This window comes from Haliotis cracherodii, unplaced genomic scaffold (genome assembly GCF_022045235.1).
Source record: "Haliotis cracherodii isolate W230 unplaced genomic scaffold, xgHalCrac1.p SCAF_10, whole genome shotgun sequence".
Taxonomy (NCBI): domain Eukaryota; kingdom Metazoa; phylum Mollusca; class Gastropoda; order Lepetellida; family Haliotidae; genus Haliotis; species Haliotis cracherodii.
Window position 1 is genome coordinate 9012501 of NW_027266265.1, and position 472500 is coordinate 9485000.

The 472500-nt window shown below is 41.1% G+C and overlaps 6 protein-coding genes and 1 pseudogene across 7 annotated transcripts in view; 4 read left to right on the forward strand and 3 right to left on the reverse strand.

The window, feature by feature from the left end:
• LOC139446180 (adenylate cyclase type 2-like) overlaps positions 1-16049 on the reverse strand; it is a 102423-nt gene extending 86374 nt beyond the window's left edge. Inside the window, exon 1 of the mRNA XM_071227490.1 lies at positions 15781-16049. The gene's annotated coding sequence lies outside the window, so the exon portion shown is untranslated. The remainder of the gene's footprint in view (positions 1-15780) is intronic.
• Positions 16050-55895: 39846 nt separating this feature from the next.
• Positions 55896-56699, forward strand: LOC139447610 (uncharacterized). Its single transcript, XM_071229020.1, has one exon. It carries the CDS (start codon positions 55896-55898, stop codon positions 56697-56699), a length of 804 nt encoding a protein of 267 aa, XP_071085121.1.
• A 2109-nt stretch (positions 56700-58808) lies between these two features.
• On the forward strand, positions 58809-59603 carry LOC139447644 (protein TsetseEP-like). Its single transcript, XM_071229065.1, has one exon. It carries the CDS (start codon positions 58809-58811, stop codon positions 59601-59603), a length of 795 nt encoding a protein of 264 aa, XP_071085166.1.
• An 883-nt stretch (positions 59604-60486) lies between these two features.
• LOC139447712 (putative per-hexamer repeat protein 5) lies at positions 60487-61239 on the reverse strand. Its single transcript, XM_071229166.1, has one exon. The coding sequence runs from the start codon at positions 61237-61239 to the stop codon at positions 60487-60489; it is 753 nt and encodes a 250-aa protein (XP_071085267.1).
• Positions 61240-87473: 26234 nt separating this feature from the next.
• Positions 87474-97001, forward strand: LOC139446195 (U6 snRNA phosphodiesterase 1-like). The gene is made up of 7 exons (XM_071227516.1): positions 87474-87688; positions 89271-89428; positions 90919-91096; positions 92652-92705; positions 94174-94279; positions 95951-96034; positions 96879-97001. Exons 1-7 carry the CDS (start codon positions 87528-87530, stop codon positions 96993-96995), a joined length of 858 nt encoding a protein of 285 aa, XP_071083617.1. The 5' UTR covers positions 87474-87527; the 3' UTR covers positions 96996-97001.
• A 29605-nt stretch (positions 97002-126606) lies between these two features.
• LOC139446204 (probable G-protein coupled receptor CG31760) lies at positions 126607-393602 on the reverse strand. Of its 2 annotated transcripts, none has more exons than XM_071227532.1 (14): positions 393469-393602; positions 318633-319704; positions 245386-245569; positions 217478-217601; positions 204809-204952; positions 203833-204024; positions 176532-176600; positions 174317-174426; positions 167248-167393; positions 138305-138373; positions 137821-137959; positions 134307-134418; positions 132995-133192; positions 126607-127533 (listed from the first exon to the last, which is right to left on the reverse strand). In XM_071227532.1, the coding sequence occupies exons 2-14, from the start codon at positions 319306-319308 to the stop codon at positions 127324-127326; spliced, it is 2373 nt and encodes a 790-aa protein (XP_071083633.1). In that variant the 5' UTR covers positions 319309-319704; positions 393469-393602; the 3' UTR covers positions 126607-127323. The 2 variants fall into 2 exon arrangements, with proteins under 2 accessions (XP_071083633.1, XP_071083624.1); XM_071227523.1 differs by having other exon boundaries at positions 132968-133192.
• On the forward strand, positions 143582-145159 carry LOC139444185 (uncharacterized; annotated as a pseudogene).
• Positions 393603-472500: the final 78898 nt, after the last annotated feature.

Sequence of the window (472500 nt, forward strand, 5' to 3'; positions counted from 1 at the left end):
TATAATATGTATAATGTTATGTAAAATTATTTTGCTTATGATAATGTCTGTGTTAAGTGGGCGGTCGGGTAGCCTAGTGGTTAAAGCGTTCGCTCGTCACGCCGAAAACCCGGGTTCGATTCCCGACATGGGTACAATGTGTGAAGCCCATTTCTGGTGTCCCCCGCCTTGATATTGCTGGAATATTGCGGCGTAAAACCATACTCACTCACTCACTGTGTTAAGTAATTAGATAATCCGTTGATGAGAAAAACTCAAATGCAACACTTGGCAATTCTTATTCACAAATCGACAGTTTCTAGCATGGTTTTCGCACTGGAATCAATAAAATTCCAGTTTTTATGACCAGAAAATAGGCTTGACATGGTCAAATGCTGTAAAAGATCTTGGGCTTGTGGCAAGTTTGCATTTGTTACACTTTCATTTTGAAAATGTGTAACAAGTATTGGCTTTGTGAAATTGTACGAAAACCGATTATAAAATATATTTTTTGAAGGTATAATTATGGCCTCACCAGGGTTTATAAGTGAAGAATAAAACACGTTCCGGGGTTTTGGTTGAAAATGTAAACCCGCCTGGGAGGGAAGATCCTAAGGGACGAAGGTCCGCAGGCCAAAGGCCCGCAGGATCTTTCCGACCAGGCGGGTTTACATTTTCAACCAAAACCTTGGATAAGTGTTTTATCTGACTTATAAACCGAAAAAAAGAAACTTAAATCAACATTTATCAACATTTTTATGTTTCGAAGATATTTTCCATGAACCTTAGGAAACGCTCGTAAAATTTCTTTTGCTAGCGTACGGATCTTGAAAAGGACATTCTAAAATCCAGTTAGGCTTATCAACACCTCTGTAGCCTCGTGGTACACTCACTGGGCTACAGATATGAAGGTTGTGAGTTCGATCCTCGGGAATATAAAAAAAATATTTGTCATTTGATTTTATATTTCATTACATGTTACAATCTGAACGGAAGTTATATTAATAAAATACCCAGGACTTTTACTTAATAGCGATCCCAATGAATAGGTTTATAAATAACGATGAAAATCAAGTCCCCAGGTCTTCCACAGTAAGTCCTGGGTTTTCTATGCAAGTAAAACCTCATGTGGGTCTTTCTCAAGTTTGAAGAAACCTAACGATCAATACAAATGAACACTCTGAGGTTTATTAATAACAATGAAAATCAAGTCCCCGGGTCTTCCACAATAAGTCCCGGGTTTTCTACGCAAGTAAAACCTCATGTGGGTCTTTCTCAAGTTTGAAGAAACCTAACGATCAATACAAATGAACACTCTGAGGTTTTTTAATAACGATGAAAATCAAGTCCCCGGGTCTTCCACAGTAAGTCCCGGGTTTTCTACGCAAGTAAAACCTCATGTGGGTCTTTCTCAAGTTTGAAGAAACCTAACGATCAATACAAATGAACACTCTGAGGTTTATAAAAGGTGTTAAGTGCTCTGTATCTGCACTGCAGGGGTAAAAACAATGGGTTGTTATAAAGAAGACACAGTTTGAGTGTCCAGTTCTTGGTGTCACAGCTGTTGTATGGCTGGACTAGTCTTAAAAGTGACATAAAACAATCTCACTAGAATTCACCTGCTAAGTTTTCAAATTTTAATTCAATGAAGAACCCTATCAAATATGAATTTCTTTAGCAGCACAAGTGGATGTACTGCTGCATGAGTGATATCATCTTCCCGAGGCAAGAGTTAACTGACTATAAAAGTCCAGTTTCCACACTTGCCGAACTAGGCTGGTATTATGGAGTTGCCGCCATTTTGTTTGAAGCAAATGTAAGTGATACAAGAGGCATACTTAAGCTGGAATGCCTGCTTACCCGGGCATACTTAAGCTGGAATGCCAGCTTACCCGGGCACACTTAAGCTGGAATGCCCGCTTACCCGGGCATACTTAAGCTGGAATACCAGCTTACCCGGGCATACTTAAGCTGGAATGCCAGCTTACCCGGGCATACTTAAGCTGGAATACCAGCTTACCCGGGCACACTTAAGCTGGAATGCCCGCTTACCCGGGCATACTTAAGCTGGAATACCAGCTTACCTGGGCATACTTAAGCTGGAATGCCCGCTTACCCGGGCATACTTAAGCTGGAATACCAGCTTACCTGGGCATACTTAAGCTGGAATGCCCGCTTACCCGGGCATACTTAAGCTGGAATGCTAGCTTACCTGAGAAAAGTCGAACCTATATTGTTAACAGTGACATCATTAGAGGTTTTTAAGTGTGAGGAAAGTCTGAAGTGAAGCAGGTTTCAGATGATTACCCCTTTCTTGAGTACCATGAACCATGGTGTTAGCAAACCTACAGAAGCATAATGAAGGCATTCTGGGATTCAAACTCACGATCATAGATAACTGGTTTGCCTAAGGGATGTAACTCTACACAGTGACACGTGATGTATTACACACACAGCCCCCCCTCCATCCCCCGCCTATATACAGAAAGCTGTATTGAGCTGACATCTGATACAACCCTAGGGACTCCTTAACAGAAACAATCCCACAATCCCTTCTTCCCTGCGTTTAAAAAAAAATATACCCACTCCCAGACTCAACGACAGTTGCTGAGTAAACAACATAATGGACTGTATTTCTGCATTAATACCTAGGTGTTGTCTGAAAAACAACCTCTTCAAGAGGTTTGAGATAAACGGTTTTTGAAGTCCACGTTTGGACAAAGTTTTCCACCAGAGTGGCCATTGATCCCCAGTGTTTGACATCTACAGTCAGCAGTTCACACACAGGCTGGAGGGATGGGTTTTGTTTGTTTGTATGTCTGTTGTTTAACGCTGCACTCAGCAATATTCCAGCTATATGACGGCGGTCTGTAAATAATCGAGTCTGGACCAGACAATCCAGTGATTGACATCATGAGCATCGATCCACGCAATTGGGATCGATGACGTGTATCAACCAAGTCAGCGAGCCTGACCACCCAATCCCATTAGTCGCCTTTTACGACAAGCACAGTCGGCTTTTACGGCAAGAATAGGTTGCTAAAGACCTATTCTACCCCAGAATCTTCACAGGTCTAGAGGAATGGGTAGCTGTTAAGCTGGGTTAGGTCTGCTGTGCATGTCAAAATGCTTCTAAACATATATTTTGGCAGGATGACCAACTGCTTGGAGAGACAGAAAGATGCATTGTTGTAGCAGATGTATAGAGAATGGTTGTAGAATGGATGGATGGAAGGAAATATGGCAGGATGGATAAATGGTAGGATGGAAGTGAAGATGGATGTCAAACGGATGAATGGACAGATGGAAGGATGAAAAGATGGTTTTATCATGGAAGTAAGGATGAAATTATGGATGAAAGCACTGGGGATGGAGTAAAAAGGATGAATGACAGATGGAAGTAAGCATGAGTGGATGGATAGATGGAAGTGAGGATCGATGATGGAAGAAGTAATGGACGGATGGTTGAAAGGATGAATGGACACATGAATGGATGGAAGAATGGTTGGGCGATGGAAGAAAGCATGAATTAATGGGTGAACGAAATAAGGAGGATTTGTTTATCTGTTATTTAACGCCGCACTCAGCTATATGACGGGGGTCTGTAAATAATCGAGTCTGGACCAGACAATCCAGTGATTGATATCATGAGCATCGATCCATGCAATTGGGATTGATGACATGCATCAACCAAGTCAGCGAGCCTGGCAATAAGGATGGAAAGTGGTTGAAAGAATGAATGACAAATGGGTGGATAGATGTAAGAATGGGTGGAAGTGTCATAGCGACTGATTTATGACTACCATTGTCTGCAGTACATTTGACTTCAAGGGCAATTTACCCTGTAGCCATGTCTCCATAACTTAATTGTCATTACGTTTTAGGCGCTAATCCCCGTTGTTAATCCTCACCAACATTTCATTGTATTTTGACTGTCAGTCAGCCTGGACTACCATATCACTTCCCTTTAACTACTGCTTTTTATAGTATGGCATTTATTGCCCTAATTGATCATCCCATGAACTGTGTTTGTTAATCACGCCCATATGTCCAAAGCAACGTTGTTGTCTCTTTGTCTGTCCATTGTTGTTCATTACTATATATGTGCTACCATTACACAGTTACTAGGGGTGTTAGTCAGGCTTGGTATTCCGAGTGCTGGCATAGGGACGACCTCGAGCAGGATATGCTGCTCGTAGGAAACGCCCTGAGGTGAGCTGGAGCTCCGTTCACCTCTTGTACGCCTGAGCTGGAAAGTCTGCTCATTGCTGTGTTTGACTATGTGTTGTCAGAGCAGGTATTCCGCTCATTGTGCAATTGTTGTTTATTGTTTACATGTTGTGCATAAAGCGTTCCGGGACAGTGATGTCGATTTTGTCCTTTATTCCCCCAAGAGCTAATTCCCCGTCAACACATGCACGTTGACAGAAGGGAAGATGGATGGATGAAGGAAAGAAGGATGATGGTGAGATTGGAAAGATGAAGAATTCAGAATGAACTGATGAAATAAGGATGAAATGGTTGCAGTAAGGACAGAAGAAGAATGGAAGATGGATGAATGGAAGTATAAATGAAATAAGAATAGATAAAGTTAAGAATGGATGGATTTGGAATCTATATGGAAGGATGGATGGCAGTATCAGCATATGGATGGATGGATGAAAGTAAGGATGTACAAATAGGAAGATGGATGTTACATGGATGCAAATATTTTCTTCAATCTGAGTGGAGCATCCATGTTGAGTTGATGCTACGTATACAATAGGACATTCGTGACCAGTCACCCCTTTCCGTGACTTGCAAGAAGACTCGTCCCCCTATCGATGAATGTTATCTGCGAAAATATGATTTCGAGTTCTTTGTCAAATAATCCCTCAGAAATAATTTTTGATTTTACATATGTCTAGCATCTAAAATTATACCCAGGACACATTTAAATGTGTTCAATCATACTGTTTAATTCCGCATGTCCCGATGTGCTTTCAATTGCATCTGAAATATATATAATATATAGAGAAATACAAGTGAACCATTACGCAACGTGTTGACAATTGTTTTAGGTATGCCCGTTTGCGCTAAGATGGAACCCGGTCGCGAAAATGGCCACGGGAGGGGCACGAGTCGCTATTCGGCTTGTCCCGGAATAACACGAGTTGGTCACGAATGCACAAGGGACAGACACTGACCACTCAGGCCAATGGTCACATGTCCATGGGTGAAGAAATTGAAAGTCAAACAAGGCATAATACCTACATTCATATCAATGGTCATCAAGCCTCATATTGATAACTTTTTGCACAAAGTTATTTCTAGCCAATCTGTAGTTCAGGCAACTCCAAGTTGTTCAAACAATCATCTGTTTGTCATCAGGGATGAAGCTATCCACACAGTATTTGCCAGCTTGTTCTGTTAGCGCCAGACATGTCCATAAGACTCAAAATGATCGTAGCCAATCGAGAGTAAGGGGTGTAAAAACTAACCATAGTTTGATAATGTTTGTTGCAAAGATATCATTGTCCACAATGGCTCAAATCTGTCACAAGATCCCATTTATTAATATTTGTTCTAAAAAATACAGTGTTGGTTGACCTATCACTGTGGAAATCAATTGGTGTAATCACCATTACAGATATTAATAAAAATTCATGATCACAAACCTTGATGTTCAAACAATGATTTCTATATCATAATGAATGTTTGTTTGACCTGAAAAGCTGTGGATAAAAATATAAGGTAGAATAACAATAGGTTATAAGTCTTGACTAATGCTTACAAACATGAACAGCCCACCTGACACATTTGTTTAAGATAAACATCTAGAAGGAAATATTTGTAATGTTTTTGGGGGCCAATTTCTTTTTCATTGCAATATGGAAAAAATAAGAAATCCATAAAAAGTAGGAATTCATTTTGTCTGGCCATAATCCATATTTTTTAGGTGCAGAACACAACAAAATAAGATAATTCTTAGTTGATACACCTGCTCCGTCATCTTCCCAAGGCAAGGGGCGGTCGGGTAGCCTAGTGGTTAAAGTGTTTGTTCCTCACGCCAAAGACCCGGGTTCGATTCCTGACATGGGTACAATGTGTGAAGCCCATTTCTGGTGTCCCCCGCCATGTATATTGCTGAAATATTGCAAAAAGCGGCGTAAAACAAAACTCACTCACTCTTCCCAAGGCAGTTAACCACCAGGGTACCCGACCGCCCCTGTCTCAGGAAGATGCAGCTCACTATGAACACTATTAATGATAATAAAAATAACAATAAATTAGTGATAAGATAATGACTATTCCTCATTTGTTTGTTTGATGTTTAACGCCGCACTCAGCAATATTCCAGCTCTATGATGGCGGTCTGTAAATAATCGAGTCTGGACCAGACAATCCAGTGATTGACATCATGAGCACCTATCCATGCAATTGGGATCGATGACATGCATGAACCAGGTCAGCGAATCTGACCAGCCGATCCTGTTAGTCACCTATTCCTCATTCATCACTTATGGGTACATGTAACAGATGTGACAGTGTGGTCCCATAACCCTGACAGGGGCATACAAATCCATTTGATTTATATTTTTGTCGTTCAGATATCAGGCAGAAATTTGTTGTTTTATTACGCATAATGAAGTCTCAAAGTGTCCCTCTTCCAAATTGGTTTAATATTTGCCGTTACATTTACACTACACCATCAGACAGGAAAGTAAACATTTTACATCTCCTCGTAATTTTATGGTCTGAGATTGACACAGCGAAGCGCAAGCGCAATTCTCAAACAAAGTTCACTTTTCAGATCTTATGAAAAGGACGTAAAACATTGTGCAGTTATCATATCACAGCGGAACAAGCTGATTACAAGCTGATTACAAATTGCAGCGCCATCTGGCATTCTAAAGTTATTATCAATGTTGTAATTTAGCAGTTAAGTGTCCTTTCGTGTGCTTTGACGTTCTTTAGTACACATTGTTCTTTCTTTTCATATGATGTCTTTTCATAACATTTGACTATTCAGTTGCCTACCTTTGACCTTATTTCGACTTTGTATTTTTAATCATCGTCTGTTTGTTTTGTATTTTGGCCTTTATTACTAACATATAATACTTTATCAACTGCATTTAAGGCTATTAGATGGATGGTATTTTCTCTAATATCCTAACTTTGATGCAACGAATGGAGTGATTTTCAGAAATGAAATGTTGCTAGACTCATTTGGAAACATTTCTGTTAATGCCCGATCTAAGCTGGCTGACTCGTGTTGATAATTTCTGTTGTGTCTCCAACATCAATCAATCCACGAAGGGTACATTCAATGCCTTATATGCCAGAATATATAATAAAATAATTCTCCATAATTCCCATATGAAGTATATACCATGATGTTTATGTCAGGTAAGATGCAATAGCAAAGGCCAAACTGACTCTATTTTTGAGAGATGTTCAGCTACTCAAACATACATAGACAGATCAGTAAAAATTCTATAAATTTCTAAAAATGAAAAATGAAATGGTATCAATACAAAAATATAAATCTTATCAATACATAAACAAGAAAGTTTATCAATACTGAAACTCAAGAGATGTGTGTACCCTACTCATCGGCATCAGTTCGGACTAGTACAAGCAGCCACACACACACACACACTTACATGCACATCGCTATGTAAGTGCAATAATCTTGGACGTGACGTTAAACCCTATTTCACCTCACCTCACCCACTCGCGTCCCAAAGAGGGACAGATCAACCGACATTGCTGATGCAGAAAGCGACCTCTTATGCCTCAGTCACATTTGCTGCGGCGGCCATGGCGTCTAAAATATCTATGGCCAATAGCAATTATAGGGTTGTCGCAGCATTCCCAGTCACACACTGTAGCAGTCACATGTTAGGGAAGCCGCACAGCGTATTTTGAATTTGTGGAGACAGAAAACCTGCAGCTGCCGTACGCCTTTTGAAGTGATGAAGATCGGTCGGTCGACTTAGGGCATCCCTGCGGCAGCCGTAGGTTTTGGACAAATGCAAGGTAGCCGCAAGGCACCCGCAGGGGCAGCATGCGGCGACCATGATGCCAGATTGACGCTACCGCTACACAAGGCAGCTTCATGGCGAACACAAGGCCACCGTACGTATGGTCGGAGTGGAACTGCTCTATAGCATGGCTACGGCATGTCTAATTGCTACGGAGAACCTAGAAATTAAAAAAGTTATATCTCCGCGCTATAATCCCACGTCGACCCCTTCGGTCTGTAAAAGATAGTGATATGCCCTAGGGCGACCGGGACCTAGGATCCTCTGCGGTCGCAGCAGGTATCTCTCGATTTCGGGGGCTACGGCGGCCGTATCCTAGGCAATGTGACAGGCATTAAAATCTTAAAGCAAGCAACAATAACAAAAACAGGTAAGGCATCACCATGGCTGGGACACAAGAGTTGAGTTCACAGAGTCTCAGAGAGGAACTCAACACCTTGGCCTCGTGCAATACAAGGCAGATCCAAGAGGTGGATATTATTTGTTATGTACTGTATTTCAATACAGTGATACCATGTGGATAATGATATGCTATAATATCACAATTCTGTCACATTAATGACAAATATTCTATATGATGTTTAAATTTGTTATTAAAATAAATATTTAATAAACATATCCTCCAAATACTTCACATCTTGGTTCTCTTGTCATTTATGTAGGGTCAACTTTCCACTAAACAGGTAACGATTATTAGCATAATCAACCTGACACTAATCCCGGTATAAGTGTCTGACAATCTGGATATTACCTTCAACATGGCATGAGATCCAACATACTCACTCCTGTGTGATTTTAATTATAAAGCTGATATTATGTTCATATAACCCTTTTTGACCTACAATAAACATATTCATAAGATAGCATGTGTCTCACTTTTATCAGAGACCATCTCAGTATTTGGTCTCTGTTTTTATGAAAAAAATCAATATTCTATTTCAGGAAATTAGGCACACATGAAGGAATTCAAAAGAATCACAACAACAAAATTCACATCCTTGTTTACAATAGCACCCTAAAATGTTGATAAATATTGACAGAAATTACCTCTATTAGTTCACACAACTCCAGGCTGTTCCTTGATGAGTTTATCAAACCTCATCACCACATCTATTACCATACATATGACATAATTATCACATAATTGCCTGTAGCAAAGTGTCACATTGGTATGAGATACCATAAATATTATTTGGAGTAATTTATTGTTTAATGCAGCACTCACCAATATTCCAGCTATATGGCTGGTCTGTAAATAATAGAGTCAGACAATCCAGTGACTGACATCATGAACATCAATCTACACAATAGGGATACGATGACATGCATCAACCAAGTCAGTGAGCCTGACCACCCGATCTCGCTTATGATAACCATAGTCACCTTTTACGTGAAGCATGGGTTTGCTGAAGATCTATTCTACCCCTGATCTTCACGGGTCATAATAAACAGGGAAATGTCCCTGGGCCGTGACCCAAACTGTCATGACCATTGTTATCTTCTTTTATGATCATTGTCATGATGTTATAAAACAAACATGTTGTCGACAGCTGTCACCGAGACGTCATTTAGCTGAATAGGAAATGTACAACCTGAAATACAAGCCCCAATCATTTCAGTCATTTAAACCTCCAAGGTTTAACACCAGCCAAATCAATTATAATCAAGGACATTCAAACAATCAAATCTGATTGAATGACATCATCAATCAAGAAATTATGCAGTCAGTATTGATGGAGTAATGACAGGTGACTTAAGGGGGTCAATCAAAGTGTCCCCCATTCAACTTATGTCATCGTCATCTGGAGGTGTCAGGCATTAGCCGGACCATTAGTCTGTGTGCCCAACTGACCTGGACACTGCACCAGTTGGTCATCCTAACAGTAATCAGCTTCCTCCACAGATGTCAGGCTGCCTCGAAGGGACACATCCTTCCTGCTACATCTCCCACACACAAGTCTGCACAGACACTTTTGTTCGTTGGGCCTTAGGCCTTATGGTTTGTTTTAGTTGGTTTGAGACCAACTGACCAAAAAATATACTTTTGATCAAAATATTTTTGGACGATTGTTTTGCAATTAGCTGTAAGAAAAACAGGAGATTTTATCACCACTGTTTGTAAGAAATGCTGAATAAAATGTTGAAAAATATTTATTCTAACAACAAAAAACAACAAATTATCTTTCGGCATCATTTTGCAATCATACTTCCCTGATGGTGTGACCTATAGCTAGGAGACTTTTTACATTCATTACTAGCCATACTAATCTGATGTTGAAATTTCAAAATAAAAATAATTTGACCACCTACATTTAAATCAAGATCAACCAACTAAAAGAAATTAGAAGGCCTAGTGTTAAATCCAAATATGATGGGCATGTCATTCAAGAAACAAATACCGTATTCACTGTTATAAGCACCCTGCTCCTATGAGCACCCACTGTTCAACTGCTAGACCAATCTGTAATCTATAAATGATAAAGTGCCCCCTGCTAAGACTGATAATTTACTTGCCAGTCCATATCCTTTTAAAATTATTTTGAATCAGTCATACAGTCTGTAACAGTTATTTTGTGCTAAGCTTTAAAGGTTGCATGATTAGAAAACATATTCCGCTAACAATGTAATAAAACAATATGAATATTTCATTTCTCATTTTTTATTACTTGTTTGTATCATTCCCTATCGTGATCACGAACGTTGATACTACTTAATGTCGTTTATCCGACATTCTCGTTAATCCGACATAATCATATGCAACCAACGATGTCGGATCAACGGGACTTGACTGTACTTATTACAACTGCTGCTCAATAAACTGTGTTTGTGTACATATTCAAGTTGGTATTTCCGCTATCCTAAGTGTCTTATTGTTGGTTGTCATTTTGAAGACATAAATGCAAAGTTTCCTTAATGCAAACAAAGACCACTCGCATTTTTGCATTTAATTCATGCTCGCGTTATTTTCAAGATTTACAGTAATTGCCTTGTAACTTACAAACAAATTTCAAAAACAATTTCATTTCACTAAAGTTTGAAGTAAGTTTGTTCACTAACCCTTGAGCTCTGAAATTATTTTTTTGTTGTGTATGGCTTTACGAAGAACCCATTTGCTGTATATGTCCTGTATATATGCTTATCACATATTAGGATTATAACAAACTAATATTAGTAGTCCCTTTGAGTTCATTATAACTGTTGCCTCTAATTTCAATTACTGCATAAAATTTGGATGCTCAATCAATATTATGAGGTACTATAGGCCAGAAGTTGTGCTGGACCAGGAAAAATGGCTCAAAGAGTTTACCGTCAATAACCAAAAGGAGTTGCTAGTTTTCTATATTTCCTACATTTTTAATCTTCTAAACTTGATATTTTCTACTATATCATCACTGGGTCCATAGAATATAACAATACCATACATACTGAATCAAGTTACAAATATTGTGGAGTTTTCCAGATGTAAATATGATTATATTATTATGGATATTTGGGCTGGGACGGTTAACTCAGGTATCCAGGTCAGGTGGGTACTGAGTAAGACCCGGGTACCCACGGGACTACCCGGACCCGTGGTTAGTCATGTGATATATTGTATAATGGCAAAAATTATCTAGAACCCTATGGTTACACTACAAGTCACTAATGTTCGCATTTTTTAGATGGTTGAATAAAGATATAAATTAATTCAACTTCAGTGCATGAATGACCGGGAGTGTTTAATACATGTATCTAAATACGTTTTGCCAGGTCTATGTTCCCAATCGGACATTTAGAGACATCTCCTGAGACCTACAGTGGGTACCTGGGTAGTGTCTGGTAATAGGGGGGTGGGTACCCGGGTAGGGTCGGGTAATAGGGGGGTGGGTACCCGGGTAGTAAATTTGGACTCGTCCCAGCCCTAGTATGAACAATATAAGATTTTGTACATGATCATATTCATTCACATTCAGTTGTACGGTTGTACAGTTGTACAGTTGTACGGTTGCACGGTTGTACAGTTGTACGGTTGTACGGTAGTACGGTTGTACAGTTGTACAGTTGTCGGTTGTATGGTTGTACAGTTGTACAGTTGTAAGGTTGTATGGTTGTAAGGTTGTACAGTTGTACGGTTGTACAGTTGTATGGTTGTACAGTTGTATGGTTGTACGGTTGTACAGTTGTACAGTTGTCGGTTGTATGGTTGTACAGTTGTACAGTTGTAAGGTTGTACGGTTGTATGGTTGTACGGTTGTAGAGTTGTACGGTTGTACAGTTGCACAGTTGTACGGTTGTATGGTTGTACAGTTGCACAGTTGTACGGTTGTACAGTTGTACAGACAAGCAGCAGCACAAACGCCCTCTGAAATACTTGTTATGTGCCTTTAGGGAGAATGGGTGGCCAAGTCATCTGAGGTGATGCAATTCGCAATTACAGAGTTGCTCCCCTTAGGTATGCAGAATCCTATGATCATGGGTTCGAATCCCAGATTCAGCCTGATTATGTTAAAAGGTTTGTCAGAACCAACCCTTGCTTGTGGGTTTCATGTATGCATCACAGGCTTTTCTCACACATTAAAATGACACACAGTGATATATATACTGTAAATCGTGAATTAAATGCGAAAAATGCGAGTGGTCTTTGCTCGCATTATTAAACATCACATTTATATCAACAATAAGACATTTTGTATAGGAGAAATACCAACTTAGACATATGCTGAAAACATACAGCTATGTATTCCACAACACTGATTTCTTTAGCAGCACTTGTAGTAAGTATATAAACATTGTCATTCAAACACTAATTACATCCTGTGAATTGTCACTGCTGGGGTCAAGAAAAGCGTTCTACTCACTTATGTCATCACTGATCACACCTGCAAGTCCAGACAGACGCCACCCAACACGGCGTCTTTGCTCTTTGCGACTGCATCAAAGGCTGACACGAGCCAGCGCGCACGTATTGTTTTAGCTGAAGTACTCTACTCAGCGCTAATAAGCGGTGCTATTTGGTGTGTGATTGGATTAATGTAAGGTTGGATTAAGGTGTAAACCTGACAGAAGACATTTTGTTTAGATATAAATCCACTGATGCTTGAGAGGAGGGGGTGTCGCATTCATATTGAGTCACTCAATACAATGAAACAGTAATGAACTATACAGTGACACCGACTCCCGTTTTCCGATCACATCAAGCACCTACACCTTGGCGTCAGTTCTCACACCAAACTATTTGCATACACTCACTCACTCACTCCAACACCCAAATCACTCACTCACTCACTCACATAATGGTGTGATACCAACACGTTTTTCAATCAATCTGGTCCATTCTTGGTGACCCCGCCTTCACATCTCCTGATGACGGTACTACTAAAAGCATCCCCATCTCGAAATGATCCAAGATACAGACGGAATAGTACTGTACGTAATTGTTGGGAAGAAACTTGTCTAGCTGGCTGATCTACAAGTCCTGGGCTATTATCAAACAATAATTAAAGGCAATAGCTGTGGGAGGAACGTGGCCATCTCCTTACTTTCATTAATGGTGTGTCTCTGCTGTCCTCAATAACGTTCCATTGCGGAACAATTTGTATCCAGACTAGTCCTAACACTGGATGGACAGCAGATGGGTTTGAAGTGGGTTAATCCGTCAACCCTTATTCATGATTTGACGATCATGTCCATGTCTCCGTCATGGCTATCATTGTTCAGTAGGACGAGCTACTTTATCACAGGCAAATAAAAAATGAAATACTACGGAAAAACATAAAATGCCTTTCATCTTTAAAAAAATCATTTTTGGATTCTATTTGATCGTATCGAAAAACATGCAAATTATGTTTTGATAGTGTTCAGTATTTAAAGGGAATAATTTTTATTTTCGGCAGGAATCGAACCACCGATCTTCTGCCTTCCGGATAGGAACTCAGTTAAAAAAAATCATGGATGTGGAAGGTTGGTTAAATACTGGAAATACGGTACATTGACAACAGCATCGGAAATTACAATGACATGCATGCTTTGTATAGATTATATTTACTGGCTTGTCTTAGAAGCATTATATGATAGATAATAAATGGCAACATATTATTCCATTTCCTATATCATATTGTCTTACTGATGAAATATGACTTTTTCTCCTTACAAGTATTTAAATATTGTAATACCCACTAGGGCTGGGACGAGTCTGAGTTTACTACCCACGTACCCACCCCCCTATTACCCGACCCTACCCGGGTCGCATTCTTTTGGAGACGCATTAGTTTCACGATTTACAGTATTGTTTAAAGAGGCATTACATCTCACTCACTCACTCACTCACTCACTCACTCACCCACCCATTCACTCTCTTAAAGGATTAATGTAACAATTTTCCCACTTTTCAAATGTTTATTTTTGACTATTTTTTTTAAACACAAATTTCAGTGTATGGCCCCCAAAAAATCAATTATGTCCCTTAGATATGGCAGGATCCTATAATCCTGATTTGAATCCAAATTTCGCTTTTATTAAAATCCTGCTTGCTCTTTTCACTAAAATGGTAAATGTCAGTATCAGCATCACTTTGGGCTTATCCCATATTAACCTGACACATTGTTATAGGATATGATTAAATCATTGTACGAAGCAGCATTAAATAAAGTCACCACTCACATTACCTATCAATAACAAGGTACCGTATTCGACGTAATAATAACGATATAACGATTATGGGAAATTAAATTCTGGAAAAAATATATCTGTCGTATATAAACATTTCAGGCTGTCAGCATAAACCACGAAATTTACGATCTTTCAACTCTGTTGTTTTTCACCAAAATAATATTCTAATAAGAGCCCCCTATTTCTAATTTTGAGAGCGGCCTGGGCGCTTATTATGTCAAATACGGTAATCGTGGTCTTAGATACATATCAGGCACATTTAACTACCACGTGGGTTCAACATAATAAATATGAGGTATTCTGAACTATCAACACAAGATCAGAGGAAGTAGGGCTATTTCAAGTACTGCCACAAATCATGGCATCAAGCACTTGACCATTGTGTCGGGCAATATATTTCTCATTTATTTCACAAGGAAGTCGTAATCACTACGCATGTCTTGAATGTTACCGAAATAAACCAGATTGCAAACACAGCAGGAAATGGATTTTAGTTGAAAATAACCACAGTGAAATTGTTTAAAATATAATCCCCAGCTTAAAAAATTAACTGAATCAAGAAGACAACTCTGAATGTAACTGTGAAAACATAAAATGGTATAAAAATAGCATGATTTGGTTAGCATTATAACAGAACGATATTTCAGTACTATTTATTCCCTTGACACAAAAGTAGTTATTGAAGCTCTTATCCAGTGACAGTTATGGTGATATTATGATAAGAGAATTACAAATGTACACTTATATTTGAATGATATTAAAGTCATATTTTTCAAAATATAATTTGATGAGCTAAGTTTAGCATTATAATGTTATTAATTACTTATCATTTTATCAAACACAGTATTACTTTCTATATCATTATTTCAATACATGACATATGAGATATGATTTTGAAATACATTGATCATACAGATGCAGAACAAATGGTCATTAGGACACATATTTTTCAGCTAAAACTCACACAAATCAATGTATTAATTTTCCATTTCATTAAAAAATTAAAAACATTGGACCCACATTTCACTTTTCAGCTAAAACACACAAATCATTCTTAACTTTCCATTTCATCAAAAATGAAAATATTAGATATAGGATTATAAACCTAAATAGAAAACTCACATACCTGTGACCATCTGGCAATAGACGCACGGAATGTCGGAATTACTACAAACAGGATCGTCAGGTACTTAAGTCCCAGCTATTGATTCGGGTAGCTTTCCCCGACCAAGGCTTGATCACAAACTTCACACAATGTCAGTCCTTCTGGTACAACCGTTCATTAAACAGCCAAGCTAAATCCGCATTTTGTATATTCCTTTGTCACTGAGAACTGTAGTGATGCATCTATTCCCAACAACCTATTACGGCATAATGTCTGTAGAACTGTCCACACGTGACAGACAAAGTCTGACTATCAACAACGCATGGTTCCACCTGAAGCTAAGTCACAACTACTGACAGTGGGCTACGTGGTGTTGATGATAGCTGTGCATGCTGTCAGAGTGATGAGCGTGGATGTCGACTCCCTCTCATTGATAGCATGCATTAAGGAAGGACACACTTGCTAAGGCCAGGGGAGAGTGTCTATCAGCCTCATAAATTGTCAATCCGTTGGACTGAGTCATAAGTTTAGATATCGGGGCAAATTAATTGTTGTTAATCCCCTTGTTGGGCAAACTACCTCCTAATCTTTTAAACTACCTGGGGGTGGTCACTCTGGAAACAGCTCACAGTCTGGTTAAGTTTTCATGCTGCCAAATACTTACATGATTTTTTTCATAAATATATTTAATAAAATAAATTAATACCTTTATGATAGGTTTTATAATTTATTTGTTGCTAAAAATTATATTTGGTAAACATTTCTTGAAATATGTAATAGGTGATGATATATATAGTTAAAGCGGTGTATGCTTCATGTACATCAACTCTTAATTTTTTAAATCTATTTGTGATGTTTAAGCATCCCGAACAGGTATTTTTTTATATATTGGATATTTATTTTGACATTGTGTTTTTTGCTTGTAGTTCAATCTATTGGTATGAGACATATTGAGCTGTATAAAATACTTATCTTTGACCAAACAGGTTCATCGGCCATATTGTATTCTGGTAATTAATTAGTTAATTAATTAATCAATTAATAAATTTCTTTCATTCTATTAATGGTTTTCTTGGTGATAATGGAAGGATAATCTACTGTATTCCTTTATCTTGGACACTAGCTCCACCTTACAGCTACAGATATAATAGTACATATTAACAGGAATATGTTTATATAAATTCACCAACTGAAATCTGTTTTTCCGGGTACAGTATTTATATTTACCAATCATATTTTTATTTACCAATCCAGATTTCATTCATAAAATAAAAATACATTTAAAACAAACAAAAATATAAAACATGTAAAATCTTATCAGGATTAATTTTTGACAAACCTATTAAAACATATTTTTTTAAAAATACAGTATTTTTGTATTTTACTTTTCAAAACTTTAATGTAGACATCTGGCCTTAAAGTTTTGTGATAACCACTCTTGGCTTTGCAGGCTAAAATTTCAGCCCCCAAAATGACAAATTGTAAAGTTTATCTCAACTCATTATTATATATTAAGTAGGATATTTAAGACATGTTACACTATTCAGATATTTTGTCAGGTGAGGTGAGGTGAGGTGAGGTGAGTTGAGGTGAAATAGGGTTTAACGTCGCGTCCAAGATTATTGCACTTATATAGCAACATGCATGCACGTGTGTGTGTGTGTATGTGGCTGCTTGTACTAGTCCGGACTGATGCCGATTTATAGTGCTAGCTCACTGAGATACCATGCCGCAGTTTAACATGAATACCCCACTTAGACACATTATACTGACTCCGAGCCGACCAGTCCTTGTTTTAGCCCCTCAATGCCGAGCGCCAGACAGGATAACAACAAGTACCATCTTTTAACGTCTTTTGGTATGACGCGGTCGGGGATCGAACCCTGGACCTTCTGCTCTCAGGGCGGACGCTCTACCATAACGCATAACCTGGACATTTCTCAGTTCTCATGTGGCTAATTATGTTTGTAATGGTCTATAAGCGACTATATATTATATAACTCACTCATAATACAGTAATGACTATGTTACATAAGTGACAATATATACATATAAATATATCAATATGTTTATGTAAGTTAAAGGGCTGACAGGTGACTCCGGTACCACAGGACTACCCGCACCCGTGGTTAGTCATGTGATATTTTGTTTAATGGCAGAAATTATCTAAAAACCTATCGTTACACTAGTCTCATATTTGCATTTCTTTCTAACCATGCACCCATTCTTTCTGACTGTACTCAGTGTATGTCTGAATAAAGATAAAACTTTAGTCAGCGTAAGTGTATGCATGACCAGATCGTTTTATATGAGTATGCCAGGGGTATGGTCAAACTAGTCCCAATCGGACATTTTGTACCTATATCTTGAGACCTACAGCGGGTACCTGGGTAGGGTCGGTAAAAGGGGGTGGGTAAATTTGGACTCGTCCCAACCCTAGCAAGTTAGTCCCAGAGGAATTCTGCAGTCAAATTCTTAAAGTTCTGATGTAAATTCTGCGGTATCATGCAGATCATGTTCAAGAAATGTTGCCCTGGCATACCTCTAGTCTCTACTTTGCCAACAACGTTTTCTGCCATTTTGAATTGGAGGTAGTCTGTCTTACAGACCCTGATACAAATATACCAACCAGCCCATGCAAGTCTATAATGTTTGGCAAGTCTAGATTACTGCAGTGTCTGAAAATGAAGATAGTCTCTGGGCTCCTTTTTACTATATTTAGATTAAGACAATTGAACAACTGTTTTTTGTCTGTACGATATATTCATTTCAGAAACTAGATGTTATTCTAAATCGGAGGCAAAACCTTGATTTGTCTGTTAACATGGAGTAACACCATTGGCGCACATCCCCTCCCTGGTGTTGCCTACTCCACCCCAATCTTTGCCGCCTCTGGTCAACTGGTAGGGTCATATCCTTTACAGGACTCCTTACTTTCAGACGGGCTACAGAGAGCCGTTTTTTAACAGTAGATGTTGAGATTCGCCTTCCTGTTATTGTACAGAATTCTTTATTGATGACTGTGAGGAGCAGATTTGAATCTATTGCAGCGTGTCATGAGGCGATCGTTTTTTAGGCCTGCCACGCCCAGGTCTCATTAAAACCCCTTCCGTTAGATGGTACCTATCCCACAGTCCAGAAATTACACTTTTTTATTTCCCAAACATTTGGGCCACTTCACCCCCCCTCACCCCCATCCCCCCGCCCAATCCTCCCTACCCACTATTGTACAATTTAGTCGGCGATTGAGATACTGTCTCGGAGACATTATTAAGCATGTGCTTAGCTCAATTGCATCAGTGATTGTGAGTCCCCTATAGGTGCACACACTTTGGCTTCTGTGTGCATGTGCATCACGCTGCATGACGTAAATATATTTTGTTCAGATGAAATTACTGCATTTTAAGTGTCCACTTCAATGGTAGCCAAATTTGAATCATTAGGTACTTTATATTTTGTTGATAGTATAAAAGTGACTGTAGATCATCACTTTGTTATAGGAATGTTATAAATATGGCAATCACTACATTATACAAATAACTATACAGTCATCACTATGTTATATATGTGACTGTACAGTCATCACTGTTATATAAGTGACTATACAGTCATCACTATGTTGTATAAGTGATCATACAGTCATCACTGTTATAAAAGTGACTATACAGTCATCACTATGTTATATAAGTGACTATACATGTAGTCATCACTATGTTACATAAGTGACTATACAGTCATCACTATGTTATATAAGTGACTACAGTCATCACTATGTTATATAAGTGAACATACATTCATCACTATGTTATATAAGTGACTATACATGTAGTCATCACTATGCTATAAAAGTGGTGATACAGTCATCACTATGTTATATAAGTGATTATACATTCATCATTATGTTATATAAGTGATTATACAGTCATCACTATGTTGTATAAAGGACTATACAGTAATCAATATGTTGTAAAAGTGATTATACAGTCATCTCTGTTATATAAGTGACTATACAGTCATCACTGTTATATAAGTGACTATACAGTCATCACTATGTTATGAAAGTGACTATACAGTTTTCACTTTGTTATATAAGTGATTATACATTCATCAGTATGTTATATAAGTGATTATACAGTCATTTCTATGTTGTATAAATGACTATACAGTCATCACTATGTTATATAAGTGACTACATTCATCACTATGTTATATAAGTGACTATACATGTAGTCATCACTATGTTATAAAAGTGACTATACAGTCATCACTATGCTATATAAGTGACTATACATGAAGTCATCACTATGTTATAAAAATGACTATACAGTCATCACTATGTTATATAAGTGATTATAAGTCATTTCTATGTTGTATAAATGACTATACAGTCATCAATATGTTGTAAAGTGATTATACACTCATCACTATGTTATATAAGTGACTACATTCATCACTATGTTATATAAGTGACTATACATGTAGTCATCACTATGTTATAAAAGTGACTATACAGTCATCACTATGTTATATAAGTAACTATACATGTAGTCATCACTATGAAATAAAAGTGACTTAACAGTCATCAATATGTTATATAAGTGACTACACAGTCATCACTATGTTATATAAGTGATTATACAGTCATCACTATGTTGTATTAGTGATTATACAGTCATCACTATGTTATATAAGTGACCATACAGTCATCACTCACAATGTTGTATAAATGACTACAGATATAGTAATAAGTAAGTTATATATCCTGGTAAGTGACCATTGTGACAGACATCACTGTTATATATTTGACCAAGGTATAAAATATTATTTGATGCTCAATAACATTTTGACCTCTGTTCAATTATTGATAAACACTTTTACCTTCAATATCTTTTCCATGACAGATAAATGCTGGCATAAATTTATTTACATTTTACAACTGTAACTCGTTATCAGGTAGACATATTTCATCCTTGTTTGTTCCATGTGAAATACTTTCCTTGATCTGTTTTGATAAAATCATAAAGCTAAATTCTTTAAGAACACACATGTGTCCCAGTCGTCTAAGGCCCGGTTCGCCTTGATTATGTTTCTAGGTTTGTCAGCACTATACCCGTGCTCGGGGGGTTCACCGAAGTGGTAAATGTCTCAGACCTGCATTACTTCAGGCTTTCCCCCAACATAAAGCTAACAGCCGTGACATAACTGGAATACTGTTCAAAGCGGCTTTAAACCCAACTCACTCACTCTAAGAACATACAGATCGTATCTCATGCAACATAAACATGCAATCTAAACAGGTGGAAATGGCTGAGGTAGTAATAAGGCCTGTGCATAGTGATAACACTGCCGTGTATAGTGATAACACTGCCGTGCATTGTGATAACACTGCCGTGCATAGTGATAACACTGCCGTGCATTGTGATAACACTGCCGTGCAAAGTGATAACACTGCCGTGCATTGTGATAACACTGCCGTGCATAGTGATAACACTGCCGTGTAATAATACTGCACTGCCTGTGGATGCCATTTGCCAAAACTACCTGTAGATGACAAAATGCATGTGGCTGACAATATTGCCTGTGGATGACAATACTGCCTGGGGATGACAATAGTGCCTGTGGATGACAATAGTTCCTGTGGATGACAATCTTGCCTGTGGGTGACAATATTGCCAGTGTATGACAATACTGCCTGTGGATGACATTCTGCCTGTGGATGACAATATTGCCAGTGTATGACAAAAGTGCATGTGGATTACAATACTGCCCATGGATGACAATACTGCCTGTGGATGGCAATAGTTCCGGTGGATGACAATATTACCAGTGTATGACAATAGTGCATGTGGATTACAATACTGCCCATGGATGACAATACTGCCTGTGGATGGCAATAGTTCCTGTGGATGACAATATTGCCAATGTATGACAATACTCCCTGTGGATGACAATAGTGCCTGTGTTTGACAATACTGCCTGTGAATGACAATACTGCCTGTGGTTTAGTGCCTGTTGATTAGGGCTGGGACGGGTAACTCGAGTACTCGGGTCGAGTGGGTTCCGAGTAGGACGCGGGTACCCACAGGACTACCCGGGCCCGTGGTTAGTCACATGATATATTGTTTGATGAGAAAAACTCACTATAGCTCAGTGGTTACACCACAAGTCGCTAATGTTTGCATTTCTTTCTGACGATGCACACAATCCCTTTGACTTGTAAATGTCTGAGTAAAGATATAGCTTCAGTCAACTTTGGTGTACTGATTGTTTGATACATGTATCTAAATAGTTTTGGCCAGGGCTGCGATAAAACAATTCCCAATCAGAAATTTTATTCCCAGCTCTTGAGACCTGCAGTGGGTACCCGGATAGGGCCGGGTAATAGGGGACTCGTCCCAGCCCTACTGTGGATGAAAATAGTTCCAGTGGATGACAATATTGCCTGTGGATTACAATATTGCCAGTGTATGACAATATTGCCAGTGTATGACAAGACTGCCTGTGGATGACAATACTGCCTGTGGATGGCAATACTGCCTGTGGATGGCAATACTGCCTGTGGTAATGATTCACTCTGTTGGGTCACTAAAGCACTGCTAACAACAACTGACAATCTTCTCAGTCCTGAAACAATATCAATTCACAGATAATCAGCTTGACTAGAGACTTACGTCCCACCTGGATGATCCAGTCCCCACAGCAGGTGTATTAGCACCTGGATTCCATCGTCACACCAGCTGAATCACACACTCCCCTCCGAATCTTCCAGCTGTGAGAAGAAAAAAACTAATGAATTCTTTACCTGATGGAGTAGTAGTGACATTATCATATTATCATCCTGAATTATGGAGCTATATTCCTGGCTGGAGTCTATGCACAATCAAATCAAAATTGCATAACGATATCAACATCCAGTTTGTAAACTGCCGTGATGATTTCGGTCGATTTGCAGGATTTGCAAAGCATGTGTACCGTCAACAGATATTTTCCAAAAAAGTAAGAAACATTTTATTACAATGTAGATCTTGACTGTCAAACTCATCGTCTTCACTGGGTGCCCTCATTTTGTTGGAAGCAAATGCAAGTTATATCAGAGGTGGAATCTGATTGGTCAATAGAAAGGACATAGGATGGACATAACTCATTATAAACGCTACGATCGAACCTAGACATTCCAGCCTAGTTCAGCAAGGGTGGAAACTGGACTTTTACAGCCCTTGCCTCGGGAAGATGTGATATTATCTGTCAGGATGATTAACATGCCCCCATATTGTAGAACTGTCCTTCAAATAATTCGAACTGAACTTTTTTTCTTGTACAGTATAACATATTGTTTTAGGCAGTTAATTACATTACATAAATATTAAAAGTTACATTTTCTCTATTAAGGATGACATACTGTTATAAAAATAACACAGATTTGAAAGTGTTAGTTGATATTTACGTTTCTCATCACACTGTCAACCATATTATCACAGATACATATTTTTATCACAATGAACTCACCTCCATTGGGTGGGAGGAATTTGCCCCCCCCCCTCCCCCAAAAGAGTTCTATGGACATAAATTCGATTTAAATAATTTAACATGAATGACATAGCATTTGGCTTTCTTAAGATATTACAATAACGTTACTTTCGTGTTCCTGTCTGTGATGCTACAGTGGGCGAGAAGGTCTACTAACCCAATATCTTGCTCTTGTGTATCTTAAAAACTTCAAACCCAATTACATATGATGAATCATCAGAGGAAATGAATAAAAACTTGAAATTGATATTTCTTTTTTAAATTTCTGACCTATCAAAACCCATAAACCCTAAAAAATGTCTGTTCTAAATTATTATATAAGATAGCTCTGTGATAAATTATCATGAAATAAACCACACCTCATTCTTCAGTGTGATTTTCTTATTGTGAAGCTATCGTATATATTTCTGTAGATGCACTTCACTGTAAACCAAGCACTTATGATAAGCCCTGCTGTTTGGGTTGAAATTCTGACAGTGATTAATGATCCTCTCATCCTGTTGAATGATGTCCCATGACATCGGTCTTGTGTCAACACTCAGGTCAGCTGCTCTATGTACATGATGTCTTATTGTTGTTGACATAATCTTGACCATGGTCACCCCATAAAATGCCTTTTCACTGACCCTCCACACGTAGACTGTATATCTGGCAAGATTTATGATGATGTTGAGATATTGGTGCGTGACTTTCCATTCACAAGTGACAGTTCAACAGCTAGAAGATTCTATTTTGGTTTAGACAATAACTGTTGATATTTATATATCAATAATGTATGGATATGTCAGAGTTGTGTATGTGTATGTGTGTGGCCCAAAATGTCCAAAATATTATTAAAATGAATTTTTGTCTGGGATTACGAAATGTGTGTCCACCATGTTCACTCTTTCTTGGTCTGTCTGTGCTGATTGTCAAAAATTGTCTCCTAAAAGGATGAAAAATAACAAATTGTCCTTGAAAGAAGCCATTTTATCCTCATTGGGAAATATTTATGTAATGCTAATGCCTTCTCTTTTGTGTCTGAAGCTTCATCACTATGTGTGAGTGTGTGTGTGTGTGTGTCTGTGTGTGTGTGTGCATGTGTGTCTCTGTGTGCTTGTGTCTGTCTCTGTGCTTGTTTCTGTGTGTGTATGTATATGTATGTGCTTGTGTGTGTGCATGTGTATGTGCTTGTGTATGTGCGTGTGTGTATGTTTGAGTGTGTGTGTACGTGTATGTCTGCGTGTGTGCATGCGTGTGACAGGCACAGACAGACAGACAGACAGACAGACAAGTGTACATGCTGAATAGACGGCTGGAGGAAAGTACAATTTATGTTACAGGAAAAAGTGATTTGCTTCTAATCCTCAGTACTTGACAATAGGATTTTAATCAAACATTTACTAATATAAATATTGTCAGTTGACATACGTCTTACAAAGGTTTCAGTTATTGGGCGATTTATGAGATGGTTAGCGACACATTCCCTTCTCGGTTGGGAATAGTTGTCACATGTCGATAACACATGTAATTCATCCTCACATAATCAAGGCCTCTAGCATAGCAAAATCAACAGAAGCGTTCAGTATGGAGTCTTTGTATGGGTTCTTTTCAAGTAATAATCAGTAGATGTGGGTGCATGAGTGCGCACATGTCAAGTTTTAGGGACTGGTCATTTATTATAGAGGAGGGTGGGCAGTGTGGGGTGATTTACCTTAGGTGGTGAGGTGCGGTGAAATGGGGTTTAACGTCGCGTCCAAGATTATTGCACTTATATAGCGACGTGCATGCATGTGTATGTGGCTGCTTGTACTAATCCGGACTGATGCCGATTTATAGTGTTAGCACACTGAGATACCATGCTGCAGTTTAACATGAATACCCCACTCAGACATAGTGTACTGACTCTGAGCTGACCTGTCGTTGTAGCCCCTTAATCCCGAGCACCAGACAGGGTAACAACAAGTACCATCTTTTAACGTCTTTTGGTATGACGTGGCTGGGGATCGAACCCCGGACCTTCCGCTTTCCAGGCGAACGCTCTACCATTAGGCCACGGAGGTGGTACGATTTACCTTAGGACATGTACTGTATTATATTTTGCCGACCACCCCACCAAATACTTGTAACATTTAATCATGACCCCACCTCATTATAATAAATTACTTGTCCCTCAAATAATGTTCATATTTATCGAAAAAAATATTTGAAAAAATAGAAGTTATTTTTTCAGCATATCCCTATCAAATAATGAGAAGTATATTTTAATTTTGTTCTCCTAAAAATGTAATGGTTCACTCACCTTGCTTCATTCATATACTACTCAAAACAGTTAAGGTCCACCTGATTCTTTCATATTACATGACAGATTAAACTGCAGTAACATGACAGAACTGGGTGGTCCTTAACTTTGTTTGAGTGGTATTATGTTAGTCATACCAGCCTCTGTTCATTGCCATCATCATAGAGTTGCCATAGCATCCAGAGCGAGCAATGAGTCTGGTTTTACAACACCTTTATCAATATTGCAGCAATGTCACAGCTGGAGACACCAGAAAGGATCTTTATTGTACCCAATTGCAAATGGGGCGTCAAACCTCAACCGGTGGCTGACAAGCACTTCTACAAGGGTCTTGATGGGGGGTGTTACAAGTCAGTAGTCAGTAAATTTTCCTTCCTTTAGTCAGTAGTCATTTTTTTTCTTCAGCTTAGTCAATAAAAAGAAATTAGAAAAGAGAACAATATTCAAGTTTAATCTAAAATGCGAAATCATGTCTATGCGAACGTCGGATTGTCAGTCTGTGTGTAGTGAGTGAGTGAGAGTGAGAGTGAGAGTGAGAGTGAGAGTGAGAGTGAGAGTGAGTGAGTGAGAGTGAGAGTGAGAGTGAGAGTGAGTGAGTGAGTGAGAGTGAGAGTGAGAGTGAGTGAGTGAGTGTGTGTGAGAGTGAATGAGTGAGTGAGTTAGTGAGTGAGTGTGGTTTTACGCCGTTTTTAAGCAATATTCCAGCAATATCACGGCAAGGGACACTCAGGTCTTCGGCGTGATGCTGTGTGTAGGGAAACATGGAGACAATTGGATAGACTTTCACTTCAATACCGCAATTCGTGTTTTGCAAATACCAAACACTGGTTTTGTTGTGTTGTTATATCTAGTCATACACAACCTTTATGAGATTTTAGCACGATTACGATAAAACAGAAAAGTTTTAATTAGTGCTTAGCAGTTTTGTATAGGCATAATTAATCTTTTTCAATGAAAATTTGATTCATATATTTACATTAATGTTTTTTAGCTGTTTTACAATAAACCGCATACCCCATGAGGACCCTCTTTACTAACCCACTGCTGTCAATCAGAGCTTTATGTTAAAATTAGTGAGTGAGTGAGTGAGTGAATATGGTTTTACGCCGCTTTTAGGAATATTCCAGCAATATCACGCCAGGGGACACCAGAAATGGTCTTCACACATTCTACCCATGTCAGGAATCAAACCCGGGTCTTCGGCGTGACGAGGGAACGCCTTAACCACAAGGCTACCCGACCGCCCCTTGTTAAAATTAGAATTCAGGCCCCAACCATTAATTATCAAGGGTTTTTCTAAATGTTTTTGACTGTTTTTACTGTTACAGCTGTTTTACTAGCATGGTGTAAAATACTTTTGGTGACATCTAACCATCTTCCTGAGGCAAGGGAGTTAACTGACTATAAAAGTTCACTTTCCACCCTTGTCGAACTAGGCTGGAATTATGGAGTTATATTTTCGCTGGACTAACAAGTCTTTGTTTAGTCCAATTAAAATCACATACGAAATCGACATCCGGTTAGTAAAAAACAGTGCAGATTTCGGCCGATTGCAGGACTTCCAAAACATGTGTACTGAGGAAATAGAGTGTGATTGGAAAAACATCAACAGATACAGATTGTTATACATTATACAGTTTAATTTTACACACTAAGTAGTGTCTTGATAACTTTAAACATTGCAGGGTTGAATGTTTTGTTCAGGAGTCCATGGGTACCTTGAAATACTTCACCTTTTTAATAATTGGCTTAACAGTGTTTGAAATTAAGCATGAAATCAAAGGGTCCTTGTCATAGACGTAATGTTGAAAGGTAAAATTTAAGGGGTCCCTAGGTTCCACTACTATTGGAGCAAACCATGGGGACCATACACTCTCCCATCTTCCCGAGGCAAGAGAGTTAACTGACTATAAAAGTCCAGTGTCCACCCTTGCCGAACTATGCTGGTATTATGGAGTTACATTTGGACTGGACTAACGAGTCTATACTTAGTCCAAACAAATTCGCGCACCGAAATCGAAATCCGGTTCGTAAACTGTCATGCAGATTTCGGTCGACTGCAGGATTTGCAAAGCATGTGCACCGCTAACTCGTAGTCAACTGATATTTTCCTAATCTTTTCATGTTTTAATCAAGGTGCTCACGTGATTTGATGCACTTCGCTAAGTAAGACCCATTATCGATCAGATCACTGGGTGACACCATTTCACTTGAAGCAAATGTAAGTGAGAGGTGGAATCTGATTGGTCCATAGGAGGGACATAGAAGGGACATAACCCAGAAATTCCAGCTTTTACAGTCAGTTAACTCCCTTGCCTCGGGAAGATAACATCTAACATGCATAAAGACTGCTTTCATCCAGGAATCAGTAGTTCTGTTTCTTTGCATTCCTAATCTGTGGTTTCATCTGTGGACCTAATGTATTTTTAGACTTAGAACTCTGACATACTTAATCATACTCAACATACTACAACAAGTCAAACAAGTTCTTTTTCTCTGAACTGACCGATGATGGACCATCATGAACACCTGGCTGTGCTAGCGAGCTCATACCACTTGACCTCTTAGCTTGAAAGAAGCACCATCTTCTTGTTTACACCATTAAGTAATATGATGTTTTCAATGACCTGTAAACTTAACACATTGAACATGATCCTGAGACAATCTGACTCCAATATTCAGACAAGTCTGACTCCAATATTCAGACATATGTGACTCCAATTTTCAAACAAATCTGACTCAAATATTCAGACAAATCTGACCCTAATATTCAGACATATCTGACTCCTATATTCAGACACATCTGATTCCAATATTCAGACATATCTGACTCCAATATTCAAACAAATCTGACTCAAATATTCAGACAAATCTGACCCTAATATTCAGACATATCTGACTCCTATATTCAGACACATCTGATTCCAATATTCAGACATATCTGACTCCAATATTCAGACATATTTGACTCCAATATTCAGACATATCTGACTCCAATACTCAGCTGTATCCGACTCCAATACTCAGACATATATAACTGAATCCCATATCCAGACATATATTATCAAAAGCGACAAAAGTGATTCCATTATCATAAGAAATCTCCCCTAAAAGCAGAGTCCATTGGACAATTCTGACTATATCATAAGCGTGTATTTATGAATTACTAACAAGTAGTGACCATACCAAGTGTTCACAGAAAGATGACCATATCCTGCCCCACCGGTGGCACCAGTCACAAGACCGCCTCCGTGGTCTAATGGTAGAGCGTGCGCCTGGAGAGCGGAAGGTCCAGCGTTTGATCCCCGGCCGCGTCATGCCAAAAGACGTTTAAAGATGGTACTTGTTGTTACCCTGGCTGGCTCTCGGGATTAAGGGGCTAAAACAAGGACTGATCGGCTCTGAGTCAGTATACTGTGTCTGAGTGGGATATTCATGTTAAACTGCGGCATGGTATCTCAGTGAGCTAGCACTATAAATCGGCATCAGTCCGGACTAGTACAAGCAGCCACACAAACACACACACGTACATGCACGTCGCTATATAAGTGCGATAATCTTGGACGCGATGTTTAAACCCCATTTCAGCTCACTTCACCACTAGTCACAAACACATGCAACTGATTCCAATAGTATGTGACTCGAATAATGAAACTCTCTGAATCAGAACTGACAGAAGTATATTTTGCATAAGAAATGAACTTTTGTATGGGTTCGCCAGTTTCCAGGGGCACATTGGTGGCAGCTGGTCAGTTGTCTGCGCGGGGTTGTGTCCCTTAGCTGTGCCAGGATGTGGGTAGTGTCAGCACCATACCCATGCTTGTGGGTTTCCGTAAATGGTAAGGACAGTCTCAGTGGTCTGGCTGATAAAGTGTCTGCCCGGATAGTCGAAGGTTGGTGGTTCGATCCCTGACCACTTCATAACAAGAGACAACAGGAAATGGTACTTGTTATTACCCTGCCTTGTGTTTGGAATCAAGGGATAAAAACAAAGACTGGTCAGCTCGGTGTCAGTGTACTGTGTCTGAATGGGGTGTTCATGTTAAACTATGTCTTGCTGTTTCAGTGGACTAGCACTATAAACTGGCATTAGTCCAGACTACAAGCAGCCACACATACACTCGCACCCAAGTTGCCACACAAATGCAATAATGTTAAACAAGACAGTTAACTCTGTTTCACCTCACCTCACCTTACTCACTCATATTTCTACTCCTGGTTAGAATTTCAGAAATGTTTTCATCCTAAAACTGTCATCAGACTCACCCATGTTGTATCAGGAAGAATCTTGACATAAAAGGCCAAGAAAACGCTATAATTACCCACAGAACTAGAAAATCAAGCCCTACAAAACTTGTTGCCAAGCTTCTGACCATGAAAAGAGCCATTTTCCTTCCCTGTTTTACCAGTTTGTCCTATCAAGAAGTACTAGAAGTCGAGTGGCTGGAGTCACCTTAAACATCCAGCTTGGTAGACTACTTGGTATATTACCTATAATGGCAGACATGGGGGAATTTCTTTCTGTAATTTTCACTTAGCTTTCCAACAATTGCTCTGTTGTTTTCAAAGAGGCCTATAGTGGATAGAATATCTGCCTGGAGAGGGTGGTGGTTTGATCCCAAACCATATCATACCAAAAGACATATAAAGGATAGAACTTCTTGTTGCCATCCCTGTCGATCGACATTAAGGGGATAAAACAAGGACTGGTCGGCTCAGGGTGAGTTTGCTGTGTCTAAGAGGGGTATTCAGCGGTATGGTATCTCAGTGCGCTAGCACTAACAAACCAAAGCATTAGTAACTATTTAAGTAAATAATCTTGAACGCAACATTAAGCTCTCACCTCACACAACTGCTGCCAGAAGTACAGGACTGTCATTATTACCATCAGTTAATAGGAGGCTGGGGATTAATATCAATTATTTCACCTCTGCCAACAAAGTATTCACTTTGCCCCCCGCCTCCCAACCATCACCACATAGAAGCCAGTGGTATTTGATGTAACAGTTCTTGACACTTAACCATGCTCCAGTGCCTAAGGACAGTTGGGCATTATTACTCAGAGAATAATACAGGTGTGATATTTCCCATAAGATACAGTAATCAAGCAAACCTTTACTGTTATTATTGTCCGCCTGTAAGCCGATGTCCATATATGGTGTCTCTGACTAACAAGAAGTCGACATCAGCCAATTAGAAAGCAGCTTTCTCGAGCTTTACGGCACTCGTTTCAACCTGGCTACTTCTATTTCAGACTACGCTTGAAAAATATGTTGAGTTCTCGATTAAAATTTGAAAACGGAACAAACAAACATTCCGGAATGTCTCGCGATTGTATGGCAATGCTTCCCACGTACTGTGCAATGCCTCCTCCGTTCAAATGTTTATCCCACGCAAACGAGAGATAGACCATAATGTTGACGGAATCAGTTGTAGTATTAAACTGTCGTTCGGAATACCCCGTGTAACCGATTTCGAGGTTGCATGATTATAAAACTCGTTCCGAATGTCACGTTCATGATCTGGTAAGCGACGCTTTGATTGGCCGGATGAAAGGTCGTTCTGACGTGACCCATGATGGGATGTCCTCCGATCTTTGTTTAGCGATAGCGAGAACTAAGATCTGATTTTAATGAGTTTGCAGCTGGAGTAATACTGATTGCAGCATAAAACAGCATTTATTAATGATAGGTGCAGATATAAAGCCACATTCATGTTGTAAGTAGGGGGACGGAACTTTATATAACACTACATTCATGAAGCAAACAGCCTTTCGGGCTGACTGACCACTTGATATTCAGTGGGAGGGTACTGAAATATTTATTTTAAAAATGATATGTTCCTGATAATCCTGGGTAAAGTTAATTGGCATTATATTTTCCCTCAAAAGAAATGTTCATTGGACATGCTGGGTGCTCTGAAAAATATGTTGTTCAAATTATTATTATTTGTTCCTTTAAGAGAAAAAACATGGTATGTCGAAAAAAATTACCATAAAAAACTGGCTCCCACAGGAGATATCGCTTGGATGAGATCAAGCGATATCTACACTGTAGATATCGCTGCATTGAAATAACATCACAATGCTTTGCAGACCATTGTGACGTCACTGGTTACCATGACGTCACAATCAAATGACATCACTAATGGCTCTGCTACTGAAGCTGTTTGCAGTACCTTGTACACTGAAGACACTGCTAATTACTGTCTAAAAATTGAAAAAGTTGAAAGAATGATGTTATATGATAAATAAAATCTCACCCTCGTGTCTTTTGATATCCAATATCGGGAAGCCTCGGAATTTGTCAACTTTTATCAACGAGTGTTGATATATTTGATATCCAAAGACACTCGGACGAGATTCTCTATATATTGTCTCAAACAAAAATACCGGCCCTGGTAACCTGGGGCCCCCAAATATTAAATGATTGATCCCATAGGGGTATATTCATACTAGTAGCTCTGGGTCTCCGGGGAAGAGTCTAAACAACATGGGGCAACATGTGCTCACAACTCATGAAGCCTTGTCACATGATCGTCATCACACATCAGTCAGTGATCTGAATGCAGCCTGACTGTCATTGTTGTGAGAAAAATGTCTCCATGCAATCATAGCGCTGTCGTTACTGCTGTCTGCTGTCTGCTGATGAAATGTAGATATGATCCTTTGCTGGTGAATTTATTGTTTTCATGTCACATTCATGAGAAATGTTTCAGAAGAATGTCACATTGTTGTTGACAAGGATTTATTTGTTGTCTGAACTATGTCCATTCCTCAAGGTGAACTGTGAGCAATGTGATTACTCTGACATCCTTCTTGAAATCAGGTGACCGCCTCCTTGGTCTAGTGGTAGAGCGTCCGCCCGGGGAGCGGAAGGTCCGGGGTTCGATCCCCGGCCGCGTCATACAAAAAGACGTTAAAAGATGGTACTTGTTGTTACCCTGTCTGACGCTCGGCATTAATGTCTGTACTAGACTGGACTGATGCCGATTTATAGTGCTAGCTCACTGGGGTACCATGCCGCAGTTTAACATGAATACCTCACTCAGACACAGTATACTGACTCCGAGCCGACCAGTCCTTGTTTTAGCCACTTAATGCCGAGCGCCAGACAGGGGAACAACAAGTACCATCTTTTAACGTCTTTTGGTATGACGCGGTCGGGGATCGTCCCCGGACCTTCCGCTCTCCGGGCAGGGATCTACCATTAGATCACGGAGGCGGTCGAGTGAGTGAGTGAGTGAGTGAGTGTCAAACTAAACTCTGCTGTTGCAACTGTACAGCATAGCCTGCATATCATGTATGCTTTGTTTCCCATGTATGTTGTCATGCTGCAAAACATGAAGTGTTATTTCATTGGTATGAAGGGGGCACGGGTGGCCAAGTCGTCTAAGGCGCCGCGATTCGCTGTGCAGAGTTGCGTCCCTTGGGCACGCCAGAAACCTATGATTGTGGGTTCGAATCCCGGTTCTCCCAGATTATGTTTCTAGGTTTGTCAGCACGCCGACACGCCGTGATATAACTGGAATACTGTTAAAACCCAACTCACTCACTCAATCACTCATTAGTGTGAAATGTTGATCTTAAATTTTGAGATAAATACAGTATGTCATTAATAAATATGAAACAGACTTCCCCCTAACTGGACAACTTGATTGGTCACACCAGACAATACAAGGATGTACAGATCATCTGTGTGAAGTCTACACTGGGCTTTAGGGAACATTCAACAATTTCGGAAATTGTTCATCTTGTTTATGTTTCGAACACATGTACATTTCAAAACACTTATGCTCCACAATGGAATATGAAATTGAATCAATTTCACACGTCAATCTGGGGAACTATCCCATTCACTGCACAAGCAAGCTCAAATGAATTATTGATTAGAAAGTCGTATCTTAGCACTTTGTAACTACGTTATCAAAGAGATTTTTTGTACACGTTGCTCAGGGAATTGAAATATTACTTAATAAGAACGTGACTTGAGTTTATAACTTACCTGTTCGTTTTTGTCCCATTTGCCACATCATTCATTCATTCATTCATTCATTCATTCATTCATTCATTCATTTTCCTAATTTGATTGTTTCTCTGGTCACATAACAAAAGAATCAATGTTTTTTTTAAAATAACACACACATCAATGAAGGTATTTATGGCACAAGTACATTATTTCATGCCTGGCAGCCTTAAACGGCTGTAGTGTGTACATGTCACACAACCTGCCATGCTGTCAGCAACATCGAGGCTGAAATCTACAACACATATATATCTGATATCTACATCACATATAGTCCTCATTACACAACAATCAAAGTAGAGATAATCCTATTGTACTGAGTGGCCATTGTCACTGCATTCTGCTTCAGTACCACAATTAATGAGCTGTTGGCTATCAATAATTAACACCCCCAGACCCACCTGAAGAATATTTGTTGACCGCTCAAGCCGGGATAATTAGAGGAATTATATAATGGTCAACCAGATCAGAGTCCAGTGACCATATGCCAATTTGCTGCAATAGTCAATATGTTTGCACCCGTGAAGATCCGGGGTAACATAGGTCTTCAGCAACCATGCTTGTCGTAAGAGGCGACTAAAGGGATCGGGTTCGCTGAGTGCGGCGTTAAACAACAAACAAACAATAAGTTTGTATTGTCAATTTGTCGAAATAGTTTATAAGGTATCTATTATTTGGAATTGTCAACTTGTTGGAATAGTTTATTATTTGGAATAGTCTATTAGTGGGACTTGTCAATTTGTTGAAAAAGTCATTTTTTGGGGAATAGTCTATTTGTTGGAAAAGTCAATTTGTTGGAAAAGTTAAAAAGTTGGAACAGTCTATTGGTTGGGATAGACGATGAGTTGGAATAGTCAATTTGCTAGAATAGTAAATTTGTTGGAATAGCCTATTTGTTGGAATAGACAACGTGTTGGAATAGTCTCTTTGTAAGAATAGTTTATTTGTTGGAATAGACAATGTGTTGGAATAGTCAATTTGTTAGAATACAGTAAACTACGGTTATAACGAACACGCTTATAACGAACTGACGGATATAACGAACTTACTTTTTGGGTCCCGACTATATGCTTTCAGTTATGCTGTATATATGCTTATAACGAACTACGGTTATAACGTACTAAAATTAGTAGTCCATTTGAGTTCGTTATAACCGTACTTTACTGTAGTAAATTTGTTGGAAATGTCAATTAGTTGGGACAGTCTATTTGTTGGAACAGTCAGTTTGTTGGAAAAATCTATTTATTGGAATAGCCTATTTGTTGGGACAGTCTATTTGTTGGAACAGTCAGTTTGTTGGAAAAGTCTATTTATTGGAATAGTCTATTTGTTGGAATATTGTTGGAATGGTCAAAAGGAATAGGACTAATGTTTGAATCTGGCGGTAACTGACCATGTCATTTGAAACAGCTGCCCTCTCCTGGATATATATTTGTTCCGGTTCGTTACCACCTGACTGTTGCAGTCCCCTCTTGCTTTGATTGACAGGTCCTATGAACTATGTTTTTGATCCTACAGATTGGCTACTGACTTTGTGGGCGTGTCAAGTTATGTGCATAAATTAAGCAATCACCTGATTCATGTCACGCCACAGTATGAATTCCTACACCTGAAATGTTTATCACTCTCGTCATTTTTGTCTGCTTTGATATATACAAATATTTTTGGTTAAACTATTGTAGATATTAACACGTTTTCATTGTCGAATTTAATTATAAGGATTGACAAGGATTGTTTTCGATTCATTGAAGTAGCAGATTATTACGAACGTTTTATCTGGCTGAAATAATGTGAAATTAAAATCATAAAAACTCCCTCACTCATACACCTTTTCTAAAAAAATTAGATTAACTGAAAATATAATATATTTACATCTTTATGTTGTGTATATTAATAGATGTCTTGTGCCAGGCAAGAAGAGGCCCTGACACTGACTGGCTGCAGAGAAAGTTCACCTGACGCTGCCACCCGACAAGACATTATCAGATCTCCATGAAGAGAGGTATAATTTTAGAGTAACGGATCTGATTTCAATGATATTATTTGCTGAAGTCACTTTCGTTCAGCAATGCAACATAAAGATGCCAAAACAGCCTGAAGAATATTTCCAATCAAACGTATCATTTTGTTTATTTTAATGTTTAGGGAAGTTTAATGTTTTATGGGAAATAATTTAGGGAAAGCTTAGAGTAAATTAAGAAAATATTGTGGTCATGTTTTACTTTCATAATTTCAAATGGAGCTTATTTCTGTACACTCCAAATGGTAATACTCTTGCTTCTGATGATGGCTTTTCCTAAAAAAGAAAATCCGTTCCAAAACAATTAGGAAAATATAACTGGTCCTCAGGGTGTGCATTAATGAAGGTATTTATGGTACAAGTACATTATTTCATGCCTGGCAGCCTTAAACGGCTGTAGTGTGTACATATCACACAACCTGCCATGCTGTCAGCAACATCGAGGCTGAAATCTACAACACATATATATCTGATATCTACATCACATATAGTCCTCATTACACAACAATCAAAGTAGAGATAATCCTATTGTACTGAGTGGCCATTGTCACTGCATTCTGCTTCAGTACCACAATTAATGAGCTGTTGGCTATCAATAATTAACACCCCCAGACCCACCTGAAGAATATTTGTTGACCGCTCAAGCCAGGATAATTAGAGGAATTATATAATGGTCAACCAGATCAGAGTCCAGTGACCATATGTCAATTTGCTGCAATAGTCAATATGAAAATATAACTGGTCCTCAAATTACCCCAAAAAAATGAAATCATTCACTCAACATTCTGGATGTCCTGAAAGATGATTTGTTGTGGTTCCTGAAGATATTGATTGGTCCTTCCTTTTAAAGAAAAACAAGGTATGTCTTGGAGTACTGATTGAAAAAAACATTCTTCCTCAAACCTCCCTCTCACCTCCATTATTGAGATTATAACAAAGTCAACCGTCAGAACTCAACGCTACTGTTGCAGGTAGAGGTACTCAATATTAATCTAGCCGAACACCATGTGACAGACATAGATTTGCTGTGGGGGAATTGGGATATTATCAAATATTAGGTTTTCAGTGCGATTTCATGTCTTCCTTGTCATTTATGACTGCCTATTTCCTTTGGAAATGACAAGAAAAACAATAATAACCCTATCCTCATTGTAATTTTACCCTTAATAGAATTAATCTGCAACAGGAAACAATCTTGTATCAGGAATATCTAAAAACAAAAATATAACTGGAACATAATGAACCACCCCTTATTACCTATTCCATATCAAATGGCATTTTCAAAGAAATCATATCATATTTTGTAACCAACCCATGACAGTAGTCAAAATGGTAATATTAGCCATCTCCTGACTCCTGACAGTGTGCTTGCAAAATCATTGATCCTTAGACTAACATTTAGTCTATGAAATATTACACAATCTCGACTCTAGAATTAAACAAATAATTTTCCCTATGCTGATTTCATGTGGAATAGAGCTAGCTAGAGCTTGCTAGACTTGCTTTTGTAAACATATGTAGACTGTTTTTTTTCCATAAAATAAATATATGCCACACTCATGGTGCAGGACTAACTGATCCACCCGTGCCCCATGGCCGAGTAGATACCATGTGTAAACATCATGGACATGCTGTTCTGTGTCTACTTAATTACTATGCGGAATTAAACCCAATTGAGTTGATTTGGGCTAATGTGAAGAGTTTTGTTGCCAACAAAACTAGCAGATCACAAAAGCATTGTTTCGAGCTGCATATGAAGAACAAATGTCGGCAATCGGCGCCAAGGAATGGTCAGAATGTAGTAAGCATGTCAGATTTGTTGAAGATGGCTACAGGCAACGGAAATATATGTTGAAAGGGAAATGGATAGCATCATTGTCGAACTTGTCTGACAAGTGGATCAGATACCGAAACTGCATCAGAATGTGAAGACTAATATGTGTGCTAATATTATCCAGTTATCTTAATATACACCCAGCTAGCAATATTACATTTACAGAATGCCGAAAGCCAATAAACACATGGGAATAATTAAGGAGTTTGTCATTGAGCTATCACTATGTTAAGGTCTCAACCTTCACAATCATTTGATGAATGACATGGCACTATTCATTAATGCTCTCTGGGGGTATACAAAGTATTCCATTTTTACAGCAAATGAATTTCCTTCATTGTCACCATACTTCTCAATTATTGTTATCGACACAAATTTGCTGTCACCGTTTTCACAGTCATCAAGTATCTCATATCAGCAAGTACTATTATGTGTTATTGAACTCGCCACGAGATCTCGTTATTAGCCAAGACAGGACACGCACACATCCATTGTACTGCTGGCCACGGACCACCCGCTACCCCTTTCTTCAAAATGGTACATGCCATAATAAGACAATATATAAAATAAACATTCCATTGGGCGGAATTCATATACTCTGCAAAATATAAAGAAACGCAAAAGAGATTTTTGATGTATATTTTGTACATAATCATAAGATGGTTATCGATCGTTCAAATTTGGCACACATGATTGTCATTGACCAAGGTTCCATATGGCACTCACGGGGCAGTCAGGTAGCCTAGTGTTTAAAGCGTTCGCTCGTCACGCCGAAAACCCAGGTTTGTATGGCTCACATGGAACAGTAGATTTCCAAGATGAAGGTAATCTGTGTTCAATAACTTGTTTGGCCACCTTTAGAGTACAAAACTGACTGGCATCGTCGTCCCATGGAAGCAGTCAGATCCTGAATTGTGGCCGGGGAATGTTCACTCACTCTGCCTGCAGTGCTTGTGCCAATTATTGGACCATAAATGTTTGATTGGGTTTAAATCTGGAGACCTCGAGGGCCATGGCAGGACCTGGATGTTACGATTTCTGAAAGACGCTTTTTTAGCTGTGTGTGGTGGGGTGTTGTCTTGTTGGAAAATGATGTTTGCTTGTTGCATAATGGGAATGAGGTGTGGCCGAAGAATCTCATCCGTGTAACATTGTGCCAGAACGTGCACAAAGTCTGTTCTACATGTCTGTGTAGGACATTGTCACCCACATCATCACACTACCACCACCAAATCTGTCCACTACCTGTAAGCAGTTTCAGGCATATCTTTCCCTGCGACACCCGTAAACACGATGTCTACCATCCGCATGGCGATGTACAAAACACGACCCATCACTCACTAAACCAAACTTATCTCCATCACAGTTTTGGCCATACTCTGTGATTGACGTCACAGGCGACGATGCAGGTCCATCAAAATGACATCTCAAAATGGTCGTCTAGCACGATTACCTTCAGCAGGTCAACAGTTCCTCACTATCTGGGCTGATATCTTACGAAATCCTAGTTGTGTCATAGTTTTTTAGGTGGCCGTGCAGTGGTTCTTTCATATAAGTGACGTAGCCGTATGAATCTGTCCTGTGCTCTAGTAGTCATATGTGATCGACCAGATCTGGGAAGGTCACGCATTGTCTTGTAATAGTGCATGGTGCTACGTGTCTACAGCAGATGATGATTCTCCAGTCTGCAGTCGGCCGATGGAGTTGTTGCGTTGGGCTACCGTCAGTCATGGGATGTTTTTGCTGCTCACTTGCTGTGATATTGTGATGGCATGAAAATGAAAACCAACGTTTTTATAGCCCCAAAAGTGATGTTGCACATACATGTCATGTTGGTGTGTTTCAGTGCCAGGCTCTCACATGGTTATAGATTTGTAATTTTTCCATCCTATGACCAAATTACTACCGTACCTCATTCTGTCCACACAAATCAATCCCAATACATGTAGAAATGAAAATTCATTTTTTTTGTATTAATTTTGTATGGATGTCGGCAACATTCAGATATTTACAATTTTACTACTTTTTACATTTCTTTTTTTTTTTGTAGAGTATACATTGTCATACAGTACTAGTGTTAACTGTCTGGTCACAACTCAACTTATCCTGGCTTACCAGTATATTGTGAGATGAAGCCGGAGGAGGATGAGAAAATGTGATGTAAATATATCACGACTTTCCTTAACCACACCCTTATACATCCATTGTTTGTTTCATTACATATATATTGAGTCACAACTCAACTTATCCTGGCTTACCAGTATATTGTGAGATGAAGCCGGAGGAGGATGAGAAAATGTGATGTAAATCACGACTTTCTTTAACCACATCCTTTTACATCCATTTTTTGTTTCATTACACACACAAACACACACACACACACACACACACACACACACACACACACACACACACACACACACACACACACACACACACACACACACACACACACACACACACACACACACACACACACACACTCACACACATATATATATATAGTTGTGTATAAAGATACATATTTTAAATACATATTTTAAAGTAGATATTTAATTATGACCACCAACAGTATATTGTCTTTTATGAAAAGTCATATTTTATGTTTATATACTAGTTTTAAACTCATATCTGTGATAATCCAGTTCTTTTACTGTCTTTTGTCGACAGGTATTTTATTCTAAATTTATGTATTGTATAATTTGATCTAGTCACAATATGGCTGAAATATTGCTGATGTAACTTTAGATATTAACTAACTCACTCACTCACTCATTATTGTGTCAATCTTATAATAATAATGATAATGATAATGATAATAATAATAATAATAATAATAATAATAATAATAATAATGTAACCAAAATCCCTCTGTGAATCATCAGAATTAATCTCCATTTTGCAATGTGATATTTTTTTCATGCCATGCGATTCATAATACTGTGTAGATGTCTAGGAATGCTTGTGGAAGTGAGTTCATGTTTCAGTGTTGATTTAACAATTATATAAATTGAGGATTATTTGTCTGTATTTGCTTGTTAACAGAACAATTATGGTAGATCTTCCCACACAAAAATACAGATATCATGCTGCAATGAAAACGCTGAACAAAATATTTGCCTGTCTTTTGAATGCGGCAAATGGGAAACAAATTTGATTAATTATACATTCCTTTCGTTCCATCAGTATCACATACTTATAAAATTCAATTGGGATTTAGACCAATCCGTAAATCATATCAGAAAAAAACCTAGACTGACTTTCATTTGAAAATCTATGAATTTGATATATTCCACTCAACCACCACTCATTAAGTGAAAACCTCTTATGCAATCCTCACAAAGTATTTTGACTGCTCTTTACAAACTCTGTGGGTGATATTGACATTCTCTATTGCTTCTGGATCTAATCCTATCTTAGGGGATTGGAATTCTATTGAACTCTACTAGAAAGTGATTAATCTGATATGGACTTTCAAGCTTTTCATTTTCCTTTAAGTATTTGGTATTACTTTTGGGATGAGTTATTCAATATTTACGAAAGTTGTTCCTGGTATAGACGTCTCACCAGTATTTGTAAGTAATTACACTGCTGACTAGGGACCTGTTGGAGAGTTGATTTTTATGGGATAAAAAGTTTATCAATAAATCAAGCCAGTTTTAGAATAATGTTTCCTGGTGCTGTGTTGAACAATCTCATTTCTTGTAACGGAAAAAAGTAGTGCTATGGCACTGTAGTTCACCTGGATATGTTGTCAACCTACATAACATAAGTTGCTGTCAGCATTGATTTTCAAATATTTTTTGTATAAATGCCGAGGTGAAACTTATGATATGAACAAATTATATCATCATACTGAAAATATACACGCCAAAATTCAGCTCCTTCAGCCTATCCTACCCAATATGCATATTTGGTATTTAGTACTCTGGTCAATGCAGTGTCAAAATTTTCAAAAAAACAACATTTGTGTTGAATTTCATGACAATTGAAAAATACCAAGTTTTGTTACATTTTGTACAAAACTGAGTAATTGCAATTAGTAGCCATTTAATATGGCTGCTTGGGTGGCCATATTTAAAATCGGATTCAAACCTCTTGAACAAAAGCAGGTGTCATCACTGGATGGAACAAGCTTGTGAAGTTGGTGTTCATAGGTCCGGCGGTTTCTGGAGAAAAGATGTTTGCAAATACCACAACTGCCAATGCTGCCACTGTCAAAAATGACGGACCAAGGACAAGCAAGCCATGATAAAAATTAACTTGACTTTCAGTCAGGTGAGCTAAAAATAGTTCCCGTTCCAAGGTTATTGTGGACCCAGTCCCTTATCTTCTAGACTCACATCTAGTCTCTGAAATGAACTATTTTACAGACAGAAAACAATTGTTAAATTATAATAATAAAATATAATAAAAAGGAGCCCAAAGATTTTATTCATTTATACTGCAGTAATCTAGACTTGCCAAATATCATAGACTTGCATGTGCTGTATTGGATATATCCAGGGTCCTTATGACAGACTATGAATCTTCTTCGAGAGCATTATCCTTCAGACCAACTTGTGAAGCAGTCATGCCCCCATAAATCACTGTCAGATTGAAAAACACAAACAATTTTCTCCTGCATGAATTGTTTATACAATTGCATCTCCCAACTGCAGACCAGGAGCATGGAGTGAGTGAGTAAATTTTGTGTTACGCCACAGCTATATCACATCTTCCCGAGGCAAGGGAGTTAACTGACTATAAAAGTCCAGTTTCCACCCTTGCCGAACTAGGCTGGTATTATGGAGTTAGCTTTTGGCTGGACTAACGAGTCTATGCATAGTCCAATCACAATCGCGATACGAAATCGAAATCCGGTTCGTAAACTGTCATGCAGATTTCGACCGACTGCAGGATTTGCAAAGGCATGTACACCGCTAACTCGTTGTCAACAGATATTTTCCAAATCTTTTCATGTTTTTAATCAAGGTGCTCGTGTGATTTGATGCACTTGGTGATGTGAGACCCGTTTTATCACAATATAGATCTTGATTATCGATCAGATCGTCTTGACTGGGCGCCGCCATTTTGTTTGAAGCAAATGCAAGTGATACGAGAGATGGAATCTGATTGGTCCATAGGAGAAGCATAGAAGGGACATAACTCGTAATAGCCACTGGCGGCGCCACGATCGAGCCCAGGAATTCCAGCCTAGTTCGGCAAGGCAACGATCCATGCCAATTTTGGCATGATGACATGCAAGTCAAAGAGCCTCACAACCCAATCCAATATGTTTATCTCTTTTGATCAGTGCATCATTGTGCAGACATTGTGACCTGGCGCTCCATGTGATTCAGGCCAGATTAGGCCAATACTTTTCATACTGTTGGAGAAATGACTAGTTTGCCGAAATGTTGATTGTCTGGAGACAATGATGATTTGGTGGACACAGTGATGATTGGATGGACACAAAAGTGACTTATTGTACTCAATGATGATTTGGTGGATACAATGATAGGGTGATTGGATGAACACAACAGTGATTTATTGGAAACAATGATGATTTGGTGGACAAAATCATTTTGGTGATTGTTGGGAACAATGATGATTTGGTGGACACAATCATTTTGGTGATTGGTTGGAACAATGATGATTTGGTGGGCACAATCACTGTGGTGATTGGTTGGACCAAAATGATTTGGTGGACACAATCACTTTGGTGAGAGGTTGGAACAATACTGATTTGGTGGACACAATCACTTTGGTGATTGGTTGGAACAATAATGATTTGGTGGACAGAATGACTGTGGTGATTGGTTGGAACAATAATGATTTGGTGGACACAATCACTGTGGTGATTGGTTGGAACAATAATGATTTGGTGGACACAATCATCGTGGTGATTGGCTGGAACAATAATGATTTGGTGGACACAATCACTGTGGTGATTGGTTGGAACAATAATGATTTGGTGGACACAATCACTGTGGTGATTGGTTGGAACAATAATGATTTAGTGGACACAAACACTGTGGTGATTGGTTGGAACAATAATGATTTGGTGGACACAATTACATTGGTGATTGGTTGGAACAATAATGATTTGGTGGACACAAACACTGTGGTGATTTCTTTCAGTGGCATTTAGAAGTTGGAGTGATGAAGTAAGACGAGTTCCATGGATTAACAACTTCATCTATTGCTTGATAAAGGTGTTAGGATCTACACCGAAACGTCGCACTAATTGTAATAAAGAAGTTGTTCATCCATAGAACTCGTCTTACTATTGTTCGGATACAATGATGATTCGATAGACACAATGGTGATTGGTTGGAGCAGTAACCAATTAGATGGACACAATGGTGATTTGTTGGACAGAATAGTGATTGGTTGGATACCATTGTCTTGATATAGCTGAATTCTGTCCATTCAAAGTTGTGGATAGGTCTGTGTATTGGCTAAACACATGTATTGCAATATATTGCGATATGCATTGTGATATATTGGGAGGTGAAGTGTAGTTGCAGAAAAAGGAGAAATCGCGTATTTTTCTGCCATATTGTCAATCAATTTCAATGGGAATAATCACTTGTGAATGAATTTCTGGGTAAATTAGATTTTAAGTTAAACGATACAAATAATAAAACACTTTTTTAGTGTTTTTTCACCCACAGAAAAAACAATAATATTGCAATACATATTATATGAAAAGCATATTCCAGTATACCGGTGTAAAGTATAAAAGTATACACCCACCTCCCCACCATCCCCCACCCCCCACCCCCACCCTTCCACGTATATCTTTATATCGGTAATACCATACATTCCTAGTCCTGGATTCCAGCAGCAAGCAGCTTGTCAATAACCAAGACTGATTGACTGCTATTGATTAGTGTACCTAAAGACTGAATGTAGGAACCTCAATGCAATGCCCCATCCGTGCCTGATATTGATTAGTGGCCAGATACAATCACATGTACAATAGTTGTTCCCAGAATACAAAGGTTTGGCATCAATTAAGACAAATAGTGCTAATAAGGCACTTGATAGTCTAGGGGTTGATTGGGAGACAGTAAGCGAGTGAGTTCTGTTTCATTATATCACGGCGTGTCAGCTTGATGCAGGAGGGAAAAGGTTGTGATGCGGGGGTTGTCCCTTTACCAATTTTGTGAAACCTACGAACTAGGGTATGGCACAGGGAAACCTAAATCATGATCAGTGTGAACTGGGATTCAAACTCATGACAGATTTCTGGTACGAGTACGAGACACAGGTCAACACAGTGAATTAGACACAGACAAACTCGCTATCGTCCTCGCGATCGTTAAACAAAGATCTGAGGTACATCCCATTTCGGGTCATGTCAGAAAGACCTTTCACCCGACCAATCAAAGCGTCGCTTACCAGATCATGAAAGTGACAGTCGGAATGTGCTTTTTAGTCATGCAACCTCGAAAACGGTAACACTGGGTATTCCGAACGACAGTTACGACTGATTCCATCAAAATTATGGTCTATCTCTCGCTTCCATGGGATAAACATTTGAACGGAGGAGGCGTTGCACAGTACGTGGGAAGCAATGCCATACAATCTCAACCATATACCAGTAATAGACATTCCGGAATGTTTGTTTGTTCCGTTTTCAAAATTGTAATCGAGAAATGAGTCAACATATTTTTGAAGCGTAGTCTGAAATAGAAGTCGCCAGGTTGAAACGAGTGCCGTAAAGCTCGAGAAAGTTTCTTTATAACTGGCTGATGTCGACTTCTTGTTTGTCATTTCAGTGGTCGGTCAAAGTCCGCGAAAAGTCGTTCTGACGTGACCCGTAATTGGAGGTCCTCAGCGGCAGCGAGAACTGAGATCTGATTTTAATGAGATCGGTGTTTCAACAATATGGCTAATGAACTTATAACAGCAGAGTTGTTGGATTTTATAAGACTGATAATAATTGTTTTTGCATATTGTTAAACATCGGAATATATTTTTGTCTAAGATGTTCATATTTATAAATACTAATAAAACATGAAATTCATCCTTTTCTCTCCTAATTGGCAGTTTTTACAGGTACCCATTGCAACTTCCCTTTTTCACCTCTACGTCTAAAAATGACATTGAAATTGTGTAATGACATTCTGAATTTACATTATGCCCTAAAAAGCAATTTATCATCTAACATACTTATATACTTCCCTGGTTCTATAGCACACTTGATATCCTGGTAATAGTTGAGGTAACGTGAAGAAGATATATCATGCCAGTTCTGACTATACATGTCCTGTAACCTTTGTTTAAAAGAGTAGATTATAAGAACAAATTTGTAAATTACTGCACCAACAACAGATGTGCCACCGACGCCACTGTTGACCGAGTTAGTTGAGTTTGGTTTTACCAGTTGTTTGCAATAATAGCTGGGGAACACCAGAAATCGGTTTTATATATTGAATCAATGTGGAGAATTGAACCTGGCCTTCAGTGTGATGAGCGACTGCCTTAACCACAAGGCTACCTTACCATCCCCTTTGACTGAAAAAGATATGCATAGAATGTTCTTGCTTTGCTATTGTTTTGTCAAAACGTGATTGCATCTGAAATATTTGTGATTTACTTTCCTGTACAAAACTAGCTGTATAAGTTACAGACCCGTGAAGATCCGGGGTAGAATAGGCCTTCAGCAACCCATGCTTGCCGTAAAAGGCGACTATGCTCATCGTATGAGGCGACTAACGGAATCGTTTGGTCAGGCTTGCTGACTTGGTTGATGCATGTCATCGTATCCCAGTTGCGTGGATCAATGCTCATGATGTCAATCAGTGGATTGTCTGGTACAACCTTCATTATTTACAGACCGCCGTACCATAATGGGAATATTGCTGAGTGCGGCGTTAAACAACATTTTAACCAAAACATGCATAAGTTACACCATCAAACTGTTTGATAATGATCCTGGTATTGTCATACGTCGGTTGTGTTGCAGCTGGGGGGCTCAAGGAAATAATTTGTTTTTGCATCCTTTATATTTTGTTGTTTTATATGATTTATATGAATTGTTTATGATATCACCCTGATCCTGTTTTATGTTTATAATTATGTGAGGTTGATCTTCTAATGGAAAATATTGACCGATGAAGTCGACCACTCCTCACTTAAAGTATCCCTTAAGGCCAAGCCTCCAATATTAATAGCCACTGCAAGGAAACAAATACCCGCTGTAGTTGGAAATCTGACCACACAACGCAACAGAGATGAGATAACAGCCCCATAAAATATGGTACAATTTATGAGGACTATAAGGATTGCTTTTGAGGTGCCTCGGTGCTCTGGTGGATAATCATGCCGACATTGTGGAGACTTGGTCAAAGCGGCAACAAGTCATATGCCTGGAGTGGCTGCTTGCTCTCTTATCGAACATCTCTGGGAGGATCTTGGGTAGGCTGGTTAAAGATACAACATTGCCTTTCTTACAGACCCCTGGAGCCGTCGGGTAGCCTAGTGGTTAAAGCGTCGGCTCGTAATGTCGAAGACCCGGGTTCGATTCCCCACATGGGTACAATGTGTGAGGCCTATTTTCCGGTGTCCCCCACCATGATATTGCAGGAATATTGCTTAAAGCGGCGTAAAACGTTACTCACTCACTCACTCACTCTTACAGACCCAAATACATACATGTTCAGTCATTATTTCTTAATTATTTTTGTTAAATTGTTTTACGGTCTCATATTATGTGACCCTTCACTAGTTCACTGACTCCGCAATGAAACGGGCGGTGGGGGAGCCTAGTGGGTAAAGCGTTCGCTTGTCACGCCGAAGACCCGGGTTTGATCCCCACATATGGTACAATGTGTGAAGTCCATTTCTGGTGTGCTCCGCCGTGATATTGCTGGAATATTGCTAAAAGCGGCGTAAAACCATAATCACTCACTCACTCACTCAATGACACATACAACAGTTCAACTAAACTTAAGAAAATTCTGAATTTATTTTACAAAACCTTTATGACTCCAAGAGTATTTATTTCAAATCCTCTTTGACACATGCATGCATCATCACAATGATGGTATAGAGTTTTCATATTTTAGAGATGCATCGGAATATTTCTATATGACAACTGTAGACTTAGACATGATATAATGACGATTATTATTGAAGATATCATTTCAAAATGACCGAGCATGTTGACAATGAAGGTATTGTCATTTTCAGATATACAAATCTAGTATTGTAACAATTGTTATATTTGGGATAACACTTTCTTAGTAAAGTACAGATTCTCGTACTTTCTCAAGGACCACACTGCCAGAATGAGGCACCCTAATCGCCAGCACACAAAGTCAGTGATCTAACCCACCCGAGGCTTCCACAAAAATGAAAGTTCGACAAATTAGTAGTCTAGATCACATACTTTGTGTACCCCTCTGACAAGTGTAAATTGGCACGGCACCCATGGCCGAAAGCTATGAACACACAATCCCATTTAGAAAGTGGTCAAATGTAACTAATGTCGTTACTTGTTGGGATTCCAACCCAGGCTGCCAGAGAGAGGCACCTAATCCCCAGCACACACACACACACACACACACACACGCACACACACACGCACACGCACACGCACACACACACACACACACACAAAAGTACTAAACATTTGTTACATCTGACCACTTTCTAAATGGCATTGTGAGTTCAAATCTAGTATTGACCCTACACAAATTTAGTACAGACCCAACACAATTTAAGTACAGAACCAACACAAATTAAGTACAGACTCAATACACATCTAGTACAGACCCAATACACATCAAGTACAGACCCAATACACATCTAGTACAGACCCAATACAAATCAAGTACAGACGCAATACAGACGCAATACAAACTATAACTAGCCTGCATCAGAGACAGCATTTAATTATATCTCCTTTCTGTCAAAACATGACATGTGTTCAAGACACTCATGATACAGACCGTAATTAACTGATTGGCATGTTCAGAGTGGAAAATAATCAGCATTAACCAAAGACTGGCACCAATGTCCCCAGTTGACCAAGAGTTCATCACCAGGTTGTTACATCCCACACTGACCGCCACTGACCAATGCTAGACTGACAATGGTCAATATTGATGCACATGATAACCGGTCAAGCACAAGTTTCCAATGAGTTGACTTGATTTGGAAATCGTTACTTCATCAGCCAACTGGCAAATGAGGTTTCGGGAAAAACATCAGTGCAAGATTACAGTCTTTGAGAGCTATTTATCTTACTTAGGACAGCGATGGGGTCATATTTTGCTTACTTTTCAACATGTTGACAGGGGAACTAAGGGTTACTGAGTCTAGCAGGTCTGATTGGTGAAGAGAGTAGCTTCATTTGTACATGAACAGAAGCCAGTGAGTGCGAAGAAATCAGTGAGGTGTTTATGAGATATATTGATTTCTCACATGTTGACCTTCCTGAATATGTGACTAAAAACAATATTTTTTCTTTCTTTTCAGAAACAGTTTTCTTAAGGCACTGTCAGAGTGAGTGAGTGAGTGGGTTGTTGTGTGGGTGGGTTGTGTGAGTGGTTGGACGGACAAACATGTGAGTGAGTGAGATATTTTGATTCCTCGCATGTAGACCTTCCTTGAATATGTGACTAAAAACAATATTTTGTATTTTTCTTTTCAGAAACAGTTTTCTTAAGGCACTGTCAGAGTGAGTGAGTGAGTGAGTGAGTGAAAGTGTTTTTGTTTTTTTAATGGTTGTTTGCTGTTTAATGCCGCACTCAGCAATATTCCAGCTATATGACAGTGGTCTGTAAATAATCGAGTCTGGACCAGACAATCCAGTGATGACATCATAAGCATCGATCCATGTAAACGGGACACTATGACATGCATCAACCAAGTTAGTGATCCCGCTAGTCACAAGTATGGGTTGCTGAAGACCTTTTCTACCCCGGATCTTCATGGGTCGAGTGAGTGAGAGAGTGAGTGATGTTCTACACAGTACATTATCTATGCTATATCACAGTGTCGCAGCTTCATTAGGGGGAGGAAGGCCTGAAGTGATGCAAGTAGGACCTGTGCCGGATGTAATGACTTGTATGAAACTTGTACTCTTACGTAACACTAGGCGCTTTCTTGCTGATGGTGATAATGGCGCTACTATCAGGAATCTATGTTTGAGTATGAGAGTTACAATGTGTATGCACTAAGATCACTATCAAGTGATTATACTGAATTTTGGAAAAGGAGGTTGTGATCCACACAAGACCATCCTATCTCCAGATCCACACAAGACTATCCTATCTCCAGATCCTGACAAGACTATCCTATCTACAGATCGAGACAGGACTATCCTATCTCCAGATCCACACAAGACTATCCTATCTCCAGATCCATACGGGACTATCCTATCTCCAGATCCACACAAGACTATCCTATCTCCAAATCCACACAATACAATCCTATCTACAGATTCACACAAGACTATCCTATCTCCAGATCCTGCCAAGACTATCCTATCTCCAGATCCACACAAGACTATCCTATCTCCATATCCATACGGGACTATCCTATCTCCAGATCCACACAAGACTATCCTATCTCAAGATCAACACAGGACTATCCTATCTCCAGATCCACACAAGACTATCGTATCTCCAGATTCACACAGGACTATCCTACCTGTAGATCAAGACAGGACTGTCGTATCTTCAGATTCACACAGGACTATCCTTTCCCATAAAAATGATATGCAAAGGACTAACGTATCCCTTGATCCAAACAGGACCATCCTATTGCCAGATCCACACAGGACTTTCCTATCCCAATATCCACACAAGATTATCCTATCCCAAGATCAACACATGTCTTTATTGAATTGTCCATGTTTTATTAAGGAGGAGGCTTGCATTCTACACACACCATGTCAGATGTAATATAGTTTATGAAACAGATTGTGTTTGGGAGCGGGGCCATTTTTGTAAAAACCATAAACATATATCACCAAAAGATTTAGTGCTTTTTTTTCATGTTTACACTTTGGATACAATCTGTATGCAAGTTAATAGTGTGTTTCAAAAGAGGATGCTTTTGTGCTGCTCGGCTTTTCCAGAATGGAAAAGACATTTACCAGTGGCCTCCACTCTACAATTCAACTGACAATGGAGAGACCGCTTCCATGTTCTAGTCGTAGAGTGTCCGCCCGGAGAATGGAAGGTCCGGGGTTTCATTCCGGGGACGCGTCATACCAAAAGACGTTAAAATATGGTACTTGTTGTTAAAACAAAGACTGGTCGGCTCGGAGGCAATATACTGTGTCTGAGTGGGGTATTCATGTTAAACTGGGCCATGGTATCTCAGTGGGCTAGCACTATTAAATCGACATTTGTCCGGACTAGTACAAGCAGCCACACACACACATACAGACACACTTGAATGTCTGGAGCAAAATCTTGGACGTGACATTAAACCCCATTTCACCTCACCTAACTGACAATAGTTCCATTATACGAGATATATATCATCACACCAGCTTTATAACGTGAATAAAGTATGTCAATATGAAACACAATTTTCAAGCACCTCTTCCTTAACATTGCTGGCAACAAGAAATATATGTCGTAGAGTTTTCTCTTCATTTTAAATCTTCTCAAACCTCAAGTATCATTTAGACTGAGTGAGTGCAAGCAGTAAACCTTGGACTATCAGAAACATCTAATTAGTGATGTTACATGCCACGACCCCCTCCTCCAGTGAGTGCTTGTTACTTGTGTGTGCGTCATACAGCTGTGTTAAACACCTGAGACGCCTACTTGAAAAGGGTGGCGTGTCTTCTGTGTTTATGTTTACCCGGTCTAGCCTTCCTGTTAGGAGAATTAGGTCATCAGTGATAGTCAATTCACATCATTTTGAAGGTTCTGTCAATGTGTTTTTGCAAGTGAAATTGAAACGTGGGCCAATTGTTGAAGTGAGTGAGAGTCACTTTGAACAACATTTCAGTTATATCACTGTGTGGGATGAATGATAAAGGATGAATGATGAAAAATGGAGCATTAAGAATGAAGCATGAAGGATAAAGGATGGAGCATTAAGGATGAAGGATGGAGCATGAAGGATGAAGGATAAAGTATGAAGGATGAAGGATTAAGGATGAAGCATGAAAGATGGAGGATGAAACATGAAGCATGAAGGATGGAGCATGAAAGATGAAATATGAAGGATGAAACATGAAGGATGAAGGATGGAGGATGAAAGATGAAACATGAAGGATGGAACATGAAGGATGAAACATGAAGGATGAAGCATGAATGATGAAGGATGAATGATGAAGGATGAAACATGAAGGATGAAGCATGAATGATGAAGGATGAAGCATGAAGGATGTAGCATGAAGGATACAGTATGAAGGATAGAGCATGAAGCATGAAGCATGAAGGATGGAGCATGAAAGATGAAACATGAAGGATGGAACATGAAAGATGAAACATGAAGCATGAAGGATGGAGCATGAAAGATGAAACATGAAGGATGGAACATGAAGGATGAAACATGAAGGATGACGCATGAAGCATGAAGGATGAAAGATGAAGGGTGAAACATGAAGGATGAAAAATGAAGGATGAAGGATGAAGCATGAAGGATGAAACATGAAGGATGAAGCATGAAAGATGAAACATGAAGGAAGAAACATGAAGGATGAAGCATGAATGATGAAGGATGAAGCATGAAGGAAGAAACATGAAGGATGAAGGATGATGGATGAAGCATGAAGGATTGAGCATGAAGCATGAAGGATAGAGTATGAAGAATCAATGATGGAGCACGAAGGATGGAGCACGAAGGATGGAGCATGAAGGATGAAACATGAAGGATGAATGATGAAGGATGAAACATGAAGGATGAAGGATGAAGGATGGAGCATGAAGGATGAAACATGAGGATGAAGCATGAAGGATGAAGCATGAAGGATGAAGGATGGAGCATGAAGGATGGAGCATGAAGGATAAAGGATGAAGGATGGAGCATGAAGCATGAAGGATGAAGGATGAAGCATGAAGGATGAAGGATGAAGGATGGAGCATGAAGGATGAAGGATGGAACATGAAACATGAAGGATGCAGCATGAAGGATGAAGCATGATGTATGGAGCATGAAGCATGAAGGATGCAGCATGAAGGATGAAGCATGATGGATGGAGCATGAAGCATGAAGGATGCAGCATGAAGGATGAAGCATGATGGATGGAGCATGAAGCATGAAGGATGAAACATGAAGCACGAAGGATAGAGTATGAAGGATGAGGGATGAAATATGAAGGATGAAGGATGGAGCATTAAGGATGAAGGATGGAGCATGAAGCACGAAGTATGAAACATGAAGCATGAAGAATGGAGCATGAAGGATGAAGGATGAAGGATGGAGCATGACAGATGAAGAATGAGGATGGAGCATGAAGCATGAAGGATGAAACATGAAGCATGAAGGATAGAGCATGAAGGATGAAAGATGGAGCATGAAGGATGGAGCATGAAGGATAAAGGATGGAGCATGAAGGATGAAGGATTAAGGATGATGAATGAAACATGAAGGATGAAGGATGAAGGATGAAGCATAAGGATGAAGCATGAAGGATGAAATATGAAGCATAAAGGACAGAGCATGAAGGATGAAGGATGGAGCATGAAACATGAAGCATGAAAGATAAAGGATGAAACATGAAGGATGAAATATGAAGGATGAAAGATTGAGCATGAAGGATGAAGGATGGAGCATGAACGATGAAGGATGGAGCATGAGTGATGAAACATGAAGGATGAAGGATGGAGCATGAAACATGAAGCATGAAAGATAAAGGATGAAACATGAAGGATGAAATATGAAGGATGAAAGATTGAGCATGAAGGATGAAGGATGGAGCATGAACGATGAAGGATGGAGCATGAGTGATGAAACATGAAGGATGAAACATGAAGGATGAAGGATGGAGCATGAAGGATGGAGCATGAAGGATGAAACATGAAGGATGAAGCATGAAGGATGAAACATCAAATATGAAAGATGGAGCATGAAGGATGAAACATGAAGGATGAAACATGAAGGATGAAACATGAAGGATGAAACATGAAGCATGAAGGATGGAGCATGAAGAATGAAGGACGAAGTATGAAGGATGAAGCATAAAGCATAAAGGATGAAACATGAAGGATGAATCATGAAGAATGAAGGACGAAGTATGAAGGATGAAACATAAAGGATGAAACATGAAGGATGAAGCATGAAGGATGAAGGATGAAAGGTATTTACCATTGTGTTTAAGCCATAAGTACGGATGTGGTGCTGGCAGATAATGATCATGGTAGATGTGGGATTCAAACATGGGATCAGCAGATCCCAGCACTATTAGGGGATGTAACTTATTACGTCGAATACGGTACTATAGTTAATCTGTCAGGGCACACTAAAGACAGAAAGAACACCAGATACTTTCATATTACTTTCGTTAAGCTGTCATGGCACTCAAAAGAAGTTAAGGAACATCCGTTTCTTTCATGATACTATAGTTATATTCTGTCAGGACACTCAAAAGAAGTTTAAGAACACCTGATTCTTTCATATTACTTTCATAAATAAACAAAATGTAGGGTTTTCTTTAACTATTGAACAGTATATATAATCATGTCTAGTAATATTTCATCACAAAATATATACTGACATTTTAACATTAATTATTGTAATCCACTTTTGGCGCACGACCACGACCCTTCTCATCTGAAGCGTAAAGATCTTGTATTTGATATTTATTCCCATTAACCTGTTCTTGGAAAGTGTCTGGGTGTGTTATTATTCTCAAAACCTGTTCTTGGAAAGTGTCTGGGTGTGTTATTATTCTCAAATGAGTATTACACAAGAAAACACAACAATTGCAGGTAGGTGAATAAACAGCTCTTACACATGGCAACATTGTAATTTCACCTTTTGAAATACACAATCTCATTAAAATCAGATCTGTGTTCGCGCTGCCGCTAAACAAAGATCTGAGGACATCCCATTACGGGTCACGTCAGGACGACCTTTTGCGAACTTTGACCGATCACTGAAATGACATCAGCCAAGTCGACATCAGCCAATTAGAAAGCAGCTTTCTCGAGCTTTACGGCACTCGTTTCAACCTAGCGAATTCCATTTCTGTCTACGCTTCAAAAATATGTTGACACAGTTCTCGATTAATATTTTGAAAACTGAAAAACCAACATTCCGGAATGTCTAATATATGGTTGAGATTGTAAGCCAGTGCTTCCCACGGAATCAGTCGTACGGGTCGTAACTGTCGTTCGGAATACCCCGTGTTAACGTCTTCGAGGTTGCATGATTAGAAAATACATTCCGACTGTCACTTTCATGATCTGGTATGCAACGCTTTGATTGGTCGGATAAAAGGTCTTTCTCACGTGACCCGTAATGGGATGTCCTCAGATCTTTGTTTAGCGATAGCGAGAACTAAGATCTGATTTTAATGAGATTGGAAATACAAGATAGATCGGACAATGGTTTTCTATACGAGCTGGCAGGGTTCGGCTAAAAAACCGATTCCATACAGTCTTTTGTAAGAATTAACTTTGGGCTACATGAATTATTTTTTAATAATCCTGTTTTAAATCACAGTGATTTAAGATTATGTTTTACTTTTGTAAACTCTTAGCGCAGGCTTATTGCTTGAAAGAGAAAACAAATTACTGTTGTATCTAGGTCGCAAAATGACAGCTGTGTGGATCAGTATTTGGATGGCCAAGTTGATGGTGTCTAAACACTTGATCTAATTTTCTGTTGTTATTGTTGTTTGTTGTTTAACGCTGCACTCCAGACAATCCAGTGATTGATATCATGAGCATCCATCCTTGCAGTTGGGATACAATTACATGCATCAGCCAAGTCAGCGAACCTGACCACCCGATCCGTTAGACGCCTCTTACGACAAGCAAATCGCCTTTTGCGGCAAGCATTGGTTGCTGAAGTCCTATTCTACCCTGGATCTTCACAGGTCTCTAATTTTCTAGAATGCAACTCAGGTTAAGTGTCCTATTGACAGTGTTGATTACATTATAATGTGGTAGTTAGGACTTAGTTTAAGGTACATAGTTGAACGTTGAGGGGTGGTGAAAAAACAACAAGTGTAAGATAACGGATGGCTGACATGGTATACATATACACTCACGTGCAAAAGAAACGTCCCCAAAGTTAGAATTATATTATAATTGTTGAATATAGTCAAAAACATGAAAAACAGTTCGGAACACATTGCCCAAACACACCAATGCATGGTATCTCAAGGAAATTCACGTGCTGCATGTCAGAAGCGGGTAAAAATGACGTTATTCAGTGAAATTCCCTGCACGTGCAGGAAATCACCCGTATGAAGATCGCTTGTAAAATCCGTTGGAAACTGTTCTTTGCAATCACCAGCGTCTGAAAAACCCGCAGAACATGCTTAGATTAACTGTGGAACAGAGACAAAGAGCGATTGGAATGTTGGAGATGGGGGCAACTCACGACCATGTTGCAAGAATCATGGGCTGCGCAAAAAGAACGATTGGCAGACTAGTCACACGTTACAGACAAACTGGCAGGACAGCAGACAGGCCAAGGAGCGGTCGACCAAAAGTCACTGCGCCACAAGAAAACCGATATCTACGTACGCTTCATTTAAGGAACATATTCCTCACTGTGACGTCATCATCAGCGCATAGCCTTGGTCATCGTGTCAGCAGGTGGACAGTCTCGAGACGACTCCGTGAGCGAGGAATCAGAGCCTACAGACCGTTCAAGGGCATGACGTTAACGCTGGAATATCGACGTCGAAGATTGGCATGGGCAAGACGTGTTCGTCAGTGGCAGCAACGAAACTGGCAAAGAGTCCTTTTCAGCGACGAGAGTGGGTTCCAGTTGAACAGAGCTGACGGCCGAAGACGTGTCTACCGCCGGCGTGGGGAACGGACGGCACGTTGTTGCGTTCAGGAAACGGAACCATATGGTGGAGGGAGTGTGATGGTTTGGGGAGGCATTTGTGGGAACACCAAGACCGACCTCATTATCATCGTTGGCAACCTGACAGCCCGTCGGTATATTGATGAAGTTCTGCAGCCCCATGCCCTGCCTTTCTTCCAGGAACCTTGTTTCAGCAAGACAATGCCACACCACACACCGCAGCTGTCACAACGGCCTTTCTCAACGCCAACAACGTGCCCGTCCTGCCTTGGCCACCAAGATCCCCAGACATGTCTCCGATAGAACACTTGTGGGACCATCTTGGACGTCGGATTCGACAACTGCCACACCCTCCGTTGACGAGAAATGCACTGGCTCAGGCACTGCAGAGAGAATGGCGTCAGATCCCCAATCACGTGATCAGAAGACTTGCACACTCGGCCCGGCGACGTGTTCTGGCATGTATCGACGCTAGGGGTGGACATACGCGGTATTGACAGTCTGCATTCCAATTTCAACCTCTGTGTTTTTGTGATTTGCCGCTTTGGCTTGTGCTCGAATACTGGACAATCGACCCCTTTGTGATAACATTGACTCTACAGCTGTTCCATTTAACATGTTCTTTGTACTTCTGTCACACATGCTTTACGTACCTTTTTTGTTATTCATATAAAACGTCATTATCTATTCATGTTTGTGTTTGTGTTGTTTGTTAGTTGAAAAATGTTTGGAGACGTTTCTTTTGCACGTGAGTTTATAACCAGTGTTGACTATCCAGCCAGACAGACAGGCTGGCACCTTACAAAATTTACCTGTCCAGTGAGAAAGCTGCCCGTCCAGATTTTGTAAATTGAAAGGACCAACTCTTCATGCATTTTACTCAACGCTACAGTAATATTTGTGCAGTCGTAAATGAGTCGATTAGTTGTATTCATAGATCATCATGTCAGCTAATTTGAGTTTCAAATGTATATTCATATAATTTACACACATTTAAAAAACCAACACTACCATCAGGCATACATTTCCAAAAGTTAATTGCCTGAGAGGAAAAAATTTGTCAAGTGGCAATTATCTGCACAAAACCAAAAATAAACAAAATTTGTTGTATTATCTACCTAAAAATATATCATTGCCAACTAATATAAAACACCAAATGACAAACGTTTGGGAATATGTGTGTGTTCCTACACTGAGGCGGTATATGTGTATGTTCTTGCACCGAGGCGGTATATGTGTGTTTTCATGCACCGAGGCGGTATATGTGTGTGTTCTTGCACCGAGGCGGTATATGTGTGTGTTCCTACACCGAGGTGGTATATGTGTGTGTTCCTGCACCGAGGTGGTATATGTGTGTGTTCCTGCACCGAGGTGGTATATGTGTATGTTCTTGCACCGAGGTGGTATATGTGTGTTTTCCTGCACCGAGGTGGTATATGTGTGTGTTCCTGCACCGAGGTGGTATATGTGTATGTTCTTGCACCGAGGTGGTATATGTGTGTGTTCCTGCACCGAGATGGTATATTGTGTGTGTTCCTACACCGAGGTGGTATATGTGTGTGTTCTTACACCGAGGTGGTATATGTGTGTGTTCCTGCACCGAGGTGGTATATGTGTGTGTTCTTACACCGAGGCGGTATATGTGTGTTTTCATGCACCGAGGTGGTATATGTGTGTGTTCTTGCACCGAGGTGGTATATGTGTATGTTCCTACACCGAGGTGGTATATGTGTGTGTTCCTGCACCGAGGTGGTATATGTGTGTGTTCCTGCACCGAGGTGGTATATGTGTGTGTTCCTGCACCGAGGTGGTATATGTGTGTGTTCCTACACCGAGGTGGTATATGTGTGTGTTCTTGCACCGAGGCGGTATATGTGTGTGTTCCTACACCGAGGTGGTATATGTGTGTGTTCCTACACTGTGGCAGTATATGCGTGTGTTCCTACGCCGAGGCGGCATATGTGTGAGTTCGTACATTGTGGCAATGTGTCTTTGTTCCAGGTAACACAGGTATTAAACCCAATTACACAGGCTGTGAAACTTATTAACACAGGTATGAAACCCATTAATACAGGTGGTGAAACCTGTTAACACGGGTGGTGAAACCTGATAACAAGGTGGTGAAACCCGTTAACATAGGTCGAGAACCCCAATAACACAGGTGTGAAACCCATGAACACAGGTGGTGAAACCCAATAACATAGGTGTGAAACCCATTAACAGAGATGGTGAATCCCATTAAAACAGGTGGTGAAACTAAATAACACAGGTGGTGAAAACCATTAATCTAGGTGGTGAAACCAATTAACACAGATTATGATTTTGATTGGACTATGCATAGGACCTCTTGTTTGTCCAGTCTAGTTTGGCAAGGGTGGAAACTGGACTTTTTAAGTTAGTTAACTCGGGAAGATGCTTTTCACTGACTCACACAACCACAAAACTGCCTCCCCTTCCACTCATCCAGACCCAGTCCCAGAATCTGACCCAGACCCTGACCCATCAGACCCGGACCGATCAGACCCAGACCCAGACCCAGACCCAGACCCAGACCCGGACCCATCAGACCCTGACCCAGACCCTGACCCAGACCCTGACATAGCCCCTGACCCTGACCCTGACCCAGAACCAAACCCAGACCTAGAATCAAACCCAGACCCAGAAACTGACCCAGACCCAGTCCCAGAATCTGACCCAGACTCAGACCTAGAGTCACACCCTGACCCTGACCCTGACCCTGACCCTGACCCAGACCCAGACCCTGACCCTGACCCAGACCCTGACCCTGACCCTGATCCTGATCCTGACCCTGATCCTGACCCTGATCCTGACCCAGACCCACACCATGACCCTGACCCTGACCAAGAACCAGACCCAGACCTAGAATCAGACCCAGACCCAGAATCTGACCCAGACCCAGACCCCGGCCCAGTTCCAGACCCTGACCCAGACCCAGACCCAGACCCAGAAACTGACCCAGACTCAGACCCAGACCCAGAAACTGACCCACACCCACACCCACACCCACACCCACACCCACACCCACACCCACACCCACACCCACATCCACATCCACACCCACACCCACACCCACACCCACACCCACATCCACATCCACACCACAAAATCTCCACACCACATTTCAATCAGAACTCTACATTTCAGGAGCTTCAAATCAATATTCCCTACAAATTTCAAAGAAAGTGAAACTGCAATCTTACAAACCCATATAGTTTTCCCCTATAAACCTGAGATTCTAAACCTAAAGAGGAGATTGTCCCTGCATTTTTAATGAAATTATGGTACATGCAATTATACAGAGGTGGGGATTTCACAGCCTCGCACTAAGCTAGACAACTTACAAGAAGTTGGAGTCTTAATATGGTGTTTTTATGTCACCGGGTTCATGCCTGTATTGCCATAATTACTTTGCCTCGAGCCATGACTGTCATTCTCACATTGTCATTTTTTTCTTGGTCTTTTTAATGTAAAAATCTTGAAGCGTTCATCTGCACAGACATTATGGCGCAAGAAGTTCATATTTCCAACTGAATGTGTTTCATATGCACTAGCGGAAAAGTTAGGGAACAGAAAAGAGAACACGATTTTGCATAGGATTCTCACATACCTTGAAATCATCCACATATTGTTTGTCCGTGTAGCAAAGCTACCATTGTGTTCACTTGGGAATATTTATTCTACAAAATGTACTGTGGTATTTAATGGTCAAATATGTCTAGAAAGTTGTGTCTAATTTTCAAAACTGTTTAGAATGAGATAAGACCCTGCAGACATGTCAATGCTCTAAACACAATTCTTTTGTGTATTAAATACCCCCGGCTATCCCCCTTCAACCAGGAACTGACTAATACCCATTCTATTGTATGAACTTGATCAATGTCAGACACTTGTGATTGTGTGTCATTTATCATCATTGAATGTTTATTAGTCGCTTGTATGTTTTCTATGCATCATCATCATCATCGTCATCATCCTATAATGAGAGGTGTGACATCATCAAAGCTGCTGCCTAGAGGGTGCATGCATTCGGCCTGTCAACACTGGGTTCATGTGAAGTACTGTACACCTGTCAGAACATTCCGTCGTCAGTCAGAATATCGGTGCCCCTGTCATGATGATAAGAAGAGTACAATAGTGTGCCCCCACATGTGTCCCTGCCTTTTCCCATCTGTGCCACTGCCTGTGCCCCAACCTGTGCCCCACCTGTGTCCCTGCCTTTCCCCATCTGTGCCACTGCCTGTGCCCCCACCTCTGCCCCACCTGTGTCCCTGCCTTTCCCCATCTGTGCCACTGCCTGCCCCCACCTGTGCCACTGCCTGTGCCAACCTGTGTCCCTGCCTTTCCCCATCTGTGCCACTACCTGTGCCCCCACATGTGCCACTGCCTGTGCCAACCTGTGCCACTGCCTGTGTCCCTGCCTTTCCCCATCTGTGCCACTGCCTGCCCCCACCTGTGCCAACCTGTGTCCCTGCCTTTCCCCATCTGTGCCACTGCCTGTGCCCCCACATGTGCCACTGCCTGTGCCAACCTGTGCCACTGCCTGTGTCCCTGCCTTTCCCCATCTGTGCCACTGCCTGTGCCCCCACCTGTGCCACTGCCTGCCCCCACCTGTGTCCCTGCCTTGCCCCATATGTGCCACTGCTTGTGCCCCCACCTGTGCCACTGCCTGTGCCAACCTGTGCCACTGCCTTTCCCCATCTGTGCCACTGCCTGTGCCCCCACCTGTGCCACTGCCTGCCCCCACATGTGTCCCTGCCTTTCCCCATCTGTGCCACTGCCTGTGCCCCACCTGTGCCCCACCTGTATCCCTGCCTTTCCCCATTTGTGCCACTGCCTGTGCCCCAACCTATGCCCCACCTGTGCCCCTGCCTTTCCCCATCTGTGCCACTGCCTGTGCCCCCACCTGTGCCCCACCTATGTCCCTGCCTTTCCCCATCTGTGCCACTGCCTGTGCCCCACCTGTGCCCCTGCCTTTCCCCATCTGTGCCACTGCCTGTGCCCCACCTGTGTCCCTGCCTTTCCCCATCTGTGCCACTGCCTGTGCCCCACCTTGTTCGCCCCTTAAAGCACTCACGTGTCACGCCGAAGGCCCGTGTTCAATTCCCCACATGGGTACAATGTATGAAGCATATTTCTGGTGTGATATTGATGGAATAGATTGCTTTTAAGCTGTAACCAAAAACATTTGGCATAGAATCGGTGGGGCTTGTGTTGCATTACTGAACAATGTCCCTGATATCATATAGCACGTTGTCTACAGTTTTGTGTATGTTAATCAATAAATAAGCAGTCTGAGAAGTTAGTATTATTGACGTACAGTCATTATTTATATGTATTCAAAATATATTTGTGATTCAGAAGCTAAAAAGAAGAAACTGGGGTGCACACTTGGCGTGAATCTGCCGGGTTTTTTTTACGCTGATACCTTCATAAACGCAAAGAAAAACTGACGTCGATTCAATGTAATAAAATATAGCGCAATAAAATCAATAAAATATTCTTCTTTGAAGTTTGATTAATTTACTTATTGATTGTTCATAAAAGGAGCTTTTGTAATTTACCATACATTCGCGTTCCCGATACTATATTTAGACATTACTGTATCAAATGTCGCAAGTGATGAGGTCACAGGGTCTGAGAATAAATAAGTTTGACTTTTCGGCACAAATTTACATTTCAAATATAGTGGGGTTCATGTGCGCGTAAATTCATTTCTTACTCCAGTCTTCATTGAACCAACTTAATTTTACCCAGATACATATTTTTTTACAAACGGTTGCAGGATAAGCATTGTTAAATGGACAAAATCAACTTAACAACAGTTGGCTGTTCTATTAATTTTCACACCACAAAGCAGCTGTATGCATTCTTGTGTGTGGAGAAGCACTGTGTAGACAGTCCCATGAATTACTCGATGATAAACACATTTATTACCATATTTTCTCGAGTGTAGTGCGTACCCAAGTACAATGCGCATGCCCCTCTTGGGGATTCAGGAATTATATAAAATATGAAGATGTGAATATCATGCGTACACCGTACCCCTTCAGCGAATTCAGGTAAACGAACGGGTTATAAGGGACATGGTCAGTACAAGTTTGAAATTCAATATAAAAAATCACCAGACATGTTATTTGCCATTTAAATTGTATTTTTTGTTCTGCCAGGCATTGTTTTACATGGGAGATTAAGATTACCTTGTGTATTTTCTCATAAACTAATCCAGAAACAGCAATCAGCTGTACACACGTTTTCTTTGAATCTACCGGTGATTTGGTTAAAACTTACCCAATAATCTAACTTTAAAGGAATTTGATGCAAGGATCAGGAAAAATTGTATCTGAAACTATTTTATAAGGGATAATATATAGAGGTTATCACGCGAGTGTGTTTGCGGGTGGTAAACATCCTGCATTAGGGATAAACATTGTATGTAGCGAGCCTCTTTATCCACATATGACCCCAACAGATATAGTTTTTATCCGTTGGCATTATCCTGCCGAGAAACCTACCCATTATATGATAAATTCCAATATCAGGTTATTTTAGTTGCAGTTGTAAATAGGCCATGTATTGAGATGTGTTTGACACATATGAAATACTGACCCAGATGGAAAAGATTTCTGATTCTAAAACTTTGAAATAATTACAGTATTAACAATATTATTCTAAATTGTGCGGATGAATCCCAAATCAATGATTACCACACTAAGCAGACATATTAATTAACATTTTTTTTAATTTGGACAAGAAATGCATTAACTACACAAGATGTGATTATGAGTTGCGCGAATGATTGTTTTAAAGATTTTTTCAATAATCATTAGTATTGCGTCACTGCTTTTCTAATCATGCTTTGGATATCAAATGTCAATAGGAAAACACGATAAAAATGAGCACATGAAACAATATGAACACGCCTAGTACAAAGCAATCAACGTCATTAATGTAGCACTGATGGGACAATGTTGCCTGAAGGTCAAGGCTTATCAGAGATTCATCCTGCAATAATGCCTGGTTTCCTGGTTTCGAGTTTAAACACTAGATCGTGATGTTTAGTCTGTGTGCACCATAACAGTACCATCTTCCTGAGGCAAGGGAGTTGACTGACTATAAAAGTCCAGTTTCCACCCTTGCCGAACTAGGTTGGAATTATGGAGTAAGATTTTGGCTGGGCTAACGAGTCTATGCATAGTCCAATCAAAATCGCGTAACGAAATCGACATCTGGTTTGTAAACTGCGGAGCAAGTTTGGTTGATCGCAAAATTTGCAAAGCATGTGTTCCGTCAACTCTACGTCAACAGATATTTTCCTAATCTTTTCATGTTTTTAATCAAGGTGCCCACGTGATTTGATGCACCTCGTGAAGTAATATTGACCTGTTTTATCACAATATGGATTTTGTTTATCAAGCATATCGTTTTGACTGGGCGCCGCCATTTTATTTGAAGCAAATGCAAGTGATATGTGAGATGGAATCTGATTGGCCAATAACTCGTAATAGCTACTTGTGGCTCTACGGTCGCGCCCAGAATTTCCAGCCTAGGCTGGCAAGGGTGGAAACTGGACTTTTAGAGTCAGTTAACTCCCCTGCCTCATGAAGATGGGGTTTGCACCAAAGGGATAGATGTCTGGATGTGTCATTTTTGGAAAGCACTGATATAACTGTAATACTGTATAAAGTGGTGTTAAACCAGATCACTCAATCATGTTATAGGTATGTACTAAATATATTTGTAGTAGTATTTTCGGTGGCAGCAAATGATTGAAATCTTAGTATAAACTATTGAGTGCTGTCATGTCCGGATTTGAACCACAGTCAACAGCGAGTGGAACATTCCAGAAGGGCTTTGTACTCCAATTAGAGTTATCTGCCCATTACAGGCTAGATGGTTTCAGAAGTTTCAGGATGGGACAGTTTCTAGATGGATGGATGTACCTGTATAAGAGCATCAAGAGGGCGACTCGGGACTTTTTTCAACCTCTTGTTTTAATCTTCTTGCCTGCCTGGAAACATTGATGTTTGTCAGCTTCCAACACTGGGCCCTAATGAGGATTCGAGCAAAGAGACCATCCTCTTTGAAGAAACAGTGACCATATTCTAAACATTTGTGAGTGCATTTATTCTAGGGCCTTTTATGTATTGCTGCTGCCACAGATTTGATCCACTGTAATGCCTTTTTTATTGTAAACCTGAAACTATGTGTTTTAAAATAATGTATTGATTATTCATTGATCAGATTTTACAATAAAGGTCTGTATGTACTGATTTCTGGGATGACCTTTGCGTTCTAGTATGGAAACCATGTAATACTTTACCTAATTAAAAGTTGGCTCTAAATAACTTTTTTATGCCTTTTTATCCAAATAAAATCATAAATAATGGAAGTTGGACCCAGATAAAGGTTCTCAAAAAATGGCTGATTCAAGGGCATGGTAGACTAATGCTTAGTCTCTGAAATTATATGTAATTTTGATAAAAACAAATTATTAGATTTTTTTATGCACTATTGCAATGAAAATATTGACCCTCCCTGTCCTTGTAGATTTTATTATGAAACGTCCATGTTGTCATGACCCACCTTCAATATGTGTATTATTTTTAATGACCATCTCCTTGAGATCTTCATATTCTTTGGCGACCCTCCACTGATTAGTTCTGAGAACCATCCGCCTCTAATGAATACCCGTCCCTCAAGTGAAAAGGAGACCCAGTGAGATTGCTGAACCTGTGAAAAATCTAGACTTGCTTTATTTAGAGCTTCGCATTACAATAAGGTCTGGGAAGGAACAATAATATGGTTCAGGGACCATGAGACAGACAAAGGTATGGCTAAAACAGGCTTCTATTAGAGAATTCGCTGTACTTCAAAACAGTGATCCTATGCTACAAAAAACATGGCGATTCATGTGCATGACATCAAACAAACACATGGTACATACGCTGACTAAATGCACGCATTAGCAGCGGTATTAATTCAACAAACACATTAACAGCCTCAGTTTATTGGGGATGTTTTCTAAATGACTTGGTAAACGCCCTACCTGCTTGCTGTAGCAGATGGTTTCAATGCCTGACGTATTAACTATAGGCGAGCAGAGTGTTCTGTCAATACGAAGACATTGGCTAAATACTGAATGAAGACCACAGTCAACAGATCCAACTGATAGGATAATAGCTTTTTGACATTTGTTAATCAAAGGATGAAATGTACGTCAATTTTTTATCAAAGCCATATACCTTTTATACTTTTGAACTCCTGGATACCAGAGAAATAGTTTGATGGGGTTTGGCACAAAGGATTAAATACAGTAAACTACGTTTATAACGAACACGCTTATAACGAAGTGACGGATATAACGAACTTACTTTTTTGTCCCGACTGTTTGCTGTAGTTATGCTGCATATATGCTTATAACGAACTACGGTTATAACGAACTAAAATTAGAGGTCCCTTTGAGTTCGTTATAACCGTAGTTTGCTGTATTACCATCTGAACGAACCATCACCAAAGTTAATGTACCACATTTTGCATCTTAGGTTAATAACATACCGGTATATATGATAATAATAAAATCAATTGACTCTTCCACCGTTATCAAGCTCTTTTTTTATTTGGTAATTACTAGTTTCCTTTTAATTTGTAATGAATATGGAATGTTTAATTATGGTAAAACATAACAGATTAACTATAGTAATATGACAGAATAGGGTGTTCTTTAAGTTCTTTTTGAGTAGCATATATGACTAATAACAGTGTCTTTCTGTTACGAAATATGAGGCACAAGCATAATCCCGATCTCATAAATTTGGCTTGATATTTCGACCCGTGAAGATCCGGGGTAGAATAGGTCTTCAGCAACCCAAACTTGCCGTGAAAGGCTACTATGCTTGTCGTAAGAGGCGACTAACGGGATCGGATGATATAAGATCACTTGCCTCAACCAAGTCAACGAGTCTGACAATCCGATCCCACTAGTCGCCTATTATGACAAGTTTGTTTGTTTGTTTGTTGTTTAACGCCGCACTCAGCAATATTCAAGCTATATGACGGCGGTCTGTAAAATAATCGAGTCTAGACCCGACAATCCAGTGATTGACATCATGAGCATCGATCCATGCAATTGGGATACGATGACATGCATCGAGCCTGACCACCCGATCCCGTTAGTCCCCTTTTACGAAAAGCATAGTCGCCTTTTACGGCAAGTGTGGGTTGCTGAAGACATATTCTACCCCGGAATCTTCGCGTGTCTACTGTAGAGACAAATATCATAAGAGTTTGATGGAACAGGACAGTGAGTTTGATACAACCTTGGATTTAACACATCATAGTTTGAGACAACAGGGTTTGACTGTCGTTTTATCATCGTTGATTATCCTGTGAATCTGGACCAGACAATCCAGTCATTGACATCATGAGCATCAATCCATGCAATTGGGATACGATGACATGAATCAACCAAGTCAGCGAGCCTGACAACCCGATCCCATTAGTCACCTCTTCTGACCATGTTCCTCGGGCCTGGAAATTACAGCCGAGTTTGGCAAGGGTGGAAAGTGGACTTTCATAGTCAGTTAACGCACTTCCCTCGGGAAGATGCTTACGACAACCATAGTCGCTTTTCATGGCTAGCATGGATTGCTGCTGAAGACCTGTTCTACCCTGGATCTTCACGGATCGTGATTTTAGATAAAAGTTTGAGATACGAGTTTGAGAAAGGTGTTTGAGGTGGAGTTTGAGTTGGGAGCTCGGGGTTGTAGTTTGAGATAGGAGTTTGAGGTAGGAGTTTGAGGTAGGTGTTCGATGTAGGTGTTTGAGATGGGAGTTTGTGGTGGGAGGTTGAGGAAGGTGTTTGAAAAAGGGCTTTTGAAGTAGGTGTTTGAGGTAGGTGTTAGCGATGGGAGTTTGAGGTTGGAGCTTGAGGTTAGAGTTGAAGTAGGTGTTTGAGGTAGGTGTTTGAGGTAGGTGTTTGAGGTTGGAGTTTGAGGTAGGTGTTTGTGATAGGTGCTTGAGGTAGGTGTTTGCGATGGGAGTTTGAGGTGGGAGCTTGAGGTTGGAGTTTGAGGTAGGAGTTTGAGGTAGGTGTTTGTGATAGGTGTTTGAGGTAGGTGTTTGAGGTAGGTGTTTGAGATAGGTGTTTGAGGTAGGTGTTTGTGATAGGTGTTTGAGATAGTGTTTGAGGTAGGTGTTTGAGATGAGAGTTTGAGGTGGGAGTTTGAGGTGGGAGCTTGAGATAGGTGTTTGAGGTAGGTGTTTGAGGTGGGAGTTTGAGGTGGTTGTTTAAGATGAGAGTTTGGGTTGGGAGTTTGAGATAGGAGTTTTAGGTAGGAGTTTGAGATTCTAGATTGATCCAGGATATGTATCATAAAAGAATGGACATATTATACACTGGCTAATCAGGGATGAAGCTTTACTTTACTAAGTGCAAATCAATAGATAAGATATGAAAATCATCATGTTCCATGACTCAACTGATGGTAACCGCAGTTACTTCTGATGGTGATTGGGTGCCGTCTGTCAATGATGTAATTTGTGAAAGTTTGACTTTGTCATTTCCATGGAAACATGTGGACTGATAGTAAATCAGATAAAGCCATTTCCGGACCTTATCTCAAACCCACTGAACATTTCTATAAAAACATTGCAATAAGTGAGGGTGGTAATTGTCCTAACTCTTGAAAGTACCTGCACAGTTTGCGCGAAAGATCAACAGTTTATATTTTAATGGATGTTACATCTGAGTTGATGATGGGTAAAAAAAGTAAAAATAAAATAGGACAATAAATGCATTGTGTGAACGTGAACATCTACCGGATGGTAAGCAAAAGGGCCTTTAACATGTCTTGGTACAGTGTATGGAATGACATGACCCTGTTATGAGCTGTAGCTGGTCTTGGTACAGTGTATGGAATGACACGACCCTGTTATGAGCTGTAGCTGGTCTTGGTACAGTGTATGGAATGACACGACCCTGTTATGAGCTGTAGCTGGTCTTGGTACAGTGTATGGAATGACATGACCCGGTTATGAGCTGTATGTGGTCTTGGTACAGTGTATGGAATGACATGACCCTGTTATGAGCTGTATGTGGTCTTGGTACAGTGTATGGAATGACATGACCCTGTTATGAGCTGAAGCTGGTCTTGGTACAGTGTATGGAATGACACGACCCTGTTATGAGCTGTAGCTGGTCTTGGTACAGTGTATGGAATGACACGACCCTGTTATGAGCTGTAGCTGGTCTTGGTACAGTGTATGGAATGACATGACCCGGTTATGAGCTGTATGTGGTCTTGGTACAGTGTATGGAATGACATGACCCTGTTATGAGCTGTAGGTGGTCTTAGTGCAGTGTATGGAATGACATGACCCTGTTATGAGCTGTAGCTGGTCTTGGTACAGTGTATGGAATGACATGACCCTGTTATGAGCTGTAGCTGGTCTCGGTACAGTGTATGGAATGACATGACCCTGTCATGAGCTGTAGGTGGTCTTGGTACAGTGTATGGAATGACATGACCCGGTTATAAGTGAGTGAGTGAGTTGGGTTTAACGCTGCTTTTAACAGTATTCCAGTTATATCGCGACGTGTCAGCTTAATGTGGGAGGAAAGCCCGAAGTGATGCAGGTCTCATACGTTTACCACTTCGGTGAAACCCACGAGCACGGGTATGGTGCTGACAAACCTAGAAACATAATCGGGGCGAACAGGGATTCGAGCCCACAATCATAGGTTTCTTGCGCGCCCAGAAGGCGCAACTCTGCACAGCAAATCGCGTGGGCCTTAGACGACTGGGCCACTGTTATGAACTGTAGATGGTCTTGGTACAGTGTATCGAATGCCATGACCCTGTTATAAGCTGTAGCTGGTCTTGGTACAGTGTATGGAATGACATGACCCTGTTATGAGCTGTAGGTGGTCTTAGTGCAGTGTATGGAATGACATGACCCTGTTATGAGCCGTAGGTGGTCTTGGTACAGTGTATGGAATGGCATGACCCTGTCATGAGCTGTAGCTGGTCTTTGTGCAATGTTGAGAATGAACTGAACCTGTCATGAGTGAATGAGTTGGGTTTATCGCTGCTTTTGAACAGTTCTCCAGTTACATCACAGCGTGTCAGCTTAATGCCAGAAGGACCCAACACTGCATAGCCAAGACGGCTGGGCCAAGTGTGCCATCACACATGGTGATGTCACATCCTTTTTTTAAATTTTCATGAAATCAAAAAGGCATTAAATTACCTGAGTGTATCAAAGGTGAAAGTGAAGATGTAATTTGTTTGTATATATGTGTTTTTTAACAAAGCTCTTTTGTATTAAGAATAAACAGAAGCATTTATGTGAACAATACTGATGTGTCTTATACAACAATGGAGCCTATTGCATTGTGGGAACTGGTGCCTACAGACAGGTTAGTACCTGGTGATATGGAAAATTAACGCTCGCGGCGTCAGTTGGGGGCTGAAGACAAGGGGAGAGGGGAGGGCAGATGCTTGCTGTGAAAGACGACTATGCTTGTCGTTAGATACAGGATCGGGTGGTCACTCTCGCTGACTTGGTTGATGCATGTCATCGTATCCCAATTGCGTGGATCGACGCTCATGACATCAATCACTTGATTGTCTGGTCAAGACTCGATTATTTACAGACCTCCATCATATAGCTGGAATACTGTCGAGTGCGGCGTTAAACAACAAACAAACAAAACAAAGCTTGCTGAGCACAAAAATGCAAAATAGTGCACCAAATCTCATTCCGGTCTCGTCTGAATTGAATTACGAATGCGGGGTTGTTACGAAGAATAACTACCCGCCGAAACGACGACGTAACCTAATGTAGTCGCGTAACTTCTAATAAAAGGACATGATCTGGCTAAACTCATTAAAACTCATTCAGATATATTTTTTTCTCTCATACAATACCTCTCTGTGTGAAAATCTGATGACGCCTCCAAAGAAGACCCCTTTCGGTGAATAAAGTGAGTGAGTGAGTTGGGTTTAACGCCTCTTTTAACAGTATTCCAGTTATATCACGGCGTGTCAGCTTAATGTGGGAGGAAAGCCCCAAGTGATGCAGGTATCAGGCGTTTACCACTTCGGTGAAACCCACGAGCACAGGTATGGTGCTGACAAACCTAGAAACATAATCTGGGCGAACCGGGATTCGAACCCACAATCATAGGTTTCTGGCGTGCCCAAGGGACGCAACTCTGCACAGCGAATCGCGGCGCCTTAGACAACTGGGCCACGGTGAATAATGAGTAAACTTGGACCAATCAGTCACAATGAACAAAGCGTTGATTCTCGAGCGAATCAGATGTCGAAAACAATTCAGTTTAATTTCTTTACCATCTCAATTCGGACATTTAAATTTTAACAACAGAAAACCCACACAGAACACAAATGTTCTTTCCGATGGGGCATCCTTTTTTATGTAGATGTCATGCTGCGCAGATGCGAAAGATACATTCGGAACAAGGGGACTGACATGCAGGTCTGAATGACTTGCTCATTTGTACTGAGAATAAAGGAGTTTTGACACTGACTGGCTAATCACTAGGATGGAAAAGATATGCCATAGTCGGATATAGACAAGCACCAAATTTTAAGCTCTCTGTTGTCCCTAGAACTTGAAATACACTTTCTTTGTCAAAGTTTATTTTGTTTGTTTGTTGTTTAACGCCACACCCAGTAATATTTCTAGCTATATGACGGCGGTCTGTAAATAATCGAGTCTGGACGGGCAATCCAGTGATTGATATCATGAGCATCGATCTTTGCAATTGGGATACGATGACAAGCATCTACCAAGTCAGCGAGCCTGACCACCCGATCCTGTTAGTCGCCGCTTACGACAAGCATAGTTGCCATTTACGGAAGACCTATTCTACCCCGGATCTTCAGGATTTGGGCCATAAATGTATTGCCACACATACTTTGAAACTACAACCTATCATTGTACATATCATTATTTCAAAAAGCATACCAACAATGACTGAGAAAGTACATTTCTGTAAAACTTATATTCCTCGGCGATGTAGCCGTTAAATCATCTGTTGCAATTTGTGGTGGTTATTGTGATTTGAAACCTCTAATTGAGCAATCAGAAGCAAGTAATGTCTAAGGTCATTGATTCTTTCATATTTATCACCAATCTTTAAACAGGAGTGCATGAGGGACTGATCATTATAACTGGGGGCTGGGGGTTGGGGTCTTTGAAAAGTAATTCATGTCCCTGTAAATTTGTTCACTTGTCATGCTGGGTGTAAAAATAAATTACAGTTTTCTAAAAAAATTAAATTGTTCGCCTCTTTCATAGAAAACTATTGTAATTAAGTTTTGAAGCAGTGACTTAAAAATAACCCATTCCCCCTCCAGACTCGTAAATGTTAGCTTCCTTAGGGTTAAGAAAATGCTTTCAGGAAACAGTGATGTCATAAAAAACACAGATGAGCTCAGTCTGGAAACATTATGTTCTGTCAGAAGATATTACATGCTACAAACTGTCACATCAACACGGAACATTGTAATAATCTAAAACCAAGGAAAAAAACTCTGACAATGATAGATACTCATAATAAAAGTTGCTTTCTAACTTTGTCATACTTTAACCATAAGATGAATTCACAGTCATAATGATTCCCATTTATGTCCATATTGCCCACCTGGTAAAATGAAAAAAAACACACCAGGGAATTATGCTCAGGTCATCAAATTTTGTATATGTACTTAGAGCTTCTTGGTCCAAATCCCATTTGTCAGGAGGAAAATATATATCATGCTTTTTCATATCATATGAGTCCAAATGTTTTCTTATTTTTCGGTTTATGGATTTTGGCCCAAAAATTCAAGTTTGTAGGCTGAAAAAACGACAGTAAAAACAAGACAATTGTTGTGTTTTGAAGTTTTTAAGACTAAATTTCAACAGCATTTTGTTTAAATTGATAGTGACAGTAACTGTTTTTTTTGTTTTTTTAAAAGTTATACTTATTTCTGCTCGGTGGAATAACATGATAAAATAATTCACATTTCAATTTTGGGCCTAGTCAAATTTGTAAAGTAAAGTAAATTTAAAAAAAAAAAAAAAAAAAAGTCCTGTCAGGCAACTTTAAATTGACAGAAAATCAAACGTGAAAAATATTTCATTTTTGAGTAGGTTAACCTTAAAATAATCATAAAATAATATGTCTGTTGTATGTAGAAAGTTGCATGCGATGAAGTATAACATGTAACAAAGTTTACCCTGCCCTGCCGCATCCCTGATAACAGCTACATTTTATTGCACGTTTTTTTTTATTATGAAAAAATAACACAGCTCTAATCTATGTAACTTCAGGGATTGATACAGTATGCGCAACGTATTTTATGTTTATATATCCATAAACGCCAAAAAATATTAAAGCTAATTCCTAAAACAATTTGTGACAAAAATGCGAAGATATACTGTCACCGGAGTGACCGAACGTCAGATATACTGGCTGATCAAGGTAAATATTATGATGGATGAGAGATCATGGTCTTTTGCTGTTTGACATCTCCCAAAGTCTTGTCATCAATGATTGATGAAGAAGAAATCCAGCATGATTCTGCTCTTTATCAAACAGTTCTTTTACAACTATTATTTAAAATGTTCCACAGATGGGTGTCCATTGACAGTCTTGGTCCAGACACTGAAACTCATGTCTACATTTTGTGTATAATTGAGGTCACGATTAATTGATAGACAGATATACACTGAAAGGCAAAAACAAGTTGCCACCAGATTGGGAAGTTATAACTTTCACCCTGTTTAACATCATGCAGAGTAAATCTGAGATAATTTATTACCATTAGAGGTGAGGTGAAATCGAGTTTAGCGCGCATTCAAGATGATTACACTTATATAGCAACGTGCATTCATGTTTGTGTGTATGTGTGTGGCTGCTTGTACCGGTACTAGTCCAGACTTATGCTGATATTATAGCGTTTGCCTATTGAGATATGATACCGCAGTTTAACATGAATAGCCGACTCAGACACATTGAACTGACTCCGAGCCGACCAGTCCTTGTTTTAACCCCTTAATGCCGAGTGTAAGGCAGGGTAACAACAAGTACCTTCTTTTAATGTCTTTTGGTATGACGCGTCCAGGGATTGAACGCTCGACTGTCTGCTCTCTATTACCATCAGAAATCAGAGCTTTGCGAGCACATTTCATTTGTTGAGTACGGTCAGGAAAATCGGACAGTTTGTACCTATCTCTGAATATCTGCAGCGGGTACCCGGGTAGGGTCGGGTAATAGGGTGGTGGGTACCCGGGTAGTAAATTTGGACTCGTCCCAGCCCTAGTTAGATGGCTGACTTTGTGTTCGGGCGATTAGGTAACTCTGAGAATGTGGGTTCTAATCCTGGAAGGGTTGCAAATCTTTACAAAGAAAGTGTTATCCCAAATATTACATTTGATACATTTGACCACTTTCTAAAAGGCATTATAATTAATTAACTGTGACATTGTACAGCTCGTTGTACAGCTTGTTGAGTCAATGTACAGTACAATGTTGATGAGAATTAACAATCGGGATTAGCATCTTAGTAACGGCAATTAAGTGATTAGACCTTCACCATCTTCCCGAGGCAAGCGTGTCCACTTGCCTATATCAAAGCCTAGTTTCTACCCTTGCCACATCAAGGCCACTTTTCTTGGCTCGGCCCCAGCGTCACCTCACGTGGATAACGAGTTGTGCCCCTTGTAATGAAAACAAGATATCCAAATCAGATTCCTGTTCTTATCTCGTATAGCTTCACAAAGATGGCGACTACCGCAGGCGAGAACCTAGCCGATCAGTTAACAAAAACATTCGCAATTTCACCCCAGACACAAAATTATAGGCATCTTTGGAGGGGGGGGGGGGGGGGGGGGGGGGGGGTTAAAAGATGAAAAAGACGTGTTAACAAAGACAGGCAGCGGTAAATCACTTTCATACGAAGATGTACCAGTCGTGGATGTTGATTTTGTGAAATGTTCCCTGATTTGACAATCGATATGTCCAATCATCTTTAACACAGGGAAGTGGGCTTGGTGTGGCAAAGGTGGAAACAAGACTTTGATAAAAAGGCTAGTAGACGCTCTTGCCTCAGGAAGATGATCTTCACAAGTCATGGCTACATGGTAATTAGACATTGGAATAAAATATTCATTCATTATATGGATGTCCTGACTGGTCGTAATGACAGTACGCAGATATTGCCAACATCTCCGGCAACAATCCACCCCTTCTTAAACAGACAAGCCTTGCGACTGCAAACTTTAATGTGCAAGATATGATTGTGATTCACCAGGCCATCTTCCCGAGGCAAGGGCGTTAACTGACTGTAAAAGTCCGGTTTCCACCCTTGCAAAACAAGACAGGAACTTCTGGGTTCGATTGTAGCGCCATCAGTTGCTATTACGAGTTATGTCCCAATCAGATTCCACCTCTCATATCGCTAACATTTGCAGTGCCAAGTCAAGATGATCTCTTACTTTGCGAAGTGCATTAAATGTGCATGTGAGCACCTTCATTAAAAACATGAAAAGATATGGAAAATATCTGTTGACGCCGAGTTGCCGTTACAATGCTTTGCAAATCCTACAAGCGACCAAAATATGTATGGCAGTTCATGAACCGGATGTCGATTTCGTTATGCGATTTCTGTTGGACTACATAAGTTCAGAAAGGGTATAAATTTGACTTTTAAATACTCATTAGACTTTTATAGTCAGTAAACTCTCTTGCCTTGGGAAGAAGTCATCAGACACAGAATATGTAAGAAAACATAACCATTCAACAAACATCCCAGTGCAAATCAGATATTGCTCGACCCGTGAAGATCAGGGGTAAAATAGGTCTTCAGCAACCCATGCTTGCCGTATAAGGCGACTGTATGTGTCGTAAGAGGCGACTAACGGGTGGTCAGGCTTGCTGACTAGGTTGATGCATGTCATCGTATCCCAATTGCGTGGATCGATGCTCATCATGTCAGTCACTGTATTGTGATTATTTACAGAACCCCATCATATGGCTGGAATATTTCTGAGTACGGTGTTAAACAACAAACAAACAAACATCAGATATTGCACCTGAATTATGTTAAGGTTTGAGACTGTCGTCCTTACTTGCTTAGAGGGACAAAAATGTCTTGAGGCAGGTTTGGATTAATTTGAAGCTACTGATATCCTTTAATCTATTTCAGTACTCTGATAAGATACCTCTATCACCATAACATACCTCTCACTCTACAAGACTACAAATGATACCTCCTTAGAAGGGTGTGTCAGGTTAACCCTGCGTGGACTTTGGCCGCTCAGTCTGAACGGAGAATGTGGATTCTTTACCACCTCGATCTACGAATTTCTATTTTAACAAAAGAAAACCCACACAGAACACAAAGATTCTTTCAGTGGTACTCCTTTTCGGTGTAGATGCCATGATGATTGTTTGTTTGTTTGTTGTTTAACGCCGCACTCGGCAATATTCCAGCTATATGACGGCGGTCTGTAAAATAATCGAGTCTGGACCAGCCAATCCAGTGATTGACATCATGAGCATCGATCCACGCAATTGGGATCGATGACATGTATCAGCCAAGTCAGCGAGCCTGACTACCCTTTAGTCGCCTTTTACGACAAGCATAGTCACCTTTTACGGCAAGTATGGGTTGCTGAAGACCTATTCTACCCCGGAATCTTCACGGGTCAAATATTGTGTTGTACCAGCATCTTGCTTTGTTTCATGTATGAACTTCAATTGATGCTATATAGATACATGTATCTTACTGCAACAGAGAGGAGCATGACATTATATCTTCATACATCAAAGTGGCTTCGATGACTGCCCATGGAGCATTCGTGACCAACTCGTGTTATTCCGGGCCAAGCCGCAGGTTACGGAAAGGGGCGAGTGGTGACGAATGCCCATGGAGTCGTACAACCAAGTGTCCCAGATGTTGTTGACGGAAGTGTACGAAATGATGCGAATGCACATTATTGAGGGATTGGTAACTGAGAATTGATCTCTGTCTCCACGAACTTTCATTTTGGAATTGCGGAAAAACATGATAAAAAAGCTATTTGAAATCACCCGATATACTATAAGTTATGGCAGGATCACTTGGGGTTCATGGGGTGTTATGCGTCCCTCGTTAGGTTTTGCATAAAACCCAATGTACCCCGGGTGGTCTTGCTACAACGAAGTTACCTTAAGGACATGTTTCAATAAGACGTTGGAAAACAATTCGAACCAATTCAAAATTGATAGAAAACAGCTTTTCGATTGAGCTGAGGTTAATTTGAGCTATGTCACGTGACTTCAATTGACCCGGGAAAAGCGTGCGGCTTTTTGCTTTGAAGCGGAGTACAAAGGATTTATTTTGTCTTTCAGAAATGCACGTGCAGCCAGAATTGCTCGTGTCGGGGTATAAGGGATTTATTCTCCCGCTGAGAAATTTATTACCCTCCAAGGCGGGATACATCGTATTTTATCAAGATCACATGGACCAATCAGTTCTCTCGTTCTGACACGGAGGTTAATAAAGAGAATAATGATATTGTGATATGTATCATGGAAAGAATGAACTCAATTTACCGATATACACCGCACCCTTTATGACTCAAACCTCTTTCTAAGAGGGACCGTCTAGTGGTAGAGCGTCCGCCCGGAGAGCGGAAGGTCCGGGGTTCGAATCCCGACCGCGTCATACCAAAAGACGTTAAAAGATGGTACTTGTTGTTAACCTGTCTGGCGCTCGGCATTAAGGGGCTAAAACAAGGACTGGTCGGCTTGGAGTCAGTATACTGTGTCTGAGTAGGGTATTCATGTTAAACTGCGGCATGGTATCTCAGTGTGCTAGCACTATAAATCGGCACCAGTCCGGCCTAGTACAGGCAGCTACACACACGTGCATGCACGTCGCTATATAAGTGCAATAATCTTGGACGCGACGTTAAACCCAATTTCACCTCACCTTTCGGAGAGGTATCAAATTGGTGTAAAATATCTGAAATGTCAATTTCCATCGTCAATACGTCACAGGTTTGTATACACTCATAAATCAGCATGAATATTTATGGCCACTTTGCAGTGTGGGAGGGATGGTACCAGAGTGCCCAGAACAATGAGCGCCCACACAACGGTAATATTTCTCATGCAACATGCCACAGCCTTTCAAACCATCTACTCTGGCCATGCTTCAATATCAGACAATGGTAATGTTCATACAAAATTTATACACCGAGTTAGGCTCATTTGACTTCAGTGACCTAAAATGGACACAAATTTGGTTGAATGTATTCACCAGTGATAGAGGAATGTAGTGTATACAAAGCCGACTTTGCATCCTGACAGACGTTAGTGCTCTATGACTGACGTGAATGACACATGAATTACATTTGCAGGAGAATACTGTGATAGATTTATTGAACATAAAGACGGGGATTACCATTAAAGGTATTTATACGAGACAGTCTGGGAACCCTGGCAGCTGCCTCATATAAACATAGGGGCAATGTTGTATTTAGTACAGTGGTGTGATGGGTAATTGTTGGCAATTCCAGGTAGAGATCATATAAACTATTTATACCACCATTTTGACCAGATGTACCTCAAGGTCAACCAGATCACAAAATCAGAATTGTTGCAAAGCGATATTTTCCAAAGATGACCATTAGCATTTGTTATTTTATTTTTGTTATTGCTTTGTTTTTATGTTTAGAAGACCGCCTCCGTGGTCTAGTGGTAGAGCGTCCGCCCGGAGAGCGGAAGGTCCGGGGTTCGATCCCCGACCGCGTCATACCAAAAGACGTTAAAAGATGGTACTTGTTGTTACCCTGTCTGGCGCTCGGCATTAAGGGGCTAAAACAAGGACTGGTCGGCTCGGAGTCAGTATACTGTGTCTGAGTGGGGTACTCATGTTAAACTGCGGCATGGTATCTCAGTGAGCTAGCACTATAAATCGGCATCAGTCCGGACTAGTACAAGCAGCCACACAAACACACACACGTACATGCACGTCGCTATATAAGTGCAATAATCTTGGACGCGACGTTAAACACCATTTCACCTCACCTTACCTTATGTTTCGAAAGGTTTTACATAGAATGAGTGAGTGTGGTTTAATGCTGTTGTACAGTATTTTAGTTTCATCATTTCTAGTGAGTGAGTCCAGTCATATAACATCATTTCCAGCTTAATGTGGGAGGAAAGCCTGAAGTAATGCAGGTCTCAGACGTTTACCACTTCGGTGAAACCAACGAGCACGGGTATGGTGCTGGCAAACCTAGAAACATAAGTGGGGCAAACCTGAATTCGAACCCACAATCATAGGTTTCTGGCGTGCCCAAAGGACACAACTCTGCACAGCGAATCGTGGCGCCTTAGACAACTGGGACACAGGTGCCCCAACTTCTTAGATCTTAACAACTTCAGTGAAACCAATGGCTCAGGTATCATGCTGAGTTTGGTAGAAACATAATCAGGGTGAACCAAGATTCCTGGCATGCATAAGAGGTGCAACTGAACTCAAGGACTGGTCGGCCTGGAGTCAGTATACTGTGTCTCATTTGGGTCTCCATGTTAAACTGTGGAATGGTATCTAGCTCTATAAAACCATAGGGCGGTCGGGTAACCTAGTGGTAAAAGCGTTCGCTTGTCTCGCCGAAGACCGGGTTCGATTCCCGACATGGGTACAATGTGTGAAGCCCATTTCTGGTGTCCCCCGCCCTGATATTGCTGGAATATTGCTAAAAGCGGCGTAAAGCCATACTCAATCACTCACTATAAAACCATAAGTCCATACTAAACTGTCCAAAGAAATATACCCCAGGTTTATTGTAGCAAATAAGAAATGGTTATTCGATTGTGATGTGTTTGATACAGGTATCAGAGTTGTGTCATAGACCTTACGATTGCAGTGTTTAGGCAACTGTTTTCACCCTGGTAATGTTGTCATAACGTTGGCAATTGTTTGGTCAAATCCAATTTTCAAATATATGTGCAGTGAATTCTCGCGAAGTAGAAACCTTATAAGTCGAAAACCTCATATGTCAATACATTCCTTTGGTCCCGACATTTTGACAATATCATTGTCATTATTTTATATCTGATAGTTAAAGGAGAACCCTTTAAGTAGAAATAAAGTGGCATATCGATATATTTCATTGGTCCCTAGAGGCATGTTACGCAGTTAATTGACTTGATAAGTAGAAAATCAGTCATTACTGACTAAGCTGTAACCACTCAAATGAGTAATTGCCAGACAATTGCAGGTGCTAATCCCCACCTGACACTTTTTGCCCTGTTAATCCCTAATCCACAATGAGTTGACATTGAGTTCATTGAGCTAAAGAGCTGTTTTTAGCGTAGTAAGGTAATAAACATCAAAGGTGTGTTCTGGAGAAAAGATACTAAAACTTGTTTAATGTTAATTGAGGATTCGTTTTAAGCATTTAATACAGATTGTAAACAACATGACTATGATTTAAGAGATTAGCTGTGTGATGTCAATGTTTGTTGTTTGTTTGTTGTTTAACGCTGCATTCAGCAATATTCTGGCTATTTGACGGCGGTCTGTAAATAATCGAGTCTGGACCAGATAATCCAGTGATTGACATCATGAGCATCGATTCAGGGTCGATGACATGCATCAACCAAGTCAGTGAGCCTGACCACCCGATCCCGTTAGTCGCCTTTTACGACAAGCATGGTTGCCTTTTATGGCAAGCATGGGTTGCTGAAGACATATTCTACCCGGGATCTTCACGGGTATCATATCAATGTACATCTTTAACACTGCATAAAGAACGCGAGGTAGATGACTAGAGATCTTTTCCTGTTCCCTTCATTTTCTACTTTAATATCAGGGTTTCACTGTATTTTCTTTTGCCCAGCAGTTTAAATACAAGCAGCCACACACATACATGCACACATACATACACTGAGGATGCACTTCATTTCTTTCTTACATGTCCCTTAAACAGTACATAAGGCACAATGTGTATTATTACTTAAAAGGCTACGATTTATTTTCAATTTTAAACGGTAATCCACATTTAAAGACTGTAACAAATCTTGAAATTTTGAAATCAGAGCTGAGTTTTATCCTATCATCTTGCCGATTTAGAGATTTTGTCTGAGTCTTTTTTTTAATGTTGGCTTTTTTATATGATACTGCGATGTTGTTGTGCTGGATGTAAATAATACCGTAGCTGTAGTTATGAAAGTTTTCGAGTAAAATAAAACACTTACAGAACAAGAATTATCTTCAATGTCAATTATATAATGTATACTATTTCTCGTGTCACTTTTACATTGTAATTTGCATATGTGTATCATGTTTGGGAGAGGCAAAATTTGCTTGTTTGCCAATCCCTCCACTTTATGGAAATAAATATGTTTATATAACATGCATGTAGGCTGCTATATTAGTGCAATAATCTTGAGTGCGATGTTAAACATAATTTCACCTTATCTCTTATCTGGGGGTATGGGTGTCCCTGTCATCAAAGACGACACAATTTGATGTGCAGTTTTGTCTCCCTTAGGCATGCCAAAAATCTATGATTGTGGGTTCAAATCCTGGTTCTCCCCTAGTTTGTTTTAGGTTGGTCAGCACCATACCAAGGCTCTTGGGTTGAGTGAGCGAGTTCGGTTTAACGCCGCTTTTAACAGTATTCTAGGAATACTGTTAAAGTCCGAAGCGATGCGGGTCTCAGATGTTTACCACTTCGGTGAAACCCACGATCAAGGCATGGTGCTTACAAACCTAGAAACACAATCGAGGCGAACCAGGATTCGAACCCACAGTCATAGATTTCTGGCGTGCCCAAGGGGACGCCACTCTGCACAGCGAATCGCGGCGCCTTAGACGACTGGGCCACGGTGAATAATGAGTAAACTTGGACCAATCAGTCACAATGAACAAAACGTTGATGTCGTTGATGAACGTCGTGGGTTCGACCAAAGTAGTTAACCCCTGGGGACAACATCACTTCGGGCTTTCCTCCCACATTAAGCTGATATCCTGTGATACTGTTCAAAGTGGTGCTAAGCCAAACTCACTCACTCACCTCCTAAAAACATAGGATGCTCACAATCTATATCATTGCATTGATCTATGAGGAACGACTAGTGCAAGGTTACAGCGCTCGGTGATTATGTCAATGACATTCAGTGTAATTCATCAATCACAAATGAAAGTTATTAGATGTTGGATTTTGGTTATAAAAAATAATACTGAAATTGCAGATCTACATTTATTCGATCCAAAATCTTTGACCAAAGAAGCCGATCAATGAACAATCAAACATAAAACCCTGTCATTTTGAGATCAATATACAAGAAAAACATATTTCTATAATTGTTCAAAATAATAAGTATTTTTAATCACAAATTATATCGTAATGTGGAAACAAGATTCATCTAGTGTGTGTGGACATAAATCACGCAACAGTGTCGTGTTTCTCTCACGCAACAGTGTCGTGTTTCTCTTCAGAAAATAGAAGGACTTGCACATTGTTTACAACAAACGACCTGTGCTTTGACTCGCGGGTCATCGGCTGGGCCTAGTTTTGTGGACCACACCCTGATTATGTTACTAGAATCAATCAATAATGATCACGATCATGAATAAAGGAGCGAATCGCGACATAATTACACAACAAATGCTGCTACTTTATCAGCTTAGCGAAAACCATTGGCAATAATCCAAATAGGATGACCACTAAACCCTCAAAAGTGAAGGTTTCTCAGACTCACCGCATTATTTCTTTTCGTTCGTAAACACATGCGCATAATGCCTTATATGAACATTGATTTGACTGCAGGTACAATATATATTAATATACATTAAAATAAGAAAGAAATTAAATAAAATATATGTTACTTACCAACTCCAAACCGAAATACCAAATACCTTCATGCAACGATGGCGACAATTCAAAACAATGTCCGTCATTCCAAAGTAATTCCTCTCGTCCGCACTGCCTAATTTTACTGTTATAATTCTTTCTGCATGCTTGACGCATTTAGGTTGAATTTAATATAACTAAGGATCCATAAACGGTCCACGCTCACGTCGGCCGCCGTGGTTGGGCGATTATCCAAGCAATAAAACCGCAGGTGAAATTCCCAAGCGACGTCAGACGAATATGTCGCTAATTGTTCATTCGTACCAAGACAACCCGGGAATTAATCTCACTCGTCTCATCTAAATATTTTTGTATTGTAAATGCTACCTTCCCGGTCATTTATGTTATAGTTTATGAGTCTATTTATATTCGGAAAAGCAGGGGCCTTTTATTTTAGCGTGTGATAAACACACAACTCCATTGTATTTCTTGGTACGAGGTTTAGTGCTTATTCGTAAGAAGTCTTTACGAGTCTTTACCGGGATTGTAAACTATTTACGCTACTGTGTGAGATTTTTTAGAACCTTGGGTGTATAAAACCCATGCTGTTTCCTCCACTGAAAGCTCTGCGTTGCCTGGTCGTCATTAAATCGACATATGAAAGACTTGGGTTCTTTAGAAGCAGTACCTTCATCAGAAAAACTCCCTGGTCTTGCAAACATCTTCGTTCAAATGGTGTCGATTTTGTCGTCGCATTAACAGTGCGGATCTTTAGAAATAGTTTGGTCTTTTATGTGTTCTCTCAGAACAGGTATGGCATGTCTAGATCTCTCGTTGTTATAATACTCACAATAACCGAAAAAATCATTTATCTCCGTGGTGTAAAGAAATCGTTAGTTTTTTTGTCGTTGGGGAAGTATCCTTAATTCACAACTGCCTGTCGTGCTTGGGAACAGAGGAATATGTATGTTTTTTTAATGAAAATAATTGTCAGGTATTGATTGTTAAGGATCAAGGCCCACTACATAATATTTGAGATTGTGCTTGGCATGTTATGCTGATAAACCTCGGTCTGTGACTGCTCAGCCCGCAGGGCGTGTCTTTCTATGTCATGTGATATGCGGCGCACGTTGGCCGTGGGGTTTTATTTGTCAAGTCGTAGTCTGGTAGTTGGTTCGAAACTCGAGAAGTGTCCTTGATGGGTCATATACCATCATCGATTACCCCATTCGCCACTGATAAATTGTGAGCCACGCATTGACAGAGTTGCGTAATGGTGAAATCTTTTCTTGTGAACATTACTCTATGTCATAAAGTTATATCCACAAAAGAATGAGTCAGTTGACAAACTTGAGGAAAGTGCATTGATGAAGTACTTGCAGGAAAATGGTTTAACACATCCTTGGAGGTGCGAGTGTAAGACTAAGGCGGGTTAGAATTGGTTTCTAACCCGTGCTTTTCGTAAGCGGCGACCTACGGGATCGGGTGGTCAGGCTTGCTGACTTGATTGATGCATGTCATCGTATCCATATTGTGTTGGTCGATGCTCATGATGTCAGTCACTGGATTGTCTAGTTCAGACTTGATTATTTACAGACCGCCGTCGTATAGCTTGAATATTGAGGGCACAGCGTCAAACAAACAAACAAACAAACAACACTAAGAAAGGGTGCCCCTTCCTATGCAACGGTCAGAGGTGGGCAGCAGCATCATCATCACCACCGTCGTCGTCGTCATCATCATCACTGGCGTATGACTGTGAGCGACGTTTTCTAGTTCAGTAGACATTTCCCAGGAGAGAGTACATACCATTATCACAGAAACTTGAGAAATGAAGAAAGTATCACACATCTGATCAAAACCGCACCTGATACATCACGTCTCGTGATAATCTAGCTGCTTGAAGCTCATTCAGAAAGGTTCTTGCAACGATTTGTGACTATGGACTAAACCTGGGTACACCACTTCCAGACTTCCAGAGTCGAAACAACTATCAAATTAGTGTAAGCACTGGACATCAAAACAACCAAATCCGTTGTTCGTTATCTACGTTTTCGCTCGGAAACGTCCGCCATCTTGGATAAAACAAAACACAATTCACGTAATTGCAGCATTGACTTGTATTAGCAGTGATCACTTCATAGCATTCAATTGATAACATTTCATAACATTCATTTAAGTTGAACATGGTTGATGCGTCACCGCTGATTGTGTTGATTCGCCGCTGATTGCATACAGCCCAATTGCCAGTGACACTTGACACTGAGTGAGATTTCTTAGTTCGCTATACACGACACAAATTAGTGGTAGATGGGCCTTGTCAGTGATCAGATATCAGTTCGCTGTAGAGAGTTCGTAAGTTGCAAACAATTAGAAACCCCAGAACACGCACTCATCCACTGCACACACTACCTCATACATCGAACCGCATTACAAACCACCCTCAATCTAAACAAGGCTCTCACTCTAGAAGCAATACTAAACCCACAAAATAAACTAGAAAACTTCAAGGCCTTAGGCGTATTCTTAATCAAAACGGAACTAATAAAACGCATCTAAAACCATAATAACCTACCAAATCAAAATCACATAAACAAACAATCATCTACCATACCCAGCTCCCTTAGTTCTCCTCCCCAACCCCATCGGCATCTATTCCAAATCTCAAAATTCCCAAATTCCATATAAGCAACCCCTAAAGCCCCCTCTTGGGTTGCACAGACCACCCTCGCCCCTTTCGGAAACACATTAAATGGCCTGGCCGGGCCCGTGTGCGAAATACGCATCAGTCGGAAAGCGCACGTTAAATCTCCAAAGTAAGTAAGTAAGTAAGTAAGTAAGTAAGTAAGTAAGTAAGTAAGTAAGTAAGTAAGTAAGTAAGTAAGTAAGTAAGTAAGTAAGTAAGTAAGTAAGTAAGTAAGTAAGTAAGTAAGTAAGTAAGTAAGTAAGTAAGTAATATACGTAAATTTCATATGATATTATATGGGAGATAAATCGGGGATTGTTTAACAGTTCGTTATATCCGTGTTCACTATATCCGTGTTCACTATATCCGTGTTCTACTGTAATTGGATTGGATGGCTATGTGTAGTGTCGTCCTTAGAATATAACAATTCCGGAAAACCTGGGGCCACGACATTTATATGTCAGAACATCCAGAATGTCGATTGAACAGTTTGTTTAATAAACGATTTTGGTCTGGAACATATTGGTTTTCTTTTGGGCCAGACACACCAGTTTCACACTTGTTTCAAACTGTTCAGTGTAAGTTTCATTAATTTCATTCAAATTTTTATTCAAATAATGTTCACATTAATTTCTCCAGCTTATGAGTTGTGATTGTAGAGTACCTTATCTTAAACACAACAACAGAATACTATGAAAATACGCTTATGGGGTTGACGGTCACGTTATAGGTTAATGCGCTTATATAGCAATGTGCATGTGTGTGGTGTGGTGTGGTGTGGTGTGGTGTGGTGTGGTGTCGATGCTCATGATACCAATCACTGGATTGTCTTGTCCAGATTCGATTATTTACAGACCTCCATCATGTATCTGGAATATTGCTGAGTGCGGCGTAAAACAACAAACCAACTCACCTTCAAGTTTAATGTTCATCATCCGTCTGTTCATAAATTCAATCTACTAATGTAAACCAAAAATGAATCACTGTGAAAACTGGTCTTTGATAGTGTGTGTGGCTGCTTGTAACTAGTCCGGACTGATGCCGATTTATAGTGCTAGCCCACTGAGATACCATGACGCAGTTTAACATGAATACCCCACTCAGACACAGTATACTGACTCCGTGCCGACCAATCCTTCTTTTAGCCCCTTAATGCCGAGTGCCAGACAGGGTAACAACAAGTACCATCTTTTAACGTCTTTTGGTATGACGCGGCCGGGAATCGAACCACGAAAGCGGTTCTCCTCAGGAAGGACTTGGATTATCACTGATTGGTACAGCTTTCTATTTGTTACACAAAACGCACATCTGTCTCAAAATTGATTTTTGTAATTTATTGTACGTGGGCTAATAGCCTTTCTTCTGAAATAAAGTTTGATTGATTTGATTGGTACATGGCCTCCCGTTTGCCCATTGTCCATTGCCAATTACCAGTCAGTGATAATTTGAGTCCTGGCTTCCAGGTGTCCATTATATCAGCACTAATTACTGTAAAGTGTTGGCTTTCATTGTCTAATCACCTATCAGCGCCAATTATCTGTTGGCTTCCCTTGTTACGTTTCAACCTTTTGTTATCTTATTGCTTTTGTTGTTCTTACATGTACATATACATGTATATGCTTTCTGCCTCATAGCGGGGCGGTCGGGTGGCCTAGTGGTTAAAGCGTTCGCTCGTCACGCCGAAGACCTGGGTTCAATTCCCGATGTGGTTACAAAGTGTGAAGCCCATTGGAATATTGCTAAAAGCGGCGTAAAACCAAACTCACTCACTCTACCTCATAGCATTCATTCACCTGTTGAAGGATTAAGTATATACTCCGAAACGTTGTTTTCCTCATAATAAAGCAGTTGCTATCCATCAATTTTCTTCCTTGGTTTTAAAACTTGCTTGTTATGTATGTTTGTAACGTATTATCACTCAGAAATGTTTTAACTGAATAGAAAATATTACCTCTCTGTAATTTTCTGTGATATGGTCCGATAACCTACACGCTCTCTTCTGAATACAGACATAAATAAATGGAATAAATCAAGCGAATTACAATGTAAATTAATTAGTAGTTGAATATACATACTGCCGAATAATATTACCTTAGTTAAAGTCAAACGAGCAGCAAACTTATACTCTAAGACTGCACAATTACCAGCAATGCTCAATTAACATCACATTCTTGTACAGAAATCGCGTGATGATTTTAAACAACAAGTCGACGTCAAACATTTATGGTCCGCTTCAAAAAGTCTTTCTCTCATGCTAATTTTCCAACATGACACTCTTTCGCGCCACTAGGGAGAAATAAGTTAACAATTTACAAAATTAATTGTTTGGGGGTATTTTCACTCTATAAATAATCATATTGGTCCAAAATATTTTTTTTTACAAATAATAACATAATTATCATATTTAACTGATATTTTATAACCCCCAAAATGAAATAATTATATTTTATTTTTACGAATTAATAACTAGTCCCTAAGACGGAAGTGATGAGAACGTTTGTTGATATCTCCGTGTTCTGTCGTGTTTTCCGTGGGCTTGTGCATCAGTTATTATTGTGATGATAAGTGTTGTTGAATACTCTAGTAGCTCTGGTGAAAATGACAGCCATGATTCCACGGAAGCTAATCTACCACCCACCTTCCCTGACAAGCGACCAGCCTCACCGTTAAATGACACCAGCGAGTGCAAACGTTTCAAAACAAGTGAGCCAGAAATACGGTGAGTGAAAAGCGCCGTCCGCGTGTCTAAGTGCACAACAATTATTTGCAGCAGACTTACCAAAGTAGCTCAGTGTCAGCTACATTAGCAACAGCGGATGTCATGTTCAAGGGCGTAATTTTTGCTTTTTTTCTCTGTGAGAATAAAGAACTTTAATATGTTGAATTTTAGTTCGATGAGGCACCTTGCAAAGATGCATGAGTCAGCTGGACATCTAGAGGCGTAAAAAGGACTGGGAGGGCTTGATTGAGGGAAATTGCCTAATCCCATGGAATAAAGGGATCCTGGTAAAACGTCACGTTAATGACCCCCATTATGTGCCCGGCGAAAAAAGAGGCAAAGTGGCTAAAAGTAAAACCAGGGACAATATACATGATATAGGCCTAACGTATCGTCTCTGTCGAAAAAGAATCGTGTAAAATTAATTTTAGTCCGCTATGGACTATTTTTTGCTACTTTTTTCATTCAAATATCCAAGCACTAAGGATAACCCGAACAGGATCAAAGAGGCACGCATATAATATATATAGATCTATATGTATCTTCCGATACTAAATAATTTTTCTAGATAATTATATCTAGTTTTTATGATGATTTTGGATTGTAAACAGATTTTATTATCACGCCTAAATTATTTCATAATTCTCCTGACATTCTCACATGCAAAATAAACAGATGGTAATTCACACAATGCATTTCAGCATCATCAACATTATTTGCTTTTACACTTCAGTTCATCACATTTATCCATACAACGGCGGTAGAAACTAACAGTTTTAGTCCACTAGTCTATTGATAACATATACCGGTAGCTGAACCCTTAAAAATGGCAAATTTCTACTAGTCCTTATAATAACTTAACTATTGGGCAGTTTGGCAAGGACTACATGACTAGTGCCAATTTCTAATGCTGCATTCAGTCATATTTATATTATCTACTTACAGCAAAATAAACAAACATTATAAATGAATGTAGGGATATACCTGGTCCATTTGTTTTTGAATCAAAGGATCTCTCAGTAAAATATTTCCAGGGCCCAAAGCACGAATGTGGGATAGTTTGTTTTTTATCAGAAAAGAAATGTCAGTATTTTTGTGACCCACAAACTACATTCAATTTGAAAAGTTAATGATTATCTTGAAATTCCAACATAACATCTAGAAATTTCAAGTTAGTATCTTGAAATGTTTACCCTCGTATCTTGAAATTTTGACCTTGTTGCTTGAAATTTCAAGAAAAAAACAAATGGCCCTGAAAGGGCCTCCATACTTGTTGTAATCATAGATTGTAAATTAACTGTAAATGATTTTTGAATGCTCAGTTACGTTTTTTTATTTTCGTTTTGGCCTGTCTCTGAGGTACATTTTTTATAAAAAATTAATAGACCAATGAAATGTTGAAGATTACTGAAGTTGATCATTTGAAATTTGGCTTTGGAGAGAATTGAAAAAGGTTCAAGAGCATGTCAAAACATCTGACCTCATGGAACAATACTGCTTCTAGATCAGTAAGTCATGTGGATAGCTTGTACATTTGTAATCCAAGTATATTTATTTATCAATTAATGTGGTATCTCATCAGAAGAGACGTCCGACTTCTACCTCTGCCCTCAGCAATACAGGCGTTGTATGATGACGGAACTGAAAAGAAACGCCGGGAGGATAACAGTAAACATGGTGGACGGATACGGTCCTTTGCTCACGTGGAAGGCAACTGGGCCACGTTTGTGTATGTCCCAGGTTAGTAATAGTAAGAATAAGTCTGTGGGTTAATAATAATAATAAGTGTATTTATAAATTATAATGTGCCAGATTCCATTCACCAAGTGGATGCTCATGGCGCTACACTATTATTACCCCGGTCAATGGATCAGTGAGCACTCGATTTTCATTCTCAGCTCCTTGGGGAGTATACAACCCAAGGTGCCTGTGAGGCGCAAGAAGGTTAACAGCCAAATTACCATCTCATCCTACCGGGTACCCACCCACTGCTGGGTGAACAGAGGCACATTTCGAACAAAGTCACTTGCCTAAGGAGACACCACATGTGGTACATGTGTTTCAGTGTGGGGCAGGACCGAAGCCCTAGAAAATCTCAGGATTCTGAGTTGCTTAACTTGGTCACCCATCCAACTACTCTCCGAGACCGACATTGCTTAACTTCACCTGATTTGTGACCTTTGCGCTGTGCACAGGACCACATGCCATCACCTTTTGGTTGGGTGGATGCAGGGGTGAGGATGGTTGGAGACAGGGGTGAGGACGGTTGGAGACAGGGATGGGTGGTGACAGGAGTATGGGTGGAAGTTGGGCGGAGAGAGAGACAGCAGTGGGGCCAGTGGACTCGGAGACATGAACGAGTGGGGACAGGAATGGGATTGGGGGTTGGGTAGAGACGGAGACAGGGGTAGGGAGAGCAATAGAAACGGATGGGGGTTTGGTGACAACAAGGGTGGGGACGGGTGGAGACAGATGGGCATTAGGTGGATACAGCTCTCTTTCATGGGTGGAGACGGGATGTCTGGGTCAGGAACTTGTATGTTGAAGACAGATCGGGATGGGTCAGGGAGTGTGAGACGATGGAGTTGGGTGGATGCTGGTGTGTGTTACATCTTCACTGTAAGAGTACTTCTACTTCTTCTGCTCAGTGCAAGGGGGCGGTCGGGTAGCCTAGTGTTTAAAGCGTTTGCTCGTCACGCTGAACACCTGGGTTCGATTCCTGACATGGGTACAATGTGTGAAGCCCGTTCTGGTGTCCCACGCCATGATATTGCTGGAATATTGCTAAAAGCGGTGTAAAACTATATTCACACTCACTCACTCACTCACTCACTAACCCACTCACTCACTCACTCACTCACTCACTCACTCACCCACCCACCCTACCACCCACTCACTCACTTACTCACCCACCCGGCCACCCACCCACCCACCCACCCACTCACCCACTCACCCTACCACCCACTCACTCACTTACACACCCACCCAGCCACCAACCCACCCACCCACTCACTCACTCACCCATCCGGCCACCCAACCGGCCACTCACTCACTCACTCACCCACTCACCCACTAACTCACTCTCAGTGCATGTTTTTAGAAACAAAATTCTTTAGATTCCTTTGTATATGTCAAGTATGTTGGCATGTGAACCAAATTCTCACATTAAACATTTGGTTGTGGATGTACAAAGATATGATTGGTCACATGCTTGTGTTTCTGTGTTCCAGTCACCCCCGATGACAGACTCCTGGAGCTCTTCACGTCCCTGCTCTCCTGTCTCAGACCCCTCCAGTTCCAGCTGATGTCAGATCACCATGTGACACTCTCGCGGACAGTAGTGATTCGGCACCACTGGATAGAGTCACTCAGAGACACCTTGAAAGAAAACCTCACAACTTGTGATGGGTAAGAAATTGTGTGTATAAATATTTGAAGTTAGTGATTTAGGTTTACTGCCTCTGTGTTTATTATTTCGGAGCATGCCCGTTTGTATTGTGACAGGAAGTACCTAACGTAGATCGTAGAAGTTTACCACAGCCCACAAGTATGGGCGTTGTGCTGAAGGAACAAGGTTCTAATCAGGGACCCATGAACAGCAGATCCTGGCACAGTATAAGGAGGCAACTCTACATTCCCCCGAATGTCTAAAAATCCAGTTCTGGAATTCAGAACCTGACAAACCAAATTAGTACTCAACATTTGTAGTCTGTCTCACAGTCCCTGAACCATATTATTTTCCCTTCCATCCAGTCCTCTCTGTAATGCATCAACTCTTAAGTGGAGCAAGTCTAGATTTTCCTCAGGTTCTGGATCACCCATCTCACTGGGGCTCCTTTTCAATTTAAATGGAGTTGTTTGTTTCTTTCAAAATTATATATTTTCAGAGACTAAGTGTCAGTCTACAACGTTTGCTACCGCCCAAAGCTGTCATCTTTTGACCAAAGTTTGATTCTTTGCAAATGTTGAGTAGTATATTTCAAGTGTTTTACATTAATGATACATTTAAGGTCAGTCATTTCCTATTTCTTGGCTTAGTGTTGTGTTTTTGAAAAAAAAATGGTTGAAGAGGAAAAAATGTTAAAGATTGTTCAGATTTGTTTTTTGTTTTTTTCCAAAAGAAGCTGATCTTTTCTGTCTGGTATTTTATACATTATAGTTTTAGGTAAACATGTATGTTTGTAGTTAGTGCAGATAAAAAAACCGCTTGTTGTGTTTTATTTTTTTCCACTTTCATTTTTTGTGTGTTGGCAGATCTGTTTTACAGCATGCCGGCGCCTTGGCCTCATCTCTCAGTAATGGAATAATCCCTGGAGAAATCTGGAGGTCGCTCTTGTTGCAGAACACTGTACATTCCCTTTGCTAATCTAGATGTCTTCCATCTTCCTGAGACAAGGGAGTTAACTGATTATAAAAGTCCAGTTTCCACCCTTGCCAAACTAGGCTGGTATTATGGAGTTATATTTTGGCTGGACTAACGAGTCTATGCATAGTCAAATCAAAATCGCATTTGGAATCAACATCCGGTTCGTAAACTGACATGCAAATCTCAATCAGTTGTAGGATTTGCAAACCATGTGTACTGTCAACCTAGCGTCAACAGATATTTTTCAATTTTTTTCATTTCTTTAATCAAGGTTCCAACATGATTTACACTTTGCGAAGAAAGACCCTATTTATTACAACATAGATCTTGATTATCAATCAGAAGTTCTTGCCGGGGTGCGCCATTTTGTTGAAGCAAATGCTAGTGATATGAGAGGTGGAATCTGATTGGTCAATAGGAGGGACATAGAAGGGACATAGCTTGTTATAGCCACTGGTGCCGCTATGATTGAATCCAGACATTCCTGCCTAGTTCGGCAAGGGTGGAAACGGGACTTTTACAGTCAGCCACCTCCCTTGCCTCGGGAAGATGGATGTCTAAATGTTAATTGGTTAAGTGCATCATTTGTGTTTGCAGCTGTATCTGTGATATCGTGCAACCACGACTCTACACCAACGATGAGAAGACCAGGTGAGTGGTCAACCATGACTGAGAGATCTTATTCCGGGTTTTATCTCGGATTTGAACTAAGTACCAGTGACAGTCAACCTGGAAAAAAATATTAATTTTGTGAAACTTTGGAATTCTTTTTATACTTGTCCTTACTCACACCATGCTTTTCTTTCTTCTACTGTCGGGGGCACGTCTAAGGCGCCGCGATTCGCTGTGCAGAGTTGCGTCCCTTGGGCACGCCAGAAACCTATGATTGTGGGTTCGAATCCTGGTTCGCCCCGATTATGTTTCTAGGTTTGTCAGAACCATAACATGCTCGTGGGTTTCACCGAAGTGGTAAACGTCTGAGACCTGCATCACTTCGGGCTTTCCTCCCATATTAAGCTGACACGCCGTGATATAACTGGAATACTGTTAAGAGCGGCGTTAAACCCAACTCACTCACTCACTTTAATGTAACGTTTAGTATTAAAGCCCTCTCTCTATTGGTTCTTTTCTCAGTAAAATCCAAGTCATCTAAAACACTGATGAAAGGTAGCGACAAACACGAAATTTCTCCCATCATGATCGGTGCACATTTCTAACAAACTCTGTTTCCTTAGGTTTAAAAAATAATAGAATTGGTTCTCAGGCAATGATTTTTGAAAATATAGAGCAAGCGGGCTGTGTTTTTTTGTTGTTGGCTTGTTCAAACTAGTATATAACCAAATAAACAGTTGTGTGTACCAGCAACCTGGGAAAACAAGCATACTAACTTCTATTGCTGCCATAACCATAACACGAGATGCACAGTAGAGCAGTGTGCATGTAAAGGGAAGTAACTGCATGCTATATTGTATCGCATTGTTTTTAAGTATTTGCATACTGTTCAAATGGGGAGGGGCTGGAAATAAAAACGAAACATGTGGCAGACTTTATGATGATGCGGGCTGTGCCTGAGGACCAAGAATATTATTTTTTTTTAGCTTTGGCATCTAAAAGCAAGCCCCACAAAGCCATGTATCTGTAGTGTGTTGGTTAGAACTCTATAGTCACACATTTTTTATTTTTTCGTTTCACGGGCCACTGCCTCTACTGAAAAGCAGCTGGAAAAGAAATAAATGAAACATAAAAATATTCATTTTAATACTGTGCCTGCTTGTAATAAAGACCATCGTATAAAATATGAAATGCTGTGTATCAATTCCATGTCTACATTACTATCAGTGATTCAAAGCCATCTGCAGTTTTAAAACCACGACAGAATCACTTCCATATGAATGAATGAATGAATGAATGAATGAATGAATGAATGAATGAATAAAATTTCAATCAATCAATCATATTAAGCGACCTTGAGTGGAAGAGCTGGAATAAATCTGGGAACATAAAATTAAAAAAGCGTGGCTTAAGAAGCTGAGAAGGAAGTGATACCCTTCTTACAAGGATGGGGGAAGGATCTCGCGAATGCATTCTGGGCTGATCATTGAGGAATCTCTGTCCCCAGGACGTTCCTGTGTCTGGAAGTCCAGGAAGACGGAACTCACTTACGTCACTACGTGGATGTGGTCAACAAGTGTTTCAAGGAGTTCAGACTACAGGCGTACTACGAGGTAGGTTTCTCTGGAAGCTTGGCTTGCATGTACTTAACAGATATTGCTTACCGAGGCTCTTGTAGCGCTTTACAATAGGCAGTAGTTTGTAGTTAAACGCCACACTCAGCAATATTCCAGCTATATGACGGCAGTCTGTAAATAATCAAGTTTGGACCAGACAATCCAGTGTGTGACATCATGTGCAATCCACACAATTGGAATCGATGACATGCATCAACCAAGTCAGCGAGCCTGACCACATGATCCCGTTAGTCGCCTCTTAAGACAAGCATAGTCGTCTTTTATGGCAAGCATGGGTTGCTGAAGACCTATTCTACCGCGGATCTTCACGGGTGTCCAAATTGTGAGTGAGTTCGGTTAAGCGCCACTTTGAACAGTATTTCAGTTATATCACAGTGTGTCAGTTGGTGTGGGAGGAAAGCATGAAGTGATTCAGATGTTTACCACTTCGGTGAAACCCCGAGCATGGCATTCGTCAATCCAAAGAGGATGGGGAGCAGGGGTAGAAACATATAACCCCAATGTTGAACAGTTAGCGAATCCCACATTTCCAATACAATCATGACTATAAGAGCAAACATCAAGGAACACTGGACCCCCCATCTTCCTGAGACAAGGGATATTTCATGCTCGATCGTAGCGCCACTGGTGGCAATTACAATTTAGGTCCCTTCTATGCCCCTCTTATGGACCAATTAGATTTCTACCTTTCATATCACTTGCATTTGCTTCAAACAAAATGGCGATGCCCAGTCAAGACAGTCTGATCGATAATCAAGGTCTTTTTTGTAATAAAATGGGTCTTACCTCACGAATTGCATTAAATCACTTGATTTAAGACATGAACAAATTTGGGAAATATCAGCCAAAACCCTGTTGACAATACACATGCTTTGAAAATCTTGCCATTGACCGTAATCTTCACGGCAGTCGCAAAGTTGTTTACGAACCAAACATTAAGTTTGTCACACGATTTTGATTGGACTGTGCATAGACTCGTTAGTCCAGCCAAAATATAACTCCATAATTCCTGCCTAGTTCGTCAAAGGTGGAAACTGGACTTTTACAGTCAGTTAACTCCCTTGCCTTGGGAAGATGTGGTCTCCCTTAATTTCAAACACTATATCAGGATTTGGTGGTTATAGTGTGTGGCCTTGCCAATAGTGTGTCATTTTTGCTCAAGCAGTAGAATGTTGTGTAGTCTTCATAAGATCATCTCCGTGGTCAAGTGGTAGAGCGTCCCCCTGGAGAGATTAAACGATTGTACTAGTTGTGACCCTGTCTGGCATTGGCATTAAGGGGCTAAAACAAGGACTGGTTGGCTCGGAGTCAGTATAATGTGTCTGAGTGGGGTATTCTTGTTAAACTGCGGCATGGTATCTTAGTGAGCTAGCAATATAAATCGGCATCAGTCCGGACTAGTACAAGCAGCCACATACACACACACACACGTGCATGCATGTTGCTATATAAGTGCAATAATCTTGGACGCAACATTAAACCCCATTTCACCTCACCTCACCTCACCTCACCTCACCTCACCTCACCGTATAGTCATCAGGTTGTCATCAGGCATTCAAGGGACACAGACAGACGTTGTCCGGATGCTACTGGCTGCTATCTTCTTCCAACATATGTTGATATACTGTGACGAATATTCCTTTTCAGAATCCATCATTTCACATCAGCATTGCCTGGTGCTTGGGAGATGTTACAGCCAATGTAACAGACCAGAAGCTGAGCCAGATGAAGGTAATACTGGTACACCGGTATGTTGTTGTGCAAATCTTCAGCAATACATATTGTGATACGTTTGTAAATGTTTCAATATATTGGGGCAAATATATATAAGTATTAGGGCTGGGACGGGTAACTCGGGTACCCGGGTCGGGTGGGTACTGAGTAGGACCCGGGTACCCAGAGAACTACCCAGACCCTTGGTGAGTCACGTGATACATTGTTTAATGACAAAATCTAGAACTCTATGGTTACACTTCAAGTCACAAATATTCATTATTGGCTGAGAGTAGGTGTGGCTTGTTTTGCATAATTACGCAGAAAACTGTCACTGATTTCGGGTCATTGTTTACATTTTTGTGTGTAAAGATTATTATGCAATCTGTGAAGTTTTATTTTTGACATATTTATTAATAAGAATTGACTTCAATATATTTATGGGTTTAAGTTATTGTCTTAAAAATTGGTGTACACCTTTACAAAGTTTTGGTAAACACTTTTACAAGTGAGCACACCGAGTTTTACGTGTATTACCTCAATAATCGCAAACAAATATTTTAGTAAATTCTTAAATAAAAATGTGTTACAGATAAGCAGTACTTCTATTGTAGCTTGGTGGTCATTCTTTCAATGAGTTTTGGTCCATTGAAGTTGTTTTGAAGTTAAACTGTAACTTCTTTCAGTGGCATTTAGAAGTTGGAGTGATGAATAAAGACAAGTTCTATGGATGAACAACCTCTTTATTACAATTAGTGCAACGTTTTGGTGTAGATCCTAACACCTTTATCAAGCAAGTGATGACTTGCGCACTAATAAAGAAGTTGTTCATCCATAGTTAAACTGTAATATTGTGTTTCAGAAAATGGTGCATGTGTTTGGCCAGGAGAATCCAGATCTCAGTGTCCTCGAGGTTCGGGAGATCGAGTGTAAGTCAGGGAATAAGGTGTTCCGATTTCCTCTACAGCAGGACAGCTGACCCCAGACTTGAAACAAATAAAATCTTTAAACTAATATCGTTGTGTGTTGTTTTGGTTTGTATTTGGTTTGGGGGTTTAACAATTTTGATTTGAAATCATTCCTGTCTGATTAAAATCTGAAACAAAGATCTGTGGTCTTGTCAGAACAAAGATCATAAAATAGATGGTTTCTGGTTAGAATGACCTTTCATTCGACCAATCAGGCATCGCGTACCAGATCAGGAAAGTGACACTCAAAACGTGTTTTCTAATCATGCAACCTAGAAAAATCAACACGGTATTCCAAATGACAATCTCTCACTTCAATGGCAAAAACATCTGAACGGAAGAGACGTTGCGTAGCCGGTGGGAAATACTGCCAAACAATCTAGACCATACTTTACACATTCTAGAGTCTCCTTTTCTTCAATTTTCAATTTCTGAATCGAGAACTTTGCCAACATATTTTTCAAGCGTAGTCTGGAATGTAAATCGTCAGTTTGAAACTTGTGCCGTGTAGCCCGAGAAAGCTGCATTCTGATTTGCATTATGTCGACTTCTTGTGAATCAGTTCATTGGTTGGTCAAAGTGCGTGAAAGGTCATCCTGTAATGGGATGTCCTGAGATCTTTGTTTAGCGGTAGTGAGAACTAAGATCTGATTTTAATAAGATTGAAATCATGCATTCACAAGAGACAGATCTAGGAGAGGAAGTTAATGTGGAAGCCAGTGGGATTCTGTGATTCAGGTCGTAACCTTGCCGACACTGATCTGGTTAATCGTTGCCCTATGTCAAATTTGAGTGTTGATGGACCCGTATCGCAGTCAACTCCAAATATGTTTGTTTTGTTTGTTTGTTTGTAGTTTAACGCCTTACTCAGCAATATTCCTGTTATATGCAGGTGGTCTGTCAATAATTGAGTCTTGACCAGACAATCCAGTGATTGACATCATGAGCATCGAACCACACAATTGGGATGGATGACATGCATCAACCAAGTCAGCGAGTCTGACCACCCGATCCCGTTAGTCGGCTCTTACGACAAGCATAGTTGTCTTTTACGGCAAGCATGGGTTGCTGAAGACCTATTCTACCCCGGGTCTTCAGACCGATCTTACGCAAACTTTGACCGACCAATGGAATGACAATAAGTCGACATTAGCCAATCTTAAGGCAGCTTTCTCGTGCTTTATGGCACTAATTTGAAATTGGCGACTAATTTTCGAAACTTATTTTGACAAATTCTCGGTTAAAAATTTGAAACCTGAACAAAAGAAGGTGGCCTAGATTGTATGGATTCAGACATTAAGACCGTAACTATCGTTCGGAATACCCCGTGTTAAAGTTTTCGAGGTTGCATGATCAGAAGTGACAGTCTGATTGGTCGGATGAAAGGTCGTTCTGACGTGACCCCTAATGGGATGTCCTCAGATCTTTGTTTAGCGGTAGTGAGAAGTAAGATCTGATTCGAATGAGATTGGTCTGATGGTATAATTAGCTGACGTACGTATATTCGGGTAGGAGTGGCAAAGTGGCAAAAACATACCGTCAAATATCCGTAGAAACGGTCATAAAATCGTCCAGCTGTCATTGAGTTTGCAACTGAAACCATTACGTGGTATAAGCTTACTTGACCGTTCATCATATAAATTCCAACGGGAGAGTACTTCCCGTAGATTACATTTGAGACCTATTTATGTTGGCCAAAAGCATTCCGTTCCAGATACAGAAACCCTGGCCACAATTTTCAGCCTGAGCCACGTAGACGAGGGATATTCTTAGGGGAGACAGAATCAGTTTAGATCTTTGTTTTAGGAATTTAATGGGGTGAAGGATAAAACGACACCTCAGCAAAACGCTACGAATTTCATCTGGCGAAAACGACTACTAAAGGCCAAGCGAAAACGGCACCTTATATTTAAAATAAATGTTAAAATGACCCAATCAATGAGATTGAAATAAAATATACTTGTTGTTTGTTTCAGCAATATTCCAGCTATATGACGGCGGTCTGTAAATAATCGAGTCTTGACCAGACAATCCAGTGATTGATATCATGAGCATCGACCAACGCAGTTGGAATCGATGGCAAAATATACATGTACCATTTCTATATCCGTGTATATCCAAGAAGCCCGAACTGGGTAATCCTTTATTAATGTAACCATTTTTATGCTCTTAAAACGTTAAATGCTCTTGTATCATCGATGGTGGTTAATCGTGAAGAAATGAATCGGGATCGAATAACTGCTCGATAAATAAACACTGCTGTCCGCATTGCCATATTCACTGTCAGATTTCTGACACACCTGGGTGAGAAACACATTTGAGACAACTGATATCAACCGTCGAATTCCAGACAATCGAATTTGATTGGCTGCTCCACGGTGATGACCTGACGTCAGATTATGGCGGGCTACAGTACTGTCTGATTGTAATTACTTGGTGAAATCCTGAACTGGTACTCGTATGCCAGGCCCCTTTATTTTCTCGTCTAGGGCGTCCTTACTTGTTTTTGTGTTTCTCATCTCCAAGGTTTTCCCAGAGAGTGAGTGAGTGTGATTTCACGCCGCTTTTAGCAATATTCCAGCAATATCACGGCGGGGGACACCGGAAAATGGGCTTAACACATTGTACCCATGTGGGGAATCGAACCCGGGTCTTTGACGTGACGAGCGAACGCTTTAACCACTAGGCTACCCGACCGCCCCTTTCCCAGAGAGTGAGTTGGGTTTAACGCCGCTTTTAACAGTATTCCAGTTATATCACGGCGTGTCAGCTTAATGTGGGGGGAAAGCCCGAAGTGATGCAGGTCTCAGACGTTTACCACTTCGGTGAAACCTACGAGCACGGGTATGGTACCTAGAAACATAATCATAATTGATTAAATTAGAATGACAGATGGATCTGATATCCGAATGCAATCTGCGATGTTACAAATTTTTTGTCATGGTCAAAGGGAGACAATCAAATCGATTTTTATTTCATTGGGTAAAGTTTGTGGTCAAAGGGAGGTAATTCAGCTTGATAATTGGACTGTGTGCCTGTCTGGCTAAATTGCGGCGCGTACCAACAGCGGAACCAGTTTAATTTGTACATGTAATTTGAAACGGGATTACGTCCTAAGCGGGACCTCGTCTCTCATGTCACAATATTTGTTTGGTGCAAGGTAACGACGCGAATATGGACCTGGGAACAAGCTTAAGTTAGATCCCGCTTCAAGCTCCCTACGTAGGAGATAGTGACTGATTCTAGGCCATACTAGGTCCTACGTAAGAGATAGTAAGTCCTACGTAGGAGATACTAAGTCCTACGTAGGAGATAGTGATTCTAGGCCATACTAAGTCCTACGTAGAAGATAGTAAGTCCTACGTAGAAGATAGTAAGTCCTACGTAGGAGATAGTAAGTAGGAGATACTTAGACAAATTCACCGTGGCCCTACTACGCTTCCGTAGAAAAGTCCGGTCACGTGTGGCAGTGGTGTTATGTGTATCAATGCAATGAAAGCATTTTCGGATTTCGGATTGCGTCGATTATACGATTACTACTCCCTTGTTGTCATCCACGTTTTCTCGTATAACCCTACACTTGTGTATTTGTCGTCATTCACTTGATGCTCAGTTAATGAATTTATTACAGGTACAATTAGTGGTAGCACCACTTACATTACCTGACAAAGGTTCCCATTTGGCATTTATTGTGTCTGGGGTAATTATTCAGTCTAAATCCAGGTTTGAAGAGAGGTGAAATGTGTGTTATGTAATATGCACGTTGCAGCCCAGCAAGAGATGAATGATCAGTTGATTTACTTTTTTTGTAAATCAACGGATCGTTCCTAGTCATCAAAGGATTAACAGAAAATACGTTGATTGATTAATCACTGTTATCTTGCACAGTGGATATGTCAAGAGTGAGTGTTTACATGTCTAGGTTTACTAAACCAAAGGGAATACACTCATATCATGGCGTGAAGTGCCGATGTAAAAACATCATACTTTGTTCAAAGGGTTAACTGATAATACGTTGATTGATTGATAATTGTTATCTATCACTCAATGGATTTTTTAGGAACCGTGGACGTTATGAAAATAGTTGTCCCGTGGGCTTTCTCAGCCGACCATTGAGACTTGACACCTATGTAAAACACCTGAAACAATCCAAGTGATCAGTTGAGAAACGAACACGGGTTATAATATCCCGAAACGATATATATCTTTTAAAATATTTGATTGTTACTGAGACACGTGACATCGAATAAAATTCTTTGTACAGCTGCAGACGAATGGGATATTGTTCCTTTGTGTGGATATTCACGGATACATTCCTCGAACAAGGAAGCTGCCTACAATTTATACACATAAATTTGGTAGGTTGTAATTATGATATTTGCATTTTGTTTTCCTTCATTTGAACCGATTCGTTCTTGTTTCTCAACGTCTTGGTTGGGAAATTCTTCAATGCGCGATAGACGTTGTTTTCACAAGACTTTTCCTTTGTAAGCGTGTATATATTACCGACAATTTGTAAAATGTGATTCTCTCAGGCAATTTATAAAATGTGTAAATACTTCAGTCATTTTGAATAAAAAATCTGTCCAGATTGATTAAGACGATCAAAAGGGCCTACAAACATCACAACAGATTATTATGTAGGATTAGAAGCCAAACAACATAGAAATGCACTTTTCAACGTAACATTTTCAGTCTCTTGGTGATGCCATTGAACATCAAAATGTTTGGAATTCGTTATCATAATAATACAGATGGAAATGTTTTTCAGTCACTTTGTAAAATAACTGAATATTTAGACGTTGAATAAATTTGTTACACATTTGACTGTAAAAAAATATACACACTATAAAAAAAGCAATGCTCAGGTGAAATATTTACTTGGTGTTGCAAGTCAAAATAGTGTAAACGAAAATCGCAAAATTACCAAGCAAGTGACTTTTCAAAACTTCGTCACCATTACCGATGCTACCCACAAAGATACCTACAATACCTTATTATCTCGAAAACTGTATTTCATTTTGTTGATCAATGTGACCATACGCCCTTATTACTACCCATAAAAGTGACTAATGCGCTTACGAATGGCGCAGCAGAGGTCGCGAACTAGTCTAGATTTCTGCTATACATCCGGGTACTCACTGGGAAAAAACAATAACAAAGGCAACAACCAGTCCCGGGGAATTGCGTTAGATCAGTGCCCCTTTAAGTCACCACTGCGCCGGAGTGTGCATAGAACTCGGAAAATTCCGCACGATGTGGGGAGTTTAACTCAACACTGTATGGAGCTAATACAAGGGGCGGGGTACTCTTTCAACGACGTATTTGTGTACGTCTACTGGGATCATGAGACGACATTACATGTCACACAAAAGGACCTACCGAAAATATCCTAAGCGTCTGATGCCTTTTTGCAAATATCACTGTGGCACTGTGAACATAGATTACCAACTACCTGAAGCATCTGTTCAAGAAAATATCAAAATTTGATGTCACAATATATTTTGCAGACAACATGACGTATAAAACGGAATCCGATGAGTGGTCAATTTCGTCAGCACACGTCTCTCCCCGAGGGGGCGGTGAGATGTTTGCTGATTTGTGTGGGAACCGTTTTGCCGAACATTGCCAGTTTCCGGAGTTTTCCCTGGATACTATTCAGTGGAGCGAATTCTGTATTTTCGACAGAGTCACCCTCAGAATTTAAGTTTGCCTGGGTTGCACACACTGTTAAGGGACAGCAGGCAAATATCGGGGCCGCTTGTAAGGTGATTATTATGTCAAAACTTGTCCCTAACAGTTTATAGTTCCTATTGGTCATCGATCGGCAGCCATTTTGTAAGTAGCGATAAGTAAGCTATCGATGTATTCATACGGACGTTTGTTGTGTGAAAAGGCTTAATATATTTAAAAGAGGTTTCAGTAGCGAAAAGGAAACCTTTTTAACTAATCGTAATCAAGCATTCTTCAATGTCATGGTAGAATATTAAAATTATTGTGGGTTTTAAAAACGGAACCAACGTCACTCACTTCTCTTGGCACAATAATGTGACTTTACGGTGACTCTGGTGTATTCCTGTGAAAGTGAAAAGACTCACAACAGAGTGTCTATATTCGTATCATGATATGCTGCACGAGATTTCCAAACTTTACACGCTAATCCTCGCACACATGGTACATACAGAGACATGGATCTATGACGTCACTTGTGATGCGTTCATGATGCGGTTCACATACCATAACAGTATGTTTGTTTGTGCATGGAACCAGTCTCAAATCTCTTGAAAATGAGAAATTCTTCATACCACAGTGGAGGCGAATCCTATAGCACAATACAGAAATACAGGTAGCGAGGAGTTGCTTCAATTCCATGTTTCAACAGTTCACTTTAAGAACGTGACCCGTAACGGGATGTCCATCTTAGTGTACCGGTAGCGAGAACTAAGATCTGATTTTAATGAGATTGCTTTTTGCCTCCTTGTTGTCTGCTATGGCATCGTAAGTGTGAGTATTTATGCAATAAAATAAACTATGAATAAATTAAAACTTTTTTACTTTTGTTTTGTTTTACGTTTATCGCCTGATACTGTTGCTGCATTGAAGTCACGGCTTCAACAATCCGTTATATCCGTGCAAATAATGAATATGCTTACGCTTTGAAAGTACAGTGCAATTTGAACCAATATTTGTGCTGTTTTGTTGTTTATATTACTGGCTTCACCCTTTTGTGTATTTACAGGCTTCACCGGCCAATATGTCTTACCCGTCTGTGTACATGACAGGCTTCTCCACTCCAGTGTAACCTCATCTTAAAACTACTCTCCTGTATAAACACTGCCTCCTATCCTGTATATAGACTTGTCAACCATACTCAGTACATCATAAATTAAATTAAACTCAAACTCCAGGCCAAACACGGTCAACAATACTCTATACGAATATACAAAACTATCGGACCAAGGCCAACAGGTGGAGCTGTGCTGGATCCCCTCTCACATAGATATTCATGGAAATGAAAAAGCGGACTCACTGGCGAAGCTAGCTCTAGACAAAGCGGATATACAGCCTATTCCCTTGGTAAACTAGAGATAAAAAGAAAAATCAAAGCCTCTATAGCAGAAAGATGTCAAGCTCAATGGGACGCAAGTAAGATCGGCAGATGGCTATACAAAATTCAACCCAAGGTCCCAAAAAAGCCTAACTCATACTCAAAATTGAGTAAGGAAAATTGAAATTGCCATCTCACGCCTCAGTGTCGGTCACAAAAAGAACTATGACAAGGTTTGTTCATCTTGCAATCAGGCTGAAACCATTGCTCACGTGTTACTAGAATGTCCAAACTATGCCCCAGCCCGGGCTAGGTTAAAACAAGAATTGCAGTTAGATCCGCTATCTGTCATACATCTCCTAAAGCCAAGAGATGCAATAGCGAAAGCCAAACTAACTCTATTTCTGAGAGATGGACAGCAACTCGAACGTGTATAAACAGAGCAGCCAAGGATAAAAATGAAATCATATCGATATAAGAAAATAGAAATCACATCAATACAAAACCAGAAATTATGTAAATACCAAACTCACAATAGATATGTGTACTATACTCACACACAGGAGTCTCAAAGAGTGGCAGGTCTGCCGAAATTGCTTAGGCAGAAGGCGACCTCTTAAACACTTAATGCAACAACAACATCTGTACATCACTTGCTTGATAAGGGTGTAAGAACCTACACCAAAAAGTCGCTCCTAATTGTAATAAAGAAGTTGTTCTTCCATATATCCTTACTTAGTACTCCAACTTCTAAATGCCTCTCAAAGAAGTTATGTTAATGTACTAAAATGTAAAAGTTGTTATGACCTGGATGTGCTTCACTTACAAACCTTTTTTTGGATTTGAACCATTAAAAAGTTCGAAGAGAAAAGCAATCAACTAAATATTGCATGTTGTTTTTGCAAGAAATAGCAAATGTTCTGGAGAAACCTGTAAAGGTCAGATATTCAATGCCATATCATTGTCAGTCAAAGCTATATTCGGAAAGGGCAGAGTTCAGAAAAAAATGATAGTTTGATGTGACTTTCACTATAGCCCTAAGTGAAAATGACAGATGGCGAGCCTTAGGAATGCTGGCATCCGGTACCTGCCAGCGTGACCTTCTACAGGAAGACATGGCGCTCATGGCGACCTTATCAACAGGACAACCACGTCCCAGCCGCCCTCCCTCCGCGACAGCCTCTCAACAAGACACAGGGATTCATGTGATATGACAAAGCCCAGGGCAGCATAATCTTTTGACGGATTCTCTTTGTATGTCACAGTAACTTTTGTCCTTGAGTATAGTTCATACGGAAGCCCATTTGTGTCATGATTTTTTGTATTATCTTTTTTTTTGTATTTTCTTGATGCTTAGTTAAAAAATGTGAACAATTCCAGATAATCGGTTGAACATTCAAGACACTATTCAGTTTTAAAGATTTAAGAAATTAAGTTCTAAATGCAAATTATTCAACTGAAAATTCAAAATATTGTGGTAAAAATTCAAGATATACTGAATTCAATAAGGCTACACTTTTTGTTTTGAGTTGATGCTGTTGCCAGATAAGAACTTGAATTTCAAGATAAAAATAATATTGTGGCCCTAGTGGGCTTCCGTAGTTTCAACAACCTACCTAATAGTTGAAAATATCCATAAACAAGCAATGTAAAGAGTGAGTGAGTCAGTTGTGTTTAACGCCGCTTTTAACAGTATTTCAGTTATATCATGGCGTGTCAGCTAAATGTGGGAGGAAAGCCCGAAGTGATGCAGGTCTCAGACGTTTACCACTTCGGTGAAACCAACGAGCACGCAATGTAAAGAGGGTTTGGTGAAATACTAAATAAAAACACATGGGGTGAAGTTCTCATCGTCATCATATGGTGACTGCCTCCGTGGTCTAGTGGTAGAACGTCCGCCCGGGGAGCGCAAGGTCCGGGGTTCGATCCCCGTCGGCGTCATATCAAAAGACGTTAAAAGATGGTACTTGTTGTTACCCTGTCTGGTGCTCGGCATTAAGGGGCTAAAAAAGGACTGGACGGCTCGGAGTCAGTATACCGTGTCTGAGTCGGGTATCAATGTAAACTGCGGAATGGTATCTCAGTGAGCTAGCACTTTAAATCGGCATCAGTCCTGACTAGTACGAGCAGCCACACACACGTGCATGCACGTCGCTATATAAATGCAATAATCTTGGACGCGACGTTAAACCCCATTTCTCCCCACCTCATGATATGGTGTATCTCCGAAAACGGTCGTAAAATCCCCCTGCGCTCATTGATCAGGCTTCTGTCACACACATGAAACTTGTGACTTGATTGTAATATTAATAAATCACAAGTAGATTATATGTCTTTCAAATTGTACATATTTAACCATTTACATGTCATTGGGTAACAACACACGATTGTATCTATAACTAGATTTATTACACACGTGGTGAAGATACAGGCGGTAAGATACTAAATCCGTACATTACCCGTGTGTTGTACAAAGCTGACCTCGTTGTTTGTTTGTTTATTGTTTAACGCCACACTCAGCAATTTTCCAGCTATATGACGGCGGTCTGTAAATAATCGAGTCTGGACCAGACAATCCAGTGATTGGCATCATGAGCATCGATCCACGCAATTGAGATACAATGACATTCATCAACCAAGTCAGCAAGACTGACCACCCGATCCCGTTAGTCGCCTCTTACAACAAGCACACTCACCTTTTACAGCAAGCATGGGTTGCTGAAGACTCATTCTACCCCGGATCTTCACGGGTAAGGCCTGTATCCGACTGCCATGTACGACTACCGATAGAGCGGGGTCTCTATGAACATAATGCACCCGACCACTAGCGTGACTATTCATGAAATTGATTTAATGTGAAAGGTTAAGCGTGGTTAAATGAAGTCAATTAAAACCACCTGGACAGATATCTAGAATGACCTTGGATGCTCCAGTTGTACCATTAGTGTTCCCTTGGAACGTATTTTGTGTCACTGTTTCCGAAGGTGGATGCTCTTGAATGAATGACACGCCTGAACAATTCTCGTAAGATGCCATTTTTACAAAGCTTTCGCTCTTTCAGACACCATAGAAAGTCCACTCGTTTCGTAAAAATGGTATCTAACGAGATATTCTCTGTTTTATACCCATATGGGCTAAATGTGCAGTGTAATATCTCTTTGATATTTGCACAGTTTGCAATTAGTGATTCTCAAACCTGAATGGTCAGTGAAACAATGATCAGTTTGCATTGGACGACGGGACCATTTCTTTCTCCTTGAGTTCATTCACTAATCCACGGCATTCATTCACTTGTTTTATCAGCTACAGTCTTACTAATTCGAGATAGTTAAGACAAGAAACATAGTTTCATATCAACGACATAATTTCACATTATAGGGGGCACGGGTGGCCCAGTCGTCTAAGGCGCCGCAATTCGCTGTGCAGAGTTGCGTTCCTTGGACACGCCAGAAACCTATGATTGTGGGTTCGAATCACGGTTCGCCCAAATTATGTTTCTAGTTTTGTCAGTACCATTCCTGTGCTCGCGGGTTTCACCGAAGTGGTAAACGTCTAAGACCTGCATCACTTCGGGCCTTCCTCCCACATTAAGCTGACACGCCGTGATATACCTGTAATACTGTTAAAAGCGGCGTTAAACCCAACTCACTCACTCATTCACATTATAATCAACAAAGCATTCACACGATTTTCAGTTTACAATAAACGTAATTATTACAAAATCCAAAACCCAAACCTACGTAAGTGTTGTTTATAAACATGGCTGACCATTTGACACCACCCAATGTAAATGACCTCGTTAAAGTGGACGGAGATCTGACAGGAAGAGTTATTCAGTTAATTCAACCTCTCAGAACATTTAATGTCTTTGTTGTTAAAACTGCTTATGGCCAGATTGAAGTTCCAAGATTCAGATTACGAGCGTTGCCGTTTCAACGCCTAGTGTGCCAAGATCAGCACCACCAAGTCCGGGTTGTCATCGTCTGTTGGTCTTTCAACAGCTATTCGACCATTAATAAATCTCAACATCAAAATAACAACAAAATCCCGTCAGCTACTATTGTCCGCTCCACAAGCATGTTTGACAAGTCCTCATAAACACCAAAATACACACGTTCCCCATCAATGTACACAGTGCCATGTTCCCATCAGTTACAGTTGTCTTAAACCGGACACGATGTCCATACAACTTCTTGTCCGGGATAAACTGTAACGCCATTTCTGTTGATGTATCTGGTTTTAGTCTCATATCTGGGTCAAGTCGGTCCATTCTTCCCGACACTGATAGCAATCGTACTTTTCAAAGTTTACCTACTTTTCGTAACTTTTCTCAAACAAATATGACTTCTGTACATTCCGTCCATGTTGTCGTTACAGGTTTTGGCATTTCTTTCGAAAGACCATCTTCCCGAGGCAAGGGAGTTAACTGACTTTAAAAGTCCAGTTTCCACCCTTGCCGAACTACATGTAGGCTGGAATTCCTGGGCTCGATGGTAGCGCCACTAGGGGCTATTACGAGTTATGTCCCTTCGATGCCTCTCCTATGGACCTATCAGATTCCACCTCTCGTATCACTTGCATTTGCTTCAAACAAAATGCCGGCGCCTATGACGGCTGGAATATTGCTGAGTGCGGCGTTAAACAACAAACAAACTAACAAACAAACAAACAAACGAACAAACACTTCGCGATGTAAGACCCGTTTTATCCCAAAATAGATCTTGATTATCGATCAGATCGTCTTGACCGGGCGCCGCCATTTTGTTTGAAGCAAATGCAAGTAAAATGTGTCAAATCACATGAGCACCTTGATTAAGAACATGAAAAGATTAGGAAAATATCGGTGCATATCGAGTTGGCGATGCACATGTTTTGCAATTCCTGCAATCGACCGAAATGACAGTTTACGAACCGGATTTCGATTTCGTTGCGCGATTGTGATTGGACTATGCATAGACTCGTTAGTCCAGCCAAAATGTAACTCCATAATACCAGCCTAGTTTGGCAAGGGTGGAGACTGGACTTTTATAGTCAGTTAACTCACTTGTCATGGGACATGAACAAAATGACAGGTGTCTATGCACAACGGGGGCTGTCTGTCAATGACGAGAAAAAGAGAGAAAAGAAACCTGTTGAACCTTTTTTGAAATTTGTCTTCTTTCATAAATGTAAGATTGTGTTTGCTGTGTAAATCAGAAAGATAACCGCAATGTGACTTCTATCGTTTTTTAACAGAACAATATTTTTCACGCCTAACAACATGTTAATTTAGTATGCGGTTGGAGTGAGTGGACAGTGTTTTCACACGCGGATTGATACAAAACAACTGATTCTTGATCGCCGACAGTTTTTTTCATGTCTTTAATATGATTATGGGTAATAAATAGAATAACCCACTCGGTACGAGTGACTACGGAAAACAGGTGACAAGCTCGGAACGTAAAACATAAATTTCACTCGTCAAATATCCCAAACATTAATTTCACTCGTGACATGTTTTTCGTAACCTTGTAGGTTATTCTCCAATTATTTAGCGGAATCGAGCAACTGCCTTCGATATGTGAAACAATGTTAGGTTAAGTATTTGCTCTTGAACACAATGTAAATTCATTGCAATCTATAGTTTCTTCATTTTATTACCCATTGTTCTCCGGAATTTAGAAGACAAAAACAGTCAAAAGTCTGCCAAAATGCACCTGAGGAGTTCAAGCCTACATCGTTGAAATTCAATGGCTACAAATCATCAAATATTTTTATAATCTACATTCTAGTGTCTTCTTTATCACTTACTTGCCAAAACTTATACTTTCATTCGTGAAGATCCAGGGTAGAATAGGTCTTCAGGAACCCATGCTTGTCGTAAGAGGCGACTAACGGGATCGGGTGGTCAGGCTCGCTGACTTGGTTGTAGATGTCATCATATCCCAATTGCGTGGAACGATGCTCATGGTGTCGATCACGGGATTGTCTGGTCCAGAGTCGATTATATACAGATCGCCGTCATATATGCTGTAATATTGCTGAGTGCGGCGTTAAACAACAACCAGCCACCAAACTTTCATTTGTTGAAAGTTGACTTTGAATAAGGTTTCTAGATCGAAAGCCAAAACTTGTGTTGGTTTTGGCAAGCAACATGGTTTCCTCGAAAACCTCACCATTTTTTGTTTTCATCCTGGAATCCTTATTCAAGGTTCACTTACGATTAAAGTAAAACAGTTTACGCAGCTACGCGATACCATCTTCCCGATTATGTTTCTTGGATTGTCGACCGCCTCCGTGGTCTAGTGGTAGAGCGTCCACCCGGAGAGCGGCAGGTCCGGGGTTCGATCCGCGGCCGCGTCATACCAAAAGACGTTAAAAGATGGTACTTGTTGTTACCCTGTCTAGCGCTCGGCATTAAGGGGCTAAATTTACAAGGACTGGTCGGCTCGGAGTCAGTATACGGTATTCATTAAACTGCGGCATGGTATCTCAGTGAGCTAGCACTATAAATCGGCATCAGTCCGGACTAGTACAAGAAGCCACACAAACACATACAAGTACATGCACGTCGCTATATGAGTGCAATAATCTTGGACTCGATTTCACCTCACCTCTTGGATTGTCAGCACATACCATCTGTATACCAGTATTACCCGTACTGGCTGGTTTCACCAAAGTGGAAACGTCTGAGACCTGCACCACTTTTAGCTGACACGCCGTGACATAACTGGAATACTGTTAAAAGCGGCGTTAAACCCAACTCACTCCTTCCACCCATGCCACATCAAGCCCACTTTCCTGTGCTAAATATGATTTGACTACAGCACATATCGATAGTCCAATCAGAGAACGTTTTACAAAACCAACATGCACGATTGGTACACATTCGTATGAAAGTGATTTGCTGCTGCCTGTCTTTGTTGACACCTCTTTTTCATCCCCAACGATTGCCTAATGTCAGGGATGAAACCGCGAATGTTTTCGTTATCTGATCGACTAGGTTGTCGCCTATGGTAGTCGTCATCTTTGTGAAGCAATACGCGATACGAACAGCGATATGATTGGATAGCGCGTTTTCATTACAAGGGGCACAACTCTTGATCTACGCGAGGTGGCGCCAGGGTCAAGCCAAACAAAGTGGCCTTGATGTGGCAAGGGTAGAAACAAGGCTTTCATATAGGTTAGTGGACACGCTTGCCTTCGGGAAGATGCACAATACCCGTACTCGTGTGTTTGTCCTGTTGTGTTTGGGGTCAAGAGGTTTCAGCACCACATTTTAGTCACAGGAGCCTACTAATGAAGGGGTGGCACGGTTGCATAGTGCCTAGCTCGTCATTCCGGAGACCTGGGTTCGATTCCCCATGAGGGTACAACGCGTGAAGCCCATATCCATCTTCTCACGGCAAGGGCGTCAATGGACTGTAAAAGTTCAGTTATCACTGGCCCTTTTTTTTAAATCAGTTAACGCCCTTGCCTCGGGAGGATGCCCATATCTGTTCCCCCCGAAACTTTACCATACTCACTCATTCACGCATAAGGACTTGGTATTCACTGGACAGAACTGGATATTGCTGTGACGTTAAACCAAGGAAGTCAACCATCTGCGTCTCTTTGACTTTCTCTCTCTTTCATACACCGCGATATAGCCAAACTGCCCCACATTCACTCATAGTCTACAGGGGCCCTGTCTTTTAAAGAGTAGAGTTGCGTCCCTTTGGCGTGTCAGAACCCTATGAACATGGGTTCGAATCCTAGTTCGCCCTGATTATATTTGTAGGGTGGTCAGTCTCATGCGATGCTTGTTGGTTTCGTCAATGTGGTTAGCGCCTAAGACCTGCCTCACTTCGGACTGTCCCCTGCCCCGTGAAGACTCCGGGGTAGAATAGATCTTCAGCAACCCATGCTCGCCGTAATAGCTGACTATGCTTGTCGTAAGAGGCGACTAACGGGATCGGGTGGTCAGGCTCGCTGACTTGGTTGCTACTTGTCATCGATCCCAATTGCGTGGATCGAAGCTCATGATATCAATAACTGGATTGTCTGGTCCAGCCTCGATTATTTACAGACCGCCGTCATATAGGTGGAATATTGCTGAGTGTGGCGTTAAACAACAAACCAACCAACCATCTGACTGTCCCTCAAAATTCAACAGTGATACAGCTGAATATTGTTCAAGGCGGTGTCGAACCAAAACCGCTCATTAACTAATATCCTGGACATTTCTCTTCAAAGAGTACTCATTTGTTCCATGAGTAAATTCGTAAAGTGTAAGTACATGCGCACCCAGATCATGACATGTTAAACTAACAATTGTTTTGGTAAACTGTTTAGTTGAAACAAGTATGCCCAGGCTGCCTCCGTGATCTAGAGAGCGGAAGATCGCTGGTTCGATCCCCGGCCGCGTCATACGTTAAAAGATGGTACTTGTTGTTACCCTGCCTCAAGGAGCAAAAACAAGGACTGGTCGACTCGGATCAGTATAGTGTGCATGGTATCACAGAGGGCTATCGCTATAAGACCTGCAATTATCCGGAACAGTACAAACAGCGACACGCACGCACGCACGCACGCACACACATGTGTGCATGCACGTCGCTATATAATTGCAATACTCTTGAAGGCGACGTTCAACCTCTTTGCAACTCACCTCAGTCCCAGTGGGCAATCATTTGATACCGCAAAACATATCTTAAATTCGGATACTGTGCAAAAGAGGTTTTATTGGCCTCCTTTGATATTTACACTTTTTTGTCCTTTTCATTTATTTTGTTGAAGCCATTAAACATCTTAATCAGAATATAGAAATATTAGATATCAGACCAAAGGCCCATTAATGGCTTCTTCTTGTGTCTGTTCAATCAGCTTAATGAAAGTGTTCCACGACCGTATCTTTCTTTAGCACGCGTCGAGTAATGACTTTACCCTGTAGTGTGGTAAAGCTTTTTCCTAACCTATCTATATGTTCTGATTTCTAAGGGGAGACTTTGGCTCTGATGTTTGTTTGGTTGTTTGTTGTTAAACGCAGCATTCAACAACATTCCAGCGACCTGTAAATAATCACGCGAAACTGGTCATTGATATTATGAGCAACGATGGTTGGTTGGTTGATGGTTTGTTGTTTAACACCGCACTCAGCAATATTCCAGCTATATGGCGGCAGTCTGTAAATAATCGAGTCTGGACCAGACAATCCAGTGATTAATGTCATGAGCATCGACCCACGCAATTGGGATCGATGACATGCATCAACCAAGTCAGCGAGCCTGACCACCCGATCCCGTTGGTCGCCTTTTACGACAAGCATAGTCACCTTTTACGGCAAGCATGGGTTGTTGAAGACATATTCTACCCCGGAATCTTCACGGGTCGAGCAACGATGTAATATGTCCCCAGTTGTCGATTACTTGTCAGAAGAGCAGATTAAATTTGTTCAGATGGCCAGGGTCTGTGACGTGGTTGATGATGCCCCGACAGCGTGAGACGATGCTTATGTATATTTTATCAATCACCGGATTGTCGGGCTCATACTCGAATTTGCACACCCCGCCGCGTTAGACGCGTTACTCAACAGACGCTCATATACTCCAGCGGGTGCACTTTCGGAAGTTAGAGGTGAGGTGGAATTGGGTTTAACGTCGCGTCCAAGAGTATTATGTTTCTCGGTTTGTCAGCACCATACCCGTGCTCGAGGGTTTCACCGAAGTGGAAAAAATCTTAGACCTGTACCACTCCGGGCTTTCCTCCCGCATTAAGCTGACACGCCGTGATATAACTGGAATAATGTTAAAAGCGGCGTTAAACCCAACTCAGTCACTCACTCACTCACCATTTATAGTGCTAGCTCACTGAGATACCATGACGCAGTTTAACATGAATACCCCACTCGGACACAGAATTCTGACTCCGATCCGACCAGTCCTTGGTTTACCCCCTTAATGCCGAGTGCCAGACAGAGTAACAATCTTTTAACGTCTTTTGGTACCACGCGGCCGGGGATCGAACCCTTGACCTTCCGCTCTCCGGGCGGACGCTCTACCACATGACCACGGAGGCGGTGTTCGGAAGTCAGTTACATAACTGAGTTTCATTAGGTCGCGATGACTCGCTCCCATTATCGCTTTCATCAAACGGAAATACGGAAGTTAAGCAGTATAAACAGAGTAGTCACGGATAAGTTTTAACGACCGTTTTATGAGATTGGAAATTGAGCCTTCCGTCTAAAAATCGACGAACCGTTTCTGGGGCCTGTCATTCGTGTGTGACTTTTACCGTATTTTCTATAAAAAACAATTACGTCTGTAATTAAATTTGCTAATAAAACAAGATTTGGTCTTCCGAAACACGACCTACTTGGAACCCATCTGAAATCAGCACCACGCCACTTGAATCTGTATCTGACTCTCCGTTTATCGGAAGCAATTTTCAGCTGAAATATCAACTTAACAGTTACATCCGCGAGGCCTGTGCTTGGTCTTGCAACCTTAAAGACGAACATCTTGAAGGGTATTGGCTCCTTGCCACTTTTCCCCCTTACAGCTTGTAGTTTTGTTGTTTCTTGATCAAACTCAATCATTAGCTTTTGTGGTTGTCATAGGCTATTCTTGACTTGAATTTGCGCAAAACATCGTGAAACATTTACCCACTTTAACATCACTCCCGAGTTTCACTTTGAACAAACTCGATGAATATTTCTGGACAAAATAGTTACCCAGCGCCAGTTCTTTCAAAAGACCCGACCAGCATGGGAATCGGGAGTTTACAATATGTGATGCTGGCTATATTATTGTTTGTCGCCTTAGCCGTTGTTCATGATATCAACCACCGGTTAACCTGGTCCAGGTATGACATAGGTACATATTGGAATATTGCGTCCTGCGGCGGGAAATTACATTCACTCATTGACCAACTTTTGGAATTAAGTCGCTTTCGGTTTCTATGGCGACAAGACCAACGTATTAGTATTGTCGTCAATATTTGTTTTTTGAGAAGGTCATATCTTTGTGCCGAGAAGAGATGGCATGGCTGATTGTGTTTTATCGTACCATACAGCGTGGGTCTTTGCTCGCACTGTCAACCACTAGTTTGTCCGGTCCAGTTGTAATTACGTCAAACCACGCACTTCTGGATCGAATCCTTGTTCGTCCCGGGGGGTACGGGTGGCCCAGTCGTCTAAGGAGCCGCAATGCGCTGTGCAGAGTTGCGTCCCTTGGCCACGCTAGAAACCTATGATCATTGGTTCGAATCCTTGTTCGTCCCGGGGGGTACGGGTGGCCCAGTCGTCTAAGGCGCCGCGATTCGCTGTGCAGAGTTGCGTCCCTTGGCCACGCTAGAAACCTATGATCATTGGTTCGAATCCTTGTTCGCCTCTATTATGTTTCTCGGTTTGTCAGCGCCATACCCGTGCTCGTGGGTTTCCCCGAAGTGGTAAACGTCTGAGACCTGCACCACTTCGGGCTTTCCTCCAACATTAACCTGACACGCCGCGATATCACTGGAATACTGTTAAAAGCGGCGTTAAACCAAACTCACCCACTTGTTCGCCCCGATTATGTTTCTACGTTTGTCACCACCATACCCGTGCTCGTGGGTTTCGCCAAAGTGGTAAACGTCTGAGACCTGCATCACTTGAGGATTTCCTCCAATGTTAAGATAACATTAGTGATATTGTTTAAGGGGGCGTTTCACCACACTCACTCACACACTTTTTCCTGCATATCATACATCATCACGTCTAGGGCCTATTCAGAAAACAAACCCATCGTTTCTCCATGCAGCCTTTACGCATCCAATTCATCACGTTCAAATGTAGCTTTTTAACAGAAAAACTCCATCTTTCAGTACACCCAAATCGAAACCAACAACCCTAATCCGGGTTCTCCCGAAGCGTGAAATCGTAGCGTTTATGTTTTACATGTTTGTTGTCCCATATGACGGTAGTGTTTTACAGTCTTTGCTAGACGATCAAAAAATCCGCTTTCGCTTCTGTGCACCGCGAGTTGAAATGGCACACTAACCATACTTTATGGCGTCTTGCACTCTCCAGAGAGCTTTCTGATGGAGGTTAAGACAAGTGGGTATTGTTGGTTAAACGTTAGACTAAAACCACCGCCGCTTCCTACGTAGGGTTACTGGACCGAAAAGCCCTACGTACCCAGTGTGCATTGTAAAAATGGAGTCAGCGTGTGGAATGTATCGGGCGATGAATTTTGGAACCTGGCTAAAACCAGGAGGACCGTTTTTTAAGCACCACTGGCGGAATTTCCTATTATGCCAGGATCCCGAGTATTTGGGGTGATCTGACACGTAATGGCTCGAGAAATTAACCCCCAGAGTCAAAACTACTGAAACTAAACTTTGTTTTGAAGTGCCATTGCGTTTAGTTTGCTGAAGTTTAAAAGTCGCTAATCTTATAGAATATCTGTTTTGGTTGTTTCTTTGTTTGTTTGTTGTTTAACGCCGCACTCAGCAATTTTCCAGCTTTATGGCGGCGGTCTGTATATAATCAAGTCTGTACCAGACAGTCCAGTGGTTGACATCATGAGCATCGATCCACGCAATTTTGGATGCGGTGACATGCATCAACCAAGTCAGCGAGCCTGACCACCCGATCCCGTTGGTCGCCTTTTACGACAAGCATAGTCGCCTTTTACGGCAAGCATGGGTTGCTGAAGACGTATAAGATGTGTTTATTTGAGGGCTAACAGGTAGTCTGTTAATAATCGAGTCCATGAGCATAAATCTATGCAATTTGGATACGATGACATGCATCAAACAGTCAGTGAGTTTGACCAACCGATTCCATAGTCTCCTCTTATGACAATCATGGGTTGCTGAAGACCGATTCTAATCCGGATCTTCATAGGGGAAAGTAGTGCCGTTGGGCTCACTGTGACAAACCATAGAGCCTCGTTTATCGGGACGGTACCGTCCTCAGTGTAATCGCCCAGGTTAACCAAGATCCAGATTTATTGAAAACATTTTACTGTGTAATTTTCTTTGTAATTATACAGACGTTCCTTGTAGTTCATATCGGTCTTCAGCAACCCATGCTTGCCGTAAAAGGCGGGTATGCTTGTCGTAAACGGCGACTAACGGGATCGGGTGGTCAGGTGGTCGGGTGATCGCGACTCGCTGACTTGGCTGATGCATGTCGTCGTTTCCCAATTGCGTGGATCGATGCTTATGATGTCAATCACTGGATTGTCTGCTTCAGACTCGATTATTTACAGACCGCAGTCAAATAGGTGGAATATTGCTGAGTGCGGCGTTAACATTGTAAGCATCGATCCACATGAATGAACCAAGTTCCAATTTTATTGAAAACATTTTACTGTGTAATTTTCTTTGTAATTATAGAGACGTTCCTTGTAGTTCATATCGGTCTTCAGCAACCCATGCTTGCCGTAAAAGGCGACTATGCTTGTCGTAAGAGGCGACCAACGGAATCGGGTGGTCAGATTCGCTGATTTGGCTGATGCATGTCGTCGTTTCCCAATTGCGTGGATCGATGCTTATGATGTCAATCACTGGATTGTCTGCTTCAGACTCGATTATTTACAGACCGCCGTCATATAGCTGGAATATTGCTGAGTGCGGCGTTAACATTGTAAGCATCCATCCACGCAGTTTGACATGAATGAACCAAGTCAGCAAAACTGACCACCCGATCCCGTTAGTCGCCTCTTACGACAAGCACAGTCGCCTTTTACGGGAAGCATGGGTTGCTGAAGTATGTATGGTTGATTCACTAATTAGAATTTTTTTTTCTATACGAAAGCATTTCTTACACAATTTTCTCATTTTAATGAATTGGTAGAAGAGTCATTCAAACTGAGAGAGGGAATCCCTCAAATTCTCGACTCTGTCATTCAACGAATCATTCGTGACCAACTCGTGTCATTCCGGACTGCAGGTTACGGAAAGGGGCGAGTGGTGACGAATGTGAACGAATCTTATGCTCGGAAATTGAGTACAAAACAAAGTCAACACAATTCGCCATGAAGAAAAGCACGCACGTTTTAAATAACCTGCACGGCGATGAAAACCATAAAATAAGTGTTCATGCCTTATATCACTGATAAAAACGTAGATATGGGACATGTGCCACCATCTTGGTTCACCCGCCGAACAAATTACTTCCGGTGTACTGACGGAGTAGGGACCGGTCTCAAAACGAGACTCACGCATGTTATCTGTCATAAATCAATGTAGATTTCTTCCATAAGCCGGTGTTATATATCACTACCTCCAGGACCATCGGAAAAAGAGGTGATGTGTTTTGGCACCCACGTGGGCCCTGACAGGAAGTACGGGATATCAGAAAGCCTTGTCAGAGTCAAAAGGGCACTTCTATGAGAAGGTTACGGTTAAGAATATTTCATTATTATTATTTTTTTTGGTATTACATCGACTATAATAGCGGCATTATCCCTTATAAGCAAATCCCGTTTGCAGGGGCAAGAAATATGACTGTTAAGTTCAGATTGAAGGAGAAGCATTTTGCTTCATAAATAAATATAGCGTGCATGATCAGTTTAGACACTTTCGTCTTTCACAGCTATTCATAACTGTTTTTTTTTCTACAAAACACTCTCAATCGATTGGTCGGTGTCGTCATCTGCTCAACACCGCTGCTTCGGAATATTGGAATTTCGATTTTGAAACCGTAAAAAAACGGTATTATCATTTTCTTTTAGTCCAAAAGGAAATAGTTATGTCAACTTTTCGATGGGGATTGATAGACACGTTTTTTTATAAACTACATAATATCCCCTTAAATCTTGAAGATTAATATCGAGGGAAAATGTGTCGTGTTTGAATTATCAAATCTTGAAGGGAAGGAAATAATATTGTCAGTTATAGATCGTAACCGATTTTGCCAAGCGTGTGCTTCTAATGGAAATGGTCATGAAATTTACGACAGACTTAGTACTGTGTCTTGACTGAAATGACATTAATCTTATGCATGGCTTCCGCCGTTCTCGTACATCACGGTCTTTGACTGTTGGCACGTCTTGCGTGGTATTGCAGGTGGTATTAATTTCAGTAGTTTTTGTGTCCGCGGGGAGTCGAAGGAATGGGGTGTTAATCTGATGACGTGATCGCTGATTGATGTCGTGACGTGATTATACGGGACAGTGACGTCAATGTTCAGGTAACGTGACGGATGAGACATGTGACGGTGACGTTGGTAGCGATGCCGTTCATGATGGCGATGATTAATTGTGAAAATTAGGATGATTACTTGAAGAGCTATATTGTAGATCATTCTAACCGTCTTGAATTGAGTCAGTTTCTGAATGTTGTTAAACGCCGCAGTCAGCGGCCATGTTAAGTGAGTGAGTGAGTATGGTTTTACGCCGCTTTTAGCAATATTCCAGCAATATCACGGCGGGGGACACCAGAAATGGGCTTCACACATTGTACCCATGTCGGGAATCGAACCCGGGTCTTCGGCGTGACGAGCGAACGCTTTAACCACTAGGCTACCCGACCGCCCGGCCATGTTAAGAGGGCGGTGGGGTAGCCTAGTGGTTAAAGCGTTCGCTCGTCACGCCGTAGGCCGGAGATTCATGATCAACATGGGTGCAGTGTGAAACCCATTTCTGCTGTCCTCCGCCGTGATATTGCTGGGATATTGCTATAGAAACCTGGAGTAAGACCAGACTAATTATGTGAGGCGGTCTGTTGGTCTGAATCATATTAACCCTGATTATGATCCGTTTAGCACTATATGTTTTCGAATATATATTACATAATACATATAGTCTTAAAACGTTGGAGGCAGTGGGGTAGCCTCGTGGTTAAAGCGTTCGCTCCTCACACCGAAGACCAGGGTTCGATTCCCCACATGGGTACAATGTGTGAAGTCCATTTCTAGTTTCCCCCGCCATGATATTGCTGGAATATTGCACTGGAATATCGCACTGGGCCCCATGTACTCCATTGATCCCACAACTTTCTGCCAGCGCACGTTCTCGTTGGCGTGAGACGTGTCCCGTGTAAATGAAATTTGTAAATGCAAGAGAATAACCGGCCTAGATTTTCTGGCGAAACAGATTCCACTTGGCGTAAAGGGCAAACAGCTGTTGAAATTATATGAATGGACCACTGAAAATCAGTGATCACACCAGGTGTTCGCGAAAAGGGTAAGCACCTGCCATACAGTTTGCATAAACATGCGTGTCTTAATGACTTTACTCCAATAATAAGCTAACACGCTGACCACGCTGAACAGACTCACTAATGCATCCCCCCACCCCACCCCTACCCCTCCCCCTCCCCCGGATTGATTCCGGATTATAATGGGTCTCCAGTAACCTATTGTCGGGTGTCATCATACCTCGACGACGTTTGTTGTTGCTTATTATATCAATCACTCGATTGTCTGGTCCAGACTCGATTATTTACAGGCTTATAACCTGTACCATTGACGCGGCGTTAAACAACATTAAACATAAAATAACGATACGTTTGTAAAATATATCCAGCTTCTGAAACTTGATTAATCCTAATTTGAATTCTTCCGCCGATATTCTCGGGAAATAAGAACACGATGTATTTAATGTTATCCGTCAGCTTGTCATGTAAATAGTCCTGTAAATGTGTTCATGAATCGAATCGAATTAAATCTTCTCCTTACCACTGAGTTATTTCGGCCTCCGACTCTCATACATTGAACAGATATATTAGATTTCTGACAAGGTAGACACCGAGGCCTACTGCGTCAGCATGTAATGTTACGCGCATATATATAGTGTACAAACGCAGGGTTTCAATCAGGAGTGAATACTTATAAATTCTTTTGTTTCAAATTGATTCATTGACCACCTCTGTCTAGGATACAAACAGTTTGTATTTGTGAGTATTTGAGTCGTGTTCAGATGAGATGACGAAAGGGTCCGTGCAATAAGACGTATTCATCTCATCTCTCGGGTATCAGTCTACATTCACTATGGTCTATGCCATTTGGGGTGAGGCGAGGTGGGTTGAAAAGCTTTTGGCTGCTTGTAATACTAGTTGTCAGGACTCATGCCGCTTTGTAGTGCCAGCCCACTGAGATACCAAGCCGTAGTTTAACATGAATACCCCACACAGACATATGATACTAACCCAGAGCCGACCAGTCCTTGTTTTAGCCCCTTAATGCAGAGCGCCAGGCAGGGTAACAACAAGTACCATCCTTTACCGTCTTTTGGTATAACACGGATGGGGACTGAGCAACCGACACTCTGGGCAGATGCTGTATCCTCTTTACAACGGAAGCGGGGTCTGGGAAATCTAGGACACGATTAGACCATGGTAACTCATTGGATGACTACAGGTAAAGCCGATTCACTTCTGTGTCCAAATGCGTCTTAAAAAGATGTACAATGCATACGTTTTACATACTCAATTTGCTGAAGCCATATGCCCGCAGGCTTCCAAGTCGTCAAAGACGCCGCAATTCGCTATGTGGTGTTGCGTTCCTTAGACGTGCCAGAAACCCATGGTCGTGGGTTCGAATCCCGGATTCCGTCTGATTACGTTTCTTGGTTTGTCAGAGCATTGTACCCGTTCTCATGGGTTTCAAATCTTCCCGAGGCAAGAGAGTTAACTGGCTATAAAAGTCCAGTTTCCACCCTTGCCGAACTAGGCTGGTATTATGGAGTTCATTTTGGCTGGACTATCGAGTCTATGTATAGTCCAATCAAAGTCGCGCAATGAAATCGAAATCCGGTTCGTTAACTGTCATGCAGATTTTGGTCGATTGCAAGATTTGCAAAGCATGTACACCGCTAAATCGCTGTCAACAAATACTTTTCAAATCTTTTGATGTTTGTAATCAGAGTGCTCACGTGATTTGATGCATTTGGCGTTGTAAGGCCCGTTTTATCACAATATAGATCTTGACTATCGATCAGATCGTCTTGACTAGGCGCCACCATTTTGTTTGAAGAAAATGCAAGTGATACGAAAGGTGGAATCTGATTGGTCCATAGGAGAGACATAGAAGGGGCATAACTCCTAATCGCCACTGGTGGCGCTACGATCAAATCTGGGAATTCCAGCCTAGTTCGGCAAGGATGGAAACTGGACTTTAAAGTCAGTTAACTCACTTGCCTCGGGAAAATGGGGTTTCACCCAAGTATAAACCGGCATCACTTGGGCGGGTGACTCAACGCCCTGCTCCGTACTCCTCATACAGGGAGCACGGGTGGCCCAGTCGTCTAAGGCGCCGCGATTCGCTGTGCAGAGCTGCTTCCCTTGGGCACGCCAGAAACCTATAACTGTGGGTTCGAATCCCGGTTCGCCCCGATTATGTTTCTAGTTTTGTCAGCACCATACCCGTGCTCGTTGGTTTCACCGAAGTGGTGAACGTTTTAGACCTGCATCACTTCGGGATTTCCTCCCATATTAAGATAACAGCAGTGATATAACTGGAATACTGTCAAAAGCAGCGTTACACCCAACTCACTCACTCACTACTCCCCATACAGGCCCCTCCCGGGTTGCATAGTAGGGTACTGAGACTTATTGTGCTTACATTTAACATGAACGTGCTCGGTTTGTTTATTTTGTGAATAAGTTGCAATAGGAATGTATTAATTTGCAATCGCGAGATTTAAAATGCCCTCAAACTATCGGTGTGTCAGCAAATTTACGCCGCTTTTAGCAGTATTCCAGCAATATCACTGCGGGGGACACAAAAAGGGGCTTCACTCATTGTACCCATGTCTGGAATCGAACCCGGGCCTTCGGTGTGAGGAGCGAACGCTTTAACTACTTGGCTACACATTCATTGGATGCAAAATACCTCGAGCCCTATTTTAATGCTTAAAGAATATGTCCAAGCAGATTTGTGTCGTAAGAGGTGGCTAAAATAGATGGGTACCAAGCTTGACTGGGTGTCATCGTTCCCCGACGGTGTGGGACTTTGCTCATACTATCAACCATCGGGGAAGAGAATTTATGGATGTCAACATCTTTATTATGAGGAACACTGTGCCACTTTTAAATGCCTTTCAAAGACTTGATATCAACCATTAGTTTTGTCGGGCCGAGACTCGGTTGTTTACAAGCCGTCATGGCAGTACGATGTTTTACCCTGGCGTAAAACAACAAACAAATAAAGGAAAGGTGTTTCATTGGTAGGATACTACATATGCGGATTCTGGTCTGTTTGTTTGTTATTTTACGCCGCACTCAGCAATATTCCAGCTATATGGCGGTGATTGTAGGCAAAACATAGATATATCTGTATGTCATGTTTTCAGTCTTCACTGACTGAAACCTTGTCTGGTTTGGGTCTAAGCTTAAATTATTACCTGATTCAGATCAACTTAAAAGGAGCCCACGGGTGGCCTAGTCGCAAAAAGCGCAGCATTCGTCTGTTCTTATGGGTGTCTCTTGAGTCTCTTGGGCGTCTCTTGAGTCTCTTGGGTGTCTCGTGAGTCTCTTGGGCGTCTCTTGAGTCTCTTGGGTGTCTCTTGAGTCTATTGGGCGTCTCTTGAGTCTCTTGGGTGTCTCTTGAGTCTCTTGGGTGTCTCTTGAGTCTCTTGGGTGTCTCGTGAGTCTCTTGGGTGTCTCTTGAGTCTCTTGGGTGTCTCTTGAATCTCTGGGGTGTCTCATGAGTCTCGTGGGCGTCTCTTGAGTCTCTTGAGTCTCTTGGGTGTCTCGGGGTTCTCCTGAGTCTCTTGGGTGTCTCTTGAGTCTCTTGGGTGTCTCATGAGTCTCTGGGGCGTCTCCTGAGTCTCTTGGGGTTCTCCTGGGTCTCTTGGGCGTCTCCTAAGTCTCTTGAGCGTCTCATGAGTTTCTTGGGCGTCTCATGAGTCTCTTGGACGTCTCATGAGTCTCTTACTCGTCACTTCGGGGTTCTGTTACATGACGTGAATATTGCTAATACACTCACTCCTCATATACTTTATTGATCACTGGGGTAGCCTAGTTTTATAAACGTTCGTTTGTCACGCCGAAGACCCGGGTTCGATTTCCAACATGGGTACAATGTGAAGCCTCTGGTGTTCCCCGCCGTGATATTGTAGGAATATTGCAAAAGGCGGTGACAAACCATGCTCACACACTCACCTTTGTTCACTGATAACAAAACTAACGCTCTGAAAAACAAAATCCTTTATTTGAGAATGCGTTATTATATACAGTGGTGAGAATTGCATACAATGATGTGTCGCCATGATGACATGATGAGTATAGTACAGGGAAAGGATGATGGCAAACAACACAGGCAACAAACAATGGTTACTTTCAGGTGACAAAACGTAAATAAATTTCTTCTCAACCAACAACGTTATTTAATAACAGATAATAACGGCGAACCATCCTTAGTTCACGGGTACTTTCATAACGGCTTCCTGTCGTGCCTCGGAGATCTTACTTGTTTGTTTAAACCAGACATCATTAGACGGCGAGCTGGCTGTGGCACTAAAGTAATGTACGATTTCAAGAATGAAGCATAAAGCTCGAAGGGAATCCGTGAGATACATCAAAATAGCACCTTTTCAGACAGTTATTGTGTAACAGTTAAAGCATATATTACGACTTCAGCTGTCAACGTTTTTTTTTATTTAGTCACAGTCACCAGGATGTAATTTATTCGTCTTTTGCTAAGGATACATAACTTGGTATTGAAGTCCAGCTTCACGCTGACCGACTTGACGCCATGGTAGGTTGACCTTCACCTTTCTCCATGTGTATGGAGAACTCACTGAGGATTGAGGAGTGATGACAGTTGTCATCTTTTTGAAAAGGGGTCGTTGGGGAAGACAGAACTCAGTGTTGGCGTGTCACACGCGTGGTGTCATCTCGAGTTCCCGGATGAGCCCACGGTGTGAAGGTCATTCATGACGTCAATCAGAAGAACACCGCTGTCGCAACGTTACACGCTTGCGCTTCATTGTATCCCTAACTTAAGACGAGTAGTGTAGTTCTCAAAAGTAACACTGCCATTCGGAAGAGCGGACTACTTGAGCTAATATACGACCAACTTATTTTCTTTGAGGTCTTGCTTGTTGGTGTTTTTTTTTCAACAGACGTTTGAATATATAAGCAAAACAGTGTCATACAGACGGTGGACATGGAAAAATCAATACTGACTAGCGGTGCTCAATTGACATGGGTATCAAAATTAATGCATGTATGCATATCAAAGTGCATTTATTGACTAAAACAATATTACAAACTTGTACTGTCATTGCTAAGGTCAACGCTATATGTACACATGCAATTCCTTAATAATACAGAGTATTCACAGATATTAAGGTATTATTTCTCTCGTTCATTCATAACACACACGGATCTACTGACGTATATTCAGGGTTGAGTATTTGCAGTGAAGGAGCATGAACTTCCTGAAGAGTCAATAGGTCATATATTTGACTTGAAAGTGATAGATATGTTCAGCACCAGTTCAACAACTGACGTTTAAGGACACAGATGGAACTTCGTTACAGTTCCATCGGCAATACTCCATAGCCTTGTACACACAACGTTCCTCCATAACCTGTGAATACATACTGACGCTATGGGTCTCGTTCCATGCAGCAACGGCCGGCGTCCAGCGGGTGTTCTGACCAATGAGCGCTCAGATTACAACGGCCATATTTCTCGTGCACCCAGTGCCAGCCTTGCGCTCATGTACTCTTCAGGGTAGGGTTCGCACAAAGTTGATGCACGGAGTTCGTCTGACTTCCGTGATTTCTCCACGGCCTCTTTTCATTGGTTGATCGGTCGTATGTATGCATATACGTGATGGAAGAACGTAGTGTACATACATATCTCCGTGAAGTATTGATGATGTTACATCTGGTACAATGAAACTACACGATAGGAACACAATAGCCTCAGCCCAGACTTGAACTTCGAGGAAAGACCCAAAGGTCTTTTTTTCAAACGATTAATATAGTGATTGGTCCAAAACGTTACATATTTGGTATTAAAACATATCAAAGTTGTTTGAGGAATGTTCTTGAATCCTTGCTACGATCTATGTGGAAAAGACAATCTACTTTCTTCTGACAGCAATTTATAAAATATCTGGACTTATATTCGCTGTATACAGCGGTGGATAATTCATGCAGTTTTCAAGTCTGAGAATGTATACATTGTGCTTTATTAGTCATACTCCTAACGACACATGGTGTAATCTTGGAGTCACCTGTTCAATCAAATGTGTAGTTATACATTGCAAGAAATCAAGTAAACCAACCTTCTAGCGTTACAATGTATGTGCTAATATTGGTTGTATCCATTCGTCACCACTCGCCCCCTTTCGTAACCTGCAAGAAGACTCGTCCCCCTATCGATGAAAGTTGTGTGCGAAAATATGATAAACCAATCAGAATTGAAGTTCTTCGTCAAAGAATCCCTCAGAAATACTTTTTGAATTTTACATATGTCTTGCATCTAAAAACAAATCCAAGACACAGTTATATGTGTTCAATCATACTCTATAATTCCGCGTGTCCAGAAGTGCTTTAAATTGCATCTGAAATATATATACTTTATTTGGAAATATATGTGAACCATTACGCAACGAGTTGACAATTGTTTTAGGTATGCCCGTTTGCGCTAAGACGGGACCCACGAGTCGCTATTCGGCTTGTTCCGGAATAACACGAGTTGGTCACGAATGGGTTGTATCGTGTTCAAGCAAGACGTTGATTTTCACGCATTCAGCTTAGGGGTCGAAGCTGGAGCTGCGTGAAGTTGGTATCTTAGAGTCTACATCATGTTGAGCAATTAGTGGCACGGGCTGGTACCCGTTAATACCATGGAAGCAAAGATGCACAGAAATCACAAATATCTGACTCCCCACTGGCGTTATTCGTTGGGACAACGCGTTTCGTGGGAAGTCACACGCATTAACATACTGGCGTTCTTCGTTGGGACAACGCGTTTGGGGTGAGCTCGCAAACAATCTCACAGTGGCGTTTTTCGTTGAGACAACGCGTTTGATGTGAGATCGCAAACAATCCCACACTCGGGACAACACATTCCGTGTGCGGTAATAAGCATTCACACACAAACACCGTGGGGAAATTACAAAGAAATAATTCTTGGTAATATAACAATACTGTAGTCGTCTGTCGATCGTACCCGCCATCAAAATGGCGAAGAACAAGGCAAACGTCATTCACACGTCCATTCAAACAGAATGAAGCGTTTCAACATGTGTGCAAAAACGCTCCAGTCTTCGTAATTCTAAATACAAAACTTCCGCTTCTCCAGGCATGCTCGAAGACATCATTGCAGATATTGTCTGTACACACAGGAACACTATTGCATCGAATACGTGTGACACACAACATTCGCTATACGTTGGTCGATTCATGATAGTCGTCTAGATTGATTATAATCCTCTTGCCGTTAAGGTTAGGCGTAGAGGGCGTGGAGTCAGGGAGGTCATCCTTCTGAGCAGCCTCGGTCATGGCGGACAGTTTGTACTGAAGGTGACGGTTGCCTATCTTCATATTCCGCTGTTTCAGTGTCTCAAGCTGCATGTACAGTCTCTTGAACTCCTCCTGGAACAGGAAACCCCCACAGTGTTAATACCTAGGCTGGACGAGTCACATGCAGACAGTGTTAATACCTAGGCTGGACGAGTCACATGTAGACAGTGTTAATACCTAGGCTTGACGAGTCACATGTGGACAGAGTTTATACCTACGGAGGTGGCAGAGTTACATGTAGACAGTGTTAATACCGACAGAGGGGGTAGAGTTATACGTTGGCAGTGTTAATACCTTGGGAGGTTGTAGAGTTACATGTAGTTAGTGTTAACAACGACAGAGGTGGTAGAGTTACATGTAGACATTGTTGATACCGACAGAGGTGGTAGAGTTACATGTGGACAGTGTTAATATCGACAGAGGTGGTAGAGTTACATGTAGACATTGTTAATACCGACAGAGGTGGTAGGGTTACATGTAGACATTGTTGATACCGACAGAGGTGGTAGAGTTATATGTTGGCAGTGTTAATACCTTGGGAGGTTGTAGAGTTACATGTAGTTAGTGTTAACAACGACAGAGGTGGTAGAGTTACATGTAGACATTGTTGATACCGACAGAGGTGGTAGAGTTACATGTGGACAGTGTTAATATCGACAGAGGTGGTAGAGTTACATGTAGACATTGTTAATACCGACAGAGGTGGTAGGGTTACATGTAGACATTGTTGATACCGACAGAGGTGGTAGAGTTATATGTTGGCAGTGTTAATACCTTGGGAGGTTGTAGAGTTACATGTAGTTAGTGTTAACAACGACAGAGGTGGTAGAGTTACATGTAGACATTGTTGATACCGACAGAGGTGGTAGAGTTACATGTGGACAATGTTAATATCGACAGAGGTGGTAGAGTTACATGTAGACATTGTTAATACCGACAGAGGTGGTAGGGTTACATGTAGACATTGTTAATACCTAGGGAGGTGGTAGAGTTACATGTAGACAGTGTTAACACTAACAGAGGTGATAGAGTTACATCTAGATAGTGTTGATACCGACAGAGGTGGTAGAGTTACACCTAGACATTGTTAATACCTACGTAGGTGCTAGAATTACATGTAGACAGTGTTAATACCTACGTAGGTGGTAGAGTTACATCTAGATAGTGTTGATACCGACAGAGGTGGTAGAGTTACATGTAGACATTGTTGATACCGACAGAGGTGGTAGAGTTACATCTAGACATTGTTGATACCTACGTAGGTGCTAGAATTACATGTAGGCAGTGTTAATACCTAGGGAGGTGGTAGAGTTACATGTAGACATTGTTGATACCTACGTAGGTGCTAGAATTACATGTAGGCAGTGTTAATACCTACGTAGGTGCTAGAATTACATGTAGGCAGTGTTAATACCTAGGGAGGTGGTTGAATTACATGTAGGCAGTGTTAATACCTAGGGAGGTGGTTGAATTACATGTAGGCAGTGTTAATACCTAGGGAGGTGGTAGAGTTACATGTAGGCAGTGTTAACACCTAGGGAGGTGGTAGTGAGTGGTTTATTGGATGAAGGTTCGTGTCAGTGACGTCAGTTGTCATAATGTGCAGCAATAAACAAATTTAAATATTCATACACCTTGAACAAATTCGAGTGTGTGAATGAAAACACATATGAGAAATGGGACGGTGTTGATTTCATTTTACGTAGCTGCTTTTGTGTCTTGTGATGTCGACTGCAGTAGTACCTCAGTGCCGACATAGGCCTGTTTTCATCACTGCTATCTCTTCTTTACCATGGCTGGGGAACTCCGAGAATGGGATCCACAGATTGTACCCATGCATGGAACCAGTCCCGGGTACTGGTCTTGAAGAAAATCTAGTAACACCCCTACATCGATCTAGCGCCTATCTCCTCGCTACAATGAAACTTGCAATGCCCGTAATAACGTTTGTTTGTTTGTAGTTTAACGCAATCTCATTAAAATGAGATCTAAGTTCTCGCTGCCGCTAAACAAAGATCTGAGGACAACCCATTACGGGTCACGTCAGAAAGACCTTTCGCGAAATTTGACCGACCACTGAAACGAATAACAAGAAGTCGATATCAGCCAATGAGAAAGCAGCTTTCTCGAGCTTTACGGCACTCGTTTCAACCTGGCGACTTCCATTTCAGACTACGCTTGAAAAATATGTTGACACAGTTCTCGATTAAAATTTTGAAAACTGAACAGAAGAACAATCCGGAATATCTAATATATCGTTGCGATCGTATGGCAGTGCTTCCCACGTACTGTGCAGCGCCTCCTCCGTTCAAATGTTTATCCTACGGAAGCGAGAGACAGACGATGATTTTGACGGAATCAGTCGTACGGGCCGTAACTGTCGTTCGGAATACCCCGTTTTAACGTTTACGAGGTGGCATGTTTAGAAAACACATTCCGACTGTCACTTTCATGATCTGGTAAGTGACGCTTTGATTGGTCGGATGAAAGGTCGTTCTGATAGCGATAGCGAGAACTAAGATCTGGTTTTAATGAGATTGTAGTTTAACGCTGCACAAATTATCGAGTGTAGACCAGACAATCAAGTGATTGGCATCATGCGCATCGGTCCGCGTAATTGAGATACGATGATATGTGTCAATCAAGTTAGCGAGCCTGACCCCTCGATCCCGTTAGTCTTACGAAAAGCATGGGTTGCTGAAGACCAAATATAACGCGGATCTTCACGGGTCACTTAATTGCTTAAGAACGACAGACAGTATATTATCGGGGTTTTGCTTGTATGAATTCTCGATAAATAGATAGAATAGTTTGTTTGCTTGTTTTTAACGCCGCACTCAGCAATATTCCAGCTACATGACGGCGGTCTTTAAGTCAAGTCTGGACCAGACAATCCAGTGATTGACATCATGAGCATCGATCTTTTCAACTGGGACACGAAGATAAAATAGTAAGACAGTGGTTCTCTTCACGAGGGCTCTACAATCCCAATGTGAATTAAGGTAAGAGTGAGTGAGTGAGTTGGGTTTAACGCCGCTTTTAACAGTATTGCAGTTAGATCACGGCGTGTCAACTTACTGGGTAGGAAAGCCCGAAATGATGCAGGTCTTAGACGTTTACCACTTCCGTGAAGCCCACAAGCACGGGTATGGTGCTGACAAACATAGAAACATGATGGGGGCGAACCGGGATTCGAACCCACAATCATAGGTTTCTGGCGTGCCCAAGGGACGCAGCTCTGCACAGCATCGCGGCGCCTTAGACGACTGGGCCACCCGTGCCCCTAATTCGGGTCAGAGCTTGGTCTTAAGTTAGAAACCAACACGAAAATGAGAAAACATGTCATAGAAGACGTCAACTACTAACTAAGCCAAAATAGTTTACTTTTTTGTCCACCCTCCCGACAACATGATTTTGTGTCAGGGACTGACCTTTCTCATCTTCCCGAGGCAAGAGAGTTAACTGACCATAAAAGTCCAGTTTCCACCCTTGCCGAACTAGGCTGGTATCATGGAGTTACATTTTGGCTGGATTAACGAGTCTATGCATAGTCCAATCAAAATCGCGCACCGAAATCGAAATCCGGTTCGTAAACTGTCGTGCAGATTTCGATCGACTGCAGGATTTGCAAAACGTGTGCACCGCCAACTCGTTGTCAGCAGATATTTTCCAAATCTTTTCATGTTTTTAATCAAGGTGCTCACGTGATTTGATGCATTTCGCGATGTAAGACCCCTTTTATCACAATATAGATCTTGATTATCGATCAGATCGTCCTGACTGGGCGCCACCATTTTGTGTGAAGCAAACGCAAGTGATACGAGAGGTGGAATCTGATTGGTCCATAGAAGAGGCTTAGAAGGGACATAACTGGTAATAGCCACTGGTGGCGCCACGATCGAGCCCAGTAATTCAAGCCGAGTTCGGCAAGGGTGGAAACTTGACTTTTAAAGTCAGTTAACACTCTTGCCTTGGGGAAGATGGATCTTACTTAGAAATCAAAACGAAAATGAGAAACTATGTCAAAGAATTCGAGAGAACATCAACTACGAACCAAACTCAAATAGTTTAATTTCTGTTTGAAAATGTTCGAAACGTTAAGGCAACATTCAAAAACATTCTCGAATTGGGCTTCACACATTGTACCCATGTCGTGAATCGAACCCGGGTCTTGGGCGTGACGAGCGAACGCTTTAACCACTAGGCTACCCCACCGCCCCTCGAATTGAAAGGGGGTACTGACTGACAATTGGTGGACAACTTAGTTCAGCGCCGTCAAAACTACAGGTAACATAGCCCTGCATTGAAAACACAGTTATCTCCTAATTAAACGTCTGAGTGAGTGAGTTGGTTTAACGCTGCTTTGAACAGTATTCCAGTTATATCGCGGCGTGTCAGCTTAATGTGGGAGGAAAGCCCGAAGTGATGCATGTCTCAGGCGTTTAACACTTTGGTGAAATCATGAGCACGGGTATGGTGCTGACAAACCTAGAAACAATATCGGAGCGAACCGGGATTCGAACCCATGACCATATGTTTCTGGCGTACCCAAAAGGATAGGTGATACACGGTGGAATCCGATGAGCAAGTGCGTACCCCGCGTCCGACTAACTTCAATAGGGTATATACAAAATTTATTACTGGGGCACTAGCCGAAATTATCCTCTAATGGAACAGATGGCTAATTAAATTTCTTCTGATGATATGCAAGAGGTGAGTTGAGGTGAAATTGGGTTTAACGTAGCGTCCAAGATTATTGCACTTATATAGCAACGTGTGTGTGTGTGTGTGTGTGTGTGTGTGTGTGTGTGTGTGTGTCTGTGTGCGTGTGCGTGTGTGTGTGTGTGTGTGTGTGTGCTTGTACTAGTCCGGACTGATGCCGATTTATAGTGCTAGCCCACTGGGATACCATGCCGCAGTTTAACATGAATACCCCACCCAGACACAGTATACTGACTCCGAGCCGACGCGTCCTTGTTTTAGCCCCTTAATGCCGAGCGCCAGACAGGGTAACAACAAGTACCATCTTTAAGCGTCTTTTGATATGACGCGGCCGGGGATCGAACCCCGGACGCTCTACCACTAGACCACGGAGGCGGTCTGATATGCAAGAAACAAGACGAGGGACAATTGACCACGAATGTCAGAATGAAAAACAAGAACACCTGTTCAATGTATACGAGAAAAAATAATGGTATCTTACTTCAAACGGATGAAAATTCCACACCGACGACTGTATGTATCACGTGATTTTTACAAAATGCCGATAATATACTGTCACGAGCTCTCCATCTTACAGCACAACAGAAACCCGTAATTAACATGGAATACACGTGAATCACGTGCTCGGATATGTAAATGCACTGCACGTGATCACATAACGATGTTCATTGGACAAGAGCCTTTAGCTGTGCTTTAAGCAGTGAGATCACAATCACATTACGCAAGCAGATGCATTAACGATGCGGACACGATAAATGTGTACCTTGATATCCAATCTAAGTACCTTTAAGTCCTTATCCAAGACAACTACCTGTATATCCTTCTCCAGAAAGCTCTCGCACTCCGCCTCGTCAACACGGTCTCCGTAGCCGTTTGAAGACGCAGTGTTGGTCATGGCAGTTGCTGGCTTGGCCCCGAGGGTGTATTTTGAGCCCCTACTCAGCATTGTTGATTGTTGCTGGTTTTGTTGTTCTTTTGGGCCAGAACTGGACTTCAGCACAAGGTAGCACTGGTGAAAAAAAGAGAAGAAATGTAAATATTGTAAACTAATATCTGCCAAGACCTCAGTAAATCTTTCAAAGACTTTTACGGTAGACACTTGGAGGACATTTGGAAATTCCAAATTTTACGACTCTGTGACAAAAATGTTGTCCGATGCATTTCCCTATTTTGACTTGGTTTTTTTTTCAAGTGAAAAATTGACATGCCTCTTCGTGTGTTTGTGACACATGGTATAACCATTATTTGATAGTGATTCAAAAAAACATTCTCCTATTGTAGGAATCGTAGAATGGACTCTGCTTTTAGCAGAGATCGCTTATAATTATGGAAAGAATTTTTTGTCAAATTTATTTAAGCGTCTTTTTCAAATACTTTTCATTGTATTAACAGCGACTGACTCAGTTTGTTTCAGTGCCGCTTTCACCAGTATTCCAGTTATATCACGGCGTGTCAGCTTAATGTGGGAGGAAAGTCCGAAGTGATGCAGGTCTTACACCTTTACGACTTTGGTGAAATGGACACGGTATGGTGCCGACAAACCAAGAAACTAAATCAGAGAGAAGCGGGATTCGAACCCACGATCATAGGTTTATGACGTGCCCAAGTGATTAAACGTTCAAAGACGATAGATAATACACAGTGGAATGCGATGAGCAAGTGTGTACCTCACGTGTGCAACTTTAAAAAAGTAAAATTTAATAAAATTAATGTTAATTAAGTTTCTGATATGGCTCAGGACGGTGCTCTGCTCAATGAAGCGTCGCCTTAGACGACTGAGCTACCTGCGCCAGGGGTTGACGTTTCAATTGAGTGAGTGAGTGAGTTGGGTTTAATGCCGCTTTTAACTGTATTCCAGTTATATCACAGTGTGTCAGCTTAATGTGGGAGGAAAGCCTGATGTGATGCAGGCCTCAGACGTTTACCACTTCGGTGAAACCCACGAGTACGGGTATGGTGCTGCCAAACCTAGAAACATAATCGGGGCGAACCGGGATTCGAACCCACAATCATAGGTTTCTGGCGTGCCCAAGGGACGCAACTCTGCACAGCGAATTGCGGCGCCTTAGACAACTGGGCTACCTGTGCCGGCGGTTGACGTTTTAAACATGGCGTGGACTTACCTTGCTACCAAAGAGGAACGCCAAGGTGACTGTTGTCGTTAGCTGGGTGTGAATAAATACCACTAAGTATAACAAGTCAGGGTTGGTGGGGAAGGGATCTTTCAAAAATATCCTGAAAAAGATAATACGTATTAGTAATCATATAAATAATCAATTTTCATAATCACAAGTCGTTTGTTTGTTAATTTGTTGTTTAACGCCTCACTCAGCAATGTTCCAGCTATATGACGGCGGTCTGTAAATAATCGAGTCTGGACCAGACAATCCAGTGATTGAGCATCGATCCAGGCAAATGGGATACGATGACATGCATGAACCATGTCATCGAGCCTGACCACCCGATCCCGTTAGTCGCATCTTACGACAAGCATAGTCGCCTTTTACGGCAAGAATGGGTTGCTAAAGATCTATTCTACCCCGGATCTTCACGGGTCTAATCACAAGTTGATAAAGAAACATGATCACGATAACTTTATTACCAAGTACTTGACATGACAAATCCTACACAAGATGAGGTGAAGAATATGCTGAACAATATCTGGCTATGATAACGCTGATGTCGTGATGAAGACGACCTTCAACAACTGCATAGCCAACATTTCCGAGGTGCTAACAGTTGTAACAATAAAATGACAGGCCATATTGTTCGGGGTGCCAAGTTGCCATAGTGATCGGTTCCTTGGCTTTCAAATGGCCAGGGGTTCGTTTCACAAAGCCATCACAGCGCCACGATTACAGAGTAACAATACTAGCGCTGCAATCGCTTTGTGAACGGCCCCAAGAACAGCGGAATCTCGTCTATTGTAATACCAAAGGATCAGCAGATGTTCGGTGAACCCCAAAGGATCAGCAGATATTCAGCGAATCCCAAAGGATCAGCAGATCTTCAGCGAACCCCAAAGGATCAGCAAATATTCAGTGAATCCCAAAGAATCAGCAGATGTTCAGTGAACCCCAAAGGATCAGCAAATATTCAGCGAACCCCAAAGGATCAGCAGATATTCAGCGAACCCCAAAGGATCAGGAGATATTCAGCGGACCCCAAAGGATCAGCATATATTTAGCGAACCCCAAAGGATCAGCAGATCTTCAGCGAACCCCAAAGGATCAGCAAATATTCAGTGAATCCCAAAGAATCAGCAGATGTTCAGTGAACCCCAAAGGATCAGCAAATATTCAGCGAACCCCAAAGGATCAGCAGATATTCAGCGAACCCCAAAGGATCAGGAGATATTCAGCGGACCCCAAAGGATCAGCATATATTTAGCGAACCCCAAAGGATCAGCAGATCTTCAGCGAACCCCAAAGAATCAGCAGATGTTCAGTGAACCCCAAAGGATCAGCAGATATTCAGCGAACCCCAAAGGATCAGCATATATTTAGCGAACCCCAAAGGATCAGCAGACATTCAGCGAACCCCAAAGGATCAGCAGATATTCAGCGAACCCCAAGGGATCAGCAGATATTCAGCGAACCCCAAAGGATCAGCAGATATTCAGCGAACCCCAAAGGATCAGTAGATATTCAGCGAACCCCAAAGGATCAGCAGATATTCAGCGAATCCCAAAGGATCAGCAGATGTTCAGTGAACCCAAAAGGATCAGCAGATATTTAGCGAACCCCGAGGGATCAGCAATTGCTAAGTGAGTTACAATGTCCTTGATGGTACACGGGAAACACTTAACGAGGTTTCGTATGGTGAGTGTTTCAACGTCCTTGAGGGTGACATATTACGTAGTGTTTGTTTGTTGTTTAACGCCGCACGCAGCAATATTCCAGCTATATGACGGCGGTCTGTAAATAATCGAGTCTGGACCAGACAATCCAGTGACTGACATCATGAGCATCGATCCACGCAATTGGGATACGATGACATGCATCAACCAAGTCAGCGAGCCTGACTGCCCGATCCCGACAGTCGTCCGTTACGACAAGCAGTGTCGCCTTTTACCGTTGCTGAAGATCTACCTGTATTTTACCCCGGATCTTCAGGGGTCTATTACGTACTGTGTCTCATGAAACACTACTATCCTCTGTCCGTCTACAGATAATTACTATATGTTTAAACAAGTGTGCACCTGGAGCTGAAAATTGATACTACAAAAAGAGACACGCATGCAATGGATAATCGATAGGATTGCCATATTAGAGGTATTACTTTCGCCCTAATTTAGTGAAAAACTGCTAGCAGATTATGTTTAAATTATCTCAGATTTCAGTTTTATTTTCACATTTCCGCCACGTTTCCTGTCCCTGAAGTACGTCACGCCACAAGGGGAACTACATTGGCGACGATGTTTTGCATCTCTTCTGGGGATGGATGCTTAACTTTTGGTGGCCGGGGAAAACCTAATCCACAAGATGGCTGAAGTTATTTTTCTTCAGAAATAATAACGACCTGACAATACGAGTATATTAAATACTAAGATGTCATGTACTCCATTCTGCTGTCAATCAATGTCAACTCGTGTCTTTAATACATATGGAAACAAAATAAACGCCGAAAAATTTCAGAATTAAAAAAGAATTGAATTCATTGAAAAGGAAATTACCATCGCAACTTTGGAGAACATTTCGCGAGTAAAAGATTGGAAGATTGAATACCCTCCAATCATTTCCATTAATAATACCTCATATGCAACCTCAATTATTTTTAATTTCTAAAGAAGTTCGATTAATGTTTCTTTCCAAAAGTACAACATTATTTCAAAACAACATGGTGTGTCCGAGTGTGTGTCCGAGGGGGGAGTTTTTGTTTGTGTGTTTGTTGTTTAACGCAGCACTCAGCAATATTACAGCTATTTGACGGCGGTCTGTAAATATTCGAGTCTGGACCAGACAATCCAGTGATTGGCGTCATAAGCATCAATCCACACACTTGGGATCGATGACATGCATCAACCAAGTCAGCGAGCCTGGCCACCCGATCCCGTTAGTCGCCTCTTACGACAAGCACAGTCGCCTTTTACGGCAAGCACAGTCGCCTTTTACGACAAGTACAGTCGCCTTTTACGGCAAGCATGAGTTGTGGAAGACCTATTCTACCCCGGAATCTTCACGGGTGTGGAGGGGGAGTCCAAGGTGACGCTTAGTCGTATTCAGATCACCGTCTGGGTGGATCTGGGATTCGAACTTACCACAAGTATATCCCAACACAAGGGACACAACTCGTGATGCGGCGCCGTACAACACTGAACATACCTAAATGTTCTTATTACTCTTGCAGTGGGACTAAATCGTATATAACTCTATCGCCTACAGTAAACTACGGTTATAACGAACTCACAGGGATCACTAATTTTAGTTTGTTATAACCATAGTTCGTTGTAAGCATATATACAGCAACTATACAGATAATGGACGGGATCAAAACACATTTCGTTTTATCCGTCAGTTCGTTATAAGCGTGTTCGTTATAAACGTAGTTTACTGTCGTATAGTTACTGCAACAGAAATACAATAATTGCTTCAAATTTACTAAAAATGGTAAACATGTATTCAAACGTGAACTTACATTGACACATTGAGAAATAAAGAAAGTAGAAATTCGTTGTATATTGCCCAGCTTATAAAACGACTTTCGTTGAACTCTGACGGCGCTTTTCGTACTACTATACACAGTCTCACGCCCCACAGTAAAAACAACAGCTCCGCTGAAACAAAAGAGGAATAAATATAGACTTACATTCATACATACCGGTATCTACATTGTAAGCATATAACAGTATCTGAATCAATCCACAAGTCATTCTGTCCATCGTGTTGATTTTTAACATTACCTCTCGCTCGCCGGACACAATATAATCAGTTGAATGTCCTATTCACTGAGGATTATGCTTATTTCCCCTTTTGTCAGACTTGACATTTACGTGTTTGTAATCATGTTATTTGTAAAACAGATTCTTAATGATCCATATACTAGATCTTCCAAGGGACTCGTTTCCGTGTCGGATTTAATTGCGCGCGTCTTGGAAGCAAAGCGCCCTTTTGACACTCACCTATTACGGCGGAGTGATCCCACCAGTCGGAAGAACACTGGTATGCCTTGAGGCCGCTTACATCTTTACCTAAAACGTAAAAAGCGAATCCAAATTAAATTATTATCAAATCACTTGTTCATGGGGGACTAATTCCTAATTTCACTAATGACAGCTGTGTTGTGCTGGCTCTGCGATAGAACAAAGAAAACCGACGCTGTGTGTACTTCATTCCCTCGGTTTGTCATCAAACACGATAGTGACGTCATGACGCAAGTACTGTCCCGCAGATGTCAATTTTCTGCGCAGAGATTGGTTGTCGATTTACGTGATGATCAACTAAAAGATACGATTTCTTAGCGATCAGAGAGAAATTGATGTAATTAATGAAATGAAGTAGAGTGAATCTTAACAGCAAATTATCACAGTGGGACATCACCTGAAACGGAAATTATTCGAGAAGCGAAAAACGACATTGGCTGCCTTGTACCATTTAGAAGAGCTGCATGACTTTGCATTTGACTGATCGCTCTAGTGAGAATTTGTTTTGACTTTCAACAAGCATTCGTTCATACGCCGCTTCAAGAAAGGTTATGCTCTTTGAGATAATTGTCAAGCTGTATTCAAGACAAAAACGTAATGCATTCAAATGAAGATTTCTAATCAGCCTCAATCCACTGATCTTGATCAAATCTGCAAAGTATTCTCGCATTTTCTGCCACTTCTGGAACTGATCTTGTGCCAACGGTTGTGCACAAATGAAAAAACCCCGATCTTCTCATCCTCCAATATTAGTACATAATACAAAACTGCACATCAATTACAAAGTGTTTTCTTTATCTCTACCCGGGAAAGATGTTTTTATTCTTAAAACGGGTTACATCTGGCATTGGAGTTAAATGAGACAAGATTCCGTCCATTTGTTTTCTCAGCAATGCGTCAATGCAATAAACACAAATTTAATCTCTATAATGATCTTTAACATTTGAAGGACAAACAAATGTTGATAAATATATCTCGGAATTATTGATAAGTCAGCAAGAAATGCTGTAAGACCATATTAAGGTTCTGTTTGTTTGTTAGTTGCTTAATGTCGCACTCTGCAATGTTACAGCTATACGATGACAGTCCGTAAAAAACAGATATTTGAGTCTGGACCATACAATCTAGTGATTGACATCATAAACACCAATCTACGCAATAAGGATACGATTTCATCCATCTCATGGTGTCACCAATGTGTTTGATATATTTTGTAAAGATATCTTAAGACTAAATAGGTCGATACCTTCTTCGATGCTTGTGACGAATTGGGTCGGCTTGATCTGGGGGCCACTCTGTATGTCAGTATTATTAAGTATAGTCAACTACGTTTATAACGAACACGCTTATAACGAACTGACAGATATACAAACTTATTTTTTAGTTCCGGCCATTTGTTGTATATATGTTGTATATGTGCTTATAACGAACTACGGTTATTACGAACTAAAATCAGTGGTCCCTTTGAGTTCGTTATAACCGTAGTTTATTGTATTGGATATACTTGATACAGCAGCAGGATAATATTATTCTAAGCCAGGTCTTTTCCTCCCAGTATAATATTGTGGAAAAGGGCATAAAGTGTTGGGCATTAAATGTAAATAAAATGTGATTTGTTCGTTGTGTAATGGGCCGGTGGCCCTGTTATGGAATAAATTCATTATTCATCTATCGTTCCATCACCTAGTTTACGGTTACAGATTATTTTTATGCACTGCACATATACTACGTTTATTACGATCACGCTTATAACGAACTGTTTCTTTTTGTCTCAGCTATTTGCTGTGTATATGCTTATAACGAACAACGGTTATAACGAACTAAAATGAGTGGTCCCTTTGAGTTCGTTATAACCGTAGTTTACTGTATATTCAACAAGAACATGTTCATATTAAGTTACCAACTGCAATCTTTTTTTTTTACCTGGAGCGGTATATGTTAGCAATGCTTTGCTTGTTTACCAATCCGGATTTCATTTTTTGAAATGTTTTAACCATTCATCCTTTGGTATACGATGACAGGCATCAACCGAATTTGGCTGAAATTTCGTGGCTTGATCGTAGCGTCACCTACGGAAGCCTTTTAGGGCCATTTGTTTTTTTCGATACTTTCTTGAAATTTCAAGATACTAAGTTGAAATTTCAAGATACAGAAGTTGAAATTTCAAGATATTAAGTTGATATTTCAAGATTATTCACTTCAAACGTATTTTTACATCTTAGGATGATAACTTATTTTCTTGAAATTTCAACTTCTGTATCTTGAAATTTCAAGATAGTATCTTGAAATTTCATCTTAGTATCTTGAAATTTCAAGATAGTATCGGAAAAAAACCCAAACAAATGGCCCTAAAAGGCTCCCATACTCCCTAAAAGGCTCCCGTAGTCACCAGTGGCCCAACGAGTTTTGTCGCTTCAATGTCCCTCCCACTGACCAATCGGATTCCACCTCTCATGCTACTTGCATTTGGTTCAAACCAAATGGCGGCGTCCTAACAAGACGATCTGATCAACTTAATTGAAGAAACACTTCACATTCTCCGTCTCGGACACCCAGTGCATGTAGATGGTAGCACAACACTTGAGCGTCTTGATTGAAAACATGATTTGGAAAATATCTGTCGACGCCCAGTTGACGGAACACATGCTTTACAAATCCTGCAGTCGACCGAACACTGCACGGCAATCGTTATGTTGTTTACGAAGCGGATGTCGATTTCGTTACGCGATTTTGATTTGACTTAGACTCGGTTATCCAGCCGAAATTCCAGCCTTGTTCGGCAAGGGTGGAAAGTGGAATGTTATACTCTCTTGTCACATAAGCTACGGGTACAAAAAACATAAGCTACATGTAACAACACAGAAGCTACAAAAAGGAAACACTGCTCTCTTGGGTCCATGTAATGTGAATAACTCCAAGGGCGGATCCATCCTTTTTAGTTTGTTTGTTTGTTTTTTGTTGTTTAACGTCGAACTCAGCAATATTCCACCTATATGACGACGGTCCGTAAATAATCAAGTCTGGACCAGACAACCCAGTGATTAATTTCATGAGCATCGATCCACGCAATTGGGATCGATGACATGCATCAACCATGTCAGCAAGCCTGACCACCCGATCCCATTAGTCGCCTCTTACGACAAGCATAGTCACCTTTTTACGGCAAGCATGGGTTGCTGAAGACCTGTTCTACCCCGAAACCTTCACGGGTCAGCTGCATGTAAAAACACAGAAGCTACATAAAAGCAACACTGCTCTCTTGGGTCCATGTTATGTGAATAACTTCAAGGGCGGATCCATCCTTTTTAGTTTGTTTGTTTGTTGTTTCAACGCCGAACTCAGACATATTCCACCTATATGACGGCGGTCTGTAAATAGTCTGTACCTGACAATCCAGTCATTGATATCATGAGCATCAATCCATGCAATTGAGATCGATGACATGCATCAACCAAGTCAGCAAGCCTGACCACCCGATCCCGTTAGTCGCCTCTTACGACAAGCATAGTCGCCTGTTACGGAAATCAAGGGTTGCTGAAGACCTATTCTAACCCGTATTTTCACGACAAGCAATTTTTAAAAGGGAAGGGTCCAAACATCAAAATCGTCTCTCTTAGATAATTTTACTTCCTACAACATACTCCATTTGTTTTGCAAAGAGGGGTTGCGGACCACCTGGACCCCACCTCTGGATCCGCCTCTGAACTGGCCCCTGACAATGAGACAGTACTTAACCGTTGATCACAAACCAAAAAACACATATAATGTCTATATTACTTTGAACAAACCTGTAGAAATGCGCTCCAGCCCCAGGCTCCGTTTATGTCAGACATTGAAGCTACATAACCATTTAAGGCTCCAAGAAGTGAAATATCAACCACTCACAGAGAATTATTGTTAAAGTTGTCGCACGAAAATGCAATCCCATAACTGTTTAGGCCCATATTAAGCTAGATAAAGCTTCATCAATAACATGTAAACTAGAATATTTATCATTAGTTTCCAAATCCGGCAAATATACTGCTAATTCCTGATTGAAATGTTGTTTGTTGATGAAGATATTACACATATTCAACAAACATTGTACCAGGATGCTAACACAATATTATGGGCTCTTGATGTTAATTTGCCGTCTACTATGTGAAGCGGTAGTAAAATGCCTTCACGTGAGGGTCACGGTCACTGCTGCAGCTTCAGGCTGTAACACCTTCACGTGCATCGTGCATGCTTTACACAACTACATCGCGATGTACCGGAATGCCAAAACTACAGTGCCGGACAAAAGAAAGTATACACTTGAAAATTGGATTAGACGAAAACGTTACAAGATTTATATAAAAACATTATTAGGCTGAAAACAGTCACTTAAACACTGAAACTTAAGGGACATCCAAAACTATGACACGCGTGTGAAATACATCGCCATCGAATAATCATTTCTTGATTGTTTCATTTTCAAACACCATCAAACATGGGTGTATACTTACTTGTGCAAGTTTATTTATGCAAATCAGAAATCAAATATCATCTGACGTCTGGTTACCACAGTGATCACTTACCAAGGCTTACGTGGCAGAGTTGCGTCCCTTAGACCTGCCAGAATCCTCATTAACTTGCCGTATGCTTGCCGTAAAAGGCGATTATGCTTATCGTAAGAGTCAAGTAAAGAGATCGGATGGTCAGGCTCGCTGACTTGGTTGATGCATGTCATCGCATCCCAATTGCTCAGATTGATGCTCATGATTTCAATCACTGGATTGTCTGGCCCAGAGTGCGGCGTTTAACAACAGACAAACAAACAATCATTTACTTACGTTACAAATCACATCTATTGCAAGTATTTATACAACTTCGATCTGTCATTTTGAATGATAATTCTCGCGATATGTAACGAGAAATTACAGTACCTGCAGCTTTAATCTTCTAGCAACACCGCTTTCGTTCGCTGGGATCGGAAAATGCTCCGTGTCAAGTTACCAAACGTAAGTTATAGCTCTAATTCAGCAAACAACTACTTTTTAACCCGAGATCACTAATGTAACTTCATCAGTTTAAATAAAATGTCAAGTGTAATAAATCGACTGTACACCTATCGTCTGCTTGTCACGTGAATGTAAATGGTGTAAATGGTGTAAATGTCACGTGATCAGACGTGATGTCCTCGCCAAATTTTAAAACTATGGAAACAAGAAAGGATCATTTCTTATTGAAAACTGTACGCTTTTTGAGAACCTCTGTCTCTGTAGGTTTGATGATATGTTAAATAAAGCTTTATTTTTACTGGTTTTGACCAATGGTGAACCAACCAGAAAAGGCCAATATAGGCGGTACTTGTCTGCAGCCAGCACTAGGCAAGGCATATAATGCTGTTTTGAATGGAAAGGCAATTAGGAGAACTGCCACTACCTCTGCTGTTCCACTTCATGACAGGATTAGTGGAAAATTTTCTATTGAATGTAGTACCACTGGTAGAGAACCACTATTGTCCATAGGAGAAGAACAGGGAATTGTTTCACATATTGACGCCATGGCAAATTTGCAAGGGCTGAGGTTACTACTATTGTCACAGACCTAGCAATATTTGTTGGGAAGAAGTCAAAGGATGAACAACCCCTATCACTTCAGTGGTTCTATGGGTTTATGAAGCGATGGCCTGATCTATCAGTGAAGAAGCCACGATCCCTTGAGATACAGAGAGCGAAAGCTACCTCAAAGGAGACGTTCACTCATTATTTTAACGAGCTTGGACACATTCGGATAAGTACAACCTGAAGACATGCCCTCATCGAATGTATAATATTGATGAAGAGTGACTTGTTGAGAATCACACCCCAACATCAGTTATCACATCAAGTCAAAGTACTCCAGCTGCAGTGACAACATCAAGATCAAGTACTACAACTGTTATAGGATGCGGCAGTTCTATACCACCGTATTTTGTATTTAAGGACAAGAGGATGCGGGAAGAACTCTTTTCAGGAAGTACCCCTGGAGCAGCAGGCACTGAAAGCAACTCTGGTTGGTCAAACACGGAGATGTTTCAACGCTATCTGACCGAGCATTTCCTGAAGCATGCTGTCGCCGCGTCTGCAGATAGTCCACTTCTTATTGTGTACGATGGTCATAAATCCCACGTGTCTATTCCACTGATCGAATGGGCACGTCAGCATCACATTACTTTGTTTGAACTGCCTGCACACACGTCCCAAGTTTTACAGCCAATGGATGTTGGTTGCATTGGACCTTTTGCTAACATTTACAACAACCCCCGGCATATACATGCGAGAAAATGCCTCAAGTTCAGTTGATAAACATTCTGTTTTTGAGCCTGGCTGTAGAGCTTATAACCTGTCGCTGACACCAACAAATTTGCAATCCTCTTTCAGGAAATGTGGAGTCTACCCATTTGACAAGTCTACCACCGCCAATATCAACTTTGCGCCATCAACAGTTTTTTTAAGTCGTCTGAACGTTTGCTGCATCCTGATACTGGTGTTATTGATTCAAGTGTGCCAGCTGGAGACAAGGATGTCACTTCACCTACTGGGGGCAATGATGTAGCAGGATTATTTAAAGACAAGACGACTGTACTTTTCAAGAAAGCTGTGCCTACTAAAAAGAGAAACGTTCTGAGCGTTGTTGTCTGGGGCAAGGCCACCGCCGAAGACGTCATTCTGAATAAAATTATTTCCCACCAGACTGTGAAATCGGCATCCCCAAAAAGCAAGCAAGCAACTTAACAAAGTAAATCTTCAAAAAGAAAAAAAATACTGTTACTGCGACGAATGCAAGTACTTCTGGAACTTCACGGTCAAACGCGCATCAGGACGATAGTTTGGATTCGTACGAGAGTGATGTGACAAGTGATGATGAACTCTGCTGCAAATGTAACCAATTTGTACCTGATGAGGTTCAAGCTAGTGCCTCACTGATCATTACAACCTGGGCATAATGTACCCACCCTGCCAGCACTAGACACATCTACGTTTCTGCACGCCAGTTCGCGTTGTGCGACGACATTCCGAGTTTTGGTGCCCCTGTCATGATGAGCCTGAAGAATAACTCCCTGCATCAACCTTGTAAATAAGCTGGATATGTGTGACTTTTCATAGTTTTGTTCAGTATTAAAACATAAAATGAACATATGATGGACAAAGATATCATAAGACAACTGTGGACTGTTCTAATTAGGATTTTGACACAAGAGATCGTCCATACATGTCATCCCGGTTATGCGACAAGCCAGCCAATCAAATGATCGACCTTATGTGACGTAGTTTTCAGGGTCACTTACATGAATATTACTATGGATATTCGGTGACATTTCATAAGTGATCTAACTTCCATGACACGAGGATACATCATGGCGTGAAGCTGTGTGTTGGACGAAGGCAAAAATATATGATACCCAAGAACACAGGTGGTAGACAATAAAAACATTGGTGAAACATGCGTAGGACTATGTGCTGGCAAACCAAGGATCATAATCTGGAAGTATTTGGGATTCGAACCCACGAGTAGCGGATCCTGGCACGGCCAAGAGGTATCAGACGAATGGTCCACCCGTGGCCCAGGCTTCGAAATAGAGCTGTATTTGACATGAGTTTACCAGGGAGAATGTTAAATCTCCATTCAGGCACGGATGAAAAACGAGAAATAGTTCCTAGTTTCCTTCCGCACATGCCTGTGCTACGTATTTATTGTAACACATCGCAAATTGAACCAGGACGTGTTTCTGTCTGCATATTCAGCTGTAAGGACCTGCATGTGTGAACCTTTGTTTCTGTTAATCTCTTGACTTCGCTCACCGATACTTGCGGACGCTGAGTGTATCGCTACTCGGGCCTCAGACGGCGTCTGTGCTTTGATTGTACAATTTCCTTGTGAGGAAATTAAAAATGTGCAGAAACTGATTCCTCCCAAGTTCAGGATCCCCTTCTATAGGACTTTGTGAATTTGCCAAGTACTTACAGGCATGGACGTGTTGCAACCACAAAACATACCATCAAGAAAGCAGGACATCAAACTTTGCAAAAAACTCCCTTATCATTTGAGCTCTGTGATAATTTAGTTTGGTCTTACACCATTATTAGGAATATTGCAGCAGCAGCAACAATAATAAATTTAATAAAACTTCTACTTCTTCTCAGTAATAATACTAAATATCTGATATTTCGTCATAATATTAAATGTCTCATTTTCCCGCTCACAGCTAAGATGCATGTTAAACAAATATCAGGTCTGGGTCATTTAGGGTCAGGGAACATCCACTCGACAACAAAGTCCACTATCTGTTCGACAAACGTGGGTTGCCATTTCTCGGGTGCTGACACTGACACCGTACCTTTAACAGCTGCTGATGAAATCAGAAATGACAAACCATCTCAAAGTGCACTGTCTACCCTAGGGAAATCAGAGAAACCGCATACATTTATCCTCCACAACAAACCCACGTTTGAAAGTTGATATTGAATTGTTAAACGTGCAATTTAATTCTTGCCATGCCGAAAGGCAATGCATTATATTTAATGAAAAGTACACGTTATAGCAAAGGCTTGGAGCGAGAACACTTGGCGCCTGGAGACATTCCAACGCTTGTCCTATAATGAATGGTGACTTAAAGCGTGGGGAGAATAACTGATGTATAAACGAGACTGGGTTACAGTGAGTGAAGCTATGCAGGTCTACCACGCACTCAACAAGAGCGCAGGGACAAGGGGGACCCAGTCGTCTTAGGTGCCACAAGTGCTGCGCAGAGTTCCTTCCCTCAGTGCCAGGAGCCTATGAACCATGCTCGTGGTTAAGTGGTAAACGTCTAAGACCTGCATCAATTCGAACTTTCACCCGCATCAAGTTGTCACGCTGTGGTTGGTTGGTTGGTTTGTTGTTTTACGCCGCACTCAGCAATATTCCACCTATATGGCGGCGGTCTGTAAATAATCGAGTCTGGACCAGACAATCCAGTGATTATCATGAGCATCGATCCACGCAATTGGGATCGATGACATGCATCAACCAAGTCAGCGAGCCTGACCACCCGATCCCGTTAGTTGCCTTTTACGACAAGCATAGTCGCCTTTCACGGCAAGCATGGGTTGCTGAAGACCTATTCTACCCCGGAATCTTCACGGGTCTGATATAACTTCAATAATACCAAAGCGGCGTTTAACCAAGAGGCACTAAGCTGATCACCGTGTACTTGGGGTGAAGGGGGGAGTTATTGAGTGAGTAAGTGAGTGAGTGCACTTTTACACCAAGGGAAACTACAGGGTAATTATATAAGATCGCCCAGGCCGGCGGTGTTGGAGTGAAACGGGATCAGACAAACCTGGGATCGCGAGTGCGAGGGATGATCCGCCGAACTTTGATTCGAACCGCGGCCATCGGATCTTATTAACCCTGAATATCGATATACGGCTCTTCGACCACAATTATTTGAAGAGTGAGTGTTGTTTTACGCCGCTTTTAGCAATATTTCAGCAATATCCAGCGGGGGACACCAGATATGGGCGTCACACATTGTACTCATGTTGAGAGTCGAACCTTGGTCTTCGGCGTGACGAGCGAACGCTTTAACCACTAGGCTACCCGACTGCCCCCTAAGTATGGGAAGAGCGATCGACGAAGCTGAATACCCACCATTTCTTGGAAATACGAGCCAGATGTACGATTTGGGAAACGCCAAATGTTAATCACTTTGTACAAGGGACTACCAGCCAAAGCCAACACGATCGTCGGCATCATGAACCGCATCAATTACCCGGAGACCTACCACGCAGGCATCAACAGAAACGGCGGACGACGTAATTGAATAATTCGGTTTGTTGACAACTGTTTGCGTCTTGTGACCCTGTAGGTCATTAACAAAGCGACATTCCTTCCGTCAGACTGAAATCGCAGGGGAAAAAGAGGAATACAGGATAGGACAAATGAGGTTGATCATCGCCATTACTGTCTAGACCGTGGTATAGAGTACGCAGTTTGATCTACACGTACGTTTAAAGCTGTCAAATGCGAGGGGCACAATTAAAGGTTTTTAGAAATAAAGCAGACCCATGAAGATTCCGGGATAGAATAGGTCTTCAGCAAGCCATACTTGCCGTAAAAGGTGACTATGCTTGTCGTAAAAGGCGACTAACGGGATCGGGTGGTCAGGCTCGCTTTCTTGGTTGATACATGTCATCGCATTCCATGATGTCAATCAGTGGATTGTCTGGTCCAGACTCGATTGTTTTACAGACCGCCGTCATATAGGTGGAATATTGCTGAGTGTGGCGTTTAACAAAAAAAAAAAAAAAAAAAAAAAAGGAATAGAGCAACGGCTGTGAGTGAGTATGGTATTACGCCGCCTCTAGGAATATTCGAGTTATGACACGGCGGGGGTCCCCTGGAATTGTTATACACATTGAACCAATGAAGGCAATCGAACCTTGGACTTAGGCGAGTCGAGTGACCGCTTTATCCACTGGGCCACTTAACACCTACGGCCGTATTAAATAGGTAATTCAACGCAACGCGATTGAATATTGTTTAACACCACAGTCAACAATGTTACAGTTATGCAACCAATCGACTCTTCACTAAACAAGCGAATCGGCGATAGCAGGACCAACGATCTATGCATTCGGTTCACGGTCAGTCACGGCTTGTAATATCTCAGACACCGTTCACCTTAGAGAGGACCGCCTCCGTGGTCTAGTGGTATAGCGTCCGCCCGGAGAGCGGAAGGTCAAGGGTTCGATCCCCGGGCGCGTCATACCAAAAGACATTAAAAGATGGTACTTGTTGTTAACCTGTCTGGCTGTCGACAGGTCGGCTCGGAGTCAGTATACCGTGTCCGAGTGGTGTATTCATGTTAAACTGCGGCATTGTATCTCATTGGGCTAGCACTATAAATCGGCATCAGTCCGAACTAGTACAAGCAGCCACACACACACACACACACACACGTGCATGCACGTCGCTATATAAGTGCAATAATCTTGGACGCGAAGTTAAACCCAATTTCACCTCACTTAACCTTAAAGAGTGAGTGGGTGTGGTTTTTCGCCGCTTTAAGCAATATTCCAGCAACATCACGACGGGGGACACCAGAAATGGGCTCATGTGGGGAATCGAACCCGGGCCTTCGATTTGACGAGAAAACGCTTTAACCAGGAGGCTACCCCACCGTCCCTCCAACCATAAAGGAGGTAAACAAGTGATGCTAAATGTTCCCACTTAAATATGTTTCAAGTTTTCATATTCCAATTCGAAAACCTTAAATTGAAGTATTTTAAAGTATTTTTCAACTTTTCCAGACATTTCAGGACGATGTGGTAGCCCGGTCGTTAAATTGTTGGCTCGTCAGGCCACAGGCTCCATATAGGCATAATGTGTGAAGACCATTCCTGGTGTCCTCTGTCGTGATACTGATGAAATATTCCCGAAGGCGGTGTAAAACAACACCCACTCCAGTCCTGTTAGACTTATCACAATGATGGCTACTTTGGAAAGATGCCAAATTGATTGAGAATCTAACACGGTATTTCTGTTAATCGAACTGACCATCGGCTGACCCTCCGCCATAGATGAAGCCCCAGAGGATGAAACACCTTCAGCAACATGTCACGTGACCCTCTTCTGAGATCGGCGTTACATAGTCCGAAATCACTTTTAAGTGAAATAGTCCGGTCTGGTCAAGTCCGGTCTAGACAAGTCAGGCGAAAGTCTCCGACCAGTCTGCTTTGTCAATACCACGTGGAATTACCTAAAGTAAAGGTCACTTTGTCCCATATTGATAGAATATCTTGGAGGATTAAGTAAAGAATCTTAAAGCTTTATGCATTGATTATAGGCAATCAATAGGCGTCTCAGACCCTTGCTGGTATTTCGGTAAGTCATCTTTGGCCGATGTCTGGAATGTGTTTAGTTTTGTAGTGGGAGGTGAACGAAACAGCTAATGACAAAGTCATGTGTGTGCAACGAGAAAGGCTATTGTTGGGGAGGAACCGCAAAGCCGGGAAGAGCTAACATGAAACGTGGCAATTGCTTCTAATGTAGGGGCAGTGGTCAGTGTTGACCAAACATACTGTGATAGCCTCCTTCACTCGCTGAGTGATTTGGAATCATTACTCTTGGGTGAGAACCATGTCCCATAGCTTGTGACTGAGTGTTTACAGTCAGACACTTGGACTCAGAAGACAAGAAATGATCAGGAATGGTAAATTAAGAGTTTCTGTGAGTTTTGTCATTTCTTCATCTGATATCGTGGGTGAGTGAGTTAGTGGGCGGAGTGAGTGAGTAAGTTGACTTTGACGCTGCTTTTAACAGTATTCTACTATATTACGGCGTGTCAGCTTAATGTGGGAGAAAAGTCCGAATTGATGCAGGTGTCTGACGTTTACCACTTTGGTGAAACCCACGCGCACGGGTATAGTGCTGACAAAGCTCGACACATAAACGGGGCGAACCGGGATTCGGACCCACAATCATAGGTTTCTGGCGTGCCAAAGGGATGCAACTCTGCGTAGCAAGTTTCTGGGTCTTGGAGGGTGCGTCTTGAGTGTGTGAGTGAATGAATCGGTGAGTGAATGAGTTCATAAGCGGACTTATATCTGAACAAGAACCAGTGCTTAATGGCTATCTTCCCGAGGCAAGGGAGGTAACTGACTATAAACGTCCGGTTTCCACCCTTGCCGAACGAGGCTGGAATTCCGGAGTTATGTAAACGCAAGTATACACTCATATTTGATCGTGGCTATTAATGAAACAAACAAAAAATGGTTATTCGATGGTGATGGATTTTATACGGGTATCGTGGTTGTGTTTTGGACCTTAAGTGTGCAGTGTTTCTGCGAGCGTTTTCAGCCTAGTAACGTTTTGATTATTTGTGGTCAATTCCAATTTTCAAGTGTACACGCACGCTTTCTTTTGCCCAGTATTTTAGACGACATTATTGGAAATTTAGTTGAATTCAGGACTAAATGTGTTTTTTATCTCCAATGATAAAAATATAATGAATTAAATTCGATTTTTTTTAAAAATGTACCTCAGTCCTTAAAAGATAAAAAAAAAAACACATGATACCCGACTTTCTTATCCAAGCAATTTAAATTTACACATCAAAGGTGACCCTAAAAATGTAAAAACATCGAAAAGAATATCCATTACAAAATATGGCATCACTTTTCAGATAAAGGCTATACTGACACCGACAGGTGACAGACCCCAGATCAAATAACCCTCCATGTTGACAGCCGAGCGTGCTGAATCTATCATTATGCCGTGTCGACCTCTCCAGGGAGACGGTTGATGATGTGGGGGCGAGATGGTGAGAGAGTTCTGTCACAATATAAAGCACTGTGTACAATGAAACCCCGTTACTCCGCCAACCTCATTATCTGGACGCTTAATGCAGGATTGTCTGCGAATGATTTTGTTTTGCATTGAATGGACCAGACAATCCAGTGATTAACATTATGAAGATCGATCTACACAGTTGGGTGAGTGAGTGAGTTGGGTTTAACGCCGCTTTTAACATTATTCCAGTTATATCACGGCGTGACTGCTTAATATGGGAGGAAAGTCCGAAGTGACGCAGGTCTCAGACGTTTACCACTTCGGTGAAAGCCACGAGCACGGGTATGGTGCTGGCAAACCTAGAAACATAATCGGGGCTAACCGGGATTTGAACCCACAATCATAGGTTTCTGGCGAGCCAAAGGGACCCAACTCTGCACAGCGAATCGCGGCGCTTTAGACAACTTGGCCACCCGTGCCCCCCTATACAGTTGGGATACGATGACATGTATCAACCATGTCAGAGAGCCTGACCATCCCATCCTATCCCGTTAGTCGCCTCTTACAACAAACATGCTTAAAAGGGAACGACTATTTGAAGTGCGGTAAAAAAATATACTCCACGGCTCCTAGGGATCCCTTCCCGTTTCGCAGAAGTAATAAAAAAATCCTGTCATATTTCACAAAACCTCATTTCGTTTGAAATATTTAAATATATAATATTCTTCCCAAGATCATCAATGTCTATATACCCACGTTTAAAACTGTGTAACCGCATAGGCGGTGATCGGAGCTGTACTACCTTTTTAAGTGCCCTTTATCATTATATACATTACAGATATACAGATAAGCTGCGTATTTGCGTAAAACTCGTAACATAAATCACCATCTACCAATTAATTTAGAGTTGCTTAGGTACATATACGCATGAGGAATTTAAAAAATACGATAGTGTAACACTATTCCGAGTTACGGGTAATTACCCAATAATCCCATTCAACTTGTGTACAAGTATTTCGTTACGGATAATTTTTTTCTGATCGAGTGCAGGCATCACACTTACATGAACTCCAGTTTATTGCGGTCACTTATGCGTAAACAAGACACGACGTCTCGCCTGTTGTCAATTAGATATATACATGTATAATGACTCAAGTCTTTGAAAGGCATTTAAAAGGGATACACATAAGGAAGAGAATTTATGGATGTCGACTTCTTCATTATGAGGAACACAACGTTTCGGAGTATATGCTTACTCCTTCATCAGTGAATGAATGATATTAGGCAGAGAGCATATATATGTACATGTAAGAACAACAAAACTAATAAGATAACAAAAGGTAGGACCCGTGAAGATTCCGGGCTAGAATTGGTCTTCAGCAACCCATGCTTGCTGTAAAAGGCGACTATGCTTGTCGTAAAAGGCGACTAACGGGTTCGGGTGGTCAGGCTCGCTGACTATTGTGTGGATCGATGCTCATGATATCAATCACTGGATTGTCTGGTCCAGACTTGATTATTTACAGACCGCCGTCATATAGCTGGAATATTGCTGAGTGCGGCGTAAAACAAAAAAAACAACCAACCATATCATTCATTCACCTGATGGAGGAGTAAGCATATACTCCATAACGTTGTGTTTCTCATATTAATTGAGTGAGTTTGATTTTACGCCCCTGACAACAATATTCCAGCAAAATCCAGCGGGATTCACACATTGTACCCATGTCGGGAATCGAACCCGGGTCTTCGGTGTGACGAGGGAATGCTTCAACCACTATGCTACCCGGCCGACCTCATAATAAATACTTAAATCCATAAATACCTTTCCTTATAAATAATGATTGTTGTGACTTTATGTGACATTTGACACTCATGAGACAGAAACAGGAACAGAAACGAATTAGAAGTCACCTGAAACAGCATGTCAGAAGAAATATTAAAACCCGTCTACTCATTTGTATGAAAATACCGAATAGACTGGATCCAAGAGAGTGAAAATAGATCGAATACCCAAAGAAAACTATCCATACCAAAAGTAAACGGTAATGTGTCAGTAAATACTCCATAGCTAAAAATATATCTGGAGCCCTGTAATACCCCTTTAAATGCCTGTTAATGGTAATAACGGTAAACAACTACGGCCCAAATTTATTGCACTTGTACATTGCACATTATTTTGTATCTACCAAAGCGATCCTGTAATGTAATACGAGTCAGATCTGGTCTTGTACCGCCGTAAGTGGATTCGCGATTAAAGTAATTGGAATCTAGATGTTTGGAATTAAATGCACTGGGGTCAGGGAGATGACGTTACAGCGAATGGCCACCATGATGCTATTACATATGGTTATTACAGAATAAATGAGGAACGTTATCACAATTGTGCTCTTTTCAAAACACATGTAGTTGATGAAAACATTATTCCGCAATAAATATTTCATAGGCGACGATGCTTGTCGTAAGAGGCGACTAACGGGATTGGGTGGTCAGGTTCGTTGACTTGGTTGATGCACGTCATCGTATCCCAATTGCGTGGATCGATGCTGATTATGTCATTCATTGGATTGCCCGGTTCAGACTCGATTATTTACAGACCGCCGTCATATAGTTGGAATATTGCGGAGTGCGGCGTTAAACGACAAACAAACATACGAGAAATAACAGAACTGCATACGCGTGACATAATTTCCTTCAGTGGGAGTAACTGTGTTACGGAATTGTCATTTCTTTTAACGTGGTCCTTGTGCCAATACGATGAGTGAGTGAGTTTTGAATGGTAGTTCAGGTTTATCACGGCGTATCAGCTTAATGTGGGAGGAAAGCCCAAAATGATGCAGGTCTCAGACGTTTACCACTTCGGTGAAACCGACGAGCACGGGTATGGTGCTGACAAACCAAAAAACATGATCAGGGCTTGACGGGATTTGAACCCACGATGATAGGGCTCTGGTCCGCCTCAGAAACGCAACTCTGCGCTACGAATTGCGGTGCGTTAGACGATTGGGCACCCGCTGTATCTCCAGGGGTCGCGTTTCGGTGAACCTTCACCAACCCTTGGATCAATTCCCGTAGTTCTCGCGATCTCAAATTACCTGCCCTTGATTTTCATTAACATTTTACCGACCAATCAAATGTCGAGAAAGGGAAATGGGTAAGGGAGGTAACCTGTCTTGCCTAGACACCAAAGCCATCGGAAGTTTTAATGGACATGAAGACTTCCTTTCCATCAAGAAGATTTTCATTTGGGTTTTCTTTTGCGCGTCAATTTTGTAATGTTAAATTTCTCTGATTTAGCTCACATTCTGATTGGTCGGTAAGACTGAGTTGTGGACCAAATGAAATAGGTAATGAAAATCAAGGGCAGATAATCTGAGATCGCGAGAACCACGGGAATGGTTTCAGGGGTGAGTGTTGGTTTACCGAAATGCGATCCCTGCGGCGTGTCAGCTTAAAATAGGAGGAAAGCCCGGAGTGATGCAGGTCTCAGACGTTTACCACTTCAGTGAAACCCATGAGTACGGGTATGGTGCTGAAAAAATTAGAAACATAATCGGGGCGAACCGGGATTCGAACCCACAATCATAGGTTTCTGGCGTGCCTAAGGGCCGCAACTCTGCACAGCGAATCGCGGCGCCTTAGAGGACTGGGCCACCCGTGCCCCCTTGAGAAATAAAGTATCTAAGACAGGGACGCTGCATTAAGTTGAATAGCTCATATTCCATCAATGGTCTGCTCTTTATCAAGTTCACACGGGCAAGATTAGTTTGCAAACTCCAAAAGGTTTTCCACACGACAAATGTAGCCGTTTTCCAGTTGCTCTTCACTTCTCTCAAATGTCGACGCCATTTTGTAAGTGACGTAATTAAAAGTCATGTGACGTCTACGCTGTAACTGATTGGTTGGAATCGACATGTATTTAAATCGAGTTTGAAAACATTGAAATGTTGGCCAAAATATAGGTGAGAATTCTATTTGTCGCCAACAGTTTGTCAAACTTCACAAACCAATTTGTCAAACTGTTCACACACATCAACTTGTATTTGTAAACATAATTCGCTTAGTATGTCGTGTGAAGTCACCTTTACTGCCTGTGGTCGGGTGATGTCCCACGCATGAACAACACTGTCTGGAGTCGGGCACCAGCTGTGGAAGTGTTTCCATGATTGTCGAGGGATTGAACCGTCAACCAGTGTGACACAATCAGCAGACCTGTCTGCACAGTGTTGAACGAACATCGTCAACCAACTTCTGGGGGACACGTGGCGGCGGGGGTGTGTCGAATCAATGAATGCTTCCAGCAGGACAACATCTGCTAGGTGACCAACGTCTACCAATTGGCACCCTTTCCGATCAAAAGTTAAAACAGATTAACTACTGTAGACAGTAAGCTACGGTTATAACGAACTCAAAGGGACCACTAATTATAGTTCGTTATAACCGTAGTTCGTTATAAGCATATATACAGCATAACGACAGCAAATAGTCGGGACAAAAAAAGTAGGTTCGTTTTATCAGTCAGTTCGTTATAAGCGTGTTCGTTATAAACGTAGTTTACTATATATTCCTTAATGAATACTGTCAGCACCATACCCGTGTTCGTGTATTTTACCCAAGTGGTAAACGTCTGAGACCTGCATCACTTTAAACTTTCCTCACACATTAAGCTAACACGCCGTGATATAACTTTAGTACTTATCAAAACGGCATTAAACTCTCACTCACTCACTCACTCACTCACTCAGGTTTGTCAGAACCATATCCGCGCTTGTTGGTTTCACCAAAGCGGCAAACGTACAATTTAAATCACTTACTAAATGGATACAACACACATTATTACAAATCGCGGACCATCACCGCGGATATTGGTGACAATCCAGTAACTCAACTCGCTGGCATGTTCCAAGCCAGTCTACCTTCTTCGGGCTCCGTCGCCCCGTGCCGAAACATTCGTCACCACTCGCCTCTTTCCGTAACCTGCAAAAAGCTATTCGGCTTGTCCCGGAATAACACGAGTTGGTAACGAATGGTGCCGAAACTGTCGAAGAAAGCCGACCGCCTATCGTCGTATGTGAATATACTTATAAACCTACTGGCTGTTTGTGTAACTCGATATGGAGTTTTTGAAATTGTGGTAACACCTCGTATGAGGTATTACAACGATTGTAACACCTCGCAGGGGGGCTTACAATCATTGTAAACCCTTGATAGAACAAAAACTACGAACAGCCTACGAGACGCACGTGCAGATTTCGTGCCACTGCGAGACGCACGTGAAGATTTCGCACCGTTGCGAAACCCACGTGCTGAGGTCACCGGTTTCATTTAAGATTTTTTATTACAGTTATTTAATTAAAAACGTTGTCTATGCGATGAGTCGGAACTAACCATTTCTCCTATACATAAACCCACCAGTCCCTTCTGTAACAATATGCATACATTGCACCGTCTCACACTCCTATACCTTATCAAACGAATTAACCTAATTTCCTTCGTAATTGCGTAAACTGCGATTATCTGTGGTTTCTTTGACATTACACGCTGAGCGTTGGTCTAAATACCCATTCATCCTGGGTATCTGGAAGCTTGTTACGACAGATAAGCTAAGGTTCTCAGCGGAGTCAGTGCGATAATGTTAAAAGCGTTGTGAACTATGTGTTTTACATGGTAATAATGGGATAATGAGAAACACGCCAGGAAGTTAGTACGTCTAGTCGTCCAAATGACTCGGATTGGAGCGCTTCCTTTCTGTCAAGCAACTGATGATGTTTCATCTTAAGAGATGTAGACTTGTGTTATCCTAACCAGGGGTACAATGAAACACATCAGTGTCTTACTATTCATATCCGACTCATCAGACATATTTGTCCTTGCCGAACCTCGTGCTGATATAACAATGATGATGGCTTTATTTAGTGAGCTTTTAGCGTTGACGAGTTTGTTAGGCGCTGAATCGAAGACTGATTTGAGACCAGTTAATGAGCGAGTGTGTGGATGTTTCACGAGTGAGTGAGTGAGTATGGTTTTATGACACTTTCTTTATTCCAGCAAAAAAACATGGCGGGGGACACCAGAAATTGCTTCACACATTGTACCCATGTCGGGAATCGAACCCGGGTCTTTGGCGTGACGAGCGAACGCTTTAACCACTCGATCGCCCCGGAGGTTTATCGAGAAAAACATTGTCCCCGAAAGTTCTTGAAAATAATAATTATGCTTCATATGGTTGGAAATAAATAAATTACAGGCCACAAGAATTACATTGTTGCAATGTGTATTTCAGCAAATATTTTTTGTTCTTTGTTTTAATTAAAAGAAAGCTGGTCTGGTACAACGGCCAGTCCTTTAGCCTCAACATGTGTGTGTGTGTGTGTGCGGTGTCCGCCTCTGTGATACTGCTTGAATATTGCTAAAAGCGGCGTAAAGCTATACTCACCGATCTAAGCTAAACTGACTGCAGTAACCGTCCCATCTTCCCGAGGCAAGAGCGTTAACTGACTATAAAAGTCCAGTTTCCACCCATGCCGAACTAGGCTGGTATAATGGAGTTACATTTTGGCTGGACTAACGAGTCTATATATAGTCCAATCAAAATCGCTCCCCGAAATCGAAATCCACTTCGTAAACTGTCGTGCAGATTTCGGTCGATTGCAGGATTTGCAAGGCATGTGCACAGCCAACTCGTTGTCAGCAGATATTTTCCAAATCTTTTCATGTTTTTAATCAAGGTGCTTTTAATGCATTTCGCGATGTCAGACCCGTTTTATTACAATATAGACCTTGAATATCATCAGATCGTCTGGACTGGGCGCTGCTGTTTTGTTTGAAGCAAATGCAAGTGATACGAGAGGTGGAATCTGATTGGTCCATAGGAGAGACATAGAAGGGACATAACTCGTAATAGCCACTGGTGGTGCTACGATCGGGCCCAGGAATTCCACCGAGTTCGGCAAGGGTGGAAACTGGACTTTTGTAGTCAATTAAATCCCTTGCCTCGGGAAGATGTAACCGTTCATACCTCACTAATACCGCATTCACTAGTTGGCCGCATACAGCCAGCAGTTGGTGCCGAAGAAGGAGCAGACTGAACGCAACTCGCACACAAAAAGACAGCTTCCTGTAATGGACTGATGATCCACACACACAATCCTGCTAAAATGGGAGGACATAAAACTGTGATCACTCAAAACTTCAAAGTAATTTCACTTTAAGACGCAAATCCCCCAAATGCTACATATTGGCGTCAACTTGATTGCATAGTGAGCTTCAATGATTGCTCTACGAAAACATATGACTCGATGTCATCCACGTCACAAGATCAAAGAAGATGGAGCACGTTATGAATTGGCTTCATCAGCTGTGGCTGTGTTACTGAGACAAAAGATCGACAGCCAACCGTCCCAATATAATCACTGGCAATAAGGGTATGCGTTATTCATACACAGTGTTACAAAAACAGGCCACACAACTCACGGGCAGAGCATCCGTAATCAAACGTATCCGGTAATGTTAGTCCTACTGACATAATGCCACGCCATTATCTTTTGGTAATGAAGATTCCAGTACCGATGCGTATTAACTTTCTGCGGCAAATGAATACATGGTATTCGCGGTTGACCTTGAACTGTGACGTTATTTCGGTAACGTAAAATTGACGTCGCGAACCGATAATTCTTTAAGCTCCACATTAGTAACAAGCTAGCAATACAGGGCAGGTCATAATACAAAGTTAACTAATGGATGTACAATGGGCAATCACTTCTTGGTGTTATTAAAACATTGAAGATATGATTATGGAATTTTGAAATTATATTCGGTTACTGTATGTTCTGATAGACCGCCTCCGCGGTGCAGTGGATAGAGCCTCTGCCCAGAGAGGGGAAGGTAGGTGGTACGATCCTCTGTCAACACCTTGCAAAAGATGGAAAAAGATGGTACTAGTTGTTACCCTGCATAACCCTCGGTATTAAGATGATAAAGTGAGTGAGTGAGTTGAGTTTTACGCCGCTTTAACATTATTCCAGTCATATCACGGTGTGTCAGCTTAATGTCGGGGGAAAGCCCCAAGTGATGCAGGTGTCAGACGTTTACCACTTCGGTGAAACCCACGAGCACGGGTATGGTGCTGACAAACCTAAAAACATAATAGGGGCGAACCAAGATTCGAACCCACAATTATAGGTTTCTGGCGTGCCCGAGGGACGCAACTCTGCAGCGCCTTTGACGACTGCACCACGAAAAGACCGAAGTGATGCATGTCTCAGACGTTTACCACTTCTGTGAAACCCACGAGCACGGGTATTTAAGATGATAAAACAAGGATACAGTGTCTGAGTTGGGTACCCATGTTAAACTGAGGCATGATATCTCAGTGGGCTAGCTCCATAAAACAGGCATGACAATCCAGGCTAGAATATTTAGTGCAATAATCTTCAACGTGATGTTGAACCTCGTTTCACCTAACCAATGTTCTTACTGGTATACATAAAAAAATTAAACGGGTCTGGCCATTTGTAATATTTCTCTTTCAGTAACACATCTCGTTGAAGGTAAAGTGACTCACACCACCACCCCCGTAATTATTTCTTTTCGCAATAGTAAGTGAGTGAAATTTCAAGATTATAAGTCGAAATTTAAAGACAATAAGTTGAAATGTTCAGATGCTATATTGAAATTTCAAAATAAGTTGACCTTTCAAGATAATAAGTTGAAAATTCAAGACACTAGCTTAAAATCTCAAGTTAGTATCTTGAAATTTCAAGAAAAAGAAAAACAAACAAAAACCCAACAACAAATGGCCCTAAAGGGCTTCCTTACATGCATTAAATACTGTTCAAAGCGGCCTTAAATCAACCTCACTCACTCACTCTCCAGTCTTCGCTCTGTGATTTCCCGAAGGACCCAAGTATCAGGAGTTGAATGGACAAAGTCTGAAGAATGCATTCAATAGAGTATGTACACAAAAGACAAAGAAATGTCTCCGATGTATTTGCTGGAACGCGCCGTCGGTTTTCTCCATAGAAATACTCATTCATCCTTCACATTTGTCACAAAATCAAACACCGGCCACCAAATTTATCCAATCCAAGTCCTGGTTATTGGATTCGGAACTGACGATAGACCTTTAGATCAAACGTACCACTAACTTGAACTGGCAAGACCGTACAATGAAATCAACTAATTTTTTGGTTTCTCTCCGTGAAATACGAATTTATCTACGAATTTAAAAACATGTTTTCACATCAGTAACAAAAACTAAATTCCCAAAGTAGGCAAAATGTTACACTTCCAGGTATATGTGCCGTGAAATTAAAAGACAAAAAACAACCTAAGTTAATCAGCTAACACCCTAAGGAAATCAAGGGCCCGCCAATCAATGCTAGATGAAGTCACAGGCAGCTTAATTTCTTATACAAACCGGGATTAAGTCACCACGAGATTGAAGAAAAGACACTTTTCAATTAGCAGGTTTAACCAGGGTGGCTTTTAAGCTTTTTAAACACTAGAGTTTGGATGTGACAGCTTCGTGATCTCACGAGACACCAGGAGGGCGTAGCTCTCGGTCAAGTCACTCACGCGATTGGCGGCCTCGTTCTCGCACCCAGGGGTCACGGTCGTGTCAAGATACGACCAATCAAATGACAGGATACGATAAGCATCGTGGGTGGTCGTCAAGTGGCTGGCAGCCATGTGAGCTCTAGCTGCACAAGTGTTTTTTCGTACTGAGTCTCAGATTTAATCTTGTAAATTACAACTGACACCTTTTGACACAGCGAAGCAGTAAAATCGAAGATCTCATTGAAAAGAAGTACTCCCTTAGATCTTCCTCGACAAAGAAAGCGCTGAGGGCACACGCCCCAATGGTTCTAATGCTGTAACTGAATCTAAAAGTCGGTGAATGAACAGCTGAAAGTAGTATTTCATATATGGACGTGGTAGGGGAGCCTCAAGTGGCCCATTTACGTCTAAGCTAAGTGATCAAGGACCATAGTTGGGCCCGTGTGGGGACAGCGGATCCTGTTACTAATACGGACTACAACTCTACACAGTCACTGGTCATCTCAAGCCCATTTAATATGTATCCAACACGTGTAACAAACGTATACCAATCGCTAATACTTGTATACACCAGGTCACACAATCGCCCGTGAAAACATACGTCCGTATGAGTTGTGGCCCTTATTTTCACCAACGATTAGGGGCGGTCGGGTAGCCTAGTGGTTAAAGCGTTCGCTCGTCACGCCGAAGACCCGGGTTCGATTCCCGACATGGGTACATTGTGCGAAGCCCATTTCTGGTGTCCCCCGCCGTGATATTGCTGGAATATTGCTAAAAGCGGCGTAAAACCATACTCACTCACTCACACACCAACGATTAAAGTCAGGGCCCAGTTCTAGCGTAGGCAAACCAGCGAGTGCTCTGACCAATGAACGCTTAGGTTACATCACACACACGGCAATGTATATATCTCGTGCAACATGTGCCACAGCATTGCGGTCATCTACTCCACACATCGCTTTTATATCATGCAACGATTGGGTTCGCACAAACTCCATGCACGGATAGGGATCATTGGACTCCCGTGAGTTATAAGATCTCATTTCAGTACCCGACTAAATATATAGTCTTCACTACTGCTTCGAATAGCGGCCGAATGTATTCACGGGGAACAGTGTATACAAGTACAAACCCGTGATTTGTTTGTTTGTTGTTAAACGCCGCACTCAGCAATATTCCAGCTCAATGATGGCGGGCGACTCTGCTTGTCGTAAAAGGCGACTAACGGGATCGGGTGGTCAGGCTCACTGACTTGGTCGATGCATGTCATCGATCCCAATTGCGTGGATCGATGCTCATGATATATATCACTGGATTGTCTGGTCCAGACTCGATTATTTACAGACCGCCGTCATATAGCTGGAATATTGCTGAGCGCGGCGTTAAACAACAAACCAACCAACCAACTATGATGGCGGTCTGTTAATAATCGAGTCTGGACACGAACCAGTAAAGTAACATCATACTACTCAAAAGAAGTGAAAGAACACCGACTTGTTCATATGACTATAGTTAATCTTGGAAGACTGGTGGGTATTGCAACAAACGGCCTTCCTATTGTGGATGTTCCTTAACTTGTTTCGAGTAGTATGCATTAAAAGTAGTCCCTTTCAGTCCAATCATGGTAGCACGCAAAGAGTGTGTGGTTGGTTGAGTTAAACACGGATAAAGAAAATCTAGCATCCTTAGTTCCAAAGGCGACACCAGTTTTCGGTAGAGTGCCCGTACGAAGATCGTGACTCAACTACAGGTAATAACATTCTAAAACCTCGCAAAAATCCACCAAAATTACAAGCGTAATATTTTTGCCAGTGTCAATTTCATATAAAAAATCCAATATGGCAAATTAATATTAAAACGTTTTAAAATATTGCTCTAAAATACCCAATGCTTCGTGTCCATCGTTTAATTTCACACCAGGAAGCCACATAAGGTAATTATTTGACATGAAAAGATGTACGGAACCGCGCGTGCGGTTCTCTAAATTATGGAAATTCAATTACTAAAACATGACAAGACAACTGTTAATACGTAATGTTTTAAATAGTGTAAATGTCAACTGGTTTTGCTCGCGTCCTTTTTCAGGCTAGTTTTAATAGTCACAGAGAGCCTTCAAGTAAAATGTCAGACACAGACGGACGCGTAGTCAAAGTATATTTACAACTACCGCTGTAAAAAGTCTTCCGATACATCTTTGCAGCAAGGGTTGTATACTCCCAAGGGAGTTGAGAAAGGAAATCGAGTGCACACTGATCCATGCATAAAGCGGGGTGACAGTATTGTTATAGCGGTTTGAGCGGATGGAATTTAGCGCAATACAAATAGCAAAAGAATTATTCATCATCATCATCATCATCATCATCATCATCATCATCATCATCATATTATTATTATTATTATTATTATTATTATCATTATTATTATCATTATTATCCGTAGCTCACGTTGTTGTCATCCATCGCGTTGCCCCTATTTCTTTCCACATGTATTTTTGCGTACGATCACATAATTTTTAAATACATCCGCTCCCCCACCCTTCCCCAGCCTCTCTCCGACTCCTACCATCCTCAAAATGATAAGCGATCGATCCCTTAGCTTTCGGATCTCAAGCATCATGAAATTCAGAATTAACACATTTTAGTTTTAAGAGCTTTGATGACCCAGAGGGCGGCATATTACGCACGGGGGGCCCCCCAGCGCTGCTATCTAGCGCCCTTTTACAGATAATTATGATAGTAATGTTTCAGTTAAAGGATAATGAAAAATGTGCAACTAGAGTTAAAAAAATGATACGGGGAAAAGAGACATGCATGTATCGATTAATCGATCCGAGTGCAATATTAGAGATATTACGAAAACATCGGTCTAATTTGGTGAAAAACGGACCGTATTTAAGACGAATTATCTGCGACTTTGGTTTATTTTCACATTTCTGTCATATTCCACGTGCCTGACATCACAAGAATGAGTGTGTTTAGTTAAACGCCAATTTTAAGAGTTGTCATATCACGGCGAGTCAGTTTGATGTGGGGAAACTCTGGAGTGATCAACACGAGCGCGGGTTTGGTGTTGATCAGGAGCTGAACTCAGAGAGCATCAAGGATAAGAACCGGTTTCTGGTACACCAAAGGGACGCAACTCACAGTGTGAGTGAGTGAGTTGAGTTTTACGCCGCTTTAACATTATTCCAGTCATATCACAGCGTGTCAGCCTAATGTGGGAGGAAAGCCTGAAGTGATGCAGGTCTCAGACGTTTACCACTTCGGTGAAACCCACGAGCACGGGTACGGTGCTGACAAACCTAGAAACATTATCGGGACTCATAGTGAATTTGATGACTGGGCAACCGTCCCCATTCAACACAAAAGGCCACACAGGGGAATTGTACTGTCCATACATGTTAGTTTTTTTATGCTGCAACACATTCCGTGTACCTGTCTATATCAGCACCCAATGAACAACACAACATAAACAACAAATAAACAAACAAAATTTTCATGAAGTGCTGATACAGACAGGTACACAGAATATGTTGACGCAATCAGCTATATTCCAGCTATATGTAAGTAATCGAGTCTGGACCAGACAAGCCAGTGATTGACATCACCAGCATCGATCCACGCAGTACGGATACGATGACAAGCATCAACCAAGTCAGCGAGCCTGACCACCCGATCTCGTAATTAGTTGCCTTTTACGTCAAGCATGGGCTGCTGAAGACCTATTCTAATGCGTATGTTCACGGGTCTCGTGGAAAGTACTGTCTCGCAATAATCAGGCTAAAAAATAATGGAAAACACAAAAAATGGTCGTTATCGAAATCAAACGTGTCAAACCGAGCGTACACCTAAGGATTATTTAAGAATCCCAGAATCCTTAAAATCCCAGGCAGTATAACGGAATATCGTCTACAAAGTTCTCACCAGAAGGACTTTTCTCATCATGGCGTCACAGAGTGCTTACTTTTTAAGTTGTTTTTTAAAGGTGATCATTCATCGTTTCCCGAAACCTAAATCTTGCCTCAAATTGAAGCTGAGCACAACAAAATGAATACTAAACAGAATTTTCCACCTACGCTGCATGTTTTAAGCAAGGGACTCCAGGTCTAGATTACTATAATTCCCGCTACTTACAGGACACACGGAAGATATTCGGCTATCGACCGCAATGAACGTGTACATCGTAGAGCCTGGACGACACTAAGTGTATTTGACAATTATAACGGAAGGAATACCATGGGCAATCAGTTTGTATACAGTCGCTATCTGAGATGAAAATAGAAAACGATTTATAGTAATAATGCTAGTTACCCTTTTACTTGGGGAATTAGAGTATGGTTACATAAACACGTCAATCCTAAAGCTTCAGATAACAGAAAAATATAAACAATAAAGATCAATTATCTTTTGTCAGATATCTCATTATTATTTCAGCGTTTTTTGAGCTTCCTTCCTATTATCTGTCGATAATGAGTATGAAATGGGAGAGTGGGTTTGAGGAGGTTGAGGAGGTTGGGGAGGTTGGCATCCCGGGGGGTTACCTTACCAGAACCCATTGGTGCGAGTGGGGCTCTCACTGCACATGCGTCTCAATTTACCAACCAGGTTTGTTTCTTGTTTAAAAGCACTCAGCAATATTCCAGCTATATGACGGCGGTCTGTAAATAATCGAATCTGGACCAGACAATCCAGTGATTGACATCATAAGCATCGATACACGTAAATTGGGATCGATGACATGCATCAACCAAGTCAGCGAGCCTGACCACCCGATCCCGTTAGTCTCCTCTCCCGACAAGCATTGTCACCTTTGATGGCAAGCATGGGCTCTGAAGACCTATTCTAACCCGGATCTTCACGGGTCTATAAAAACAGGTATCTCATTGTATCGACCACATGTCGCATTGTAAACCACGTACCTCGATGTATCTCCTGAGTTCTCAATGCATTAACTACGAATTTCAATGTATAAACCACTTTTTCACGATGTATAAACCAGGTATTTTAATGCATCGCCCTTGTGTCTTTATGTATCTACCACAGGTCTCAATATATATCTTGCCTAAATCTATCGGACATTCGTTTCAAAATACACAAAAGGCATGTCCGTGACAGTCAATAGCATCGAGAGACAACATGTACCGGGTGGTTCCACCCGTTTTCTGAGGCACCCCATCTTGCACCACTCAAGGCAGCCTGCGACAGTCAATAGCATCAACAGACAACATGTACCGGGTGGTTCCACCCGTTTTCTAATGCAACCCACCTTGCACCACTCAAGGCAAGCCTCCGACAGTCAATAGCATCGAGAGAAAACTTGTACCGGGTGGTTCCACCCGTTTTCTGAGGCACCCCATCTTGCACCACTCAAGGCAGCCTGCGACAGTCAATAGCATCAACAGACAACATGTACCGGGTGGTTCCACCCGTTTTCTAATGCAACCCACCTTGCACCACTCAAGGCAAGCCTGCGACAGTCAACAGCATCGAGAGAAAACACGTACCCGGTTGTTCCACCCGTTTTCTGACGCTACCCACCTTGCACCACTCAAGGCAAGCCTGCGACAGTCAATAGCATCGAGAGAAAACATGTACCGGGTGGTTCCACCCGTTTTCTGATGCACCCCACCTTGCACCGCTATAGGCAAGCCTGCGACAGTCAATAGCATCAACAGACAACATGTACCGGGTTGTTCCACCCGTTTTCTGACGCTACCCACCTTGCACCGCTATAGGCAAGCCTGCGACAGTCAACAGTATAGAGTGACAACATGTACCGGGTGGTTCCACCCGTTTTCTGATGCACCCCACCTTGCACCACTCAAGGCAAGCCTGCGACAGTCAATAGCATCGAGAGAAAACATGTACCCGGTTGTTCCACCCGTTTTCTGACGCTACCCACCTTGCACCGCTATAGGCAAGCCTGCGACAGTCAATAGCATCAACAGACAACATGTACCGGGTGGTTCCACCCGTTGTTTGACGCAACCCACGTTGCACCGCTATAGGCAAGCCTGCTACAGTCAATAGTATAGACAGACAACATGTACCGGGTGGTTCCACCCGTTTTCTGACGCTACCCACCTTGCACCACTCTAGGCATGCCTGCGACAGTCCTGGCTGTGAGGTAAGCGGCAAACACCAGTACGATGACGATGAGGCGCTTGATGAGGTCACCGTCGGAGATCTTGATGCGCGCCGCTGACCGCACTCGGAATACAACTGATATCCTGAAAGAGAGAGTGAGTGAGTTGGGTTTAACGCCGATTTGACCAGCATTTTAGTTACATCACGGCTTGACAGCTTGACGTGACAGGAAATCCTTAAGTGATGGAGGGCCCCGTTCCACAGAGCGATCTTAGCGTTACGACAATGGTAACGCCAATACCTTCACATAGACTTACGATAGTCGTTCAAAAGCGTCTTTTGGAACGGGTGAAAGCCATGAGCACCGGTATGGCGCGGATAAACCTACAATCGCCCCTTGAAATAGAATCACGAAATATCTCGAACTGAGCACTTCAAATACTACATCTGCATTTGCCCCTTCATTTTGTGCTGGTGAGGAACGTACGCTTCACATTCAGCTAAATATAGCCTCTGAGCGATGCCGTCCCATCACGTCACAGATCAGCACCGTGTTCCACAAAGCGATCTTAATGCTACGTCTGTCATAAGTCTAAGTTGAATGTATGGGAGTTACGGTCGCCCTAGTGTTAATATGACTTCGTGGAACGATGCCCTGGGCACTTATGCGGGTCGGGTCCAACAGATCACTGATGTCAATAACTTTGGGTATATCAGGGTATATCATACGTAAGCTAATAGTACCATGATTATGTTTTTCTGATTATTTTCTCGAAATTTCGAGTTCTTTCTCGTTACTTCGAGTTTTTTCTCGTTGTTTCAATTATTTTCTCGTTATTTCAATTATTTTCTCAACATTACGTGTTCTTTCTCGTTACAACGATTATTTTCTCGTTACTTCGATTATTTCCTCGTAATTTCGATTGTTTTCTCGGCATTTCATTTTTTTATTTCGAATTTTTAAAATAAATTTAAATTACGAGAAAATGATTGAAATTACTAAAAAATAATCGAAGGAACGAGTTAACCAAAAAAAAAATTCGTGAAAATAATTGAAATAACGAGAAAAAATTCTACATTTCGAGTTTTTGAGATAAACTTAAAACAACAGAAAGAGAGAGAGAGAAAAAAAATCGAAATTGCAAGAAAGAATCCTCGAAGCAGCGAGAAAATAGTTGAAATAACGAAAATATAATCGAAGTAACCAAAAAACAGTTGAAATTACAAAATATAAGCGATGTAACACGAAGAAAATAAATAATTGAAATAACGAGAAATTTCAATAAAAATAAATATGCTCCAAAAGTAGGACCATTAGGCTTTCGTAATCACGCTTCATCGCGGTAGATCGCGGCATGACAACTTCATGTGAGAGGAAAACTCAAAGTGACTCAGAGCGCATGCGTTTACAACATTGGTCAAACACATGAGAACGGGTATGGTGCTGAAAAAGCATCAGAATTGGGGCGAATCATGGATCCGCACCAATGACCAGGTTTTGGGGCTGTATTTTAAATATACACGATGTTAGTCTCTTCCTATACACACATCATTAATATTTTCAATGTGTTATTTCAATCGAACCAACAAAATATACCAAAGTGAACACTGGAAAAATGGAACTGCACCGAATGTACTTTCTTTGGTTCATATTTCTGCCGTTCACCTAATCAACGCTTCCTGAAAACTTGGCATTTGGTGCACAGGTGTAATTGTGGCCACCCTACACTAAAACTCTCTGAAACAGAACCGGGTCTGTGCTGGAACGCAACAACGACGGGGAACCAGTTCAAAAACCTCTACAAAAGGGACACAACTCACAATGACTCGGACCACTAGAAATAATGAACACATGGCTGCGATTGCGAGATTAAGTGCATTCGGTTATTGGCTTTAAACATGGAAAATGAAACAAACGGAATAAAGCAATATCTATGAATAAACCAAGCTGAACTATTACTCCAGTAAAGCGTATGCATGAAACTCATTTCTCCATGTTTGCGTGGACGTTGACCAATTACGGGGCAAACCTTTGCCCCGAACAAGTGTTGACCCCATTTCATCTCCCGCAGCATCAATCACAGCTGAAGATGCTTCAGCGTGACCATATTACTCAGAGACAAGATTCCTGGTACACTATATTTATTCAGTATAGTGGGAACATTTCCAACCGAAATTACCAAAGCTATTATAATAATTAGATCTATTTTATGTAGGTCATCTTTACTTTGTTTTAAGAAGACTTGGCATCCTCCTTGAAAAAGACGAATGAGATGGAAGTTAAATATGCGAGATAGTTTTCATTGTTGCAAAAGCTCTTGGAGGACGTTTTAAGGTGAAAGGGGTCGATGTACTTAAGAATAATCGTTATAGAACAGGTTGGATCATTTCCCAATGTGGTTTTACTGTCTTCCCGCTAAAACGCAAGCAGCAAGCAATTATTGTTATTTTTCAACATGTCGCAACGAGTCAGTAACGAAAACTCACTCAGATTACAAAAACGCGTGTTTTCTCGCCATGAAATTGGAAAACGGAATTGGGAAAAGAATTTTTATGACTGGATTACGCAAAATAGGAGAGTTTGTTATTGTTCACATTTAACAATTGTCAGCCTGCAGTCGCCAGCGATAATGAAAAGAAAGCATGTTTATTGATATTTATCACAGACGGACCTGTTACATTTCTGCCAGTACACGGAGTTGATCTCTGTTAGGTAGGAGGTACGTGTAAGGTTGGAGGTGGGCGAGTTTGCTGTAGTTTTATCTTCATCGCCTCTTGGGCACGGGTGTCACGTGGCATGGAATAAATGCCGTTTGGGAATTGCTTGAAGGCCATATTGATAAAGCTTTATAGGAATCGAAGTTGTAGGAGTGTAAATATGTTTCTCGTTTAATCCAATTAATTGTCAGGGTTGACACAAGTTGTTTTTCCTTCAATGTTTTCTTTAGCCCCCACCCTATGCCGTAACGGTTTGATGACGCGCAACTATCCACGTCCCACACTGACCAGAGTGTGCATGGGTTGACCCGTGAAGATCCGTGGTAGAATAGGTCTTCAGAAACCCATGCTTGTGGGAAAAGGTGACTATGCTTGTCGTAAGAGGCGTCTAACGGGATCGGGTGGTCAGGCTCGCTGACTTGGTTGATGCATGTCATTGATCCCAATGGCGTGGATTGATGCTCATGATGTCAATCACTGGATAGTCTGGTCTGGATTATTAACAGACCGCCGTCATATAGCTTGACTATTGCCGATTGCGGTCTTTAACGGCAGGCAGGGGTGGCTGAAGACCTATTCCACCCCGGATCGTCACGGGTCCTAGACAATCCTGGACAACGATGTTGGAGTGTGTGGATCCTGGAGAAGGCTTTCATAGGCGTTTACAACCCACGAGGACGATTTAGTGTTGACACATCGAGATTCAAACCACCATCATACGTTTCTGGTACGCCGTCTCTGCTCAGATATGTGGCGCCGTAGACAACTAGCCATCCGAGCCCTTTCCTCACCTCCGTCATGGATCCAGGCGTTATGGAAAATGACACTCGACACCTTCCAGATTTCGGTCAACAATCCACGTATACCAGTGGTTCTATTGTTAGAACAGAAAGATGGGTGAACAGAAATTAGGTTTTACGTCGCGTTCAAGATCATTACAATTCACACCCGTGAAGATCCGGGGTAGAATAGGTCTTCAGCAACCCATGCTTGCCGTAAAAAGGCGACTGTGCTTGTAAGAGGCGACTGACGGGATCGGGTAATCAGGCTCGCTGACTTGGTTGATGCATGTCATCGTATCCCAATTGTGTGGATCGATGCTCATGATGTCATTCACTGGATTGTCTGGTCCAGACTCGATTCTTTACAGACCGCCGTCATATAGCTGGAATAATGCATTGACTTTGAGATCGTAGAGCGACGTGCGTGTATATGCATGTGTATCTGTGCTTGTACAACTCTGGACTTATGCCGGTCTTATAGTGCTAGCCCACTGAGATACCATTCCCTAGTTTAACAAGAATACCCCAGTATACGGACTCCGAGCAGACCAGCCCTCCATCCCCTTAACGCTGAACGTCAGAGAGGGTAACAACAAGTACAGTAAACTACGTTTATAACGAACACGCTTATAACAAACTGACGGATATAACGAACTTATTTTTTAGTCCCGGCCATTTCTTGAATATGTGTTGTATATACGCTTATAACGAACTACGGCTATTACGAACTAAATTAAGTGGTCCCTTTGAGTTCGTTATAACCGTAGTTTACTGTACATACTTTTAACGTCTTTTGATATGACGCGGTCAGGGGGCACGGTAGGCCCAGTCGTCTAAGGCGCCGCGATTCGCTGTGCAGAGTTGCGTCCCTTGGGCACGCCAGAAACCTATGATTTTGGGTTCGAATCCCGGTTCGCCCCGATTATGTTTCTAAGTTTGTCAGCACCATACCCGTGCTCGTGGGTTTCACCGAAGTGGTAAACGTCTGAGACCTGCATCACTTCGGGCTTTCCTCCCACATTAAACTGACACACCGTGATATAACTGGAATACTGTAGAAAGCGGCGTTAAACCCAACTCACTCACTCACTCACTATGACGCGGTCAGGGATCGAACCACCGACCTTCCGCACTCCGGGCAGACGCTTTATCTACTGGACCACAGAGGTGGTCGTGAGGAGACGAGGGGAACTGGGATGTAAATCCCCTTGAGTGCAGATAAACCATCATACGTGTGACGCTTCCTCAAAGTCGTGCATTGGTTCTCATTTTAATACTTAGTTATAACTGTCTGTGCATATAACACATTCGCCTGTCTGGCATTCAACCTTTAATTAGGGATAAATGCACTTTACTTGTTCACGCAATGATCTGACTTTCAAGCGTTACCCGATGATACTCATAACAGGAGTATTTTTGATTTTCATTACCCTCTTCAGGGGGCAGTTGTACGACCCTTTCTTTTTACAACGTCAAAGATAAAAGAAGAAATTCAGAATAAACGCCGAAAAACGATACGTCTTCCTTATCAATTCAAACATTTATATCTTGTAAGCATCGCACGAAAAAACGTCTTCAAAGATCTCAATTTACCAAAACCACGCGGAAAAAAACGTTAATGTTTCTTATCCACAAAACGTTGCTTCCAGAGGGGAATGTTCGAGATCATTAAACGACTCAAGATATTTCTAGAACGAGAGGTTTTAACATTTCTTCGGTTTTTGTGCTTCCGAATTGACAGTTTCGGCAGATGCACTTATTCTGAGCGGATGGTTTATGTCATAGGACACACTTAACTGATCAGTGGCTGGGGACAGAAGCGAAGAGGCTGAAATGGCGGATAGCTTCCTGATGAGGTTAAGGCATTTGCTTACACTCCAGAGTAGCTGTATATAAACTTCAGACGTTCCTGGTTAGGATCAGGGTTCCAATGGGTCAATGTGACATTTTAGTTGACGATATTGATGGAAGTAACTGTTTAATGGCGCGAGAAACTTTCCTGGCTTATAGTAAGTTTGGAGGATTTCTTTATGTGATTAGATGTCTCAGTGGTAAACTACCATAGAGTCCAACATTCGGGGGGGGGGGGGGGGGGGGGGGGGGGGGGGGGGGGTACTGTGCCATTCTGCTGATAATGACGGGAGAGAATACTAGTCTTCAGTTAAAATCATGAGATTTGATCAGTATGTATTATCGTGTCTACCAGTACCCTGACCAGCCTTCGATAAGGTATAAAATAAGATATCTACGTATAACAACATTCCACTAAGCTATGAAAACATGTTTCCCTTCATAACTTTTTTCAAAAGGACAAGGGAATCAGGTATTCTCCTCCAATTTTGTTCTCAGTTGCCAGAAAACTATTTCACCAGCTCGTTACCAACAATGGCGGCGTACTTGATGCACGGAGTGATAACTCTTCCCTTAAAATGCGGACAACATATATGTCCACGGAACTAACATAAAACCCGGATTTATTACCAGACAAAAACCTAAAAGTATTGATCGGCCTGGAATCGTTCACTGCGTGTTTGAAAATGTCTGGAAGGAGGATGAAAGCGTCTTAAATAATGTCCATGGATGTTGTCAACAATAACAATGTTCTTGTCAAAGAGAACTAGGTTGTGGAAACTGTTTCTCAGTTATTACTTAATGTATATGACATTGTTGCATTATCGCCTTCTTAAGAACGCGATTTAATAGCTGAAGAACAGTGTACATTTCAAACCCTTATACAGCCTCTAGTATAGATTCATAAGATCGTTTTCATTTTGTGTCTGTTTACTCGAGCGTTAATGGTATATCGACCAAGATGATCTTAAATGCTCAGTGATGTGAACAATATTTGTTTGAATTAAACGCTTCAGTTTAATAACCACCTAAGTGACATTTTCATTAAATCAATAGCCATACATAAACTCCTAATGGATCAAAATGTATTCCCACCATTTAATGGCATCTTTGCTATGCAACTAACATCACGATAATGCATATATAGCATTACCGAAACCATATCACAGATAGGAATTGTTTGACCTCAGTTTTTACATAAATTGAAGTAACCTAGGTCACGTTGTCATAACTACAACACATGACCCCTGAATGACCTTCACCTTTCGTCCACGCTCGCTGAAACACATTCAACCTGAAGCTGCAGTGGTCCCATCTTCATCCATCCAATAATTAAACTATGGGTCTTTATCAGACAATGAGATCAAATATGAAAGGGGAGTTTAAGTGAAATATTAATGACTTTTTGTTTAATCAATTAAATTTAACAGAGGGAATAATTAAAACGTCTCACCCATCAAAGTTTGAAGGAAACAAGTTTCAATTCCTATTGTATTTACATCCAGGTTTATATAATTAAACACGATAATACAAATATAATTAGAGAAAACGCATGTCCTCCTTGCCAGCCCTAAGGCTCTGGTACGAGGCGCTCAGTATTTACAGGTTTGATCCAGAAAGAAGCACTTTGTAAGCACGTCCTACATCAACCCGAATTAATGGAATAATTAAATTTTCAAACACAGCATATAACAAAAGGACCATCAATTACTCACCTCCACGTTTTTAATAACAATGCTCCGTATGATATGGAAAATCCAATTTCACGAAACCAGAATCGCAAACAGCAAGTCACAACACTGGCTTCAAAATAACCCACGACGAGCTGTAACAAAGCGAACACAATTAAGATCTAGTAACAGATGTTACAGATGTAACGATAAGTGTAACAACCAAGGGTTGTCATCGTTTCGTTTGAAAATCTATTTTCATCAAATTAAAAGAAACTTACGGGTTGGAGTTTGTATGAAAATGGTTGTATACACTGAAGTCATAGCATCGTATGTTTCTGAAGCTTGAGTCATAAATTTAGCTTACGCTAAAACTGACCTTAGTTTTCTACTTAAATGTTGCCGATAGTTGCCGATTCTGCCTACCGGGGGCACGGGTAAGTCGTCTAAGACGCCGCGATTCGCTGTGCAGAGTTGCATCCCTTGGGCACGCAAGAAACCTATGATTGTGGGTTCGAATCCCGGTTCGCCCCGATTATGTTTCTAGGTTTGTCAGCACCATACCCGTGCTCGTGGGTTTCACCGAAGTAGTAAACGTCTGAGACCTGCATCACTTCGGGCTTTCCTCCCACATTAAGCTGACACGCCGTGATATAACTGGAATAATGTTAAAAGCGGCGTTAAACCTAACTCACTCAATGATGCCTACCATAAATGCCTATGGTACCTGCCTATTCCATAAAGTAATTGAGTGTATTTAACATCCCTTTGAACAGTATTTCAGTTATATCACGACTGATCGCTTCATTAAGGAGGAGAGCCCAAAGTGAGGTTGGTATTCATAGTTAAGGTTCTGACAAAACTAGAATATAGGATTCGAACCCTCGAGCATAGGTTTCGTGCACATATAAGGGACAGAACTCTGCAAAGCGAATTGCGACGCCTTAAACGCGCACCGAAATCCAATGTTGAGGGAATATAGCAAATTTATTGTTATCTGTTTTTACTGCGAGGCCACCGTGATAATGATACTTTGCGCCCTGATTGGGAATCGAACCCGGGTCTGCGTACTGGAGACGGAACGCTTTACCCACTGAGCTACAGATCAATACCCTTATTTCACTGTCCTTGATAATTTGTCTATTCTGGTTATATTTATTCTGATTTTATTATGATGGTAATTGCCATCTGTGTAGTTTGAATCAGGTTATTGCGTACATTCAGTTCAAAATTCTCTTTTAAAACTTTAATTTCTTCGGTGAATGAAATATTCCAAAAAAAAGAATTCCTTTCATTCTACAAACTTATTATAGAAACCGCTTTGATCTTTTATTGAATAATGTTTGTACATTGACACAGAGGTATCAATTTTCAATTTATTAAATTGCACAACTATAAGTCATCTGGGAATTTCAATCACTGGCGATGATATGTTTGACTGCTGTCGGTTTCAAATTCCACAAGTTAATTTGATTACCATCTTTGTTTTCAGCGCTAGTGACCTCTATGGGTTTAATTCGTGTCTGTTGCCTCACGTTTTATGTAAATAGCGCTAAGAAATATAATTTAGCAGCTGTTAAACACATCGGAGACGATTGATTAGTACTACAATACTGAAAAACCCTATAAAAAATAATGAGTGAATGAATTTAAGTTTCGTGCATCTTTGAGTGAGTTGGGTGTAACGCCACTTTTGACAGTGTTCCTGTTATAGCCCGGCGTGTCAGTAAAACGTGACATAAAAGCCACAAACAACTCAGAAAAGTACAACGGGTATTGTGTATACAGGACACGAATCTGGGATTCGAACCCACGATCAGAGGATTCTGCCACAACTAAGGGACGCAACTCTGCACTGCAATGCGGTCCCTATGACATCAGGACCATGTCAAATCTACACTGAAGGATGGCCGTGATATAATTACTCAGTATGTTAACGAAATATTTCCGAGCAATGGCAGTTTGGTATATACACAACGTGAAATGATTCGAAAGTGAAAGTTAAGATTTTTTAATCAGCTCTACCCTGGGTATTAGGCCAAAGAAAGACTTTTGATGCTATTTTCAACTCACGTATTTTTTCCAATCTTTTTCCCGCACGTGACGACATGTATTTTTGTCTCTTGTAAACCGTAATTTTAGTTCTGAATTCTATACCATGAAAATAAAGCCTTTTCTTCTCGCTGATTTTACTAAAACCAAAAAACAACAGCTGGTTTTGGCTTTTCACAAAATTAAAATTTAAACAGAGCACGCTTACCGGACAGTAGAGAAAAAATGCACCCAGCAAAATAATTCTCAGCAGCACGGGACTAGCTGCCTTTAATACCTGGAAAGACAGAAAGAAGATTATGTTTAACTCTGAATAACGTTTAAATACAAAGCGGATGAAATGAAAAACGGCCACAGCTTTGCAAGTTTAATTTGGTATAAATGGTATCAATCAAATGGCAAGCAATGGTTTGAAGCACTGGCATGATTCGCCAGAGTTGCCTCCCCTGAGGCACAAAACAATAATGAAAGTTGAGAAACAAATGCGTATTTTTTTCCGCTACTCGCTTTGAACATTTCAAATTGTGGGTACTAAATCACAAGCAACAGCGATGAAATGTTTGGTGAAGAACGAATGCATAGCTCAGAGCTTGTGTGTGAGGTGGGTTTACGCCTCTTGAAATCGAACACGAGTTTTCGGCCTGACGATCGAACGCTTTATACCCACTAAGCTACCCCACTCCACCCACAATGATAGTTTGCAGACCACATTAAAGCTATCAACGTGTAATCACTATTGTAATCAGTCTTGAACATTTTTCAGTATTTTTTCACTCTGGGCCACTCTGGGGGGAGAGTGCGTGAGAGTGCGTGAGAGTGCGTGAGAGTGCGTGAGAGCGTGAGTGGATTTGATTCCGCTTTCAGGGGGACGCCCGAATTGGTGTTTACTTATTGTGTCAATCGAACCTGGGCCTTCGGCGTGACAAGCCACCGCTTTTTAGATGACTAGGAGGTTGAAACCTCCCTAGGAAATGGGTTCACTCGCCAATACGAGGTATGAAACCCACGAGCACAGAAATGGTGCTGACATACCTAGAAACATAATCGGGGCGAACCGAGATTGGAACCCACAATCATAGGTTTCTGGCGTGCCCAAGGGACGCAACTCTGCACAGCGAATCGCGGCGCCTTAGGCGACTGGGCCACCCGTGCCCCCCTTAGTGATGAAGGTTGTGGTTTACAATTTTTTGTGAAATCGACGCTTGTTGTGCATTCGTCACTACTCGCCCATTTCCGTAACTTGCAAGCATACCCGTCGAATGAATGTTATGAGCGAAAATACGATAAACCAGTCAGAATGCGCACATGACCTCATGTACTTCGGTCAAAGAATTCATGTGGAATATTCTTTTTATGTTATATGTGTTGCATCTAAAATACCCCTAAGATACAGTTAAACGTGTTCAATTATACTTCCTGATAATGTCCAGATGTGTTTTAAATAGCATCTGGAATATATATATGATATTAAGGGTAAATATACGTGAAAAATTACGCAACGAGTTGACAGTTCTTTTAGATGTGTCCGTTTGCGCTTAGACGGAACCCAGTCGCAAAAATGGCCACGAGTCGCTATTAAGCTTGTCCCGAACTAGTCACGGCTTTTTATGTTGACAGACCAAAGGTCATTTCAGAACTCGGTATTCGAAACAAGTGAAGACAACAGTTCTCTGCTCTTTGAGCCTTTCATGGAATGGGGGCGGACGGGTAGCCTGGTGGTTAAAGCGTTCACTCGTCACGCCGAAGATCCGAGTTAGAATAACGACATGGGTACAATGTGTGAAGCCCATTTCTGTTTTCCCCCCGCTGGGATACTACTGTAGTATTGCTAAAAGCGGCGTAAAACCACAAAAAAGCGACAGAGTGACACTTCCATCAAGGTCACGACAACCTGTCTTCCCAGGTGTCCATTCATCAAAGGTTTACCCCAAAGCCAATCCTGATCCTCAATTTAACCGTCTCTTATTGTCACCATGTGGTAATGGGGGTCTACCCAGTGTCGGAATCGCTATAGGGGTATTTACAGGAAAATGTTTGAACACAGTGAAACACGATCTGTTAATTAGACCAATCTGACGTTGTCGCCACTCCATAACCCACACGGGGCTCGAGCCATCACAGGGAAATACGCCTTTGGGTTTAAATGTTAATTCGGTTGAAAAAGAGTCTGTCCTGGCTTTATTTCTGAATACTAAGTGTTGCACACTTCAGGGCTGGTGAAGGAGCGGTCGGGTAGCCTAGTGGTTAAAGCGTTTGCTCGTCTCGCCGAACACCCGGGTTCGATTCCCGACATGGGTACATTGTGTGAAGCCCATTTCTGGTGTTCCTCGCCGTGGGGACTGATGCCGATTTATAGTGCTAGCTCACTGAGATACCATGCCATAGTTTAACATGAATACCTCACTCAGACACAGTATACTGACTCCGAGACGACCAGTCCTTGTTTATGCCCCTTAATGCCGAGCGCCAAACAGGGTAACAACAAATACCATCTTTTAACGTCTTTTGGTATGACGCGGCAGGGGATCGAACTCCGGACCTTCCGCTCTCCGAGTTGACGCTCTGCCACTAGACCACGGAGGCGGTCCCAAACCTGTTACGGATAACCCGATACTTTTAGCGTCATTCAATTCGAACCATAATACAATGGAGATATGATACATTGGCTGAAACGGAAGCCGATCAGCGAACAACACTGAATTGGTATCATAAGTCGATTGACGTATTATATGCCAATCTGACGTGGTATACCCAATCTGAACCAGTCAGGCGTACAACGCCTCAGTTTGACGTATTATACTCCTATCTGACGTATACCCCTGTCTGACCCTTATACCTAAAATCTGACGTCGTATACTCAAAGCTGACGTATTATATCCAATCTCACGTACTATACCCCAATTTGATGTAATATTCCAAAATATGACGTATTATACCCACTCTGACGTACTAAACCCAAATTTGATGTATTGCTCCCCAATCCGACTTATTATATCCAATCTGACGTTCTAAACCCCAATTTGATGGAATATTACCAAATCTGACGTTTTACACCAAAACTGACGTACAAAACCCCAATTTGATGTATTATTCCCCAATCTGACGTATAATATCCAATCTGCGGCTGTCCCTGACCCATCAACCATTGTCTTGCCGATACCGACACAAATGCCCCCAGAGGACGTGGAGGAATCATGGCCTGGTAAGCTAACTCCCTTCCATGTGAAAAAAACGTGATTAAAGTGCTACGGGCATTAATGTAATCCCGCACCCTGCTCGACACGGGACCCAATGGAGATGTATGATTTCATTGATGGCTGCATCTTACATTATATTTATGTCTGACCGACAGTGGATGCATAGTCTTTCATTAGGAGAGAACATGACGGGGTTTTCATTGCAGCGCTATATTACGAGTACAACTCACGGTGCTAAACTGCATATGGAATCAGAAGCGTGAGGTTTCAAATGTTAAAGGTACCAGTGTCCGGTAAATTTAGATACAGTGTTCAATTCATAGAGAAAATCAGACGCCATTTGTTAATTATGGATGACGTGGATCAATCTAATCTCAGAATTTACTGCCCTAATCCACATATTACATTAGGAGAATGAACGGATTCGTTAATATTTAACGTCGTATCCGCATTATTTCAGCTATATAGCGACGAGAATATGTTTTAATATCTACAAGCACGTCATACAAATACAAAGTTATTTCAAAGCAAAACTTGTCAAACTTTATTTAGGATAACAATATTATTTACGATTTTTTAAATCACAGGCCACCAGCAACCATAGCTAAGACCCTGTGCGAACTCTATAGGTTGGTTGGTAGGATTGTTGTTTAACGCCGCACTCAATATTCAAGCTGTATAACGCCGGTCTGTAAATAATCGAGTCTGAACCAGACAATCCAGTGATTAATATCATGACCATCAATCCACGCAATTGGGATCGATGACATGCATCAATCAAGTCAGCGAGCCTGACCACCCGATCCTGTTAGCTGCCTATAAAGACAAGCATAATCGCCTAATACGGCAAGCATGGATTGCTGAAGAACAAACCAAAAAAAACAACCTACATATAAAAAAATGGGCTTTGCTCTTGTAGGATTCCAGGATCTGTCCCCTTGTTTGGAAACAGATGGGTTTGCAACAGTTAAGTTAAAACAATCCGGATCGAAAGTCTTCGGAAGTCAATCGACTCTCACATGACAGGTGATTTCGAACCTAAATCATCGTTCTCATGTCAAGATAATCATATTCCCTTGGGGATAACGAACGAAAAATCGATACATGTAAAAACGTTCAACAGCTTGTCCTTCACAGCAGGTTCGCATTCCACGACTAAGGACCGATGTATACAGCTCACAAAATATTAAGCAACATACATGATGTGGTAATGTATCAAGGAAAGTTGCAACTGTCAAATGACACAACCAAAAAATGTGTAGCGTAATACCCAAGTTTGTAAATAATCGAGTCGGGACCAAACAATCCAGTGATTACATCATGAGCATCGATCCACGCAATTGGGATACGATGACATGCATCAACCATGTTAGCGAGCCTGACCACCCGATCCCGTTAGTCGCCTCTTATGACAAGCGTAGTCGCCTTTTACGGCAAGTATGGGTTGCAGAAGACCAATTCTACCTCGGATCTACAGACTCGATTATTTACAGACCGCCGTCATATAGTTGGAATATTGCTGAGAGCAGGGTTAAACAACAAACCAACCAACATAACGATGGCATACAGGTCTTAGGAGACTAGCATTCCACAGGTTTACAACCGCAACCTTTGTGCAGTATATTTTCAATGTCCCCAATAATATACTGAACCGCAAACGGCACCACGGATAGGTAGATCAGAAACCTTATTTGTCCAAACACTGTAAACATACTTTGAGAAATATTAAAAAGAAATTGGCAAAACTGATCATCAAGGTTGAAATCAAAGTGTCAAATGTTCTTAAAGTGAAACACAACACCAGTCTCTGAGAAAATGGCATCACAAGTGACTGTCAGTATTTCGTGTGTCCGCCATGTGCATTGATGACTGCAGTGCAACGTGGATACATGGAATGGATGAGGCGATTGATGAAGGTCTTAGGCACTTGAGACCACACCCTGGTGAACGCCTGACGCAGCTGCAGTTGTCGGCCTTGGTCGGACGTCATTCAGTCGTCTTTGAATCTCGTCCCACAGGTGCTCAATGGGTTTTAAATCGGGGCTGAGGGCAGGCCACTGCATGGTTCTGATGCCATTCTGCTGGATGAAGTTTCGTGTTGCTCTCGCAGTGTGGGCACGGGCGTTATCATGCTGAAACATGTGGTTGAGGCGACGTGCCAAATGAGGTATGGCGTGTGGTCTCAAGATTTGATCAATGTACCGAGGTGCTGTGACTCCATTGCCTCTCTCTGGACCGATGTTCTGGAAGACAATACGGCCGACCCTCTGTGCAAGACCAATTCCACCCATCCCACACCATGATGCTCGGACCACCCCATGAGTCTCTCTCAACACAAGCATCCGAATAACGTTCCCCACGGCGTCGCCAGATTCTCTCCCTCTCTCTCTCTCTGCCATCTGCTGTTGAGATACAGTAACGGGTCTCGTCTGAGAAGAGGACTCTTCCCCACTGCTGGTGGCGCCAATGCTGGTGCTGTGTTGCCCACTGAAGACGGTCCCGGCGATGACGTGGTGTCAGAATGGGTCCTCGGTGTGGCCTGTGACAGTGGAGATGTCTGCTCGCCAATCGTCTTCGCACGGTGTCCGGACTAATGTGTCGCTGGTGTGTCCCTATGGTCTGTCGAGCAGTTTCCGCAGCAATAACAAAGCGATCTTGAAGATGCTTCGCACAATCTGACGATCCTGACGTCGGGTGGTAACCCTTGGTCTTCCACTACGTGGTCGGTCATCTGTAGTGTTAGTGTTCTGATACCATTGCTGGAGCATGTCTATCGTCCTTACTTGGACTTGAAATGCATTGGCTACTGTCTTGGCATGTGGTAGCAATTCAATAACGAATGAATGCTATCCGATCTGGTGGTTTTTTATAGGGCAAGAAATGGGGCAACGCATGTGCATTTCAATTTGCATGGAACTCACGTGCATTGGGTTACCATGGCCGTTGCCGTGATGCGTTTGGGGGATCGGTTTTATAAACACCTGCTTTGTTTTTTATCATCAAATTTCATTTTTCTTTACAAGGTAATGTTAAATTTTAGAAACTTTGACAAAAATTACCCAGATATTTAAATGACAACTTTTCATGCAATGTTACTTGGGGTGACGTTTCTTTTGCGGTTCAGTATATAAGCCTGTTTTGTCAGTGTAGCAAATATCTGTAACGCAATGTCTTGTTGTACCTGTTATAATTTGAGTAGGAATATTTTTTCGAGACATCCAACATGTCAAGCGAACAATAAATTTGCTTTCGTAAAATCTGAGACAAATTATTGACAAGTATTGTCTGGTACATAACTCCAACCACCAATCCCTTTTTGCATGTTTCTTTTAACGATAACACTGCATGTTATCACACACTTATAACTAAAACATGATGGAATCATCTCAAGGGCGGGTTCCGCCTCCGGTATTGGGAATAGAGGAACAAACATTCCTTCCTTCAATCCAGCATCCCTGTGTGCGGTCAATAGCATTCAAACCATTCTCAGTATCACGTAACGTTCAGCGTTGCAGCTAATCCACATGGTGCCAACTGCTGTCTTGTAGCCAAAAGGATGCTCAATCCTTAAAACACCACCACGTCCCTTTGTAAGTCAACTCTCATACGGGTCTTTGTGAAATAGGGTTCAAACACATGACGTACAATGGCCTAATTTGATTACACTGCCAGTAAAGGCTCATCCGTTCAAAGCTTGGGCCATCTTCAGAAGATTGACAGGTTCTTCCAGCAGTTCCACTGCAAACAATCTGTTATCGGAATTCAATCTGAAGGCAGTGCTTAATCTCCTTGAAGCTTCGAAAGGTACATTTTAAGCTGTTTCACTTATGCACTTTGGAACATTCTTGCACGTCTCTTTGAAACATTGTTTATGTTAAAGGTGATTGTTAAAAACATTCTTGAAGGTCGATTTATTTCACACTGTAGCGTCGGTAGAAAAAGGGTTCTTAATAACATGTGCAGGGTAAATATAGTTGAGGGATTCGAATTTTTATGTCTGACAAAGGTCACATTTCTCTACGGAGTGTGACATACGGACATGCGATGAAACACGGTGTCGGGCGGTAAAAACAGAAACTTAAAAAAATGTGGTAACGTTTGTAATGCGCCGAATCCATCTGCTGATGTTCCCCATTAAAGAGCGAGGCACCAACAGGGAGTTAATATTATTGTAGTAGAGCTTGAAAAGTGTAGTTTGAAGAAGGGTTTTAAAAGAACAATCAGATAAGGATTGCTTGATGGGCAAAGGGAGCGAGTTCTACAGTACAGCTGTTGCATGAGCAAAGTTTTGTTGGTTGGTTTGTTGTATTACGCCGCACTTAGCAATATTCCAGCTATATGACGGCGGTCTGTAAATAATCGAGTCTGGACCAGAGAATCCAGTGATTGATATCATGAGCATTGATCCGCGCAATTGAGCGAATTCTTCAGTAGAGCTGTTGCATGATAATTTTGTTGTTGGTTGGTTTGTTGTTTTACGCTACACTCAGCAATATTCCAGCTATATGACCGCGGTCTGTAAATAATCACATCCAATCTGGAACATACAATCCAGTGATTGATAGCATGAGCATCGATCCAAACCAAATAATGTTTCTGTTTTAGCTCTACCAACATTTGCCGATTTTCGTATCTCAGGTACCTTTCTGGTGGACCCGTGAAGATCAAGGGTAGAATAGGTCTTCAGCAACCCATGCTTGTCCCCCATGAAGATCCGGGGTGGAATAGGTCTTCAGCAACCCATGCTTGCCGTAAAAGGCGACTATGGTTGTCGTAAGAGGCGACTCACGGGATCGGGTGGTCCTGCTCGCTGACTTGTTTGATGCATTTCATCGTATCCCAAATGCGTTGATCGATACTCATGATGTCAATCACTGGATTGTCTGGTCCAGACTCGATTATTTACAGACCGCCGCCATATAGCTGGAATACTGCTGAGTGCGGCGTTAAACATCAATCAATCAATCAATCAATCAATCCTTGCTGGGGTTGATTCACTGATGAGCTGAGTCAGGTGATGGTCCACGTCAGCACTGGGAACTCAGAGAGAGAGAGAGAGTCTTGTGCTAAATTCACACTGACACATTACCAATCATAACTCTATGAAATCTCTACCACTAAAGTGGTGGCATTTTGTACCCAGTTCGTGTTTCACGACGGTGATGATGAAAGTTAGGTAGCGACGAATCCACACGTATCCAAATACAGATTTGAAACTGAAGGTCAAACCGATTGTAACGTGTATTTAAAGGGTAAATGCTGCCTCTTGGGCGGACCTCCTATGACTGCTCTGGAAGATTAATTTTGGAAGATTAGTTCTTATATTAAAGTCCTGCAATTTGTACATAAACTCTAAGCTATGGATAGAAATAATAACAAAATATGCCTTAATATTATATCCGTATTTACGAACCCCAAACCTCGATGTCATTCGGTACGATACAGGGCAGATGGGTAGCCTGGTGGTTAAAGTGTTCGCTCGTCATGCCGAAGGCCCGGGTTCGATTCCCCACATGGGCACAGTGTGTGAAAACCCATTTGTCCCTGGCCGTGAAACTGCTGGAATATTGCTAAGAGCAGTGTAAAACTAAACACACTCACACATTAATTTACACAACATTTGATGGGGATATGCTGCTGTATTATTTGAAGATAATATATTAAGTAAATACACATTTCACAGAATGAAATAGTACATAATCCCTCCCAAGTGTTGAGTAGTATATTAATAAATAAAGTGGTTTGGGTAAGTAAGTGAGTGAGTTGTGTTTAACGCCGCTCTTAACAGTATTCCAGTTATATCACGGCGTGTCAGCTTGGTGTGGGAGGAAAGCCCGAAGTGATGCAGGTCTCAGACGTTTACCACTTCGGTGAAACCCACGAGCACGGGTATGGTACTGACAATGGTACTGATTTAAAACTACTTTTAACAGCATTCCAGTTATATGGTCAGCTTGTTGTGGGAGGAAGTCCCGAAGTAAATCATATCTCAGGCGTTTACCACTTTGGTGAAACCCAGGATCACGGGTACGGTGCTCACATACCTAGAAACATAATAGGGGCGTGGATTCGAACCCATTATTATAGGTTTTCAGGCGCGCCTAAGGGACGCAACTCTGCTTGACGAATTGCGGCCCCTTAGCCGACTGGATCACCCATATGATCCTCGTGCAATCAGTTTCAACAATCTGGTTCTAACTAATTGTGTTGACTTTGATGTAACTTTGTAGAATAATATTTAAAGTTCAAGCTTCCTTTTATGTCTAAATGGATAAAAATGATGGATCCAGAGTTTCACCATAACGAGATCATCCAAGTCGATGACAACCAATGTGTTTAATGCCAAAAGAGAAACATCCAACATGTGTTTTTTTTCCAAAATGTCATTTTTCGTTTCATCTTAAAAAATATTCAACACATTCGTTTATGTATTATGAAAAAACGCATTGTAGATGGCATGAATACTTTTAAAATAATTCTTCAAAAGGAAAGAAAGAAAAAAACCGTTTTATGTAAGTTGGTATTGCGTAACATTTTTAACCTTCATACAATAAACACCGATTAAACCAAACTCCGCTGAGATTTAGCCTGTTTTTATTTCCCCAAACTTTCTCCTGGAGTGATTTCATTGGGTCATTTCTTCATAAAAAAAGTTTATTAAAAAAATACTGTATGAACGACTGATTTCTAGATTGAAGTGTCCCAGTGACCATACACTATGAATATATACTCTATAACGCTGAGGAAATCTCTATAATTTTAACATAACTTCACGTGATGTCTAAAAAGTACGAAGCGCTTGAAGAACGCACGTGTATCAACTGTCAATCAAACAATTATGAACGTCATACTCATGTGACCGGCCTATCGTCCAGTTTAGAAACCGTATGACGTGTGAACATTAATGAGTGTGAGTGAGTGAGTGAGTGAGTGAGTGAGTTGGGTTTAACGCCGCTTTTAACAGTATTCCAGTTATATCGCGGCGTGTCAGCTTAATGTGGGAGGAAAGCCCGAAGTGATGCAGGTCTCAGACGTTTACCACTTCGGTGAAACCCACGAGCACGGGTATGGTGCTGACACACCTAGAAACATAATCGGGGCGAACCGGGATTCGAACCCACAATTATAGGTTTCTTGCGTGCCCAAGGGATGCAACTCTGCACAGCGAATCGGGGCGCCTAAGAATGAATGAGTGAGAGTTGGGTTTAACGCCACTTTGAACGGTATTCCAGTGACATCACAGCGTGTCAGCTTAGTGTGGGAGGAAATCCCGAAGTAGCGCAGGTCTTAGACGGACTAGCCGTGCCCCCGAAATTAACATTAATAAGTTTTAACAGGAACTTCCCACCAAATGACCACCACCATGCGGTTTCACTGCTTGGGTGTAAGGATTATATTCATCACAAGCAACGAGTTCGACGCATTCGAAAATTACCGTAAAACCTGTAGTTAATGAGTCTCCAAATTAACACAACTGCTGACACCCAGCCAAAAATGCGACCCAATATCAATGCATTCATGCGAACAAGAACCACTTGCATTTTTCCTATTTAATTCACGGTCGCGTTAATTTCAAGAGTTACGGTATATCAGGCGATGTATATTGTCTGTTATATATGTGAGTCAGGTTTTACGCCATCTTTAGCAATATTCCAGCAAGATCACGGCGATGGACACCAGAAATGGACTTTACAAATTTTGCATGTGGGGATTAAAACCCGGCTTGTCGGCGGTACGGGCGAACGCGTTAACCATTGTCCCTTGCATATATAATTGAAAGAAATTTTACTGATTCCTGTCTGAAAAAGCTAAGATGACAAGTATCTCGTAAAAGTCTTGACTTTTAGATTTTTTTTGTGTTCGCTATCAAACAATTTTTACCAATCGTAATTTTAAAGCATTTACAATAAAAGCGAATGGCTTACACATGAGGAAGTCAACGCCTTTCTGACGACATTTTGCGCCGTACAATTCTATCAAAGTCAGAAAACATTAACACTGAAGATGATGTTTGGGATCGTGTTGTCTGTTTTATTTTAATGAGTGAGTGAGTGAGTGAGTGAGTATTGTTTTAGCAATATTCCAGCAATATCACGGCGGGGGACACCAGAAATGGGCTTCACACATTGTACCCATGTCGGCAATCGAACCCGGGTCTTCGGCGTGACGAGCTAACGCTTTAACCACTAGGCTACCCGTCAGCTATAATAGTTATTTAAATGTAACCATTACTATTTTACAATATTTTGATAATTTTTTCAAGAAGATATTATTTTTACAATGAAACATCTGTTGAAGTCTAAACATAGATGGATGTAAAATAAGAAAGTTTGGTATGTATAATTGTATTACTTCTTTAAAATATTCACATTTAAAAATATAATGATATTCATCCGCAATGTCTTGGCTTTTACAAACAGTACACTTTCTATCTAATAAAGGGGTGTGATTCCATCTTCCACATTCAATCGGTAAATAATGGCAAGAAGTTCTGAAAAGTAGTAGTGGTATGTACACTCGTTTTGGTAAATTGCACAGATATGAGTCAAATTACGTATGTCTCTTGTATTATACTCGTGGCTATTGAAATACGCTTGCATAAGGATCAATAATTTAAATATATGGTGCGTTGCGTAAAACGGTTATTATTGATGATAACGATAACAAATGTTACAAAACTACAAAACTACAATGAGCCACGAACATTGTGTATATACATATTTATGTAATTCCATTATTCATGTTTCTCTAATGAAAACTCGTATGATATAAAGCTGCTTTCATTAGCGCTGTGGTGTTATGGCAAAGAAGACAACAACATGGTTTAACCACAACACGTCACTAAACAAACACTTAACGGGGAATATGGAATACAAGCATCCCACCTTTACAATAGCATGGACAGAATATAACGGGTTGTTTCAAAACATGTTAGTTGTTCATGAAAATCAATGACGCAATTGGAAGACAATTTGTGAATGGCTGGAAGATCGTTAAGGCGGTTGGGGAGGGGGGGAGGGGGGGGGGGGGGGGGGGGGTACTTGAAAAGTGAATTGAATTTACTCCAAAGTGACAAACGTCATCAAAACCCGAAACTCAAAAAAATTGCCGAAGCACACAAAATTTAGGTTAAAAACACAACTTTGATACCAATATCAACTACATCACCATCGAATAACAAATGTCTTGTTTGTTACATTTCCGTTATTTCACTCTGGGCCACTCTGAAGGTAATAGACCTGTGAAGATCCGGGGTAGAATAGGTCTTCAGTAGCCCAAGTTTGCCGTTAAAGGCGATTATGCCACTAACGGGATCGGGTGGTCAGGCTCGCTGACTTGGTAAATACATGTCGTCGTATCCCAATTGTTTGGATTGATGCTCATGATGTCAATCACTGGATTGTCTGGTACAGATTCAATTATTTGCAGACCGCTGTCATATAGCTGTAATATTGCTGAGTGCGGCGTTAAACAACAAATAAACATTTTAGCCACCATGGAACATTGGTGTATTTGCTAAACCTGACAGTTTAGTACCGATGAGCATCCTTTGAATACTACAGGATCCACTGCACTAAGCGAATGTAGCCTTACAACTATTGTAACACCTATACTTTAACACAGGCTTACGATAATCGTAGAGCTAAGATCGCTTTATGTTGGAGTGCCCTGCTATCATATCGATAACGATATAACTTTAATAACTTTACCAAACTCTCATTACCCACTTTCGTGCAGGTTTCGTGATTGACATTTCGTGCATCCTGAGTCAGTCGTAAGATGAACGGACGTACGGATTTCCCTTCCAGGATGATGAGAAAACAACCGTTATATCGTTCAAACAAAGACCACAATGCCAAATATTGCATAACTTTAAAAAATAAATATTTTGAAGACATTTAAAATGTCACTTCCGCGACTGACGTGTGTGTTCGTCAAGGATGCAAATATCGTCGCAGATGGGGATTTCGTTGACGCTCGTGGGACTAGGAAGGAAAGTTCCACGTTCGCTTCGGCGTTCAATGATGGGTCCACATGTAACATTTATGTCACTTGTTTGATGTTATTTTTATCCCAATCGCAGACCTCGATCAAAGCGTTATGAAACGGCAATCTTGCAGTTCCATTTACCAAAGTCATCATTATTTGCCAAACTATATGCATGGACGGGGTCGTTCAAGATGGGCACTTAAATCATACACGTCTGAAAAGAGAATGTTATCATTATAAAATATGGTGTTCCTCAAATTATGTGTATCAAGGGTTTCTTGCAAGCAGACTAATATTTACATCGTGCCGGTGCTGACGTGGACGTCACAACTAGCCGCATCGTCGTCGTAACCGCGCTTCTGCAAGAAGAACAACATTCTCGCCGCTGGCATTACCGAAATAGTTTTTTTCGGCTTTAAGTACATAAAGTAGTTTTTATGTCCACTTTAGCGTTTATTGACCAAAAATTTCTTTGATAAGGACCGCCGCCAATTTTCATACCCTTTCATATAGAACTGTGATAATAATGCAATTGTTTTCCCCCGAAACACCACACAAACAAGCATATTTAAGCTCGGAGGGTTTCGGGAGGGCTAACAATCGGAACTACGGGAGTGAGCGAGCATACACAAACGATGCGTGCCGATAGACAAGACCAACTCCGAAAGAAGCCTTCAGAAACTGTTTCGCTCCTGAGTATTCCGCGCTGTTGTTTACCGGAGTCGCCTACAGATCGGCTCTTAACCCCGAAAAGCTTAAACTCTGTCAATAAAGACACTTCTGGAGAGGGGAAGCTCCCGTCAGAAAACACTGATAAGACAATATTCTTCTTTGATATCCACCGCTGAGTTTACGTCTCAAAGGGAGACTATCGCTTTTGAACATGTATTTGAGACCACCAGATGAGTGGGGTTTTGTAATCACAGAAGCCAGCATCCGGTTGTGTCCGCAAAGTAGCTTCCTTTGATTTCTATGACATTTAACATGGGTCTGTTTTCTCCATCTAAATACCCCCCATCAGATGCGGCTTGCCCAGGCTCTAATGCAGACTTTTGTTTGAGGGTCACTTATCTAAGCAAGCAATTACCTTGTATTTTAAAACTCTTTTTTTTATTCAGTATAGTGTGCCCACGAGGTTGATCGGCGTTAGTTTTTTGTAACCCAACCCTTGCTAACTTCTGTCACCACAGGTCGTCAAAGATCTTTGATCTACTCTAGCCCTCTTACGTTTGATCCATCAAACATTTCCACTCCATATCAAATAAAGTTTTCCCACAGAAAATTCACAGCCATATTACAAATTTTTATTTAAAAACAGACCAGCTTCCTGTCCATCTAGAAACCCCAAAGTCCATTAGCATATTTCAAAGTGTAATTGTGTTTGAAATAACTAATTTTGACCTTTTTTGCATGTTACCAGTAAAACTTGCATTATCTGTCAATTTTCCCTCTAGACTTCTGGGATCTTTAATCATCAACTGAACATAGCGTCTGAGACAATATTGAACATTTTGATAAGAAATAGATAACGCATTTTGAAAAGAAAAAATGGTTTACGTATATATTTTAAAATTAGCACTTCAAAGGGAGAAAAAATATAAAGCTTCGTTGAATTCTACTTTCTCCTGAAAATATGGAAAAATTCATTTTACGAATGAGGTTTCATAGTGCTAATTTATTTTTTACCCCGTTCAATGGATCAGAATACATACGATACATCCACTCCCTGGGGAGTATGCACTTTTTTTAGGATACATGTACATGTATCTGTCTACACATCGATATTTATGAAACATATCATTATATTGTGACTTTATTTGTAGTTTTTGATGACGCTTGTAATCAAAAAACCCATACATTTTTGCTTACAATAAATTCTTTCAATATTTATTTATTATTCTTTAAATATGCCTAGTCTTCAACCATAAACTCTTATGATTTTGTGATTTACCACAATGACATTCACACAAATACTACCGCACACTACCGCATGAAATACAATTAAACCTTGCAAATCTCAAACGATTTTTGCTTATGTCAATTTTTTTTTTAAAAAATTAAAGAATTTGAAAACACTTAACGAAACATAAGAACGAAAAACTCGAGTAATCTTAGACTATCAAATGTGAACAAAACGTTAACTCTTGAGAATAACCAGTTTCAATTATCTGCCGAATCTTCCCTCTGGCGTAAAATGCAAAATAATGGCGACAATTATATGAAGTGATCGGTAAAAATCATTGATGACACCAGGTGCACGCGAAAAAGGTAAACACGTCCTGCACTTCCGGTAGCACCAGCCGACCACAAAATTTAAATACAAAAAATTAAATGTTTGTTGCCTAGCGCCGCTGTCATCGTATCCCAATTGCGTTTATCGATGCTCATGATGTCAATCACTGGAATGTCTGGTCCAGACCCGATTATTTTCAGACCGCCGTCATATAGCTTGAATATTGCTGATTACGGCGTTAAATAACAAACAAACAAGCCTAGCTCTGCACAGCGGTACTCCTGCCATATGACAGCGGCCTATAGACAATCCGTTTTCACGGTATATGCTGACGCAATGCATCCGGTGAGGATTCTGGGTAAAAATGGACCCCCCGTCACCTATGCTGGTCACAATAGACTTAATGGCTCAAATGGTCAGGCTCTGTGGCTACACATACTATCAATCACTGGTTTGTCTGGTCCAGACTCTATTATTCACAGGCCGTCGTAACAAAACTTGGATATTGGGATATTGCGTGTGTTTGTGTTTGTGTGCGTGCGTGTGGGTGAGTGCGTGCGTGCGTGCGTGCGTGCGTGCGTGTTGTGTGTGTGTGCGTGCGTGTTGTGTGCGTGCGTGTGTGTGTGTCTGCTTATACCAGTTCACAATTCCGGTATTATAGTGCCCATTACGATACCCTGCCGCAGTTTAACAAGGATGCCCCTTTCAGACAGTATTCTGACTCCGAGCCGACCAGTTCTGATTTCCCCGGTAATGCCGAGCGCCAGGCAGGGCAACAACAAGTACCATCGTTTAACGTATGTTGGTATGACGCGACTGGGGATCGAACCACTGACCTTCCGCTCTCCGGGCAGACGCTCTATCCGCCACACCACTACACCAGGGAGGCGTTCACAAACTAGATTCTTAACCTTGTACACAATGAGCAGTTATCTATATGACTTGAACACCCTTGGACATACGCTGCGTTGTTCCAGGGTCACAGCTATAAATAGCTGGAAAATTGCTGATGCGGCGTAAAACAATATTCATCCATTCAAGGGTCACATATTATGTCAGACGCAGATTAAATGTCACAAAAACCACCACAACAATTCCACAACCACTGAAATGTGGAGAAAAGTTAAAAATATTCAAATTACTTTTCCAACAAGTCACGAAACTATATTAGTTACATTTGAGAAGTTCCTTTAAGCCGTTTAAAAACCGTGATTGTTGCTTGGCAAAGCGTAAGTAAATTTAGACTAGGGCTATTCGTAGAGTATCAATCATTCTTTAAAAAAAACACATTTAACTGAAGAGAAATCGATAGTGCGTCCTTAACATTTTAATCAACATAAGATGAAATTGTATATGGCTTCCAAAGCAATATATACGTAATCATAGTCAATCACTGGCATCATTGTGTTGATGGTTCCAACCATTTTCGGGGTGGTTGGGGGAGGGGTTGTTTGGAGGGGACTCGGGTTCGACAGCCAACGCTTCCTGTTATACATGCAAATTACTTTGGTGAGGTGAGGTGAAATGGGGTTTAACGTCGCGTCAAAGACTATTGCACTTATATAACGACGTGCATGCACGTGTATGTATGTGTTTGGCTGCTTGTACTAGTTCGGACCGATGCCGATTTATAGGGCTAGCTCACTGAGATACCATGCCGCAGTTTAACATGAATACCCCACTCAGACACAGTATACTGACTCCGAGCCGACCAGTCCTTGTTTTAGCCCCTTAATGCCGAGCGCCAGACAGGGTAACAACAAGTACCATCTTTTAACGTCTTTTGGTATGACGCGGTCGGGGATCGAACCCCGGACCTTCCGCTCTCCAGGCGGACCCTCTACCACTAGATGACGGAGGCGGTTCTCTGAAAGGAGAATCTGAGACTTGCATTACTTCAAGATTGCATCCCGCATTAAGCTAACAGCCGTTATATAAAACGAATAATGTTACAAGCGACGCGAAACCCGATTTACTCACTCACTCTGAACAATGGAACCGAACATTTTGGACCAAATTACCATGTTTCAGAACCCACAGCTTGTTCAATGCACAATTATTTTAGAGGGTTATGCTTTGGGAAAAATCCCCCCTCCCCTTTTTCCGTAATAGATGGACCGCCTCCGTGGTCTAGTGGTAGAGCGTCCGCCCGGAAAGCGGAGGGTCCGGGGTTCGATCATACCAAAAAACGTTAAAAAATGGTACTTGTTGTTACCCTGTCTGGCGCTCGGCATTAAGGGGCTAAAACAAGGACTGGTCGGCTTGGAGTCAGTATACTGCGTCTGAGTGGGGTATCCATGTTAAACTGCGGCATGGTATCTCAGTGAGCTAGCACTATAAATCAGCATCAGTCCGGACTAATACAAGCAGCCACACAAACACACACATACATGCACGTCGCTATATAAGTGCAATGATCTTGGACGCGACGTTAAACCCCATTTCACCTCACCTCACAGTAATAGATGATTAAAAAAAATACCCCTCCCCAAAAAATTTCCCAACACCGTCTGCAAAACCTTCTTGTCACAAACTGGAAGATCAATTGTTGAGGAACTCGACCACCATGTTGGCATCAAACATATTGTTGTTAGTGGAAGATTAACCATTCACAGTCGGGAATAATAAATGTGTATTTCATGAATATGGTGTCCAGCAAGACGCCCGGCGTGTGATCAATGTCATTATTTGCGAGTTTGCAAAACATATCGACTGAATGACACATGCTCCTGATTAAAATCACATTACGAGAGATAACTACCTAGGCCAGGGTGAAAACTTCTGATTATGTGTGTTACAAATGAGAGATTATGGTTCAAAGTTACCAGACACCAAGGAAAGAATTATGTCACTTCTGGGGTTTGTCATGGCAACCAGAGGATAAGAAATTCGGCACTGTCATGAAAATGGTTTCCAAATTTTTCTTTGTAACCGAATGAGTGGCCATTATTGTGATCCCGACACTAATGGGAACCCGTCGGATTACTGACGAGGAAAAAAGAAAATAACGACCGTGTATCGTATTTCAATGCGAATGTTGGTTTTATTGTGTTTCATTTCTTCAAACTTTTATACGGTAAGGGTTAATTTCAAAACTTTCATACGATAAGGGTTAATTTCACCCACTAGGTATAAAGATAAACGGAGCCCTTGAGCTGACAAACTGCTACTTTAGAACAAAATAGCGTAGAAGAAAGTTGTTTTTTCTTAATAAATATAGTTTATTCCATACACCAAGGTTAAAATACAGAACATAGTTAGAGCTCGTTAGGTCAAGACGGATCCAGTATAAAGATAATCAGGTATATCGGATATCGAACACGTTACAGTCACGATGCATAATTAAGATTGTGCATTATTATGCATTCTCAAGTATCGTTAGTCTCTTCTTGGTAGAAAGAATGACAGAGTTATTACAGGAGAATATTCGTAGAGAATTCAATTTAAAAAATCATTCGGTTTATAGGTCTTGCATGAATCTTGTGGAGAATGTTCACTTTACCGCCTCGAAAAACACTCCAGCCCAAAGCCATAATGTCAATGAGTCATTTCAGAAAGTCCAATTGTATATTTCTTGTGTGCGCTTAAAGCAAATTTGAATTTCGGCTTTCAGAGTTAAAGAATTCTAACTAACCAGAGTCGATCAGTATATGTGAGGCCCGTGAAGATCCAGGTTAGAATAGGTCTGTAGCAACCCCTGATTGTCGTAAGAGACGACTAACTGGATTGGGTGGTCAGGCTCGCTGACTTGGTTGATGCATGTCATCGTGTCCCAATTGCGTAGATCGATGCTCATGATGTCAATCTTTAGATTGTCTGGTCCAGACTCGATTCTTTATAGACCGCCGTCATATAGCTGTAATATCGCGGCGTTAAACATAAAAAACAAACAAACAAACAAAAGTAAGAGTCTCCTGTTTAATATTGTATCATAGTATCTCGATGACGTGTGTCAATTCTGACTTGATTCGAATATTTAGGGGCGGCTACCGCGGCGGAAAACAATATCCACTCACTCACGTCAGTCCCTTCTAGTTTCATGATGATGTCATTTTTACCGAAAACTGTAGATTCTCCACACACACACACACACACACACACACACACACACACATACACACACACACAAATCCTAACTCTGTTCATTCGTCGACCAGAATTGCGTCCCTTAGCCATTCAAGGATCCGATGATCATGGGTACGAATCCCAGATAACCCGTATTTTATTATTTTTGATTTGTTCGCAATGTGCTGCGTGAGGCGTTTTCCACCCACACCAGCAGACACAGTATGACATCACCGAACTAAATTTACATATGGCGTTAAAACATACGAATACTTTATTTCTTTATATACTACTAAGAAAAAGTTAAGGACCTCCCGATTTTTTCATATTAACAGTTAATCCGCCATACCATGACAGATTAACTATAGTAATATGAAATAATACAGTGGCCCTTAACTTTTTTCAGTACATCATTCGTACATTGCTTTTTACATATGGCTTTGGCTTCATTTGGCTGTCCCAGACAATTGGTAAATTAAATGCAAATGCTTTCATTAAGTACTTTCGCATGCGTGCCATTGACATGTTTCATCAGAAATGGCATTCAGATATTTATGAAAGTTCAAGATATGATACTTATCGCCAATTCAAGTCATTGCTTGAACCAGAATCCTATTTATCAAATTTACGGTACAGGAATTCTCGTAACACCCTTATTCGTTTCAGACTTGGCCTGAATGATCTAAAAATTAACACAGGGAGATTTTCATCTATTGAGAAATTGATACGATTATGCCCATTTTGTGACATTGTTGTCGAAGATGAATACCATTTCATGTTTATTTGCCCTATATACGAAAATCTAAGAGACAAGTACTTACCGCAGTGGTCTCTATCTCATTTTAATGCTAAAAGATTGTCTTCATTACTGTCTTGCAAGGATCTTATAACACAACATAAACTGGCTTTGTACATACATAATGCTTTTTTTTACGAAGTGAATTGTTACCTTGACTTTGTATTTTATAAAATATGTTATGTAACTCCGTTGTATATGGGCCTGTGGCCTTTCATACAATAAAGAATTGAATTGAAAAACAAAACAAAAACAAAAAACAAACATTTTTCAGTAGTACTTATTCCCTATTAACCTCCATCCGATTTAAAACATATTCAAGATCTTAAGTCGTTAATATGTTTGGTGGCATGAATAAATTTTCTATATTTTTTATATGACATTAAAATATAAACCCATAACATATTTTTCAGTTCCTCTAAGTCACAAGAACCTGATTATTTATGATATAAATTGGCATCCAGAGCAGTGGGTTGTTAAACACGGAATTCTGTTTAATAATATCCCTTTCTAACTTTTTCTCAGGCTATTATTTGGTACGTAATTTGATATCTAAACATAAATATAAAACGACACTTTTGTTTTCCATAATAGAAAGCCATCTGTACTAAAGTGAGTGAGTGAGTATGGTTTTACGCTGCTTTTAGCAATATTCCAGCAATATCACGGCGGGGGACACCAGAAATGGGCCTCACACATTGTACCCATGTCGGGAATCGAACCTGGGTCTTCGGCGTGACGAGCGAACGCTTTAACCACTGGGCTACCCTACCGCCCCTTGTACTAAAGACAGAGTCCACTGTATATACCGACTATATGGTGATCATGTGTTTATGAATCACTATAAAATAATGATAATATACAAGGTGTTCGCTAAAATGTGAGCGTATCCTGCCCCACCAGTGTCACCGTCACAGACACATAAGGACACGAGGAAGAACCTTCTGCTCAGAAACATTCCAGATCGCCTGTCACTGATCGCGTCTACTCTTGGTTCAGCTTGTATGCGGGATGTGCATTAAGTCAGTTCAGCTTCAACCAAAACTGACAGGGCGTGACATGCATTTAAACCCAGAGACACTCGTCGATCTTATTAGGGGGCGAGTCTGGAGTTATATCAGAGCTATCGCACACCTCATTGCAGCCTACTTGTCATAAGTCTGAAGATTGTTTCAGACACGACGGCCAATATAACCGATAGGCGAGGGACATGATCGGCGGTGTCAGACACTCCGCACACAACGAGGGTAAGCAATAGACGTGCCATTTAGGACTGTTCATAATATTGACATTCTCACACACGCCTGGTAGAACCCGTGAAGGGAACAGGCTGCTGTCACTTTCCGAGACAAGCCGAATGGGCGTTCCGTGGCCATTTTGTCAACTTGGTTCCGTCTTCGCGCAATCGGACATCGAAAGTAACCAACTTTCTAAGTATATCGTGGGGTCATTTATAACTTCTTGTCACCCAGTATAGCATAACAACTGTATATGGTCTGTAATTAGATACATACTGTTAAAAAATCCGACAAATATCAAAGAGGGTTCTTTGACCAAACTACTTAACAAGTAGAGTCAGCTTCACATTCGTATTGATTGTCGTTTTTTGCACATATACGACAGGCAAACGAGACTTCTTACGGAAAGGGGCGAGTGGTGACGAATGAATCTGTTGGTAGTGTTATTGGATTAATGGTAAAATTGAAGCGGGGAATTCAATATAATCGGGTTTGCTCGGCATAAATCGGACACGAACAGGTGAATAGTTTGTGAAACTGTTACAAAAGTTCTCGTACTGTGATAAACTTGAGTGGGAAAATGATTCAGGTTCATTTTGAAAGAAGGGTGGGCTGAGTTTAACGCCGCTTTCAACAGAATGCCAGTTGGATCGCGGCGTGTCAGATTAAAGGTTATGACATTAGCAGATTGTGAAGTTATAATGGACTTATTGATTCATTGAAAATTTACTTAAATATATGTATATGATTATACAGTAAAATGTTATAACACACACACACACACACACACACACACACACACACACACACACACACACACACACACACACACACGCTTCATGTATTCCTCCTTTCAAGCATCAGTGGATTTATATCTAAACAAATGTCCTCTGTCAGGTTTACAGAAGAATCCTCACCCATAATCCAACCGTACATTAATCCAATCACACTCCAAATAGCACCGCTTATTAGCGCTGAGCGCGATGTTTAATAATGCGAGCAAAGACCACTCGCATTTTTCGCATTTAATTCACGCTCGCATTAAGATCAAGATTTACAGTATGCCAGTTGTATCACAGCGGGTCTGCTTCATGTGGGAGAAAAGCTCGAAGTGATAAAGGTCTTAGACATTTATACATTGATGAAACGTAGAAACATAATCAAGGCGAACTAGGATTCAAACCCACGATTATCGCATCCTGGCATGGCGGATGGACGCCATTGTGCCCAGCGAATCAACAGTATGACTGCCAGTAGCATGATTTTGTTGCTGTATAAAATGTTTCATTAAAAATGTCTCTTACACTTAAAGCATAGTGGCATCTGGATAAACATACGCGAGCCAATGGGTGAATAGTATGCGAGCCATTGGCAATAAAGCAACAATATCACGGCGGCGTGTCAATTAAAGAAGCTAAATTTGATCAAACCAAATCAGGGGCTTAATTATAGCGCGAACAACCACACACACCACCTGGGAACAGAGGATCTGTGACAGATGTAGGTCAATATGGTTCTACACTGCGCCACAAGGCTAGAGGACACGTGCCACTTTTTAAATTTACAAGATAACAATATGTCTTTGAACTGGAGGATATGCAGAGTGGCATTGATTGCAGTATGAAAAACCAAAGTGTACTCTTGTTTCTTTTTTAGTTTTTTGAAATAAAAATACAACAGTATAACATAAGGTGAACAGATTTTGTATTTTAATTTACGATATTTTAAAGCAAAACGAGCAAGAAATTAATTCCCGAAAGCATAACATTTACACGAATCTTTTTTGTCTCAGTAAATGGTGTACTAATTCATGGATCCAATTCAACTGAAGCCATGACATGATGTACGAAATTGAATAAGTGATTTAGTCGGGTTATTTGTCGGTTCTGACGACACACGTGATGTACTGGGGATATTGTCGGCTCTGATGATACACGTGGTGTACTGGGGATATTGTCGGCTCTGATGATACACGTGATGTACTGGGGATATTGTCGGCTCTGATGATACACGTGGTGTACTGGGGACGTATTAGTCTCTGATGACACACGTGGTGTACTGGGGACATATTCGGCTCTGATGACACACGTGGTGTACTGGGGACATAATCGGCTCTGATGATACACGTGATGTACTGGGGATATTGTCGGCTCTGATGATACACGTGGTGTACTGGGGACGTATTAGGCTCTGATGACACACGTGGTGTACTGGGGACGTATTAGGCTCTGATGACACACGTGGTGTACTGGGGACATATTCGGCTCTGATGACCCACGTGGTGTACTGGGGACATATTCGGCTCTGATGACACACGTGGTGTACTGGGGACATATTCGGCTCTGATGACACACGTGGTGTACTGGGGACATAATCGGCTCTGATGATACACGTGGTGTACTGGGGACGTATTCGGCTCTGATGATACACGTGGTGTACTGGGGACGTATTCGGCTCTGATGATACACGTGGTTTTGAAAGCAGCGTTAAACCCAACTCACTTCAAATAACAATGGGGGCGGTCGGGTAGCCTAGTGGTTAAAGCGTTTGCTCGTCACGTCGAAGACCCGGGTTCGATTTCCGACATTTCTGGTGTCCCCCGCCGTGATATTGCGCTGGAATATTGCTAAAAGTAGCGTAATACCATACTCACTCACTCACTCACTCAAATAACAGTAGTGAATGAAATGTTCGCGTTACAGGTGAAACTTTATAAACTAATACAGATCCAAGTGACACGGTTATACAACGTCACATTCACTCTAAGTAGTTCCCTACCAATAACATACAATCTTGGTTAACTGACAGTTCCTCCCTGCTTTTTCATCACGCGAACGAGACACATTATTCCCGTCTCCAATTCACCTAATGCAAATCGCTCCAGTTCCATGTAGTGTAAAATGATGTGTTGCCATCGACGGAGGATAACCATGCCCTGGTAGAATGAGATCGCTTACAACTGGTCCATTTTACAACAGAAGTGAGCTGATTGCATTAACACACAGTAGCGGGGACGCCATACCTATCTATATGAACTAACTAGCTATAGAAAATGACAATACCGTCCTCCAGCGAGCGTCAGTAACGACAACAGGCGACATCGTCGCAGTGTCTCGTCAAATCACCGTTACACAACCGTGGGTCTGTACCTTGACGATAGAGGTATTAAGTGGCGTCTCCATGAGATACATTCTATACCTTAACTCAATTATTTAGCGAGTTGCCCGATAAAGCGACAATTAAGTATCTGAAGCTGCCACACCAAATTACATCGTATCAAACTGGCCTAACTAAGTCTTAATGGGATCTTCAGGCTCTCGCTAATCGTCGACACGGTATCATTTGCTTATCATTTCCGTGGTCTTCTGGCCTTTATTCCTTATTTTGACCACCACAGATGACAGAATTGCCGTCTTCGTGACGGCTAAAGATTGCACAATTAATGTCGGGTCTAAAGGCGGACATGTTATATTCTCCAGATGTTTTGTTTGATCACTCCTACGTAAATAGTTGAGTTCTTCAGCTCCGATATGTCTCGCGAGAAGTGATTACGTCCGTCAGTAGAACACGGTACATCAGGACTTTGTCAATGTCCGAGTTTAACGCCCCTCATCCGATGCATAAATGTTTTTTTGTTTTTAAAAAAATATATAATCTTTTCACGTAAAGGCTGTTAAAATAATTCGTATCAGGGTTTACTCAAAAAGCAGAATCGGTGTCTGGCCATGGAGAATGATCTGACAATGTGTTGTTGGTCAAACAAATTGTTTGGCTCTTTTTTTATTCGAAAAATCCCAGCCCGGAATCCACCATCATCCACCTTCTCATATTAAATGGTTGGTCCCCGATTGAAAATTGATTTTGACGTTATTTACGAAAACGAAATGACAGTTAATAGAATCTAATAAATCCTATAAAATTGAAATTCCAAATTTTGACAATGTAAAAGTGCATTCATATTTATCTGAAATCAATATGATACTCAAAGATTATTGTAGCATATAAAAAATAAATTTATGAAGGTACGGTAAGGGGCAAGAGCGGTGAAGGATAAACAGGAGTTTCTGCAACGTTGTTTGAAGACGTAACAAACGTCGTTCCATTTCATCCCAGACACTTTCGATTGGTGACAGATCAGGTGATCTAGCATGACAGGGTACACATAAACATTGTTCTGGGTAAGATGCTGCTGCACAATACTTGCAACATGTGGTCTGTTGTGAAAAAAGTTAAAACGTTAAAACAGCCCTTTGCAAACTCTAACCCCGCTTTCTTGCAGAATTCAAATCGCAATCAATCACAATCCTTCCAGCCTTTAGTGTAGCCGTTATTCCACCCCGGATCATAACGTCACCACCTCCAGAGCAATCGCCTTCAAGAAGACATGGCGTGACGTAGCGTTCGACTTGACGTCTGTAGACACGACGTCGTGTTCTGCCAACGGATTGGTGAAGCAGAAAACGTGGCTCGACTCCGAAGAGAATCCTTTTCCACTGACGCAAGTGTTGTCTGCACCGCTGGAGACGTTGACGTTGATGTTGCCGGTCTGGCTATTTCGGCGCCTCTCAAGGATGCTGAGATACGAAGACGTCGTCAGCCTGTCCTCCCAGATATGCATCTGTTTCCAGAGATGGTACCGACAGTGAGAGCGTGCTTCGATTCCATATGTCTTGGTGAGCGGTTGTCACGGGTGGACGACCACTGCGGGGGCGGTCTCTGACGTCGTTGATAACGTCGCCATACGTGCCAAATGGTGTGGACGTTAAATTGACGGGCGACGTCACGCTGCGAGGAACCGGATTTTAGCATTCATAAGGCTCGTCATTTTCACTAGCACATTGAAATCTCATCTAAGCAATCAAAAGGGGTGGTTTTCTGAACTCTCCACTTCCGAACGTGGTTTGGTGTGGAATTGATATGAGCCTGGCTTTCTGGCCTCATTCAGAGAGACCATTTGAAGCAATTTCTCCCGAACATTCGATATCTCTCGCAAAAAAACATGTATTATCACCGACAATTGGTTGGTTGCGTTTGTTCGAGATTGTTCATAAAGATTGTCCTTGTTCCAAATCCAGAAATTCAAATAAAGGTTTTAAGTGAAAGAATTCCACGTCACCATACTTTTACCTGGGTGTAAAATTTTAAAATTATAAATTATGGCGCAATTCTGTTATGGTTATTTCGTTCCGGCTGAGTGAATATTTTTATATGTGATCCACTGTTATGGTCCCATTTCAGATACATAAGTTGATAAGCAGCGCGTGAATTAATGTAAAAGATGCAATGACGATACAAATACCTGAACGAAAATCATCGGAAAACGAAATAAGCGATGGATTTATTTCGTGTTTGCATTAGTTTTCCCTATCCATACACATGCATATGTGTAGGGCTACCCCGTATACATGTGAGCGAATATGTGTGTTTAACGCGCTTTAATTTGGGACACTACGTCAGCTATGATGCGGCGTTCCTGCCGTGAAAGAATGCGGACAGGGATCGAACCACCGACCTTCCGCTCTGCGGGCGGACGCTCCGCCACAAGACCTCAGAGGTGTAATAACAATAGTAATATTAATGATGATGATGATGATGATGATAATAATAATAATAATAATAATAATAACTGGGGTTTGTACCAACGACTAGTGTATCTTAGCAGCTAAGTAAAGGACACTGTTGTTTTTATGATATACATATCTGCAAGGACTTCACTTTTCTCGTAAGCTAATGGATCGGGTGGTCAGGCTCAGTGACTTTGATTGCATGTCATCGTACCCCCAGGCGTATATCGTTGCTCTTCATACCAATCACTGGTTTGTCTGGTCCAGACTCGATTATTTAAAATTGGCCTTTACATAGCTGGAATATTTTGGAATGCAACGTTAAACAACAACAACAACAACAACAAACAAAAAACAAAGACAAAAACAAAATCAAAAACAAAAACAAAAAACCAAACAAAAATATTGATCGTTAGGCAACCTTACCTTGACCTCTTTGTACTGGTAGGTGAACCAGACGAGGAATGCGATAAAACACATGATGAGGCCAGATACTGCCAGCTCTATTGACCTCTGAATCCAGTTCAAGGTCAAAACGCACGGACTTGAATCAATGCATGTGTCACAGCCAGGGGCGCATTTTAAACACTTGAACGAGTCGTAAGTGTTGGGCTTGCTCTGTAAATATAGAAACAATTGTATCTAATTTTCATGCTTTCAGATTCACGTCACGTGCGACACAAGTGTCTCTCAGGGTATAAAGCAAAGGTCAAGGATCAAAATTGGGTCCAATCGGGGAATCGAATGTACGACCAATTGCAACAGGTAAGGGACGCAACTCTAAATAGCATGTTGCGGCACCAATGACCACTTGACAACTCGTGACCACCCACCCTCAGTGTGAGCCATTTACGTTGTTTCTATGAAAAACAGGCTCGGGTGCAACAACTTGCTTTGGTTCGATCAATGGTACACGTATCTGACATGTCGATGTCCAAGGGTGTTGTTTGTTTGTTGATTAACGCCGCACTCAGTAATATTCCAGCTATAAGACGGCAGTCTGTAAATAATCGAGTCTGGACCATCGATAAACGCAGATGACATGCATCAACCAAGTCAGCGAGCCTGACCACCCGATAGCTTTAGTCGCCTCTTACGACAAGCAAAGTCGCCTTTTACATAGTCGCTCGCTCGATCTGGTCCAGACTCGATTATTCACAGACCGCCGTCATAACGCTTGAATATTGCAGAGTGCGACGTTAAACAACAAACAAACAAACAAAAGTGAACGTCTTGCATCATGAACATCGGTCTACGCAATTAGGATACGATAACATGCATCAACCAAGTCAGGACGCCTGACCACCCGTTAGTCGCCTCTTACGACAAGTGGTGTGTGCCGAAGACCTATTCTGACCCGGATCTCTACGGGTACTGACACATGTAATACAAATTGACTTACTTTTCGTTTCCTTGCAAACTGTTCCTCTACTTCCTGTCCTTTGTAGAACTTGTCTTCAACCGATATGTCGGGGAAATAATAACCATCTTTACAGAAGCACGAGTAGGAGCCACGACGGAAGCCACGCCCAGGAAGAGGTTCACACTGAAACACAAGCATCCGGTGTTACCAAGGAATCGGCAGAAAATCTGCAACTTGAGATTCTGATACAGAAGTGTTAATGTTTCTTTAATAGGCATTTAGAAGTTGGAGTACTAAGTAAGGAAAAGAATTTATGGATGAACAACTTTTTTATTACAATCAAGAGCAAGGCATTTAGAAGCTGGAGTACTAAGTTTTCCTTACTTTTCCTTACTTAGTAAGTTGTTCATCCATAAATTCTTTTCCTTACTTAGTACCCCGACTTCTGAATGCCTTGCTCTTAATTGTAATAAAAAAGTTGTTCATCCATAAATTCTTTTCCTTACTTAGTACTCCGACTTCTAAATGCCTTGCTCTTAATTGTAATAAAGAAGTTGTTCATCCATAAATTCTTTTCCTTACTTAGTGTATATGCTATTTGATAATAGTTTCAACAATTTGTTCACGAGGGACAGATAATCAGTGAAGCAGAGTCGGTTATTTAAGTAAGTGAGCGCTTTTGGTTTTAGATCCGCCTTTAACGTTTGGTTCAACATTCGCCATTTTGTCTGACGGCTTTTAACCTGTATGATTTTTATAAAAGTGATAGATGTTTTAAACGTATATAGACAATGTCACACAGGAATATCTGTATCTCCGGGGGGCACGGGTGGCCCTGTCGTCTAAGGCCTCGCGATTCGCTGCGCAGTGTTGCGTTCCTTGGGTAAGCTAGAAACCTATGATTGTGGGTTCGAATCCCGGTTCGCCCCGATTATGTTTTTAGGTTTGTCAGCACCATACCCGTGCTCGTGGGTTTCACCGAAGTTGTAAACGTCTGAGACCTGCATCACTTCGGGATTTCCTCCCACATTAAGCTGATATAACTGGAATAATGTTAAAAGCGGCGTTAAACCCAACTCACTCACTCACTAACTGAACCATGTACCATGATTCATTATCAGAAGTATACAGGTTGTTTTAAACTTCTACCGCTTGAGTGAATCAAAGCCCACATCACCTAAAAACTGGCGCTGATTTACGTTGGTCGTGTCCATTATTGAGAAACAACAACATCGACGGGGTTGGCATAATTAACTGCACTCTTTGACTACTTGCCACCCCAACATCTTTGATTTTGTGAAACTGATTAAGAACGAGCAATCCAGGACCGAGGTGATACGTGCTCAGCAGTGTGGTCACCCTAGACAACCACCTAGAAAACGTGGCTATGCTGCAGTCGACCAGGGGTGCCGAGGGCCAAGGACGGACTCATCGATGGCCGCTTATCTGTCTTGGACTATACCGACCCAGTCACTCATCTTCTAGGCGTGTGGAATAGCTGAACTATAACTAGATGTATTATCAGTGTAAGATTGATAGTGTTCTATTTATAACAGTGTATGAAAGGGCTATTTGTAACAGTGTATGATTGTTTGTTTGTTTGTTGTTTAACGCAGCAATTGGGATACGATGACATGCATCAACCAAGTCAACAAGCCTGACCAAGCGATCCCTTTAGTCGCCTCTTACGAAAAGGGACCGCCTCCGTGGTCTTGTGGTAGAGCGTCCGCCCGGAGAGCGGAAGGTCGAGGGTTTGATCCCGGGGTGCTTCATACAAAAAGACGTTAAAAGATTGTACTTGTTGTTACCCTATCTGGCGCTCGGCATTAAGGGGCTAAAACAAGGACTGGTCGGCTCGGAGTCAGTATACTGTGTCTGAGTGGGGTATTCATGTTAAACTGCGACATGGTATCTCAGTGAGCTAGCACTATAAATCGGCATCAGTCCGGACTAGTACAAGCAGCCACACACACACATGCACGTCGCTATATAAGTGCAATAATATTGGACGCGACGTTAAACCCAATTTCACCTCACCTCTTACGAAAAGCATAGTCACCTTTTACAGCAAGCATGGGTTGCTGAATACCTATTCTACACCGGATCTGCACGGGTCCCAAGGGTGTTAATACGTGTTCTGGGGCAATGGTGGGCGAGTCGTATTATTTACTGCGCAGAGTTGCGACCATCGGGCGTATCAGAAAGCTACGATTGCTGGTTCGAATCCTAAATTTGCTCTGATAATGTCTCTAGGTTTGTCAACACCATACCCGGGCTATATATACGAAAGATACCCTAAAACCTACGAAAATGCAAATTGTTAGTCGCCTCTTACGACAAGTATAGTCGCCTTTTACGACAAGCATGGGTTGAAGACATATTCCACCCCGGATCTTCACGGGATGTAACAGTGTATGTAAGGACACATTGTTCATGCAAATATGTAAAATGAAAGCAATAAAAGTCTTTTGGTAACCACTTAAGACTTCAAGAATAGGATTTTCAATACCCATATAACCTTATAACCTGTGTCCAGTCAAGCATAGTAAACCCACATCACCTAATTACTTTACCTATCTACCGAAGAATTAGGAGAAGTGGGTGGATACGCTGGCGATAGGTTAACTGCTGCACCATAGACGACCAGGCCACCACATACATGCGTGCGTGCGACGGATCTGTAGAGTTGCGTCCCTTAGGTGTACGAGGAACCTATGACCATGGGTTGGAATCCCAGGTTCGCCCTGATTGTGTTTCTGGGTTTGCAGCATACCCATGCTGGTGGGTTTTATCAAAATGGTTAACGTCTAAGGCCTGGGTCACTTCGGGCTTTCCTCTCAACTCAATGTCACACTCTGGGATACAGTGAGTGAGTGAGTGAGTGAGTATGATTTTACGCCGCTTTTAGCAATATTTGAGCAATATCACGGCGGGGGACACCAGATATGGGCTTCACGCATTGTACCCATGTCGGGAATCGAACCTGGGTCTTCGGCGTGACGAGCGAACGCTTTAACTACTAGGCTACCCGACCGCCCCCTCTGGGGTATAAGTGAAATATCGTTCAAAGAGGCGTTCCAACGCACTCACTAATAATGGACCTCTACAACCCATGAACAATGACTGAAGTTGTGACAAACTGACATCCCCTTTCCACAACATACCCTTGATGTCATACTGTCGGATGTATACTGATAATTGTCGAACTGTTCTACTGGTTGGGTTTTATATGGACTCTTACACAGGGTACATCACGCCGTAAAACGTCTTACCCCGAGGGACCACAGCGAACGTATCTATTAGTAATAATTTTCGCCCACTGATCTAAAATATCTTCATCAGTTTGGCGAGCGAACCGTTTCACTGACATCTTGAAAGCTCCCCCACGACGTATACAATCTAGAGTTATCGCCCTTGGATTACAATCGGATATGCTCGGGTTAGTTCGCTAAACTGCATCTGATCGGTGTTCTGAATCGAGATAATATAATCATTATAACACCATTCGCAAGGGTTTGGTGGCATTTCCCAGCGTGAAATTTGCACCTTTTTCCGTCAGCTGTGACATGGTTACAATTGCCATCAGTAACAATCAGAAACGAGTATCTCAATGCAAGGTAAGACTATAGCTAATATCCGTCTGACATAACCGTCCTTAAAATACCAGTATAAGCCTCACCCACTTTCTCTTCAAAGTTGAACCAACATCAAAGTCAGTTTCGTGACGTCTCATGGAACCCATTACCATATATTGTCATTAAACCCAATTCAGACACTTTAAGGGATTTTCCTTTATTATTCTCTAACCCATTAAGGGTAAATAGTTAGGCACCAATGACAATGATCAAATGCTTTAATGACCAACTCGATGTAGACAATGCTCTCCCTGATTAATACCGAACTCGGCAACGTTAGTTCAGATAAGCAGACACTTCCCCTAACTTGGCTATATGTTGACCATACGACCCCCTGTCACGAACGCCCCCCGTCTCGTCACGTCACTTGACCAGACCTCTCGTCACGTCACTAGACAAGGTCTTGGGTGGAGTTAACAGGGGGACATAACTCAATTTCTTTGACAAGCCAGCGTCATATTTATAAATAACCCCCAAAGAAGCGAGCTTTAACATTCCCAGAATATCTCGTTTACTTATTTCACATGGGAATGTTTCATGTGGACCGTTCATTGTTCGTGTACCCAGCATAATAGCATTGAAGTAATCGAATAACGTGCAGATCAACGGTATACAGGGGAGATAACCGCATTAATTCTTCCTTTGTGCGGTGCATCATGGGACGTTTCCGAATCACCACGAAAGCATAATTCAATTTTTTAATGTTGTCGACTGTGTTCATTTGCATAGTTAAAGTACTTATGTGTTGATTCGAGAGTATAAGATGAATTTCGATCTCGACAACGACATTTCTTTCGTTGACGGCAGTAAGAAAACGATTTCGTTGAATAGTACGTCAGTGATTGATGGACCAAAAGCAGAAAAAAACAATATTGTTATACATTTTAATATGAATTGCAGTGCGTGATTGATCTGATGAAATACAAATATAATTCAATATCAAAGACAGCCCAGACAAATATAAAGCAGCTCAGACAGATATGAATAAGGCGTGAACGCTCTATGGAACATAATTCACTTATAAACATCACAGATGTTTGGTAGTATACAGAAATATGTATCTAGCCAGACGATGATGTCTGATTATTTTTGTCGAGTGCTGATCAACTAGATGAGCTTCACACTAAAGAGAACTACATCTGGACCTAACGCGAAAATGTCGACAGAAACTGCCGGGAAAAAGAAAGTACACAACCATCTTTGATGATGGCTAAAAATGAGGTAAACGGGAAATAGTTATTCGACGGTGATGTATTTGACTGTTTTCATTCTTGTAACGTTTAATGATGTTTTTTTATTTTATGGGTCAAATCCAATTTTCAAGTATATACGTTCCGACAGCTGAGTCTTGAAACCTTCTGAACTACAGATGGTTATGTTGGCGGCCATCGTTACAGGCCTCGCCTTTTTGTACATTTTCCACATGAGAAATGTTTTGTTTGTTTGTTGCTTAACGGCGCACTGTGCAATATTCCAACTATGTGACGGCGGTCTGTAAATAATCGAGTCTGGACCAGACAATCCAGTGATGAACATCATGAACATCGCTCCAAGCAACTGGGATACGATGACCTGCATCAACCAAGTCAGCGAGCCTGACCATCTGATCCCGTTAGTCGCCTCTTACAGCACACTGGTCGGGGATGCAAGACTATGATTGAAGCAGGGGAATTGGGGAATGCATTCATATTTTTTCCGAAAACTGCAATGCAAACGCACATTTTTTATTAACAAAACCAGAGTGAACTTTCTCAGCATATATAGATCTACATGAAACTCTGGAAGACACTTTCATTGGTTATTGTTTTCTATGTCATTTGTCGATATTTTTTAATAATTACTGTAAATTTAATTTTTTCTCTTCGCAATTTCTTAACGAGTTGTAAAAGTTAAACTCACTAACCTATTCTGAGTAATCAAAGAATCATAATCTATCAATACAAAACTTATATCTGATACTATGCACGAGTTGACTGCTTAGTGATATATATTGTACGACCGCTTCAAGCTAACGCTGATTTAACTCTGCGTGCACACAGAGATGAAGATAATTTTTTTCCCCTTTCCAAAAGCTCTGTAACTTGAATTATTTATTGTAGATGCTTTGGAGGCACGGGTGGCCCACGCCTCCATGGCGTAAAAACTCGCCGCGCCAAAATACTTCATTTACACGTGCCATGGTCCAGTGATCGGGTTCGAACCCCAGCTTCGCCGTTTTATTATTAGTGGTTTGTCAACACCACATACATTTTTGTAGGATTCACCAAAGTGACAAATTCTAAAACCTGCATAATTTTGATTACAAGCGGTGATATAAGATTTTCTGTTTTGTTTTAGGGGATATGTCAAACATCACTTCAAGATGAGGTGAGGTGAAATGGGGTTTAACATCGCGTAGAAGATTTTTGCACTTTTATAGCGACGTATACTAGCACACTGAGGTATCATGTTTAACATAAATACCCGACTCAGACACAGTATACCGACTACGAGCCGACCAGTCCTTGTTTTTTAGCTCCTTGATACCGAGCGCCAGACAGAGTAACAACAAGTACCACCTTTTAACGTCTTTTGGTATGACGCGGCCGGGGATCGAACCTTCGACCTTCCGCTCTCCTGGCGGAAGCTCTACCGCTAGACCACAGAGACGGTCTTATAATTTTAAGACATACAATTTTCTCTTAAAGGAACCACATCCGTCGGAGAATCACATCGTGATATTTTTCGGCATGTTCAGTGCACAATATATATTGAAAAACCAGAACATAATTTGTTTTCAAGTTTTTAGAAACAGCTTATTTTTTTCAAAACAATTCCACGTCCCATCCCGAACGTCAAATGGTTGACCCCCAATCACACCGGACATGTAGAAAATCATAGTCAAAATGTACCGATTCAAAATTGTGGATTAATCTATATGAGACCAATTCAGTTTAAGTGACACTCATTTGAGAAACCAACTCGACTGGAAGGCTGCAGCTAAAAATAAACATGAGAATTTACCGCCACGAACCTACGCAACGCTTGAACACATTTCATTAGGGTGAGTTTATAAAGCACGAGAAACATCGCCCCTGTTGGGAGCAGTACACATAGGGTGGACTTGACATTGTATCCGTGCGTGTCTCATTAAACACGGTCCCAAGTGTGCTGGCGTTTTATGCCTCGTCCCAAAGGACATCAGAATATTGTCTGGGTACGTGGTCCTGCTCTTCCGCAAGTTGATACAGATTCGTTTAGCTCGGCGCCACTTTAACAGCTACCGCTTTTTAATCCGAAAGTGCATGTCATTCCGAACAAGTGTTAACGTTTAAGCGATTTTAGGATGTCATTTGTGTGATAGAAATGAAATCCGTGTTTTGCTCATCTCGCAGATAGCTACCGTACAGGTTGTGATTATTACAAATATTAACAATCCTTTCAGGGCCCTACTTTTAAATATGACGTATTTGTGTAATTAAATGGTGTTTTCTAACTGTAGAAAATGTTTCTTCAGCGACAAAAATGTTCACACTAATATTTGCACTAATGGAGACCCGACTGAGAAAGAATCGTTTCACTGGGTTTTTGAGCTTTGCAATTCCACGAAGATTATTGGAAAAAAGACGCGACCTGTCACAGAATGATTGACAGCTCGAAAGGTGCAATAGAATAGATCTATTTCATCCTACCCTTGCATTTCAGTAGAGACACATTATACAATGTAGAAAAATGAAGCGGGAACATTTCTAATTTCCTTAAAATCAAATCTTTTAAGCTTCGAATGGCCGCAGCGCAATCACCCTAAGCGGCGTAAACCATGGGGAGTGCCGCTTTCGGTGTATGTTCGATGGTAGCTGGGCTGACACACAAATAAATGAAAGCCTCAACATCTTTATAGCGACTGGGCTGGAACGAATTTTCAGTTTAAAAAAAACCCCACATAAGCTTTCCTATTTCCCAGCTTTCCTAAAACTTCCGTTTACCGGCCTTTTATACAAACATCCACGGCTTAGGGCATCTTTGGGAAACATAATACTTCACCCGGATAAAGCAAAAACTGTAGACTTTTAATTACTCTGTGATTCAGCGCTATTTTACCAAACTTAAATGCACCACTTAATGCCGCATTTGCTATTGGAATCAATATAATGGTATCTGAAGTGACACACACAAGAACGGCCATGGTCGCTGTTTGAAAGCAGGAATCTATGAGCCCTTGCTATTACGACGAAGGACCTGAGTCATTCAAGAACAGTTAAAGACATTTGTAATTCTCGAATGGAAACGGGCAGGGCCATTTCCCTCTGTGTGGAACCCATGCTACCATTGAGGTCGTAGCCTTAAACTTTCACTTTAATATCCCCTTCGTCTTTTGTGAATAAAATCGGACGCGGTTTAATGAGGGGCCAATTCCAAGAACCAGCGTTCCGTCATAACGGAACATGTTAGTTCGATATTGGAGAATGTTTATGTAAACCGTGGACCAAAGAGCGAGCGTAAACTCCACGACATTACGTTTTTACATTGATGTCGCTGTTGCGAGGTTAACGCGAAATGTGCCTCGAAAGTCAATGGCATTGAAAAGGTTTATACGTGTATGCATTTGTATGAGGAATTATTAGACTTTAACGTTTGCTATTTGCACAAATTGAAGTTTCGTGACTTTATGGCAAATTGCCAAACTCAGCCTTAAACTTGACGCTGGGGAAATGGTATTAGTCTTCACACAAGTCTTAGTTTTCATTTCAAGGGTCACAGGGGGCACGGGTTGCCCAGTCGTCTAAGGCGCCGCGATTCGCTGTGCGGAGTTGCGTCCCTTGGGCACGCCAGAAACCTATGACTGTGGGTTCAAATCCCGGTTTGCCCCAATTATGTTTCTAGGTTTGTCAACACCATACCCGTGCTCGTGGGTTTCACCGAAGTGGTAAACGTCTGAGATCTGCATCACTTCGGGCTTTCCTCCCACATTAAGCTGACACGCCGTGATATAACTGGAATACTGTTAAAAGCGGCGTTAAACCCAACTCATTCACTCTCTCACTCAAGGGTCACATGATCAGAAGATAAGACATATTTAAGGGTCGCGAGGTGTCAAAGTTCAAAAGTTTTAATCGAAGAATTGCATTAATATGATGTGTGCATTTAAACGCCGGAAATGCCAATATATGCGATAAAATCCTTTAGTGATCACGAGGAAAGGTTCCGACGGCATCATAAGCATGCGGACACCTGTGTCATCACTGAATATCTGTGATCCCTTCATATACAATTTTAATATATAATATTTCATAAACAATATGTAATTTTCATCGTTATTTAGACTTTTACGCCCAAAGGAATTTATTTCGTCGGATATTCGTGACAGGTTATTCTCTGGCGTTGACGTTTTATATAAGCGAGATCATTTAAAGCGACTTTCTAAAGATAGATGCTCTGGTTTTAATCTCCAGTCCAACGACGACATTGTGGTAAAGGACGTGAATACTTAATCTTTGTCATCGCGATACACAGGAAACTATGTTTCACAAAGGTTTCAAACATTCAGAATAATAGGTATGTCGTGGATGTGAACGTACGTAATGTACTTAGTGCAACTTAGAATTAACGTAGACCAGGACTACCATTAACATGCGCATGCGCTTGTTCACATACACAATTGATGTGTCTGTGTGTGTGAGTGTGTGTGTGTGCGCGCGCGCGTGCGTGCGTGTGTGTGTGTGTGGTGGGGGGGTGTTGGGGTGTGGCATTAACCTAGGTATGTGTGTACATATATATATGTGTGTGCGTGCGTACGTACGTGCGTGTCTTTGAGGTACGACATAAATGTCATTGGGGTTGGAGTTGTGCAATGTGCAATTGGGGTTTAGCTTCGCGTTCAAAATTATTGCACTTACATAGCTTGCACTAGCCAAGTGTAGTGTCGGTTTTATAGTGCTAGCCCACTGATAAACCAGGCCGCAGTTTAACATTGATACTGACCTATATACATTCATCTTTGTTTCAAAGCAACTTAGCATTATCACTTCCGTTAATGTTCCCCAAAAGAGCTTCACCCATCACGTGTGTAATAGTTAACAATAAACATCAAAATGACCACAATTACTTTTCCTTTTAAACCTTTTTGGATATCCCACGACCTTTCGTCAAATCTCCACATGAAATAGGGCAAATATAATTGCTATTATCCTAACAACAAATCTAAGTACAGTCGATCTCAAAGCAAACCATCACATCAAACAAATGTACCCTGTCTACAAGACTTAATCGTTGCGCCACTCAAACCAACGATCTCCAAAAAGTGTTATTTGGAACTGCTGTTTAAACAAGCAGCCCAACGAGGAGGGCTATGCGTCAGAGCGAGGGAAGGCAGATAGCCATACTGTCTTCATAATGACTTATTGGCTTTTTCAAATGTTTTATTGATCCTGATGTTAGTTGACCGAAGCCGAGATGGGGCTGTAAATCGTAATCCATTGGTAAAGTTTGCACAGTCTTTCGTGAACTTTGTAAGGATCGTTGACGAAGTGATGGCATATATTGGCAATCCGAATTCATCCAGTCTTAAGTGAAAAAAAACCGGTTGATATGTCCGCATCTGGTTTCTTTGAAGACTAAATTGGGTGGTCAAAGAATCTACCCATTTGCCGAGCAAGTTTAGCGTTCTGAATGGTACCTTAATTGGTAATCTTTCTTTTTTAATTTAAGTAGAAGCATCTTTAAAGGGGTGTCCATTTTCGGTACTGGTACAAATTTGGTCTTGTAATTAGTAACTTGTGCCTTCTGAGACATTTTCTGTTTATAATTAGGGAATACTAAGTTTAGATTAATATCATCGTCAGTGCCTCCCGGGTGTATGTACACTATGTTCATCAATCATCTGTCCGTGCATACCCCAGGATGAAGCCACGGCCTCGTTGTTGAGTGATGGACTGCGACGAGTGCTCAGACCAATGAGAGCTCCGATTACATCGTACAAACAGCGATAGATCTCGTGAAACATGTGCCACATTCTTATGGTTATCTACTCTCGCGTCGCTTTGATATCAGGCAGGGGGCACGGGTGGCTCAGTCGTCGAAGGCGCCGCGATTCGCTGTGAAGAGTTGCGTCCCTTTGGTACGCCAGAAACCTATGATTGTGGGTTCGAATCCCGTTTCGCCCCGATTATGTTTCTAGGTTTGTCAGCACCATACCCGTGCTCGTGGGTTTCACCGACGTTGTAAAACTTCTGAGACCTGCATCACTAAGTGCTTTCCTCCCACATTAAGCTGACATGCTGCGATAAAACTGGAATAATGTTAAAAGAGGCGTTAAACCGTACTCACTCACTGACTAATATCAGGCAGTGGTAAGGTTCGCACAAACTTCATGCATAGAACAAGGCCCCTTTGAGTGACACGAGCTCAAATTTCATTCGATGACTAACCCCGGGTGTATTCTTACGGGTGATGAAGAAACAAGGTAAGTTTAAACGCGTGTGGTTTTGGCTATGGGTATGACATGCTCCATGAACTATTAATTACAGACAAACAACATGGGTATTTAATGCCATAATGATAAATATATAGTGCTAGGACTGCCTAGTTCCCCTTCCAGGAACGGCCTTTTGATATTCTGGTGTTTGGGTGGGGTGGGGTGGGGTGGGGTGGTCTGTGTTGGGGGTGGGGGATTGATCTGGATCGAGATAGGATTTTGTTCAGCTACAGCTACATGCATTTTTAAGAATGTTTGTCGACAATTTTTATTTCCGATAAAATCCCAGTCCCTCTCCCCAGAATATGAAATAGTCGGTCCCTTAATGATTTCCCTTCTGTTTGAAGTTATATGTCTCTGATTTCTTTACAAATATATAAAAAATGGGACAAAAATGATAAGTAATTAAAGAATAAACAATAAAAAATCTCTTATGTCATTGTAATCAACAAAATCCTTTTTGTGAAGTTTTGTGAAATCCTCATTTATCACCACTCGGTTGTTTCCGTTATTCATGGCGAAGTTTGCCGGACCATCACGAGTGATCGAGACTTGTCATGAATGAGCGAGAACAGTTCTTTCTTGTAGTTTTTTTTATGTCTACGTCAATTAGTTATTGTCCATTATGATTGTGGCGTGTGTAGTGTCTGGTTGAGTTGAAAAGGACAACTATTCATGTGTTATTGTCCTCAGTGACATTTAATAAAGCAGTGATTTATTTTTCCAATATAAGAAGTTAGGTCGACATCAATCATCTTGTTCTGGGGTGAATGAAATTGTCTTTCTGAGGCCAATAAAACTTCTAATTTCACAAATGCTGATATATGGTCCTCAATGCACACTCCTTTGTTCTCAAAACTTTGTATCAGTCGGAGTTGGAGAAAGTTAATCTGCGAATTGATAATTATTGTTCAATTTTTATTCTGTTCCTGCTGAGAGCTTTAACGCCGCGTTTAACAGAATTCCAGTTACACCACGACGTGTCAGCTTGATGTGGGATTTGGTTGGTTGGTTTGTTGTTTAACGCCGCACTCGGCAATATTCTAGCTATGATTTTAACATATTTATTTTCACAAAAGTGTGAAAATGGATGGTAAACAAGCGAAGCGGTTATGTTAATAACGCTCCATTACACATAGGACATATTACAATGAATACAACAATGAAGGTTAGATGTAACAAGGTGAGGTGAGGTGAAATTGGGTTTAACGTCGCGTCCAATATTATTGCACTTATATAGTGACGTGCATGAACGTGTATGTGTGTGTGTGGCTGCTTGTACTAGTCCGGACTGATGCCAATATATAGTCCTAGCTCACTGAGATACCATGCCGCAGTTTAACATGAATACCCCACTCAGACACAGTATACCGACTCCGAGCCGACCGGTCCTTGTTTTAGCCCCTAAATGCCGAGCGCCAGACAGGGTAACAACAAGTACCATTTTCAAACGTCTTTTGGTATGACGCGACCGGGGATCGAACGACGGACCTTCCGCTCTCCGGGCGGACGCTCTACCTTTAGACCACGGAGGCGGTCACACTATGATGGGCAGATATGAGATGCCGAGTACCACACGCAACGCTGAGGTCGTTATTCAGAAAATGCTTGAGCACATACCCTCGTTGTCTCGGGAGTACATCGCGAAGACCCAGCAAACACGTTCTCCTCACTTGACTGCCCTTGTAGTGGACATTGGTCAATATCCACTTTCTGTAAATCGATGTCTATTCCACTCGTCCCTCTGAAATAAGAAATAACAGTTAGGCTTGTTTGATGAAAACAATGAATTAATACGAAAGTGACGTAGGCAGAGAATAATCTTGGCAATCTGAAGATGAAGTCGATGGGAAACGTCATAACTGTCTGGATTATGAATTGCAGATACATTTGTTACCAAATAGAACATTTAGAAGGAGTCGTTACAAAGAAACGCAAGGACATTATAAGTACGCCGTATTTTCATAATTGCACAGTCTTTGAACTGTTTCTATTTCTGGTAATTCGTAGACAAATTTGCTTCTGGCATTGAGAATCTGTGCCATTAATTATAATTGATTTATATCATAGCCAACATCGGAAACAAACGGACTAATTGTTCAGCAGGATTTGCTCGACTTCTCTAATATCACAATGCTACATCCTTCAACTTGGACATCGTTCGAGGCGTATTTTTTATGAGCACACGTCTCAAAGCGTAGTGGTCATAAACACTAGGGCAAAAGAAAGTATACCGATTTTGTTTTTTATGTAATTGAAAAATGAAAGATCTGTTGTTGTTGAATTTGATTATTAGTCTATATAACTATCACTCCTTCCAGTTTGTGAAAATTACTCTGTGGTTGGGTAATCTTGTGTAAAAATAAATTGGTTCAATAAAGACTGGGGTAAGAAAAGAATTTGGAACCTCATGACCCCATTTGTGCCAAAAAGCAAATTTATTGATTTTGAAAGATAGGGTGTCTAGGATACACATGAACAGTTGTGTATTATACGAAAACTTTTTACATATTTGTATAAGTTTTGTATTCAAATCATGTTTATAAAATACAACCATGTAGACGTATTCTTTGAATGCTGGCTTAGCACCAGTACATTTGTTTTTGGGAGATAATATCGCCAACGTAAGATATTATTAATTAAAAATGTCATAAAATCATCTGAAAGGTATAGTTTATTTTGCTTCACAGTTTATTGGAAGTGAGTGGGTGAGTGAGTTGGGTTTAACGCCGCTTTTAACAGTATTCCAGTTATATCGTGGCGTGTCAGCTTAATGTGGGAGGAAAGCCCGAACTGATGCAGGTCTCAGACGTTTACCACTTCGGTGAAACCCATGAGCACGGGTATGGTGCTGACAAATCTAGAAACATAATGTGGGCGAACCGGGATTCGAACCCACAGTCATAGGTTTCTGGCGTGCCCAAGGGACGCAACTCTTCACAGCGAATCGCGGCGCCTTAGACGACTGGGCCACCCATGCCCCTTTGGATTCGAAATTCCAGACCGATCGACGAGGCGCAATTGTTAACAGCCTTAGATCTCTATCCAGCTGATCCCATGTGATATAAGTCAACACCAACAAAATATACTCACAATCGTGGACGCTTTTAAGACTTTTTAAAATGAAAGAAATTCCCAATAGCCAAATAGCTGTGAAAAGAATCACGTCTTATTTTGGAAGATAGGATAAATACGAATCAAGGGACTTACGAAGTCATGTTTGTGAGCAGGTCTGTCCCAAAACAATTGGTAAAATATTGGAAATTCAGTAATAGACAAATATACGAGCGCAATTTCTGCAACACATGATGTTTTTCAAATCTGCATATTACGACAAGGGTTATGTCGTTGCAGACAGTGGGTGACTCAGGGGAGCATCAATCTATGCCCTAATATCTTTACCAATCGTAAAATGATATATTTTTTCTCTCCTTTCCTGGGAGCGGGAATATGACGAATATTGGTCTGGACGTGAGGCATTGCGATAATCCCTATATTTCATACCATTGTCAATATATTCCTAAAAATGTACTCCTAAATTGCAAAGATCGACGCCGCGATTAATCACGATGTTAACTTGAAACCAATCATCGGGCTTTTCCGTCACCCGAACGCCATCGTGAGCACAGGCTAGCGCGCGGACGTCGGAGAGAGCAAACAGGAAATCCCATTCGGGTGATAAACACGACACACACATGGCCTCTGAACGATTTATTCTCTACTATCTTATGCGTTGGCATGAGTTGGGGATGGGTTGGTCAAGAAACCGGAATAGTTCACATATCTTTGAGAATTATGAGATTTTTTTTGGTAGGGAATTTAATAACAAATTCCTCTCTGGTCACTGCATGAGATGTAATTTCCTGTATGTGATCGTTGTTTGGGATGCTAATGTTTCACGCGATGCAAAGATCCCATCATTCCAATAACAAACAGTATAAAGAAAATTCGAAATGACAGCGCATATTGAAATCAGAGCGTTATTCAAATGCCACATTTTGCCCGTAGTTTTATTCTGACATTAAACGGAACGGCGCAGTTCATAGTGCAAGACAACTATCCTCCGGAGCCTGATTCGATCCATAAACATCTCAACACGTACTTTGCATCTGGAAGTTTCTCATTTCTGGTTTCAGATTTGAAGTGTTCATTTCTACAAAAAGATTGATCAGCAGTAGATGCAGATGAAAGATGAGATGTGTTTAACGTCGAATTCAATATTATTGCACTTACATGTATATGGCGACGTGCATGTATGATGTGTGGCTGCTTGTACTTGTCCGATCTAATGCCGGAGTGAAAGTGCTAGACCCCTGAGATACCCTGCCGCTGTTTTAACATGAATATCCCATTCAAACACAACATACTGACACTAATACGATCAGGCCTTGTTCATCCTCTCATTGTCGAACGCCAGGCAGGGCAACAACAAGTACCATCGTTTTACGTGTTTTGGTATGACGTGTCCAGACGCTGTACCACAAGACCACAGAAGCTGTAGTAATATATGTAGACGTAACCGTAGATACATGTTTAGCTGTAGCTGTATATCAAGGTGTGTATGTAGTTGCAATTGTAGTAGTAGGTGTAGATGTAGATATAGCTGTATAAGTAAATGCAGACTTAGGAGTAGATGCACGTGTAGATACTGTAGATGTAGCTATATACAGGAGACGGGTAGTCCTTTAGTATAAAATATCTTGATGTTTGTACATAAACTGAACATATATATAAAATTTTTTTTGACGTCGATGCAGTTTAATGAGCATCTCAAATAGAAATTACCTCTCTATAACGAGTTCCCTCACTAGGGGCACGGGTGGCTCAGTCGTCGAAGGCGCCGCGATTCGCTATACAGAGTTGCGTCCCTTGGGCACGCCAGAAACCTGTGATTGTGGGTACCAATCCCAGTTCGCCCCGATTATGTTTCTAGGTTTGTCAGCACCAAACCCGTGCTCTTGAGTTTCACAAAGTGGTCTGAGATCTGCATCATTTTGGGCTTTCCGCCCACATTAAGCTGACACGCCGTGAGATAACTGGAATGCTCTTAAAAGCGACGTTAAACCCAACTCACACCCACTCACCAAGATGGCACACGTCTAAATAAAAGCGACTAAGCCCTTTCCATAATCACAAGAAATCTTTGCTAAAGGTCCATTGTACAATTCTGAGTATACCATGTGTTTATGAATCATTATCAAATAATGATGATACAAGGTGATCGCGAAACGGTGTGCGTATCCCGCCCCACTGGTGGCATCCGTCACAAACACATGCAAAGGCGAGACAATTGTTCACGTGAACAAACACGGCACAAGTCAAAATAGGCAATTGAAGAGACTATCACTGATGCCTTATCACTGATGTGTTATTTAGGACATTGAGCTGACCGAACCCAAGACTGTTCTGCAGCGTTGAACCCACTCGTCTTCTCATTCTCTGGATCTCGATTCACTGCTTTCGACTTTTGGGGGAATCAGGTTCCGTGCCAACACGCAACTCATCCACTCGCTTTAACAGGCATTTAACAGGCATTTTAAACACCAAATGCCTTTGGGTTTTAAACATATTTATTCCTAAAATAAATTCGAAACTGGAATGGCAAACAAGTCGCATGCTTATTTGAACGCCTCTCCAGAAAATATACAACAATATATACAATTATGGTTGTTTGGGTATAGTACAAAAATATGTATTCATATCTACATTGTACCCATGTCGGGAATCGAACCCGGGTCTTCGGCGTGAGGAGCGACCGCTTTAACCACTAGGCTACCCGACCGCCCCGCGTTTCATTGAATTGAACATAAAATATATCAGAATCTAATCAATATCACCCATCATTGTCAGTCAAATATTTAAACATTTAAACTAAATCTGCTAGATTCAATAATATAGTTATTATTGGACAATTCGTAGATTTTCATTTGCAGACTTGTTAGAAGTTCCATACATACAGGGTATACCGCCTTACAAAATTCTTGGGGACACATAAAGAGATAATGTGTGGTATCCTCATGAGTCGACCCACAAGAACATGAACACTCATCTGAAATAAATCTATTATTCCCGTGCGAGTATAGGCGCTACAACCTAAGACGAGTGTGCATAATTTGCCAAAACCTATTTCCTAAATATCCTTAGGTATGTCCAATTTTGGAGTGATGTGTTTTTTAAAACTACTTAAAACAAGTTCGGAGATTGTCTAATTTCTACAGGTAGTCCGTTCCACAAATTAACGGTATCTGGTAAGATCGATCATAAAATGATGTTCCACATTTTAATGACAATGATTCATTTGAATTTCTTAAATTATACGGTATTCCGGGAGAGATGTTATCAGGAATAGGGTTGCTGCTAACAAGCTTAAGGTTACAACGTATTCAGGTGTTTTTCTTTGTACCATATTGCAGAGCTAAATCATTCTGTTTATTTACACTAAAAGGGGGACTTAGCTCCACTATCTCGTGCCCATGTTCAATCGATGTCTGCACGCGGTAATTAGGGTCATGTGTGAAATGGTGCATTGCCCTAATGTAGTTAGGTGACCATTAACGGTTGCATTGGGATACGTGACGTCTAGAAGGAATTAGCCCCAGAAGAGGACGAAGGGTAGCATTAGCATCACTGTTCTGGAACATTTAATACACAACACATAATCAATAAAATAACTGCACAATGAGCGGAATACCTGCTCGACATAACCGACAAAGCGATGAGCAGAGTTTCCAGCTCAGACATACAAGAGGTGGGCGGATATCCAGCTCAGACATACAAGAGGTGAGCGGATATCCAGCTCAGACATACAAGAGGTGAACTGATATCCAGCTCAGACATACAAGAGGTGAGCGGATATCCAGCTCAGACATACAAGAGGTGAGCGGAGCTCCAGCTCGGACATGCAAGAGGTGAGCTGAGCTCCAGCTCGGACATACAAGAGGTGAGCAGAGCTCCAGCTCGGACAAACAAGAGGTGAGCGGAGATCCAGCTCGGACATACAAGAGGTGAGCGGAGCTCCAGCTCAGACATACAAGAGGTGAGCGGAGCTCCAGCTCGGACATACAAGAGGTGAGCGGAGCTCCAGCTGAGACATACATACTGTGAGCGGATATCCAACTCAGACATACATACTGTGAGCGGAGTTCTAGTTCAGACATACAAGAACTGAGCGGATATCCAACTCAGACTTACATACTGTGAGCGGAGTTCTAGCACAGATATACAAGAACCGAGCGGATATCCAACTCAGACATACAGGAGGTGAACGGAGAACGGGCTGAGACATACAAGAGGAGAGCGAAGTTCCAGCCCAGACATACAAGAGGTGAGCGGAGATCCAGCTCAGACGGGGGCACGGGTGGCCCAGTCGTCTAAGGCGCCGCGATTCGCTGTGCAGAGTTGCGTCCCTTGGGTTTCACCGAAGTAGTAAACGTCTGAGACCTGCGTCACTTCTGGATTTCTTCCGACATTAAGCTGACACGCCGCGATATAACTAGAATACTGTTAGAAGCGGCGTTAAACCCAACTCACTCACTCACTCCAGCTCAGACATACAAGTGGTGAGCGGAGTCCAGTTCAACCTCAGGGTATTTCCTCAGAGCAGTACATACCAGAAGTCAGAACACAAAACTAACTTTAGATCTACATGATGTTGGACAGTAAAGTGGGTGATTGATTGATTGATTGAGTGATTGATTGAGCTGTGTTTAACGCCGCTTTACCATTATTTCAGTTACATCACGGCGTGTCAGCTTAATGTGCGAGGAAAGCCCTAAATGATGCAGATCTCAGACCACTTTGTGAAACTCAAGAGCGCGGGTATGGTGCTGACTAACCAAGAAACATAATCGGGGCGAAACGGTATTCGAACCCACAATCATAGGATTCTGGTGAGCCCAAGGGACGCAACTCTGAACCTAAATTATATCATTCAATACAAATACAGCAAACTAAAGGATTGTTTTAATCGAATGGTCTAAGTGACACACTGTGACATATCAACAATTGTGTTAACAGACAAACAAATTGGTGTTTGAATGGCTTGAATCAAATTTGCTTGGCCAGCCAATTTGCCCGAGCGTAGTCCCCCTTTAAATATTTTTACACACGTCGGTGTTGCCAACTGTTTGCTTCGTTGTGTTGATAAAGCAATTCGGTTTTTTCCACAACTTGTTTCTAATTGACATATCTTTATGCAAAACGCATAAACATTTTTTCCTGGCAATCCATCATTCTGATGTTTCTTCAGCAGCCTAACGCCGTGGGCGCACACTTATCTGATGAATCCCAATGTACCGCTAGGCTAGCTCCGACTCTATCAAACACTATGCAACGTGATTAGAACCGCAATACTTGACAATAAGTAAAAAAAAACTGCTAACAAGAAATTCAGCAACTTTTCCAACTTTTTGTTCAGAGTGATGTATGTATTCCAAGTTTATCATCCTCCGTGTTCCCCTTTATATGGTATATCATAGATTTGACTTTTTTCCCAAAAAAACTACGCCGTGCCCAACATGTACATCGCTTCAACCATGAACGTAGTTAATGGACTCAAGAATGTTTTTTCGTTTGAAAAATGGATCACTTGGTTTAGCGTTACAACAGTTCCTCGTTATAACACGTGATCACGGTCACACTCACTGAGCGAAAACCTTACTTCCGTGTTGACAACGAAATCTCCCGGTTGTGCAAGTTTTTTTCAGTGTCACTGCGCATAATTCAGCTGGTTTCTTAACACGGTGCGTGTTCCACATGCCAAGAATGAGCGCTAGTTTGAAGGATGAACTAGATGCGTGCAATGGATATGGGCTTGTAACAGTCTTCATTCATTATTTGCAACGTACACGTCGTGTTGGGGCCCGCGATGGCGGCCTAATACTAGGAGACATTAAGGCCACTTCAAGCTTGATCAGTGTACCGTTCCACGATTGAGTGAGTGAGTATGGTTTTACACCGCTTTTAACAATATTCCAGTAATATCACGATACCAGAAATGGGCTTCACACATTGTACCATTGTCGGGAATCGAACCCGGGTCTTCGGCGTGACGAGCGAACGCTTTAACCACAAGGCTACCCGACCGCCCCGTGCCGTTCCACGAAAATGCCTCAGCACTGTGACTGTTTTGCGGAACGATACCGTGGAGTAGGTTTTGTTTGTTTGTTTGTTTATTGTTGTTTAACGCCTTATTCAGCAATATTACATCTATATGTTACGGTCTGTAAATAGTCGATCCTAACAATCCAGTGGTTTTCTAAAAGGTCAGTTTGGGTTAAAGGCTTTAAAGAGTATGCTTTTCATTATAAGAATTTACTTGCCTTTGCATGTGCTTGTGACGGGTGGCACCGGTGGGGCAGGATACGCTCACCTTTTCGCGAATACCTGGTACACCTGGTATCATGATATACCTGGAATCGTATTAGTTATATCTCATTGTGTCAACCAAATGTGGTTAAAGCGTCGGCTCGCCGTGGGTTAATGTGGGAAGAAAGCCCGAATTGACGCAGGTGTCGGACGTTTACCACTTCGGTGAAACCCACGAGCACTGTGGATTAGTACTATAAAAGCGACATTAGTCCGGACTGGCACAAGCAGACACAGACAGACACAAACAGACACAGGCACACACAGACAGAAGCACACCTACATCATGCAATAATTTTGAACGCTAAAAAAACCACTTCCCCCACTCCGCCCTTTCATATTATACATGAACCAGCGCATGCGCGTGTTAATGGTAGTCCTGGTCTACGTTAATTCTAAGTTGCTGACAAACAGTATGTTTGCTTTGCCACGCTATTCAAGTACACGACTAGGGATGTGCACCATTGGTAGTGATCGATAATAAAGCCACCAGATAAGGAACGCAGGATAACACTCTAATCGTGATTAGATCGATGAGGCTGGATTATACCATCAGATGAGTCTGATTTGTCCAATGCTGTTTCATGGTTAGTTGCAGATGCTGACTTCCTCGCGGTAGCATCCTCTCTGGTTTAAAGCAGGTTAAAATTATCATTGGCATTGACTATATTGTCTATGTGGCTGACGACAGGCGGTAGAATCTACTCTTGTTTAAAGCAGGTTAAAATTATCATTGGCATTGACTATATTGTCTATGTGGCTGACGACAGGCGGTAGAATCTACTCTTGTTTAAAGCAGGTGAAAATTATCATTGGCATTGACTATATTGTCTGTGTGGATGACGACATGCGGTAGCATCCTCTCCTGTTTATAGCAGGTTATAATTATCATTGGCATTGACTATATTGTCTGTGTGGATGACGACATGGGTGGAATCCTCTCTTGTTTAAAGCAGATTAAAATTATCATTGGCATTGACTATTGTCTGTGTGGATGACGACAGGCGGTAGCATCCTCTCCTGTTTATAGCAGGTTATAATTATCACTGGCATTGACTATAATATTCCAGCAATATCACGGCGGGGGACACCAGAAATGGGCTTCACACATTGTACCCATGTCGAGAATCGAACCCGAGTCTTCGGCGTGACGATTGAACGCTTTAACCACTTGGCTACTCGAACACCCCCACACACATAAAATGGCATCCCTACCGCATCTAATCACACAAATAAAACACTGGGTTTAATATTCATCTGGTCATTATTTCAAAGCACACAAGCTGTCAAATCCTTATTTCACTTCCGCCATTGAATTAGCATTGGGTGGTGAGGTAGATCAGTGGTTGAAGCGTTTGTCGTCACGCCGAAGACCCGGGTTCGACTCCCTACATGGGCGTATATAATTAAAAGTCCGTAGCTTGATGTCCCCCGACTTGAGATTGCTGGAACATTGAGAGTACTGGAAGATGGTCGCTGCATCACGTGATGAGCAGCTATAAACATCAGGCTATATCAGAAACACTGACTCTTTAAACATGAAACCGATATCGATTTTAACCACTATATTCCAGAGTAGTTACACTATTGTAGTCTATCTAAAAGCTTTTTTAAGGCCGACTCTTTGATATCAAGACAGGGGTGTGGTATGGTGAGAGTGTTGAATGGGGGAGAGGGCTGGGAGTTATTTTCAATAAATATAATCTGTTCCCGAAAATATTGGATAGCCTGGTGGTTAAAGCGTTCGCTCGTCGCGCCGAAAACCCGGGTTCGATTCCCGACATGGGTACAATGTGTGAAGCCCATTTCTGGTGTCCCCCGCCGTGATAGTGCTGGAATATTGCTAAACGCAGCGTAAAACCATACTCAACCAATCGCTACTACTACTACTACTACTAATTTCAAGGGCCAGGCCCTTCCAACTTGAAACCGTCAATGTGTGATTTTGCATCAAACTGTTGATATAAAATGTAGATTATGCAATGAATTTAATTAGACTGTCCAACACATTGTCAGTGGGCGACCAGCTTTGGCACAAACACAGTATCTTAAGCGACATGATGGAGTGGCTCGATCCCTTTTTTACCGTCTTCTCCAAGCTTGTGGTTTTGACACAGAGGTCCATGGTACGAGCAAGGATGTGCAGAATGCGTCATGGAATATGAGAAATACAAATTTCTTTGGAACAGGCCCATACACAGCCTCATTCCTATCCCGGCCAACAAAATTGATCTTGTCCTTTTTGATAAATCCAAAGAAATCATTTAAATTGTAGAATTTTCCGTTCCTTTTGACACTAATGTGATTGACAAGATTCGGGAAAAAACATGGCAAATATGCAGACCTCGATTTCGAAATGTCACGTTTGCATCCCAAGTACCAAGTTGTCGGACTCCCAATAGTTCTCGGTGCCATAGGTTTGCTACCTCCCAAACTGACATTGGGAGAGTACCCGTATTTGCTGCCAGGAATGCAGCCCTTCTGAAATCTGGGTCATGCAGAAGGCTGCAGTGTTCGGGAGTGTTCGGGAATGTTCGGGAGTCTTCACATTCTCCGAAAAGGTGGGTTCGACTAGGCAGCTCATCCTAAGTCTTATTCGCTGTCTGGGCTGAGTATAGAGGGGACAAGGGCCCCGAGCTGATGATGAGCCTAACCAGCCTGACTGTGCCAGGATCACTTAAACCCTCTTTGCTGCATTTTTTATTTTAATCTTTACTACTACTACTACTACTACTACTACTACTACTACTACTTATAATAATAACAGCAATAATAATATTTCATGGACATACTGAATGTTCGGAAAATAATGTTTTGGGGACAAACGTAGTTCGTCTCACCGTGTATATTTTGAAGGCTTTATTGAAAAAATAGTCCGTCCAAACAAAACTCCGACATTTCCGACTCCCCTCTTCTCTTCCACGATAAAAAATATATAGTCCCGAACTTGTTTGGACCTTGATAAACTTTCCCCCTCGTCGGGGATTACATAATGTAAAATATCTCTACTTACAATTATTGATTTTGTATAGTGAATCCGAAATTATTTCTTTAGGTAATAATCATTTCGAAATACATGATTCAAACAAGTCCTCGCTATAACGCAGGTCGTCGAGTCCACATTATCCGCGACTTGGTACAGATGGGTTCAACGGCTCCATGGAAAAGTTATTGTTGTGGCTTTATTGGCAAAATCCTCCTCTTCACAAAGTGTGTACATACATTCTCTCCCATGGGTCCGTCTCAATGACGTCCAACTTTTTCCCCCAGCTCGATATAATCACCCCGTTTCTACAGTACCTTTTGTTCAGAAGGCCGTTTTCACTTCTCGGTTAGTCGTTAGGGGATATCTGTTTAATCAAGCTCCGCTACTTTGTAATGAGAAAATAATAACTAGGAGATTTGATAATAGGTTACATAAATCAATTAATTGCGGTTGACGATATCAATAATTGGTCGTTCTGATACATGTCATCTCCGGTTCTTAGTTTCATCCTGGTTTTTCCCTAATCCAGGATTTTGAATAATACGGGTCAACGGGCCAACATGGAGACTGCATTAAGGCTGCTTTGGTAATGACAGTTGGACAACTGTTTCAGACTAAGGCACGCAGCAACAAACCTGAAACGGCTTGACTGAGATTCAAATTGTTCTGCCTGTTTTGGATCCCGGGATAACCCCAGTAACACATCTATTTCAAAGTTCACACTTTGAGAATAAGTGATTAGGATTTCTTGCATTAAAGAAAACAAATTATTTTTGTCCACGGTATCTCTCGTAACATCATTGTGTATTCGCTTTGTCAACGGCCTCTACGAAGAATAAAATATTAATGTTCTTTGATCAGTTAATTAAGCGTAATTCCCTACTTGGGCGATATGCGTCTATAGTTTGAGAGCTTTGAGCACATCTACCTCGTGCAGCACGCACACATTCCACCGGCAACGACGGGGCTGCAAGGTTATCGAAGCAGTGGTTGTAGTCGCCTTGCCGCACTGGCCAATCGTGTGTTGGGGTCATCGAGTTCGGGTGATGGGTGATCTCATGTATATTTCAGTGTATACGTAAGATATACGATTGAAATACGACACTGGTTTTATTACACTGAGACACTCCTTAACAGCCCCACCTAACGGACAAGTACAGACGGGACGGAATAACAACGGGATGGTGTGTTTGGTTCAGTTCTCTGTTAATGATGTTCATGGTTACCGAACAAAGCGTCAAAACGGTGCAGATATTAAATGGGTGTCTCGTGCAACGATGCGATACGTTTTAGTGCAAGATGTGATATGACATTCACGAAAGGATATAAAGCTTGGAGCAAAGTGTGACATAATATTTGAGTGAGTGAGTGGGTGGGTGGGTAGGTGATATTCCAGCGTTATCGCGGCGGGGGACATCAGAAATGGGCTTCACACAGTGTACCCATTTGGTGAATCGAACCCGGGCCTTCAGCATAACGAGCGAACGCTTTAACCACTAGGCTACCCCGCTGCCCCTGAGTGAGTGAGTGATCGTTTAAGAAATCGTGTGAGTGAGTGGTCGAGGACGGTTTTACTCCGCTATTAGCAATATTCCACGAAAGGCTTCAACCATTGTACCTACATTGTATATGTAGGGAATAAAACCCGAGCCTTCAGTGTGACGAGAGAACGCATTAACCACTGAGCTACCCACGACCCACATTAAGCTAACACATTTTGATATTACTGAAACATAGCTCTGGGCAGTCTTGAAGCCAAATCACTGATCGTTGACTCAAAGTTTAACGAGAGTTCTATAAACAGTGATTTAAGCATCACTCTCCGTATATATACATACACAAAACTAGCATGACAGACTTCTCCGACTATGTGCGTGCGTGTATGGATATACAATGGTTATCATAGAGTGAGTGAGTGAGTGAGTGAGTGAGGGTGGTTTTACGCCGCATTTAGCAATATTCCAGCAATATCACGTCAGGGGGACACCAGAAATGGGCTTCACACATTGTGCCCATGTTGAGAATCGAACCCGGGTCTTCGGCGTGACGAGCGAACGCTTTCAGCACTAGGCTACCCGACCGCCCCGGTTACCATAGTGAGTGAGTGAGTGAGTTGGGTTTAACGCCGCTTTTAACAGTATTACAGTTATATCACGGCGTGTCAGCTTAATGTGGGAGGAAAGCCCGAAGTGATGCAGGTCTCAGACGTTTACCACTTCGGTGTAACCCACGAGCACGGGTGTTGTGCTGAAAAACCTAGAAACATAATCGGGGCGAACTGGGATTCGAACCCACAATCATAGGTTTCTGGCGTGCGCAAGGGACACAACTCTGCACAGCGAATCGCGGCGCCTTCGACGCCGGAGCCACCCGTGACCCCCGGTTACCATAGGGCGGACAGTGTGTCAAGTGATCACATCGAAAGGACGCAACTGCTTTTAAAAAGCTTTACACTCATTTGAGTTTTTTGTTTAAATGTGTGACATCTAATTTCATTTAATCTAAATTACATCAGTGAAGTGTAAGGTTCATTTGGTCATACCCCGTTTCGAATTAACTGACAAATTACACTTTTTCATGCACCGCAATAAATAAAACTTTCTGATTGGACAATTTGTCGACAAGTGTGATTAATAACAGTCAGTTCAAGCTTTTGTTCATTCGTGACCACTCGTGTCATTCCGGGAGAAGCGCTAATCAAGTGTCACCTCGGTGTCCTCCCATTAGTTACAAGTCCCATTTGTCACTGACTGGTCTAACCTATGTTACCTAAGTATTAGAATGGACTGATCCAAGAAAAGTAGAAAGGTGATCTTGTACTTTGTGTACTATATATATACTCTTCAAAAAAAAAAGAAACGCAAAAGGGATATTTTTGGCCATAAAAGCAAACTTAGCGGACCAAGAGGTGCAAAATGAAGGTGAGGTGAAATGGGGTTTAACGTCGCGTCCTAGAGTATTACATTTATATTGCGACATGCATGCACGTGTGTGTGTTTTTGTGGCTGCTTGTCCTAGTCCGGACTGATGTCGATTTATAGTGCTAGCACACTGAGATACCATGCCGCAGTTTAACATGAATATCCCACTCAGACACAGTATACTGACTCCGAGCCGACCAGTCCTTGTTTTAGCCCCTTAATGCGCTAGACAGGGTAACAACAAGTACCATATTTTAACGTCTTTTGGTATGACGCGGCCGGGGATCGAACCCCGGACCTTCCGCTCTCCGGGTGGACGCTCTACCACTAAGCCACGGAGGCGGTCTTCCATAGGAAAGTAAGCCTAGATGCACACAAAGATAGGGTTATTACAAGAGGATAGTTGATAGTTCCACGTCTGGCATGCAGGAAATAGACTTGATCTCAGAGTGCAGGACAGTAAGTGTTTGTTTGTTTGTTGCTTAGCGCCACACGCCGCAATGTTTCAGCTACATCCCGGGTAGAATAAGTCTTCAGCAACCCATGCTTGTCGTAAGAGGCGACTAACAGGATCGGGTGGTCAGGCTCGCTGACTAGGTTGATGCAATCGATCCCAATTGCGTGGATCGATGCTCATGGTATCAATCACTAGATTGTCTGACTCGACGAATATTTACCCCGTCGTCATATAGCTGGAATATTGCTGAGTGCGGCGTTCAACAAACAAACAAACTAACAGAAAATAATCATGTCTAAATATGACGACCGAGAGGTCCCGAGACAACGGACAAGTTATGCATTACAATAGCACAGGAGCTCGTCTTTGACATAAAAAAATCTCTAAGATTACATTCTGAAAACTCTTCAACATTTTGTTACGAAACACATTTGAAAAAAGAAAACTGGGAGAAAAAGCGTGCAAGATAATCAAAAACACAAAATAGCTCTGTCGGTTTCAATTGGGCTTATCTTCTTAAACGTCAATGAACGACATACCCTGAAACGAAATCTCTCATGCGAACTGCCAAACTAGTTTTATTCTGATTCCAGGCACAGGACTGTAATTAAGGGTTCGGATGACGTCGTCAGGAAAAAAATGCTATCCTTTGATCAGTGAACGGCAACCGAACGGTTCAACGCAAACATAAACACATGTTAAGCGTATAATGTTCGTAGGGTCGTTTCCCATACCTTGTTCGTCCCAATTTCATGCCCGCCGATTTGGCGACCTCTGCGATTAAATGATCGGGGATGGTATCCCGCTATTTACGCTAGCCATACCAAATGACAGCACCAGTGCTTTTAACAAAAGAACATGGTAAAAAATGAAGCCTTTACTTGCATCACAGTAAATTTTCCCCAAGGATAAATAGCGCTGTTGTTTCATTTCCGAAGTGATTTTTCGCTATGGGGGAAAATGTGATGAGGTAATTCTACATAAAAGTCATGTTTCGGTAAAACAAATGAAGTGTATGGATCTAAAGCCTCAGTACTTTTATTATTTTTTCTCAAACGAAAACTTCGTTATTTGATCGTGATAAATTCTTTGAGTTTTGAGGGTAAGCGGAAGGGCCCAGATCTCAATAAGTATTAACTGAGTAACTAATTATTCCGGTCAGTTTATACGGTAATGCAGTATAATGTACTAAATTAATACATTTACTTTTGAGCAAAGGTCAAACTGCATGTGTTTTTGTGCGCCGAGAAGGCATTTCATAGAGTCCGTCAACTTTACTTTTGAGAAAGAATTTTCTCTCATGATTTATTATTATGTTAAGGATTAATTGTTCGGTCGATAAAGCTATCAATTGTGCAAGGGCAACATTTCCTATGTTGCTTTTTAATAAAGAATTCTTGTTTAGGACTTCATCAGATGGTTGTTCTGGAAAAGGAAATATTTACCATCTAATCGCCAACTGTATCTATTATCGGGAAGCTGGTGATGACTCATTGTTACGGAATAGAGTCCCAGAAATATATGTAGATAACGGTACTCGTCCGAAAATCAGCTAGACTAGCCTTGTATATCGAGGCAGTCTGTAAAGAAGTCAAAGGTATGGTTGGTTGGTTGGTTTGATGTTTTACGCCGCACTCTCAAATGTATAACAGCACAAGGAATTTTCTAACGGTTAATATGACAGAAAGTTGGGGAAAGTGAAGTTATAATCATCCAGTTTACATGTTTGTCGGCCCGTGAAGATTCCGGGGTAGATTAGGTCTTCAGCAACCCATACTTGCCGTAAAAGGCGACTATGCTTGTCGGGATCGGCTGGTCAGGCTCGCTGACTTGGTTGATACATGTCATCGATCCCAAATGCGTGGATCGATGCTCATGATATTAATCACTGGATCGTCTGGTCCAGACTCGATTATTTACAGACCGCCGTCATATAGCTGGAATATTGCTGAGTGCGGCGTTAAACAACAAACCAACCAACCAGCATGTTTTTTCGGTTCAAAAAGAGCATTGGGTATTGGGAACCTGGTGTGTGTGTATGTTTGTGTATGTGTTTTGTGTGTGTGTGTGTTTTGTGTGTGTGTGTGTTTTTGTGTGTGTGTTTTTTTTGTGTGTGTGTGTGTGTGTGTGTGTGTGTGTGTGTGTGTGAAATGATTTAACCAGTTCCTTGCTATAATGCTGGAGTAGATCTTTGTTGTTGTTTGTCTGTTGTTTAACGCCGCACTCAGCAATATTCCAACTATATGACGGCGGTCAGTAAATATATCGACACCCCCCCACCCCCCACCCCCAACACTTTCTATTTAAACCTTGAAACAATTTCTAAACATTTCATATGCAATATTTCTGAATCAATGGTGATACCACTCAAGTTTTATTTTAATTCCATCGCTTGGTCATTATATAAAATGAAAACAAGGTTGGCGACAATCCACCTCCATCCTTCCAAATATTACAGAGAAACATTAAACGGAATCAAAGTCTAATGTAACATGTAGCATCGCGTCCTCTAATGGGAACATCTAGAAAATATAATATAAACTGACGTCCAAAAGAAACTTTACCAGAGTTTGAAATCACTCTTGCTCAAAAACAGCAAACCATACATGCATGAAGTAAAGTGTATTGAGAAGATCAATATATCAACATAATCAACACTGAAAATGACAATCCTACCGAGACCGAGAATGACGTCAGAGCCCCCCAAAGTTGGGTGTGGTACAAAACTCGAGCTTTCAGAATCATGGACAATACATAAACAATCGCTCACGTTCAATAACAAGTCATTAGTAGCGTGTGTGACCACCAAATGCCTCAATACACGCAAAAACTCTTCGACGCACAGAAAAAGTCAGTCGTCTTATGAGGTCACGTGGGATTTGACGCCATTCTTCTTGGAGGGCCAAGATCAGTTCTTGCCGGTTGGCTGGAGAGTGTGGTCGTTGTCGAACACGACGATCCATCAAGTCCCAGAGGTGTTCTATGGGGGACATGTCGGGTGAGCGTGCAGGCCACGGCAGGACGTTGACGTTGTTGGCTGCGAGGAAGTTAGTGCCAATTCTGGCTATATGGGCTCTAGCGTTGTCATGCTGATAAATGACACCACATGGCTGCTGTTGGAGAAATGGTAGGACAACTGGACGAAGAATGTTATCCATGTAACGCTGAGCTGTCAAGTTTCCGTCAACGATGACCAGCGGTGTCCTCTCCTGCCCACAGATCCCTCCCCACACCATGGCACTACCCCCACCATATGGTACGACCTCCCGCACGCAACACGCCGCCGTTCGTTCACCCCTTCGGCGTAAACACGTTGTCTTCCATCAGCCCTAAACATACAGAATCGACTTTCGTCAGTGAAGACAACCCTCTTCCAGTCGCGTCGTTGCCAACGTCGTACAGTCCGGGCCCATCTCAATCGCAGAGGACGATGTTGCGCTGTCCTCGGTATGGTCTAAAAGCCCTGATTCCATGAGCCCTGAGTCTCCTGGCCACTGTCTGTCGACTAACCCTGTGACCTAAGGCATTTGTCGCCGATGACGTCACTGTCAGGAGGTGCAAGGTACTCAAGTACCGGTCATCATGGGGCGTCGTAACCCTGGGTCTGCCTGTTCTTGGCCTGCCTGTTCTTGGGTATTATTAGTGCTGCTATCAGGATTTATCATTCATTTTTTATTCTGATTACAATTAGTTTTTTTTATAGTTTTTCATTACTTTCTTATTATGATTAAAATTTATTTTGTTGTGATTATTATCCGTTTTTCAAAATGATTATCATTAGTTTTGAACTTGACGTTCTCGATTCATCAGCGCAGATCATATATCCGTGTCCACACTTCACAGGGAACGCCATCAGTATACAACCAATCACTGAGAGGGACTTTAATTTGTCGCTGTAAGGAGTCTGGAGTAACTGTGTACACACAAAATGGTGACGTCACGAGTGGTAACGCGTGGAATTGCATGAAACTGTGTACCTGTCGTTAAACTAAACACACTTTCTATCAGTACAAAATTTCAAAATCTACACAAATTAATTTCGTAGACGGAATATGTCGTTCTCAGAATTTCCAATAACGCGTAGAACGTTGACAAATTGCAAATCTGACGTTGAGGCTGTTTATATGTCCATAATATAATTCACTATCCAAGTTCATTACAGACGCAGAACATGCAGATCCAATAGCCAAAGCGTATGAAGCCACATTTCAATCAGTGTGACACTTATTGGCAGCTACACATACCCCCAAATCCACTAGAATAATCACAGCTATGGATACTGAAGCGGTATCTACTTATTCCAGCCTACCAACTCCGATTGACAGTACGACACCAGGAAAATGGCAGCTACGGAGCATGGGTGCGTCAATTGACTCTGTTAGTAATGTCATATCTTGCACAGTCGGTCTTCAGCGGAATACTTTAGTGGACATAGGGTGTATTTATGGCTTTATATTACAGCCAGTGCCTATTGATAGTGAAATGTTTCAATGGGCCGCGTGTGTGTATTGTATCAGGGCATCTGTTTATCATCCAGAAGTTGCCCCGTGTGGTAAGCACAATCTCCGTGTCAGGCTTCAGTCTCGGTGTGTATTATCATTAGCTTTTGTGTCATCCCAGGCGCGTGTGTTTATGTAATTTCAGATTTGTAATGATACATTTACAGTTAAATTGAATATGGTTAATTCGGTTTGAACTTCTTTTTTTCCGTGCCCGAAAAGCACTGAAGTAAATTAATGCTTGTATCTAGATGTCGTATATTGTTTCAATGTGTATTTGAGAGATATTGTTTGTCCGTGTTACAAAAAATATTATGATCATCTTTCTCGTCTCCTCTTGAACATAATCATCAACATCATCAATATCATCATTATCATCATCACCATCCTCATCTTTATCATCATCATATTCAACATCATCATCTTTATCATCATCATCATTATCATCATTATCATCATCATCATCCTCATCTTTATCACCATCATATTCAACATCATCATCTTTATCATCATCATCATCCTTATCATCATCATCATCATCATATTCAACATCATCATCATCATCATCATCATCATCATCATCAGTCCCATTCATTTTTTTATTCTTCGAGTAGTTATTACAAACTGTAGCTGCGAATTGCGTCTGACACAGAATATGTTTCAATATCTACCATTTATGTATCTGAATTACTTTCGGTAACACCTGTTGTCAAATCATATTTTGTAGAATATCAAATATTCGGCCCTTATTGATTTAACACGATCTACGACATTGTTTCGTAATATAAATATCATCGTTGACGTCATAATACACCATTGTTGCTGTAATATTCCGTGAATGTTGCAATAATAATGTCACGGTAGCCACAGCCTCTCATTGTTGGCGTCGAAGCTGCTTCGAATACAGGAGACTACACTGTTTCCCTACAACTGCTATTTATAAACTAAGTATAGATATTAAATTGTATATCATATTCATACGTGTGTCCAGCCGAATTTACGAAATTGATTCGCGTTCGGAAAATGCAAACCACAATTGACTGTCTTTTCATAAGATAAGTCGAAACACAACAATTTCATAATTTCAAATTGATAAAAGCGGCAAAATCATTAACTTGCCATAATCAAAAGACATCTCTGTAAAATGCGGAGACCGTTGTGTTTATGAAGCACTATAAGTAAGTGATGATGTTTCCATGAGGTGAGGGGGCACGGGTGGCCCAGTCGTCGAAGGCACTGCGATTCGCTGTGCAGAGTTGCGTCCCTTGGGCACGCAGAAACCTATGATTGTGGGTTCCAATCCCGGTTCGCCCACATTATGTTTCTAGGCTTGTCAGCACCATACCCATGCTCGTGGGTTTCACCGAAGTGGTAAACGTCAAAGACCTGCATCACATCGGGCTTTCCTCCCACATTAAGCTGACACGCCGTGATATAACTGGAATACTGTTAAAAGCGGCGTTAAAGCCAACTCACTCCAAGAGGTGAGCGTATCCTGCCCTACCGGTGACACCCGTCGCTAACAAATACAAAAGCAAGTCAACTGTTCATCTGAAAACAACACGTGAAAATTTGGTATAGGTCAAAATAGGAAATAGCAATAGGGGGGACATCATTTTGGTCACTGATGCGTCAAATCTGGAAATATCCTCCACGTGTCTATCATTAAACATTTTGAAAGCTACTAATGCCTTCAAAGCTTGAATAAATCCTGATCAAAACTTCTGAACAAAGGCCCTTTGACACTCTTTGAACTTCCTTTAAAGAGCACGCTCGGTTGTACCTAAAAAATGATATGTAGACACGAAAGGCTGGAACCTCTGGAATATCCAGACTCGGTTATTTACAGACCGCCGTCATATAGCTGGAACATTGCTGAGTGTGCGTTAAACAAAAAACAAACAAACAAACATAGATTTGAATAAAACAGTTTCACTGGACCCCCTTTTTTTTTAGGTGAGTAAATCGGTGGAAGTGAATTGGCTATATGACAATTATTGAACGATATCAGATCACCTATAGACCTGAAGCTTAATATATGTTTTGATTTTGTCAGTTGTTTTATCAATATCGCGGCCAACAAGCCAACAGACCAAAAATGGAAGTACACCTAATGTGACGCAGGTCGGAGTCATATAGCATAAATATCATCGGGGCATGGGTGGCCCAGTCGTCTAGGGCGCCGCGATTCGCTGTGCAAAGTTGCGTCCCTTGGGCACGCCAGAAACCTATGATTGTTCGAATCCCGTTTCGCCCCGGTTATGTTTCTAGGTTTGTAAGCACCATACCCGTGCTCGTGGGTTTCACCGAAGTGGTAAACGTCTCAGACCTGCATACCTTCGGGCATTCCTGACACGCCGTGACATATCTGAAATACTGTTAAAAGCGGCGTTAAACCAAACTCACTCACTCACATTAACATCATCACGATTACCCTGAACACAGATAATCAGTTATATATTGACAGACAAAGGATAAAACTCTGGCCGAATCTGGGAAACGAACTCTTTTATCATACGTGACTCACCAGGAGAAAAGGGACCTTCTGGTTGCTAGGATACAGTTGTGCTGTGACGTCGTAACGGAAGACGTTTGACGTGAATTTACTTCCGTAAAAATCGCTTTGTGTGCGGACTGTACAAATTTAGGTATTTATTTATTTTTTCTCTCATTAGTTCGTAATGTAAAAAATATCAAAATATTTCAGCATACATGTGTACTTTCCATCAATCAGACATTATATATATCTAAACCTGCAATCATTACATAAACAGTTATAAGTCTGAAAATGGAACTTTGCAGAAAATGAGTCCGAATGTCTGATGCCATGTATATCTGTAATGCATATGAATTGATGCTTGTGAAGTGTATTTTTTGTGGTCCTAAGATACTGTAGATATAAAATATATAAAGAAGTCAAAATGTATTTTTTCACCGATAAGGTCCCTCATCCCATGGTCGGTCACATATTATGTCGCATTTTCAGACCACTTATCACAAGGATCTAATTCGCTCTGCAATTCCACTTGATTAAAAAACATTAAGACTGAAGCCATTTCAATTTAATAAAAAAAATCAGTACACGAGAACAGAAGTAAGCCAATTATAAATTCGCTTCCATTAAACCTAACAGAAAAATATAACCCGATTTTGCGCATGCGTCGCTAGGCAGCTGTTGATCAATCTACTGTTCTTATCCTGGATACGTTGTCAGAACCGATATTGGTTATCTAGCGTCGATGTTCGCGACACAACAAAAAAACATCATTAAATGCATGTTCACGTCCAAAACGAGCAGTTCCCCTTTAACAGAGAGATACCTTGCTCCTTGTTCAATTTCAAAATTGCCATTCAGTGTAATTTAAAACCAGACACAAGTAAGAATTATTTTAGGTGGACTTCATTTTCACTTTACAATCGATTCTATGTTCTCGGAATGGACTTTAAGTGTTAAACCTTCTTTTGCAGTAAAACTGCTCTTTCACAAAAAAAGACTAAATGATTTTAAAGTATTGCATGACACAGGGAAACAATTGGGATGCTGAAATGAGCTTATGTTGCGACTAATGAGGCATCTCCTCCAGCGCATCAGATGTTTATGTGAATGGCACATTTTATCACAAAGGCAAGAATTTCTAATTGTGAGCTTCAAGGCGCACAGTAAGAAATCACATTGCTTTTGCTGAAATATCCTTTCAGACATGTTCCACTCATAAAATACATTTTCAGTTATAAGCTAACAATTTTTTTGGTGAAGTATCGATAAGAGACGATTTTATGCACAAATTCCAACATGATGTTTTTATTACTGACTAATTTAAAGGTGGGTGGATTGAACAGGCTTAGCGCGGACTACTTACTAATAATGAGTGAGTGAGTGAGTGAGTGAATGAGTGAGGGAACGATGGATTGTTTGTTTGTTTGTTGTTGAAAGCCGCACTCAGCAATATTTAATCTATATGGCGACGGTCTAGAATAATCGCTCTGGACCAGACAATCCAGTGATTGACATCATGACCATGCATCCATGCAATTGGGATACGATGACATGCACCAACCAAGTCAGCGAGCCTGACCACCCGATCCCATTAGAGCCTGTTAGGACAAGTAAAGTCGCCTTTTACGGCAAGCAGACCTATTCTAACCCTGATCTTCTGAGGGATGGACGGAGGGAGCGAGCGAGTCTAGTTTACCACTTTATCACTCTAAACTTTACTGAACGTCATGGAAGGTGCTGACACATCTACAAAAGAAACATACATGTCTGAAAGTTTTTTTTCTCCACAACACTTTATTTTTAAAGAAACTTGTTATTTTTCAGCTTATTCTGGAACACATCCCATCCTCCTCCAAGAATATTAAACTGAAGCCACCAAATGTTCGTCACCCCGCCCCTAACAGTAGAGAGGGAATACATGAAGTGTGTGTGTGTGTGTGTGTGTTTGTGTGTGTGTGTGTGTGTGTGTGTGTGTGGCTGCTTATACTAGACCGATCGCGAGGATAAATATTACAAGCATCCTTCCTCTTCCTATTCCTGAATCACTGGTTGCAGTATGAAAATGTTAGCTATCACCGAGTATCCTGCTCTGCAGCAAGCCTCCTAATAAAACTTACTATGCATTTCTGCCCACTCTTTGATTCATATAATAAATATCCTTGTAAACAGATACATCTTTAGTTACTAGTATTTGGTTGTGCCTCGTCACCTCCTTGGTGCAACGGTTGAACAATGCCATCATTTTATTTCTGTGGAAACTGTCCATCTTCCAACACTTTATTAAATATAACTATTAGATCAGGTAGGATGTGTCAAAAAGTGTTAAATCACCTCAATAACAATTCCATCAAGTCCAGGAGCTTTTTAAAACTTATATTTTTTTTAATCGCTGAGATTATCTCTTCCTCTGTGATAATCCTGTTAAGCTAATCACCATAAATATCACGTATGTCATCTTTCTCCAATTCCTCTCTAAGAAATGGTTCAAAATTATCATCTATAGCTTGTTGATTGTTCTAAAAAAATATAAAAAGAGTTCATATACAACTATTCCTACTTTGGAGTGAGTGAGTTCAGGTTAAGAGTCACATCAGCAATATTTCAGCCATATCAAAATCAATTTATATATTAATGATACACAAAATTAAACTATACAGCCTCTAGATAAACGACAGTAAAGGAACTAGATTTGGAGTAAAATGGTGATGCAATTTTAGTGTCCAAAGTGCTGCCAAAAGAGGCCTACATCATGATCATCACTATCGGAACTACAAATATACGATATATGGACCCCCCTTCTCTCACCCCAACCCCCCACAAGGGTGAGTGACTGACTGGTTCTTATACTGTTACGCCGCTTGGAACATTTACTCCAGTGAAATCACGGCGTGTCAGCTTAATGTGGGAGGGTAGCCGGAAGTGATGCGGGTCTCCGAGTGAGTACATGAGAGAGCTGGTTGAACGCCCCATTGGACGATATTGCTGTTATATCACTGCCTGTCACCTTGATGTGGGAGGAAGGCCTGAAATGATGTTTACCCTTTGGTCAAACGTAGAACAAGGGTATGGTGGTAGGGTAGAAACTTAACCGTGCGAACCAGGATTCGACGACATCGTTATGGAAATCGTCAGATGTGTTTATAGGAATGAGAATTCAACTCTAATTTTCCAACTGAAGTAAAGTACGTTTATAACGAACATGCTTATAACTAACTGACGGATATAACGAACTGATTTTTTTGTCCCGACTATTTGCTATTGTTATACTGTATATATGCTTATAACGAACTACGGTTATAACAAACCAAAGTTAGTGGTCCCTTTGAGTTCGTTATAACCGTAGTTTACTGTATTGCATGTTTGGACTTAAAAATCCAGTTGTAGACAGTTGATGGATGTATCTAAAATGTTGATTTTAGAGGTTTTTAGTTCTTTAGGTTTTCAAATATTTGAAAATGAGCAATTAACAGAGCCAATTATCTTCCTGGGTGTAGGGAAAGAGTACAGATGTAGTCATCTTGTCTACCAAAAAGGTGTTCCCAAGAAGTTCGACAAACTTCTCTATTTTGGACAAAAATTTCCTATGGTTCATATCAGAAGTTCAAAACTTGCAAGAAAAAGAATAAAGGCCAGCTGTCAGTTGTATGAACATAGCCGAATACTTTCATAACAAAATGTTTGAATGTTTTAAAATTTGGCAGTTGTCTTACGTCATACCTTTGAACGAGTGGAAAACATGTCTAAACATGTCTATCCAGAGTATCTGAAGTGATGGCACTTTGATGGCTGCACGCATATATATATCTATAAAGACAGCTATCTTACACAGCGGACAGAGACTACATTTGACATTTCAATTATACCCACATGAAGCAAAAAACACCAATTTTACGTCCCATGAGAATACTGCTAGATCTTAAGGCACTCTTCAAATAGCATTAGCGACGCCAAGACGGGCGTGATGGCTTTGTTTGCAGTATGCTACGGGTTTAGGGTATGCCTCGGAGTACGCATTAACTTGGATGGCATCATGTCGTTTACTTAATCATTGACTTCAATATGTTGGTGTTAATGAAGGTCTAAACGCTGGTATGACGCGGGGATTCAACCGCCGACCTTCCGCTCTCCGGGCAGACACTATATCTACTCGGCCACCAAGGCGGCCTACCATTGGTTAAAATTGATAGCTTGAGAAGTGAACGGAATATACTTTTTCCTTTTTCATTGTTCGACCTGAGTTGATTAGACATGCGTAAATCCCGTTCATGTAGACAGATGTGAAATTGTCCATATTAGTAGAACTTTGTCGGATAAACGGATCAGATGGACGCAGTAAGGTATCTTTGTGTATACAGTCAACCCCTTTTTTGAAGGCCGAGGACCAGATAAATACGTCTAGTCATCTTCAGACGTCAGAAGGAAAGTTATAACTTAATTGGGACTATAACTTGTAACTCTTCGGATTGTACATTGATTTCAAGACAACCAGGAATTCCAAACATCCAGTTCGATACATCCGGGTTAAATAGAAAATACAGAACGTGTTTGCCGCTCTCAACATCTTGTAAGCCTATGTATGGGAGTTACGATCATCTTAGTACTAAGATCGCGTTGTGCAGGTGGGCCTAGATGTTCGGGCTTTCCGTCTGACTAAGTCTGGAATAACGGTGTTGGTTTGTTGTTGAACGCAATATTCAAGCTATATGACGGCCGTCTGTAAATAATCGAGTCTGACTACCTGATCGCGTTGGCCTCCTCCTGCGACAAGCATGGGTTGCTAAAGAACTTTTCTACCACGGATCTTCACGGGTCTCAGGCTATAACGATGTTTCACCGTACACCAAATGACTTTGTGCATCGACATCCATTCAGCGTATATTGCAACGTCACAGTGAGTGAGTGAGTGAGTATGGTTTTACGCCGCTTTTAGCAATATTCCAGCAATATCACGGCGGGGGACACCAGAAATGTGCTTCACACATTGTACCCATGTCGGGAATCGAACCCCGGTCTTCGGCGTGACAAGCGAACGCTTTAACCACTTGGCTACCCAACCGTCACGCAATGTCACAGCGATACAGAGCACAGAGCTACAGAGCACGGTGATCACAATTTTAACCACCGCTGAGATTTCCCCGTGATACGGGGCCAAGAAACGTGAAAGCATTAACCACTAGACTATCTTATCAACCTGCATGTGTACAAAGTTTAGCCCAAAATGTATCATTTCTGGTGTTTTTGTTTGGCCCAAAACTAACGCTGCTTCTTATTTGGGACAAACTCATTTGGATGAATAAACCAACACTGATACATTGGTTTAATCGTTGTATTCTGGAAGAAACGTAGTTGCGTCCGGTATTAAAATGCCTTTTTCGGAGCAATTCATTGAAGTTGAGTCAGTTGAGTGATGCTTAAAAGCATTTGAGACTCATAACCTCCCACTCACCTCAACATACACAACATGCACAGACATAAGATGCCTCGCGCGATATGTGCAGTTTGCTCGTTGTTTTCGTGGAAAACCATTCGTGACCAACTCGTGTTATTCCGGGACAAGCTTGCAGGTTACGGAAAGGGGCGAGTGGTGACGAATGGGGGCATTCGTCACCACTCGCCCCTTTCCGTAACCTGGAAAAAGACTCGTCCCTCTATCGATGAATGTCATGTGCGAAAATACGACAAACCAATCAGAATGCGCGTATGATTTTAAGTTCTTCGTCAAAGAATCCCTCAGAAATATTTTTTGATTTTACATGTCTTGCATCTAAAATATACCCAAGACACAGTTAAATGTGTTCAATCAAACTGTATAATTCCGCACGTCCCAATGTGCTTTATATTGCATCTGAAATATATATAATCCATGGGGAAATAATATGTGAACCATTTCGCAACGAGTTGACATTTGTTTTGGGTATGCCCTTTTGCGCTAAGACGGAACCCGGTCGCAAAAATGGCCATGAGAGGGGCACGAGTCGCTATTCGGCTTGTCCCGGAATAACACGAGTTGGTCACGAAAGGAATGGGGTAAAAACAGGTTAGAGTTACCCGCCCATGGATTAAAATCCGGAAAACAGTACGGCGGGGTTGAAAATGACGCGGACGGGGACCAGTAACATGAAATACCTTTTTGAGGCCTCATGATGGAGTACACGGCCACATGGATGGTATATATAAACGTATTCCCCGAGGGAGAAACAAACCTGCAACAAATCTATCTTACCGCCATGTTAGCATTTAACAAAATTCGAAAACAACCAAGAAACGAATATTGCCAGACGATAATTTGTTTGTGTTTAAGGCTCGTCTAAATCACATACATCTTAAGTCAATGTTTATGCGACGCTGTTTCGCTGTAAGGAGCTTGAAATGCAGGATCTGAATAGAACGGACGGGTCAGCAAAATGTATTTTGGGATGAATCACAGTATTTTTCCAGTTGTAAATAGCTGTAGTGGGTACAAGAAAGTCACGAAAACATCATTGAAATTCAAGTTCTTTATATGTAAGATAAATATAGAACGTCAATGCCATAGACTAAAAACACCCGGTTATAATATTCATATATTATACAGATTCATTTGGCGTAAAAGCAAAATAACTGTGAAAATTATATGAATGGATCGTTGAAAATCAGTGATGACACAGGTGTTCGCGAAAAGGGTTAGCACGTCGACGTCCCGCCCTACCGATAGCACCCGCCACTTACGCAATCTGCATAAAAGAGTAATGGTTTGTTGTCTGACGCCTCATTTGAATGTCAATAAGATAATTGCCAATATATACCACAAATAGCTACTCACTTGAAATGAAAACTTCCATTTCTGTATCCAAAGAAAGGCACAGTGTACGTCATCATCCATATGTCGCCGCCGCCACAGTCGAAGTACGGCAGGCTCCAATGGCCGTCTTCGTACGTCACTGTAATGATGCTGTCGTTCAGGAAGGGCCCGTGGGTTGTTTGATTGTACCGCCATTGCTCAGTACCTGAAACAGCCAATATAGGTTTTTTAGAAAAGATACAAACAGTCTTAATAAACAAAGGGTAGGGTGGTCCGGTCGTCTGGGGCACCGTTACTCGCTGTGAGTCCCATAGACCAAAAACGTGGGTTCGAACCCCGGTTCGATCTGATTATATTTTTCGGTAACTCAGCACGATACCTTTTTCACAAAAGTGGTAAACGTCTGAGACCTGCATCACTTCGGGCTTTCGTCCCACATTTAGCTAGCACGCCGCGATATAAATGAGATACTATTCAAAGCGATGTTAAACCACGTCACTATGTTTGTTTGTTGTTTAACGCCGCACAGCAATATTCCAGCTATATGACGGCGGTCTGTAAATAATCGAGTCTGGACCAGACAATCCAGTGATTGACATCACGAGCATCGATCCACCCAATTGGGATCGATGACATGCATCAACCAAGTCAGCGAGCCTGACCACCCGATCCCGTTAGTCGCCTTTTACGACAAGCATAGTCGCCTTTTACGGCAAGCATGGGTTGCTGAAGACCTATTCTACCCCGGAATCTTCACGGGTCACGTCACCATGTATTTTTCAGGTCTTTCCCACATTTAGACCATAAATAACTTACTGTTAAACACTATTCTAACCGTGCTTTAGACAAGTATGGAACAAGGAACGCGCTTGGTTTGTGTGAAGGATATTAACACATGTTTACAGTGTAAACAAACCAAATATAACAAGAAGAAACTGGTTGTTTCTGCTAGCATATTGACGAAACTTCCCACATCGTTTCTGAGTGGCCTTGCCTACTGAGTCACCCGTGCTCCTACCATATAACAACAGCCACTAGAAATTGCCGTAATAATAAACACTTTGACCTTCATGTACCACTACGTTCGACCTACATAGCTTCGGGGGCGTAAATGATGAAATATGACTTGGCATTTTCAGAAATCAAACAAAACAGGGCTATTAAACAGGAATAAAAATGACATCTATTTTCACGCTGAAGGTAAAAGCAGTTTTGATATTTGGCTAAAAAAACTACTATAGAGAATAAGGAATATACGATACATTTGGAATCAGTATGGTAACCTAACCACAGAAATAATCCGTCGTGCAAACAAAATTAATCAACTGTACAAGCGCGATTACATTTGCCATCGTTACCTGGTAAGTGTGTGGCGAAAAGCTCAACATTTATATAACACACATTACAGTTTATAGATATTAGGCCTTGAAAAGTTCAAAACTGTGTCTTTCCGTCGTACGGGTCATGTACATATGAAACATCAACGCCAGAGATTATCCAGACTCGATTATCCGGCAAAACAGTTTTCATTGACAAAAACAGGCAAAATAGCATGCAAGTTATATGAATGGATAACCGAAAATCGGTGTTCTCGAAAAGGGTAAGCACGTCCTGTGCTACTGGTATCAGCCGCCATTCACACAATTTACAGGGATCTGTTTGTTGTCCGACACCGTACAGCTGTAGGGGCCACGGGTGGCCCAGTCGTCTAAGGCGCCGCGATTCGCTGTGCAGAGTTGCGTCCCTTAGACACGCCAGAAACCTATGATTGTGGGTTCGAATCCCGGTTCGCCCCGATTATGTTTCTAGTTTTGTCAGCACCATACCCTTGCTCGTGGGTTTCACTGAAGCGGTAAACGTCTGAGACCTGCATCACTTCGGGCTTTCCTCCCACATTAAACTGACACACCGTGGTGTCACTGGAATACTGTTAAAAGCGGCGTTAAACCCAACTCACTCAGCTGTTCACCTGCGATGCGCCAGCGACATGTATACATGCTACAGAACAATCAGTGGTTGGTTTTGTTCGGTGAAACATCCGGTTTTAAAATGTTATATATAACGGTCCGGATTGCTCAGGTTTTAACGGAAGCTGTATCTTAAGTATGCCACCAAGTCTGCTAACGAGTTTTATAAGATTCTTGTTTGATGTGAAGACAAAACAGAAAAGCCTGGTGACGAGGTTCCTTCTATAGAGTTACAAACATTACGGTTGCCTTCCGCATTGACGTACAATAGAGATGCCCTCTTCGAATATTCTGTAGAAGGCATGGTGCATGGACAGTGTGCCCGCGAGGTGTCCATTGACCCTCAAAAGAATACATCGAGTCTGTATGTTGTAGATAAACACGCCCAACATGCAACATATCACATTCAATGACCGTGATGCAATATTCAGCGGGAAGGATGAGCTTGGACATGAACCAAGGGCCATCTGATTGAGGTACATCTAAGGGACGCAACTCTGCACATCGAAATGAGGACCACGTGTAGTCGTACGTACTAAAATCCTGATCAATGCTTTAAAATGAAGATAATATGTCCACTGAGTTACCGACCAATGATATTGCTGTGTTGGGTGTTGGGGATTTTGCAAAGCGAGTAGACATTTTTTTAACCAGATATTTTAAATTTAAATTAATGCAATTTTTGTTGCAGACAATTTTTTTCCAGTCTGAAGCTTATCAACTTTTATTTCAAAGAATTTTCTGTGATTTTTTAAATAAAATAAATCCCAGCTTCCAGCTCTCTCCCTCCCCCTACCCCACCCCCTTACACCCCAACCCCATACACCACACCCTGGTATATAAAAAAGTTGGCTATGGCTTGATACGGATAAAAGTTTAAAACTTTACATAAAGAAACGAGACCATATCAAAATTGCATTTATGTACATTGATCGAAAGAACATTCTTATCAGTGCAAAATACGAGATGGGGACATCTATATTACTTATTAGTATTGATGTATGCATTTATTCTCAAAACAGTATCACCGAAAAAATAATGAAAAAATAGTTTCTGGAGAATTCGTAACAAATTGGTTCTTGTTATGAATGCTCCAAGACAGTCGTTCTATGAATTCTTAAAGACAGTCTTGATATGAATGCTTCTGGACGGTGTTGCCATGAATCCGTTAGGAAGGTCTTGTTGTGACTTCTTCAGAATGACATTCAATGAAATCAATAGCTGTTTCTATAAAGAATACCCCATCTCTGAAAGTCTTGAAATGAAATGATCGGATGTAATCCTTAGGGTACATTGTTAGACCTTCGGGCAAAGAGGCTGGGTAACTATTATATCAATCTTAATCAATTAGTAGGCTGTTCGGAGGCACTTCATCTTCCTACTGTAGAAAATGTCATGCTACATCGAAGGTGATGGTGTTATTATCAAAACGGATCGTCTCGTATATCATAGATCTTGAGATCCAGCCCGGTCGTCAAAGGAGAACTTGTCGAATTAAACACTGACTATCTAGGTATTTATTTCAGTCTCTCATTATATCTATTCTTCCTAAGGCAATGTGGAATTGCAACTGGAATCATATGATTTGTCATTTGAGAACAACGTCATTTTGTATACAATTAAACCTATTTCACCCGACCCAAGTGAAATCGTTCGAACAATGAAATAAGTAACGGTGAGTGAGTGAACAGGGTTTAATACTGCTTGGAAAAGTATATTATTTTTACCACGGCGATTCGGCCAGATATCGGAGGAAACCCGAACGCTTCAGGTCTTGGACGTTTACCACTTTGTTTGTCAACACTATACGTGGGTTTCACCAAAGAAACATAATCAGGGCGATTTGGGATTTGAACGATCTGAAGATTCTGGCCCGTCTAAGGGACGTAACTCTACACAGAAATTTGCGGCGTATGAGACAAATAGCCACCGTCAGTAATATCTATTAAAATAAATGTAGATGTTCCATACTGGATCAATGGGGTCTCTTTTCTATTTAAGTGGAAATACGTAATTGTGTTATTTCTCTGCTTTTAAATCACGTAAAGGCCAAACTTAATTACATATTATATATAAATACATTGTGCCTATGCCTACCATATATCATTCACAGTAAACGAGAGGTAGAAATGAGCGCAGAATTATTAATATCCATCTCTGCTACTATTAAGGAAAGACGTGACGCTCAAATAACGCCAAAAACTAAAGTAATTAATATCTTATGAAATATATACCCTTGTTGCTAAGTTTTACAACACTTCAAACAACAGAAAATAAAAACATCAAACAAGTTTTCTTCGATACTAAAGAAAGAATTAACGTCTTCTCACAGAAGTGTTCACGTAATAACACGAGGCTTAAACGCTGATTTTATATTTTATACTTGATATGGACCCGAGATAATTTTCTCTGCTGGAATTGTACATATAAAAATAGTCGTGAACTTTTTTTCCACTGACATCAGTTATGCAAGTTTTCTATTGCACATAGCTTCTTGGATTCAAAGAAAGAATGTGTAAATATTCTATGCATTTATCTAATCGTCGTCTGCTTGCCACAGTCAATCGCATCGCTAGACGCAATGCCGTAGCAACATGCTCCCGGAGGACAAGGAGGCTCCGTGAGTCTGTCACCACGTCTCTAAGACGTCACTGATGTTGTGGCCAGCGGTTCACACAGCTTTGCAGAGTAAGTTTAAAATTAACATCACGATTTTTAATATACCAAGCGAGAGAATGTCGACTGGATCTGTCTATTTTGAATGAGTGTATTCCCGTGCGTCCTCAAGATGGTTGAGCGACGTGGATTAGTTTGTACTATATTTGATTTCCTGGAAAAATATTCAGAAGATACCGGCCTGCCTTTAATGATACATCACCAACAGTTTATACAGAAGAGGAACACGACGTCTTTGAGTGAGAGAATAGTGGGTGAGTTGGGTTTTACACCGCTTTTAACAGTATTCCAGTTATATCACGGCGTGTCAGCTTAATGTCGGAGGAAAGCCCGAAGTGATGCAGGTCGATACCCACTTCAGTGAAACCCACGAGCACGGGTATGGTGCTGACAAACCTAGAAACATAATCATTGCGAACCGGGATTCGAACCCACAATCATAGGTTTCTGGCTTGCCCAAGGGATGCAACTCTACATAGCGAATGGCGGCACCTTAGACGACTGGACCAACCGTGACGGGAATAGAGCATTAAAGTATGCCCCATCTGCCTGGGACGAGTAAAGCCTAGTTCAATGAAGCTTGTGGTTGATAGTCAGAACATTGTCGAGGTACGTGGACACGGAGTCATTTGGGTCTCCGATATTGCAATCAAAACAAGAGTTATCGGCCCTGAGGCTATGGACGTGGTTAATTAATTGAACCTACTCCAGGGGAACTAGCGAGAGCATTGTCGACGTTCGAGGACAAGCATCAGTGACGCAACTCACTGTAATCCTCCAACATCAATCTAGCACTATCAATCCCAAAGACTGGCTAAATGCTATTCTGTAGGTTACTGTGCTTAAAATATGAGGTCCACTCAAACATAGCAACCATTTCGACCACTAAATCACCATTAGTTCAAACACTAACGGGGCGGTCGGGTAGCCTAGTTGTTAAAGCGTTCGCTCGTCACGCGGAAGGACCGGGCTCGATACGCCGCACGGGTATAATGTCTGACTCGTTTCTGTGTCCTACGCCGTGATATTGCTTGAATATTGTTAAAAGCGGCGTAAAACCATTCTCACTCACTCAAACACCAATATGGGGTATTAAAGGTTTATCTCAACCCAGTCGTAACAGGCGACCAGCGGGATGGGAAGGTCAGGTTTGCTGACTTGGTTGATGCATGTCATCGTACCCCATTTGAATAGATCGATGCTCATGATGTCAGTCACTGGATCGTGTGGTCCAGACTCGACTAATTACAGACCGCTGACGTATAGCTGGAATATTGCTGAGTGCGGCGTTGAAGAACAAACACCAACAACATCATCACAGCAACATCCAGACGAAGTGAACCTTTCCGTGCATGGTATTACATACGGAACACAAATATGTCAAAGCCTATTAAGAGTTGCATGGAGATGCAGGGAATGTATATTATCATATGTACGAGCTATCGGGAAATACATCAGTACAGGTAATTACACTGGTGACTATTTAATGTTTATTTGTTTGTTTATTGTTTCAAGCCGCACTCAGCAATATTCCAGCTACATGACGGCAGTCTGTTAATAACAGAGTCTGGAACAGACAATCCAATGACTGACATCATGAGCATCGATCCACGCAATTGGAATACGAAGACACGCATCAACCAAGTCAGCGAGCCTGACCACCAGATCCCGTTAGTCGCCTCTTACGACAAGCATAGTCGCCTTTTACGGCAAGCATGGGTTATGGAGATCTATTCTAACCCGTCTCTTCATGGGTCTCTTACATTAGCGCGTCACAGCACCAGTGGTATTACTCGAAGCCTCATCTTCAAATCCCGAGATTACACATGTTAAAATAGCGTTACAAGACCTAATCGATCTTACAATCCATGGGGAAACTTATAGGTTTCAAGACACATGGTACCTATATGAACCCAGTGTTGCTCATCTATGTCCTATTTCCCAGTCTTTACTCCCATAACACAATCGCACAGAGGTATCGTATTCAGAGAGTACAGGGTCTTATTTTCACGCCTATAATTTTCACAGCTATTTTGCTTGTGCCGCCCCGTGGAATCTGTTTCGGGGATAATCGAGACTGGTTTTCCTCAGGCGTTGACGTTTTGTGTGTAATTAGATTGAACCATCACACAAACACCTGTTAACATATGTAATGACCGTTTTGTTTGCATATTTTGAACATGAGATTCGAATTGACACGCACTGATACATAAGGTGAAGTGAAATTGGGTTTAACGTCGCGTCCAAGACCATTGCACTTATAGAGCGACGTGTGTGTGTGTGTGTGTGTGTGTGTGTGTTGGTTCTAGTCCGGACTTATGCCGATGTATAGTCCTAACTCACTGAGATACCATGCCGCAGTTTAAAATGAATACCCCACTCAGACACAGTATACTCACTCCGAGCCGACCAGTCCTTGATTTAGCCCCTTAATGCCGAGTGCCAGACAGGGTACCAACAAGTACCAACTTTAAACGTCTTTTGGTATGACGCGGCCGGGGATCGTACCCCGGACCTTCCGCTCTCTGGGCGGACGCTCTACCTCTAGACCACGGAGGCAGTCGCACTCATATGAACGGTTATATGACATGATACCCTTCTATCTAACAGACATGTATATTTACTATGAAATTCCGGCCATGCTTTGCACTTCGTCAAATGTCACTTTTACAGTGACAGATTTGAATTCGCCATCATGTAAATGTGACAATGTACAGATACAAGTCAATATATGCAGGGTATCTTAGTCCCGCTTGCCAACAGAGGAATATGTAAGGCGTATCAGCTATTTGTGTCAGTGTTATGTGGGAGGGATGTGGCGTCCGTTGATGTAGGTCAGTGGTGCTTATATTAACACTCTTGTGAATTCACGAGCACGAGTATGGTGCTGACATACTTTGGGAGTTTGGATGACCAAATCGACCAGCTGATGAGGAAACGGCTAAGGGGTCTAACTCTGCATAACGAGTGGTAGATTATGGGCTAAATTTGTTCCTTGCCACTTTCTACTCTGAGTGAGTGAGTGAGTTGGCTTTTACGCCGCTGTTTGGTCACGGTTTGTCAGTGTACGACGGGGACACCAGAAATGTGCTTCACACATTGTACCCATGTCGGGAATCGAACCCGGGTCTTCGACATGACAAGCTAACGCTTCAACCACTAGGCTACCCTCCCCTGGAACATGTCTGAACATGCATTTTGTGACGACCTTGATAACTAAGGAAAGGATAAGAAATTTATGGATGAACAACTTCTTTATTACAATTAAGAGCGACGTTTCGGTGTAGGTTCTAGCACCGTTATCAAGCAAGTGATAACACCTTGACTACCAAAAAGCCTTATCCATGTCAAAAGTATTTTTCAACCGTAGGTAAGATACTACATTCCTTCTTGAATATATGACGGTTTTGTCATCAGTAGTCATCAATAACCATTCCATTGTCGGAACACAATGACCGCCTTCCCTAAGACCGAACAAGGCAGGAAATTTAAACGTCAAACAAGAGAAATACATAAATAATATCACGACACACATAACTTATTTCATCCGCACTAATTGACATTGATATAGTGCCTTGCTTAGGAGACTTAAATTTGAATCCATTGCAAAGCTGGCAACTTGGCTTGATTAAGGAAACGATCGAATCAATCTAAAGAAGGTTAGAATCAATAAACAGTGGTTTAGAACGAAGCATTGCGTACTTTACACACAGCAACATGATTGTGGCGACATACCTTAAAAGAACCCAAAGCCGTATTCAGAAGAAAACACACGGAAATGTAATGACGACCTCGATCTTGCATATTTTATTCATGTGTTCGGGGTCTATAACATTATTTATAACCTCTGAGACGAAGATAATGACCTTCCAGGATGACATGGCGGCGAAGACGGGCACCGAAGCTGAAATGGTCGGGTCATTAATTTGTATGCACAGGTGCGTACGATCAAGTGGTGTGTTGAGCAGAGGTGGTTAGGTATCTGAGAAGATGTTAGTGATTGTGTTTTGTGTTTGGCGACATATTTGTGGCTGTATCAGTGGTGCTTGCGCTTGGAATAAGAATATCGTTTAAATGTGTGTGTGTGTGTGTGTGTGTGTGTGTGTGTGTGTGTGTGTGTGTGTGTGTGTGTGTGTGTGTGTGTGTGTGTGTGTGTGTGTGTGTGTGTGTATGTGTGTGTGTGTGTGTGTGTGTGTGTGTGTGTGAGCTTCAAAACTTGGGCTCTGAGAACCCCACCCCACAACTTAACCCTTTACCAACAACATCACACCAACCCCTTCCCACAACTTAACCCCTATACCAACATCATACCAACCCCACAACTAAACCCATTTACCAAACATCACACCAACTCTACCCCATAACTAAACCCCTTTACCAACATCGCATTAACGCCACAACTAAACCACTTTACCAACCCCACAAATAAAAACCTTTACCAACATCACACCATCCCCATCCCACAACTGAACCCGTTTTCCAACATCACACCAACCCTACAACTAAACCACTCTACCAACATCACACCAACCCCTCCCGAAAACTTTTCCCTTTACCAACATCACACCACCACCACAACTACACTCCTTTACCATCATCACACCACCCCCACAACTTAACTTCTTTACCTCATCACACCAACACCACAACTAAACCACTCTACCAACATCACACCAACCCCTCCCGAAAACTTTTCCCTTTACCAACATCACACCACCACCACAACTACACTCCTTTACCATCATCACACCACCCCCACAACTTAACTTCTTTACCTCATCACACCAACACCACAACTAAACCCCTTTACCAACATCACACCAACCCCACAGCTAAACCCCTTTACCAACATCACACCAACCCCACAACTAAACCCCTTTACCAACATCACACCAACCACACAACTAAACCCCTTTACCATCATCACACCAACCCCACAACTTAACTTCTTTACCAACATCACACCAACCCCACAACTTAACTTCTTTACCAACATCACACCAACCCCACAACTAAACCCCTTTACCAACATCACACCAACCCCACAACTAAACCCCTTTACCATCATCACACCAACCCCACAACTTAACTTCTTTACCAACATCACACCAACACCACAACTTATCTTCTTTACCAACATCACACCAACCCCACAACTTAACCCCTTTACTAACAGCATCACACCAGCCTTCATCACGATTAAACTTCATTGCCCAACAACAAAATCTAATGCCTTTTGTTTACCGATCTCTCTCTTATACCTTAATTGAACCTTCTCTCCCATGTTAATCCTCGTCTACTGCAGCTGCAAAGACTGCACTCTGTTAGACCTATATGTATGTACTCATGGATCCAAGAGATCTATCTCGAGGTAAGTGTGAGCCAAGTGCAGTTTTATTCACATGATGCAGTAACTGCGGCACGCGCTAATACTGTAATGCGCAGTTTCGTTTCACGATCCTGTCATACGAGACGCTTCATGTAATGAGTGGTATATTTGGCATCAACAATTTTCCAAGAACACATTACCTGTACAAAACCCAATCTATACGCTGACAGTAATACTGCCTATAGGGCGGTTAAACTGCAATATCTGGTTGCCCAAGCAGACCTTAACGTCACAGTTTCCGCGTGGCGAGGCGTGGCTTGGCGTGGCGTGGCTTGGCGTGGCGTGGCGTGGTGTGGTGTGGTGTGGTGTGGTGTGGTGTGGTGTGGTGTCACTGAATAACATGTTTTTGTTTGTATGATGTTTAACGCCACACTCAACAATATTTTAGCTATATGACGGCGGTATGTAAATAATCGAGTCTGGACCAGACAATCCAGTGATTAACATCATGCGCATCGAACCACGCAATTGGGATACGATGACATGCATCAACCAAGTCAACGAGCGTGACCACCCGATCCCGTTAGTCGCCTCCTACGACATTGTAATGTGACGTATGTATGTGTATGTGTGCGTGCGCGCGTGCGTGCGTGTGTGTGCTTGTACCAGTACAGACTAATGCAAATTTCAGTGCGAGCCCACTGAGATACCATGCCACAGATTAACATGAATACCCCACTCAGACACAGTATACTGACTCCAAGCCGACCAGTCCTTGTTTTAGCCCCTTAATGCCGAGCGCCAGGCAGGGTAACAACAAGTACCATCTTTTAACGTCTTTTGGTATGACGCGGTCGGTGATCGAACCCCGGACCTTCTGCTCTCCGTGTAAATTAATGTAATGTAATTCGATGTACTGTCCTATACTGTAATATATATACTGTAACTAATGCCCTGAGGAACAAGAGCTGATTTTAACTGCTACAAATGCGTAAATTTAAACAGTATTTACATGATTAAACCAAATTTGGACATGTAGGAAGCCACATTCAACTGTCTCGACGCAACGTTCGTGATATGGTCGGCCATCACGAGAACATGTCTTTGCCCTTGTACTTATGTCTGACACGACAACATCAATTCTACATTTTGTAAGCCAAAAGCAAATCCATTTAAACATGAACACTGTACTACAATCCTAACATAAAGTGATTATTTACGAGCAAACTGTTTTCTAATACTTATAAGTCCCCACAAAAGACGACTCGTGTCCTAGTGCCAACAATCACTGATTATGGAAAAATGATGAAGATGAAGAGTGTCCTCATTGTGAGCATCGCAAAGATGACAGCATTGTTCGGCAAAGAACAGATTGCTCATTTGAGCACCGGATTCGTTCTCATTTCCGTCATATTCCCACATGACCACAGCTGACCAACTCTCTGCCTTGTCCTGATGAGTCGTGAACCAGTGGTGTCCCTTCTGACCCCTTATCAAGCAAATAGTGTTGGGCATTAATTTCAATCATCGTCAACCATTAATTATGAGCTCGGCGCCATGTTCTTGATGTTACAGCGATAGCTGATTGGCCACACAGCTGACTGCTTGAAGCTGAAGGAACAGCTTGCCACAATTAGGTTGTTCGCGTCGGGCATTGGTAGAGATGGATTTGTGATTCCACAGCCAGGGTCCAGACACAACGGAGCCTGGTTATGAGTGATGCTTAAGGAATAGACTCATCGATATAGAATCGCTACAAGTGTCACACCAGGACACTGGCGTTAATACTTTTACTGGATGTCAAGTTCAGCATCATAATTGTTGCTGATGATGGGTAATGTAGGAATACAATAAACTACGTTTATAACGAACACGCTTATAACGAACTGACGGATATAACGAACTTACTTTTTTTGTCCCGACTATTTGCTGTTGTTATGCTGAATATATGCTTAAAACGAACTACGGTTATAACGAACTAAAATTAGTGGTCCCTTTGAGTTCGTTATATCCGTAGTTTACGGTAGGTTGTTGTTAATTTGTAGAGACCAATGTTTACTTTTGTAAATGAGAAACAAAATATTTTTTTTATCAAAATGTTATCAAAACGATGCTATATTTATGATTTTAATATTTTTTTCAAACATATGTGCTGTCAAAATGCGTCTCTATTTAGATAACGAATCAGGAACACTTCATTTTGTTGTAAAATGTTATCAAAATAATAGAAATAAAAGCGACTAAACTCTCTCCGTAATCACTAGAAATCAATCCCAAGCTATATTTGCATCATCTAATTTAAGTCAGTTTGTTTAAGGTTGTGTAAAGTCACTCCTACGGCGGCTTTAATTAGATGATGAATTATGAATGATGAATTGTGAATAAGAAATGAATTATATTGTTGTGAAATGTACAAAAGAGAGCTAATTTTGAATGATCTAAGTTTAACAGGCATCTAATGAATGGTAATGAAAAGGTCAAGCTGCTTGATTTATCGAAACTCATTTTATGTCCCACCTCAAGGAAAACTTGATTTGTTTATCTAATCTAAAATTTATATCAAGTGGTTTTGAAATTGTTATTACTTTGTCTGGTGACGAAAAGTATATTGATTTATTTTTTTATCAGAAGAAAACCATCAGTCCGAGAGGTGAGGTGAGGTTAAAAGGGGTTAAACGTCATGTTCAAGATTATTGCACTTATACAGCGACGTGCTTCATGCGTGCATGCGTGCGTGCGTGCGTTTGTGTGCAACTGCGATCTCATGCTCGCGTTTAACATGGATACCCCACTTAAATTCAGAAAACTGACTTCGACTCGACTAGCCTTTGTTTTTCCCCTTGATGTCGAGCGCCAGACAGGGAAACAACAAATACCTTTAACGTCGTTTGGTGTGACGCTACTGGGGGATCGAACCACGAACCAACCAACGGGTAGGTGTTCTATCCACTAGACTACGATAGAGGCCTTTGGTCAAGAGGTCATTAACATGAACCTACTGGTGACATTGATAACACCCCACTCCAACATCTTCGCAATGACATGGTGAACATAACAACAAATAGTAGGACATTATATATACCCGTGAAGATCCGGGGTAGAATAGGTCTTCAGCAACCCATGCATGCTTGCCATAAAAGGCGACTGTGCTTGTCGTAAGAGACGACTAACGGGATCGGGTAGTCAGGCTCGCTGACTTGGTTGATGCATGTCATCTTATCCCAGTTCCGTAGAACGACCCCCGTCATATAGCTGGAGTGCCGCGTTAAACGACAAACAAACAAACAAACAAACAAACAAAAATTAAATAATCACAAGTATAATCACTTGTTAAGATGTATTTTCCGAAAGCTTGTACACATGATATACATTCCATGCAACACACTCCTGACGGGTACCCAGTTCATGACTGACTGGTCAATGAGATCTGATTACGGATCAGACAATAGAAGCTAGTGTTACCACATTTTCAACCCCTGACGGGTACCCATTTCATGACTGACAGGTCAATGAGATCTGATTAAGGATCAGACAATAGAAGGTAGTGTTACCAGGATCAGACAATAGAAGCTAGTGTTACCACATTCTCAATCCCTGACGGGTACCCATTTCATGACTGACTGTTCAGTGAGTTCTGATTAAGGATCAGACAATAGAAGCTAGTGTTACCACATTTTCAATCCCTGACGGGTACCCATGTCATAACTGACTGGTCAATGAAATCAAAATTACGAAGGATCAGAGAATAGAAGCTAGTGTTACCACAAATCCTGGAGGGTACCCTTTGGATAACTGGTTGAGCGATATCGAGTTCACCTGTTACCCAAAACATTCATCAATTAAGGTCACCTATTTCACAACTGTAAAACAATGTAGAACGTTGATGTTGTTTATTATTACATCGATAACGATGGGGCAAAAAGTGTTCACTGATGACTAACTGCAAAGGCTGAACCTAAGACTGCTTCCCTCCGTTGGCGTGTGGTACTGAAGTGCATAACATCCTAGGTTCTCACGCATCACATGCATGGCGCATGATCCAAATGGTAATTTCATCGATGTCTGTACCCAAAAGCTCCTTGATTTGTGATCCCATTATCTACTATGGTAGCTGAGAAGTTTCTAAGACTGCGAGCTATTCACTGCTCCAAACCCTTTGATCTTCATCCAGGGAAGAACAAAATCTAACCCATTTGATGTGACTAGGTATAAAATAAACCACTAACAAAATCCCATGGTTATTCGTAAGGTAAAACATTCCTTCAGACCCATCAAGCTCATCCCAACAATGGCAGCTGAGCTTAAATTAATGTCTGTGCTTCCATTCCTCCAATCTATTATTTTATGGCCATGCCGGACTAAAAACTGTTCTTTTCTTGATAAAAAATAACACTGAGCGAGTACACTCGCTATGTCGCGTGACCACCGGTTAGATATGTACCACGTATGCACCGACGTACATACAGAAGGCAGGTTATCAGGTGTCCATTTATATGCAGGGTACTGGCAGCTTAGGGCTGTACGGCGCGTGCTCTAATACGCAGCTGTCGGTTCCCTCTGCCTCTGTTGAGAAGAGATTGTCTGTAATCGTTGTTTAGCACTTTATCACAAGATCATACAGAACACACTCGCGTCTATCCATCACATTGTCTAGCGACTGACTAGTGTATTGAAGTATAAAGTGAAGATAATTTAAAGTCCTTTCGTACAGCGAAGGTAGAGGTCAGTTTTCGACCATTAAATTCCTTCCCTACAGTGAAGGTCGAGATCAGTTTTCGGCCATAAAGTCCTTTCCTACAGTGAAGGTCGAGATCAGTTTTCGGCCATAAAGTCCTTCCCTACAGTGAAGGTCGAGATCAGTTTTCGGCCATAAAGTCCTTCCCTACAGTGAAGGTCGAGATCAGTTTTCGGCCATAAAGTCCTTCCCTACAGTGAAGGTCGAGATCAGTTTTCGGCCATAAAGTCCTTCCCTACAGTGAAGGCAGAGATCGGTTTTCGGCCATAAAGTCCTTCCCTACAGTGAAGGTCGAGATCAGTTTTCGGCCATAAAGTCCTTCCCTACAGTGAAGGTCGAGATCAGTTTTCGGCCAAAAAGTCCTTCCCTACAGTGAAGGTCGAGATCGGTTTTCGGCCAAAAAGTCCTTCACTACAGTGAAGGCAAAGATCCCGTCAAAGGGGTGGCATCTACCAAAAACAAAAATTTCAACCCCCACTCCCCCGAAATATTAAATGGTCCAACCCTTCTCTTGTTATGCTGAAAGCAATGATCCTCTGCGTTGTGTTTGTTTCTGATAAAGCTGAGTGCAGTGTTCCTCCCACAAACGTCAAACATGCAGCAACATTTGTCCAGCGTGAATGGTGTAATCGTTCTCGGGGCATTGCGAGTTCACTCAAAGTTAGTCAAACTGATACGAATGTATTATCACCCACTGCCTGAATACTGAATTTCCCCTGTACCAATACTAATACAGTAAACTACGGTTATAACGAACACGCTTATAACGAACTGACTGATATAACGAACTACTTTTTTGGTCCCGATAATTAGCTGTATTTGCTGTATATATGCTTATAACGAATTACGGTTATAACGAACTAAAATTAGTAGTCCCTTTGAGTTCGTTATAACCGTACTTTACTGTATTAGGATGCATCACGCCTGGAAAGTGTCGATGTAGGTAGATGTTAGACTCTACTTGAGATGTAATTATGTAAAACAAACATAATGATAAATATTTGTCCTAAAGTTCGTTTGATGGCACCAAACGGGAATATAATCAAATTAACCAATGCTCAAAGTATGGCACGTATGTTTTACATTTTAGGCGTCGTTTACATAGATACGATTATTTGTATCGATAATTAAAGAAGAAAACAAATTGCGTTAACACACATTAAGGCTACCGTTTCTGATATCAAGAAACTGTCATTAATGACACTTTTCATGTTCATTAACGAGGATCAACTATTCACGACCTCTCCCCCCCCCCCCCTCCCTCTCTCTCTCCTCCTACTCTCTTCATCCCCCTGGATCCGCTGTTCGTGGGTTCGAATCCCACGTTTTGCTCTTTTACAGGTCCGTAATAGGCCCTCAATAACTCATATCAGTGGTAAACGTATCTGTGAGTGAGTGAGTGAGTGAGTGAGTGAGTGGGTGGGTGGGTGGGTGGGTGGGTGGGTGGGTGAGTGAGTGAGTGAGTGAGTGAGTGAGTTTTACGCCGGTTTTAGCAATAGCACAGCAATATCACGACCAGAAACATCAGAAAACAGATTTTACGTATTGCAATCATGTGGGAAATAGAACCTGGGATTTCGGCGTGACAAGCGAACGCTGTAACCGCTAGGCTACCCCACGCCCTGTCACAATGCGCATCATGACATGTAAGAAATACTTTCATAAGTCACTTAATCATTCAAAATCGGCAAGAGTAAAAACACAAACAGACGTACATTCATTTTGTTGGACAGAAAACCAATGGTCACCAATGACAGAAATTGGTGGGGACTGCTGTCTGGAAACGCCCCATGTCCAAGAAGTGAGGCTGTCATAATCAGATCTTAAGTGAAGTCAGATGCCGTATGCATAATTCATAGCGGAGTCTTGTTCATATGAAAACTCATGAATTAAGTATACGGAAGTTGTTTCAACATCGATAATGAGAATTCACACTGGGAGACACTGAAACACGGTTCTCATTACATCAGATTCTTAAGGACACAAAAGCCATGGTCGGAAAATATTGATCTTTGATATACGTTTAACATTCCAATCCTAGTGCCACAACATGGTTCTGTAAGTTTGTCCTGAGTGAAATTACCAGTTCTCGAGGCAGAACGTCTTGAAACATGTGTCTGGGTTTATTTAAATTTAGGAACGGGACTGGTCTTAGCGGACCTCAGAATGTCTGATTAGAAACGGCAATCAATGATAACTACACGGATACCGCGGTATTAGATAAACATTAATCGTTTGAAACAGCACATAAGAGCCTTATCTAAAAGGGAAAATCTTTATTTCGTCTACTTTGAAGAAAAAATAATCTTCAGAACGTGTTCAAAACGAATTATTGAGGAATTGGAAAGACTCCCTTCGATTCCAGATCAAATAAGAATATCTGTCCTGATGAAACGTCGAGACTGCTTAGCAGGTGTCTTCAGCAAGTTATACATGACGAGACAGGTTTCAAATAGTTACAAAGCTTATTAACGGCTCAACGCAAAATAAGATGGAGCCCTTTACGTAAGATGCCGTTTCTCGGCTGACACAAAAAGACATGGCATTTAATAAACAACGTTAGGAGACTAAAAGAACATTGAACTTGTGCAAGATGTCCCAGATTGTCATCTTCAAACCCAAAGTTGATACAATCAACAATTATTGATATTTATGCAACCAATGCCATTAATCTGCAGATGAAAAGAAGTTTCAGTTAATCATCTGAATTTACGGAGGAGCCAGAGTCACGTACCCATTACATGGAACGTGACGTTGAGATACGCACTTAACCACTGCTGTAAGACATTTCTCTGAAGTAGTGACACAGGCGGGCAAGTGGTCTAAGTGGTCGGAATTCGACTTGTTGGAATTTCGATTTTAAGACCTGCGTCAATCTTGGCTTGTAAGTGTCGCGGGGTGGGGGTGGAGGTGGGGGTGGGGATGGGGGTGGGGAAGGGGGTGGGGCTTCGGGGTGGATGTGGATGACCAAGTGGTTAAGGCGTTCGCTTTACTTGTCACCCCAAAGCGTCGTGTACCACCCTCCGCATGGGTACAATGAGTAAAGCCTATTTCTGGTGCCCCTCCCCATTGATATTGCTTGATTATTGCTAAAGCGGCGTAAAATCAAACTCACTCACTCGCGTCGTGTTCTATCCATCACATGGGCACAATTTGTGGAGCATTTCTGGTGTCCCTCGCCGTCATGTTGCCCTAATATTGCTAAAGCGGCGTAAAATCATACTCACTTACTCACTTGTACGTGATGGCAATAATTAGATCAGGTGTTCAGGCTCAGAGACTTGACTGATTGCGTGTCGTCAGACCCTGATAGCGTGGTTCGTTCCCATGAACCCGTGCATCATGGCTGGCTCAGACTTGAGTATCGACAAACAGTCTGACATGACTGGAATATTTCGGCGTCACACGACATCACTCGCTGACTATTTAAATTACTTTAATACAAGCTTAACAAACTTTATTTTGATGTGCGACATCGCATACATTAAGAGCTGATAAACGCGAAACAAATTCATTATTTACATTCTCAACGATTTTTCAGTTCATTGCTTCAAAACAAAATCCCAATCGGAAGAAAACGTCAGTGTTGAGTAATGACAGCCTTCTCATTGCCCTTACAGACGTTCCCAACAAATCAGCTTGTTTACGACCATTTGATAATAATCGCAACCTCTATGTCATCAACGCCATCGTACATCTTTCCCGTGATGGACAAGTTAGCTATAATTGAAAACTCGTTACACCCCAAAGGGCATCGGCACGACCATGAGACGTGATCGACCAGCCGTGTTAGGAGTTCAGTCTTGCGTTACATGTATATGCGCTTCCAAAGTGTCATAGCCCGCGGATCGATTCGTTTGTACTGATGTAGCTATGTCTACCCTGGACGAGGATGCAGAAGGAAAGCGATCCCCCATTTACCCCAACCAACAAACACTTGACTATTTTAGGTCGCACCGAACGGCTGATATGTATCGAGATATAGTCGATAAATTTGCCATCCGCCCCAAACTGTTGTCACTGTACACTAAATCACTGCGATCAACAGATCTATCGATGCCGGAGGGGAATACATTGCAATTTGGTTACAAAATGACGCGTAACAGAAGCAGAAAACGGAGAAAATACAATATCTCTATTTGTTAGAGGTTCGGTGGGGTAGCGTTTTGGTTAAAGCGTTCATCGTCACGCCGAAGGCCCTGGTTCGATTCCCACAAGGGTACAATGTGTGGAGCCTATTTCGGGTGTCCCCCGATGTGATATTGCTGGAATATTGCTTAATGCGGTGTAAAACCATACTCACTCAGTCACTTTGTAAGAGATTATTATTTTATCTCGTTTTTTTCAACATGGGGTATGTTCACAGTTACTATCTTCTAGCCTGGCGTATTGTAACAGTTGTAGATATGTTCACACGAAGCAAAGTGCTTTATGTTCTCCCTTATCTTTACGTTTTAGCATATAAAACGCCATAGATTTCTTAGAATAAAGGGTTTTGGTTCTTTACATTCGTCACCACTCGTGAGTTGGTCACGAATGGGTTGTTTAGGGAGAAAATACAGTTCCGCAGAATCGATCGCAATTAGAATAAATCGTTAACTTTATAAAAGCACTCTGATGAGAAAGTAAATACAATGATTGTTTAAAACGTTTATTTTATTTTTATAAAGATGGCTCATTGTGACCTCAGAGATGTGATTTCAAAGAGTCACCGGTGTGTTCAGAATGTCGCACATACTTGTTCGGTTTTCGATATACCTATTAATCAAGTTCTTATTGTGAAATACATTTCAGCATTTAAATGCAAGAGAAAGGTTTGTTATATTAATAGCCCTAGATCACGGCAACTCTGCAGTGTTATTTAGATTTATTTCAATTATATAGGTGAAAGTTTTAATCCATTCGAGATACAGGGACAAAATTGTGCTCTAAGAAGTTTAAAACGCTTGTAAGAATGATTTCCCCAGCGGATTTCCCTAGCTGATCTGGCGCACGTTTAGTAAAAACTCTACCTTTGTTTCCCAATGATTTATTGTGTTTTCACACCAGGCAGCGAGGGGTTATTGTGGGAGGGAAAATAGTGGGCTAGACTGACAGCATGATGGATAGACGGATACAGTGGCGAGAGAATCGTTCCGTGTGTTGTATCACACAGAGGTTGGTGTGCGACCACACGGTGACGTGTAAAGAAGGACGATGCTCTACTGTCGGGTTTCTACGTTCAGTCTATGTAAGGGCTTTGTAATTAGTGCCATGTGTGAAACAGAAATAGTGTATTTGTACAACAAGGGTAATCACTATCTGCCAGGTTCACCTCGTGAAGGTCCGGGTTAGAGTTGGTCTCCAGCAACCCATGCTTGTCGTAAAGTCGACTAACAGGTTGGGGTGGTCAGATTCGATGAGTTGGTTGATACATGTTGTTGTATTGCAATTTTGTAATTCGCCCACTACCCTCGCGTTCTCACCTCACTCTCATCCGCTCTCATCTCACTCTCCTCCACTCTCCCCTGCTCTCATCTCACTCTCCTCCCGCTCTCTTCCCACTGTCCTTCCGCTCTCCTCCCTCCCTCTCTCATCTCACTCTCCTCCACTCTCCCCCGCTCTCATCTCACTCTCCCCCCGCTCTCATCTCACTCTCCCCCGCTCTCATCTCACTCTCCTCCCACTCTCATCTCACTCTCCTCCCTCTCCCCCGCTCTCATCTCACTCTCCCCCGCTCTCATCTCACTCTCCCCCCGCTCTCATCTCACTCTCCCCCGCTCTCATCTCACTCTCCCCCCGCTCTCATCTCACTCTCCTCCCTCTCCCCCCCCCACCCTCATGTCATTCTCCCCCACTCTCCCCCGCTCTCTTCTTACTCTCCTCCCACTCTCCCCCCGCTCTCATCTACTCTCCCCCACTCTCATCTCACTCTCCCCCGCTCTCATCTTACTCTCCTCCCACTCTCATCTCACTCTCCCCCCATTCTCCCCCACTCTCATCTCACTCTCCCCCACTCTCTCCCACTCTCATCTTACTCTCCTCCCACTCTCCTCCCGCTCTCATCTCACTCTCCCCCACTCTCCCCCACTCTCATCTCACTCTCCCCCCACTCTCCCCCACTCTCCCCCACTCTCATCTTACTCTCCTCCCACTCTCCTCCCGCTCTCATCTCACTCTCCCCCACTCTCCCCCACTCTCATCTCACTTTCCCCCCACTCTCCCTCCACTCTCCCCCACTCTCATCTTACTCTCCTCCAACTCTCATCTCACTCTCCCCCCACTCTCCCCCCACTCTCCCTCCACTCTCCCCCGCTCTCATCTTACTCTCCTCCAACTCTCATCTCACTCTCCCCCCACTCTCCCCCACTCTCATCTTACTCTCCTCCCACTCTCCCCCGCTCTCATCTCACTCTCATCTCACTCTCTCTCACTCTCATCTTACTCTCCCCCCACTCTCCCCCCACTCTCCCCCACTCTCATTATACTCTCCTCCCACTCTCCTCCCACTCTCCCCCACTCTCATCTCACTCTCCCCCACTCTCATCTCACTCTCTCTCACTCTCCCCCACTCTCATCTCACTCTCTCTCACTCTCATCTTACTCTCCTCCCACTCTCCACCGCTCTCATCTCACCCCACTCTTTCTTCCCGCTGTCCTTCCGCTCTCCCATCTCACTCTGCCCCCGCTTTCATCTCACTCTCCCCCGACTCTCCTCACTCCTCCCAACTTCTCCACACTCCTCTTACTCTCCCCCCATTCCCCTCCATGCCCCTCCATCTATCTTCCCACACTCCTCTCCTGTATCTAAATCATTGTTTAAAACCGCATTAAACTCATTCAGTCACAACAATTCGTACCACATCAACCGATTCTGGTATCATAGATTACTACTGACATTTATTCAAATAACCCCCGTACTTCCTTGTTTCTTTTGAACAAATATATGCTTTTCAAAAGAATAAGTTCGATTTCATTGAGTATCGACATTCGAACAGAGAGTCTTAAACTGGAAATCAATCGTTTTGATTGTTTATCTTGATAATCAATCCGTGATAGCAGGATAGCTGACCCGACATACATCCTAACAACATCCTTTTCTGAGGAGCGGTTGCTATTTGTCTGAAATGGTGCCTATGCGACGTTAAATTTGAGCTCACTGACTCCTAAGGAGAGTCCTCGTAGGTATGCCACTTGTGTCTTATCGTTTCAAGAAAAAATCGTTAAACGAATTTAGATCAAAAGCTCATACTTTTTTCTACATATTTCACAATAGTTACTTGGTTTTATGATTTAAATCACGTCAAAACTGATACTTTTATTTGACATTTCAATTTAAAGAGCACACGTAAATGCAATGGCCATTACTTTGATCTTCTACCCACATCGACAGCACTGTGCGATTTGGTTTCAAATATAAAAAGAAAAACAGTAATTACTGACTTGAACAGCCATTCGTTCGGGTCAGACAGTAGGTGAACGCAGTCTTCAGATATATTGCATAATGTTGATGATGACAGGAAATATCATCTTTCTTGCATCAATATTAGATATTTCATACTGTTGATGAAATAATCATCTTCCCACCTAATAATTGCGACTTGTAATTTCTTTTTGCGAAGTGCCGACAATTCGTAATAGTGGACGATGACTGCGAATATCTGTTTCGAAAAAACTATTGATAAATGAATGATTGCGTGTGTGCGTGCGCACTTCGGGCTTTCCTCCCACATTAAGCTGACACGCCGCGATATAACAGGAATACTGTTAAAAGCTGCGTAAATCCTAAGTGTCGAAGACATGAGGCCAGTGAGTACGATTATGAAGCTGAAAAAACCCAAGGATGATAATCGCAGCGAATCTGGCAGTCAACCAGCAGATCCCCTGACACTTAAGGGACGGGCGGATTTGGAAATAATTTAATGGATGAAACTGAAGGGACTGAATTCTTGACAAGAGAATCTGTTTCGGCTGATAATCGTGACTGATAATTTTCTCCCTTTGCCGTTTATTGTCTAATGTTTAAAGTGGTTAAGGAATTGTGTATCGCTGTTCCTTGTTGTTTCGGTGGCAGCGGATGTCGTAATTGTAGCGATCGGTGACTGTGTGTGAGTGGAGGAGAGAGATGGAGGAGTGGGAGTGGAGGAGAGAGGGAGGAGTGGGAGAGGAGAGTAGGGGGACAGCAGGAGGGAAGCGATATTTGCATTTTTAATGACGTGAAATATCCTTCATCTGGGTCCTTGTCCAATAGTACACGTAGCTACTCCAGCAATTGAGGAAACATAGTTCCACTGAAGTCATGGATGATGATGAACTCAAAACTTTCATGTTCAACTTGTAGGTGACTGATTCGCATCTGTCAACAATTTTACCAATAAAATATTATTTGAGAGATCACTACTCGATGGGGTTAATGTGCGCTCAGGAAGGACTTTGAGAGCCGCATGGTGACCACTATCTCGATTTTTGAGGACATATGAGTGATTGAATGAACTCTACCTTCAGTATTGGGAAGGTCTTTGGGGGACGTATTGTGACCTCCCCCTTCAGTGTTGGGAAGGACTTTGAGAACCCTATAATGACCTCTGCCTTCAGTGTTGGGAAGGACTTTGGAAGGACGTATTGTAACTTCTCCGATCTCTGAAGTGTTGGGAAAGACTCTGGAGGACGTATTGCAACCTCCCCCTTCAGTGTTGGGAAGAACTTTAGAGGACGTATTATGACCTCTCCGATCTCATAAGTGTTGGGAAAGACTCTGGAGGACGTATTGTAACCTCTACCTTTAGTGTTGGGAAGGACTTTGGAGGACCTATTGTAACCTCTCCCATCAGTGTTGGGAAGACAGACTGTTCTTTGGTCACTGCTTGAATAAAAACAGATTCTGCATTATATTTTAAAAGATAACCCCAGGCCATTCTGCCAAAATACAAAATGGTTGATCACTTGAAAAAGTCAAGTTCTCCGGCCTGGCAATGGAAGCGAAGGTATAAACGCAAACGAAGAACATATTTTTTTAACCTTTGTGCATATTTTCAATCGATGTCCGGTTAACTTAGAACTATATTTAGAAAGAAATTAATCTGACATCAGATACGCGTCTGGTTTTAATTTGGAGGACGACCCTTGACTTACTGAACTGATGGATTAGTCTGAGAAACAGGTTTATTTTTACCTGCACTCATTCTAGAGCTAATATCTACTCGATTTAAGAATTACCTCAAATTAAATTGCTCGGCAGATATAGATTGTATGAATTCTAGTGGGGTGTGGGGGTGGGGTGTGGGGGTGGGGGGTGGGGGGTGGTGGTGTGTGGTTTAAAATGGGGAGGAGGGAGGGGGTGGGGGGCAACCGTCTAAAGCGCCGCGATTTGCTGTGCAGAGTTGTGTCCCTTGGGCACGCCAGAAACCTATAATCGTGGGTTCGAATCCCGGTTCGCCCCGATTATGTTTTTAGGTTTGTCAGCACCATACCCGTGCTAGTGGGTTTCACCGAAGTGGTAAACGTCTGAGACCTGCATCACTTCGAGCTTTCCTCCCACATTAAGCTGACACGCCGGGATATAACTGGAATACTGTTAAAAGTGGCGTTAAACCCAACTCACTCACTCACAATCATCTGTCACGAGCAATGTCGGATTACCAAATGAATACATAGAATCCTATCTGGTGCTACTTTATGTGTGTGTGGCTACTTGTACAAATCGCGACTAATGCCGATTGTATAGTTCTAGCCCACTGAGATACCATGCTGCAATTTAACATTAATACCCTACAAAGCGTACTGGACCCGTGAAGATCCGGGGTAGAATAGAACTCAGGAACTCATGCTTGCCGTAAAAGGTGACTACGCTTGTCATAAGAGGTGACTAACGGGATCGGGTGGTCGGGCTCGCTGACTTGGTTGATGCATGTCATCGATCCAAACTGCGTGGGTCGATGCTCATGATATCAATCACTGGATCGTCTGGTCCAGACTCGATTATTTACAGACCGCCGTCATATAGTTAGAATCACCAACCAACCAAAAAAGCGTACTGACTTCGAGCCGACCAGTTTTACCCCTTATTGCCGAACGCCAGACAGGGCAACAACAAGTACGTCTTTTGGCAGGGGATCGAACCACGGATTTTTACCACTAGACCTCCTTGGCGGTCTCCAATCAAATAAAATAAATGAGCAGCGGTATGGTGCTGGCAAACCAAAAAACCTAATCTGTCCAACGCCACAAAAACTGATAATTACAAAGCTAGGGGACGTAACTTCGCACAGTTCTAACTTAACTTGCTAAAAAATTATACATCACATGAACAAGACCTGTCCCTATTCAGCAGGTTAACATGTTTAAAAATACAGAGAGAAATATTCTCCCTGAAACTTTCTCAAACAACCTTCCCCAAAATAAGTTGACAGATATGTGTGAGCATGGCAGCAGCAGTACCAATGACACCAGACAGAAAGTCATCTATCTTTGCGGACCACAAGACCAAAGTGGCAAGGCCAATTCTCAATGGACGGAGGTCGCAGTGAAGATCATCAGTTGTCATCAACGCGTTCCCCAGCCTGCTAGATGCGCCACGAAGAGCAGTGGCGAGGGAGTCACAACCCCCTCCCCTGTAGCGAGCAAACCGCAATCTCCTCCTCTATAATACACAGTAATGACTGATAAGAATTCGGGAGAGTATCTCTGCAGGGTTTGAGATGAACACACACTCCTGTCTAATCCGATTTGGTCCCGTTTGAAGTGAGTCTTCCTTGCACGGCCCGCCTGACTATTCCTGCACTTGTTTCCGCATCAAACAGCTATTGAACATCAACTTGCACCAAGATACCATCATTTGATCACGAGCATCAGCAGGAATCTCTTAGAAAATATAAATCATTTCGAAAAAATATTATATTTTTCGCGCATGAAACAGATTTAGATCGCAGGGGGAGATAACAAGTTGACTTCCAACACAAAGTTGCTTTCTGAAAACCATCTTGCTCTGGTTTCCTTTGTTGGAAAGGTTTCTCTGCATCTTGTAAGAGAAATAACAAAAAAGATCACGAATATAAGGATGCGTCCACGTAGGTGCGAATACGTCAAGTGGTTTAAAACTTGGAGGCTAAAACTGTCTGTGTTTCGAGTCAGTTATCATCAACTCCATGTAAACGTTAATGCCACACAGCTTCACGATTCATTTTTTGTGTTGGTGGGCTTATTCGTTACAATTTCAATTATCATACAATTAATCAAAATATTCATATTTGTTTTAATAGGATTTACATACCTTTTGTCCACTAGAACTGACAAAAAGAAAAGACATTCCCATCTTTCCAATTCCGGAATACAGTTATTCATTGTTCCAAAGTTTGGTTATTGTATTACTACAGAGATGTCATATAAATCACCTCAGATTAAAAAACGGAAAGTACAACCCCAAACAGGGCAAAGTACAGTCCCCAAACCGAAGCAAGAAATCAAACGCAAACAACGCAAAGTACAGCCCCAAATAACCCAATGTAAACCAAAAAACCCGAAAAGTACAATCCCAAGCAACGCAAAGTAAAACCTCAAACAACGCAAACTACAATCCCAACTAACGCAAAGTACAATCCTAAACAACACAAAGTACAACCCTAAACAACGCAAAGTGAAACCTCAAACAACACAAAGTAAAATTTCAAACAACGCAAAGTACAATCCCAAGCAACGCAAAGTACAATCATACACAACACAAAGTAAAATTTCAATCAACGCAAAGTACAACCCTAAACAACGCAAAGTGAAACCCCAAACAACACAAAGTACAATCCCAAGCAACGCAAAGTACAACCCTAAACAACACAAAGTAAAATCCCAGACAACGCAAAGTACAACCCCCTCCCCTGTAGCGAGCAAACCGCAATCTCCTCCTCTATAATACACAGTAATGACTGATAAGAATTCGGGAGAGTATCTCTGCAGGGTTTGAGATGAACACACACTCCTGTCTAATCCGATTTGGTCCCGTTTGAAGTGAGTCTTCCTTGCACGGCCCGCCTGACTATTCCTGCACTTGTTTCCGCATCAAACAGCTATTGAACATCAACTTGCACCAAGATACCATCATTTGATCACGAGCATCAGCAGGAATCTCTTAGAAAATATAAATCATTTCGAAAAAATATTATATTTTTCGCGCATGAAACAGATTTAGATCGCAGGGGGAGATAACAAGTTGACTTCCAACACAAAGTTGCTTTCTGAAAACCATCTTGCTCTGGTTTCCTTTGTTGGAAAGGTTTCTCTGCATCTTGTAAGAGAAATAACAAAAAAGATCACGAATATAAGGATGCGTCCACGTAGGTGCGAATACGTCAAGTGGTTTAAAACTTGGAGGCTAAAACTGTCTGTGTTTCGAGTCAGTTATCATCAACTCCATGTAAACGTTAATGCCACACAGCTTCACGATTCATTTTTTGTGTTGGTGGGCTTATTCGTTACAATTTCAATTATCATACAATTAATCAAAATATTCATATTTGTTTTAATAGGATTTACATACCTTTTGTCCACTAGAACTGACAAAAAGAAAAGACATTCCCATCTTTCCAATTCCGGAATACAGTTATTCATTGTTCCAAAGTTTGGTTATTGTATTACTACAGAGATGTCATATAAATCACCTCAGATTAAAAAACGGAAAGTACAACCCCAAACAGGGCAAAGTACAGTCCCCAAACCGAAGCAAGAAATCAAACGCAAACAACGCAAAGTACAGCCCCAAATAACCCAATGTAAACCAAAAAACCCGAAAAGTACAATCCCAAGCAACGCAAAGTAAAACCTCAAACAACGCAAACTACAATCCCAACTAACGCAAAGTACAATCCTAAACAACACAAAGTACAACCCTAAACAACGCAAAGTGAAACCTCAAACAACACAAAGTAAAATTTCAAACAACGCAAAGTACAATCCCAAGCAACGCAAAGTACAATCATACACAACACAAAGTAAAATTTCAATCAACGCAAAGTACAACCCTAAACAACGCAAAGTGAAACCCCAAACAACACAAAGTACAATCCCAAGCAACGCAAAGTACAACCCTAAACAACACAAAGTAAAATCCCAGACAACGCAAAGTACAATCCCAAGTAACGCAAAGTACAATCCCGAAGCCCAAACAAGAGATGTAAAAGCAAACAACCAAAAAGTACAGCCCCAAATTACGCAAAGTACCGCCCCAAAGGCACAGTGCGACCCAAAACAACGCAAAGTATAAGCCAAAACAACGCAAAGTACAATCCCTGACCCCTAACCAAGCAATCACCCTCAATCAATGCAGAGTTCAGAGCCAAACGACGCAAAGTGCGACCCCAAACAACGCAAATTACAAGCCAAACAACTCAAAGTATAAGCCAAAATAACGTAAAGTACAACACCAAACAACGCAAAGCACAACCCCAAACCTCAAGCAATCAATCAAACGCAAACAACGCAAAGTAAAATTCCCAAACAACGCAAAAAACAGCCCCAAACAACTCAAAGTATAAGCCAAAATTACGCAAAGTACAACCAAAAACAACGCAAAGTACAACCCAAAACCTCAAGAAATCAATCAGACGCAAACAACGCAAAGTACAATTCCCAAACAACGCAAAAAGCAGCCCCAAACAACTCAAAGTAAAACCCCCCAAAAAGCACCGCATATCTTCAAACCTCTAACAAGCAATCAAACAGTAAAATGAATATTCAATGCTGATGTACATGTACTTGTTTATTTAGGAACAAACGATCTGTCCACACATTGAAAGACTGCAATTGGCGTTGAACTGCATTCCATTGTATTCCTCGCTTTGAAAACAGAGACTTTTCGTGTAGTGTAGGCGGTATGTATAACCCGTTAGGAAACTGCCAGCAATATTAGAGTGGTACACTTCAGATATATAGCTCCCTAGCACCTGGACCTCCATTTACGTCGTCGGCGATAGCAAAGAGACACTTGACGTACGGAGTGAGTCACACTCTGTGATGCCGTGATAACATGCAACTTAGAACTCAGTAAGTGACACGTAAATGAATCGCTCTCTTTTCCAACACTTATCACGATTTCAAGACCCAGTTCAATTTCATTCTTTCCAAATTTAATCAATGATTTCCGTCTGAATATCCGTATCGTGGTTCTGCCGATGGGAAATTAAATTTGAAAGCGAAAATCACTTGAAATCGGGTTCCAACCGTGTATGATCCGTCGCAGAAAGTCCGACAACAAAGGAACGAAAACCGACCATGATATAATACCATTACAAGGGCCTTTAACTGTCGGCATGGGGGAAAAGCGAAGCTCTTATGGCAAGGAATTCGATACGGAATAAGCAATGCATAGCAAGGATATGAATGCATGTCACCAGGTCTGTTGATATGGAAATGTGAGCCAGAAAACGAGTCGTGGTACGAGGTTCCTGAATACGTTGAATTTACTGTGGCTCCACGAGCTCACGAATGGCGTTATCTAATATAAGGAGAGACCATTTATAGATATGAAATGGTGCTCTTGCATCGTAATGAAACATTGTACGAACATTGTAAGGCGTGTGTGCAGACAGGGTTAGGCTTGTGTATAAACGTTTCGTCTTCATAACTTCAGTTCTAGCTACGAAACATGCTATTGCATTTAGTAATTCGATAGACTCAAAACTGACCATCATGACGAGGTGAGATGATATGGCATGTAAGCGATAGATGGTATTCATACACTCTCGCTAAATACATGCACCGTGTGTATCTGATCGAATGAAATGTTCATATGTTCTCGAAAGGCGCTGGGAAGGAAATGTAAATATTTAAATGTTCAGATTGATGAGATGGGATAAACATAGTGTTTGTCAGTAAAGTATGAATAATCTATCGGTTATATATCTTTCATATATTGTGCGACGGGATACTGTTGGTTTAACGGAATTGTTTCGGAATTTTTCCCAAACTAATTGCTTGTTGCCCATGGCAACACGTGACATCAATGGTTTGATGGCGTCATTGGAGCCGAACGCATCGTCATCTGTGGTCATTATTGATAATACCATCTGCAGCAGCAGCATCAGTTCACAACATTATCTCACCTCAAAGTATGCACTAGGTACACTTAAACGAATCAGCGTCGTGGGCTGGTGCCAAAACTAAAGTAAACACTTTCACTCTCGAATATACTTAAACTGGTCAATTTGATTTATCTCAAAGTTGTCACGAAACCCTTAACGGGAATATCGAAAACAGGTTAAATCTGCCTGGAGCTTCTTGGAGTTCTATCAAGTCGCAAAATGCAAGTGAATATTGTTTTACGCCACTTTTATTTTTCACCTATTTCAGCAATATCTCTGCGGGGACACCAGAAATAGCGTTTACGCTTTGGGCCCATGTGGGGAATCGAACACGCGCCTTCTTGAACATGAGCGAACGCGTTAACCACACAGTTACGCTATATCCACTATCTTCAAAAACTGGACGACTGAGAGTTTACACCGTATTCTGAAATATCAAGAACAAGTGGTTGATAGCGTGAACACCATATCACACCATCAGGATTCAATGTCCAACAGGTCACACATGTGACCAGCTGATATAGAGCACTGGTGACTGTTTTTTGCATGTGAATCCCGATGAACGCAAAGATCAGAACATATTTAGTAATTACCAGAACGTTACATTGGGTTTTCTTCATACAATAAGCTTTGCTGCGCATTATGTTTGTGTTCGCCCATGTGCTTGTCCATCGATTAGGAGTGAATAATATAGAGAAATTTTAATTTAGTATTTTTATTTGAACACTTTATGAAGCTTTGAACCCTGATCAAACAACTTTTGAACAAGAGTCGTAAGACGTTCTTTGAAATCAGAAGGGGCACACTTGGCTGTACGTCGAACGTTGTGGAATGTGGACACAAAACTTGAAGGCCAGAGTTGCTGGACTATCAACACCAACTCCTCAAAAAACACTGGACAGATGAAGCTGAAACTTAACATACTGTTCCCACCAATAAAGTCATCTGATTTTGCTCAAGAGTTTCAAATCCGATAGACACCAAAAGATGATGTTTTAGCTTAAAGATGATATTCTTTGCAATTGTCTACCAGTAGTAATGCTTAAATTAAAGAATATTGTCCAACCATATTGGTCTGAGAAAATGTCAGACATGTGATGGACATTTGGTTCGACTGATATCTTTAATGTTGGTTGCGGGCATTTAAACAACGTGAGTAGCTTTCCTTTGCAATGGCGAAACAAAAGGCTTTAACTATCTCCGTCGCAATGCTTTTTTAATTTGTCTGACGTCTTTTCTTAGATGAAGAGTTACTTGAGCACATCTCAAGACCCTTTATCTCTGTGATGGTTCGCTTTAATCTCAACCACCACATCCCACTGCGGCATCGAGTTAATCTACTCTCTGGAAAAAACGCTTTTGTCACTTTTTAACTTTACAGTACTTGCACAAGTTAAGTTGTTGAAACAAGCTATGTCCAAGCTATGAAGCACACGTATCCGCCGTGTAAGCGGAGTGAGACAGCGGTGAAAACCTAGTATAAGATGAGTTGAAAAATAAACCACAAGCAGTATATGGAGAATCTCATCCAAGTGTCTTTTGATATCAAATATGTCTACACGAGTCGATAACAGTTTAAAACTCCGAGGCTTGAGACACAAGGGTGAAATATAAAGTTTGGTATAAATTCCTTATCAACAAATGACTTCAAGTACAATGAGATCACGATACACAACGAAACCTCGTCAACTCGAAGATCTGACGACCATCGAAAATACTTCGGGTGATCCGTATTTCGAGATAGGTGGAGCTCTGATATTAGATCGTGTTCACCATAGGAATCATTCTGGCTACGTAGTAACTGACAGTTCGACTTTGAGTGGTTTAATGGATTGTGGTAACACATAGTAAGGTATGTGTGAACCTCAACAATGGCTACGTTATTGGTAACCAATGGAAAGTACACGGAACACATAAGGGCGCCATTCGACGTTTGCTCAAAAGCAGTTTCATCAGGGCGATGCAAAACATGCAAGGCCGAAGTAGCGCTTTCAAAGTTAATGGTAGACACTTGGAGGACATTTCTTAATTTGATGCAGTGACAAAATAACGTCCAATACAATTTTGACTTGTACCATTTGTTCCATTGTGTTTTCTTAGGTAAACAGTTGACCTGCCGCTGCATGTGTGTGTGACGGAGGTCACCGGCAGGATACGCTCACCTTTTCGCGAACATCTTGTGTCGTCACTTTTTGAAAATGATTCATAAAAAACATCCCAATGATATAGTCAGAATCGCGCAATGGACTCTAATTTTAGAAGGGATTTCTTATGATCGTGGAAAGGTGTTGAAAGTGATTTATAAACACATGTTCATGAAATAATGGGAACCATACACTGGGCTTATGATAATTGGAAGTGTTTTGTCGCCTTCATTTTCACATGGGAATTTTGGTTTTACATATATTGAGGAAGGGTTTAATTGTTGAAATGGGCTTCACACATCGTTATTCCCATGTGTGGAATTGAACTCCGGTCTTCGCTTTAACAACGGCGTTTGTTTTTCAAATTGTGTAAATTTTGAAATTATGTTCACAAATGTACATTTTGAAAACTTTTGAATCACACAAAGTTCTTTTTTGTCAAGTTTACAGATTATTTTGAATTTGTTGACAAACATGATATCGATTGTTGTAACTATCTTACTTTGTTTTTTTTTGCTCTGTTTATGGATGACTGCTGACTAGTTCCGCAATGATGGCAGTGTATATATAAAATCGATTCCAGTGCGATGTTTTGTCAAACCATGTTCATATATATATGTGAAATATGACGATCCTAACTGCTTGTCGCGAGAGCAGTAACGCGATGCATCTTAAACAATTAAACTAAAGAGAAGCAATAAAACGAGTTCAGAAATGCTGAAAGAAACGCTCCGAAACAATACAATGATTTATCATGTAAAGTCAGCTGTTAATGACGGTACTTCGCTTCTATTACACACGGTGTAGAATATATATGGTTATGCTTCTTTAGATAACAACTCGGGCAAATTACACAGGCCATAAATCAATGTATCCCTCCGCGCCTCTTTACGCTCCGTGTGATTTAACACAGTACTACAAATCACATCTAAAATACACGCCCTGTCAAGAATTCCCCCCAACGTAAGATAGGAAATAAAGGAACGATGATGCCAGATCAAGACGTTGACTGTACATTGTAATGCTCTCGCTAGGAAACATAAAACGAACAGTTAACTTTAATGAAGGTACCTAAGACGTTTCCTGACACACGCCGTTTCGTGTTTCATTATTCAGCTTACGGTTATTCTTCAAAGAGACGTTACAGGGTATAATCGATCCAATTTATTACTGCGAGACAGACACTTTTGGGGGCAATTAATTCGGAAATGTCTACGTCATAAGGCACATATGTGTTCTTCTAATACATCGCATCCCTCAACGTCTTAAGTTGTTTTGCAAGTCATACGAGTTCAACTCGGTACTTCATGGAGACTGTAAGCCTCGGTATTTTAAACAGGATGTCCATGTACGAGACTGTGCTGAAGCACGTGGGGGGCACAGGTGGCCCAGTCGTGTAAGGCGCCGCGATTCGCTGTGCAGAGTTGAGTCCCCTGGACACGCCAGAAACCTATGATTGTGGGTTCGAATCCCGGTTCACCCTGATTATGTTTCTAGGTTTGTCAACACCATACCCGTGCTCGTGGGTTTCACCGAAGTGGTAGATGTCTGAGATCTGCATCACTTCAGGCTTTCCTCCAACATTAAGCTGACACACCGTGATATAACAGGAATAATGTTAAAAGCGTCGTTAAACCCAACTCACTCACTCACTCACTTAATCACGTAATAAAAGATAACGTTGAAAGAGTGAGTGGATGAGTTTTTCGCCGCCTTTTGCAATATTCCCGAAATATCACAACAGGGGACACCAGAATTCCATTGCACCAATGTGGGATTCAAACCCGGACGTTCGACGTGACGAACGAACTCGTTAACGTCTACGCTACCTCATCGCTCCGTCATGAAAGAAACACCAGTATTCACAGTATGTTCAGTGCGGTGGGGTAGTAGGGTGGCTAAAGCGTTCGCTCGTCACACCGAAGACCATGGTTCGATTCCCCACAACTTCGTGTGTCCCCCGCCATGATATTGCTGGAAAATTGCTAAACGCGGCGTAGAAACATACTCATTCACACACTCAAAGTATGTGCACGAAAACAATTAATAAGTGAGTGAGTGAGTTAATGCTTTACGTCACATCGGCAATATTTTAGCAATATCGTGACGAAAACAATTAATAATATATGTTTACCAGTTTATGGACTAAACAAAGACGAATGTCATATATATATATATATATATATATATATATATATATATATATATATATATATATATATATATATATATATATACAAAAATGAGGCAAATGTTCACTCGGTGTACATGTAATATATAATGAAATAATAAAGTCCACGTTAGTCCAACATCTTCTTTATATCAGTTTCATATATACATATATATCGTAAAAAACAACTTAGCAATACGTCATGAAACCACTCACGTCTGAAGGCTTGCGCTATCCAGGTAAGCATGTATTATTAACGATACAATCTGAAGCTCGCCCCTTCATCAAGCAACATCTAAATCGAGTAGATACTTATATTTGTGATCACAAAACACTATTGATGTTATACCAATTACGACCCGCTCGCAGAAAAATGCGATCTATTATGTGCAAGACGGCGGACGGCCGAACCAGATTCATCCAGATATAACCAGCTACTGATTCATTAGGTGGGAGAAGATTGGTATTACGTTTGTGTAATGTTTCCAACAAATTGAAATTAATGATGTTGTCTGTGAAAACATGCACAAGTTGTACATTTACAGTCCAAACGAGGTGTTGGAGCTGCGTGTTTAGTAACGGAAACACACTTCATTACTGCTGGGTCGATTCTGGGAAACGTGTTTGACGAAATGGATCGTGGATGTGTCTATGGTTCCCTTGCGTTGCATTGTGGGGCGGAAAGAGATATGCCAGATGATATATTGCGTATGATGAGTTAAGCATAGCGCAAGATAATACAGCATGTCTACATCTTTAACAAGCGGTTACAAGAAACATGGCGTTATGGCTGATGAAGAGGCAAGCAATAAACATTATTCACAGGACAGGATGGATGACAAGAGGGATGACTTCAACTTTCCAATCGTCAACTTCATTTATTATTGGGGGAGTATTCCAGAAGTTCAAGCCCTTGGTGTCTAAGTTTACAATACAATCTAGCGTGATATTTCAACGAAGATTTAAAAAAATAGCCATACGACATAGGTAAAGCTTTCAAAAACCTTTATGGAAGACATGTGGAGGACATTGCCAAATTTGACTCATCAGTGACAAAACTGATGTTGAAAGCAATTTCCTATTTTAACTTACGTGTTCCCGTGTTTTTGCTGGGGAACGATTAATTTGGTCGGAGGGTCAGGATTCGCTCGCGAACACCTGGTATCATCACTAACTGATAGTGATTCATTCGTTTAAGTTTATGAATTAGTCGGAATCTTAAAATGGTCTGAGATTTCTTATAATTTGCTTTTCCTATAATGATTAACAACGTGTCATCTATAACAGTATAATAGTAGATCATAGACAACCCGTCACTTCTTTGTCCATCGGAGGAAATAGTACTACGCATAGTACAAGTACTACGACCTAGATCAAGGCCATACAATAGAGTACAAAAAAGTCATTGTATACAGAATTACCCACAGAAAGTCCAAGTTCGACCCCCAAAAATGGACCCCACGCAAGCTCATTCTTGGTGTCCGCGCTTTGATTCTTGCAGAATATTGCCTACTACCTAACCTACTGATGACTGACCTACTCGTACAGTCGCACTGATGACTGACCTACTCGTACAGTCGCACTGATGACTTACCTACTCGTAAAGTCGCACTGATGACTGACCTACTCGTACAGCCGGGGGGGGGGGGGGGGGGGGGGGGGGGTGCACGGGGTCCCAGTCCCCTGACTCGCCGCGATTCGCTGTGCAGAGTTGCGTCCCTTAGGAACGCCAGAAACCTATGATTGTGGGTTCGAATCTTGGTTCGCCCCGACTATGTTTCTAGGTTTGTTAGCACTATACCCGAAGTGGTAAACGTCCGCGACCTGCATCACTTCGGTCTTACCTTCTACATTAAGCTGACACACCGTATTATAACTGGACTACTGTTAAAAGCGGCGTTAAACCCAACTCACTCACTCACTCTTTTTTAAGATGAGTGGGTAAGCAAGTTGGGTTTAACGCCGCTTTTAACAGTAGTCAGTTATCTCACGGCGTGTCAGCTTGATGTTGGAGTAAAGCCCGAAGTGATGCGGGTCTCAGATGTTTACAATTTTTGAAATCAAAGAGGACTGATCTGGTACTGACAAACCTATAAACATAATGAGGAAGAACCCGAGATTCAAACCCACGATCATGGGATTCTGGGATGCCTAAGGGACGCAACTCTACACAGCAAACTGCGGACTGGGACCTCAGTGCAACCCCCCTCTCCCATCCCCCCTCCACCCCCCCCACCCCCCACACACACACCACACACACACACCACACACCCCCATACACACAAACCCTCCATCCCCCTTGGCAACATAAACGACTGGCATGGATGGCAGAATATAGGAAGTTAACCCAAAGTTATGAAATTTATATTAAATATTTAATTGTCAAAATGCAAGAAGGTTCAGGGTTCACTTTAAAAATGTCCAATATCATAGGCTGTTTGATGTTGATGTCATTTATATGTAAGAACTGCAACTTCATTTCCGTTTACAAAACGCAAACGAAATGTTTCCAACCCCGAAAATCTAATCAAATGGAAAATACATTCTTATGGTGGCTTGGGGTGATTCGTTTGTGATTGTGAAACCACTTTCAGGTTCTGATTGAACACGTTTTTATTAACTGTTTTGCTTTTGGCAAACACATTGACCAATGTTGAACAAAATTTCAAATTATAAACCTTCATTTTTTACTTTTCAACTTTCAAATTTTTGTTTCATATTTTTCCAACTTATTCAATAAAACAATTTGATAATTTTTAGAATACTGAACGCAAAGCTACCTGTTTCCCATATCATACATGGCGTGATTTAATATCTTTCTTCTTTGTATGATTGTCGGTCAAGGTCAAACTCGGCAATATGCGATATGTCGGCGGTATGTAACTGATCGAGTCTGGGCCAGACAGTCAGTTATTGACATCATGCGCATCGATCCCCGCAATTGTGATACGATGACATGCATCAACCAAGTCAGCGGTTGTCTTACGACAAGCATGGGTCAGCTTTGTAAGGAGGCACACGCTAGCCATGTATGAAATACCAGTGTTATTTTTTTTCAGGGGGCGCTGGGGTAGCCTAGTGGTTATAGATTCGTTCGTTACGCCAAAGACCCGGGTTCGATTCCCCGAATGGATACAATGTGTGAAGCCCATTTCTGATACCCCGCCGTGATGTTGCTGGAATATTGCCGAAAACGGTATAAACCTGCACTCACTCACTATTATTTCTCAATTTCCTAGTTATTTTATAGCAGGATGGGCTATTGAATTAACCCCGCCTTTAACAATTTACGTTCTTAAGGTGAAGTGCGTGCGTGAATGAGTGAGTGAGTGGGTGAGTTAGTGAGTGAGTGAGTGAGTGAGTGAGTGAGTGAGTGAGTGCGTGCGTGCGTGCGTGCGTGCGTGCGTGCGTGCGTGCGCGCGTGCGTGAGTGAGTGAGTGCGTGAGTGAGTGAGTGAGTGCGTGCGTGCGTGCGTGCGTGCGTGAGTGAGTGCGTGGGTGAGTGAGTGCGTGCGTGCGTGCGTGCGTGCGTGCGTGCGTGCGTGCGTGCGTGCGTGAGTGAGTGAGTGAGTGAGCGAGTGAGTGAGTGAGAGTGTTTGAATGCCACGATGTCTCCGTGGGTGTTCGAGTTGGGACTGATACCCAGCAACCTATGCTGATCGGAAGAGGCGCCCAAAAGGATCTAATGATCAGGCTGGGAGACGTGGTTGTGTCATCGTACCCCGACGGCATGGATCATTGCTCACAATATCAATCACTGGATATATAGCTGTTATAATGCTGCATGCGGCGTTTTAAAAACAACACAGGAAGGACGGTCCTCATATACAAATATACGACATCCACACATAAACGGCTTCACAATCAGTGTACTGAGTCATTGTCGGTTATAACAAACTTAAGCTTATATAGCGGTGGGAACGACCTTGGAGCAGGTAAACCATCGCAGGACGATCATTTGAACATTGATTAACATCAACAGACTACGAATCCAACTAAATGAAATCACAATGCGTGAAAAAGGCAACAATTGTGATCCTTGAACCTTATCGGTATCACTTCCCGTGATGTGATTGATAATAAATTGTCTTCAGGCGCCACGCAAATTCACACCTCTGATGCATGTACTTATATACTTATATACACATATACATGTACATACATATTCATATGCATGATTTTTATATATTTGCACTAAAGAGCTGTCATTAGTAAAGTACTATGTATGAAACTGATATAAAGAAGATGATGGACTAACGTGGACTTTATTATTTTATTATATATTACATGTACACCAAGTGAACATTTACCTCATAAAAATATACATATATGTACGTATACAAATGCATATACACAAAAACATGTATACATATACATATAGAAATATACATATACACAATTACATATACATATACGCATACACATACTTATACATACACATACATATACATTATACATACACGTACATTATACATTAGACCGCCGTCATACAGCTGGAATATTGCTGAGTGCGGCGTTAAACAACCAACCAACCAACCAACATACACATTATACATATACATACACCAATGACGGCCTATCATCAATTCAACGCCTTTAATAATTTAATTATTATTTCCTGGATCGTAATTGTCTTGCAAATATTTTCCATCAAGCTACTTCGCTCAACGATGCACATAGGCTTAGCACATATCAATAAATCACTGTGGCAAAGTTTGAAAGATTTAATAGGTTTTTTTTACAGATTCTAGTCAACAAGCCGAATACATGATGACCCTGAGGAATATCATTTCCCGAAGGCGATGTTTAGCCTATTCAAAATATCGTATTTCATTTAAAAAGGTTGATTGGTATATTTTCATTCTGCGGAGGTAATTAGCTGTCAACCGTAACAGTTGTTATGTAAGAACGATGGGCGCCTGCACGTTGAAGAGTGTTGCTTATCTGTTGATATCACGGCCAGTACATATCAGTACTGGAGTCACCTTTCTCAAGGTCACTTGTATGACTGGCAGGGTTTGAATGGAGACGGCAATATGTTGAAAACAGCATCATCTCTCTGAGAAAACCAGGTGGTACCCTGTGATATCCTCCCATGGATATGACATTGTGCTATCCTGTGATATTGTCCCATGGATATGACATTGTGCTAACCTGTGATATCCTCCAATGGATATGACATTGTGCTATCCTGTGATATCATCCCATCATCCAATGGATAGACCCGTGAAAATCCGGGTTACAATAGGTCTTCAGCAACCCATGCTTGCTCGATTATTTACAGACCGCCGTCGTATAGCTGGACTATTGCTGAGTGCTGAGTTAAACAATAAACAAACAAACAACACCCCATGAATAAGACATTCTGTGATATCATACGATGGAGAAGTCATCGTGCCGTTCATCTTACCATTGATGAGATATCGTGCTATCCCGGTAATATCATATTACCATGAAGAGAACACTGTGCAATACTCGTAATATCATACCATGGGCAAGACTTGGTGCTTGCCTGGGATATCATACCACGGAGAACAATGCAAACCATTCTGGTGACGTCATGCCATGAAAAAGACTTTGTCCTTTCTTGGAAAAGACGCCGTGCTAATGCCAGGATTATATTTTCTGGTTTGTCAGCACCATACCCGTGATCGTGGTTTCACCAAAGTGGTAAATTCTGAGACTTGATACTTTGAGCCTTCCTCCCATATAAAGCTGACGCGCCGTGATATAACTGGAATGCTGTTTAAAGCGGCGTTAAACACAACTCTCTCGTTCATACATACTTTAAAACCGATTGTAAGAATGCATTCTCTTCACGATTCACGTTTTAGATGATTGAGGGGGCGGTCGGGTAGCCTAGTGATCAAAGCGTTCGCTCGTCAAGCCGAAAACCCGGGTTCGATTCCCGACATGGGTACAATGTGTGAATGAAATTCTGGTGTCCCCTGTTGTGATATTGCTTGAATATTGCTAAAAGCGGTGTAAAACCATTCTTACTCACTTAGATGATTAAGATTAATGAAATGTTTTCAATAGATGTTAGCAATGAGGATCTGGGCTCCATTCCACAAAGCGATCTTAATGCTACGACTGTCGTAAGTCCATGTTGAAGTATGGGAGTTATGATCATCTTGGTGCTACGATACCTTTGTTGATCGGTCTCTGAAATGTTCAGTTGGACATGTTTGTTAAAACAATGAAGATGATTGTTCACAGTTGTTATTCAATTAGTCCACATAGCGACAGTGGTATTACATTAATTTCGACATGGCGTCCTTTTGACGAATGATAATCGCACTGAGGTGCACTATGTCAATCAGCAAGAACAATGTTGTGAGATTGAGGATTTACGTTCAGGTGAGGCGAGGTGAAATGGTGTTTAACGTTCAGAGCTATTTATGCCGGTTTTATAGTGCTAGCCCTCTAAGACACCATACTTCAGTTTTATATGCATACCGTACTCAGACACATTATTCTGGCTCCGATCCGTCCAGTCCTTGTTTTATCCACTAATGCCGAGCGCACGGCAGAAGATAAAAAACCTACTAGGCTCTCCGGGAGGATTTCAGTTCAAGGTCATGCTGAGTTTGTCTATACCGTTATGGCAGACATACGAGAAATAGATTTGGTTACATTGATTTTTAAATATATTTAAATATTTGATAATTATTTTTGTTGGTTTGTTGTTTAACGACACAGCAAAATTCCAGCCAAATGACGCTGGAGTTTATTATTAGTTGTAAATGGCTAATGTTCTTCTTGCACGGTGTTTTCAATAACGCCACTGACGTCAAGCCTGACGTCCACGTTATATACGGCTGAGCGATATAACCAGCTTGCTTCATATGTGTTCATATAGAATATCAGTTAAGGTGAGGGGCGGTCGGGTAGCCTAGTGGTTAAAGCGTTCGCTCGTCACGCCGAAGACCCGGGTTCGATTTCCGACATGGGTACAACGTGTGAAGTCCATTTCTGATGTCCCCCGCCATGATATTGCTGGAACATTGCTAAAAGCGGTGTAAAACCATACTCACTCACTCACTCTTACCTCACTATTGCCAACCTCACTAAAATGTGAACCTTAAAATAATGCCGACCATTTGACATTCTTGAGGTGGGGTGGGGAGGTCTGGCATTTTAGCATTTCAGCAAAACCGGATATATGTTTTAATTTAAACTCTGAGGTTAAATTAATTTTTTTAGACAGGCATCTCGGAACAATGCATTTTTATGGCAGAAAATTTCATTCACAGACTGAAGCATAATTTATTTCTTTTCAAGCATTGTCTTTGACAATGTTTTGTTGTTGATAAAATCCCATGGTCGGTCCAAAATGTAACATTAATGTAAACGAAAGCTTAAAAATATGTCCAATGTGAGACCCATCAAAATACATCACGTGCTTTTAGATAATATGAAAATTGAAAACTATATATATTTTCTACTCAGAAGCTTAAGAAGGGTCCAAAGAATGGGGGTTCTGCACTAAAAGATTACAAGACCGTCAGCACTTCCATGCTTCCCGCTGTTTTTGTGCCTCCAGTATGTTGCGCTCTAATCGACGTGTACAGGAAACAAAGAGAGGCTGTCTGGGTTATTTAAGTGACACACAAAAACCAGCTACAGCAGGAGTACATTTGTGTCACGGTGTATGGAAGACCTTCAGAGTAAATCAGCAACTGATGAGGATGGGGATCATACTCGCGACAGTGCCATTTAGGACTTAGTGCAGTGGAAAGTTTGTGAGACGACATTTCTTGCCATTAGGCCTTACTTTGGCAATACCGTAAGTAGCATCTTAACTCACATCGACATACGTATATACATGGTTTCTGCTTTCATGAGAGATGAATCTGTAACCGTTTGGGACATATATCTTAGCCTAGGACGGAGAACACACACGTGGGGCTGTGAAACAAAGGTCTCTGGTATGTTATGAAGGGCTGTGGGTAACCTTTTGGTCGAAGCGTTCGTTCGTCACGCTGAAGGCCCGGGTTCGATTTTCATAGTGGTACGTGAGCCCCAACTCTGATATTCCCGCCGTAAAATTGCTTGAATATTGCTAAAGGGGGGGGGGGGGGGGGGGGGGGGCACCAGTAATGGGCTTCACACATTGTACCCATGTCGGGTATAGTACCCGGGTCTTCGGCGTGACGAGCGAACGCTTTAACCACTAGGCTACCCCACCGCCCCCAATGAATATGGATTAAATCTACCTACGTATGGTACATTATGCGTTGTGATTTATACATGGATGTGTCATCCTTTACTCATAGTCTAGTGGTCAAAGCGTTCGCTAGTCACACCTATGACCTAGTTCGATTTCTCAAAGGGAGTAGAGTCAATTCTTCGAGTCACGCGCCGTCACCTTATGACGTAACACCATAGTCACCCATCCCTTTTGTGCCAAATATTGTTTGGGAGACATTCATACAGTAAAATCAGGTGAGTGTTTGGGCATTCTAGTGGTTAAAGCGTCCGCACGTCACGCAAAAGGCCGGGTTCAGTATCAAACATGCGCATCACCTGTGAAGCCCATTTTGGGGTCTTCCCTTCCGGGATGTTTGTGAAATGCAATTCAATAAGTCGTAAAACACTACTCACTCACTATTATATCACATAACATTTCATTTTCAACCGGCGCGGTGGATTCCTGTTACTGCAAGGCTAGAGTAAATTTCATCTTGACAAGGAGCAACTTGTAGCGTCCTTTTGACCCCTTTCCGTTGAATCCAAGAATTCGCTGCCTTTCGTTATGAATCAATGACAGAGACTAATGCAGGAAGCTGACAGGATACCTCATCTTAACGGTAACACACCAGCGAGGCTCAGATAAGATGTGCCCATTAAGGAAGCTTAAAGTCAGTTCGACATTTTGAAAATATGATACCATGCATGTTTTGCCAACGTCAGCTTGTGTAATAGAGTAACTAAGGAAGGGGTTTAGCTGTGACATTTCCATCGCTGCGGAAGGCTCATCCCGAAATTAGGAGCCAATGTGTTGATGAAGGAGTGAGTGAGATTTGGCGTTAACGCCGCTTGGACACTACTCCACGTATCACGTATCAGCTTTGTTTGTGGAGATACCTGTAATATTCCAGTAGCTTCAGTCTGTCTAGAGGTTTGGCCGCAGAGGGTTGGTTGGTTGGTTGGTTTGTTGTTTCACGCCGCACTCAGCAATATTCCAGCTATATGACTGCGGTCTGTAAATAATCGAGTCTGGACCAGACATTCCAGTGATTAATATCATGAGCATCAATCCACGCAATTGGGATCAATGACATGCAGGTTGATGTGGTGGTTGAGATTAAAGCTAACCATCACAGAGATAAAGGTTCTTGAGATGTGCTCAAGTAACTCTTCATCTAAGTCAAGACGTCAGAAAAATTAAAAACGCATTGCGACGGTGATAGTTAAAGCCTTTTGTTTAGCCATTCCAAAAGAAAGGTACTCACGTTGTTCAAATGGCCACATCCAACATTTAAGATATCAGTCGAACGAAATGTCCATCACATGTCTGACGTGTTCTCAGACCAATATGGTTGGACAATAGTCTATACTTTAAGCATTACTACTGGTAGACAATTGCAAAGAATATCATCTTTAAGCTAAAACATCATCTTTTGGTGTCTATCGGATTTGAAACTCTTGAGCAAAATCAGATGACATTATTGGTAGGAACAGTAGATCAAGTTTCAGCTTCATCTGTCCAGTGCTTTTTGAGGAGTTGGTGTTGATAGTCCAGCAACTCTGGCCTTCAAGTTTGGTGTCCACATTCCACAATGTTCGACGTACAGCCAAGTGTGCCCCTTCTGATTTCAAAGAGTATCATAAGTTTCCTGTTTTTTTACCAACGTTACACCAATCAAGGCCTCAGTAAAGTTTTCAAATGTTTTATGGTAGCCACGTGGAAGATATTTTCAAATATGACGCATCAAAAATTATGTCCGATGCAATTTCCTATTTCAGGTTAACATTTGACTTGCCTTTGCATGTGTTTGTGACGGTGCCACCGGTGGGGCAAAAAAGGCTCACCTTTTCGCGAACACCTAGCATCATCACTATTTGATAGTGACTGATGGACACACATGCTCATGGTATAGTAAGGATCATAATATACTGAGAGTCTGCATCTGAAAGATATTGCTTACGATGATGGAAAGAGAATTGTCGCTTTTACCTACACATTTATGACATAATCTTATCCGTTGATTAAGAGACAGCTGCCATTAAATGTAGTCACGTATAATACCGACAGCTGTGTGACATGCTAACTCAACGGAGCTATCAGATGACATGTCATCAAAGCTGTAGTCGAACTGCTGGAATCGTTGGGATATGAGCCTTTGCAAATGCGCATAAAAGCTACTTTCATCACTATACATGGATGTTATAAATAACATCATTATTGACAGTATGTTTACTTTTCCAAATGTGGCATTTTATAATTGCCATTACAGACGGTGTTATTAGGATGAAAAACTCGTAATATTCCTTTGATGAAATCGTTTGGTACTGAGAAAGGATATTGCAACACCACTGCCTTTGATATGGTGATAAATGCACCATCCAATACGTCAATGTAATAAGATAAAGTACAAATATAATACGTCTTGTGACCGCCTCTGTGATCTACTGGATAGAGCGTCTGTCCGAAGGCGGAAGGAAGGGGTTCGATCCCCGGCCGCGTCATACCAAAAGACGTTAAAAGATGGTACGTGTTGTTACCCTGCCTGGCGCTCAGATCTGAAGGGTTGGCTCTGAGTCAGTACATTGTGACTGAGTGGGGTATACATGTTAAAACTGTGGCATGGTATATCAGTGGGCTAGTTCTATATAACGGACACAAGAACGGAATAGTACAAGTAGCCGCTCACACACACGTATAACACACACACACACACACACACACACACACACACACACACACACACACACACACACACACACACAGACACACACACACACGCACACACACACACACACGTACACACCCACACACACACACGTACACACGCACACACATACACGTACGCACACACACACACACACACACACACACACAGCACCACATCACCACATCTCTAAACCAGTTCCAATAAATCACAAAGTAAGAGAATGCGTTGCATGAACGAAATAAGCTTAGAAATGACTTGAAACCTTTTGAAGAACTGGAATGAGTGAGTATGTTTAAATGCTGGTTTGAACACTTTTTCAGTTGGATCCTGCCATTTCCGTTGGTGTAGTAGGAAAGAACAACATTACCCAGGAAACAACGTTTATGAAACCGGCGAGCACGGTATGGTGCTGATAAATATAGAAACATAATCAATAAGAATCTGGATTTGAACCCACGTTCACGGGATTCTGGTACGCCCAAGGGAAGCAACTCTGCTCAGAAATAGCTTCTCACTGGGAAACCCCCGTCCCCGTAAGAACATAAATGCAAAAAAACAATGCATGAAAAACAAGATTACAAATTAAACAAACCGAACTTTCCAAGAGAATAAACATTTGAGTGTAAATACCAAATACACTGGGAATAATTAAGCCCGTGTCCTGAATCCCTTGCCACGATATAGCTGGTATGCTGCTAAAAACGTCGTAAAAAAACACTCACTCACAAAATACACTGCATTGAAAGTACGATTTGTATTAATGTCACATATAAAAGCTGCGAGACCAGGGAAAGGGATGCTTGTCACAGAGGCCGGGTCTGAAGTCACTGACATCACTGACCCAGATTGTTGATGACGTCGAATCTGGATAATCAAGACTGGTTATTCTCTTGCATTGACGTTTGGCATTTACTTGACCTGGGTCGATGTTTCTACTGGTGGACTCGGCGGTCGGGTAGCCTAGTGGTTAAAGCGTTCGCTTGTCACGCCGAAGACCCGGGTTCGATTCCCGACATGGGTACAATGTGTGAAGCCCATTTCTGGTGTCCCCCGCCCTGATATTGCTGGAATATTGCTAAAAGCGGCGTAAAACATCACTCAGTCACTCACTGCTATAAGCTCAGTGGCTTTGGGGCCGAAACATTAAAACTGCCTTTACCGTCTTGCAAACGAATATATACCTTAAACGCTTTTCTTTACATATAAGCAGCAGAATATCTTCACTTATACACAGGAGACAAAATTCAAAATTGACATATGTTCGTTATTTATTGAAACCAACACAGTACATGCGTCACTGGATTTCCATCGATCACTTGATTGTCTGGTTTCATTGCAGACCGATGTCGCAGCGTCAGGTAATAAATAGGTCATAAATACTTTTAAGTGAATTGTGTGAATGGCGGGTGCTTCTTGTAGGGCAGGACATGCTTATCCTTCGCGAACACCTGGTGTCATTACCAATTTCCAGTTGTCGATTCAAGCATAATTTTCACAGCTATTTTGCCCTTTACGCCAAATGAAATCTGTGTCGACGGATAATGGTTATTCTCTTGCATTGACGCTATGTATTTACATCGCCTTAATGGACCAAGACGTGTATATGATGAATATCGGCTATTGAGGATCTGATGATATTATCACACTATGGAGGATCCCGGATTCTCGATGCTAACTGACAAGGTTAATAAGCTATTAGCCCCCTTCCCACCATACTGTTAATTGTAAGTGGAATCAAGCGGGCATCGGCCGATGAGGATAACTCGGAACACTCGCGCTTGTCTTGAAAGTAAAAGAAAGAAAACACAAAGGTAGCATTGTGTTTCGATTTGTTTTTAAAACAACAACACAAACGCTAATTCAACGTTCATTTGTTCGTGTTAACTTCATCAAAAAAACTATCAATGGGTCAGCACCATACCCGTGCTCGTGGGTTTCTACGAAGTGGTAAACGTCTGAGACCTGCATCCCTTCGGACTTTCCTCCCACATTAAGCTGACACGCCGCGATATAACTGGAATACTGTTAAAAGCGGCGTTAAACCCAATTCACTCACTATCAATGGAAATCTAACGGTTACAAATCTTTATACGATTTTTTGGTTATGATAAATTTGTAATTTAATTTTCAGTTAGGGACCGACCATTTACCAAAAATTATTGATATTCTTGGGGTGGGGTGTGTGTGTAGGATTGGGGAGGGGGTGGGGGGAGGTATGGGATGTTGTATGAAATTGGATATTTTTTATAGCTGCAGCTGTAAAACTAGGTATTTGTAACAAGAAGACTAAATATCAAAAAAAAACATCTTTTAACAATTTATTTTTGTGCATGCAAGCAAGTCGTTATTTAAGTGAAATAACCTTGAAAGTGACAATAAACCCCTTTCTACCTCACTTCCAGTGATCAACGCTTGACCAAGTACATCAACGCTAATCTTCAATCAGCCCAAGTAGGAAGTGGTTGATTGTCGTAGGGCCATCACTGTACTGTCCCCAATCTCATCAACTCAGTACAGAAACGTCAATATAACATGCCACGAGATAGGTACATTATATTAATAGGGACCCATCTCCAGAAAACCACCATTCGTGAATGTACCCTGCGGGTAATTATCCTTGTTTCATTCAGACGATGTTCGATTCCGTAAGATTAACCGTAACTACAGCGGCCTAAACAGGTAATTATGAAAGCAGGAACCCTGAGTATCGCTTACAGACCACCAACCCTTTGCTGAAGCTGATGCCAAATCTACGTTGTCCATTAGCAGGAGGAATGATGGACAATAATGAAAGCCTTTAATGGCCCTTGGACATTCAGTTCTATGCAGCATCATGTCTGATACATTTGTTCAGTCCGGCTTGTCGGACTTCGGGATGGACATTGTGCGTAACGCAGCGAATGTCAAATGGTTGGGGATATCCACGACTCAGATAATAGATCTTATCACACAAGGAATCCACAGAGGCAAGACGCGTCCCCTCCAGACAGTCTCGAGTCTTTGGAGAGATTAGGTTACAATACACACACCAGTGCTTACGTGAACACATCCTTGTTCAGAAGTACACTGCTGCAGTTGTATATGTACGATCCATATTACGCCTCTGAGTCAGCAACAGATACAAAATGGGTAATACAAGCGACTAGCATTACCTTGTTAGCTCGTGGTATTGCCAAGTTATCTTGTTTGGAAAGTGGGGTAAGACTGGAAACGGAATGCTCGCATACATCTGCACAATGTCCTCTCTTGTTTGGTTTGATGTCTGGTTATTCAAATAGTTCGTGACTGAGTAATTCATTTTTGAACTGACAAGAATGCGTTCTTGAACATATATATCAGCAATTCAAATGCTTCCTCCGAAACAGACAGGCAGGGACAATAGATGGATAAAGACTCTTTTTATATCATTAATGACATACAGTAGACACGGCAAAAGGTACATGCTTATCAGTATGGTGATTGTGTTATCTGATCAATGGGCCGTCTCCATGGTCTAGTGGTACCGCGTCTGCCCGGGAAGCTGAAGGTCGCCTCGAGCTAAAAGATAGTAGTTGTTTTTACCCTGCCTGACGCTCGGCATTCAGGGGTAAAAGAAGGACTAGTTGTCTCGGAGTATACTTTGTCTGAGAAGGTTAAACTGACCACCTCCGTGGTCTAGTGGTAGAGCGTCCGCCCGGAAAGCGGGAGGTCCGGGGTTCAATTCCCGACCGCGTCATACAAAAATACGTTAAAGGATGGTACTTGATGTTACCCTGGCTGGCGCTCGGTATTAAGGGGCTAAAACAAGGACTGGTCGGCTCGGAGTCAGTATACTGTGTCTGAGTGGGGTATGCATGTTAAACTGTAGCATGGTATGTCAGTGAGCTAGCACTATAATTCGGCATCAGTCCGGACGAGTAAAAGCAGCCACACATACACACACACGTACATGCACGTCGCTATATAAGTGCAATAATCTTGGACGCGACGTTAAACCCCATTTCACCTCACCTAACCACACCTCACTTCATGATAAACTGTGGCATGTTGATCTCAGTGAGCTAGCACTATACAATCGACATTGGTCGGCTAGTACAAGCAGACACGCACACACGCACACACGTGCAAGCACGTCGCTAAGTAATCTTGGACGCTATGTTAAACCCCATTTCACCTCACCCATTTGTTCGATGCTCCATTCAAAAAACAGCTGGAACGTTTTCTCTTGGACATTGAAACTACAGACATACATCACAGTAGATAGATAGATAGGTAGATAGATAAAACCTTTCATAATATTCAACTCTCGGATAACATAAAAGCTTGGAGTAATTCAATCCTTTTTTAGGCCACGGCTTTCAGCTCCGACGAGACGTTGAAAGCGCTCGCCTACAAAAGGATTAATTTACTCTTAGCTAAGTTTATCTGTATACTGCCTGAGAGTTAAATTTTATGAAAGAATTTGTTAAATCAAAGACTGCTTTGGGTGCTCTTGTGTTATCAGGTGCACTTTGGGTGATCGAAGACATGCTTGGATGTTTGCCTTTTACCGTTTTATATTATCATATATATGGACGGTTGGGTTAAAGTAACTTTGGGCCTCAGCTGTGTCACGGAATTTCATCAAAGCCGAAAGACAGCCTCCGTGGTCTTGTGGTAGAGGGTCCGCCCGGAGAGCGGTTCTCCGGCCGCGTCGTATCAAGACTGTAAAAGATGGTACTTGTTGTTACCCTGCCTGGCGCTAGGCATTAAGGGGATGAAACAAGGACTGGTCGGCTCGGAGTCAGTGTACTGTGTCTGAGTGGGGTATTCATGTTAAACTGCGGCATGGTATCTCAGGGAGCTAGCACTCGGCATCAGTCCGGACTAGTACAAGAAGCCACACAAACACACACACGTGCATGCACGTCGCTATATAAGTGCAATAAGCTTGGACGCGACGTAAAACCCAATTTCACATACCATTACAACAATAACAGCGTATCATTGCTGTCGTTACGTTGTTCCTGTTAGCCCCAGGGCAGGGTTTCGATATAGTATGGCTCTAATAGAGATTATTACTGCCGTGCGTGCATCACACTGATTACAGAAAACCCGTGTGAAAATTATATTACTATTTGTGGACAATCAGTAGGACAAACACGATCATGCAATACTCCGTATTCTCTCGTAGTCAGCAACCAACGCGCACAGCCATTGTGCTAAGTGAGTGAGTGAGTGAATATGGTTTTACGTCGCTTTTAGCAATATTCCAGCAATATCACGGCGGGGGACACCAGAAATGGGCTTCACACATTGTATCCATGTCGGGAATCGAACCGGGTCTTCGGCCTGTCGAGCGAACGCTTTAACCACTAGGCTACCCGACCGCCCCCATTGTGATAAGAATCTCAGGGTCATAATCCCGGCCCTATTGCAGTTCAAGACGCGAACACCGTGGGGATTCGGGGTTAGAATAGGTCCCGTGCAACTGATGCTTCTGCCTTGCGCGTGGTTGTTTGTTTGTTTGTTTGTTGTTTAACGCCGCATTCAACAATAGTCCAACTGCATTACCACGGTCTGTAAATAATCGAGTTGAGACCAGACAATCCAGTGATTGAAATCATGGGCATCGAACTACGCAATTGCAACTATGGCTGGCATTAACCAAGTCAGCGAGCCTGACCACCTGATCCCGTTAGTCGCATCTTACGACAAGCATAGTCGCCTTTTACGGCAAGAATGGGTTGATGAAGATCTATACTACCCCGGATCTTCACGGGTCTAATCACAAGTTGACAAAGAAACATGATCACGTTGACTTTATTACAGAGTACTTGAAATGACAAATCCTACACAAGATGAGGTGAACAATGCTGAACAATATCTGGCTATGATGACGATGATGTCGTGATGAAGACGATCTTCAACAACTGCATAACCAACATTTCCGAGGTGCTCACAGTTGTCAAAGTAAAATGACAGGCAATATTGTTAGTGGTGCCAAGTTGCCATAGTGATCGGTTCCTTAGCTTTCAAATGACCAGGGGTTCGTTTCACAAAGCTAGATTACGACGGTCTGTAAATAATCGAGTTCAGACCAGACAATCCAGTGATTGACATCATGAGCATCAAACTACGCAATTGGAATACGATGGCTGGCATAAACCAAGTCAGCGAGCCAGACTACCCGATCCCGTTAGTCACCTCCTACGACAGGCAAGGGTTCCTGAAGATTTATACTGACCAGGATCTTCACGAGTATGGTGGAGGCGACGTTATGTATTTACTGTACCTCAGCTGATTCCACAGATTCACTGCATACTTTCATTGAGGGAGTGAGTGAGTATGGTTTTACGCCGCTTTTAGCAATATTCCAGAAATATCACGGCGGGGGACACCAGAAATGGGCTTCACACATTGTACCCATGTCGGGAATCGAACCCGGGTCTTCAGCGTGACGAGCGAACGCTTTAACCACAAGGCTACCCGACCGCCCCCATACTTTCATTGAAGCAGACCAGTCCAAAGTATTTAGCCCGACTCAATACCTCGTCCAGGATGCACACATGCACGAATCCATTTTGGAACTATTTTCGTCCACATGACTATCACATGACGCAAACGCAACCTGGCGTCCATCGTTAACCTCATATAACCGTTCCAAAGGTTTTCGTCTTCATAGTCATGTATTCAAATAAAAGCGTATGCCTAATGTGCCTTAAGCACGGAATAACCTATCTTCAAAAAGATATTAAAAACATTTGCGAACTACATGCGACAGGATCTGGCGTTACAAGGTTTACATTGAATTCATGCCATGTCACAACTCCATTGCCGCCCTGGTAAGTACCGAAATAAGCCGAGTGGATCCGAGTTCAGTCCTAGGCTTGTCCTTCTCCAACAGTACAAAGCTCCCTAAACCCAAATATGTGAAACGAATTGTTGGTACATATATACACCCCTGACATGAGATCTGACAACAAGCGTCTTGAGGGACCATGTTCCCTAGTTAACTCTTCTTTCTGATTGTTTCTAATACAAACCAGACTTGTATCGTAAATATAAGTTAAGCCAATGCTTGCTGAAATGTAATGGGTACAATGTCGGTGACAGAGGAAAGCCGTTATTCCGTCAGCCAAATCTAAGACAGCGACCGGGCCAATTTAAGCCATCAGTCAAACTGAAAGACACAAATTTGTGATTATACCCGTCCGTCTGATTGATTGGGTTCGGATAAGCAATACTACGGAATCTTTCAATTCTGTTTGTTCAGCCATTGGGAACTTAAGTGAGAATATCACTGCCTCAAATGTATTTTGTGTAAATCAATCTGACACCTTTGTCGATAAAATGCCATATATCATCCAAAATAGACCGAGTTTCTGATGACTGCTGGAAGGCGTTTTAGCCCGAGCCTCACAAAGGAAGAATTCTGCCTGGGAATTAGGCTTTCACTGAGAAGAATTACCGCTTGTTATATCCCAATATGTTGAAGACAAAATTTGCTACTTTTGGAAAGTCTTCCTGATCCCAACCAGAATGTTGTCCTTAAGCACGCGTAGGAATATAGCCGGAAGCGGTTATCTGATGATGGAATGCTGCACGCGGAGGGATCTCACTATCGTCCATCTCGCTTTCTTTTGACCTGTGGCAAGCCGCATTGCTAATGAGGGAAAAGACGTCAAAATGTGCTACAGAGATCAAAATTGGATAAATCATTGTTTGATCTCCTTCCAACAAATTAGACAAACCATCATTTATACTGTACGCACATGGACTGTTAAGGAGAAGGGCGCATGCGCAGAGGGACTGAAGCTGACATAACGGATTTTAACTACTCAATCATGTGCCGTTTCGCGTTTCCAGTTTTGTTAGTGTACAACTGCATTAATATTACGTTAGAAAAGACATGGAAGTGATGTGTTTCATTATTCTCAAATAAACATGTTTCATGCTACTATTTGTCGAGTATCATAATTTCGAATTTCGAAAGTGTGCAGTCGCATTATCAACAATTTCTCCATGAGAGGTCACACAATGAGTGAGTGAGTTTGATTCAACGCCCCTTTAAGCAATATTCCAGCAATATCACGGCGGGGGACACCAGAAATGGGCTTCACATATTGTACCCATGTCGGGAATCGAACCCGGGTCTTCGGCTTGACGAGCGAACGCTTTAACCACTAGGCTACCCCACCGCCCGGTTACACAGTGAACATTTGGAGTAATACGAAGTCGTGATTGAGGGATATACTTAGAAATGGTTTACATTTTATTAAAAGGACAGTTCCCCCTTCCAATTCCAGATGGCGTGATGACATGAGTCATTGAGTGAGTGGGTGAGTGGGTGGGTGGATGTTTTGGTGAGTGAGTGAGTAAGTGTCGCCTCCAGTCAGCAATACTGCAGTAATATCCCAGTGTGGAAACAATGGCTTCAAAAGAACCCACACAGGGAATCGAACGCGGGGCTTTGACCGAATGTTTTAATCACACGACATACGATATTGCACATAATAAAATCACTCGAAACGACAGACCCGTGAAGTTCGGGGTAGAATAGGTCTTCAGCAACCCATGCTTGCTTAAAAGGCGACTATGCTTGTCGTAAGAGGCGACTAACGGGATCGGGTGGTCAGGCTCGCTGACTTGGTTGATGCATGTCATCGTATCCCAATTGCGTGGATCGATGTCGATGATGTCAATCACTGGGTTGTCTGGTCCAGACTCGATTATTTACAGACCGCCGTCATATACATGTAGCTGGAATATTGCGTTAAACAACAAACAAACAAACAAAACTCGAAACGACAGAACAAATACAATTTCAATATCAGGGCAGGGGGTCTATTATAAACATGGACGATATGAATATGTACTATCGACAGCATACTAGGTTTCACCGTGAATTTGACGAACACGTATTGAGATTAGAAAAAGTTATTTGCCGTGCATATTCGTCACCAACTTCGAGAAAATGATACATTTTGTACCAATTGGGCGTTGTATCATCTTTTGTATAATCATAACAGGAAATCAATAACTAATAATCAGGGCCCCTTTCCTCAAAGCGATCTTAGAGCTACGATGATCGTAAGACTATGCTAAAGTATGGGACTTACGATCATCTTAGTGCTAAGATCGCTTTGAGGAACGGGGCCACGGTAAATAAAACATATGATAACTCTAAAAATAGTCGGTACTTCGACTTTGTGTCTTATCAATAATTGTTCTCTTTACAAACCAGACCAAGCTCGGGGCGATACTTACAATCATTGTTTTTATTCAAATACACGTCTGTATCGCAACATGCGGTCCTCTAGTAGCGTTTACCCTTTTGCACTACAAGTCATTCCTCTACGCTGACATTAATCACCTGCCATAGAAGGGTTACTTCAAGTGGTTTAGATAGGCAATTCATCACTGTTTGAATTTCCGCTGGCCATTTTACTGGAATATACCACTAACCTTCTGAGACGGTGACGAAACCTTGAGGAGACAGTGAGTGAGTATGGTATTACGCCGCTTTTAGCAATATCCCAGCAATATCACGGCGAGGACACCAGAAATGGGCTTTACACATTGTGCCCATGTCGGGAGTCGAACCCGGGTCTTCGGCGTGACGAGCGAACGCTTTAACCACTAGGCTACCCGACCGCCCCTTGAGAACTCAGACTCGTGAACACGTGTTCAGCTGTTAATTTGAACTGGGTTCCTGTCTGCAGAAACGAATTGACAGGCGATGGGAATTTTCTCGTTGGCTGCGCTTGGACGACATTAAACATATTGTTCATTTGGTCTTCGATCGACTGAACGCAATTAGCGGGCTGTATAATCTGTGTTATAAGGTAAAACCGTTCTCGCCAAATTAGCAGTACATGTAGATATGTCTCCCTTTCTTTTCACATTTAGCCCGCGGCGCATGCGCACCTATAAACCGGATATGACACATATCTGTACCGTACATTTTAGTCTCCGGCTGTTAGGTAAAATCGCATAGAGTCCGGCGCTTACCGGTAGGGGAACCAGTACATATATGGATTTGATGCTATGTTGAACAGTATTTGTTTGACAACAACTAGCAGTCAGCCATGATCACATTCGGTCCCTAAACATTGAAATTATCCCTGTGAGAGAATGAGTAGTGTTTGTCGAATGTTGTTGTTTGTGGCATTAAGGAATAGCATCGGACACAGGAGATATACTTTGCCTTACACAGTGTGACCAATAGTGCAATTTCCTTTCCGTCATTCTGTGATGATATTATGTCATTCTGGAAGAAGAACGCTTCCAAACCTCTTTTCCGATCGTAGATCGATGCTGTAGCTATCGATGTTGAAATTCCAATCACTTGAAAACAGACAATTAAATCTGTCAGCTGGCTATTGATTTGATTTTATACACTCATCATCCTTGAAGCGACCCTCCACCTAGACGCTGACGTAAGACAAGTTGTTGGTAGGTGTTTACAGTGAGTGTCAGGATACAACACGTGAGCAAAGAGAGTAGTTATATTCAAACATGCGCCTCAACATGGTGGTTTCCGAGTTTGATGAGATGGTCTCCGGAGTGGGATGGGATGAGATGGTGTAGGTCGATGTGAGGTGGTCTCCGAGATGGGTTAAGTGAGATGGTGTAGGTCGATGTGAGTTGGACTCCGAGATGGGTTAAGTGAGATGGTCTCGGTCGATGTGAGGTGGTCTCCGAGATGGGATAGGCTGATTTGATGTGCATACTCAAAAGTTGACACATAGCTCGTGTGGTGCTACAGGTAGGACAGGACACCTTCTCCGCGAAAACCTGGTGTTATCACTGAATTTCAGTTATCCATTCACATTATTTTCATCATTATTTTGCCTCCACACCCAATTGAATCTGTTCCAGCGGATGATTGTTGTCTGGCGTTGGCGTTTTATGTATCCTGTGTCATTACGAAAATAAGTAATTGGTAGATCGATCTGGGTCATAGATATTGATTTAAAATTCAAGGACTGACACGGACCAAGGCAATACAAGTCTGTTTTTTTAATCAACAATTATATACAAAGGGTCATTGATCCCGTTGATATAGCATATAAGTGGAAAAAAACCCAGAACCAAATGTTACCATGGACAGCGTCAACCTGTGTATTTATTTCAAACATGCACTTCATCACATCGCTGTATCATATTTTCATATTTCAATCATATTGCGCAGAAAGATCTAGTTTTGGGTCACAGGTGTTCCTAAAACGCTTGAACCGATAAATAATAAACACAAATAATAAGCCTCTGTCGCTGCGTACTTCAAAGTTAAATTTAAATCCATCAGTTATGCACGACTGAATTCAGAATAATGGGTTCAGTACCCAAGTGCATTACAATTCTATATATACGACACGATGCATAAAGCAAAGGTTGAACTAAAACAACCAAACCTCCTCGATCACTAGTCGTTGTTTTCAAGACTATTATGTATCTTGTAATTAATATTAGATGACACATGTATCATCAACATCAAAATCGGTAGCAATTATTTGCAATTAAATGCAGTGTGCATTTCAGACATATTGTTTGTAGGGTTTGAAATGAATATATGATAGTATATATTACACGATTGCAAAGGTTTCTGAGTTTTATTATTCCATCCTTGCGATTGTATGTGTCGGTAAGTATGCAAATTAAATTGAAGACATGGTATAGACATTTGAGTATTCTTTGAATATGTTGGTACAATCATCCAATATTACGAAGATATTTCCGAATATCGGGGCAATATTCTCTTTACAGAGCAGTTGTGTTGTAGTTATTGTCATTAAGCGAGTGAGTAGCGTTTTACGCCGCTTTGAACAATATTTCAGCAATATCACGGCAGATGGGCTTCGCACATTGTACCTATGTGGGGAATCATATGTGACGAGCGAACGCTTTAACCACTGGGCTACCGCACCGAAACTGATGACATGAAGTTTGTTGTTTGTTTTTTGTTTAACGCCGCACTCAGAAATATTCCAGCTACATGACGACGGTCTGTAAATAATCGAGTCTGGAACAGACAATCCACTGATTGTTGTCATGAGCATCGGTCTACGCAATTTGGATACGATGACAAGCATCAACCAAGTCAGCGAGCATGACCACCCGAACCGTTAATTGCTTCTTACGACAAGCACAGTCCCCTTTTACGGCGAGCATGGGTTGCTGAAGACCTATTCTGTCCTGGATCTAATGTCATGAAGTACAGATGAGGGTAATAATAGATACCAGATAGGTCGGCGAAATAGTGAATGAGTGACGTCTTTTTTTACTGGTGTCTCAGGGCATGGATGACACGTAAGACATGTGAGGCATGTAAGGCATGTAAGGCATGTAAGGCATGTGGGACATGTTAGGCATGTAAGGCATGTGGGGCATGTAAAGCATGTAAGGCATGTAAGGCATGTGGGGCATGTAAGGCATGTAAGGCATGTGGGGCATTTTAGGCATGTGAGGCATACCAGAGATGTAAGGCATGTAAGGCATGTAAGGCATGTGGGGCATGTAAGGCATGTACGGCATATACGGCATGTAAGGCATGTTAGGCATGTAAGGCATGTGAGGCATGTGGGACATACCAGACATGTAAAGCATGTAAGGGACGTAAGGCATGTGGGGCATGTAAGGCACGAAAGGCATGTAAGGCATGTAGGGCATGTAAGGCATGTGGGGCATGTAAGGCATGTACGGCATATACGGCATGTAAGGCATGTTAGGCATGTAAGGCATGTGAGGCATGTGGGACATACCAGACATGTAAAGCATGTAAGGGACGTAAGGCATGTGGGGCATGTAAGGCACGAAAGGCATGTAAGGCATGTAAGGCATGTAAGGCATGTGGGGCATGTAAGGCATGTGAGGCATATAAGGCATGTAAAGCATGTGGGACATGTAAGGCATGTTAGGCATGTGGGGCATTTTAGGCATGTGAGGCATACCAGAGATGTAAGGCATGTAAGGCATGTCAGGCATGTGGGGCATGTAAGACATGTAAGGCATGTAAGGCATGTGGGGCATGTAAGGCATGTGGGGCATGTAAGACATGTAAGGCATGTAAGGCATGTAAAGCATGTAAGGCATGTAAGGCATGTGGGGCATGTAAGGCATGTAAGGCATGTAAGACATGTAAGGCATGTAAGGCATGTCAGGCATGTGGGACATGTAAGACATGTAAGGCATGTAAGGCATGTACGGCATATACGGCATGTAAGGCATGTGGGGCATGTAAGGCATGTGAGGCATGTTGGACATACCAGACATGTAAAGCATGTAAGGGACGTAAGGCATGTGGGGCATATAAGGCACGGAAGGCATGTAAGGCATGTAAGGCATGTAAGGCATGTTGGGCATGTAAGGCATGTAAGGCATGTGAGGCATATAAGGCATGTAAGGCATGTGAGGCATGTGGGGCATACCAGACATGTAAAGCATGTAATGCATGTGGGGCATGTAAGGCATGTAGGACATGTAAGACATAAGGGACATGTAAAACACGTAAGACATGTGCAGCATGTAAGGCATGTAAGGCACGTAAGGCATGTAAGGCATGTTAGGCATGTAAGACATGTAAGACATGTAAGGCATGTAAGGCATGTAAGACATGTAAGACATGTAAGGCATGTAAGGCATGTCAGGCATGTCAGGCATGTAAGGCATGTAAGGCATGTAAGGCATGTAAGGCATGTAAGACATGTAAGGCATGTAAGGCATGTAAGGCATGTCAGGCATGTGGGGCATGTAAGAAATGGAAGGCACGCGAGGCATGTAAGGCATGTAAGGCATGTGGGGCATGTACGGCATGTTTGGCATTTGAGCCTAATGTATTAAAGCACAGACCATAAACGTTTAGTCCGTCGGTGAAAACCATGAACTCGAATGTGGTACAGCCAAACTTTGGATCATAATGGGGGTGAAGGTGGGATTCGAACCTACCACTAACGTTACAAGCAGGTGACACAACGAAACTGACTTCAGGCGCTTCAGATCAGCCGGTAGAATACATGTGCGGATGATGATGTGACAGCCCGATGCTAGAATTTTAGAATTGTTTTATAACATCTGTCCAACAGTTGTTTAATATTCTAGCCACAAAATAATTAACTTGGCGCTTACATTCCTACTACGTGCGCTATCGGGGAGTTAGCTAATTTTATCTATTTTCGAGTACACGTGACTCTCAGTCATACCTTTGGCTGGTACAAGCTGTGAACATGATTTCAAAGAATTTTACAGATGTTGTTCATTCAGATCAGTTCCAGATCAGATGCGTATTTGCATAAAGTACGCAAACTACATCACCATAACCTGATCAAGTTCGTGGTGCTTGTGTACAAGTACGCATGAAAAAATATATTAAAATTAAAAATCACAATAGTATTACAACACAATAACACAATGTATCCTTGTCAACTGCGTGGATGTATTCCTTTACATGTCTTTATTTACTGATCGAGTGCAGACATCACACATCAATGAACTCTGTTAATAATTCAGAAACAAGGTGCGACGTCTCGTCTACTGTTAATTAGACATGTATAAAGTCTGCTCTGGGGAGTTAAACATTCTAAACACCCAAAGGAAACTATCAGTACCTAGTGTGAATGATAACTTGTCAGTGAACATTCAAGGGTTTAAAAGACTATCTGGAGCCCTGATTGTCATACATGCCGCATTGCTCAGAATTAAACACGCCAGAGAATAATTAGCCTCGTTAATCCACTGAAGCGGATTCCATGGAGCTTAAAAGGCAAAATATTGAAGAAAGTTAAATGAATTGATATGGAAGAACGTCCCCTTGCCTCTTACAGATGGGATTTCAGTGAGTGAGTTGGGTTTAACCCTCTTGGTGCCACGGAACCATATCTGGTCCCTCACTTTGCACACCCGCATAGTGCCAAGGGACCATATATGGTCCCGAGAAAATGCCCTTTTTAAACTGTGAATTTTGATATCAAACACTGAGTGCACAAAGTCAAAATTATAACGCCGCTTTTAACAGTATTCCAGTTATATCACAGCGTGTCAGCTTAATGTGGGAGGATGCAGTGATGCAGTAAAGTGATGCAGATCTCAGACGTTTACCACTTCGGTGAAACCCACGAGCACGGGTATGGTGTTGACAAACCTAGAAACATAATCGGGGCGAACCGGGATTTGAACCCAAGGGACCCAAGGGACGCAACTGCACAGCGAATCGCTGCGCCACAGACGACTTGGCCACCCGTGCCCAAAGATGGGATTTCAATGTTAGATTGGCGAACATCAACCACTGGCGTGCTGAACATTGACTTATTTCTTACCAGATCAGAAATGTCAGTTTTATGTAACATGCTATCATAAAAATTATAGATTAGTTTCACCGATTTAAAAATGATCAATACTTTTTGCGTCCCAGGAGAATAGCAGTGTTTAGTGTGGAATACTTTCAGCCCGGTAAACCCTGAGGCGAGATATTTAGTGTTCCACAGTATAGGTAGGTAACCAACAACCCAACTAAGTGTTGTTAGGGTCAGTCCAACTTAGTGTTGTTATGATCAGTCCAACTTAGTGTTGTTAGGGTGACCACGCATCAATGTGATGAATTGGTGGCCACCTGTCCATTTTCTCGCATTCATTTCAATCCTCAAATCCCCATTTTGTCGAGGGGGCCACGGGTGGCCCAGTCGTCTAAGGCGCCCCGATTCGCTGTGCAGAGTTGCGTCCCTTGGGCATATGATTGTGGGTTCGAATCCCGGTTCGCCCCGATTATGTTTCTAGATTTGTCAGCACCATACCCGTGGTCGTGGGTTTCACCAAAGTGGTAAACGTCTGAGACCTGCATCACTTCGGTCTTTCCTCCCACATTAAGCTGACACGCCGTGATATAACCGGAATACTGTTAAAAGCGGCGCTAAACCCAACTCACTCACTGACTCACCCATTTTGTCGAGTCTGACGTCATGAAGAACAGTAAACCTTTCACCAGAACAGATTTAATGATGTCTTGGGCAAGAACTAGAGTGCTGACATTTGCCGTTCATCATTAAAACGCTTTTATATGTGATCAAACAACATCTGAATCTCTTCACGAACAGGAGGAGTTGTGTCATCATGTGTCATCCGTGTGTTAACGAGGTTTAACATATACATGTATTTCTCGAGTACGTTAATTTAAATATAGTCTTCAATTAAACATTCTTAGTAGGAGAACAAACTATGTCCCTTGATGAGGTAAACCCTGCCGCTCCCTGGACCAGTTCAGTCATCGAAATAAAAGTCCTGACCAGGCATAAACTTTGATCATCTGGCAATAGATCACGGGCGGCACAGACACTGTTATTGACCATGGTGGTTTCTTGGTTGTAATCGCACGGGGTCCTTTACAATGAGAGGGTATGCTCAATTGCCACCGGGAAATAGAGCCGGATCTCCTGCTATTATTTCACAATTAATCCCTTCACTGACGCATTCAATAAACGAACTTTTCTTGCCAGTATTTAACTCGACAAGGCCGGTTTGATATAAGGATTGAGTGAGGAGATGCCCTTGTAATTGTGTGTTACAGCAATTTAAGACCACGTCGTCCACTAGAAGGATTCCCCTGGGTACAAGACCCTTGCACAAGTCAAAGGCGAGAGGTCGACCTACTATCGTTGGAATCTGCCATCGATTCAGCTCAGAGACAGTACTTTAGATACAATGAACTCCGGTACATGGCAGACAGGGGGGCACTGAATACAGGGGTAATGAAAATATAAAGGGGTTTTAGAAGCTGGTCTCGGTCTTTTGTGAGTGTTGGAATCTGAGGGGAGATTTATAGAGGATGAGGATGAGGATGAGGATGACATTAGCCCTCGCTGTACCAGTCCGAGTTGGCATTTTGTTGTTTATACCATCATGTATGGATTTTTTGCCATCGGGCGAGAAATTATTTTTTTATTTTGTACGCGAAAACCATTTTCCTTCAGTAAAAAATCGTAGGCTATCTGGGGCTGTAATGCGCCAGTGTGAGATAGCTCCCACATGTTGTCATACGAAAGACTCCGTGGCAGGGATGCTGTGCGTTCAGGTTTAATAGATCAAATTGTTCTTGGCAAAATTTGTTCTGAATAGCACCGAGATCTGTAATGCTCAATTTTGTGAACACAAATTGCCAAGGCGATTTACATTGAATCAATTCTCTGCTTTAGAATTCTAGACTGGTGCTATCCTTTTTCCATTTACAAGACAGGATTTACTTTATATCATCGATAAAAATCCTCTTTTTCCGTGAACAAATTGAAAGTGACCATCAAAGAAGCGATGGTCAGAGGAGGGGACCTCGGGTCAATATCAACACTCTCAATATCTTCCACGCAAATCTATTCATGCCTTGTCAATAACAAGCTATTACTACAGAGCGTGAAAAAATCCTAGCCATGTGTTTTGTAAGAGTGAAATGGCGATCTGGTGGTCAATGAATAGAAATCCATCTTTGAGTGAGTGAGTGAGTGAGTGAGTTGGATTTAACGCTGCTTTGAACAGTATTCCAGTTACGCGTGTCAGCTTACAATGGGATGAAAGCTCGACGTGATGCAGGCCTCTGACGTTTACCACCTTTAGTGCAACCCAGGAACACGGGTATGGTGCTGGCAGAAGGTATTCGAATCCCGCTGTTCACCAACCACCAATGAATGTGAAGATGTGTTGCTATCAAATAATCATTGGTTGTGATATGTTATAAAATGGCTTCGAGTACCCGGAAATCTAACGTATGGATACTCTTTTGTATTTCACAATCCGAAAAAAACATGTCATTTGACTTAACGAAATTTTCACCACATTAGGCAAATATTAACTTTGACCCAAATTTATCAAGACCACGTTGATATTTTTTTACCATTCTGTAACAAGGCGGTACAGATTTCCCGGGTGAATGTGCCTTCCTCACTTGTGAAAGGTTTTTTCACAACCATTATAATATGTTTTGTATTTTTCTTTGTTTCGTCGTGTCTAGATGACACAAAGACACGTAGTTGGCCCCCCTGGATCATCAATCAAGTCAGTAGATGCCATCATGGAATTGTGTTTCAATGGGTATAACGGCACCAAACATTTTCTGCAACAATAACTGCGTTGGTTGTACGCCGTTTTAGCAATATTCCACATGGGGCCACGTGAAATGGGCATCACACATTGACACCAAGTGTGTGTGTGTGTGTCTGTGTGTGTGTGTTGGGTTCAGCGCCGCTTTTAACAGTATTCCAGTTATATCACGGCGTGTCAGCTTAATGTTGGAGAAAAGCCCGAAGTGATGCAGGTCTCAGACGTTTACCGCTTCGGTGAACCCACGAGCACGGGTATGGTGTTGACAAACCTAGAAACATAATCGGGGCGAACCGGGATTCGAGCCACAACCATAGGATTCTGGCGCGCCCAAGGGACGCAACTCTGCACAGCGAATCGGGGCGCCTTAGACAACTGGGCCACCCGTGCCCCGACACCAAGTGGGAAATCGAACTCGGGCCTTCGGCGTGACAAGCGAATGCTTTAACCAGTAGGCTACCCCCACCGTCCTCTAGAGATTTGAAACACGCCGTACTGACCATCTTGTTTCCGGTGATGCAACAACGATACGATGACATTTGACAAACGACGCTTAATTGAGTTGTGTTGACCTTTGAAAAAAACAAACTCATTGGCAGGAAAGTAAACACTTCATACATAAATCTTGAAGACCGACGTGGCAAGGATGAGTGAGCGAGTTGGGTTTGACGCCAACCGTGCAAGAGCGTGTCAGCTCTATTTGTGAGGAAAGTTGAAGGTCACACAGCCGTTGAACAATTTCAGGATCCCTCGAGATTTGGCGTTGATAAACCAAGGATCATAGCCAATCAGTAGTGGGATTCGAAGCAACAACCAGCCTCGCTGGTAGCTAAGGGACGTGCCTCTGCTTTTCGAGATTATGGACCTTAGTGTATTTCCTCCACGGATTAAAGGATGATAATATGGACACTGCATCCAGGTCTGAGGAGACTATGTCGACCACATGCACACGGGTAAGGTACTATTCATCATATAGGCAGAGGCGTTCGTTTAAAAAAGGTGTAAATAAAAGCGACAAAAACATTTCCTTAATCATAAGAAAGTTCCAACTAGTGTATGATACCTTTTGTTAGAGAAACGAACCGTCACAAACACATGCACGGGCAAGTCAATTGTACACCTGAAATAACACGGAAACAAGTTGTACAAGTCCAAACAGGGAATAATTGTTGTCAATGCTGCGTCAAATTTAACCATTCAACGTCTAAGGTACACCCTGTCAAGAAACAATTAGCTTTCTCTAGGAAATATATTTGATCTCTTCGTAATCTAGTATACTGCCAGTATAATATCTTTCATTAAAATATCGTACACATATCCAAAGTAATAATCCCTTACTATTCCGTAAATGTCACACAGTTATTAGAGTCATATATACAACAAATAATCTTTTCAAAATTAGTGTCGATAAGTTCCTATTGCAGGAACAAGAAAATGTACTAATGCATGCGATAATCCTTACGAGTGAAATGTATCTTTTCCTAAATGAGGTTTGCGATTTAGCTTTACTTAAGTCAACGTCTCTCTGGAGAATCACACACCAATCCACTCCACGCTGTCATACATTTAAGAGACAATTCGTGTTCACTTTCTTCAACCAGGATCTTCACTTATGTTCCGCACGTTAACCCTGTCATGCCAAGAGAGACGTGATTACATAAACAATGGCCGTAGAAGTTGGACGTATCTATATTGATATTTTCCATATGTAAATGTATGCACGGCCAATAGCCCATACTGTGTACTCTAACACGTCCATCACACGCCATGGCAGCCCAGTCAGTAACTCACTCAACCCAACCACCATACCATCCACCAAACAAGCCAAATTACTCCTTCGACAACTACCGCCAATAGCTGCCGAAATCACAAATTCAATTTTCATCGGCAAAGAGTGCTAAGACGTTGCCTTTTCCTACTATGATTTAACGCTGTTCTCGATAGACCCAAATTCCAGCACACAACTTCACCAAATCTTCCATTCTTTTCGCAACCGACGGCAGACTTGCAGTAAGGTTTGAGACCGTTAATAGACCGGAGTAACTACATCAACACGGGCAACCTGTTCTGGCTCAGGCCCCATTGCTCATTACCCTACAACCGTTGACAGAAGCAGAACATTCAGACAATACCCTTATCAACTTAAGCCCATTTCACATCTTTTCAATCTTAACCCTCCCAAGGTTTCAGATAAACCGCAATCGATGGGGGCCTTACACCGGTGTTGACAAAACCGTACTTTCAAAGGACAGTATTTTTCTATCACTTGGACCAAGGAAAACCATTTAGAAGATATGAGGAACACAGATTTTGCTTCTTCTCTTTGCTTACTTAGCAACTGAAACATATTATGAACGAAATCGAGAGCTGAATTTCTTTGAAGTCGCTGCTTTTAATCCACGGGGTGTTTGTTTGTTAGATATGATCATTCTGACACGACACATTAAGAAGTTCCATAGAGGGCTTGTATATTACATAATTTCCTGTGAAGACGTTGCTTTTAATCCTCAGGAAGTTTGTTTGTTGGATATAATAACTCTGACACGAGACATGAAGAAGATCTATAGAGAACTTGTATTCTACATTCAGGTTAAAACTATTTTGCGAAGAAATCCGCCCCAACATGTCCTTGATTATTCTATCTTCATTCCATTACGACAAAAAAAAACGACCTTTTTCGCCACCATCTCTCAGATCCCTAACTTGGGACAGAATATCTGTTTGTTGAATATGTCATTGGATGATGTTCTTTAAGCGTCGTGTCATTCGAATCGCTCTTGAATGAACCATTGGTCATGACAGAATAGGTCTATAATACGTGAGATAATCAAGAATGGCCACGCCATATAAACTACCAAAAATAAGTTAAAAAACATGGTATGACAAATTAACTAACAGATGAAAACATATATAATAAGAGGTACAGAACTGAATTCAGGGCGCACCTTCTGGCAATGAGGCAAATATTACAGGAGGCCACAAACAGAACCATAATATTGGTAAATGGTTAGAGAACCATGGATTTACAATGGATTTCATAAGGTTAAAGATACGATGCCAGATGGAGTGGTGGGTGAGTGAGTGACTTTTAGCAATATTCCAGCAATATCACGGCGGGGGACACCCGAAATGGGCTTCACACATTGTACCCATTTCGGGAATCGAGCCCGGGTCTTCGGCGAACGCTTTAACCATTAGGCTACCCGACCGCCCCCAGATGGAGTAAGTTGTTCTTATCATTAAAAGTACTAAAGGAAATGAACAGTTAAGTAGATGGTGTAGGTGTTTTTTGGTCATCCTAGTAAATTTTAGTAAATCGGCGACTGTTTTGTAGTATTTTAGTTAAATCCAATTTTCAAGCGCATATTTTCTTTTGTCTGGTAGTTTATGTTATTAACGCCATGTATAGACCTTGTGCTAGCATCTATCTGAAAGGAACATAAATTTGTTAGTCAAAAAATATTTACAAATGCCATCAAGAATATGAGACCTTTCTGTCTTTCATATTTGGTTTGAAGCACGTCACACCAGCATAACAACGATTTTCGAGAAGATTGACCTATTCTCACTAACCAGGCTACTTTCGAGTGATAACCTTTCATTGTAATCACCATTGTTCATGGAAGTCATCCCCGTAAGAGTGAATAATTTATATCATACTGTAACCAAATCAAAATCTTTTCTACAGAATTGGTGCCCTCATTTCATTTATGATTGATAACACATTCCAAATTAATCAGAAAGATGGGTACCGCTAGATCTCTGGGCAAATTTATGTTACTTATTGGGGATCAAAATTCCAAAAGACCATCCTCTCAGAGACTGATGGACTTAGAACCCGACGTATCGGAAGCGTATCACTGCTTGCGATAAAAATGACAGCGCCATTTAATTAACAGAGCTTTTGCTAGAAACGTCAATAGGTGGCGGCTAAGGACAATTAGGTCTATGCCTCGACTGAGGACGGTTGACTTGCCGATATGTTTCACAACTGACGACCTAATGAAGCACAGAAGCGATACGGACTAAACTTATCACAAGCGTCATACCACGAATCAAACCTTGCCTTGGTGTCTTTTCACCACAGGGCAGATAAAACAAACGAACCGCTATTTCTGTACATTTCAACATAGAAGGTCTGAACAGGATATCTCTATCTTTCGAGTATATGTGAATTATTAAACTGTCTGTCTGGGTGCTGTAGGTCATGTTTAAGAACAGTGTACATAGTCGACCTTGAACCCTCTCAGACACAGACTTTCAGTTCTGTCATCTCAACGCATACAATCTAGATAGCTGGGTTGAGACCATGGCGGCGTTGACGGCGAATCGGTTTTTTGTAATGCAGTGTTTCTTCGGCAGAACAATTGAAGCGGATAGATACAAGGGTGCCCAAAGAGAACTTTTGTCACGGCTGGGTCAATTTTATCACCTCAGTTCGTGTTCAGGACGATCTGTCTATTCTCCTGACACAGACGCGAGATGTTCAGATTGCCAGATGTCCTCGCAACGTTGATGGCTACCACAGAAATTAAGGGACTAAAATCATGCTGGGCAGCGTTTCCCTCAAACGGTCTAATCTATTTTCTCCTCAGTGACTACGCTCTAATCATTGGCTGGGACGGTTTTAGCAATTCGATGTGGGAAAATACATTTGGACTGGAACATACTTAGAAACTCTAATAAATCATGCATCCCGTTCCATGACCACTGCAGCGGGTCCACTGAGTTTGTCGTTGCAGATTACCTGCACCTCGATGCCAGAAGAAATTGAATGAGTGTATAGTTGTCAGAGATGGGAGGATGGGTAGGGTCTATCAGTGCACGCGTTGTGTTTGTAGCTGCTCCGTTTCGAGGTGGAGGACATGGGTAGTCCAGTGCTTTGGTGTTCAGGAGTGGGTGATCTGGGATCGAACCCCAGATATCTCTGATGTTTAACCTGGGCTTATCAGCTCTACCCGGTATCGTTACCTATCGATGGGTTTTCATAATCACATGCTTATGATATAGTCGGAATCGCACAATGGAGATTTTAGCTGATATCTCTAATAATCGTGGAAATGGGTTTAGTGGCTTTTATTGACCTACACCAACACCTCTGTAAATATGTTTGTTGACTTATACCTTTCACCCTACGAAGTTTGCTCCTTCTTGGTCGAGAAACTAGCTCGTTAATTATTGTTGTTTGATAAAAATACCAGTTAAAATACCAGAGTTAAAATGTCGGAATCATACAAAGGACTCAGCTTTCAGAAAATGTTTCCTAAGCATTTGGAAAAAAAATTCCGCTACATTTTCACTAAAATTGGTATAATGTCTTGGACCTGTGTCACCCAACGATAAAATACCAACGACGAACGAATAAATAGTAGACCCCAACAGCTGAGTGACGCATCTCTGCACAGCGAATTGTGGCGCCCAAAAGCCGCAGTGAACAACACGTATTATTGATGCTTGCTGTATAGATGGACTATCAAAGGCAAGGATGCAACACTCCAGGTTGCAGCCGTCCCCATGGTCATCTCATCAATTGGAAGCTTAAGAGAATCATCATTACATTCCTCGACCATTATCTCTACACCATGTATTACGGTTTGATATGGCAGCGGGCACTAAACAGGTTCCCGCGGCGTCGAATTACAAGAAAACACATTTTATTACACAAAAAAACATCCGAATCTGTCGCATGTCAATGACGGATAGAATTAGATGTAGTCTTAGTGTTGATCGTACACGATGTCAACGAATACATGTTTGAAACCTTAAACCATCTGTCTGCAAGTAATGTTCCCATGAAAAGGAAGTAAGGGATTCTCACGAAGATATGGAAAAAACCCACTGATTTGCAGCGACTCAAGTGCAAACAATCTTTATCATAATTGAACGTATTCATATTCAGAGTGAGGATGCATTTGAATAGGTTTAACCTTTTTCAACATCCTGACTTCAATAAAATTTGCTATGTCAATATTCACTTGTTTGGCCCATTCTTCATCCACGTCAATGGATATAAATATAATGGTAAAATCTCTTTTCTTGATATCATTGTCACATTGACATCTATATGACAACATTACAGTGTGTGCTTGACAGATGGTATTTAGATACTCGTCCCTTCAACATCATGATGCCAGGCTAACTTACCGTCTGTTTCAGTGTCAGAAGAAGCAAGACGTTGGATTCCAGCCACGTGAAACTTGTCACAAGAGACGACTTTGCGACTAAAAACGACAAATTAGCTTTGTCAATATCAGAGACATTCTGTTCAAGCTCATGGAGACAAGCCGATGCAACGAAGATTCGCGAAACATTAATATGCTGAATAATTGAAAGAAAACTCCTTCAAGAATCATATTCTCAACAGGCACTGAGGATCCACTTGGTTTACACGTAATAAATGTAATTATAATGTCCTGTGTCAATTAGCATGAACATTATCGGACAAGCAGTGGCACCAGATTTCTATGACAACCGAATAATGTAACAATATTAGATCGGTGAAAAAAAATCATTTTTAATTCATGTAACCACAAGTAAACACAGTGCTATACGACATTTGAACTCTTTACAAATATCAATGCTAAACGAAGTGATCATTGGGCGACAAAGAAGGGAACACAAATCGTAGGGTGAAATTTTATATGCTCGACACATAGCTACAGAGATATTAGGTATATTAGGTATTAGATATAGAGATATTTTTATTACGTACATATTTTGGTCAATAAAAGTGACGGAACTCTTTCCACGATGATAAGAAATCTATGTCATCCAGTGTACGATTCCGACTATATCATAAGCATGTGTTTATGAATTACTATCAAATAGTGATGATACCAGGTGTTCGCATCCCGCATCCTGTCAAATAGTGGCACTGTCACAAACATGTGCAAAGGCAAGTCAATTGTCACATGACAAAACACTGGAACATATACAAATAAAAATAGGTAATTGCATCTGACCAAGTTTTTTGTAACCATGTCTCACATCTGGAAACGTCCTCCACACAAAACACATTTTGATGCCTCGAATGTTCTAACCATGATCTGACAATATTTGAGCCGGATTCGCATTACTACCTTTGTAAATCGTAGGGTAAGAGCATAATCAATTGTACCTCAAAAGTTTTGAATTGTAGACACCAAAGCCTGGAGCTGGAGTAATATTACTCGACATTTAAAGAGAAAGTTGACTATTGGAAATACACTCTTGTGGTGAGCGTTTTCTCACTCTGACTTGTTATGCATAGATCCAAATATGAAACAGATGAGACGGTTTCACAGGTCTAAATCAGGGGCAAGGAATTGACTATTTGACCATTATTGGACGATATCACATCATCAATATACGTGAAGCGTAAAGTTATACTTCTTGGCCAAATTCCCTCGTTTTTCATGTCGTCAATCTGAAAAGGGATTCCGACTCATGTGCATGAAGAAACAACAAGGAGAGAGGCACAGTTGTTGCCCTTGTTCTAGTAATTTACGTATTCTTTTCAGTAAACTACAGGATAAAATTGGTTTCATATCTGACACATTTTCCCGAACCTTTGAAGATAAGGATGTACTTTTTCTCTAGTTGTTGATTTCATGTGGCGGATCATGTCCATGCTGAATTGATACGTCTTAATATTTTATACCTTTAGGTAATGAATTATTTTTTTAATGAAATATTAACTAGTAATGTGATCTGTGGTTTCCTATATGACTAGACTTCATGTTCTAATAAAATCAAGTCTCAGCCATTTTAATCTTTATAAACATATAATAACAGAGCAAGTCTTGATCATCCGCCGAAACAGATTCCATTTGGCGTTAAGGGCAAAATAGCTGTGAAAATCATATAAATGGACCATCTATCAAACCAACTTAAGACAACTTAATAACTGTCATTAAGTATTCTATAGTATTTGAATTGCCTTTTATAATGATAGATCTTTTTATTATCTTTCCCGAGTCGCGCAATTGAAAAACTACACATCATGATCAACGACGATGAACATCACATGAAGGCTGATGTGTGATGGATACGGAAAGAACAATGTCTATTTCCACCCCTTGTTCACACATCTACCAATATCGGTCTGTCTTGAATATCTGTTTAAGACGTAATGCCAAGATGTCAAAATACCAATGGTGAGAAATTAATAAACATTGAATTGAATCAATTATTCACTGTATAATGACATAACATGCCTTTGACGTACCATTGTTCTTTGAAGAGATTTTGAACTAACTGTATTTGTGAAATACGACGTCTATGATTACTGATTACTTGTAGTAATGATAGTAATTTGATGGTCAGAATGAGAAATAAGAATAAATGTTCATTTATGGACTATATATGTATCGACATATTGGTAGGTGTCTCAAATACCATTTTATTTTGCAAATAGCTGGATGCTTGAACATCTAATGGCATAGCGTTGCTTAGTAATTAGTACACTACTATATATCAGAGACCATATTCCTCATCTAGATATGCCTTCAAAAGAAGTCATGGAACTAGAAGCACTTACAGACGTTACAATAAAAGAGACGAATTGAGAAAGTACTCGAAATATTAAGGTCAATATTCCAAACTATTTTCCTTCACAATTGCACGAAGCCACAAATCCTTGGACACAGAAGTCGATTTGTGCTCCATTGTAGAGTCTTAACTCTTCTCATCTGAATTACGATTCTTAACAAAGGTAACCTTTGAGCGAGTTAAACCTATTACGACCGGTCACGTGGGAAACAACCGGGCGTTGAGGCACTCCTGTCATTTCGTGTTTACCTTGACAAACTTGTTGAACAATATTCGATTCTCCATGAAACAATGCCCTCCCTGCCACGCAATGAAAGTATTCTCTGAGATTCTCAAGGACCAACGCGGTACTAATGTCAGTCCGATAAATGATCGATCCTCTCTCAACATCACGGCAAACCTAGATGTACATTTGGAGCTTTCCAGATTCGAGAACAGTCGTAAATAATCTGAATGTTCTTTTCTCGTTCTTGAAAAGGCTAATAACGTTATGTATTGGTTATTTAATCCAAGTCAGACATTCTGCCTTTAACAGTATCCCCAATATGATGAGGAAATGAGTTATCAGTGGACTTCTGTATGATGCCTTGTGTATAACATGGACACATCTTTCTTTTTAAGAAAGATATGGTTTAGTAGAAAGATAAAACATCAAAAGAAGAAAGAAATATGTATGTACGTCATTGAAAAAAACCTTTCAGAACGTGATCTTCTGAATGTCTTCTTTCGCCACAGAATTGCTTTGACATTCCCTCAAGTATATTATGCATAGGACGGAAATAAGTGATTGTTAATGGAATATAGATTGTAATTGAAAAGAAATAGAGTCATTATTCCCCTGAATTCTTCAATCGATTTCTACCTTACTACTTAAAAAACATAGGTACCCGCGGTTTAATGTTCCACGTGCTTGCGATCAAATTGTTTGTTGATCCATACACGATATGTTTCTTATGAATATACATCATGATGACTGAAACCTTTGGTGTCGTTAAACCTGACTGATCTGTGGTATAAATTCTATTTCTAATGAATGTCATTAGTTCTTTTCATCAATGACTAGGACACTTCAGAAGAAAGTAGTTCATGTTTTCATGAAGCAATTCGTGATCATTGAACCAGTGTGTTGTAATAGTCATGAGTATATTAATAACTTCATTTTTTGGTTATTAGGTCTGCATTTCCCGCAAATCAATTTGAATTTTTAGAATATGTTGGAGTGCATGGAATGACATTTTCATCGTGAAATGACATTTTAATACGCTTCAGCATTATACATACCAGTACCATTGCAATGTGCCGCACTAGGAAGACAATTCTGTATTTGTATGTAACAGACGAGGCATCACATTACACCTTATACAAATATGCCAAGAGAATTTGAAAAATATTTATGTCCGCAATATTTGTTCTTTTTATGTCGAAGATTGACACGAGTTGACATTCACTTCGCAATCCATTTCCTGCATTGTGGCCACTGTTGTTGTAAAGCGCCGTTCAAGCTGTCGCATTCTATTCACCAGTAATTGATAAATATCAGAGTTTTTCAGCAATACCAGCTTATGTTTGTTGTTAATGTGTTTTTTTGTGGTTAAACTATACACTATTCAACACCAAAGTTAATAAATGCAAACGTCAGCATTATTGGCAATGGCACTGCCATCAACGCTGGTGTTATTGGTAGAGGTGATCTCAACAGCAAACTCGGTAGGTTACAGTAAGGAAACTAGGTACTTACCATAAGTATAATTGAAGTTCTCTACCATGCCCGCCTTCATCCTGGCGGAGTAGAACCACTCGGAGCTGTTATCCAGGTAGTCATACTCAACTGACAAGTCCTTGACGTTAACTTGCCCATTCTCCGTCCGATATGCGAAGGGGCAAAACAGGTGGTAGTTCTTAAACTCGAAGTTATCGTAACAATTTCCTGCTGCAAAAATATCGGGATCACCTTCAACCATGGATCTCACCTGCGTGTAAAACAGATATTCAGACCTTGTCACGGCATCCGCTGCCTGCATCCATATTCTTGTGAGAAAGTTAGCTCGGTTTACTGCCACCATGGCTTGTCGTTTGAACCGTTTAAGACCGTACTGTCTGATAACTCCCTTTCCGAGATTATAATGAGTTCCTGGGGTGCAGTTTTCTTTTCCAGTTTGGTATTGCTCAACAACCTCCAGAAACTGTTCCACAACATCTAGTTCCGGCTGGGTGGTCGGTTCGGGCAGTGCAGCAGAGGACACGCCATCCACCCATCTGACGGTGGAGTTATGGTCGTCCATGCCCGGTTGGTGACTAAACACAGTGTAGTTTACTATAATGCTACTCCGGGTGGCGATAAATGAATTAAAGAATAAGATGTATCCAAACAAAACACACAGGTTTAGGCTCCCGCGATACATCTCTCCGAACATGATAAACACACGAAAGTATCCAGTTAACCACTGCGGCAAACCTTGGTACAATCCCTCCGAATCATTCCATCACTAAAACAATGTCGTTGGCTCGTACTAAACACACGAGAAATGGCATGAGAGCTTCACACAAGGAACAACATATGGTTTAAGCAGGACAGAAGCTGAATTTGACACTGAGAAAGAACCGAGCAGTCAAAGAAAAGATTTAGTCCAGACCCCCACCGCACGCGCTTCCGAAATGCTTCCATGCCATGATTGAGAAAGTTGTGTTAGACACAGCCTCTAGATCGATGATACTGCGAAGTCCAGGTGCAACTCTCTGCGTTCATTTGGCGGGACTCGCTTGCGGATCAGCTTGTGGTGACAGCACTAGAGGCGGACTGAAGCAACGGTCTGGAATACAAAGGGGGAAAATAAGGGTTGTGTACACTGCAGATGACAGTCGCGGACATGGCAGTGGTTGACTCTACTAACGACAGTGGTGCAATAAGTTGATGACTGATTTCGGGAGTATAAACCCCGCACTGACAATGAGGAATTGAACTGGGAGACATACATTATTAACTGTCGAGCTGCGGACAAAAGAAGTGCTTACTTTCTTACTAACTGTTTTTAATGACGCCCTCCTAATCCGTTAAGTGTAGGTAGCCTTAGTATAAGCTAATTAACGCACGTTTATAACGGTAACGGAAGAAAGCTGGGGAGCGCCAGGGGGAATCTTAGTTTCGGGATTCTCATTGGGATAATATGCTATCATTTGCTTTGGTCACACTGTGGTTGAGGTTGACCGAAACGCATGAAGAGTCGTGCGTCATGGCAGTTAGTGCTTAAAGGGTGTATTCCTTGTGGACCTCTACAGTAGGACAATAACAAGTGTATTTCTATCGCTGGACATGTTTAGTCTGTTTAATGACCGATAACAGCGGTTAAGGTTTCAGACAAGCTACGCCTAAATACTTAATCAAGAAACAGACTTAATACCGTCGTGCATTGCTGTTTCAAGCAAACATTCATAAAAACAAATACCAATAGGGAACGTATGTGATTTTTGTTATGGAATATCAATTAGTACCATGTGCAGTTCAGTAGAAATATAAGAAGCGTTTGTTTGTAATCACCACGGTTGTGTAATTGTAATATTGCTACGGTACTGTAGCTCACCTGGATATAATTTTGTTTGAAACATCAACAAAGCCAGACAGCAACTAAAGTTGCCGCGTCAGCATGATTGACATTTTCTTTTCTGCATAATTACCGGTGACAAAATGATCAATAAATATGAATTGTTTTATTGATTTTATAACCTGAACTTTATTTTGGAGGCGAACAGTTACGCTGTGTTTGTTTGTTTGTTTGTTGTTCATCGCCGCACTCAGCAAATGTCTAACCATAAAACGGCTTTTATCAACATTGATTCCACATATTCTGAGAAAGGAGGCAACATCGTATGCATCAATGGAAGTTAAATGCCTATCGCGATACCTTAAGTGGTTAAACAGATTCTCAAAAAAAGAAGGAAAAACTTATTTTCCGTGGCTGTTTTTTTCATGTGAATTTGACCTACCTTTGCATGTGGTTGTTATCAGATGATGCAATACTCATCGATGCCATTGTCATTGATACGCACAGAAAGATGGATCAGTCAGAATTTTATTGGACAACGTCAAGATAAATGTTACTAAAATGTATCTGAAATGGTGATACCTTAATGGTTCTGAAAAGTGATTCTACAACCGTTTTCTCGTAAATGTGGCATTATATTATAAACATCACGGAATATTTATATTGGCACGCCTTGTGAGCATGATAATGGTAACACTCTCTATACAAGCACGGACGGCATAGTGTACAATCATCTCACAATTCTATTTAAACTAACAGCCAACATATTTGACATGAAAATTGTTCAAATCGTTCACGCCTTTTTGAAACTGGCATGATATAATCAATACAAATTCATTTCATCAAGGACATTCCGCGTATGAACCAACATTTTAATCGCTGTAAAACATTTTCTATATATGTAAATACTTCCGAAATAGAAAGTGATTATCAGCTCATAATGACGTGTCCATGTTACTCACGCAGTTCTGAACATTATATTCCCCTTTACAGTAGGATGAGAACAAATATGGACTTAAAATGACTCCTTGTATAACGCCAATATTGATTTCAAATGTGTTAAATACAATGACGGCATCTCGCACACATACTGCATATTAACGTGTTTCAAACGTGATGATAATTATATGTTTCTGCAAACAGAATTAATGGCTTTACACAAATCTATAAAAACGCATAACATTTACATCCCTTCTTTGCTGAGTACTTTATTGTTTGCGACATAAATATATTATCACTTGTCGAATAGCTTTACCTGAATCCCGATCGTACCACACGCAAACGCATTCAACCCAGAACACCAATCTTTTGCTATTGACATATATATGAATACTTTGCTAAAACTGCTTGATACAACAATAGTTATCTGTATCTTATACGGATCCTTGTTTACAAAAAGCATCTAAAGTCTTCATGAAAATATGATGTCTCAAGCATAATATTAGTAATCAACTCCAGCTTCATCACTAGTTAATAGTGATTCATAATCACATGCTGATGATATAGTCGGAACAGTACAATCACCTTTATGTCTGGAAGAGAATCCTTACCATTATGGAAAGACGTTTGTCGCTAATACAAAATATCGTTCTAGAAAGATGATTTTACGTTAAAAACTATAAGTATATTTAAGCCTATTTAACTGAACACATATCACAAAATGTTGTGCTTTATAGTTGGTATGAATTCAAATGAAACCAAATATCTCTTCGTCATATTTAATTCAGTATATAAACTCATTTCGTCCATGTCATCCGAAGCCTGACTGCCCTGCCTGAACGCTTTGTTGTTAATTGCGCGGACAAGACCTCGAATAATATAACCATCTTATATATGCATCACTACAATAATTGTTTGATCAAAGAACTATCCTACTTATGGCCTGTATGTCAACTGAGGATGAAATCTGCCCAAACAAGGCGTTAGTTCCATCAACTTTTGACCTGACCCTATCCATTCCTCTTTTATACATTTGGGGGCACGGGTGGCCCAGTCGTCTAAGGCGCCGCGATTCGCTGTACACAGTTGCGTCCCTTGGGCACGCCAGAAACCTATGATTGTGGGTTCGAATCCCGGTTCGCCACAATTATGTTTCTAGGTTTGTCAGCACCATACCCGTGCTCGTGGGTTTCACCGAAGCGGTAAACGTTTGAGACCTGCATCACTTCGGTCTTTCCTCCCACATTAAGCTGACACGCCGGGATATAACTGGAATACTGTTAAAAGCGGCGTTAAACCCAACTCACTCACTCACTCACTTTTATACATTTATCAGAAGTTACATAAACGGACGTTCAAGTGGACATGTATTGCTGGGTTCAACAAATGTACAATGAAGATGTTAGATCGGGTTTATAACATGGGTTGCTTTTGACCTGTTCTATCCCGGATCTTCACGGACCCGGATCTTCACTGGTCCGTGTCATGGGATACATATGGAGGGTATTTCCATATTTGACACATTACTGACGAAAATAATGTCCCTTCCAATTCCTATTTTTGACTGAGACAGCAGTAGATAATTCTAATGATTTTGAAAGAATATGTCGCTTTTATCACATGTAAATCAAATTTAAATTAACCAGCATAACCTATATGTCTACACTACGACCTTCACAATGTACATAGGGAAATACTTTAAAGGAGTATTTCGCATCAAAGAACGACTCCATGACGACTCCACTAGTAAAGACCATGTCTCTACATATACTCCGTGTTCGATCCCTAACTGTGGACGTGGAAGTGAATTATCTCAAGCACATTGACAGTGACTATGTATCTAGTCAGCGTCCCAGACACCGGCCAAACATCAGACAAGTGGAAGGTATTGTGAGAAAAAATACATTTTGTCGCAAAGACGTTGCAGTATCAAACCAAATCACAAGCTGCGTGGGCCCTCTGTAAGATGCTTATAGCGTCGGCCGTGAGAGCATGGACAAAGCCCAAGAAAAATTAATATGTAATAGACTCTTTCAAATGCCTTCCGAGAACATTGATTGGACAATCAGTGACTCGGAACGCAAGTAGATTGATGTAATGTGGCTTTGTGCTGTCATCAACTCCCCTATTGAGATAAACACACATCCTTCGAGCATGTTATAAACAAATCGATGAAATCAAACTTATTTGTCTCATAATCGATTGATGTAACAACTTAAGGCTTTTTTATAGGCTTCATGGTTTAAGGGTATCATGTTGAGTAGGCCTTTGAAGCCTGACACTAAGATGGTTTGTGCTAGTGTTTGTGTCATTGATAATGGCTGGCTTGTGTTTGTTTCTCTTGAAAGGAAGTTTACAATGTGTGTGTACTTGCGCATGAGTGTGTGTCTGTGTGAGTATGTGTGTGTATGTAGGGGAAGTGTGTTTGTGTGCGCGTGAATGAGAGCGTCCAGGAGGTGTGTGCATGTGTGTGTGTGTGCGTGTCTGTGTGGATTATGTGTGTATGTGTGCGTGTGGAAGGTATATGTGTGTGTGTGTGTGCGTGCGTGCGGGAGGTGTGTGTGTGTGTGTGTGTGTGTGTGTGTGTGTGTGTGTGTGTGTGCGCGCGCGCGTGCGGGAGGTATATATGTGTGTGTGTGCGTGCTCGCATGCAGGAGATGTATGTGTTTGAGTGTGTATATGCGCATCTGCGTGTGTGTGTGTATGTGTGTGTGTGTGTGCCTGCAAGAGGTAATATGTATGTGAATCTCTGTGTGCGCACGTACAGGTGTATGTGTGTGTATGTGTACATGTAAGTGTGTGTGTGTGTTTGAGTTTGTGTATGTGTGTAGGTTGTGCATACATGTGTGTGCGCGCGACTGCTTCTATGTGCGTTTGCGTTTGTGAATATGTGTAGGATGTGTATGTGTGTGTATGTGCGCATGTCTGCGTCTCTGTGCGTGTGCGTGTTTATATGTGTGTGTATGTGAGTGGGATGCGAATGTGTGTGTGTGCGCGCGTCTGTTTCTCTGTGCGTGTGCGTGTGCGTTTGCATGTGTGCATGTGTGTGTATGCGTGTAGGATGTCTATCTGTGTGTGTGCAGTCACACAATGTATATAGTTACTTAACAGATGTTGCCTGGGTTAATAGCCAATGACTTAATCGATTAGCAAAATGTTTTTATCATTTCTCTAATGACTGGTTTCGTTATTACAACATTTGCATCACTACTTCCTGGTATCCTCTATATCCTATGTCACATTAAATGTATTAAAGCAAAATATACAAACGCTGGAAAACACAGTATACCATGACTCTGAGGCAAGACAGGACATAATAGATGATGGCTACCCGACCGCCCCTGTCTTATAAAAGGGCAGAGAGAGGACAGCAAGTACTTTGCACAGTTCAATCTGCCTAAACAAGTGTACAGGCGGTGCCTATGTCTCGTAAGGTACTATTGGACGAGACAAAGCATGGCATTCATTGGTCCTCGGTATCAAATAGAATACGGACTACGCGAAGCTGTGAAGTAAAATCACTCACTTCAAAGTTGAAATAACATCAGTAGATTAGTGTTTTATAATCGCCCAAAACAAACTTTGAGATGTACACACGTCTTCTTGTTTATTTACCTTCGTAAATAGGGATGCTGCTCATGGGCACTTAAGGTGCACATTTCGATTCTTCGCAGCTCGCCCCATAACCTGCAAGATTCGGTTTGCCCCGGAATGACACGCCTTGGTCACAAAGGGTACTTCTCTTGGCCCCCGCCTGTTGTTAAAAGCACACAGCTGGCTGCGCAAACCAACAGTGGAACCAGTTTAAAAATCACGGCTCGTTTGCTTGTTTAACGCCGCACACAGCAATATTCCATCAATATCACGGCGGATCGGAAATCATCGAACCTGGTTAAGACAACCCATTGATTGACATCCTGAGCACCAATCTAAACAATTTGGAGACGATGACATGCATCAACCAAGTCAGTGACCCCGATCACCTGTTCCCGTTAGTCACCTCTTACGACAAGCACGACTTGATGAAGACAATCTTAACCCGGTTCTTCACTGAAAACATCACTTCAAACTTTGTCATGATTTAATCGGAGGCACGGGTGGCCAAGTCGTCTTAGGCGCCGCCATTTGCTGTTCAGAATTCCGTCCCTTGGACACGCCTGGAACCTATGATTGTGGGTTCGAGTCCCGGTTCGCCCCGATTATTTTTTCTAGGTTTGTCAGCACCATACCAGTGCTCGTGGGTTTCACCGGAGTGGTAAACGTCTGAGACCTGCACCACTTCGGGCTTTCCTCCCACATTTAGCTCACACGCCATGATGTTACTGGGATACTGTTAAAAGCGGCGTAAACCAAACTCACTCACTCTTGTTTCTTTCACGGGGAGTAAGTCTGATGTATGTGACACGCCGAATACGCACATGTCGACAGCGGTGAGTGTGACCTTTTATTTTTACTTTGAGACCGTTGCTCTCAAATTTCGTCCAAATGTCACGCGCTGAAAGAGATTGAATGCAACAACTACTGATGTGACCAGCTCTTCATGACGGAAATATAAGCTTTAACAAAGTATTAAAAATAAAAAAAATCCTTTCAATCACATTACGGTCAGCATTTAGGTATCATATTCCATTTTTATCCACAACACATCAATTGAACACCATGTGTTAGGCATACCCAACACCAGCTGCAGCACGTGGAACTAAACATTAAGCCAAATGTTACCTATTTAATACAAATGCAATTATAAAACCAATTTTCAATTGATCATGAAATAATATGCAAATGGGACGTACAAACACATGCTATTATGCAACTATTATTTGATTACGCTTTTCATTCTATCATTGACCCGTGAAGATCCGGGGTAGAATAGGTCTTCAGCAACCCATGCTTGACTAAAAGACGACTATGCTTGTAGTAAAAGGCGACTAACGGGATCGGGTGGTCAGGCTCGCTGACTTGGTTGATGCATGTCATCGATCCAAATTGCGTGGATCGATGTTCATGATATCAATCACTGGATTTTCTGGTCCAGACTCGATTATTTACAGACCGCCGTCATATAGCTAAAATATTGCTGAGTGCGGCGTTAAACAATAAACAAAACAAAACAAAAAAATCATTAGCTCTTGCGTTGGTGTACAAATTAAATAAAAACCCTGTTCCAGTGAACTTGAGATATCAGAAAAGCGTGGCGAGCAAATTATGTTGAGATGGTGCAAATATAACGTAACCTATAGAGATTATTGAGACGAAGCCTACCTCATGAGCTCAAATTCTTGTGGAACTATAAACCCAGATAGCTTTAGCTCGGCTGCCAGCATGTCTCAATAGGAACTGTCCCCGCTGCCTTCTATACACTTGTACAATAAAGACAGCATGGGGCGAAGGAAATGGGTGACAATGGCAGTCTACAATATAGGCCTGGGTATAAGCCACGGTCGTAATTGCGTCATCAGCGATCAGGTTGACGGGATGGTTTACGGTCCTTTCCGCTGAAATAATTGGAAAGAGCCTGCTGGAAGCTCGACAGTGGCGGATTATAACGATCTGGCGGAGAAAACTCAGCAGTTGGGTCCCACTGTTGATAAACCCGGCCTCAATAATGGTAGACGATATTCATTTGACATTTAAAGTTTCTTACTTCGTTCCTAGTGTAGGTTATAGATAATCATGTTGTATTACCCTTTGTGTTGATGTTGTGTTGATGCTGTCTGTGTTGATGTTGTCTGTGTTGATGTTGTCTGTGTTGATGTTGTCAGTGTGGATGTCTGTGTTGATGTGTCTGTGTTGATGTTGTCTGTGTTGATGCTGTTTGTGTTGATGTCTGTGTTGATGTTGTGTTGATGTCTGTGTTGATGTTGTCAGTGTTGATGCTGTCTGTGTGGATGTTGTCTGTGTTGATGTTGTGTTGATGTTGTGTTGATGTTGTCTGTGTTGATGCTGTCTGTGTTGATGTTGTCTGTGTTGATGTTGTCAGTGTGGATGTCTGTGTTGATGTTGTCTGTGTTGATGTTGTCTGTGTGGATGTTGTCTGTGTTGATGTTGTCTGTGTGGATGCTGTCTGTGTTGATGTTGTCTGTGTTGATGTTGTCTGTGTGGATGCTGTCTGTGTTGATGTTGTCTGTGTGGATGTTGTCTGTGTTGATGTTGTCAGTGTTGATGTTGTCTGTGTTGATGTTGTCTGTGTTGATGTTGTCTGCGTTGAAGTTGTCTGTGTGGATGTTATCTGTGTTGATGTTGTCTGTGTTGATGTTGTCTGTGATGATGTTGTCTGTGTTGATGTTGTCTGCGTTGAAGTTGTCTGTGTGGATGTTATCTGTGTTGATGTTGTCTGTGATGATGTTGTCTGTGTTGATGTTGTCTGTGATGATGTTGTCTGTGTTGAAGTTGTCTGCGTTGATGTTGTCTGTGTTGATGTTGTCTGTGTTGAAGTTGTCTGTGTTGATGTTGTCTGAGTTGATGCTGTGTTGAAGTTGTCTGTGTTGATGTTGTCTGTGTTGATGTTGTCTGTGTTGATGTTGTCTGTGTTGATGTTGTCTGTGTGGATGTTGTCTGTGTGGATGTTGTCTGTGTTGATGTTGTCTGTGATGATGTTGTCTGTGTGGATGTTGTCTGTGTTGATGTTGTCTGTGTGGATGTTGTCTGTGTTGATGTTGTCTGTGTGGATGTTGTCTGTGTTGATGTTGTCTGTGTTGATGTTGTCTGTGTGGATGTTGTCTGTGTTGATGTTGTCTGTGTGGATGTTGTCTGTGTTGATGTTGTCTGTGTGGATGTTGTCTGTGTTGATGTTGTCTGTGTTGATGTTGTCTGTGTTGATGTTGTCTGTGTTGATGTTGTCTGCGTTGAAGTTGTCTGTGTGGATGTTATCTGTGTTGATGTTGTCTGTGTAGATGCTGTCTGTGTTGATGCTGTGTTGATGGTGTCAATGTGGATGGTGTCAGTGTGGATGGTGTCAATGTGGATGTTGTCTGTGTGGATGTTTTGTTGATGCTGTGTTGATGGTGTCTGTGTGGATGGTGTCAGTGTGGATGTTCCCTGTGTTGATGCTGTCTGCGTTGATGTTGTCTGTGATGATGTTGTCTGTGTGGATGTTGTCTGTGTGGATGTTGCCTGTGTTAATGCTGTCTGCGTTGATGTTGTCTGTAAAAGTGGTTGTCTGTGTTGTTGCTGTCTGTGTTGATGTTGTGTGTGTTGATGCTGTCTGTGTTGATTTTGTCTGTGATGATGTTGTCTGTGTTGATGCTGTCTGTGTTATGTTGTGTGTGTTGATGTTGTCAGTGTGGATGTTATCTGTGTTGATGTTGTCTGTGTTGATGCTGTACTGATGTTGATGTTGTCTGTGTTGAAGTTGTCTGTGTTGATGTTGTCTGTGTTGATGCTGTGATGAAGTTGTCTGTGTTAATGTTGTCTGTGTTGTTGCTGTCTGTGTTGATGTTGTCAGTGTCGACGTTGACTGTTTGGATGTTGTATGTGTTGATGTTGTCTGAGTTGATGCTGTGTTGAAGTTGTCTGTGTTGATGGTGTCTGTGTTGATGTTGTCTGTGTTGATGTTGTCTGTGTTGATGTTGTCTGAGTTGATGTTGTCTGTGTGGATGTTGTCAGTGTGGATGTTGTCTGTGTGGATGTTGTCTGTGTTGATGTTGTCTGTGTTGATGTTGTCTGTGTTGATGCTGTCTGTGTTGATGTTGTCTGAGTTGATGTTGTCTGTGTGGATGTTGTCAGTGTGGATGTTGTCTGTGTGGATGTTGTCTGTGTTGATGTTGTCTGTGTTGATGTTGTCTGTGTGGATGTTGTCTGTGTTGATGTTGTCTGTGTTGATGTTGTCTGAGTTGATGTTGTCTGTGTGGATGTTGTCTGTGATGATGTTGTCTGTGTTGATGCTGTCTGTGTTATGTTGTGTGTGTTGATGTTGTCAGTGTGGATGTTATCTGTGTTGATGTTGTCTGTGTTGATGCTGTACTGATGTTGATGTTGTCTGTGTTGAAGTTGTCTGTGTTGATGTTGTCTGTGTTGATGCTGTGATGAAGTTGTCTGTGTTAATGTTGTCTGTGTTGATGTTGTCTGTGTTGATGTTGTCAGTGTCGACGTTGACTGTTTGGATGTTGTATGTGTTGATGTTGTCTGAGTTGATGCTGTGTTGAAGTTGTCTGTGTTGATGGTGTCTGTGTTGATGTTGTCTGTGTTGATGTTGTCTGTGTTGATGTTGTCTGAGTTGATGTTGTCTGTGTGGATGTTGTCTGTGTGGATGTTGTCTGTGTGGATGTTGTCTGTGTTGATGTTGTCTGTGTTGATGTTGTCTGTGTTGATGCTGTCTGTGTTGATGTTGTCTGAGTTGATGTTGTCTGTGTGGATGTTGTCAGTGTGGATGTTGTCTGTGTGGATGTTGTCTGTGTTGATGTTGTCTGTGTTGATGTTGTCTGTGTGGATGTTGTCTGTGTTGATGTTGTCTGTGTTGATGTTGTCTGAGTTGATGTTGTCTGTGTGGATGTTGTCAGTGTGGATGTTGTCTGTGTGGATGTTGTCTGAGTTGATGTTGTCTGTGTGGATGTTGTCAGTGTGGATGTTGTCTGTGTGGATGTTGTCTGTGTGGATGTTGTCTGTGTTGATGTTGTCTGTGTTGATGTTGTCTGTGTTGATGCTGTCTGTGTTGATGTTGTCTGAGTTGATGTTGTCTGTGTGGATGTTGTCAGTGTGGATGTTGTCTGTGTGGATGTTGTCTGTGTTGATGTTGTCTGTGTTGATGTTGTCTGTGTGGATGTTGTCTGTGTTGATGTTGTCTGTGTTGATGTTGTCTGAGTTGATGTTGTCTGTGTGGATGTTGTCAGTTCGGATGTTGTCTGTGTGGATGTTGTCTGTGTTGATGTTGTCTGTGTTGATGTTGTCTGTGTTGATGCTGTTTGTGTTGATGTCTGTGTTGATCTTTTCAGTGTTGATGCTGTACTGATGTTGATGTTGTCTGTGTGGATACTGATTGTATTGATGCTCTCTGTGTTGATGTTGTCTGTATTGATGCCGTGTGGATGGTGTCTGTGTTGTAGTCTGTATTGATGCTCTCTGTGTTGATATTGTTTGTGTTGATCCTGTGTTGATGTTTTTTCCGGCCGTGGTATTGCAGGAATATTGCTACAACCGGCGTAACACCCAACTTACTCACTCACTCACTTACACAATGAGATATGTGGCATTATATTCCTAGGTTGTATGCAAATGTACGTTGAACATAATATAACCTCTTCAAAATTGGTTGCATTTAATCATAACAGCTGTGTCCATTTGGATCAATGTATTTATTAAATGACAGACACGGGACTACATGGGACTGGCTGAAGGTCAAATCTACAACAACACTGACCACGACCGTTGTGGTGTGTCCTTGTACGATAGGCAATAAGGATGAAGTGGCTAGGACACACCAGCACTTCATCACCCAACGTAACAATTCGCCCTATGTTATCGTACCCATTCACCCTTATAACACAGTATAATTTATTTGTATTTTAATTCCATCATACTTCAGTATTAGAGCTCGACGTGAGAGTTCCGTGATGATCACGATAGTATCACACGATACCATGATAATTTCAAGGCATTTAAAGGAAGATAATTGAGTCGGCAGAACAGAAATTTTATACAAAAGTAATTGAAGTGAAAAGAGTTCTCTCAGAACCACAGTGGAATCGTGTTACCCTGTTCCGCTCCGTTTCTTATCCAACTAATGCCATAGCCTCAAATACAAGGTTATTTTTTCAGTGTATTTTTTTTACGCTCGATCCAATTGAATTTTGTAAAGTTTCTCACTCTCAACAATATAACATCTTTCTCCCTCACTCTGTAACACGTAAATGATGAAAAGGCCATTTACAAACAAGATGATAGACTGACATGCATTTGGTTTGAAATCTTTTAACCAAGCCATTAGGAAACCTTATCAACTGCATAACTGCATTTATTTAAATCACAATGTTATCAATTATCATTCAGTGGAACGTTTAATGCATATTACACGGACACAAAAAATGTGTGCATTTTACAACGTTAAAGTTGAGCTGCAATGCGGCCGAGCTCATTTTTTTCATTCACGTGTTAGGGGTTATTTATGGGACTGGACATTGATTGCTCTAACTATTTGAGATTAAAGGCCACTTCTTAAATAAATTGGTATGGCTGATTTTATATGGACTTCAAAGTGGTACGGTATATGTTGGCGCTGATATAAGGTTAGTTAACGTGTATCCGACGGCCATCTTACCCCCAGGAGAAAGGAATGTGTCTGGTTTTCGGGAAATCTCAGACAATAGGTGGCTTCATAATACACACTGTCTGTCCAAACCGAAGTAAACTACTAGTCATAAGACAGCGTGAATATACGTCTAAAGCATGGAACAGATAATTAAGCATCTTTGAATAAAACCGTTTTGTCTGCTGCATACGTGTGTAATCAGGCGTCCAAGATACATTAACTCTGTGACTACGACCAGGATGTGTGAATATCACTTGTATAACTTCTAATACAGTTCTTCTATTAAAAGCACATTTGAAAAAAAAATCTGTTGATTTAATTGAAATTTACAAAAGCTTTAGTTCCTTGCATGGGATATTAAAAGGAAAATTAAAAAAATAATATCATTCTTATCAAAATTAACTAAATTAGAAGTGACAGATGGTATAGAACGATTCGGTGAACACGGATATTTAAACTCTCGAGGCACATGCTTGACATGCGCAATGGATAGCAGAAGCCATACGAGACTTACAATGTATATCCTATTGATCTGGTTATAAAGTAGGGACACGCTTGTTCCCGGATTTGTCAAGGATTCACAAATTGTCGTGGGAATACTGAGCCATGGCGGAGCTATGATTGAATGATATTTACTGGTGGTACCAACAACTGAGAGACCAAGCATGGTAATAAATAAACACTTGAAACATTAAAATTAAAATTGTATGTATATATGTATTTATAATATTAATGGTGACGCATTATAAATGTAAGGTCACAAATGTATTCTCACAATAAGAAATATGTAGATTTCAACATGGCACTTATGTTGTCTGTCAGTAGTTATAAATGGAAAGCCTAAGGATAGATTTCTCAATCAAACTTTCATCGAATCTTCAATCCATAAATTTAGGAAAAGGTTTTAAAAACTTGTATAATAATCGCAATACCGTAAGAATATCCAACAATCCATCTTTCAATGCACGTTTCAGAAGGTAGTCAACACGACCTATTAATACCACTGCATCTGTGGAATACCTTAGGATAGATAGATTTCTAAATTAAACTTTCATTGAATCTTCAATCCATAAATTTAGGAAAAGCTTTAAAAACTTGTATAATAATCACAATACCGTAAGAATTCCAACAATGCATCTTTCAATGCACGTTTCAGAAGGTAGTCAACACGACCTATAAATACCAGTGCATCTGTGGAATGCCTAAGGATAGATAGATTTCTAAATTAAACTTTCATTGAATCCTCAATCCATAGATTTAACAAAAGCTTTTAAAAACTAATATGATAATCGCAGTGCCGTACGAATTCCAACGGCGCACCTTTCAAAGCTCGCTTCAGAGGGTATTCAACACGAGCTACATATACCATTGCATCTGTGGAATAAGAGCATTTCTTTTTGATGAATAAGATAAGAAGGAGTTATGTGACACTTTCATAATTAACATGATGATATATCACTTTCTAATGTCTTCTCGTACAGGAACACCTTCGCCCCAATCAGTCATCTATCAGCCGCACTTCATCAAACAATTATATAAGGCAGCAATTAACATTTATCAGACGCACATGAAGCTGGTGTGTCCTTCTTCTTCGATGATAATGTCTATCATTGTGACATACAGAGCATGAGAATACAGTAAGTATCGCACCTAAGGTATATGATTAATAATGCACGTCTTGATGCATCACAGAGAACGATACAGCGTCATAGACAAGCGATTAACTAGATAGGGCCATGACGACCACACTTGCCAATATCAGATAAAGTGTTATTGATATGAAATTGATCAGATATTTGTGTTACATTGAATATACATGGGAGGGATTTGTTGTTCGTTGTTTACATATTACATTTACATATTTGTATGTGTCCATGTTGATACATGCAGCTAATTGGCAGCGTGTGGTGTAGAAACAAAAGATGTCTAGATGGGATGCTGGTGTTCCTAATGCACTTATCTGAAATGAGGTTCTTCCTAGAATACATATAGTGGTTCCAGGTTTGGAAAATGACAAGACTGTGCTTATTATAACACGTTTGCTTTGTAGTCGGTACAATTCAGTACGTGTGTCTGACACAAACAACGCAATGGTTGGTAGCGTAGTTTCTCTTCCGTGTGAGTGGGATGACGTACTTTGTGTGACCAGAGCAAGAGGTAGTAATCTTAGGACGTGCGCATGTATGTCTTTGGTGGGAGCCTGTAGCAGTTTTACCATTAGTCCCTCTCAGGTGGTAGCCTGTAGAAGTGCTACCATTAGTCACTCTCAGGTGGTAGCCTGTAGCAGTGCTACCATTAGTCCCTCTCAGGTGGTAGCCTGTAGCAGTACTACAATTGGACACTCTGTGATGGTAATATGTAAATGTACAACCAATAGTCACTCTCAGGTGGTAGCTAGTAACGTTACAACCAATAGTAATTCGGAGATGGTAGCCTGTAAATGTGTAACCAATAGTCGCTGTTAGATGGTGGCCTGTAAAAGTACAACGAATAGTCACCCTTTGATGGTAGTCTGTGAAGGTACAATTAAAGGTCACTACCGCCACTCTTAGGTAGTCGGATTTTAAAGTACCCATCAAAAGGTACTTTTTACAAACATGAGATCACGTAGTCCTGGAATCTTGGAATCCTGTAGAATATCCTGCCCGAAACATATCGGTGGCTTCGACCAATAAATATCCTCACATAATGTATGTATGCCCTCGTCAAACTACACCCTAAGTTCCATTTCAACAAGAACCTTAGTCCCGACATACTTATACTTACCACCAGTTTATATATATTGCAGAATGTTCCCGCTGTACGCTCAACTATGATTCATAAAGCAAAGGAGGTGGCACTTACTAGCTGCCACAAATGCACCCTTGATTGAAATGAACTTTTTAGAACCTGCTCCCAAATCTATAATCTGCATAATGAACACAAGTTCATATTCGAGCAAGCTTCCTTGAAATTTTCTATTTGGACATTCAGCTAAGTGTTTTGATATCGAGTATTGGTATTTTCTACCACTTACATAAAACGAACACAAACGGTTTTCACATTTTGCAATGGCAAATATTGTTCTTTAATTGTCAGAGCAATCCTTCGCTCTATTCAATTTCTGAGATAAACATTCTTCTTCTTCAGATTTGCGGGTGTCAGTTAGAATGTGATGCTTTCGAATTCGTTCGCAATTGAATGATGACTGGGATGTACCACAAGATAACATATTCCTTCACCTTGAAAAATCCTTTAAAGCGCGTTGCCAACCAATCTAAAAAGGGCTCGGTAAAATTGATTCTTAAACTTTGAGATAAAGGCAGTTGAAACAATAGTCTCAGATTATTGTATTCCAGTATTATTCCAACAACGTATCGCGTCCGATTTGCAAGATGCTACGTCATTGCATTCCAAAAATGGAAATCAAACAAATCAAATATAACAATTCGAATCTGGCCTAAAGATTCTAGGACTCACGATTCAGAAATTTTAATTGCCAAGCACGGCACGTAGTTTCCCTTTACGCTCACGTGCTGTAAAACAAGTCTTGGCATGTGCCCTATGGCTTTAAGTGTTTCAGAAACCTTCTTTAAGTTCATGTGAACTCGTTTCCTCACAATAAATACATGTGGCCATTCATGAGGTCTTAGCGTGAACGCTTTGACATTCTGAGAGGTCATGTCGAAAACTTAATGGACTGATTGACGTTTTAAAACGTCATTACAAACGCTCTTTGGCTCACCAACATATCTGGATGGACGTTCACAAATCTAAACGTCACATAAAAGCAGGTAAGGATAGTTCGATGGAAAGATAATGAGCTTACTCCGTCCTCAATAACCATATTACGACATAAGCAAAATGTACACTGACGCAACGTCCCAGTGTGTACCCATTATCACGTTTTTGAAGAATTTTTTACTTTCAAACCGAAATGAGAGGAAGACCCTCATGGGGATTTCATCACTAAATGGGGTTCAATGCCACTGTAAATATGTATACGACAGTTCATGCTGAAGTCGTAAGACCGCATCCGTCAACACGCCATCGCAACTGTGGACGTACATGAGCTTGGATAGTTCTACAAATATTTGCCGACACATTTACTCCAGCACAAGCTACAAAGAAGATATATACACCAGCACACTGCCCCTCGGCTGGTGTACCGATGAACACAGCGTTGATAAATCATACATATTGACAGCTCTGTCAACACGGAACAGACAGGGAAACCATGAAATATAGCACTTTCTGGTCTCAATTATCACTCTGGCTGGGAAGTAGTCAGTTGTAGTTGTGATGTGTGTTATATTTCGCTTGATCAAACAGTCATTAAAGTACCCTCTGCGTAACCCTATGTTTCCCAATAGAAATCAAGAATATGTTCCATGCTTTACGGTGATGTATTACTAGTACAATGGTCATGTAAAAGGGTTTCCTGTACATTTTTTGCGATTGTAAATGTATGACCTGGATACGTGGTAAAACGTATTTTAAACAAATACAACACTAATCATCTTAATAGCTTTGTAGCATTACGAGCTTGGTCATAAATTGCACGACTTCACATCATTTCTGTAATGGGAATACAAGTACGTTTTTAACGCTGTGTTGAGTTACTGTTGGCGTTGTTTTGTACCTGATGATGTGAAGAGGGACACGTAGGTGAACGCGTTATATTTTTATGGGTTGTACTTTCATGTGCAGTGGAAGAGTGATATCTAACGGTCGAGTGTATTAAGTGCACTCAGAAACAAAATCATGGGCCGGGACGGGTAATGATCGACGAACATTTCAGACCAGCATCCATATTTATGATTAAGAGTTATTGTTTTCTGTCAGCAGTCAAAATGTTCTTAGAACATTGCTATGAAGAATATGGGAAGGGAGTTCCCCGGATAGCAGTCAAAGCGACTGCGCTGTGGACCGGGTGGTCACAATGACTGTTCACGGTGGGTATTGTTCTTTGATAGCTGATCATCAATACTACAAGTTTCAACTGTGGGTGAGTTGGAGACTTGGGGTTAAACGCCACCTTTAGAAAGTAACAAGTCTTGGATTAAGACGTGCTCTTTGGACCCCAACAGGTTAAATCAAGAATCATAATCGGAGTACTTCTTAGATTCGAACCGACAACGAGCGGTTCATGGCAGGCTTATTCTGATGACGTAGGAACACATCAAGTGGATTGATGCTCGCACTATCAACCTCTGGTTTACCTACCCATACACGACGTATGAGAGATATTTGACTATGATTTCTAATCCCTTTAACATCGCCAATTAATCCTTCATATAGTTAACCTTTACTTAAACTTAAAATACTTGTCTGCGTCCTTCATGAGTACGGGGACACGGGTGGCCCAGTCGTCTATGGCGCCGCGATTCGCTGTGCAGAGGTGCCTTCCTTGAACACGCCAGAAACCTATGATTGTAGGTTCGAATGCCGGTTCGCCCCGCTTATGTTTCTAGGTTTGTCAGCCCCATACCCGTGCTCGTGGGTTTCACCGAAGTGGTAAACGTCTGAGACCTGCATCACTTCGGGCTTTCCTCCCACATTAAGCTGACACGCCGCGATATAACTGGAATACTGTTAAAAGCGGCGTCAAGCCCAACTCTCTCACTCACTCACCTTCATGAGTACACTTAAAATACGTACTTGTATATATCGCAAACAACACATCCTATAATAAACATAACACCGATTCATTCTATGCAAAAACGTACTCCCAACTGGTCTTTGTGGCTAAGAAACTACAAACTATAAACTACAGTTATAGCGAACTCAAAGGAACGACAAATTTAGCTCGTTATAATCGTAGTTCGTTATAAGCATATATACAGCAAATGGCAGGGACCTAAAAACCAGTTCGTTATATCCGCCAGTTCGTTATAAGCGTGTTTGTTAAAAACGTATTGAATCGCTTTATGTTTGGGCATATCAGTACCAGTATTAAATATCGTCTTACTGTCATACATGTGTGAAGCCCATTTCTGGTGTCCCCCGCCGTGATATTGCTGGAATATTGCTTAAAGCAGCGTATAACCATACTCACTCACTCACTTACTGTCATACTCGTAGTCCCCTTTAGAGTGTCAATGACAATGTTATTTCCTCTATCATTCTGTCAATAGATGGTCACTCTTCTCACATTTCCTCCAGAGAAACCTTATTCACTTTCGTAGTTTCCTAACATCAAAGCAAATCTCCATCTAATGCATTAATGACATAAAACCTTCATTCACATTTTCACAGTTTAAAATTAAGATTATATTGATCAATAAATCGAAAACCTGACATTTACTATGATGTATCGTTTTGACGAGGAATAAAATGAACTATTGTCCCGAAGCCACGCAATGACCGTTACAACCTGCAGAAATATCACCATATGACGCTACTTGGGGTTCACAGAGAACCTAAGCTTAATTCCTCCTAAACAACTTCTGCAGCTCAAAGCGTTTGATCATGTTTTCTCTTATAATCCTATTTTATGCATAGGCAGGATCCTTACCATCTAAGCGTCGAAAATATGTTTGAAGATATACTCAAGTGTTGCAATAAAAGAAGTTTATTTGCTTCATTCGATGTCAATGGGAGATCTGTTTCTGCGTCATGATGAAAGCATGTTTTCCCTTTGTCAAATCGAAAGGATTTTAAGCTGAAGGTCAGCTGCGCGAAGGGTACAGTTGACGGTGCAGACTCGACTGAAGTGATAATCTATATGACTTTTGATTTCCTCTTACGACCATGCTTACTAAACCCCTACATTTGAAACCGACAAGAGAAAACCTTTTTCAAACATTATAACGGCCCGACTTGATGTAATTACGTAATGTTTGCCTGATCACTACTGTTAATTCCCTTTGCACGAATCTCAGACGACTTAGCAATGATATCAAAAGCGTAATCCAAAGGCTGCGTTAAGTCAGCCTCTGCGCTATTGATTTGGTTTGTTCTCTGTCTAATTTCCGTTTTAAACTGGCCACATTATCCGACATATTCCCATGGTAAACATTTGTGTATAGTAGTGTGAAATACGCTGAAAAACCAATGGGTGATTGTTGATAAACACGAAAGTTTTTGGAGTGTACTGTCAAAAATAGAAGCAGCCAGGCACTGTAATTATTTGAGACGCGCGGGTGAATGTTTGATCAATTCTTCATTAGTTGAGGGACCCCAGATTTGATCGAACCTTTACCTCCTCGGATTGTGTCCCTAGATCGAAGAAGAATCTGTTAAATGAACTCGAAGACTATAACTAAAGCTTTGCCTCTTTACTCGATGACGTCTAACGTGTGTGCCCAAGAAACCTTCTCAAAGCATACTCAAATTCAATTTAACAGAATGCAGCAATCCCTTATCCCCAAAATAATGGAATTGAAATCCAAGTTAAAATTATACTCTCCCTCTTGAAATGCACCCCGGGCACAGGTCGGATTTATGTACGCCATTGTCGTTAGCTGATTCAATGATAACCCTGTCGAGATGGGTGTTTTGATGTGCCAGAATTGGTCTGTCAATAGTTGCAGACAGTTCTCGTTTACCTATTGCGGGGTGAACAGGAAAGAGAATTCTAACGATGCTCATGCGTCCATAACATGTCTTGCCATCAAGCATACTATTAGATTCGTTTCAGCATTGTTAGTGTTATTTTCCGGTGTGAGTAGTGATGGGCAGTGTTCGTCTTGGATGCTGCCTCTGTGAACATGGTCCAAAAACTCAAGAAGAGCATGACTTGTAAGCATCGATGTAACAAGCATGTGCAGCAAATTATACCCCGAAGGACGTTGTTTCCACAACGGTCTAGTCTCATGTTGAATGTGGTGTGAATGAAGGATCGAGAGCAACGGGACTTGCCCTCACAAAACCAATTGCCTCGTACACCATTTGACTTTGATGAATGGCCGCTGTTTAGGAAGAGTGGGCAAAGAAACGTTGCCAGGACTTGCGTTCCGATTGCGAAAGGAGCAAAGGCGTTGATTTTATGAGAATGAGGGCAATCTATTCAAGTTTCCTTAACAATCTTTGACAGAAAATCCTATTGTCGTGCTCAAAGCTCTGCAACTTACACTGTCAGTCTTCAGCGGCACCCAAGGGACCAGGGAGGAGGGCGATGGACACGGCCTCTCAACCCAAGGAAATCAGATATGTTTTGCCAGTGCAGACATGCGGGGAAGTAAGGCATACTATTTCTCAAATAAAAGTTATTACGTTAATTAGACGTCATTAGAGGTGTGACTGGACGTCATTACGTACGTGAGTAGACGTCATTACATATGTAACTAGACGGCATTGCATATGTAACTAGACATCATTACAGGTGTAACTAGACGTTATTACAGTTGTGATTGGACCTCATTACAAATGACATATCATTTCGCAAATATAAGTTATTACGTTAATTAGACGTCATTAGAGGTGTGACTAGACGTCATTACATATGCTACCCGACCGCCCCCGAAAGTAAGAACGCAAGTACAATCTACTCACTGCTCAACGGAGTTGGTCTTTGATGAAAGAGGCTGAAAGAAGCTCGACAGTGCTACAATATCACTAATCATTGTTTCTTAAAGTCTGTGACAGAAGTGCGTGATACCTATTTGGGATAATTGCTCCTTTACTCCGTTTCGCCCAAATGCAGCCATCCTGCAATTGTATTTCGTGACCCAGCGTGTTATAAATTGACAGCCACGTGGTCATTTGAGCGAACACGTAACGTAATCGGACAGTGGTCAATACACGCGCTTCACAACAGACACATTCACGATACCACTGTCACTGCTTATCGTAAGCGATTTCACTTTTCACTCGCGCCACGTGGCTCTTATTAAGCGACGTCTGAACCTGGGTCAGGCTATCGCATCGTTGGAGACTGGCTACCGTTGGTGTCTGGCTGATGATGGTGTATGTCGTCTAGATGATGATGGTGTATGTGTCTTTAAGTTGATGATGATGTGCGTCATCTAGTTGATGATGGTGTATTTTCCATCTAGGTGATGATGGTGTATATATCATCTGGGTGATGATGGTGTGTATGTTATCTAGTTGATGATGGTGTTTATTGGGAGATGAAGGTGTATATGCCATCTAGGTGATGGTGGTGTATATATAATCTAGGTCATGATGGTATACATATAATATGGGTGATGATGGTGTATGTGTTATCTAGTTGATGATGGTGTATAGTAGAGGATGAAGGTGTATATGCCATCTAGGTGATGATGGTGTATATATAATCTAGGTGATGATGCTGATGTGTGTCTTCCAAGTGATGATGGTGTTTATATAATATGGGTGATGATGGTGTATTATGTTATCTAGTTGATGATGGTGTATATTGAGAGAAGAAGGTGTATATGCCATCTAGGTGATGATGGTGTATATATAATCTAGGTGATGATGCTGATATGTGTCATCCAAGTGATGATGGTGTATATATAATATGGGTGATGATGGTGTATGTGTTATCTAGTTGATGATGGTGTATAGTAGAGGATGAAGGTGTATATGCCATCTAGGTGATGATGGTGTATATATAATCTAGGTGATGATGCTGATATGTGTCATCCAAGTGATGATGGTGTATATATAATATGGGTGATTATGGTGTATATCTTATCTAGTTGATGATGGTGTATATTAGGAGAAGAAGGTGTATATGCCACCTAGGTGATGATGGTGTATATATAATCTAGGTGATGATGCTGATGTGTGTCATCCAAGTGATGATGGTGTATATATAATATGGGTGATGATGGTGTATATGTTATCTAGTTGATGATGGTGTATATTAGGAGAAGAAGGTGCATATGCCATCTAGGTGATGATGGTGTATATATAATCTAGGTGATGATGCTGATGTGTGTCTTCCAAGTGATGATGGTGTATATATAATATGGGTGATGATGGTGTAAATGTTATCTAGTTGATGATGGTGTATATTGTGAGATGAAGGTGTACATGTCATCTAGGTGATGATGGTGTATGTGTCATCTAGGTGATGATGGTGTATATATAATCTAGGTGATGATGGTGTATATACAATCTAGGTGATGATGGTGTATGTGTCATCTAGGTGATGATGGTGTATATATAATCTAGGTGATGATGGTGTATATATAATCTAGGTGATGATGGTGTATATATAATCTAGGTGATGATGGTGTATATATAATCTAGGTGATGATGGTGTATGTGTCATCTAGGTGATGATGGTGTATGTGTCGTTTAGATGATTATAGTGTACATGTATATGACTTTGTCATGTCGATAATGGTGGATATGTCATCTAGTTGGTGATAGTGTATATATCGTCCAGATGTCGTTTAGATGAAGATAGTGTTTATGTCCTTGAGAAGATGATGGTGTGTATATCGTCCACATGGCGATGGTGTGTGTGTCGTCTAGTTGATAATAGTGACTGTATATTTTATAGATTGTGAGAGCATATGTGTCTTTTAGATGATGATGATGGTTGTGTTGTTTATATGATGATGATATATGTGCCGTTTAGTTGATGTGTGTGTGTGTGTCATTTGGTTGACGTCACCGCTTCAGTCAACACTATATTCTATACCAGTCCCCACTGCAGTCACTACTTCATTTAGTTCTACAGTCAGCTCCAGATTCAATACTACAGTCAGCACTGCATTCACTACTCCATTCAATACTAAAGTCAGCTCCGTAGTCAATGCTACAGTCAGCACTTCCGCCCGCATCACATTCAATACTACAATCACCACTACATTTGAAGTTACATTCAATGCTACAGTCAGCACTACAGTCAATACTACTTTCAATAATTCAGTCAGCAGTACAGTCAACACTACAGTCAACTCAAGTCAACACTACATACATTCTTCACTACAACCCGCATTACAGTCAGCATTACAGTCAACTCAAGTCAACACTACATACATTCTTCACTACAACCCGCATTACAGTCAGCACTACAGTCAACTCAAGTCAACACTACATACATTCTTCACTACAACCCGCATTACAGTCAGCATTACAGTCAACGCTCCAACCAGCACTCAACCTTTCTCCCCACTAGAACACGCGCCAATACCGGTATAACTACTTGTTTCAACGACTCCTGTTAGATAAAATAATCCTGACCTTCTCATCTAAAATTCCCTGGCCTACGGAAGGCTTCGTCAAAAAATACTTTTACCCCCTGGCTAGTACGTAGAATATTGAAAAAAAATGTAGAGTCCTTGAAAAAAGTAGTAACGAAGACTACACAGGAAAATGGTTTTCCAGATAGTGTGCCTTCGGTGGCATTGCGTTAATACTTAACGATAACACGCCTACATGCCTGAATGGTATAATCTGCAGAGATAACGGAAGCACTTAAAGGTATTTTGTATAATTTGTACAAGAAAGTCTTTGGTGTTTGACTCATGTCATGTGAAACCATCACATATGATCAAAGAACGTGCTGCGTCAAAGCATAGGTTCTTCTATAAAAAAAACCCCAGCAACAGCTGGTGTTTGTTTAAAGAGAGTATTTTTTTTTAAATGTTATTTTGAACACTATTTCAATATGTCACGGCGTGTTCTTTGGTCAAAGACGTTTATCACTTTGAGATACCCAACCATTGGTATGGTGCTGACAATCCTGGACGTATTATCATGGATTCGAACCCACGGTCATAGGGTTCTGGTACGCCTAAGGGAAGCAGCTCTGCACAGCGTATTCTTGTTCCTTTGACGACTGTGCTAATCGACCACCAGTATTGATGTCAAACCTATACATAACTATATAATTATACTCAAAGACAAACGTAGATCATAATTAGTGAAAATCACAGATAGGGTTTACACCCATGGGATGTGGTCTGATACCGTCATGGGAATCGAATCTGAATATACGGCGGGGCGAGCTAGCCCTTTCACCACTGGGCTATCTCACTTTCTTTAACATTAATAAAGATTTATCCTGTCTATCCGCGGTATCAGCGATGAGCGCAACGTCACATCCCCGTCTTCCTCCTCACGACACGGAGGCGCTGCTGACATTTCTGAGATTTTGTTATTCTTCACCAGTATCCCTAAATAGCAAAACGGCCACAATGCAGGTGCCAATACCACTTCGACAATTTTCCCAGAAATTAGTATCATTGATGTGTTCCTTGAATACATTCCAATACCTGTTCAAAATTTATCCTTCCCAAATAGAACACTTTTGTTTACATTATCACTGGCCAATTCTTTCAACAGGGCGCCTGATGCGTTAGTTCTGAACAACGCAATGGCAAAAGCGATGCTATTAGTATTACCAATAACCCCATAGCAAATTCTGAAACTTACTGGAATCAATTAACAAAAAGATTTCTCCCATCAATAGGACGTCGGCGTGTTCGGTAGCAGATATGTAGGTTTTAGAAGCACAAGAATCTAAAGCACACAGAACGAGACGATCACTTGATACGGAGCCTGAGGGATGCGCTTCCTGAAGCATTGGAAGGGTCGCTTAACGTGTGATGGCATTGTTGGGATGCGACGGTAGGATTCGTGAAATCCAGTCGATATGAACGTGATGTGAAGCGCAGGTCTTGTAAATCATATTCTTAGCGTGACGTTGGACAGATTTGTTGGCTGGCGTATCAATACTGTAGCGTCATCCAGTATTTGGCTTAAAGGGCTACCGACCGATAATGTTTTAAACAATGCTATAAACTGTTGAGTGAGTGAGTGAGTGAGTGAGTGAGTGAGTGAGTGAGTGGGGTTAAAGCTTTTCACTGTTTCAGTTACATTCCAGTCAATATGATCTGGGAGGAGAGCAAAAGGATGCAGACAATAGGCGTTTGTAGTTACCACTATGGTGAAACCAACGAGCTAGAACTCCATCAGGGGGTTTCTGGGATTCGAACCCGCGGTCATAGATTTTTGGTAGGCCTAAAGGTCGCAACTTTGCAGAGTGAATTTCGGCACCTTAGACAACTGGGCCACTCTATCTCCCTTAACGTTAGATTATTACACTTGAGGGATGGTAAACACTGACTACGGATGCTGCAGTTAAGTATGGATATGCTCACTCGCTCCGCAAACCCCTGGTGTCTGTTTGTAAAGATTCAGATCGTCGCTGATAAACAAATTATCATGTCGAAATCATATCATTCATCGACGCGTCAAATTACGTCCTTGAACTTCGTGTTGCAAATGAGAGTAGCGCCCCTTGGACCAAGTGGACAGGTGTTAGAAATGCCCACACGTCAACCGATACAATCTCCTGTCGTGAAGCTTCGTGCTCCGAAATTGAACAGATAATGAAGCTTAACAGTAATTAGTGGAAACCCAGCCGATGCCAAAATGTCTTTTGTAAATACATTGAACGTATCAATCAAAGAGAAACTCGAATGAGTGAATACATGCTGTGTTTGACGTCGTAGTCAGCACTATTTTAAATATATGACGCTGGCCTGTAACAAATCGAATCTGGACAAGGCAAACCAATTATAATGAGCTGACTTTCGATGGATACAAAATTCTCGTATTTTATTCGATAAGACAGAACATGACCTTGTCATAACTTACACGTGCATGCACGCAACTTAACAGCCTAGCTTTGACTCACAACGTTCTCTCAACGTCTTGCCATTCCAATTCTTTTCACGGAGCAGGAAGGACTGTTTGGCTGAATATGACCTACCAAATTTCGTACATTTATTCCACAACTTCCCAGCCACCGATAGATGATTCTTTAATGTATTAACATAATGCCAGAATCTTTTACGATAGCATAAACGTACAAAAGGCATTTTTCGCATTGTTCCAAAAGTAGTAATGAAAATCATAAAGAATTGTTTAGGTGTTAAAAACCCATCCTATTTACTGCCTAGACAATTGATTTGAGAGGATGCTGCCAGCGGGATCTTTCTTCTTTGCGGATGAGGCAGGAAATGAAAGCGGTAATGTGGCCAAAAGATGGTCATTACAGCAAGACACGGCGTTGGAAATCCTTGCGCAGGGCCTACTTGTAAGAATTGCAAATGTTGAGGCATATTCGCAATCAATTATCATCCGAAGATTGAACTATTATGCAACTCCGTTATTATTTACGGTGGCTTGGTGTGAATGGGGCCCTCATGGAATCCTGCGTATGGCTTTGTGATAGGGGATTAGACGTGAGCTGTTGAAGAAATTACCCAATTAGATCCAAGGTGTTACTGGTTTTTCGTTGCAGGTGCGGGTCTGTATTGTGCCGTAGTCGTATTTCACTTACGAATATTCCATTGATTGTTTTCAATCTTAGATTAAAATAACATCAAGGTCCATGTGTGATCTTCAAAGATGATACACAATTCTGTTTGAATTACGTTAGGTTTTTACTCGAGATGCCTGTGGTCTTCTGAGAGTTCTGCATTCCAGTAGATGTATCTAATTAATGGCCGGATATTGTAATTACACCACCTTTGGTGTAATAATTCTCACCACTCCACCTCTGATATATCCATCCTTCAACATAATATGATAATGATACACTTTAGACTGTAATTATACTTACTGAATCAAAATGCATACATACCACCTATCCAATATATCAACACCAATAATGACAAAATCTGGTGCCTGAATTATGAGTGAGTGAGTGAGTTGGGTTTAACGCCGCTTTTAACAGTATTCCAGTTATATCACGGCGTGTCAGCTTAATGTGGGAGGAAAGCCCGAAGTGATGTAGGTCTCAGACGTTTACCACTTCGTTGAAACCCACTAGCACGGGTATGGTGCTGACAAACCTAGAAACATAATCGGAGTGAACCGGAATTCGAACCCACAATCATAGGTTCCTGGCGTGCCCAAGGGACGCAACTCTGCACAGCGAATCACGGCGCCTTAGACGACTGGGCCACCCGTGCTCCCGCCTCGCCTGAATTATGAAGACTTGATAAATGTATCTTCTACCAAACCTCAACAGAAGTGACTACAATACTCATTATAGTCGAATTCGATGGATGTGGTATGTGTAACCTTATCAACGCCATTGATAAAGGCTATTTTTGTACTAATGTAATTCGGAATAAGTGTCGATGTTACAATTACTCTAATACATAACAATCGTCAAAGGGACGTGTTTTAAGATATCCAGAGGCTAAGTGAAATGCCGATGTTGAACAGCTGTAATAAATGCCAGGGTGGACTTAAAGGTCCAGTGCTGGTCAAGTGTCCAATGCATTATACATTACTCACGCCGAGGACTGTCGTCAAGCCGTGGACATTCTTGACGTGAGATTGGGCTTAACCTAACTAAGTGAACGCATCAACGTACAATGCATCGGTCGTCAGTGTCGCACAGTGTCGACAAGCTGTGGTAGATTTCCTTGTCCCGTATCGTGTAGCGTCAAGGGACATTGATCCTATGGCAAAGCTCAAGGGCCTGACGACCTAGAACCTATTACATTTGCTGTACATTTCTCGTTATTAACCTCAAGTTGACCCCTGGTAGGTTAATTATATTATCTATGAAGTATAAATGTTTCCATTATTGTCCGTGATCTGATTTAGAATATGAACGAGTATGTTCGTTAAGTTTTTACTGACAAGGTCGTTGCAGTTATGCAATGTGTTTTCTTTGGACTGGTCGATGACCGACGTCAGTAAATTGCATAATGACGTTGCCCCTCAGACTACAACGTTATGTATGAGAATGCAAATACACCCAAGCCCCAGAAACATATGCTTGTCGAAAATGGCGATTATTAATGAAACATCCGATCTATTTGGTCGCCTCTGACGACCAGCATCTGCTGCTGAGTCCTGTTCTAATCCCTACGGTGCTCTGAATACGTGGGACCGTTCATTGTAATTAGACGTGTAACTTGACCTTACTAGCTATAGCATTGTATTCATTAGCGACGTCTAAAGTGACCTTTGTTAGTCAATATTAGTCTGAAAATTATTGACCTGAATAACCTCATATAGGGGCAATAATTAGTTATGTGACGTTGTGTATATATAACGAATATGGAGTTATCCATAATTATCCTTGTCAATGATCATAAATTTTGAGAAATATCCAAGGTCCCATCGATACCTCCTGGCCAAGAACAATGTTCTCCCAGAGTGAGTGAGTTTAAGTTTATTTCACATATGCTTGTCGAAAATGGCGATTATTAATGAAACATCCGATCTATTTGGTCGCCTCTGACGACCAGCATCTGCTGCTGAGTCCTGTTCTAATCCCTACGGTGCTCTGAATACGTGGGACCGTTCATTGTAATTAGACGTGTAACTTGACCTTACTAGCTATAGCATTGTATTCATTAGCGACGTCTAAAGTGACCTTTGTTAGTCAATATTAGTCTGAAAATTATTGACCTGAATAACCTCATATAGGGGCAATAATTAGTTATGTGACGTTGTGTATATATAACGAATATGGAGTTATCCATAATTATCCTTGTCAATGATCATAAATTTTGAGAAATATCCAAGGTCCCATCGATACCTCCTGGCCAAGAACAATGTTCTCCCAGAGTGAGTGAGTTTAAGTTTATTTCACATATGCTTGTCGAAAATGGCGTTATTAATGAAACATCGAATCTATTTGGTCGCCTCTAGCGACCAGCATCTGCTGCTGAGTCCTGTTCTAATCCCTACGGTGCTCTGAATACGTGGGACCGTTCATTGTAATTAGACGTATAACTTGACCTTACTAGCTATAGCATTGTATTCATAAGCGACGTCTAAAGTGACCTTTGTTAGTCAATATTAGTCTGAAAATTCGATTATTTTAAGAACAGTACTCTATAATAAAGAGATTAATACTGTCGGGTGTTTCCGTAAAGTAAATACGCCATATTAGAAATAACTTGACAAAGGTTCGCATATATTTACTCCTGATATATGATATATACGAAACGGAAACTCACATGAGGAAAAGTATACCGAGTTTGTTTTTTCACGTAATTGACAACTGAAAGAACTGTAGTGAAATTTGAATATGTTTTACTCATTTCTGTGACCGTTTGAAAGAAGTAATTTGTGGTTGGGACTATTTTGTGTAAAAGTAAATTGGCTCAATGAGTGAGTGAGTATGGTTTTACGCTGCTTTTAGCAATATTCCAGCAATATCACGGCGGGGGACACCAGAAGTGGTCACACATTGTACCCATGTCGGGAATCGAACCCGGGTCTTCGGCGTGACGAGCGAACGCTTTAACCACTAGGCTACCCGACCACCCCGACTGGGATAAGAAATGAATGAGCAACCATATGACCCCTACCATGTTTGTAATGTTGTAAATGTTTGCCGAACAAAGAAAATTTATTGATTTTCAAAGATAACATGTTCGAGATACCTATCATCAGTTTTGTATTATCCGAATGTATTTTTTTAATTTTTAAAACATATTAAATGAAATTATATTTCATAAATATAAAACCATGCAGAAGTTTTCTTTAAGTACTGACTAAGCGCTAGTACAGTTCAATTTTTGGATATAATAACTTAAGATATTTTCAATTGAAAATCAAACGTATCATAAATCAACTGAGAGAATAGTTTCCTTAGTTTATTATCTATTTACCCATATGATATCATAATATGTCTCCCTTCCACACTGATCAATCGCAAATTATTTTTGGTAATGTTCCTTCAAATGGGTAAAATGTAAGAGTCAAAGACAACAAATGACCATCTGAAACCTGTCATTACCAATGATACCACCATGATCATCATCGTTACTATAGCAGGACCATCTATAACGTAAATCATCGTTGACAATACAGTTTAAATGTGTTCATTACGTGTTGTATTGAAAGAGAATAGCGTGTTGCTCGAGCTAACAAGTCGTCTATAGCCAGTCAATGTCCAGTGATCAATACACCACTTTCTTCCAACCAGGTTTTACTTTTGTAAAAAAAACCATTAGAATTTCTAATCTACGATCCCGATAAATTTTCCAAGTAGTTTACAGCCATTTTGTCAGCAAATATTTGTCCTTAATGATTAGCACTAGGATGAATGACAAAACGTGTCCCTATCTATAAACACAAAGCATGCTATTGATTTTTGTCGAAGGGCGGTTATGTTTTATCACGAGAAGCGCAAAAACATTGAAAGAAATTGATATATGTGTTAGGATCTCTCCGCTCATTATATAAAACGTAAATAGGTTTCACAAGGTTATCTAAACATCGTTAAAGTTTGTAGAGCGAGCATCGTGATGAAGACCCTCATTTCCTCACCGGAACGCATTACACTGAATGTAGGTTCTTCATCCAATTTTTCAAACATCTCCTGACCCATTTTGCAAATCAAATATTGATACATACGACGTCTTTGAATTCTCTTAAGCATTTTAAAATTGGCAACTAGAAAGATTTACGAGTTAAAATAACGGGATGAGCTGCAAACAGAACTGGCATAAATTTCTTCTAAAGCTATCATGTGACATAAATTCCTTCTAAGGCTGTGTGGCACTACTATCAGTTGGTATGGCAAAATGAAATGGGAGGTAAGTGAGCCTTCATAGTGAGGACAGAAACTGACGAACAACTGGTTCAATGACTTGTTAATGATACATTTACCCCTGAAAAATGCTAAGCATCCCCCCCCCCCCCCCCCCCCCCCCCCCAACACCACCTTCCCCATCTTTATGTTCCCCTGTCTCGAACTTCCATGTATATTGGAAATATCTAAGAATGACATTAATCTCGAATGACCTGATATAGGGGCAATAATTAGCTATGTATATATATATATGAAGTTGTGTATATATAATAAATATGGAGTTATCCATAATAATCCTTGTCACTGATCATAAATTTTGAGAAATATCCAAGCTCTCACCGATACCTCCTGGCCAAGAACAATGTTCTCCCAGAGTGAGTGAGTTAAAATTTAACGTCGCATCGGCTTTATTTCAGCCATATAGCGACGAGAACAAGTCGATATATATATATACAACTGAGTCATGAATACAAAGTAAAAAAAGAAAACAAATTTACCAAACATATGTTCTTCAAAGACGGTCACAACGACCTTGTCATATGAAGTGATACAATTTGTCAGCACAGTCTTACGTAAATATCAATGTGATCGTTAATTTTGTTCAGTTTCAAAGTCAGCTATAGCACGGTACTTTGTAAATATTCAAGTTTGGTTCAGGCAAACCAATGGTTGATAATAAATCATCTTTGACCCTAGTTACGACTTTTAAAAGAGAAAAAGCAAAATACCAATATGGTCATAATGGACTTTCGCACATGGGACCTATTCTCTGCCGAAAACCCCACGAGGTATCAACAACTGAGTTTGAACGTTATCTTCCTAAACATACGATTACAAGTCAATCTACGCTCAAGTGTTACACTAATCTCCGTTCAAGTCAAAATGTACATGTATCGAGGTTTAAGTGAATATCAGGTAAAATTTAGCAACATTGGTCGCAGGAAGTAGTCAGATTGGTGACCGTGTTTGGCAGCTTAGCTCCTGAGAGTTTTCAGCGACTTCGGTCCTGCTCAACATAGAAACACAGGTTAAATTTGTTGCCCCCTTATGCACGAGTTTCCGAAATATGCCTCACCCAGCAGTGAATGGGTACCCGGTAGATAAGATGGTTATGTAATTTTTAATACGGTTTGTAATGTGTTATTCCCGGGGATGTGAGAATGATATTCGAGAGCACACGGATCTGTTTACCGGGGTAATTACGTAGCATGCTTTACGTTGATATATTAGATCTTTATAATTGACGATGTTACAAGTTATTCAATAAGGATAAGAATTTATGGATGAACAACTTCTTTATTACAATTTAAGAGCGACGTTTCGGTGTAGGTTCTAACACCGTTATCAAGCACTTGCCATAAATTCTTATGGATGAACAACTTCTTTATTACAATTTAAGAGCGACGTTTCGGTGTAGGTTCTAACACCGTTATCAAGCACTTGCTTGATCATGATAACGGTGCTAAAAACTACACCGAAACGTTGCTTGATAACGGTGTTAGAACCTACACCGAAATGTCGCTCTTAAATTGTAATAAAGAAGTTGTTCATCCATAAATTATTATGCTTACTTAGTACTGCAACTTCCAAATGCCTATCAAAGAAGTTACAAGTTATTCATTCAAGTAGATCCGTAGATCTATGCCAAGTCATGCATGTACGGTGCATTGAGCAATCATAATGACCATAACCTGACTTATATATATAACACCCCACATTATTTGATAGAATGTTAGTGTTATTGATACTTTCAGGGCGGTCGGGTAACGTAGTCAATGCATGTCAATGCAAGGTTTCCATGTTTAGGAATTATCTTCCCATATTCATGCATATATACTTAACAAAAACACTTAGGGATCATGAATATATTTGGTGATATCTTTTGCAGTGATGACAGAATGTCATAAAGCATCACAAAAACAATTCATGACCCCTAACTTGTTCAGTGTACATAAAAGCTTGAAAAGCTCATAAACGAACACAACTAAATGATTTTCTGTATAAAATGCCGCGTGATGATAGTTGACTATGGAAGTGCACACACTATTTTCGCATGTTTCCCAAGGTTTTGTAATCAAGGTGAATCTAGCTGTAGCTTTCTATCCTAATTACATGCAACGCCTGTCGCCTTAAGACAATTCTCTGTCTGGTCTTAGACTTGAATTAGACACCAGACTGTGGAAAACGGTCAGACTTTCAGTTCAACCTGTCCATGCACATTGTTACCAAATGGAGATTGCCCTTTTAGTGCCTTGCACCTGTCCTCATGCATTTGGCTAATGTTCGCTCTTAACACATCCCTTCAGACTTTGGGCCATACGTCATCCTGCGGCCATATACACAGTGCAAGAGAAAGTAAAACGGTAGCTGTCCATGCTTCGCTCTACAAGCACTAGTTCCTCACGAAGCGAGTCGTCAGGTCGTACAGAATCTTTAGCGCAGAGCGTGACAAGCGAGGTCGTATAGTCTAGTCAATAAAATCATGGTTATCGTCCCTGGTTATGGCTTCGCAGGACATACATCAGTATGTACACTATTAATGGGCAATTTGTTGACATTAGTTCTCCCATACTACCCAGCTTACCTAAACTTCCATGCCTGAAGTAAAGAAAATACTGGTTATCTTTAGATCCGCAACTTCGCACGTATATGGGCTGTGTTAATGTCTTAATGATCTGTCCTTAAAAAATAGCTTCATAGCTTTAGGCGAAATGCTCAGATCAATGCATTTAAGTGGAAATGAATTACACATTGCAAGGACGGCGTGTCGAGCGCAAAATGGGTGACAAGTAAAGTTTGTTTTACATCTGCTTCCTTTTTTGCATTATTGATTTGAAAGAATCCAACAAGAGTGTAAAACGATTAACAAACATTTCATTCCGAACGTTTGGGAGAAGTGCATATCTTTAAAGAAACTGTTTATTTTGGAGATTAATGATCATCGTTTGATCTTTTTCAATTTCAGGAATTATATTTACTGTAAGTAAGGTTAAGTTTTTGAAATACACAAATGAATGTTTGATAACAAATACGATGACGATACAAATGTTAGCCGAGTGGTAAAGTGAAATGGATGATAAAAGATTGATTGTGTACATGGAATTCACTGAAATGAAGTTATGTCACGATTCATGCGTTTCTTCACAAAATGTTCCATTTACCGTTCATTACAACTATACTTAAGAAATTTAAAAACACGACCTAAACAACATTCTCCTGGCTTCTGTGTAAGGCGTTAATCAACTTGTTGAGAAAAGCTTGAATGAATATTTCGGAAGTAAGACGTTTTACCGTGACATCTAAAACTCTTTTAAATTACTGTTAATACAGTTCTTTAATGCATTGCGGTAGGAGTGAGCAACTTAACGTCTACACATCATTAAACAGACGTATAGTACGTCAAAATTCGTTCATACCTAATTAATATGTATTATCACGCATCGTTATTCCATTTTATAAGTTACAATGAGACGATTAACCAAGTCAATGCGCAGTGAGAGTTAGTCTGGATCTCTGACACCAGAATTGCAGTGAAGTCGATAAAAATGTTTTTAACGAATAAGCTATACACTGACCCTTCTGCGAGTTTGATGTTAACTCCCCACCGCCGCTCCCCCCAAACCATTAAACATTCCATAAAAAAACCTTTATGTTTTATGACGAATCCAACGACAATAGAAGAATGTGAGTAGTATTTGAAATGATCGTAATTATTTATCGACTGGACATACAAGGGTTTCTTCAACATGCTCTCTTCACCACTACGCTGTTTACTACGCAGTCTAGCCATTCGATGTTGACTGAATACCAGCCAGGTTACACGTTATGGAGATTAGATTCAACCAGTCGAATTCCTCTAAATTCGAGAAAATAGATGCACCACTTTAATTTATTTTTTTTCATTTCGGTTTGTCGAGTGGTTAATTTCTAACCACCCGACAGGGCCATTTATTTCAATAAGAAATAAACTCAGACATAGCGATTTAACACACTGTGGGCATGGAGCCATCTCGCCCCAATCTTCAGATTAAGATAAAAATGCAATGAACATTGAGGCCATAGTGATTCATTGCTGATATAACCTCGACGCAAGAAGAATTGTAACCGTAGGCACAAAAGCTCTGTACATCTCTTTAATATGGTCTTCTGCTCCGTTTAGTAATTCAAGCCGTAATTTGTGTATTTCCTACTCTTAAATTGTCCACAGATCGAAACTTCCTAGCAGGCCTAAGGGCCGTTCAAGCGTTTCTTGCTCTTCTTACTATAAATTTCAGAATCCCGACCCACTAGGGGCTCAGCGGGAGCCGGAAATAGGGTCATCACTTTCACAACTTACGTCAAGAAGTTTCTGTTACAAAGACTGATACATCACCAAACGTTTAACAGATGTGTCCGTTTACAGACATTTGTGAATTGGTGCAAATTGTTACTGTTTATTTCTGAAAGACGAAAAATTGACTTTGCATCAGTGTAAAAGAAGAGCCAGTGATAAACGGCAACCTTGATCCGATATGCACAAGCCGAGCAATGAAGTAATGCCGCTTATTGCTTCGCTCATAAGCCATGTGTGAAATTGCTTACCTAAGCGGACAGTGAGGATGGGGAAGCATTATCTGAACTTAAAGCTGAGCGCACCAGTTAAAATTCAGCTTACGAAATTACCAGGGAGAAACCGATTTGAGGTTATCAAACCTGGTTTAAAAATGATGGCTATCTACAAAGATGTGCATAGTTCTGCATGTCTGATAATTAAAGTGTTTTATGCGGTGTCCTTTCATCAATTTTCCATCAAATTCATTCGTGAAACTGTTTTTTCGTTACCATATGCTTTATTTAACGAATCAAAAGCTACAAAAAATCCCCTCGTTGAATGAAAAGACAGATTTTATTGCAAGGCCTTAATCGCATGTGGGAAATCTGAGGGCCAACGCGTTGATGCCTATGCTTAGATTGTCTTATAATCAAACGTATTTGGCAAGCTTGTATAAATCATTGCATACTTGCTTGGGTAGAATCCCCCCCCCTGCCAATAATCTAAGATCGAGGCAGAAATATCCCTGTAGCCGTAGAGCGTCACTAAGCCTGTGGCTTTGATGTAGCGCATAAATCAGGAAACTGACACTTCTTTCCCGATTCTCTTTTTCTGCAACTGTATTTTTTTACGAACTGCATCAGTAATGTCATTTTGGAGATAATTATCAAGGGAATTCTTGGTATGTTAGTGATAATTAACGGTAAACAGTGAAATGTATTAGATAGAGGATATTTCATGTGTGTATTGAAATATGATGGATGTCGCTTCGAGGCTCACACAATCACAGACGCAGCCACTAGTTATAATCACACTCGTCTCTTGACACGTGTTTCATGTTATGCACAGAACTTACAATTTATTTCATACTACAGTAAACTACGGTTATAACGAACATGCTTATAACGAACTGACGGATATAACGAACTAACTTTTTAGTCCCGACTATTTGCTGTAGTTATGCTGTATACATGCTTATAACGAATTACGTTTATAACGAACTAAAATTAGTAGTCCCTTTGAGTTCGTTATAACCGTTTACTGTACATTAATACTGGGGATGGGTATTGGAGATTTAAAGGGAATCACAATATTTTGCGATGAACAAGACCGTATTGCAATACCTATCCTGATATATTGTATAATTACAAATTTTGAATTTAGTATCTATCTGATACATTAATGTATGAATTTAAGTAAAGAAATTGGAACAAAACAAGATGCTGGTACAACATGATGCTTACTCAGTCAATAAATACGCAGCCATCTTGGCAAGAAAATAACATTAAAAAAACAGGTTAATACAAGAATTCAAAGAAAGCATATTTATTATTTCAAAATGGCATACGTTGGTTTGAATTCTCGTTACTACACGACTGTAGACACGTGTTTGGTCAATGTATGTATGTACGCTATCTGTAAACAAATCAATTAAAGCTCGTGTTATTAAGACCGAATCAGCGAATTTATTGTGAATAATATATAAGTAGCCTCTGAAATAGAGCGAATAAGTGACTGTTGTCTTTCAACTATATCACGGCGTGAGTGAGTTGTGTTTAACGCCGCTTTTAACAGTATTCCAGATATATCATGGCGTGTCAGTTTAATGTGGGAGGAAAGCCCGAAGAGATGCAGGTCTGGGACGTTTACCACTTTGGTGAAACCCACGAGCACGGGTATGGTGCTGACAAATCTAGAAACATAACCGGGATTCGAACCCAAAATCACAGGTTTCTGGCGTGCCCAAGGGACGCAACTCTGCACAGTGAATCGCGGCGCCTAAGACGACTGGGCCACCCGTGCCCCCTGAAGTAATGAGCTTAGATCCACGTCTTCGGGGTACAATGACATGCAAGGTCACAGGGTCTTACCACATTAGCTGTACAATAGTTTATTGATAATATCATTTACAAACCATTTTTGTACATACTATGGAAATATTGCTCTGACCCAGAAATACACATTCTCAAAACAAAATAACATCAATGCAGAAAATGTTTATGAATATTCATAATCCGATGGGGCGGTGGGATAGCCTAATGGTAAAAGAGTTCGCTCGTCACGACGAAGGCCCGGGTTTGATTTCCCACATGGGTACAATGTGTGAAGCCCATTTCTGGTGTCTCCAGCCGTGATATTGCTGGAATATTGCTAAAAGCAACATTAAACCACTCACTCATTCAGTCACACATGGTCAGATTGAAGAAAGGCGACAAAGCACTTTTCATAACCATAAGAAATCCCATGAGTGAATTGAACGATTCCGACAATATCATCCATTTGTTCAGGAATTACGATTAAATAGTGATGATATCAGGTGTTCGCGAAAGATCGGATGAATCGTTCGCTATCATCACGTGCAACCAATCACAAAATAATGTAAAGTCAATAAATCATGTGCAAAGACGAGGAAAAAACCCACAATCTACGGTCCATGTAAAAACAAATGTAGATTTTGAAAATTATTGTACACATTCTTATGTCGTTAAAAGAACTAAAACGCAGTGCCAAAAACGAATGCTGAAAATAGCAACACCATCCTAACCATGTCATACCATGGATTTACGTAAATGTAAGAGCTAACATCCCTTCTCACAGTAATCCCTATCTTAGTCAGTGGGTGCTTATCATTTGGCCGCCATTGAAATAATACTTAATTGTTGATAATAGAGTGGGATCGCCCACATCAAAGGAGGGCTTATCATTAAGGTGTTGTCTCCTTCTCGGTGGTTAATTGTACTTTAGAAATGCCCAGTCTAGACTCCCTGCCTCACAAGGTTTTATGAAGCCACCGAAAGACACGTTTCACCGCCTCTGGGAATTAAACACCAAAATCGAAGCGTCCTAAGTAAGTGCTGACCTTTCTTAGGTTGGGTCCAGTGCACGGACACTATTGCAGGAATAAAAGCGGCTGCCAAAATCTTTGTGCAAGTAATGGTGAAATGAAAGAACCCATGGCATGTATCAATACTACTTAAATGGGAACGTGCAAGAGCCGTGCAGTGATGGTCAAGGAGAAGGACACTGTCCAGACGCCCAGAGCCATTACTGACCGGAATGAAAGGGGATATGAATGGGGGTAGTTTTAGGGAGGTTGACCATTATTAAAAGGATCATAGCCAGATTATTGCGAGTAGTTCTAGTTGGTGAAATGAGTTATGTTTCAGATGACGACTGAAAAGGTAGTAAGAGGGTCAAGGCTGCGAGAACAGAAGGTCGTAGGAGGACCTAGATGGATGGGTCATGATGACAGAAGGAGATCCTCGGTTGGTAACTCAGTTGAAACAAATTGTCAATTAGGAGAGAATCAGCTGGGTTTTATGTCCCCTTCAGCAATATTCCACCACCAACACGATTGTGGAACACCAGAAATGATCTCAATACATTGTAACCATGTTGGATTCAAACTCGGTCATCGGCATGACCAGCGAACGCTTTAACCACTAGGCTATCCGACCTATTATAGGAGGAAATCATCATACCATTTCGCCGATGCCACTTGAATCCAAACTGTCTGACATGTATGTATGTTCTGGCAGGACCAAGAATCACATACGATGCGAATCTGTAATATAAATCTACAACAACAAAAATGGATCCAGGCACAGTGAAGACACTACTCGCGGCGAGACCACTTAAACGATCGTAGTTAGAACTTATAGAAATGGTATGCGTCAGATGAATCGAGCAATAGCAAAGATGGTAGTACTTATCTAGACAGCGGGAGGCAGAGTGTGCAAAGGATGGGACATTATAATCCACAGACTAAATTCATCGTGTCTTCGGACGACCAAAGAACTAGTTTCGCTTACGATGTTTAACGAGGGCAGAAGGTAATACAAACGTCTTCTCATGAAAAATCGAACTCTCTGTGTTGGATTATTGACCAATTTCATTCAGAAACTATATCTACAATCTGATGTTTTGTATTCAGGTCCTTCCTTCTTCACTTAACCTAGTTCTTCATCGACCTATTCAAGTGATGTGATGTGTCCAGTCCGCTCTGCGAATGTCGCTGTCAGGTTGTCCCAAAATCTCTCTGAAACTGTCCACAGTTTGCTCTAAGATTGTCCCAGGTCGCTGCACATCGTCCTCAGTTCGCTCTGAGATTGTCCACAGAGATGGTACTTCTATTAGTGTCTGATAACGTATTGTAAATAATGCACTGGAACTTGATACATGTATGAAAGAGACCGTCTTGTTATCTAGCTTGCTGGAGTGAGTGAGTGAGTTGGTTTTAACGCCGCTCTCAACAGTATTCCAGTTATATCGGAGCGTGTCAGCTAAATGTGGGAGGAAAGCCCGAAGTGATGCAGGTCTCAGATGTTTACCACCGGTAAAACCCACGAGCACGGATATGGTGCTGACAAACCTAGAATCAAAATCGGGACGAACCGGGATTCGAACCACAATCATAGGTTTCTGGCATATCCAAGGGACGCAACTCTTCACAGGGAATTGCGGCGCCTTAGACGACTGGGCCACCCGTGCCTCCAAATACGCTTCAGGCAGTACCATGCCGATGTTCAAGAGAATAAAGGATTAAGCACAACAATGTTTAATAATGCATTATTGACGTACACTTCATGTTGGTGAAACAAGCAACAGTGTGTTGATTTTACCGAGTCATTCTGATCGGTTGTCATAGATTGATTGGAACGTAACGAAAAGCTACTACTGACTTCAATAATAGATTGGCGTCTGATATGGCTATCTCATTGTTGACACCTGACCAGTTGAAAGTGGCATGTTCACGCTATCCGGGAATGTGAATACACATTCAAACGACAGAAACAAAAAACTACACATTAACTACCTAAGGGGATTGTGAATATATGTTTTCCTTTTTAAAGCCAGTATGAATCCCAGAAACGAATATAACCCAGTCGCCATTAACAGATGTGATTGGTCTCTAAGGACTTGATGTCATCAATCAGCGTGAACACCAGGCGTGACACCGGGTGTTCAGCTAATGCGTGATCTATCCAAAGGACGATTACCATTAGGTTTAAGCTGACACGCATAGTATTATACTTGCCTACACATTGTATCTTCTTTCTTATGGTTCCTTCGTTCTACAGCAATTATAATGTGGGATGGCACTCACTGTTAGTATTTACATATTCAGGTAACTTTTGTTCTTAAGATTTGTTCGTGAGAACCGATGGCAACCGTTATGAGAATGACACTCTCTACTGATATTTGCATACACAATTGACTTCGTTCATAATGTTTGATCGTGAGAACCGATGGCAACCGTCATTGGGGTGACACTCACTTCTGATATATGCATATGCAATTGACTTCGTTCACAATGTTTGATTGTGAGAACCGATGGCAACTGTCATTTTGGGTGACACTCACTTCTGATATTTGCATATACAATCAACTTCGTTCGTAATGTTTGATCGTGAGAACCGATGGCAAGTGTCATTGGGGGTGACACTCACGTTTGATATTTGCATATGCAATTGACTTCGTTCATAATGTTTGAGCGTAAGAACCGATGGCAACCGTCACGGGGTGACACTCATTTCTAATATTTGAATATGCAATTGACTTCGTTCATAATGTTTGATCATGAGAACTAATGGCAACTGTCATTGTGGTTGACACTCACTTCTGACATTTGCATATGCAATTAACTTTCGTTCGTAATGTTTGCTGGCGAGAACCGATTGCAACTGTAATTGGGGCTGACATTCACTTCTGATATTTGCATATGCAACTGACTTCGTTCGTAATGTTTGCTCGCAAGAACCGATGGAAACCGTCGTGGTTTCGGGTGAAACTCACCGTTGACGATTGTAAATGTAATAACACCCAACTCTTTAAGGCTCATTCGTGGAACCGATGGTAACCGTTGTTTTTCACTGCCAATATTTGCATCTGCAATTTATTTATATCTGTTCCTGTTTACACTGAACTGACCACACTCCCTCCTTATATTGATAACCGACAAATGATCACGAGACAATACACGAAGTCTTGAAGCAAATAAGGACAATTTGGTTCGCACTTAACGCCGATGTTTTTCCACGCGGATAAGATAAACAGGTCGAAAACACAAACACAAACTAATGGCATTTATCTGGTTTAGTGAGAGCTATGACTCCCTTGAGGACTATCTGGCTGGACTTATGTGGTGCTTGTACGGCCATGTTGACACACATCCTCTTTCCCATCAATCAAGGAACAATGCATGGGGTAAAACTCATTTACTTATCTAACCTGTTTAAGGATCTTAGAACGATGCACTTGGCGAATCCTGTAGGTTAAAAGGATGATTTTGCATGGAATAACCTCGTATACTTAAAGCAAGGAATACTGAGAATTATCTGAGAGCTAAAACTGAAAATTCATCAAACTGAAAACTCTCGATAGAAAAGCTTGGCATTCCAGGACCAGAAATATATTCCCATTGCCTATTTTAACAAGCAAATAATTAATATTGTATGGCCAACCTAAATAATGTCGAAGGCATGGTTGACCTCATTTGGATTTAATGTAACCTTAAACAAGGTACAAGGTATTAGACAAGGTATTAGAAGCATCCGTATTTAGAGACATACGTCGGGGCGGTCGGGTAGCCTAGTGGTTAAAGCGTTCGCTCGTCACGCCGAAGACCCGGGTTCGATTCCCGACATGGGTACAATGTGTGAAGCCCATTTCTGGTGTCCCCCGCCGTGATATTTCTGGAATATTGCTAAAAGCAGCGTGAAACCATACTCACTCACTCACTAGAGACATACGTCACAAGGCATCCGTAACTAGAGCCATCGGTAATTAGAGTTTTCAGTAATTAAATGTATCAGAAATTAGTGACATGAGTAATCAGTGACATGGGTAATTAGAGACATGAGTAATTAGAGGCGCCAGTAATAAGAAGAACCAGTAACCATCTACAGATCAACATCGGTATATATGAGCTCACAGCTGAGATGTGTTTTTAACGACTTCAAATGTGTTGTTAATGGTGCTCTGTCTGTCAATTGGCCCAGGCATTGTCTCCTTCAGGTCATCTTACAGTGATGAATGTCTCACTTTAGTTTGCGGAAAGAGATCTGTAACGTAATTCTACGATCATATCCAGCTCTCTGCGTGGTTTAGTGTATTGTTTGTAATTTGTAATCTGGAATAGTGCTATTAATTATCATAAACCCAGATGGGTACTATCGTGTTGTATAGAGCACCAAAGAAACCTGATCTTTGGGTACAGTAATATTACGGGTATCGTCTCTTATTGCCTACAGTGCACTTTGCCTACAGTGTTATCAACACAACGTCATGGTTCAGAGCACATGGTAGCAAAACCTTCATCCATATACCGTAATGAACTTATCCATGCAATGTCATTGTTGACAAACAAATAATCATATTACATATTCCACAATTAATGTGAGGTTGCATTTTTCATAGTGTAGGCAAAGTGCACTAGAACAGATTTAGTGTAGGCGATCGGCACTGTAGGTGAATAGAGATAGTACCATATCAGTGTTTGAGGGTCTTTTATGCGAAGTTTCATTTTTTTCGTTCATTCAGTTCCCTGTACCAACTTGGATTGGTTGACATGTTTAACTATATTTAGTGTGAAATCTTGCGTGCTTATTCTAATATATACCCAGAATTATGCATAACATTGCTGCAATTGGTAATAACACTTTTTTGAATCAATAATAACATGATTCTATGTCGTCTAGTTGATACAGAGGAAACAAATAAGTAATTTGAAAGGAGTGAGTGAGTGAGTTTGGTTTAATGCCGCTTTTAACAGTATTCCAGTTATATCACGGCGTGTCAGCTTAATGTGGGAGGAAAACCCGAAGTGATGCAGGTCTCAGACGTTTACCACTTCGGTGAAACCCACGAGCATTGGTATGGTGCTGACAAACCTAGAAACATAATCGGGGCGAACCGGGATTCGAACCCACAATCATAGGTTTCTGCCGTAACCCAAGGGACGCAACTCTGCTCAGCGAATCGCAGAGCTTTAGACGACTGGGCCACCCGTGACCCCAATTTCAAAGGAAGATCAAAGACAGTGTAATGGGTGATTGAGTTAGGTTTTACGCCGCTTTGAAAAATATTTCAATCATATCACGGCGTGTCAGCTGGAGAGCTTGAAGTGATGCAGGTCTTAGGTGTTTACCACTCTTGGGGGACCTACGAGGACGGGTATGGTGAAACCTAGATATATTCAGGGCAAATCTGGGAACTGATCCAGTAATAACAGGTTTCTAGCACGCATAAGGGACGCAACTCTGCACAGCGAATTGCGTCGATTTCGCCGACTAGGCCACGCTTGCCCCGAAATCTATGTCAGATTATAATCAATAACAACGAACTTAATTTGAATTCCCATACGGCAATACTTGATGGAACAGACTAGTAAACTTTGAGGACCTGTTTTACCGTAAACATTCCTAACGGAAACCGAAATACTGTAAGAACCTAACTGATTAAATAACTTACTAACTGACTGACTGACTGACTGACTGACTGACTGACTGACTGACTGACTGACTGAATGAATGAATAAATGAATGAACATTGACTGACTGACTGACTGACTGACTGACTGAATGAACACTGACTGACAGACTGACTGACTGAATGAATGAACGCTGACTGACTGAATGAATGAATCATCACTGGCTGACTGACTGACTGACTGGCGCTTGTGTATGTGTACATGATTATGTTCATGACAACACAACAAACCATCTGCCTCAGAACATATTCCTACCCTCATCATCAACACTAACACAGACTATATACCTCTTCACAAGTATTTACCTGTCGATTTACCTATATCCTATCCCTCCCTTTAATGTCCAGAACAAACGAACTCTCCTGTATTCTCATCAGCGGATATAGATTTTACGTGGGCCTGGGCTTGGAATCAGCACATTTCATTCCTAACGATCGTGAGTAGGTCACAGTGCACAAGTCAGACAGTTAGGATACAATCAGCTTATATGGTGATCAATGGTACTATAATTAAGCCGCATTGTTGTCAGTGCTAAGATCACGGAACAGGCCGTACATTATTCGATTTCATTAGTTTTGTTTACAGATGACAAGGAAGTCCATTTAAGCCAGTGTCACGAAGCAAATAGGAATGCATGACTCCGAGCAAAGTTTTGTTCGTAACATTTATCTATACAGTTAATTCGGCCTTTGATTAGGAAGAGAACACCACCAGCAAATACCAGTCTGTCGGGCTTCCAATGCAAGACCATCGGTTTCAACACTGTTTTGATGTTTGTGGTAGCGAGAGACTGGTGAAACTTAATCCCACGTAAAGGTTATATTTAAGTGGTAGTGGAGTTGGAAGATGGACTAAGTGAAGAGCAGGAGTTTAAGCTATATTGATATTCTGTCTTCAGGTTTAAGTAGAATAGATCTTGCACTGGATATATTGGGTATTCTTAAAGGCTGTGTTATGGGTCCCAAAAAATGTTCGGTTCCTCTTTTCAGAGAAAATAATTCTTGAAGCAATATGTATCAGATGCTTGATTTCAGTTTCTGTATTGCAAGATGAGCGTGTAACATTTTGAATAAAAACAAATGTGCTTGGTTAAAAAGTACTACAAGATGCGATTGTTTACAAATCAAAATGCAATATGCAAAACAGCGGTAGACAACTGAAAATCAGGAGGGATTCCATGACAGATCAGAGTCAGTACATAACACACGGTAGTTGTAATTCGGGTGGTGAACACATTACTCAGAGGTATGCGTACGGCAAAAAACATAATTCAGTGGATGAATATTATTTGACGCCGCTGTGAACAGGATTTCAGTATAATCAGTTTGGTGTGGAGGAAAGCCCAATGGGATGCAAGTTTTCGACTTTTTCTGCTTAAGTGAAACTTTCGAGCACGGGTAGGTGGCTGCCAAACCCACATCATAATCAGGACGATTCCTGATTTCGAAACAACGATCACATGATTCTGTCACGCCAAAGGAACGCAATTCTGCACAATGAATTGCGGCGCTATAGACGACTTGACCACCCGAGTTCCAAATTTATCTCAGACTATAATAATTACCGATATATTATCAGTTGTGACGAAGGTAACATATATTCCCATGCAATGTTATTTTATGTTAATGGAATAAACACTTTTCGACGTTTAACATGTAAATCAATCGTATATTCCAGAAAATGCTGATTAAATAATTTGCCCTTATGTTTAAGGCACACTAATGTTCGAAAACGTTATTAATGTTAAGTTTCTAACACAAATCTCAGTACCCCGCCACCCCCAATCCAGTGATTGACATCATGAGCATCGGTCTACGCTATTGGACAACGATGACATGCATAAACTAAGTCAGCAAGCCTGACTTTCCGATCCTGTTAGACGCCTCTTACGACAAACATGGGCAATTACGATTTAAATATAATGTGCGTGAGTTGGTTATTACGCCGTTTAGAAATAGTCAAGCTATATCACGGCGGGGGACACCAGAAATGGTCTTCGTATGTTGTATCCATGTTGGGAATCGAACCCGAGTTTTCAGCGTGACGGTCGAACGTTTTAACCACCAGTCCACCCCACCGCCCTTCACTTATTTGGTGGATTGGATTCGTAAGAACACCTTTGATGTGCAAACACGTGTCTAATTGTGATTGCATATATATCGTATTGCATGTACACACAACACCACAACCAATGTTCCTCATATGAAAGGCAGGGGGATAATATTTGTAATCATCCTGGCATCGCATGCAGAATCAATTACCTTGGCCACCGACTGTCAAACTAGCCATCGAGATGTCTAGTTGTCTTTGAGCAGAACGCTAAAAGCGGCAGGAAGCATGTCGTGTGTTAGATATTCGTGGCAAATACCCCTGAACATGATTGATCTTTCATAGCTCAAGGTGATTAATCCAAGAATATCGCGGAAACAGGTGTGAAGCGCTCCACACCCAACACAGGCGTGCCTACATCAACGCCCACTACCCATGCGTTGATAGGTCAATGATTGATACAATGTACAGATGTGACTTCCAACACTAAAATAGCAAACTGTCTAGACTGATGACCATGTGTCAATTTATCATGTGGTTAATAAGAGATGTGTGGTCTGTTCTTTTTCATATACAGTAAACTACGGTTAAAACGAACTCAAAGGGACTACTAATTTTAGTTCGTTATAACCGTAGTTCGTTATATGCATATATATACAACATAACTACAGAAAATAGTCGGGACCAAAAAAGTAAGTTCGTTATATCCGTCAGTTCGTTATAAGCGTGTTCGTTATAACCGTAGTTTACTGTAGTTACAATAAGGGCGGCGGGGTGGCCCAGTGGTTAAATCGTTCGCTCGTCACACTTCGATTTTGATAATGGTAAAGACCATAGTGCGAAGACTATTTCTTGTTTCCACGACAGTGATGTTGCTGAAATATTGATGAAAGCAGCGTCACTCTGCACTTGTTCACTTTAATACAAAGGATGAATGAATGAATGAATGAATATGGTTTTACGCCGCTTTTAGACATATTCCAGCAATATCACGGCGAGGGACAACAGAAATGGGCCTCACACATTGTACCCATGTCGGGAATCGAAACCGGGCCTTCGTCGTGACGAGCGAACGCTTTAACCACTAGGCTACCCGAACGCCCCTAATACAAAGGATGAATGTAGGTTTACGCCGCATTGAGCTCAATTGCAACATTTGGCACAGCCATTTTGGCTTCAAACATTGTACCCATGTTTGAGAACCCGGGGTAAAGTAGGTCTTCAGCAACCCATGCTTGCCGACGACTATGCTTGTCGTAAGAGGCGACTAACGGGGTCGGGAGGTCAGGCTAGCTGACTTGGTTGAAGCATGTCATCGTATCCTAATTGCGTGGATCGATGCTCATGATATCAATCACTGGATTGTATTGTCCAGACTCGAATTATTTAGAGACCGCCGTCATATAACTGGAATATTGCTGAGTGCGGCGTTAAACAACAAACCAAACTATGTTTGAGACTCATTGGTCTTCGGTTTAACGGGTGACCGCTGACACCACAAGACTACCCTATCGCTTAGAATAGAATTATCACTGTGGGACAGAATGGGCATAACGCATGAAGATGCTATTGGTTGTGATCAACAGATTGTGTCATGTGCTGTCTGTATTTGGGTAACATCGTACCCGGATTGTATGTCGATACTAGCCTTAACAACAATCACTAACTCGCCTATGGCACTAAACCTGTATTTTAGATGCTGCCTAGATGTACACGTATGCGCACCGCGTTGGACACGCGTGTGGAATCCGTCCGCCGCGCGTTTGCAACCCGGGTGTAACCCATGAAGCATCCGTGGCATATGCGTGGGCCAAGCGTTCTCAACGCGTCACAGAGCAATGCACTCGTTGGTAGTAGGTAAATGTACACGTGCGCGCCTTGTTAACCACCAAAGCAATAATCTTTCAGCTTCATTAATACAAAACATTGTGAGACATCGTTCCCCGTGACATTTGCTCGCTTTAATTTGTTGCTGTCTATATCGGACTGGTGCAAGGATGACAATCAGTTCATAAAGCTTTGATGTATGATAAAGAGAGTACATATCAGGATCGGGTGTCTCCTTTAGCCTTTGTTGCAATATACCGGCGGGGACACAAAGAGTGTAGATTATACAAATAACATGGTAGGGGAAACAAGCCACCGACTAATGACCAACACCAAAGAGAAGGGCATGTAAGTTAATAAGCCATTGTGGTGTCTCTGCACTCTCACTTTGATAACGCATTCTTTCATAGGATAAACTGACTCAGAGTCATGTAATCTTTTTAGACAGATCGGCGGCGGTAAAAAACTCTCTAATTAAATAAAACAGAACTGAATTTACAGCCTAAGGAAAACCTGAAAACGCCCAAAGCGTAATTTCAGGCATTTCCCTGAAACCGGGCCTCAGTATCGTTAGATGTTTGTACACAAGCTCTAAGGTCACCTTTAGACGTTGTACACAGGGTTTGGGGCTTCCATCGGACGTGTTACACAAGCTACAGGGCTAACATAAAACGTGGTACTCACGCTATAACGGGTGCCCAGTCGTGATAAAATTGGAATATTGTTAAAAACGGTGGAAAACCCAACTCACTCACTCGCTCGCTCACTCACTCACTCACCCACTCACTCACTCACTCACTCACTCACTCACTCACTCAAGCTTTTGGGTTATGATCAGACGTGGTACTCAATGAATAGCGTCAGCATTAGACGTGGCACTCAATGTATAGGGCTGTCATTGAGCATGGTACACAAGTCTTAGGGCTACAATTAGACGTGGTACACAAGTTCTAGGGCTACCATCAGACGTGGTACACAAGTTCTAGGGCTACCATCAGACGTGGTACACAAGTCCTAGGGCTATGATTAGAGGTAGTACACAAGTCCTAAGGCTATGATTAGACGTGGTACACAAGTCCTAGGGCTATGATTAGAGGTAGTACACAAGTCCTAAGGCTATGATTAGACGTGGTACACAAGTCCTAGGGCTATGATTAGAGGTAGTACACAAGTCCTAAGGCTATAATTAGAGGTGGTACACAAGTCCTAGGGCTATGATTAGAGGTAGTACACAAGTCCTAGGGCTATGATTAGACGTGGTACACAAGTCCTAGGGCTATGATTAGACGTGGAACACAAGCCCTAGGGCTATGATTAGAGGTAGTACACAAGTCCTAAGGCTATGATTAGACGTGGTACACAAGTCCTAGGGCTATGATTAGACGTAGTACACAAGTCCTAAGGCTATGATTAGAGGTGGTACACAAGTCCTAGGGCTATGATTAGACGTGGTACACAAGTCCTAGGGCTATGATTAGAGGTAGTACACAAGTCCTAAGGCTATGATTAGACGTGGTACACAAGTCCTAGGGCCATGATTAGAGGTGGTACACAAGTCCTAGGGCTATGATTAGACGTGGTACACAAGTCCTAGGGCTATGATTAGAGGTAGTACACAAGTCCTAAGGCTATGATTAGAGGTGGTACACAACTCCTAGGGCTATGATTAGACGTGGTACACAAGTCCTAAGGCTATGATTTGACGTGGTACACAAGTCCTAAGGCTATGATTAGACGTGGTACACAAGTCCTAGGGCTACCATTAGACGTGGTACACAAGTCCTAGGGCTACCATTAGACGTGGTACACAAGTCCTAGGGCTATGATTAGACGTGGTACACAAGTCCTAGGGCTATGATTAGACGTAGTACACAGATATCGGTAGACGTGGTAGACAAGGTACAGGCTAGGACCATCAATAGACGCGGTACACAAGGTATAGAAATATCAATAGACGTGGTACACAAGGTATAGATTTGGATCATCAGTAGACGGGGCACACAGGGTATAGAGTTATCAGTAGACGTTGTACACAAGGTAGAGGCTAGGAACATCAATAGACGTGGTACAGATGGTATAGACAAGGACCATCAGTAGACGTGGTACACACGGTACAGAAATATCAGTAGACGTGGCACACAAGGTATAAAAATATCAGTAGACGTGGTACACAAGGTATAGACAAGGACCATCAGTAGACGTGGTACACAAGGTACAGGCTAGGGCCAGCAGTAGACGTGGTACACAAGGTACAGGCTAGGGCCATCAGTAGACGTGGTACACAAGGTATAGAAATATCAGTAGACGTGGTACACAAGGTTAAGACAAGGGCCATCAGTAGACGTGGTACACAAGGTTAAGACAAGGGCCATCAGTAGACGTGGTACACAAGGTACAGGCTAGGGCCATCAGTAGACGTGGTACACAAGGTATAGAGTTATCAGTAGACGTGGTACACAAGGTATGAAAATATCAGTAGACGTGGTACACAAGGTACAGGCTAGCGCTACAGTAGACGTGGTACACAAGGTACAGACTAGGACCATCAGTAGACGTGGTACACAAGGTACAGGCTAGGGCCATCAGTAGACGTGGTACACAAGGTATAGAATATCAGTAGACGTGGTACACAGGGTATAGACAAAGACCATCAGTAGACGTGGTACACAAGGTACAGGCTAGGGCCATCAGTAGACGTGGTACACAAGGTACAGGCTAGGGCCATCAGTAGACGTGGTACACAAGGTATAGAATATCAGTAGACGTGGTACACAAGGTATAGACAAGGACCATCAGTAGACGTGGTACACAAGGTACAGGCTAGGGCCATCAGTAGACGTGGTACACAAGGTACAGGCTAGGGCCATCAGTAGACGTGGTACACAAGGTACAGGCTAGGGCCAGCAGTAGACGTGGTACACAAGGTATAGAATATCAGTAGACGTGGTACACAAGGTATAGACAAGGACCATCAGTAGACGTGGTACACAAGGTACAGGCTAGGGCCAGCAGTAGACGTGGTACACAAGGTATAGAGTTATCAGCAGACGTGGTACACAAGGTATAGAAATATCAGTAGACGTGGTACACAAGGTACAGGCTAGGGCCATCAGTAGACGTGGTACACAAGGTACAGGCTAGGGCCATCAGTAGGCGTGGTACACAAGGTACAGACTAGGACCATCAGTAGACGTGGTACACAAGGTACAGGCTAGGGCCATCAGTAGACGTGATACACAAGATATAGAGATATCAGTAGACGTGGTACACAAGATATAGAGATATCAGTAGACATAGTACACAAGGTATAGAGATATCAGTAGACGTGGTACACATGGTATAGAGATATCAGTAGACATAGTACACAAGGTATAGAGATATCAGTAGACGTGGTACACAAGGTATAGAGATATCAGTAGACGTGGTACACAAGGTATAGAGATATCAGTAGACGTGATACGCAAGGTTTAAGGCTAGTTGTTATTGTACGAATCTTGTGAGAATGACACCAACGAGCGCTGATACGTGCTGACGAACCAAGGGTCATACTCGGACAGAACATCAAACCAACACATCTTGTTCCTTTGTTGAAGACACAACGCTGCATTGTTAGTGGTATGGAACCTGGCTGTTAAGTCAATAACTCGGTAGGGACGAGTGGCTTCTTTGTCCTCAATTTGTACCAAAGCTAATGGGTCAACTACACGGTAGAGATCTTCGTCAATAATAGTCAGGAGCTAGTGTCCCCTTGCAAATAATACGGTCGGATACGTCTGTGTATACATTATTGACAAAACGGGAAGAGTCTATTCCGAATGATACAATCGTTCCTTAATATCTCACACCAAGCCACAGAGACCCTGCTATACTTGTCACACTGTCATTCTCGGTGCAAACACACCAGTCACTCAGTATGCACAGAGGTTCTAATATCATCATACGGGGGTGACCCGATGCGATATTTCTCAAAATCAACATTGCTCTGACCCAGAGCTCTCCAATAACCAACCCTGTTTATCCAACGAAAACAAATCCATGTTGAACCAAATCAATCTTGAGTTAACGGCCAATAGTGGGCATAGCAAAACTGCTTCACTCGCTTCTAATTGGAGTCTTCAGTCTGACTGTTGGAAGATTGTCCCATTACATGTTGCTACCACTGTCTCAATCCGAGCTCCCGTGTTATTACTTCGTTGTAATGTCTCACTGAACTCAAAGCCCCAAACACTGGTCTAACCCCCGTTCTGTTTCCACGCGAACATCACCAAGGCAGCAGTCCGGGAACAACCAAGATAAGAGATTAACCATAGAGAGTGAGATAAGATTAGGTGTTATACCATACCACCACAAGGATTGAGAACAAAAGCATGCACACTTCCAGTTCTCAGCAGCAGCAAAGGCAGCAGTCCGGGAACAACCAAGATAAGAGATTAACCATAGAGAGTGTGATAAGATCAGATGTTATACCACACCACCACAAGGATTGAGAACAAAAGCATGCACACTTCCAGTTCTCAGCGGCAGCAAAGGCAGCATGCAGCACAGAGATTCTGTGGCTCTGAGGGTGGGTTGCAGACTTCAGAAACGTGGTTATCAAATAATGTTCTTCTGCAGGATTAAGGAAAATTGAGGAGTTGCCTTATAAAGCAGGGGTTTGGTTCTGATGTTTCTTGGAATATTTCTATAAGCTTGCGTACATTCCTGGATATAATCTGGTAATGAATTATCCTACACAAGCATGAGGAATACGTACATTCTACATACCATTCATCGGATGTTGCCACTTAGACGTTGGTTGGTTGGTTCGTTTGTTGTTTAACGCCGCACTCAGCAATGTTCCAGCTATATGACGGCGGTCTGTAAATAATCGAGTCTGGACCAGACAATCCAGTGATTGATATCATGAGCATCGATCCACACAATTGGGATTGATGACATGCATCAACCAAGTCAGCGAGCCTGACCACCAGATCCCGTTAGTCGCCTTTTACGACAAGCATAGTCGCCATTTACGGCAAGCATGGGTTGTTGAAGACCTATTCTACCCGGCATCTTCACGGGTCCACTTACACGTAGAATTGTTTGTCAATGGAGAGGTGAAAAGTCAAATTGTTCTCCTCTCTGAATATATTCCCAGATGCCCGCTACTAGAAAGACTCTTGTATGACAACTAGATGGTATCGAGTAAGTGAGTGAGTTGGGAGGAATGCGACGTAAGTATTCGATTTTCATCACGTTGGAAAGGGATATTTTAGGACAATTAGTCGAAAACGCAATTGTTTTGTTTCATATTATTTTCACGAGAAGTGTTTTAATTGTTTAAATCCGTTTTGTACCAAAACAACCAACGAAATATGATTTGTTGTGATGGTCATAGTCAAGTAAACTTTTGGTCTTAAAGTAGTACTACGTTTCTTATCATCTTATATTCATTCATAATCAAAACTTCTAACGTGTATAAGTCCTTTCTAATCAAATATTATTTAAATGGGATCTATTGTTACAAAGGAAAACGCAAATTGATCAGAAACGAGGGCACTGTAGTCCATGACTTCGTGATAAGAATAAGCTGATATGGCTGGAATAGTGCTGACAATAAATACATCAACAATATTACAATGTACATATAGACAGTTCTGACAAGACTGTGATAAATCACCCCCTTGATATTTAAATTACCATTTCAACACATCTAATAGCACTGATGATGATGATTCGACCTTGGTGGATAGAAACGAGATACAACGAACGTGACTACAAGCATTAGTTCACACGCTGGTATTCGTGTGCTGTTTGGCGGCAGATAGAGACATCAAAATATCCTCGGAGATTAGAAAGTAGTGTCATTTACTGTTTTGAAGTACAGGCCAATTAGAATCGAACCCAAATTCGCACCGTCTCCTCTTGTAGGCTCGTAAACCTAGGAGATTCCGCATTGAGGAATGGAACAATAAGACTCGTCGCAAAGAAGGAAAACACTGGCTTCCTCTCTGGACATTGAAGTGAGACTTGTTGTCGCGTCATTGCGTTGCTGACGTCATTGACGCTGCTAATGATAAGGTCGTCGCTGTCAAAATCCATTCGGAACACCCAAGGTTTTCAGCCTACTGAAGAGGTCACTGTTATGTAATGGACTGAAAGAATGCCATCCTCCTTTGTGAATTATTTTGAGAGTGAGTACACATGAAGAACGATGCATTGCTACGCAGATTCCCTAATTAGGTTCTGAGAATAGAAGAATATTTTATTGGGCTGCAGAACTTCTGCAAAATATTCCTTGATCATTACCGAAATAAAGCGCTCTCTACGTTCTTATGACGGCTAACGTAATTCAAATGGAAAATCCTCCAAGTTCATTGTGAATGAAACGTCGAACCGTTTAAAATAATTTCAAATTTCGTTCTAAGGATAAAACATACAATTAAGTCTTTTTTGGGGGTCTGTCAATAACCTAAATACCACCAAACTCGGGCCTATCATACCAATTTTGGGTGAATGTAATATGGTAGCTTACATTTGCTGTGAATTACCACGCTTCTCAGTGCCTTCCGGCAAGCAAGTGGCTGATAATTACACAGGAATAAATCTCCCTCTGACCTTAAGCCAAATCAATCAAAGAGTATAACTAAAATCATTTGATAATTAGAGTAAGTCCGTCCCTGGCCCTAAGTGACCAGCTATCGTCAGGCCACTGGTAGCCACTGGGCAAGCACTAAATCAAGGGTAATCACCTTTTGCCCTGGTGCGTAAGAAGGACGGTATTGTCATAGCTCTCTCAAGGATTAAGATACAGCTGGGACGGCGAGAATACCTAGACCAGGAGGAATTAGGTTCTCGGCATTTGTTATTGTAAATATTATGGTTGGAGGAGCAATTGGAAGAACATCACGTTGTCGAATTTCCAGAGTGTTGGTTTTATCTTAATCAGGGTTTTCTAGGAGTTCAGGGAGAAATGTATCCGGAAAGGGATTCCACTGCAGGATAGTATTAATAACATGTATCAGGGACGAATTGATTATAGGGATGAGAGTTGTTTTACAGTGGTTTCTACTTGATGTCAGCGTCTTCTGTATCAGAGGAAGATAGTTACACTGGTGAAACAGACAACACCCACACAGACTAGTTGAGACGATACAGAGCCATGGCTCATTCAATGTAACGTTCAGATCGTAAAGGCAATTATGTTATAATATTAATACCTTTTAATGATCACGTAACGTACACATGTTCCCGTGTATAAAGCAGTAACGTGACCCTCTTGGAACCCTTGTGCCTCGGACAGTCGCTAATATGGTCATTAAACGACCGTTTGCATTATGTAACGGTGCCTGAAATACTAGCAATGGCATCATTGGTTTATGACAGTTTTAGTGTGGACATGTTGAGGACATTTCTAAATGTGACACCGCTGGCACAAAAGGATGTCCTTCGCGGTTCCCTTGTTTCACTTGTACCTGTTCTTGTGTTTGTCCACGTGAAGTTTACTTGCCTTTTGATATGTTTTAAGGTTGCCACGTGCACTTGTGTGGCAGGAAGCGTACAAAACTATTGGACTAGACGTAGAGATTTTTTTTATCATTGTGACAAGCGTCTTGTCCCTTTCAATTAGATTGCAAACAGCACCAACCAACGTCTTCAGAGCACGATGGCATGCGAAAGCTGTCTGTACGGAAAATTCGTCTCATTGGTAATCAATGTAATATTTGCTTACTGTGAATTTTTCAGAAGTCTCCACCTATCTTTGACCATTCTTGGTGAAAACATATTGATTTAGTTTTGATGATACATATTTCATCTCCCCAATATCACGTCCCAATGGCGCCTCAACTGATGCAAGGCATTGGGGTCCTACGTCATCGATTATTGACGTTAATGAACAGACTATTTGAAAGTAAACGATTCAAAAGAAGTTAACATTGGCAGAGTCATGTGCAACGAATGAAACAGACATGCTCAAGCATTCCATGGATATCGTATTAACTAATGTGTTTGCTTTCAATGGCATGCAATATTTACTTTGGTCAACAAGTCAAGGGTGGAAAACATTAGCTTCACTGTTTCACGGATCATGGCGGTCTTTGGGATTAAGCAACCGTGCTTTTCCGCTTCCTTGTCTCGCTACCGCTAGTTTGTCTAGATGAAATGACTGCGCATGTATTAAAGGTTCTGGTCTAGTACGCCCGCTCGGAAACAATAGCAAGATACGCCTCTCCGACGCGTGTTCATTCACAGGTACGTATCCCCCTGAGACTACCCGTGGTAGAAAGTGCTTATAAGCCTAGTTCCACCGACACTGTTCGTTGCATATCAGCGACTTTCTTCTGATCCCAAATGAAAAACATATTTGATCCGCTGGCATGAATGAACTAATGTGAAAAAGTGCTCTTCCCTGTAATCAAATTCGTCCCAGATTATACAGATAACTCCATTGTGAGACCCATTCCCTTATATATTTTCGCCTGAAGAGGCAGAACATGCTAATTAGATAAAACTAACAAATTGTTGTTTGCACAACGTGATCTTCGTAAAACAAATAAAAACCTGAAATACATTATGACCTGGAACGTTCTCACTTCGACGTTTCTGCACCTTCCTGTCTGGTCGAGGGCGTCATCGTTCTTGTATGTCAAAGCATCGGCATTAACGCAGTAAATAAACAATCATGACACAACAATATCCTGTAACATTTCTGGTGAGCAGTTTGACTCTGTAAATATGTTCTTTCTTGCCTCACTACGGAAATGTCGATAATCACTACAGTATTAGCCGACACGGGCAGTGTCGGTTTTTCTCTAAATATCACAAGGTTCACGGTAATTGAATCCAATCACAGAATACCAACTCATGAAGCATATTCGTTGCAGCGAGGCCACCCATTGAGCCTGAAACATTAGTATTCCCCGTGAGTCAATTTAACGGCGTAGGCCACTATGATAGGGTTAAATGACATGTGATTAATTCTTCGAGGATTATTTACAGTAAAACCTCCTGAATACGGCTCCTTTTGTCCGGAAACCCGATATTCCGTACGATATTGTAGGGAACGTGTTTATATAACCAAAGGCAGAATTCCTCTGTACCTTTGATTCGTTAATCCGGAAATTTGATTATCCGGACGATTTCATGAGGATTGATACTCTTCGGGTGACCAACCTTTCACTGAATATCAGCTAAAGGTGTTGGATCTGATGTGTATGTGTGATACCAACCCCCACCCACCCACCCATCCCCGCTATTTACGGCAGCTAAACATCATTAATGTAACACTTTAATAAACATACATTAGACTAAGGTTATAACGAACTCAAAGGGACCGCTAATTTTAGTTCGTTATAACCGTAGTTCATTATATGCATATATACAACAAATATACAGCAAATGGCCGGCACCAAAAAATAACTTCGTTATATCTGTCAGTTCGTTATAAGCGTGTTCGTTATAAACGTATTTGACTGTACTATCATTTACTGAAGCGCTTCACAACCGTGTCACTCCAAACGCTACACATCGATAGAGATTCCTACGCACTACAACAAAGTTCTGGGTTGGTTCCTGGTTGTGTATCCGTCGCGAAATTCCAACTCATCGTCAGCACTCTTCGGTATACACTCTGTTCCTTCATCCTTCATGAATTGATACTGCCGATGTCATGTAGTAACGAGTAGTGAAAAGAAGCCGTGTACAATTCACTCTAAATGAAATGAGCCTATGAATATTGCACGAACCCTACAGTTGCCTGATATTGAAAGTTAAATGTTCATACCACCGTGAGTTGAGTTGGGTTAAACGCCGCTTTTAACAGTATTCCAGTTATATCACGGCGTGTCAGCTTAATGTGGGAGGAAAGCCCGAAGTGATGCAGGTCTAAGATGTTTACCGCTTCGGTGAAACCAACGAGCACAGGTATGGTGCTGACAAATTGGTGAAACATAATTGGGGAGAACCGGGATTCGAACCCACAATCATAGTGTTCTGGCGTGCCCAAGGGACGCATCTCTGCACAGCGAATCGCGATACGACCGTAGAACGTGTTGCACGAAAATTACTGCCGTTTGTGCGATGTAATCCGAGCGTTCATTGGTTGTCTTAAACCACGCCGGTTTCCCTTCCACTGGGACCATGCCTCTTGATTGGTTATTTTAAAGTACACTGCAAATCGGGAGGAACGTAGTGTAGACGAACCCGTGAAGTATTGACAAAGTGTCCAACGTCCAAAATGGAAGCCATGAAATAGAAGACGCACGTGATTGGTACTGATAGACCCATTATCCTAATCGGGATAATATGGGATTCGAACGATGGTAATCAGGGAGTTTTATCACCGTGAAGAGCCGGGTTAGAACAGGTCTGCAGCAACCCATGCTTGTCGTTATCGGCGACAAACGGGAACGGGTGGTCAGGCTTGCGAACTTGGTTGATTGCAGCATGTCATCGTTTCCCCATTGCGGAGAACGCTGCTCAGGATGTCAATCACTGGATTGTCTGGTTCGGAGTAGATTAAATACAAACAACCGCCATATAGGTGGACTTTTGCGTCCGGCGTTAAACACCAAACTCCAACAAACAAAAGACAGTGAGTTACAATTCCTATACACCGAAGCTGTAAGACTTGGGGTGCTGTCACCTTTGTTTCCTGTTACAGATTGTACTTCAAGTACGATTCGTGTTATAAATATATACAGGACATAGAAAAAGTCTGAGACATTTAAACATTTATTAACGATTGCACAACATTGTTATACACGCAGTACAGGAGGCGCTTCAACCACGTAAGAACCTTTTACAGAGAAGATATAATGTGTGAACAATCGTTGTTGATCAAGTTACATATGATGAAAGGCGCTTCGTTTCGCATAAATATTTATATATCTGTTACATAAAGAAACCAGTTCATTAGAATTCCGTATTATTCATTCTGCTTCGCCTTTGATGAAATCAGTCTTCCCATCTGAAACAATCTGTCTACAAATTCATACTGATCTGGACATTTTTAATAAGACGCCACTTCTTCCAGTCAACCACAAAGGTCAAAGTTATCAATTTCAATTAAATCCTTTCATGATTTCTGAAATCACCACCGACGGTGGTAAAAGAAGATTTATTTGTATTTTTAAGCAATGAATAGTTTGAATAACAGTACGATGCACAATTACAAAAAATTAAGTTTATCATGGGAACATTTCCAGTATACAAGAGTGTCTGGACTTTATACACGGTAAGCCGTTCATCATTATTCAATTCAATATATTTAAATCTGGAGTTTACAAAGGCGTTACATTTGAATAGATCAATGTATTTGTGTAGACAGTGATTAGATGTTCGAAATGCTAATTTCAAAGCAAAAGGAACTTGAAAACATACGGAATTCCACAAAAGGGGGTATGTATGTATGTAAGTGTGCGTAAGTGTGTGTTTTCTGTCTGAATCGTATTATTATAATACTTCTTCATGCACTGACAATATTTGAGATAAATGCAAATAACATAAAAATTGTTCAAAATATGACATCATTTCTAAATCCGATAACCATATTTAGGAGGGTGACTTTTTTTCATATACTGGCCCAAATGACCACATACAATATAGAAAGTAGCTTCGCTAATTTGAGGCAGACTATAGATTGACGAGGACGGATAATATAGTATAGATCATTAAAATCCACGACATGCCATTTCACTTTGGTAATTTCTACCACTGTAAGAGCCCTCTTTTCGATGCACAGTGGTCCACGTCTTGTCAATATGACATTTTCTCTCCAGAGCATCATGGTGTTGGCATTGATTAAATACTTGGAAAGAAGCGACGGGCTTCCACAAACCCTCGTCCTTGTTTACAGTTCGCGATTGACTATGCTTACCTCAATAATGAATGTATTCATCAAACAGGGAATCCAGATGAATGTGTTCACAGAGGGTAGGCCCAACGATAGTATACACTTGAAAACATACTTGGACAAAATATTTCATCAAAGCTTTACTAAGCTGAAAATAGCTGCCAAAACACTGCAAACTTAGGGTCCAAAACACAACAAGGATACGTCACCATCGAATAACCGTTCCAGTTTGTGTCATTTTGCGCCTACATCAAACGTGGATGTATACTTTCGTTTGCGCGGACGTACATATGGAGGCTCTATTTAGTTTCAATATCAGGAGAAATTGAGAAGTAAGGGGCTTAATGCCTTAAAAATAAATGTTTTATCAAGGCGTGTCAGCTTATTACGAGTAGAAATCCCAAATGCTTATGTAATGCTGAACGATCTGGTATTGCCGCCTACTGTATCATATACATTCATAAAAACAATAACATACTAACATGTACTACTCTTAAGATACTGAAGATTTCATGCATGCAAAGAACGATTTGAAATATTAAATATAATGAATTAAACCCACATTTTAACCGTATTTTAGGTATGACTAATCCATGCATGTTCTCTGTTGCCATATTTATGTGCGTTGAACCTCTTTGATTGATTTCAATTTTCAAAATGGCGACGCAGTGTTTGTTGTTTAACTTCTGATGCGTAAAAAGATGTAGAATTAGAAATTGGATTTGCTGCAATTATCGAGATGGCGATACGGGAGCATATGCATGACTATAATCAGCGAAATGTCATGTAGTATGCGAAACCCAATCTCTGAAACGTTCTTCTCCAAGAAACGTGAAGCAAGGAAATGTCTAATTCACTAAATGCATGTACAAAATTCAATATCTGGTAAAGGGATTAGCAATATGGATGAGTTATACGATGTACTACGGATATTAAGTGTGTGTGTGTGTGTGTGTGTGTGTGTGTGTGTGTGTGTGTGTGTGTGTGTGTGTGTGTATGTGTGTGTGTGTGTGTGTGTGTGTGCGTGTGTGTGTGTGTGTGTGTGTGTAACGACTGACGCATCATGTGGGATGGTTAACATTTGCTTGTCTTGTTGAATGCAGGGATTCAGATTAACCGGGTAATACCAACAAGAGAGAGAGAGAGAGAGAGAGAGAGAGAGAGAGAGAGAGAGAGAGAGAGAGAGAGAGAGAGGAGTAACCTTACGTCAGCCTCTAACAAACCAAGAGGCATGCGTGATTGCGTGAGTGAAGGTTGTTTCACACCCAATCTGAAATATATATACGGACTATCTGTAAATAAACCAATCCAGACCGGCCAGTTTGTTTGTTGTTCAGCTATATGACGTCGGTATGTAAATAATCGTCTTAACCAGATATTCCAGTGATTGACATCATGAGCATCGATCTACACAACGGGGATACAATGAAATGCATCAAACAAATCAGCGACCCCGATCACCCGATTCTGTCAGTCTTATCTTATGACAAGCATGGTTGCTGAAGACCAATTCTAACTCGGATCTTCACGGATAACACCAGTCAGTGGTGGATTATCCATGCCGTCGGGGAACGATGACACACAGCCAGCCAGATCAAGACAAGCACAGGACACTATGAAACTACCACTACCACGGGAAACACAATCAATGGTTAAGGTTATAAACTGCACTGACAACTGAGGGATAAACAAATTCAGCATATTATATATTGAAAATAAACTTTTTTTTATGCGTCATGGTTATTATGCGTCATGGTTATTATGGTATGTCTAAATATACCCCTATCGCAACGCAGCATGCATGTACAGGTGGCTAGGTCAATGTTTCTCTAAGTCTATACCTTGAACACCTGTTAGCTGGCTAGGTCAGAGTCACTCTTTGTACATACCTTGTATACCGATCAAGTGGCTAGGTCAATGTCTCGCTACTTACATACAATGTAGACATATTGCGACACATGTACACCTATTAACTGGCTAGGTCAATGTCTCTCTGCTTACATACCATGTACACATATGGCGACACATGTACACCTATCAACTGGCTAGGTCAATGTCTCTCTGCTTACAAACCATGTACACATATGGCGACACATGTACACCTATCAACTGGCTAGGTCAATGTCTCTCTGCTTACATACCATGTACACATATGGCGACGCATGTACACCTATCAACTGGCTAGGTCAATGTCTCTCTGCTTACATACCATGTACACATATGGCGACGCATGTACACCTATCAACTGGCTAGGTCAATGTCTCTCTGCTTACATACCATGTACACATATGGCGACGCATGTACACCTATTAACTGGCTAGGTCAATGTCTCTCTGCTTACATACCATGTACACATATGGCGACACATGTACACCTATCAACTGGCTAGGTCAATGTCTCTCTGCTTACATACCATGTACACATATGGCGACGCATGTACACCTATTAACTGGCTAGGTCAATGTCTCTCTGCTTACATACCATGTACACATATGGCGACACATGTCTATCAAGTGGCTAGGTCAATGTCTCTCTGCTTACATACCATGTACACATATGGCGACACATGTACACCTAAGTGGCTAGGTCAATGTCTCTCTGCTTACAAACCATGTACACATATCGCGACACATGTACACCTATCAACTGGCTAGGTCAATGTCTCTCTGCTTACAAACCATGTACACATATCGCGACACATGTACACCTATCAAGTGGCTAGGTCAATGTCTCTCTGCTTACAAACCATGTACACATATCGCGACACATGTACACCTATCAAGTGGCTAGGTCAATGTCTCTCTGCTTACAAACCATGTACACATATCGCGACACATGTACACCTATCAAGTGGCTAGGTCAATGTCTCTCTGCTTACAAACCATGTACACATATCGCGACACATGTACACCTATCAACTGGCTAGATCAATGTCTCTCTGCTTACAAACCATGTACACATATCGCGACACATGTACACCTATCAACTGGCTAGGTCAATGTCTCTCTGCTTACAAACCATGTACACATATCGCGACACATGTACACCTGTCAACTGACTAGATCAATGTCTTTCCACTTAAATACCAAGTTCGCATTTCGCAATACAACATGCACCATCAGCTGTCTAGGTCAATGCCTCGCTACGAACATACCTTCTACGCCTTACATCATTAGATACATGCATCTAGGTTAATGCTTCGTCAAGTACGTACCTTGTACCCCTTACCGTGACGTTTTATGTCTTAAACCAATAACAGCAATCTGAAATGTACACGATTCAATCTACTATTTATCTTTTGAAGGATCTAATCAATATGACTAGTGGCATGATAGAGTGGCCCGAGAGACAATTATAGACAGTGATTTGAGGAAGATCTCTCATGTTAAGATATGGAGTAGGGTGAACAGGACATGGATGGGCGCATGGAGGATGGTAGATTCTGCCCACCGAATAAGTTCTTCAAACTCACTGCGCAGAGGCAATTTAGACTCAGCAGCATCAACCATTGCATACGGTTACTCACAATGGATATCTACACACTAGTAATGAAATTCTGATGAAAACACCATCTCCAATTGAGAACTGATGTCATGGGTCCTTCATCGACGTGGGAAAGTGTTCAATATCGGTATCAAAGTGTAGCCATAATCTTAATTAGGAAATGTGCTCCATCAACAGTGAGGCGTGAGTTGCCAGTCTCTTAGCTCATACAATCAATGAGTATTGCAGTAAGAGTATCAGGGGTATTTTCAATATGCAGGATGATGTCATTTGCAGCTATTAACCTCATAACTTGAGTACTTGCCTCAACCGAAGAGTCTATCGTAGTTTCTGCATATGACACCAAAGTATCATTTGCGTTTTATTTGCATCGATATATGTAACACAGAAGCGTTTCCTGCTGAAATGTACAAAACAAAATTCAAGCAAGAACGAGGACTAGGCTGCAATTTCAGAACCCAATACCACATTATTAACGAAACATCTTTTGTTCAGATACTATTGGGGACATCTTCGACATCAGTACGAAATAGAATTCTTGACTCTTGATACATATATTTATCAATTCAAACGATTACAAAGAAGCAATGCCATGTGGATCAGGTTGCACTTCATCTGTCTGTATTGGTGACATGTCGAAAAGGGTCTTTATTGTCAGCCTGTGTAACAACTGTCATCGGGGGTCGAAATGAAGCTCATAAGATACAGTAGGAATCCACGAGGACATCTCTAAGGACAATAGTCAATATCTGCGACATAACCAATGTAACATATGTCTAGGACTGGTAAAGGTGATACCATGGACTAGCACCCAGATGTCTGTTGTGTCTCAATCCACGAAAGCAACCCTTTCCTTAATCATAAGAAATATCTGTTAAACGCCAAATCCATTCTACGATAATGACGTTATCATGGGCATGTGTTTGTTAATCATTATCAAATAGTGATGAAATCCGTTGTTCGCGAAGAGGTGCGCCATCGTTGGCACCCATAACAACCATATGCAAAGGTAAGTCAAGTGTACACCTGAAATAACACGCTAACAGATGCTTCAAGTCAAAATAGGAAACAATATCAGACAGTCATCATTTTGGTCACAGATGCGTCAAATCTGGAAATACACCACATGTCCACATACAAATCGTCAACATAGACAAAGGGGCGACATGTACTTCCATTTGTAAGAATATCAAGGATGGGAATCTGCTATGTTGCTATGAGAAATGTGACACCTGCATACTACCTATCAGTAAATACAAACAATTCATCACACAATGCTCGGTTTTGGACTTCTCCCATTACACCGTATAACATAAATTCTTATCTGCTTTACTGTGAAATAATTAATACACTGTTGACATTCATAGTTGCATAGCGTTACCAACACACAATCAAATACTTACTATAAACGAGCATTCGAGCTAAAGAGGTTTGCGACATAGCAGAAGCGGAAAGAAAAAGACAGCTACTGCACTCCATAAAACCATCACTTCGCGAAAACCTCGTAGAACCATGTGATCGTTCGCCTGAATTGAATCTATACCTACAAACCTTTACAGTGCGGCGGTCGATACACTCTGCCTGACTCCAAGCGATATACATATTATTATGTCAGTTCAATATCAAATGACATTTGTACACAGCAGCATCGGCTGCGATGGATTGTCAAAAGTCTAAACTTATTGCACAAAAATTACAATAAGCAGTAAATCGCCAGACAAGATTAAAAGTCAACATCACTTTATGCCCACGCATCTCGAAAAAGCTGTCGGGTGTCGAAGTTGGGATGCATGGCATACCAATTCATGCATCAGACTGCAATCAACAAATGTGCTCCAGTGGCTCTCAATGCAGCGTCTGAAAGAAGGTAAGCGTGCTTTTGGCAGCAAATGACACAATATATCTTCGGGTTGGCGTCCACGCATACCGCTTGGAACTTGGAATCCATAAATCTATGTTTCACATACTGATATGTTACAGCTGTTACGTGCCGTCGATAGCCTCACGTTGTGTAACAAGAAAATGTCCATTAGTAGTATATGGAATATGTTTTGTTCTGTATGTCATGGCCCGAAAGACATATTGCAGTATTTTATCCCCGTTATTGATTTCTGTGCTAATATACATTCCAAAAAACGCATTTTAACTGTTATAATTTAATATTTCGTCGTGTATGTTATGATACCCTTCAACCATCTAGCACCACTCTGATCAGTTTCTGTTTGACCGTGTAATGTGCATAACTGAATTATCACTGCAGAAATTGATTCGCTTTTACAATTATATTCCTTAGTGTGCAAGTTATTAAGTTTAGATACAGCTGCAATAAAAAAGGCATTTTAACTGTTAAAATGTTAATATTCTGTGGCGTGTGGTAACAAATCGAGCAATGTTGACGAGCTTCACGCCAGTGGGATCCTGTCTCTTTGGCCAAATAGACAATTCCTCGATAGACTCTTCAGAAATTTGCCACCAGAAAATCGTTTTCCGAGGGCCCGAATACCATCTTCATAATCAGTGCTATTTTTCATCCAGTCAATCAAAATTTGACAGAACAATCAATGTGTAGGAGTCCCGGTGATTCTCTCGCATCTAAAACAATTAGTATTAGTCTACCGCGAGCAGTGTCACCAGGCGCTCATACGGGCAGACCCCTGCCTCGGCTGCAACAAGACAAAGTCTTTAACACCCTTAGTTTCAACAGACTAACTTGCATCAATTTACTATAGGAGATTTTGCCAGTTTTATTGATAGTAAAGTGCCCCTTGTGCAGTTAGCGTTAAAGACGGAAGTACTAAATCACGCATATTTTCTCAACTTAAATCACTTTGTCCAAGGGTTATTTTTAGATGGAAGGCAATGTTATATTTTAGCATTATGGAAAGTGTGTACTTTAAAGCCCCCAAAATGACATTGAATTATGAACGCGGTCATTTTGGTTTTCAAGATATAAACCAATTTATTTGAGAATTATTATAATGTTTCATATAAATGCCTTAAATCTGACGTCTTAGGGGTTTAAGTAATATTTCAACCTAGGCGTTTTCATGTGAGTGCATATTTGTGCGAATGACATTTAAGACAGTAAGTAGTTGTTTCAAGAAGTGACAAATTAGTTTCTCTAAAGAATTTAGAAGTAGCCGAATACTATCACATAAGACTACACATAGACATTGTGCAAAGGAAGCAGATCATTATCTTCAATAGGAGGCGACTAACGGGATCGCTGACTAGGATGGTGCATGTCATCGCATCCCAATTGCGTGGATCGATGCTCATGATGTCAATCACTGGGTTGTCTGGTCCAGACTTGATTATTTACAGACCGCCGTCATATAGCTGGAATATTGCTGAGTGTTGTATTAAACAATAAACAAACCAAAAAACAAACATTATCTTTAACCATTATCTTTTTATCTAATGTCAGTGTGACATTTCCTTTGATGCTTCACCGACCAATAGTGATATTTATAGTTTTTTATAGATCTACCCAAACGAGTAACCTACCTACTCGTACTGTATAAAACGTTAGAAGAATAATGCTTTGTCGAACAGCAAAGAAGTAAGTAGCAAAAACATCGTAATTTCTTTTTTGAGAGCGGTTGTCAACGATCTATGGATACAGTTCCGAGCAGCAAAGCATCCCTCTTGCTTATCCCTGAGCTTGCGCTTCATGTTGACAAATACCCGTGTCCTTTGTGTGCCATAATCTATATTTTAATATTTTGCAGTTATATCCAGACAATATCATCAATCCGTTCTATTTACAAACACACGCTGACATGTGACAATGACACAAACAGAGGCTAGTACCACATCAGTGAGGTACCATGATCAAATATCGAATCAGTGCTTATAGCCTGCAGTTCCTACGAAAATGTGCCACTTAATCAAAGTGAGTCTATATATGTCTAGCCTATATACAGGTCTAACCACATGGAAAATTACACATAGCTGAGGAAATACATTCGATTTTCTTCCTTTGTTCCTGTAATGAGATTTCGGTTCAATGCTTTGTTGCTTTAATATAAATCGCTCTTCACTTGCGGTGAGACAACGCAAAGAGGATCTGAAACAGTCCAGGTAATGGTATCTGGTGGCCTGGATTTTGACGATGTTGACTTAGCATGACCTGTACATTAATGCAGACAAGACAGCTATACACACAATCTGTGTCGTCCATTTGTTGACAATCGCAGTACATACATGTTTGTAGGATTTGCCATTTCCTATGCGTTCGTTCATCACGACCATAAACGAGGCAATGCTATAGGGATAAACTACAAAATGTGTATCTGATTATTGAATTTGAACATTATCAATATTTAGTTTGAATTCAATATTTTTTTGACACCAAATGAATCTGCCTTCAGGACATCATCTGTGTGAGGGTCAGTGATGAGGTATAGGAAAAAGCAAGTGTCATTGTATTGATAAGATTTGTACAATGGACCAAGCTTTTAGCAGGTATACCTTATCTTTATGGAAAGGGTTTTGTCGCTTATGTTTAGCGTCACGTATACCTTTTTATTCACTGAGGATTTCCTCGTATATCTGTAATTTCTGTAGATTGTCGATTTCGTTAAGTCCGTGTCTAATCCCAGTGTCCGGTACCACGGGTTGCTGTGGCATACTGTTATGTCTCTGTAGAGAATGGAACTGGAGTCCCGTGCTTGAACGCATTAACAACTAAGCCACTTTTACATAAACCAACCATAGTTAACAGATGACAAAAGCAACACGTGATCATACTGCATATTATAGTACATTCTGAGACACATATTCGAATCTAGATAAGACAATACAGTGATGGACATCATGAGCAGCACTCCATACTGTGTAGAACCGATTACATGCAATGAACCAAGTCACCAAGTCCGTCACTCCGATCCATATAGTCACCACTTATGACATCCTAGGTAACTGGAGACTGGAGAAACGCACCTTTTTGTAATGTACCAAGAGATAGAGAGAGACGGAGAGAGAGAGAGAGAGAGAGAGAGAGAGAGAGAGAGAGAGAGAGAGATCATGATAAGCATTGATCTACGATGACATACGATACGTTGACATGTATCAATAACCAGCTCAGCAAGCCTGACCATGTGTTCCCGTTAGTCGCCGAGAGAGAGAGAGAGAGAGAGAGAGAGAGAGAGAGAGAGAGAGAGAGACGGAGAGAGAGGAGTAACCTTACGTCAGAGAGACTAACGACAAACGCATCATGTGGGATGGTTAACATTTGTTTGTCTTGTTGAATGCAGGATTCATATAAACCCAGTATTACCAACAACATTTCAATATCAAGATCAACGTTATCAAAAGTGTCTGAAATCCTTCAGAGGTATATCATCAAACAAGCAGTACAAATTACCTCTTATGATAGTATTCCATGTGTACTAACACACAGAAAGAATACCTGGATCAACAATAAAATTCTAACGCGTTGGTGGAAATTTGTTTCTGAAAGGCACTCCAACTGAGAACAACCAACTCCAGTCTCCCTGAAGCACAGGGAACCACCGGAGTGACTAAACCATTCCTCTCTCTGTTTTAGTACAACATCTATCGGAGGGTTACAACCGTTGTCTGTACGGCCGGGGTATTGATTGAATAATCCAGTCCATCTCATCTCTAGTGAACAGTCTCCTTTAACTTACAAGCGGCTGTCTACGACAATAAACACAATTTGTCGACATAAAGCGGAATTCTATTTCAAAAGCCGCGCAAATAAAATCGATTTCAATTAATTTTCATCGAACCAAGAGCCTTGTTAAGGTTTCTTTTACCGAAGAACAAAGCAGACTTTACTGGGTGAGTATTTTTTCGCAAAATGCCTCTTTCAACTTTCTCCATTTTTCTAACAAATCCTATCTTCTCAGCAAATAATTTAGCTGATAGCATCATAATATAAGAATGAGAAATACTTGCGGTTTATAATTAACTAAATGACAAAAGCATCATTGTAAGAGAAATTGGAGTTATTTCCCTTGGGTGTAATAGCTATCCTCAAGCGTACCACAGAAAATGATTCCTTTGCCGAGGCTATCGGTTCTTGAATCAGCGGATAGTACAGGACTCATGATCTCTCATCAGAGAACACACACTCAGCTGGGATATACGTGTATGAGGTTTTGCAATGTATTCGAAGGGACATGAATAAGCATTGACATCAATGTATGTCTAGACCGACAAAAACCGCAATGGACACCAATGTGCACCAATGCTTTCCTAATTCACCATGGCCTTCATTAGTTACATTCTTGTGACTCCTATCACTGTCTGTACGCACAGATCAACAGTGTAAATGTACGTTACGTGTTCAAGAGACGTAATTATACCCTGACAGAGATACTTCAACCCAGAATGAAAACTCAATATGGAGAAAATGCAACGTGAAATAGTATGATCTCGAATTACAATTGACTAAAAGGTAGCACAATCAGTATATATAAAAACAATATGGAAAACACATGGCCATTGCTATTGCTTCTCTTGTCACTGTATTCTATTTGTGGTAGGTGTAAAGCATTGGCCTAACTGTACTCCATCGCCCGGTATCCGACGTTCACAATGCAAATCTGTGTCAGGCAATGTTTAAATTTGGATCAGCTAAATGTAATGCAATTAGGTGTGTTTTCAAAAACGTGTTTCTTTAAAAAAATGATATTATAAAATATAAATGTGGAAATAGGCCGTTAATTCAAATCCACATTTGCCGGTGTAGTCCTGTGCATATTTGCGGTCACTCTTAAAGGGCCGTTTGTCCAATTTTCAGTAGTTCCTATGCTCCATGATTAAGAGAGGAATGTGTGCATACATGAGGTAATACGATATTTTAGTTCTATGGCCAAATTAAACTTGAAAATATGGAGTAAAGAATGTAAAGTTTATTTTACAGCGCTGAAGGAAATCGCCATGAGGTGGACACACAAATGGTGTACGTGAAGATATATTTTATAACCTGCATGGAAACTTATTATTGTATTTTATACTCAAAGATGTTTGTCCTACTTTGGAATTAATACAAGTGCCGTTGGCGTTTATTACTTCGATTTATGATATAAATAAGGGTAATTGGTTATTATAACCATTCTGCAGTGGAGCATTCAAGCAATCTTTATTTCCTTACGTGAATTTAGACCAAACAACCGCTACTTTATCATTTGAAAACACGACAAAAGTGTTAGCATTGGATTGATACATAGATCAATCATTATATCCCATCAGAAGAGTGAACACACAAAATGAAATACTAAAACATTAATATTAAAATACCGACCACCTGGATAAACAATGCTTATTGAACTTAAGGATGCTTGCGGTATATTGGAATGCTATGGTTGTGTAACCATAAATACAAGTGCTGTTAGCTTTTATTACTTGGCTTCATGATTTAATGAATGGTTATTAGATATTACAGTCATTCTGCAGAAGAGCATTCAAACTCTCATCTTTTTCATGAACATGTAGACCTAACAACTGTTTAATCAGTTCAAAACACGCCACAACATCAGCATCAGATTGATGCAGACGTTACCAAATCCCATGTCGAAATAGGTTAGTTCATGTGTGCATATCTGCATTTAATGTTTAAATTCTAAATTTAGAACCAGAGGTAACTAAATACAGCTATCTATTGAAACAGACAGCAAAAGTTGGTAACTTCACCATAAGAAATAAGCCATTCTTCATTGATTCGGTACAACTATCTATAGTAAACCATTGCTCATTGAACGTTTAGCATGTAAATGACGTCTCTTAGCATTTCCATGATTTCGTAATCTTGATATCGAGGCTAGTTATGATCAATTTACTTTACGTCCAATTGTGCAAAGATAGTAAAGGCAGTGTTTGTGTCATTAAAGTTCGGCTGCCGTTTCTATGGCAAATGGCTCCAACGCGCAGTGCCTGTGGTTTGGATTTCACTGACATCCTACAGAGACGTGACTCTACCTTCTGTCATTTTGCCGATGCTCATTTCGAATCAATATACACGATATCAATCAAATGTGGACCCTTTCATTGACGCAACCATACAGAAGAGATAGGAATCTGTCGGATACTACGATGGCCATGAAATATATTTCCGTTGCAAGCTCGATAAAGACGGGTTTAGCGTTTGTCTATTCATGTGAAATATGGCTGATTTGGTAACGTCCATGTTTTATTTAACAGAACATGCCTGTTATAACAGCCATATTGTCAGAAGAAACATCCTACATTTTCATTTCAGCATGCAACCGCCGTTTATCTACCCCGCACAGAGACATGCACGATCTGTCCTCGAAGACCCTGATTATGTTTAAATGTAGATAGGGTTGACATCGGTTACATCGACCACCATAGACAAACTCATATCCGGTGTACTCAAAAAGAGAAACTCCGACGAAACGTAAAGAAATCGGAAATAAACGGAATTGGATTGGAGTATATACTTAATTAAAGACGACGAAACAGGAACATGGAGTCTATCAAGAGCGTTACCAGGTATTCTTGCACGACATGTGATTAAAACATGGACTTTACTTCACGTAAATCTCACTCGGAAAGGGTGGGTGGTTTAATTACAGCAGCCTTAGACTGAACTGATTGCAAGTGCATATGTATCGTGTATCAGTTTGGTTGAGATAGGCGCGGCTCGATGATATGCCGCGTTCTACAACGAGACTTAATGGGCGATTAATATCCGTCCCAGAACACCTGCCTGTTGAATGACTGCTATTGACGCATGTAGATTGCAGATATCTTGTCAATATCACACGGGTCATGCTTATTTACATGCAAGGATTGTCACTCGGAATTCCCATATAGCAGGATTGCCATTAATGCTGGTTGATGACAATTGGACTATTTGATGAATGATAATTCGAAATTGTAAATCTCGTAATTGTCCCAGTTGATATAGCTCTTGCTAGGTGGAGTGTTGCATATGAAAGTAATACTTACACTAGAAGGTATAGCTCATTTTGAGGAGGTTTTTGCATATAAACTGGATACGAGTACCAAATTGTATAGCTATTGCTAGCTTGGTAGAGTGTTGCATATACAAAGTTCTTATTATATCAGATAATACAGCTATTTTACGTTATATATTAACAATGTCCTAGAAGTATAGTAATGTGAGGGAGAGTGTTGCATATACATAACATACTTCGGTGGTATAGCTATGGTGAGGTTGAGCGTTACATAAGAATAGGATGTAATCCATTTAGCGAAAAAAATAAGTATTTATATTTTGAAAATAGTGTTTAAAGAAAGTATATGTCCTTCTTTCGTCTTACTTTTGTACCCATAGTCTTTATACAATGGGTCAATTAGTTTAATATTCTTCATGGTATAGCTAAGCCGTATTCAAACGTGCATTATTGCTAATTGTCAACATCGATATGGAAGCAGAAGGGACTATACTCACTTTTTTACCACCTCCAATTATGGGAAAAGAACACGGATAAACAAGTTCTACCTTTGCCGTTGCACTGTCACACAGACGTAGTTTGATCACTTATGTGTGAAACGCTACAACATTAAAATGCCATATATTATCCGGAACATTATTTCCATATGATATGTCTTTGGCCATATCCCAATTTCTGTTACGATTCTCTGAGTATTCACTGCCCAGATGTCTACCGATGCTGAGAATCATCAATTAGTCGAAGTAACCTGCTTCCAGGCTTCATAATTCAATGCCAAATCTAAAAATAACCATTATCTCCGAGTTCCAAAGTCTTTTCAAATATATTTTTTGCATTGGCAAACTTAACTAAAATGTGGTCGATCTGGACACCTGTGAAGCGTTTAACGGTATTGATCTGCAAAAGCTGTTCAGTTAGCTAATATTCACGTCAGTGGTCCTGTTCGATGTGAAATGCTAGCGGCCGATTTTCGTTCTATTTAAGCTTCCATAAAGCCATCTTAGATGTTTTAATCCAATGAGGGAACTTTGAATGACTCTTCATCACGTATCAGCCGTAAACACCGCGCTACATAAAAGTCACGTTATATATGACCATTTATCATTTTCCATGAGAATAAATAAACTACCCATGTTTTCTTCATATTCATAACGACGTATCAATTACAGAATGAACTCGCATTATTTGCAACAGACATACGTTTACAGAGTAGTATATTCCCCCAGTCGGGACTGCCCATTAATGATTCAAATTCAAGCGCTAGACATCCATTGCCAGATACATGTAGGCTCAATATCGTCGTTTAAAGTCATAGAAAAAGCTAGGAAAATCCTCTTGTCTTGCGTGTGTGCGTCATCTTATCAAGCCTTTCGCGTGTCAATGACAGTGGAAGCGATCTCCCATATCGCCTATAAGGCATATCAAACCCAGATATTAATGAAATACGACCTAATACTCAGCTTTATATCATATATCGATACAATGTACACATGAATGTACATATGGCATAGATTTCAAATCAGGTCTATTTAGCTTCAGAATTCCAAATTGATTAATCCAGACATATGTACTCATTATTTATTCTGATACATACAATTGACCATAGATACTGCATGAAGTGCGAGAAATAATAAAAATTATTTACATCATTGTGAGCGAGTAGATCAGTTCGCTTTGAAATCCGTTCATTTTCATTTTCGACTTTTTCGTTTACACAAAGTTGCGTTCAAGCTGCGAATTGCATGCTGGCATAGATTCAACTGTTTGAAGTTAATGTTAATTCATACCTAATTGGGTTATAATTCAAACGGTTCCTGTGCCAGAAAAGATCTGAAAATGGGGTTTTTGAACCTAAATCGTTTTTATACTTTATCTAAAATGTTTTCTGCGTGCAGATCACGAGTGCGTTAATTTAGTTACAAAACAAATGATGGGATTGAAAGTTGTTTTGCAATTTTTGTTTTTATTGTTAATAAAGAACAAAGTGATGAGAACATTCAACACTTGGAGAAGTTAGATCAACGTTCAAGCATATTTGGTTAGGGTTAGTATGTTGCGTCAACTGCAACAAATATCATAACTTGTACCTGGCAACCTTTCTAACGTTCAATAGGCACTCTGTATTAGACATATCGGAGAAATCTTTATATATCGACCTGCTTACCATCAGTGTGCTTAAAGTTTACAAACCAACTCACACACGATTACAACCACTATACAAATAACTATAGATCAATAAACACCGATGCTGTACAACTCACCTGGAGAGAGAAAAGTTACTCCTCTTTTCGCTATTTCAAGTTGGAGTACCTCCGTGTAGAGTTCGGACAAAGCAGTAGATCCCTTGGTCTATTAACGATAAATCTAATCTGTCCGTCTGCTTTAGATTCACCCACATCGATCTATGCCCAGCACTGATGCCGACACTATTCAAGATGGGACATCACTTGCAATACTCGGTTCGAGGTTATTCCAGTCACAGCCAATGAACGACGCCGACACAAGGCTATTCACTGCGGGACCACCTCCTCTCGTGCTAGTGTCAGTCACGAACACATATCCTTGTCAAGCCCGTGGATGAAATCTGCTCAGGCCTGGAAACTGCCTTGGGAAACGTTAGGGAGATCTGCTAGTTGAAGCGAGTCACCCGCGTTCTTGAAGGAAACATCAGCTCCGCAGTAATTGATCCCCCTGATGTCAAAACTGAAGGTACAAAAAGTGATACTGATTCACGTTATTTGACACCGTTCGATTCAGTTCGAAAATAATCAAATCATTTTACTGATAATTGTGTCACTGCCAACTTTCGATTGAGCTGATAACAGTTAGCCACTTAAAGTGAGTCGGAAGCAAACACTATATCAGAACCTGCGTTTTTAACCTCTCCCAATAACCACAAGAACAAGCGACGTCTGATGCTGGGGCTGTCGTTTACTTGCCCAACACATGACCGATCCGTCATCTTGTCCACCTCAGCCCAGATCAATACCCTTCTTTACAATCGCAGAAGGTTGACGTTACGTCACGTTCAAACGAACGTTTACCTCTTCAACTGAAGGCGATATTGCGAGTTCAATATATGCCCGCAATGTTAATGTTCAGAGGCTAAACGCGAAACCAGAAGATAGCTACGCTTTGGCTTCAAGGCAGTATAGAAGTGTAAGGTCACATTTTCTTTTCAATCAGGGTAGGTCAATTTACTTGCTTGTCTGTTTTTAACGCCACGCTCATCAAAATTCCACTTATGTGACGGCGGCCTGTAAATAATTAAGTCTGGACCAGACAGTCGAGTGATTGATATTGTGAGCAACGATCCATGATATTTATAGGAAAGCCATTACACGATTCCGACTAACAGACAGAAGAAAGTATACACCCATGTTTGATGGTGGCTATTATTGAAACAAACGGAATGGTTAATCTGTGGCGATGTATTTGCTATGGGCACCATAGGCGATATTGAAACTTAAGCTTGTTGTGTTTCGGCGACAGTTTTCAGTCTTTTCACTTTTTGAACAAGTGCAATTTTTAATTTTATATCTTTATTTTGCTAGGCACTTTATATCAAAAGCACATGTTTATGAATCACTTTAAAATAATGATAACACAAGGTTTTCGAAGGTGAACGTATCCTATCCACCTGCGGTGGCACATTCAACGCAATTGTTTCACGGCATACAGACAATAATGAAATTAAAGAATGCTGAAAAGTGGAACGATGGTTAGCCACAACATTGTTCAAAAGACCTAATCATGTTTAAACTTGCGCGGAGGGGTAGCCTAGTGGTTAAAGCGTTTGTTCGTCGCGCCGAAAGCCCAGGTTCGATTTCCCTCAGGGGTGCAATGTGTGTAGCCCATTTCGGGAACATTTCTAAAATAGCCTTATTACGAGAATAAAAAGAAATTATTTAAAAAACCACAGGAGAAATATGATCCATAAATGGTGATTATATGAACTAGTTTGTTCTAAAAAACAATACTGTTAGATATAAATAATAATCAATTAGACTGTAATGTTACAATATCCCTAGAATTACAACCGTTTGAGGGAAATTATATCTTTAATGTCTTTTTCATTTGAAATTTAGAGATAGAGAAAATGAAACTTGATATTTTATATTTTTCACAATTTAAACCAAACGTACAATAGTAATGATGCAAATGCGTTTAAATGTATTTAGATTGGTATATTTCTGGTGTTGTTGGCATTTTGCATTGAAGTCTTGTTGCGAGAACATATTGATCATAATCGACACAAGTACGCGATATATATTTGGTAAGTATTGTTGGCATCTCACCAATGACGTAGTTAACTTTTTTGGACAGGGAGGCAAATATTTGAACAACTACGTGCATGCACGTCGCTATGCAAGTGCAATAATCTTGAACCCGAAGTCAACTCCATTTCACCTACGTGCAGCCTGGCTACCTACTGTAACTGAGAAGTTTCAAGTACCGTTATTTGTTGTACAGAGTTGCGTCCCCCGTTGCTGACCAGGATCATGTAATCGTTAGTTGGAATAACCAGTCAGTGATTATTCTTGGCATGTGTTATTCTGGCTTGTCCACACTTTGTTTGTCAATAATATTACTGGATTACTATACATGTGGAAACTATCTATATTAAACAACTACATTGAACATCGTGATTGAATATCCTGCTTCTATTCAGCTCCCGCAATAACAGCTGGAAAAACAGAAGTCAGCCCCGGAATCTCCATTGGAGTCACCTAACAAGAATAGCATTAAAGAACACGGACGTTTTTTATTTGTACATGACTTTGTATGTTTGCTATGATTTATATCAATTACTGCAACATGCGATCAGCATAACATTGGACGTATACAGAAGGCATAAGTTCAATTGGAACATGACTTTGTATATTTGCTATCATTGATATTCAGTACTGCAACATACGATCAACATAACATTGGACGTACACAGAAGGTATAAGTTCAATTGGTACTTTATAGTCAATATTCTGATGCCATTTCTATGATATTGTATCTTTCATTTTACAATATTAATAAAACATTCACATATAGCTGAATAGATTATGCCCATTCAAACGGTAAATATTTATATTAATCAAAGCAGCTCTTCTCATGTAATGAAAGTATAAAAATAATAGCAGACAACCCCTGGCATGAGGGCACGTGGCGATGTCGGACACTTTATGATGAGCTTGTCAGTAACTCATTAAGTTAATGTATGACATGAATACTCAGCACTCAATGCGCTGCTATTTTCAGATGTCCCTTGATAATCCTGAGGCTACCTGAGCGAAGAATCCATCAATAGAGAAAGAAGGATTTCTTCTCTCCTGATAGTCAAAGTTACTGTTACTTAGTACATTAAGATAAAGAATGGCATTGTTCGTTAGCGCTTGTAAATCATCGTCATATTTGTACTAATGGCTGATGTGATTAATTCAAGACCAGCGTCACATGAGGCCTCTGTATAATGGCGAAAGAAGCAATAGAAACACGTGTCTTTTTCGTGACTACTGAAGGATGCTGCAGGATGAATTTCGAGCGAATGCTTCTTTCAGATTGACTTCGAAGAAGAATATTATGTTTTTGCAAAATTATTACAGATAAATCAGATTGGGATTTTCACCTTTTTTGCGAACACCTGATAACATCATTATTTGATAGTAATTCATAAAATACAAGCAACGAAAACATTATCATAATTATAAGAAGTCTCTGCTCAAAGCAGATTTGTTGTGCGATTCCGACTATACCAGGATCATGTGTTTATGAATCATTATCAATATAAAATGAAAATACATGCTTACATGTAAATGTGGTACAGTCGGAATCTTACAACGGACTCCTCGGCTGTTAATAGATTCTTCATATGATTATGGAAATGTTTCTTTTCGCTTTTATTTACACTGGACAGGTCTTTCCCGGCACCCTTAATCAGTAACTGTTCTGATGTGCATTCTAAAAGTTGGTGTGTAAATATGAAAACGTACAGGTTTATGAATAAAAACTTCGGGTTTATTACATATATTTGATTTCATTAACTGTGTGCCATTTGTTATGTTTATTGTACACCAAGCTTCATCCAATTATCTGTGTCCTATTTGTTATTCGTCATCTGCTGTTGTTAATGTTAAGCTGCTGCTTATCACAAGTTACCATGTATAAACCTATAATAACTTGGTTGTTGTCAGTCTAGCTTGAAAAAAGGTATAGCAATCCAAACGTGTCATATACCTTAAACAAGAAGTTGTTATCCGTAAAGTTGTTTGTATTTACCTTTATCAGCATCACAAACGCTGTTGTGGTTCAAAACATCACATCAGCAGCACTAAACTTGTTGTGGTTCAAGACATCACATCAGCAGCACTAAACTTGTTGTGATTCAAAACCTCACATCAGCAGCACTAAACTTGTGGTTCAAAACATCACATCAGCAGCAATAAACTTGTGGTTCAAAACCTCACATCTGCATCAATAAGCTTGTTGTGGTTCAAAACATCACAGCTGCAGCACTAAACTTGTTGTGGTTAAAAAAAATCGTATCAGCAGCACTAAACTTGTGGTTAAAAAAAAATCGCATCAGCAGCACTAAACTTATTGTGGTTCAAAACATCACATCTGCAGCACTAAACTTGTTGTGGTTCTAAACATCACATCAGCAGCACTAAACTTGTGGTGGTTCAAAACATCACATCAGCAGCACCAAACGTGTGGTGGTTCAAAACATCACATCAGCAGCACTAAACTTGTGGTGGTTCAAAACATCACATCAGCAGCACCAAACGTGTGGTGGTTCAAAACATCACATCAGCAGCACTAAACTTGTTGTGGTTCAAAACATCACATCAGCAGCACTAAACTTGTTGTGGTTCAAAACATCACATCAGCAGCACTAAACTTGTTGTTGTTCAAAACACCACATCAGCAGCAATAAACTTGTGGTGGTTCAAAACATCACATCAGCAGCACCAAACGTGTGGTGGTTCAAAACATCACATCAGCAGCACTAAACTTGTTGTGGTTCAAAACATCACATCAGCAGCACTAACTTGTGGTGGTTCAAAACACCACATCAGCAGCACTAAACTTGTTGTGGTACAAAACATCACATCAGCAGCACTAAACTTGTTGTTGTTCAAAGCACCACATAAACCACAGTGAGAACATGTATTTGGTGTGAACACTGTTCATGTTTGTTTTGCTGGAAAGAAACGTGAATTTGTATAAGGTCGTCACCTTCGTCACGTACAAAACTCCATAACTAATTAAGAATTATTCAATTTCACTTTGTGTTAGTTCAGTGGAGTATGGACCTTCATAGAGTGAGGGCCATACTGTACGAACATCGGACCTTGCAACGACATTCATACAATGTTTGGTCCTCATTCTTACAATTCTTATAATTCTATATATTACTTTTTTTTACCTCGAAGGATGTAAGTCTAGATCTACACAATTCCATTTAGTATCTTGTGTGACTTCATGTTCACAATCACAGCCATACAACAAACAGCTCTATAGCGGAATAAAATAGTTACTCGAATAGACAGGTGGCGTGATGTGTATGCTCAACTCTGTGCTGTTCAGTTAATTAACAACAAATGTATTCAACCGAAATAATCATTGGTTGGTTGGTTTGTTTGTTGTTTAACGCCGCACTCAGCAATATTCCAGCTAAATGACGGCGACCTGTACATAATCGAGTCTGGACCAGACAATCCAGTGATTAATATCATGAGCATCGATCCACACAATTGGGATCGATGACATGCATCAACCAAGTCAGCGAGTCTGACCACCTGATCCAGTTAGTCGTCTTTTACGGCAAGCATGGGTTGCTGACGACCTATTCTACCCCGGAATCTTCACGGGTCTATAATCATCGGATGAGAAAGGCGTGTCAAGAACTACCCCAGTAAGTCAGTCAGAATGACAGCGCATCGTAATACATTTACATCAAGTACAAGACATCAAAATGGCCGACACTTTAAACGTGACGGGAGAGACTTCCGTGAACCTGTGGCGGTTACATGTGTTAGTCATCATAGATCAATTGGCCGATTTTAGATATGTGTAAAAAGGATACTAAAGTAAATTCATAGATTGCTGTAGACTGTCACTGTCAGTCTAGACACGGATTGAGTCGATACCACGATAGTCTTAGATGTGCATTTCTTCAAGGATAGGTCGTAGCAAGGATATTCGTGAACGATCATGCGATCCCACTCTCTGACGTTTCTCAATGTATGCTTTAACGCTGAGTTAAAGATTAAAGGGTCAAAATGATCAGAAACGCGTCTGTATGTATTCGTGCTTGGGAATTTTCTGGGGTTCCCTAGGAATGAAGAAGTCGTCCGTCAGTACTTCATCATTTCAAGAACCCGGTCTCGAGAAAAAAAACGTATGAACGAATTGTGTCGTCGTACACTTATAAATGTCAATTTCGCGGTCATATGACCACTCCTCGATCAATCGTGTAAACATCACATTAAAAAATATGTTTAAATCTATTATCTATCAATACATATATGTATTGTAGTAGATCCACATTGCAACGTAGATTAAGTGGTTTGTTGTATGCCGACTTCAGCACTATTCCAGCTAAATTATCCTGACCAGACAATCCTATGATTGACCAGACAATCATGAGCATCGTTCCACCCAATTGGGATACGATGACATGCATCTACCAAGTCAGCGAGTCTTACCACCCGATCAGGTATTTGCCTGTTACAACAAGCATGGGTTGTTGAAGACAAATTCTAACCCAGAATTTCCACAATCTGGTTTAAGTGGTCACGTCCCTGAAGTAAGTCAGGAGGTCAAAATGGTTAATGTTTGTAGGGTAGTCGAAAGGCACCGATTGTAGAATAATTGTAAAATAATAGTCAGTTTGCATCGTAATGTCTATGCAGCTAACAACGTGGCAAATCCATTCACACACTCAACTAACTCAACTCAACGAACAGTATCACTGCCACGTCGTCATCTCAAACATGTATCCTTTATAAGTGAGTGAGTGACTATGGTTTTACGCCGCTTTTAGCAATTTTCCAGCAATATCACGGCGGGGGACACCAGAAATGGGCTTCACACATTGTACCCATGTCGGGAATCGAACCCGGATCTTTGGCGTGACGAGCGAACGCTTTAACCACTAGGCTACCCGACCGCCCCCCGTATCCTTCATAATACAAATAATCGTGTCTCTTTTGGCACCGTCAAATACTCACGAACGTATGCCCAAATGTCACGTTAACAGAAAGCATGTCAAATTTAACGAATACGTTTGTGTATCCTATTCACTGAGAACTACAGTTTATACATGCCAGACGCACATCTTAGACAAGGTAATTAACGCGGTTCCTAACGTGAGTGAGTTAAAATTTTACATCCCAATATTGCAGCCATATCGTGGTTCCTAACGAAACAGAAGACTCCAGCATTGAATGTCTCATTTGTAACATATATATTCAAGCTAGTTTCAATAAAAGCCTACTATTAAAGAGAAATGATGGACTCTCAATCCCTTGTCCAATGCCCCAAGCATAGATTCACGGATGATTAAAACATAGTTGGACCCGTGAAATTCTGGAATTAGATTTGACCTTCAGACACCAATATGGGGAATCGAACGCGGGCCTTCGGTTTGACATTCAAACTCTTTAACCGCTAGCCTGCCCTAACGCCCTTAGGATTTAGTACTGTACAGTTCATAGAAATATAGTGCTGATTTCAATTGGGTAAAGCAAAATGTTGATGACTCGTTTAGATCCGAGTTAGCAATGGTCTTAAGCAATCCATGTAGCCTCGTGGTTAAAGTGTTCGCTCGTCACGCCGAAGACCCGGGTTCGATTCTCGACATGAGTACAATGTGTGAAGCCCTCTACTTGTGTCCCCCTCTGCGATATTGCTGGAATATTGCAAAAAGCTCATTCACTCAGCGACCCATGCTTGTCCGAACCGAACATTTAAGGGATGTATTGGATCGACGACTGCGAGCACGTCAGCAACAACCAAAGAACTCCAACAGTTTTCACAAGCACTGCAGGCAGAGTGGGTGAACACTCCCCCGGCCACAATTCGGGATCTGATTTCTTCAATGCGACGTCGCCAGTCAGTTGTGGATGCTAATGGTTGCCATACATAATATTGATAACAGATGTCATTAAAAAAACCCAGTAAAATCTACTGTTCCATTTGTGCCAAATGGAACCTGAGTCAATGACAATGATGGGTATCAACTTTGAACAATCGATTACCATCTGTTGATTTTGTAAATGATGCCTAAAAAATACACCTAAAATCACTTTTGCATTTTTGGGGCAGAGTATATCTACATTATTTTAAAGCATGATATATCGTATAGATATAGTTCGCAATAACGATGGTTCACTATATATGATTGAATCAAATTGTCAACGCCAGAGCATTATCGGTCTCGATTATGTGCCAAAACAAATACTGTTGGGCCTAAAAGGCAAAATAGTGATGAAAATGATATGAATGAATCACACGCCTGATACTCTTGAAGACACATCCGAAAAGATGTAACGTCTAATCGCCTTATACCTCTGTGTGAACACTAGAAGTGATACACATAAGGAAGAGAATGCAACGTTTCATCACCTGATGAAGGAGTAAGCATATACTCCGAAACGTTGTGTTCCTCATAATAAAGAAGTTGACATCCATATATCCTATTCCTTACTATTCAAGTCTGTATTATCACATCGGCATTAACGTCAAACATTCTAGAACTGACAGTAGAGTCAGTGATGTGGACACGTCCCTCGTCATATATTACTGTATTCCTGAACTTAAATAACAGAGCGGTTAATGTCCATGTTTTATCCACTTAGCACCCTTGACCTAAGTCAGCAGAGCGTTATAATACCGATGCTGTATCCCTATTGTATCCTTGACCTTTGTCACTGCAGCGTTATGATCAAACCGAGGCTGCATCCACATTTTATCCTTGACCTAAGTCAGTAGGGCGTTATAACACCGATGCTGTATCCCTATTGTATCCTTGACCTTTGTCACTGCAGCGTTATGATCAAACCGAGGCTGCATCCACATTTTATCCTTGACCTTTGTCACTGCAGCGTTATGATCAAACCGAGGCTGCATTCACATTTTATCCTTGACCTTAGTCAGTAGGGCGTTATAACACCGATGCTGTATCCCCATTGCAACCTTGACCTTTGTCACTGCGGCGTTATGATCAAACCGAGGCTGCATCCACATTTTATCCTTGACCTTAGTCAGTAGGGCGTTCTGATAATACCTTGACTGTATCCACACCATATCCTTGGCCTACATCAGTAGAGCGTTACGATAGAAGTATCCACATTGTATACATATTTTATCACATTTGTACAGCGGCATTGTCCAAAGAGCAACGAGGATATAATGTGTTGCTTTGTACAAGAAAACTAATATCCCACGTGTATTGAAACAGTGTCCTAAAACGAGCGTAACTAATTAAGATAGCTCGAGGACATCATTGACATTAATATATAATCCAGTGCTTATGAATAGTATTGCAATGGCATTGAATAATGCAGAGAGCAATCCTTCGATATACAGTGTATACTCTAGCATCAGTTAGGTCGGGTCTACTTGTCATGTCAAATGAGTGTTTGTCTGTTGTTTAACGCCGCACTCAGCAGTATTCCAGCTATATGACGGCGGTCTGTAAATAATCGAGTCTGGACCAGACAATCCAGTGATTGACATCATGAGGAACATCTCTTTACACAATTGGGACACGATGACATGTACCAACCAAGTCAGCGAGCCTGATCACCCAATCCCGTTAGTCGCCTCTTACGACAAGCATTGGTTTTTGAGCGGTAAATAATAAATTCGAAAACCAATTCGAGTCCCAGGGGCTCCCGCTACGTATATATTATCAATGAAGTAGATATGGTCAGAAAACCCAGAAAAAGGTGTCGCTTCTCCCAGACGGTTAATTACTTAAAACAAAGTAATTAAACCTGCTAAAGACCGATAATTCACAGTAGAATCGTACTTTGTAACATAAACAATTTTACCTAATAGTCGAATAAAAATATACCTGATGACCTCGAGATAAGAATTTCAGTACTAGAGAAAGCCGTGGGGATTAGCCTGGGCTCAAAGACCGTGCTAAATGGCTTCATCTGGACGTTTCTTAGTACAGGATTAGGACTGCCTACGTGAATTGTCCGGGAGGTTTTTTTTAAGTATTGATCAAAGGCACTGAGTGACCAGAAGGAGTCCTAAATATTAGGCCATAACAAATCAGTTCTTTGATCATTTAAAATGTTGCCATCAGAACAAAGTAGGGGGAGTTTTGATTTGTTTGTAATTTGTTTTACGCTGCGATCAGCGATAATCAAGCTCTATCACGGCGGAATATTCATGTAAATAGGACAAACAAGTAACTGTTTGATTGGCGTTCCAGAAGGAGAAACAAGTGTCTGATAGCATAATCAACGTCTTATGCCGCTTAAGCACAATGGCACACAATTAGCTAAGTTTTTTTATTTGTTTGTTTGTGATTGACCAGACAATCATGAGCATCGTTCCACGCAATTGGGTTAGGATGACATGCATCAACCATGTCAGCGAGTCTTACCACCCGATCAGTTAGTCGCCTCTTACAACAAGCATGGGTTGTTGAAGACCAATTCTAACCCAGAATTTCCACCATCTGGTTTAAGTGGTCACGTACCTAAAGAAGGTTAGGAGATGGTTTATGTATAAAGGGTAATCGTGTTTCTATTGGCACTCACGGACGTATGACCAAATGTCACGTTAACAGAAAGCATGTCAAATTTACCGAATACATTTGTGGATCCTATTCACCGAGAACTACAGTTTATAAATGTCAGACGTCATTACCGTCATTCTTACAGTTCTTATAATTTTATATATCACTATCTTTTACCTCGAAGGATGTAGGTCTAGATCTATGCACAATTCCATTTAGTATCTTGTGTGACTTCATGTTCACACTGACAGCCATACAACAACCAGCTCCATAGCGGAATAAAATAGTTCCACAAATAGACAGGTGACGTGAGCGTAACAATGTATGCTCAACTCTATGCTGAACAGTTAGTTTACAACAAATGTATCCAACTGATACAATCCAGTGATTGACATCATGAGCGTCGTTCCACGCAATTGGGATACGATGACATGCATCAACCAAGTCAACGAGCTTGACCACCCGATCCCGTTAGTCACCTTTTACGGCAAGCTTGGGTAGCTGCGTTACAAGCCTGACTTAGTCGGCTCGTCATTAAAAAAATATGATTTTGAGGTACCTTGAGTCCCAAAAGGGAAAGGAGATTTTGGTTCTTTCTTTTGAAGAAGAAGAATGTGATATAAAGTAATTTCTCGTGTCATAAGTATTTAATCCGATGTATATGTTACATTCAATGCCTATCATGCGGTATGTATAATGACTAAAAATTTCAGTCAATATGTATAAATGCATATTAAATAAATATGTCAAAATACTTATTATCTCATTATAGACATTGATTGTACATATATAAATAAATATACATACTAAAGGGTAAAATAATAACTATGCTTTATGTAAAGTGGTGAAAATGTCATCTGAATGAAAATAACAGCATTGGTCATTCTCCTGATCAATGTTTGATCGTAACAATTTTTTAACAAACCAGATACCTGGTAACATGCAACAGACAGACTCCATAAAACAAACACACAAACTCCAATTTGAGCGCCGTTTAATAATATGCATGCTCAAGTTACGAATCACGACCTTAAGGTCGAGAAGTCGAGGAACAGACCCTATGATTCCCTTTAGGGTAGCCTGTAGCCTGGTGGTTGAAACGTTCGCTTGTCACGTCGAAGACCCGGGTTCGATGGCCCAAATAGGCACATTGTGTGAAGCTCATTTCTGGGCCCACTTGCACAAAGCGATCTTAGCGCTAAGATGATCGTAACTCCCACTCTTTAACATAGTCTTACGATAGTCTTAGCGCTAAGATCGCTTTGTGCAAGTGGGCCCTGGTGTCCCCGCCGTGATATTGCTGGAATATTGCTAAAAGCGGCGTAACATCATACTCATTCACTCGCCCTATTTCCAAATTAGGTTACGTTTTGGCATCGCAAAGCGTTATGTTCATGGTGGCCCAGTCGTCTGTGGTGACTCAATTTTCTGTGCAGAGTTGCGTCCCTTGGGTGTGCCTGACACATCCTGTAGGATCGTGGGTTCGATTCCTATTTGTCCTTTAGTTTGTCAGCACCATGTCATGCTCGTGGGTATGAGTGGTAAACGGCTAAGACTTTCATCAAACTTTCCTCCCAAATTATGCTGAAAAGTGAGTGAGTGAGTTGGGTTTAACGCCACTTTTAACAGTATTCCAGTTATATCGCGACGTGTCAGCTTAATGTGGGAGGAAAGCCCGAAGTGATGCAGGTCTCAGACGATTACCACTTCGGTGAAACCCACGAGCACGGGTATGGTGCTGACAAACCTAGAAACATAATCGGGGCGAACCGGGATTCGAACCCACAATCATTGGTTTCTGGCATGCCCAAGGGTCGCAACTCTCCACAGCGAATCGCGGCGCCTTAGACGACTGGGCCACCCATGCCCCCTATGCTGAAAAGACATGATATAAAACTTTCAAAATTGCGTTAAACCAACACAAACATAGTACGTGTATTTGGTGATGAGGATGCCGCACATCCCTAATCATACACTCATCACCATTAACTTCACTCATTTTAACTAAGACCACATCAACCAGGGCAAGGAAACACCACATTACACTGACATTGGCCTACAGATTCAAATTACTGTGTAAATTTGTCAATACATTGACGTCGACTCTTTTGAATACTTGTAAAAAGCACTGCAGATGGGTCCTCTGCAGAATCTAAATTTATTATAAGCAACAAATGTTAATTTGAACGAAAATGTTTTTGTCCCCAAATACCTTCAACACAAGTGACACACATGAAAAAGTAAGAAAACGACTCCCTTAAAGAGTTCTCCACGAGTTTTTTTGTAAATTTGCCTTTGACAGAGTCGATGGTTCAGGGTTTTTTCAAGTTCTACATTAAGCAGATCTCGGAGACCATCCCGCGCTTTAAGCCTTGAATCTAATTTACAGGTTTCCCACAATCTGTCTCATCGCTAAAACACAAGTCAAGAGGCGAGAAGAAATTATAGGTTCCCAAAGAGGATGTTTCCGCAAAAAAGTGGTCCGCGAGCCTTGTGCATGATAAGATTTAGACCTCGCTTCCCTCCTAATTTGAACCGCAACACTCCATGACGGGTATAAAAAACTCTGGAGGACACGAGAGGAGGTAGCGCAACTGTTTTCACATTCGGTAGCTTCTTTTGGAGAATTGGTACCTGTCTGATCCCGATGACCACATTTGGATTGACTTTTTTCTATCTTATAATAGCATAGCAATGTATAGTTTGTATAGAGGCACCATGCCCCTCTTTACGTATGGGGGGCGGTCGGGTAGCCAAGTGGTTAAAGCGTTCGCTCGTCAATGAATGTCTCATTTGTAACATAAATATTCAAGGTAGTTTCATTATAATCCTACTATTAAAGAGAAATGATGGACTCTCAATCCCTTGTCCAATGCCCGAAGCATAGATTCATGGATGGTTAAAAAAAGTTGGCACCGTGAAATTCTGGAATTAGATTTGACCTTCAGACACCAATATGGGGAATCGAACCCGGGCCTTCGGTTTGACGTTCGAACGCTTTCATCAGTAGTTTACCCTAACGCCCCTAGGATTTAGTACTGTACAGTTCATCTAGAAAAATAGTGCTGATTTCAATTGGGTAAAGCAAAATGTTGATGACTCGTTTAGATCCGGGTTAGCAATGGTCTTAAGCAATCTATGTAGCTTCGTGGTTAAAGTGTTCGCTCATCACGCCGAAGACCCGGGTTCGATTCCCGACATGGGTACAATGTGTGAAGCCCATTTCTGTTGTCCCCCGTCGTCATATTGCTGGAATATTGCTAAAAGCGGCGTAAAGCCTAAACTCACTCACTCACTTTACGTATGATAAGACTGGTTTTCACTTTGTACCAATTTTGGAATCGAACCAGGATCTTTGGTGTAATGAGCGAACGCGTAAACCACTGTGCTACAAAACCGTTTCTGTTTACCCTTACACACTGTATTGTGTTTCCTTTTAATGGTTAAAATGGTGCTAACATGTATCAGGTGGGGTGAAATGGGGTCCAAGATTATTGCACTTATATAGCGACGTGCATGTAAGTGTGTGTGTTTGTGTGGTACTTGTACTAGTCCGGACTGATGCCGATTTATAGTGCTAGCTCACTGAGATACCATACCGCAGTTTAACATGAGTACCCCACTCAGACACAGTATACTGACTCCGAGTCGACCAGTCTTTTTTTAGCCCCTGAATGCCCAGCGCCAGACAGGGTAACAACAAGTACCATCTTTTAGCGTCTTTTGTAATGACGCGGCCTGGCATCGAACCCCGGACCTTCCGATCTCCGGGTGGACGCTCTACCACTAGACCACGGAGGCGGTCCAACATGTATCAAACATGCATATGGATGTCAGTGTTGATTGGTCATGACAGGTACAGAGAAGGGAAAGGCACATTCTGCTTACAACTAAGCTTCTCAATAAAGGTTTCGCTATCAAAGATCTGATTATGTGATTCAGAGCCACGTCGCTGGTCAAATGATGCGCGATTACAGTGACCTTTACATGGTGTCTGTTTTTCAGCGATCTGTTTATAATATAACTGTCTTGCTTTTTGCGCCCTTTGGAATCAGTTTCGGCAGATATTCGAGACATTATTTTCTTGCGTTGATGTATTGATTGGAGGGATACATTAAAACTTGCCATGCAACTGTAAAGGCAATGGTTTGAACACTGTTAAACTTCCCGAGCCCTAAAATATACAAAGAAGGGTATTCGTTAGGCCTTGTTTTTATTTGGGGCATTAAGTACACATGCAGCACGTGTGGCGCCGTCGACTAAAACGCTTCAAAGTTGCGTCGCTTAGTCGTGACGAAACCTATGATCGTGTGTTCGAATCTCAGTTGCCCCTGATAATGATTCTTGGTTTGTCAGCACCCAACTGTGCTCGTGGTTTTCATGGAATTGGTGAACAGCTACCTGCCTTACTTGAGGCTTTCCACACTAAGCTGACACACTGTGATCAAACAGTGTTAACGTCAACTCACTCACTATGATATTAATGAGTGCAGCGCTAAAACAAACAAATAAACACTTATATATGATTGTGTGCAAGAGAAACATGTTAATATGACATACATATAACAGACAGCCATCACAAACTCGATAATACACATCACTGACTCCCTGTCAAGTTCTGTAAACGAATACAGAACGGTTTCGAGAAAATAAATAAATGCACTGAAACACTCAAATCCTTTCGAAATTACCCCATCATTCAAAGCACCACACAACCCTAGACGCAAAGCCTGCCCTGCTTCGGAAACCAACCTCACCATCAATACAGACATTAACCTAACTAGAAAGGGGCCTCACTTAACAATGTGTGTCGATGTGTGTGAAAATATCACATAATAATATCAAGTTATTATTTGGGGGAGCCAGGGGCTAAAATAAAAGGTCATGGTTAAAATGTTGCACAAGCGGACATAAACTACCTCCTACTGTGAATCTACACAACCACAATTTATAAACTGCTCGCATATTAAACCACTATTTACGAGACGCATGTACTGGCTGTAAGTGAATAAAATCAGTTTGGCATAATGCATTCGCGAACACCTGGCATCATCACTACCGGATATCTGAAGTCCGTATAAGCGGGGCACGACTGTATTTGATAGTGATTCATTAACATGTTCATGATAGAGTCGGAATCGTACAATCGACTCTTTCTTGTGAATGTTGAAAGCGTTTTGTCGCTTTTGTTTAATCATAGGAAAACAACATTTGAAGAGTATATATGCCACTTGATAGCAATTGCTTGAAAGACGATCGTGCAAATGTCGCGATTGATGTCAAACAGCATAATGAGGTATTTGTGGCGCCTTAAAGCTATGTAACATCACTCCAATAAAACCCTCTAATAATCCTGTAATAAGCCCCCTTCCACCAGCTATACCCCTATTCAGACAGACAGACAGACAGACAGACAGACAGACACAGACAGACAGACAGACAAGCAGACAGACAGACAGACAAGCAGACAGACAGACAGACAGACAGACAGACAGACGGACGGACGGACAGACACACAGACAGACAAGCAGACAGACAGTCAGACAGACAGACAGACAGACGGACGGACAGACACACAGACAGACAGACAGACAGACAGACAGACAGACAGACAGACAGACACAGACAGACAGACAGACGGACGGACGGACGGACAGACACACAGACAGACAAGCAGACAGACAGACAGACAGACAGACAGACAGACAGACAGACACAGACAGAACGTTTCATTCATAGTCTTGGCCACACGGTCATCAGTAAGTACAATGCCATGTTTACAAGAAGTGTTCATAGCGCTTGGAATATTTCAATTTACTAATTTCCATGGTTAGTTACTTTCTAATTAATATGCTATTAACAACAAATAATTTAACGTAGGATTATACCCTCTTCACCCCTCCAATAATCCCCTTACAGCCCCAAATTGTCCCTCTGACAGACGTCTTACAACCCTCTATTAGTCATCTAATAACCAGTTTCCAACCCTCCTACAACCCCTCCAATAATCCCCTTACAGCCCCAAATTGTCCCTCTGACAGCCGTCTTACAACCATCTAATAGTCATCTAATAACCAGTTTCCAACCCTCCTACAACCCCTCACTACTCCCCTACAACCCTCTAATGTCTCTCTTATTACACCCATCTGATAACCCTTTTATATAACCTGCTGTCAACATTCTAATAACACTCTAGTACTCTCCTTACAAGGGTGGCTATGTCGTGTAAGGTGCCGCAGTTCGCTGTACAGAGTTGCCTCGGAGTTGCGTGCCAGAAACCTATGATCGTGTGTTTGAACCCAGATTTGTCCCGATTATGTTTCTTGGTGTTTCAGCACCACACCCGTGCACGTGGGTGTCACCATAATAGTAAACTTCTAAGACCTCTGTCTTGTTTCACTTCGGGTTTTCATCCCAAAATTCGCTGACACGCTGTGATGTAACTGGAATACTGTTCAAAGCAGCGTTAGACCCAACTCACTTACTCACTTACTCACTTCGTACAGCGCTGTAATAACTCTGCTACAGCCTCTTATTCCCACTTACAACCCTAGCGCAACCTTCTGAAAACATTTCACCAGCCTCTCTTTTAATCACTTGGCACAAGGACGCATTTTCTAAAATCGGCGGTCGATACACACATAAAAGTAACCTTTTAAAATTGTTTTGTTTATTTAGTGATCTTTTAAAAAAAGGTTTCTCAGATAAAATAATGAAATCCTATAGGGTTGTTTTGAATGTCAGACAAAAGGTTAATAACATTCCAATATTTCCTTTCTTTGAACGTTTTTTTTAAAACTGGCTCCGTATGAGGAAAACATTTTTTATTCCATCTGTATACTCACATGGTTATAACTTATCAATGCCTACACTATGAATTATTATACTCATCAACAGATGCAACCACTTGGAAATGCCTGTATTCACGAACAACCACCCTCGCAACATATTATACCACTTTTAAAGTCTGTGTACATGTACAATCAAATTCGCTCAAAAATACACTCACTTTTCAATGCCTGTATACATATATAGATGTATCTCTCTTTATACTTGGCAACATATACATTTACTTTAATTGTCGACATACACGGGCATATTAACCATCTTACTCGCCAATAGTTAAAACGGCTTGTCATTGCCTAAATACATGTACCATCAAACGCTCCGGTGAATGCAACCACTTCTCTATGTCTACTTACATGTACCATAAAAAACTTTCCAGTGAACGCAACCACTTCTCAGTGTCAACAGACATGTACCATCATACTCGCTAACAGAGCCAGCCTCTTGCCAATGCCTACATAAACATATCATCATACTAGCCAATAAATACAACCAGTAAGTAATACCTACACCGATCTACAACCATATCAGCCAAGAAAACCCACTTGCCAATGCCTACACATGTGTACATCGTACTCGCCAATGTTAGATGTCTACATAGATCTACCACCACGCTAGCCAACAAAACCCACTTGCCAATGCCTACACATGTGTGCATCGTACTCGCCAATGTTAGATGTCTACATAGATCTACCACCACGCTAGCCAACAAAACCCACTTGCCAATGCCTACACATGTGTACATCGTACTCGCCAGTTTGCAATACCTACACAGATCTACAACCATATCAGCCAAGAAAACCACTTGTCAATGCTTATACATGTGTACATCATACTCGCCAGTTTTCAATGTCTACATAGATCTACCACCATTCTAGCCAACAGAACCCACTTGCCAGTGTCTACTCGTATGTACACCAAACTCGCCAAAAAGAGCACTTCCTTGCTTACATACATATATGTTAAAATCTATTTCTGGCTCACCATAAGCAAACATCACGTCATCAATTAATTTGAATATTGCCATGACATATTCTGTATTAAAGCTGTTATAGGGTATCATCCCCCTAGGTGTAATTTAGAAATGTTTAGAAAGAAATGTTTAGAACCATTCCACGGATAACATCCTCCCATGGCATTACTTCAAGGGCTGGCCAAAACCACAAAGATTACAACTAACAACAGAACCTGGTCTGTTTTCGTTCAGGTGTGTATCAATTAATCTTACTTGACCAGACTTCATAATGTAATTTTTAATTATTCCACAACACGCTTACCGAATATATAAATGACTAATCTGAAGAAATCGAAACCTCTTTGGGTTACGCATCGACATGCGTGTTGAAGTCATTGCACACTATTGTTTGACAATACAACACGATGCTTCAATGAAATGTTGAGAGAGAGAAGCCACTCGGTCCTGGGTGAATCAAATCCTATCATATGCCACACATGAACAAGGGACTGTTCCCTCGGCTTGAACATGTCGCATGAATTATTTACAAAGTGTCGTCTACAGACCAAGAGTTCGCCTGACACACTGTTAACTTGAGCAGCACACATCAGGTCCGGCTGATCAAAATGTATTGTGTAACCTACCAACGTTTACTGTTGCTGAGATAGGAGTGTGACTGAGATAGGAGCGTGACTGAGATAGGAGTGTGACTGGGATAGGAGTGTGATTAAGATAGGAGTGTGACTGAGATAGTCGTGCGACTGAGATAGGAGTGAATGAGATAGGAGTGCGACTGAGATAGGAGCGTTTCTAACATAGGAGTGTGACTGAGATAGGAGTGTGACTAAGATAGGAGTGTGGCTGAGATAGGAGCGTGACTGAGATAGGAGCGTTTCTAAGATAGGAGTGTGACTGAGTTAGGAGTATGACTAAGATAGGAGTGTGGCTGAGATAGGCGTGCGACTGAGATAGGAGTGTGACTGGGATAGGAGTGTGACTAAGATAGGAGTGTGACTGGGATAGGAGTGTGACTAAGATAGGAGTGTGACTGAGATAGGCGTGCGACTGAGATAGGAGTGAATGAGATAGGAGTGCGACTGAGATAGGAGCGTTTCTAACATAGGAGTGTGACTGAGATAGGAGTGTGACTAAGATAGGAGTGTGGCTGAGATAGGAGCGTGACTGAGATAGGAGCGTTTCTAAGATAGGAGCGTGACTAAGATAGGAGGGTGTGCGACTGAGATAGGCGTGCGACTGAGATAGGAGTGTGACTGAGATAGGAGTGAATGAGATAGGGGTGCGACTGAGATAGGAGTGTGACTGAGATAGGAGTGTGACTGAGATAGGAGTGTGACTGAGATAGGAGTGTGACTAAGATAGGTGTGTGGCTGAGATAGGCGTGCGACTCAGATAGGAGTGTGACTGAGATAGGAGTGTGACTGAGATAGGAGCGTTTCTAAGATAGGAGTGTGACTGAGATAGGAGTGTGACTAAGAAAGGAGTGTGACTGAGATAGGCGTGCGACTAAGATAGGAGTGTGACTGAGACAGGCGTGCGACTGAGATATGTGTGTGACTGAGATGGGTGTGTTGCTGAGGTAGGAGTGTGAATGAAATTGGTGTGTTGCTGAGATAGGAGTGTGACTAAGATAGGTGTGTGACTAAGATATGTGTGTTGCTGAGATTGGTGGGCGACTGAGATAGGAGTGAGTGTGTGAGATGGGTGTGAGACTGAGATTGGTGTGAGACTGAGATGGGTGTGAGACTGAGATTGGTGTGAGACTGAGATTGGTGTGAGACTGAGATTGGTGTGAGACTGAGATGGGAGTGAGTATGAGATTGGTGTGTGGATGAGATGAGTGCATGGCTGAGAAAGTTTGGTCAGGAAGATACATGTATAACGTTAGCGTGATGGATTTTGCCGTTTTGAGAGAGGTATATACATTTTGACATTAAATTCTAACTTTGGATTCGTTAAAGCATCTGTCTGTATAACTAAGCATGGAAATCATATAAACATTTGTGTCACTTGAAATGTACACGTGCTCTCAATATGAAAACGGAAAAACTTCAGGAGAGCCTTCTTAATTGGGACAACCAATAATTCTGGTCAATTCTAAAGGAAAAACGACAATTCACAAATCCAGTTATTACACCTGCTGAGTGGATAAGACATTTTGAAAGCCACTTTAATTGTACAAGCACTTCACCTGAAGAACAATTCTTTATTGAAGGCATAATAGACTTTATTGACTCAATCACCGATGATTTGATAGATACAACTGTAAATACGAATGATTTAGATAGAGACATTAGTTATGATGAAATTACTGCTGCTATGTCAGGTATGAAAAGGGGCAAAACTCCAGGATATAGTGGTATACCAACTGACTTTTTCAAAACTGCTCCATTTGCTTGTGTTAATCTATTACTGATTTTATACAATGCAGTATTGAGAACTGGTATCTATCCAAAACAGTGGTCACTTGGTGCAATACTTCCAATTCATAAAAAAAGGAAATGTTTACAATCCTAAAAATTATCGCCCCATAACTTTATTGGAAGTTTCTGGTAAAATATTTGCTAAGATTATATGTGAAAGACTGACCAAATTTGTTGAAATTAATGATATTCTTATCTCTGAACAAGCTGGTTTTAGACATGGATTTCAAACACTGGACAACATCTTTGTTTTAGATACATTGATCGCTAAATATTTTGGTTTGTATAAAGGTCGATTATATTGTTCTTTTATTGACCTTAAAGCTGCAGTTGATTCAATTAATAGAAAAAGTATGTTATATAAGATTTGGTTATACAACATAAAAGGAAGTGTTTTTCGCCTCATTAGAAATATGTACTCCAATGTTCAGTCATGTATTTCACTGCAGGATGGTTTTACTGATTTTTTCAACTGCTTAAACGGTGTGAAACAGGGATGTCAACTATCTCCACTACTTTTTTCATTGTATATTAATGATATTATAGATTTTCTGAATGTAGATGAGGACAGATGTATAGAACTGGGTATTTGTAATATTTTTATGTTACTGTTTGCAGATGACATGGCACTCTTCGATAGTACAGTAAAGGGTCTACAAAAAAGACTTGACAAATTATCTGTTTATTGTAAAAAATGGAGTCTCTGTGTTAATGTTGAGAAAACTAAAGTAGTTGTTTTTAGAAAAGGTGGCAGACTTAGGAACTATGAAAAGTTTTATCTTGACAATAGACCATTAGAAATAGTTCCTTCTTATAAATATTTAGGTGTTCAGTTCTCTAGTTGTGGTTCCTGGTATAAAACACAGAAAGCTCTGTCATTTTAAATGTCTAAGGTTTTGAATACAATGCGTTCCCAATGTAATAATTTTAGAAATTTACCATTGTCAGTATTGCTGTATATTTTGTATGTTAAATTGTTTCCAGTGTTGACTTATGGATCGGAAATTTGGGGTTTTCATCCATCGCCAGACGCAAGCCGTGTTTACGATACTTCCTTCAAGCAATTACTCTGTCTTGGTAGAAGCACACAAAATGTTGCTAGAGGTGAAGTTGGATATTGTTCATTAAAAGCTAAGATATACATCAAAAGTATTAAGTATTGGCTGAGATTAATTTTTCAACAAGATAATGTGATTCTACAGCAGGCTTATTCTTTTCAATATAGATTAGCTGAATTAGGCAAGAGATGTTGGGCATATAATGTTAACATGCTTTTATTTAAGTACGGTTTTGGATTCGTTTGGAAAAACCAAAATGTTAATTGTATCACTTCTTTTTTGTCAGAGTTTAAAGAGCGTTGTAAAGAAATTGACTACAAAATGTGTTTTGAGGATTTGCCAAAATATTCGAAATTGAAAATGTACCAGTCTGCTTAGACTTCTTTAAATTTGAAGAATACCTATCACTTGTCATTGTACATCCTTATAGAAATGCTTTGATTAAATTTAGATGTTCAAACCATAAACTTAAGATTGAATACGGACGTACACTTGGTATAAGTGCGAATGAAAGATTCTTTCCATTGTGTATCGTACATTGTGTCGAAACTGAATACCATTTTTGTATGATATGTCCATACTATAATGATATAAGAAGTATATAACCGAAATACCATGAACAAAACCAAACTCTTTTTAAATTCCAACAACTACTGTCATCACAAAATGCTTACACTGTAAATGTCTTAGCGAAATATATTTTCCTGTCAATGAAAAAAAGATGTAAACAACTCAATATTAATTAATTGTCACTTAGATTGTGCAATGTATAATATTGTATGTCGTTCAATTGAAAAAAAATCAATCAAACATATATTGTATAATGGGCCGGTGGCCCCTTTACTGCAATAAACTTTCTCTCTCTCTCTCTCTCTCTCTCTCTCTCTCTCTCTCTCTCTCTCTCTCTCTCTCTCTCTCTCTCTCTCTCTCTCTCTCTCTCTCTCTCTCCCTCCCTCTCTCTCTCTCTCTCTCTCTCTCACTCAGCAGATGAAGTCTTTTTTCATTATTTCACTGCGTTGTTTGCTATAAAATATGTTTACGCTTTTGAACGGTTAAATATTCCCGTCGACATCTGTCGCCTGTAGGCTGTGTTATGAATTCTGAGTTTCCCAATGTGACGATGGTATGTCGAACAACAACTAGTTAGTTCCCGAATAAATCAAAATCATTGTGTAAATTATCCACAAATATACAAATACACATCAAAGTGAAAAGCAACGTCCTCCACGCATACATAAATGTAGTCCAGAAAAATGTAGATCATCTTTTTACTTTGATCAATTTGCAACAGATATTGTTTATGAAAATACATTTCTGAGGTCCCCAGAACACCATATTAAAAGTTGAATGTGATCGCCTTTTTTGCTTGATTCCAACATAACTATCAAGTTACAATATTTATGTTATCTACCATATGTGCTATTTTAGAGGTTTAAATTTATGGTGTGGATTTCGTGAAAATCTTTTATTTATAAATATTTAGCCATGTGGATCCTGTCATGGAACCAATTTGAGATATTTAGAAGCCAAAACGTACATGGAATTGTCCATCTATTACTTGTAAATCTGATTAAATACGTTTTCAATTTGGATAGAGATTTATGAAGATGAATACAAGCAATAGCAACAACCTCTGATGGGCAATCTCGTCGTACTACAAACAAAAGGCATTGCTGTCGTGAATCATGCTCATGTCTAACATTGGAGTGGATACCGTTCCAGTAGAACCAGTTTATGTCGAATGTCGCCGCAGATCTTGCAAACCAGAGAACACCGCATTTGACATAGCGCCACGAAGGCTGCAAGATGAGAAACGCTCCGAATCCTATTCATTGCAGAATACTTTCTGTTTTCACGAGCTCTGTCTGATTGTGGACACTCCGCAAAACTAAATACGAATCAAAGAGGAATTAATAAAATACACAAATAATTTTAGAATAAGCCGTTCTGAAAAAATGGTCTGAAACCGTCAGCCTCTGTGAATGTTTTACATGAGACATGGAACACGTCGTCAGACTATATTTGTGTATGCATTTGTCCGGTTTATTTACAGGAAGCCGTCGTATGGCAGAAGTATAAAGGGAATACATACTTACTTTTCCGTGAACATTGTTAATGGGAGGTGCTACCATGCTAGGACATGCTTACCCTCCTTCGCAAATACCCTCCATTCATATAATATTCACATCTATTTTGCCCTCAACGACAAATGGAATCTGTTTCGGGGGATAATCAAAACTGGTTTCTCTCTTGCATTGGCATTTTATGGTTATATCTATTGACATTTTGATGTTTATTAATTTACTTGTTGATATTGTACATGATAATGAATAATTATAACGTAACGAATGTTTGTTTTTTTATGCAGGGGGCAAAACGTTCGGACCGGGAAGAAAAATGTGAAACTTGTGCTAACGGTTAGGCAGAATAATCCCTCTACGAACACCTGGTGTCATCATTGAATACCTCTTCGATTATAGTCTGGTACCGACGTTTAAATATTATTAAATAACTGCTTGAGACGCCCAACGCTAACACCGTAGTCGTGCGTGCGTGATTCCCGTGCACCCTTTCGAGTTGAGTTGATTGGTTCATCTGTGTCACATGGCCCTGTGACGCAGGTGTAGCATTATGCAGATGGCTGTTACAATGAATGCTCGTTCCACCCGTGACGAACAGGTCTGGTTGTTGATGAAATATAGTGATAGCTAAATAGACAGATTTTTTATTCATGCACCGATTGTCTTTAAATGTAATATCCAATTATGTATGACTGTTTAATAATCTCATACCAACTTTGACTGGAGTAGGTCCAATAGTTTTTCAGATATTGTAGTAAACGTCGGTACCTTAAATTAACTTCCAGGCTATAATTTTCGTGAACGTTGTTACGACACTACTGATTTCAAAGGTGTGTGAGGCGACTTCGCGAGGTCACATTGCCAGCTTTAGCAGATATGCATTTCATAAACCACACCAATCTGACCATTCTGAAGACTGAACTGAGTATTGTCAAGCATGCTGCATTGAGATAGTTGTAAAAAAGTATTCAAAATGCTGGTACCCCCTTCAGTGATGATAGACTGCGTCCGTGGTCCAGAGAGAGAAAGGTCGGTTGTGATCATGCCAAAGAAGACCCGTTTAACTATGGTAGTTGTTGTTTCCCTGGCTGGCGCTTGGCATTCACGGAACAAACAAGCACTGGCCGGATGAGGGTATTCATGTTAAACTACTACATGGTTTCTCAGTGGTCTAGCACATTAAAGCCGGCAAACTCCGGACTATTGCAAGCAGATCGACGCACGCACGCACGCACGCACGTACGCACGTACGCATGCACGTGCAACCATGTCGCAAAATAAGTTCAAAAATCTTGAATCGCATTTCACCTCATGTCACCTTAGAGATGATGGTGATGGTTGTCCCGAGTACCCCATTTTGACGACCTACAACGACTTCTATGCTGTTGTTTGCTAGAAATGTTGATCTCAAGCTTCTGTTGGACACTCTGTCATACAAGTAAACGACCCAGACATCTAGAAACAAAATTTGCACTGTATATTTCACCTTAGACGGCGCCCCCGTTACAACCATTACAACCTGATTAATAGAGAAAAGTCCACACGCTATCATTATGGTTGATATATTTGTTCATTCATATGTAATACATGCCTTTCGTCCACGATATACGACAAAGTGCTGATATGAGATCTGCCGTGACGCTACCTGATCATTATTATAATCGGAGCTATTTATGTACAATTTGTATTTGTAAGATACACATTGACATGCCCAATGTATTCCCGAATGCCATCATCTGACGATGCCCGCCAAGGTTGTACGAAAACCACTCGCATGATTATACACCCAGTACTGTTCTGCGCCTTTTTGTATTTAATCAGTATTTATATGTATATGTATATGTTGCTGAAATGATTGTTTTCCTCATCCTCCTGTTTGCCTGGTCCAGACTCAGTTATTTACAGTCCCACGATGAAATTAGCTTACTGTGCATATACAAAACGTCAATGCCAGAGAATAACCAGTCTCGATTATCTGTCGAAACTGATTCCATGGGTCTAAAAGGCAAAATAGTGGTGAAGATTATATGAATGAATCACTAAAAACAAACAAACGATATTTGCGATATTTTGTCAATCGAAGGGAACTAGTGAGGCCCAGGATAAAAGGTTTTGTATTTACAAGATTGGGAATGTCACAGCGTTCTAACATGGATCCACCCAATAGTGTCTCTATTGCATTTGTAGGGTACTAGGAATAGTTCTTCAGCAACCCACGCTTGCCGTACAAGGGACCGGATGGTCAGGCTCACTGACAAAGTCGATGCATGTCATCGTATCCCAAATGGTCATGATGTCAATGACTGGATTGTCTGGTCCAGACTCGTTTATTTCCAGACCGCCGTCATATAACTGGAATATTCCTGAGTGCGGCGTTAAAGAGTGAGTAAGTGAGTGAGTTTGGTTTTACGACGCTTTTTGCAATATTCCAGCAATATGACGGCGGGGGACACTAGAAATGGGCTTCACACATTGTACCCATGTCGGGATTCGAACCCGGATCTTCGGCGTGACGAGCGAACGCTTTAACCACTAGGCTACCCGACCGCCCCGCGGCGTAAAGAACAACAACAACAAAAAGTAACAGTTAACGCGATACATTCCGTCATGAATGAAATTTAGCGGAACGTTCCGACTGACAACATCAGACCGACTGAGCCAGTCGTGTAAGGCCTGCATTGTTGGTCATGGGTTCGAGTCTCAGTTGCGTCCAGACTACGATCGTTGGTTTGACAACACCATGCTATCGTAACATCACCGACGGGTTTGGCGTTTAAATTGACGTCACTTTGAGCTGGTATGCTATGATATAACTGACATCAGATGCATTTAACCCTTCATGATTCAATTAGATAGTGAGAGTGTCTGTCTGGCAGTCTTGCAAACTGACAGGGTAAAAATCCTCGATTATCCAGGGTAATATATCAGTTCGACTATGGAAAATACCCTTAACCCAATCGCTAGCAGGGCGTCGTTTTGTGATCTGTGCGTATATAACGACGCTAAAATAACCGTCCAATGAAAGTACTCTCATGTGCGAGGGACATTCTGTGCAGTGTCACTTATAGAGACGGAGAAGGTAACGTAACTTCCGAAAAAAGTTCTGGTTGCGAATTGGCCAATGGTACTTATCATTATAGAATCGATATAAGCTGGATAATCAAGTAAGCATGCGGATATATACAGTTCGTAATTGTGTTTAAATCTACAGTAACGCCGAATCTAAACATACTGCATGGGGTTGAACAGTGACATTGATATTGCCGTGGCGCCGTGACCCGGCAGAGATATTCTCAAAACCCAATCATTATTTCCGACAGACATGGCGGTCGTCTAATACAAACTGTCTCACGTCCTCTATTGCTTACCACAATAACATGACAGATCGGAGGACAATTATCTTCATGTCCGTGTACACAGTCATTCACATCGGTGCTCCCGAGCTTTATCTTAAATGGAATATTTGAGTTTCAGCATCATTTATTCTCATACCTGTGTTCAAAGAAATATATTCATGACGACAATTAAATTTTTATCGTGATTATATGGATTGCACATGACGTCAGTAAATTCTTCCTTGTCTCTTGACGTCGTTTAGATTAATGTCTATCGAGTTACTTAACATGCGCAAAGAACAAAAAAACTGCTAGGCAATGTGGAAAACTGAAAATGTCAGATTTATAAAACTGTAAATATAATTTCAAACTAAATTATTTAAAAACTTATGAATCTCATATTCCGACAATTTAATATAGGTGCATTTTAAATATTTGAATGGAAAAAGGACAGGTTTGACGTGCAGTGTTCATATGATAAATAATATGATAATTGAGCATATTTACACACTTTGACGTTTTCGCATCCAAGCAATATAAAGCTGCCATTTAAAACGAAAAGTGTGCCTGTTCCAAGATGTCGGAGTTGGACATAATCGTATAAAATTATTCATATGGTGGATGGAGAATATGTGAAATGCGGAGCGGTACGACTTTCAGTCATAAAACGTGTTCAGATAAGGACGGATAATAAGAGGTAAAAGACAAGTTCATATTAGACAGTTTCTAATTAGATTTAAGAAGTTAGCTTATGCAAGTATCTATACATAACATGTTTCTTGCATCAGACTAAGTCCTTTAGCAGTCTTGCATTGGCATGTCTCGTTTGATCAGATTTCAAACATTCAAGGCCTCAGTTTTATGGTAGACATGTAGAGGGTATGGCCTTTGAGAATATGATTTCCTCTGCATCTGCTACATCCAAACGAAAATTCGTAATCAAATTTGGGACAATAAATACGGTCGGGTTGTATAAGACTAAAATAATTTTGTTTATTTGGTTGTTGTTTAACGCCGCACTCAGCAATATTCCAGATATATGACGGCGGTCTGAAAATAACCGAGTCTGGGTGCATCATGAGCATCTATCCACGCAATTGGGATACGATGACATGCACCAACCAAGTCAGCGAGCCTGGCCACGCGATCCCATTAGTCGCCTCTTACGAAAGCATAGCCGCCTTTTACGGCAAGCATGGGTTGCTGAAGACATTCCCTGGATTTTCACGGGTAGGACTTCAATAGCTTCTGTTCAGTATAATAATGTGAAGTTTTTAATGAAGAATGCATCATATCAGATCATTACCTGTAGCATGGAGGATTACACCTACAAATACATATTACAGAGGAGGCCCTGATATTGTTTTTCCATACTGACATGTATACATACAATTATAGGGGGCACGGGTGGCCCAGTCGTCTAAGGCGCCGCAATTCCCTGTGCAGAGTTGCGTCCCTCGGGCACGCCAGAAATCTATGATTGTGGGTTCAAATCCCGGTTCGCCGCGATTTTTTCCTCCCACATTACCCTGACACGCCGTGACATAACTGGAATACTGTTAAAAGCGGCGTTAAACACAACTCACTCACTCACATACAGTTATGCACCGCCCCCTATGATACCACTGCCTGATATAACTGTACATGTATTCGTTCGTTTGTTTTGTTTGTTTGTTGTTTAACGCTGCTCTCAACAATATTCCAGATGTATGAAGGCGACTTGTAAATAATCGAGTCTGTACCGGCAAATCCAGTGATTGATATCATGAGAAACGGTCCACAATCAACCAAGTCACCGAACTTGAACACCCGATTCACTAAGTGGCCTGTCACGATCAGCATAGGTTGTTGGGTACCTATTCTAACCCGGAATCCCCAAACGGGCCATGGTAATTTGAGAAAATTTAATTTAAAATGAATACATGTCGTAAACTGAAGACATTGCGGCTATGGCCGCTGTGACATGATGTCTGCTGAAAGTGAGACGTGAGAATGGCTGACCTCCCAATCTGATGTGTAATATTCGACTGCGTGTTCACGATGTGTTTGCTCTCATGAATCCCATCATCCAATTGATGTATTTGGGGAACAAAAAACTAAATTTACATGATTCAGTTTTATGGAATGGTTTTGCATTGGTTTGAACCTGTATTTATTCAACATAATTGAATTTAAGAAATTATCAAGTGCAATATTACAACCCTTGCAGAGAAAACGAAAATATAGTGTCTTTATCTACAATGATTAGCTACTTGATTTCACTTGAATGATAAATGTATTTACACAACTGTAGACATCATTCAGAGTTAACAGGGTTAACTTATTATTATTAAATAAATACTCCAAGAGTACAACCAGGTTCACCCTCCTGATTTTGAAGGCAATGTTTGTGTGCGTGCGTGCGTGCGTGCGTGTGTGCGTGCGTGCGTGCGTGTTGGGTTTAACGCCGCTTTTAACAGTATTCCAGTTATATCGCGTCGTGTCAGCTTAATGTGGGAGGAAAGCCCGAAGTGATGCAGGTCTCAGACGTTTACCACTTCGGTAAAACCCACGAACACGGGTATGGTGCTGACAAACCTAGAAACATCATCGGGGCGAACCGGGATTCGAACCCACAATCATAGGTTTCTGGCGTGCCCAAGGACGCAACTCTCCACAGCGAATCGCGGCTAAAGGAAATATGAGCGACAGACGTTGAATTAATCACATAACTAGATGAAAAGTTGAACATGCCGGCCTTCTTCACAGGTAACATGGATGTGAAATTTGGGGATAAGACATTCTTGCAGGAAGTAGGCATTCACATGGGAACCAGCTGTGCTCCACTTCTTACAGAGTTGTTTCTTATGCATAAATAATCAGCATCACTCGGTCTGGTAAAATCAAAACATTGGAAGCTGGCCAAGACCTTTAACTAAACGTTCAAGTCTTCTTCAACTGATTTACCCAGCTGAACAGAAAAATGAAAGAGACCGGTGAAAAGGTCTAGCTGTTTCATGTTTAGAACTGTGCAACAAACCACCCACAACAAACCATACAAAACAAACCACCCACAACGAACCATACACAACAAACCATACACAACAAACCATACACAACAAACCATACACAACGAACCACCCACAACGATTCACCCACAACGATTCACCCACAACAAACCATACACAACAAACCATACACAACAAACCATGCACAACAAACCACCCACAACAAACCACCCACAACAAACCACCCACAACAAACCATACAAAACAAACCACCCACAACGAACCATACACAACAAACCATACACAACAAACCATACACAACGAACCACCCACAACAAACCATACACAACAAACCACCCACAACAAACCACCCACAACAAACCACCCACAACAAACCACCCACAACGAACCATACACAACAAACCATACACAACAAACCACCCACAACAAACCACCCACAACAAACCATACACAACAAACCATACACAACAAACCATACACAACAAACCATGCACAACAAACCACCCACAACAAACCACCCACAACAAACCACCCACAACAAACCATACACAACAAACCACCCACAACAAACCATACACAACAAACCATACACAACAAACCATACACAACAAACCACCCACAACAAACCACCCGCAACAAACCATACACAACAAACCATACATAACAAACCATACACAACAAACCATACACAACAAACCATACACAACAAACCATACACAACAAACCATGCACAACAAACCACCCACAACAAACCACCCACAACAAACCACCCACAACAAACCATACACAACAAACCACCCACAACAAACCATACACAACAAACCATACACAACAAACCATACACAACAAACCATGCACAACAAACCACCCACAACAAACCACCCACAACAAACCACCCACAACAAACCACCCACAACAAACCATACACAACAAACCACCCACAACAAACCATACACAACAAACCATACACAACAAACCACCCACAACAAACCACCCACAACAAACCACCCACAACAAACCATACACAACAAACCACCCACAACAAACCACCCACAACAAACCATACACAACAAACCATACACAACAAACCACCCACAACAAACCATACACAACAAACCACCCACAACAAACCATACACAACAAACCACCCACAACACACTATACACAACAAACCACCCACAACAAACCATGCACAACAAACCACCCACAACAAACCATACACAACAAACACCCACAACAAACCATACACAACAAACGACCCACAACAAACCACCCACAGCAAACCATACACAACAAACCACCCACAACAAACCATACACAGCAAACCATACACAACAAACCACCCACAACAAACCATACACAACAAACCACCCACAACAAACCATACACAACAAACCACCCACAACAAACCACCCACAACGAACCATACACAACAAACCATACACAACAAACCATACACAACAAACCATACACAACAAACCACCCACAACAAACCACCCACAACAAACCACCCACAACAAACCATACACAACAAACCATACACAACAAACCACCCGCAACAAACCATACACAACAAACCATACACAACAAACCATACACAACAAACCACCCGCAACAAACCACCCACAACAAACCACCCGCAACAAACCACCCACAACAAACCACCCACAACAAACCATACACAACAAACCACCCACAACAAACCATACACAACAAACCATACACAACAAACCATAGACAACAAACCACCCACAACAAACCACCCGCAACAAACCATACACAACAAACCATACATAACAAACCATACACAACAAACCATACACAACAAACCATACACACGGCACTATGACAAGAGGGGTGGTTTTTAACTTTCCAGTCGACGACTTTCCCGTTAGGCAATATTCAACAGGCTCCAGCCTTTGGTGTCTACAAATCCACAACAATGGGGGTACAGTCGAACATGATCTTTCAGCCAAGATTTCAAAAAGCGTCATACAACTCTTGCTCAGAAGTCGTGTGAGTAGGAATGCAACATTCAAGGCTTTAGTAAAGCTTTAATAACATGGATCAAAGGATGAAGTTTTCACTAAAGTTTGTCATTTGAGTAGCGTGGGAAAGTTGAAGAACCAAATATTTTGACAGAATTATCATTCGTTCTTTTCTACGCTTGCAGAAGTCCAAGCAAATCCTTTGAGTTTTTGAGAATTCACAAGTTCTATATTGATTGTAATAAGGAATATAGTTAATGTTTGAGACAAGTTTTGTGGTACATTTGTTCTACACCTTCGGAAGCCAGTAAAAAAGAGGAATGGACAAGAATTCAGATTTTAAAGTCCAAAGTTGACACTACTGATGAATGGTTTTGGCAGATTGACATGGCACAACTAACGGTTGGTTTCAAACCTCAGAAACTTCTAAAAGAACGTTGTTTTGCAATCACAGCCGAAGAACGCTAAATGACATTCACAGGGATACAATGTCCTTAATATCTGTCAAATTTAATACGAACAAGTCAGTCACTGAATTCGCGTTTACTAAAGAAACGAATAGGTTCAGTTGCAAATATTTGCATTCTCACTTGTCTGGACATTGACGCATTATCAGTTATGTCATTTTATCACGTGGAGATAATAAAACAATATAAATGCAAAAATAATTATACTGAGTCTCTTAAAGGAGTAGGTGATACCCGGAAATTAACTTAACCTTTCCAAAACTGTTACAGATTAGGTTCTAGTAAAAATTACATGAATAATAATGAACGAACTGGGAACACATTACAACGTGTGGTACTGTATGACATTAAATGTTATGACCGCCAACGATCTTGAAGAACGATATGTGTAAGATAACAATTTCAAAGTTGACATTTTTGGATCAGTAGTGCGAAATACCGGCACGATTTGTCAAAAACACATTCACACGACGTGGGAGAATATGTATGAGACTCCCAATAGCAATTTGTGGCAGTCTGTTCCTCTCCTCTTGCAGCGCCGTGCCAAGTTCAGCCAATGAGGTCGGCGGCCTATGATATTGACGCACATGCCATGTCCCACATGTTCAATGAGGGAAAGGTCTGGGCTCTTTGCTGGCCATGACATCCTATGTATGGTGAGCTGCTGGGGATAAGGGATGAGCCCGTGCGTTGTTCCTGAAAGACAAAATGTCGACCCCAACGCCTTGCAAAGGGGACAACAACGGCTTTCAGTATGTTGTGACGATAGTACTGGCCCATTTTGGGTTTGTTGGTACCTGGGCCATCGTCTGTTAACCACAGACTGAAACATTGAACGTATTGGCCACTGCACGCTGACTTCTGCCGGTTTCCAGCATGCCAACAGCCCGTTGACTCTTCGCGCATTGCAGACGCCACGTCGCTAGTTCATACACAAAACATGAATGAAATCAGCTAAATCAACAGTATGATAAGCAGAATAAATAAGATTGATAGAAATGATAGACCATGAAGATTAATTGAACTTCCTTAAAAGTATCACAATGACATGATGCGCGCGTGTGTGGCGCTCCTACTATAGGATGGGCTTTGATTTAAGTTTTACAGAAACATGTAAACGGTTCGCCCCAATTATGTTTCTAGGTTTGTCAGCACCATACCCGTACTCGTGGGTTTCACTGAAGTGGTAAACGTCTTAGACCTGCATCACTTCGGGCTTTCCTCCCACATTAAGCTGACACGCCGCGATATAACTGGAATATTGTTAAACGCGGAGTTAAACCCAACTCACTCACTCACTCACTCTTGAATAGTCTAGAATGAAAGCTTACTATTTTGTTTAGAAGAGAAGCGTCTGAATTCTGAACAGTTTTGTTAATAAGCATACATGATTGGATATTGACATGGATGACTTCTAATTCTGCCTACGGCAAATTCAGCCTACACTTTCACTCATTCTGCCTACAGCTCATTGTGCCTACACTTAAAAAAGCTGACTAACCTCTAAATTAAATGAGACAGTCCAATTGTTAACACATTGACAACAGAAACAAATTATCAGATTATAAGGTTTTTAATCTCATCGTTCAGTTGCATTACATACATGTCATTATAATACATGATATCATAAGTATCATACATCATACGTAATAATACATATGTTCCTTCGTGACTGGGGTGATTTTTCCATAACAAGGGACAACTTTTTCAAAGTTTCATCCAGAAAGGATAATCTGAAACACTCATGAATGAATGAACTCATGAACTAACTGATGAAAGCACTCATGAGCCATGAAAGAACTCACTCAGGAACGCACTCAGGAACTCACCCAGGAACTCACTCATGAACTCACTCATGAATTCATCCATGAACTCACTCATGAACTCACCCATGAACTCACCCATGAACTCACTCATGAACCATGAAAGAACTCACTCAGGAACGCACTCATGAACTCACCCATGAACTAACTCATGAACTGACTCATGAATTCATCCATGAACTCACTCATGAACTCACCCATGAACTCACTCATGAAAGAACCCTTCACGCTCAGCATTCTTTGTGTCCCGATGCATCACTTCAGGCACGGTTGTGCGTGGGAGACTGGTTTCTCTCTGTGACACTGTTGTTTCACGTCACTCGAGCGAAATGGCACCGTGCGAACCTGTAAGTACCCAATGCACTTGGACTCATGGTACTTGTGCCTTTAAGCGTTCTAGCCTCGATAACTGTCGGCAGTCGTGCATGTTCATTGCACCCAAGATGGGAAGTTATTTTCGGACCAATTACTTCTGCACCTGAATAAACCCAAAAACTGCATACCAATATGGTTATATTATTTAACAAAAATACAATATTGTACATGTGTGTTGGACGTCTATATCAACAATTCAACACTTTTGATATCTTAAATTCTTGCATATTGAATTTAACAAGGTGGTTAATGGTTCTTAAATAGTTTCTGTTTCGTACTTTTACATAAAATGATTTACTTTCCTATGATTCTGACTTGTCGCTGTATCCTCATTTATCAAATCTAACTTTTTCTGACATGTGTTGACTTTCTTAAAACTTTCTTTCTATAATGATAAATAAGTCCATTGTAGGAATCAAACAACATCGTGAGCATGTGTAAGTACGCTCTCAATAACAGTATTGCCTTTTCGGCACTTTATCACTTCTCTTAAGAATATCATACTCAACGTTAAAATTTGATAGAATATCATGCTGTTCTTATTAATACTAATCATGTGGTTTCCATGATCTTACTAACACCGCGTGTCTGTTTCCACTCAATTCAATTAGTATGTGGCGGAGATCCGGGGTAGAATAGGTCTTCAGCAACCCATGCTTGTCGTAAGAGGCGACTAACTGGATCGGGTGGTGAGGCTCGCTGACTTGGTTGATGCATATCATCGTATCCCATTTACGTGTATCGATGTTCATGATATCAATCACTGGATTGTCTGGTCCAGAATCGATTATTTACAAACCGCCATCATAGCTGGAATATTGCTGAGTGCGGCGTTAAACAACAAACAAACAAGTATGTGGCAATGCTATCGGTGCAGCAGGAGATGCTAATATAAGTAAACCCTTTTATGTATATAATTTTCAGCACTATTTTGCCTTTAACACTGATTAGTCTCTGGCGTTGACGTTATAAATTGTCATGCTCTGCTAGTAACGAGTATCTTCTTAACGTTTACTCCTATTTGTCTCGATTATCTCACTTAAATCACCCGAGTTAACGTTAAAAACAATATTGTTAAGAAAAATCAATTTCTCACAAGACCGATTCACCATATATAAACTAAAAACGAAAGATGTAAAGTGGCATGGTCATGACATCACGTGTGATTCATCTCCATGATAATTCATCAAACTCTCAAAGACAAGCTTAGGCCGCTTCCTTAAAGTATTAGCAGTATCAAAAATTAACAATCCAACTTAAAACAGAACATTTCCTAATCCCTCGACGTACAAAACACCTGTGCTAGTCTCCAAGTCAGTCAATCAATTCCTGTGGGCATGTCAAAAATGTCAAAAACTAAGTCATCTTGAAGATTGTTCTTGGCGGCTATATCTAATTTGCTGTCTGATGATCGCTTTTGGAGAAACAGCCTATTAGCATCATCCTAACGAAGCATCTTCCGCTCAGACCAAGGTTTCTGGGGATTTTTTTTTAGAATTAGATGCAAGGTCATTGTATGGTAACAAGAACCAGGGTTCGTAAATGATGTTACTTTATTGACTGTGTTAATGAAATCAAGAAATTCGAAGATGGATGAAGAAAAGAAAATGAACAGCATCAGTTGTTTACCAATTTATATTGATAGCATAAAATAAAATGGTCTTTGGATGAGGAAAATGTCAACAATGAAGTTTTGTGACATTTGACATATCAAACCGATCGTCCATCATCTTGTTTCTGTCTCAGTATTTCATTCATCTCAATTCCAAAGTCATGTTTAAGATTCAACAGATAAAATGTTAGAAAGCGTGTTGTCACGTTTATCAATCAGAAGATGTTGGTGATCTGTAAGAAATGAAGATTAAATAGCAAGCTTGAAGGATCTCATTTCCTTATCTGATTATAATTCAGCAAATTCATCACTGGAATTTTGGGGCTTCAAATGATAATCTGATTACTGCAGTTCAATGGGATTATTGGAAATTCATTTGCTACCTGTGTCTAATGTCACACATCACTAGACGTCATTTTTACAGCAGTGATTTCAATTAAACCTACTATGAATAGCTTCTGTTTAAAGTTCTTTGCAGAAGTAGTCTGGGTTGAGTGCTAGTCTTCTTTAATCTCGGCAATACAGCTTCCGTCATGGAGCGGAGATTGGTGTGTCTAAGTATGTGCTGAGTCTTATTGCATGAGAAATCACTGTCCCCTTGGGAAATTCATTACGCGGACTGGCATGTTTCCTTTTTCGCTTGGTCAGTTTTGACCACTGAAAGATCATTCGGTACCTAAGACGAAATATCCGCTACTGTGGAACATGATTAATATCATTCGCACCTCACATCCATCTGGAGATGCTCGTCCGTTTCTTACGCCATTGAGTGACGGGTGTGCTGAACGTAATGACGATGCCATTGGGTGATGAATTACTTACCGGCGCATACACATGGTGTCAAAACTGTTATCAACGGCTGCTAGACGTGAACATCCGAGATCCTGACAGTTTTGATGGCTTGAGGTTATTATTTAGTATTTGAAAACAGAACATTGATGATTCATGTTTTCAATAGTGTCTTGTGGAGAGAGAGAGAGAGAGAGAGAGAGAGAGAGAGAGAGAGAGAGAGAGAGAGAGAGAGAGAGAGATATGTTTTTTTTTAAAACGCAGCACTCAGCAATATTCCATCTTTATGATTGTATATAAATCGAGTGATTGACATCATGAGCATTGATCTACGCAATTGGGATACGAGGACGAATATCAACTAAGTCAGCAAGCCTGGCCACCCTATCCCGAGAGAGAGACAAAGTGTAACGTTACGTGAACACCTAACAAACAAAGAGGCTTGCATGAGTGAAGGTTGTTTCACACCCAATCCTAAATAATATATACGGACTGTATGTAACGAAAAACTTCGAGACCAGCCAGTGTGTTTGTTGTTCAGCTATATGACGGCGATCTGTAAAAAAATCGTCCTAACCAGATACTCCACACGGAGAGCGAGAGAGAACTGAGTAATTGCCTACTGCTACTTAACGACAAACGCATCATTTGAGATGGATGACATATGCTGTCCATTTGTTTGTCTTCTTGAATGCAGAGATTCAAATTAACCCAGTATCACCTACAACGTTAACATCTTCCGACATTTCAATATCAAGATCAACGTTATCAAAAGTGTCTGAAAACCATTGGACAGGGAATGATGTTGGCCGTCAGGATCTCTGAGACTGGTTTGACTGCTACAGAAGGTGTAGGGACATTAAATGAACATAAATGAACATAATTAATCAGTAATGTATACTGTTTGGGGGTTACACGTTGTTTCCAGTATTGCTCTTTCAAAAATGAAACAAAAGTGCTATCCCCATGCCAGTGTGGGAGTAGCTCGTGGTTACAAGTACAAACCCATGTGCAGCTCTATTGTATCAAATTTGCATTTATCGAAGCTTACACATTAATGTGAAATTAACATATTTTCACCACGATAATTTTTTAATTTTGCCTTCCATAATCCTGTATTAAAGAATAATGAGAACAATTGGCGTATATACACGTATGTATAAAAACAGGTACAAAATACTATATATCAGATTTCCTTTTTTACTGGATTTAGATACTGGAGGCCACAAAACAATACAATACAGGGGTCACCTCGCCGAGCTACTATAAATGACCCTTGATGATTATTTATTGATACACTTTACTGATTATAATATTTCTTTCTTTTGAAAGATGTTTTAGTTGGCTAAATTGGCTAAAATTTGCAACTGGGGGGGTACTAAGTTCCACATAATTTAACGTATTCGACGTAATAAGCGCCCAGGGCGCTCTCAAAATTAGAAACGTCGGGCTCCTATTAGAATATAATAATATAAGAGTTGAGAGATCGTAAATTTCTAGGTTTATGTTGACAGCCTGAAATGATACAAGAGAAAAGTCTGTGCATACTATACACAACAGATATACTGATAATAATGATAACAGATAATACTGGGGAAGCGTGCAGGAAGCAGAAGTATCGTACGTCCCTGGTATGGGGCCTAACGTTTTGGTAGCTGGCGGTCTCTAGCTCGTTTTCATCATGTATTTTTATGCTTTGTGATATCTTTTTATGGTTCCATACTAGTTTGAAATATGACTGTGATACTCTACTCATTTTACTGTCCTGAACGGTCAGGTAATTTTTAGAAAGTCTAAACATATTTCGTATTGATGTATGAATTGTTATAGTCACGATATTGCTGAAATACTGCCGATGTGACTAAAAATCTCACTCACTCACTCACATGTCTCACATGTGAATTTTTGAAATCGTGATAAGTAGAACTAAAACTTGTGACTATAAATGTGACTATAGCCTGCGCACATTCAGTACATTATCATGCATGTAACTGATATGCATAAGCTGAAATAAGCTGACTATAGCCTGCGCACATTCAGTACATTATCATGCATGTAACTGATATGCATAAGCTGAAATAAGCTGACTATAGCCTGCGCACATTCAGTACATTATCATGCATGTAACTGATATGCATAATCTGAAATAAGCTGACTATAGCCTGCGCACATTCAGTACATTATCATGCATGTAACTGATATGCATAAGCTGAAATAAGCTGACTATAGCCTGCGCACATTCAGTACATTATCATGCATGTAACTGATATGCATAAGCTGAAATAAGCTGACTATAGCCTGCGCACATTCAGTACATTATCATGCATGTAACTGATATGCATAAGCTGAAATAAGCTGACTATAGCCTGCGCACATTCAGTACATTATCATGCATGTAACTGATATGCATAAGAATGCATGATGGTTAGGGTAGAGCCAAATATATATGCATGCTCTTAATTGAAGAGTTTGGCCTGTACGACTGTTTATGTGAACGATTTGATAATATACTGTACAGCAATAGTTGTTATAACTCGATAATATACAGTACAGCCATTATCATTTTCTAGTTTTGTCAATACTTCTAACGAACATTTATTAAATTTATTATTTTTTGAGCCAATGAGATGTCAGCTTTGGAGACAATTCGGCGTCGTTTCTTTTCCGCCTCCATTCGGGAATTTATATCTCTACCAACGAAACCCACCACAGAACAGAAACACATCCTCCTTAGTAACTAACATTTTTCATAAAATGTAGATGACACAGCCCTCACGACAGGATGTATCAATATCCACTGCAATATAATAGAGTGGTATTTTTATGGCATTCGGATTTCCTCGCTATCATTCGTTATCGAGATAAAGAAATCAGATATACTTGTCTGAATGCTTCGCTCACACGTACCGAGAATGTAAGGCATCAACACTTATTGGCTTATTAGAAAGTTAACCTGGAGCGACGTGGAGACGTCCTCAGATGTCCACGCAGAGAGGAAGATGTATTGCATCCTACAATCAGTTTGGAAGATCATGCATCTGTTGAACAAACGCTGTCCCATCAGACCTAATATTAAACATGTAAATAGTTTCAAGAGCTCCATCAGTTCTTGATAATGTCACAGAGTGCTGCATTATTCCCCACTTCTTATTCTATTACTATGGATGTTGTATAAAGGCGCATGGAAAATAGATTATCAAATTGTATGACAAAACTCATCGGCAAATTGTGAAACGTAGGAACCCTTTAGATATAGAATTAACAAGGAGATAAAATTATACTTAGATTGACAGTAACCAATTTGAAAGTTAATGTCGAGTATACGAAATCAGTTCTACCATGACAATGAGTGAGTGAGTGAGTGAGTATGGTTTTACGCAGCTTTTAGAAATATTCCAGCAATATCACGGTGGGGGACACCGGAAATGGGCTTCACACATGTACCCATGTTGGGAATCGAACCCGGGTCTTCGGCGTGACGAGCGAACGCTTTAACCACTAGGCTACCCGACCGCCCCTACCATGACAATGAAGGATGCTTGATTCTGATTGGTCAAAATAAAATTAAAATCAGATATCTAATTACCTTCGATACCACAAAAAGACATTCGTATGAAAAGATAGATCTTTCGATTACCTACACATCAATGCATATAATAATGACAGTCGATGACCCATAAAAAGTGTATACATTCGTTATTAGAATAACAGATTACCAAACATGATGAAATTTATTTGAGAACACGCACAATTAAGCCAAGGCCACGCCAGCATCGGTTACAAAAAGTGGGCAGTCAGTAGTACAATGCTGACTCGTCTTCAGCTGAAACAGCGGTATTCAGACACACTTCAGGGGGGTTCGGTTGGCAATGAGATTGTGCCAGCAGGCCTATTTCCACCGGCATCATGTTAATGGTAAATATATCTACATATCGGAGTTTCTTCTGTGTTAATGTAATTTGTTAATAGCACTGTCACCATGAAAAATCATTTTTACAAATGGAAGTAGGTCAAGTTCGAGGTGCTGAGAGAGTCATTCTGAGTATGTATTGCTGATACTTGGACGTTATTTCAAACGAACTGGTACGTAAGTATACCTTCCAAATGACTGTAACGCTGACTTAATTTGTCATTTGAGAAATAAATTTATTTAACGTCCTTTGTCATTATTTTAAAACCCAGAACCAGGTCAATGGAAGATCTACATGTCATGCAACTGTACAACAGTGTGTCGTTGTACAATAACAACATTAGCGTTACGACTGTCGTAAGTCTATGTTAAGGTATGGCAGTTACGATCACCTTAGCGCTAAGATCGCTTCGTACAACGGCACCCAGGTTGCGATGAGATTAAATATCTTTCCATGGAGGGTTGTGTCATCATTTCTTTGTACAAAAACGTTGAAACCGTTATGTTGGACAAGTCAAGAATACAAGTAATTAATATTGAACACGAGTAATACGTTGTATCTTTGTCACTATCTGATACCCCTTATCGGCACGTTCTAACATTGCTGGCGTCTTTGCCCCTGTGTCCAAGTACTCATTTCAAGACGGCACCGTTTTGTCATGGTACATATTGGAATGGACCGAGTGAGTGAGGTTTTACGCCGCTTTTAGCAATATTCCATCAATACCACAGCTGGGAACACCAGAAATGGGCTTCACACATGGTACCCATGTCGGGAATCGAACCCGGGTCTTCGGCGCGACGAGCGAACGCTTTAACCATTAGGCTACCCGACCGCCCTATTGGAATGAAGATAAACCAATTGTGTCTTTGAATTTGAGATAGCCAACCGGTTCCTTCTTAGACTACATCAAATTTCAAAACACATCTCGTAATTTAAATATCACTTATTTCAGTGTTTCACCTTACCTATCAGGCCACAGGGGCGGTCGGGTAGCCTAGTGGTTAAAGCGTTAGCTCGTCACGCTGAAGACCCGGGTTTAATTCCCGACATGGGTACAATGTGTGAAGCCCATTTCTGGTGTCCCCCGCCGTGATATTGCAGGAATATTGCTAAAAGCGGCGTAAAACCATACTCACTCACTCACTATCAGGCCACAGTGGTTACATCAAAGCGTATTCCAAGACACTCGTTTGTTTGTCGTCACACTGCCCCCCCCCCCCAAAAAAAAATTGTTTATGTTTGAGCTCTGAGCATCACGTATAGCTAAGTCAACGTCAATTTACAGTACGCGACGCCGTTTCACTGCAATGAGCTTGAATGGCTCGGAGATATTGGATTGACACGGTGGAGTATAATTTTCATGTTGCATACTACCTTACCTGGCACTGTCGGATAATGGATAGCACAATTACTGATTTTGTAAAAAGTAAAAACGATACGGTAACACGACAATGTCCATTGTCAAGTTTAAGGAAGTTTATAGACGAGGCCAAAGCTACAAAATGACTATTTGGTCTGAAACGAAAACCTGATACACAACAGTCGAGTAAGTGTACACTGACCTCTTTATTAAAGCAAGTTCCCATAAAGTTACTGTTTTATTATCAAAATACGAGAATTAATATGAATTTGTCTAGACAGTAAAGAAGGGGTCATTCATGGCGCTGGGCACGGTTCCTCGTGCGCCATATAGGAACATCTTATAAGGTCATTTCTCTAGTGTATTCGACTTAATCATTGACGTGTGCTGACCAAAGAAGTTAAGCCTGATTAGGATGCCGTACCACTATTCTCAAGGAACGATGACGGTCAGGACAATGTATTTATACAACCAGAATTAGTGCAGAAGGCCGAGTTGATTGATTGTAGGTATTTTCTCTTGTAATGCCTGGGTGAACTTATGAATAAGGGTTACAGACAATTAATTAGAAAGATGACACAAAAGAATACATCTTGGATAAAAAATATTTTATTAATAAAAGCAATATATTTTTGATTGGTAAAAGCTTTTACTGGTTCTTAAGTTAATGAGTGAGGATTGATGAACATATTTCCCGAAATGCATCTAAAGCAGTTTCCTCGACTTGAGTCACGTATTTATGTATTTTTGAGGAATTTCATATATATTTGGTATAATGGACTACATTGATGTCGTAATTGATTTAAATTGATAAAAACCGTATCTAGGGAGACGGTACAGACGTTTTGGGGGATTTTTTAATAAGTTGTGAGATTTTTTAGTTTATGATTAAGAAAAGTGTGCCATCGATTGTTATAAATAGGAACATACACACCCGAACTGAAACAAACTAAATTATTTTAAAATATTTTACTGTAGATTATGTTTTGACAGTTTATAGTCGTTACTGCGTTCCATCCTTCATACACAATGACGTTACAATTTTAGCTTTGCATCACTTTTATGTTGGAAAAGAACTGGCTATTTACTTTTCAATATGATGCTTTTAACAGTAGGTCAGTTGGATAACGGCGTGTTAGCCTCATGTAAAATGTAAAATGTAAACGATGCATGTCACAGGCGTTTAAAACTTTGATGAAACCCACGGGTACGGTGCTGACAAACCCAGAAACATGACAAGGACATTTCGACCCACAATCATAGGATTCGTCAGTCTATGGAACTTGTAAGACTTAAACGACTGACCAAGGCGCGTCAGTGTCAATATGTACATACCCTCATCAACGCATAACCAAACCTAAGACATACTTCTTTGCCTTAATATAAGATAGCTACGCAACAAATCACAAAGACAATAAAGAGTGGACCGCGATATGTTTTCACGATAAAACATTGTTCTACCATAACGCCATTTCTGGAGATTCGAATATGCGCAACTTGATGACGTCGTATATCGGAATACGTGATTTTTTGAGAGGGAAGTTTCCGGTGAGTTGTTACCCATAGATGTAGCTGGGCAACGTAGATAATTGCAATGTTGGAACGATCCATAAAAATGTGGGTAAGATATGACAATCGGTTTTGAGAAAAAAGGTACAGATAATCGATGTGCAAATTTGTTAACCCCCTGTTCTTAAAATTGACTTGTCCGACATTACCGAGGTCGGATTCTGTTCAGGGAGTCATCGTCATTTAAATTCAGATAAATATTTTTAAAAGCTTGTACATTTTACTAACATCCTTAAAGAGGCTGATTTTTTTCTTATTTCCTCCCGGATCAAAGGCAGCTTGTGTGGCTTACTGGTTAGTCTGTGACCAAGGAGTAGGCTGTCCCTTTCCGCTGCACGGAACTCGTCGTTGCTACATGTATGTGGTTCTTAAGCTGCGGTTCACGGGCTCCAAATGATTACACCACCCCACAGCTGTCATTTCTTTCACTTCTCTGAAAATACCACGCACTTCATGTTTTTCTTTCAAACGCTATGTTACTTGCCACCATGACTAGATGTTGTTATACATTTGGATAGATCTGCTTTGTATAGTTTCACTGGTACAAATTCGCATTTTGGGTGAGTGAGTGGATGACGTTACCGCCCAAGTCAGCAATTACATAATGTTGATATCGCATTTAAGAAATACCAAATAAAAAAAAAATGACTCGCCGCGCCCCTCATGGTTTGTTCTCCATGCAGTGTTTATTGTACGATAAACAACTCCATTATTTTTTTAATACATTTACTGCGAACCTCGTTGACTCGAAATCCTGTAAAAGCTGGATATAAGGTTTAAGACGACATATGTTTGTGGTCTTGGCAGAACCACTTACATCGTCACTCTGGTTATTTCGAACTATGAATAGTCGATATATTTTTTTATGACCTCTAGGATTTCATGTTGATGAGGTTTAGTTAATCTAATTCAGCTATACCATGAAGATTTGGTGGATGGATCCCTGTATGTTAAGATTTATATTGTTTTTTAAATTGTCCGTCAGCCTTTAGACATACAACTTGCCACGTTTGAACAGAGAGCAGGGATGTCTTTTCTCCCCAACGTGGTGTGATTTCGAACAGGGATTACAGAACGAAGTTAGGTATGGAACACTGTAGGGGACATGTCGAGTTCTAGCGTTTCTCACACACATAACTGTTTGCAAAAAGTAGAGAAAATCTCGATGGGACAACGTACTTTGCAATATTCAATAGTTAGAAGCAATGACATTTTAAAAATTGGCCTTGCTCTTTCTGAGTGTAATTTAGAAGGCATGTCAAGTTTTCAGGCTGATGTTTTTCTTATTTACTCCCGGATCAAAGGCAGCTTGTGTGGCTTACTGGTTAGTCTGTGACCCAGGAGTAGAATATCCCTTTCCGCTGCACGGAACTCGTCGTTGCTACATGTATGTGGTTCTTAAGCTGCGGCTCACGGGCTCCAAATGATTACACCACCCCACAGCTGTCATTTCTTTCACTTCTCTGAAAATACCACGCACTTCATTTTTTTCTTTCAAACGCCATGTTACTTGCAACCATGACTAGATGTTGTAATAAATTTGGATAGATCTGCTTTGTATAGTTTCACTGGTACAAATTCGTATTTTGGGTGAGTGAGTGGATGACGTTACCGCCCAAGTCAGCAATTTCCCTGGTTTTTTTTCAAGTAAAGTCAAATACGTCTTGACCACGGGGCAAAGGGCTACGTCCACATCAAATGAGAACAGTAACACAACATGACCATGCATGACCTCACAGGTATCTAGCGTTGTATAATCCCAAAGGGATCCCCAGGGATCACTCAATCGCATATATTTACCAATTATGATGATGGGAAGGCGCGGTTTGATTAATCAAGAGGCTCTTCGTGATAGAATTGTTTTGTGCACTTTTGCACACATTTATTTGACTGATGATCCTCTTGTGAAGGATGTCAAGACTCATGATGAAAACAAGGCATTCCACAGTTTTCCAAAACGAGCCAAGGATGTGGGACATAATCTCAATGTCGGTGTTGATTTTGTTGATGGTTCTGTACTGCTGGACGGTACAGAAATGGATGTCAACCAAGCGAAGTGTCATATCAAATCGGCACAGACTCAGTTTTTCAAGGTGAGGCTACCTGAACGACCACTGCGTTGAGTTTATGTGCAGTGTGTTGAGAAGATCAGCAATATTGCAGAGTCCTTTGCGTGGATGAAGTCGTCTGGCCTGAAAAGTGAAACAGAAGGCTTTCTGTTTGCTGCTCAGGACCAGTCACTTCCAACTCGAAACCGTCAGTGTGTGATTTTGCATCAAAATGTAAATATGAAATGTAGAATATGTAATGAATTTAATGAGACTGTCCAACATTGTCAGAGGATGCCAAGTTTGGGCACAAACACAGTATCTTAAACGATATGATGGTGTAGCTCGGTAATTTTACACAGAGGTCCATCCATGGTACGAGCTGGATTTTGTTGAGGACGTCATGGAAATGACAAAAACAAAATTCTTTGGAATAGGCCCATTTACAGCCTCAGACATATCCAGTGCATGGAAGTCTTCACATTTTCCGAAAAGCTCTGGGTGGGTTTGACTAGGCAGCGCTTTCTGGGAGAAGTCCCATTCGCTCTCTGGGCTGAGTGTAGAGGGGACAAGGGCCCTGAACCGACGATGAGCCTAACCGGCCAGGATCACCCAAACCCTCTTTGCTGCATTTTTTATTTTAATCTGTAAATAATAATAACAATAACAATAATAATTATAATAATAATAATTATAATAATAACTCTTAGCCGGCATGGGATACTAGGTGCCTTTTCTTACCCACAATGGGTCATGTCCTAGTGTGAGTAAGTGGTGTGGGTTGTAACGTATCTTGTCACGGTGCTGTTAATAAATCTTGGCACGTCAGATAAACGCTTACTTCCAGCGTTACGTACCCGTAACACAAGATGGCATGCATTGTTCAGTCGCTGTGGAGAGATGAGTTCCCTGGGCGTGCCAAAAACCTAAACTCACAGGTTCGAATGCCCGATTCTCCTAAAGATCTGTCTAGGTTTGTCAGCACCACAGTTATGTTTGTGGGTTTCCTCAAAGTAGTATATAAATCAGATCTGCATCACATCTTGATATAACTTGAATACTTATCTCACGAACTCACTCACTCATTGTTTCTACGGTATTTTAAAGATATCAAGACATGTCAAATCAGCGTCTACACTCTGTGTAACCTTTTAATGTAAGGATAATACACCGTGATATAACTGTTCCAAAGCGGCGTAAGCTAAATCCACTCACTTCCGTTTTTGTAGGGCAACATAGCTAATCTAAACATACGTGTTAACAAGACATGACTACTGTGGGGTGTCTTTGGATCAAGGCTGTCCTGTATTATCTTCGAATATCCTCATGTATTGTACAAATTAGCCCATGTACAGAAAGGGGCTGTGTGGTAGCCAGGTTCTTGAAGCGTTGGCTCGTCACTCTTCAGACCAGTGTTGGACCCCCCCGGGTACACTTACAGACACCCATTTTTGTTGTTTCCAATCGTGATATGGCGCAAATGATCTTAAAACGGCGTAAAACTCTACTCACACACTTCTCACTATATTGAAAGACGGGTTGCCGGAAAATACGACAACGTCTGCATTGACACTATAAACAGCAAAACATATTACTACGTTAACGTGGTTCAGCGTTTGAGCAAACATAGGGTAATTATCCTTATTGCGATAGGTATCAGTAAAGAGCACAACCTTCATAAACTCACTATTAGCTACTTATTTGACATTAACTTGATTGACTACTTAATGTCGTCAAATGACCCAAGGGGAAAATATGCCTGTCCAAGGTGAATCGTAGAATGTTATTAGGGCAAACAGAGTAGTAACCACGACCTTCAATCACGACGGGTGCTACAGATTGGAAAGAACATGTCTATGCGTTTTGGTTTCAACTTGACTGGGCTCTTTGATATGTGTTGTTTCTGGAGTGCAGAGAAAGGATGGCTGTTTTCTCGTCGGCTGCGATTGGACACTTAATATTTTTTCACTGTTCCTCCATCTCAAATGAAATCAAATCGCGCTCAAGGTGAAGTTTGTTTCGTGAGTAATATTTGCTCTCAGAACGCAGTTTGTGACTTTTATCGCCCAAAAGAAACTTCGAGGTGTTGACATTGCTCCATGTTAATTTACATTTACACGGTAATCGAATGAATGAGTTAACACAAAAAAGACATAATGTATTGGAAATCCAAGGCAGAAACAAGCAGACACCGGCAAGAAAGTCATGATCGTTGAAATTGTGCAGCGCGTCAAACAAACGGGAAGTCGTTTTAACCTCAGTAAGGCCAAATCCCTCAGTAGCGGAATTTGTTTCGTTTTTGAGGGAAGAAGTCGCTTGTCGTTTTTTTCGTCTGTTATATTTTTTTTCGTTTTTCAAATATAATGTTGGTCAAGCATTTGTGTGATTAAGTATGTCCTAAAGTGACCATTTGCAAAGTTGTTAATAATGTTGACTTAACTTTCCCTTTATGGGTTCAATGAATCTGTCGGACACACTACTCATATGACACGGAGTTAGTGAGTGACGTTTTTTGTCGTTCCTGCCATGGCGACCTAACACCAAAATTGGGCTTCATACATTGTAACGATGTTGGGTATAGAACCCGTGTCCTGGGCGTGAACCACAAGGCTGCCTCTCTGCCCCTGTGACACAGAGAGCATGGGCACCCAAAAGACGAATAATACCTTCGATTTTACATGTACTGGTGAGGTATTTTCATCACACATACCACTGCTGTTTCTTATGTATAAAGTGCCAATCGCAAGGTTAAATTCCTGAATAAGATTCAGTTGAAATATGATCCTTGTATTAGGTCACAAGAACAATGCATTATTTATACATTATAATATCATGCAAAAAGCTATGCTTCTGTTTAGCATTGCCTGAACCTTAGAACAATTATAGTATGCCTCCGTGTACCACAATGATAGCCTTAGAACAATTATAGTATGCCTCCGTGTAGCACAATGTTAGCCTTAGAACAATTATAGTATGCCTCCGTGTAGCACAATGTTAGCCTGAGAACAAATATAGTATGCCTCCGTGTACCACAATGTTAGCCTTATAACAATTATAGCATGCCTCCGTGTACCAGAATGTTAGCCTGAGAACAAATATAATATGCCTCTGTATACTACTGTGATAACCTTAAAACAAGAATAGCAAGCCCCTACGTATCACAATGTTAACACTGAATTACACTGAATGATTTTATAAGGGCAGCACGTCTCTGTGTAACACAGGGTTAACCTCAAAACGTGAATAACACGTCTCTGTGTATCACAGTGTTAACCTCAAAACAGGAAAAGCGCGTATCTGTGTAACACAGGGTTAACCTCAAAACAGGAATAGCCCGTCTCTGTGTAACACATGGTTAACCTCAAAACAGGAATAGCCCGTCTGTGTGTAACACAGGGCTAACCCCAGAAGAAGAATAGTCATCTCTGTGTTACCACAGTGTTAATATCAAAACAGTGATAGTAGTCTAAATGTATATGTACCACAGTGAACCTGAAATCAAGAGTAGCACTTCTCTGGGCACCACAGTGGTAACATCACATCAAGAGTTGCACTTCTCTGTGCAGCACAGTGGTAACCTCACATTAAGAGTTGCACTTCTCTATGCACCACAGTGGTAACACCACTTCAAGTGTAGCACTTATCTATGCACCTATGTGGTAACATCACGTCAAGAGTTGCACTTCTCTATGCACCACAGTGGTAACATCACGTCAAGAGTTGCACATCTCTGTGCACCACAGTGGTAACATCACATCAAGAGTAGCACTTCTCTGTACACCGCTGTGGTAACATCACACCAAGAGTAGCACTTCTCTGTGCACCGCAGTGGTAACATCACACCAAGAGTAGCACTTCTACGTGCACCACAGTGGTAACATCACATCAAGAGTAGCACTTCTCTGTGCACCGCAGTGGTAACATCACGTCAAGAGTAGCACTTCTCTGTGCACCGCAGTGGTAACCACACCTCAAGCGTTGCACGTCTCTATGTAGCACAGGGTTAACCCCAGAACATGAATAAGCAGTGTTAGCCTTAGAAAAAGAATAGCACGTCCCTGTGTTTCACAGGATTAACATCAGAACAGTTGCACTTCTCTGCGCACCACAGTGGTAACATCACGTCAAGAGTAGCACTACTCTATGCACCACAGTGGTAACATCACGTCAAGACTAGCACTTCTCTGTGCACCACAGTGGTAACATCACACCAAGAGTAGCACTTCTCTGTGCACCACAGTGGTAACATCACGTAAGGAGTAGCACTTCTCTGTGCACCACAGTGGTAACATCACGTAAGGAGTAGCACTTCTCTGTGCACCACAGTGGTAACATCACGTCAAGTGTAGCACTTATCCATGCACCTAAGTGGAAACATCACGTCAAGAGTTGCACTTCTCTGTGCACCACAGTGGTAACATCACATCAAGAATTGCACTTCTCTGTGCACCACAGTGGTAACATCACGTCAAGAGTAGCACTTCTCTGTGCACCACAGTGGTAACATCACATCAAGAGTAGCAGTTCTCTGTACACCGCTGTGGTAACATCACACCAAGAGTAGCACTTCCCTGTGCACCGCAGTGGTAACATCACACCAAGAGTAGCACTTCCCTGTGCACCGCAGTGGTAACATCACATCAAGGGTAGCACTTCTCTGTGCACCGCAGTGGTAACATCACGTCAAGAGTAGCACTTCTCTGTGCACCGCAGTGGTAACCACACCTCAAGCGTTGCACGTCTCTATGTAGCACAGGGTTAACCCCAGAACATGAATAAGCAGTGTTAGCCTTAGAAAAAGAATAGCACGTCCCTGTGTTTCACAGGATTAACATCAGAACAGGAAAAACCACAGTGGAAATCTCACATCAAGAGTAGCACTTCTCTGTGCACCGCAGTGGTAACATCACGTCAAGAGTAGCACTTCTCTATGCACCACCGTGGTAACATCACATCAAGAGTAGCACTTCTCTGTGCACCACAGTGGTAACATCACGTCAAGAGTAGCACTTCTCTATGCACCACCGTGGTAACATCACATCAAGAGTAGCACTTCTCTGTGCACCACAGTGGTAGGATAAGTTTTCAGCAAACTGCTGACTCAGGGTATCTCACAATAATCAAGCGGATGTAGGTAATGGCTGCTGTGAGGCACACTTCCTAGTGGTGCTATTCTGAACAATTCTCACTGGTAATTTTAGATTCCCCGCGGAGAAGTACCCTGCTGACTGGCATATATAAGTAATACCATACACACATCGCATCACCATGGCCCCGTTTGTTCAAGGACATACAAATTGTACGTGTGTCTACATGGGGAATACGATTGTCGCAGCACTGCGGTCGAGTGAGAGCCTTCTAACGAGGTTGAGTGTATTCAATATTGATAAGCAGCAGCCAAGGTGTACACGATAATGTCACATCAAGGGCGGGAATTCACTTGTATTTTATGTTCTTCATACAATTGGGTGTTTGTGTAAAACCTCTGGCACCCCTAGAGGATTCTGTGATGGAATTTGTTCTGAACAAAGAGCAGTTGTATTTCATTTGGCCACAGTAGAACCCTCACATATTTTAAAGGAGAGTGGCAATTAGTGTGTGAGAATTTCAGGACTGATTTTCAGAGTAGCATTGGAATACCGATGTTGACTTTAACAATTGTCTTAAGGCAGAATGTGTTCATAAATATTTCTAGAAGAACGGTGTTGTTTGATACAGTGACACTTGCCTACCTGGAAGCCATATAGATCATGGAATATGGGTCGTCTTGGGATACTGACATTAACGGTAGAGTCGACATCGTTTCTCTCTTGACCATGGTGTTGGAGCATTATAACTGAAAAATATATTTAATCGAATTCGAGTAGACGAGCACATTGTAGACTTAGTGACCGACAACACCGTGTGAAAAAAGAATTAGGAAATATCCACAGACATGTTTTGTTTGTGTGTTGATTAACGCAGCACTCGGCAGTATTCAAGCTACATGACGGCGGGCGGCAAGTAGTCTACTCTGGACCAGAAAATCCAGTGATTGATATCATGAGTATCGATATCCATTGTGATACGATGACATGCATCAACCAAATCGGTCTGTAAATAATCGAGTCTCCACCAGGCAATCCAGTGATTGATATCATGAGCATCGATCCACGCATTTTGGATACGATGACATGCATCAACCAATTCAGCGAGGCTGACCAACCGTTCCCCTTGGTCGCCTCTCACCACATGCATAGTCGCCTTTTCCGGCAAGCAAGGGATGCTGAAGACAATTCTACCCCGGATCTTCACGGGTCCCACAGAAATGTAATTATGTGGATGAACTGATCATTCGATAATCTCAAACTTTTTTAACCAAGAGCAGCGCGTCTTAAATTTATAAATATTGATATAACAAATCTACATACACGAAGAGAAATTCAAGACATTTACACTGCCATATGTGTATGTCATAACTGTAATAAGAAAATGATTTAATCGTCGATAACTGTATTTCAGTTGACATTCATCTTTTATGTACGAATTTGACAGATATGTCAACATGAATGAAAGTGAAAAACTAACTGGAACCAAAATCAAATTATGGATTGGCGGTCTACCTTGTTCAGAATTCGCTTGCGTAATGTGCACAAAATATACAACAACAAAAACAAATGAATACTAACTGAAAATTACTTTTCATGAATTGAGGAATTGAAGAATTGTGTAGTCTATATGTAACAGTTTGTCTACAAATTTAATCTGCAAATGTTCTTAATATCTACTGGTACCACGTATTCGCTATAAGATTATGAATTGGCGACCAGCCTCATTACTTCAGACTGTACTCCAATAGCGTATATAAATTTCGTACACGTTCAACTTTTTCTCTGTGCTGTTATTTGATAGGAAAATTTACGGACGTGCCTTCTTTGATGTCCCGAGGAAGCTTTTCGTCCACTGTCATCACTCACTTGAAACGTCTTTCATGTCACAGGTCACGTGATGCTTTTTTCATACACGTATTACAACTTTGTCACGCAAGGAGCATCCATATTGTATACCGATTGATGATGCACTCATGAAATAGATATACGTGATGTCCCAGTGAAATAAAACCACTTCCTCATCCGTCCTTCTAAAGTTGTCTCCTCAACGGCGGAACAAATACATACCCATTTACAGTCTTCTTTGATGTACTTCAGCTATTTATGTACAAGTGAATGGACTCAGTTTATCCATAGTGAGCACAAATGATACTGGTTTGTATTATATTCTTCCACACACTGTCGGAGTTAGTTATGTTATGATAGGAAATTCCACAAACGCACGTTGTGTGTGCGGTGATAATATAATTTCATTTGTATCACGTAGAAGATGTGATGTTGGTGGCTTCATGATGATAACCGGAAGTGGGCCATTCTAAAAATAGACGAAATCTCGCTTAAGATCTCTAAAAAAATCCTACCCATAAACCCTTTTCCATAAGGGCAGAAACTTTACAATAAATATTTAAGTTCCAATTTTCTTCATGGGCGGAACCGTCGGGATGTAAAATTGTTTGAACGTGAAAGAGCTTGAACAGACTTTAAGCACCATTTCTAAATCTCAGTGGCAATCTGGGCTCCCCTCGGGCTCCAGATGTCTTCCATGCTACCTGAAAGTAAAAAGGCGTTTGTTAAGTACTCTGTACTCTGCATCTTGAAGCATGCAAAGTCATCAATGATCTTTCAATGTCTTTACAACCCATTAATTTATTATTATGGGAAGGGAGGGAAGAGAATATCACATCTACTACGTTTTACTTATAAAAAGTCCAATGTGAAATTGCGTGCTTGTTAAATTTTCAATTTCAGAAAATAAAATGTAGTAGTCAAAAGCCTGCCACAATGCAGGATCTTAGATGCACAACAATCTTAGACATCAGTGTCTCTCAGATAAAACCTTTTAATGGTTTCCGCTTCCGTCCAGTTTCAAAGCTTCAAATGTATTGAAGCCCATCTAGCAAAAGCCTTAGAGGTGCCTGCTCCCCTGACCTTGTAAACAATAGTATCAAGGCCAGCTGCGCCCATTACAGTAGTGACTCATCTTACCACTGTAGGAAGGGAGACTGGTGAGTGAGGTTTCATGTAAGTCAGAAATAGAATTGACCTAGTGTCATCAGTCCTCCATGTGGCTGTTCTCTTCAGATACACCTGAAGACACTCAATGAGACACAACTGGATCGTCTTTGTAAGCCAATGATTTGGGTTTAGCTCCAGTTTTAGTAACTTCTGTAGGTTTTGTAGGATAAACGCCACCTCCTGCCCTGATCATCACAACTCCTTCCTGATCTTCCACAGACATCGGCTTGTCAAGGAGAGTGGTTCCATTGTATCTGGAAGACACACTTAGCTAGAAGGTCTGGTCTACAACTGGAAAAGGACTTCATCTGGTACGTTAGTCTCGAGGCAAACGAATCCACCGAGAAAGGAATCAAAATCGGTAACAGATCTGGACTGTCGTTCCAGTCGCTCGAGGTTTTGAAGTGACGGGACTCCTATTCTGCCCTAATGTTCTCTATCCTTGAAATATAAACTGATGTAAATGACAGCTGATTTTTTAGACAAAAGAACCATAGTTCCATTGTGACTGAATCAATGTCTGAGAGTTTGTCCCTCCCACAAATAGATTTGTTGCTATTGGCTTTGCGAAATGATAGAAGAGCCAGGTTGAGTAGCTTTGAGCTCAAGAGCATTAATATGCAATTTCTTCTGCCCAAGGGACAAGAGGCCGCCCGTCAACATTTGCCCACATATCGCACCCCACCTTAGTTGTTACGCATCTGTTTGTAGGATCAGGTCTGGTGCGCTTCCATGATTGGCTTGCGGTTGAAGTTTGATAGGTTGTTCACCCACCACTTCAGTTCTTTCAAACAGTCTGAAAAAGAGCAATTTTCGCCGTGGTGACGCCGTAGATCCTTGCTTGTATGCATTCGGAGATATCTGCAGTGGAGCTGAGCTGGAATAATGTCTTTCATAAATGCCACCATCTTTTCGATAAGACTTGCCAGATTTCTGATTTTGACATTCTCTCCCTTCATTGTACAACGAGAGGATGTAAGTATATTGTGTACCATCGCCTGGGATAAAATAAAATTCAGATCCCATGAGTTGATCTGAAACCCAAGTAAAGTCATGGAATTAGTCGAAGTCAAAGTGACTATTTCCAGTATATCACAAACCCTAGAGTTGAGCAAGAATAAGTGCCTCAAGAATGAAGTTTGGTTGATTCTGCCAGAAATATGATGTTGTCCAGATGTATAAGAAGCACTTCTGGAGCTGGAAGAGCTATCAGATCCACCTAGTGACTGATCAAAGTCTCAATCTGACGTCTCCTACGTGCATATCTTCTTGCACGCTTGTCGCGACCCGATCCTGTTTGGAACTCCATCGTTTCGGTCCCGAGCCCAATGGCAGGTGATGATCGGACACCTTCAAGTCCGGACCATCCATGTGGTCGTTCGACCTGATAAGAATATCAGAGACCCGTGAAGATTTCGGGGTAGAATAGGTCTTCAGCAACCCATGCTTGTCGTAAAAGGAGACTAAGTATGCTTGTCGTAAAAGGCGACTAACGGGATCGGGTGATCATGCTCGCTGACTTTGTTGATGCATGTCATCGATCCCAATGGCATTGATCGATGCTCATGACATTAATCACTGGATTGTCGGGTCCAGACTTGATTATTTACAGACCGCCGTCATATAGCTGTAATATAGCTGAGTGCGGCGTAAAACAACAAACAAAAAACAAAACAGCATCAGATGTATGGGCCTCTACGGGCGCACTTTCCTGTTTAGCAACTCCCCTGTGTCTTTAATATATGTTATGTTATACCCTGCTCTGTAACAATAATAAACCTAAACAAAAATAGACAACTATATCAGTTAAACATCATGCTTTCATCTCGTGGAAGATGCAGGAAGAGTCAATATGGGCTACTTCAATTAAACATATTTTATTTCGCTTATGATTTGAATTTCAACAAACTTCAACAAGCTTTCTGACAATATATTTCAAGACTGGCTTTCATCCTTGAAATGTTCATCAAGGCGTAACTACAATCAACAATATATATCACTGCTCAATGTTGAATAATATCTAACAATAAACACACCTCAAAATTTAGTGACCTTTATCAAAATTTAAGTGTAATAAATTCAGATTATATTCCTCATGATGAGAGATATTGTGAAGTTTGTCTGAAGTAAAATAAGAAGTTTGTGGAGGCTGAATACCATGTGATGATGGAATGTGAACACTTGTCTCGTCTACGAAAGCAGTGTGTACATCCATATTACACAGACTATCCAATAAATGGAAACTGTATCCAACCCATGAAATGATCTGACAGACTTTCTATATGCATACTGGACAATATTTATCTATATTTTAAATGATAAATGGGAAAACGTATTTATTATATACTACCTTTGAATGAAAGATATTAGGGCTGGGACGAGTCCAAATTTACTACCCGGGTACACGCTGTAGGTCTCAATAGATAGGGTCAAAATTGGGAATAGTTTGACCGTAGCCCTGGACAAAATGTATTCAGATACACGTATAAAACGATCTGGTCCTGCATACACTGAAGATGACATAAGTTTTATCTTTATTCAAAAATATAAAAGTCAGAAGGAATGGGTGCATAATCAGATAGAAATGTGAACATGAGTGACTTGTAGTGTAACCATGTATTTTTTTTATCATTTTTGTCATCAAACAATATAGCACATGAATAACCAAAGGTCAGGGTACTCCTGTGCGTACCCGGGTCCTTCTCAGTACCCAACCGACCCGAGTACCCGAATTACCCGTCCCAGCTCTACAGGATGTTATCTTTCATATATTGTGGGACGGTGATCTTTATTACAGAATAAAGGTTTCTGTCTGTCTGACCTATACCATGCTACTTATACTTACTTCATGACCCTTGAGACATATTTGATGGATGGTCATATTTTATTATGCATTGATACGTTAAGTACATCGAACTGAAGTATTACGTTCGGCTTACCCTAAAGTAACCCATGGGATGCAATGGCAAACATATGTGTAGGGACCAAAATGATTGTAGGCCTACGCTCTGTTCGTTTGTTTGTCTGTTAGTTGTTTAACGCTGCACTCAGCAATATTCCAGCTATATGACAGTGGTCTGAACAATAATAGAGTCTAGACCAGACAATCCAGTAATTGACATCACCTTTTACGGCAAGCATGGGTTGCTGAAGACGAAATCGACCCCTGATCTTCACAGGTAACCTACCCTTTGATGTCATGTTCTGATAGTATTAGAATACGCCTGTTCTAGTTCATGTCATTTTATTGAAATCATTTACATGTATTGACTATTAAAGCTTTCGAAATGATGCAGACTATCGTATTTTGTTTAATGAAAACCAAGCATAAGGGTTTATAAAGTGTATACTATATGATAACGCCTAACCTATAATACTTTCTGAAAGGACATCTGAAAAGGGATTTAATTACTGATATTTCAAAAGCATTATGTCTTTTCATGTTTTAATACTGGTGTTTGTTTAGTTTTTATCAAGAGATCATGCGTTAGCTGTTTATCAAGTGAAACAAGACAATATGTTTTTTTCATGTTTTCCTGTTTATTCTATTTTTGATCAAGCGGACATCAAGCGTTAACTGTTTATCGAATAATCTCCCAAGTATCAAATATGTCACCTCTGTTAAAACTTCTCTAACTGGTAACACAGCAAATATAATTAAACGGTGTTTTGATAAAAACGACTTTGTTTTTCGAAAACAAGGATACTCGCCCAAAGTAAAAGACCAACAAACAAGAATGCTGCCTTGATGCCACACATCCACAACGTGGGCTAATGTAGTTATTGTGATGACTTGACACGTACCCTATCGACTCGATTTTACAAAGAATATTTTAAACGATTGACATCTTCAATATAGAATAATCTTATATTTAACCTGTATAAGAGTTTAAGCCAACGTGAATGTTCAAAGAGAACTCGATATGTTGCTTTTGAACTGCAGACTAATTTCCAATAGCGGAGTTCAATGCTTGAGGCTATGTATGATTTGTGAGAAATCAGTCATTTGTCATGTATTGATCTTAGCATTGGATAATGCCCATTATAACTTTGTTCACTGTGGAAATGTTAACGGAAACATGCTACAGGCTTGTGTCAATTATCCTGCTTCTTGGAATCAGCTGCCTTGTGTTTGTTATTAGGTTAACATTGTATTGAAATTGTGTTATGGAATACTCACTCAGTAGTTGTCACTGAGAATGGAATAATCTTTTACGTCAATAATGCAACACGTCGCATCGTGTCAGCCTGTTTTGGAAGTGAGGTGAGGTGAAATGGGGTTATAGTCGCGTCCAAGATTATTGTACTTCTATGCACGTGTGTGTGTGGCTGCTTGTACTAGTCCGGACTGATGCCGATTTAAAGTGCGAGCACACTGAGATACCATGCCGCAGTTTAACATGGATACCCCATTGAGACACAGTATACTGACTCCTCCGAGCCGACCAGTCCTTATTTTAGCCCCTTAATGCCGAGCGCCAGACAGGGTAACAACAAGTACCATCTTTTGGCGTCTTTGGGTATGACGCGGCCGGGGATCGAACCCCGGACCTTCCGCTCACCGGGCGGGTGCTCTACCACTAGACCACGGAGGCGGTCCTGTTGTGGTAGGAAAACCCATACAGCTGATTGGCATAATGATTACAAACGAAAAATAAGAGGGCAAATCTCGATTCAAATGCATGGACAGCGGATCCTGGAACAGTTGTGGGATGCAACTGTGGATAGAGATTGCGGAGTTTTCGACGACAGGGCCACCCTTGCCCTCAACAATAATATGACTTCCAAGTTATATAGCAAGAAGAATTTGGTATCAAGAATACATGTAACCAGTTGGACAAGAGATTTGTATTGTTGTTGGATTTCGTGTCCGTTTCCGTGCGTGAACTCTCTTACATACTTTGGAGAACGAGCGCTACATGGGGTTTAAAGGGCATTTGACGATGCCGCCAATTAAAAACAGAATTCGAAAAGACAAATCTGATCCTCGTTCTTCGTCGTTTTGTAAAAAAAGATTCAATTTTCAGCTCAAAATACCTCATTAATCTTGTTTAAATTGAGTCCTTTGTACATAAGAGGCACAGCCTAGAAATGCCATTGCATGCTCTGTAATTTTTTCATTTATGATGGCAATGGCTGCGAACTAGCCTTTTGTCTTCCTTACACTTGCACGTTTGGACTCTTGACATGATCAAATACATAAATATGGCTAAAATTGGTGAAAAGGGCACATGTTTAGACCAAACTCAAAGTATTATTGGTTTGTTTGTTTGTTGTTTTACGTCGCACTCAGCAATATTCCAGCTATATGACTGCGGGCTGTAAATAATCGAGTCTGGACCAGACAATCCAGTGATTGATATCATGAGCATCGATCAACGCAACTGGGATCGATGACATGCATCGACCAAGTCAGCGAGCATGATCACCCGATCCCGTTAGTCGCCTCTTACGACAAGCATTGTCGCCTCTTACGACAAGCATAGTCGCCTCTTACGACAAGCATAGTCGCCTTTTTACGGCAAGTATGGGTTGCTGAAGACCTATTTTACCCCGGATCTTCACGGGTACAAACAAGTTATGTAACAAGGAACCACTTTGTATCACGAATACACGTAACCAGTTAAACAAGAGTATGGCATTGTTGCTCCAAGTGTGTTTCCCTTTGTGTAATCCCTTACATATTCTGAAGAACTAGCGTGTAATACGGCTTAAAGAGCATTTAACGATGTCGCCGATTACAAAATAAAACAATAGTAAGCCTCCTTTTAGGTAGATCTGTAAAAAAAATTTTATTTTCTGTTCCAAATATCTCATCTATCTTGTTAAATTTGAATTCTGTTTTGAATAAGTCCTATTAACAGAGCTTTCGTCCCTTGATCAAGCACTGACACATGTTTTGCTACCAACTGACGCATGTTTGACCATCATCTAAAACTGTAATTAAAATCAATTCTTGTAAGGCAATCTTGGTGTTAAGGTGTCTACCCCGAACTGCATCGTGCTTGGAGAGTGCGGACGATATCCATTATCTATTGATGCTTACAAAAGATGTATTAGTTACTGGCTGAAGTAACATATTTCTATGCCTGACTCCCGTTATATAAATAAGTGTTACAACATTATGGATGTAACACGCCACTAATAAAGGGAAACACAAATGGGTATCGAAATGTAAAAAGATCTGTTAAGCATTGGTTTCGGATATATATATATATATATATATATATATATATATATATATATATATATATATATATATATATATATATATATATGGAAACCGCAGTATATTCACCATCCAAATCTTTCTTATCTGAATTCATGCCAGTCTAAAATACAACTATGAACAGGATTGGCATAACGGTACCGTATGCAATTACCGTATTCACTACATTAGCTGTTATCGCCTAGCTCCGTTTTAGGGAATGCGCGTGGTCAAAAGCAACCAATGCCGTTGTGATACATTACCGTAGTCACCAAAATGATCACGACTGCCACTAATAATTACACTTGCTAAAACCGAGCGAAATCTTCCACCGGGTACATTCGCAGCTATATTTTGCTGGCTCCCAATATCTAATTCCCCATATCGAGGCCTGACAGTAACTTGCTCAAAGATCAAAGCTGACTTATTTGGTGGAGACGTGATTAAGTTACTGTCAGACCTCTCGATATGAAGAGCTAGCCTTGAAAGAAATGAGGTGGGAAATGTGAGGTCCTTTGGGTTTATTCAAGGAAGTGTGACAAAATACAGTAATGCATATATTATAACGGCATATGATGATAATAATGATAATAATATCACAGTTTCAATCTAAATCCAAGTATTAAAGTATGAACGGTAACTGCGCTCAGAATCATTATACACAGGATGCAACATTTACTTGAGTAACAGTGGTAATGACAAATAACATTAGTTTACAGATAAATTAAGTAAAATAACATTTTAATGGAGCATGTTCGGTAAAACCTGCATGACAATTCTTCGAATGTATTTTCATTTATCGAAGTAATGTTAACAATATTCTTAAATCCTTCACCGTAGTTTCCCAAAAAGGCTCACCTACTCCACATAGAATTTACACACATACCTCTCTTCTCTTGTTTCAAGGCTAGCTCCCAATAGCTAATTCCCGTTATCGAGGCCTGACAGTAGATTGATCAAAGATGAAAGCTGTCTTACGTGTATATGTAGAATTATAATACCCTGAAACAGTCGTACCTTTCTTCACCTTGAATCCTCGATCTATTGCAGCCCCAAAATGAAAGCAAACCAGGATTCCAAGCGATTCTGTTCTGACATCGAGTCTGTCCATCACTGCGTTCTCATACAGCCCTGATCAAAACAAGAACGCCCCTTTGGGCCTTTTTCTAATCGCAGAACAATGATGATGCTATCTACACCCACACTGGCTAGATAATAACATCATACCGTCGTTTACAACTACTTTTACAAATAGATTTGTTTGTCTGTTTGTTTTGTCAGCATTAGTCAAGCAATATCACGCCGACCTGGTCTAGACACACCAGTAAATGATAATAAAGAGCAACTTCCCACGACGTATGGTTATGATTACATGCAATCCATAACATGTCTGTCCGGCCAATCCATCTGGTCGCTTCTTAAGACAAGTATTGGGAACCTATTCGAACCAAGTTCCCAAATGGGAATACGGATACATAACATACCTTTCACGAAAGTATCTGTTCACAATATCAATTACCAAAATGATTCATGAATAATATTTTCCTTGCATAAATTGCATAATGCTGTTAAAGATAGCAAGTATGTACAAGGTGTTATTGTCATTACCATGGCAATCCGAGACTTAACAACAACATTATATATGAGAATTAAAATTAAATTATTTGCCATTTTAACTCTGAACCAGAGGTCTATTAAATAGTCCTCATAACTTATTGATAGTTGTCTACCCTTCTTGCGGATATGTTTCTTTATGCACACGAATCAGAATTTCCGCTCGGATTGGCAAAGTCAAAACAAGGTACTTTGGTCAAGAAGTTTAATTTAAGCTTCAAGTATATCGATGATCTGATATCAATCAATAACCATCAAATAGCCAATTTCCTTCCACTGATTTTCCCACCTGAACTGGAAATGATGGAGGCCAGTCAGACTCCTCATCTGTTTCATATTTTGATCTATGCATAAAGATTCAGTGCCAAACACTCTCCACACGACTGTGACAAGAGGGATGACTTCAACTTTCCAATAGCCAACTTTCCCTTCATGTCGAGCAATATTCCAGCAGCTCCAGCCTTTGGTGTTTACATTTCACAAATTTGGAGACACAATTGAACATGCTTTATCTACCAAGATTGCATAGAGCGTCATATGACTCTTGTTCAGAAGTTGTATGATCAGGTTACAACTTTCTTAGGTTTCAGTAAAGTTTAACTTTTCAAAACGTTTAAAAGTAGACATGTGGATGACCTTCCCAAATGTCACGCATCAGTGACAAAAAAATATGAAATTCCCTATTTCTTTCAGGTGAACAATTGACTTGACTTTGCATGTGGTCGTGACGGGTGCCACAGGTGGGTCAGGATACACTTACCTTTTCACGAAACACCTGGTATCATCACCAGTTGATAATGATTCATAAACAAAAACTCATGATATGGTCGGAATCGAACAATCGACTCGGCTTTTAGCAGAGATTTCTATTGAATATGGACAGGGTTTTGTGGTTTTTATTTGAAAATATTATTAAATTTTATTTACCTGGATTATCACTTGTTGCTAACCTGCCATGCACGTGGGAATTTTAGGCTGAACTGTTTTTGAACACTTGAATATGGAAAGAGGCATGGGGAATACGTATTGGCTATGCACATAAGTGTGACCTGTTTACTTAGGAGTCAAAGTGCCACGACGATGCGGATTGTTGATCATGCTATCCCTCACTGGTTTGCATGGCAAGGGCTCCATCATTTATATGTAATTGGATATAGATGTACTGTCGTGAAGGCTCCGGGGTAGAATAGGTCTTCAGCAACCCATGCTTGCCGTAAAAGGCGACTAACGGGATCGGGTGGTCAGGCTCGCTGACTTGGTTTTCATCAATCCCAATTGCGTAGATCGATGCTTCATGATATTAATCACTGGATTGTCTGGTCCAGACTCGATTATTTACAGAGTCCTAAAGCTGGAATTTTGCTGAGTGCGGCGTTAAACAACAAACCAACCAACCAACCCAACATCTACTCAATCGCTAATAACCAACAAGTAGACAATACTGACACGACCCTTTGTGTGCCAGTGTTATGTCATATACCAACAAAGTTCATATGAACGTAACATTTTGTAACAGGTTTTAGGCCTGTCTGTCTCAGGGTCTAGTATGTCAACTGTACTTAGTGGGATTACACTGAGTGACTTCAGAACAACAACATCATCAGTCTGTGTACCATCTGTTTAATGATGGACACTAGCCACATGCAGGGTCGGGACTAAGAAAGTGTGACAAGCTTTTAAGGCGGATGCAAATAATGGGTTTCCTTGACAGGCAGTTAGATGTACGTCCGGGTGGCAACCTTGTAAATGTATCTAAAATACCTGATTCAGGAAAGTCCGGAGACAACGCCAATTTCTCCCAGACATGTAACCGACCCGTACTCTGATTAGATGATTAATAGCTTTGGCGGATCATTTTCTTCAGTTTTCTTCCATATATATTGTCTTTCCATTTTCATCTTCTATTGTCCCAGACTATCTGTTATCGGGTAGGTATTTCTAGGAGGCTTTCAGTGACGTAATGCTTGTTCTCAGTGGGATTTCTAAATGAGAGCATGTTTAATCGGGGCAACTGAAACATCGTTAGTTTGAACTGTATCGTTCCAAATGAGTGAGTGAGTATGGTTTAACGCCGCTTTTAGCAATATTCCAGCGATATCACGGCGGGGGACACTTTAAATGGGCATCACATATTGTACCCATGTCGGGAATCGAACCCGGGTCTTCGGCGTGACAAGCGGACGCTTTAACCACTAGGCTACCCGACCGCCCCCGTTCCAAATGAAATTGTTCGGAATTATGTGAACTTTGCAGTGTGCCTATATGAGACATAGAGTTCCAAGAAGAACTCTTCAATAATGGGACAATTAAACACCATGATTTATTTGTTTGGTTGGTTGGTTAACGCCATACATCTCAATACTCCAGCTGCATGAAGGCGGCTTGTACATAATCGTGTCCAGACCAGACAATCCAGTCATTGAAATCATGATAATCAATCAATTGGGATATGATGGCATGCAATCAACCGAGTCAACGAGTCTGACCACCCGATCCATTTCGACGCCTATTCATGTTGGCATAAGCTTATGTTCCTCGGGACCTATATTCGTTCTCGGAGTCTCCACGGGTGCATATAATTACTGACAGTATCTGCTGGTCAACCTTCATCAGAAGACACAATCAACACCTCATTAACACGAACCCCTTTTATATGGATACCCCGACTTCAGGGTTACATTATTCTGTACCCAAGACTCCGCAACAGGAGTTTGGTTTGACGAGGTTTCGAAAACTACAAACAGTTATGTAGTCGGTAATAAACAAACGTATAATGATCAGGTTAATTCCATATAATTTTCTTCAACGCCAAGAAAGAAACAACTCCTTTCGACGCTTTACGCCAAATGGACTATTTTTTTTTATTTTACTCATTCCCTAAAATCAATATTTATTGTAACCAACCTATTATTTTATTAATCATGACAACTATGATACGTAAATAAACTATTTGGATCTCCCCCATAGGCTTTCTTGTTGGTTTACTTGAATACGAGCGGGAATGTATGTTTACAGTATGAGTGAGTGAGTATGGTTTTACGCCGCTTTTTAGCAATATTCCAGCAATATCACGGCGGGGGCCATCAGAAATGGGCCTCACACATTGTACTCATATCGGGAATCGAACCCGGGTCTTCGGCGTGACGAGCCAACGCTTTAACCACTAGGCTACCCGACCGCCCGTTTACAGTTTGAAGGTTTCAGTACGTGAAATGTTTGAATCGATCACACTTCAGAGTCTAAAACCGCTAGTGGATAGAGCTTCTTCCCGGAATGTATGCACACTTAGATGCACGTCGCTACGTAAGTGCTATTATCTTGAACGCGATGATCAACCCCATTTCGCCTGACCGCCTCAAAGTCTGGTCACGTGTAGGTGTCCGCCCGTGGAAACCTGGGTAAGGCGAATAAATTGTGACTGGGTGTTCAGGGTAGATGACTCGGTTGACTGCATGGTCCGCCCTCATGGAATGGAATTTGCTCATAATATCAACCACAGGGTTGAATCGTTTATTTAACCAAACCCCGTCTCATAGCTTGGAAGGGATCAAGGGTGGCCCAGTCGTCTAAGGCGCCGCGATTCGCTGTGCAGAGTTGCGTCCCTTGGGCACGCCAGAAACCTATGATTGTGGGTTCGAATCACGGTTCGCCCCAATTATGTTTCTAGGTTTGTCAGCACCATACCCGTGCTCGTGGGTTTCACCGAAGTGGTAAACGTCTGAGACCTGCATCACTTCGGGCTTTCCTCCCACACTAAGCTGACACGCCGTGATATAACTCGAATACTGTTAAAAGCGGCGTTAAACCCAACTCACTCACATAGCATGGAAAGTAAGGCCTTGGCGGAAAACAACAAACAAAGAGTGGATGTGTGTGATCCCTTCAGTTGAACTCCACCCCACTCACTTACCTTTCTTCATAGACAAAATTAGTTTTAATAGGAAACAAACATTAGCCCATGTTTAATACAATAATGTATATCTATTGACGCAGATTACTAATTCCACTTGTAATTAGATCTTATATCAAACGCTTAGATATATGAATATTTCAAAACCAATATGTCTTTTCATGTTTTAGTGTTTATTCTATTTTTGTTTTCAAACGGAGATCAAGCGTTTACTGTTTATCGAATTAATCTTTCAAGTTTCACATATTTCATCTGTGATAAAACTTCTCAAAGTGGAAACAGAACAAATACAATTAAACGATGCTTTAATGAAAACAGGCTTGTTTTTCGAAAATGCCGATATTCGCCTGCAGTTAAACATCAACAAACAACAATATTTGCCCGTAGGCCCCACATCCACAACGTTGCCTAATGTAGTTATAGTAATGACTTGACACGTACCCTTTCAACCCGATCTTACAAAGTAACATTTCAAACAGTTGCCATCTTCAGTATAAAAGGGTCTTATATTTCACCTGTATAAGAGTGAAACCCACGTGGACGCTCAAAGAAAACCCGCCATGCTGCTTTAGAACTGCAGACTAATTTCCAATAGCTGAGTTCAATGCTTGAGGCTATATGAGATTTGTGAGAAACCAGTTATTTGTCCTGTACTGATCTTAGCATTGGATAATGTCCATTGTGATTCTGCTCTCTGTGGGAATGTTGAAGGAAGCATGATACAGACTTGCGTCAATTAGCCTGCTTCTTGGAATCAGCGGCCTGTGCTCGTCAATAGGGTGATCTTTGTATTGATTTTTTTTATATGGAAATTTCTCCCAGTAGTTGTCATTAAGAAAAACATTTTTCTTTTACGTCAATAATGCAAAGGCTATAGGGCATTTATGTAGTCCTAGAAAGACTTCGATTTTTTTAGTCATACAATACAGTACTACACACAGTTCGGAACAGATATACACAGCTGCATAATGAATGAGAAGATCGTATCAGATCTGCAAAGACGTCGTAACATAGAAACGTCAATTTCGGGAAGCTTCATTTACGATTCGCTTTTATCGTAGTTAGGAATAGAAGGTGTATTCTGTATCCGATGCATCTTTATCATTGTTGATTGTCCGTGGATACGCTGGGAAGAATTAGAGATTCCAATTATTCTATTGCTTGTCGGCGAAATTGGATCGGGTGGCCGAACTCGGTAACATGGTTGTGCTATCAATGCAACCACTGGCTTGTTTGGCCCCTGTTTTGTGTAGACTGCCACAGTGTACAAGTAGAATGCATATCGCTGACCAAACAACAATGAATTATTAATGTTGTAACTACAGTCGTGTACATTTTGTCTCTTTATTGTCATGTTGGGCGGTCGGGTAGCCTAGTAGTTAAAGCGTTCGCTCGTCATGCCGAAAACCCGGGTTCGATTCCCGACATGGGTACAATGTGTGAGGCCCATTTCTGGTGCCCCCCGCCGAAGAGCTTCATGGTAAATTTGTTCACGTGAGGCACTGTCTTCATCAGCTGATGAACGTCAACAAATACAACTTCAATTCTCATATTGGCAGATACATAAATCATAACAAAACAATCCATAAAACATCAAACTTTAATTATTTAAAGCGAACTATATGAATGCGGAGAGTCGCGACGTCGTCCGACCCAAACATTCTATTTGCAGTGATATATCTTGGTTTTACAAACAGCAGAAAATGTCCGCTACGGCAATGTCATTCACTTGAAATAAAAGTTTCACCCAGTAAAGTAAGCGTTGGAAAGAAATCCAGACCCCGCTGATGCTGAAAATGGATTGATATTAAGGTTCTGTGAACTTTTTGTGTGTATTTGAGTCATACTAGGCTGCTGATGACGAGAATTACCGCTTGAGGCGGCGTGTTTGGATTTCCCGAAGCAATACACGACAGTGTGGAGCTCAGTCATTTCGTTTGGTAAGTCGAACATTCTCTGTTAAAGCTTCGAATCGACGCTTCATTTCGGTGACACGACATATACATGATCTGTCTGGCTTCAAAGCCTGCATCATTCAGAGCCTGAATCGCTTGCGCTCTCAGTTTTCCCAAATTAATTTTAATGTGTTTTTTTAGACATTGAGGAATCCCTCTAAAGTAGTTCTGTATGTCTCCGGTGGATTGACAACGTAAACAAGTGACATAAACTGACGTTCATCGGGAAGTGAACGACAGTCAGCTTGGTAGTGTTCACCATGGCGAGGTCACCCGCTAATGTCAATATTGTACATGTGGATATAATCGAACCCGGGCCATCGGCGTGACGAGCTGACGCTTTAACCACAAGTCTAACCCAACGCCCCTCAGAGCCTTTGAATCATCTTCATAAATCGTGCTTCAGTGTAAGCTTACCATGTAATGTTTCAAAATAACTTCAGAAACGAAACGTCAAAATATATCATGGGAGCTTTCACAATTAACGTTAGGGTGCAGTCAAACGTATTCAGTTTAATTATTAAAAGTAAGATTTGGGTGGGAGTGTGAATTTATACAAAAATAAGTACAAAACCCCACATTTTCAACCATCACAGATAACAATTTCTTTAAATGTCAAAATTATTCCATACATTAAACCAACGTATGTTTCCAGAATAGAAAAAGCTTACAAATATTTGTTTAACCTGTAACAGTCTTTTTGTACTTCATAATGGAAAGTTGCACTCAAGAACTATAATTCTCCTATTTCAGATACTGTTTACATCAAATAGTGGAATGTGTAACTGTGAAAGATTTGCTAATGCACTGATGTTATTCATTTCGGAAGAAGCTATGGACTGACGTAAACCTTCCCAATTCTATTGGAAGATGCCTGTTTTGAGGGATGATCCCTACGCTAGCATCCGGATGTTCTGTGTCACTATATTTATATCGTAAATATTTTGGCGCGTGCATCTGACCATGCGAACTGAAGAACCTAAACAATCGTGGGAAAAGGCAGTAAATATTTAACATCACCTTTGTCAATAAACTAACTAGCGTGAAATGTAACCATACAGGTAGAAAAAGCCACCCGCTTCCCGATTTGCGAAGACAAAGATTTCTATTGATCTTCTTGATGGCTACTCATTGGTTCAAGATCGAGATCATTGTATGATTCTCGGTATGAAAGGAAACAGTAATGGTATCGCCATCAGTCTGATTTTCAGTCACTTTCGCTGACGAGGAGTGATTGATTTTCTTGGCGAGCCATCATGAATGCAAACATAGGGTACGCGTGGTGACAAAGTTTACCCCAAACACGCCTTGGCTCGTTAAATGACCAGATCACATTTCGTCATCATATGGCCTGGCACGGTCTGTCAATGTCTTTCTTGCAAGAGGATATCCCAAGACCAACTTTGGCTCTGTCTAAATTGGAGAGATTCATTTCTGCTCATCCCAATACCGCTCCAACCTTCTTGTGTGGTAAAGTTACCTGTCTCGGCTCTGGAAAAGTAGACGAATATTCACCGCTTAAGTGGTCAAAATTCTGAAGTCGATCCCGGTGCATAAGTTGTGGCCATTAGCAATATTATCACACGTTCCTCACGGTAATGTATTAGTCCAAAATTACGGTTTTGTTGATTTGATCTAGAGCTCTTGCCTCTTAAATGGATAAGGATGTAAGAGAGTTGAGATTGGTTTTGCAGCTTCGTATATCCCTCGAGAAGGACATGTCGGTAGCGAGACATCTTGCACAAGTAACTGCCACAAAAGTTTCTGTGAAAGAATTTAGTCCCGCATTCAATCCACACATAACAGGCCTCGTTCAACATCCCATGGGGTTTTGAGCTTGAAGGGTTGAGCCTACATGTATACACGTCAACGACTTAATGTAATCAGTCATTAGTAAATGGGTACTTCTAATATGTACGTTTAGTTCTTCATTAAACCAGATTGAGTTCAAGACTAGGTTTCTCTTACCACTTCAAATATTACAAAAAACGGTGAATGAATTTATGCATGTGTCTCCATAGACGACTTTTTAAAACTATTACTTCTTTAAATGGGCTTCTTAAAAGCGTTATGAAGAGAAGCGAACGTTCAAATAGCTTGGTTGAATACAGTTTGATGTGAGGTGAAGCGCAATGGGAGTTAACGTTGCGTTCAAGGTTGTTGTACTTATATAGCATGCACGTCTCTCTTTTTCTCTCTCTCTCTGTTTCTCTGTCTCTGCCTCTGTCTCTCTCTGTCTCTCTCTCTCTCTCTCTCTCTCTCTCTCTCTCTCTCTCTCTCTCTCTCTCTTTCTCCCTCCTTCTGTATCTGCTTGTACTAGCCCGGATTAATGATGGTTTTATAGTGTTAGCCAACTGAGATACCATGCTGCAGTTTAATATGATAACCCCCACTCTGACACATTATGCAAACCCGGAACGCGAGACGGGGTAACAAGTACCATCTTGTAAAGTCTTTGTGTATGATGCGGCCATTGGATCGAACCACCGACCTTCCGCTCTCCGAGGAGCCACTGTCCACCAAGGCTGTGGTCTAAAGACAAATGACCGCCATTAGTCATTAAGGTGCACTCTGTAGTTCAGTTCAGAGTGGGTGCTGTGACCCGCTCGGACGATGAGTGTTACAGTCTGTAATCCTTGATAGACAGGAGGACAATTGTTGGCTAATTCTGTAGCTTTTTCTAGCTCTGAAGTAGGATCAAAATACATAATGTGTATACGGAAATAGAAGCACGGCGGCAAAGAATGAACTTGGTTCGTCTTTTGTGTCGGCCTCCTCGTTTGGCCGCATTTTGGATTTAATCCTGTTTGCTATCGAATGCGTCATTATCATCCTTATGAATGAGGGCAGTGCTAATGAGAATTTTGGACATAAACCTGTATATTCAGTGCTACAATGTGAATGTACAGGCTTATGGTGCGGCTACAGCCGTTATATGCTGGTTATCAAATTCCTGGGGAATAGACTTCCTGATCAGGTTATAACGCTCTAATAATAACGTTATGTCATGACAATTGGTGAATGAGTAAGGTAACATTGTTTAACGTCGCAGTCAACAATATTCCAGCTCTATCACGGCGGTCTATCTATCTGAACCAGACACATTAGTGTATGTACGCATCCATAAACACTAGTGTATGTCAGAATAAGCAGACATCCACGCCATTGGGATACTATGACACGCAAGTTGCAAGGGAACCCATTCTCCGAATTCATACGGAGTTGTTTGAGTATTTCTTATTAATCGCACACTCAGCAATATTCAATCTGTATGGCGGCGGCCTGAAAACATTCAACTCTAGACCTGAATAACCTGAAAAATAAATTGTCCCAGAAAATGCCTGTAAACGTTTATGGTATTGTTCCCATAAAGAATAAATTGTTACAACATGTTTTTTTGTTTTTTTTAATATTCAGCTGTAGCTGAAAAAAGTATCCAGTCATACAAAATCAAAGGCACTACCCAACCCCCACCACCTCTGTATTCTACACGACATACCTTACAGCAGACCAATTCTACCCCTGAATTACCATGTATATCATGCTGTCAGGAGTATTATTGGTGCGCATTACCTGGAGTTTATGATAATATCAAAATAGTTATACACGTACCTTTATTGTATTGGGCGTCGGGTGTCCAGGGTAGGACACGAGTATCTTGTCAGGTTTGTGACATCAGCATTAAAAGAGGATCGGATGGTCACGCTCTGGGACTGCATGCCATCATCACTGGATGTCATGGACTTCAGCTCCTAGTCATGAGGTTACCAGATTCAAATGATATAGAAGTAATACTGATGACTGCAGCAGTACACAACGTTCCTGTTATTTAACTAATGTTATATTTGGGATAACACTTTCTTAGTAAAGTACAGATTCTAGTACTTTTTGGGGGTTGAGTACCGTACTCAGAAAGGGTTATCCCAAATATAACATTAGTTACATTTGACCACTTTCTAAATGGCATTGTGTATTCATAGCTTTCGGCCATGGGATCCGTGCCAATTTACACTTGTCAGGGGGGTACTCAAAGTACATGATCTAGACTACCAGTTGTCAGACTTTCATTTTTTGGAAGGCTCGGTGGCTGAGTGGGTTGGATCGCTAAATTTTGTGTGCTGGCGATTAGGTGCCTCACCCTGGCAGGTGTGTGTTCGAATCCCGGACGGGACTCAACCCAAAAAAGTACTAGAATCTGTACTTTACTAAGAAAGTGTTATCCCATATATAACATTAGTTACATTTGACCACTTTCTAAATGACATTGTGTATTCATTCCTGTTATTGTTGTACTATTATATCCTATTGACTTTATGATGTCAAAGTGTTTTCAACAAGAAGAAAAGGTATAAGACGAATGTTTCACAAACATTGTATGTTTAACTGCATGCTACCTATGTAAGTTTTAAAGTGGTATATTCATGAAAATGTTTGAATCAAAATGGGTCATGGTATTCAAAATAGAAGGAACACGATTTTTAATGTTTCTTCTTCAAATTAACTTCACTGTACGCTCACCTTTTCGCGAATACATGGTGTCACACTATTTTATTATGACTCATAAACACATACTTATGATACATGTATGTCGAAATCGCACATTGGAATATAAGCAGAGACTTCTGGTGATTATGAAATAGTCACCAAACCGATGTCCGATGTCATTTCCTATTTTGACTTGTACCATGCTTGTTCAAGTGAACAATGTATTTGCCTTTGCATGTGTTTGTGTGGAGGATTTTTTGTCGCTTCTATCTCAAGGAACGGGTTTTGACATTGGCATATAAGCAGAGAAGAAAGCAAATATGCATTTTGATACTGATTCAAATACTTGTGTCATAGCGACCGTTTTGGGGCACCCTTTTTTCTGAATGAACATTTAATTCCAATGGCTAATTACTCTGGAGCCATGACATCTATATGCATTGAAACGCTTAATTGCCGTTATTTATAAGATGCTAATCCCAATTGATAATCCCCAATGTATTGTACATCGACTGTCTGCTATCCTGAACCAGATGTGCAAAGATGTCACTGATGAATTACTGCTGTTTATATTTATGACTTACTAAATGTCAGGTGACCTTGACTTTATATGCCTTGGTCCAGAGATAAGAGAGACAGACACAGAGAGAACACACTCAGTGTGTGTTCATGCGTATGCGAACAGGAGTCCCGTGCTTCTTGAACGCATTAACCACTGAGCCACTCTTCATGGCACCTGTATTTTACATTAACCAACCATAGTCAACAGGTGACAAAAGCAACGTGTGATAACACTGCATATTATAATAGATTCTGAGACTCATATTCGAGAGAGAGAAACCTCGCTAGGGTTAGGCTGGGTGCCAAGACCAAGACAACGCCCACTACCACTATGCGCTGAACTGTCTCAGGATCTGCTAACAGTTGTTTCAAATAATAAATGTTGTTCCTTCGACATAACTATGCTTGTTGGTTAAAGTGATAGACATCTACAAACTCCGACACTCCTCGCAAATCAGGCCGACGATCCGTGACATCAATGGAATAGTGTTCAAACAGCGTTTAATTACCAATTCACCTATTCTTCCCTTGTAGTGACTCATATGGATAACGTTCACTTGATAGTAATCGATCATTCCGGGAAAAATGATAACAGTAACAGAATATCTATGAATGTCATCCGCTGGTTCAAATTGATTTACGGAGAGGACATAACATCAGCTGCAATATTGGTTGCGGCGAAAAACAACATTCTCATGCAAAGGAATCTCTCCTTTTTGGTAGTCGATTACAAAAACATGAACAACTTGAAAACTAATATGATCCTCCCTGCATATCTAGATGAGGGCATCATGTGCTTCAGGACTGATATCAGTTTAATAATCAGTTCTGATGTTCCAATGCATTACACGTGGACGTCACGTTCCCAATTGTGATGTCTAGAGGCCATTGTAGAAACTCGTGAATCTTTTCCCCCTCTTTAAACGAACTTGCAACGTTTGTGATTAATCGTGGCTACTGGAGAAATTGTCCAAGGTTTTTCAAACGATATCGATTTATCTTTCAAAATAATTGCCATGCTGACATTTAACCTTGATGTTGTCCCCTTCAGGCCTGCCTGACTATAACCATTGAACTTACCGGAACCTCCCGCAAATTTCTGTATCATGCCTCTAGAAAAAAATCTAATTTAATTCCATTGCCATTTTACGAATTGGTTAATATTACTTGATAGTATTTAGATTACATATCTGTCACTTCGTATTATCGAGAAAATGAGCATTTTTGTGACTGAATGATTTCTGAAACTGAAGTAGTTTTATTATCAGCTTGTCCCAAAGCCAAAACCTGTAACTGGAACAAGGAAACGAAGAGAGTTGACTTGTGATTTCGACTTCTTTATTCTTTCAATGCGACTTGCAGATTCCTGTACGTGCATCAAGCACTGGACGTATCTGAATCCGATATGACGCATTGTAAGAAAAAAGTTGAAATTTAAAGTTAAATACAGTTTCTACAATGTCCATATTAGATATGGACCAGGAAAACTGAGTTGCGTGTAAAATATCATTCCATTATCGTTATGAATAGTGTTTCAATAAAACAAATTCAGGTTCAAATGCGACGTGCTCCTGAACGCGTATCAAGCAGCTGGCTGCATTTGTACCGATACGTCGCATTGTAAGAAAAAATGATGAAGATGAAATCCATACGTCAACCAGAGTATTCAAAATGTCACTAAAAGAAATGGAACCTGCAAAGTGAACCTGAACATATTTTAAGCTATGGTTTTAATTCCATAACCGGTATGAATGAAACTGTTGTTAGTTGCACGTTCCAAAAACCATACTCATTGCATTATCAAATCCTTCATGTACTGAGGTACAAAAGTATTTGAGTAGAATAGTACAGTATAATAAGTATCAACTGAGATATTTAAACAAGCCCTATCTATCGGCCATAAACTATACATAAACTATACACTAACTAAAAGAATGCAGCATATACATGCATCTCATTCAGTCAGTCAGTCAGTCAGTCAGTCCGTCCATAATGACGTACTGCAGCTCATACAGTCCGTCCATAATGACGTACTGCAGCTCTTACAGTCCGTCCATAATTACGCACTGCAGCTCATACAGTATGTCTGTCTATAATGACGAACTGCAGCTCATGCAGTCCGTCCATAATTACGCACTGCAGCTCATACAGTCCGTCCACAATGACGTACTGCAGCTCATGCAGTCTGTCTGTCTATAATGACGTACTGCAGTTCATAAAGTCCGTCCATAAAGGCGTACTGTAACATAGACAGTCCGTAAACAACGACGTACTGAAGGTCAACCCGTCCGTCCGTCCATAATGACGTACTGCAGCTCATACCGTCTGTCCGTCCATAAGGACGTACTGTAACATATACATTCCGTTAAGAAGAGAAGTACTGTGGCATATACAGTCCGTCAAGAATAACGTACTGCAGCATATACAGTCCGTCAAGAATGAAGTACTGCAGCATATACAGTCCGTCAAGAATGAGGTACTATAGCATATACAGTCCGTCAAGAATAATGTACTATAGCATATACAGTCCGTCAAGAATAACGTACTATATCATATACAGTCTGTCCGTCAATAATGGCGTACTGCAGCATATACAGTCCGTCCATAATGACGTACTATAGCATATACAGTCCGTCAAGAATAACGTACTGTAGCATATACAGTGTGTCCGTCAATAATGACGTACTAAAGCATATACAGTCCGTCAAGAATGACGTACTGCAGCATATACAGCCCGTCAAGAATGAAGTACTGTGGCATATACAGTCTGTGAAGATTGACGTACTGTAGCATATACAGTCCGTCAAGAATGACGTACTGCAGCATATACAGTCCGTCAAGAATGACGTACTGCAGCATATACAGTCAGTCCGTCAAGAATGACGTACTGCGGCAACTGCAACATTTACAGTCCGTCCATAATGACGTAAAGCAGGTCACACAGTCCGTCCGTCCATAATGACGTACTGTAACATAAACAGTCCGTCCATAATGACGTACTGGTGCCCATACAGTCCGTCAATATTGGCGTTCTGCCGCATATACAGTCCGTCCATAATGACGTACTGTAGGTCACCCAGTCCGTCTGTCCATAATGACGTACTGCAGCTCATACAGTCTGTCCGTCCATAATGACGTACTGATGCTGATACAGCCCGTCCATATTGGCGCTCTGCAGCATATATAGTCCGTCCATAATGACGAACTGCAGCACACATACTACTTTTCAAATGATGTACTGGAACACACATAGTGCTTGCATAATGGATACTGCAGTGACGATACATTTCGCACTTCCCTGATGACGTATTGCGGCACATGTCGTACTTCCTGAAGATCATACTGCAGCGAGGTCGTACTTCAAGAAGATCATACTGCAACAGATGTCGTACTTCCTGAAGATCATACAGCAGCACATGTCGCACTTCATGAAGATCATACTGCAACACAAGTCGTACTTCCCGAAGATCATACTGCAACACATGTCGTACTTCCTGAAGATCATACAGCAACAATGTCGTACTTCATGAAGATCATACTGCAACACATGTCGTACTTCCTGAAGATCATACAGCAACACATGTCGTACTTCAAGAAGATCATACAGCAGCACATGTCGTACTTCTTGAAGATCATACAGCAACACATGTCGTACTTCCTGAAGATCATACAGCAACACATGTCGTACTTCCTGAAGATCATACAGCAACACATGTCGTACTTCATGAACATCATACTGCAGCACATGTCGTACTTCCTGAACATCATACTGCAGCACAAGAGGTATTTTGTTTTGGTCGTACTGCAGTCCCCACAGAAGTAATGCAGTACATATAGTACTTCCCTAAGATCCATTGCAACATATGTTTGTTTGTTTAATTGTCTGTTTGTGTGTTTGTTTAACGCCGCACTCAGCAATAGTCCAGCTATATGACGGCGGTCTGTAAATAATCGAGTCTGGACCAGAAGATCCAGTGAATGACATCATGATCATCGATCTACGCATCTGGGATACGATGACATGCATCAACCAAGTCAGCGAGCCTGATCACCCGATCCCATTAGTCGCATCTTACGACAAGCATAGTCGCCTTTTACGGCAAGCAAGGGTTGCTGAAGGGTCTTCTACCCCGGATCTTCACGGCTGGCAACATATGTAGTACTTTGCTGTAGTCGTACTGCAACACAAATAGTACTTCCCTGTGGTCGAACTGCAACACATATAACACTTCCCTAATGACGCATCCCAGCACACATACTAATATCCTAATGACGCACTGCAGTATATAATTTACCTCCCTAACGACGTGTTGTATTACAGATACTACTTCCCGTACAATACTTCACAACAGCACATATAATTCTTTCCTATTGACTTATCGCAGCACAGATAATACTTTCCTTATGACGTAATACAGCACTTCTCTGTGAACGCACCGCAGTACATATATATTACTTCCCTAATGACGTGTTGCAGAACGGATGATACTTTCCTAATGACGTAATACAGCACTCCTCTATGAACGCACCGCAGTACATATATCTTACTTCCCTAATGACGTGTTGCAGAACGGATGATACTTTCCTAATGACGTAATACAGCACTCCTCTATGAACGCACCGCAGCACATATATATTACTTTCCTAAAGACGTATTGCAGCACAGATAATGCTTCCCTATACTAATTACGTCCTACAACACTTCTCCATGGATGCATTATAGCACACGTTACCCCCCTAAAGACGTGTTGCATAACAGATACTACTTTCCTAATGACGTAATACAGCACTTCTCTATAGACGCACTGTAGCGTATGTAAACTTCCCTATAGTAATTACGTAAAGCAACACATCTCTATGGACACATTGTAGCATGTATGACACTTCCCCAAGCAGCACATATAATACTACCCTAATGACTCATTGCAACACAAAAAACACTTTCCTGATGACGTACTACAACACTATGGACGCTCTACAGTACATATAATAATTTCCTAACGACCCATTGCAGCACAGATAATACTTCCATAATGACTTAATATAGCATTCCCTATGGCCGGACCTCACCACATATAATACTTCCCTCAAGACGTATTGCAGCACAGATAATATTTCCCAAAGGTCGTACTGTGGGATTGTGGATGGCTGTTACAGGTTATACAATAATAAGTCTAAGCGATGTTCCAAATCCATACAGCGAATAATAGAATCAAAGGGAGCATGTTGAGAGCCTCATCCCATGGGCTCTGATATCTGACGAAAGGTTCCATTGAAGCTCTTACCATGACACAATTCCTAATCCTTTCGCAATGGAAATCTAATTTTAGCTCCATTTGGTAAAACAGATCCATTAATATAAATCTGAACACTGAATATGATTTTATTTTTTCTGCTTCTAAGTCCCTTTACGAGCCCAATGACCTCGCACATCAGGTCACGTGTTGTTAAAGGTTAGTGCTAATTATCAGCGAATCCCTACAGAACTAAAATACGTTTTCAAAGGATTGTGCACTTCAAGTGGCGAGCTTATTGTGGCGGCTTTCCAAGGATATGAGGGATTTTCAGCAAGCAGATTTAGAAGGAGATATTCCATTTTATATTTCTTGCAAGAAGTGCTCTGGTTTGCGGACTCTTGGTGTTCCTAAAAAACGCACATAAATCATCAAAAAGCACAAAAATATAATATTGTTTTCCCTTTTTTAATCCATATATGGTTTTATGTTGGTTCATTAACCAGAATAATGTCAGTGTCTTTTTTTTGTAATGTATGAGTATATCACGAAAAAAACCATTGTTAAAACACACATGAAAGTAATTGTTCAAAAATGAGATTCATTCATACAGCGGGATATACAAGCTGAATCCTATAATGGTTTTTGGGTGGTAAATAGAATGCTTACTCCACCATATGGGACCATAGCGTTTCGAGTAGTTAACCACAACGATTGTGGTTATAATCAGAATTTGGGTGTATGTGCACTGGGGTACATGAGACGTTCAACATACAAACTGTTTTAACTGTATGTGCA

Coding starts and splice junctions, on each gene's coding strand:
- LOC139447610 (XM_071229020.1), top strand. CDS start 55,896: ATGCTTAGATTAACTGTGGAACAGAGACAAAGAGCGATTGGAATGTTG.
- LOC139447644 (XM_071229065.1), top strand. CDS start 58,809: ATGCTTTTCACTGACTCACACAACCACAAAACTGCCTCCCCTTCCACT.
- LOC139447712 (XM_071229166.1), bottom strand. CDS start 61,239: ATGGGGAAAGGCAGGGATACAGGTGGGGCACAGGTGGGGCACAGGCAG.
- LOC139446195 (XM_071227516.1), top strand. CDS start 87,528: ATGATAAGTGTTGTTGAATACTCTAGTAGCTCTGGTGAAAATGACAGC. Junction 87,689..89,270: donor ACAAGTGAGCCAGAAATACG/GTGAGTGAAAAG, acceptor GTATCTCATCAG/AAGAGACGTCCGACTTCTAC. Junction 96,035..96,878: donor AGAAGCTGAGCCAGATGAAG/GTAATACTGGTA, acceptor ATTGTGTTTCAG/AAAATGGTGCATGTGTTTGG.
- LOC139446204 (XM_071227523.1), bottom strand. CDS start 319,308: ATGTTCGGAGAGATGTATCGCGGGAGCCTAAACCTGTGTGTTTTGTTT. Junction 138,374..167,247: donor CATGCCTAGAGTGGTGCAAG/GTGGGTAGCGTC, acceptor TTTACGTTTTAG/GTAAAGATGTAAGCGGCCTC. Junction 134,419..137,820: donor TTATTTCTCAATGTGTCAAT/GTAAGTTCACGT, acceptor TATCTTTTTCAG/GATATTTTTGAAAGATCCCT.